This window comes from Enhydra lutris, unplaced genomic scaffold (assembly GCF_002288905.1).
Source record: "Enhydra lutris kenyoni isolate GAN:26980312 unplaced genomic scaffold, ASM228890v2 scaffoldscaffold31, whole genome shotgun sequence".
NCBI classification, from domain to species: domain Eukaryota; kingdom Metazoa; phylum Chordata; class Mammalia; order Carnivora; family Mustelidae; genus Enhydra; species Enhydra lutris.
Genome location: NW_019154115.1, coordinates 4,871,432 through 5,286,674, shown reverse-complemented (window position 1 = coordinate 5,286,674; position 415,243 = coordinate 4,871,432). Strand labels below are relative to the sequence as shown.

At 38.5% G+C, this 415,243-nt stretch overlaps 4 protein-coding genes across 7 annotated transcripts in view; 1 reads left to right on the top strand and 3 right to left on the bottom strand.

The window, feature by feature from the left end:
• Window positions 1-3,813: 3,813 nt before the first annotated feature.
• Window positions 3,814-285,922, bottom strand: LOC111153187 (myosin IXA). 2 transcript variants are annotated; one of them, XM_022512043.1, is made up of 42 exons: window positions 285,710-285,922; window positions 240,279-241,189; window positions 224,188-224,282; window positions 219,001-219,063; window positions 212,662-212,761; window positions 211,129-211,185; window positions 207,664-207,761; window positions 203,173-203,299; window positions 196,389-196,478; window positions 191,642-191,758; window positions 187,572-187,706; window positions 176,572-176,693; window positions 169,991-170,132; window positions 164,002-164,197; window positions 154,760-154,879; window positions 139,870-139,945; window positions 127,427-127,570; window positions 125,377-125,416; window positions 118,837-118,959; window positions 115,808-115,888; window positions 115,354-115,464; window positions 114,386-114,508; window positions 112,210-112,359; window positions 110,849-111,168; window positions 108,630-110,234; window positions 105,365-105,464; window positions 104,643-104,858; window positions 96,423-96,535; window positions 91,145-91,287; window positions 88,274-88,497; window positions 87,646-87,762; window positions 85,904-86,092; window positions 65,627-65,738; window positions 63,309-63,370; window positions 53,059-53,251; window positions 50,996-51,124; window positions 50,122-50,227; window positions 49,204-49,335; window positions 48,329-48,452; window positions 12,830-13,032; window positions 10,262-10,404; window positions 3,814-8,587 (listed from the first exon to the last, which is right to left on the bottom strand). In XM_022512043.1, the coding sequence occupies exons 2-42, from the start codon at window positions 241,116-241,118 to the stop codon at window positions 8,124-8,126; spliced, it is 7,845 nt and encodes a 2,614-aa protein (XP_022367751.1). In that variant the 5' UTR covers window positions 241,119-241,189; window positions 285,710-285,922; the 3' UTR covers window positions 3,814-8,123. The 2 variants fall into 2 exon arrangements, with proteins under 2 accessions (XP_022367751.1, XP_022367752.1); XM_022512044.1 differs by lacking the exon at window positions 104,643-104,858 and adding an exon at window positions 84,476-84,523.
• Window positions 285,923-329,854: 43,932 nt separating this feature from the next.
• On the top strand, window positions 329,855-345,997 carry LOC111153265 (SUMO/sentrin peptidase family member, NEDD8 specific). The gene is made up of 2 exons (XM_022512176.1): window positions 329,855-330,026; window positions 344,283-345,997. Exon 2 carries the CDS (start codon window positions 344,319-344,321, stop codon window positions 344,955-344,957), a length of 639 nt encoding a protein of 212 aa, XP_022367884.1. The 5' UTR covers window positions 329,855-330,026; window positions 344,283-344,318; the 3' UTR covers window positions 344,958-345,997.
• A 15,874-nt stretch (window positions 345,998-361,871) lies between these two features.
• Window positions 361,872-396,406, bottom strand: LOC111153281 (GRAM domain containing 2A). Its single transcript, XM_022512208.1, has 12 exons — window positions 396,315-396,406; window positions 370,808-370,900; window positions 369,631-369,688; window positions 369,187-369,262; window positions 368,469-368,572; window positions 367,829-367,927; window positions 367,633-367,704; window positions 367,028-367,090; window positions 365,686-365,827; window positions 365,340-365,439; window positions 364,361-364,465; window positions 361,872-364,058 (listed from the first exon to the last, which is right to left on the bottom strand). Exons 1-12 carry the CDS (start codon window positions 396,353-396,355, stop codon window positions 364,055-364,057), a joined length of 957 nt encoding a protein of 318 aa, XP_022367916.1. The 5' UTR covers window positions 396,356-396,406; the 3' UTR covers window positions 361,872-364,054.
• An 837-nt stretch (window positions 396,407-397,243) lies between these two features.
• Window positions 397,244-415,243, bottom strand: part of LOC111153359 (pyruvate kinase M1/2) — a 27,942-nt gene continuing 9,942 nt past the window's right edge. For 2 of the 3 annotated variants that reach the window (XM_022512347.1, XM_022512345.1), the window contains exons 2-11: window positions 413,503-413,684; window positions 412,837-412,928; window positions 407,985-408,116; window positions 407,374-407,560; window positions 406,645-406,915; window positions 405,046-405,196; window positions 404,717-404,869; window positions 401,535-401,701; window positions 399,562-399,743; window positions 397,244-398,917 (exon numbers count right to left, since the gene is read on the bottom strand). In XM_022512347.1, the coding sequence (XP_022368055.1) occupies window positions 398,811-398,917; window positions 399,562-399,743; window positions 401,535-401,701; window positions 404,717-404,869; window positions 405,046-405,196; window positions 406,645-406,915; window positions 407,374-407,560; window positions 407,985-408,116; window positions 412,837-412,928; window positions 413,503-413,656 (1,596 nt within the window). In that variant the 5' untranslated portion in view covers window positions 413,657-413,684 and the 3' untranslated portion in view covers window positions 397,244-398,810. The remainder of the gene's footprint in view (window positions 398,918-399,561; window positions 399,744-401,534; window positions 401,702-404,716; window positions 404,870-405,045; window positions 405,197-406,644; window positions 406,916-407,373; window positions 407,561-407,984; window positions 408,117-412,836; window positions 412,929-413,502; window positions 413,685-415,243) is intronic. The other variant, XM_022512346.1, reaches the window with a different exon arrangement.

Here is a 415,243-nt window from a genome sequence, read left to right as displayed (position 1 = left end):
GGGGCTCGATCCCAGGACCCTGGGATCATGACCTGAGCTGAAGGCAGAGGCTTTAACCCGCTGAGCCACCCAGGCGCCCCTAGAAATGTTCTTGATGTTAACCTAGGTGGTGGTTTCAAATTTACTCATTCCTAAAAATTGAGCCGCGCACTCTCTATGAGCTGGGAGAATTCATACATTTTTCTGTATTATACTCAATAGAGTTGTGCATTTTACTGTATTATACTCAATAAAGTGGGGGAAAAATAAAACCAAAAACAAAATGTGTTAAAGGCTCTCCATTGAGGGGCGCCTGGATTAAATCCTCTGCCTTCGGCTCAGGTCATGATCCCAGGGTGCTGGGATCGAGCCCCACATCGGGCTCTCTGCTCAGCGGGGAGCCTGCTTCCTCCTCTCTCTCTCTGCCTACCTCTCTGCCTACTTGTGATCTCTGTCTGTCAAATAAATAAATAAAATCTTAAAAAAAAAAAAAAAGGCTCTCCATTGAAAGACACTGAAGGAATGAGCACGGGCTCTTGTGTTCCACCTGGTTTCCATGTCATAGCAAAGTCCAGGGGCAACGAGTCAAGCCCAGCCTCAAAATCTCCCACAGGAGTCAAAACCCGCCTCTCTCCAGACGGGGTCCGGCCCCCTGGAAAACCCACAGGCTGTCTCAGTGTTTCCCTTCCTGTCCTTCCTTACCCTTCTATAAACACATCCAACTCAATGCCAGGCAGCTACAGGCACTTTTCTTAGAAGGGGAATCTCTATTACTTCTTAAGTCCTTATGGAGAGAATCTCAGACAAACCTCCTCCTTTGCAAAGGCAGACCCAAAAGACCTAGGAGATAATAGTAAAGCAAGAAAGCGACTGTGTGTGGGATTTGAGGATAACCCAGGCAGTGAATGGAGTGCTGAATGGGTATTGTTATTCAATCCTTGGATTAGCTCTGGGACTGGACCAGTCACCCCCAATGATAAGTGAAAAAAACTGAGGCTTGGAGAGAACCTGAACCCTGGTGTGACTCTACTTAACTCCCCCTAACTCTGGCACTGCCATCCCCCACCCCGCAGAGTCCCCCGCCCCTGGAATGGCTGAAGGATTCTGTTGCATTTCCTGTCCTCCAAGAAGAAATGCTTGAAGTCAAAAGTAGAAGGTCATGTGAGGAATCTGAAATCCTAGGGGTTTCTTGCCCTTTGGCCTATGTATGGATTCTCCCAGCTCATAGAGATATCGGGCCTTGATGGAAGGATGTGGTTCAGGACACTCTGCTCTAGAAATGACACTAGCTGGGTTGGTGCCTGAGGAGGAAAGAGTATGGCAAGTATGGTCCAGCTTGAGCCCTTTCCACTTGAGCACTTAAACTATTCTTTATCTTCTTTATATACAGATATAGGTATATAGATACAGATAGGGCGGGGATGGGTGGCAGAGGAAGAGGGAGAGAGAGGGAGAATCCTAAGCAGTCTCCATGCCCAGCAGAGAGCCTGATGCAGGGCTCGATCCCATGACCCTGAGACCACGACTGGAGCCAAAATCAAGAGTCGGACCCCCAACCAACTGTGCCACCCAGGTACCCCATATTCTTGATCTTCTAAAAGCACCAGACTTGCCCGTTATTCGATCCATCTAATGTCTATAATGCCATTATACTATCCAGTTCCCTATCAAGAGTTTTCATCCATAAGGTTGAAAGGCCTGCATATAGAAAGCCTGAGCAAAGGCACTGTAGCAAGAAAGAAGGCTGCAATAGGGCCAGATAGGCCCTGGACATCTATCTCCTCTATAGTCATGCATCTCAGGACACAGGTGTGCAGAGTGGCCCACTGAAGTTCATGTGCTGGTACCGGTCTGGGATGTGTGAGCACAGCAATTCTGTACCAGGGGAGATTGTTTGGGATCTCCAGGAGAAAGTCTTGGAGAAATAGACAAGGTACACAGGCAAGATGGCACATTTCTGGCCTGGATTAGCTGCTGTCAACCAGGCATCAATACCACCCCCTTCTAAGGTCTTGTCCTCACTGCAGAGATGCCGGGAACTACATTTCCCGTGATCCTCTTCCCCCCGTGGCTCCTTCATGGAAGGCAGGCACTCTCACTCGAGCCTTGGAAGGTCAACGAGGAAATCATTGCTGTCTGGAGGCAGTTGCAGTCAGCTGTGTGGGAAGGTAGAGATTTCAGGCAGCCTTCTTTGAATTGCAGTAGCTTCCAGAAAGCTCTTTGGATCTTTTGGCTTAGGTCTGTGTTGGCTTTCTCGACCTTCTGTGGGAGCTTCCCGGATCTGGGTTTCTCCAGTTCTTCCAGTGTGTATTATTAATCCCCTACTTCCTGTATTATGTCCTCCTCACCTGAAATACACTGAGTGGCTCTTGTTTTCCTAATACGATACAGAGTCAGTTGATCTCAGGATTTATTCAATATTTTGCTGTAAATTGGTCCCATTGACATTCAAATGGGTAACATTGCATTTAGCATTGTTGCTAGGAGAGGGGATACTGTGAAAGTTTTTTTGCCCTTAAAGCCAGAAATGTCTTTGCTTATAAAGCACACAGAGACAGTCTCTGTGGACCTATCTGGCCTTTCTTTTCAACTGCAATTTTCAGATTTGTGAGACAGTCATCCTCTTCCACCCTAAGGGACTATTTGATGGTAGGAAATGCAGACAAAGACCCAAAGATGCCAAGAAGCATTGGGAAGGTTTGTTGATTTGGTTACCACAGGGGTACATTTTTAAAATGGCATTTCTAGGTTTTACTTGGCCAATTTAGGAAACCTGAAGAAATAATTCACTACCCTAATCGCTTTGACATTAATTTAATGCAAAAATGTAAACAATGCAAAAAAAATGGGAAGATGATCTCGGGATTTTAAAAACTGAGTAACTTTCCATTTCACCTGAGACCTAGTTTGGCATTTGGGAACCTCCGATCTCATTCAACCTTCTCATTCAATATTTAAGCAAGGGCACCTTTCATTAGGTGCTGGAGATCTAAGAGTCAGCAAGATAGCGCATTTCTTGCCTCGGGAAGCTTTTATCAAACAGTTGTTATTTATGTGACACAGAGAGTGTGAGTGAGTGCACAATCCTATGGGGGGGCAGCAGAGGGAGAGGGAGAAGCAGGTTTCCTGCTGAGCAGGGAGCTCAGACATGGGGCTCAATCCCAGGACCCTCTGATCATGACCTGAGCCAAAGGCAGATGCTCAACAAACTGAGTCACCCAGATGCCCCTCAAACAGTTTTTGATGCCATGAATACCGGGCACTGTTGAGAACACATCTAATCCAGCTGAAGGGGGAAGAGGAAATTACTGCCTTTTATGCTGAGACCCGAGAGTCAGTGGGAGTTATACAGAGAAGAAAACCTGAGGAAGAAAGCTCATTTCCAGATGGGAAAACTAACACCCAGAAATGGCTATTGACTTTCCCAAAGTCAATCAGCATAGTGGCAGAAAGAAAAGGACAACCTAGGGATGAATTAATTCCTGGGCCTCTACTAGCACATGTTGCTACTTCTTCAGTCTTTTTGGTAAGGATCCTAACCGTAGACTTACTGTCTTCACTGTCCGCCTAGCTCTAGGCTGATTAAAGAAAGTCTTAATACCTGGCAGTTAGCATCTATTACATAAAACGAGTATCTCCAATCTCACTTTCACTTGAATTCAGCTGAGTTCCCATAATTACTGCTTCTGCACTTTGTAAACTTTGGGGCTCAGCCCTTTCCTTAAAAGAAAAATCAGCTTAACAAAAATCACTGCTATTCCTTGGAGTGGGATTGGAGTGAGTTGGGATGGGAGCCAGGATGGTCAGAAAACAAACCACACATATTGCTGCTTCTGGAAGCTTTGTTCTTTAATGAGCCATGGAGTGATTTGTTCATCAAGCTGCTTTTGTGTAGCTGTACAGTGCATATTCGGAGTGACACAAACTGCACTTTCTACAGATGATGTTTTGCTCCCCCCCCCACAACAACAGAAAACAAAAACAAAAACAAAAAAACAACAACCAAAAAACCAACCCAAAAGGAAATTACAAAGTGCCTGTTGATTGCATCAGGAATGTAATCAGTTCTGTGGGTGAGATAAATCATTCTTTTTATAGAATTATTCTGTTAAACAGTAAAATGATATTATATTTCACAGGATATGTCTTTTTACAATACATAGTCTTTTAAAAATTTACACTCAGCATACTTATAAATTACTTTGAATCTATTAAAATAATACAATACTAATTTGTAATCCACACGTTTCCTCTAGTAAATGCAATTACTTGGTTCAAAAGGTGCCAACTTTTATATGACCTAAGAGGGTTGATAATAGGTATTAATTATAAATGAATAGCAAGGGGATAGGTGCCTTCGTGTGGCTTTTTTGAAAACACTTTTAACCAAGAGACCGATAAGACCTAATAGATCCACCTCCACAATCATTATTTTGCTGTTACCTTTTAACACCAAATCAAATGTGGGAGTGGTTCCAGAAAAAAAGTGGTAAAAATTATATGAGGGGCACAGAAAGACTGAGGACTCCCTCAAATGCCAAGGACTTACTACCAAGGCCGGCATTGTGTTATTGGGTGGACAGTGCTGGGGAACTGTCACAAAATTATGGATAGACATAATGCATTTGTCAACACAGAACGATGCATGCCCATTGCCTAGCTCCCCCACCGATGAGGAAAACCATCTGAACTATGTTTCTTTTTAAAATTAAAACTCTCTTAGCTTTGAACACATCCTGAGAATTTCTTCTCTAGTTCACCAAAGTGCTTGTGAAAGGTACACATTCGTTAGTTATAGTTTAAAAATACAAAAACAAATAAACCCAACATGGCCCAGAGTCACTGAAGTGGGCCTGCAGAACCTTGCTGGACTTCCTCTTTTCAGCATGCTTCTGGGACCCCCTCTTCTCTTCTCTGTCTTTGACAGTGAAAACCACCCTCTGTCAAGAACACAGAAGTCTCCACTAACCTCCCAGCAGCAGGGTAAGAGCTGCGGCTGGTTTCCAAAGTATGAGAAGGTAGGGGCTCTGGTATCCCATTCCCTGACTTCAGGTCCCTCTGTCTCTTCAAGGCCGGTACTGAGAACTCTGTATCTCCCCTTTGTGTTTCTAGAAGCCCAGAGTAGCAAAGGAATTAAAATGGCAGGAAGTGCATTACAAACTAAGTATGTCACCTCCCTGATCCTTGCTGTTTAAACAAATTTGCTTCACTTATGATACACAATGTAACCTTAAAATGATACTTCTCTGCTTCTATTTCATTTTCCATGATAAGGGATAGCTGGCTTTAATGTGGAGAAGTGCAAATCCAGGCTTTGTTTGGGGCTGGAATGTGTGATACGAACAGAATTCCTCTGTATTTTGGAGTATGGGCTCCAAATGTGGGGCTGCCCCATTGCTGCCACACAGGGATTTTTGTCTGTAGCATGTGAGATCAAAGAAAAGCAAAGCAGAAGCAATGGGCAGCGCAGCTGCGATGTATATGAGGGTTACACATCTTCATTGTAAATGATTATAATACAGCATCACTTTGTGGTGACATAACTTTAACCACAGAGAGGACCAGTTAAGACCATATGGAAGAAGATACAGCACTTGGTTCTGACAGTTTTTAGGAGTTATGGCTTCATCTCTTTGTTAGGCCAACAGTATTTGTTATCCTATGAGAAGCAAAGCTTTCTTTCCTTCAAAGGGGGGGTCCCACACTTGCTCTTAATTCTTAGGATTGTGCGGATCTCTCCCCGCCCCCACAACCCTCCATTCTGGCACTTTGTTAAATGACTAGAAATCCACAAATCTAGCAACCAAAAAACAAGTATTTTTTATTTAATTTTATCCAAATTCAGGTTTCAGGTCCCTGAGAAATATAAAGTCTCTTAACATCCATTGCCTAGTTCTTCTAAAGTGGCCTACAGGAGTAATTTTTTTTTTTTTTTTTCCAACTGCCAAAAACTTATTTTGCAAACAAACAAAGAAAATCTGCAAAAATTTAGAAGGGAGAACATATGCCAAGATGTGTTCTCTAGGCCGTTCCTTGGAGCCAAAGGAAATTATCCAACAAGGGTCATCTCTTTCTCATGTGGTATTTAATCAATGTTCTGGAGCAAGTAGAGAGTAGCAGTCCATGCCCAGCAGGACACTACTCCCCCAGGAATACTGAAACAGCCTGCGTAGCCTGGCTTGGGGCCCTGGGGCCCCAGAAGTCCCACTGGGACCTGACCATGCTGAGGGGTTGGGCTTTCCTCTAAGAGATTCTCCAAAGTTCGATTTTTAAAAGGCTTTAACATTTATTATTCCTCAGCATGAATAAGGTGGCAGATGTTTGCGGGATATAAAATCTAACACTTACTCACAACCATCATCATTCTGGAGATTTAAAAAGATTCCTTTCCCTAGCTCATTTCTGAAACCAAACCAGGGAGAGGTAAGACTCCTGCTACCTTTAGCTGCCACTCAGAATGATGTTCTAAGCCTGACCTCTGGGGCTTGACAATAACCACTGAGGCAGTGACATGAGGTTCAGTGTTGTGTAACAGGAGAGAATCTGCCCTAACAAAGTCTTAACATTTCCACAACTTCAAATCGAAGTATGAAAAGAAAGAATAACCAAAATTCAGGTTACAGATGGTAAAGGCTCTTTTTCAGAACAGTGCACGTGGTAGTTAGACAAGATGCATTTAGTAACTTTAAAAATAAACATTTTCACATACTTATCTCAAGAAAGAGTATCATGTTTCATCTTCCATATATTATAAATAGCAAAAACAGATTTCTAATCCCACAAATGCTAAGAAGCTTAAAATGCTATTATAGCTCAGGTGTAGGGAGACACCCAGTGGTGAAAAAGATGGTCTGGTTTTTCCCTCAACCCTGGGATAGTGGCTCTCACCCCTATCCAATGGCCCTTAATCTGTGGGAAGAAATTCCACCAGGAGGAGGGAAGCATAAGGTTAAAAAGAAATATGCATACTATACATATATATTTACAGTAAACTTCAGTAACCAGAATATTAACAAAAATAGCTTCAAGTAGTCCTTGATTTATTTTTTCATCTATTTAATACTGATGGTCTGAGGAAAAGAAGGTAATAGTTAGATGGTTATATTAAAAATTTTTAATTTTTTTTGGCAGCTTTCTGTTAACACTTATTCATGCAGTGTTGTGTATGAATGTTTTAGGAGAAGTGATTAGACGGTCACATCACTTGTCTGAGTTTGTGGTGGAAATCCACCAGCAGATGAACAGGTTCGTACGTGATCTTCAGCTTATTAATCTATACAAAGAGGAAAGCCTGGGTGGATTAGGATGAGACCCTCTTGTTTAGGGATCACCACATCTCTGAGATGCTTTAAAAAAATTAGAGGAACCTAATCCTAGGACCAGGAAGTCTGAGTACAGTAGGAAAACTGAAACTTCAGCCCATGCAATATATTTGGCAGAAACTAACCAGGAGTGAAACCGGCATTATTATGACACTGAACATCATCAAAAAACAAAACATGTACTCTCTTCTTCATCATGTAACCAGATGTCTGAGACATGCTCTGATGGCTTCATGGAAACAATTACATTTTTACTTTCCCCAGAATATAACATGGAGTATTTCTCAAAAATCTTAAAATAGAGGGCTTAAGCTTTTTGTTTATAAATCCTTGGAAAAAAATTATATTCTACCCCAGCTCCTAACTATCCCAAAATAAACCCAAAGGCTTTTGCTTTCACGGTTAAGAAAGATTTATATGTTTTCTTCAAATGTCAAAAATCAGTGGTTCCCTCAGGCCCACCATGTTCCCCCCAGTTCAACACCCACCTCTGGGAAGGAAAAGAGGATGGAGGAGAGGCAACTAGGAAGATCTCCACAACTGACCCAAATCCGCAGGCCCCCGGTGGCTCTGTTTAGTGAACTCCCCAGTCAAATACAGCAGCCAAGGCACAGCTGGCACCATCCCCAGCAGGCTTCACAGAGGCCTTTCTGTTTCTGCAGGAGGCCCAGGAAATTAGCACACAAGTTCTTGGTTGTATGCTTGGGCAAGAGGCAGGACCACAATTAGGTTGGACTATTGTGGACGAGGGGATGAGAAGAGGCCCCGAAGCTGAGATGTGTTTACCACTCTGTAGCCATGAAGGGACACACAGCTGCCAGTTCAGACCATAAACTCATTATTTCCAAAGAGAGCTAGCTGTTGGGTGGAGCTGGAGTCTGGGTCCACAGTTTTCCTGCGGCCAGTCACAACTGTCCCCTCTGGGGTCTCTTTGGTTTTCTGAGGTGAGTTTTTCACATTCTTTAATTTCTGTTTGCCCTTTTCAGGGTTGAAGGTTCCTCTGCTGATGAACTGAGGCCTGTCTTCCAGGGATTTGGTCTGACCGAATGGCCCTTCCACTCCCAGGGCCTCGCCAGCTGAGGCAGCTCGGTAGAAAGGAGATTTAGAATAAATCTGAAATCGTTTTCTGGTCCCATGAGAAGATGCAGTGTTAGATGAACATAAAGTAGAGAATGAAGAGTCTACTGAATCCAAAGAGTCTTGCTGCCTTTTTAGCTGTTTTCGTAACTTGCTTGAAGGTTCAGATTTGCCAGCTGCCTTCAGGGAGCTAAGGACCAAGCTTCTCTCTAATTCAAAAAAAGAGATCAAAGCTCTAAGTGACAATTTCCTCTAAAGCAAATCATCCCATAATAATAGGTTTCACCATTCCCGTGTGATGGGTGGGCTGAGGTCTGAAGTGTCCAGGCTGACCTACTCTGTTCACAGCCATAACCTGAGAAGTTGCCCATTTCTAAACATATCATTTAAGAATCAACCCCAAGAAGTCTGGAGTTCGACTACGCCATTAGGAAAGGCCAAGGACTGTCACTATCATTTAAAATACTGCCAGGAAGTCATCCATTTCCTCCAGGTTGCTTAATTTGTTGGCATGTGGTTGCTGGTGATAATTTCTAATAAACGTTTCTATTTCCTTGGTGTTAGTCGTGATCTCTCCCCTTTCATTCATGATTTTATTAATGTGGGAGACTCAGCCATCAGAAAGGATGAATACCCACCATTTGCATCAACATGGATGGAACCGGAGGGGATTATGCTAAGTGAAATAAGTCAAGCAGAGAAAGACAATTACCGTATGGTTTCACTCATATGTGGAACATAAGGAATAGCATGGAGGACATTAGGAGAAGGAAGAGAAAAATGAAGGGGAGGAAATCAGAGGGGGAGATGAACCATGAGAGACTATGGACTCTGGGGGGAAAAAACGAAGGGTTTCAGAGGGGAGGCGGGGTGGGGGATGGTTTACTGCAGTGATGGGTATTAAGTAGGGCATGTATTGCATGGAGCACTGGGTGTTGTACGCAAACAATGAATCATGGAACACTATATCAAAAACTAATGATGGGGACGCCTGGGTGGCTCAGTTGGTTAAGCCGCTTCCTTCGGCTCAGGTCATGATCCCGGGGTTCTGGGATCAAGTCCCACATCCGGCTCCTTGCTTGGCGGGGAGCCTGCTTCTCTCGCTGCCTCTGCCTGCCTCTCTGCCTGCTTTTGTGCGCGCTCTCTCTCTCTCTCTCTTTGGCAAATAAATATTAAAAAAAAAAACCAAAAACAAAACAAAAAACTAACAATGGTAACTAATACAACATAATAAAATTAAAAAATAAAATAAAATACTGCCAGGATATGTAGTAATTCTATGTCTCCCTGAGACATGCCACATAGTTAAATACCTCCTTTGGTATAAGCCCATCTCTCAGCAGGGCCCAACTCCTATCAACCACCCTTAGAACATGGATCATGGATCAGTAAGACAACATGTGTTGTAATTATTGGGTTTTCTCTGTGGTAAACAGAGAAGAAAACATTAAGTTGACAAAAACCTGCATTACATTAAATATTGGGTCTGATGAACAATATATAATGGAAGCTTCACAAAGATCAGTATATTTGAATTCCTTAGGACTTTGTCACCTTCTCCCATAAGGTCAGGCATTCTTTTTTTTTTTTTTTTTTTTTAAGATTTTATTTATTTATTTGACAGACAGAGATCACAAGCAGGCAGAGAGGCAGGCAGAGAGAGAGGGGGAAGCAGGCTCCCCGCTGAGCAGAGAGCCCGATGTGGGGCTCGATCCCAGGACCCTGAGATCATGACCTGAGCTGAAGGCAGCGGCTTAACCCACTGAGCCACCCAGGCGCCCCAAGGTCAGGCATTCTTGAAAGGAATTTTGTCTTAGCCTGGGAATCCTTATTCCTCCCTTGCAAAACAAATCTGGATTCTTTGGTCTAATATGTTCATTTACCTGATTTCTCAGAGATGGCACCTTCAGACTCAATATTCAAATTTTCTGAGCTATCAGCAGTCCCAATGGAGGCCTCAGACTCAAGGGTTTCATCATCAGAAGCACGGGGTTCCAGTACAAGCATCTCAAATGTTAGCTCCTCCCTGTAAGATATAATCAAGAAATCCACCAGTGTTTGATAAGAGGAGGAAGGAAGACAACAGGAAAAAAAGACTTACGATGAAAGAAATTTAAGTAGCAAAACAGTCACATTTCCTACTGTTCCCATCCAAAATGGTGATAAAGACCCATAAGCCACAGTAATGATGGAGGATACAAACACAGTCTGAGACCTATAACAGAGCAAAGAGTGAGCGGGGGGAAAAGATGCTGCAGCTGTAAGATATTTTGGTAAAATGAACTCTGTGCTGATAACCAGATCAGGGTTCTAAACTCACTCTACACTCATATGAATGCACTGGCAAAGTACCTTCCTCTCCCTGGACCTCAGCCCCCTCATCCACAAAACAAAGAGATGACATGAGATAATCTCTGAAATTCCTTCTAGCTCTTTTTTTTTTTTTTTTTTTTTTAAGATTTTATTTATTTATCTGAGAGAGAGACAGTGAGAGAGAGCATGAGCTAGGAGAAGGTCAGAGAGAGAAGCAGACTCCCCGCGGAGCTGGGAGCCCGACGTGGGACTCGATCCCGGGACTCCAGGATCATGACCTGAGCTGAAGGCAGTCGTCCAACCAACTGAGCCACCCAGGCGTCCCATAGCTCTTTTTTTTTTTTTAAAGATTTTATTTATTTATTTGACAGAGAGAGATCACAAGTAGACAGAGAGGCAGGCAGAGAGAGAGAGAGGGAAGCAGGCTCCCTACTGAGCAGAGAGCCCGATGCGGGACTCGATCCCAGGACCCTGAGATCATGACCTGAGCTGAAGGCAGCGGCTTAACCCACTGAGCCACCCAGGCGCCCCTCCTTCTAGCTCTTTAACTATTTTCCATGAACTGGCACTAACGATGAAGTAAAACATCATTGGTCTTTTCTGTCCTTTGCCTCTTATGCCACCTCCACTCAAGCATTCTCTACTCCTCTTCATCAGGCATCCAACCTACCTTTCAGTTGTGCCCCTTGTTCCCTCAAGTCTTGGACTTGGTTCCTGATCTTGCTTTCTCGCTACTACTTGATGTCACCTGATCTGTCAATAAACATCTTCGTAAAAGCTCACCTCAGTACTCTCACACTAAAGTGTCCTTGTGTCTGCTACTTCTAACAATCTTTCCTTCACATTACGTGGACAATTTCTCCAATGTGCAGATTTTAGAGTTTGTCACTACCTGGAAATATACTAGCTCTGAGTCCCAAACTTCCACAATTTCCTTATCCTTCCAATTCTTACTCCCTTTCTCATCAAATCTTTCTTTCAGAGCCTTCTTAGCTCTGCTTCCACTCTACCTAGCTCAAACTATATTCTCCAGTGACATTTTCATCAAAGCTGAGTGAGGTCTTCTTTTCAAATTAGATAGCTAGCCCCTGGTCAAGGTGCACAACCTCTGCCTTATCGTGTTCTGTACAGCTGAGTCCCAGCTGCTTTTTTTTTAGCTTACCAAAATTCTAGAATCACTCCTGACAGGCAAAACGTATTTTAACAGACTCAGATGTCTCCTAATGGATCAATCTCTTAGACCTGGGATCCTGGAACTCAGAAACAAAAATCCCCTTAAAACTTTAGAGCCTTTTTTGTCAATAAGAACCGATACACAGTACCCTCAAAAAGAACCATAGCATGTCTGTGCTATCCCCAAGATGTAGTGTTATTGTTACTTAACCTTGCTCTAGTGATGGTAGAGGGCAGAGAGTTGACTATCTGCCTCTCTCCTAAATTGCCACCAATTTCCCCACCTAGTATCCCAGCACGCACTAGAATTGCTGCCTTACCCTGACCATCCAGTTGGTGGCCCCATGGCTATATTGATCTTCAGATAATAACCTTCTTTAGTTTTCTTTTTTTGTTTTGTTTTTAAGATTTCATTTATTTATTTGTCAGACAGAGAAAGCAAGCACAAGGAGGGAGAGCAGCTGGCATAGGGAGAAGCAGGCTCCCCACCCAGCAAGGAGCCCTATACAGGACTCAAGCTGAAGTCAGACACTTAACTGACTGAGCCACCAAGGTGTCCCACTTTAGGGAGTTCTGAATGACGCCCATTCTTGAAAGGGACTTTTGTCTTAGCCTAGGAATCCTTACTCCTCCTTTTGAAGACCAACCTGTTCAATGAGGCTGATCTCAGACCTGTCAGAAACCTGGCTAAGACTGACACACCTTATCACAGTCACCAGTACTGTCACTCAAGAAGCTTCAGGTACACCTGCTCATGGAGCTTCCCTCACTGAGGTGACAACTCTTCACGCTCTTACCTGAGTCCAGGCAACATGTCTTTTTCATCTTTGCATCTCCTGTATTACCGGATACAGTGCTTGGTACATAGGGGAGATTTAATAAAAAAGGAAAAACCAAGAGAGCACAGAATGCAGAAAATGAGAACAGGTAACGACTGGTGGCTCCCTTTCCTCCTGGAAACTTACTTCTCTTTCTGTAGGTTCTCAATCTGCTCAGTCAGTACCCTCTCCTCTTGCTGCATGGCTGCTTGCTGTTGTTCTGTGATGTCAGTCTCCACTGTGGCTTCACTAGTCAAGGTCTCTTCTGGGACATCGGACATGGAGGGCAACCGGACCACAACAGGAGAGGATGGACTTGGATAGTTTCCTCGACGAAGTCGCCCCTTTCCCTGCAAAGAAAAATATGTGTTAGCAGTAAATTGAGTGACTGCATTAGGTGTATGCAGCCTGTTCAGAAGAGCAAGTGTACTTCCATCAAACCAGGTAAATGGTAGGAATAAATGGAAACATTCTGCAAGCCCTCAGATATTTAGAAGATACTGTCCATCAAACAAATTTAGATTAAGTATTTCTTGCAGGAGAACTAGAAAATGGATACTTTGGTAGGTGGCACTGTGGGAACACATTATGCCCTGAGAGGAGAGATTCTTCACTTAATATAAGCTTTGTCCACTCCAAACAAGTATCCATACCTGGCTATTTGAATTTAGTTAAAATTAAATAAATGTAAAATTTTAGTGCTGTATTCATACTAGTCACATTTCAAGTGCTCAATTGTCACGGGAGGCTAGTGGCTACCATACTGTATAGTGCAAGATACAGAACATTTCCATCCACAAAGGTCTGAAAGACAATGCTGCTCTGTAACTTTAACCTTGGAATGCACAATCTCTCTAGGAAGGCTAAAGAAACATGTCCTGAAAAGTCAGTTTCATTTAAAAAAAAAAAGTCATTTATATATTACGGGATGCTTGTGAGAGAGATTCTCTGACAGCACCTCAAGAAATTCTCTTTTTGAGATTAGGGTGGGGGGGGGAATCTCATTGCTTTTAATTTAGTTACCTTGTATATGACTTTAGCTTCTGATAATAGCAGACTAGGTATTTCAGATTAAACCTCCTTCTGAGAGCACCTGGACCAAACATAAAAAACCCAAAATAGGGGCGCCTGGGTGGCTTAGTGGGTTAGTGGGTTAAGCCTCTGCCCTCAGCTCAGGTCATGATCTCAGGGTCCTGGGATTGAGCCCTGCATCAGGCTCTCTGCTCGGCAGGGAGCCTGCTTCCCTCTCTCTTTCTGCCTGCTGCTCTGCCTACTTGTGATCTCTCTTTCTCTGTCAAATAAATAAATAAATAAAATCTTAAAAAAACAAAACCAAAACCAAAATATTCTTGAAGGCACCAGAGAGCTAGTTAACAAAAGCAAACAAAAGAAAGGCTAGTTCGGCATTCAGGGCTAATCTAAATTTAAGAAGATGTAGCTGAGAATCTGAGCAGAGTTTCTGACAGACTAGAGCAGGGGTTAGCAAACTATGGCTTTGGGCCAAATCTGGCCTTGTGCCTGATTTTGAAAATAAATCTTTACAGAAATACATTCATGCTCATTAATTCACACATTGTCTAGGCTCTTCCGAAAAACAGCTGCAGCACTGATTGTTGCATCAAAGACCGTATGGTTCACAAAGCCTAAAATATTTACCCTCTGGTCCTTTATAGAAAAAGTTTGCCAATCCCTGGGGTAGAAATAAAAACGAGTCCAGACGCACACAAGGGTATGGACTGTTGCCTGGTAAAACTTCCATGCCTGACACTGAGATCCCCAAGGTTTGCATCCTAAACAAGGGTAAGCTGAAATAAAAGTCTTTGTGGACACTGTAGCCTAGCTTCAAGTCATTTGAATGGTTCTGAAAATTTAAGTCCTAAAACCGGATTAAAGTAACCCCAGATTGCAAGTGCCCTAGAATCTGACAAAAAAAAAAAAAATGAAAACACACTTTGGAGGAAAATCATGTCCTCTCAGTCCTCAAAATACTTCTACAAATAGTTTTTTAAATACTATGTATGACACATAATCAAAGGTAACTAAGCACAAAAGGAGACAAGACAATGTAAATGAAAACTAGTGAAAACAACAAAACCCAGAAACTTTCAATGACTCCAGATACTGTGGCTATCAGACAGACTTAAAATAACCATGCTAAAGGAGATAGAAAGACAGAGTTGAAATGGTAGACTGGAAGTTAAGGCAGAAGTAAACAAAGAATCAAGCAGAAAATAATTTTTTTCCTGAAAAAATTAGGAAAAGAAGGTAAAAAGTTAGAAAGGACAAAATAAAAAGATCAACCATACGTAGAAAGAATACCAGAAGAGGAGAGAGACCCTATAGAATACTAAAGAGATAATGACAGAGCATTTTTCAAAACCAATTAAATATATCAACCTACTGACTGAAGAAAGCATTCAAACTCTAAGGAAGATAAACAGAAAGAAGTCCGCACATAGAAACAACTGCTAAAAATAAAAGGCAAGAGATAATCTTAAGGTTTATTTATGACAGACTGAGAAAGTAAGAGCATGAGCTGTGGGGAGGAGCAAAGGGAGACAGACAAGCGACTCTGTCTTGGTGATGAGCATGGAGTCTGAGATAGGGCTTGACCCTGAGATCATGAAATCCAGAGTCAGGATGCCTAACCAAGCCACCCAGGCACTCCAAGGTAAGAGATAATCTTAAAAGTAGTCAGAAAAAGGGGCGCCTGGGTGGCTCAGTGGGTTGAAGCCTCTGCCTTCGGCTCGGGTCATGATCCTGGAGTCCTGGGATCGAGCCCCGCATCGGGCTCTCTGCTCAGCAGGGAGCCTGCTTCCTCCTTCTCTCTCTCTGCCTAATTGTGATCTCTGTCTGTCAAATAAATAAAATCTTAAAAAAAAAAAAAAAAAAAAAAAAGTAGTCAGAAAAAAAGTATACCTGCAACAAGGATACAAAATTAATATTCAAAAATATTCAGTTAAAATTCTAAATACTAATAATGAAGTAGCAGAAAGAGAAATTAAGAACACAATTCCATTTTCAATAGCACCTAAAAGAATAAACTACCTGTGAATAAACTTAACCAAAGAGGTGAAAGACCTGTATTCCAAAAACTACATAATACTGATGAAAGAAACTGAAGATGACACAAACAACTGGAAAATATATTCATGCTCATGGACTGGAAGAATTAATATTGCTAAATGTCCATATTACCCAAAGCAATCTACAGATTCAATGCAATCTCTCTCAAAATAGCAACAGCATTTTTCAAATAACTAAAACAAATACTAAAATTTGGGAATCATTAAAGACCCTGAATAGCCAAAGCTATCTTGAGAAAGAAGAACAAAACTGGAGGTATCACAATTCCAGATTTCAAGATACTACAAAGCTGTAGTAATAAAAAACAGTATGGTACTTGTACAAAAACAGACACAAAGATCAATGGAACGTAACAGAGTCCAGAAATAGACCCATGCTTATATGGTCAATTAATTTACAACAAAGGAAGCAAAAATATATGACAGGGGAAAGACTGTCTCTTCAGCAAATGGTGCTGGGGTAACTAGACAGTTATATGCAAAAGAATGACCTGACCACTTTCTCACATCAGACACAAAAAATTAACTCAAAATGTATTAAAGACCTAAATGTGAGACCTGAAACCATAAAAACTCCTAGAAGGGAACACAGATAATAATTTCTCTGACACTGGCCATGGCAACATTTTCCTAGATATATCTCCTAAGGTAAGGAAAACAAAAGCAAAAATAAATAAATACTAGGACTACATCAAAATAAAAAGCCTTTGTATAGTAAAGGAAACCAGCAACAATACAAAAAAGGCAACCTACTGACTGTGAGAAGATATTTTCAAATCATCTATCCAACAATAAGGGGTTAATATGCAAAGTATATAAGGAGCTTACACAACTCAAAACCAAAAAAACCACGAACACCCCAATTAAAAAATGGACAGAGGACCTGAATGGACATTTTTCTAAAGAAGATCTACAGATGGCCTACAGACACGTGAAAAAATACTCAAGATCACTCATCATCAGGAAAATGCAAATCGAAACCACAATGAGATATCATTTTGCTTCTGTCAGAATGGTTAGAATCAAAAAGACAAGAAATAACAAGTATTGGCAAGGCTATGGAGAAAAAGGAACCTTCTTACACCAATGGTGGGAATGCAGACTGGTCCAGCCACTTTGGAAAACACTATGGAGGCTCCTCAAAAACATAAAAGTAGGACAACCATATGATCCAGTCATTCCTCTACTGGATATTCATTCAAAGAAAATGAAAACACTAATTTGAAAAGATATATGCAACCTTATGTTAATTGCAGCATTAATTCACAAATTACGTAGGCAGCCCAAGTGTCCACTGATTGATAAATGGATAAAAAAGTAATGGAATATATTCAGTCATAAAAAAAGGATGAGATCTTGCCATTTGTGACAACATGGATGGAACCAGAAGGTATCCTGCTAAGTGAAAAAGTCAGATAAAGACAAATTCATGATTTCACTTATATGTGGAATCTAAAAAATAAAGCAAATGAATCAACAAAAAGAATCTGATCTTTTAAATGTAGAGAACAAACCAATGGTTGCCAGAGGGAAGGGGGCAAAGGGATGAGTTAAGGGAAGTAGGAGATCCAGGCTTCCAGTTATGGCATGTATAAGTCACAGGGCTGGAAAGTACAGCACAGGGTACCTAGTCAGCGGTACCGTAACTACCTGCAATAGCACTGCGTAACATATATTTGTTGAATTACTATGTTGTACACATGAAACTAATGTAATATTGTGTGTGTTAACTATACTCAAAAAAATGTTAACTGAGTTATGAAATGGAAAACTACATATACACATGCAACAAAAATAAACTATTCGGTTCAAAGATTACTTTTCCACAGAAATAATGGAAAGCAAAATATAATAGATGCTATTTTTATAGTGGTGCAAGGAAAGAAACTGCCAATCTAGAATTTTACACCAAGCAAAACCACCTTCAAGAATGAAGCTGAAATAAAGATACTTTTACACAGACTAAGATACAATTACAAATACAATCACCAATACAATTGCACTAAAGGGACATAAAAAATGAAGAGAAGTCAGGGTGATAAATGAAGAACAAGGAAAAGAAAATATATGAGTAATTTTGAATGAATACTGACTACATAAAACATAAGAATAATGTGCGGATTTAAAGTATACAGATAATTAAAAATAACAAGAGCAACTACATCATATATAATATATAATATAATAACAGCTGAAGCATATGTAAGTCCTTATATCATTGAAGATAAAAGTACAAATTAATAGACTTTGATAGTCATAGATTTATGTTGTAATCTTTAGGTTAACTATTTAAAAAAGAGTAAAAAAGTATAAAACTTGCGACTAACAAAAGAAAAAATGGAATAAAAAGTAATCAAAAGAAAAAGGCAAAACAAAACACAACAAAAACAAAAACAAACCCCAAAAAGGCAATAAAGAAAAGGAACATGTTATCAGGTAGGAATAATAAAACACACAAAATAAAATAGTAGATTTAAATCCCAATATATTAGGGATTACATTAAATGTAAATAGATTAAATGCACTTGTTAAAATCTGAAGACTGTCAGAGTGTCTTAATAAAGAAAACCCAAGTATATGAAATTCATTAGGGGCACATATAAAACATTAGAATTTAGAAAGCTGAAAGTAAAAAGATGGGAATAAAAGACCCAGCATGTTTAATCAAAAGAAAACTGGTGTAGCTAAATAAGTTCCAGGCAAAGTAAATTTTAAGGTAAGAAGTGTTAATTTGTGATGAAAAGGGATATTTCACAATGACAAAAGCTCAAATTATGAAGAAGGTAGGTTTCCAAATTTGGAAGTACCTAAGAAATGGCTTCTGAAAGTTTAAAGTAACATATTGACAGAAATACTCAAAGAAACAGACAATGCTATAACTACCACAGAAAAAATAAATGTGTATACACAAACCAGTAAAGCAACTTGATATACATTAAGTGACATAATAGACATATAAAAACTCAGTATCTAACAACTTCAGAATATTTTTTTTTAAAGATTTTATTTATTTATTTGACAGACAGAGATCACAAGTAGGTGGGGGGGGGGGGGAGCAGGCTCCCCGCTGAGCAGAGAGCCCGATGTGGGGTCTTGATCCCAAGACCCTGGGACCATGACCTAAACCGATGGCAGAGGCTTTAACCCACTGAGCCACCCAGGTGCCCAGAATATTCTTTATTTTAAAACATATACAGTAAGCAGGGCGCCTGGGTGGCTCAGTGGGTTAAGCCTCTGCCTTCGGCTCAGGTCATGATCTCATGATCTCATGATCTCAGGGTCCTGGGATCGAGCCCTGCATCTGGCTCTCTGCTCAGCAGGGAGCCTGCTTCCCTTCCTCTCTCTCTGTCTACTTGTGATCTCTGTCTGTCAAATAAATAAATAAAAATCTTCAAAATATATACAGTAAGAAAATAAATTTCCAAGGGGTTAAAAAAATTTACCTGACCTTTAAAGTAATTTAAAATAAGTTTCCTGGTAGTGTCATCACAAAGAGAAAACTAAAAATTCCTATACGTTCAGAAATTAAGAAATAGACTTTAAAATATCCATGGACAGGGACGCCTGGGTGGCTCAGTTGGTTAAGCCACTGCCTTCGGCTCAGGTCATGATCCCAGGGTCCTGGGATTGAGTCCCAGATTGAGTCCCACATCCGGCTCCTTAGTCGGCAGGGAGCCTGCTTCTCTCTCTGCCACTGCCTGCCACTTTGCCTGCTTATGCATGCACACGCGCTCTCACTCGCTCTCTCTCTCTGACAAATAAATAAATAAAATCTTAAAAAATAATAAAATATCCATGGACAAAGACGAAATCACAATGGAAATTAGAAATTATTTTGAACAACAGTATCAAAATATATGATACACTTTAACACTGCCTACCCTAAAGTTACAGCCCTACATGCATACATTAGAAAAGAAGAAAGGCTAAAAATTAAAGAGATAAGCACCAATTTCAGGAAACTAGGTAAAGAGTAACAAAGTAGACCAAAGGAGAAAAAAGTAAACAAAGATAAGAGTAAGTGAACATTAGAAAAAAAGAGGATCAAAGCCAATATGTAACTTTTTAAAAAGACTAATAAAAAGTTTAAAACCCTGGCAAGACTATGAAGAAAAATTAAGAATTCACAGATAACCAAAGGCAGGAATGAAAAGAGGGACACTACTATAAATCTTGTAGATAAAAAAGTTAAGAAGCTACTATGAACAACTTTATGTCAGTAAATCTGAAAGTTTATATGAATTGGAGAATTTCTACAAAAATCCAAGTAATTAATACTGTCAAAGAATAAATTTAAAAATGTGAAAAATCTTATAAATTCAATCTATAATTTAAAACTTTTCCAGAAAGAAAACTACGGGCCCAGATGATTTTACTAGCAAACAAGAAGACAAATTCTTCCACAAAAGTTTTTTTAAAAAGAATGCTTACCCAACTCATTTTCAGAGGCCAGCATTCCCTCGATATCAAGACATAACAAGGATATTAAAAGCACTAATATAATTTTAGTTATTACCACAGGTGTAAAAATCCTAAAAACATACTATAAACCTATTCAAGCAATATATAAAAAGGATATTACTGTAAGACTAGTTGATTTATTGCGGTAATATGTAAATTATGGTTTAACATTAGAAATGCACTGTGTGTGTGTGTCAATAAAATACATACAGTAACAGCAATTTATAAAATTCAACATAAAATCATAGTAACAACTCTTAAAAAAAACAGGAATAAAAGGGAACACACTTAAGAAGCGTCTACAAAAATTCTATAGCAAACATCATACTTTGTGGTAGAAGACTGAAAGCTTGCCCACTGAGACTGGAAACATGCCAAGAATGATCCCTATCAGCACTTCCTTTCTACAGGATACTGGAGGTTCTAGCTGATGTAAGAAAGAGAAATAACAAGCAAAAAGACTGTAAAAGACCAAAGGAAGCTATCATTATTCATGAACAATATGCCTGTAAAGGTAGAAAATCTAAAGAAAGTGAGTTGAAAAAGGTCATCAGACAAGGAGAAAAAATGTGTAAGGTCACTACAAACAAAACTTTAAAACATTTTTGAGAGGAACTGGTCTAGATGGAGAGAGAAATCATGTTCATGGATGGGAACGATATTGTAAAAATGTCAATTCTCCATAAAGCAATCTATTAGTTCAAAGGAATCTCAGTAAAAATCCCCAGAGACTTTTTGTGAAGCCGATTCATAAAGAGCCAAGAATAATCAAACACGATTGAAGAAGAAGGTGGGATGATTTGCTACAGCAGATTATTTTTAGAATGCTGTATTAATTAAAAAACCTGGTATTGGTACAAAGTCAAAACAGCATAGAAACAGATCAATGCACATATAGACTCTTGATTTATAATAAAAGGGGAACTTCATGACACTATGGAAAGAATTTTTTAGTTATTATTATTATTATTATTTTATTATTTTATTTTTATTTTTATATTTTTTAAGGTTTTATTTATTTATTTGACAGAGAGAGAGAGATCACAAGTGGCCAGAGAGGCAGGCAGAGAGAGAGGGGGAAGCAGGCTCCCTGCTGAGCAAGGAGCCCGATGCAGGGCTCGATCCCAGGACCCTGGGATCATGACCTAAGCCGAAGGCAGAGGCTTACCCCATTGAGCCACCCAGGCGCCCCTATTATTATTATTTTAGAGCAAGCCAGCGGGGGTGGGGAGGCAGTTGGAGGGTGAGAGAGGGAGATAATCTTAAGCAGCCTCCTGACAAGGTGCAGAGCCCAATGTGGGGCTAGATCTGACGACCCTGTGCTGAAATCAAGGAGTCAGATGGTTAACTGACTGAGCCACCCAGGCACTCTAAGAGTATTTTTTAAATAAATGGTTCTGGAAAAACTGGATATCCATGTGGAAATATAAAGATCACTGCCTAAAAGGTGAGGGAAGCATTCAAGAGTAAAGGGAAGAGACTACACACCTGACAGCCAAAGGCAATGCATGGTCCTTGACGGACATTTGTTTAAAGAAAATTGCTATAAAGGACACTTGCTGAAACTTTAATATGGACTGTGTATTATATAACAGTCTTGTGTCAATGTCACACTTCCTGATCGTCAACTACACTGGGTGTGGTTAAATAGAATGCCTTTGATCTTATGATATACATGCTGAGGTATTTAGGGGTAAACTGTCATAAACTCTGAAATGGTTCAGAAAAAAAAAAAAAGCGAGAGAAAGGCAAACATGACAAAATATTAACATTTGTTGTATCTAGGTGAAGGTACATGGGTACTCATTGTATTAGTCTTGCAACTTTTCTAAATGTTTTAGTTGTTAAAAATAATAAATTGTGGGCGCCTGGGTGGCTCGGTGGGTTAAAGCCTCTGCCTTTGGCTCAGGTCATGATCCCAGGGTCCTGGGATCGAGCCCCGCATCTGGCTCTCTGCTCTCTGCTCAGCAGGGAGCCTGTTTACCCCTTTCTCTCTGCCTGCCTCTCTGCCTACTTGTGATCTCTATCAAATGAATAAATAAAATCTTTAAAAAATAATAATAATAAATTGGAGGGGCACCTGGGTGGCTCAGTCAGTTAAGTGTCTGCCTTCAACTCAGGACGTGATCTCCAGGTCCTGGGATTGAGCCCTGCTTTGAGCTCCCTGCTCAGTAGGGAGTCTGCTTCTCACTCTCCCCGTGCCCCTCCCCCTGCTTGTGTTCTCTCTTTCTCAAATAAATAAAATCTTAAAACAAAAAACAAAAAAAAACAAAGATCACTGCCTTCATTTTATCACATACAAAAACTGTCTCCAGGTGTACTGGATACCTAAATATCAAAGGCAAAGCAATAAAGCTTTTAAAAGATAATAAAGATGATCTTTATAACCTTGGGTAGTAAAAAAAATTCTTACACATGACCCTAAAAGTAAAGAGTGATAAATTAGACTATATTAAAATTAAGAACCTCTGCTAATCAAAAGATACCTTTAAAACAGGGTGATGGGTATTGAGGAAGGCACATGTTGTGTTGAGCACTGGGTGTTATAAATAACTAATGAATCACTGAACACTACATCAAAAACTAATGACATACAGTGGCTAACTGAACATAAAAAAAAGATACATTTAAGAGTGGAAGAAAAAAAATCTGAAACAGGAGTAACCAGAATTCATAAAGAACTTCAAATCAAACAAAAACAGGCAACCCAATTAGAAAAATGGGCCAGGGATGTGAACAGGTCCTTCACAAAAGAGGACAGCCAAATGGCCAATACACTTATGGAATAAGCACATTAGAGTCACAGCATAAAAATGCAAAGTAAACCACTCTGACACACCCATTAAAATGGCTAAAATGAAGGAATCTGGCAACATATGTAGTGGAGTAGAACAACTGGGAACCCTCCCTCATACACTGCTAGTATGTACAACCATGTTGGAAGAAAGTTCACTATTATGTAACTAACGTTGATGATATATGTATCTATGACCCAGTAATTCCACTCCTATGTATTGTCAACAAAAATATGTGCATGTGTCCATCAAAAATCCATGTATCAGAATGTTCACAGAAGCATTATTCATAATTCCCCAAAACATAAGCCAAAAGTCCTTCAACACTAGAATGGATACACTGTGGTATATGTGTATACTGCGATACTACGTTAACGACAATGAGCTACAACTAACCACAACAATATGGATAAGTCTTACACACATAACACTGAGTAAATTAAGTCAAATAGAAAACAAGTTACATGATTATTCCATTTTTAAAGTCCCAAAACAGGTAAAACAAAACTCTAGTGTTCCGAGATACATACATACATACAACAAATAAAACAGACTAAGTGATTAACATAAAACTCAGGTTATTGCTTATGCTGGGAGGGAAAAGGGATTGTGTTTGGAAAGAGAAAGAGGAGAGCCTCTGGGGGTGCTAGCGATGTTCTATTTCTTGACCCAAGGGTGGTATTTAGATAGTTCCTTTATAATTCATTAAGATATGTATGTATGCTGCTGTGCTTTTTCTGTATGTACTTCACAGTAAAAAAGATATTTTAAGAGTTCCTTTCCAAAGTTAGCTATTTATGCCAGTATGCTGATATCTTTCGAACAGCATGGGAAAATAAACTGACAGATTTCTGAGTTGATTTTGGGAAGAAAGAAGGAAGATATGCTATCTCAGAAACAGAAACCTGAAAGGTTTCACCTGAAAAAGGTTTCACCTGGAAAAAAAAAAAAAAAAAAAAAAAGGCTTCACCTGAAAAAGGTGGAAGTGGAGGGCAGCTCCAAGGGCATTCAGGCTAACCCTTCCAAATTCATGCATTCTAAAACACACTGCAGGATGAAAATCAAGAGAATTACAAGATTGCTATTCCACTTTCAGTTCTGAGTTCAGAAAGCAGACGATATATTAAGAAAAAGGCCTCTGAAATAGAAGATCAGTCTGCAAAAGATGCCTCAGAAGAAGATGGCACTGTGGAACTGAGGAAGAGAACAGGATGTGGAGTTAGTATCAACACAGAATGTCCATTATGACGGATCACAATCACATAAATTTCAGGACATCTTGATATTGACTATTTTAATGAAGCCAAATAAATGACTAATACATTATGTAATATATGTAATATAAAAGCCTCAGGGAGCTGGAAAAATCTGAACTGATTCCACTACACACTAACCAGTATTCAATAGAAGAGTTGCCTTTGTTCAGCATTCATAATCATCATCTAGCCAACTAAGTAGTTCAGCATGGGTTAGCTCGGAATTATGTAAGAGAGTGAAGAAAATCAAACAGGCTATTCAGGCCCGAGTTCTAATCAGCATTAAACAAAGATGAGGGAAAAGGTGAACCCCCTACATCTCAGTTCTCTTACAAGGTCGAAGGAAGTACTTTTTAAAGTTGATTACATAGAGCTTTTAGATACATGGAAATGGAAAATTGCTAATGTTGTGTTAAAAACTGGACATAAATTTGTATATTGTAGGTTTTTTTTTTAAATCTGCAAACACACCAAATTATTAACACTAGTTTGAGTGGAATAATATCCTTTATTCTCTACGCTTCTCTGTACTTTCAAGCTTCCCCAAAGTCAGCATGATTTTTTTTTTTAATGTAACTTTTTCTTTTCCAGACCAATGTTCATTTATATATTCTCTTTTAGTGGTTTTATCCATAATTGGTTTTCTACCATCTATGCAAAAGTCAACAGAGTGAAAAGGGCAAATATTTTCTTGGCATAATAAAAATACATTTGACCTCATGGACTCTCTGAAGAGTCAAGAGTTAACATGTTGAGCAGTGGTTGGTGAATCCTTTGTTCATTTTTCACTAGGTAGGAGGTCTCTCCCTACTTATTTAAAGGAGCTTCTCCTATTAATTTAGGGAAAATTAGACCTTGTGATATGAGTTGTAGATATTTTCATAGGATGTAACATTTTCCTTTTGCCTTGCTTATGGTCGTTTCTATCATACAGTAATATTTTGTATCTATGGTGATGAACTTACCAACTTTTCTTTTTAATGGTTTTGTATAATAGAAAAACCTTCTCTACTCCAAGATTACAGTATATTTTTCTATTATAATAGGGATTTTATTGGTTTGGATTGATCACACACTTTATGAATGATTTATACCTAATTCTTCAGGCAAATACCAAATATAAAGTCAAATTCTAGTCATTTTCTGAGAATATAATTCAATGATTTCCCAGCTTAAACTTCAGAGATAAATTATTCCTAAAATCAAGATATCAACTCTAATTATCTGCAAATGTTGGTAAGTGCAGACATGAAGTCTGACTAATTCAGGTTTCAATATCATACATAATATTCAGATTTCCAATCCAAGTAACTAGGAAAAGCTGGACTATGACTACCAAAGATGTCACAGATAACACACAATTCTCATAGATCAGGGAGCAGTTTAAGACATTATGGAGACTTAACTATTTTCAATTTTTTAAAAAAACATATATTTTTATTTTTTCCCCAAGTTTTTATTCATATCCCAATTAACATACAGTGTAATATAGTTTCAGGTGTAGAATTTAGTGATTCATCACTTACATACAAACACCTGGTGCTCATGACAAGTACCCTCCTTAACACCCATCACCTATTCATTCCCGCCCCCCCCGCCCCTCCCTGCCACCTCCTCTCCAGTATGTATCAATTGTATTATAGAGCTGTTTCTTAGTTTGTTTGCCTCTCTCACCCCTAAGATCATTTGCTTTGTTTCTTAAAATCCACATATGAGTGAAATCATATGGTACTTGTCTTTCTCTGACTGACTTATTTCACTTAGCATAATACTCTCTAGCTCCACCTATGTATTGCAAATAGCAAGACTGCATTCTTTTTTATGGCGGAGTAATATTCCATTGTGTGTGTGTATGACACACCACATGCTCTTTTTTTTTTTTTTTTTAAAGATTTCATTTATTTATTTGACACACAGAAATCACAAGTAGGAAGAGAGGCAGGCAGAGAGAGAGGGGGAAGCAGGCTCCCTGCTGAGCAGAGAGCCCGATGCGAGGCTCGATCCCAGGACCCTGGGATCATAACCTGAGCTGAAGGCAGAGGCTTTAACCCACTCAGCCACCCAGGCGCCCCACACCACATGCTCTTTATCCATTCATTAGCTGATAAACATTTGGGCTCTTTCAGTAATTTGGCTATCGTAGATAATGCTGCTATAAATATCAAGGTGTATGTGTCCCTTTGAATTAATATTTTTGTATCCTTTGAGTAAATACTTAGTACTACAATTATTGGATCATTGGGTACCCCTATTCTCGACTTTTTGAGGAACCTCCATATTGTTTCCCAGAATGGCTACACCAGTTTGCACTCCCACCAACAGTGTAAAACACTAATGAAAGAAACTGAAGGTGACACAAAGAAATGGAAAAACATTTGATGTGCGTGGATTCTAAGAATATTGTTAAAATGTTTATATTACCCAAAGCAATCTACACATTTAATCCAATCCCTACCAAAATACCAACAGAATTTTTCACAGAGCTAGAACAAACAGTCCTAAAATTTGTACAGAACCACAAAGGACCCCAAATAGCCAAAGCAATCTTGAAAAAGAAAAGCAAAGCTGGAGGCATCACAATTCCAGACTTCAAGTCATATTACAAAGCTGCAGTGACCAAGACAGTATGGTACTGGTACAAAAACAGACACATAGATCAACAGAACAGAATAGAAAATCCAGAAATGGACCCACACCTATATGGTCTACTAATATTTGACAAAGCAGGAAAAAATATCTGATGGAAAAGAGAGTGTTTCCTCAACAAATGGTGTTGGGAAAACTGAACAGCAACATACAAAAGAATGAAAATGAAACTGAACTACTTTCTTACACCATATGCAAAAATAAATTCAAAATGGGTAAAAGACCTAGATGACACAGGCAGCAACCTCTTTAACATCAGCCATAGCAACTTCTGACTAGACATGTCTCCTGAGGCAAGGGAAACAAAAGCAAAAATGAACTACTGGACTTCATCAAAATAAAATGCTTTTGTATAGCGAAGGAAACAATCAACAAAACTACAAGGCAACCCATGGAATGGGAGAAGGTATCTGCAAATGATGTATCTGATAAAGGGTTAATAACCAAAATGTACGAGGAACTTTTTCTAAAAAACTCAACACCCCAAACCCAAATAATCTTGTTAAAAAATGGGCAGGAGACATAGACATTTTCCCAAAGAAGACATACAGATGGCTAACAGACACATGAAAAGATGCTTAACATCACTCATCATCAGGGAAACGCAAATCAAAACCACAATGATATATCACCTCACACCTTTCAGAACGCTAGAACTAACAACACAGGAAACAACAGGTGTTGGCAAGGTTGTGGAGAAAGGGAAACCCTCTTACACAATATATTTTTTATTTTTGAAGTATAACTGACATACAATTTTGTATTAAAGTGTACAACATATTGATTCAACAATCTATGCATTACTCAATGTTCACCATGACTCGTTTGTACAGAAAAATCAAAGTAGCACTTGATTTCACACTTTCAAAATGGAAATGGGATTCCCCTCTTCTTTTCATACATCTGCTGTGTTTGTGTTCTTAGTGGTCTTTATGTGGATGTATGTTTTTCACATCAGTTGGGTAAATGCACTGAGGGCACAGATGCTATAGCATATGGTGACACTATGCTTAGCTTCAAAAGAATCTAGAAAGATGTCTTCTTAAGAGGTTGTACCATTTGTAATCTCATCAGTAATGAATGAGATTTCTTTTTGTCCCACATCCTCCACAGCAACTGGTATTGTCAGTTTTGGTATTTAGCCTTCTAATGGATGGAGAGAGTATGTCCCTGGTGTTTGACTTTGCTTTTCCTTAATGCACAGTGCATATCATTTTCCACTAATTCCTCAAATTGAGCAATTTACACATGCTTATTTCCCATTTATGTATGTTATTTGGTAAGGTATCTACTCATATTGCTCTATTTATCTTAATTTGGAGAGCTTGTTTTCTTATTGTGGAATTTTCCTAGTTATTTGAATATTTTGCATGCAAATCCTTCTTCAGATTCGTGTTTTGAAAATACACAGCCCTAGTCAGACGCTTGGCTTCTTAAAAATGTAATTTTCACCAAACTCCCAGAAACAGAGTAGACTGATTGATGGTTGTGGGGGCTGGGGTGGGGATATAGGGGAAATGGATGATAGTGGTCAAAGGGTAAAAATTTCCAGTTATAAGATGAATAAATTATGGGGATATAATGTACAACATGCTTACTATAGTTACTATATCGTATATTTGAAAGTTGCTAAGGGAGTAGATATTAAATGTTCTCACCATCAAAAAAGTAGAAGTAACTATGTAGGGTGATGGATGTGCTAACTAATTGTATTGTGGTAATCGTTTTGTGATATATACATATATCATCAGCGCATCACATTGTAATCTTAAATTTATACAATGTTATATGTCAATTATAGCTCAATAAAGCTGGGGGAATAAAAGGAAAAAAAAATAAGACACATGTTTTTTAGAGCTTTAAAAGAAGTCACATATACAGAACAGTGATAAAAAAAAAATTCTTCCAGATTAAACAGGAAGTGTAATACATGGATCACTGATCTGGTAAGTGGTATCAATTTAATCACACTTAGTCCCAGTTTCTCTGTTTTCCAAAAGATAGTAGTTTCTTGGTTAGTAGACAGTTCAAGCTGTTTACCTTTTGCTCCTCTTTTCTCTTTTGTTTCCTTTTTTTCCCCTAAAGACTGATCCTTTATTGCCACTTTTCATAGCTTGGTTTCAACTTGTGTAGAAAAAGGTTTTAGTTGACCACCTTGCTGATTTCCTCTTGGGCTCTTCCATAACTGCCCTTTCAGCTAACCTAAGCTTCCTCTTGGATATTTTGGCACTGCGCAGGTGAAGACAGGGGTGCTTGAGTGACTACAGGATGCAGGGCAATGAGAGCTCTGAAAAGCTAGAATGCCTGGGCTATATACTTCTAATACTTTCATTTTGTATTTTTAGTCTTTTTTTTTTTTAAAGATTTTATTTATTTATTTGTCAGAGAGAGAGAGGGAGAACGCAAGCAGGCAGAGCAGCAGGCAGAGGCAGAGAGAGAAGCAGGCTCCCCACTGAGCAAGGAACCCCCCCCCCCCAACTCCCCCACTGATGCGGGACTCAGACCCAGGATCCCGGGACAATGACCCTAGCCAAAGGCAGTGGCTCAATCAACTGAGCCACTCAGGCGTCCCTATTTTTTACTGTTTGATTCACCTGGATCAATATCTTAATTCTTGTTTTTTCTCTACATGGCTATCCATTTTTCCTTCACCATTATTGGATAATATACTTTTAAATGCCACTCACTTAAATGTTTTATAATCCTTTCTTTTTCTTTTAAAGGATTTTCCAAATTTTCATTTTCTTCTTAATGAATTCTAGTATCAACTTGCCAAGACTCCCCCCATATGTTATTTTGCTATTTTTTTTTAAAGATTTTATTTATTTGACAGACACAAGTGACAGACCACAAGTAAGCAGAGTGGCAGGCAGAGAGAGAGAGAGGAGGAAGCAGGCTCCCTGCTGAGCAGAGAGCCTGATGCGGGGCTCGATCCCAGGACCCTGAGATCATGACCTGAGCGGAAGGCAGAGGCTTTAACCCACTGAGCCACCCAGGCGCCCCTTATTTTGCTATTTTTACTGAGATCACATTTGTAGGTAAAGGGCTACAAAACTTTCCTTGACATTGGAGGGAAGATGGCAGCAGAGTAGAAGGACCCTAGGCTTGCTTCATCCCACAAATACAACTAGACAACTACCAAATCATCCTAAATACCCCAGAAGATGACCTAAAGACTGCAAGAACAAATTTCACAGGAAGAGAAAAGGCCACACTGCAGGAGTTAGGAAGTGTGGGAAACACAGCTGGGGAGAGAAGCAGATTGTGGCTACTACAGTGGGGAGGATCGGAGGTCGTGAAGAAGGCTGAGACAGACTAACACACAAGAGAGTGCATAGAAAAAGAAGGCCTAGAAAGAGAAAGCACTGAGTTCTGAGAGTTCACACTTGCCTGTGGAACAGCTCTGAAGACACTGGGGGTATACCTGGAGGAAAGGCAGGGCAAACAGCCCATGAACACGAAGTGGGGAGAGCAATGTGAAGAGTGCCTAGGGTATACAGTGGGGAGGTTAGTTGTTCATTTCTGATCATGTCTTACAGGAGCAGTGATCTCATAGAGACTCCTCTAGGAACAAAGGGACTGGCAGATGTCATTTGCCTCCTCTACCCCTCAGCATAAGCATAGGGCAACTTGTAGGAACCAGCACGGCATGGACACTTGCTATCTAACTTGCTTACACCAAGTTCCCTCTACCCTGCCCCCGCATTCCATGCTCTAGAGGGACTACCCTTCCCAGTCACATCTGCCTCAGTCCCAGCACAGCAGGCCTCTTCCCCCAGAACATTGACCCAAACCCCTAACAATACCGCATCTCCTGACCCGGGAGTTTTGCAACACTTTGGTTCCAGTGGTGGTGGCTACACATCTCATTTCATAAGCAGACCAGAACACACCTAGTTAAAACATACCATATTCAGGTCATGGACCAAATAAGAAGAGTACATGCAGCAAACACTGGAGACGCTGCTGGAGGTACCAGGTCCTGGGGAACACAGTACACTATACTGCAGGGCACTAAAGGACCTCTTCCTTATAAAGCCATTACCCACCCTTAAGACTAGGAGACATAGCTGATCTTCCTAATGCACAGAAACAGCCAAAGAAACTTAGACAAATGAGAAGACAGAAGAATTTGTCCAAACGAAAAAACAGGACAAGGCCACTGCCAGAGATCTAAGTGAAGCAGATGTAAGTAACATGCTTGATGGAGAATTTATTTTTATTTTTTTTAGGCAGGCTCCACACTGGGCTCAAACACCAACACAGGGCTTGAGCTCACAACTGTGAGATCAAGAGAAGGGTTCTTAACTTGCTGACCTACCCAGGTACCCCTTGGGAGAATTTAAAGCAATGATCATAAGGACACTCACCGGACTTGAGAAAAGAATGGAGAACATCAGTGAGACCATTAACCCAGAGATAAGGAACAATATACAGAGATATAGGGCTCAAGAAGTGAAATGAGAAATACACTTCTTGGAGTGAACAGAAGACTGGAAGAAGCAGAGAAACAAATTAATGACCCAGAAAAACAGAGTAATGTAAAGCAATCAAGCTGATCAAAAGAGAGAAAAAAAAATTACACAGACGAATAGACTTATGGAAATCAGCAACTCTATCAAATGTAATAATTTCAGGAGTCCCAGAAAAAGAGAGAGAAAAGGGGGTGCACAATTTATTTGAAGAAATAACAGCTGAAAAGTTCACTAATTTGGGGGAGGAAACTGATATACAGATCCAGGAGGCACAGAGAACCCCCTACAAAATCAATTGAAGCAGATCTACACCAAGATATATTGTAATTAAAATGGCAAAATATAATGATAAAGAAAAAATATTTAAAAAGTAGCAAGACAAAAGAGCTAGTCACATTCAAAGGAAACCCTTCTAAGGCTATCAGTGACTTTTTCACCAGAAACTCCAAGCCAGAAAGGAATGGCATAATATATTCAAAGTGCTGAATGGGAAAAACCTGCAGCCAAGAATACTTTATCCAGCAAGGCTGTCATTGAGAACAGAAGGAGAAATAAAGAGTTTCCCAGACAAACAAAAACTAAAGGAGTTCATGGCTACTAAACCAGCCCCACAAGAAATATTAAAGGGGATGCTGTGAGTGGAAAGGAAAGACAAAAAAGACAGTATGAAGGCAAGAAACACAAAAGTAGTAAAAATGAACATTTCTTTAAAAAAATCAGTCAAGGATCTCACAAAACAAAAGGATGTAAAATATGACACCATATGCCTAAAACATGGAGAAGAGTAAAGAATGGGTTCAAACTTTAACAACCATCAACTTATATGCAGAAGAGGTTATATACAAACTGAACAGTAATGACAAATCAAAAACAACTAATAAACATGCAAAGAATAAAGAGAAATAAATCCAAATATATCACTAAAAATCAGCAAATCATGAGAAAGAGAGAGAGAGAGACAGACACAAGGATCAGAAGACTAAGGAAAGACTTCAGAAATAACCACTAAACAATTAATAAGATGACAATATATACACACCTATTAATAATTACTTTGAATGTAAATGGACTAAATGCTCCATTCAAAAGACATAGGGTGAGGGAATGTACAAAAAACCACAAAGCTCATCTCTATACTGCCTACAAGAAACTCATTCTAGACCTAAAGATACAAGCAGATTGAAAGTGAGGGGATGGAGAAACACCTACTGTGCAAATGGATGTCAAAAGTAGCAGCAATACTTATAACAGGCAAACAGACTTTAAAACAAAGACAGTAACAAGAGACAAAGAAGGACACTATATAATAATAAAGGGGACAATCCAAAGAGAAGATAAAACAACTGTAAATATTTATGCACCCAACAGAGGAGCACCCAAATACATAAAGCAGAGAATAATAAACCTAAAGGAATTTTTTTGATTTATTTTATAAACATAAAGGAATTAATAGATACTAATACAGTAATAGTAGGGGACTTTAACACCCCACTTACATCAATGGACAGATCACCTAAAATAGAAAAACAAGGAAATAAAGGCTTTGAATGACACACCAGAGCAAATGGATTTAACATATTTTCAGAATACTCCATCCAAAAACAGAAGAATATACATTCTTTTTAAGTACACATGGTACATTCTTCAGAATAGATTACATATTAGCCACACAAAACAAGCCTCAACAAGTGTACTTACTGTGATGAGCACTAGTTTAAATGGAAGTGCTGAAATATTATATCATACACCTGAAACTAATATCGCACCATCCTGTTAGCTAACGGGAATTTAAATAAAAACCTAAAAAAAAAAATCCTCAACAAATTAAAAAAGACTTAAGTCATACCATGCATCTTTTCTGAACACAAATAAAACTGAAATTAATCATAAGAAAAAACCTGGGAAGACCAAATATGTGGAGGTTAAATAACATACTACTAAACAATGAATTGGTCCACAAGGAAATAAAAGAAAATTAGAATAAAAAATAAATTAAAAAGTACATGGCAACAGATGGAAGTGAAAACAAAATAGTTCAAAAACTTTGGGATAAAAAAAATAAAATAAAATGTCTGGAGATGGGGGGAAAATAAAGAAAACCTTTGGGATACACCAAAAGTGGTTTTAAGGGGGACGTTTTATAGCAAAACAGGCCTATCTCAAGAAGCAAGAAAAAGAAAAATCTCAAACAACCTAACCTATACCTAAAGGAACTAGAAAAAGAACAAACAAAACCTAAAATAAGCAACAGGAAGGAAATAATAAAGATTAGAGCAGAAATAACTGATAAAGAAACTAAAAAAATAGGATGGACGAAACCAGGAGTTGGTTCTTTGGGGAAAAAAAAAAAAAATCAATAAACCTGATAAAACTCTAGCTAGACTTACCAAGAAAAAAAAGAGAAAGGACTCAAATAAATAAATCACAAATGAGAGAGGAGAAATAACAACCAACACCAGAGAAATACAAAGGATTGTAAGAAAAAATTATGAAAAACTATATGCCAACAAATTGGGCAACCTAAAAGAAATGGATAAGTTCCTAGAAACACGTAACCTACAAAAACTGAAACAGCAAGAAACAGAAAATTTGAACACACCAATTACCAGCAAAGAAACCGAATCAGTAATACAAAAAACTCTTGACAAAGCAAGTCTAGGACCAGATGGCTTCACAGAATTCACAGGCAAATTCTACCAAACATTTAAATAATAGTTCGTATCTATTCTTCTCAAACCATTCCAAAAAACAGAAAAGGGAAAGAAAACTTCTAAATTTATTCTATGAGACCAGCATTACCCTGATACCAAAACCAGATAAAGACACCACTAAAAAAAAAAAAGAACTACAGGCCAATTTCTCTGATGAACACAGATGCAAAAATCCTCAACAAAATACTGGCAAACCAAATCCAACAATACATCAAGAAAATCACTCACCACGATTACATGGGATTTATTCCTGGGTTTCAAGGGTGGTTCAATATTCACAAATCAATCAATATGACAAATCATATCACTGAGAGAAGGATAAGAACCGTATGATCATTTCAATAGATGCAGAAAGAGCATCTGACAAAGTACAACATCCACTAATGAGAAAAACCCTCAACAAAGTAGGTTTAGTGGGTATAAACCTCAACTCAAGAAAGGCCATATATGAAAAACCCACAGCTAACATTATACTTAATGGGGAAAAATGGAGAGCATTTCCCCTATGATCAGAAACAAGGGAAGGATGTCCACTGTTCACCACTTTTATTCAAAAAAAGTAATGGAAGTCCTAGCTAGCCACAGCAATCAGACAACAAAAATATATAAAAGGTATCCAAATTGGTAAAGAAGAAGTAACTGTCACTATTTGCAGATGACATGATACTAAATAAAGAAAACCCTAAATATGCCACCAAAAAACTGCTAGAACTGATAAAGTCAAGTAAAGTCACAGGATACAAAAATCAATGTACAGAAATCTGTTGCATTTCCATAAACCAATAATAGAGCAGAAAGAGACATTAAGAAAACAATCCCATTAACAACTGCACCAAAAATAGTAAGATACCTAAGAATAAACCTAACCAAAGATGTAAAAGATCCTGTACTATGAAAATTATAAAACACTGATGAAAGAAATGGAAGATGACACAAAGAAATGGAAAGATATTCCATGCTCATGGATTTTAAGAACAAATATTGTTAAAATGTCTACAATACCCAAAGCAACCTACACATTTAATGCAATCCCTACCAAAATACCAACAGCATTTTTCACAGAACTACAACAAACAATCTTACAATTTGTATGGAAGCAAAAAGACTCTGAATAGCCAAAGCAATCCTGAAAAAGAAAAGAAAAGCAGAAGGCATCACAAGTCTGATTTCAAGTCATAGTACAGAGCTATAGTAATCAAAACAGTATGGTACTATTACAAAAACAGACACATAAATCAATAGAACAGAACAGAAAATCCAGAAAAAAGCCATAATTATATGGTTAATTAATGTTCAATGAAATAGGAAATAATATAAAGTGGGAAAAAGATAGTCTCTTCAACAAATGGTGTTGGGAAAACTAGGCAGCAACATGCAAAATAATGAAACTGGACCACTTTCCTACACCATACACAAAAATAAATTCAAAATGGTCTGAAAACCTAAATGTGAGACCTGAAACCATAAAAATCCTGGAAGAGAGCACGGACAATACACCTCTCTGACATTAGCCATAGTAACTTCTTTCTGGGTATGTCTCCTGTGGCAAGGGAAACAAAAGCAAATATAAACTATTGGAACTTCATCAAAATAAAAAGCTTCTGCATGGTGGAGTAAACAATAAAACTAAAAGGCAACCTATAAAATGGGAGGAAATACTTGCAAATGATATATGTGATAAAGGGTTAGTATCATATATATATATATATATATATATATATATATATATATATATATATAAACTATATATATATATAGAACCTACAAAAATAAAAAAAAGAACTTAGTACAACTCAACACCTAAAAAACAAAGAATCCAATTAAGAAATGGGAAGAAGACATGAAGAGACATTTCTTCAAAGAAGAACTAGATGGCCAACAGACTAATGAGAAGATGCTCATCATCACTTATCATCAGGGAAATGGAAATCAAAACTACAAATGAGATATCACCTCAAACCTGTCAGTATAGCTAAACTCAAAAACACAAGAAACAATGGGTGCTAGCAAGGATTGGAGTGGTCCAGTGTTGGTGGGATTACAAACTGGTGCAGTATAGCCACTGCGGAAAATAGTATGGAGGTTCTTTAAGAACTTACAAATAGAACTCCCCTATGATCCAGCAACTGCATTACTGGGTATTTACCCAAAGAATACAGAAATACGAATTCAAAAGGAAACATGGGTCCCTATGTTTATAGCAGCATTATTTATAATAGCCCAGATATGGAAGCAGTCCAAGTATCCACTGACTGATGAACAGGTAAGGAAGATGTGGTATATAAATACAATGGACTATTTAGCCATAAAAAAGAATGAAGTCTAGCCATTTGCAATGACTCGGATGGAGCTAGAGAATATAATGCTACGTGAAATAAGTCAGAGAAAGACAAATACCAACTGATCTCACTTGTATGTGGAATTTAAGAAACAAAATAAACTAGCAAAGGGGAAACAAGAGACACATACACACACACTCTCTCTCCAAGAAACAGACTCTTAACTATAGAACAAACTGATGGTTACCAGAGGGGAGGTCTGGAGAATGGGTGAAAGAGGCGATGGGGGTTAAGGAGTGCACTTATCATGATAAGCACTGGATGATTAAAATAAAAACTTAAAAAAGATAAGCCTCCTCCCTTGTTTATGAAAATTTGATCTTTGGTCAATGTTACAGCTGCGGGATCCCTGTAAACCTGATAAAGGTAGCACAAAAACGATGTTATTAAATACAGTGCCTCTGGCAAAAATTACCTCGATTGGTAAATTACATCTAAAGAAGCAATGATTAATAAATTATAAATATCTGGTCAAAAGCCATATATCTGGACTTCCCTGAGTGTGCAGTCTGATGTAATTTAGACACATTCCTTACAGGGACCTTGGAAACCACGTCTATGGAATTCTATAAAAGACACTGATTCCCATGGAGGCATGAAACTTCTAAGGCAGAATGGATCTGCATTCACAAAATCTGGATCTCTTTTTTTGCGCCTGAGCTGCAACTTGGGAGGCTAAAGATAACTAAGTCCTTGATGGTTGTATGGCAGGATGGACCGCTACAAGGACTCTGGCAGAAGAGGAAGACCTTAAGCTGTCTGCTGGCATGCTGTGCTTACTGTCTGACATCATTTTAAGTGATTCTGATCCCAAGTGCAGCCCATGGTAGCCTTATAAGTCTGAATTTAAGTCTAAGAAGATGCCCCTTTCTCACGCTGTTGGGTATTAGAACAATAACAGAACTGGAATAGAATAGGTAGAACTGACACCCCTATAAAATTCAGTCTTCCTTTCCAAATGCAATTGTTAAAGCCTGCTTTTGTCATTCTTGGGTTTTAAGGCTTTCTTTTTATCTTCCATATTTCTTCTTCCATGTTTCTTTGTTAACTATATTTCTTGGTATTTTATGTTGGTTTTATGAACCCTGTATATACTATATTTTTTCCCACACATACATTACAAAAATAAAATTTAGGGCGCCTGGGTGGCTCAGTGGGTTAAAGCCTCTGCCTTCGGCTCAGGTCATGATCCCAGGGTTCTGGGATCGAGTCCCGCATCGGGCTCTCTGCTCAGCAGGGAGCCTGCTTCCTCCTCTCTCTCTGCCTGCCTCTCTGCCTACTTGTGATCTCTCTCTCTGTCAAATAAATAAATAAAAGTCTTTAAAAAAAAATGAAGTTTAATTTATAAATTATGCACATGGGTATGTAAACACAAATACAAATGGGCATTTTTCCCCATTATATCACCCAAATGGTTGTATATATTGAAGTTATTAACTATTAAATGTACCCAGACACACTACTGAATTCTCTTAAAATCTATAAATTGTTTTTTAGTTTTTTTGAGTCTTAAATAAAATCAGAATAGAAATAGTGATAACTTTAACAAGTTTTGTAACTCTGATTCTTTTTTATCATCTAATTGCATTAGCTGGTACCTCTAATCAATGTCAAATAACGTACCTCCAATCAATGTCAAATAACAGTGGGGATAATGGACATCCTTGCCTTTTCCTGATTTTAATCAGAATGCTTCCAGTGTTTCTCCATTAAGTAATATACTGGCTTTGGAGTTGAGACAGATATATTTTACCATGCTAAGGAATTACAGGTATACCCCTATTTTAATTAGAATTAAAAAAAATAATACCTATATAATTATATCAAATACCTTTTAAATATCTATGAGGATCAATTAACATGATGAATTATGTTAACAGTTACCCCAATACAGAATCACCCTTTTGGAGCGCCCGGGTGGCTCAGTGGGTTAAAGCCTCTTCCTTCAGTTCGGGTCATGATCTCAGGGTCCTGGGATCAAGCCCCACATCAGGATCTCTGCTCAGCCGGGAGCCTACTTCCCTCTCTCTCTCTGCCTGCCTCTCTGTCTACTTGTGATCTCTCTCTCTCTGTCAAATAAATAAAATCTTAAAAAAAAAAAATAGCATCACCCTTTCATTCCCAGGTTATATCCCACTTGCTCAAGGTTTATGTTTATGGGTTACTGAATTATGTTTGCTACTATTTCAACTTGTAATTAACTTGTAATAGATGAGACAGTTCTAAATGTATATATCAAGTATTTTACTGATACATATATACATACACACATATATACACATACATATAAATCAATGTGTCAAGTGCTGTTCTTATGAACTTTATGAACATTAACTCACTTAACTCTGAGTTTGGTACTATTAACCCCAATTTATAGATGAGAAAACTGAATGAAGCATGGAGATTAAATGACTTGCCCATCACAAAATAGCTAGTAAACTGGCACTGGGATTTTCATACAAAAGCCTAGTCCAGAGCCCATTATATACTCTGTTGCCTTTAAATTTTTTTGTGTGCAAAAGATTAGCTAGATTAGCTAATGATCTGTCAGAGAATCAACTTTATTGGTTTCACCATTTTTTGTTGTTTCTAATGTACTTCCTGCTATTACTTTCATTAATTTCTTCTTTCTCCTTTCCTCAGGTTTATTTTGTTGTTCTATTTCTAACTTGATTTAGATGTTTATTTTTTCTTGTTAAGTTTCAAAGGCAAAAAAATTTCCTTTGAGCACTGCTTTAGCTACATATCCCAGGAACTCAAGATAGTGTTTTTATAGTAATTTTTAAATTACTCAATAATTTCCTCTTTGCTTTTGAGGTTTTTCTTGTGGCCTGACGTTTTCCCACAGATTTATTATTTTATTTAAAAATTTTTATGAAATATTTTATACTTAAAGATAATACAAAATTTACAAGTACAGTTTCAAAGATAATGAAACAAATACCTGTGTGGCCACTACCCAGATACTGAAATGTTGTGGCCTCATTTTGAGAATATTTCATGGGCAGATAAAAAAGTGTACATTTTCTCTTTGCAGGTATATAATTATACCTATCGTAGTCCCCCCTTCTCTGTGGGGGATACATTCCAATGTTACCAGTGGAGGCCTGAAACCAAGGTAATACTGAACTTTCTCTATATTTTTTCCCATACACAATTACAATAATGAAGTTTAATTTATAAATTAGGCACAATAAGTAATCAAAAACAATTATAACAATATGCTGTAATAAAATTGTGTGAATGTGGTCTTTCTCTCAAAATATCTTATTATACTGTACTTATCCTTTTTCTTGTGATGACAGGAGACGATAAAATGTCTACATGATTGAGATAAAGTGAGATGAATGATGTAAGCCCTGTAGCATTAGGCTACTACCACCTTCTGATGCATGTGAGAAGGAAAATACCTGCTTCTGGACCATAGTTGACCATGGGTAACAACCAAAGAAAACGCAAACCATAGATAAGCACGAACTATTGCATATACACATCAGACCAGTCATTAATTATGTTATTTGAACACATTCACTTCAAACAATCTTTTCTTGGTACCAATTATTCCCTAAAAAGGAGGATACTCTGTGGCTAAAAATAAATTTTCCAATCCACCCCAACAGATTGCCCTGAAATCTTAGGGTACTCTTTAATAACACTTACTGAGAAACCTCAATGGGATCCAGGAGGAAATTTTAAGATAATGGTTGAAAATAAAACTAACATTACCTCTCATTCCCACAAATATGAAAGTAAGATATAAAGCACCAAAACTTATGTTAAGTACTAAACTATCTACAGTATGAGACCATGTGAGTCCTAGCTTACCCACATGGCCCCACAGTGCTAATGTCTCAGTATGCTACAGAACAAAGCCTATTTTGGTTTTAACTTAAGGCCTCCCTTCTGTGTAATTACATATCCAATTTCTAGCAATTCTAGTTAGTTTTTTCCAGAATTAAACCATGTATGTTTTGTACCAACATGTGTTTCATCTGGTTAGTTCAGACTCCTCAAGATCTAGCTCATGTGTCACCTCTTCTACAGGCCTTCCCAGACGCCAAGGTAGAATTAAGTACTTCTTCCTGAGTATTCTTACCATGCAGTACACAGTACTATCTGATCCCTCCTTCCCTTCCTTTTAGAACATTCTAATACCCACAAATTTAGTCATCTAATCATATAAATTTGCCATATTTTATCTGAGAAAAGTCTTTATGATTCTACTATCTACTTTTTCTAAGAATGATATTCTAAAACAAAGATCCTTAATTATCTTATTTGGGTCAGAATTCTGTGACTCTGTATTAGGCTTCTCTATTCTGTGAGACCAGTCTGTAAAAACGTTTCTTACTGTAACAAAAATATTGGGAACCAAATGTTTTATTATGGAGGATCTAAACGAAGATACCCTCTTTGAGGTAATCTTCAGTTGGGCGCAGCATTTCCATTTTCTCCTAAGGCTTGAAGAGAAAAGTGTTAAAATGAATAAGGCTTATGAGAGAATTTTGATTTCTTCTGAAAATGCTTTAAGGATAACTATGAAGGAAGGATGTGAGAAGGAATGGCAAGGCACAATTGATGGGACACAAAGAAATTCAACAGTATGAGTCAAAGTAAGTCCAAAGGGTTAAAGACAGAAGAAGATAAGAGATATATGCAGTGGCTATAAAGCACTGGATTGCATCGCCCTTAAAAAACCTGATGGCTAGGTAGGGAAAAACATGTACTACCCTCACCAGGGAGTCATGATACCTTATGAAGTAATACTTTATGAAGATCCAAGAAAAGTACTACATTGCTCATCGGTTGAATACATAAGGAGAAGAAAATATGCATCACCTAGACAGGACTGTATATAACTAGCAAAAACAAAAATTTCAGATTCCTCACAAAGCAATTTTACCCAGAATAGTACTTTGGGCCAAGATGGAAGATCACTATTGTGTCTTTTGTTAAGTCACAAAAATAGGAAGCAAGGAATTGGATTATCAGACCTCTTCCTGAGGAGCCTACTTTCCTGGTAAGGACAGGTCCTACATCCAAGGCTTTCTAGAATACGGGTTGTTTTACATGTTATAATTAGGTTACCAGGCTTCATTAAAAAAAATTCTAATGCTTGTAATTATGACTCATCAAATAATGAGAATTAGTAAGTTCTAATCATTCAGCTCACTTTATCACAATACACAACAGTATGTGTTTGTGTATTTATGTCTTGCACATGAAAAGGAGTTATCCACATCAAATATACAATGCGGTGAGCCAGTAGTATCATAGTACTGTAGAGTAGTGGTTTCCCAAGTGTAGCAGACTATGGATTCCTGACATAGGTTATATCATATCTCCAAGCCCATTTAAAAAGAGTCTGCAATGGGACACCTGGGTGGCTCCGTTGGTCACGTGTCTGCCTTCAGCCCTGGTCATGATTCTATGGTCCAAGGATCGGGTCCTGCATCGGGCTCCTTGCTCTGCAGGGAGCTTGCTTCTAAGCCTGCCGCCTCTCCTGCTCACGCGCTCTCTTTCTCTCTCTGATAAATAAATAAAATCTTAAAAAAAGGGGGGGGAGGGGATTCTGCAATGTCAAAATCATGATATCTCCTTCTAGCAGCAAAAATTACACAGGAAGCCAAGAGCAATCATTTTTTCTAGTATTCTGTATTTCTTATTCTCTAAACACACAACCTTCCAAGATCACTCTACCATTTGTAAACTCTTCACCTTCTCATCTCTGACATATAATCTTATCATCCCCAAACCACAGTAATCCTTAATATTTTCTTACTTCCTACATTCTGCCTTTTTTTCTTTAAACCTGTTAGGTTTCCTGAAAAGGGTAATGTTCCTTTCCCAGATATTACTGTACTTCTTCCATTCCTATGTAATTCTATCTACAAGAATTCTCTACTAATTTTTCTTTTTATTTGTCCCCATCTGAGAGATTAAGACCAAGGCTTTGAAAGAGGTGTTTCTTTTACAAATACACACAGAACACAAATACGGTTTCCCTTTTGTTTACTCTCCCCAAAAAAAGGTCCTGTGCCTAATTCTCCTTGCCACTGGCCTTGCACACATACTGCATGCAGATGTAAGTAACACTTCTTGCATACTATAATGACCTCTGGAAAAGGGTTAGGGAGAAATAGAAAGAGCAGGGTTCTTCAACAGAGATAACACTACAAGTTCTCACCACAAGAAAAAACAATTATAACTCTGTGTGGCGATATTACCTAAACTTAACTGTGGTAGCCATTTTGCAATATAAACATAAAGCAAATCACTATGTTGTATGCTTAAAGTTAACATAACATTAGATGTCAATTGTATCTTAAAAAAAAAAAAAAGATAACTACAAAAATACCTGCTAGTGGGGTACCTGGGTGGTTCAGTGGGTTAAAGCCTCTCCCTTCGGCTCAGGTCATGATCCCAGGGTCCTGGGATAGAGCCCCGCAGCAGGCTCTCTGCTCAGAGGGGAGCCTGCTTCCCCTCCCCCCCCCACCCCCACCCCCCGCTCTCTCTGCTTCCTTCTCTGTCTACTTGTGATCTCTGTCAAATAAATAAATAAAATCTTAAAAAAAAAAAAAAAACATGCTAGTTAGTACCAGAAATAAGAATGTTTCTGTAATGAGAAAATCATCACTCCCTGAACCTGATTCTTATGTCAAGTTACCTGAATGTCAATGGTAGACTTAGATACCATACATTAACATAAGGAAATGATGAAACCATTTGCTAGAGTCAAGTAAATCCACAATTCTAATACTACTCTTTCCTTCAGAGCTATTTAGAGGGTTTTTTTTGGGGGGGGGTTATAGATTTTCTTCCCACTTTCTTGATGGTGTCCTTTATTATTTATTTATTTTTGCAGGCTATTTTTTATGTTCAGTAGCCGACATATAGTGCATCATTAGCTACATCAAAAACTAATGATGAGCTGCCACTTTTCAACTGATTCTTGGTTTTCCAATTATTAATACTTACCATTTGGAGGGACATTTCTAGAATCTTTTTAGTAGTCAATTGCAAAGCTTAACTGCACAGATCTACTTATCCACGTTAATACAGAATTAAAAGTATGCTCATTTCTAACAGAGGTATGCAAATAAGTTCTTTAGTAAGCCTACAATATGCAAAATTCACAAGCATTGCTACTTTAAGCCCAGCAGTAAAATCTTGAAAAGAGAGCAATTTATAAATTCCAAACTAAGTAAATAAAGTAACAACTGATTCTGTTTAAAAAATTAGAATGTTGTTTTTTTTTAAATGCCTTTCTTAGAGAGCTTGTTCAACTAGGTATGTTACGAAGAAAAGCATTACATGGTCAAAGTTTTGGAAGTGCTACACATCATATCCCAAACTTTGTTTGGTTATGGAAACCTTTGTGTATAACATTTTTCAAGAGAATAATTTGTGAAGGTTTTACAGATTACTAAAATTTATTTCAAATGATATTCTTCATATTATATTAGCTTAAATAGTTCTAAATCAACATTTATGCCTTGAATTATACCATAAATAAATAAAAAAACCATTTGTTACAGGAAAGACATAACTGGATGAGACAATGAGCATATCATATTCCGAAATCCTAGTCTGGGAGTATCCTAGTCAAAGGTTATGCTCCATAAACCTAATGACCTTCTTTCTGCATGGTGGCAGAACAGATATTTTCAAAATTCATTTCAAAATCAATTGATCAGGATTCTACCTACTTCAGTGATTTATGAGTCAAGAGCCTCCTACCTAATATATGACTGACAGTCTGGCCTATCTCAAATCCATTCTTCTTCAGAATGCTACTAGTCATCTTCTAAAAGACACACTGATGGTAACACTCCCCTACTTAAAAATCTTTCCATAGCTCCCAAATTTTCTTTCAAAGCAGCAAATTCAAAATTCTTAATGTTGCACTTTTGGTTCCCATCTACTTTTCCAAATTATTCTGCTGCTTTCACACTACCTGTTGTCCCAGCGCTAGCTACACAAGGTAGTTACTATTCACAGATTGTTATTTCATGTTTCCTTCCCTCTGGAAGTCTCTTTCCCCTCTTTCTTTTCTCCATTTGTTAGATTACGACTCATCTTTCAACACCCAAACCAAAGACTATTCACATTGGCAATAATACAACATACTTTTCATATATGCATTTAACTGTACATTTCAGAAAAGTCAATACTGTATTTAATTATGGAATAGAATTATGAATACATGAACACTACTGACTTTGATTAGTCTTTTTGTAGTGGATATGCTATAAACTCACTGCTATCTCTCATAGATTTAATTCTTTTAATTCTTAGAGTCAATTTCATAGATGCTTACTAAATACTAAATACGTGCTAGACACAGTCTTGTTCTTAAGACTGATTTACAGGGGCACCTGGGTGGCTCAGTGGGTTAAGCCTCTGCCTTCGGCTTGGGTCATGATCCCGGGGTCCTGGGATCGAGCCCCGCATCAGGCTCTCTGCTTGGCGGGGAGCCTACTTCCCCCACCCCCCCGGCCTCTCTCTCTCTGCCTACTTGTGATCTCTGTCTGTCAAATAAATAAAATCTTTAAAAAAACAAAAAACAAAAAACTGAGCTTACAGCCTTTACTACAGCTAAATGCAAAAGCAACAGTACGTTAAGTGGGATTTTTCCTCCTGTTCCAAAATTGTGGCTAAGGTCAAAAGCCGAGGATAATTAAGTACCCCTTCTTTTAGCTTAAGAAGCCAAATGTAGTTGGTACCAACTTATTCTCTCAGGATTTAGTGAGAAGTACTAGTTTACTGAACCAGCTCCTATCATAACAATGATCATAACACTTTCCCCTCAATGTGAATACAACGTGAATCTAAAAAGGTTAAAAAGAAAGAGGAGGTTACTGGACTTTAAGGGGAACAAAGAGTTTATGAAATCCTATGAAAATAGGATATTCCCTATTGTCATTCCTGAATCCAGAGAATCAAAGTTTGAGATTATCTAAAAGAAAGACAGACCCATTTTTCATTTCCTATTTGGTTATCTGTATAGGCAAATGAATTACTGATTTGCCCCTCTTATATATAAGGGAAAAGAGAAATAGGGAGAAAGTATGGTAGGGATGTGTCAGGTAGAGACATAGGCAAGACTATGTCCTGGTTCCTGGGGCCTTATTCCAAGAGGTATGAAAAATGTAACCTTTCCCCCAATGTGCCTACAGGCCCTACTGGAGGTAGATTTCATTGTGAAGTCTTGAGGCAAAAAAAAAGACATACACATCAGAGTCCCATGGTGTGAATGCCATCATAGTCCACAGATGTAATCAAATCTTCCAAGGGATTGCCAATGCCTATAAAAATGGGACAGGACTGACCTCGCTTTTAGCAGGGTAAATGGAAGCTACCACTCACCTACATTTAGACTACTGAAAATGAGCTAGAACAGCAGTGTTGAACAACCAAGAAAGAGGACTGCCACCTCAACAGTGGGATAGCATGTAGAATTCTGTCTCCACTATTACTCCTCCTAGTTTCAACACCAGGAAGAAAAACAACAAGAAAAGGGGAGGGCAGACGTGTGTGATAAAAAGAGTCCACTCACTCACCCATAAGTTTTCAGCCCTAGATTAAGGTCTATACTGTCCTAGGAAAAACTGGTAAGAGTACTGAATCAACTCTGTGACTCAAGTTATAATACAAAGACAACTAATTCTTAAATACTGGCCTGAAACTGGAGTGTTTATACACTGCATAATAGTGACAAGATGCTGCAAAGGCGATTGACATACAATCAGAAAGGGGAGTCAGACATGGTAGAATCGGCAGGCAGTTACTAGGTAAAAAGCAAAACTGGCCAGTGTTTATATCCCAGCAAAATGAGATCCTTAATGAACTGGTTACCAACAGATGGATAGCCTCTGAAATTAGTTTCCATATATACTGGTGTTCTTAAATCTGGGTATGAGCTCTATTATACTATGAAATATAAGTCTAGAACCAGTCTTATCAATTTTCCACTACCATTTGCTATTCTTTCTGAAAAACGGTAAGCAGGTAAGAGCCATACTTCTATGTTTGGGAACTCACCATCAAAGTCACAGATAGGAATGGACAAATAAGCATTACTAACGATGGAGGATGCTACAAGTAGCAATAGGCATTTCAAGTAATAAAGAGAAGGAAACGGATAAGAATAAAGTTCCTGAGCAGAAATTAATTTGATATCTCAATGCTTTCAATGTTCACCTTTTAATGATCCAACCAAAGAAGAAATCCACAAAGTGGCTTATCTGACAAAGAGCAAAAACTAGTATATTGTAAATGGACACTGTTCAACTGCATGATACAGAGGAAGACAAGTGAAGATTCTAAAGAAAGAGAGTAGGAGAAAAACAAGTGAAGGCTGGTCAGGAAGTGGGACCTAACGGGGGCTGTACATGGAGGGTGGACAGGCATGGATGATAGACAGAGCAGAACAACTCCTAGATGGATGAGAGACAATAATGTAAGCGGCTGTGACACATTGCAATATTAATACATACCGAGACTGAACTGCGGGTAATGCTCATAAATCTAACTGCAATTAGTACAGGTTTCTGGATTAGGAAGGACATGAAAAGGAAAGCAGAAGGTTAGAATGTACATGTCATTGCCCCATTAAAAGAGAAGGTTTAATCTTTCAGATGACCAAATATATCCACCTTCTGAAGCACCAGTTTAAAAATTAAAAAAAAAAAAAAAAAAAAAAAGCACCGTATGTCTAGCTGCTTTGAAAAGTAGCATTAGAGTAAAAGGCCTCTTCCTTTTCTTCTTCTAAATTGGGCCTCATAGAACTGAGCTCCTGAAAATTCAGACTACCAGACAGGGTTTCACTTTTAAATGGGGTCTCTGTTTTCATTTTCTAAGGAAAAGATTTTCAAATAATGTCCTACAATTAACTTCATTTAATACCTTTACTGCCTGAAAAACTCAATGTTTATGCTTGTTTTTAGAGAAGACCCTTCACTAATTTAATCAACTGACATATTTGTTAGGATTTATTCTGTGCCAGGCAGTTTAAGTACTAAACAAAGAAACAGAGTATTTTAATCTAAGTATAAATCATGATGATATGGATGAAGCATCGCTGGGTCCCTGCAAAAGCATGCACATGATGACAGGGAAGACTGTTCTTCTTGAGAGATTTACTGGGGATAGGACTGGGTCTTCATTACCACAGTTTTGTTTTACAGTTGAGGGGAGGGAAAGCAAATGATTAAACTTTAAGGCAGCAGTTTTCCAGTTATCCAGGCCCTACTGATGGTTGGTCATTAAGAACCGAAGTTGTCTATATATGGGTCACTGGTTACAAAGGAAGATGTTAAATGGGAAAGTGGGCAAATGGAGAAAATAAATGATCATTTTTGCAAGGCTTTCCCCAAAACCTAACAATCTAACAATAAACCCTTAAAAATGTTTATTTGATAACAATCTACTCATAGATGGAATTCCATTTCCTTATGAATCACATTTTTGGATATGATTAAGTTCTTTACATCACAGAAGTACTGGCAGGAACATCAAAGGTGACATGGTTGAGGGTGGGAACAGATGGTAGAAGGAAGTAGAGGAAAAGTCAGGATAGGTTAAATTTTCACAGGAAGGACAGAAAAAGAAAACAGGACAGATTATTAAACCACAACATTTTATCCAAATACTTGATTTTAAAAATTCTACACATTTAACTGCATATATTCTGTACATACAAGGACTAAAAGATCAAACATAAGGCATCCATAGTACCTTGGAATAGAGTGGTTTCTTTTTACTGTTCCGTGTGAAAAAGATCTGGAGAATAACCTCGCTTTACACCATAAATGCACATTTAAAATCCTCAGGAAGACTCCCACTTTCCCCTGAATTCCACATCTTACATCTTACCATTGATCTACGAATCAGTGACAGCCTGGTCTTTGCCTTATTCTCAGCAAATTCCAGGCTACTGATGTCTTTGAGACGAGCCTTGTATTTATTCATCTGTTCTACAACAATCAGCTCCACACAGCTGGAATAGGAGGAAAAAGAAAAAAACTGTTAAGAGCTGAAGCAAGTCAAATAAAGTATAGCCCTCCCAGACTGCTTTTCAGTTAAATGTGGCAGACGTTTGGAGGATGAAAGAAAAATCAACATTCCTTATTTTATGAGCTCTAATACAAGGTTTATATAATGGTGGTTCACAACTTTGGCTGCACTTCAGTATCCATCTGAGAAGCAATTATGAGTTGCAACGTCCAGGCTACACCCCAGATCAATTAAATTAGACTCTCTAGGGATAGGACACAAAGACTGGGATTTTTTAAAGCTCCTTTTGCAGCCAAGGTTGAGAACCATTACTCTAAAAGGAAAGCAGAGGCCCACAAAAAAAAAAAAAAAAAAAAAAAACCAGACTAAAGTGAAATACAGAAATACTGAAGTACTAAGGCCAAAGGGATTCAGAGCCAGTTAGACTAAATTATAGGAAGAGACAAAGTATATGTAATTTGATAAAATGGAATCTGAAAATATTTTTAGAGACTATAAGCATTCCTAAAGAAAAGCTAAATTTAAAAAGACCCTTCAAACCAAATGATGTCCAGCTGAAGAGAATTTAAAGCAATTTTTCATCCTCAGCATAAGAAAACCCAACAATGCCTAGTAACCTTCTTAAAAACATTTGAACTTATGAAATCATTCACTATGTTTGATATCTGGATAAAGTGGCTACACTGACTCAGAAGTCCCTGGGGTCTTGTGGAGGTAAGAGTAACTGGCCTTACGTGGTAGTCTTACTGATGTCCTGCACGCTTTGTAGTGGGTCAATGGTATCAGGGCATCGAAGAATGCAGGGGGCAAATACAATGGCCAAAGCATTAGCAGACATTCGATTAGTTTCTTCCTGTAGAGCAATCCTAAGGAATTAAAAAAATCACGAAAGTGGGGATTAAAAGAGAAAGCAGTAAGGATGTAGGCAAAGGACATGACAGAAAGAAGATGTACGACATCTGCCACAGGGTACTGGAAAGATATTCATATCAGCTGAAAGGAGACATTTGTAGACTTTCCCAAAGCTGTTCTTTGCCTCTGGAAAATGCAATACAGGCCAGCAGAAAAATCCCAAGGGAAAAATCCCAAGGAAAATTTCTGACCCACTGCCATACACCTGAGGAACGTATCTGAAGAATCCAGAGTAGAAACTATAAGGCATTCTCAGACAGTCATATCAGATATTCACCTAACATTTATGTAATATTTACCAGAGATTTATCTAATCAAAATAAGGATGGCTCTCTTCCCAACCACTGCAGATATTTATACTCAGAGTAGAGAGATCATCCTGAAGTCTCTTTGGTCAGTTAATTCTCTAAACCCCACCTCCTATGAATTACGTTATATCAAGACATATACCTCTTTTCTAATTTCTAGTTCAAGAATGAGAACAGGCTAGGCTACACAGTATCACCATGAGGTTGAAGTTGTGACATGGCTCAAATAGGGCAGAGAAGTCCCTGACCAACAGTCCAACTCAGCTGAGGATTTCTGCTCCAAGGAATTGTAAGCTGTAAGCACTCGTTTGAGGCATTAACTTTATAAACAGGAAAAAGAAGATCTGTCAGTTTTCCAAATGAGGGACTTCTTCACTTACTGGAAAGAATCCAAGAAAAACAATTATACATTCCCTTGCTCCTTGAAATTACCTGACTAGATGAAAGATGAGGCGTTCCAGTGTATTTAGATGAGTTCGGGAGAGCTGGTCAATCACAGAGTATACACCACGGATTGTTTCTTTCCTCTCCTGAAGGCCTAAAAAGATTAAGGACAGCCAGTAAGATTGAATATCCCCTCTCTTATGCTACATCTTCCTCCTGAACAGATTAGGTAGCAGGGAAGCCTGATTCTAAATTTTAAAGTTTTAGGAGAGGCAGGTGTACCTGTATGGCAGGAAAAGAGCAGCTCCGTTACCACTAATCTTCCTTTGCTTGAGTTCTATATTCATTAAGCAGTCTCATGAGTTTTAATCTATATCCCAGTAATCCTTATTATAGCAAAGGGAAAGAGATGTCCTAGTTCTTTTAGACATTTTGTGGCAGACTGATTCCCTAATAATTAATTGCCAGGCAATTTATAAATTGTTCTTATGGGAATTTGGGAAGTCATGCCTCAGGGCCTAAACACTTTGAGGCAGGCCTCCAGCAACATTCTACATATCTGCAGCACTGAAAAACTAAACTCCATCACCTGGTAGGGTTGGCATAAAATAGCAGACTTCTTGCCTAGATTTGCAATGTAAGTGAACATAAGCCAGCCCTTTTTAGTTGAAACCTCTTTGTGAGAAGCAATGAAGTGACTTACTCAGAAAACTTTTAGAGAGACTGGCATTTTAATGAATCTCTCAAAACTCAGTATTTGACTAGATGAGAATACACCATAAGTTCTGTATTGACTGTCAAAAGCTTACTTTTGAATCTATATGGACTAAACCATTAGAAAATGGCTAAATAATTTATAATAAAGACAGCGCTCCTTTCCCAAGTGTAGGCCTTCCCTCGAATCCAGGGGGCCTGTGCTTACCCATAGCTCGAAGAAATTCCTCATAGAGCTCAAAGGTCATGAGTGGATTGGGCAAATCACGAAGCCATTGTTTGAATACACTTGCAATGACATGTATGTTATAGTCATCCAGGTTTACACTCTCAGCATCTATTTAGAGACATGAGTTAAACAACAAAGCCCAAACATACAAAGAGTTTCAAATAATTCACTTTCAAAACTATCAGCACCAAAAGAAGCCTTCATGTTCTTAATCAAACTAGTATCTTCTACGATCTAATTCCATGCTTTGTAACAGCACCTCTAACTGTGGTCAAGGAACAGGTTTTTGTTTTCCAAATCTCCTGTAGACTGACAGGTATGTAAAATAAAAAATCACATGCATTCATGTTAAATAACTGTTAAATACCACTATAAATGTTTCTAAAGGCTTGCTCTTAGTTTCTGTACTTACACTGTGGATTGATCTGTGAGCCACGCTTTGAGTAGCAATGTTTTGGACAGCAGCTGGGAAAAAGGCCCAGAAGACATTTTCTAAAAGTAACGCCAATTTTAAGTCATTTTTAAAGGTGAAAGGACAGTAATAAGTGAACATAGGAAATGTAATGAACATACTTTTACTCTCTTACTCTGTTTTCACTTATAAACTCCCCAAGGTTATACAAAAGAAATGATTGGGAGGATATAGGATGAATGATTTTTTACTTGTGCTGAGTACAAGGTGCAAGAGAGACAAGTTGTTGTCAACTGCCTTTAATCTAGAGTAGATGGAATCTCTGGTAGGCAGGATGTCCTGCTTGAGTTTTACCAGGCATTTTGTGTTGTTATTTTCATACTGACTAATCTCTCCCTGGTTTGTTCATTAAAAAACAAAAGAAAACAGGGGTGCCTGGGTGGCTCAGTGGGTTAAAGCCTCTGCCTTCGGCTTAGGTCGTGATCCCAGGGTCCTGGGATTGAGCCCCGCATCCCATTGGGCTCTCTGCTCAGCAGGGAGCCTGTTTCCTCCTCTCTCTCTGCTTGCCTCTTTGCCTACTTGTGATCTCTCTCTGCCAAATAAATAAAATCTTAAAAAAACAAACAAAACAAAAAACTATAAGGAAAAAGCACGTGGGTAGCTTTTGGAGACACAGAGACCAACTTTGTATCTAAGTGTGATTCAAAACAATCTATTCCAGGGTGCCGGTGGCTCAATAGGTTAAGCTTCTGCCTTTGGCTCAGGTCATGATCCCAGAGTTCTATTCAGCAGGAAGTCTGCTTCTCCCTCTGCCCCTCCCCTGCTCCCTCTTGCTCTCTCGCTCTCAAAGAAATAAAATCTTAAAAAAAAAAAAAAAAAACCAAAAAACACAACAACAAAATCTATTCCTTCCCTATAGTAATAAAGAGTAGAAGTTGACAATGACACCATAGTCCCAACTCCTGCATATACATTCGAGGGCTGAGGCTATAGCTCTACACAGGTAAATGTTCAATCCACTAACTAACAGTTTAAATAACTATGTCATGAATGCAGGAAGGTGAGAACATGCATCAGAAAGATACTTGAAGTCAGAGTAATAAAGATTAATAGGCAAGAGTTTAGATTATGAATTCAGAACATCTGGGGTTAAATCCCAGCTTCATCACTTATTGGTGGTGAGTCTTCGGGCAAGAAACTCTGTAAGCCTCAGTTTCTTTCTCTGTAAACAGGGATAATAATCCCTAATTCACAGGACTGTTGTGAAGATTAGCATAAAAATATCAGTACATTACATTATCATCAACAGATCATCATTTAATTTCCCTGAAGCTAAAATTTCTCCTTTTTAAATTACAGATACCATGATCTTACCAAATTGTTAAGAATTTAAATGAGAGCTATGTCAAGTACCTAATAGTGCCTTGTACAAATGATACACTCAATATATATTTGCCAAATTAACCACACAAAAACAAAGACTTTTAGAAAGCCACAAAACGATTAATAAGCACCACAGAAAAGATGGCATTCTTCCAGATGCAAAAAAATAACATGTAATGAAAACTTGAAAAGCATGACAAGATTTAAATAAAAGCATTTGGTCTTGATTTGAAGAGCGCCATCTTACCTGTATCTAGACCTTGTCGAAGCTCCTTGATTTTATTAGTTGAACCAGACTTTCGATAAATCCCTTCTGTGTACAGTCCATGCATTTCAATGTAGTTTATGAGCTTTTCCACCACTAAAGGAACAGTTCGTTCTTCACTGGTCAAACGGGACAATTCAACCCCGAATTGTCGAGATGACAGCTCTGGATCATACTAAATGGAAGATAAATTTTTGTTTCCAAATACATTCAAACATCTTTAAATGTGTTTAACCAGTTATTTATGAGGAACTACTTTTTATTTCCCTGAAGTTTCATGAGCATCGTTTTAAGAGTTGGAGCTAAAGGGAATTATGGTTAATACTGACAATATATATCAAGTCAAAGGTTAGCTTCAATCCTTTCCCATCAGGAATCCACTCAAAATATAATGGGATAGAGAATGAAGGCAGTGGCAAAGGCTACTGTTTCCCTTCCTCTTAAAAAGCTCTTCATGTAAAGTTGGGATTTGGACAAGGGAGAAGGGATAGACTGTGTATGCTAAACATGCTTAAACATACTGCTAGAAAGTCTGGTTTGATATGAATTAGAACTGTAAGTAATTTCTGATGCTTAAGAAGGCTTCAATGTTCATGTAAACTTTAGGGACATTTAACTGAACAACGATATCATAGCTAAAGGCAGAGGCACACAGATTGGTCCACAATTCGTGTTCGAGCCTTTTCTTATTTACTTCAATAATGTATCTGATATCATACATAACCTTACTAATTACAGCTTATGCAACTGCTAAAGACTTATCCTGAAGATTATTTGAAGTAATTCACAAAAAAGAAAAACGCCAGGTATTACCTCTGAGACTGAAACCTTCTTTGTAAATCTTTTTTGTCTCTTCCTTCTCCTGCATCATTCTCCTTCTCTACACAGCACACATTCTCTCCGTTAGTCCTCAATCAATCAGTGCCAAGTTCTTGTGGTCAGTCAGCACACCCTATTTTTTCTTTTCTATTCTATTGCCACCACCCTATTTCAAACTTATATGACCACCCACTTGGACGATTTCCAACAGCTTCTTGGTGAATTTCCCCACATCCATTTTCTCCCCTTTTAATATACTGCATAGTATATATAATCTAGTTTCCTAAAAACTAGTGGTTAACTAGTATATATCAAAATAAGGTGTAAATATTCTTGAGTCTAACATTCAAGATATTGCTTGAATTGATCCTAATCTCCCCTTCCAGTCTTATGTTAGTACATTTGTCATTTATGTGCTACGTAACAGGAAAACAAAATCAAGTAAGAGAAGATAGTCTTCACCCTAAGACTAGTGTTAAGACTAGTAGTGTTAATGCATGGTGATAAGTAAATAGTAACAACAGATTTATTAGGTAATATGGAACCATGGAAGTAAAACAACTGGATTGGGAAGGACTGGGCTGGCTAACTACTGATGACCTTGAGAAGACCTGATGCCTGCCTAACCTAACTGTTAGAAAGCAAACAGTACATAAGAAGAAAGGGCAAGAACTTTTTGGGCACAGAAAACACAGAACAAAGTTGGGCAAAACAAACTATAAGTAATCTGATATGGCTGAACTAAAAATAAGAAAACACTAGACAGAGAGATTACAAAAGGCTTCAAGTACTAAGGCACAGACTTTGGGTCTTGCCCTGACAGCTAAAGAAAGGCAGCAGGGACTTTCAAGTAGGGAGGACATAAGTTTTATATTATTTTGCAATTTCACCTATATATACTCTGCATTCCAGAGCTTAATTCTTAAGAGAATGAATAGCATATCTACTTTGAAGCATGTTAAGTTATCTTAATATAAAGCAGTATCTCTGAAAAGCTTCTCCAGGTCTGAGGTAGAAGAGAAAGGACACTTAGATATTTAGAGGATGCAAATTAAAGGTTTGTCTTGTCACTATATTAGGTTATTTATATAATTTCGTATTTGGAATAGAATTATCATTTTTCTACCTCACAGCGTTCTTATAAAGATTAAGTAACAGATGAAGACACATAGTACAGTATCTGATATATGGCAAACGTTCAATAAACTGTTAAAGAAATACCGCTCGCTGTAATGATTAAAACAAACTTCAAACTTCTTGCTATTACTGTGACATAAACATGCATACATATACACATACATAATCTATTTATTTAAATGTTATGGCTATCCCCAGAGAATTAGGAATGTCAATTAAGACCTGTGAAAGCAAAAAGAACCCAAAATACTAGAGGGTATTAAAAATTTTTTTAAATCATTTGATTTGAAACCAACTAATTTAAGGCAAATGTTAAAAAATTCTATTTCTTAAAATTAAGAGAAATTAATTTCACTATTTTCAACTGAAAAAAAATTTAATTGAGTCTTCTTTGTAAAAACAATATACATGGGGCGCTTGGGTGGCTCAAGTCAGTTAAGCAGCTGACTTTGGCTCAAGTCCTGATCCCAGAGTCCTGGGATCGAGCTCCATGTTGGGCTCCCTGCTCAGTGGAAAGCCTGCTTCTCCCTTTACTTCTGCCTGCTGCTCTGCCTACTTGTGCTCTCTCCCTATTTCTCTGTCAAATAAATAAATCAATCTTTAAAAAAAAAAAACACAAAAAAGCCCAACATATGTTTTTAAAGTTATTTTCCCTCCAAACTACCTTATATATTTTAAATAAAAATTCATTGAAGTATGACATACATACATAAAGGTATACAAACTGTAAGTGTACAGCTTGATAGACTTTGACAAAGTTGATGCACACTTGTTATCAGGACCCAAGTTAGGAAACAGAATACAACCAGCAGTATGAAATTCTCAAAACCATCCCAGCCACTATGTATTTTCACAAATAACCAGCATATGTACTCCTATCAGTAGAAATTAGTTTTACCTACTTTTGAACATTATATTAATGGTATCATATAATATGTATACCATGAGTTACCTTCATCCATTCTTGAACTTTATATAAATAAAATAATACGGTATATGCTCTTTAGTTTCTGGCTTCAACATCATGTCTGTGAGTAAAAATAGTTAAAGCTCATATAGTATTCCATTATATAAAGAGTTGACCCTTGAACGAGGGTTGAACCATACATGTCCAATTATATGTAGATTTTTTTCAGTAAATACAGTATGGGGCATCTGGGTACCTCAAACTGGTTATGCTTCTGCCTTTTGCTGGTCACGATCTCAGGGTCCTGGGATGGAGCCCCACGTCAGGCTCCCTGCTCAGCGGGAGTCTGATTGTCCCTCTCCTTCTGCTCTTCCCCATCCTACTTGAACTCCCTCCCTCTCAAGTAAATAAATATAAGTTTTAAAAACAAATAAATACAGCCCTGCAAATGTATTTTCTTTCCTTATAATTTTTTTATATTTTCTTTGCTCTAACTTACTTTATGGTGAGAATACAGTATATAATACATATAACTTACAAAATAGGTGTTAATCAACAACAGTAGGCTATATAAGTAATTAAGTTTTGGGGGAGTCAAAAGTTATAGACAGATTTTCCACTGTGTGGGGCATGTCGTTCAAGAGTCAACCATATACCATAATTTTTTTATACCATAATTTACTTATACATTCTACTGCTGATGGACATTTAGTTTTCTTCTGGTTTGGGGATAGGTTGGTATTGATATGAACGCTCTTTTGTCTTTTGGCACAAACATCTATGTATATTTGTTGGGTATGTATCTGGGAGTGGTACTCCTGAGTCATCAGAAATCCTTACGTTCAGATTTGATAAGGCCTGCCAAGTAACTTCAAGATTACTTATGCCAACTTATACTCTTGCCAGTAATGTATTAAAGTCCAAGCTGCTCTACAACCTTGTTAGGACCTTTTTCATTTTAGCCGTTCAAGTGGGTATATATCTCACTACAGTTTCAATTTGTATTTCTCTGATGATTAAAACCTTTTCATGTTTATTGGTCTTTTGTCAAGTGCTTGCTTAAGCCATGTGCTCATTTTTCTACACAGCTAACTACCTTTTTTTATTGATTTTTAGGTGCGTTTTAGGTACTGTAGATCCAAGATGGATGTATGAATTGCAAATACATTCTCCCATTCTGTGATAGATTATTTTTTGTTGGTTTGTTTGAATGAGTGAGTTTTGAATTTTATCTAGTGTTTTTCCTCTTTAATATTTCTTATTTGTCCAATGTGAATTCTTATCACTTCATGGTTTTTTTCAGGGAGAACATTTTTCTTATTAATCTTAATTATAGTACAGTTAACATACACTGCTACATTACTTTTAGGTGTACAGTATAGTGATTCAACAATTCTATACATTACTTAATGCTCATCATGGTAAGTGTACACTTAAACCTCTTCACCTGTCTCACCATACCCCAACCAAGCTCCCCTCTGGTAGCCATCAGTTTGTTCTGTATATTTAGGAGTCTGTTTTTTGGTTTGTCTATTTTTTTCTTTCCTTGTTTTGTTTCTGAAATTCTACATCATATGGTACTTGTCTTTTTCTTACTACAGTTAGGATTATACCTTCTAGACCCACCCATTGTTGTTACAAATGGCAAGATTTCATTTTTTATGGCTGAGTAATATTCCATTGTGTATATATACCACATCTTCTTTATCTCTTCATCTATCAATGGGCACTTGGGTAGCTTCCATAATTTGGCTATTGTAAATAATACTGAAATAAACACAGGGGTGCATACATCTTTTTGAATTAATGTTTTCATATTCATTGGGAATATAAAGTAGGGGAATTACAGGATCATGTGATAATTTTATTTTTAGCTTTTTGAGGAAACACTATACTGTTTTCCAAGGTGGCTGCACCACTTTGCATTCCCACCAACACTGCACAAGGGTTCCTTCTTATCCATATCCTTGGCAACACTCGCTATTTCTTGTGTTTTTTTCAGTTTTAGCCATTCTGATGGGAATGAGGTGATATCTCACGTGCTTTTGATTTGCATTTCCCTAATGGTGAGTGATGTTGAGCATCTTTTCCTATGTCTGATGGCCATCTGCATGTATTGTTTGGAAAAACGCCCTTCATTTTTGTTTTTGTCTGATTGCTGTGACAAGGAATTCCAATATCATGTCAAATACAAGTGGTGAATGTGGACATTCTTGTCTTGTTCCTGACCTTAGAGGAAAAGCTCTCAGTTTTTCCCCATTAAGTATAGGTTAAATGTGGATTTTTCATATATGGCCTTTATTACATTGAGGTATATACCCTCTAAACCTACTTTATTGAAGGTTTTTATCATGATTGTCAAATTTTTTCTGCATCTATTGCAATGATCATATGGTTTTTATACTTTCTTTTACAGATGTGATATATCAAATTGATTTGCAAATACTGAACCACCCCTGTATCCCAGGAATAAGTCCAACTTGATCGTGGTGAATGACTTTTTTAATGCATTGTTGAATTCACCTTGCTAATATTTTGTTGAGGATGTTTGCATCTATATATACCAGGGATATTCGCCTATAGTTCTCTTTTTCTGTACTATCTTTACCTGGTTTTGATATCAGGGTAATGCTGGCCTCACAGAATGAATATGAAAGCTTTCCTGTTTGTTGTTTAGAATAGTTTAAGAAGAATAGGTATTAATTATTCCTTAGATGTTTAGTATATTTCACCTGTGAGGCTGTCTGGTCCTGGACTTCTTTTTGTTTGTTTTTGATTACTGATTCAATTTCATTGCTAACAATTGGTCTGTTCAAATTTTCTATTTCTTCCTGATTCAGTTTTGGGAGCCTATATTTCTAGGAATATATTCATTTTTCTAGGTTGCCCAATTTGTTGGCATACAATTTTTCACAATGTTCTCTTATAATCCTTTATATTTCTATGCTGTCAGTGGTTATTTCTGCTTTTATTTCCAATTGAGTCCTTTTTTACGTTTTATGAGTCTGGTTAAAGGTTTATCAATTTTGTTGATCTTTTCAAGGAACCAGCTCCTGGCTTCATTGATCTATTCTATTGGTGGTTTTTTTTTGTTTTGTTTTTTAGTTTCTATTCATTTATTTCTGCTCTAATCTTTCTTTCTTCCTTTCTTTCTACTACTTTTGGGTTTTGTTTGTTCTTTTTTAGTTCTTTTCGGTATAAGGGTAGGTTGTTTATCTGACATGTTTCTTGCTTCTTGAAGTAGGCCTATATTGCTCTAAACTGTCTTCTCAGAACAATTTTGCTGCATCCTAGAGATTTTGGACTGTTTGGTTTTTCATTTTCATTTATCTCCATGTAATTTTTTAAATCAATCTCTTTGATTTCTTGGTTGACCCATTCATCATCTAGTACCAGGTTATTTAACCTCCATGTATTTGTGTTCTTTCCAGATTTTTTCTTGTTGATTACTAGTTTCATATTATTGTGGTCAGAAAAGATACATAGTAGGACTTCAATCTTTGTGAATTTGTTGAGACTTATTTTGTGGTCTAATATGTGATCTATTCTGCAGAATGTTCCATGTGCACTTGAAAGGAATATGTATTCTGCTGTTTTAGGGATAGAATATTCTGAATATATCTTTTACATCCATCTGGTCCAATGTGTCATTCAAAGTCACTGTTTTCTCGTTGATTTTCTGTGTGTATGATCTATCCATTAATGTAATGGGGTATTAAAGTCCCTTGCTATTATTGTATTACTATTGATTATGTTTGTTACTAGGTGCTTTGTATATTGGGGGTGCTCCCATGTTGGGTGCATAAATATTTGCAATTGTTACATCTTCTTGTTGGATTGTTCCCTTTATGATTATATAGTCTTCTTGTCTCTTAAGTCTTTTTAAAAAATTTTTTTAAAAGTTTTTTTAGCAATCTCTACACCCAACATGGGGTTTGAACTCATGACCTGAGATTAGGAGTTGCATGCTTCTCCAACTAAGTCAGCCAGATGCCCCTAACAGTCTGTTTTAAAATTTTTTTTGTCCTATATAAGTATTGCTACCCTCGCTTTCTTTTCACTTCGATTTGCATGGTAAATGCTGTTCTATCCTTCCACTTTCAATCTGCAAGTGTCTTTAAGTTGGAAATGAGTCTATTGTAGGGAGCATACACATGGGACTTGTTTGTTGTTGTTGTTTTAATCATTCCAACACTCCATGTTTTTTGATTGGAGCATTTAGTACACTTGCATTCTAAGTAAATACTGATAGGTAATGTATTTACTGTCATCTTGTTAATTGTTTCATGGTAGCTTTGATAGTTCTTTTCTGTTCCTTTCTTCTCTTGCTCTCCTCTCATGGTTTGCTAGCTTTTTTTTAGTGATATACTTATATTTCTTTTTCTTTACTTTTTGTATATCTGTTACCAGTTTGTAATTTGTGGTTACTATTAGGTTTATATATAACATCTTATGCACTCAGCAGTCTATATTAAGTTGGTGGTCACTGAAATTTGACCTCATTCTTTACTCCTCACCACTCCCCATGTTTTAGGCATATGGTATTACATTTTATATCTTTTGTTAGTCCCCTGGCTGATTTTTATAGGTACACTTATTTTTACTGCTTTAATGCTTCTTATTTTTCTTACTACTCCTACTTATGGTTGATCTTTCCTTTCCACTCAGAGTCCCCTTTAACATTTCTTGTAGGGCTAGCGTAGTGGTGATAAATTCCTTTAATTAGGGAATTTTTTATCTCTCCTTCTGATTCATAGCCCTGCTGGATACAGTATTCTTTTTTTTTTTTTTTAAAGATTTTATTTATTTATTTGACAGAAAGAGATCACAAGTAAGCGGAGAGGCAGGCAGAGAGAGAGGAAGGGAAGCAGCCTCCCTGCTGAACAGAGAGAGAGCCTGGAGTGGGGCTCGACCCCAGGACCCTGGGATCATGACCTGAGCCGAAGGCAGAGGCTCCAACCCACTGAGCCACCCAGGCACCCCTACAAATATTATTTACTCTTTGCATTTCTCTTCACTCTTTTCTACATTTCTGTTTCCATCCAAGATAATGCCCCTTCTGCCTGGAGTACTTCCTTTAGTATGGCTTTTAGTGCAGGTCAGCTGGTGACAAATTTTGCATCTCTGTTTGGAAATGTCTTCACATCATTTTCACTTTTGAAGGCTATTGTTACTGGGTACAGAATTCTGAGCTTTATTTTCTTAAAACACTTAAAATATACCAGGCCACTATCTTTTGGCTTCCATCACTTCTGTCAAGAAGTCAGTTGTCAGTCTTTGTCACTGCTCCTTTAGCACTGTTTCTTCCCCCCTTTGACTATTTTTAAGAAGTTTCTTTTTCTTTCATTTGGAGCATTGTTTATCTGGTGTGGCTTTCTTTGTATACAGCCCATTTTAGGTTAAAAATGGTTCATGAACCTATGACTTGATGTGTTGGTCCTTATCTCTTAAAATGCTGCTTTTCCCTCATTGTCCTTCCTTTCTTCTTAAACTTCTATTACACACATTTAAGAACCTTTCATCCTTTCCTGTATGTCATGTTTATTTCTGTATTTCCCCATTTTTTTTTTTTTTTTTTTTTTGCTCTCTGTGTTGGATATTTCTACTAACTTATCTTTCAGTTTACCAATCTTCTCTTCTCCTATGACCAATATGCTGTTAAGCCCATTTTTTGAACTTATAATTCCAACTGCATTTTTTATTTCTAGAATCTCCATTTGCCTCAGTTTTAAATGTGTATTTTCCATTTTTTGATAAAAAAGACATTTTCTTTTTATCTATTATTTCAACATATTAGTTAAAAATATTTTAAGTACATGACTGATAATTCAGCAACTGGGTCATCTATGAGTCTATTGATATTGTCTATTTGTTCTTTTCTCAGTCTCATTTCTTAATATATGAAATTATATATAAACAAATTATAAAACTTTGGATGATGTTTTCTCTCTTAGGAGAGGATTCACCCGATCCTCTCTTAGTAGCCAAATTAAGGAATGAATTGTTTTACTCTAATCATGGACTGCCTCAAAGCTAGTTTTCAGGTTTTATAAAGTCCTGCCTATCAATGATTCACTCCCTTTCCTAGAGTATAGATCTTAAGAGGTCTCATTGAGAGTGCAGGGTATTCATTAGGGTCCCTGTTTAAAGGTGGATCATTACAACTCCAATTTTTCTTTCCTTGGTAATGTGAAACTACAGAAAAATCTAATCTTTTTTTCCTATTTAGCTTCTTAGCATTTTACCCCATGCAGCTTAAGAATTCAGAAAATGTCTTGAGAGAATGCCCTCTAAATTTCAGGGTTATGTCTGGATCATGATCCCTCAAGTCCTGGCAATCCCAAACTCCAACTTTTGTCTCCATAGCTCTATGAGATTCCTGAAAGTTTTGCTGACTTCTTTAATTCTTGAATGTGGCCCTCTACCCAGAACCTTGGTTTCTTGTCCTACAGCAAATATTGACAAATTCCCACTAGGACAAAAAAACATCTCACAGACATAGATTCACCACTCTGCAATTATCTTCTCTCCTAGATCTACACCCCAAGAGCCCAATCTGCCTGGGCAGCTCTCTGATATGCAGCAACATTTTCTTCAGATGTTCTCAGCATAGATATTAGTCTCTCACAAGCTAGTCTAACTTAGCTGGAAGCAAACGTCCCACCTTCATTGTATTTTAAGCCTTGAATAAAATTTCTCGATGTACCTTGTCGTAATTTGTCTACTAATTTGGAACAGATACAAATTCTGTACATGGACTATAAACAACACACACACATTTATATTATAGTTCAGATTTGCATAACATTGTCACGACTGTCAGTATATGACTAATAAGTAAAAAAATACGATTATATATCAATATAAGCCTGAAATCTTTCGAAAATCATTGCTTCCTTGAACATAAAGTATTAGAGTACATGTTTAGTATCTTTTAGATCTCTGTCTGTGTATCCAAGTAGAAATATGTAAAAACACCAATGGGCTGGTGGATTTTGCTATTCATGTTAAACTCTTTAGTTACAGCCTACCACTTTCAAAACAATTCCTAGGAAGACTTATGAGTATTTAATGAAGTAGGAAATCTTTAAAAGCAGTGTTTTAATAAACTGTCAGCAGTGAAACCAGTTTAGTAGCTCTCCCAAGTAGTAAAGGTAAATATAGTTCCAGAAAAATCAACTCAATTATACAAATATATATATATATATATGCATGCTGGATCATGACATAAACTATTTCTGTAATTTGTGGTCAAAAAAATTTGAAAATCACTACTCTACAAAACCATCAATGAGGACTTGATTTCTTTCACAAGGCAGAAAAGATCAACAGATCTGTTATTTATTATTAATAGGTGATAATTTCTTACCTTTTTAGAGCACTTGGCTGTGGTTTTCAGACAGCATTTCTTATGGCAAGCATATTTGCATACTGAAAAACATGGTAAGAATACAGCACTTTAGGAAGTCTGTACATGAAAGACAAGAACTTAGAAAGTTTACAACTTTATTTTGGACATAAATTTTTTTAAACATCTGATACTACTCTAATATATACATACTTGGTAGGGCATTAGAATAAAAAAGGACTTAACCCATTTTATTTAGAAAAATGAAGTTGAAAAACATGCCTAAAATTTCTAACTACTGTCTATGAAAAAAATTTGAATCTTTCAAGACTGCCTGCTCCTCCCCCTGCTCCCACTATATTCCTACAGAATACTTTCTTTCGGGCTTGACTTACAAATTAGTCTTTATGCTCCCCTAATGTGCCTGTTCTACAATCTGTTAATGTGCAAGAAATACCTATTAAGAATCATTCCAATGGGTAAGAAAGGCATTACTGCCAAAGACCCTTACTGAAATGAAAACAAGGTACACATTAAAATAGAAGAGCTCTAAGAAACCAGAACATAAACAATATCAGTTGTGACTGGGAAGACAAAATAAAGAAAATGTTCAGAAGAAAAATTATTCCTTGGAGCAGCAGAGAACATAGTGGCTAGGCAGTTGATAAGTGGGAAGAAGCAGTGAGAGGAGAATACTGAAATATATTTGAACTAAGTCATTTTGCTATACCAGCTCTAGCTCCTGGATATCAACACCTTAATATCCTTCTTGAGCTTCTAAAGTATAACTCGGGTTTTCAAGGCTGAGAGGAAGGGCCTTATCATTCTGCTGATGAAATCACCAGTATAATCACAAAGAAAGTTAGTTAATTTTATTACAAAATCAAACTAAGTCCACCCAAGTCATAAAAAAACAGATTTTTTACATCTTCAGTTTCAAAACACAGAGAAAGTTATGCCAAACCTACAAGATTCAAACTAACATTGAACAGTCAAGTTAATGGCAAACTACTTCCTATTTTGCTCTCACTATAATTTGTTAGACTACTGGTAATAAAACAAAAAAAGAAACCATTGTTGAATGATAGAACAAGTAAACATATCTAGCAATAGTGGTGATTTCACTATGGCAAACATGACATTCATTCTTGTCCTACTGGGCAAACCCTTCCTAATACTTCATTCATTCAATTTTGTCCCACTAGTAAGGAAAACCTCACAGAATTACTGAAAGCACCAGAGTAGATATATGGCATAGTAGTAGCTAAAGGTCCTCTGTAAGCCGGAACCAAGGTGACCTAAAAAGAAAGTCTCAACTCACATTCTAGGACTTATACATTCTAATGAAAAGATTACAATAGAAAAAAGTATCCTTTTGGTTATAATTTAATAATTTTTTCATTAATTCATCCACTCATCTACCCAGTAAAAACTTATCAAAACTTGTAATACCAAAACTGTTCTAGGCACTGGTGATAGAGAAGAAACAATTATTAAGCTTCCTGACCTTATACAGTATACATTCTAGTGGACAGACTGACAACAAGAAAACAAACAAATACTTAATATAGTTTTGGGTAGTGATAGTGCTATGAAGACTATTAAGTTGAGTAAGGGGACAGATAATTAGGGGACCAAATGGCATTTTAGATAGGAGAGTAAGGAAAGAGTTCTCTAAGAGGTAACATTTGAGAGGAGACATAGATTAACTAAATAGTCAAACTAATATCTGGGAGAAGGGCATTTCTGATAAAGTAAGCTGCAAGTACAATGATCAAATACCACCAAAATACCTGATTTGGCTACAGAGAGTAGGTGAAAGAGTATAGTGAGAGGAGGCTAAAGAATCAGGAAGTGTAATTACTCCTTTATGTTAAAAAAGATATGAGCAAACTTAGAAAATAAAAATGTCAAGTGGTTAAAACAACTCCTCAAAGATCACTCATACTGGCTAATAAATACAGTAACAGTATGGTGAGAGGTGTCTTCCCTCAGAGCGGCTCTTCCTCTGGCTTCAGAGAAGCTCAAACTGAGTCCTCAGGTTATCAGATGTGGACAAAAAGCTTCTAGAAGAGTTGCTTAGCTGTAAGTCCAGAGAGCAGAGACAGGATCTTTCTTAGTCACAAGCTTAAAGTGGGACCCTTGGGAACCTGGGGAAGTCAGTTCAGGTCTCTGGACTTTATTTTGTGCTTCAAAAAATGGATATATGGGGATCTCATAAACTACATGGGTTCGGCCAGATGTGACAAGATTTTATAGCAAAAAGAAGGCTCATGGTGAAATGTCTGCAATTGCTACAATGAATTCCTTAAAAAAAAAAAAAAATCACTCATACTTACATTTGCAAACAGAGGCTCGGTCCATTATCCATATCAAAGAAGAACAGTATTCACAGTATGTAGGGATGCTATACTGGGTAGCCTTAAAGATGTGACCATTGTGCTCTTCCACCTGAATGAAAAAAATATAGCTATTTATGTTAAAGCCAACAGAGTAAATGCTGTCCTTAACGTGGCCAGCCAATGGGAAATCCTTCAATCCCTTGTTAAGTCTTCAATGGACACTTATTCCAGGAATAAACATGATCTTCTAAGAAAATAAATAAAAGCAATACATTTGGTCCCTGCTTTCAAAAAGCTAAAATCTTATAGAGAAACAAGAATAACTTGTATAAACATATATAAACATAAGAGAGCTGCCTTATGCGACTCTGAATCAGCATGTAAAATAATAAAAGAAATGGTCCTCAAATAACTTCAGTTTATATGAGTCATATCTATTGATATATACTGTATTAGAAATAAAAACTGAAATTAACTTTAAGTATTTATCCAATTCATTTCACATTAACAGTAAATACATTACATGATAACATAAGTAACATTTTCATGAAAAAAAAAATACTATATGTTTAAATCAAAGTGGTGATGGTATTTATTTATACGTCTGTCATCTCTTTTATGTCTGGCTCAATGAAAGAAACCTAGATTCTCATAGCCACTTCTGCATTCAATCTGTTGGCACTATGTAATTTAGTTTGAAATACATGAAGAAAATCTACCTTCAGACAGACATAAAATTGGAAAATGGACAATTTAATAATAATTTAATAATATAACATCAAAACTCTACAAATGCTAACTTAAAGGTTAACTGAAATATAGAATATAGCATCTAAAACCACACCAAGGAACTCTTCATAAAATAAATTTAAATATAAAATATACTTAAATATAAAATATAAAATCCATTGTTCTCCCAGCTTTATTAAAATGTACAACTTTTTTTTTTAAGATTTTATTTATTTGCCAGAAAGAGAGAGAGAGTACACATAAGCAGGCAGAGTGGCAGGCAGAGGCAGCAAGAGAAGCAGGTTCCCTGCTGAGCGAGGAGCCTGATGTGGGACTCAATTCCAGGACCCTGGGATCATGACCTGAGCCTAAGGCAGTGGCTTAACCAACTGAGCCACCCAGGTGTCCCAAAATGTACAACTTTTACGTTGAAGTAGCATTAAAAAAAATAAAGATAAGCTACAGACTCAGAGAATATCTTTGCAAATTGTTTCTCTGATAAAGGACTTCTACCTAGAATATATGAAGAAGTGTTGTAACTCATTAACAAGAAGATAAACTGATTTAAAAATGGACAAAACAGAGGCACCCGGGTGGCTCAGTAGGTTAAGTGGCTGCCTTCACCTCAGGTCACGTTCTCAGGGTCCTAGAACTGAATCCCGCATTGACCTCCTTCTGCCCCTCCTCCTGCTTGTGGTCTCTCTTTTTCTCTCTCTCAAATAAACAAAAAAAATCTTTTTAAAAAAAATGGACAAAATAGCTAACAGTTTATCAAAGAAGTATAAATGGCCAACAAACACACAAAAAGATGCTCAAAATTATTAGTCATCTGGGAAATGCATGATGAGATAATACTGCATGCCCACTAGAATGCGTATAACGAAAAAGACAACAACATCTATTGGTAAGGATGTGGAGAGACTAGACCCCTCAGATACTGCAGATGGAATTGTAAAATGGTGCACTCACTTGGAAAACAAGTAGTTTCCGAAAATGTTAAACACAGAGTTATCATATGACCAGGAGTTCCACTCTTAGGTTTATAACTAAGAGAACTAACTGAAAACATACGTCTATACAAAATCCTGTACAAGAATGTTTACAGCAGCATTATTCATAATTGTCAAAAAATAGAAATGACCCTAATACCCCAACAAATGATAAAAGGATAAATAAAATGTGGTATATCCATACAATGGGATAGTATTTAAGTGCTTAAAAAAAAACCAAACTACTGATACACATACAACATGGATGAGCCTCAAAAAAATTATACTAAGAAGCCATTAGCAAAAGACTACACATTCTATGATTCCATTGATAGGATTCCATTCTACATTAAAACTATAGAAACAGGTAGTACGTTAGCATTTGCCTAGAACTGGGTGTGGATGGTAAAGGGCAATGACTGCAAACTGGTACCAAAAAATCCTTTTATAATGATGCAAATGTTCTAAAATTGGACTTGGATGATGGTTATGACTGTATAAACTTACTAAAAATCATTGAATTGTATACTCAGAAGGGATAAAATTACATTGGAAGTACATTTACCTTGAACTGTTTAAAGAAACCTTTTCGTCTATCCTGTACTTCAAATGGACATTTTACCTATACATGATTTTATGGTGTTAGGCATTGATGATCTGGAAAATACTGGTTCACTGAGTTATGGAACTGTTTTAAATGTTGACACACTTCATTATATGCTATCAAAAGGTCACATTCTTCCATATTACCACCAATCTCAGAAAATTCTTTACTGGGGGGCGCCTGGGTGGCTCAGTTGGTTAAGTGGCTGCCTTCGGCTCAGGTCATGATCCCAGGGTCCTGGGATCAAGCCCTCCATCGGGCTCTCTGCTCAGCAGGGAACCCGCTTCCCTCTCTCTCTGCCTGCCTCTCTGCCTATTTGTGATCTCTGTCTGTTAAATAAATAAATAAAATCTTAAAAAAAAAAAAAAAAAAGAAAATTCTTTACTGGAAAATTGTCACATTCACAAGTTTTTACAATTCTGATTTTTGCTTGCAAGCTTAAACTTTACAACTGTTAACAAATACTGTTAGGTATTTTCCTTGAAGTGACAAGTCACTTAATTCACTTTCAAAAACATTTGCCAAGTACCAAAGTCTGAATGAGTATAGCCTTTTCAATAAAGTAAAAGTGATATTCTATGAAAAAAGTTGCTAGACACACAGATTGATATAAAAATTTGTACACAAATGTTCATAGCAGCATTACTCCAAATAGTCAAAAAGTGGAAAAACCCCAAAGTCCATAAACTGACCAATGGGTAAATAAAATGTAGTATATCTATACAGTGGAATAATACTTGGTTATAAAAAGGAATGAAATACTACACATGCTACAACATGAGTGAATCCTGAGAACAGTATGCTAAGTGAAAGAAGACACATACAAAAGGCCAATATTTTATGATTTTTTTTTTTTAACCAATATGAAATGTCCATAAAAGGCAAATCCATTGAGACAGAAAGTGATTGGTGGTTTTCAGGACTGGAGGAAAAGAGAATGGGAATGACGCTTAATGAATGCGGACTTTCTTCTGCAGGTGATGAACATGTTCTAGAATTATATAGTGGTGGTAGTTGCCCAATATAGTCAATATACTAAAACCCACCCAAGTATATACTTAAAATGGTTGAAATGAATTTTAGGTCATATGAATTTTGTCACAGTTTTTAAAAATTTTAGAAGTTTTAAACTAGATCAGTTTACAGTTCCATTGTACAAGTGTGTTTTTGTTTTGTTTTGTTTTTCTTTAGAAAACCATTATATACAGCTATACCATACTTCCCATTCCCATATGGAGAAACTACCTTGATTTGTTCAACTCAGTGAAAAAGGAAAATAACGTCATTATTACTATGAAAATAGCCTTAATTTTGCAAAATTCTTGAAAGTATCCCAGAAACTCCTGCATATCACCATGAAAACTACTAGATTGAATAGTTTATATAAGTACAGAAAAAGCAGAGAAGGATATATACCATACTGTCAACTACAATAATTATCTCTGCTGAGATAAAACACCCAGTAATAAATACAGCATGAAATAATGTATGAAAAGCTTTAAAGCCCTTTTAATGAACACAAAAATAGACTTGCACAGATGAAAAGATATAAGATCATAAAGAAGTCAGTTCTCTTTATGTTAATTTATAAATACAAGGTAATCTAAGTACTACTAGATTTCTTCTCATCAAACCAGACAACTGAATTCAAAGTTAATATGGAAAAACAAGTAAAAAATAGCTAGAAAAGATCTGAAAAAGAATATTAGTGGAGGCTGGGGGAGGGCACTTGAGTGGCTTGGTTGGTTAAGCATCTGCCTTTGGCTCAGGTCATGGTCTTTGGTTCCTGGGATGGAGCCCTGTATGGGACTCCCTGCTCAGGGGAGAGTCTGCTTCTCCCTCTCCTGCTACCCCTCCCCCTCAGCTTGAGAGAGAGAAAATCTTTTAAAAAAGGGGACTGGGGAGAAAACTAGGGAGGACCTAGCCAGATAATAAAAGCTCAATAGTTAAAGTAGTGTGGAACTGGCTTATGAATACTCAGATCAATCAACGGAATACGATAAAAAGATCCAAGATAAAGGAGACATCAGAATGCAAAAAGGGTGACATCTCAAAGTAGATAGGTACAGCTGGACTTCTAAATAAATGCTGATGGGTTTGGAAAGAGGTAAAATTAGATTTGTAATTCATATAATACATTAGGATTAACTCCATAAAGATCAGAATTTAAATGTAAAAAATGTGACCATTAAAGTATTGGAAGAAAAAACTGAAAATGTCTTTATAACTTTTAGATGAGGGGAAAGAAAATTTTGAGTCTATGACTCAAAATTCAGAGGCTATGAAAGAAAAGATCGGTTAAGTCTAAATTCATAAAAGAAAAAATTTTCTATAGAGCAAATAATATTAAAAGGTAGCATCGGGAGACAACTGACAAACTGGGGAAACATTTACAACTCCTATCACAGACAAAAAGTAATCTCCCTCATACATGAAGTCCCCAGAAATTAAGACCAAACCCCAACGAAAAACAAGCGATGCACATAAATATATATGTTACAAGAAAAGAAAATGTAAATGGTACTGAAGCATAAGAAGATACTCAAACTCAAGGATAGTAAGAGAAAAGCAAACTACAACTACAGGGAGATACTGTAAGGGCCTATTTAGCCAGAGCGGCCCCACCTCAGTTGAACAGCCATTTTGTTGTTCATGCAGTAAAACTTAAATTGATCCTGCCCTCCCCCCCACCCACCCAAGGGGAACTTACTTAAAAGCAAGTCCCGGAAACCAGTCCCAGGTAACAAAGCCCAAATACAAGGGTGGGTCAGGTCAGGCAGAGATGACAGCTCGAATGCGGGGATGAGTCGGGTCAGGTGGAGATATCCAATCAGCAAAGTGGGCATACTGTCTCCCTAGCTACTAAGGAGTGTGGGCCCTGCCTTTTGGGCACCAATTCTCACCAAGGTGATAGGCTAGTTCAAATGTCTACTATAAGGTAAATTATAATTCAATTGGTCACTTATGTGTGACCTAGCTTGACTGTGCAGCTTTCTCTGTGTGCTACAATCTCATTCGCCACCTGTGTGTGGCCAGGCCCAACCACATGGCCTTTGCTCTATAAAAGTTAGTCTGTGAGGCAGGGAGGGGTCGCCCTCTCTGTAAGGGGCAGCCCCGACCAGTCTGTTTGACGGTCAGTTTGATTCTTGATGCTTGGCGTGAAATAAAGCTTTGCTTGACCTTCGCTTTGTATCAGTCTCGCTCCTTTGACCATGGACCCATTACTGGGGGACCCAACATTGGGTACCCAACAATACAATATTTCTTATCTATCAAACTGGTAAATCTAAAAGTCTAACAACCCACTTTCATAGCTGAAACTGAGAAATGCAATTCCTCCTTCAGGTAGTAAAGGCAGGACCCTCTATTATCTATGACCAGAATTCCAATCCTAGGATTCCCTGCCCATTCTCTCTCATACACACTAGTTATTCTTCATGCCACTATTGTTTGTAATGGAAGAGAAACAACCCGGGGTCCAGAAAGGAGTAGTAGACAGATTTCTAGGCACAACTATCACATTAGTTTTCAATTGTTGTTGTAACAATTTACCATACACTTGGCAGTTTAAAACAACACCCATTCAAAACCTCCCAGTTTTGGAGGCTAGAAGTCAGACACAACTCTCACCAAGCTAAAATCGGTATTGTCAGGGCTATGTGCCGTTCAGGAAGCTCTGGAGAATACTCTATTTCCAATTTCATTCATATTGTTGACAAAATTCAGTTCCATGCAGTTGCAAAATGGAAGTCCCGTTTCCTTGCTGGCTGTTAGCTGGCTGTTGCTGTTCTCAGCCTCTAATAGGCCATTCACATTCCATTGCTAACAGTTCCCTTTTCTCCATCTTCAAAGCTACCAACAGTGGACTGCATCCTTCTCATGCTTCTACTTTCCCTGACTTCTTCTACCTGTGTCTACTGCATCTTTCTTCAACTACATCTCTCTGACTCTTCTGAATTCGTCCTCTGATTTTATTAGGCTCATCTGCACAATCCAGGATAAACTTATGTTAAAAACAGTGAGGTGATTAACAATCTTAATTCCAGCTGCAGTGCCTAGATTAATGTTTGGTTGGATAACTAGGGACAAGAACCTTAAACAGGACTTCTTAAAGATTGTCTACTAGAGACACAGAGTGATTTCCTAAATATATTGCTCAATGATAAAAACAACAAACAAAAGATTATATTATTATATAATACGCTAAATATTGTGTGAGAAAGAATAGAAAATATGCATACTCCTTATTTCTTATACTGAATAAAGAAACATTGGGAAGACAAATAAACAAACAACAATATGTATCTGTAGAGGACAAAGAGGAGAAAAGGCCCATTAGACTTCTTATATACACTTTTCAAAAGATGTTTTAATAATATAAATGTATTATCTATTAGAAAAAAACTCTTCAAAAAGAAATTACTTGTATCCGTATAGACTCACAGATTTTTATTTTATTCAATGAATTATAACCTTTTCCTGTCCTTTATTTCGATGCTCCAACTGTCACAAATTTGTTCAGTGAGAGTCTCTTGCGGCTATAAATTAGAAAGAAAAACTAATCTTTATGGCAAAAATTCAACTAATGAATATGGGATGAATGATGGAATTTTAAAAAACACTATTTGACAACCATCACAGTAATAACTGATTTACTCAAGAATCATCAAGGGATATTAAAACTAGTGGGTGAGAGTTTGAAGGAATATAAGAATATTTGCACAGTCTTGAGTATCTTCCCACAAGATACTCATCAATTACAAAGAAAAATAACAGTAAATTTGCAGGTTTTTTTTTTTTTTTTTTTGAAACACCTCTATGGACATCAAATGTAATGGGACACACATCTCCTGATATCAAACACTGAAAAAACACAACATCTCTTCTGTGGTATTCCATGCCCAAAATGCATAACCTGAATCTAATCATGAATAAATATAGGACAAACTCAAACTGAGGAACAATTTCGAATAACTGGTACATGTTCCTCAACAATGTCAATGCAATGAAACCTAAGACTGAGGAATTGTTCTAGATTAAAACAGCTTAAGAAGGCATGACAACTGAATACAAAAAAGAATATTGGGACAATTGGTGAAATCTGAATAAATCTGAGTGAAGACACATAGGGTTCTTTTACTTCTCCTGCAAATTTTCTGTAACTATAATTATGTCAGAATGAAAAGCAGGCAGGGTAGAGGAGAAGGATGGGAGGGGTACTGGAGAGAAGGGAGAGGAATGGGAAAGAAATGAAAATGAAACAAGAAGAACTGGTCTAGGTCAGTGAGAAGACAAGCAGAGAATAGTGAGAAATAATGCTGGACAAGAGCACAGGGGAGACCATGCAGCACTTTCCAATCACTCATGCATTCATTCATTCATTCAATTAAATATTTATAGATGTTAACCATCTGTTAGGAACTAGAATAAGTAGTTGCTTGTAGAAAAGAATGCTAACAATATCCATTAGATAGAATTTATTTTAATATAGAGTTGCAAAGCTCTAGCTAGTCACATGCCTGTCTATCTAAAGTTTACATGTTGCAGCTTCTTTCGCATCTATGAACAGCCACATGAGTGGTTCTGGACAATGAAACGTGAATATAAGTGGTGTGTGCCATTTGTAGCTCATGCCTAGAGTTATGGGCTCTGTTGCCTTTTCCCTATCCCTGCTGGCTGAGATGCAGACCAAGAGATTGAGACCTGGGGGGCTTGGGTGGCTCAGTGGGTTGAGCCTCTGCCTTCAGCTCAGGTCATGATCTCAGGGTCCTGGGATCAGGCCCCGCATCAGGCTCTCTGCTCGGCAGAGAGCCTGCTTCCTCCTCTCTCTCTGCCTACTTGTGATCTCTGTCTGTCAAATAAATAAATAAATAAAATCTTAAAAAAAAAAAAAGATTAGTGTTGAAAATACATAAAGAACTTACTAAAACTGAACACCTGAAAAACAAATAATCCGGTTAAAAAATGGGTAGAAGATATAAATAGACATTTTTCCAAAGAAGACATGTAGATAACAGACACATGAAAAGGCGCTCATCATCACTGATCATCAGAGAAATAGAAATAGAAATCAAAGCTACAAGGAGATATTACCTCACACCTGTTAAGAATGGCTAAAATGAACAATGCAGGAAATAAGAGGTGCTGGCAAGAATGCACAGAGAGGGGAACCCTCTTACACTGTTGGTGGCAATGGAAACTGGTGCAATCACTCTGGAAAACAGTATGGAGGTTTCTCAAAAAGTTAAAAACAGAGCTACCCAGTGATCCAGCAATTGCACTATACAAAAATAATAATCCATAAGGATACATGCACACCAATGTTATAGGAATCAACCAACAGCCAAATTATGGAAAGAGCCCAAATGTCCATCCATTGATGAACAGGTAAAGAAGATGCAGTTTTTACTCAGCCATAAAAAAGAATGAAATGTTGCCATTTGCAACAATATGGACGGAGCTAGAGGGTATTATGCCAAGCAAAGTAGGTCAGTCAGAGAAAGACAAATATCATATGATTTCACCCACATGCTGAATTTAAGATAAAACAAATGAGCAAAGGAAAAACAAAGAGGAAGAGGAAAACCAAGAAAAAGACTCCTAACTATAGAGAACAAACTGGTGGTTACTGGAGGAGAGGGTGGTGGCAGTTGGACTAAATAGGTGATGGGGATTAAAAAGTGCATTGTGATGAGCACATGGTATTGTATGGGTGTTGAACCACTATACTGTACACCTGAAACTAATGTAATACTGTATGTTAACTAATTGGAATTAAAATATAAACTTAAGTACACAAAAAGAAAAGCCTTCAAGACTTTTTAGAGTCATGCGTCTATGGGGGTATACATGTACATGTATTTGATAAAAGTAATTTAAGAGATTTGATGTATACATAGATCAATGAATAAAAATAGGAAAGTCAAAGTTAAATCCAAATACATGTGGAATCAAGTATATTATAAAAGCAGTATTTCAGTGAAAAAGAAATGTATCCATCAACAGTGTTCAGACAATAGACATGCTTTTAAAAATAAATCAGACTTTGATCCTTTTCTTACTTGAGACTAAAATAGATTCCAGATGATTACTATTTTTAAAGGAAACAAATCAAACAATAAATGTAAGAGTGAAAGGCATGGAAAAAGTACAAGTATTATAATAATAATATAATTATTTGTCTAAGAAAGATAAAAACCTCAAACATAAAAAAAGCAACTGACAAATTTACATTTCTATAGAAAGTCAACTATAAACAAAATTAAAAAAACAATTCCACTCAGAATATCCTAAAAAAGGAAGGAAAATATATATACACTTAAACGCTTATAAAGGCATCAGTTATTTCTGGAATTAAAAAAAAAAAAACTGGTTGCAGTGGTTATCTCTAGGAAGAAGGGCTGGGAAAAGAGGTTTACTTTATAATGAATATCATTATGTTTATATGAATTCCTGAATTAAAAATAAAAACTAGTTAAAAATTTAAGAGATTATGCTGACAAAAGAGAACCAGACCAAGAATAGTATTGATGAATACTAGCAACATCGCCTGTTATTAAAATATACTGTAGGGGTGCCTGGGTGGCTCAGTGGGTTAAAGCCTCTGCCTTCGGCTCAGGTCATGATCCCAGGGTCCTGGGATAGAGCCCCGCATTGGGCTCTCTGCTCAGCAGGGAGCCTGCTTCCCCTTCTCTCTCTGCCTGCCTCTCTGCCTACTTGTGACCTCTGTCAGGTAGGTAAATAAAATCTTTAAAAAAATATATATATTATATATATATATATGTGTGTGTGTATATATATATATATATATATTTTGTAAGCGCCTGGGTGGCTCAGTGGGTTAAGCCTCTGCCTCAGCTCAGGTCATCTCAGGGTCCTGGGATCAAGCCCCTCTTCGGGCTCTCTGCTCAGTAGGGAGCCTGCTTTCCCCCGCTTTCTCTGCCTGCCTCTCTGCCTATTTGTGATCTCTCTTGGTCAAATAAATAAATAAAATCTTTAAAATATATGTATATATAGTAGGGAAGGTTGCACAAACTTCCAGTTATAAAATAATTATGTCAGCATCGGCTGAGCCCTGATTTGTGACCCAGTATGTGGTCTACTCTGGAGATCAAGTCCCATGTGTGCTTGAGAAGAATGAGTGTTCTGTTGTTTTAGGGTGGAATGTTCTGTATGTATCTAAGAGGTCCATCTGGTCCAATGTGTCATTCAATACTCTTGTTCCTTTATTGATTTTCTGCTTGGATGATCTGTCTATTACTGAGAGTGGCATGTTAAGATCCCTTACTGCTAATGTATTCATATCAATATGACTCTTTATCTTGATTAACAGTTGTCTTATGTAGTTGGCTGCTCCTGTATTGGGGGCATAAATATGTACAACTGTTAGATCTTCTTGGTGGACAGACACTTTAAGAGTGATGTAGTGTCCTTCTGTACTCTGACTACAGTCTTTAGTTTAAAATCTAATTTATTTGATATGAGAATCACTACCTCAGCTTTCTTTTGAGGACCACTGGCATGAAAGATGCTTTTCCATCCCTTCGGTTTCAGTCTGGATGTATCCTTAGGTTCAAAATGTGTCTCCTGCAGACAACATATGGACGGGTCCTGTTGTTTTATCCAATCTGCAACCCTGTGCGGTTTTATGGGAGCATTTAGGCCGTTCACATTGAGAATGATTACTGAAAGATACCTTTTTATTGACATCATGTTGCCTGTGAAGTCCTTGTTTGAAATTATTCCCTGCATATTCTCAGACCACAATGCTTTGAAACTGGAACTCAACCACAGGAAAAAGTTTGGAAGGAATCCAAACACTTGGAAGCTAAAGACCACCCTGCTTAAGAATGTTTGGATCAACCAGGAAATCAAAGAAGAACTTAAACAATTCATGGAAACCAATGAGAATGAAGACACTTTGGTCCAAAACCTATAGGATACAGCAAAGGCAGTCCTAGGGGGGAAATACATAGCCATCCAAGCCTCCCTCAAAAAAACTGAAAAATCAAGAATACACCAGCTCTCTTTACACCCTAAAGAACTGGAGAATCAACAACAAATTAAGCCAACCCCACACACAAAAAGGGAAATAATCAAGATTAGAGCAGAGATCTATGAGATAGAAACTAGAGATACAGTAGAACACATCAACCAAACTAGAAGCTGGTTTTTTGAAAGAATAAGATCGATAAACCATTGGCCAAACTAACCCAAAAGAAAAGACAGAGGACCCAAGTTAATAAAATTATGAATGAAAAAGGAGAGATCAGGACTAACACCAAGGAAACAGAAAGAGTCATCAGAAATTATTATCAACAGTTATATGCCAATCAGTTAAGCAACCTAGATGAAATGGATGCATTCCTAGAAACCTATAAACTTTCAAAGCTGAATCAGGAAGAAATTGACAACTGGAATAGACCAATATCTAGTAACAAGATTGAAGCAGTGATCAAAAACCTCCCAAAAAACAAGAGCCCAGGACCTGATGGATTCCCTAGGGAATTCTACGAAACTTTCAAAGAAGAAACAATACCTATTCTCCTGAAGCTGTTTCAAAAATTGAATCATAAAGAAAACTTCCAGACTCTTTTTATGAAGCCAGCATTACCCTGATCCTCAAACCAGGCAAAGACCTCACCAAAAAGCAGAACTTCAGACCACTATCCCTGATGAATTTGGATGCTAAGATTCTCAACAAGATCCTATGCTAATAGGATCCAAGAGTACATTAAAAAGATTATCCACCATGACCAGGTAAGATTTATCCATGGGATGCAAGGGTGGTTCAACATTTGCAAATCAATCAATGTGATAGAACAGATCAATAAGAGAAGAGAGAACCACATGGTCCTCTCAATTAATGCAGAAAAAGCATTTGACAAGATACAGCATCTGTTCCTGATTAAAACAATTAATATATAGGGATAGAGGGGACATTCCTCAACTTTATAAAATCTATCTATGAAAAACTCACAGTGGTTATCATCCTCAATGAGGAAAAGCTGACAGCCTTCCCTTTGAAATCAGGAATATGACAAGGATGTCCACCCCCACCACTGTTGTTCAACATAGTACTAGAAGTCCTAGCAACAGTAATCAGACAACAAAAAGAAATAAAATGTATTCAAATTGGCAATGAAGACATCAAACTCTCTCTTTGCAGATGACATGATAGTTTACACGGAAAACCCAAAAGAGTCCACCCCCAAACTACTAGAACTCATACAGCAATTCAGTAAGGTGGTAGGATACAAAATCAATGTACAGAAATCAGTTGCTTTCTTATACACTAACAATGAAAATATAGAAAAGGGAAATGAGAGAATCGATTCCATTTACTATAGCACCAAGAACGGTAAGATACCTGGGAATAAACCTAACCAAAGAGGTAAAGGATCTGTACTCGAACTACAAAACACTCATGAAAGAAATTGAAGAAGACACAAAAAGATGGAAAAGCATTCCATACTCATGGATTGGAAAAATAAACATTGTTAAAATGTCTATACTGCCTAGAGCAATCTATACTTTCAATGCCATCCTGACCAAAATTCCACCGGCATTTTTAAAAGAACTGGAACAAACAATCCTAAAACTTGTTTGGAACCAGAAGAGACCCCAAATTGCTAAGGAAATTTTGAAAAACAAAAAACAAAAAACAAAACCAAAAAAAAACCAAAACTGGGGGCATCATGTTGCCTGATTTCAAGCTTTACTACAAAGTTGTGATCACCAAGACAGCATGGTACTGGCACAAAAACAGACACATAGACCAGGGGAACAGTGTAGAGAGCCCAGATAAGGACCCTCAACTCTGTAGTCAAATAATCTTTGACAAAGCAGGAAAAAATATACAGTGGAAAAAAGTCTCTTCAATAAATGGTGCTGGGAAAATTGGACAGCTATGTGTAGAAGAATGAAACTCAACCATTCTCTTACACCATACACAAAGATAAACTCGAAATGGATAAAAGACCTCAATATAAGGCAGGAATCTATCAAAATCCTAGAGGAGAACATAGGCAGTGACTTCTCTGACATCGGCCACAGCAACTTCTTTCAAGATGTATCTCCAGAAGCAAAGGAAACAAAAGCAAAAATGAACTTTTGGGACTTTATCAAGATCAAAAGCTTCTGAACAGCAAAGGAAACAGTCAACAAAACAAAGAGGCAACCCCAGAATGGGAGAAGATATTCATAAATGACACTACAAAGGGCTGATATCCAAGATCTATAAAGAACTCCACAACTCAGTACACACAAAACAGATAATCATGTCAAAAAATGGGCAGAAGATACAACAGATACTTCTCCAAAGAAGACATACAAATGGCTAACAGACCCATGAAAAAATGTTCATCACCATTAGCAATCAGGGAGATTCAAATAAAAACCACATTGAGGGGTGCCTGGGTGGCTCAATGGGTTAAAGCCTCTGTCTTTGGCTCAGGTCATGATCTCAGGGTCCTGGAATCAAGCCCCACATCAGGCTCTCTGCTCAGCAGGGAGCCTGCTTCCCCCTCTTTCTCTGCCTGCCTCTCTGCCTACTTGTGATCTCTGTCAAATAAATAAATAAAATCTTAAAAAAACAACAACACATTGAGATACCACCTTACACCAGTTAAAATGGCCAAAATTAACAAGACTGTAAACAACATGTGTTGGAGAGGATGTGGAGAAAGGGGAACCCTCTTACACTGTTGGTGGGAATGCAAGTTGGTGCAGCCACTTTGGAAAACAGTATGGAGATTCCTTAAGAAATTGAAAACAGAGCTACCCTCTGACCCTGCAATTGTACTACTGGGTATTTACCCCAAAGATAAAGATGTAGTGAAAAGAAGGGCCATCTGTACCCCCATGTTCATAGCAGCAATGGCCACAGTTGCCAAACTGTGGAAAGAATCAAGATGCCCTCCAACGGATGAATGGATAAAGAAGATATGGTCCATATATACAATGCGGTATTATGCCTCCATCAAAAAGGATGAATACCCAACTTTTTTTATCAACATGGACGGGACTAAAAGAGATCATGCTGAGTGAAATAAGTCAAGCAGAGAGATTCAATTATTATATGGTTTCACTTACTTGTGGAGCATAAGGAATAACATGGGAGATGGAGAGGAGAAGTGAGTTGGGGGAAATCGGAGGGGAAGACAAACCATGAGAGACTGTGGACTCTGAGAAACAAAATAAGCGTTCTGGAGGGGAGAAGGGTGGGGGTTGGGTGAGCCTGGTGGTGGGTTATTATGGAAGGCACATATTGCATGGAGCACTAGGTGTGGTACATAAACAAGGAATTTTAGAACACTGAAAAGAAACAAAATAAAATAAAATAAAATAAAATAAAATGAAAAAAAAAAAAAGTCAGGAGGATATAATGTAGAATATGGTGGCTATAGTTAATAATACCATATCACATATTTGAAAGTTGCTAAGAGAGTAGATCTTAAAAGTCCTTATCAGAAGAAAATAATTTTTTATAACTATCTATAGTGATAGATGTTAACTGAACTTATTGTGATCATTTCACAACATATACAAATACTAAATGATCATGCTGTATACCTGAAAGTAATGTTTCATGTCAATTATGCCTCAAATTTAAAAAAGTTAAATAGGGGCGCCTGGGTGGCTCAGTCAGTTAAGCATCTGATTCTTGGTTTTGGCTCAGATCATGATCTCAGGGTCATGAGATAAAGCCCCACATCAGGTTCTGCGTTAAATGCAGAGTCTGCTTGAGATTCTGTCTCTCCTTTCCCTCAGGCCCTCCCCCATCTCTCACAACGGTGCATGCATGCAGTCTCTCTCTCTCTCTCTCTCTCAAATAAATAAATACATCTTTAAAAGAAAAAGTTATATAAAGTGCCTGGTAGTGTTAGTAGTCCTTTTTGTCTTAACAAATTAATCAAATAACCAACTAACTAACTAAAAAAAAAATCAACTCACAGTTCATCCTAGTTTCATAATATGGCCTTGTTCTGTGATGCCTCAATTATTCCCAGATACTAACATTTTACCTCACAGATATTCCTCTATTCAAAAAATTGTAAATCACACACATGCACATTATTTTCTTTTCTTGGAACTCTAATATTAAAGCTGTTTTTATTTAAAGTTGTTTTATTCTGAATGGATCAACAAGTACAAAACAGCTCTTACATTTTTTCCCCAAATGCTTCACTTGCACCTTTGGCAGGAGGGTTTCACCTCCTATCACCAGCCCAGCCCTCTGACGCTGTGTTTTACAGTCTCTCCCCTTCTAAGTTGTTTGGGATACACAATGTCCACTACTGCCACTGAAGTTCTTATTCCAAACCACAATATCCATTCACCTAATATTAGAAATGTTTGATTTGCTATTTGAGAGTTGTCGGATCTCTACAATAAAAATACAGCATTGCTTTAAAAATTATCTTAAAAAAAAAAAAAGTACAAAACAGAATCAACAAAAGATAAGTTTTTCCTTACGTTTGGATTCTGTCTAGTTCCTGTTTATAGAAAATAATCATTGATACTATTTTTATGTGTCTGAGATATTTTGTATGAGTACAGATATAAAAATGCTTTTTATTTTTTAAAAATTTACAAATAGTAGCTTTCTATATAGTGATTAGCTCCTTAACAAAACATCTTGGAGAATGGCTTCTTTTACTTTAGTGTTAAAAGCAGCATCCTATTTCATGAGTGTAATCTAGTTTATTTAACCATTTCCTTGTAAATTTAGGTTGTTTTCAGTGTCTCGCCATTACAAACTCCTCTTCAATTAAAAAGCCTTGTACATTGTAGCATGAACACGTGTGATACATCTACTGGAAAAATTCCTAGATGTAGAATTGCTAGGTCAACATTTTTTGGTTTTGTTTTTAAATATTTCTAAAACTTAAAAATGCATGATTGTTAAAGTGCCTTCTCCAAGAAGGTTATACAAATAAGCCAATTCACAATATTGAGAAAAATCTATATTTATATATCCTTCTAAATTAGGTAACTAATTCATTTTCAGTTTTGCCCATTGATGAGCAAAATAGGAAATCACTGTTCTTTCATTTTAATTTGGCTAACAAGTATAAACATTTATTTGTATATTTCCTAACTTTTCTATGATTTATCTAGTCCCTGAAATAAAATAGCTGTTGAATAAATGAATTGTCCTTACTGTCCTTTTATAAATGTCAGATGCTTTGCTCATTCTTATCTTGAGGTATTGTTCTTTTCTGCACAGACATGAAAAAGACTATTCTTGCAAGGCTTAAAGTGTATAAAGTGCCCAAACACTACCTGTTAATAACAGGCCCTCTACCTTCTCTACCCTTTCCTTAGTATATATATCATCTCATTTAACCGTCATAAAAATCCTCGGTGGTGGGTGGTATTATTCCTATTTTATACATGAGTACACTGAAACTCAGAGACTAAGCTGTCTTCGGTTACTCAATTGGAAAATCCTACTTCAGAGAACAAAAGTAAACAAGGCTAAGGGCTTAGACACAGGCCTATGTTCTTTTGTTGCACTGTGCTATACTGCATTTCACAGATAGAGGGTGTGTGGCAACTCTGAAATGACCAAGTCTGTCAGCACCATTTTTCCAATAGCATTTGCTCACTTTGTGTCTCTGTGTCACATTTCAGTAACTCTCACAATATTTCAAGGTTTTAATTATTACTATACTTCTTAGGGTGATCTGTAATTAGTGATCTCTGATGTTACTATTTTAATTGTTTTGGGGCATCACAAACTGCACCCATCTAAGAGAGCAAAGGCAATCAATAAATGGGTATGTCCTGACTACTCCACTGACCAGTCAGTCTCCTGTTTCTCTCTCACTCCTCAGGCCTCCCTGTTTCCTGACATATAGTAATATGGAAACTGGCTAATTAATAGCCCTAAGCGTTCACATGAAAGAAAGACTCACATGTCTCTAACTTCATTTTTTTTTTTTTTAACATGTCTCTTGCTTTAAATCAAAAGCCAGAAATGATTAAGTTTGGTCAGGAAGGCATGTCAAAAGCCGAGAGAGGCTAAAAGCTAGGCCTTCTGCACCAAACAGTTAGCTAAGCTGTGAATGCAAAGGAAAAATTCTTGAAGGAAACTAAAAGCACTATTCCAGTGAACAAGTAGATGATAAGACAGCGAAACAGCTTTATTGCTGTTACGGAGAAAGTTTCAGTGGTCTGGACAGAAGATCAGACCAGTCATAACATTCCCTTAAGCCAAAACCTAATCCAGAATATGGCCCTAACTCTCTTCAATTTTATGAAGGCTGCGAGAGGTGAGGAAACTGCAGAAGAAAAGTTTGACACTAGCAGAGGTTGGTTCATGAAGTTTAAGGAAAGAAGCCATCTCCATAACATAAAGGAGCAACGTAAAGCAGAAAAGGCTGATGTAGAAGGAAGATCATGTGCTTCTAGACTGACCACAGGTAAGTAAAAGTGCAGTTAAGTAAAATGGTGGAGAAGGGCGACTACGTATATATACTCTTTCCCCTTGGCTAGATACTATCTGTCTAAGCTACTCCTCCTTTGTCAAGAATGAGCAAAAATGTATTTTCTTTTGTAAAACTTCATTTTCCCGGGGCGCCTGGGTGGCTCAGTGGGTTAAGCCGCTGCCTTCGGCTCAGGTCATGATCTCAGGGTCCTGGGATCGAGTCCCTCATCAGGCTCTCTGCTCAGCAGGGAGCCTGCTTCCCTCTCTCTCTCTCTCTCTCTGCCTGCCTCTCCGTCTACTTGTGATCTCTCTCTCTGTCAAATAAATAAATAAAATATTTTAAAAAAAATTTCATTTTCCCTTTCCATAATTTAACAGACTTTGTACTATTTTCTTCTAATGACTTTTTAAAATGCCTGCCTTCACTGGTAAATTATGAGCTTCTCTAGGGAGTAAGTCATCTTCATAATTAGAGATTATTGTAAAATACACAATAAAGATACATAATACAACAGATAAGAACATGGTATAATATTCTAGAATGTCTTTTGAATTAGAAGTAGTTATATTTGGGGGCGCCTGGGTGGCTCAGTGCGTTAAAGCCTCTGCCTTCGGCTCAGGTCATGATCCCAGAGTCCTGGGATCAAGCCCCACATCGGGCTCTCTGCTCTGCAGGAAGCCTGCTTCCTCCTCTCTCTCTCTGCCTGCCTCTCTGCCTACTTGTGATCTCTGTCAAATAAATAAATAAAATCTTTTAAAAAAAAAAGTAGTTATATTTGTAAAATCTTAGTCTTATTTTTTTTTTTTAAGAAAGGAGGGAAAGTTAAAAAGCTCCTATGTCTGAAAAGAGATATTTGTACCTTTTATGAGTAAACATTTTCATGTCTCTACCATTTTAGGAAGCCACCACTGATAACAAGTGACAGAATTCAAGATATTTCTGCCATTGCAAATTTCTGTAAAGACATAAATGATAACCCCTTGGGCATCTGATAAATATTCCTTAAATATATCCACAGAAATATTTTAAAATATACTTCACACTGCTAAAAATTACTTCACGCTAACATAAGAAATGGATTATAACTTACTAAATCAGTTTCTTTTTTCCTTCTTTTCTTTCTTTCTGTTTTTGGTACCTGATGGGAGAGAAATACAGAAACTGTGATATAGCAAAGACAAACATACTTTCTTACTTCTTTGTGAATGCTTAGATTTTTGCTCAACAGGTAATAGTATAAACAGTTTTTTATTGTTCAGAAGAAAATGTCAGTGCTGGCAAGCAAATGTAAGAAAATTTTTGAATTCAGTGAAACATAGTACTCATAAAAGTGATAGAATAAAAGGATACTTTAGGGATTCTTATCTTTTTAAAACATCATTTCTGTTCAGAAGCCGTTCCATATTAATTTAAATGATTATTTTATTTTAGTCATTAACTGAATGATTACTAACTTTTAAGACTGGACTTTCCATATTTTAGCTCTAAAATACTCACCATCCCAGAGCTAAATATACAAAGGTATCACATGGAACACAGAAGGCTCTTTTATACATGACATTTCCTAATAACCACAGTATAGAACAATCCAAACCTAACCTTTAAGATTATAAACAAAGGCAATATATGCCTTCTACAAAATCTTCTGTATAACCTAGATCTAGAACAGAAGAACTTTCGAGAATTAATTTATATCTGACTATTTCAAATGTGAGTTAAAATGGCTTATAAATTTAAACACATATAAATTAAAATAACTGAAAATAAAACAGGACCCAATCAATAAAAAGGATTAATAGTATTCCTGATACCTAATAATTAGATACCTAATTATTTCAACTGGAGTACTGAAAGGAAACATATAACACAGAACTGTGTCTTCTGTAATATGGATTTCATAATAGTTATTTAGTAGGGCTGAAGCAAGAATTAACTAAAATATGCAACACCTAGTATAATTTCTGGTACTCAATAAGTAAATGTTATTATTACAGTTATACAGATTTCCAAAAACACACATTTTCCTAAAACCTAATTCAAGAGGAAATATTATTTGTGTTTCCTTACAAAAAGGCCATCAAAAGATAAAATGAATTACATCTTTTTTTTTTTTTAAAGATTTTATTCATTTATTTGACAGACAGAGATCACAAGTAGGCAGAGAGGCAGGCAGAGGGGGAAACAGGCTCCCAGCTGAGCAGAGAGCCCAAAGTGGGGCTTGATCCCAAGACTCTGGGATCATGACCTGAGCCGAAGGCAGAGGCTTTAACCCACTGAGCCACCCCCAGGCGCCCAATGAATTACATCTTTAACCACAGTTTTTCAAAAGGAAATTCATGTAGTGACCTCTGTCAAAGTGGAGGATATAACGCTGAGGACACAATGTTATATTTTAACTCAGCAAAGAATATATTAATTGCAGAAGGTTTAGATAATATGGTCTGATAAACTTTTAAGAAAGACTCTTAAAATGAATTCTTAACTGAATCCTTTTAAAAATCAAACATATCATATTTACCTTTGTGGGTATACAATCCAAAGTTTTGAATTCATTCATATATTCATCCAAAAACACTTTAAAAGTGTTGACCCAAACTCTGACTGGAGATTCACTCCAATCACGCTGCTCAAGCCTCATGGTCTTTTCCAGAATCTGTTCAAATAGTGCGTAGAGGTCTTTATATCGTATGCTTTTCCCATCATCTACCTAATAAGCAATAAGAGAAGACATGTAAGGTATAAAGAATTTCTCTAAACACAGAAGATTGATTCAACTTGTACTGTGTAGTGTTAAGAACAAAGACTAGGATCCTTTCTAATGGGCGAGCCCATGAGGTCACACTGTATCTGTAAATGGTCACATTGTATCTGTAAATGCCCTCTCTACTGTGGAATGAATGTCTGCAGAATAAAAACTATTAAATTTTAGCAAAATACCTAAGAGTTTAAACAATGTAACAATTTCAGAAAATCCTGGGAACTTCTCCACAAGCCTGGCTTTTAAACTATATTTAGCTATAAAGATTATTTGCATCCCACTTAATTACCTATCACCTCAGAAATGAAACTTTAGATAGTTCCACTCTAAAATTGAAAGAATAAATATTTGAATTCTTGCCTAATAATACATTAGGTAACCATTATTTTATTTTTCCAAAGAAGAATGACATATTCTGAATAACACTGTACTACTTGTAAAGGACTACATGGGATTAATTTTAACTTATTTAAATAAGGTCTGGAATTTTTGTGAGAGAAAAAAGGGGGGGGTTTAACATGACCCAAAAGTGTTATATTTGTTTAGAATTTGTTTCTCCTTCACTTCCTCAAATAAGTTGAACATTTTTGATCTAGGTAGGGTTAGAAAACCACTATTAAGCTCTATTTCATAATTTTGGCTCTTCTTATGTCATTTAAGCGTACTGGAGCACCCAACAACCTGAAGTCCCTAATCTAGAAAATACAGGTATGAAGCAGAGAAAGACATGAACATAATAAGCAGTTGCACAGTATTAGAAAAATACGGCCGACATTATCTCTATGCAAAATTAGTCATTTGCTATAGTCTGATCACTACTCTTATTAGGGTCTTGAAATTCCTATTCTCTCAGACTGCATGGTTTATGTTTTAAAAAAAACAAAAATTCTTATACTGAGAAAGAAAAAGTAGAGGATACACAATAAAGTTCTCCTGATTTCTCTTTCCACAATGAATTATAGACTGAACAAAGAAAAATGAATACAAATTATTTTATAGAATATGAAAATTCATAGATTCTAGAGAGCAAAGCATTAATTAATAAACTTTCTAAAACATGACCAATGTCATATAAAATTGTAAGGTAAATCTGAAAGTGAAATAAACTGATATATAAATCAGTGAACATAAACTGCTCTAATTCCACTGGGGAAAAATGTACAATTCCACACATATGAAAATTAGAAGCTAAAGTCAGAGCTAAAAGGATTATGAGGAGTCAAAATAGTAGAAAGCCATAGAATCACTTTTATAATATGTGAATTTATCACCTTATAAGAAGATTCAACATCGTTAAGAGAGGGAAAAAAAAACTACTCAAGGAAACTGAAGGAAGGTATTAATCTGAGACCAGTCAGTATGCTTTTCCCTACCTATTCCTAAAACAAAAGAAGGAATTTGAGAAATTTCTATTTGAACACAGCCTCCATACTATCTTCTACAGCACAGCCAAATTTTTCATATGTTAATTAGTGAATATCTTCTAATGCATTCCAACTTACCGCCAAGGCAGACGAATAAAAGCTGAAGATATTCTGCCGAAATTCTTTCAAGGCTTTTTTAAATACAACATCCACTAATGTGTCTTTCTTGCTGTCTTCATTATCTAGATCATTCATCTGGGGGCCACAAAAAGAGTTTTTGTACACAATCAATTAAAAAGAGGTGAATACAACAGTGATACTGATTGGTTCTTCAACAATGATGGTCCTGATGGTCCTGAAAGTGCAAGCCCCTGTTATTACGGGACTGAGGTAAAAGCTCGACTAGAGAGTCAACATTTTATTACTACCAGATGATTTCTAAGGTCTTTCTAACACTGGATTATTCTATCATTCTGTTACCAGAGCAAAAACTCCAAGTATGCAATGACAAGCCTCACCTTAGCACATGGAATATAATGTGACAATTATGGTAACATGCAAGTCAACAGTAAAGTGTAAAACCTTAACTCTTGCCCTCCCAGACCGAGTAATGCATATCCTATTAGTTACACCTTTTCCATGAAGAACAGACCATCAAACTTACTGAAGCATATGTAAACTTGATCTATTGGGGTCATATTCTGATAAAAACAAGTATTCCATAGTCAAAGCCACTTATGGGCCTAACTCAGCATGCAGAGTTTACCTTTTTCAGAAGAAATTCATCCATACTTTTTAAATCACTGACACTTGCTATGATCTGGACAGAGTCATTTTGCCAGTGCATAGACTCCAAAGCCACATTGCTGATCTTCACACTTCGCTTCCGCTTTGCCTTTGGAGAAGGTTCTTTGTTCTCTTTAAACTCCTTCCGGCAACTACCAGGCAATTCTGGGCTCAAAGGAGGTGTCGGATGATACTGAACTAATTCTATAATTCAAGATAAAGTATCCAAAGAAAAATTTTTAGTGAAAATATTGAAATCTCCACATTCTTCTTTTTAAGTTCCTTTATTAAGTCACTGAAGGAAAAATATGTAACCAAAAAGCAAAGTAACACTAATGTTTGTGGTCAGGCAGTTAAACAATAAATACAGACCGCACAGTTGTACAGAAAATGTATTTTTAAATTACCACTTTTCAATGGAAAATGCTATTATGTCTTCCACGGGGCTAAGATCTGATACTGAAAACCTGGGTGGAGGTATCTTAAAGAACTGAAGCCTGCATCTCAAATACCTCAGTCCCAAAGGAAAAAAAAGGAAGAATATACGTAACCACCCTAGCACATTAAATGCTGACCATTAAGCCAGTCATAGCTTTACTATATTTGTTTGAAAGAATATTCAACTATATATGAATCCAGCAAACCAGTGAAATTTGATAATTATTATTTCATTACTAGGGTCTAAAGCCATAAATCCTTCAGTGATATTATCTATAGTTATCGTGGCAACCTGTCTAGGGAGCTAGGAAAGTCAACTAGCTCACTTCTGGGTCTCTTTGGTATTTAGGATTTTCTTATACATCTCCCAATAACTGTCCGAATTTCTCAAAGCATTCCTGGAATGCGTTACATCTTTGTGTGTAACACTGGAAAGCACAACAAATCATCTCTGTTTACAACAGGGAAATCGATGCATGTAAGTCCATCACAATCTAGAACTACATTGGGCTTGCCAAAGCCCTACCTGGGACTTGATAAACATGTCGGCCTCTTCTCACTTCACATAGCTATTTGTTTCCCCACATGTATTCACCTGTCTAATGCTGTGTCCTCATTCCTTCTAAAAGCTAATTCTGACAATGAAGAAGAAAAGTAGCCTCCTACATGCTAAATGCTACCTCAGGCAGAAAGAAGACAAGCCCAATCTCAGAGGTCGCACCAGAATAAAAATTATAAAGATACAAAATATACATATGTGCAAGTTAGTATCAATTGATTTTAATTCCATTATATAACAAAGGCATAGAAGTATCTAATAATTTAATTTAGCAAAGTAAATATCGTTATAATAAAAGAAATAATGGTTACTAAAGAAATTATAACACTGTTTCAGTATTAAAAACAAGGGATAACTTAATAAATTACTACCCAAAGATGAATAAGAAGCTACAATCTCTCTCTCTCTCTCTCTCTCTCTCTCTATATATATATATATATATCTCCTTATAAAGCAACACACAATGAAGTCTACTAATAATACGAGCTTCAGCTAAAGAGCTTCATGCTTCCTTCTTAAAAATAACCATGGAGAACAGAACTGTGAAAAATGAAAAATTTAGAATGATTACTATAAACCAGATTAGATATAGGAAATTGATCCTCTTAGTAATGCAATGGTAAGGATTTCCCAAATTTCCAAACTGAACTTGTAGTATTCACTTAATTTACTATTGATTTTTAACCCTATCAGTTTGCCAACTCATAGATGCAAAGCCACAAAAGACACAAAAACAGGGCTCTAACTATAGGTCTACCATTTTTTTCTCTGACACATGGGTGCCTCTGCTTTGGCTCATTCATTCCTATGTGAAACTTGTTAATCTTATTCTCCTTGCCCCTTTGTGTTATCCTAGGTATGAGAAGTTTTGTTTATTTATTGTAACTGGACCTGTTCTATCTTTCCTTTAGAGATAACTTTCTTCCTAGATCTACTTTTTATCTTATTCACCTACCTACTGGTATTTCACCCACTCATTACCACACACCCACCTCTGGTATTTATCCATCCCATTACTGTTGAAGATAGCTGGCATCTTTGCATAACGATTAAAAACTCTCATACATGCTTGTGCAAAGGGTTGAGGAAAATGGCATAATCACCTAATGCTGGAATTACTGGAATCCTTAGAGCATTAGTAATTCTAGCATTGAGAAAGGCCAGTTTTCTCAATAGATGAACTAACTATTGGGTATGTTCAAGTGCGTTATGATTGATGACCCCCAAATTAAAATGACAGCTACAATTATAAAGTCAGTATAGTATAGCAAATACTTGATACATAGTAGGTACTTAAAATATAGCACAGTGGTTAAGAATGTGGCCTCTGGAGCTAGGTTACCTAACTTCACATCTCAGCTCTGCCAACTACTGTGTGTAAGGAGATAACTTCTCTATGCTTCAGCTTTCTCATCTATAAACTGGGAATAATAATCATACCAACCCCCCAAAATTGTAATGAAAAATTAATACATACAACATGCTTAGTACAGAGTCTTGCACATGCTAAGCACTTAGCTGCTATTATCTTAATTTTTACTAATAATACATATTTGTTAAGTGAATGAATGACAGCTAAATTTTTACACATTAGAAAACTGAGACTAACTGAAGATTCACTATCATTCTTAAAGTTGTTGCTTCACCATTTTGCACCACACTTCCTTGGAACTTCTACACAATGTAATTTTATAATTATCTTTTATTTAAGGAGAGATTTTACAACTCTGATCCTATTTCATTACACTATCTGGCCAACAGGATTGCCACTGCAAACACTAGAGGAATAAGAAAGAGTGAACAGAAAGAGTGAATAAATTATAAAGACAATCTCCATTCTTTGTCCATTTTTACCATCTGGAAACTGATGAGATAGAATCGTATCTGAGCCAGCAAAGAATCCCAAAACCTCTGACTGGGTGGCAGCTTTCATTCGGGTAGTCTTCTTCTCCCCTTGTTTCCCTTTGGCCCAGAATCTCATCTTAGCTCTCTGAGGTCTATTTTTAAAAATAAAGGTAAAAATGGAAATTAGTATGTTGCAGTGACAATATTTGTACATCACTTTGAGCTATATAAAGACCTTTCATATGTGTTACTTCATTTAACCTTCACACTTAAGTTTAATCATATTTAATTTTCAAATTCACGTTTAAATTTCAATCTGGAAGGGAGACGGTTTTCTCGTCTTGAATACAAGAAATAGTAAGTCCCAGAGATGGTAAATAATTCCCCAAAATAAAATGGCTAAAAACCAGTGAAACTAGAATTCCAACTCAGGTTTTCTGATTCCTAAACTGCTATCTTTTCACTCTTGTCCTCTTTCCAGCTTGGACTTTGCATATAAACAACTTAATAACAAAGAAAATACTTTTTAAAACATCACTGATAGCCTATCACTCTAATACATATTTGTTTACCTTTTTGGGGAGGAGTAATTTCCTTCCATTCTTTATCCTTAAGTATGCCCATTCTTATATCACTGTAATCACGATGAAGATATAATTTTAAATCTTCCCACTTACAATTGTAACGGTTTTAATTTGACTATTTTATATTTAGAGGTTATCAATATTATTTATTAACAAAGGCCACCATTTATTTGAGTCGTTATTTTGCTCCAGACACAAGTGCTTACATTGGCTTACCTTAATTTATTTATAAAAACAAGTTTACTTTCAAACTACTATAACCATTATATACCTGGAAGCTTAAACATTAGGTAACTTTCCCAAAATTACAGAGTGAGTGACAAAGCTGAAAATGCCTAACTACTTTGCTATACGGCCTCATTTTTAGTGTTTATATACTCTCTCCCAATAAAGAAACCAAAAAACCACCTTAAGATAATAATGACAGGGCGCCTGGGTGGCTCAGTGGGTTAAAGCCTCTGCCTTCGGCTCAGGTCATGATCCCAGGGTCCTGGGATCGAGCCCCGCATCAGGCTCTCTGCTCAGCAAGGAGCCTGCTTCCTCCTCTCTCTCTGCCTATTGTGATCTCTGTCAAATAAATAAATAAAAATCTAAAAAAAAAAAAAAAAAAAGATAATAATGACAGTTCACATAACTGACCATATATCATGTATCCTAACCCTATACTAGGAGCTTATTTGTCCATTTGTTTTTTTCTTTGTATATGCACTCAGTCAGATCAAAGAAAACATGAGCATCTACCAGGAGCCAGGCACTATCCCTTTATACCTTATTTTCATGCCTACTATGGTAAATAGCTTTTATTATTCTTATTTTTACACATGAGCAAACTGAAGCTTGGATGGCTGATAAAGCTGGAAGGTAAAATCAGGTCTGATTTTGAAACCCACATCCTTTTTTCCATCATTCTTTTTAAGCCTATTACTACACTTACACATCTTAAGAGTATAAAGAAAAGTTATTCTACAAGGGTTACTACAAATGACAGCATCCTTCTGCCATTCTCATTCCTTTTCTTTTTTTTTTTTTTTTAAGATTTTGTTTATTTATTTGACAGAGAGAGACACAGCAAGAGAGGGAGAGAACACAAGCAGGGGAGAGTGGGAGAGGAAGAAGCAGGCTTCCTGCTGAGCAGGGAGCCCAACGTGAGGCTCAATCCCAGGACCCTGGGATCACAACCTGAGCCAAAGGCAGACGTTTAACCACTGAGCCACCCAGACACCCGTCATTCCTTTTCTGCTCCCTGGAGGCAAGCCTGATGAATTGATTTAACTGACTTTTAAATATTTACCATACTTACATTGCTGTCATACTTGCAAATACAAGTAATGATTAAGCATGTTCCAAGACTTCTGTTCTCCACCCTCCAAAAAAACGGGTGTACCCCCAAAAGAATCAAATGATAATTTGAGTTATCTCAATATATAGTATTTTCTTACAGTTAGTCACTATTTTATTATGCAAATAATAATCACAACTGAGGCATGCAGTTCCCTGCATCATGTGTTTTTTTCTAGAGTTAATAAGTGTTTTGCTTTACATTTGCTCATTTATCTACATACAATTCACCTTGAAATGTTTCCCTACTTGTGTGCATCTCCTTTCAACATGTTCAAACAAAATAGGGACTCCATTTCTTTAAGAAATCTCTCCCAGAGCTTTCCAGCCTGCTCCAACAGGCATGGTTTCCCTCAGTGCTGGTTATACAACCATCACTTGAAAAGCTACTTTCCATCATCATGGGAATTCCTTTTGTCTCTATTGTTTTATAATAAAATGTCTTTTAGTATGGGTCTGTCTCCATCCATTATATTGGGCAATCACTGGGCCCTTTGAATCTGGAAACTCATGTCCTTCAGTTCTATAAAACTTATTTGAATTACCTTATTAATGATCTGTCCTCCTTGTTTTCTTTGTTCTTTCTGGATCTCCCATTAGTGGCTCACTGGATCTCCTGAACTGCTACTCTTATCTTTTTGTATTTAAATTCCAGTTAACATACAGTGTAATATTAGTTTCAGGTGTACAATATGGTGATTCAACACTTCCATACAACACCTGTTGCTCATCACAAGTGCACGCCTTCATCCCCATCACCTATTTCAACCATCCCCTACCCACCTCCCCTCTGGGACCCAACAGTTTTCTATAATTAAGAGTCTGTTTCTTAGTTTGTCTCTCTTCCTCTCTTTCTCCCCTTTGCTCATTTGTTTTCTTTCTTAAATTCAATATATGAGTCACATTTGTCTTTCTTGGACTCATTTTGCTTATTAGCACAGTATCTTCTAGCTCCATCCACATCATTGCAAATGGCAGGATTTCATTCTTTTTTTGATGGCTGAGTAATATTCCACTATAAACACACACACATACATACATATCACATCTTCTTTATCCATTTGTCAGTCTATGGACACTTAGGCTGTTTCCATAATTTGGCTATTGTAGATAATGCTGCTGTAAACATCAGGGTGTATGTATCCCTTCAAATCAATATTTTAGTAACCTTTGGGTAAATACCCAGTAGTGCAAATGCTGGGTTGTAGGGTAGTTCTATTTTTAACTTTCTTGATACTGTTTTCCAGAGTAGTTCCACCAGTCTCCATTTTCACTAGCAGTGTAAGAGGGTCCCCCCTTCTCTACATTCTCGGCAATACCTGTTGCTTCCTATGTTGTTGATTTTAGCCTTTCTGACAGGTGTTAAGATATCTCACTGTAGCTTGATTTATATTTCCCTGTGATCAGTGATGTTGAGAATCTTTTCATGTATCTGTTGGCCATCTCTATGTCTTCTTTGGAAAAATGTCTATTCATGTCTCCTGCCCATTTTTCAACTGGATTATTCATTTTTTGACTGTTGAGTTTTATAAGTTCTTTATATATTTTAGATACTAACTCTTCATCAGATATGTAATTTTCAAGTACCTTATCTCAGAGAGAACTAACAAATTCAGTGAAGTCAAGGGATATAAGATGTACAGAAATCTGTTGCATTTCTATATACCAGTAATGAAGCAGCAGAAAGAGAAATTAAGGAATCAATCCCATTTCCAGTTGCACCTAAAACAATAAGCTACCTAGGAATAAACTTAATCAAAGAGGTGAAAGATCTCTATTCTGAAACTATAAAAAGAACTTATGAAAAAAAAACTGAAGATGACACAAAGACATTCCATGCTCATGGATGGGAAGATCAAATATTATTAAATGTCTATACTACCTAAATCAATTTTCGTATCTTTTCTTGTCTCTTCCATCTCTTATCTTTTTGCTCAACCTTCTAAGGTATGTCCTCAACTTTCTTTTCAACTATTCTAGTTGTTTCTTCATGCTATCATACTTTTAATTAAGACCCTTTAATTAAGACTCTTTTTATAATGAATGTTTTTCTTTCATGCAGTTATATTTATTTATGCAGAAGGTCTGTTGATTAGTTTCACTTGTCTGTCTGGAAGTTTTCCTTCCCCTGCATAGTTCATTTCTTCCAAGTTGTAATATATCCATTAGTTTTAGTTTCTTTTGTAAGGTGTTTCTTCAAATGTGGTAAAAGTAGGGTTAAAAAACAAAACAAAACACTGTTTGGAAATTCAAGTATGCATTGGTGGAGCTTCCAAACTCGTTTTCCTTGTATGATTTTCTGGCTAGTCCATTTTGTAGGGAGAACCCTTGATACAAATATCTCTAGGTCTTCCCTTGGGGGTTGTACAAAAGTCCCAAAGACTTTTTGAACCAACTGCCTAGGGAAACATGAAATGTGGAAACTGAGTGGAAGAAAAAATTAGGGGAATCTTAACATTCAGTATGTAAACATTAATTAAATCTCCTTATTTCAAATATGTACCCAAATCCTCGAATGTATCAGAGAACCTCCAAGAACAGAGATCTTCTATTTTATCCTTTTCAGAGAATAAATCTCTAGGTTTCTGCTAGGATTGGGGAAGATCAGTCAGCCAGATGTTTCTTACTCAGGTTTACCCAGTTGGTTTAGGATTCAGCTTTCTTCTACCTATTAAGACATTTAAAATTTGTCTATTTACTTTTTGGAGTCCACAGTTTTATTACAGTTGTCTCCAATTGTCTGTTTGTTGTTTGCTCTACATAAGTTTTGTCATTTTAGCAATTCTGGAGGAGGAAGTAGAAATTAAATTCATATATTTAATCTGCTATCTCCAGACATTTATCTTTTGTGCTATGGTGTATCTTTCTCCCAAAAGTTGATCTCTAGCATAATCTGGTCTGGATTTGCATTATCATGGATTATGCCTCTACAGACATTGAGGAAATGGCCTTTAATAGGTCCAGAAAGATTTCAGCTTCATCTTCAAGTGTTCAGTGAGGGTTCAACTGCCTTATATAACACAATAACAGACAGAGATATTTACCTGACAAATAATAACTCCATATACTCTCTTGAAGGGAACAGTATTATTTCCTGAAAGTCTTTTTTCCAGTTCCATTTGTAAAACATTTAACTCAGAACAGAATACAAATCCAAAGCTGGGAAATATTTTCACTCTCATTTGATTCAATCTCTATTCTCTTACAACAAAAAACCACAAGTGATACAATGATTTAAAGACTTTACCCAAATCACACTGCTAAATACATGGAAAGATAAAGCGCATCATGTAAATCTGAATTATCATGTGCTGGTCATAGAGTAGGTACTTAATATTTGTTGAAAAATGAATTTCAAATGATACCTTATATCCGAATCTGAAGCTTTCTGCCTCACTGCCAATTTTGTAATCTCTCCTTGAGACATAGTCTTATGAAGCTTTGCTTCTTCATCAACTGAAGAAAATCGCTGTGACGTCTGTAATAATTACATATATGAAAGACTTTAAAGCCAAGTAACCATATAATACTGTAATTAAAACTCAAGTTACAGAATGAAAATTACATCTATTAAAAATACATAAAACTACGTTCATATTGTTCAGCCACAATAAAATAAAAGAACCTACTAAAAATTTTATTAACTTCCTAGAATAATCTGATATAAAGAGAACTTGGGTCAATGAAATGCTGAACAGGACCTACCAGAGTTCACGTTTTCTTACAACTTAACAATATCAAGTGGAAAGGTAAGAAAAAAGGTCAAAGCCACCTAAACATACAGACAAAAGATCCAGAATCTGATAAATCTAGAATATGAAGTATAGTCTTTCATGCGTCCTTTTATGTGTCCCTACAGGTAGTAATTACTTTTATGATCTAACTTGCTACTGTAGACTTTTATTATACCTAGTCAAGGATTTAAGAAAGGAAAAAAAAACACAAAGGATCAAACATTATCATCACTAATGGTCTAAACTATAAACAACTTACATGACTTTATCAAACTGGGAACTGAATTTCAATGGGCAATTCTTGTTCCATTTATTTACAATGTGCCCCTTTAAGGAAAATCCCATTCAGAAGAGAAAATTTCTTGTTACCTATTCAAATCCTTTCCTAATATTTCATTTTTCTATAATTATAGTATCTTTTCTTTAGCCTTTTAATCTGCTGCAACAGGGACCAGTTTTATCCTCATGCCTGAAACAACCAAAACCAAAACCAAAACAGAAACCCAGACAAAATAGTAAGAACTAACAGTTATCAAGATGATGGGCAATTATTCTCAGGAGATGGGAAACAAAAGAAGTGAGTCCTTCATCTGCCCCAGCTTAGTACCTTGAGACAGTTTCCAAACTGTGACACAGAGAGAGGGTTCCAGGAGAACCCTGGCAGACTCTCTGAGCTGAACACATCAAGTTCAAAGTCCAGAGAGACTGAGACTGAGAGAGAGAGAGAGAGAGAGAGAGAGAGAGAGAACTGAAGAGGAAAGAGATACACAAATAAAAAGCTGTGGAGATCTTCAGAGGGTATTTAGCTGAGTACTAATCAACACTTCTATGTCAGAAAACTACCCAAAGGTCAGGCAAAGGACCACCTGAAAGGATTAAAGGTAATAGTGCCCAGCACTTACCAAAAACCAGTAACGGTCCTGTGCCCAAGTCAGAACATATAACTTTATGATTCCCAGGGTACTGGGTGAAGTATATAGCAGGATCTTGCCTCAGTAGTCAAGAATAAGTGATAGTCAAAAATAAGCCCTAGGTGAAAAACTGCTCTGTTTGGACCTAACAAATCTTAAGTTTAATTCAATAAAAACTGTATATAAAGTATAAAAAATGATTTTATTTACATATAAATATTAAAATGATTACTGCAGACTGATTAACAGATCTCTTCCCATTGTTTCTTTCTTTCTCCCCACCCTACCCTCCCACCTTTCTTCTTCTTCTTCTTCTTCTTCTTCTTCTTCGGTGGTGAGAGCACCTGAAATCTACTCTCTTAGAAAATTTCCAGCATTCAATACAATGAGACTAACAAATCCTTAGGAGCAAACTCCTTCCATAATCAAGCTCTGAAATATTACTGGAACGTAACAGTCTCAAGAATATTAATCAGATACAAATGTATCCACAGTACCCAACAAGACAAAATCTACAATGTCAGGCATCCAATAATAAATAAGGAGGCATGCAAAGAAATAACAATATATTACTGACAAGGAGGAGAAAAAGTCAATCCATTTATAGTGACTCAAAACTGACACAAATATTGAGCACTAGGAGATCAGAGAACTAACTAAAGGGAAAGAACTTAAAATTGCATGTGATTCAAGCTGACATATTTTTAAAGGCACTGCTTCTGAGGAAAATGAAGGTAAAAAGGAACAAAGGGGTGCCTTTTACAGATTGAGTAGTGAAGAAAAGAAGCAGAAGAGGAATATTTAGAATCTAACAAGGCAAAACAGAAGCAAAAAATGGAGGACACAACATTGCCTCCAACACACATGCACACATATAACTAACAGACTCCAAACAGGATGCCTGCAAAAAACCTTTTCATTTTTACACTGACAAAAGAGGAAGCTCTTGAAATCAAGTTACTTATAAACTATCCCAAATGCACAACATGAATAAAGACAAAATCTACACAAGCTACAATAAGAAAACAAAGAAAATTAGAACCAAAACAACTTAGATGATAACCCATCTCCCACCAAACATACAGAAACCAAGCATGAAGCAGGAACTGTAAAGTAAAAATGAATTAAATAACCTCATATACATGAAACACCACAATGAATCAAAAATTCAAAAATTAAAAATAGAAATGAGCTCCCCCCACCTCAATAAAAACCAGGAAGCAATGAAGGTAGTTGAATGAACTCACGAAAGAAATAAAAAGATAGTGAAGAATAACTTAGAAGATGCCCAAGGGAGAAAAAATGCAAATGCAGATTTAAAAGGCAGAAAGATAATAAACAAATAAAGATAATAAAGAATAGAAAGTATAAAGAAATGAGTAAAAAAGAATCAGAAAGAACATGGTTGAGATGGAAGACAGAAAAAGAAGAAAAAAACTTATTTATAATTGGATTCCCTAAACAAGAAAAACAAAATAATGGGACACAGTATTTAAAACTGCAATCTATGAAAGTGTTTCAAACATAAGGCAAAACCAGAATTGATATATATGAGAATATGCAAAAGAATATGTAAAATTGTATGTGCTGACAAATTATAAATAAAAGCCTAAAAAAAGAAGGGAGAGGGAAAGTAAAGACAAGAATAATTCATCAATAGTTGTGTCAAAATAGGTGAGAATTTAAAAATATTATTATAAATGACTAACTTGAGAATAACTGGTTAAATTAAAATACAGTAAATTAAGGCATTTTTAAAAGTCATCTACAAACCAACAGAAAAAGAAACCCCCATATCAAAAGAAATTTTAAAAAGTGAAACAGCGGGGCGCCTGGGTGGCTCAGTGGGTTAAGCCGCTGCCTTCGGCTCAGGTCATGATCTCAGGGTCCTGGGATCGAGTCCCACATCGGGCTCTCTGCTCAGCAAGAAGCCTGCTTCCTCCTCTCTCTCTCTCTCTGCCTGCCTCTCCGTCTACTTGTGATCTCTCTCTGTCAAATAAATAAATAAAAATCTTAAAAAATAAAAATAAAAAAAAAATAAAAAGTGAAACAGCAAAAAAGTAACATAAACACAGCAAATTTAACATAACACAAAATAATAACATAAGATTATTAAGAAAGATAATTGAGACTGCATCTATCAGTTATATAAATAAATAGGAATAGGTTTAACTCATCTATAAGGCATCTGTAAGGCAAAAAATTTGGCTCACAAAGTAGGAACCAACTATACTGCATACAAACACACATCTAAAACAAAAGGATCCAGAAAGGCTAAAAAAAAAAAAAGGACGAGAAAAAGTATTCCAGGCAAATGGAAATAATTAAGAAAGCACAGACTGTGATATTACGATTTAAGTAAAATTCAAGCAAAAGCACTTAATATAACAAAGCCACAATTCAGAAAGAAGAGTAAACTATAAAACATTCTCTATACAATACTGATCAAATGGTACAAAAAATAGTAAGGATACAGAAGACAACATAATCACTAAGGAAGAGATTATGGTTATATACTGAAATTTTACATTCTGAATACAGAATATACCTACTTAAAAAATGCACATGGTACTTTCTCAGAAACTGACCACATATTATTAACAAAGAAAATGATGAGGAAATTTGATCATTATAAATCATTATAAATACTCTTTCATCATAACACAGTTAAACCAGAAATTTTAAAAAGTTAAAAAATAAAAATGTCCTTCCTCTGAAAACAAAAAGATTTTTATTGAACAAGGTTTGGACAAAAAATAATATAAACTGAAATTACCGATTTTCTCAAAAAATAATTAAAAACTTAATACACATTGGAATAAACAAGATACAACTAAAGTAATGGTCAGTAGAAAATTCAGCCTTAAAAACCTGTATCAATAAAAATAACTTAAATAAATGAATTAAATTCCCCCACTTAAAAGGTAGAAAAATAAGAAATTTAGAAATAAGAATTTAGAAAAATAAGAAATTAAAAATAAGGAAATTTTTTAAAAATAAGGAAATAAATAACAAAGGTAAAAGCAAAATTCAGTGGAGAATGGGGGTAGGGGAAACTAGGGATAATAAATAAATCAAAATCCTATTATTTTGGAAAAAAGTAAAAACAGAGACAAGTGATTAGCTAACCTAAAGAAAAAAAGGAAAAAACACAAATTTACAAAATATGAAATGACAGAAGGGAAATAACCACTGAAACAGAATTTTTAAAGAACATAAGACTAATTTCCAGACTTCAATGCAAATACATCTGAAATTTAGATGAAATTAATAATTCCATAAGAAAAAACTATTTACCAAAATTGGCTCTATTAGACAGAAAGCTTACAAGACTAATTTCTCTATAAGAAATACAGTTAATTATCAAGGAATTATGCCACAAAAAAAGTCCCAGATGGTTTCACGGGGAAATTCTACCAAAGCTTTAAGTGCAGAGAGTTGTGATGCTATAAACCAACCCTAACCTTTTGGGGAACAATAAAACACATATAAATATCAAGTGTAGGGGCACCTGGGTGGCTCTGTCAGTTAAGCACCTGACTTCAGCTCAGGTCATAATCTCAGAGTCCTGGTTCAAGCCCTATGTTGAACTCCCCGCTCAGCAGAGTCTGCTTGTCTCTCTCCTTCTGCCTCTCTCTGCTTGTGCTCTCTCTCCCTCTCTCAAATAAATAAATAAAATCTTTTTAAAAGAAATTAATTAATAATAAATAAATAGATAGATAAATACTAAGTGTATGCAACAGTATAGCTGCTACATTGGGACTACCAATACAAACCTTTTATGTCATAAACTCTGTTCAATATCAACCAGATTTCCAATTTGCAAGAACCATCTCAAAATTACCGGTACAGATTCTAAAATTCTATAAACATCCTCTTCTGGCTTCCCCTTCCTGAGAAATTCCTAAAACCTAGTCAAAGTAGATTTTCCTTTACTTTATGTAAAACAAGCTAAAAAAACTTAAGTCTTGTTCAATCAACAGGTTTTTTGGGCAGTTTTTTGTGGAGTGAGCAGTGGAGAGAAGGAAAATTCAACACTGATAAGGATTGGAGAATATTTCAGATAATAACAAACACAAACAGGAACATAAGAAGTGACAGCAGTTTGGGAATAAAATGAGAAATTTTTCATACTGGAGATAAAGAAGACAAATTTTGGAGAGCTACTTGGGAGTCATGCCCATGGAGATGATTGTCCAAGGATAAAAGAGGAAACTATAATGTTACCTATACCAGTTCTACTAATAAGGAAAAGAAATGATGTGACTAACTCACTTACCATCCAAAATACTGAGAGACTAAAAAGCTATATGAAAACCACCTTAAAAATATTACGTGGCAGAACATGTCATTATTCTTGAGTAAAAGCCAACAGAGTGGATGGAGGAACTGAGTGAGAGCAGCATTTGGAGACTGAAGTTATTCAAATGGCAGAATTAAAGGCAGAAAGTTAAAACAAAATACCAAAGTCATAAGGAAGGAAGCTACTACTCTTGTCTCTACTCCTCCTATCAGGTAACAACCAATTAATGACTGATAAATCCAGGAAGTAATGCTTAGGGAATCCTCTTCAGGTAATTCATATAGGACTGTCTTTATCCCATTAGATCAGTTATTTCACAAATGGAAAGGTCGGATGGCTTCTTCCAAAACTGAGTAACACTCTTTTTAGCAAATGTCAGAGTGACAGGATCACTTTGTCCAGAAAAAAACAGAAACAAAAATAAAAACACACACACACACACACACACACACACACACAAAACTAAGTTTTTAAAAATCCATGTGCCTAGAAAATCAAGTGTATTTAAAATTCTAGAGATATTTGGATTTTTTGACAATTCAGTAAATCCCATTTACAATCAATCAGTCTTTACAATATCAGAGAACATTAGAACATGGCAAATTTTCAAGATAAACAAATAGAAACACTTTAAACTGTTCCTACCCTTTCCACCCCCATCCCCAATAAGTATCTATCAGCATATTCTAGAAAGCAAAGCTTCTTCATGCAAGTGTCCACCAGAAACAAACACCACCACCTGTTCCTAAAATAGCTAGTGACGAAACAGAAGGACAGCAAGAGAGCTGGAGAAGAGACTATATTCACTGTGCAGGGAGGCAGAGTGCTCTACAACTACGGGCATGCGGTGACCGTCAAGCAGGTGAACAGAATCACAGGCAGAGGCTACCAGCTAGAACCCTTTAAGGGGCAGAATGCTCCAAGCAGAAAGCCCAACTTCTGGTTCACCTCATTAAGAGTTTTCACAGTGAGGAAGAATTCTACCACCAAAAGGACTAAGGTTTGTAACAAAGAAAACTCTCAGGAACAAAACAGCAATTACAAATGTTAAGTTCTTCCATGAATGAAAAATCTATGTATACTTTAGAGAATAATTTAAGTATGCTCCCTATCTACACTAAAAAAGCAATACTTTTCATTAAATTAGTTTTCCATAATATAATTTCATCTTTAACTACTAATCCTATGGTAGAATATGTTTCATTATTTATAACTCAAAAACAGGGCACTTCCAAAATGGAGTTATTTTAACCTACACTTTGGCTCTAATTACATATCTTAATGGATATACAGATTATTTCCAATCTTTACAGTCCTAGAGTTTAGCTCAAATAATTCATTTATCTAATTAGAGAACCTGTCATACATTTTCTGTTTTTATTTTTTCTTTTTCTTAGAATATCAATATTATCATTTAAAAACGATATTTCTAACAGAAGATAAAGACAATAAAGATATTCTAGAAATTGGCAGAAAGTTTAATTCTTTGGTCCTATTTAAACTGTTTAACAAACAGTTTAAAACAGTTCAAAGATAATATGCTTAATGACAAAAGAAGACAAACCGAGAACTTTCCTACCATAATGAAGATACTAAAGAAGAACGTTAGAAATCCAACTTCAGGATATGAATGGAAATAAAATGCATATATCACTCCACTTGATCAATGATAATGTTTGTATATGTAGTATAAATTAGACATACAGAGTCCTTATATTGTGTATTTTTCAGGACAATTCCAAAAATCAAACATTTTATATCCATAAATACATTCACACTTGCCAAACTATATATTCCTAATTTTGGTTGCAATATGATCATAAAGTTATATTCTTAGTCAAATATTATGACTAAGTGCAGCCTTATTCAAATATAACTCCAATGTTGTAATTTTTGATCAATATAAATTCATAATACATACAGCCTTCTACCTGGGTAGGTTGGTCCAAGAAAACATTTTTGGCATGGCTCATTAAAATTTTTTTAAATTCATGTTTATTTTCTAGTACTAAAAATGGGGGAGACAAAGCAAGCTTAAAGGCAAAAACAAAAAAACAAAAAAAGGAAAAGATATTACCATTTCAGTTAAAAGCAACTAGATTATTTAACATGTAGCCTATTCACTAGACAAAGGATCAATGAGCAAACTATGGCCAAAATATCAAATACAGCCCGCTGCCTGTTTTTGTAAATAGTTTTATTGGAACAAAGCCTTGCCCATTTGTTTTCTTATGTCTATGGCTGTTTTCGCTCTACAGTGGCAAGTTAAATAGTTGCAACAGAAACTAAAGGACCCACAAAATCTAAAACATTTACTATCTGGTCCTTTACAGAAAAAAGTGTGAGGGCCCCTACTCTAGACCTTTTAAGATAGAACAGAAAATCTCTACCTTAGTGCTAACTTAAATAACCTTAATTTTCCCTAATTTATGATTTGACATACACTGTTAAAGTGCCCTTTATCTGAGTCCTAATAAATTAAAGTTTAGCTTTGTTGCTGTGTTCACTGAGGTTTCCCATGTACAAACCACTATACGAGGAAGAAGCTGTGAAGGTTAGCTTTAGATTAGCAAAGGCTATTCACTATTCCCATCAGATTTGTTTGTGCCTATTTTTCTTATATTGCTGTAAAATTACCATTTCGGAGTCACTGTGAGAGGCCTGACCCAGGCTGGGTGCAAGCCCTAGCTCAGAGTGAGAAGCTTGGTCAAGGGAGAGAAGGGGCTCAATAATGTCATCGTAATCATCTTCCTCTGTATCCCCCTCCCCATCGGCAAAAGTACCTCTAGTCAAGAAATCGGAGCGCGTCCGCGCCATTCGAGCTTTCTTTTTATGGGCCGGTCTGGCAACCTGCTTGACCAAATGATAAAACAAATAACATAACAATGTTTTGTTTTGGTTTTTTGGGAGATGATGCCAATGAAAGACAGAGAGGTCATGAATTTCTTGAAACATCCCTCCACCCAGCTTGCAGTGTCCTTTCTACAAGAAGTGACAGAGATAACCAAAAGCAATCTATATACATTACTCTGGACAAAGGACAAAATGGAAGCCAAATCTACACTGTTCTCTATAGCCAAGGAAATCAGCTTTCACTGCCGTGATGTATCACCAAAGCCACTTGCATAAATTGCCTTCTTTTTGTAAGCAACATCTATTTTGTAAACATAATCTGGGATTTTAGTCAACATTCCTTCCCTGAAGTACACCTCCCTAAGTTTATAACAGACTTAACTCATGGCTTCTTTCGAATAAACACTTGGGAGTAACTGCATAAATGAGGTGTTTTACCTAGAATAATAATTTCCAAAACAGGTGCATCTATTTTGCATAAAAGATAGATAAAGTTAAATACTTACCTCTCCTTTGCCCGGCCCAGTTAACTTCACAGGTTTCCAATTTGGTTCATCTTGTTTACAGAGTTGAGGATTTCCACTGTTTAAGGCTTCCTTGTTGACACTAAGGATAATAAATAACAGGATTATAATTCAATTCTTAGCAGACATCCCATGGCAGCAGTCTTAAAGTACAGCATGAAATATAGCCTAACAAGACAAATCAAAGAATTCTAGCAAATTACATTAAATACTTCCAGACTTTATTCAATTCCCAAAACAACATATCCGTTTTTTTTCTGCTTACCTTATTAATAGTATTATCAAGAACTGACATATGTGACTGGATTACTAGAGGCCTGTTCCTGATAATCACTGGGTATATTCCACTATGACCTATGTTTAAGACTAGTAGCAGCAGAATTAGCTCAGGAAAACAAATGGATTTGATGGTAAGGGAAAACGTCACATCCCCAAATCTTATAGTCTTAGAAGGGACCTTTTATTCTAATCATTATAAAATACCTGATAAGTAGCTATCAAGTGATATAGGTCCCATTACTTTGTTTTATACTGAGATGGTTCCAATTGGCTAGCAAATCTTCTGACACCTCTCTTCAGCTTTCATCTACTATATTAGTTTTAAAACTTTGTTATACAGAACAAAATCAAAACTAGCAAGATAACAAATTGTTATCAAGTTAAAGGAGGTATGCCATACAGAGATATTACCTAGTGGAAACTTAATTTTGCTTGAATAACCACACAATGTGACTATTTTATCATTAAATTCTATGTAGAAATGGATATCTGATGAAACTGTGAATCGAAACCAAAACTTCCATGGTCCCAATTACCTATATTAACTCAGTAGCATGAGTTATATGTTATAGTTATATCAATAACATACTGCTAATCTCTCCTTAGCAGAACTATAAGCTCACTAAGAATCATACCTTACCTTTTAGCATACTGCTGGGTTTAAAGTAGACACTAACTTGTTATACAAGTTAGCAGACTAATGGCTCTGTCATTCAAAATCTTCCACTGAATTTTTACAAATGAAGACCTAGGGGCTGTAAGAGGTTATCCTGTCCTTCGCTCTATGCAACGACTCCTAAAACAAACCTAAATAGATGGCAGTCTTTGCTAGCTAACGTCTTCTCAGAGATCTCCCTTTTTGACCAAGGTATGATTAAGCCTAGCAATCCCAGGCTATCCTAAAAGATTCCCTTTTATTAAAATCTCTTACCCAGCTGAGCCTATCTGCTTTGTTCTAAAGAGAAGGAAATAACAGGACCTTTGACGGTACCTGACAACCCTCGCCAAATTTTAAACTCACAGCATTTTCTTTAGATTTCTCCATGATTTCTCTTTTGTTCTCCTTCATTAAACAGATGAAGACCACTATACACTTATCTGTGGCATAGAAAGAACACTAACACTAACATTACTTCCTAATCATGAAACTCAACAGTGATTCCTAATCATGAAACTCAAGTTCTATTCCCTGCAATTTCTTAGTATGCGACCTTGAACAAGTCATTTCACCTCTGCAGGCTTCAGTGATCTCATTTATAATATGTGCGAGCTGGAAAAAATAACTGAGAAACACCAACATTTACGATTCTATAAAATGCAACAAGAAGATTTTAAGTATGAATGTTACATAAGCTTTGACATAACCTAATATATAATAATTTTGAAGATAAGTAGATCTTAATGGGGTAAAAGCAAACTAGATCAAGTAGCCCTAAGACTGTTTATCTTGGAAAATGATAAAAGACGTTTGCAAGAATTCACAAAAATATTAATGTTTTTGAAATCTGTAAGTATGCCTTCTATAGAACACATTCATGGATCCAACAGCTACACATACACATACAACACAAACACATACCTCCCATCACTAAACTTCATCAGAATCATAGGAAATAATACTTTTAACACTCTGATGGGCTTATATATGCTACATAAGGTCTTTGAATTTTGGGGCAATCTCTAGGTTAATGGGCAAGCATAGGATCTCAAGCTGTCATTTAGTCCAACTGCATCTCATAACACCATACAAAAATCCCTGATGGAAAATATCAATGATCTCTTGCTTGTATTTACAAAGGGTCTATAAACTCTGTACATAATTTTAAAGACTGAAAGATTAAAAGCTCAAACTATAAGAGAGAAAAGGTTATTTTCCACAGTAAATGTGAAATTTAATTTTTTATCTCTAAGATATATACCCTCCTTTTACTTAAACATTGACATTTTCCCATAAGAACTGAGAGAATCCACTGTATACAAAGACTTAATACAAATTTCTTAAATTTTATCATCTTTGCTTTTATGTTCCGCCTAAAAAGTGCTTTTCTCATGGTGACCACTGGTTAAGAAAACTTAAAAGTATAAAGAACTTCCACTTATATAAGCCATCTGTTTAAGTAGTTTAACTCTTAGAAAGTAGAATGACAGTTGCTAGGAGCTTCGAGTAAGGAGAAAGGAGTATAACTGTTTGATGGGTAATAAGAGTTTCTTTTGCAATATGAAAAAGTTCTAGAGATCCACTGCACAACAATATGCATATAGTTAACACTACTGTCTTGTACAATTAAGAATGGTTAAGATGGTAAATTAAATTTTTTGTGTTTTTTTTTACCACACAAAAATAGTATGAAATACTTAAGACCATAAATAGGCTAAATGCCGGGACAAAGTACATTAACTTTAAAGCCTGATACTAGGGGCGCCTGGGTGGCTCAGCGGCTTACGCTGCTTTCGGCTCAGGTCATGATCTCAGGGCCCTGGGATTGAGCCCCACATCGGGCTCTCTGCTCGGCAAGGAGCCTGCTTCCTCCTCTCTCTCTGCCTGCCTCTCTGCCTGCTTGTGATCTCTGTCTGTCAAATAAATAAATTAAAAAAAAAAAATAAAGCCTGATACTAGTAAGATTGGACTTGCCACACCCCAGAGATCTAGAGCAACCAGCATTTGCTAAATGCCTACTGTGTTTACAGGCACTGTACTGCCCTTCACAAATGCTTTCTCACTTAATGAGGAGGAACCAAAAAACTCTATCTGTGCTTATTAGTCAAAGATTTCTATGGTATAATTATATTCAATTTCAGGTAGCTGCTAGAGTCAACGATTAGGGAATTTTTTTTTTTTTAAACACAGAGAAAATGGCTAATTTCAGTAGCACCCATACAAACAGTTGAAGTAGATTAAGGAACCTTAATAAAATTCTCCAAAAAGTTTCCCATTAATATACATAAAATAAATAAGCATTTCACTTACAGGGAAATACTCATATTGTCCTTTGGTGTGAAGAAAATAACCCTAGTATTTCCATCTCTGGAGGAGTCATCAGATTTGTGGCTATAAGACTGAGTAGGTCTGTGGTGTTCTCTTTTTGAAATACGATTATTAGAGAGTTTACTGGCTACATTCAGTTGGGTGCATATTCTGTCTGTCTTGGATAATTCCTTGGTAGTAGCAGACTGGCATGGGCCTCCTTTCTTTTCAAAGAACAAGGTGACAGGTCGGTCCTTCTGGGGTGGGTGAGCAGAAGGGCTATCTTTTGGAAGAAGAGCTGCATCTTTTACTGTTACTGATGGAGGCCCTACTACATTGGGCTCTTCCTTATTTAGGGTATTCAGAATAAGGAGGGAGGATGGCCTCTCTGCTCTTTGCTCTGATGGATGGAAAGATGGTGTCAGGAAGGACTCCCCAGTTCTTGGCTTTTCAATCGTCTTGAAGGCTTTACGCTCCTTCTCTAAAATACCTGTCTGCTGACGAATCTGTTGCATCATCTCTCTTTCATTCTGCTGCTGCAACTGCTTTTGCCTTTCTTCCTTCTCAATGTTTAGCTTTTCTAACTTCTTCAGCACAGTATTAGAAGAATCTGTATTCAAAGATGTAACAACTTGATTTTCTCCTGGAAAGTGGTACATTCTGGCTTCCCTGTTGATATCCGAAGTGAGAGCTGAAAGTGTTTCTTCAGTTTCTAATAGCTTGTTTCTCTGGATACTTGTATCTAGTTGGGAACTTGTTTTCAGTGGGTCTTGTTGAGGGATATAAAAAAACGTAGGCAAACTATTTGAAATAAAGGGGTCTCTCAGCTGTGGCTTACAGGTAATAGATTCAGAACTGCAAACCAGTTTTTCCTTCATAGTCCCATTCTTCAAATAGACTGAGTCAGAGGATGCCCCCTTTTCAATCAAAGTATAGTTAGTCTCACCTGAGGCACTGACGGCATTGTTCTGCGAATCAAATTTTGGACTGCTAGATATTTTAGGTGACTGAAGCTGCAAGTCTCCTTCATCTAAAGTTATGGATTCCAGTTTGCTCTTCTGGCTTTCCTCACAACTCAGAAGTTCCAAGCTTCCCTGAGAGCTTTCACTGTCAGGTGTACCATGTAAAGACTGAAGGGCTTCCGGCATCAGTTCTGTAGACCATCTACGTTCCTCGGAGGGAGATACGCCACCAAGAGAACGAACTTTCAACAATTCTAAACTAAATATAGCCTGCTCTAATTCTCTCATTCTCCGACTTTCTCTTTTGGCCCGACCTACTTTTTTTTGGTGGAGATCCTCCAAGGACTTAGGTCTCTCTCTGACAATCACTTCTTCCTGCAAGTCTGCACCACTGTGGCTTCTGGCTCTCTCCTGTCGCTTGTTTGGGGACTCTTTCAAGCAGTCTGTTGAACTTTCCTGGCTAATTCGATTACTCTCTATCACAGACTTACATTCCTCTATAGCTTTAACTCTGTTATCAAAGGAACAATCCTCCCATTCTGAAGGGTCTGAACCCTGGATTTCCAGAGCTCCAGAAGGCTCAGTATTTGCCAATCCAAGTTCTAGTTTTGTTTCTTTCAGTCTTTGTTCTTTTAAAATTTTAAACCTATAGAAAACAGGGGAAAATGGGTTAGAGGTTATCTTCTACTTACTATTGGAGAAAATACATTTTACTGAGAATTTAAGAAACATATGGAAAGTTCCAGATTTTTCTTCTTAAGCTAACTTGGATGCACATTTCATAATTCCATTTCTATGAGTGAGATTATATTTTATTAAGATTATTAATTAATTAATTAAGATTATTAAGTGCATTATTTCTAATACAACATTCTAGTCAAAACATAAATTAACACAGAAGTAAAGCTCTCATTAAAAAATATCTTTAAGATAAACCTTAAAATGAAATTAAAGTTTCTAAAGGTAAAAACAATTGAATATTGCCAATTTTTAAAGATTCAACTGAATGTAAAAGTTAACTCTTAGCAGTTATAACCATAGACCATGTAGGTTTTCAATCCAATTTAATTCAATAAACATCTACTTGGCTTCTATTATAGACCACACAATGTGGGTTAAAACTGCTAGGAGTATAACGGCCTACTAGAGAAGACAAAATTATACATAACCAATTCTAATACAAGTTAGGCAAGTGTTGGAGCAGAGACATAAAATACTTCAAAAGAAAGAAGGAGTAACTATCATAGCAACAAAGATTACCTTTGTCTTGCTCTGAATCCTCTACAAATTGATTGCAAAAGGATGATTTTGTTTCTTTGTTCTTGATACCTCTTACTTTCCCTGTAGCCTTTCCATCTTGCCTGAATGCAGACAGCAGCCATATGTCTCTGTCTATAATATTCCTTCCATCTCTGCTGGATGATGATAGTTGCAGTCCGGAGCTCCAAATACCTCTGCCTCTCTAAGTGAGCACGCCAGGAGGCCTGGAGCAGAGTGGCTGCACTAGCCATAACTAAAACATCCTTTTGCACAGCTACATTTCTGACTTGCTTCTGATTTAGGTAATTCCTCCAGAATCGCTGTGGGGAAAACAAAAAAAACTGCTGTCTTATCTTATGCCATATTTTCACAGAAAAAAAAAAATATTACGTCACAATTAAAGGTTAAGTGGCTAGAGTTAAGTGGCACATAATTAAAGTGGGGGGAAAAAAAGTTTTCCTTTTCCAGATACGCCTGGCTAAAACAACTCTTCTAGAAAATACAACCTCAATGAAGTTAATTACAGAACTTAAAATAATTTAAAAATTTTTGATGCTTTAACAAATTACATTATCTTCTCATGCTACGGTTTGCCAATATTAATGGATTTAAGGTCAACATGCACATGATTCAAAGATTAAGATTCTAAAGATTTTCTTACATAAACAAAAAAGGCCTATGGAGGAGAACAGTTATATAAATCAATGAGAGAGAAAATAAGACAGAAAAATACGAAATAAGATACCTATCTTCCAAGATGAGTACAGAGCAACAACAATGTATATGTAACTCTCATATTCTCAGGAAACTATCAAACAAATATAACTATGTCATCAAAAATTAAGGCATATAACTTCTTTGTCCCAACCATACCTTGTAAGATATTATAGCTAAAATTCAATTTAATTTAAACTCAACTTTATCAGTATTTATCAATAGTCTATTATTATATACCTATTATTATAATACGTAATCTGTTGGGTGAAATGAAAATTTCAAAAATGAACAGGAGTGGTGCCTGGGTGGCTCTGTAGGTTAAGCATCAAACTCTTGGTTTCAGCTCAGGTCATGATTTCATGGTCATGAGATCAAACACTGTGTCAGGCTCTGCACTCAGCAGGGAGTCTGCTTGAGATTCTCTTTCTACCGTCTCCCTCTGCCCCTCCCCCTGTGCATTCTCTCTCTCTCTCTCTCAAATACATAAATAAACATGAATGTTTAAAAAAGATGAATAGGACACATTCTCATCTCTGAAGTTTATATTCTTATTCAAATGTTTCACAGTAAAATTCTGATTACTAAAATAAAGGCCAGGCCACATTAACTAGCAAATCTCATGGGAGGAATCCTTTGCTTCCAACCTGGATAATGATGGATGCCTGTCTCAGATGGAGAAAATGCTGCCTACACAGCAGAACCCTGAACCATCGCTGCAACAATACGATCCTGCGGAGCACCTCTTGGTGAAGCAGATCTTGTAGGTGCTGTCGTTCCTGTTCCTTTAGGAACACCTACCAAAAAGAAGAAAGATGAGGAATACAGCTTAAGAAGAAATGAGAAATATATTGCATGAATCATCCTTTCTGTGGTAAGCTTCTTTAGAGAAGAATACAATGGTAGACATGAAAAGCAGTACTAATAAACATTTCTATCCATTTATCTAAAGAAGTCATTCTCAAATTAAAATAGAGACATTAAAATATAGAAGGGAAAATGGAAAAATGGACATGATTATAAAATTCCCAGTCTTACAGATTGTGATATATTATTCCCTTGGGAAATTCACTGCCCTCATGAGACAATGTACCACTGATAACGTCATTTTTCCTATTTTCAAGGATATTAGTTAGGGTGCGGGGAGAAAAGTTGAGAAACACAGTTCTTGAAGTTTGATGATAATATGAATAAATCAATAACAATAGTCTTTTTGAAACCCAGTATGCATCAAGAGTTTCTTGCTACCCAAGGCTATTAACCAGTTTATTTACTCTTTCATTCCATTAATAAATCTTTGGGGTATAGGATAAAGCAAATATAACTTAGACATAGACCCTCTGGAAATACGATTTGCACTTTACCCTTAAAAGCAGGTGGACAGAAACAACTGTATATATTTAAGGTATACAGTGGGTTATTTTGATATATGTATCCACTGTAATTATCACAAACTAATTAACATACCCATCACCTTCCATGTCTGTCAAAAATTTTAAACTATTTTAAAAAAAGAAGAGATAGGTATTAGATACACAAAAAGGAAAACCATAAACTTTAAGGGCAAAAGACAGAGGTTTCTACCTGAGCAAAACAAGGAGCCGGAAATAACAAATGTACATGTTCAGGGCAGCATATACAGGGTTCATAAAGAAGATAGTAAATGGTATGAAGTCATGATATGGAGGTTCTTGAAGAGAGAGATGTTTGAATTGAATGGGGAGGTTATCATGGGATTAGTATTAAGCAGGAAGCCAACATAAGAGAAAGAGGTATATTAAGATTATGATTTTGATACTATGGGTAGAATGAGGTAAATGGAATGACAAGGACTGAAATTGGATGAGGGATCTGTTTACTGTAAGAGAAATGTAAGTGAGAGCTAAGGAACAAACTAAAATGCAAGTAGTAGAAATGAAGAAAAAGGGAGAGATACTCTGAGAATCATTTGTGAGGAAAAAAAGAAAAAGAACTTTGTAAAAGGATTAAAGTGAAGGCTAGGCCAAATCTCATAACCTAGAAGAAGGATGACAGAGATAAAAGGCAGTTGATAAATTAATGACAGTGGGAAAATCTGGATAAGGTCACTGAGCAAGTTGAGTTGAAGATTTCAGTAGAATACCTGCCTCTGTATAAACTTTAAAATTTAGCAGGCAGGGTGGAGGTCGTGTTTTTGCCTCTGCACAACACAAACCTCTTAAGTTCCAGCTTCATAAAGCTGCTGCCCACCAATATGAAATAGCCTGGTTCTTTCTTTGGTCTCTCCCTGCCTTCCACTTGGGACGGGGGGAGGGCAGCTACAACAGCAGAGCCCCCAAGGAAGTTGCAAACTAACAGTGGAATCTAAAAAATATATCAAATACATAGAAGTGGTTAGTAGAGGTGATTGCCAGGGGCTGGGGTGGAAGATGGGTGAAATAGGGAGAGGCTGGTAAATGGCTACAAACTTTCCATTTTAACTGAGGTCTGAGGATATAATGCATAACATGGTGACTATAGTTGATGATACTGTATTGTATAACTGAAGTCTGCTAATAGAGTAAAACCAAGCGTTCTCCTACAAAAAAAAAAAAAAAGAGAGAGAATACCTGGGAGGAGATTGTTTTTAGGCAGTTAAAACTATGGGCAGAACTGGAGCACTGGCCAGAAGCTCTTTGGTTGATACGAACGATACTAAGTAAAAATCTTGGTCTAATCAATTTCCCATAATGATATCTGGTACACTAACTTTTTCATAAATATTCTCATGGGGAAAGATTGCCATTATTATTTTAATATAAAAATGTACTCAAATTTGATAAGGACTGTATATATTATATTTACCATGGATTTTCCAACTTGGTAATTATCTGAATTAAGATTTATTTTCCTGAAGAAATCCTGAATGTTAAATTTGGATGGAATAATATTTCGGGGAAGAAGTACATGGAAGTGGCTCACAAAATCCTGAAAAATGAAAAGAAAAATGTTGTAAAATCACAAGAAAATTATATGTAAACATGGTCCTAAAGCAGCTAATTGCCCTTTTATTGATCCTTTCCTCATCTTTTAACAGACTAAAACCAAGAAATTACTTCTTAATTTAAAAAATTACAGTTAATTTGTAAAATGGTGGTGGGGGGGTGGAGAGAAGATAGTGAATTCTACATATTTTGTTATCAAAGGGGAACTGAAGAAGAAAAAAGCAGAAACTAATGGTCCCTCTTGAGAAAGCTAAATTAATGACCAAAGAAAAAGTTATTTAATAACTGAAATTTTTAGCAGAAAAATATGCAAAGGTGTCAGAGTATAATTGAGAACGAAGCTTTCCCTCCCAGAAACAGCAAAGAACCTGCTCAGCTGCTGAAAATCTTCACCATAATTTCTATATACAACAGCTGATGAGAATAACTGTAAGCCCTGTTGGCAGCTTACCATGAGAAAATTTTGCTGAGGGAACTTTGCAGAAAACTAAATGGAATCTTTTGAATTAGTTCTGATTGAACTATTTCAATTACTGGAGTAATCAGTAGGAAGAACTACTGTGTTATGAGTAAACTTAGTACTGGCAAAATTCAGATAAAATGAGAATAGCCAGGAACTGGATTTTATCACAACACAAGTTTAGTAAGATTGCTGCCATTCAATGGAAGTGAGTACTCTCTATCCCTCTTCAATTCTTTATACAAAAGATGGGATGCAAATGAAGAAATAGGAGAAATAAACAAGTGAGTCCCAAATAAAAAATAAGCAAGACACAGGAATAACTTACTTAAGTGTATATAATTTAAATATCACTATAAAAACATAACCTGGAAAGCATATTTGCAGCTGTATCCGGATTGGCGAATTCGAACGGTCTCTAGCATTCCAGTGTACCGAAGCTGTCGAAGCACTAAGGCATCATTGAATCTTAATGGCAGCTAAAACAAAGCAAATGGAAAAAAGATTAAACCAGACGAAGAGAGCTCCAAATTAATGTTTCTCTCATAAGTATGGTTAACTTGCATAAAATTCTTTTTTATGATGGAATTTCATAACATATTTGCTTCTCAGATTTTTAGGAAACACTAAATCAAGCCCATATAAATACCAAAAAGACAGTTAAGTACAGAAATTAGAAGGGCACCTACAGAAAATACAGAACACTGTTTTCATTTAAAAGATTATAGATAGCTCTTTCCTCTACTTACTCTCCTTAAAAAAATGTAAAACCTGGTTTGAAGTAAGTGGAGCTAGAAGCTCTGATTTACAGGACATTTTTACCTTTTCAGCATTAGAGCGAATGCATTTTACAAAATAGGGTTCTGCTTGACCAAGTGTCTCCATCAGCTTACTTAAGGAGGCCTGCAATACAGAGCAATGTATTAAGCATTTTCTCCCATTTCAAACTGGCAGGAAATAATTTACAAATACAAACAATAATGTTGGCAATCTATGCTGAAACAATGGTATACACAGAAAGAGCTTTCTTTCTCAAGAGAATTGTGTATACTCCCATACTGATTAAATTAAGAAGGATGGTAGTTTAATCATAGAGCTGATATTTTGGCAACAGTATAAATTGCAGATATATTACAGAATAACATAAGTCTAGAATAAATTTTTCACTTTTCTTCACATTTCATGAAACCATTTATTCAAATTCATGTGTTCCTAAAACAACTTTGAAAATCTCCAGTAGGGTATCCACTAGCTAGTAGTCCCCCACTTTCAGTGTTCATGCTAGTGATGTCCCCTCTTTCATTCCTGATACTGATAATTTGTACTTTACCTCTTTTTTTTCCTGATTAATCTAGCTAGAGGTTTATAACTTTTTTTTATCTTATCAAAGAACCAACTTTTTGGTTTTGTAATTTTCTCTATTATTTTTGTTTTCAATTTCACTGATTTCTGTTTTTTATCTTTATCATTTCATTCCATCTGCTTGCTTTGGAATTAGTTATATGTTTTTCTTTTGCTAGTTTCCTAAGAGAGAAGCTTATGTTATTGATTTGAGATCTTTTTCCTTTCATTAATAGCATTTAATGTTATCAATGAACCTTGGAGCACTGCTTTAGCTACACTGCACAAACTTTGATATTTCACTTTCATTTAAAATATTTTAAAAATCTCTTTGACTCATGTATTATTTAGATGTCTGCCTTTTATTTTCCAAATATCTGGGGATTATTATCTTTCCTTTATTGATTTCTGGTTTAAATCCACGTTATGGTCAGATAACATATTTTGTTTTTTAGTATTCTATTTATCTATTGGCTTCTCTGTTATATTTCTTCGTAATATTTTTTAGTGGCTGCTCTACAGATTATAATATGGAAACTTAACTTGTCACAGTCTGCTCAGAGTTAGTATTTCATGACTTCAAGTAAAACTTAGAAGCCTTATAACCATATAGATTCCTATTATTACTGTCATATATATTATAGCAACATATACTTTTTTTTTTACTTTTTAAGTGTTCTTTTTTTCTCAGAAATGTTTATTGTAGTATAAAATACATAAAATAAAATGCTTAAATCACAAGTATACAGTTTGACAGATTTTCACAAAAGGAACACATTCTTGTATCCAAAGCCCAACTCAATAATCAAAATATTACCAGAACCTTTGAAGCCCCTCTTTACCCTATCCCATTGAATTTAGCAAGTCGCTATCCCTAAGTTACCTACCTCCACACCTGAACCAAGGGTAACCATTACCCTGACTTCTAAGATGGTAAGTTAGTTTTGCCTGTTCTATGACCGCACATAAAACCCAAGACACACTATGTTCTAGTTTGTATTTGTTGCATTTAATTATATTTTGCACATTTTCAGTGCTATATAGTAGGGATCCTTTATATGACTATGCCACAACTAAATAACTCACTGAAGATGGAAATTTATTTGTTCCAATTTGGGCTATTATGAATAAAGTTGCTATGGGCATTCTTCTACATATCCTTCAACTATTTTCCAAATACCTGCATCAGTTTATATTTCAATAGCAGTGTATCAAAGTTCTGGTTGCTCCACATCCCTGCGAACACTTTGTATAATCAGTCTTTTCTTATTCCAGCCATGCAAGCAAATGTGTATTAATTTGCATTTCTCTGATGACTAATAATGTTGGGCAGGTATTTAATAGGCTCATTGGCTTTGTGGATTACAACTTTTGAGATCAGACAAGTTTTGGCTATTCAAGACTTTTGCCCATTTCAATTAGGGTATCTGTCTTTTTAAAAAATTGATTTGTGGTTCTTCATATATTCCATATACAAGGTCTTTTTAAGTTGTATTGCTAGTATATTTTCATACCTTGCAGCTTGCCTTTTCATTCTCTTAATAGTGAGATTTTAACAATTTTATTGTTTTTTAAATAAAATTGTTTTTAACAATTTTATTGAAATATAATTTAAGTAATATAAAAATATACCCATTATAGTATATATAGCAATGATCTTTAGTAAGCTGATATAACTGTACAAACATCACTACAAGTGAGATGTAAAAATCTTCCATCGGCCCAAAAATTTCCCTCCTGCCCAATGCAACTAATAACTGCTCCTGCTCACAGCCCTAGCAAACCACCAATCAGCCTCCTGCTACTATAAATGAACTATCTTTGCCTTATAATAAGAGGAAAAGACATCTAAAAAGGATTATTTTATCTTTGAAAAAATAATCCTTTTTAGATGTCTTTTCCTCTTATTGTAAGGCTAATATATAAGTATTATAGAAAACTTAAGACATAGATATATGTTCAAAGAATAAAAGTCAGCTTGACAATTATATAATTGTTATTTGATTTATTATGATCACATTTATTGCCAAATGCCCAGTCACAATAAAAGGAAATGGATTTCTATGTATCTAAAACTAAAATAAAACCAGAAAATATCAGCAATCTCATTTAGTTAAATATAAATGGGAGTAGCATGAAGTTTAAAATGTATATAGAAAAAAGATACACATTATGTTAACAGTGACTGTATCTGGGCAGTAGGGCTTAAACGCAGGTTTTATTTATAGTATCAGTTTTCTGCTGCCTGTCTCCTCACACTGAAAACAATGAAGTACTCTCTGGGATATCCACCACCCACACATAAAGGGATGAAAAAGAGAGACAGCTGACTTTTCCACCCCTGTTACTTCTCTCCAAAATGACCACTATAATATGGCTTTTAAGTCATATGTATCATCTTCCATTCAGGTATCTTGAAGATGATCTTGACTTTTCAATGTCATTTTGAATGAAACAGAGTCCTCTAAAGAAAGCCCTTTTTTTAATAAAAAGGTAAAATAAGAAATAACCTGAAACTGGGCACTGATACTGGGAGGCTTTTTCTTCTTGTGCAAATGAAGAAGAGACTTGGTGATGCGATCCTGTAGCGTCAGTCTTGTCAGGTGCTTTAAAGAATTTACCTCTAGCAAGTGCTAAAAAGAAGTGAGAAAAATCATATTCCTCACATAAATTAATCAAAGAACAGGAAAAACAAAGTTATAATCCAGTTTTCATTATCACCTATGTATAATGACTATGGTGAATATGAGAGATTGGATATTCAACATCCATCCATCTTCCTCCTGTTTTCCTGCAGAAGCTTTCCAACTAAAAAGAAAACTGCATTTCTCAAATTCTCTTGCATCTGGCCTCCAGATGCAATTTAAGCTTATCATTTAAAATCCCACATGTGAAACTAGAAAGATATAACTGAACCAGACTTTGATTACGAGCTTCTGTTTCTTCTGACAAGCAGGCACATCAAAGTACTTTAGCTTTTTTGTGATCCCAAAGTCCAGGTACTACCTTTATGAGTTGAGAGGCAGAGTACAGAGAATTTGTGTTGTCACTGAAACTCTGGGTAAATGCACCTTAGCCCTGGAGCCAATAGTTGTAGCTGCTCCTTTCTGATTCCTGGATCATACTACAGGTAGTGTGTGTCTGGAAGCAGCAGCTAGAATGGCAGTTTCCTACTTTCCTAGCTGATTACAGCAGGAGTCAGTTCTGCACTACACTTAGAAACTCCAAGACTTCTAATGATTTTGTAAGTGCCTCTTTGAATTAAGTCCTTTTCTACTTAAAAATATCCACAGTTGGGGCGCCTCAGTGGCTCAGTGGGTTAAGCCTCTGCCTTCGGCTCGGGTCATGATCCAGTGTCCTGGGATCGAGCCCCACATTGGGCTCTCTGCTTGGCGCGGAGCCTGCTTCCCCTTCTCTCTCTGCCTGCCTCTCTGCCTACTTGGATCTCTCTTTCTGTGTCAAATAAATAAATAAAATCTTTAAAAAAAAATCCACAGTTACTATTATTATCTGTAACTGAATCCTGATTCACAGAGACAATAAATTAAATTCAATCCAAAGGCTACGCACATAAACCAGAAATATACAGAGAAAAACAAAACATCAACCCTATCAACCATAATCCCGATACACTAATTACTAATCTTTCAATAATAAGATAGGAGTTATACATAAAGCAACTAAAGAATATAAAATAGGATATTAATGAAGTATTTGAGAGCTTTTGTAGCCATTCACAATTTTTAAAATCATACCATAATTATGGCAGTGAGTCTGGCCATGGAAAGAATGTATCTGTACATATGTACAACTATATAAGGTTATTCAAAAAGTACTAAAAATTTTATTGTATGAGAAGCACAGAACTGAGTTAAAAACATGACAAATTTAAGTCTAAAAATATTAATTTTGACAATATAAACACTTAAAGATATAAACCTTCAAGTGGCAACAAGTATAATACATATTTTAACAAATGCAACTAAATAAAATTTTTCCAACAATGACAAATACTTATTATCTATACATAAGAACTATAAAAATTCCTTTAAAAACTCATCCCACAATTATAAATGAACAAAAGACCTGAAACAGCTGATTCTCAAATAAAGCACAAATGACAAATAACATAATGACAATCATTCGACCTGACTTATAATTAAAAAAAAGAACATTTCTTTTGAAGAGATTTTCTGGGGCACCTGGGTGGCTCAGTCGGTTAAACATCTGCTTTCAGCTCAGATTCTGATCTCAGAGAGATCAAGGCCTGCCATTGGGGCTCCCTGCTCTGTGGAGAATCTGTGCTTCTCCCTCTCTCCTCACCCCTCCCCCCAGCTTATTCTTGCTTTCTCACTTTCAAATAAATAAAACCTTTAAAAAAAAAAACAGATTTTCTGAAAAAAAGAATAGAATTTCTGCATATCAGATTGGCAACATAACAAAGATTAACAAAACCTAGTATTTGCAAAATTGTGAAAAAATAAACATAATTATGCACTGTTCTTAGGAATGTAAATCAGTATAACTTTCCTGATAAACAATTTCACTTATAGGTATTTATTTAAGGAGATTATCAAAGAAGATCTGAAAATTATTTCTGACAATGTACTTCAAAAAACAGTGAAAAACAAGAGATATACAATTATATAGAATTATTTTCATAAAGTCTGCTTTAGCCATACAACTAAATACTACACAGTTCATAAACATACTGTAACCTGAATTTACTGACACGGAAAAATATTTGCAACTACTCTGACAAAATACCATATATCAGGAACAAGACAAAGATATCCACTGCTTTCCTCTTGTCATTTTTATTCAACATAGTACTGGAAGTCCTAGCCCCAGCAGTCAGACAACAAAAACAAAAATGTAAGAGGCAGCCATGTTGGTAAAGAGGAAGTTAAACTGATACTGTTAGCGAATGACATAATATTATACATAAAAAACTCTAAAGACTGACACAAAACTATTAGAAATAATAAGTGAATGCAGTGGTTACAGAATACAAAATTAATATCAAAAATCTGTTGTTTCTATACACTAATAATGAATAGCAGAAAGAGAAATTAAGAAAACAGTTCCATTTACAACTGCACCAAATAGATTAAAATACCTTTGAATAAACTTAATCAAGAAGGTTAAAGACCTGTACTATGAAAACTAAAATACACTGATGAAAGAAACTAAAGATGACAAATAAATGGAAACATATTCCATGCTCAAGAACTGGAAGAGTTAATATTTGTTAGAATGCCTATACTACCAAAGCAATCTATAGATTCAATGCAATCCCTATCAAAATACCAAAAGCATTTTTCACATAAGTAGAAAAATAATCTTACAATTGGTAAGGAACCACAAAAGACCCTGAATAGCCAAAGCAACCTGAAAAATGAAGAACAAAACTGGAGGTATCAAAATCCCAGATTTCAAGATATACTACCAAGCTGTATTAATCAAAACTATGGTATTAATCAAAACAGACATAAAGTCAATGAAACAGAATACAGAGCCCAGAAATAAACCCACACATGATCAATCTGTGACAAAGAAGACAAGAATATACAATGCGGAAAGACTTCTTCAATAAAAGGTATTGGGAAAATTGAACAGCTACATCCAGAAGAATGAAACTGGACCACTTTCTCACACCATACTCAAAAGTAAACTCAAATTTGGATTAAAGACCTAAATGTGAGACCCAAAACCACAAAAACCCTAGAAAAAAACATAAGCAGTAATCCCTCTGAACACCAGCCTTAGCAACATTTTTCTAGATATGTCTCCTTAGGTAAGGGAAACAAAAGCAAAAATAAATACTAGAACTATATCAAAATAAAAAGGCTTTGCACAGTAAAGGAAACCATCAACCAAATGAAAAGGCAACAAAATAAATGGGAGAAGATATCTGCAAATGATATAACCAAGAAGGGGTTAATAAAAATGAAGCAAGTAAGAAATGGGCAGAGAACCAAAGAGACATTTTCCAAAGAAGACATATAGATGGTCAATAGACACAGGAAGAAATGCTCAAAAGCACTCATTATCAAGGAAATACAAATCAAAGCCACAGTGAGATAGCACCTTATACCTATCAGAATGGCTAGCATCAGAAAGACAAGAAATAACAAGTGTTAGTGAGTACGTGGAGAAAAGGAAACCCTCATGCACTATTGGTGGAACCTAAATTGGTACAGCCACTATGAAAAATAGTATGCAGGTTCCTCAAAAAATTAAAAATAGAAATACCGTATGATTCAATAATTCCACTACTCAGTATTTACCCAAAGAAAACGAAAACACTAATTCAGACATATACACACCCCTACGTTTATTGCAACATTATTTACAACAGCCAAGATATGGAAGCAATCCAACAGACACTCAACAAATGAATGGATGAAGAAGAGGTAAGGTATATGTATTCAAACACACACATATACACAATAGGGCTATTACTCAGCCATAAAAAAGAATGAGATCTAGGCATCTGTGACAACATGGATAGATCAAGAGGGTATTATGCTAAGTGAAGTAAGACAGAGAAAGACAAATACCATATGATTTCACTTATATGTGAAATCCAGAAAACAAAATGAATGAACAGACTCATACAGAAAAAAAAAAAAAAAAAAAAAAGTGATAGTTTCCAGAGGGAAGGGGTGAAATAGAGGGGATTAAGAAATACAAACTTCTAGTTATAAAATAAAAAAGTGACATAGATGAAAAGTACAGCATAGGGAATATAGTCAGTAACATTATAATAACGTTGTTGGTGACAGGTGGTGAGCACTGAGTAACGAAGAGAATCAATGAATCAACATGTTGTAAACTGAAACTAGTACAACACTGTATATAAATTATACGTCAATAAAAATAAATAGAGAAATAGAAGAGATTCCTGTGACTGATAACTGAATAGAATTTTTTATTTCAGGTGTAGCCAACATGAATATTTTTAAACCATATGAAGTTTAAAGAGAAGTTATTCATTTGAGGAGAGTAAAAAGAATGGTAGAAATAGCTAGACCCAGTGGTGGCATTCAAAATACTAAAAGGCCAATTTCAGAAAGAGCCCAAATGTCCATCAACTGATGAATGGATAAAAAAATATGTATATATATATATATATATAGTGTGTGTGTGTGTATATATATATATATATATATATATATATATATATACACACACGCCACCGGATCATGACCCAAGCCAAAGTCAGATGCCTAACCCACTGAGACACCCAGGCACCCCAGAATTTTTGGCTTTTAATGGGAATGAGAAAGAATGACAAAGAACTTTTAGGAAAACACTAACATGATTCAGCATTTTTTAAAATATATATATATACACACACACAATGATATTACTCAGCCATCAAAAAGATTAAAATCTTGCCATATGCAACAACATGGATAGAGCTAGAATGAAATAAGTCAGAGAAAGACAAATACCATACAATTTCACTCATGTGTAATTTAAGAAACAAAACAGTGTAGGGGAAGAAGAAAAAGGAGGGGGGAGGCAAACCATAAGAGACTATTAACTATAGAGAACAAACTGAGGATTGATGGAGGGAGGTGAGTGGGGGATAGGTATTAAGGAGGGCACTTGTGATGCGCGCTGGGTGTTCTATACAAGTGATGAATCCCTAATTTCTACCCCTGAAACCAAGTTTACACTGCATGTTAACTAACTAGAATTTAAATAAAAACTTGAAACAAAAACAAAAGACTAAAGAGACAGTGAAGGAAAAAGAGACACAAATGAAAAGATAAGATGTTTGATGATAAAGCGGTACCCTTTTTCTTTACATAAAATCTTTTCATGACAAGAGTATAATTACAAACCATGTAACATAAATTTTCTTTGTGCTTCATGGTTTAAAACAGTATCTGCTGGGCACCTGGGTGGCTCAGTTGGTTAAGCGTCTACCTTCAGCTCAGGTCATGGTCCTGGGTCCTGGGATCGAGTCCTGCATTAGGCTACTGATTTTCCCTCTGACCCTCCCCCCTCTCATGCTCTCTTTCATTCTCTCTCTCAAATAAATAAATAAAAATCTTAAAAAAAAAAAAATATCTACCACTACCAGAAACCACATAAGCAGTGTATTACATTTTCTTTGGAAACCTAAGAGGCTTTAAGTAGAAGAAATAATAACCTCATATTTTTTTGTTTGTTCGTTTTTTAAACTAGGGAATCATGAGAATAAACAGTTCTTTCTCAGTTTTGTTTTTAAATTTCGGAATTTATCAAAAAAGTTGACAAGTGACAGATTGCCTTCTTTGGGATGGTACAAGAGAAAGAAAGAGATTTTTCTTCCTTTAGTAAACTTAATACTTTTGCAATGCCATCCAAAAATCTACTATGTAGTTCATGGTAGGAAAATTAAAGCCATGGGCCAAATCTTATCCACTGTTTTTATATGGTTGAAAAAAACACTAAAATAATATTTAATGACATGTGATAAATTATGTGAAATTCAAATTTCAATGTCCAAAAATAAAGATTTACTGGAATATAGTCACATTTACTCAGTTACATATTGTCTATAGCTGCATTTGTGCTACAATAGCACAGTTAAGTAGTTAACAAAGACTAGAGTTCTGTGAGCTTATCTGGACCTTTACAGAAAAACTTGGCTGACTAGTGCTAAAGGATAATAAGTTAGATAAGTACTAATTAGAAATTATTTAAAATCAGGTAAAATTCAAAATTTGACCTTAACCTGGCTTAAGGATACAAGAAAAGGTGTAAAGTTACAATTACTCAACAAAAATTAATATTTATAATTCAGATGCTTTCAAACACTAGAATATGAGATATATCACAAATATTTACCTGAACCACTAAACCTAGCCATTCCCTAACATCCAGTGTTATTTCTAAAATGGATCTAACTAATTACACAAAATTAATCCCTATCTTGGGTACAAATAAGGTATTGCTTATGTTTGATTATTTATAAAGACTGTTTGCATGAGGAATAAAAAATTAAATAGGGTGTAAGGCACAAAGAGAAAAAAGTTTTTCATAATACTCACCTTTGGAAGGCCAGGCCTGGACTTGAAATTTTTGTTTCTCCTATACAGACAAATCATTACATTTGAAAAATAAGAAACTATTAGAAAAAATGACTGTACATATGAATAATTTCCAGTCTCTACTAAAATAATATATTATATATCCATTTCCAAGATATAGATCTTTTATATGAACACACTGACTGATTCAACTAAGCAGCACCTTTGGTAATGAAAAATAAGCAAGGAAAAGAGAACAAGAAAAGAAATGCCTGCTCTGTGATACTGGTATAAACAGATTTAAGCCTGGTAATCAGTAATGTAATGTTGTACATTCAAAACTAAAATTCTGTCTTCTTTTGGACATTAATAAAGTTCCATTTTCTTATATCTATAGAGACTTTGCTTCTGTCATTTTAAGACTTTATTTATTTATTTATTTATTTATTGAAGAATATATGTATTATTTATTTATTTGACAGACAGAGATCACAAGTAGGCAGAGAGGCAGGTAGAGAGAGAGAGGAGGAAGCAGGCTCCCTGCTGAGCAGAGAGCCCGATGTGGGGCTCCATCCCAGGACCTTGGGATCATGACTAAAGCTGAAGGCAGAGGCTTTAACCCACTGAGCCACCCAGGAGCCCCCATTTTAAGACTTTAAATAGATGCCTAATTTCATGGATTTTTACAATATACTTATTAAAAAAAACTTATGACTTTCCCCTTTTAGAAATCAAAAATTCTTGGAACGCCTCAGTGGCTCAGCTGGTTAAGTGTCTGCCTTCGGCTCAGGTCATGATTCCAAGGTCCTGGGATCAGGCCCACATCTGGCTCCCTGCTCAGCAGGGAATCTGCTTGCTTCTCTCTCTGCCTGCCACTCCCACTGCTTGCGCAATCTCTCTCTAACAAATAAGTAAAATCTTTTTAAAAAAATTAAAAATTATTTTTCCTTGTTTATAATTCAATATTATATTTACATCAAGATTTTTTTTTTAACAGATAAAGAAAAGAAAAGAAATAATGCCCAAAGCTTATGAACATGAACTGGGGAGTCAGAAAGGCCTGAGCTTGAATCTAAACTCTACCTAAATCTAAATCCCACTTGGGTAGAATTTTTAGCTTCTCTAAGTCTCAGTTTCATCAATGTGATAACGGAAAATAATGTAGAATGTAATAATGTAAAATGAAGATGATAATACCACCAACCTCTTAAAATTGTTGTGAGGATTAAATGAGTTAATTTACAGGTCTGTAGTATAGCAAGACTTAAACTGATAGCACTGATAAGCATTAACTGAGGGATTAAAGAATCCAATTTAGTCATACATCTAGCTAGCTAGTGGCCCAAAAATAGTGTCTGAAATATGTGGATACAGGGAGCTAATAATTTTTTACTGGTCCACCCTGCATAGTTATATTTATGTCTTCAAACCAGTCCTATACTCAGGTAATGAGGAATGGCAGGCTGGATAAAGGTAATGTATCACTATACATGCTCCCAGTCACCATTTTTTTTCATGGTTCTTTCTAGTTTATTGTTTGGTAGAAAGACAGGCTCTTGAATGTTATATAAACATCTCACAAAGTGCTTCTTCTAAGTTACAAAAAGTCAAAGCCAATTTGATGGAGCCCTAAATCTGACATTCAAATCACCATAATAGAAACAGGGGCTGTTGTACCTAACATTCTGGAAGGCCCAGTCACCATTTTATACGGGATTTTACTGCCCAGTTTCTTAGAACTGTCCAAATTAAAGGACATTTGTGGTTCAAGACTGGGAATCCTAAAAGGAGCTAAAAGTTTTTTTCTCTAGTTGGAGGTAGGGTCTGTCAAAGAATAATAATCATCTCTATGAATATATCCAACCATGATTCTCCTAGTGAGATGAAAACAAACAAACCACCCACCAGCTTCTTAATGCATGAAATTCACGGCTTTAAATACAACTTTTGATCCATTTGTTTTGCTCAAAATTCTACTCATGAAAATGATTCACCATTATCCCTCTTATTTTTCAGCCAGAAATTATAAACTAATCATAAAAAGCAATCCACATTTCTGATCAATACTAACATGAGAATTCCATGGGCTCTCTCCAAGAGTTTGCTGCTAGCTGAATTAGCAAATATCCCATCCTTATCAAGCAAAGAGGTGCTACTCGATAGTCTGCTCTGACGAATCCCAGTTCTGCCATTCCATGCAATATCAAATGTATCTCTGTAAAAATCAAATAAGTACAATTTGCTTTAGTTAACTGAGACATATCTAACATTCTCCAAATTGCTTAAATAAGTAAAACCTGAAACTTTAAACAACTAAAGACAAAATTTAGGAAAAAGCTAAACCAGCATAAAATTATATTACAACAGAGATTACCAATCAATTTGAACTAACCTTTTCTATGGATTCTGGTACATTCAAATACAAATGTATACGTAGATGAGCATATAATATAGCTAGTATCTTTGAATCTATTAAATTATTTACAATCAGTAAGTAATATAAGGTATTATACATAATGTGATATTTTTTGTCTTTGTTAGATTTTAGAACTTCCAAAAACTACTAAAGGAATCTAAAATCCTAATAGGCTGCTCCATTCTATGGAATATTTAATTTCTTTCTGGGAGGTCACACACTCACTCACTAGTATCTACCAAGGTTACTAAGCATCTTCTATGGGCTGAGCACTATTCTAGCTGCTGGAGATAGAGGAGTGAACAAAACAGATAAAATTATCAGTGATTAAAATATGAAGAATTAATAGGGGCTTTCCAGGTAAAATAGCATATTGGCCACATATTTGGATTCCTCCAGAAACCTGTGAATATTTAATAAAATAATTTTTAAGGGAATAAACACCTAATAATAAAAATATATATAATAAGGGACAACAGTAACAGAGTTTTGAAATATGGAAAGCAACCTTTTTTTTTTTTTTTTTTTTTTTTAAGATTTTGTCAGAGAGAGAGCTCAAGTAGAGGGAGAAGCAGGCTTCCCACCAAGCAAGGAGCCCGATTTAGGACTCAATCCCAGCACCATGGGATCATGACCTGAGCGGAAGGCAGACCCTTCACCAACTGAGCCACCCAGAGGTTCCTATAGAAAGCAATCTTAAACTGGCTGTGGAAGAAGACTGAGAAGCCCCCATATTTACAAAACTCCCAAAGACTCCAGGGCTGTTGGCACCAGGTACCTGTGGAAGTGGTGGAAATGTGGGTTAAGAACAAGAGCACTAGTTGAAAGTCAGTTTAAAAGCAGTCAGAACTCCATGCAGCCTGATAACCATTCCTCCTTTATCTAAGCAAGAGGATGAAAGAGAAAGTCCAAGGGCTACACAGCACCAGGCACAACTGGGGTAATTATACTTTACAAAAGTCAAAAAAATACTGAAGATAGGGACTCCTGGGTGGCTTAGTTGGTTAAGTGTCTGCCTTTGGCTTAGATCATGATCCCAGGGTTCTGGGATCGAGTCCCACATCAGGCTCCCTGCTCAGTGGGGAGTCTGCTTCTGCCTTTCTGCTGCTCCCCCTGCTTGTGTTCTGTTTCTGTCTCTCTTTCTCTGACAAATAAATAAATAAAATCTTTTAAAAAAAGAAAATACTGAAAATAGATTGCCAGTCCTCTTACCCTACTGGCTCCAGAATGCTGGCAGCTGGGACTATCTGCTCCAACAAGAAAATTAAAATAAACTTTTGTGTGGAATCTGACCGGTCTAAGAGGAAAGACCCAAAGATATACTGGTATGTTCCAGACATTGGACATTAGACACGCAATTAATCAGATTCCAATTAGTTTACTGTTTCTGTATGAATATGAACAGTTGACCACGGTTCACTAGACATCAGAGGAAAGCCCCTAGCATGAAACAGAGACAAAAACAATCATGACATAAACAACTTGAAGTATAAAAAGATTTTTTAAAGCTATCAGTAATAATTCTAGAGAAGAAAAAAAATATTACATCTATATACTATGAAAAATTTAAAAATTGAGAAAACAGAGAAATGAAAATCTCCAAAAAATTAAAAATGTAACACCAATGAAAATGCAGAATATATCCCCTCATTCAAAAATATTTATTGATTATATGGAACCAGAAAAGACCTCGAATAGCCAAAGCAATATTGAAAAAGAAAGCCAAAGTTGGTGGCATCACAATTCCGGACTTCAAGCTCTATTACAAAGCTGTCATCATCAAGACAGCATGGTACTGGCACAAAAACAGACACATAGATCAATGGAACAGAATAGAGAGCTCAGAAATAGACCCTCAACTTTATGGTCAACTAATCTTCGACAAAGCAGGAAAGAATATCCAATGGAAAAAAGACAGCCTCTTCAACAAATGGTGTTGGGAAAATTGGACAGCCACATGCAGAAAAATGAAATTGGATCATTTCCTTACACCACACACGAAAATAGACTCAAAATGGATGAAGGATCTCAATGTGAGAAAGGAATCCATCAAAATCCTTGAGGAGAACACAGGCAGCAACCTCTTCGACCTCAGCCGCAGCAACATCTTCCTAGGAACATTGCCAAAGGCAAGGGAAGCAAGGGCAAAAATGAACTATTGGGATTTTATCAAGATCAAAAGCTTTTGCACAGCAAAGGAAACAGTTAACAAAACCAAAAGACAACTGACAGAATGGGAGAAGATATTTGAAAACGACATATCAGATAAAGGGCTAGTGTCCAAAATCTATAAAGAACTTAGCAAACTCAACACCCAAAGAACAAATAACCCAATCAAGAAATGGGCAGAGGACATGAACAGACATTTCTGCAAAGAAGACATCCAGATGGCCAACAGACACTTGAAAAAGTGATCCACATCACTCGGCATCAGGGAAATACAAATCAAAACCACAATGAGATACCACCTCACACCAGTCAGAATGGCTAAAATTAACAAGTGAGGAAATGACAGATGCTGGCGAGGATGCGGAGAAAGGGGAACCCTCCTACACTGTTGGTAGGAATGCAAGCTGGTGCAACCACTCTGGAAAACAGCATGGAGGTTCCTCAAAATGTTGGAAATAGAACTACCCTATGACCCAGCAACTGCACTGCTGGGTATTTACCCTAAAGATACAAACGTAGTGATCCGAAGGGGCACGTGCACCCGAATGTTTATAGCAGCAATGTCTACAATAGCCAAACTATGGAAAGAACCTAGATGTCCATCAACAGACGAATGGATAAAGAAGATGTGGTATATATACACAATGGAATACTATGCAGCCATCAAAAGAAATGAAATCTTGCCATTTGCGACGACATGGATGGAACTAGAGGGTATCATGCTTAGCGAAATAAGTCAATCGGAGAAAGACAACTATCATATGATCTCCCTGATATGAGGGAGAGGAGATGCAACATGGGGGGTTAAGGGGGTAGGAGAAGAGTAAATGAAACAAGATGGGATTGGGAGGGAGACAAACCATAAGTGACGCTTAATCTCACAAAACAAACTGAGGGTTAATGGGGGGAGGGGGATTGGGAGGGGGGTGGGATTATGGACATTGGGGAGGGTATGTGCTATGGTGAGTGCTGTGAAGTGTGTAAACCTGGCGATTCACAGACCTGTACCCCTGGGGATAAAAATATATTATATGTTTATAAAAAATAAAATTAAAAAAATATATATTTATTGAGCACCAACTAGTACCAATTTTTTTCTAGCATCTTCAAATTACTTAAATTCAAATAAAAGAAAAAACCAACAAACACATAAGAAATAATTATATGTCGAATAGTAAGTGCTAAGGAGCAATTTTAAACACAGAAGAAGAATAATGCCAGGATGCTAGACTTTAATAGGGAAGTCAGGAGAGGCCCCATGGTAAGACTCCATTTAAACAGAGATGTGAAGGAGATAAAAAAGCAAATCAAGCAGTTATCTGGAAAAAGAGCACTCTTCTCAGAGAGAAGAGCAAACACATAGTTTAGGAGGCAGGAATCTTATTGATGAATGAGATATATTAAATAAATCAGTTGGGACACCTGGGTGGCTCAGTTGGTCAAGCGTCTGCTTTCAGCTCAGGTCATGAACCTGGAGTCCTGGGATGGAGTCCCACATCAGGCTCCCTACTCAGCAGGGAGTCTGCTTCTTGCTCTGCCTGCTGTTCTTTCTCTTTGACAAATAAATAATAAATCAGGAAGGCTGGAATGGGGTAAACAGAGGAAAAATGGTAGACCAAGTCAGAGACAGAGGAGGAAGTCATGTTACTTACCTACGCCCTCTAGGAAATGATAGAATTTTTGGCCTTCTTTTTTTTTTTTAAAGATTTTATTTATTTATTTGAGAGAGAGAGAGCATGAGCAGCTGGGGGTAGGGGGGAGAGAAGGAGAGGGAAGAGCAGACTCCCTACTGAGCAAGGTGCCAACACACCTGACACAGGGCTCCATCCCAGGATCCCCGGATCATGACCCAAGCCAAAGTCAGATGCCTAACCCACTGAGACACCCAGGCACCTCAGAATTTTTGGCTTTTAATGGGAATGAGAAAGAATGACAAAGAACTTTTAGGAAAACACTAACATGATTCAGCATTTTTTAAAAGATTTTATTTGACAGAGAATGAGAGATCACAAGTAGGCAGAGAGGCAGGCAGAGGGGAAGGGGAAAGCAGGCCACCCGCTGAGCAGAGAGCCTGATGCGGTGCTACATCCCAGGACCCTGAGATCATGACCTGAGCTGAAGGCAGAGGCTTAATCCACTGAGCCACCCAGGTGCCTCTGATTCAGCTTTTTTATATTAAAATATATTTTATATTATACATATTTATGCATTCATTTTATTAAAATAATGATCTGGTTGCTATACTGAATTCTGTTTGAGGGGCCAAGGATAAAAGCAGGGAGAGTATTTTAGGAGGCTATTACAGTAATTCATACCACGGCAATAGCACTGGAAGGAATTCGCAACAGTGAGATTGGGGCACCTGGGTGGCTCAGTTGGTTAAGTGACGGCCTTTGGCTCAGGTCATGATCCCAGGGTCCAGGGATCAAGTCCCATATCGGGCTTTCTGCTCATCAGGGAGTCTGCTTCTCCCTCTGACCTTCCCCCTCTCATGCTCTCTCCTTCATTCTCTCTCTCAAATACAAAAGTAAATAAAATCTTTACAAAAACAAAACAAAACAAACAAACAAAAAACAGTGAGATTCTGGGTATCATTTTACAGTACAGCCAATGTAACCTGCTGATGGACCAAATGGGGAATGTATGAGAAAGCAGAAATTAAGGATGACTTCAAGATTTTTCACTAATAACAGATTTAGAGATTTAGGAGAGATTATTTCTTATAAATCAAAACAAAACAAGATGAAAAGTCATAATAAAATAGATGAAGTAGACACAAGACCCAACAAAAGAGTTTCTAGACAGATCCTATAAAACTCTGATACTTAAGTATAGAGAACAGATGTCACAAACAAAGGCTCAAGAATCAGAAAAAGGACATCTATTAAAAAAAAAAAAACATTATGCTTAATGATTAAAAAAAAATCTGCAAGATTTCCCACTAATATCAGGAATAAGACAAGAACGTGACCTCTGGCCACTCTTATTCAACACTACCAAATTTTTTTTTTTTTTTAATTTTCTTTTATTTTCTCAGTGTCCCAAGATTCATTGTTTATCACCATACCCAGTGCTCCATGCAATACGTGCCTTCCTTAATATCCACCACAAGGCTCACCCATCCCCCCACCCAAACCCTCAGTTTGTTTCTCAGGGTCCACAGTCTCTCATGCTTCGTCTTCCCCTCCAATTTCCCCCAATTCACTTTTCCTTTCCTTCTCCTAATGTCCTTCATGTTATTACTTATGCTCCACAAGTAAGTGAAACCATATGATAGTTGACTTTCTCTGCTTGACTTTTTCATTCAGCATTATCTCCTCCAGTCCCGTCCATGTTGATACAAAAGTTGGGTATTCATCCTTTCTGATGGAGGCATAATACTCCATTGTATATATGGACCACATCTTCTTTATCCATTCATCTGTTGAAGGGCACCTTGGCTCTTTCCACAATTTGGCGATTGTGGCCGTTGCTGCAATGAACACTGGGGTACATATGGCCCTTCTTTTCACTACATCTATATCTTTGGGGTAAATACCCAGTAACACTACTGAAATTTCGAATCAGGACAGTAAGTAAGAAAAAAAAAAAAGATATCCAGATCGGAAAAAAAGTAAATTTATATTTATTCATATATGACATGATCTTACATATGGAATACTTGAAGGAATCCACTAAGCAACTATCAAAACTAATAGATTAACCTAAGCAAGGTTTAAAAATTCAATTATATTTCTATATTTTGGGAATGAACAATAGATTATAAAAGCAAAAAACTCACAAAACAGCATGAAAATAATGTAATAGGAGTAAATTTAACAAAAGAAGTGTAAGACTTATACACTAAAAGATGTTGTTAAAAGAATAAAATCTCAAATAAGTGAAAAGATATTCTGATAGTACTTTTCAAATTAATCTATAGATTCAACACAACTCTAGTAAAAACCCCAGCTGCCTTTTTGCAGAAAATAACAAGATAATCCTTAAGTGCAAAAGGAAATGCAAAGAACCCAGAACAGCCAAAACAATGTTGAAAAGAACAAAGCTAGAAGAATTACAGTTCCTGATTTGTACATCTATTAAAAAGCTACAGTACTTAAGACAATATGGTACTGGCATAAGGGTAAAGTTGAGAATCCAGAAACTTCTATTTAGGGTCAACTGAGTTCTGATAAGGCATCAAGATTATTTAACAGGAAAAGGGAGTGTCTTCAACAAATGGTGCTGAGGTGATTGGATATCCAAATGCAAAAGAAGAAAGTTGGAGCTCTCTCAACATATACAAAATCAACTCAAAATCAATCATAGATCTAAATTTAAAACTAAAGCTATAAAACTCTTAGAAGATGAAACCGTAAGCAGTAAACCGTTGTGATTTGGCCTAAATGATTTCTTAAATATAACAAAAGTATAACAAAAAGAAAAATAAGTTAGACTTCTTTAAAATTAAAAATTTTACACTTCAAGCAACACCATAAGAAAAGTGAAAGGACAGGGGCGCCTGGGTGGCTCAGTGGGTTAAAGCCTCTGCCTTCAGCTCGGGTCATGATCCCAAGGTCCTGGGATCAAGCCCCGCATCAGGCTCTCTGCTCAGCAGGGAGCCTGCTTTCTCCTCCTCTCTCTCTTCTCTCTGCCTGCCTCTCTGCCTACTTGTGATCTTGTTCTGTCAAATAAATAAATAAAATTAAAAAAAAGAAAAGAAAAGTGAAAGGACAATTAATAGACTAAAAGAAAGTATTTTCAAGTCCTGTATCTGATAAGGGATCTAGATCTAGAATATATAACTCTTACACCTCAATAATATACTAAAAAAGTAGATTAGTCAGAAATAAAATGAAATCAACTATGGATACATTTAATAACCTAACAAATTAAGCACCATGTTCAGTGAAGAGAACTAATCTCAACGTTATGAAGGAGATTAGGACACATCACCCCAAATTACACTACTTTCACATAAGGGAACTAAGAAGAATCAACGGATACATGAAGAGTCAGTTCTCTCCCTAACCCCTTAACCCCCTAAGAACAGGAGATAAATTTCCCTTTGTGAAAGTGTTCCCCTCTCCCCCATTAGGAAGCAGAGAGCAACTTTTTAGTCATCTGAGATAAGAGAGCAGGAACTGAGATGAGTTTACTTACATAAACCTTACTAAAAAAACCCTCATCTTTCATCAGTTCCCCCACATATTCCCTAGTTACTTCCCCAAATTTTACCATCCCTTAAAGCCCAAACCCTCTTTCTTTTATGAAAAGGGTATATAAGCCCCCAGGTGTTAGACCACTTTGGAGTTTCACTTCTTTTCTCTGAATACTCATGCACATAAAATATTAATAAAAATTACATGCTTTTTCTCCTGTTAATCTGTCTTTTGTAAGTTTAATTCACAGGCCCCCAGCTACTAAACATAAGAAAAGATTTTTCTCCCTAACAGTTTCATCCTACATGATTATATAACATTATCAAAATAATAAAACTAGAAAAATGACGAACACACTAGTGGTTGCTACAGGATAGCACAGGGACACAGGTAAATATAAACAGGCATCATGAATGAGTTTTTGTGATGATGAGAGAGTTCTGTATCTTGATTGTGGCATTAGTTACACAAATATATACATGGGGATACAATTGCAAAAATCTATTATAAAAACACACCTGCAGATTTCTAAAAATGGTGAAAACTGTAGTCTACTTAATATTAATGTGCCAATGTAAATTTCCTGTTTTGATAATGTACTATCATTACTATGTGAGATGTCACTTAGGGAAGCTAAGTGAAGAGAAGGTCCACGGGACTCTATGAATTTTCTCCTTTGTACTACTTTTGAAACTTCCTGCTTTTGAAAAATGGAGAGTAACCCTAAAATATTTTCCCATTAGTTCTTTTTAAACTATGCTTTTCGGATAACCAAGACAGTATCTTTAAAATTTTATATTAACTTTACCTAACTACCTTCTCCATACTCCCCCACCCCCAGCAACCCCCAGTTTGTTTTGTGAGATTAAGTCTCTTATGGTTTGTCTCCCTCCTGATCCCATCTTGTTTCATTTCTTCCTTCCCTACCCCCCAAACCCCCTGCCCTGACTCTCAAATTCCTCATATCAGAGAGATCATATAATAATTGTCTTTTTTCTGATTAACTTATTTCGCTTAGCATAATACCCTCTAGTTCCATCCACATTGTCGCAAATGGCAAGAGTTCATTTCTTTTGATGGCTGCATAGTATTCCATTGTGTATATATACCACATCTTCTTTATCCATTCATCTGTTGATGGACATCTAGGTTCTTTCCATAGTTTGGCTATTGTGGACATTGCTGTTATAAACATTCGGGTGCACGTGCCCCTTCAGATCACTACATTTGTATCTTTTGGTCAATACCCAGTAGTGTGATTGCTGGGTTGTAGGGCAGCTCTATTTTCAACTTTCTGAGGAACCTCCATGCTGTTTTCCAGAGTGCTTGCACCAGCTTGCATTCCCACCAACAGTGTAGAAGAGTTCCCCATCTCTCCGCATCCTCTCCAACATCTGTCATTTCCTGACTTGTTAATTTTAGCCATTCTGACTGGTGTGAGGTAGTGTCTCATTGTAGTTTTGATCTGTGCTTCCCTGATGCTGAGTGATGTGGAGCACTTTTTCATGTGTCTGTTGGCCATCTGGATGTCTTCTTTGCAAAAATGTCTGTTCATGTCTTCTGCCCATTTCTTGATTGGATCATTTGTTCCTTGGGTGTTGAGTTTAAGGAGTTCTTTATAAATCTTGGATATCAGCCCTTTGTCTGTAGTGTCATTTGCAAATATCTTCTCCCATTCTATCAGTTGTCTTTTGGTTTTGTTGACTGTTTCCTTTGCTGTGCAAAAGCTTTTGATCTTGATGAAATCCCAATAGTTCATTGTTGTCCTTGCTTCCCTTGCCTTTGGCGATGTTTCTAGATGCGGCTGAGGTCAAAGAGGTTGTGTCACAGCCCCTTTGTAAAATAGTTTGGCAATTTCTCAAAATGTTAAACAAAACACAGAGATTTAGCCCAGAAATTTCATTCCTAAGTATATACTCACCAGAATGGAAAACATATATCCATACAAACACTTGTACATGAATGTTCAGGGCAACATTATTCTTAATAGCCAAAAGGGGGAAACCTGAGTGTTTGTCAACTGATAAATGTATAAACAAAATAACCACACAATGGAATGTTCTTCTCCTATAAAAAGGAATGAAATACTTGTACATGCTACAATGTGGATTATACTTGAAAATATCATGCTTAACGAGAAAAGTATCACACAAAAGGCCACATATTTTAAGATTCTATTTATGCTAAATTTCCAGAACAGGCATATCTGTAGAGACCAAAAGTATATTAGTATTTCTCTAAAATTGGCAAGAATATGAGGAATGGAGAGAAACTACTGAGTAGGAAGTTTCTTTCTGCAGTGATTAAAATGTTCTAACTTAGATTTGGGAATGATTATCCAACTCTTGAATACACCAAACATCACTCAACTATATATTTTAACTGACTGAAACTTTGTGGTATGTAAATTATATCTCAATAAAGCAATGTAAAACAAGGACTCAGAAATCAGCAAGTTAGAACTAAAATGCAATGTAGCAATTCTTCAAAATTCTGAAGAAAAATTATTTCTGACCAAGAGTTTTATACACAGGCAAATTACCAATCAAGTGTGAGGTTAGAATAAAAGCATGTTTAGTTATGAAGGAACCAAAATATTTTCCTCTCAGCTATCTGTTTAAAATCAGAAGAAATTCAGCCAAATGACAAATTCAGCTTGGGGCTGAAATGGTGATAAATATTAGAAAATTTTAGAAGAAAATCTGGCTAAAGGATTTGGGGCTAGGGAAGAATTTTTAAAAACAAGCTGTAATATGGACAAATCAGAGACAAAAAATATATTTAACTAATTAAATTTAAGAATTTTTGTTCTCCACAATGCACCATTAAATAAAGTGAAAGATAAGCTACAAACTGAGAGAATACATTTGAAACATACAACTGAAATGGGACCAGTACACAAAATTTATAAAGAATACTTTTTAAAGAAAAGATGTGGGCAAACAAACAGCATTTCAAAATCCAGAAATGTCCATAAAATATATAAAAATTGTTCATCATTAATAAGCATGGTAAAGCAAATTATAAGATACCATTTCATAACCATCAGATTATCAAAAGTTAAGAAGTCTGACAATCAGTTGTGCTGGCAAGGAATAAAGCAAAGGGAACTTTCGGCTGTCACTATTAGTGTACATTAGTACAACTACCTTGGAAAACAACTGGGGATTATCTTACGAAACTAACATGCACATATCCTACTGAACTAACAGTCCTACTACTAAGTACATATCCCAGAGATGAAATAATAGGTGAACCAGAAGATTGGTATGAGCATGTTTAAAGAAGCACCATTTGTAATTGTGAAAGAACCACCCACATAGCCACTGAGGGACAAATCTATTATGGTACATTAATGCCATGTAATTATTTTATTGTGATTAACAAACACATAATGGGGCTCCTGGGTGGTTCAGTTGGTTAAGTGTCTGACTTAGGCTTAGGTCATGATCTTGGGGTCCTGGGATCAAGCCCTGGGTCTGCTCCAGGTTTCATGGGGAGTTTGCTTGTCCCTCTTGCCCTTCCCCTTTCCCCCGCTAGTACTCCTTCTCTCTCTCTCAAAAAAATAAATCTTAAAAAAAAAAAACACATAACCTAAAACTTACCATTTTTCTTTTTATTGAGAAATAATTGACACATAACATTTTATTAGTTTCAGGTATACAAAAGAACGACTATTTATATATACTGCAAAATGATCAACAGAATAAATGTAGTTACTATCTATCACCAAACACAGTTACAAATTTTTGTTCTGTGATGAGAACTTTTAAGATCTACTCCCTTAGCAACTTTCAAATATATAATATCGTATTAGTAACAATGGTAATTATAACTACACATTACTTCCCCAGGACTCATTTATCTTAGAACTGGGAATTTGTATCTTTTAACCACCTTCACCCATTTTGCCCATACCCTACCCTAGTCTTGGGCACCACCAATCCGTTCTCTGTCCATTTTATTATTTTTAATATACACCGAGTATACTGGCGTTGAGTACATTCACTGCTCTGCAACCATCACCATTATCCATCTCCAGTGTTAGCCAAAATGAAACTTTGTATTTATTAAACAGTAACTCCTCATTCCCCCATTGCACATAATATTATACAGCAACTAAAAAGAATAAACTACATGCAACAAGATGGATGAATCTTAGATGAATATAGTTGAAGGGGAAAAAAAGTCATAGAAGACAACAGACTACATACCGATATTTCTATAAAACTCAAGAACTGGAAAAGCCAATTTACTGCTTAGAAAAAACATACATTTACTGTAAAAGTTTTTTTAAGTGCACAGTAATGATAAACATAAAATTCTGGGTAGCAGTTACCTAAGGGTAGAGGGGAGGGAGAAATCAGAAAGTAATATAAAGGTCGTTGCAATAATACTAAAATCTTCTGGTGCTGAACTTCGATAGTAGGTTCATTTTGTTGGTATGCTTCCTAATGTTCATGTGTTTTTTGCATATTCTCTTATATCAAATGTTACATTAATGCATTTTAAAGACTGAATAGGAGCTTCCTGCTAAACATGTTTATCAAACTTACCATGTGCTATTTCAAATCCTCTCAGTCTTACCTCTTACTATAGCTAATGCTCCTGCAAACAGTTGACTAGTTACACACATTTAGTCCAGTTTCAGTGATACTACTTATAAAAGCATCAAGAAACAAAAACTAGGCTTGATTTTCTTCATATTTTTTAGCCCACAAAAGTATTAATGAAAATTCTAATTATTTCTTTTATAATTCCTTGAAAACATAAACCAAACATACTTACTGTTGGTTTTTTTCATTTAGAGTATTCATGCCCTGGAGATCAGAAAGAGGTGTTCTGGGATTTTTCCGGGTTATACCTAACAAATAAAAAGCAGACATTTTCAAATCAATGTTAAAAGAAACTAAACATGAAACAATTTTTCTAAGGACAAATAAAATTAATGTACTTCAATGGTAAATATTTGCTAAACATGTCAGAAATGTCTAAATAACAATATAAACCAAGTCCCATGCCTGTTACTTACAAATCTGACTTAGCCAACAATGAACAAAATTAGGGAATTAAATAATAAATCTTTTTATTTCTTCTCTCATTTAAACATTATCAGAAAATGAAAGGTAACTGGGTTGAAGGTCTAGAAATGTATAAGCTCATTATTTTAATATTTAAAAAATTCCTAATGATTCCTTTGCATCATTTTTCAGCAATAAGTATACTGCTAACAAGAACTATAGATTTCAGAGGCCAATTAATCTTACATATAGACACTGAGAATCAAAAATAACAAATTATTTCCTTATTAAGGATTACCAATATTTTTAAGTTATAATTTACTTTAAATCATATGATAAACATAAGGCCATGAATTTTCATAACATCACATACACACAGACATTTAATATAGGTAAGACACACTGGACAGCGAGTCAAAAAATCTATTCAAGATAATAATCCTGTACGTAGAAAATCCTAAGAAACGCACAAAAAACTATTAGGACTAATAAAAGAATTCAGCACAATTATAAGACAGATCAATATTTAAAAATCAATTATATTTCTATCAATAGTAATAAATAATCATAAAATTAGAAACAATTCCATTACTAATAACATCAAAATAACACAAAAATAAACTTTAAAAAGTATAAAGTGTCTACACTGAAAACTACAAAATTCATTAAAAGAAACCTAAATAAATGGAATGTCATCCATAATCATGGATTGGAAAACTTAATTACTGTTATGTTGGTGATGCTCCCTAAATTTATCTACAGATCTATGCAATCTCTATTAAAATTCCAGCATCATTTTTTTTTTACAGAAATGATCCTAAAATTAATATGGAAATACAAAGGACCCAGAATAGTCAGAACAATGTTATAAAAGAAGAACATGGTTACAGGACTCACACTTCCAAATCTGAAACTTACTATAAAGATAGAATAATTGAGACAATACGGTACTGACTTAAAGAAAAACAATGGAAAGGAACTGAGGATACAGAATAGACGTTTACATTTATGATCTAATGAATTCTGACAAAGGTGTCAAGACAGTTCAATGGGAAAAGAATAATCTTTTCAAAAATGGGTGCTGGGAAAACTAAATATCCTCATGTAAAAGAATGAAGTTGGACCAAAAATCAAAATAAGTGCTGAAAGTATAAAACCCTTCAAAGAAAATATGGGTGTAAATCTTACTGACATTGAATTAGGCAGTAAAATTACTTAGGTACGTCACCAAAAGCATAAGCAACCAAAGAAAAAAATGGATAAACTAGACATCATCAAAATTTAAAACTACTGTGCTTCAAAGGATGACAGATCAAGAAAGCAAAAAGATAAATCACAAAACGATAGAAAGTGTTTATAAATCAAATATCTGATAAGGAACTTGAATCCAGAAAATAAAAAGAATTCTAACAAGTAAATAATAAAAAGACAACCTGATTTTAAAATGAACATAAGGTATGAACAGATATTTTTCCAAAGAAGACTCGGCAAAGGGCAAATAAGTTCATGAAATGATACTCAACATCACTAGTCATCAGAGAAATGAAAATCAAAGCTACAATGAGATACCACTTCATACCCACCAGGATGACTATAATCAAAAAGACAGATAATAACTGTCGCCAAGGACATGAAAAAATTGGAACCTTTTGTACACTGCTGAAATGTGAAATGATACAGTCACTTTGGAAAGCACCCTAGCAGTTCATCAAAGAAGGAAACATAATATTACCATATGACCCAGCAATTCTACCCCTAAGTAAATTCCCAGGAGAATGTCCAGTAAACTGTTACTAAAATATATCTTGTGATCAACAAATTCAGTTAGAACTTTTTTTTTTTTTTAAGATTTTGTTTATTTTGACAGAGATCACAAGTAGGCAGAGAGGCAGGCAGAGAGAGGGGGAAAGCAGGCTCTCCACTGAGCAGAGAGCCTGATGCGGGGCTCAATCCCAGGACTTGAGATCATGACCTGAGCCGAAGGCAGAGGCTTATTAACCCACTGAGCCACCCAGGTGCCCCAACTTTATTTTCTTATATACTGAATTCATTGTTGTTGTTTTATTTAATCAGCTCCTTAGTTATGGGCACCAATTATCCCTATGACAAATTATCATTATCTATCCTCCATATCTATTCTTTTCTTCCATGTACTGAAACGTAATCATCCCAGGACTTTCTTCAATATTACTAGTTCAATATTCAGCTATTTTCCACTATTTTTTGAGCTCATACAGATGTAGCTTTATGCCTCTGAATGCTTCAGTAGTTCAATACCTCTTTTCAATATCCTTCTGGTACTTTATAGTCTTAAATTTGTACTACTGTTCTATTCACTGCACATTCTTAAATTCTTCTATACTGTAAAGTACTCACAGGAAATTTTCTTCTCTTTCTTGGAGTATCTTCCCTGCAAACACAATAGGGTGCTTCTTTGAGGGTAATTCTTTTATGAATATTATTTGATTTTCTTATTTCCCTCTGTGTGATGATTTTCAACATCAATTATTAAATACTTTAAACATTAAGAGGGCATTAGGAATAATATACTGAACATTTGTTATTGATTATTCAGAAAATGAAGGCCTGTGCACCTCTCTCCTGATCCCATTCCAACAGCTTCAGATCCTATCATCCCCCACTTTAGGATTTGCATAAAAAAATGACTGTTTTTAAAATAGTTACTATAATGTTCAATGACTTAAAGTAGAAGATGGTCTTATGCCATCTTCTACTATACAGACAGCAAAATTCAAGGGAAAACTGGGACTGTAAAAAGGAACCAAATGAATATTCTGGTACTAAAAACAAAAAATTCACTCTATGGGTTTAAAAGAAGACTTTAAACAGCACAATGAACTTGAAATCAATAAATAAAAATTATCTAATGTGAAGAATAAAGAACAAAAATAAAAGAAAAATGAGCACTGGATGAGGAATCTCTGAGACAACATCAAATATTCTAAAAACATGTAACTGACATCCAGAAAGAAAAGAAATTGCAGCAGAAAAAATTTTGAAACAATGTTAGCCAAAAATTTCCTAGATCTGATGAAAAACAATTGAAGCACAGGTCCAAGAGGCACAGCAAATCCCAAAGAGGCTAAATACAAATCATATCTAGGAAATAATAAATTACTAAAAACCAAAAAAACAAAGAGAAAATGCCCAGCAGCCAGAGGAAAAAAAGGTACATTGGATATGGAAGAATTATAATAGGATGACATCTGAGTTTATCAAAAACATATAATGTCAAAAGAAAATGAAGTATCTTGGGGCGCCTGGGTGGCTCAGTGGTTAAGGCCTCTGCCTTCGGCTTGGGTCATGAACCTGGGTCGTGGGATCAAGCTCCACGTCGGGCTCTCTGCTCAGCAGGGAGCCTGCTTCCCTTCCTCTCTCTCTGCCTGCCTCTCTGCCTACTTGTGATCTCTGTCAGATAAATAAATTAAATCTTTAAAAAATAAAAATTAAAAAAAAAAGAAAAGAAAATGAAGTATCTTTAAAGTACCAAAGTTTGATAGTTTCTAATGCCATTAAAACATGTCTACTTTATAACACAGTAACCAACCACAAGTTTTACCTGAGGAATGAAAATGTATGTACACAAAATGACTTGAACAAGAATGTGTATAGCAGGGCTCCTCCCAAGAGCTCAAAACAGTATATAACCCTTATATCCATCAGGAAACAAATGGATAAACACAAAATTGTATATATAATTTTATATATAATAACCCAGCAACAAATTGTATATGAAACAACACAAATGAATGTGTTTATCATTATATTGCATAAGAGAATCAACACAAAAGAATACATACTGTATGATTCCATTTCTGTAAAATTTTTAGAAAAGGCAAAACTAATTTATAGTAACAGAAATCTTAAGAGTTGCCTAAAGGAGATGGGAAAATGTACCAGAGAGCAGAAATAAAATTTTCTGATACAACTTTATTCAACATTTTATTTTGAATCTGTATTCACAGGATTTAGGTTTTTCTCTTATAAACATCTTACAATTGAGCTTTCTTTTTCTTAATTGGATAACCTGTTTTTTAACTGTTTAGGTTGGTTCATTTTAATTTATTGATACAGTTGTTTCTGTTTTTTTCTTTTTCTTTTATGCCTTGAATCTCCCTAATTACTACATGCTTCTATCCAGACTTCTACTGAATTATTTTCTTTATATTCTGGTTTTGCTTGTTTTGAAAGTTATACTCTCTCCTTTGATTATCCTTGAATTTTTAGCATATCCAAGAATCCTAAACCGAATTCTCTCTTCCCTTTCACTAAAGAGTACAAGAACCTTTCAGTGATTTGATTCTAGTTATCCCCTTCCCATCTCAGAGGTCATTACCCAATACCTATTTCACCTTGTTTTCTTCCCATTAATCAAGCAAATTAAACTTTACTAATAAGTTTTGCAAGGTAACTGTTTATTTAGATTTATACACATATTTATCATTTCTTTATCAGATCTCAAAACTTTCCTGTGAGTTCAGGTTTTGTCGTTCTCACCTAAATCTTTTAATAAAGTTCTATCAGTGTAAATCTGTTCAGATTATTACCTAACTTTATTGCTATTATTCACCTTTGCCTCGTATACCTTTGTAGATCCTTTTATTTTCATCATTTTAAGAATCTTGTAGATATGGGATGCCTGGGTGGCTCAGTCAGTTAAGCATCTACCTTCAGCTCAAGTCCTGATCCCAGGGTCCTGGGATCAAGCCCCACTTCTCCCTCTCTTCCCCGCTCATGTTCTCTCTCACTATCTCTCTCTCTCAATAAATAAAGTCTTAAAAAAAAAAAAGAATCTTTTAGATATTATTTAATTGAACTTCTTAAAAAATTCATTTTGAGAATGTAATTGATGAGGTTAATCTATTTTTATTAATTTTATATAACAGTACTTGTTTCATTGAAAGTAATATTTTAACAACTGATCTATAAAACTATTCGGGTGAACATGTTTTCATTTCTCTCAGGTAAATATCTGGGATTAGTATTAATGGAATACAAGGAAAGGATATGCTCACATTTATAAAAAAAGCTGACAAACTGTTTTCCAAAATAATTGTACTATTTTACACTGCAGTAGAGTATAAAAGAATTCCAATTGCTTCACATCCTCATCATCAGTTAATACTATCAATATTTTTAAGTATTGTCAACTTCTTAAAATTTAGCAATGATACAGGCTTTTAATGTGACCTTATTGTGATTATAATTTGCATTTCCCTAGGGACTAATGAAACTGATCATCTTTCATGAACCTATGGATCATTAGTATATATACTTCTTAAAGCATATGTTTAGGGGCACATGGGTGGCTTAGTCATTAAGTGTCTGCCTTCGGCTCAGCACATGATCCCAGGGTCCTGGGATCGAGCCCCACATTGGGTTCCCTGCACGGCAGGAAGCCTGTTTCTCCTTCTCCCCTTGCTTGTGGTTCCCTCTCTCGCTGTGGCAGGAAGCCTGTTTCTCCTTCTCCCCTTGCTTGTGGTTCCCTCTCTCGCTGTGTGTCTCTCTCTGCCAAATAAATAAATAAAATCTTTTTTTTTCTTTTAAGATTTTATTTATTTAGTCAACAGACAGAGATCACAAGTAGGCAGAGAGGCAAGCAGAGAGAGGGAGAAGCAGGCTCCCCACTGAACAGAGAGCCCGATGCGGGGCTCGATCCCAGGACCCTGAGATCATGACCAGAGCCGAAGGCAGAGGCTTAACCCTCTGAGCCACCCAGGCGCCCCATAAATAAATAAAATCTTTAAAAAAAAAATAAACCACATATTTTAATCTTTAGGCTATTTTTTTTAAGATCTTATTTGAGAGAGAGAGAGTGAGAAAGAGCATGAGAGGGGAGAAAGTCAGAGGAAGAAGCAGACTCCCCATGGAGCTGAGAGCCTGATGTGGGACTCCATCCTGGGGCTATGGGATCACGACCTCAGCCAAAGGCAGTGGCTTAACCAACTTAGCCACCCAGGCACCCTCTTTAAGCTATTTTTAACTGAACTGCTTATCTTATTAACTATAGGAGTTCTTAAAATATTGTTTTCAAGTCCATTATCAGTTACCGGTATCACACAAGTTTTGTTACCTAGGGTGTGGTATGCTTTCAGTTTTCTTAGCAAGATGTTTTTTAAAGTAGAAATTTTCAATTTTGGTGAACTCCACTTATCCTTTTGTTTTTAAACGGTTCATACTCTTACGTCCCATCTAAGAAATCTTTGCCTGTCCCAAGATTACAAAGATTTTCTCTCAGGTTTTCTTCTACAAATTAAATAGTTTTATTTTTTTTTAATTTTTTATTTTTTTAGTTTTACTTTTTAGGAAGAGCTATTTGATCCACTTCGAGTCCAATCTTATAGATAAAATAAGGTCAAAGTCCTCTTCTTATATAAGGCTACCTAGCTGTTCCAATGTCATTTGTTTAAAAGACTATACTCAACCCCAATAGATTATCTCAGCACCTTTGTGGAAAATCAATTGACCAATAAGTACAGATCTTTTCCTGGATTTTTATTTGATTCTATTGATCTCTTGATCTTTATACTAAGAACAGTGTCATGATTATTTTAGTCTTGAAATCATATAAGCTCTCTTTGTTCTTTTTCAAAATTGTTTTGTTATCCTATTCTGTATTTCTATGTAAATCTTAGTTATTAGCTTGTGAATTTCTACCAAAAAAATCTCCTCATTTATTTAGGTATTCTTCAATTCCTCTTAGTTGTATACAGGTCTAACACGTATTTCATTAAAGTTATCCCTACGTGAGGCATGTAGGTGGCTAGGTCAGTTAAGCATATGACTTCTGATTTCGGCTCAGGTCATGATCTCAGGGTTGTGAGATGGAGCCTCCCATCAGACTCTGTGCTGGGCATGGAGCCTGCTTAAGATTCTCTCTCTCGGGGCGCCTGGGTGGCTCAGTGGGTTAGGCCGCTGCCTTCGGCTCAGGTCATGATCCCAGGTCCTGGGTTCGAGCCCCATATCGGGCTTTCTGCTCAGCAGGGAGCCTGCTTCCTCCTCTCTCTCTGCCTGCCTCTCTGCCTACTTGTGATTTCTGTCAAATAATAAAATAAAAATCTAAAAAAAAAAAAAAAAGATTCTCTCTCTCTCCCTCTGCCCCCTGCCAAAATTAATAAATAAAATAAAATAAAAATTATCCCTAAGTATTTCCTGTTACAGTATGTTATATTATTACCCATCACATATTAAATCACTTCAAAACCTAGCACTTAAATATGACAGTTCTCATAATCACAGAGTTTCTACAGAAACAGGTTTCAACTGCTTAGCTGGGTGGTTGAGAAAGGGTCTATCATGAGGTTATAGTCAACCTGTTGGCCAAGGCTGTGGTCATCTCAAGACTAGAATGGAACTGAAGGATTTGCTTTCGAGGTCACTCACATGGTTAGTGGCAAGAATCAGTTCCTAACTGCTGACTACAGGCTTCAGAGGAATTCTCAGCAGGGCTACTCAAATGGCAGCTTACTTTTCCCAGAAACAGTGATCCAAGAGAGAGCTAAGCAAGTGAGAAATTATCTAAGATGGAAACTGCAGACTTTCATAACTCAATTTTGGAATTGACAAACTATCACTTCTGCCATGAGAATACCAGAATATGAGGATAACTGGAGAGTATCTAGGAAGCTGACTGACAAAGATGTATAAATGAAATTCACAAATTTCATTTTCCACATGTTCACGGCTAAAATAACTTAATTTTGTAAATTTACCTGGTATCCTGGGAGATTACTTTCTAGATCAAATAGCATATTTTAAACTCCTTAGCACTTTCTATACAGTTGATCACAATGTCTACATCTTCCTTTTCAATCTATGCACCTTGTATTTCTTTTTGTTGCCTTATAGCACTGTGTCTGACTTTTATTATTATTTTTTTAAAGATTTTTTTTTTATTTATTTGACAGACAGAGATGACAAGTAGGCATAGAGGCAGGCAGAGAGGGGGAGGCAGACTCCCTGATGAGCAGAGAGCCCGATGCGGGGCTCGATCCCAGAACCCTGGGATCACGACCTGAGCTGAAGGCAGAGGCTTTAACCCACTGAGCCACCCAGGCGCCCCTGTGTCTGACTTTTAGTACAGTGTTAAATCTGAGCGGCAAAAGCAGGTATCTTTGCCTTTTCTCAATGTCAGGGAATAGTATTCAATCTTTGATCATTAAGTATGAAGTCTGCTGTAGGATTTTTATGCATATTCTCTATAAACTAGGAGGCTGCCTATTCCTAGGATCCTATAAGTTTTTAAATAGGAATGACTGAAGAATTATGACAAAAATCTTTTTATCCAACTACTGAGATATCATAAGCTTTTTCTTTTTTTCTAGATGGATAATAAAATGAATTACAGGGATGCCTGGGTGGCTCAGTAGGTTAAGAGTCTGCCTTCGGCTCATATCATGATCTCAAGGTCCTGGGATGGAGTCCCACATCAAGCTCCCTGCTCAGCAGGGAGCCTGCTTCTCCCTCTACCTGCTGCTCCCTCTGTTTGTGCTCTATGACAAATAAATAAATAAAATCTTTAAAACAAACATATAGTGGGTTATATTGATTGATTTTCTATTATCAAACAAACCTTTCATTCCTGGAATAAATTCCACTGGTTTTCATGTATTCTCCTTTAATATATTGGTGAATTCAGTTAGCCCTTATTTTGTTAAGGCTTTTTACATCTGTTACTGTGAGGTATGTTGGTCTATAGTTTTAATGTTTTTGTCTGGTTTTGGTATTAGATTAATAATACTGGCCTCGTGATATGATTTGCATAGGGTTCCTTGCTCCTATATTTTCTGGAGAGAAACTGAAGAGAACTGGTTTCTTTCCTTAAATGTCTCTTAAATAAAATTTACCATTGAAGCTATCTGGGCCTGGACTTTTTGGGTTTAGGGGAAGATTTTGCTTATGAATCCATCATTGTTATTAGGTATAGGAGTGATCAAATTTTCTATTTTTCCTTGGGTCAATTTAGATCGGCATTCAAGGAATTTGTCCATTTCCTCTAAGTTGTTGAATTTATTGACACAAGTGTTCATAATCTCTCCTCAATCTTTTGATGGTCTATACCATATGTAACTGTCCACTTGCTCATTCCCGATAAGTATTTGTGTCTTCTCTCATATTTTTAAGATTTTATTTATTTGACAGACAGAGATCACAAGTAGGCAGAGAGGCAGGCAGAGAGAGGAGGAAGCAGGATGTCCGCTGAGCAGAGAGCCTGACGTGGGGCTCGATCCCAGGACCCTGGGATCATGGCCTGAGCCAAAGGCAGAGGCTTTAACCCACTGAGCCACCCAGGCGCCCCTTCTCTCATATTTCTTGATCACAATGGCTAGAACTGCACTACCTAATACAGCAGCCACTGGCGACACATGGCTTTCGAATTTTATTTGACTGAATCAGATCAAAATTTGTTTTCAAATTTTCAATAAATTTCAGGTGCTTAATAGCCATATGTGGTTAATGGCTGCAGTTTTACAGAGTGTAGCTGGAGAACATTTTCATCTTCACAGAAAGTTCTAGTAAACAGAACTGGAGCTTTATCAATTTTATTGCTCTTTTTGAAAAATCAGCTTTTGGTTTTCACTGATTTTCTCTACTGTTGGCCTGCTTTATATTCACAGATTGTAGCTCTTCACTTCTCTCTACTTATTTCGGGTGTAAAGTGCTCTTGCATCTTCATTAGGTAAAAGCATTGATTCTGACTTTTTCTAATATAAAGAATTAAAAGCTATCAATTTTCTTATAAGCACTTCTTTAGTTGCATTATGTAAGTTATTTCCATTTTCATTCAGATCAAAATAGCTTCAAGTTGCCCATATGAATTCTTTAACTCATGAGTTACTTAAACATGGGGTTTACTTTCAAAATATTTGAGTATTTCTCGGGGAGCACCTAGATGGCTCAGCAGAAGAGCAAGTGACCCTTTATCACAGGGTTGTAAATTCAAGGCCCACGTTGAGTGTAGAGATTACTTCAAAAAAGAAAAATTGGAGGACTTCTCAGATAGCTTTCTGTTACTGATTTCTATTTTTAAGTTCCATTTGGGTCAGACTTAAATTCCATTTGGAATTCCACAATGGAATTCTATTAATTGCATTTGGTCAGATTAAATTTTCAATCATTTGTGGGACCATAATGAGGCCTGAGGTCAGGGATATTAAGGCAAGCATTGTCAGCAAGGTGAGAGTATTAAGTTTTATCAAGCCCACAATGCTTCTCTGTCAACTGCTAATCCTTCATCATCTTCATAAACATGTTCTGAGTATAGACTGATCAAAAGTATGGGTCAAATTCAAGTGCGATTCTTCTCTTCTACCCTTTCTCTTTCTCCTACCATCTTACTCCTTTATCTTACCAGGGCTCTTGATCTTTGCAGAAGTGTGACTGAAGGTCATCCTTCCAAGAACCTCAGTTTCTCTCCTCTAATTTCCTCCTTACCAAATCTCAGAGATTAGTTACTAGAGAGAGAAGGTGGGAGCAAAAGAAATGAAAAGGAAGAACCACAATACCTTTTATGTCTTAACTGTGAAGGCCGCACACTGTTACTTCTGCCATATTCCATTTATTAGAAGTGAGTCATTAAGTAGAGCACATGCCTTTTGAAAGGAGGAGTATCAAAGAATTTGTGGATACATTTTATACCACCAGAATATGTCACAGTTTTTACTTTAGTCATACATCTTTTTAAAAGAAATTAAGACAAGGAAAGGAAATATGTATAGTCATTTATTTGTAGACAGATTTATTATTTCTGTTTCTCTATTTCTTCCAATAATTAATGAGTCAGCAAACTAAGTCCCTGGGCCAAATCAAACCTACTGCCTGTTTTTGCATGACCTGATGCTAAGAATGGCTTTTACATTTCTTAAATGGTTGAGGGAAAAAAGAAAAAAATCAATGGAAAAATATTTTTGTGACATGCGAAAATCATATGAAATTTAAATTTCAGTGTCCGTTACAAAGTTTTATTGGAACACAGCCATGCTTATTTATTTACGTATTCCCTAGGCTCCTTTCACAGTAGAATGGAGATGTTTCAACAGAGACCATAAGACCCACAAAGCCTAAAATATTTACTACCTGGCCTTTTGCAGAAAAGTGTACCAGTACTTATTATTCATCCAAGTTACCATCTGATGGTAATTTTAGCCTTTAGTTTAAAGAACTTCTACTATCAAGGTGCCTGGGTGGCTCATCAGTTAAGCATTCGAATCTTGATTTCAGCTCAGGTCATGATCTCAGGGTCATGTGATGGATGGGCTCAGTGCTAAGTGTGGAGCCTGCTTAAGAGTCACTCTTTCTTGGGTGCCTGGGTGGCTCAGTGGGTTAAGCCTCTGCCTTCGGCTCAGGTCATGATCCCAGGGTCTTGGGATCAAGCCTCGGGCTCTCTGCTCAGCAGGGAGTCTGCTTCCCTCTCTCTCTCTGCCTGCCTCTCTGCCTACTTGTGATCTCTGTCAAATAAATAAATAAAACCTTAAAAAAAAAAAAAGTCACTCTTTCTCTCTCTCCCTCTGCCCCTCCTCCCACTGCTCAAACACCTTCTCCCTCTCTAAAAAAAAATTAAATAAAAAAAATAAAGTCGAACTTTCTGATTAAAAAACAAAATTTCCATTATCATTTCTTATAGAATGTAAATTATGGTGACAAATTCTCTCAGATTCCTTTCATCTGAGAACATCTTTATTTCAGGTTCATTTTTAAAGAATATTTTTGCTAATAGTTAGACATTGTAGCAACACTAAATTCTGTTACATTTTTCTGGAAACTGTTGATTTTTCTTCTAACAGGTAATTAACTTGTCTGGACCCAAACTAAAATACAGAAATTTTGCCTGAAAATTGAGTTCTGTTGCGGGGATTGGGGAGGGCAGTGTTTTGTTTGTTTTGGGGGGGAGATTTTAATTATGATTTTTGGATATTTTTCCATCTCTACTGCTTTAATAAGTCAGGTGTTAATCGAATCATTATTCCCCTGTATTGAATGTGCCATATTTTCTTTTGGCTGCTTTCAAGATTTTCTCTTTCTCTTTGACATTTGGCAAACAATGTGCCTGATAATGGTTTTCTTTTTTATTTATTCTACTTGGAAGTCACAAATCTTCTTGGATCTCTAAGTCAGTTTTTTTTTTTTTTTTTTAATCAAACATGAAATGTTTTTGGCCACTATTTCTTCAAGTATTTCTCTGCTTCTTTCTCTCTCCCCTCTATTTATGGGACAAGATAGCAAGACTTCAGTATTTCTCCCACAGGAGCTATGGAGATACAAAAGGCCCTCTGTCAAAAAAGGAGCAAACTTGCAAATCTCACCTACTACAGTTTTATCTTTCAAAGGTCATCTCCTATTTGGTTTGCACTGCTTTGTTTACCAGCTTCCCTGAGTACTCACAGCTGTTAGCCAGGTATGGTTGGCAGAATTTATACTCTAACTTTGTGTTTTAGCCCTTTGGCAGCTTACTCAGTTCCAGGATTTTCCTCCTAAATTCCAAGTTGTTTTGCCAATCCTCAACTTTTGTTCTCTGATACCTCAAGTCAGTATGGTTGTGGTCAGTTGTCTCTGGGGCCATGGGACTTGGGGAGCACCTTGTTTAAAAAGCCACAGATTCACAATTCTTTTCTACTGCTTTACTTACTTCAAAGAATAAACTCTCCTCTGGTTTCTGCTTCTTTTTGGTCTTTCAGTGGGGTTTTTGTTGTTGTTGTTGTTTTGTCTTTTTCCAGTGCTTTCAAATCATTTTGTTATTTTTAAAATTTTTCCAGGTTTTATCATTGTTACCTGTGGAAGGGTTCATTCACCTTGCCAATTATCCATTACCTAAAGTTGGTAGTTCCCTGTATTTTTAAAAACAGTCTCCTAGACCTGAATTTGTAATTTTATATATTATAAAATTTTAATTACTGGTAGTACTATATAGGAAATGTAATAAACTACCTAAAATAATGGAAAAGCTCCAACTTCCATAAATTTGCATGTAAATGTAGATAAATATATCATTTCCTCATGCAGGGGCGCCTGGGTGGCTCAGTCCTTAAGCATCTGCCTTCAGCTCAGGTCATGAGCCAATGTGGGATAGAGTCCCCCATTGGGCTCCCTGCTCAGTGGGAAGCCTGCTTTTCCCTCTCCCACTCCCCTTGCTGTGTTCCCTCTCTTGCTGTCTTTCTCTCTGTCAAATAAATAAATAAAAGCTTTAAAAAAAAAAATTCCTCATGCAGCCTATGCTGTGCTGTACATGGTGCCCTCCTATTCTGAACCCATATCTACTAAGCTGGGATGGACTGAGGGTCATGAAAATCAGCAAAACAAATAAACTACCTGCCACTATTTAAAAGTAAAAAACAATTTAAACTCCCCCAAAAGATCTGTAGGCTCTTTTAAATAATGTCCCATGGATTAAAAGATTTAGGAGAGGAAGATAGGTAACTGAAATGAAGACTTACTGTATACTTTTTAGAAACAGCAATAATTAATAGTAACACGATGTTCTTTTTAAAATGAAATACTTACCATTGTTCTTTCTAAAATAAGAAAACATTTTAAATAGTATTTTTCAAAATGCATTACACATTTTCTTATACAACAGTGAAAGCAGAACTGAAGAACCCACAACATTGCTTTTAGAAATTCTACTTACATTCTCCTTTCACTGATAACTGGATCCTAAAATTTCATGGAATTTCAATCACAAAACAGTGAAATTAACAAAGTAAATCTATGGTGATTTGTAAAAAGCTCAGAATAGGTAAGTAATTTAAGTCCATTATTTGCTGAGTTGGGCTTTGAGTATTTTAAAAGACCTCTTCATCCTCACGATAGCAGTTGCCAAGAAACTATAATCCCACAACAGGCAAAAGGACCCATTTTCATTCAGAATGAGTATAACAAATAGAAAGGAGGAAATGGAGACCAAGGGCATCTTTTCACACTAATTTTATAAAAAAAAAATTAAAAAATTAAAAAAGAATATCCATCGTGATTCTCACTCTTTCTTAAGCCAAAACATTAATGTGATGGCTTTGCTCTAAACCAGAGACAGAAAGGTCTGATAGAACTGCAATCAAATGAAGTGGATTAAACAATGATACACAAAAGCAACACTGCTGATGTTCAAATTCAAGCATAAACAAGCATAAAATCAGCCAAAATTAGAAAGGGGCAGAGGAAACTTTTGGCAGTGTCAGATATGGTAATTAACTAGACTGTGCTAATGATTTCACAAGTGCATATATACGTTAAAACTTATCAAACTCTATGCTTTTGCATGCGATTTTACCTCAATTAGATTTGAATAAAGCTTTTTAAAAAAATTAGCAGGAAAAAAATCATTACTCGATTTGTAACCATCACTCAGCTACTTTAAAGACAAAACCAGAAACCAATTCAGACTCTAAAACCAAGTATAATTAACAACTCAAGGATCACAGGCAAAAAATAGTCATCCAAGTTCAAAGAAGAGGTATATCAACTTTTTCAAAAGAAAGAAGAAATAAGTCTCAATCAATGGAAATATCCTGAGACTTGTCAAAGGATTATGGAGGTCACATTGTCAAGGCAATTTATGTCCCACCCTGGTGCAGAATGCTCTTGGTTTCCATTTCCAAACAGATACGTGATGACACAGAGTTTATCAGGATTTGCAGCCTTACTGTACTTCTCTTCCTTGCACCTCTGCAGAATCTCTAAGCTCCTCTGGTGGACTGGGTGCTGGAGAAAGCTAAAACTATCCATACTTTTCAAAATTGCACATGGCGCTGTATCATCATGCCCTTAGGAAGCAAAAGAAAAACAAAAAAATGGAGAAAAGAAAAAAGATATTATATAAACCCAAACCAATAGAGAATCAAGGACAATGCTGCCAACTATCTTAAGAATATATTTTTAAAAATGTATCAAGTAATATGCATTAAATGTGAATAAATCTTCTAAATTGATTTGAGGAAATCAGACAAAAATAAAAGGAAAATATAAAGGTCTTTTTTAGGTATTCAAAGTATTCCTTTCAGTACTGAAAGTGTTGTGAATTAATATCATACTAAAAATTTCTAATTTAAAAAATTAGGGAAATTTCAAAACAATTTGTATGTTTATTTTTTTAAACAGGCCCATTTTTATCAGGTCTGAAATATAATTAGCATATAGTTGGCAACAATGCAAGGAACAATGATGGAACCCCAAAGAAAAATACACCCAAAACAATTTACCAAAAGTTAAATAATTCTTTCACAAATCTTGCAATTAACCACACTTGTAGGAATTCCAACAAGTGTGTCAATGTTTAAAGAGCAGGAAGAAAAGCACCATAGAGCAGGGAAACCCAGCAGCACTTTGGTATTTATAAATCTGAAAAGAGAGGTGGAAAATGTACCTCACCACCACTTAGTCAAGTGAGACAAAATCAACTATTTGCGGGAAAGGGAAGAGAGTATGTTCAAGGAAGGACCAAAGCCCCAGATTAGTGCTATTGAAGCAGTGAGTCACTCTAACAATAAAGGAGGCTGCGGGGAGGTCAGTACTATTAATATTAGTAATAGATGGATTAAAAGAAAATAGGCATCTCCAGGTTTTTTGTGGGTGGGGGGGAAGGTGTTGAGTATCATTTACTCAAAGAACATCGCTAGAGTTAGGACGTTTAGTTCAAATTTGTGTAGGTGTGCCTTTAAAAAACAAAAGGGAACAGTTTAACAATAGAGACAAAGTGAGCAACACAATGAATCAAGTTTCATTAGTGCATATTTACTGTATAATTAGGAATGAGATACTACCTATGAATAGTTCTCAATGCAGAATCATTTAAAAAGTTAAATAGAGGCAGAGTAGTTCAAAGAGGTTTGCAAAGCAGGGTTTAGTCTAACTAAAATTCCTTGAACTAGATTACTGGATCCAGAGAACAAGCATCCACATTTTAGCTAAAGAGATGGAATCTTGCATCAGATAATAAGATACTTATAAATAGCAATTTTTAAAAATAAAGTAGATTTGAAAATTATTTTCATATCCAATACTGAAAAAGTAAACTAATAAAACACTATTCTCATTCATCCAATGTGGAGAGCACATAGCTGCAAATGTTCAGTATTTCAAAAAGAGACAAATATCAAGTTATCCATCATTTCTTAGTTGAAGAACATCTCAGTAAAAATATTCTATGCCCATTATCAATGATCCACTCCACCATCTTTGATGGGCTGCTTGAAGAAAGAATGCTTAGTTAGGCTCAGACTAGCCTATACTTGTTAGTTGGTGGTGCCAGGAGGTAGGTATCAGTTGAGGGGGACCATCTGAGGGGAAAAAAAAAATGCCTGGAAAGTTCTATTTATACTCTAACCAAACTGTAATTTTAAAAAGTTATCACAAGACTTTCAGGCATCTTGATAATCTGCCAGTCAGAAATAATTTTAAGGAGATTATGGAATTAAAGTGTTCTATGTAAAAGTTTAGGATATTAAATATACTAAATTAGTAAGCAGTTTGAAGAAATCGCTTGACATTACTACAGCCACTGCACTCTTTTGTCTAATAAACTGTGGCAATGACATCTGGATATGGGTAATTTTGTATTTGTGACTATTTTAGGACTTACCATCATACCTTTTTTTTAACGTCTTTCATTCTGCTTTCTACACCTTCTTTTAACTCTACTATTTTAGACTATAATACTATTTCCAAACCTTAAACTGATCTTCCTCTCATTTGCTGTTAACAATGCCCTGTTAAGGTGGTTAAGTTTCCTACGATGGTTTGTAAGTACAGATTCAGGAAGAGTTATTGTCTAAGGAGTCTCATAACTCCTAAAACACTTTCATTTAGTGTTGGTTTATGCTAGTTCCTGGTATAGTTTGTTAATTCCTTACCTTGAGATTATGTACCAAAAATACAAGATAAATTCAGACCCCATATCAATGCATGGTAAAGATGTGAGGCACTGATTTTTTTTTTTTAAGTAGGTTAAGAACAATCTAAGGCCTAAGGTTAGATTGCTAAGGTCCTTTTATTTCTCTGCTCAAGGCTAATGGACAGAATTTTTCAATCTTTTCAGTGACAGAAAAGTCTAAGCTCCCTGAAGGTACTACGTCACATAATGGAACTCAATCCTAGTTATTCATTCAAACCTGAAGCCATGTCTCTGATCCTAAAGTAGATGCTGTAATGCCAGCTTCCAGGCCACACAGCCATTAAAGGTGTATCTCACACATTGCAAACCACCACAATCTCAAGTAAAAATTTGATAAGCTTAAAAAATATTTACATCTATGTAATCCTCAATCAAGATACAGAACATTTGCATTATCTCAGCAAGTTATTTCAACCCCTTCCTATCAATACCACCCATGCCTTTGCAGAAGCTATCATAACTATATTATTTCGCCTGTTCTTAAACTAAATGAAAGCATACACTATGTACCTTTTCATGCCTGGCTTTTTTGCCCAGTATATTTTGTGACTCATTATGATACTCATGAGAATCAGTAATCTGTTCTTTTTTACTCAGAATAATGTTACATGGTAGGAATGTATCACAACATGGTTATCTTTTCTTCCATTGATAGATTTTTGGGTGTTTCTAACTGGGGACTATTAAGAATAAAGATACTATGAACATTCTTGTGTTTTGTGTAGAATAGTTCCATTGAAATATAAACCACATACTATACAATTCACTTATTTAAAGTGTACAATTCTATGGTTTTTAGTATAACTCCTGAAGCTATTGAACTATCACCACAATGAATTTTAGAATACCTTCAACATACTAAAAAGAAACCTTTTTTTTTTTTTTAAAGATTTTATTTATTTATTTATTTGACAGACAGAGATAACAAGTAGACAGAGAGGCAGGCAGAGAGAGAGGAGGAAGCAGGCTCCCGCTGAGCAGAGAGCCCGATGCGGGGCTCGATCCCAGGACCCTGAGATCATGACCTGAGCCGAAGGCAGAGGCTTTAATCCACTGAGCCACCCAGGCGCCCTAAAAAGAAACCTTTTTAATTAACCTTTTTAATTATCCTTCCCCTCATCATTTCCCAGCTTGCCTACTCCAGCCCTAGGCAAACACTAATCTACATTCTACCTCTACAGATTTGCCTATTCTAGACACTTCACATAAATGCAATCATACATTTGTGATTTGTGATACATGCAACAGGTGGCCTGTGTTGTTGAGTTTCCATATATGTCTTATTACATATTATTTTTATTCCTCTATTTAATACTGTCTTCTTTTATATTAAACAGATGTTTTCTAGTATATTCTTATTTTTTGTCATTTATATTACCATATTATTTTTTAGTTATTTTCTTTGCAAATACCAAGAGAATTATAATTAACATCTTATAACAATCAAGTCTGGATTTAAATTGCTTAAGTCCAACGGTATATAAAAATGTTTCTCTTCATTGGGGAGGGTATGTGCTATGGTCAGTGTTGTGAAGTGTGTAAACCTGGTGATTCACAGACCTGTACCCCTGGGGCTAATAATACATTAAATGTTAATAAAAAAAAATGTTTCTCTTCTATAGCTCCATTCTCTTCCTCCTCCTTTATACTGTTACTGTCATACAAATTACACCCTTAAAATGTCATGCCCATCAACAAAGATTTATAATTATTGCTTTGTACAGTTGTCTTTTAAATCAGATTAGAGAAAAAAGTTATAAAATGTAAAAAAAATATATTCATACTATATTTTATACTTCACTCTATAGTTGCCTTTAATGGCGCTTCAAGTGCTTTCAAGTTACTATTTAATTTCCTTTCATTTCAGCCAGAACTCACTGAAGTATTTCTTGTGGGGCAGATCTGATAATACTAGCTCAGGATTTGTTTATCCACAAATGTCTTAATTTCACGGTCACTTTGAAGGGTAGTTTTACTGAATATGGAATTAATTAATTATTTAAATTCAATTAATTAACATACAGTATATTATTAGTTTCAGAGGCAGAATTCAGTGATTCATCAGGCTTCCATAATACCCAGTGATCATTACATCACGTGCCTTCTTTAATGTCCATCACCCAGTTTCTCCATCACCCCACCTTCCTCCCTTCTTCAACCTCAGTTTGTTCCCTATGATCTCTTCTGGTTTGTCTCCCTGTCTGATTTTGTCTTGTTTTATTTTTCCCTTCCTTCCCCTATGATCCTCTGTTTTGTTTCTTAAATTCCACATATCAGCGAGATCATATGATAATTGTCTTTCTCTGATTGACTTATTTCGCTTAGCATAATACCCTCTAGTTCCATCCACATCATTGCAAATGGCAAGATTTCATTATTTTGATGGTTGAATAGTATTCCATTGTGTATATATACCACATCTTCTTCAACCATTCATCTGTCGACGGACATCTGGGTTCCTTCCACTACTGTGGACATTGCTGCTAAAAACATCGGGGTGCAGGTGCCCCTTCAGATCACTGCATTTTTATCTTTGGGGTAAAATACCTAGTAATGCAACTGCTGGGTTGTAGGAGGCTCTATTTTCTTTCTTTTTTTTTTTTAATTTAAGATTTTGTTTATTTATTTGACAGAGAGAGAGACAGTGAGAGAGGGAACACAAGCAGGGGGAGTGGGAGAGGCAGAAGCAGGCTTCCTGCTAAGGAGGGAGTCCAATGCAGGGCTCAATCCCAGGACCCTGGGATTATGACCTGAGTTGAAGGCAGATGCTTAACGACTGAGCCACCCCAGGCACCACTCTATTTTCAACTTTTTTGAGAGACCTCCATATTGTTTTCCAGAGCAGGTACACCAGCTTGCATTCCCACCAACAGTGTAGGACGGTTCCCCTTTCTCCATGTCCTCACCAATATCTTGTCATTTCCTGACTTGTTAATTTCAGCCATTCTGACTGGTATAAGGTAGATAGCAATCTCACTGTGGTTTTGATTTGTGAATACAGAATTCTTGACTCTCTTTTTTCTTTAAGCACTCTGAATATGTCCAGTATTGCCCTCTGGCCTCAATGGTTCCTGATGATGAATCAACTGTCAATCTTGCTAAGGACACTTTGTACATGCATTACTTCTCTCCTGATGCTTTTAATATTTTCTATCTCAGGACAATCTAATTATGATGTATCTAAGTTTGGATCCTTTGTGGGTTGTTGATCTTCTTGGGTATATAGTCTTTTCAGAAAATTTGAAGAGCTTTTGGCCATTATTTCTTGCAACATTTCTTACTACCCCTTTCTCTGTCCTTCTAAACTGCCAGATGCCAGGGTACTTTATTGTGTCCCACAGGTCTAAAAGCTCTGTTCATTCCTATTCATTCTTCTTTCTTTTTTTCTGTTCCTTAGAACAGATAATCTCAACTGATCTATGGTCAAGTTCACTGATTCTGGCCTCGCCTATTCAAATCTGTTGCTGAACTCTTCTAGTGAATTTCTCACACACATATAAATTAATATTTTATATTTAGTGAGACACTGTTCTCATACTTTCCTTTAGTTCTTCAAATATGGCTGCCTTTGAACATATTTAAAATAGCTTAAAGCGGGACGCCTGAGTGGCTCAGTTGGTTAAGCAGCTGCCTTCGGCTCAGGTCATGATCCCAGCGTCCTGGGATCGAGTCCCACATCGGGCTCCTTGTTCTGTGGGGAGCCTGCTTCTCCCTCTGCCTCTGCCTGCCACTCTGTCTGCCTGTGCTCGCTCTCTCTCTCTCTCTGACAAATAAATAAATAAAATCTTAAAAAAAAAAAAATAGCTTAAAGACTTTTATAAGTTCAAGGTCTGGCTTTCCTCAGCAATAGTTTCTATTGATTCCTTTTTTCACACATACAGGTCATTTTCTTTTCTTTTCTTTTCTTAGTGTGTGTGTGTGTGTGTGTGTGTGTGTTTCAGAATTTTGTGTAGAACACCAGATATTTCAAATAATATAACATGGCAACTCTAGAAATCAGAGTCTCCCTTCTTCCCAGGATTTGCTGTTTCACATAATTGTTGCTACTATCCTGAACTAATTCTGCAAAGTCTGTTTGCTGACCAAACAAATCATTACTATTTCTCACTCTAAGTCCCAGCAGGGCCAATATGTAGCTTCACACACACTGCCTACTTAAATAATTCCACTAAGAACACTGCATGGTTTTCTGATCACCATAATACACATTATGCAATTATAACAAATCAATTCTTAAAAAGAATAAACTGAATTTTTATTTAAAAGTCTTAAACTGGGGACGCCTGGGTGGCTCAGGGGGTTAAAGCCTCTGCCTTCGGCTCAGGTCATGATCCCAGAGTCCTGGGATCCAGCCCCGCATCGGGCTCTCTGCTCAGCAGGGAGCCTGCTTCCCTCTCTCTCTCTCTGCCTGCCTCTCTGCCTACCTGTGATCTCTGCCTGTCAAATAAATAAATAAAATCTTTAAAAAAAAAAAAGTCTTAAATTGTGTTCCTTAATCTGGAAGTCTATGAAAATAACAGTCAAAAAGTAGATTTTAATTTGATATTATTTGTGCTTGGATGGCTTGATGAAGAAAAAGAATGTCAGGGAATTCCATAAGAAAATCCAAGATTTTTTAGTTTAGTATCAGGATATTTATTAGCAATTTAGCTAAGAGACACTAAAATTTTTTGTAAATATACTCTCAAAGGAAGTGAAGATATATTGTGCATCTGTAGTCAACATCTTCTTTCTTCCTTAAAAGATTATCTTTGAACTCTTAGTCTCATTCAAAATCTGAACTTGATTACCTTCTGCCTTCCACTTCTACTTAAATAATTCTCCTTCTACTTAAATTCCACTTAAATTCCACTTCTGCTTAAATAATCTCTAATTCCAATATTTCATTTTCACTATGTCTCCATACTATTCATGGTCATTTTAAAAGTTCTGAAACTATTATTTATCCATTTTCACAATTATTCTGTTAGTTTTTGTTTTGTAATGCTATAATGTTCTAAAATTTTATGGCACCCTTTTATCCTAAATCCATGCAGAAGGAGCAAAAATGCTAAATACTGGCACTGATAGTAATATACTGCAATATAATTATTTCCTGTAACAAATCTGCTCAATCAAAATACAAATGAACTATGACTTTTCTTTTTCTTGATAAAAAGTGAAATTTAAAAAGTTTATCCAATGAGACTTCTGGGTTGTTGGTAATATTCTACATCTTAATCTAGGTGATAGTTTCAGGGTGTGTTCACTTTGTGATAATTAACTGAGCTATACATTTTTGGGGGCACAGTTTTCTTCTACATGCAAGTTATAGCCTTAAATAAAAGAGTATTCAAAAAGTTTATTATATGGATGCTCTGTGCTGGCCAGAAAGAAAATTAGACTACAAAAGAAGAAGAATCTAAACATGATCAAAGTAGAAATAACACACTATCATTTTGCTGATCATTAATAACATTTTGTATCTTTGTACCAAAGGATAATAATAAACATACAACCAGCTTTCACAAATAAGATTTTAAATACCAAAAGAACACAAAAACAATGTGATTAATCTTTTTAGAAAGCAATATTTTCAATAGTAAATACAAGAAAAGTTTCTTCTCATAGTCAGTTATATCTTAGTAGAATACACCAATTTTTACAATTTTCAAAACTGGTAAATCCACTATGATAAATAATAATGTATCTTACATTAAAAGAAAAAACTTTTCCTTAGAGCTTTTTACAAAGAAAGCCTCTTAGAGATAATTTTCTAAAAGGTAAAGTAGGTTTAAGATATTCCTTTTATTTTCCAAAAAAACTGTATTTCTCCCTATTTACAAAGGCCAGTTTGTACATATTATATAATCTGAAATACAGAAACTAAGTTCAATTAGCTTTTCCCTCTCATTTCAGAAATACAATCTCCCAAATATAAGTATTCATTTGGAATATGCAAAAGCTGAACTTAAAAGTTTTACTGCTAGTGCACATGCTGAAAATCCATATAAGTAAATCTGGGAGTCCTGAAAGTACAGATGGGTCCTAGTGCGCTTCTACTGAAGCTTTTCTGGACAGAACACTTTATTTTAAATGGCTACATATATATTAGTAAATCCTCACTATGCAGCAATGGTCTATCTAAGGCTAGAGCTACAGTAAGCAAAGTGTGATTTTTTTTTCTTTTTTTCTTTTTCTCTTTTTTACACTGTGATTTTCATTAGGTAACAAATGCTTATGAAGATAAGATGCCTTCATGCAGATTGTGAACTATGGTATTTCATGATTTAAGGGACTATGGTATTTCATGATTTAAGGGGAAGAGACACAGAAAAAGTATCCTGCTCCATTCATTTCTAAATTTCAAAGTAAAATCCAATGAACTGAGTTAAGGGTAGGAAGAAAAGAAAATTAACATTCATAAACAGATTCATCTATTATTACCTGGCTTTACCCCCATAATTCTGAAGACAGTATTTTGGGGAAAAAAAAAAAAACTGCTAATAGTCACAAAATCACAAAAATTTCTTCTCTTCAAAAAGAGAAGAAATGACACTTGACTGATTTCTGAAGTAAGGCTATCTCCTGCCCCCTACCTCCATCCAATATTTTTATCTCCTGATTTATGCTTCCACATTAAATTGTTTCATCTGCATAAAAACTATTGCATAAGAAAATAAAGGTTATCAATATTTAATTTTATATAAGTAAATGGTGAAGTATCATTTCGTTTTTTTGTTTAAAAATTTACCAATGTCTTACTAAAAGTACCTACTGAATATCAGGTGCTTTACATACATTACTCCTCTCAGTATTTATTAATAAAAATATACCAACACATATATATAAACAAACACCATGTATTCACTTAAGTACCAAGTACACTGGAACTAATCAGATCTGAAAATGATGTTAGGATATGGTTAAGAAAACAAAATTATTATGTCTCTACTCCTTAAGAGAGGTAAAAAATTGAAAGATAAGTATGGTAGAATACTAATATCTACTGCTTACCAGTTTTTGTCTGAATGTGTCTTTTCCCAGCTTCCCTGAAAGCAACCATGGCTCTGAAAAAAGCTCTGAGAACTGCCCATCGGAAAACAGCTACGGGATCAATTCCAATCATCCCAGAGATAAATGCATTCTTGCTACTTCTTAGAAGAGCTACAATGTCAGGGCGCATATGATCTGTATTTTTTTCCCGGAAATCCTACACAAAAAAAGTATCAGTGTTATTTTTGAAAAAATTATTAAACCAAGAAGATAATAGGTGACATGTCTGAAAAGTGGTTTACTAAAGACTATAGAAGTGAGTTCTGTTCTAGGTAGCTAACTGGACCAAACACCTTTGATAAAGTCCCAGCCAATCCTAAAACTATTGAATTCTATAATACATTTAGATGACAGTAAATATTCTACAATTTTATTGTAGCTTGTTAAGTAGAGAGCCTCTCTGAAGGGGTAATCACATAAAATTACCAGACAGCTGAATAAAAGAAAGGAGCCAGACATGAGAAGACAAGGAACAGTGTTCCAAACAAAGAGAATACAACACCTATTATGTATAGGTGGTAGGACAAGTTAGTAGACAAACAGTAAGATCAGGAGCTGGAACATTCTGGGCAAGGGTGAGAGTGGTGGAAGATTTGGCAAATAAATAGGTATTGCAAGCCTGAGTTAGGAGTTTGTAGATTTTATTCAAATATAAAAGAAAGCCAATGGAGCTAAATGATATTTTATAAATATCACTGGATGCTGCAGAGGGAATGAATTTATACAAGGAATGGAACACAGGAGACCAGCTATTGAAATAATCCAAACAAAAGGTGATGGTGACTTAAGACTACATTGGTGGTAACAGCATAAAGGGAAAATAGTTACTATATTTGGGATATGTTTTGGAAGTAAGGCAAAGAATTAGCTGGTGTATTATAGCATGGTGAAAGAATGAGGGAATAAGGTTAATACCTATATTTTGGGTTTTAGGAACTAGGTGGAGGTAATATTGATATGGAGAAGTCTAGAGAAAAGAGAAGATTTAGGGAAAGGAAATGAAATCAAAAGATCAGTTTTGTGCAAGTGAAGTTTGAGATGGTGAGGATAATGATAGCAGCAAGTAACATTTATTGAAAGGTAATATGTGTGTGGCACTCTTCTGAGCACTTTACATGTGCTTTCTCATTTAAGCTTATTTCATCCACCTATCAATTGCTTGAGATAGATATTATTATTACTCCTATTTTATACATGAAGAAACTCAGTCATGGAGAAGTTAACTATCCTGGCCCCTATAACACAGTAAGTAGAATAGGGATTCAAAGACAGCCACTCATTATCACTATACCGTATCTGCATACAGACATCAAGAAAGCAGATGAATATATATGCCTAGGAGGCCTACAGAGACTGCAGAAAATATACATATTACCTAAGGACTGTAAATAGACAGTACAAACCACTTGCCGATAGGGGACGGAGGGGATTTAACAGAAGAAAATGGGTTAAAATATCCCACAGAAAGACAAGGAGAATAAAAAGTTTACACTCAGTGGAAGAATGTTCCAGACTGATATGTATAGAGTAGGCATTTGGCTGTAATCACACCCAGATAAAAGGATTAAAAGTTGGTAAGTACATCACTCAGAGTTGGTGCAACTTGACATAACAGCTCTTTAACTCAGAATTCTATGAGGAGCATGTCTAGTATGATGTTTTCCAGAAGGCAGTTTGGACTTCTTTAGGGGTTTCCTTTCCTAGTCTTTGTTCTCCTAAGAACAGGAGAAAAGGAGAAACAGGCCAGGAATCTTGGTCCTTGGCTTGTCCCTTAACACCCTTTGAGCAAAAGTATGTATTATAAAAGTTAGTAAAACTGATAAAAATTTTCAAATCCAAATCACCACCACCACCATCACTGGCTAATACTTACCAAGGGCAAATAAGACGTCAGGCACTAAGTTAAGCACTATACATAACTTATTCAATTCTAACAATTATTTAATAAGGTAGAATAATTACAAACCATAATTTACTGATAAGTAAACAGAAAGATAAAGAAGCTTGCCAAAGGTCAAACATAGTAAGTACTACAGGAACTGAAAATTGTCTGTTTTATACCGAAGACCATTCCATCCTATTAATAACTATACCGTACAAAGTAAAATTCTAGAATTTTTTCCCATGATGGGTGTCAAATGTTGATGGAAACCTTTATTTTCCAAACGTAATGGTCTCATCGGTCTTTAAAGTTCCAGATTTCTAAGTGTATTTCATAAACTAATCACATCATTCTTCTTGAAAATTTTCTCTTGGTTTCTATTAACAATACATTTTGTGATTTACTACTTACCATATTTGAAATTCTTGGGTTTTGGTCTTATGTACTCTTGGAAAAATTTTCACTCAATCATCTTACATCAGGTGATCTCAACCGTAGTAATGGCTTTAAACACTATATATATGACGAGGCCCAATCTGTATTTCCAGCTCAGATCTTTGTTGTTATGTCCGAGACCCATTTCTACACCTTAAAGGTATCTCAAACTTAAAAGCGAATGCATAAGACTAGTATTACTTCAATGTTTGGAAGCATTCGCCAGTGAAACCATACAGGCCTGGAATTTCCTCTATGGGGAAGTTTAAACTGCTGATTCAAATTATGTGATGGGAATAGGCTTCTCAGGTTTTCCTGTATTTCTGGTGTCAGTTTTGATGTGTGATTTTCATGGAATTCTCCATTTTATCTATGCTGTCAAATTTATTGGCAAATATGTTGAGACCCTTCTTAACATCTGTTGAGTATGTAGTTAAGTCCTCTTTTTCTTTTCTGGCATCTATTTTTAAAATCTTTTTTCCTATTATAGATTATTTTCTATTACTTTTTTTCATTTTATTTTATTCTATTACCTTTTATCATTTTCTGTTACCTTTTCAAGGAACAAATATTTGGCTTTGTTAATTTCTCTACTGCATGTCTGTTTTCTATTGCATTAATTTCTAGTCTTCCCTTTATTATTTCCCTCTAATTTGAAGGGGGGTTAATCCGCTGTTCTTTTTTCAGTCTCTTGAAATGGAAGCTTAGATAATTACTTTCAACCATTCTTCCTAATGCATGCATTTAAAATTATAAATCATTGCTTTAAATGCATCCTACCAATTGCTACAGATTCTGCAAATTTTAGTATGTTGCATTTTTATTAATGCTCAGTTTTAAATCAGCACTATAGGAACACATAGATGACTCAAATGGTTAAGTGTCTGCCTTCAGCTCAGGTCATGAGATCAAGCCCCATGTAGGGCTCCTGCCCAGTGGGGAGCCTGCTTCTCTGCTCTTCCCTGCTGCTGTTCACTCTTGCTATCTCTGTCTGTCTCTCTATCTGTCCCTCTCTCTCTCTCTCAAATAAATAAATAAATATAATCTTTAAGTATAAATAAATAATAAAATTAGCATTGTGATTGTGATTTCTTTTTTGACTCATGGGTTACATAGAAGAGTTGTGTTTAAACATTCAAAGACTGTCTAGCTATCCTTATGATATGCCAAGTAGGTCAGTTTTTAATAATGCTATTCAATTTTTTAGTTTTTACTCATTTTGCATCTTATTCTGTTAGCTACTAAAGAGATATATATTAAAATTTACAATTAGATGGATTTTTCCAGTTCTTCTTTTATTCTCCCTTTGGTTTTTGTATAATGAATCCAATCAGTAAGTACATACAACTTTTGATGTTGTGTCTTCCTATCAAACTGGCTCCTTTTATTTTTATGAAATGTGCATCTTTAACTTTATTAATACTTCTTGCTGTAAAATCTACCTTGTCTGCTAATAATTTCTTTTACTTAGGGTTTGGGTGATATAATTTTTTTCATCCTTTTACTTTCTATATATACTTTTTCTCTATATATATTTTTTCCATTCTTTTACTTTCAACCTTTCTAAGGATGATTAATCACAGGCACAAGTGTATATACTGTATGATTCCATTTACCTGAAATGTAATAACAAGTAAAACTAAGGATAAAAAATGAGGGTAGTGGTTACCTCTGTGTCAGGGAGAATGAGCTAGGAAGGGGCATGACAGAAATCTGTACACTTAGGATTTATGCACCTCATTGTATGACTTCATAGCTCAAGTTTTCTTGTTTTTGTTTTAAACTACATTTTCAAAATCTTTTTTTAAAAAAATTGAGATATAACTAACATGTAATGAATAAGGTGTATAATGTGCTGATTTGATACATTTATATACTGCAATAGGACTACCTCTATAGTATTAGCTAACACCTCCATCAGGTCATATAACTATCATTCCTTTTCTGTGGTAAGAACACCTAAAATCTGTTCTCTTAAGAACTCTGAAGACAATGCTATTATCACAATGTTGTTATAATCGCAATGCTGTGCATTAGATCTCCAGAATTTACTCATCTTCTAACTGCAAGTTTGTATCCTTTGCCCAACATTTCCTCAATTCTCCCATCCCACAGCCCCTGGGAACTATCATTCCACTCTGTTATTCTTAATGTTTGTTCTAAAATCTGTTCCTTTCTGTCTCTTCCATCTCAGAAATAACACCTCAAATTCACCCATCAGCTATAGCCAGAAGTCACTTAGCTAGGATACATCAATCAGCTTCTACCAATTATACCTCCAAAATATATCTCATAATCATCTACATCTCCTCCATCTATACCGCCACCCGTGGTTCAGTTTACCTTAACATTTCACCTCAACTATTTTAAAAAGCTCCTAATTTATCTGCCAGCTTCTACTCTCATCCTCTGCTATTCCTTCTCCTCAAAGCAATCAAAGCAATCTCTTAAAAACACAAATCACAGCCTGTTTAAAATCTTTTCGTGGTTCCCCATAATAATTTCAATAAAAACCAGACTCCTTTAACTTGGTCTAAAAGCCATGAAGAATTAATTTGCTATTCATTCTCTAAATTTGTTTCATGCCACTACTTCCCTTGCTCACCATAATCTAGTAACACTGGCCTGTTTTCAATTATTTTAACATATTTATTCTGTATCTCATGGCCTGGAATATTCATCATCCCAGCTCCTCACCAAGGTAACACTTGCTTCAGGTTAACCCTCAAAACTTAAGTTCTCAGAGAGGTATTCATGGATCTCCAAATTCTAATTCCACTATTTCACTACTTTCTTTCCTAGGACTTGTTCATTTATTTATGGCAATATCCCATTTATCTATATTACACACACACACACACACACACACACACACACACAAACACACACACATATATGTATATACTGAGCCAAGAACATGTCTGCCTGGTTCATCACTACATCGTCCCAAACACCAAGCACAGGGTCTGACACATAGTCTGTATTTAACATACAAAGTCAATCAGTGACAAATGAAAGAGTGCTTTTAATTGTGACTTTCACCTCAATACCCAAGAGAAAATATATTGCTCTACTACGCTCCATACCATCACTGCCTTGCCTGGGAAACTACCAAATGACAATCTTAAATATCAAGCGGTTGAAGGGTAACCGGCTCACTAATTACAAAAAAGAAATGGCCACAATTCTGAAGATTCTCCTCCACAAGAGTTAAAAGCTTCAATATATTCATTAGGAGTGCAAGCTCACAAATACCTAATGGTGCATAAAGACATGAAGCCTCTGTTAAGTCTCATGGATGAGAAGAGAAAAAGTAAAACTACATAATGAAATACTTGGTTCAAGATATATTATCTCTATTCTTCAGATTTTAAAAAAAAAAAAATGATTAGAAGGGACTGGGACTGATCCTGAGCTTATCTGTAGGAGGAAACCAACACCAATATCACATAAGACTGTAATATGTTGCAAGGTAGAATCTGAATGTTAGCAGTACCTTTATAAAATGTCTCCGTCTCCAACTGTTACTGATCAAGAGCCTCCATAAACTGCACAGAAGGCAGTGTGACTGGGATGATGATATAGTAGAGAACACTTTCACCCCTAAGGCACATCAATGAGAAATTTACTGACCTTGACCCCATACTTCACTTTCCCAGCGTAATGCTTTATGATGAAAGCAGGCTCCATCACGGCTGGAAACTCAATGTAAGAATTCTCTTCATGCTGATGCTTAAATTTATCTAGCAATGTTTGATTTGTGGCCTGTGGAAAGCTGCATTAAAAACAAAAAACAAAACACTAAAGAAAAATGCAGTTGTTAATACAGTCTCTTTTTTTAATACATTAAAATTACACTGCCATCTAACACATTTATAGCAAATTACAATGAGTTTTCACTTATACCATCTAATCTGATTCTCTTAACAAGCTGAAAAGGGAGTATAAGAAGGACTGGTGTTCTACAGATGAGGGATCAAAAGTCCCAATTTGCCCAAACTCATATTCTCCGAGCAGCAGAACTATGAAAGGAACTCGGGTCTGCAGGTATTTAGCTCAGGTCACACCCTGTGGCACTTCTGTAAAACCAACAGGATAATAAAACTCAAGTGATACTTTGTTTGGGGCCAAGAACTTCCAAACAGAAAATGATCTCTCAATTTGGACAGGTCTTAAATCCATAGTCATTTTCTGTTTTCCTGTTTCTTCAAACATAAATTAAGTAGCAATTTTCTCTCCTGTACCAGTAACTACATAATTTTATATCTATTATTATTTCAAATATGTCTCAATGGTTTATACCCATTGATGAGTATTTCATATCTAGAGATAACTCAAATGATCCCATTAAGAAATAATTACATGATAGCAAATACAGGAATATAAAAGTTTAGGGGCCACCTGGATGGCTCAATTGGGTTAAGCATCTGCCTTCCGCTCAGGTCATGATCCCAGGGGCCTGGGATCGAGACCCTCCTTGGGCTCCCTGTTCAATGTGGAGCCTGCTTCACCCTCTCCTCCCCATTCATGCTCTCTGTCACTATCTCTGTCTCCCTCACTCAAATAAATAAATAAAATCTTTAAAAAATCCAACCCTTGGCTTCAGCTCGGGTCATGATCTCAGGGTTCTGGGATTGAGCCTCACGTCAGCTCTGCGCTCAGTGCAGTCTGCTTGTCCCTCTGTCTCTTCTCCTCCTCCTCCTCTCTCTCAATCTCTCTAATAATAAATATTTTTGTAAAGAAAAGTTCCAAAAAGAAAAAAACCACTAGTGGTTGGGAATAATGGAAAGATTCAAAGAAGATATAGGAGGCAATTATGAACTAAATGTTAAAGGCTGGGTAGGAGTTTCAAATAGAGGAAATATCACTGATGGAAAAAGGAGAAAGCAAGTATCTTTTAGAAAATAGTTTCACTTAATCAGAGTTGAAATAATGAGATAATGAGATAATGTGACATGAGGTTGCAAAGATGCTGAATACAAAATCTGATATGTAGAAATGATTCCAAAATCACAACAAAAATAATTGTGTTTTATGTATTAGGATCAGGAAGGAGAATGGCCTTTGGTGTCAGAGAGTCATAGTTCAGATTACCAGTTCTATATGTGACCTACAGCAAGCTTTAAGAACTAGTTTTCCATAAATGAGTACAATGAGGTATTGCAGTGTTAACAGAATTAAATAACACTAGTAAAAACATCTAACACTAGCTGGCATCCTTATAGGGAGGACATAAATGTTACCTACTTTATAACATTGCCAATATTGCCATCTTCCTATTCAACTTCCTATTCAACTAGGTCTGCTTTTGCATTCAAATACTATCCCTTCCTCAAAACATCATCACCATCCAGCTCTCTCTGTCCATTCCAGAACTCTAAAGCCATTCTAGAATGGACTGTAACTCTTGCAATTGGAAACAGAGAGTACAGCAACAGCCTCCACAGTAGTCTCAGTACTCTAATCTTACCTTGTTTCAAGTCACCAAATCAAAATATCAAAATTTTCCTATAATACTGCTTTAATCATGTGCCTCCCCTACTCAGGAAAATTTATGGTTCACCAAGGCAAAGTGACCAAATCCAAGCTCCTAAGCCTAGACCCAACTCAACCTCTGCAAACTTATGCCTCACCACTTCACAGCAGGACACTTTTCTTCAGGAAGGATACTCATTTCATTGTCCCTAAGTATTCTTCTGAGTAATCGAAGAGCTTGTGATTTATTTTTCTCTTACTTTCAAATGGAGAAAAGAGATTTTCAAAGGAAGACATATATGAGAACAGTTTTTATTCCAAACAAGGGAAAATGGAAAGAAAAGCTCTCCATATGTCCTATATTCAACAAACTCTTGTGGATACACACTACAATATCAAGCATAAGAGCTTGGAACAGAGAAATTATTGTGCACTTCAGAGCTTTTCCATCTAGTGTTCCCCAAAGGGTATCTGCCAGGATAGTCTTAGATTAGTGTTTCCATGCTTCTTTCTGTGTTTCTTTAGCTTTCAAAAATACCAATACCTAGGGGCGCCTGGGTGGCTCAGTGGGTTAAGCTTCTGCCTTCGGCTCAGGTCATGATCCCAGGGTCCTGGGATTGAGCCCCATGTTGGGCTCTCTGCTCAGCAGGGAGCTTGCTTCCCCCTCTCTCTCTGCCTGCCTCTCTGCCTACTTGTGATTTCTGTCAATTAAAAAAAAAAAAAAACTTATAAAAAAAAAAATACCAGTACCTAGACCCCATTCCTGTGATTCTACTGAAGTGATGCTAGGGTGATGATCAGTACTATCTCCACGTTACTCAGGTATTTCTTAGGACCAGACAAGACTAACAAAATGCTGTCCTAAATGAATGCTCTGGTCTTAACTTCATTTTGTTAAAAGAAGACTGGGGTAGAAGTCCGAGATTCTGCATTTCTAAGAAGCTTCAAGGTGCTGCCAGTACTCACATTAAGAGATCATACTTTGAATACTGAAGGAAAGACTGGTAACACTCCTGACATCCTGCTCATACCTAACTTTGCTTATTCTACTCCTTCCTAAATTTCATGCTACATCCTTTACAATCAAGCTTAAATAACTTGCCCAAGGTCAAACTTGCCCAAAGCCAAGAGATAATAGAGACAAGATTAAACAAGACTTCTGATCTCAAACCCATGCACCTAAAGCACTGAATGACATAGGAATGCTGCTAAGGATATATTTCATGTTATATATTCCCTATAGAAAAAAAACAGTTGTTAGAGGAAAACTAGTCTAAGTGGTTCCCAAAATAGCTCTTCCTAAATGTGACTAATTTATTTTCTGTCCAACTTTGGCAGAGAGAAAACATTTCATGCCTTTGTATCTTCTGGGATGTTAAAGCATAGAGCAAAGTGGTCCATTTACCAGAGGAGGTAAAAACAACAGGACTGACACATAAAGTGAAGAAAATAATAATAGAATTTATAAAAAGTCTTCATATAGAATATAGAAGAATATATAGAATATATAAGACTGAATATAAAAGCATAATTGAAGGGACAATTAAGAAGTTACTCAGTCCAGGAGTACCTGGGTGTCTCAGACAGTTAAGTGTCTGCCTGGCACTCAGGTTGTGATCCCAGAGTCCTGGGATCAAGCCCCACATAGGGCTCCCTGTTCACCAGGGAGTCTGCATCTCCCTTTCTCTCTGTCCCTCCCCACCACTCATGCTTGCGCTCTCTCTCAAATAAATAAATAATTAAAATCTTTTAAAAAATGGTTATTCAGTTTAGTCTCCTACCAACAATACCCTGACAAATGATGCAAAAGAATTACTATAATAGGAATTTTTTTTTTAATTCTAACTCTGCCATTTATTATCTTTATAATATTGATACATTGCTTAACCTTCCCACACCTGGGCTTCCTCATCTATATATTTTTTTTATTTTCTACTTTTTTATAAACATATAATGTATTTTTATCCCCAGGGGTACAGGTCTGTGAATCACCAGGTTTACACACCTCATAGCACTCACCATAGCACATACCCTCCCCAATGTCCATAACCCCACCACCCTCTCCTGAACCCCCTCCCCCCAGCAACCCTCAGTATGTTTGTGAGATTAAGAGTCTCTTATGGTCTGTCTCCCTCCCAATCCCATCTTGTTTCATTTATTCCTTTCCTACCCCCTAAGCCCCCCATGTTGCCTCTCTACTTCCTCATATCAGGGAGATCATATGATAATTGTCTCCCTGATTGACTTATTTAGCTCAGCATAATACCCTCTAGTTCCATCCATGTTGTCGCAAATGGCAAGATTTCATTTCTTTTGATGGCTGCATAGTATTCTAGTGTGTGTGTGTGTGTGTGTGTGTGTATACCACATCTTCTTTATCATTCTTCTGTTGATGGACATCTAGGTTCTTTCCATAGTTTGGCTATTGTGGACATTGCTGCTATAAACATTCGGGTGCACGTGCCCCTTTGGATCACTACGTTTGTATCTTTAGGGTAAATATCCAGTAGTGCAATTGCTGGGTCATAGGGTAGCGCTATTTTCAACTTTTTGAGGAACTCCATGCTGTTTTCCAGAGTGGTTGCACCAGCTTGCATTCCTACCAACAGTGTAGGAAGGTTTATAATAGGAAATTTTATTACCTTATAAAATAGCTGCTAATCAGCTCTAATGATTAGAAAGTTCTTTCTTGGGCGCCTGGGTGGCTCAGTGGGTTAAGCCTCTGCCTTCAGCTCAGGTCATGATCTCAGGGTCCTGGGATCGAGGCCCACATCGGGCTCTCTGCTCAGCGGGGAGCCTGCTTTCTCCTCTCTCTCTCTATGCCTGCCTCTCTGCATACTTGTGATCTCTCTCTGTTTCAAATAAATAAATAAAATCTTAAAAAAAAAAAAAAAGAAAAGAAAGTTCTTTCTTACACTGAGCCCAAAAGCTGTCTCACTGTAATTTCTGGCCACATGGCTTCCCCACAAGAACTTCTGGGTAATGACAAAGTTGATATTCTCTTATTGGGCAATATTTATTATGTGAGGTAGCAAATAACCAAGGAAATACAGTCTTTGTATAGTAAGATGTGAATTCAAAATATTTTACATATAAGGAATGACAGGCCAGATAAGAACCCTTTCCTCTATTCATGTTTTAATTATATACTTCACTATCTCAATTGTTGCTCACAACCACCTTAAGATATATAACAAACAGAATTATCATTTTTCATAATCATTTCCTTTTTACATGCAAAAAACTAAGAACGAAAAATATTCAGAGATTGGCTAAAGGTAGCTAATAGAGATGGAATGCAACCCTGAACTTCTGACTCTATAGCCTATTACAGAGAAACATTATAGGACAATACTTCAAAGCACAAGCTAATTAGTCAGAAATGCCTGGAGTATCTGAATCTCAAATCCATCACTTATTACCTATATGATCTTTACTTAAACTTGCTTAAACTTTGTTCTTTTTGTTATCATAAAATACATGATACATATTGGAGAAGCCTACCTTCTCCAACTTCTCCAACATGACCCTAAACCATCAAAGAAACAGAACTACTCAATATTTTGACACCAACCATAATAGTTCTCAACACTGAGTATCAAAATCATCTACGAAGCTTTCCAAAATAAAATACACCAGATTTAAGCTATGTAACTAGTTAAGAGCCACTAACCTTACTATTTTATAAAGGATAATACATGTGTTGGGGCATACAGAGCAATATAAAAAAACTTTTACACAACTTAGTACATAAAATATTTTTGTGTTAATTGCACTTTAATTCATTTAGATTAATGGAAATAGACTGGTGATAGAGTCAGTAGATGTAACTGTTAGCATTCTCCTTTTCAATATATTTTGCATTCTACCATATTATTTTATATTTTTAGGTAGCAATTTCTATATGCCTATGGCATATTAATAGGGTGACACACAACTTACCATACAAACCAGAATATCGGGGAATAAAAGTAGGTATCGTTAATAACTAAACTCGACCACAGACACAAACTTTAGACTGTCCCATTCAAAACTGGTGATGTATGGTCATCCCACCTATGATAGTGAATCCCCAATATTTTCTATCTTACTTCAATGCATATAATATTTATAGTTAGAAATCAATCTAATTCAGTTACTTAATATTTTACTAAAGAGTGACAGAAAACTCACTCTCCATCACTTCAGTTTCTCCAGTTCTAGACTTGCCATCTTATAGGATAATTTAACTATAAATAGTACTTTACAGAGCACTAGAAACACTGTAGAGGATGCTCTATGACGTCTCACTTCTAAAGCTTACATACATGTTTGGTATACTACACAGTGCTAACAAAGGATGTCAAATACTTGGCATGTGTTGCTACTTTCCACCTGCACAACTGTGGCAGACATCACTAATCTAACATGATACTCTTTTCTGCTAAACATGAAAACTACAAACACATCTCATATAAAACTCAATTCAAAAAGAGAGGAACATGCAACAATATAAAATATGCCAACAAATTTAACATCAAAGTAACTCTGTAGAAGAATCTGGAAAAACTCAAGTAAAAATTCAATATTAAGGTTCACCCAATTTTCCTAGAAACATATACACACAATAAAATATACACAAGGGAAACTTTGACTCCTTATTTGAGTATGTAAGAAGAAAATTAAAAGGACATGAAAAGCCCAAATGAAAAGAACCACACTTTTGACTGAAAGGTACTTGCTGAAAGAATCATACTCACTTGCTTTCTTCATCCAAAAGATGGAGCAGACCTGTTGGCTTCTTGCTAATAAGATTTATACAACAGGTATTATCAATATAATCTATATTGTGCCAGCTGATACCTTCAGTTCTATACTCCTCCTAGGAAATAAATTCACAATTTATACATCATGCAGAAAATAATAGGTATATGATAATAAAGACTGAAAAGCTTTTGCCAGGCTTAAAAGAACAAAACTTTTCCCCTTTAGGTCATTAATCTACACAATGGAAGAATGCATAATTTCGGTTATATAAAACCTTAATACAGTATACGTCTATTTTCATCAAAAAGTACATACAATCTGTGGGATTATGGACATTGGGGAGGGTATGTGCTATGGTGAGTGCTGTGAAGTGTGTAAACCTGGCGATTCACAGACCTGTACCCCTGGGGATAAAAAGATATTATATGTTTTAAAAAAATAAAACTTAAAAAAATAAAAAAAATAAAAAAAATAAAAGTACATACAATCAAATTTTTTTGTTACCATGCTATTTGTATGCCACCCAGGTGAAAATTGAGGGCTGGATTTGTTTTAGCCACACTATCTGAGGAACTGCACTAAAGAAAAATATAAAATGAAGAAGCCTAACTTCTCCAACATGACCCTAAACCATCAAAAAGGACTGAGTATTTGTTGGATTATCAATAACGAATTTAATGAAACAGTATCTGGGAAAAGTAAAAGCCATCATCTCCAGTGATCACTGAAATTGGAATATGGAATTCATACATACTGCGTTTGGTAAAATAAAACACTTGGTGGGGGGGGAACCCTTAGAATATGTTTTAAAAAAAAGTTTCAAATCCAAGATTTTAAAAAGTGAAAGCTAAGGCATTGAACAACTATTCAACAACTATTAAGCCCCTATTACAGTTGTTTATTTTTCTGTGTACTGAGAAATAATCTTATATTTATCCTTGTGATGCTTTTAAACTGTTTTTCAAAACAAGGCCCCTGACAATCTAAAAAAGATGTTTCTACATTGCCAGAGTATTTATAGGCACCAAGTAAATACCCCAGTCGGCTGATGTCTTTAGAATGCACTGATAATTTTCATGCAATTCTCTACAAATATGGTGGGGTTTTGCAAATTAGTGATTTTGTGATTTTTATCATTCTTTGGGTATTATTATTATTACTATCATTCTGTAAATAAGACTGGTGTAATATAAACTGTAGTTACTCTAACCAGGAAAAGTGCTCACTTCAGGAGCACATATATTAAAACTGGAAGATTAATTAGCATGGCACCTGTGCAAGGATGACAGGCAAATTTAGGAAAGGTAAATGATTAATTCTTTCCTTTTAATTAGTAAATTCACAAGAAAATAATTGCTATATAAAGGTCACCCCGTGCAGTAGTAAGAACTTTTTTTGTCCTGTTTCTTTTTTTTTTTATTTTTATTTATTTTTTTTTTTTACTAACATATAATGTATTATTTGCCTCAGGGGTACAGGTCTGTGAATCGTCATGTCCTGTTTCTTCTATCTGTAGCATGGTTAACAAGCATATGGATTCTTATAGATGTTAATACAGCAGTCCAAAATCCTTCCCTCATTTCCCCTTCTCAATTACAATTCACACACCCTTGCCAAAATTAACTATTATCCTAACGTCTAATAACACCAGTGAGATTCATCTGTTTATAAATCTAATATAAACAGAGCCATACAACATATGTTCTTTTCTGCCATTTTTTTAACTCAACATTAGTTTCAGAGACATATGCAGGTTATAGAATGCATCTAAAGTTCATCTATTTTTTTAATCCTTTATTTAAATTCAATTTAGCTCATATGTAATGTAGTAATACTCTAGAGGTGGAATTCAGTGATTCATCAGTTGCATAGAACACCCAGTGCTCGTTACATTCAAGTGCCCTCCCTAATGCCCGTGACCCAGTTGCCCCATCCCTGCACTCCCCTCCCCTCCAGCAAACCTCAGTTTGTTTCCTAAAATTAAGCATCTCCTATGGTGTGCCTCCCTCTCATTTTCAACTTCCTCCATTTTTCCTTCCTTACCCCTATGTTCTTCAGTTTTGTTTCTTAAATTCTACATATAAGTGAAATCACACGGCATTTGTCTTTCTCTGACCGACTTACTTTGCTTAGCATCCCTTTTAATTGTTGTAGGGCAGGGGTTGTAGAACATCATATTCACTCATTTATGCTTTATCTATGACTGCTTTCTCAATGTAATAGCAGCATTGAAACTATATTGCCCAAAAGTCTTAAAAGACTTCTTTGTCCGGTCCTTTACAGAAAAAGTATGCCAAATCTATGAAAGAGCATTAGATCTCAAACTTCAACAGACTCACAGAATCTGTTCAACAGATTCAACAGAATCACATAAAGGACTTAATAAAACACAGACCACTGGGCCCCAGGCCCAGAATTTCTGATTAAGTAGGTACAGAGTGGGGCCCAATATTTGCATTTCTAACAAGTTCCTAGGTGATGCTACCAACAGGAACAGGAGAACAGTATTTTGAAAACCCATGCTGTGTATTTAGATGCAAATTATTCAACCACTGCAATGTTACAGGATGGTTATTTCTAATTTTTAGCCATTAAAAATGCCACTATTTACATTTGAGCACACAACTTTTAGTCTGCTTTTATATGCATTTTGAAAGTGAAAACACAGGCTTGTAAACTACACATGTATAACCTCAGCAGATACTGCCAAGCAGCTTGCTAAACATGCACCAATTTATGCAACCACCACCCGTGTATGGGACTTTCCCATGAACGGTATCTCTAATATTTGTATTATCAATTTTTTTCATTTCGTCACTCTCATGAATGCGTAGGAATATCTTACTGTGGTTTTAATTTTAATTCTCTGATGACTCCTAAGTGAAAAATTTTTTCCTGTGTTTACCATCCATCTGGATGTCCTCACATGTCTATGTTCATAATAAAAACTCTGAGGAAAAATCCCTGCCTTCGTCACAGGAGGAAAGCATTCAGTCTATTTCCATTAAGCATGATATTATTTATAGATTTTCTTTTTTTTTTTTTTTTTTAATTTATTTGACAGACAGAGATCACAAGTAGGAAGAGAGGCAGGCAGAGAGAGAGGGGAGGAAGCAGGCTCCCTGCTGAGCAGAGAGCCCGATGCGGGGCTCGATCCCAGGACTCAGGGATCATGACCTGAGCCGAAGGCAGAGGCCTTAACCCACTGAGCCACCCAGGCGCCCCTATTTATAGATTTTCATAAATGCCCTTTAGCAGGAAGTTCCCTTCTATACCTAGTTTGCTGATGATTTTTTAACATGAATGGTTATGTAATTTTATCAAATGCTTCTACTGAAGCATAGCATTCCATACTATGCAATCACCATAAGTTTTTTCCCCGTTTTGTTAATAGATTAATTAAATCAATTGATAATTAAATGTTAACACACACCAGAAAAATACTCCACTTGGTTCTGATATATTATCCTTTTACATATCTTGCTAGATTTAGTTTGCTAATATTTATTTAAAATTTTTTAAATCTATGCTTATGAGTAAATTGACTTTAATTTCCACTTCTAATAATATTCTTAACAGATTTGGGTATCAGTGTTATCTTAGCCCCCTAAAATGCATTATGAATTGTCCCCTTTTGTTCTATTCCACATTAAGAATATATGTCAAACTGATACTAATTCTTTCAATGTTGGCAGATTCACCAATGGAGCCATCTTGGCTTACAACATACTTTATGAAAAGGCTTTTAATTACACATTCAATATTTTTAATAGATATAGGAATCAGATTTTGGAATGTCAGGTTTTTTTTTCATATCATTTCATAAGTGTACTTATGAACATACAGCTGTTTAGTGAATACTATTATCTTTTTAATAGGATCCACAATGATGTCCTCTGTATAACTGTAATTGATTACTTACATCGCTTTCTTTGTTGCTCACTTGGGTGAATTTCTTGAGAGGTCTTATTAGTCATTTCAAAGCATTACTTTAGCTTTGTTAATCTTCTTCCATGGCATATTTGTTTTTACTCTTACTTAATTTCCTCTCTTGTCTTCATTATTTCCTTCTTTATACTTTCCTTTGGCTTAGTTTGCAGATCTTTTTTTCCAATTTGTTCGGCTGGATATTTATATATATCACTGCTACTCTTCAATTTTAAAATCTTCTAACGGCTATAAAATATTCCTCTTAATACACCTATGGTTACATCCCACAAGTTTTAAGATGCAACATGTTCATTCAGTTCAGTGTATTTTCTTCAACCTCTAGACTACGTAGAAGTGTATTAATTAATTTTTACCCATAAAGGTTCTTTCCAGTTATCTTTGACCATTGGTTTCAGGCATAATTTCTTTATGGTATTTAAGTATGTGTCGTTTCAATCCTTGAAATTTGACCCTTGTGTTATGGTCCAGTATACACACAAATCTCATACATTTTGTAAATTTGCAGTTATCTATGTATGTCAAATAAGTATTTGCTGTCTTTTAGGGACGCCTGGGTAGTTCAGTCAGTTAAGGGTCTGTCATTGGCTCAGATCATGATCCCAGGGTCCTGGGATCAAGTCCTGCATCAGGCTCCTTGATCAGCAGGGAGCCTGTTTCTCCTTCTGCCTGCTGCTCCCCCTGTTTGTGTGCTTTCTCTCACTCTGACAAATAAATAAAATCTTTTAAAAAATAAAATAGGGACACCTGAGTGGCTCAGTGGGTTGAGCTTCTGCCTTCAGCTCAGGTCATGGTCTCAGGGTCCTGGGATCAAGCCCCGCATTGGGCTCTCTGCTCAGCGGGGAGCCTGCTTCCCCCCCCCCCTGCCTGCCTCTCTGCCTACTTGTGATCTCTCTCTCTCTCTCTCTCTCTGCCAAATAAATAAATAAGTAAATAATCTTCTAAATAAATAAGTAAAAATCTTTTATATCCACCCACCAAAAAAATTCTTCTATATCCTTATTTGATACAAGTTTGGGCCTAAGGAAACTGGCATTCTAACCTAAAGGCAGGCAGGACTGGGCACCCACAAAAGCACGTTCTGTATCATCTGGGTGCTTTAAATAATCTATACCAGGACCGACTTTTTCTTTTGTCTGCTTATTCTGTTAGCTAGTCAGCAAGATGTGTTAAAATATTCCACTATAATTACATGTTTCTTTTAGTTTTATTTATTTTTGTTTTATATACTTTGAGTCTGTCATCAGGAACCTATAAATTTAGAATCGCATACTTCCTGGTGAATTGACACTTTCATATTATCGAATATTCTTTTTGATCTCTGGCAATGCTATTAATGATATTAATATAGCTATACCAGCTCTTTCTTGGTTCAGGTTTACTAAAGCTTCTTCCATCCTTTTATTTGTAACTTTTTTATATGCTTATATTTAAAGTATCTTTTCTTTTGATGGACATTGCTGCTATAAACATTTAGGTGCACATGCACCTTCAGATCACTACATTTGTATCTTTAGGGTAAATACCCAGTAGTGAGATTGCCTAGGGTAGCTCTATTTTCGACTTTCTGAGGAACCTCCATGCTGTTTTCCACAGTGGCTGCACCAGTTTGCATTCCCACCAATAGTGTAGGAGGGTGTGGCATATATATATATGTGCATATATACACACATATACACAATGGAATACTATGCAGCCATCAAAAGAAATGAAATCTTGCCATTTGCAATGACGTGGATGGAACTAAAGGGAATTTTGCTGAGCAAAATAAGTCAATCAGAGAAAGACAATTATCATATGATCTCTCTGATATGAAGAATTTGAGAGGCAGGGCAGGGGTCTGTGGGGGGTAGGGAAGGAAAAAATGAAAAGATGGATCAGGAGGGAGACAAACCACAAGAGACTCTTAGGAAACAAACTGAGGGTTGTTGCTGGGGGGTAGGGGAAAAAAAGTATCTTTCTTATAAGTAGTAATTTACTTTTGTTTTATATCCAGCCTAACAATATTTCACTTCTACTTGGAGTAATGAGTCCATGTATATTTAACACAATCACTGATATTTTGTGGGATTAAATCAACAATCTTTACTATTTACTATTTGTCCTGCTTTCCTGATACACTTTTATGCTTCTTTCTTGGTTTCTTTTGAACTACTGGAGTTTTTACTTTACTTGTTCCCCGTACTAACTTGACAATTTTTATATTCATTTACTATTTGGTGGTTATCCTAAAATCACAACATGTATCTTTACTTATCAATGTCTAACAGAAAAAAAATCTTCTAGAACTTAACCTTTAATACAAAGATCTTAGAGTATCTTAAATTCCATGTACTATCTTCCTGACTTAAATGCTACTGAACATTCATTTTAGTTCTACATAAACATTAAACCACAAAAGATATTTTTATCTTTGCCTAATTTAGTTAATACTCATTTAGATTCACCACAACCAATGCTCCCTTTTTTTTTTTTTCTTTAAAATGTTCACTGCTCTTTATTCTTTCCTACATCTCTGAGCTGCTGTAGGGATAATTTAGCTACTGCCCAATAACATACTTCAGTTTTAAGGAAAATATTCAATTGTCTTCTGTCATTCACTGCTTGCCCTAAAAGCCCGAGTTCCAATATTATGGTTGCTTCCTTCCTTAAGGGTACTGCTTCCTACTGCCCATCTCCAACTCCCAGATGCTTCTGAGATTTTTTCACTGTCTTTGGTTTACTATATGACTATCTTTGTATTTCAGATGCTTTGAATTCACACAGCCTCTCAAATGTAGGATCTTTTTCTTTTGTGTGTTAAGTTTTGGAAAAATTCTCAACCATTATCTTTTCAAATATAGTATCTACCCTATTCTCTCTTTTCTCACATACATCTTTCCAGAATTTCTCTTACACATATGTTAGACATTTTCACTATGCTCCATATGTCTCTTATACTATTTATATTTTCCTTTTTTCATCAGGCTGGTATTTTCTTGTGGCCTATCTTCCAAATCACTAATCCTCTCTTAAGCTCTATCTAAATGTTTAAAACTATCATTGTGTTCTTAATTTCACTCTACCTTTTAGTTCTAGATTTTCTTAAGCTTGGAATTTCTTTGTAATTCTTTAATAAAAATATTACTTTCAAAAAAATTTCTTCAAACCACTAATATTTTAAAGTTCATTTCTGTTAACATCATTTCCTATGGTACAGTCCTATTGTCTCACTTCTCTTGATTTTTATTCCTGTTGTTTTCTCTCCATGTTTGTCTTTAAAAAAAAAAAAATTCTCAGTTAAAAAACTGAATGCTGGGGATGCTTGGGTGGCTCAGTCAGTTAAGCATCTGCCTTTGGCTCAGGTCATGATCTCAGGGTCCTGGAATCAAGCCCTGCATCAGGCTCCTTGCTCAGTGGGGAGCCTGCTTCTCCCTCTGCCTGCTGCTCCCCTACTTGTGCTCTGACAAATAAATAAAATCTTTAAAAAGAAAGAAAGAAACTGAATGCTAGATCCTGTATATGAAAAATCATACAGATAATTTTAGCACTAGGATGATCTCTTCCTCCACTGGACAGTGAATTTGTTCTTGGCAGGTAGCTAAGAACATCAGGAATTCTACACTCTTTTAACCCCATTGGAAATGAGGAGATTTTAAACTGGGCTTCAGTTCCTAAGATGCCTGATCTATTTCTAGTTTATCTTTATTTCTAAGATGTAACCCTTTAAGGTCTCAAGCAGAAAGCCTATAGGAATTATCAGCGGGTTCTTCCTTGCTCTTGAATCTGGAAAACCCTCTTCATTCTCTCAGATTCACATGCCTGGCTCTTTCAGAATCAGTACCTCTCTATCAGAACAGAGAAATGTCTTTAGCAACAAAGCAGTCCAAAAATGCAGGGCTCCTCTCCCTGGGTTTCCTTCTTGCAGATATAAGGCCTGCAGAATTTCACTTATTTAGATGTACCTTCAAATATATTTTGTTCATTCTTTTTAGGTGTTCTACAAGGTAATTTGGTCAAAATTTCCTAGTCTGACATGCCCCAAAGTGACAGAAACAAACAAACAAACAAAAAAAACCCACACAAAACAAAACAAAATAAAAAAAAACCTCACTAGATAATAAACATCTCAGATAAGATCCCTGTACTCCAAATTTTCTGTCTTCAAGGCCTAGCACAGTGTGTGACACATGACTGTTATTCAATTTAGTGATAAGCCAATGACTTGAAGGATAATTCTGAGCAAGTAAAGGAAAAAAGATAGCAGTATTATAAATAACAACAGTTATTTAAATCAAGTCACAGAAACTTCTTCTGGTCTGTCTCTTATTCCACATTATCTTTACATATACCTGTGATTCAGGACTCAGAATCACACACTCACACTACTTCAACTGGCTTATGTATTATGTCCTTCTCTCCAGGTATTTTACCCTCTCTTCAGTCCACCTTCCACAGTTCAAATACCCTGCTAAATATATTTCAAATTACTCTTCATTTTCTAAAAGAAATATTCCAATCTCCTCTGCATGACATATAAAACCCACAACTATATGACCCAAGGATATTTCATAAACTTATTTCCCTCCTTGTCTCCATTCTTATATCATGTATTTTAGCTATGCTATTTTCAGTTCCTCAAAAGTACCATGCTGTTTTATGCCTCTCAATTTTAAGGATATTGTTACTTTTGTTTAAAAGATTTTCTCCCCATTGACAATCTGTTAAGCTCAATCTTCTATTCAAAACTATATTCCAGAATCACACCCGGGAAATCTTGGTAGACTTGTAGGAAGTTCTAATCAACTTCATCCTTTATATCACTACTTTAACCTTCTATGGCACTTATCATCCTGCAGGGCAAATGATGGGGACATTTCTGGACAAAATTTACTTTAGTATTCAAAATTTTCAATTTGAGAAACAAGGCAGAGAATCATGGGAGAAAGGAAAAAATAAAATGGGACAAAACCAGAGAGGGAGACAAACCATAAGAGACTCTTAATCTCAGGAAACAAACTGAGGGTTGCAAGAGTGGAAGGGGTGTGGGAGGGATGGGGTAGCTGGGTAATGGACATTGGGGAGGATATGTGCTATGGTGAGTGCTGTGAATTGCATAAGACTGATGAATCACATACTGGTACCCCTGAAACAAATAATATATTATGTTAATTTTAAAAAATAATAAAAATAAAAAATTTTTTCAAGATGTTTCCTCCAGAGCATATTTGATAACTTTCTATTTCTACCTTCTTTTTCAAAAAGTTTTATCTACTTAAATGATTTTGTATTCAGTTGAATTTAACAAATACTCATTGTAAACCCATCTCATTCTAGGTACCACTGATATACAAATAAATAAAACAGTTAATATTTAAACTGCCTTAAATCTCTTATTCCCAGCAAATCAATTTTAAGTGAAAAAACATAATGGAGAGAAAGGAAGAATAAAATAGATGAGATGGCAAAGAGGTGTAACATCTCCAAACTTTCTATAAATTATAGCAAAAGCATACCCACTACATTAAATTACAGAAGAGAATACTGAAATTTGAAAGGAAAAACAAGGTGTATCTTATAATCTAGGCCTTCTGATCCATAATTCCAACACAATGCCCTAAATTATGATATTCAGGGTAGCAAATAAAGATCACCCAACCCCCAAGTAGTTCTGAACAGATTTTCCATAAACTGCAAGGTTTTATTTTTTATACATGTTTTAGGCAAAGTATCTCTTATGGCTTCTCAATGTCTAATCAACACTTCTAGAAAAGGTAAAAATAATTTCAGAAATAGTCAGAGAATACCTTTTCTTTGTAAAACACAGCACACAGTCAACAAAATGCATTTCTCCAATCCTCCAGTACATATATTTATATCCATTTGCAAGAGATAAAAAAAATACCAGTTTAGCATGGTCTAGCTAAAAGAACACCAGAATGAGTCAAGTAGACGAAACCCAGACCAGCTTTTGGGTAAAAGCAAAAATTATGGAGCCAGAGTGTTAAGGTCTGAATACTGACTTTAGGTATCATCTGTAAAACTAGAATAAAAATAGCACCTGCCTAATAAAAAGTAAGTACTACATAAATGTTAGCTAATATTATAACAAATAGTATTGCCTATCTTTTAATAGCTCCATCAGAGGGTCTAGCTAAAAAGTTATGTGTTAAACATTTTAAGCATTATCAAGATGGCCAAAACTAGTGCTGCCTGTGCTACTGTTAATCAGTCCTCATAACCCTTTAAGCGAAACTGATGGACTTAGAGGTAGGACAGAGGGCAACAAGCCCCAGTGATAAGAAAGATTTTTTTGTTTGTTTTGTAGACCTGTTTTGATCCTTCTGTTCATTGCATTTCTTCACCATTTCCCTTGAGAGAAATGTTTATATCCTCCTATACAAACTGAAATTGTGCGCTACAATCTCAACTTGTTACTAACTTGAAACTTGGCTTGGAGGAGGAGCCCATGTTTTCACTGACCCTGCATTTACCGTAAGCATTCTCATGGAAACTGATGCCTCACTCCTTCGACTCTAAATCAATCTGAGCTTCTCCCAAGAAATATCTAGTTACCCATTTTGGTCTCTCCACACCAACCTATTCCCCTATATCTGTACTCTAAACTGATTCAAGATCCTACTAAAAACTCCTCTACCCCACAGATAAAGAAGACACCAAAGCAATTAACTGGATTAAGAGACCAAAACAATCAAACAAGCATATTTAGCATTATACACAGTGACCAAAAACATGGTAGCAATTAAAAATCAGCAACAGAAACCCAAACCAAGCTCATGCATCTTTTCATTCAAAGGTGGACTCAAGCAAGCACGTATTTTTGAATCTACCTGAAGTCTAGGGGGGGAAAAAAGGAAACCCCATATCATACGGCTCAAAAACTATGCTCTGATTTTTCATTTGCTAACATGGACATGAAGACTCTAGTATCTTCACGGAAGTGTAAGATTTAAAATGACTCAAAATTTATATATGTATATATGTGTGTGAAGATAAGTGGGTGAAACAAGGAGGGGGGGAAGCATATATGCATTTAAGTACTCACTTGCTCCAATTTAAAAATATGCTGATTGAAGTAGTGTTGTAAACGTTCATTAGCAAAATTAATACAGAACTGTTCAAAGCTGTTATTTTCATAATCTTCAAACCCAAAAATATCAAGAACACCAATGGACAAAGTCTGTAAAACAGGAAAAAATTTATGATGGTTAAAAAATGATCCTCAAATTTATTTCACAAATAATATCCACAATATAGGTAACAAAATGCTCAAAGTTCTTCTACGACAGTGGACAGGAAATTTTGGGGAGCCAGTGTTCAACCAAAATATTCCACAAAATAAAAAAAACCATTTTAGTTTTATGTTTACCTTTTTCTTTTTATCCCAATTATAAAAACACATCCAAAAATTTAACACATGTAATACACTATTTACAAAAATGTTCAAAGCAGAGTTAGTGGCCTGTTATCTCAATCTCAGAAATCCCTAAATTCCAAGAGACAAAGAAATAGAAAGAATCACTTTATGGGGAAGTAAAAAATAACCTAAAGCTAGGTTTTTCTAGGGTATTCCAGGTTATGCAAAGAACACCATGCAAGTTTTCCTATTTTCACTTCTATACCCCCAGAAGAATTCTGCTTTACAAACCAAGCTAAACTAGTATGTTTAATCACCCTTGTGCAAGCCAAGTATGAAACCAGATATCAGAATATGTGGGTTTCTCCAATTTTTAAAACAATCTTTTTAACGATTTATTTATTTTCGAAAAAGAGAGAGTGGGGGAGGGGCAGAGGGATTAATACTCAAGCAGACTTCCTGCTGAGTGTGGAGCCTGACTCAGGGCTTCATCCCAAATCATGAGATCATGACCAGAGCTAAAACCAAGAGTAAGATGCTCAAATGACTGAGCCACCAGGTGCCCCAATTTTTTTTTTTGCCATTTTATTTTATTTATTTATTTTTTTAATCATTTTTTAAAATTTATTTTCAGCATAACAGTATTCATTGTTTTTGTACCACACCCAGTGCTCCATGCAATCCGTGCCCTCTCTAATACCCACCACCTGGTTCCCCCCACCTCCCACCCCCCCAACCTCTTCAAACCCTTCAGATTGTTTTTCAGAGTCCATAGTCTCTCATTGTTCACCTCCCCTTCCAATTTCCCTCAATTCCCTTCTCCTAACTCCCCATGTCCTCCATGCTATTTGTTATGCTCCACAAATAAGTGAAACCATATGATAATTGACTCTCTCTGCTTGACTTATTTCACTCAGCATAATCTCTTCCAGTCCCATCCATATTGCTACAAAAGTTGGGTATTCATCTTTTCTGATGGAGCCACCAGGTGCCCCAATTTTTATTTTTTATTTTCTTTTAAAAATTGTACAAATAGTTCTAAAAAATTGTAACAAAAAACAACAATCCCTTCTTCTTTGTCAGTTTCTGCTCCCTAAAGCCAACACTCAAATCTTTTATCTATTTGGTATAAAACAATACAATATAGCATACAAATGCTTGTTCTTCTATGTCTTGATATTTTGCCTCTACAAACTATATTCTAACTTCTTACTATGGATAATAAGGATTCAGCTCTAATATCACCAAGCCAGCATTCTTCTCACCACCTCACCTCATTCTTAAAATAGTTACATGACAATTTTAGTTAAATGAAAACAATCTTTCTCCACTATTACTAAGAGAGATACTGGGCAATCTAATATAATGAGTAATAAATACTAGGAGTTTTTTTTTTTTTTAAGATTTCTTTATTTGAGAGAGAGAGGGAGAGCACAAGCAGGGAGGAGGTGGAAGGAGAGGGGCAGAGGGAGAGAGAAAGAATCCTCAAGCAGGGCGCCTGGGTGGCTCAGTGGGTTAAGCCTCTGCCTTCGGCTCAGGTCATGATCTCAGGGTCCTGGGATCGAGCCCCGCATCGGGCTCTCTGCTCTCTCAGGGAGCCTGCTTCCTCCTCTCTCTCTGCCTGCCTCTCTGCCTGCTTGTGATCTCTCTGTCAAATAAATAAATTAAAAAAAAAAAATCTTTAAAAAAAAAAAAAAAAAAAAAGAATCCTCAAGCAGAGGGACTGGGGACCATGGAGCCTCAAACAGGGCTCAATCCCAGGACCCCAAGACCAAGACCCAAGCTGACTAAGCCAACCAGGTGCCCCAAGAGAAGATATTTTTTTAACGTCTCCATTAACAGTGTTTTCTTTGGGACACCTGGGTGGCTCAGTCAGTTAAGCCTCTGACTCAGGATTTTGGCTCAGGTCATGATCTCATGGATAACAGGATCTAGCCCCATGTGGGGGCTCTGCACTCAGCTGGGAGTCTGCTTGAGACTCTCTCCCTCTGCCCTTCCCCCTGCTTGCACCTGCACTCTTTCTCTCTCTCAAATAAATAAATCTTTAAAAATAAAAAAAGAGCATTTCCTTTAATTGATTCTGCTAATTCTAAGCCCTTATGAAAACAGTACAAGTAATGACCTTCAAAAATAAGTCCATTTGGTAAATTAGATTTCTATTAAAATTTTCTAACTGTAGGCTTAATCAAACCATAAAAAAATAATATTAGAACCATTTTACATTTAAGACAGGAGGATTAAGTAATAAAGATGACATATTTTAATCACCCTAAAGATGCAGACTATTCCATAAAAAGTTGCTGGGAAAAATGGATTTGAAATTATTTAATTATCTAAAATCTGTCTTATTAAGAAATAAATTCCAGAGGCGCCTGGCTGGCACAATAAGTGGAGCATGTGACTCTTGATCTCAGAGTTGTGAATTCAAGCCCCACACTGAACGTAAGAGATTACTTAAAAACAAAATCTTAAATAAATAAATAAATTCTAATGGGGGGGAAAAACCCAAATAGAAAAAATTAAATTCTAAAAGCATGAGAATAAATGTTTTTACAATCTTGGGCTGAAAGAGGGCTTCCAACATAAGAAAAACAAATAAAACCCAAGAAAATAAAGGAAGAAACAAACAGAGGGTTTTAGAAGGGAGGGGTGGTGGGGGGATGGGTGAGTCTGGTGATGGGTATCAAGGAGGGCACAGATTGCAGTGAGTACTGCAGTTATGCTATACGCAAACAATGAATCATGGAACACTATATCAAAAAGTAATGATATACTGTATGGTGATTAACATAACACAGTATTAAAAAAAGGAAAAGGAAGGGAAAGAATGGCAGAATTAACCGCACAAAAATTTAAAACATATGGGCCCTAAAACACAACATAAACAAATCTTAAAAGTCAAGAGAAAATACATGCAATATTTATCAAACTATGAATCTCTGCAATAACCACAGAACTCCAAGAAAGAAGTAACAAAAAGACAAAATAAACAACATAAAAATAGCAGAATATATAATGAAATGATGAAAAAACATGGGAAATACTTGACTTTTATCTATCACTGAAAAAAAGGACAATAAAATGGGATAGTCCTCTTACTCAGATTAGTAGATGAAAAGACTGATAATATCCAATGTGAGTAAAGGTGTAAGGAAATAGGCATTTTCATACACTACCAGTGGAAGTGCAGTCTTTTCTGAAAAGCAATTTAGCAGTAGCTAACAAAATTCTAAAATGTATATATTCTTAAATCCAGCAATTCATTTTGAGGATTTTATCCTAAAGAAATGTACACAAAGAATATTTGTTACATCATCATTTATAACAATAAAACAAATGTAATATATTTTTATGGGGAAATTTATGGTATACAGGCATACTATATACCACAAAGTTATTAAAAATAATGAGGTCCAGACCTATTTCAAGACATATCAGGCAAAAAAAAAAAAAAAAAAAAAGATACAAGGTAGAAACAATACAGATAACATAATTCTATTTTTAATTTTAAAAGCAATTCTGTATATGTACACCCATAGAAATGTACATAAGAAAAAGGTCTAGAAAGACATATAGAACAACAGTTTCCCTAAATATCAGGGTAATAACATACATAAGAAGGGAAACATCAGGGAATACAGATAAAAGTAATTCTTACTTATTATTCTACATAATTCTGTGTTTTTAAATATCATGTATTAATTATTTTATTTTAAAAATTTCCAGGAAAACTATATAATAATCCAACATATGTCTACCTTTGTATTTTGCTCCAAATCTTTACTATTCAGAAGTGCATGATTAATCCGAAAAACTATCCAGTCAAACAGGGCACTATATAAGGATTTAGCCATGGAATTCCTCACTGTCACAGCCTGAAAAAAAAAAAAGAAAAGGGTTGGAGAACAAATGAAAATGGCACTAACCCAAGATACTATAACAAAGTGTATTTTGCTTTCAACCAATAAAGAGAGCTTACTATCCTGAATTAGAAATTTAATTTTCTCTCAATTTAAATAGCCTATAACTGAAGTTTTCCATACACCCATAATCACTAATCTAGTCTCAACTCTAGGCTAAAAGGTAAGGAAAACAAAATATAGGTCACTCAGTTCAAAACAGTATCTGAAAATTAGGGTATACATTTTACCTAGTAAAGAAGGTGTAATAGGAGATTTACAAACAAATCAAACTTGCCAGCGAAAGTGGGGAAGACTATTCTAGGCAGAGGAATAAATCTGTTGGCAAACAGGAATCAGTTATCTGTGGAATCCTAGCTCGACTCTTAAAAAATAATCATAATACCACCACAGTTACATTCTGGTTGTCTCAAGCTTGTCATCCACCATAACTTCAAGGATTTCTCCATCCCCAGATAGAGTAATAATTCTTTCATTATGGAGTAATAAAATTTCTTTTTTCACCTCACTTCAAGCATTTCCCAGTTTATGGAAACTCTCTATACTATCTGCTTAAAATTTCTATAAATCTGAAATTGTTCTAAAAAATAAAATTTATTAGTTAAAAAAAAAATCAACATTTAGAAAGTACTACAACTGAAAAAAGGAGGGGGACATATTTTAGAGAATTGAGCCCTACCACTTAGAGAATACAAGTCCTAATGACTTATATATTTACTGTCGAGGGATTTATTTTGAAGCTTTAAATTCAGGTACATATTTATATATCTGTCCTAAAGTTTAGAGGAAATAGAGAATAATGATTAAAAGCTAGGCTGTCTTCCAATCCTAGTTCTTCTACTTATTCTAGGTATTGTAATCTTGGCCCAAGATACTTAAACTCTTAAGCTACAGCTTTACATTTGTAAAATGTAGATAATACTAGAATCTACCACACGAATGATGAATTTCTGAATTCCAGTGAATAAAAATACAAAAGCTCCAAGTTTCTAAACCAAAAAATAACTACCTAAACCATTACCTACACAGGAAAGAGAAGATGCTATCAAATTCTCTATCTTCAGCACCAGAAACTTGAATTGGAAAATGTTCACAAATTCTGAGAGAAAAAGGAATGTAACCCTAGAATTCTATATTTATGCAAGTAATCAACAAAATATCTTTAAAACTCAAAAAATCAATCATAAAATATATAGAGAGACCAACTATTCTATTTTTCTCCAGAGGGAAGAATGAATACAAACTGGTCTAGTTCAGCAAAAGTAAAAGATTTTAAAACTAAATACACAAGCATAAGACAAAGAAAACACAGAAAAAGAAATCATAGTAGCATAAAAAATACAAATGGGCTGAATTTTTTAGTCAAAAGACAGATCTTCACATTAAATTAAAAACTATGAGCCACCTATCTGGTTTACATTAACACTATTTTCATAAAGTACCAGTCAGACAGAATCCAGATATACCAAAATATGCCAATATAATACTCATTTACTTCGTTAACTCCCAATATTATATTTTGGCCTCTTTTCTCTGAAATGTGGTCCTATCACAGCTTAATCTCAGTAAACCCAAATACCAATTAACATTTTCCCACCCAAACAAGATCTCACTGTTTCCTATCTCAATGAATGGTATCAATACTCTTAAAGTTGTGTGAGTCAGAAAATTAGGATTTATCCTTAGTATTTCCTTCTTTCTTCTTGCTTCCCAGTAAGCAAACCATTGCCAGATTCTGTTGATTTTACCATCTAAATGTCTCTCTCTCTCTTTTTTTTTAAAGATTTTATTTATTTATTTGACAGAGAGAGATCACGTAGGCAGAGAGGCAGGCAGAGAGAGAGGGGTAAGCAGGCTCCCTGCTGAGCAGAGAGCCCGACACAGGGCTCGATCCCAGGACCCTAAGATCATGACCTGAGCTGAAGGCAGAGGCTTAACTCAATGAGCCACCAGGCACCCCTAAATGTCTCTCTTTTTAAATACACCCATTTCTCCCTATCAATTTGTCACTATTCTAGACAAAGCAGCCAACCTCCCTCTATTCAGGAGTACTACCATGGCCTCTAAACTCATCTTTCCACATTCACACTTGTCCTCTATGTTAGAAGCCTAAGAATGGTCACCAAGATTCCCATTCCCTGGTATATATGTTCTGTATAACCCCCCCATTAAGTGTGGGCAGGACTATAAATATGATGAAATTCATTCCAGTAACTTCTTATCTTACATGACAAAGGGATTTAAAAGATGTAATTATGGCCCAAAATCAGCTGATTTTTTTTAATTCACCAGAGGAAAATTATCCTGGGCTGACTTAATCAGAGAAACCTCTTAAAAGAGACTGAGCCTTTCCATCAGAGAGTCCCTTGCTGGCCTTTGAAGAAGCAAACTGCCATGTTGTGTACTAGACCACAAGCAGCCTCTGCTGAGCACGGGCCTTGACAGTCAACAAGAAATTAGGGCTGTCAATCCTATAACTGCAAGGAACTGAATCCTATCAACAACCTATGAACAAGGAAGAGGATGCTTAGTACCAGATGAGATCAAAGCCTCTTCAGACATCTTGACTTCAGCCTGGTGAAAACCCTGAGCAGAGGACCCAATAAATCTTTGCCCAGATTGATCCATGGAAAGTGTCAGAAAATATTAAGTCACTATGTTTGTTACACATTATAGAAAACCAATACACTCTCCTCTGATTCTTTACACTGATGTGAGAGTGATCCCTTAAAAATAAAAATATAAGACACCTTTTCTGCTTAAAACTTTTTAAGACTCTTCCATTGCTCTTCAGAAAATATTAAAATCCTTAAGGACTGCTCCTTATTTTACCTCTCATGCCTAGAACATTTCTGAACACAAAGAAGATTTTCAAATATTTACTACACGAAATAAATAAATACAGCAAACAGATGTAAACAAAAATAAATGAGGATCTATAAAAATCATCACACAGCAAGTTGAATTTAAAGTTAAAAATGTAAATAAACATAAGGAATTTTTTCTAAAGATTTTATTTATTTGACAGAGAGAGATCACAAGTAGGCAGAGCAGCAAGCAGAGAGAGAGGGGGAAAGCAGGCTCCCTGTGAGCAGAGAGCCTGATGACCCTGAGATCATGACCTAAGCCAAAGGCAGAGGCTTAACCCACTCAGGCACCTACGCGCCCTAGGAATTTTTTTTGTTTTTTTTTTAAGAGATCGGAAGAGGGAAGGGGCAAAGGGAGAGAATCTCAAGCAGGCTCCACGTTGCCCAGCACAGAGCCTGACACGGGCCTTGATCTCACAATTCTGAGATCATGACCTGAGCCAAAACCAAGAGTCGGATACTTAACCGACTGTGCCACCCAGGCACCCCAGGTATTTTATATTTTATAATATTTTAATATTTTCAATATTTGATATTGAAAAAAGTTATGAGGGCGCCTGGGTGGCTCGGTGGGTTAAAGCCTCTGCCTTTGGCCCGGGTCATGGTCCCAGGGTCTGGGATCGAGCCCCGCGTCGGGCTCTCTGCTCAGCAGGGAACCTGCTTACCCCCCTCTCTCTGCCTGCCTTTCTGCCTACTTGTGATCTCTGTCAAATAAATAAATAAAGTCTTTGAAAAAAAAAGTTATGAAAGAAAATATAAAAGTACTGAAAATTTATGTAAAAGAAGGGCAAAACTTTTTAAAAGGTTTGGCTTTTTCTGTTGTTTAGAAAGGAGCGCTCAAATTTGGAGATTATGTCATAAGACTCGGGACATAATGAAGAAATGTAGACTTGATGGCAGTAAAAACCCAAAAAATAGGATAAATGGATCAGTGTGAGCCTAAAAAGCATTCTCTACAGTTCTACACTATTTCCCCACCCCTGTTTCTTCTAATCTCACATTCCTGTCCTATTTTTGTAATAACTGTCATAGTTTGATTTCTCATCACTGTCATTAAATTACACTTCAGAACAGTAGGCTTTTCAATAATTTTCCCATTCATATACACCTGAGTAGTATATAATAATAATAATAATAATAATAATGTCAATGACAGCAATAAATCTCACCTGGAAGCCTCAGTATACAGATGATACTTAAAGCAATGGGACTATGTGAGATAATCTAGCAATCTAGCTAAGGAATACAGAGAAGAAAAGACAAAGACTATGTACCAGAGAACTACATTTTTTAGAGGTCAGGTGGAAAAGAAAGGGCAAACAGAAAGAATTACAAATGAGTATCTAACAATGAGAAAGCTAACCAGATGAGTATGACATTCTGGAATGTAAGAAATTGCCTGAAGAAGAAATAATCAACTCGATCAAACATTGCTCATTTGTAAATCCATCTACTACCTGTTCACCCCATATTAATAATATAAAACAATAATGAACAGATTAAGATCTCAGAAGAAAAATGCATGCCCATTGCTTAAAATCATATTCAACTTTAAGTTTTCAAGTTGATGGAAAATTCATAACTGAATTTCAAGGACCCAGAAAATATTTCAATCAACACTCTGTTGTTGTTATTTTCATTCTGTTAAAAGAAAGAGCACAAATTCAAACTTCTAAAACTGTTCAGAGTACTCTGATCTCAAGAAAATCTATTCATACCTCTGCCAGCTTATATGGCAAGATAAGCTTTTCTCCCACTGTCACAGTCTTCCTTGTAACTAACGCTTCAAATAGCATCTCTTCTTTAACCTAAACAACAGAAAAAAAAATTCAGTGTATAAGATTTATGACAATGAGATGAATTATTTATTGACAATCCAAATAAAGAAAAAATGTCTAATGAGATTAGTAAATATACAATAGAAAAAACAAGGACAATACATTAATCACTTAAATACTGGTCAAGGTGAAAGTCAAACATTCCACTCACCCTATTTCCCACCGCCCCCCCCCAAAAAAGAGAGGGTACGTAAGACAGACGGGTCTTTTTAAAGTTTTCTTTCTGATCATAATGGAGAAACATGTTTCTTTGTGCGAAATACAGAAAATATAGAATAGTGCAAAAAAACATTTTAAGATGATCAACCATAATCCCACAACTAGCAAAGATTAAAAAGTGACAATACTTCTTTAATTCCAGGAACATTACCATGAGTATTTATTTATGTTTCAGATGTTTTATATTTATTTACACATGTTAATTTTAAAATAAAGATGATGCTTCCTTTGTTCTCATTCCCTCTAGAGGTAAATACCATGATGAATTTGATATGTTATCATCTCAGTTTGGGTTTTTATACATATCTTATATATATACATATATATATTAGATATATTTGTAAACACTACATTATACTGTATTATACAGTATACTGCATTATATATATACATATATACATATACATATATATACTGCATTGTAATGTATACATTATACATTATACATTATACTGCCAAGTGTATTTAACTTTTATCTGTTGGAATCATATTGCCCATATGTTTTTGAGATTTAACTACATTGATAATTTAGATCAAGCTTATTTATTTTAACTACTATATAACTTCCCAGTATATAAATTACAGCAGTGTGTAATCTATTCTTCTATATGTAGGCATTTACACTATTTGCCATTGTGCACTATTAGGAAATAAACTGAATATTCTTGCATATGAGTTCAAGAATTTCTCTGAAGTACAAATCTAAAAGTGGAATTACTAGGTTATAGCATATACACTGTCATCTTTAAAGGATATTGCCAAACTACTAAACATAGTTCTCACCAATCTGCTCTCTGGTCAGCCCTGAGCATTCCTATTTCTTCAAACCTTGAATATACTTGTTATTATCGCACTACTGACTTTTGCCATGCTGAGGGTCATGAAATGGTAAAACAAGGGCATTTTATAAAAGCATCCAAACAAATAAAGATATAACACTGATAAAATTTTAAGTAGATAATATGATATGAAGTATATCAAGCAAAAAAGATTCAATTATAAAGGAGAAATTGAGTTACAAAACAACAGTGAAACATTACCCTGTCACCAGCAATTCATGACAGATCAATCATTTTTAAAAATACAGTGATACCGAAATATACCTTCTCATTCACTACTACATGAGTAGCATTCACTACTCAATCTTCAAATTCAAAACAAATTGGAAAAAATTTGAGGAACATTACCTTTACAAACTGCGGTAAAACTAAAAAAAAATAGCCAAAGTTTAAATATAAGACCTCAAGCTTTCGCTATATTTTAAAATATTTGGGGGCGCCTGGGTGGCTCACTGGGGTAAAGCCTCTGCCTTTGGCTCAGGTCATGATTCCAGGGTCCTGGGATCGAGCCCTGCATCGGGCTCCCTGCTTGGCAGAGAACCTGCTTCCCTTCCTCTCTCTCTGCCTGCCTCTCTGCCTACTTGTGATCTCTGTCAAATAAATAAATAAAATCTTAAAAATAAATAAATAAATAAATAAATATTTTGAAAAACAAAAATAATACCAGATTACACAAATATGACAAAACCAAGAAAACTAAGAAAAAACTTACGTGATAAAAAAAACACTGTTATATTGTTGAGGTTAAGCAATTATTATTAAAAGTGAGTATTTAAAAATAAATGATCTATGCAGTAGACTCAAGACATTTTTTTAAAGGAATAAACAAATACAAGCTGGCAACAACGTGGAGCAAAAGTCACTTCCATACACTTGTATAAACTGGTACAACCACTAGAGAGAGTAATCCGTCAATATCAGTATATTTATGTCTGTGTGTATACCAACCCAAACCTATACTCCTTGGACTATACTCTAGAATAATTTTCACACATGTCCACAAAGAGATATGTACAAAATGCCTATCATAGTACTACCAATAAATGAGAAATTACAAATGACCTCAATCCCCACTAAGAAAGATAAATTATGTTTTACTCATATAATGAAATTTTAGAAACAACTAAAAAGAATCATGTAGAATATTTAAATCAGTATTGAAAAATCTCAAAAACACAGTACAGAATGAAAAAGTCAAGTTTAGAATGATACAGTAAAACATTTATGAAACAAGTATGGAAATATATAGAAATCTATATTCTTATATAAACATCTACCTATTTTGAAAATAGAAAAACAAGAATGAGAATGATAAACACCAAATTCATAACAATGTTTACTTCTAGGGTAGCAGAGTACAAAGTGAGCTACAATTACATGCAATATTTTATTACATGAGTGGAGTTGTGAGTACACAGGTGTTTATTATATTGTTTTCTATATATACTGTATACTGAGAATTCATAATTTAACAGAAAAATGAAGAAGGAAATACGTTAAAACAAAAATTAAGACATATTAAGTAAAATGGTAGAACTAATAAATCTAAAAGCCAATTACTTGAATATAAAAAATGAAAGACAATTCTCACTAAATCACAAAAATTAAGAAACACAAACATTAATACAAAGTCAACACCATAGAGAAAAAGATTTTAAACGTTAACACAGTATTTACAAAGAATGCCAAAAAATAAATTGTAAACAATTAATCACATAATTTCCTAGATAAACACAAATCATCAAAATGAACACAAGCCAGACTTGAATCCTTTTTTTTTTTTTAAGATTTTATTTATTTATTTGACAGAGAGAGACAATGAGAGAGAAACACAAGCAGTGGGGAGCTGGAAAGGGAGAAGCAGGTAGGGATCCCGACATGGAGCTCTATCCCAGGATGCTGGGATCATGACCTGAGCCATGGGCAGACATAATGACTCAGCCACCCAGGCGCCCCCAGACTTGAAAATCAAAAAAAAATTAGTTAATACAAAACAAACTTCTGGAAAGACATCAAATATAGTTGATCATAGGGTTGATCTCTCTCAAATCTTTAAGGAACATACTATTCTTTGCTAATGATTCTTCTCTAAATGGCAGAAAAAAATTTGAAAGGATAAAAAACTACCCAACTCCTTTTAAAGAACTGGCTTAATGCTGGCACTAAAACCTAATAATGATCATACACAGATCTACATACAAAACATACTAATATTGCTTATCTTTGATAAACATCCTGAAGAAAATATTACTGAATTCATGATATTTAATCAACTACCTCTATAATTTCCCAATGTCCTTATTTGTACATATATGACTTTTAAAATAAAAAAAATAAGCTTTATTAACACAAAGTAACGAGGAATGAGTTCAATATCTAAGTCTACAATGTTTCTCATACTCATTTAATTGAGAAAATGATATATGTGTTAAAAACCCATTCTTTATATTGTTTCAACAGATGTTAAAAGATATTCAAAATACATAAATCTGTTAAAAACTGAATGATGGTTCAGTTTTTGATAATGATGGTTCTAACAGTTCTAATATACTCCAAAACATGCAACAAAAATATGCTCCACAATTACCCACAATTAATGTACTGGAGCTTGTTCATCTTTCAATAATTTCACAAGTATATATCTCAAATAGAATTCAGTAAACAGAATACTCAAAATATTCCCTGCTGCCTGAGGTAACTACAAAATTATAAAAATAATTGGAAAAATAAAATAATTTCAGAAACATTTGTTCTTAAAAACTAAATCTATATTTATCATTGAACTGAATCACTTTGAGAAGGAGAGGAATTAAATCTTAACTAAAGAGTTTACATTTTAGTTAAACCAGTTATTGCTTATATCTTTGAATTCCATCTCAACAAAAGCCTTAAGGTTGCAATTATTATTACCAATTTTAATCAATAACAGGAAATCATTTTTTTAAATTTTTTACTTAAATTCAATTAACATACAATGTATTATTAGTTTCAAAGGTAGAGGTCAGTGATTCATGAGTCTTCTATAATACCCAGTGTTCATTACATCACATGTCCTCCTAAATGTCCATCACCCAGCTACCCTATTCCGCCACCACCTCCTAGAAACCCTGAGTTTGTTTAGGAAATCATTTTAAAAAATAATTTCTGAGAACTAAATACAAGCAGGATACTATTGTATAGGTCCTATCAGTTACTTGTCTAGCTCCTCAACTTTGAAGATAACTTCTTCCTACGTATTATCAAACCTCCATTCCTACTAGTGCAGACTAAACATAACAAGAAGGAACTTAAGGGGTGCCTGGTTAGCTCAATTAGTGAAGCATCCGACTCTTGATTTCAGCTCAGGTCATGATCTCAGGGTTGTGGAATCAAGCCCCACAATGGGCTTCTTGCTCAGCAGGGAATTTGCTTAAGATTCTCTCTCCCTCTGCCCCACCCCTCCACTCATGTGTTCTCTTTCTCTCAAATAAACAAAATGGTTGATTTTTTTTTAAGATTTTATTTTATTTATTAGACACACAGAGAGAGATCACAAGTAGGCAGAGAGGCAGGCATAGAGAGAGGGGTAAGCAGAGAGCCCGATGCGGGGCTGGATCCCAGGACCCTGAGATCATGACCCGAGCCGAAGGCAGAGGCCCAACCCACTGAACCACCCAGGCGCCCCGGTTTTGTTTTGTTTGTTTTTTTTAAAGAAGGAAGTTAAGAAGCTTAGGTTCAAAAGTAAGATTTGGTATCAAATCATATTTGTTGATATAGTCAAACTTTGACACTGGTAAGCCCATTTCTCAGAACAGGATTTCTCCTTTTTCATCAATACTTGGCTCCTTTTAGAATTACCTGAATTGCTCTTACCAGCTCTAACCAAAGAAGGAATACTGCACCAAGACCAGAAGCCTTGGTACCTGATGAATGCCTGAACTTGTAAGTAAAACCACTAGCTACAATACACTATTATTACCACAATACCAAGTGTTTTTGTTGACTAAAATATCACCTAAAATGCCTGACTGAAATACCAACTGTTCCCTGATCCTCATGACCTTCAAAATTACCACCTTCAGATACCACATTCCATCCACATCCTGGTAGAACTTCTTCCCAGCAAGTGAGTCTAGTTTCAATTTAACGTATCCCCTTCTCCTGCCCTGTCTGCCAGACTAACTCATTTCATTAAAGTTAATAAGCAACACCCAGGCATATGCAAAATAATAAGCACTGTAAGGTTAGATAAATAAAAAAGAAGCATCTATTGCTCTCAAAGAGCACTGTCGCCTTATAAAGGTCACAAACTAGTAAACAATTAACTTTGTGCTACAAAATCAAAATTAAATTATGCTAAGTAGACACAAATGTTCCACCCTGATGGAGTCAGTTTAGATCATTTAATAAGGTTAAACCCTATTAAAGTGGCAAATGAATCAAGATTTGAAAGATAAGTAATACTTTATGGGAAAAAAGCAGGCTACTCATAACTGCAAATAAAATGGAAACAACCAAGATGTCTTTCAATAGGCGAATGAATAAACAAACTATGGTACAGCCACACAATGTCATACTACCCAGCAATAAAGAGAAATGAGCTATCAAGCCACAAAAAGATATGACTGAATCATATATATAATGCATCTAACATACAAAATATGTTTTAATCAACTATTTATGTTATCAATAAGGCGGCTGGTCAACAGTAGCCTATTAAGTTTTGGGGGAGTCAAAAGTTACACCCAGATTTTTGACTGCCCAGGGAGGTTGGTACTCCTAGCCCCTGCATTGTTCAAGGGTCAAGTGAATACTAAAATTGAATAATTAAGTAAATGAACAGAAAAAAGGAGGTAAAGAGCTAAAGAAAAAGATAGCTTCCTCACTGTTAAAAAGGGAGTTTATAGATAAGGAGAGAAGGCTAGAATGATACATGTGATAATGTATTAGTTAGGAACATCAATAGGACCTCATGTTTACCTTTATATAGCTATAGATGCATATATAAAAACATACGTAGTATGTGAATATACACAGGTTAGTAAACACATATATTTTCTTGCTCTGTGAGAGGAGAAGGCCTATAAAAAATGATGCCCCTTTCTAGATGAATCCGACAAGTGAGCTGGGAAAACATTGGAAATCATCACTCCCAGAAGAAAGAATAAGGTAATAAAGATCTTGATTATAGGAAGAAGCATGGGAGGAGATGAAGACCCCTGGCTCTTACTTAGACATGAAGAAACAAATTAGTACCTTTTTCTCTCCACTCATCCAGATACCCCATCTTCAGATAAATAATCTAACCAAAATCTTAGTATGAGAAGAAATCTCAAATACAGAAGGAGAAAAACTATTAATGTCTTAGACTATCAGTCTAAAGTGAAAAACTGATCCTATCCAGCAAATTGAGGGATTGTGGATATCCAGGCCAAAGAGAGGCAGGCAAGAAAAACCAAGCCTTCCAAAGATTCTGGCACAATCGACAGCAAAAATTCCATCTTTTGGAGAAACACCATTAATAAAAAGCCTTAGCCCATTTACACCTAGTCAAATAATGACACAAAATTAAAAGTGAGAAGTTACCCAGTATTTGAGAAATGACAAGTGAAAATATAATCACTTACTTCTAATAATTCTGAGACAATGGGCAGAACTTCAGGATTACAGATATCTATGGAGTCATCCCGGTATGTCTTCTTTTTATAACAGATATTACCCAAATGTAGTATTGCTGAGAGAAGAGAGAAAATCCTGTGAAAATAAAACCATAAATTATAGCTCATTTATGTGCAGTCTCCAAACTTGTTTCACTGCAAAATTCTAATCAAGCAAATTAACCAGTACAAACATATTTAATCTTCATAAAAATAAAAAATATGCTTTTCATTTTCAAAAAAAAAGTAAAAATAAAAAATATGGGAATAATAACTATAATAACTAAATTTCATGTGTACTATGTCAGGCACTGTGCAAAGTGCTTTATAGAACCTTACTTTCAGTACTATACCACTGGACATAGTTGTTTGAAGAGGATTTGCTATTGCCTGAATCTGTACAGTGTTTGAAAGTCCACACATTTCTAAATGCTTTTCATCCTGCCTGGAATGCCCTTTCCCTACATGTCTACTTCAGATCTGCTGAATCAGAATCTTTAAAGGAAAGGCCTTGGAATCTGTATTTTCTTAACCAAGTAGCCTAGATCATTTTTTACGATTAGTTTTATTTAAGAATTGGTTTCCTACATCATACTACAGTGCCCTTGATAAATGCTTTGAAAATAAACAGTATGAGGCCACTGGGGTAAATTACCTAATTTTCAGGCCCCGCCCATAAAACATCTACAACTGGACCCTCCCTTCCACTCTTCCCTTCTGTCTTAGAGGAACACATGACCTTCTTCCCGTCAAACTAAACCCCTTCTTGTGCTTTGCATCCCATGAATTCCAGTTTACTCAGGAACTTTATTATGCCTATTTCTTATCTCCTACCTGATCTAGAAGAACTTTCTATCAAAATGATATCTTCATTTTCTCTTAAACAACCCATCCTAGATTCCACGTCTTCTCCTTACCTTCACAAACAAGCTTATTAAACTGTTAACTTATACTCCTTTTCTTCACTTTGTCATTCCCTATTTACTATCATATCCTGACATCTGACCCCATTAAAATATCTCAGAGAAGTTACCAAGGACCACCAGATAAGAAAAGTGTATTATAAAGAGAAATGAGCTATCAAGCCACAAAAAGACATGACTGAATCATATATATAATGCATCTAACATACAAAATATGTTTTAATCAACTATTTATGTTTTGGTTATCGGTCAACAGCAGCCTATTAAGTTTTGGGGGAGTCAAAAGTTACACCCAGATTTTTGACTGCCCAGAGGGGTTGGTATTCCTAACTTACCTGACCTCTCCAAAGCATTTAATACAGCTGAACACTCCATCTAAAAGCCCTTCTGGGAAACACACACACACACACACACACACACACACACACACACACACACACGCATCTTTGTGTCTTGTCCAACTATTTCCTTATGATAAACCTGTTCTACCTATAAAATTTTAATTATGTGTTTTCTGAAAATTAGGAAGTGTTCTAAATAAAATAAAGACATTGCTTTAGGAACTAAACAGCCATACTTTCAAAGGTCCTGAATCAATATCTAATTGATCAATCTAATTTTTCAAATAATTTAAAATTTTAATTGTTTGAATCATTAACATGACTCAAACAAAATACAAGTCAATTTTAAAGGAATAATTCATAAAAGTACTCTGGGTAAATTAGAGAGGAAACAAGAGTATCAATTGAATCATTACAAAGACTAATGGAAACCAAAGGATATAAAAATGCAAATTCATGGGCCACTTATTAAACACCATATTTAGTAGGAGTTTATATGGTTGTTAATTATATCCTTTCAGAATCTGGGGTTCAACAAATCAGTACGTTAATGTTTTCTCAAACACAAATATGTGATACTTAGTCTCCAACAATAATAAATGTTAAATAAACAATCTAATATACTGTAATAACTCAATACAAAAAAGTTACAAATATGAATAAAAATCCCTATTCACAAAACGTGTAAAATCTTGCATTAAGAAATAAAAACAGTAACAAAAAATCCCTATACTATAAGGCAGGGTATCCTAAAATACTTAAGGTAGACACAATGCACAGTTAAGAAAAATTTCATTAAAAAGGTAGGACATGGGGCCCATGGCTGGCTCAGTAGGAAGAGTGTAGGATTCCTGATTTCGGGGTCACGAGTTCAAACCCCACATTAGGTGTAGAAATTACTTAAATAAATAAGCTTTAAAAAATAAAAAGGGAGGACATGAACAGTACTCAAAGCAAAGAGGTTTCCATTCACATACCAAATTTTAGGATGCCTGCAAAGTGTGTTTAGAAGAATTCTGGGTTAGATCTGAGTGCAGTCAAAAAGACTGTTGTGATTTATTAGAACAGTCAATCATGGTCAAAGGAGAGGGGAATTGCAGTATATATGTTATGTTATCAAAAAAAACTGGCATTATTTCAATGAGTAAAAAAGAGATAAAGATGAGTCCTTCAAGGAATGGGGAAAATACTGGACATTCAGAATGCAATATGATGTTTTAGAGGATCCTATCGGTCTAGCTAAAACACAAAACTTGTGTTAGGGAATATCTGATAATATCTAAAAAATACAGAAAGGTCAAATTACAGGCCAGGTTACCAAATATATTACATATATTTTCCAGTGGTTTCCAATATGGGATACACTGGTATCAGAAAGTATAAAGGACACACAAACCCTTGGATGTATGAGAAATACATTTTATTTCCAACTTATTTTATCTAAAAAAATGAAATTATGTTTCACTATTATTTAATATATAGACAATCAGGTGTGTCACATGAGGTATAGGAGGTATGCTGAAGAAAGAATATAAGTAATGTAGCATGGAGGAACTATAGAGTTACCCTCATTTACTCAGTAACTTTTAGTGAACTGAAGTTTATGTGACCAATTAAATGGGCTTGCATATTTACATTTGGTATTAACTTTTCTTTTTTTCTTTTTAAAGATTTTATTTATTTGTCAGAGAGAGAGAGAGCATGCACACACGCCCAAGCAGGGGAAAATGCAGGAAGAAGAAGCAGGCTCCCCACTGAGCAAGGAGCCTGATATAGAATTCAATCCCAGGACCCTGGGATCATGACCTGAGCCTAAGGCAGTGCTTAACTTAACCAACTGAGCCACCCAGACCTCCCTTAATTTATCTTTCAAAAAAAGTTTGGTAGGAGTGCCTGGGTGGCTCAGTGGGTTAAGCCTCTGCCTTCAGCTCAGGTCATGGTCTCAGGGTCCTGGGATGGATCCCCACATGGGGCTCTCTGCTTACCAGGGAGCCTGCTTCCCGTCCCCCTACTCCCGCCCCCGCCTGCAGCTCTGCCTACTTGTGATCTCTCTCTCTGCCAAATAAATTAAAAAAAAAAAAAAGTTTGGCAAATAATCTGAATTCCAGATTCATAGTAATCACAAACAAGAAAATAGCACAGCTGTTATTCTACTTTTAGTATGACATTAAAAGTTGACAATATAATCAGATCTGAAATAACTAATTCCCTTCCCCCCAAAATAGTTCTGTTACTATTTTTTTCTGGTGATAGTCAAGGTTATTTGTGTCTTTAATTTTATTAATTTTTTTATTATGTTATGTTATGTTAGTAACCATACAGTACTTCATTAGTTTTTGATATACTGTTCCATGATTGTTTGCATATAACACCCAGTGCTCACTGCAATACATGTGCTCTTTCATACCAATCATCAGGCTTTAATTTTAAACAGCTTGTTTTATTTTAAATATAATTTGCTTCATTTTTATCTCAACCTTTTTACATTTCTATTTTGTTTATAATGAAATATGTTTAGCATCCTAAGAGACTCCTCAGGAAACAAACTGAGGATTGCTGGAGGGGAGGAGGTGGGAGGGATGGGGTGGCTGGATGATGGACATTGGGAAGGGTATGTGCTATGGTGAATGCTGTAAATTGTGTAAGCCTGGTGATTCACAGACCTATACCCCTGGGGCAAATAATACATTATATGTTAATAAAATATAAGAATAAATTAATTAAAAAATATATATATGTTTAGCATAATAATACAGACATTAATTTAGAGAGGGAAAATTATATTTTACTGATAGGTATGCATGCCTTAATAAGATTAGAGATCAATGATACAGAAAATAAGAAGCTATAAAAATAGTGTCATAAAGCAAGTTTCTAAGCAAAGTCTATGGACAGATTTCAGGAGCACCATGAACTCCTGCAACTATATGCAAACATTTATGGACACACAGTTTACAGGAAGAAGAGCTCCAACTTTCAAGAGATTCTCAAAGAATTTATAATTAAAAAAGCAATTCAAAGCAAGTCTTTTAGAAAAATAAATTTTCAAATCAATGCTTAACAAGGAAGAAGGAGGTATTAGACTTGGAATATTTGTTAGAAAATTCTTTCAAAGCACCAAGGAAGAGGAACTTGTGAAACACACATTGTAATTTTGTTCTCTACCAAAGGTATAAGAATACAGTAAACAAACTCACTGTCTTCGTGTCTTGGGAAGAAATCCTACCATTTCCATGGCCAGTTGTAAGCGTTCAAAATCATGCCTCAAATCTTCCCCCTCCACCGAGAAGCAATCCTGCTTATTTAAGAAAAACAGGGAAGAAATCAATTATTACCTATTGAAAAGTAAGGTAAGCCACTCAGAAATATAGTAATTCTAGGTAAATATACCTGAGTATAAAAATTAGAGCTGGTGAAATATTTGGAGAATTCTTGTTACAGGTATGCAAACTAAACACATACCTACCAAAATACCAGTAAGTTACTTTTTTCTCCCTTTCACAATCACCAAGGCAAGGATCACAAAGTAACTTAAGATAAAGAGCTAACAATATTATAAAATATTCTGATACCAACTTTGACTTCGAGTGGTGCTCAAGAGTTCTGAAGATCCAAAGCACTCTAAGAGCTCAATTTCACAAACAAATGTTATTATTCAACAAATATTTAATAAATATCTACACTTATTATGCAAGGCACTAGATGCTGAGATACAAAAATAAATTTTAGAAGAGGCAATAATTTAGTTGAGAAATGGAGCCTAGATATATATATAATATAAACATGTTTATCTCAATATTAGATATAATAAAAATAGTTCCTAATGAAATTATATAAACAACATGATTATCAGTAAAAGAAAGTATATGTGAAAATTAAAAATCTGCAAAAAACACACATTAGTTGGTAAAGATAGCTGTAAACTACCAAATAAAATATTTTTAGAGTAACCTTTGCATTTCAGCTCCCAAAAAATTCAAACACATATATAATCTTTATCTTTAAAATAAAAAGTTTTTAAAGCCTTTTACTATATGTTCTCACAATCCCTTATAGGTACATTTTCAAAAACCTCCTCACATGTATAATTTTTTTAATGTCTGACTGTGGAATGTTGCATCAAGTACTCAATAAATGCATTAACTGTTATCTGTTTTATTCACTGCTGATCTCTAGCATCAAATCAGGGCCAAGAAGACAGTATATATAATCACCGAATTACTGAATAAGTACTGAATTAAATGAACCATTCCTTTTTGAGAAAGTACTCATTTTTTTTAAACTATCAAGTATCTAGCATGTAAACCTGCTTTTGACCCTGTAAGAATGAGTTAATGAGTAATGCAGATATATAAGCATAAAATCAGATATTAAACCCAAGGAGATAATAATGTGTATGTATATATAATTATACATTCATTCAGTAGAAAAGAAAACAGGCTCAGAGGTTAAGTAATTCACCTAAATGACAGGGGTGGCAAAATGAAAATCTTTCCAGTTCTAAATCCTCTATCCTCTGTCAGGCAACACCAGTTGCTTGAGTTTATTTAATAGGATAACCCTTAACAGGAATTAAATCAATATACAACATGCAACAAGGAGTCCCTTGTTAAAAGCAATTTTCTCATCACAGTTCCCCTTGGAATCATCTATACAATTCCATTATATATATGATAATATAGGACAAATTACAGAACAGTACCTAACAATCCTCTCTTCTTATAATGTTAAGCCACACAAGTTCTCATCACTCAGAGGGGAAAAAAAGTTTAGTTTGCCCCCAAATATACTCTGAGGAGCTAAGAGGAAAAAACAAACCAAAAGATCCTCAGATTAACTGCTTGCTTTCATTAACTTGTGAGAAAAGGCAACAGAAATTACCCGAAGTTCAAACAATAACAGATTGAAAACACAGTAAATGAGAGGCTGATGAAAGATACAAAGGAAATAAAGGACTATGGCTACAAAATTCTTTAAGGAAAAGATGGATAATGTTGCTATCGATGGTGGCAGCAGCTCTGGGAACATGTACTATATACTTTACTAAATACTAAATACTCTATCAAGCTGTTTAGATGCATTGTCTAACGTAATTCTCACAAAAGTTAAAGACCATTTTTATCTCATCAAATAGATGGTGGAAACAAAAGAATTACGTGACCTGCTCAGGTTCTCAAAAACTAGTAAGTGGATCAGCCAGTATTCAAGTCAGGTCTGTCTGCTTCAGACCCCAAACTCTGAAGCATAACTGAGACTGTCTAAATAACAGCAGATCAGTTCATAATGCCATGACAAGTTCTGTACAGGCAATCAAGTCTTACATTTGCCATATGAGTTTTATCAGTCTCCTACCTACTTCCCAATGAGACTCCGTCACTCGATGTTAACAGGTGAAAGATGGAAGCTTCTCAAGAACAGCAAAACAGTGTAAATTTTTTCTACTAAAATGTATCAAATCTATAAATTTAAATCTCTAAAATTTTCCAAAATGTTAAATCTGAAACCATAAATTACTTGATATATAATGAAAAGGCAATGCAATTAAACCTTGTATGAAGGAAAAAATTTAAGTCCACAATTTCTGATCCTTCTCAACTCTGAAACAGTCTAGTGTTGTAATTAGTGGAGTATGTAATCACACACAGTGAAAATTAAAGTCAGTTATTTAAACCAAGAATTAAAACATGTTTCCAGAAGGAATAATTAATAAATTAGTTCATTAGTTAATTTATAGATAGAGATGAATGCATGTTTTAAGCCTTTACATCTGACCTCACTACAAAGGGAAGAAAAAACATTTTTTGTATCCTTTGATTATAAACTTGTCCTTATAAAATATAAAAAGAAAGCTAAATTTACCTGTTCATTTTATATTACATCATATATGCCCTTAAATCACTCAATTAAAACATAAAATAATCTTATTTATAGGAATTTAAATTCTTAATTTTTGGAAAATTATATAAAGACTAGAGCCTCTATTGCCACTAAAAAACTTTCAAAATGTACATGCATTCATCATGTGAAAAGACTGTTACTGTTAACTGACACAAAAACAGGAAGGCTATACCTTTTTTTAATGAATTTATTTTTTTATTTGACACACAGAGAGAGATAGTGAGAGAGAGAGCACAATCAGGGAAGAGGGAGAAACAGGCTCCCTGCTGAGCAAGGAGCCCCAAATGGGGCTCAATCCCAGGATCATATCCTGAGCCAAAGGCAGCTGCTTAAATGACTGAGCCACCCACGTGCCTCAAGGCTATACCTTTTTAAGATAAATATTACATACTACTTGTAACATGTGAGTAATAAAATCACTGAAAAAAAAAATACACCTCAAAAAAAAAAAACCTGTAGTTCATAAGAATCCATCAGGAATGCAATCAATTTATTGTCAAAATAAATATAGACTAAACGTTAGCAACAACAGAACAAATTTAAAAAAAAAAAATTTTTTTTTAAAAACTGAACTGACTGGTTTTTAAACCACAAACCATACACATACAAAGTCAGTTCAAAGAAATTAAAATTATTTTCTCTTCTTTCCTAGATTCTTTGTATTTCAGCTGATTTTCTTTCTAAGTCATGAAATAAGTACAAATGAGCAAGGTGAGTGAGGGTCCTTTAACAGGAACACAGAATATTTAGGTACTTGTACTGACCGGCTCAGAGTCATAGCAATAATCATCCCAGCTCTGTCTGAGGGGTTTCTTTGTTATCTGAAAGTAAGGCAGATTAGTTAGGTAGAAGTAATGGTTATCATTCTTCTCTAATCATCTCTTAGATGTAAGTATAGCAGCACTGTGCTGCTACCCAAAGAGAGTTATTTTGTACAGCAGCATAAAACAAGAAACAACTAGGTAAACATTCAGATTCTGGGAGATCATATATTATTACAACCAATCCATATTTCCTGTTTTTCAGTGACTCTGAGATTTGTATTAACTGCTCAGTCTCATATTCTACTAATAATGACTACTTTATGGCAACAATATGCATGGTATTGCCACTGACAACAAAAAAAATATCTGGAAGAAGAGTAATAAGCTCGGGACTATCAGCTCATTTATGAGCAATTATTAGTTTTTAAAAAGGAAATATTTAATCATCCAAATATCTCCAAAGCATTTAACAGGGAAAAGAAAAATCTCAGAAGCTAAATCAATGATTTTTTTTAAATATACATAATTTTATATAGTAGAAAAGCCTAGTATTTTATCAAGAAGTGATATTTTAAATAATTTTGAAATTGATATATAAATACAAAATTTTATTAGTTCATATAAATATGTAGTTTTGAAATTAAGAAATACCAATTACATAGCATCCTCTATCTTGGGAAAACTCTAAGATGCTACTTTCATAACCTTAAATACATACTATAGCCTTTGAACCATCATCAAAATGTCAATTTCCTTACAAAACCTTCATAAGGATTTTTTAAGTTACCATAAAGGCATTTATCTCCATGGATATTACAACTTGCCTCAAGTAAAAAAAAAAATATTAAAAGAAAAAATATGACAGTCTGTTATTTAAGTGATCTACTGTCATATCAATTCCATTAATATTGGTTCTAGAATTTTTATTAATGAGAAATAGGAAAATTGGAGAAACCATTGTAATGAAAAACTGCAATTATCCCTTATTATGGAAATTTAGGAGTGAATTTTAGGAGTTTCACAGAAAGATATGATGAATTTCATTTGAACAGGATCATTTGCTAAATTATAAAAACAATCATACTCTAAGTTAGTATCACAATATCATGCAAAGAGGTATATGTATTAGACTTCAAAACATATAAAAGAGGTTTCAAGTAATCCCATGCAAAGGGAAAACATTAATTATTAGTAACACTGAACATGCTCTTGTCTTTAAAAGGTAAACCACTTTGGAAAGACCAGTTCATTTTTCTAAGAAGCAGGTACATATATAAACAGTTTATTTTTCTCTGAAAGAGTCTCACAAAAAGCAAAGGGTACACATATAACTAAACCCTTCCAACTCTTACGGTTAATAATAATTTTTAAATTTGAGAGGCACATCACATAAATTTTTAGACTGCCTGTATGAAAATGCTAGTTAATATCCATTACTGGGTTTGGAGAACAAAGTATTACGAAAAAAACTTTTCTCAAGAAGTAAAATTTAATAATGCCCTACATTTCAAAATACATTTCATGAACTCTCACCTGATTGAGATAATGATATTCTTCTGGTTGTTTAAGATGGAATGCTAATCTTTCTTCTTCACTTGCTCCTGCCAGGAGGTAATAAAATACATGATAGTTCCTGTTGGAAACAAAGAGTATGGCTTTATAATGAACACGATCTACGGTTATCATTTAACAGAAAAAAGAACAAACATTAACTAGTAAAATGTTTCAATTTTGTTTCATTTTTCAATAAAAAAGTGGTAGTAAGTTCAATATTTTAGGTACTATAAAGTAAAATGATGTTTTGGATGCTAAATTCAAAAGAGAGGGGTGAAGGCTGCTATATGGCAAAGTAAGACCTCTGAAAATTCTCTCCTCCATAAGACAAATTAGAAAACAGCAAACTTGTCAGAAACAACTTTTGTCAGAACTCTGAAAATTAACCAAAAGCTTATAGCAATCCAAGGAGTGTTTACATAAGAAAAACAGTTCAATCTCAGTTAAAAATGCAATCTTTGTTGCCTTTTAACTTGCCCCAATCCATCTTCTGTTCACCAAATCCAGGATGGCCTTCAAAACCAATAGGTTACAATCATGATGAACACCAAAAGCCTGGCAGCCATCACAAGAGGGCAGAAGAGGGTTGGAGCTGGTTCAGAACGTCATTCCCTGAGAAACATCACTTGAACTATCTGGTGGTTCCCTGGAAGACGCCATGTTTAAAACTGTCTTTAATGACCTGACTCAGAGTTAAGCCAGTGTGAAAACCTTTTCCCCAGGGGAAGGTATGGAAAATTATTGGCAATTTTTTAATATGTCAGCTACATGAACCAATGGATAAGTGCTGGGGAAACAGTAGGCTAATCAAAAAATTTAAAGGGAAATGTGATCTCCACACAGGTTTTAAAAGCTCCCAATACATTCCTGGGAATCTAGAAGGCCATGTGGATGCATAAGGCTGTGCATGTGCCCAGGGCTTCACACCTTCTCAGCAAAGACCAGAGAAGGTACTGAACTCTCATCTCTGGCTGATCTTGAAGTAACCATCCTTGAGGAAGCCCAGGCATTACGTAGTACACAAGATTTTTTTTTTTAAAGATTTTATTTATTTATTTGACAAAGAGAGATCACAAGTAGGCAGAGAGGCAGGCGGTGGGGGGTGGGGAGCAGGTTCCCCGCTGAGCAGAAAGCTCGATGTAGGGCTCGATCACAGGACCCCGGGATCATGACCCGAGCCAAAGGCAGAGGCTTTAACCCACTGAGCCACCCAGGCGCCCCAGTACACAAAATTTTTAATCAACTGTTTTAAGTATGTTCAAAGAACTAAAGGAAACCACGTTTAAACAACTAAAGTATGAGAATGATGTCTCATCAAAGAGACTATCGATAAACATATAGAACTTACTTAAAAATAATTAAAGAGGAATTAGACAGTTGAAATATATAATAACTAAAATGAAAAACTATCTAGAGGCACTCAGTGACAGATATGAGTGGGCAGAAGGCATCAGGGAACCTGAAGACAGCTCTTGAAACAAGTCTGAAGAGAAAGAAAAATGAGGGCACCTAGGTGGTTCAGTGGGTTAAGCCTCTGCCTTCAGCTCAGGTCATGGTCTCAGGGTCCTGGGATCGAGTCCCCTGTTGGGCTCTCTGCTCAGCAGGGAGCCTGCTTCCCCTCTCTCTCTGCCTGCCTCTCTGCTTACTTGTGGTCTCTCTGTCAAATAAATAAAATCTTTAAAAAAAAAAAAAAGAGAGAGAGAGAAAGAAAGAAAAATGAATGAAGAAAACTGAACAGGCCTCAGGTATCTGTGGCACAAAAGGAGTCCCTAAAGGAGAGGAAAGGAGCAAAAAGAATATCTGAAAAAATAATGACCCAAAACTCCCCAAATCTGATGAAAAAACAACCTGCACATTCAAGAAACTCAACAAACTCCAAGTGAGAAAACCTTAAAGAGATCCACACTTAGAAGACATGCCTTATCAAGGATTCCTAATAAAAGATTATCAGCTGGAATTTGAGAAACAAAACAGAGGATCACAGGAGAAAGGAGGGAAAATGAAACAAGATGAAACCAGAAGGGAGACAAACCACAAGAGACTCTTAATCTCAGGAAAAAAACTGAGGGTTGCTGGAGGGGAGGGTGTGGGAGGGATAGGGTGGCTGGGTGAGGGACACTGAGGAGGGTATGTGCTATGGTGAGTGCTGTGAATTATGTAAGACTGATGACTCACAGAGCTGTACCCCTGAAACAAACAATACATTATATGTTAATTTTTTTTAAACTGCACTGTGATTAAAAAAAAAAATTATACACCCAGCAAAGTCATCCTTCAAAAATAAAGGAGAAATTAGGATAGTCCCAGATAAACAAAAATTAAGAGACTTCACAGCTAGCAGATGGGCCCCACAAGAAAGGCTAAAGGCACTTTTTCTAGCTGAAAACAAAGGAAACTAGACAATTTTCAGTTAAACATGGAAAAATAAACAGCACTAGTACAGATAACTATGTGGCTAAATATACAAGATAATATAAACTCATTTTTTTGTCTTTAACTTTTTTCCGTCTTATTAGATTTCAAAGACACCAACAAAAAACAATAACGACTAATCTGTATTGATGGGTCTACTGTTATAAAGATGTAATTTATATGATTTTAATACTACAAAAGAAGAGGAAAGGAACAGAACTACATAGGAGCAAAGTTACTTGTATTATTACCAAAATTAAGTTATTAATCCAAACAAGACTGCTAAAATATTAACTGTGATTGCCAAGGCAACAATTAAGGAAATAACTCAAGAAATATTTAATTAAAGAAATGCCAATGGTACACCAGAAAACATCTATTTATACAAAACAAGGCAGTAATAGAATAGAGGGACTAAAACATCATTAAAAAATACATAAAACAAATAGCAAGATAACATTCATAAATCCTATCTTAGCAATTACATGAAGTATAAATGAGTCCCAAGGTAAGTAACTGGCAGAATGAATTAAGAAAATCCAACTACATGCTATCTACAGTAGAGACACTATAGATTCAAAGATACAAATAGGTTGAAACTAAAAGGATGGAAAAAATACCATGCAGACAATAACCAAAAGAAAACTAAAGTGTCTATACTAACATCACACAAAATAGACAAAAATTGTTGCTAGATGCAAAGGATATTTTATAATGACAAAAGGGCCAATTCATCAGAAAGATAAAACAATTCTAAATGTAAATGCATATAAAAACAGAGTCCCAAAATACATAAAACAAAAACTGAAAGAATTGAAAAAAGAAAAATAAAAAACAATTCAACAATAGTACTGAGATATTTCAGTAGAAAAATCAATTTGAAATTTGAACATATCCTTTCAATAATGAAAAGAACCGTAACAAGATAAAAGATCAATAAGGAAAAAGAGAACTTGAAAAATACTAAAAACCAACTGCACCTAAAACACATCTATAGAATACTCCATCCAACAGCAGGATACATATTTTCTCAACACTGGAGAATGGAACAATCTCCGGATTAAAAAATGTTAAATTCTATGACAAGTCTCAATGTAAGGCAACTGAAATCATACAAACTATATTCTCTGATGATCTTACAATGAAATCAGAAGTCAGTAACAGAAATTTCCAAAATGCACAAATACATGGAAATTCAAAAACACACTCCTAAATAAAAATGGGTTCTAAGAAGAAATCACAAAGGAAATAAGAAAATAGATACATAAAAGCCAAACCACAACTTGCCAAAATATGGGAACCATTAAAGAGTTAAAACAGGTCTTTAGAGCTGCAAACCCACAGTAAAACAGAAGGAACTCGTAGCTAACCATTCACCTTAAGAAACTAAAAAATTTTTTTAAATTTTAAAAAAGAGCAAACTAAACCCAAAGCAAACAGAAGTGATAAGCATGAGAAGAGAAATAAAATAGGGAACAGTAAGAAAATAAAGAAAAATCAACCAAAACTTGGTCCTTTTAAAAGATCAACAAAATTAACACATTCTTATCTAAACTGACAAAAAAGGTGGGGGAGATTGCTATGGTCTGAATTTGTAACCCTCAAAGTCCTATGTTGAAATCCTAACCCCAAAAGGTAATGATATTAGGAGGTGGGGCCTTTGGATGTTGATTAGATCATGACAGTAGAGTCCTCATGAATGGGATTAGTGATTTTATAAAAGAGATTCCACAGAGTTCCCTAACCCATTCCACCATATGAGGACCAAGCAAGAAGGTATGAGTTATGAACCAGGAAGAGCTCTAATCAGAATGCAACCATACTGGCACCTTGATCTTGGACTTCCCAACCTCCAGAACTGTGAGAAATAAATTTGTTGTTTTTAAACTACCTAGACTGAGGTATTTTGTTACAGCAGCCCAAAGATAGGAGTAGACCTCAAATTCAGGAACAAAAGAGGGAACATTATTACCTGTCAAAAATAAAAATTGTTTTAAGAGAATACTATAAACAATTTTTTCCCCAACAAATTAGATGACCTAGATGAAAAAATCCCCAGAATGATAAAAACTACCAAACCTGGCTAAAGAAGAAACAGAAAATCTATAGAGACATATAATAACTAAAGTGTTTGGATCAGTAATCAAAATTCGCCACAAATAAAAACCCAGAATAAGATGGCTTCACTAGCAAATTCTAGCAAACATTTAAAAAAGAATTAACCCAATCCTTCCCAAACTTTTCCATCTCATTCTATGAACCAGTATTATCCTAATACTAAGACCAAACAAAGACATCAGGAGGGAAAAACAAAATAAAACACCTTGTAGCAATATCCCTTATGAATACAGACACAAAAAATCCTCAACAAAATGCGAGCAACCCACATTCAGCAACACACCATTAAATATTACACATCCATTCAGAAAGAATCCAGCAAAACAATCAGTTTTTAAGTTCTGAATCTTCACCTCCCATGATTCTTTGAAACCATGCTATATACCCACCACTCCATTAAAATGTGTTGGAAGAAGTTACTAACAACCTTCTAATAGCAGTATCTGTTAACGCTACAAAACTTTATGAAGTTATTTCCTTTCTAAAACTCTCTTACCTTCATTTAAAAAAAAAAAAAAAAAAAACCTCTAATTTAGATTTCCTCATCTGCTAGCCACAAAAAAAAAAAAAAAAAAAAAAAAAAAGAACAGGAAAGTCTTGAGTTCTAGTCCTAACCTGGTCGTATTCATTAGATGTTAGCTATCAATTATTGAATATAATTATGTATAAGGGCCACAATAAGCACTTTATAAATGTTATTTCATTTATTTCTCTAGACAACTCTAAGACAGTTTTCTATCTGTAAAATGGGAATAAATATCAAAGAAGCAGAAAAGTTAATTGAGATGCCAAAGCCATATTCAAGATTTGAATGTAGGTCTCTTTAACTTCAAACTCTGGCTCTTAATTTTTCTCATTGCAGCATGAAGGAAATCATTTATCTCTCTGACACTTGGGGGGTTTTTCCCCCTGACATTAGGATTCTTAATCTGTAGGAAGTTACATATATAATCTCTGAAGTCCTGTATACCTCATTATAATTATAATGAAAGTAAGTGCTTTATTAAAAATTTTCTCAAATTAGAAACAGAATAATAAGGCATGGGAAAAAGTCTGAAGACACAATGCTCACGAAAAGCAGTCAGATAAAGACCTGAGTCACGTTTTCTGTTCGGACAGTTTGCCTAGAATTTAGAAAGGTTAACAGTTCCACATGCAGGCATGCCTCAGAGATCTTGTGGGTTCAGTTCCAGACTACTACCATAAAGCAAATCTCAAAGTAACATGAGGCAAATAATTTTCTCAGTTTCCCAGTGCAGGTAAGTTACGTCTACACTACATTTTAGTCTCTTACGTGTGCAATAGCATTATGTCTAAAAAACAACGTACACATCTTAATTTAAAAAGCACAGTATTGCTAAAAAATACTAACCATCATCTGAGCTTTCAGCCAGTTATAATCACGGACCACAGATCACAATAACAAATATAATAATAATATAAAAGTTTGAAATATTGCAAGAATTACCAAAATATGACAGACAGATACAAAGTGATCAAAGACTGTTGGAAAATGTGCCAAAGACTTGCTCAACACAAACCAATTTGTTAAAAAAACGCAGTATCTGTGCAGTGCAATAAAACAAGGTATGTTTGTACTTATTAAAAAAACCTTCTAGCAGCCTCTGAAAAAGTACAATGTTCTGCTCATGACAGAAATAGCAATTATATGGAAAGCAATGCATGGTGTTAAACTGAATTAAAGGTCATAATATACAAACATCCTAAAAGATGATCTGATTAATACAAATGTTAACTTGATCTAATAATAGTAAGAAAAATATGTACCGTTCATTATGCTCTTGATAAACGAGTCTGGACTTCTCCAGTAGATATTTTTCAACATAGGCACTAGAAGAAAAATAAAATTGGTCGATATAAATAATAAAGCTTAAGGTAGATAAATATTTTTCCGGAGAAGACGCAAAAGTATAAAGAATACCACCCAGATCATTTTAGTACACTTACAATTACAATTATGTTATAAATGCTGTTAGTGTTATCTATGTTAAATTTATACACTCGTCTTTTTTGGGGGGGCTTTCAAAATAAATTCAGAAGTTCAAAACATGGCACATAAGACCCATCCATGGCATAGGCTTTACTTTCTTTCCAGGCTCATATGCCACTACACATTTTTTCAGATATTATACTTCAGCCAGGTGACTAAATAAGGCTCAAACACATACTTCCTTAACATATTTATGCTACAGCCACATTCTAGAATCTATTCATTTATTATTTACTGATTTATTCAATAACTTTTCATTAATTGGGCACTGTGCTAAGCACTGTCCAAATATGGAAATAAGTGATACACTATTCTCAAGGGGCTTACAGACTAGTAAAGGAAATATGTAAACAAGGAGCTATCATACTGAGCTGATATAGGATTTATTACAGAGCAATAATCAAAAATTATGGCTATATCAAGAGAGACAGGTAAGATTCCATCCAAGAAGGAAAACATTATATAAGGAACAATTCCCAGAAAGGGGAGTACACAGCACATAGTAAACATTCACAAAATCTATTTGGTGACTGACTGAGTAAATGACTTTGAAATCTGAAAGACTGACCAGAAGAAGACCAGGAGAACTGCTTTATGCAAAGGCATAAAAGAAAGAGGGTATTTAACCGCAGGGAAGATAATTACTCAACATGGCTAGAGAATGAGATAGACAAGTGCACTAGATGAAGAAGGACCAATATACTATGTGCCAGAAGAATGGATTTTATACTGAAAGTAATGAGGAACTAAAATATATTTCTGTTATGTCATTCTCTTTATCCAGCCTTTACCTCTTCAAGTCTCCAATACCTCTTACCCAAATTGAATCAATCCAAATTGAATCAACTCCAAGAAGGGGGATCTTACAGTCTGAAATTTAAAAGCTTTACACTACTGAAACCAAATAACACAGCACAAACCTCTGTGGAGTCAAAATCTGACTTTTGAGCTTTTATTCGCATCAGTTCCCTCCTACTGCATGCTCAGTATTTCAGTCACTTGCAAATACAGGTATTCCCTCAAACATGCCATTCACTCCTGGCTGCATCGTCCGTGCTCTTCCTTCCACTTCTAATTCTACAGGCTATACTCTCTATCCAACAGGCTCCATTCATAAAATGAACCTCAAATATGCCTTTTTTGCAAACTCATTACTACTACTACTACTATTACCAGTAATTAAAATGCATCGCTTCCTCCGAGTTACCACCATCACCTCTAATCTAGACTACTCAAACAGGTTCTTATCTGTCTAAAATGGAAGACATAAACTATTACGTTAAATTCTTTTGAGTATAGTTGACACATGTCACATTAGTTTCAGGTGTTCAGGTATATAACACAATGATTCAACAAGTTTACACATTATACTATGCTCACCATACCCTAGTAAAATATCATTGACTATATTCCTTACGTGGTGCCTTTTAATCCCGTGACTTACTTATTCCGTAACTGGCAGCCTGTATATCACACTCCCCTTCACTCATTTTGCCCATTCCACCACCTTCCTTCCCTCTGCAACCATCATATTTGTTCTATGTATTTATAGGTCTAATTCTGCTTTTTGTTTATTCATTTGTATTTTAGATTCCACATAGTACATTAAATTCTTATACCCACCCTGAATAGCAAATATTACAGCCTATTTCACAAGTGTAGAAACTGATACTCATAGATATTAAGATCATGCAGCTAGTAAACAGCAGAACTATGATTTGAAGCCAGGTCTATTTTAACTACAAACGCTCCCTCTTTCAACTATATCACCATACTCCTAGACATTTCTCCTTCCTCCTCTCTAATCCTTGAGTTATACTGCTATGAGAGTTATTTACCCTAAAATAAGATCTACTCATGTTATTCCTCTACTTTCACTTGCTACTCATACTAAAGTACATAAGGGTAAACTGGTATTATGTCTACCTGGGATAGTCTCTTTTTATTTATTTTTTTAAAAAAGATTTTATTTATTTATTTGACAGAGAGACAGAAAGAGAGGTAACACAGGCAGGGGGGAATGAGAGAAGGAGCAGCAGGCCTCCCACAGACCAGGGAGCCTGATGTGGGGCTAGATCCCAGGACCCTGGGGTCATGACCTGAGCCAAAGGCAGACACTTAACCACTGAGCCACCCAGGCGCCCCAGTTTCTTTTTAATGCATCAGCATAGAAAAAGAAAAAACAGATAAAGCAAATATGGCAAAATGTGATAATTGATGAATCTAAATGGGCATTCCTTCTATTCTCTTTACTTCTGTGTCTGACTTTTTTTATAATAAAATCTTTAAAATCTATCCCCAATAAAAAGGATAAATTAGATACATTAGAGGTTTATTCACAATCTGAAATCAACTGAACACTATGTCCATAATCTGAAGCCACTGAACCTACCTCCTCTCAAGTACACCAAGCTCTTATGATTCCACTCATCTGCTAATGCCAATCCCTCAAATGATAATGTGATTTCCCACTTTTTCTGCTTAGCAATTTTTCAAGACCCAAGATAAAAATCATATACTGTTTCCTGTGAACTTCTCCAAACACATGCTTCTATCACTATACTTATCTCATTTACTATAATCCTCTCATGTAAACATATCTTCCCCAAAAGACTATGAGAACTTTAATGGCAGAGAACATGTGTACATTTTTTTGTCTTCAACACTTAGCACAGTGCCTGGTACTCCATAAATGTTTGCCTAACAAATGATAAAAAGATGAAAATGTTTAATATATATTTGCTAAGAGTTAAAAAATTCAATATGAAAATTTTTTCAGTATGTATATGTTGACTTACTAATCAAGATGAAGATTTCTTAAAAAAAAAGATTTCTGCTCATCACTGTTGTAAGAGAACCTTTAACCTTTTCAGATAAACGCTTAACATCTAAGAGCAAGAATTTCATTCATAAAATGGGAAAATAAATATCTGCTATTCCTAACTCATGAAACTGTCTTAAGAATCAGTGAATATATGTAATGATACTTTGTAAGTTACAAAGCAACATATACAACTGAACCTATTATCAACATTTCTTGTATCACAATCAAATACTAGAAAAGTACAACTTGACAATGTGGCTGCATCCCATTTTTATTAGTAAAAGTTCCAGTTATACTTTTGGAAACATGGTTTTCAAATCAGAAAGGAGATGAGTTATAAAACTCGCCACTAAAGTACTTATCCTTCTTGTTTTGTTTTTCGGGGGGTTGGGGGGTGGGTAGAATACACATAGTTTTGGTCAAAATTTTTAAATTAAAAGCAGAAGTGAAAAGCATAATTAAAATGGCATAAAAAAGAAAAATACTAACCAATCTCACTTATTGATATGGATGCAAAAATCATAAATAAAAACTAGGAAACAGAATAGAACAACCAATTTATATGTGCGTGCATAAATATATGTACATATATGTATGTGTGTGTGTAAATTGTATCTTTGTATGACCAAGTCAGATTGCTTTCCCAGGAACAAAATGATTCAGTTTTAGGAAAATAATAACATTAACAGATCTCAGAATGAAGATCATGCTGATCGTCGCAGATGCTCAAAATGCATTTGATAAAATGCAATACCATTCTGTTACTCAAAAAACCACTCACAGAAAATGTAAATCAATGTCTAACTCATTAATGTGATAAAAAGCCCTAAAATCAGTATTTTACTTTGTGGAGAAAAGTAGTCATTCACATAAAGGTCGGAAACAATATTATTTGGAATCAGACGAGAAAGAAAATAAAGACATAAGAACAGAAAAAAATATCTATTTTTGCAAATATACCAAGAAAAGGTCAAAGAAACAGTAGTAAAACTAATGCAAACAATAAAACAATTCAGTAAGAATAACAAGATACAGCTTAATATAAAAATTAATAACTTTCATATATGTAAACAACTAGAAGATATAATGCTAGAGAAAATCACATTTTTAGTAACAGTAAAACACTGAAATAAGATGCTTGGGAATAAATTCAGTAAGAAATACAAAAAATTTAAAAGCATTTCTAAATAGCACAAAGATGTCAATTATCCCCAAATTAATATATACATTTAACATTAGCCCAATAAAATCAAGCCATGAAAGGCATGGAGGAAACTTTAATACATGGTGCTAAGGCAAAGAATCCAAACTGTAAAGACTATATATTATATGGTTCCAACTACAGGACATTCCGGAAAAGGCAAAACTGGGGTACTATAAAAAGGTAAGTGGTTGCCAAGGGTTACTGGGTAAGAAGGGATGAAAAGGCAACCACAGAGGATTTTAGAGCAGTAAAACTACTCTACATGATACTGTAATGGTAAATACATGTCTTTATACAATTGTCAAAGCCCAAAGAACATACCACACAAATGGAACACAACAATGCAAGATGTTATTAATAGGGGAGACTAGGGGTTAGGGTGAAGAAGTATATGGGAACTCACTGTACTTTCTGCCCATTTTTGTTGTGACACTAAAACTGTTTTAAAAATAAAGTCTATTAGATATTTAAAAGTTAGAAAGAATATTGCTGGAAAAAACAGAAGTACTCTATTTACAGACTGTTTAAGAAACATTATTGTAACAAAATTAAATTTCTTGAATAGAACAGCATCATGTAGGAAAACATGGCTCTGATTCCTGTGGGGAGTCAAATTATATGCCCAACTTATACTCAGAAACAATTTTAAAAAATGAATGTATGCATAATACAGAGGAAAAAAGCAAATGCAGCAAATTGTTAACAATTAGCAAATCTAAGTTACAGATAATATGTGTTACACTATTCTTTGAACTTTTCTCAGGCTTCAACTTTCCAAACTAAAAAAGAAAAAAAGAAAAAAAATTTAGAGGAAAAAAATTGAATGCAGACACCAATGTCAGTCTTCTCATTAAACAGCAAACGAACAATCAATGGATTATGAAGAGAAAATGGTGAAAATATAAACATACTCCAAAGCCTGCTACTGCTACTTACCCAAGTACGGTGCCAGTTTCTTGGTAATTTACTTGAATAAATTTGCCAAAACGACTTGAATTGTTATTATGAGCTGTCTTTGCATTTCCAAAGGCCTGTCAAAATAAACAGTTCTCATTAATTTCATTTTTAAAAACGGAAAATCTTGCTTAGGTTGGCTCAAATGTAATTCTCTTTAACTTGAGACTCATATGGTTCAGGAAAAGTAAAAGAGAACAACTAATAGTTGAAATAAAACCAAGCAGAAAGTACTTTATGCTTTTCATTAAAATAAATCTTTATTTTAAAAACTTAACACTCCTTAAAATTAATTTAACTTTTCCCTTTGAGAGCCAAAACTTTCTTAATATATTTCTGTATTTTTAAAATCTTAAAATTAAATAAATAGGAGCTAGAAACAGAAAAATTACATCATAATAATTGCAATTTTAAATAGTATAAATGAAATAAAATCTCACTACAGTGTAATATATCACTTTATCACACCAACTTAAAACAAAGCTACAGTATATTTTAAAAAGAATTAAAAATATATAAGCTGCCTAAATTGTAACCAAAGTATACACAATGCAATAAATATTACCCAGCAATAAAGATAAATTGGTACATACATCAATATTGATGAATATCAAAACATTATGACATGTGGAAGAAACCAGACTCAAGAGTACATACTGTACTGTGAAATTCTAGAAAAGACAAAACAAAAGTAACAGAAAGAAGATCAGAGTTGTCTGGGAATGGGATGGAGTTGGGAAATGTGTAAAAGAGTCACAAGGAGTAATAAAAATATTTTATAGCTTCACCATATGATGGTGGCTATAAAAGTGTATATACATTTATCAAAAATCACTGAACTATAAATCTTAAATGGTTATATTTTATTTTAAGTTATATATCCCAATAAAGTTTCTTAAAATTTAAATTTTAAAAAATCCCCTGTTGAACTACATATGCAATAATCTTAATGAATTTCCAAGACAAAATGTTAAATGAGAGAAACTAATCTCAAAACTTAACTTACTATATATGATTCCACTTCTGTGACATTTTGAAAAAACAAAAAACAAAAAACAAAAAAACCACAATGGAAAACAGACCAGTAGTTCCCACGACTTAGTATGGGAGAGAAGTAAGAGGAAATAAAGATAAAGAATAGTGTGAAGGAGTTTCAAATGAAGTAGTGGAACTTTTCTGTATTTAGACTGTAGAGAGATGGTTACCCAAATTAATGTTTTAAAATTCACAAATTTTACTGAAATTTTAATTCTACTTAAATTTAACTCTTTTAAGAACTTAAATAGCTCCTTAAAAAAAGTAAATCATTAAAAAATTAAGGCCAAAAAAAGACAATTTCTGGTACATAAATCTGAAAATTTTCATCATAAGCCAGCCCACACTAAAAGGAACATTGAAGAAAGTCCTTCATGCAGAAGGAAAATATCATACTCAAATATGGATCAGCGTACAGAATGGAGAACAGCAAAAATGGCAACTACAAAAGTAAATATATAAAGTATTTATTACTTAAATCTCTTGAATAGATCATTGAAATTGAGGTCAGAGAAAATGATAAAGATCTCTGAAAACCCTCTCTTCTTCATAAGAGAAATAAGACAAAAAAACTATCTAAATAGACTTTTTGACAACTCTAGAAATTTATTAAAAGCTTACAATAATCCTTTGTAGAGGAACAATTAATAAAGGAAAATAGCTGAATCTCAGTAAGAAAAACAGGCATTGTGGCATTTTAACTTATCCAATTACCTAGGGAGATCCCTCTCCCCAGCTCCATGCTGAAGAGAAATGTAATCTGTAATTATACTCTTTTTAAAAGGCAGCCTAGAAGCAAATGAAGGAACAGAACTGGATTACAGCCTAAGCCTGGTCTCTCTCACAGGTAACTGTCAGAATTTGAGTTATATGGCATTTTCCTGGAAAACCTCACTCAAAGGATTATCTTTACCTGACTGGACTTGAAGCTCATTCAAAAGAGACAATCTTTTCACCATGTATGTTTGTTAAAAACAATCAGAGGCAATTGTTTAAATACTGAAACTGTCTAAGGTAGCAATAGGATAATGAGGCAAAAAATGAGGCAACCAAATAACATAAAAGAAAAAGTTAGTGAATGACTTATACAAAAGGGACATTTAAAGATCTGAAATCGGGGAGCGCCTGGGTGGCTCAGTGGGTTAAAGCCTCTGCCTTCGGCTCAGGTCATGATCCCAGGGTCCTGGGATCGAGCCCCGCATCAGGCTCTCTGCTCAGCAGGGAGCCTACTTCCTCTCCCTCTGTCTGCCTCTCTGCCTATTTGTGATCTCTCTCTGTCAAATAAATAAATAAAATCTTAAAAAAAAAAAACCATATTAAAAAAAAAGGTCAATTTTCTAAAAAAAAAAAAAAGATCTGAAATCGGAACACTTGGGTGGCTTAGTCAGTTAAGCATCAGGATCCTGGGATCCAGCCGCCTGTCACTCTCCCTGCTCAGCAAGGAGTCTGCTTCTCCCTCGGGCTTGTGCTCTCTCTCTCTCTCTCTCAAATAAATAAATAAATAAATTCTTTAAAAAATAAAGAAAGAAAGAAATGAAATATTCCAGGGAATGTAAAAAGTGTTGTACCTGTGCAGGACTGTGCACATGCCCAGAAATATACACATGCTCAGTAAAGAGCTGAGATCTCTGGTTGATATTTAAGTTCTATGTAAACAGGAAGCAAAAGGTAAGGCAGATTTGACAACTACCTGGTTAAATGTTGACAAATTCCAAGAAGCACACAGAACTTCACAGAAGAAACTGGGAGCCTAATTGCTTCACGACGTTTAAAAAAATCCTTGTCCGATTATCTGACCACTAAGCTAAACGAAGAAAGAATGTAAAGGCCGCACAGGAAAAAGAACAGAATTCACAAACTTATTCCAGAGAAGTCATGGGACAACCAAATCCTGGGAGGAGGGAAAAATCTCATTCTCAGAACTGCCACACTGTACTAATAAAAATGCCCACTTTTCACCAAAACAATGTAAGACATGCAAAGAGGAAAAAAAGTATGGACCAGGAAAATTTTCTAAAAAGCAATAAGCAGCGGGCGCCTGGGTGGCTCAGTGGGTTAAGCCTCTGCCTTCGGCTCAGGTCATGATCTCAGGGTCCTGGAATCAAGTTCCGAATCGGGCTCTCTGCTTGGCAGGGAGCCTGCTTCCTCCTCTCTCTCTCTCTCTCTCTCTCTCTCTCCCTCCCTCTGCCTCCTCTCTGCCCACCTGTGATCTCTCTCTGCCAAATTGATAATTTTTTTTTAAAAAAAGCAATAAACAGGGGCGCCTGGGTGGCTCAGTGGGTTAAGCCGCTGTCTTCAGCTCAGGTCATGATCTCAGGGTCCTGGGATCTAGTCCCGCATCGGGCTCTCTGCTCAGCAGGGAGACTGCTTCCCTCTCTCTCTCTCTCTCTCTCTCTGCCTGCCTCTCTGTCTACTTGTGATCGCTCTCTGTCAAATAAATAAATAAAATCTTAAAAAATAAATAAATAAATAAATTTTAAAAAAAGCAATAAACAGAACCTTCCCTGGCAAAGCCCAGATGTTAGACCTACAAAACCAATACTTTGCATCAGCTATTTTAAATATTTTCAAACAACTAAAGGAAAGTATGAAAATATACCTTAACAATAGAGAATATCAGTGAAGGGGTAGAAATTATAAAAATTCCATTATTAAAAAATATTTAAATTAAAATGAAAAATTCATTGGAGGGGCTTAGCAAGTGGATACAGTGGAAAACATAAACTGACTATTTCAACAATGAAAGGCCCAATACTTCCCAAATTTCATGAAAAACAATAATCTACATATCCACCAACCTTCACAAACTCCAAGCATCAAAAACTAAAAAAAGATCTGCACCTAGACAAATAATGATCAAATTGCTAAAAGACAAAGAATAGTTCTTATATAATCACAGGGTCCTGGGATGGAGCCCTGCATCAGGATCTCTCCTCAGCAATGTGCTCTCCCTCTCCATCTGCCTCTCACCTCACTTGTGCTCTCTCTCTAAAATAAATAAAAATCGTAAAAAAAAAAAAAAAAAAAAAAAAAGAATAGTTATTATAAGCAGTAAAAGAGATGCAACACATACCATATAAAAGTTCCTCAATAAGCATAACACCTAATTTCTCCAAATAAAACATTAAGAATTAAAAACAGTAGAGTTATATATTCAAATCACTGAGAAAAGCCTGTCAACCAAGAATTCTGTGTCCAGTAAAACTATCTTTTAAAATTAAAAGAGAAAATAAGAAAATAAGACATTTAAATGAACAAAAATTGAAAGAATACATTCAGCAGATAGGCCTTACAAAAAACACTAAATGAAGTAATTCAAGCTGAAAACACACATGATAATGAAGCAAAGCTATATGAAGAGATAAAGACCACAAGCAAAGGTAAATGTAATGTAAATACAAAACAGTATAAATATTTTGTAACCTTTTCCCTCCTACCTGACCTGAAAGACAATTCCATAAAACAATAAAAAGAAACCTATGTGTATGGATATAAAAATGTAGAAAAATAATTTGAAAATAATTTATATGAAAATAAAAGCATAAAGGAGGGGGAAAGGAACAGAGCTATACAGAAGAAAGTTTCTGCATATTATTGAAATTAAGTTGGTAGTAATCCAATGTTATTCCAATGTTAATTGGAATGCTCAGGAATACCACTAAAAAAATAACCAAAAAACCTAAAAAGAGAGACAACAAAACTAAAATGGCATGCTAGAAAACATCTCCTTGACATAATAGAAAGTAGTAATGGAAGAGTACAGGATATAAAAAAACAAATGGCAGGGCACCCTGTTGGTTGAGCATCTGACTATTGATTTCGGCTCAAGTCATAACCTCAGGGTTATGAGATCAAGCCCCACATCAGGCTCCATGCTGGGGGAAAGCCTGCATAAGATTCCCTCTCTCCCAAATCTGACAGCTTTTCCACTAAAGTCAGGAACACAGCAGGGATGTCCATTATCACCACCGCTATTCTACATAGTACTAGAAGTCCTAGCCTCAGCAGTCAGACAACAAAAAGAAATTAAAGGCATCCAAATTGACAAAGAAGAAGTCACTATCACTCTATGCAGATGATATGATACTATATATGGAAAATCCAAAGACTCCACTCCAAATCTGCTGGAACTTGTACAGGAATTCAGTAAAGTGTCAGGATATAAAATCAATGTACAGAAATCAATTGCATTTCTTTACACCAACAACAAGACAGAGAAATTAAGGAGACAATCCCATTTACAACTGCACCCAAAACCATAAGATACCTAGGAATAAACCTAACCAAAGAGGCAAAGAATCTATACTCAGTAAACTATAAAGTACTCATGAAAGAAATCGAGGAAGACACAAAGAAATGGAAAAATGTTCCATGCTCATGGATTGGAAGAACAAATATTGTGAAAATGTCTATACTACCTAAAGCAATCTACACATTTCATGCAATCCCTACCAAAATCCCATCCATTTTTTTCAAAGAAATGGAACAAATAATCCTAAAATTTAGATGGAACCAGAAAAGAACTCAAATAGCCAGAGAAATATTGAAGAAGAAAGCCAAAGTTGGTGGCATCACAATTCCAGACTTCAAGCTCTATTACAAAGCTATAATCATCAAAACAGTATGGTACTGGCACAAAAACAGACACATAGATCAATGGAACAGAATAGAGAGCCCAGAAATAGACCCTCAACTCTACGGTCAACTAATCTTCGACAAAGCAGGAAAGAACATCCAATGGAAAAAAGACAGTCTCTTCAACAAATAGTGTTGGGAAAATTGGACAGCCACATGCAGAAGAATGAAACTGGACCATTTCCTTACACCACACATGAAAATAAGACTCAAAATGGATGAAGGATCTCAATGAGAGAAAGGAATCCATCAAAAATCCTTGAGGAACACACAGGAAGCAACCTCTTCAACCTCAGCCATAGCAACTTCTTCCTAAGAACATCGCCAAAGGCAAGGGAAGCAAGGGCAAAAATGAACTATTGGGACTTCATCAAGATCAAAAGCTTTTGCACAACAAAGGAAACAGTTAACAAAACCAAAAGACAACTGACAGAATGGAAGAAGATATGCAAATGACATATCAGATAAAGGGCTAGTATCCAAAATCTATAAAGAGCTTATCAAACGCAACACACAAAGAACAAATAATCCAATCAAGAAATGGGCAGAGGACATGAACAGACATTTCTGCAAAGAAGACATCCAGATGGCCAAAAGACACATGAAAAAACGCTCCACATCACTCGGCATCAGGGAAATACAAATCAAAACCACAATGAGATAACACCTAGCACCAGTTAGAATGGCTAAAATTAACAAGTCAGGAAATGACAGATGCTGGTGAGGATGTGGAGAAAGAGGAACCCTCCTACACTGTTGGTGGGAATGCAAGCTGGTGCAACCACTCTGGAAAACAGCATGCAGGTTCCTCAAGAAGTTGAAAATAGAGCTACCTTACGACCCAGCAATTGCACTACTGGGTATTTACCCTAAAGATATAAACGTAGTGATCCAAAGGGGCACGTGCACCCGAATGTTTATAGCAGCAATGTCCACAATAGCTAAACTGTGGAAAGAACCTAGTTGTCCATCAACAGATGAATGGATAAAGAAGACGGGGTATATATATATATATACAAAGGAATACTATGCAGCCATCAAAAGAAATGAAATCTTGCCATTTGCGATGACGTGGATGGAACTAGAGGGTATTATGCTGAGCGAAATAAGTCAGTTGGAGAAAGACAACTATCATATGATCTCTCTGATATGAGGAAGTGGAGAGGCAATGTGGGGGGTTTGGGGGGTAGGAAAAGAATAAATGAAACAAGATGGGATTGGGAGGGAGACAAACCATAAGAGACTCTTAATCTCACAAAACAAACTGAGGGTTGCCAGGGGGAGGGGGCTCGGAAGAGGGTGGTAGGGTTATGGACATTGGGGAGGGTATGTGCTATGGTCAGTGCTGTGAAGTGTGTAAACCTGGCGATTCACAGACCTGTACCCCTGGGGCTAATAATACATTATATGTTTATAAAAATTTTTTTTTAAATTATAAAAAAAAAAAGGGAATGGTCCTCAATCTAACAAAGAGCATCTACACAAAACCAACGGCTATCATCATACTTAATGTTTAAAGCTGAATTCTTTCCCCCAAGAAAAGAATGTTGCTTTCACCACTTATATTCATATTGGCATAATCAGTGAAATCTGAAGGAAAAAAGAAATCCCGATTGGAAAAAAAGAAACAAAACTGTCTTTTTAACCACAAATATGATTTCCCATGTGGAAAATCCAAAGAAAACTTTAAAAAAGTCAGAATATTTGTATCTAGCCAGTTTGTATCATACAAGGTCAAAGTGCCAATATCACCTGTATCTCTATGTATTAGGAACTAACAACTGAAACCTTTTAAATACCACTTATAAATGCATCCAAAAATACTGACAAATGTAACTTACTATATATGTTAAAGTCCTCTACATTAAAACAACAAAATACTACTGAGAGAAACTAGAGATGATCTTCCTAAGTGGGAAAATAAAACTTGTTCATGAGTCACATGACTTACTATTGTTAGCATATATCAGCTCTCTCCAAATTAAACTACAGATTTAACACTATGCCAATCAAAGTCCCAAAAAAACTTTACGAGGCAACTAACAATTTAGTTCTAAAATTCATACGGAAATGCAAAGGACAGAATATCCAACAACTAAGCAAAAGAAGGATTAATAAAACTAATTTCAAAAATTATTATAAAGTTACATAATGAAAGTAGCATAGCACTGTCATAAAGACAAATGAATAAGTAGAACAGAATAGAGAATGCAGAAATAAGCCCACATATATATGGACAATTTTTTGACAAAGATACAAAGGCACTAAGGTAAAGAAAAAATAGTACTTCAACAAAAAATGGTCTTCAGGGGCGCCTGGGTGGCTCAGTGGGTTGGGCCTCTGCCTTCAGCTCAGGTCATGATCTCGGGGTCCTGGGATCGAGCCCCACATTGGGCTTTCTGCTCAGCGGGGAGCCTGCTTCCTCCTCTCTCTCTCTCTACCTACTTGTGATCTCTATCTGTCAAATAAATAGATAAAATCTTTAAAAAAAATAGTCTTGAGACAAGTAGATATTCATAGGAAAACACTGGATTTATACCTTACACTATATACAAAATAAATTCAAAATGGATCACAGACCTGAATGCAAAACCTGAAACCATAAAACTAAAAAAAAAAAAAAAAAAAAAAAAATCTTTGCAACCATGGATTAGTCAAAGTTTTCTTAAATATGACACCAAAAGCACAATCCGTAAGAGAAAAAAAAAATGGCTAAGTTAGACTTCATCAAAATTTAAAATTCTGCTCTTCAAAAGATACTACTAAAAGAGGGTTAAATCTGAGTGACATTTCACCAAGGAGGTGAAAGATCTGTACAATGAAAACTATAAGACACTCATGACAAAAACTGAAGAAGACACAAAAAATTGGAAAGATATTATGTGCTCATGGATTGGAAGAATTCACATTGTTAAAATGTCCAGACTACCCCAAAGCAATCTACATATTCACTGCAATTCCTATCAAAATCCTAATGGCACTGTTCACAGAAGTAGAAAAGACAATCCTAAAATTTGTATACAACCACAGACGACCCCAAATAACCAAGGTAATCCTGAAAAAGAACAAAGCTAGAGGTATTACACTTTGATTTCAAACTTTACTAAAAGCTATAATAATGAAAACAGCAGAGTACTGTCAAAAAAACCAAACATATATAGATTAAAAAAACTGAATAGAGAGCCCAGGAAAAAATTAAAAAAAAAAAAAAAAAAAAAAAAAAAAAAAAAAAAAAAAGTCCAGGACCAGAAATATCAACGAGTGAATTCTATCAAATATTTTAAAAAGAGTTAATACCTATCCGCATCAAAGCTTCCACATACATTCATGAGGCCAGGATCACGCCATGCCTAACCCAAAAGAAGACACCACCCACACCCAAAAAAAACTACAGGCCAATATCCCTGATGAACATAGAGGCAAACACCATCAACAAAATAGGACCAAACCACATACAACAATACATTAAAAAGATCTTTCACCATGACCAAGTGAGACTGTCTCCAGGGTTGTAAGAATGATTCAGTATTCACAAACTGATGTGATAACACCACATCAACAAAACCAAGGATCATAATCATTATGATCATCTCAATAGGTGCAGAAAAACCATCCGACAAATTCAAATTCCACTGATGATACAAACTCCCAAAAAAAGTGGGGCTAGAGGGCACATACCTCTACATAATAAACACAATATATAAAAAACCCACAGCTAACATCACACTCAATGGTGAAAAACTGAGAGCTTTTCCTCTAAGATTAGGAATAAGACAAATATGTACACTCTTGCTACACAGTATTAAAAGTCCCAGCCACAGCAATCAGACAAGAAAAAGAAGTAAGAGGCATCCACATTGGTAAAGAAGTTAAACCATCACTATTTGCAAATGACATGATACTATACACAGAAAATCTTAAAGACGCCACCAAAAAGCAACCTTCAGTAAAGCTGAAGGATACAAAATTAACACCCAGAAATCGGTAGCATTTCTATACACTAATAACAAAGCAGCAGATAGAGAAATTAAGAAAATACCATTTACTACTGCACCAAAAAGAAAGGACCCAAGAATAAACTTCACCAAAAAGTCAAAGATCTGTACTCCAAAACCATAAAACACTGATGAAAGAAATTGAAGATGACACAAGCAAATGGAAAAATAATCCAGGCTCATGGATTGGAAGAATTAATATTATTACAATATCTATATTACCCAAAGCAATCTACAGATTCAATGCAATACCTATCAAAATACCAAAAGCATTTTTTAAAAAAACCAGAACAAATAACAGGAAAATTTTTATGGAAGCAAAAGAATCCTGGAGTAACAAAAACAATCTTGACAAAACCAAAGCTGGAGGTATCACAATTTCACATTTCAACATATACCTCACCAAGCTGTAGTAATCAAAACAGGATGGCACCAACACAAAAACAGACACGTAAATCAATGGCACAGAATAGAGAGCCCAGCAATAAACCCACACTTATATGTCAATTAATCAATGATGAAGCAAAAATATATAACATGAGACAGTCTCATCAATAATGGTGCTAGGAAAACTGGACAACTACATGCAAAAGAATGTAACTGACCTCTCTGTAACACAAAAATAAACTCAAATTGGATTAAAACACAAATACAAGACCTGAAACCATAAAATCCTAGAATAGAACACAAATAGTAATTTCTCTGACACAGGCCAAAGCAACATTTTTCTAGGTATGTCTCATAAGGCAAGGGAAACGAAAACAAGCTACGGGAACCACACCAAAACAAAACAAAACAAAAACAACAAAAACTTTCACACAGTGAAAGAAACCATCAAACAAAAAGACAACCTACTGAGAGGGGGAAAATATTTGCAAATGATAATCTAATAAGGAGTTCATATCTAAAATATATTTTAAAAAAAACAAACTTCAGAGCGCCTTGGTGGCTCAGTTGGTTAAGCAATAGCCTTCAGCTCAGGTCATGATCTCAGGGTCCTGGGATCGAGTCCCACGTTGGGCTCCCTGCTCAGCGAGAAGCCTGTTTCTCCCTCTTCCACTCTCCCTGCTTGTGTTCTCTCTCTCACTGTCTCTTCTGTCAAATAAATTTAAAAAAAAAAAAAAAAAAAAAAAAAAAACTTTAAAAAATAAAAAATACTCTGCCTGCCTCTCTGCCTACTTGTGATCTCTCTCTCTCTCTGTCAAATAAATAAATAAAATCTTTAAAAAAAAAAAGACTTTAAAAATAAAAATAAAAAATAAAATATATAAAAAACTTGAACACCATCAAAAAAATAATCCAACTAAATTGGACAGAGGACCTGATTGGATAAAGATGGCCAACAGACATATGTAAAGATGATCTGTATCACTCATTATCAGGGAAATGCAAATCAAAACCACAATCAGATAATAACTTACACCTGCTAGAATGGCCATTATCAAAAACATTAGAAATAACAAGCGTTGGTGAGAATGTGGAGGAAAAGGAACCCTTGTACTATTGGCGGAAATTTAAATTGGTACAGCCACTATGAAAAATAGTATGCAGCTTCCTCAAAATATTAAAAATAGAAATGCCATACGATTCAATAATTCCACTACTGGGTATCTGTCCAAAAAAAAAATAAATAAATAAAAACACTAATTCAAAGAGATATATGCACTCCTTTGTTTACTGTAACATTCTTTTTAATAGCCAAGATATGAAAAAACCTAAGTGTTCATCAACAGATGAATGGATAAGTAAGAGGTGGTGTGTATATATACAAACAGATACTACACAGCCATAAAAGAAGGAGAAGATCATGTCATTTAAGACAACATGGATGGACCCAGAGGATATTACACTAAGTGAAATAAGTCAGACTGAGAAAGAAAAATACCATATGATTTCACTCATAAGAATCTAGGGGGGAAAAAAAGAAGAAACGAAAAGCAGAACCAAACCTATAACCAGACAACAAACTGATAGTTGCCAGAGAGGTAGGGGTGGAAGGTTGGGCCTAATGGGTGAAGCAAGTGAGAGATACAGGCTTCCACTTACGGAATGAACAAACTATGGGAATAAAAGGCACAGCATAAGGAATATAGTTAATGACTCTCTGCCTGCCTCTCTGCCTACTTGTGATCTCTGTCAAATAAATAAATAAAATCTTTAAAATAAAGGGGGGGGGGCGCCTGGGTGGCTCAGTGGTTTAAGGCCTCTGCCTTCGGCTCAGGTCATGATCCCGGGGTCCTGGGATCGAGCCCCGCATCGGGCTCTCTGCTCAGCGGAGAGCCTGCTTCCTCCTCTCTCTCTGCCTGCCTCTCTGCCTACTTGTGATCTCTGTCTGTCAAATAAATAAATAAATAAAATCTTTAAATAAATAAATAAATAAATAAATAAAAGGAATATAGTTAATGATATTGCAATAACAATGTATCAGGATAGATGGTAGATACACTTATGGTAAACACAGCACAATATTGCAAACATTTGGAATCACTAAGTTGTACACCTGAAACTAAAATAACATATTGTCAACTATATTTAAAAAAAAAAAAGAGGCAGTTAAATCTGGGAGAAAATGTGGGCAAACACATATGTAATAAAGGACTTGTACCCACTACACAAAAAACTTTCAAAACACTGAAAGAAAACCCAGTAAAAAATTGGGAGAATAAATTTTGACAAACATTTCACCAAAGAAAATACATAGAGGCCAAATAAACACACGAAAATATGCTTATAGCATTAGTCATTATAAAATGCAAAGTAATACCAATGGCATTTTCCAAAATGCTGGAACAAAAAATCCTAAAATTTGTATGGAACCAGAAAAGACCCCAAATTGCCAAGGAAATGTTAAAAAAGAAAAACAGGGGCACCTGGGTGGCTCAGCAGGTTAAAGCCTCTGCCTTCGGCTCAGGTCATGATCCCAGGGTCCTGGGATCGAGCCCCACATCAGGCTCTGCTCAGCGGGGAGCCTGCTTCCCTTCCTCTCTCTGCCTGCCTCTCTGCCTGCCTGTGATCTCTGTCTGTCAAATAAATAAATAAAATCTTTAAAAAAAAAAAAAAAAAGAAAAACAAAGCTGGGGGCATCAAGTTGCAGGATTTCAAGCTATATTACAAAACTGTGATCACCAAGACAGCATGGTACTGGCACAATGGAATAGAAAAGAGAGCCCAGATATGGGCCCTCAACTCTATGGTCAACTAATCTTCAACAAAGCAGGAAAAAAATATCCAATGGAAGAAAGACGTCTCTTCAATAAATCGTGCTGGGAAAAATGGACAGCTACATACAGAAGAATGAAACTGGACCATTCTCTTTTACTACACACAAGATAAACTCTAAATGGATGAATGACCTCAATGGGAGACAGGAACCATCAAAATCCTAAAGGAGAACATAGGCAGTAACCTCTTTGACTTCGGCCACAGAAACTTTTTTCAAGACACGTCTCCAGAGGCAAGGGAAACAAAAGCGAAAATGAACTTTTGGACTTCATCAAGATAAAAAACTTCTGCACAGCAAAGGAAACAGTCAACAAAACAAAGAGGCAACCCCGAAAGGGAGAAGATATTCGCAAATGACCATACAGACAAAGGGCTGATATCTAAGATCTATAAAGAACTTCTTGGGGCACCTGGGTGGCTCAATGGGTTAAGCCTCTGCCTTTGGCTCAGGTCATGATCTCAGGGTCCTGGGATCAAACCCTGCATCGGGCTCTCTGCTCAGTGGGGAGCCTGCTTCCCCCTCTCTGCCTGCCTCTCTGCCTACTCATGATCTCTGTCAAATAAATAAATAAAATCTTTAAAAAAAAAAAAAAAACCTTCCCCAACTCAACACCCAAAAAACAGATAATCAAGTCAAAAAATGGTAGAAGACATGAGCAGACACTTCTCCAAAGAAAACATACAAATGGCTAACAAACATGAAAAAGTGCTCTATATCACTCGGCATCAGGGAAATTCAAATCAAAACCACACTGAGATACCACCTTACACCAGTTAGAATGGCAAAACTGACACGGCAACAAACAACAAATGCTGGAGAAGTCGTAGAGAAAGGGGATCCCTCTTACACTGTTGGTGGGAATGCAAATTGGAGTAGCCATTTTAGAAAACAGTGTGGAGGTTCCTCAAAAAGTTAAAAATAGAGCTACCCTATGACCCAGCAATTGCACTACTGGGTATTTACCCCAAAGATACAGATGTAGTTAAAAGAACAGCCATATGCACCCCAGTGTTCATAGCAGCAATGTCCACAATAGCCAAAATGTGGAAAGAGCCAAGAAGCCCTTCAACAAATGAATGGATGAAGAAAATGTGGTTCATATACACAATGGAATATTACTCAGCCATCAGAAAGGATGAATACCCAACTTTTGCATCAATTTGGATGGGACTGGAGGACATTATGTTAAGTGAAATAATTCAAACAGAGAAAGCCAATTATCAAATGGTTTCACTTGTTTGTGGAACATAAGGAATAGCATGGAGGACATGAGGAGTAGGGAAAAATAAAGAGGGAGAAATTGGAATGGGAGACAAACCATGAGAGACTATGGACCCCAGGAAACAAACGGAGAGTTTTAGAAGGGAGTGGGGGTGGGGGTAATGGCTGAGCATGGTGATCGGTATTAAGGAGCGCACAGATTGCATGGAGCACTGGGTGTTATACACAAACAATGAATCATGGAACACTACATCAAAAACTATGTACTATCGTAACACAATAATAAATAAATAAATAAATCTTCAATGAGATATCACTATATATGTATGTGAATGACTAAAATTTAAAGGAATGACTCTATCAAGGGTTAGCAAGGATGTGAAGTAACTAGAACTGACACACATTGCTGGGTGAGAATATAAAATGGTAGATACAATCACTCTGGAAAAGTTTGGCAGTTTCTTAAAAAGTTAAGCATTAACCTATCATATGAAGTAGTCATTCCACTCCTAGGTATTTACCCAAAAGAAAGTGTATGTCCACACAAAGACATAGAGTTTTATGTTTAACAGCCAAAAACTAGCAACAATCTAAATATCCATTAGCAGGTGATAAATGGATAAACGAAGTGTGGTATACCCAGACAGTGGAATTCTACCTTAGCAAAAGGAATAAATTACTGACACATACAACACGGATGAATCCTGAAATAATTATATTAAGAGAAGTCAAACCTAAAGGAGTACAAAATATATGATTCCATTTATATAAAAATTAGTTTGTAGAAAATACAAACTAATCTATCATGACAAAGTAAGTGGTTTCTTGGGGCACCTGGGTGGTTCAGTCGATTAAGCAGCTGACTTCAGCTCAGGTCATGATTCCAGGGTCCTGGGACCGAGCCCCATGTCCGGCTCCCTGCTCAGCGGGGAGCCTGCTTCTCCCTCTCCCTCTGCCTGCTGCTCTGCCTACTTGTGCTCTCTGTCAAATAAGTAAATAATATCTTAAAAAAAAAAAATAAAGTAAGTGGTTTCTCGTAGATGACTGAGCTGGTAAAGGTAAGAGAATTACAAAGAGATATGAGGAAACTTTAGGGATAATGGGTATATTCAGTATCTTGATTGTAGTGGTGATGGTTTAATTAGTATATATACATGTCAAATTTTATCAAATTGTACATTTTCAATATGTGCGGTTTAGTGTATCTCAATTAAGCCTTACAAAATCCCTTTTAAAAAATAATCTGAGGCGCGTGGGTGGCTCAGTTGGGTAAGCATCTGACTTCAGCTCAGGTCATAATCTCGGGGTCCTGGTATTGAACCCCACTTCAGGCTCCCCGCTTGCCCCTCTCCCTCTGCCTCTCCTCCCATTCACACATGCACTCTCTCTCTCCTATAAAATCTTTTTTAAAAATGTAGTATTACCTTTTCCTTTCATCTCTAAAACAAAAATGGTATTTCTTTCCTTCCTACCTTTGGTAATATTACATCTAAAACATTATAGAACTAAATTTTTTCCCATATTCTTTACATTTTCAAACTGAACCCTTAGAATTCGATATTAGGCACAGATGTTAAAGTTACAAGGATACAAATACACTGATAAGAATATTTTTCCCAACCACCTAATTCCACAACCCAATTACAGTCAGAAGTCCTGCCCCTGCTATTTCCCTTTACAGGAGGATACCTATGACTCCAATCATCTCCTTCTTCATCACTATGACCCAAAAACACCTTTGAAAACAATACTGCCACTATCGCACCCTTTAAACTTCCACACTGCCTTTTTTGCTTTCCATCTCCCATTTTTCCTTGGTAACTAAAAATTATATCTATACTTCTAGTTTCATTTTTTCATATCTACCAAATTTTTATTTATTTTTGAAAGATAAACATGTCAGAGTATATCAGTTTATATCTTATAAACATGTAAGAGTAAGAAAAGTATTTCTACACACTTACCTCAAGCACTGGTCCAGCTCCAAGAATAATTTGTTCCACTCCACTGGCAAATCCCTTCTGACTGAGAGCAGTAAGGTGGTGAATAAGAAAGTTTGTGCTTTGAGTCTTTCCAGAACCACTCTCTCCTGAAATCACGATGCACTGATTCTTTTTGCGCTGAAGCATGGCATGATAAGCTACGTCAGCCACAGCATAAATATGGGGCTCCAGTTTTCCCAATTGGTGATTATCATACATTTTGACATATTTGGGATTATAAATAGGAAGAAACTTGAATGGGTTAATAACTATTAGAATACTGCCAACATAGGTGTAAATTTTTTCATGCTTAAAGCGATTTCGTAGGTTTTCTAAAAGAGTTTTCTCATTCAAATCAGGTAAGCTACATAAATCATCAAAGTCTTTCTGTTGAGGCTGTGGAAGAAAACCCCGTTCCATCATCCTGCGGCGTTCTTCTGTCACCCGTAGCCATGACTGCAGACTACCATAATGGATTGATCCATCAAGGTTTTTTTCTCTCAGAAGAAAGCGGTAGTCCTCTCCACTCAGGCGATTTTCCAGAGCCATCCGAGGCCACAACATCATTCGCTGAACTGGACAGTCTGTTGGATTGAGTATCCATTCTTCTCCACCAAATTCCTTTACTTCTGCAAGAACATAACATTTTGTTTTGTCAAGATGAAGTCTGTTTATAAGAGAGTCGATCACCTCAGCAGCTGTGGAGTTTTTTCTGGCAGGAATTGGACAGTAGATAGTCCCTTCTGAAATTGTCCCAGGATATATACGTAATGTATGTTCATTATCCTCAAAGCGTCGTCTTCCTCCATCATTTATATTCATATTGGACTCTGTCCCATCAGCATGGATAGTATGTGTTCAAGACCGTGCAAACCATTTTCGTGGCAAAAGAACTGGAACATAAAAAGTGTGAAACATTTAGAAATCATATTACACAACCTTCACTTTCTGATGCTCAGGAAAGGCTTAAATCATTTCATCACATCATTTAGAACATAAAACCCTAACTCTTAGTCTAGAAACAGTCTTGAAAACAGTCTCATCAAGACCACATAATATTACATTTTATCATCCAAATCTGGACACTTTCTAAAATAGCAACTTGCCAAAGATTTTTTTTCCAAGTTTTATTATACTAATAATTTAAAATCCAGAGTATCAATAAAAAATTATTTTATCCTCTACTATCTCAAATGTTTCTAAAGTACCTGAGATTGGAGTCAAGTTCTTTCTTTATATTTGAAGGAACCTCAACAAAGCTGAATTAAAATGGGCAGAAAAATCAGGCAAATATAATCACCCTGCACCCAAAGTTCTTGGGGATAAAGCAAAAACAAGAAAGAATGCCACCAATGAAGCCAAATTTTTGTGAAATTAAAACAGTAAGAAGATGAAATTAACAACACAGGAAACAACAGGTGTTGGCAAGGATGCAGAGAAAGAGGAACCCTATTACACTATTGGTGGGAATGAAAACTGGAGCAGCCACTCTGGAAAAAACAGTATGGAAGTTTCTCAAAAAGTTAAATGGGGAGCCTGCTTCTCCCTCTCTCTCTGCCTGCCTTTCTGCCTATTTGTGATCTCTCTCTGTCAAATAAATAAATAAAACCTTTTAAAATTTAAAAAAAAAAAAACAGAACTACCCTATGATCCAGCACTACTAGATATTTACCCAAGGATACAAAAATACTAATCAAGGGGATACATGCACCCCAATATTTACAGCAGCATTATCAACAAAAGCCAAATTATGTAAAGAGCCCAAATATCCACCAACTGATGAATGGATAAAAAAGGTGGACATTAATATTCCATTATATATATATAATGGAATATTACTTGGCCATAAAAAAGAATGAAATCTTGGGGCACCTGGGTGGCTCAATAGGTTAAGTGTCCAACTCCTGATTCTGGCTCTGGTCATGATCCCAGGATCCTGAGATCAAGCCCCAAATCTGGCTCCCTGCTCAGCAGGAAGTCTACTTAAGATTCTCTCTATGTCTCTCTGCTCCTCCCCCCACTCATGCATGCTCTCTAAAATAAATAAATCTTTAAGGAAAAAAAAAAGAAATGAAATCTTGCCATTTACAACAACATGGACAGAGCTAGAAAGTAATTTTTTTAAAAGATTTTTTAATTTGTTTGACACAGAGAGAGACAGCAAGAGAAGGAACACAAGCAGGGGGAGTGGGAGAAGGAGAAGCAGGCTTCCCACCAAGCAGGGAACCCAATGCAGGGCTTGATCCCCAGACCCTGGGATCATGACCTGAGCCAAAGGCAGAAGCTTAACAACTGAGCCACGGAGGCACCCCAGAGCCAGGAGTATTATGCTAAGTGAAAGAAGCTAGTCAGAGAAAAACAAATACCATGATTTCACTCATGTGGAATTTAAGAAACTGAAAACAAATGAACATGGAGGCAGGAAAGAGAGGCAAACCAAGAAATACACTCTTAACTGTAGAGAACAAAATGATGGTTACCAGAGGTGGGGGTGGGGGGGGATGGGTTATGCAGCTGATGGGAATTAAGGAGCACACTTGTGATGAACACTGGGTGTGGTATATAAGTGCTGAATCACTAAAATCTACACCTGAAACAAATGTTGCACTGTATGTTAACTATAGTTTTAAATAAAAACTTAAAAAAAATAAGATCAAATAAACAGAAAAACTAAACTAGATAAAATTATAACACTCTGATATGAGGAAGTTGAGAGGCAACATAGGGGATTTGGAGGGTAGGAAAAGAATAAATGAAACAAGATGGGATCGGGAGGGAGACAAACCATAAGAGACTCTTAATCTCACAAAACAAACTGAGGGTTGCTGGGGGGAGAGGGGTAGGGAGAGGGTGGTGGGGTTATGGACATTGGGGAAGGTGGTATGTGCTATGGTGAGTGCTGTGCAGTGTGTAAACCTGGCGATTCACAGACCTGTACTCCTGGGGCTAATAATATATGTTAATTAAAAAAATTTAAAAATTTAAAAATATATATAAATGGCCAATAAACATATGAAAAAACTGTTAAAAAATTATAACTAAGAGAATTGTAAGAGAAACCTATTTTATGGATAATATTTTCAAGGACTTTTGGGCTCTGACTCTCCACCACCCCTAAGTGGTGAAGTAAGGCAGTCAACAATAAGATCCTGCCACTGGCTTGCCAAACAAAGCTGATAAAATTATACAACAAAATACTACTATAAATTTTATTCAACCTTCCCTTTCCTTCAAGGCTAATTTTTTATCTGACCTTATTTCATTCCTTACAAATATTCTGCATATTCTTCCAATCTTCTCAAACCCCACATACGTAACAACCCGAGAATGATTTCAACTCTGATAACTCGCTGAGAAAATAATGTCTTTTCCAATTCAAAACTTATTTCTATTTGCATCTCATCTCTGCTTTCCTATTCCAGTTTACATAAGAAATATATTCCACATCTTTTCAGGGCTAATAAAACCTATTTCTTATCATCTCCATCAGTAACTTGCCCCAACAAAAAAATCATCCTCATGTGTTATCACTCTTTCCCTTTTTAATTTATTTCACCCTTTGACATATAAAGATGCCATGTTATTTTCTAAAAGTAACTTCAGTTACTTCTCTCTCATATTACTGCACATTACTACATCCTCAAATGAAGAAACTTTGTTTACCTTTTTCCTAGATGATCTTTCAAACACAGAATATTACAGAATGTATAAAAAGCAGTCACACACATGAAAAAATGCTCAACATCACTTGACATCAAGGAAATACAAATCAAAACCACAATGAGATACCATCTCACACCAATCACAATCAGAATGACTAAAATTAACACTCAGGAAAAATTGTTGGCGAGCATGCGGAAAAAGGAGAGCCCTCATACACTACTGGTGGGAATGCAAACTGGTATAGCCACTCTGGAAAACAGTATGGAGGTTCCTCAAGAAGTTAAAAATAGAGCTACTCTACAATCCAGCAATTGCACTACTAGGTATTTATCCAAAGTATACAAATATAACGATTTGAAGGGACACACGCACCCCAATGTTTATAGCAGCAATGTCCACTATAGCTAAAATATGGAAGGGCCCCGATATCCATCAACAGATGAATGAATAAAGGAGATGCATTATCTTCCAATGTGGTGTGTGTACACACACACACACACACACACACACACACACACACACACACACACACGGTCCTGGGATGGGGCTGAGTCAGGCTCCCTGCTCAGTGGGGAGTCTACTTGACCTTCTCCCCCAACCCCTCCTCCTGCTTATGCCCTCTCTCTCAAATAAATAAAATCTTCTTTTTAAGATTTTATTTACTTATTTGACAGAAAGAGAGCGAGCACAAGCAGGAGGAGTGGCCTGCAGGAGGCAGGCTTACCACTGAACAAGGAGCCCAATGTGGGACTTGAGATCCCAGGACTCGGAGATCATGATCTGAGCTAAAGGCAGCCACTTAACCAAGTGAACCACCCAGGCATCCCTCAAATAAATAAAATCTTAAAAAAAAAAAAAAAAAAAAAAGACTGAAACCTTACCATGGAACTAGAGGGCATTATGCTATGTGAAATAAGACGGAGAAAGACAAATACCATATGATTTCACTCATATGTAGAATTTTAAGAAACAAAAGAGATAAAAAAAAAGGGGAAGGGAAAGAAAAATAAGATGAAAACTGAGAGAGAGACAAACCATAGGAGATGCTGAATTCTGGGAAACAAACTGAGGTTTGCTGGAGGGGAGGTGGGTAGAAGGGATGGAGTAATTGGGTGATGAGCATTAAGGAGGGCACTTGATGTAATAAGCACTGTGTGTTCTAGGCAACTAATGAAACACTAAATTCTACCACTGAAACTAATTTTTTTAAAAAAGCAGTCAACTATCCACCACCCAATTCAACAAGTTTGAAAACTGCTGTTATTACTCCAGATCAGTTTATAAACAAAGTACCAGAGATATAGTTAAGAGATTACCACTATCCTGAGCTTGATATTATTCCCAAACACATTTCTCTATTTTTACTACATATGTGGATCTCCACAAATTATAGACAATACTGTTTCACTTTTTTAAGTTTAAAAAAAAAGGTGTCATATCATACTTATTAGTCTCCATCTCACGTTGTCTTTTGTTTATAAATGCTGATGCACATAAAAGTTCACTAAGTGCCAAATAATATGCCATTGTATGTAGGTTCCTTAATTGTAACAAAGGTAACACAGAGTGGGGGTGATGGGATGTTGATAATGGAGGAGGCTATGCCTATGTGGGGGCAGGCAGAAGGTCTGGATCTTCTGTTCAAATTTGCTGTGACCCTAACCTAAAACTGCTTTAAAAATTTAAGTTTTTTTTTTTAATACCACTGTATGACCATACCACAATTTATCAATCTACTGTCCTTCCAGCAAACACTTAGAATGTTCCCAGTATTACACATTAAAACAATCCTGCAGTTTTCGTATGTCTCTTCCCAAGCCTTCGTTGGGCTTTATACCTAAGAGTGAAATTGTCAATATTAACAAAATACTCTCCAAAATAGTTGTACTGACTATGTGACAGCCAGCGTAGAAAGTGCTCATGTTTCTCTGCCTCCTTACCAATAAAAGTTGGTATCGTCAAACTTTAGTTTCTGCCAGCATAAGTGCCAAAAGGTATCTCATTACTTTAATTTGCATATCCCTGATTACTAGTGTGACAAGTTGCAACAATTATCCTATCATTTGTCATTTGCACTATGTCGCTTATTCGTTTCTGGGATTTTTTATTTTTTTAAGATTTTATTTATTAATTTGACACAGAGAGATCACAAGTAGGCAGAGAGAGAGGGGGAAGCAGGCTCCCTGCTGAGAAGAGAGCCCTATGCAGGGCTCAATCCCAGGACCCTGAGATCATGACCCAAGCCAAAGGCAGAGGCTTAACCCACTAAGCCACCCAGACGCCCCTTCATTTCTGGTTTTTGAGTTACCTTTTCTTTATCAGTTTGAATGAGTTTTTCATATACCCTGGATATTAATCAGTTTTCAGTTAAATGCATGACAAATATCTCCTACTGATCAGTGCCTTAGCTTTCTATTTTGTTTACAATACCTTTTGTTGCAGGGAACTTTTTATTTTTAACAAATTTATCAATCCTTTACACGTTATGATTTCTTTTTTAGTAAATTATAGTAACAATAACTACAGTTAGCTCTATGTATCTATTTGTACTAGTCATTTTTCTAAGCATTTCACATGTTTAATTTCTTGTAATTCCTCTCTGAGGGCTGTTTTGTTGTTCTGAGAGAGCACGTGCACGCAAGAGAGAGAGCACAAGTGAGTGGGGTGGGAGGCAGAGAGAGAGAGAGAGAGAGAATTCCAAGAAAGTTCCATGCCCAGTGCAGAGCCCAACCAGGGGACTTGATTCCACAACCCCAAGATCATGACCTGAGTCGAAATCAAGAGTTGGACACCTAACCAACTAAGCCACCCAGGCATTCCTCTGAGGGTTCTTTTTTTTTTTTTTTTAAGTCATCATCATCATCCTCAATTACAAATGAGAAAACACAGAAAGATTACATAATTTGCCCGAAGTCATAGCCAAAATGTGAAAGAGTTGAGATCGAAAGCAGGCAGTCTGGATCCAATGCCCACATAGCATTATCTCTTGGTATAGTTTTTAAAAATCCCTCTTCATTCTGAGGACATAAAGTTATCTGCCTATTATTTTCTTCTAAAAGGCCTAAATTGTTCTTTTCTCATGTACATATTTAATCCATATGGAATTTATTTTCATAGGGTTAATTGTTTTCAAGCCAATTCAGATTAACAATTTTATCAGCACCACAATCAAGAGTCCAATCTTTCCCCTCTGATTTATAATGGCACCTTCGTCACGTGGCAAATTCCATATAAATATCTATGTGTTCTGGGTTCCCTATTCTCTTTTACTACTCTATTCGCCCATCCCTGAACCTATCTTAATTACTATAGCTCCATAAGTTTTTGTTTTTTTGTTTTTGTTTTTGTTTTTTAATATTTTATTTATTTACTGGACAGAGAGACATCACAAGTAGACAGAGAGGCAGGCAGAGAGAGAGGGAAGCAGGCTCCCCGCTGAGCAGAGAGCCCGATGCGGGACTCGATCCGAAGACCCCGAGACCATGACCAGAGCCGAAGGCAGCGGCTTAACCCACTGAGCCACCGAGGAGCCCCCATAAGTTTTTTTTTTTTTAAGGTTTTATTTATTTATTTGAGAGAGGGAGAGTGAGAGAGAACATGAGCAAAGCAGAGGAAGAGGGAGAAGCAGACTCCCCACTGAGCAGGGAGCCCCGAGCAGGGCTCAATTCCAGGACCCCAGGACCATGACCCAAGCCAAAGGCAGCTGCTTAACGGACTGAGCTACACAGGCACCCCATAATAAATTCTGATATCTGGAGGGCATATCACTTCAACTTGTTCTTCTTTAATGTTACTTTGACTTTTTACCATAAGAATTTTAAGATCAGCACGTCCACTACCATGAAAAAACCTTCTGACATTTTGATAGACATTACACTAATTTCATATATTGATACTGGAAAACAGACATCCTGGGGCGCCTAGGTGGCTCAGTGGGTTAAAGCCTCTGCCTTCGGCTCAGGTCATGATCTCGGGGTCCTGGGATCGAGCCCCGCTTCAGGCTCTCTGCTCTGCAGGGAGCCTGCTTCCCTCTCTCTCTGCCTGCCTCTCTGCCTACTTGTGATCTCTGTCAAATAAATAAATAAAATCTTTCAAAAAAAAAAAAAACAGACATCCTATTGACCTCCCATTTATCAACATCATGCTGTTGTTTTATTTTATTTTTTTTAAGATTTTATTTATTTATTTGACAGAGATCACAAGCAGGCAGAGAGAGAGGAGGAAGCAGGCTCCCCGCCGAGCAGATAGCCTGATGCGGGGCTCGATCCCAGGATCCCGAGATCATAACCCGAGCCGAAGGCAGCGGCTTAACCCACTGAGCCACCCAGGTGCCCCGCTGTTGTTTTAAATTACACTAGCTTTCACTTATAAAGTTTCTGTCATTTTCATATCTACCTGATCTTTTTTCTACCTTAAATGCCATAACTGTTTTAATTTAAGGGATATTACTCATCTCCTTAAAACTACTAAATATAAAATTTGGTATTTTCAGATTAGTATTTTAATGTCATCCAGAGCAAGCTGCTCTTCGGATTTTATTTCATATCTTCAGCATTAGATGGCTTAATTTGTTTTAAAATATGGATTTACAGGTGTACTTTCTGGAAAATGGAAATTTTGTTTTTCATACAAACATTTACTGAGAACCTACTATTTACTTTTTTTTAACATAACCACAATACCATTAATCACACCTTTAAAAATTAACAATTTTTAGTATTACTGGTCAGGAGTCAATATCCCCAGTTATCTCACAGAATTTTTCATACAGTTGGTCTGCTCAAATCACGAGATCTGTCCTGCACTAACATTAAGAATATGCTCTGAAATGGCAGGTTCCTAGCTGAAAAGCTATTTGTGTTCCTCTGAATCCCTAGGTATAAGAGAATAACAGGGGTCACCAGCAAAGCTACTACTTACACCCAAGCAGGATAGGCCCTGCATTATTCCAGTAGATACACTGCATAATTATAGTCTGATTTCTAAAGATGTACAATAGGGCAGGCCCTAGAACTAAACTCAGAAGTATCTTTTTTAACAGAAGAGCCCTATCCATCCTGGCCCATGGTTTCCAACAATGAGCCCAATTCCAACAACACCTCCCCATTACATCAAAGAAACCCAAACCTCAGCTGCTTTACCTTCAGGGTCCCAGCCACAACTGTACTAACTACTTTGTGTTCTACTGCTTTTCTGAAACATAGAAAAGCTTATCGTTTTTGCGCCCCATTTATGTCAATTTGGTTTTCTCTTTTTACATTATCAGTCATTGCTTTGTGTCTGGGAAAGGGGTTGCCTCAAGATATCACAAATAATCTTGACGGCAAACCATTAGTGTTTATTAAAATCATCTGGGCAATGTTTTAAAAATACACATATTCTAAGTCCAATAATGGTTCTGAGGTTGGGAAATCTATGCAGTTCTGTTGCTGCTTGTCCAAAAAATAGTATTTGAGAATCAACGGTTTATCTTTCCACTTTTCACTCCTTTACCACTCTTCCCACACAGCAAGCTCTGCCAATAGTCTCTGAAAATGTCACCCATTACCATAAAGTTGCCAAATCCAAAGGCCTCTTCTGAATCCTGATCTTACACGCCACACTATAGCATTTGACCTAGAAAGCCATTTTATCATTCTTGAAACTGCCCTCACATGACAATTATTTTTATTGTAATCTTCCTGATAGGCTCACTGCTTTTCTGACTCACTCTCAGAGCTCCTTTTCCACACCTCACTTTCAAACCAAAAAAAAAAAAAAAAAAATTCCCAGTTTCTGGTCTCAACCCAGTGCTCTTCTACATGGATGACTTTACCTAATCCTCTATCTGTAATTTATATCATTACCTGTTATCTGTGGAAGCTTCTGCACTACAATTACAGAAACCACATGGCGCACAAAGCCAAAAATGTTTACTAGGTTGCCCTTAAAAGAAAAGGTTGGGGCGCTTGGGTGGCTCAGTGGGTTAAGCCTCTGCCTTCAGCTCGGGTCATGATCTCAGGGTCCTAGGATCAAGTCCCGCATCGGGTTCTCTGCTCAGCAGGGAGCCTGCTTCCTCCTCTCTCTCTGCCTGCCTCTCTGCCTACTTGTGATCTATCTGTCAAATAAATAATAAAATCTTTATTTTAAAAAAAAGGTTGCTGACCCCTATTCTAGGGTAACCACTAAAAAAAATGGAAGAAAGTATAACTCTGCAATTAACAGTGTGAAAAAGATGGAATGATTAAAAAATAATCAATTCAAAAGAAGGCAAGAAAGGAGGGGGAGTCCTAGAGAGAGAACAGATGGAACAAATGGACAGCATACATCAGTAACTATATTAAATGTAAATGCTCCAGTTGAAAGACAAAGATTGCCAACAGATTTTTAAAATCCCACTATATGCTGTATTCAACAGACACATATCTATAATATGAGGATACAAGATCTCAAAGTATAAAAAAAAATTATGTATACCATGTAAATGCTAGACAAAAAAAAAAAAAGTTGGTATAAACAAAATCACACCAAGCAAAACTAAAAAAGAAAGTTGAATTAAATATCTTAAATATCTCTTAGGTGCCTTTTAACCCTTTAATACTGTAATTCTAGGTTTACACCTGAGACAAAAGTCTCTAGATATTATTGGTGACTCTCAAAGTAGGAAGTAAGTAAGAGGTTAAGGAAAGAGTGCATAAGATAGATTGGCAAGAGAACTAGTGGACAATGGTCAAATCTGCTATGAAGAAAAAAAAAAAAGGAGAAGTATGAGTGAGAGGCACCTGGGTGGTTCAGTCAGTTAAGTGTCTGACTCTTGATTTTGGCTCAGGTCATGATCTCAGGGTCATGAGATCAAGGCCTGCATCAGGCTCCAACCAAGTTCATCAGAGTCTGCATGTCCCTCCCTGGAGCTCTGTTCTTACCCCTACTTGCTCTCCCTCTCTTTTTCCCTCCTCCCTCTCTCTTTCTCAAATAAATAAAATCTTCAAAAAAAAAAAAAAAGTATGAGTGAATCATTTATTAGAGGGCTTGGGAGCACGTCTTTATATAGCTATTAATAGAATATAAATACAAATATTTACAAATAGCTATAAATTTTCAAGTAGAAAAGCAGACGTTGAAAACTAAAGAAAATGGAAAGTCTATCTGATGAGCAAATGTTCTTTGGTAAGCAAGACTAAATGAGATTTAGGTCAAAGGTGGATAGGTGCCTCTCTCAGAAAGTAAAAAACACTATTTCTATCTCTTCAAGAACTTAAAAAAAAAAAAAAGGTTGAGAAACAGATTTCAGGTAAGATGTGACAAAAGTGTACCTTAGCTGATCTCCATCACTAGATAGTATACAGAAAGCCCAATTTTACCTATAGTAGGTCAATGCCAAGTAAAAGTAAAATTGGGTGCTCAGAGAAAATACATTTTGTAGTATTTCAACTAAAGAAAAGGTGTGGAAGAAATAACACATGGTAACACAGGTACATGGACAGCTAACCAGTTTAGCCTGGCCCTTTTTTCTAGTGAAAGTACAATACTGAGTTTGCCTTTGAAGAACTACCTCCCTTGTCCTCTGACACAGTTAGGGGGGAAGGGTAGTATTAGTTGTGACCCAGGCCCAGCTCATCAGTTTATTCCATTTCCCCTGGCAACAGCAGTTGCTCACTGAAATTCCATCCTGGCCTTTTTCTTCAATATTAGGAACGAAGCATTTTCTTTTCTACTGGGCTGGTTACCTGGAAAGATGTAAATCTAGAACCTTTCACAACCATCTTTCCTGAATGCAAAGAAGCCTCTGTGCAGTAAAAGAAAATGAACGAATACATAGAGCAGAGCCTCATTAACACTGCTTGGGCTCCTGAATCTAGCTGTGCTCAAATAAACTCCACCACTAAACTTCCTTGTTAAGTGTGACAATCAATTCTTTATATCCTGAGCGACTCTGAGTTGGGTTTCTGTTCTCTCCAATCAAAGGAACCCACTACAATAGGTAGCATTTCAGTGCAATACCCTTTGACAATACAGTTATCCCCAGTTATTCAAATTCCTGATATCGAAAAATTTCACAGTCTAAACTCAGGAATCAAACATACTTAAATAAACTTTCAGATACTTTCTAAACAATCATGCTATTTGCTTTCCAAACTTGGGGAACCAAAGAGATTCAAACAGAGCAGAACCCTCAACAACCAATTTCACTATCCAAACTGAAGACTGGATAAAACAGATTTGGAATGTGAAAGATACTTGTATTGCCAGGCATGCAGTAATATGGTAAGGGATGTACAATATATTGTCAAATGAAAAAACTTAAAATAGGGCGACTGGGAGGCTCCGTCGGCGGAGCATCTAGAGCATCGGGCTCCCTGCTCATTGGGGAGTCTGCTTCTCCCTTTTCCTCTGTTTCTCCCCCTGCTTGTGCTGTCTGTCAAATAAATAAAATCTTTAAAAAAAAACAAAGAAGAAAAAAACTTAAAATACAAAATTGTATACAAAGGCATACATATGTAAAAAGGACAAAAATATTAGACTTTTGTCTAATCTTCAAAATTTCCATTTATAGTTTTCATCAAAAATAATTTTGATGTGCATTACCTCCTTTGAGCTGAATAGGAAATTGAGACAGGGAACAAACTAGTACCTTTCAAATTAGCAAATTAAGGCTAACAGCAAAAGAAGTCTATGAAAATTTACCTTATAATAAAGATGGCATCCAGCAGATAAAAAGATTATGGATAAATGGCTGATTGGGAGAATAAAATAATTTAAACAATCCATATAAAGAATTAAGTCCCTACCTGGCACTTATATAGCAATTACACATTGCTGTATCTGTTATAAAGAAAATTAATACTTTTTTTCCCTATCCCAAAGTAGTTATTTCAAAAGTATATGCTAACAGAGGGAAACAATGCGGTGAGACAGTTGCTATGGTTGGTGGGGTGTGGTTCAGAATAGGCCAGCTTATGCTGTTATTCACTGGCCTGAGTTAGAAGAGACTAATTATAGAGGGAAACTGTGGTGAAGAAAGAAAACAGAGTTAGGGAATACAGAGCTTACTTTAAATTAGAAGTTCAGTTAAAAAGATTAAGAGGGAGCGCCTGGGTGGCTCAGTGGGTTAAAGCCTCTGCCTTCGGCTCAGGTCATGATCCCAGAGTCCTGGGATCGAGCCCCACATCGGGCTCTCTCTGCTCATCAGGGAGCCTGCTTCCTCCTCTCTCTCTGCCTGTCTCTCTGCCTACCTGTGATCTCTATCTGTCAAATAAATAAATAAAATCTTTAAAAAAAAAAAAAAGATTAAGAAAAAAAAAACCTAAAGATATTTTAATGCCATATTTTACATCTGTGTGCTAATCAAATTTAATTTTCAAAAAATGTTTACGATTGCTTTTACTTCTTTACCAAGTTCTCAAGGCAATTTCCAAGAAGAAAAAAAGAAGTATCCTTTCTCTTTACACTCACTTTATCATAGGGATCTACTGATGAACGTTAGTAATCATATATTATCATTCAGTAACAAGAAAGTAAAAGAACAAAAGGCAAATTCATGTCTAAAACATAAAAATCTAGTTTCACAGTAGAGAAAATAATTCAAAACAAAAATCCCACCAGAACATATGAAAGGAAAACATTCTACTATCAAGGCAGGGTCCATTTGAGAAAACAATACTGATTTGTATAGAGCTGTAAATGTCATGAGAGCTATTAAACATTTTGAACTTATTATACAAAAATGATTGAGAAAATGGTGTTCAAGAGCTAATATTCATATTTCTTCATTTTTTAGTACTTACAATTAAATTTACAAATAACTATGTAACATTTAGATACATAAATATTTTTATTTTTAAACTTGACAAACTATGTATTTTACAATAACTTTTTTTTTTCCAGGAGTCTCCAAATACTCTTTTTACAAACCCATTTCCTCCACTTCCTGGGCACACAGCTAGACTATATTTCTGAACCTTCCTTGCAGTTAATTATACGGGACCATGCAACTGAATCCTTGGGCAGTGGTATATGGGCAGGGGTGACGTACATCCCTTCAGGGGAACCAATAAAATCCCCTTAAAAGGATGGGGGACCTGCCTTTCCTTGTCTGCTAGGAAATGGAGAGGATCTAGGGAAAAGTTCTAAGATTCTATGGGATACAGAGCCACTAGATGGAAGAATCCTGAGTCTCAAATGACCACACTGAGTAGAGTGCCCACATTCACCCCAACCCCCTACTTTGGACTTTGATATAAATAAGAAAATTTTATTGTGTAGAGTCACTGATATTTGCGGGTCATTTAGTAATAGCAGTTAGCTTACCCTAATGCATTATTAAAAAATTTTTCCAATCTCAGCATAAGGAAATTCTTCAATATCCAATCCAACAATAAGTACTACTGGTCTGCCTTTAAAATATATCCTGAATCAGGGCACCTGGGTGGCTAGATGGTTAAGTGTCTGCCTTTGGCTCAGGTCAGGATCCCAGGATCCTAGGATCAACCACCTGTGTTTGGCAGGGAGAGGGGGGAGGTTTTTGCTCTGCTCAGTGGGGAGCCTGCTTCTCCTTCCTCTGCCTGACTCTAATAAATAAATAAAATCTTAAAAAATAAAAATAAAATAAAATGTATCCTGAATCTAACCACTTTTTTGCTATTCCCATCTCTACCACCTAGTTCAAGCCCAAATTCATTCTCTCATCTAAATCAGTGAGAGAGTACGATATGCCTGTATGGAACACTGCTCCACTACAGTCTATTTTACACCCAACAGGGGGAGTCAACCCTTTTTAAAGATAGATCATGTCACTCTCTTATCAAAACCTTTAAAGGTTCTCCATAACACAATTAAATTGCAACCTCTTACTGTGGTCTAACTTCATCTTTCCCTCACTCCACTCCACTGCAGCCTCACTGCTCTCTTTCTGAATTTAAGCTTATTCCTGCTTTCAGACCTTTACATTTCCTTCCTGCATCCTCTACTTGGACCTTCTCTGATTCACTGAGGTCTCTGCTCAAATGCCAACTCCTCAGAGAGGATTTTCTTTACTACCCTATCTAAAATAATCCTCTTTCCCCGCTCTATTGTCCTTATCCTGATTTATTTTTAATCAGAGAACTTGATATACTACCTAGAATTATATTACTATTTATTTGGGGTTTTTGCCTATTGGAAGACTTCCCCACTAAAAGGTAAAAGATTTGTCTTCTCCATCATAGGTATCCACAGCTCAAAAATATATTTGTTGAAGAAATAAACATTTGTACTAATCCATGTTTTTAGGAATCATTTTTGTTGCTTAAGGCAGTCATTTTATTAATAGCTTTTTCCCTCTTTTTCCAACTTTCTCATCTATTTTCATCTGAACACACTTTATCTGACTTCCTGTAAGGGCTGTTTTCAACAGTAATTCGACAACGTCTGTCTTTAAAAATGAGCAAGTAGGGGCACCTGGCTGGCTCAGCTAATAGAGCATGTGACTCTTGACCTTGGGGTGTATGTTCAAGCACCATGTTGGGTGTACAGATTATTTAAAAATAAAATCTCTTAAAAAATTAATTAATGAATGAAAATGAGCAAGTAATCAAATTTCTTTCCTAAGCAATTAATGAATTTTGCTGCTATAGTAAGTGTGCCTAGCAATATATATGGAAAATGGCTCTTAAGAAAAGAAGATGTCCAAATGGCCAATAAGGATATGAAAAATAATTCAACATCTGTGGTGGATTAGACTATTGTTCAAAAATATTCACTATTCACTACCTATCCTTAAGTCCAGTGGAGTACACCTCCTCATCCCTTGAACTGGACTAAGCACATGACTTAATTTGGAAAGTTGGAGGTCAACAGACATGATATAAACAAGGGCTCAAAGTATACTTGCCCAGTTAGCTAGGTTTTCAATCTTACATTTGTGCCACCGCTATGAGAACATGCATTATCTAGCCTACTAGTCCCAGTAGGAAGATGAGATACACAAAGCAGAGCTTTGCCAGCAGACCCACAAAATCATGACCAACAAATAAATACTTACTGTTGTACACCACTGGCAATTTCCAAGTTGTTTGCTTAGCAGTGTTAGTTGACAAATACAATTTCATTATACACCTGAGAAATGAGAATCAAAATCACAATGGGAAACTACCAAACCTCCACCAAAATGGCCTATGTCCACTAAAAGATATGTATGAGAATGTTCACTGCCACTTCATTCACAAAATAATAGCCAAAAAATAAAAACAGTTAAAACTGCACCAACAATAAAATTAGTAAGTGGAATACAATACAGCATTAAAAAAGAACAAATTGCTAATACACACAACAACATAAAACTTACAGACATAATGCTGAGTGAAAAAAGCCAAATATAGAGAGATATAAACTAAGCTATCCAACTTACATGACATTTACAAACAAAATAAATATGGTTATAAACTTCATAAGCATGGTTCCCTTTAGGAGAGGGAAGCAGAGCACAAAAGGAAGCATTACGGAGTTTTATAAACAGTCTTTTATCTTAATCTGAGTGGTGGATAAGCAGGTATATACATAATTTTTAAACTGTGAAAACTGAAAACTCGGGGTGCGTGGGTGGCTCAGTGGGTTAAGCTTCTGCCTTCGGCTCAGGTCATGATTCTCAGAGTCCTGGGATTGAGCCCCACATCAGGCTCCTTGCTCAGGGGGAGCCTGCTTCCCCCTCTCCCTCTGCCTGCCTCTCTGCCCACTTGTGATCTCTCTCTCTATGTCAAATAAATAAAATCTTAAAAAAAAAACTGAAAACTCGTTCATTTTACTGTTTCCACAATAAAAAAAAAAAAGGAAAAACTTTAGCATGACTAATAAGATTGGTTATTTGAAGCTAAAGTGGTATTCCAAGTAATTAATATTATCAGGGGTGCCTGGGTGGCTCAGTCATTAAGCATCTGCCTTCAACTCAGGTCATGATCGCAGGGTCCTGGGATGGAGCCCCACAACAGGCTCCCTGCTCAGAAGAAAAGACTGCTTCTCCCTCTCTCACTCCCCCTGCTTGCATTCCCTCTCTCGTTGTGTCTCTGTCAAATAAATAAAATCTTTTTTTTAAGATTTTATTAATTTATTTGACAGAGAGGGAGAGATCACAAGCAGGCAGAGAGAGAGGGGGAAGCAGGCTCCCCGCTGAGTGGAGAGCCTAATGTGGGCCTCAATCTTAGGACCCTGAGATCATGACCTGAGCCGAAGGCAGAGGCTTAACCTATTGAGCCACCCAGGCGCCCCAATAAATAAAATCTTAAAAAAAAAAAAATTGATGATCAGTCCAATATAGCAATTATTACTGAATAACTTAAGAATGTCTCAAAATTACACTTTACTATAATCACAAATACCTGGGTAAAGTATAAAAATTAGCATGTAGTTTAAATGTTAATCCAAAGATTTATTCTTTAATTACATTAACAGTTTCAAAATACACTGAACTTATGCCATTCTACTGTGACACCAAGTGGAGACTAGACTATGACCAAAACATGAATCTTAATTTAACATTTCTCCCTCTACAAGACAGATCTCTAGTGTTTGTAAATAAGATTTTTTCTTAATATATCAATACAAAATGGATGGCATAATTATGACATTTCTGTGCTTTTTATCCACTTAAATTAATAAAATTCCAAATGCATCAAAATGTTTACTCATTCTAATAAAAATCTTTCAAGGCTACAAAAAAAATTTTTTATATTGTTTTACTCAGCAAATTTTTTACTCTGTAGAAAACCTCATAAGTTTATTCATAATTACTATACAATGCAAAATTTGACAGAATATAAATCCTACAATTCTTTAGAATTCTTAATGAAAACATAAAAATTCTATTTGTAATTAGAAAAAAGTTCTACATGATTTTTTCTCGATCATTTATCCTGAGATTTCATTTTACTAGCTAAATGATATTTGTCTACAAGACTATCAAATTACCCTTCCACACTCCTTCTAAGAAGAAAACTGTACTTCAAACAGCTTTCTCCCTAGGCTCCCAATCTCTAAATAATTAATGTATTCAGTGAACACGCATTTAATGGCTCCTATAAAGCTCCAGAATGTGCTACATCTCAGCAGCACTTCACTTCTTTGAATGTCTACAACATTTTCATTCACAGCTTTAAGAAAAATCATTCCTTTTTATGGAGAACATATAAGACACTGTGTTGTATATGTGGCATGCATTACTTCGTTTAATAAGAAATGTATTCTATTAGCATCTTTTACAGATGAAGAAGTGAACTCCACAAAAGTTATATGATGTTCCCAATGTGATATAACTAGTACGTGGATGATCTGGGGTTAGAGACCAAGTCCCAATTTCTTAACCAATATGCTACACTTAGTACAAATAAGAAACATGATGACAGTAACAATAGCAAAACACTCTTTTAACACTATGTATTTATATCATTTAATCCTCATAACAATCCTAATCAAATGTGATTATCCTCATTTTACAAATCAAGAAACTGGACCACATGGAGATTGGAGACTGCCCACTTGTGTCAGGTTACAGGCCAATGGCAGAGCCAAGATTTGGACCCCAGTGGTCTAGCCTTAGGATTTTGGTTCCTAAACATTATGCTACTTTGCCTTTCACAAACTGCTTCATGGTATAGTTGATACGGTATATGTCATATTTCCTCTATGAAATCATAAGCTTTTTTTTTTTAAGATTTTATTTATTTGACAGAGAGGGAGATCACAAGTAGAGAGAGAGAGAGAGAGGAGGAAGCAGGCTCCCTTCCTAGCAGAGAGCCCGATGTGGGACTCGATTCCAGGACCATGAGATCATGACCTGAGCTGAAGGCTGAGGCTTAACCCACTGAGCCACCCAGGCAGCCCCATAAGCTTTTATATAGAGCATCAAATCCTCTGACCCCACTACAGTTCAACATTAGGTTTTCCTTAGCATAAAGACTGGTAAATAATAGAAACTAGGAGGTACACTGGAGTCCAAAGGAAAGCTTCTTTGCAACAGTGATGTCTGAGCTCAGCCTAGCCACTTAATTCCAAAACTATATATTAATTGCTTAGTCCATATTTGTAAGTCTCCCCTACTTGTCTATATGCTTGTTGAAGCAGAGTGTTTTTGTTTTAGAGGTCAGGGAGGGACAGAGGGAGAGGGAGAGAGAGAATTTAAACCAGGCTCCCCGCCCAGCATGGAGTCTAATGTGGGGCTCTATCTCACAAACCTGAGACATGACCTGAGCCAAAATCAAAAGTCAGACGCTTAACTGACTAAGCCACCCAGATGCCCCTGAAGCACAGTATTTGTCTTTATACCTGCTACACAACGTTTGGTACCTAGGAGAACTCAAAAAATATTGAATAAATATGTGAAACCCCACTACAAAGGGCTTTACCTCACAACAGCCACTACCAACAGAATCAGTAATATAAAAAAGATTCATAAGCAATTATATAATTTGTGATAAACCACTTATCAGGCTTTTGAAGTAGAAAAGAGAGAAGGGAATAATACTGATAAGACAGTAGAAACATAGAAGACAATAGGAATACGTATTATTTTACACCTAGCAGCAAATATAAGAACAAAGCAGAGAGACCTTAATTTACACATTCATAAATTTTTATTCCTTCATTTCTTTCAAGACAACCTTCTTTTGGACACTCTTCCTTTAACTTTCAATAAGAATCTGAGAGAGGGAGTTCATCTATGGAATGAATCACTTACAAACTTCATAAATGTCCACATATTTTTCAGGTCTTATTGACAGACAGATATGCTCAGTGACTATAAAATATAAGATATACATCAAAATGCTGAGATTCAGTATCACTTGCCCCATTCTTAAGCCTGAGCAACAAGAACTCAGCACTTACTTAGAAGCATGGCCTAGGAGTATCTGTCAACTCTCCTAGTTTATTTCTGGCACCCATTTCCATAATATGACATCTTTCAGGTGTTTAATGGCTTTTCAGATAGGCATACTCTTAATCACTTGAACAGTTTTACAGGTATACTTTAAACTCAGATTTGAATCCTCCATTTGAATGATTCTGAAGGACTTTCAGAATCACGTAGGCAGGAGATCCTTCTAACAGATCATCTCTTCTTGCCCACTTTGGGAGATGTCCCACAGACTTTAGCCTTTGTCCCTACTACATTTTTTATTTGTCCTGTTTTTCTACTCTTCAGCAATAATCCCAATGTACCCTTTATTACTACTGCTCAATTTCTCCATTCCAGATAATTTAACCAATGTTCCAAAACTCTTACAATTAAGCATTCTGAGGACAAAACAAAACAAAACACCAAGGAAACAAATGAACAAAATAATTTTGGATAGCCATAGGTCTTTTTCTAGAAAAAGCCAGATAATAATTATTTTAGGCTTCGTAGTTCCCATAAAGCCTCTGTCACATGTTCAGGGTTTCTATTTGTTTTGTTTTACTCTTTTAAATGTTTAAAAATGTAAAAACCATTTTTAGTACTCAGAACAAAAACAGGCCACCTGCCAGATTTGGCCTGTGGACAGCATTTGTCTATCATTATACTAGAGGACTTACATATGCTATTTTAGTTATCAGTAGCACAGAGTGAAACCTCAGGGAGGTGGTCAGGAACCTGTATGAGCCAACTATATTAACTATGTGAGAAATACTCTAGGCTAAGAGGAACAGAAAATGCAAAATGCTTAAATCAGAAATAAATCTGGCATGGTTGAGGAACAGAAAGGTTAGAGTGGCTCAAACAAAGTATTCCGAGAGGAAAATGATGAGAGAGATGAGATCAGAGGTAGAAAGGGGTTGGATGTTGGATGGTACCCGGGACTTTATTCTAAATGTAACAGACAATCTCTGAATATTGTTTTATTTTGTTGTATATATACAAGGAATATTACTGATTTGTTTTTAAAAGGTTACTCCAGTTGCTTTAAAGAGAATGGATTAGAGGAGGGAGGGAAGAAGGAGAAGCAGGAAGACCAGTCAGAAGACTGTTATAGCAGTCCACGCAAAAGATAACGGTAGTTGAATAGAGTAGTAACAGTGGGGAAAGAAACAAGTGGACAGACTGGGTATGTATTCTGCACTCACTGTTGGATTAGTTGTGGGAACAAAAACAACACATAGGTTTATTTGACTGAAATCAACTAGTTAAATAGTGGTTCTATTTACTAAAAGGCGGAATTAGAGAAAAACAGGTTTGTTCATGTTCATTTGTTGGTGGTGGTTTTGTTGTTGTTTGGGGGGGGAATGTGACTTAGTATGTCTTTGGACATGTTAAGTCTAGAATGTTTACAGGATATGCAAGTGAAAATATTGTGGATATACTAAATATACAAGTCCAGAAAACAAATGCGGAAAGGGCTAGAGATAAGGCACATCTGGTAACCATTAGCATATAAATGGCATTTTAGGCAATCAGACTAGATGAACTCACATACAAAGAGACTGTAGGTAGAGAAAAAGAACTTTGACCAAGCTGTATGGGTCACCATTGTTTAGTGGGCCAGCAGATAAAGAATGGGAGTCAAGAGTAGTAGAGCAGCTAATGACTTAAAAACACACAGTAAAAACAGCAGTAGTACTAGTAATAATAGTAATAATGGTTAATCCTTAGAATACTTAATATGTGCCAAACTATTCATTCAAGTCATTCAATCTTAGAATAATTTTGTGGAGCTAAGCAGCACTATTATCACTACTTTCTAACAGAAAAACTGAAGAACAGAGGATAAACACCCTGCTTTAGATAGCACATCTTAGCTGAGGAAAACCACCAGACAAGTGAAAGCTCATGAAAGAAAAGTATTTCAAGAAGCAGCAAATGAAGTCAGACAAGGATAGAGAAATTTCCCAGGATTTGAAACCATGGAAAACATTTGTGACCATTCTATATTTGATTTTTCTTTATAACTTGTTAAGTCTGGGCATGTACCCCAATCTTTTCACGGGGTTAGTGTGAGAGATAAATAAGTTACTACTGAATATTCCATTACCTACCTATTAACAGACATCTCATCTTTCTTATTATAAATCATTCATGGTTAACAGCCTATTTTTATAGTATTGTTCTCTAATAATATGAATATTTAAGACACTGTGGAGATAGAGCAAACCATTTGTTCCCAGAAGTTAAAGCCACTACTAACCACCCAGTAAGAGTGACCTTCCACTAATTTTGTATTTACCTCTAAAGAGGTACCTGTGTCAAGATCAACAACTTGCCACATTTGCCTCAGATACTTAAAAATTATTCCAAGTGGCTCTTATAACCAGGATGAATCAGAAAGTGTACCTACCTCAACCAACTACCACTGCAATAAGGGTCCATGGAATGTGAAAAAAAAAAAATCATAGCCAAGTAAAGCATTTTGGCTAGAGCCATTAGATTTAAGTGTACCCCCAACTCTAGTAAATTTATTCTATAGAGCCAACATATCACTATTTTCATACCTCAAGGGAATCTAAAGTATCAATGACAGTCTCATAAAAATATAAAAAAAAATTAGGAAGAACCACAGAAACCATGTGTTTGATTGAAACAAATACACGAACTAGGGCTGGGATTAGCTGTTTAGCAATAGTTCACCAAGGCACTGATTTTAGAGCAAAAGCTCCGTAGGGAGCTAAAACAAACAAACAACAACAACAAAGCAGCACTGATATACAATATGCTTCCTCAATTTGGAGAACTTTTACTGATGGAATAGAGGTGCTACTAACAGAATGTAACCAACAGGAAATACCAACGATGACAAGTAATACGTAAATTTGGTACCACAGTTTGCTGAAATTAAAAGGCTCTCCAAAAAGTTATGAAAAACGATAGCCAAAAGCAAAGTAGCTGTGTGACCCAGATCAAGTTATTTAACTTGCATTACTATTCACTGGCATTTAATCGTAGTCTGTCCAGGTCTCTGCAATTTTTTTCTATAAAAGGCCAGACAATAAATATGTTAAACTCTGCAAGTTTTATCGTTTCTTTGACAACTACTCAACTCTGCCCTTGTAGCACAAGAACAACTACAAACAAACTTTCCCTTACATCACCTGGCCTTTACTCATAAAAGCTGAAATCCAAAATTAACTAATGAAAATTTACATATGACCTAACATTCCTGCACTATAATACAAAATTGAGAGGTGCCTGGGTGGCTCAGTTGTTGAGCGTCTGCCTTCTGCTCAGGTCATGATCCTGGGGTCCTGGGATTGATCCCCATCCCCATATCCAGCTCCCTGCTTGGCAGGAAGCCTGCTTCTCCCTCCCCCACTCCCCCTGCTTGTGTTCCCTCTACCACTGTGTCTCTCTGTCAAATAGATAAATGAAATCTTTAAAAAATGATAATAAAAGAAAAAAGAAAAAGATAAAAAATTGAGCATGCTCCATATAGTTTATATCATCTTCACTAGAAATGAGAAGGAAAGCAAAGTGTAAGGCACATAGACATACCAACAAATCTGTTAATGCTATTAAGTAATTAATAGAATACCACCTTTTCAAATCTGTACAAATGAAGAAAATATAGTTTTTAACAATTTTTTAATTCAAATTTCAAAACTTCTTCTAAACCTTTAAGAACAAACAGCCTTGGCATAAATTAACATTGGACATAGATCTTTATCTGTAAATATTTCCACATCTATAAAAAATTTTAAATTGCTCAGCTGTGATTGGGCAAGGAACAAGCACTATTTGATGATTTCTATTTATCAATAACTCTATCCTTACAATGATTTCAGTATTTCCATTGTACCCTCCTCTTTCTCTACTTAGCTGACTCCTAGCTACCCCCCCCAAAAAACCCACAAAAAACCCTCATAGATACTCTAATAGTGATGTTATAATACAACATTCAACGGCATCCATTATCTCCAAATATGTGAAGAACTGATCTGAGATATGTTATCGTGACATGAATAAACAATGTACCAATCCATCAAAACTATCCTATGCTTGTCTTTTCTCTTATACTCTTCCACCCTGGCTTTCTCTAGACAAGATTTAGTTTCTATTCTGTTCTGCTGTTTGGATTTACACTATTATTATGGACTGAACTGTATTACCCCAAAATTCATGTGTTGAAGCTATAACCCCCAATGTGGCTATATTTGGAGACAGGATGTTTAAAGAGGGTTAAATGAGATCATCAGACCCTAATCCAGTAAAACTGGTGTCCTTATTGGGTCAAAAAAAAAAGGGAAGAGACACCAGAGATGCACATGCACAGAGAAAGGGCCATGTAAGGAAAAGGTGGCCATCTGCAAGCCTAGGAGAGACAGACCTCAGGAGAAACCAAACCTGACCTTGGACTTTCAACTTCAAAAGCTATGAGAAAATAAATTTCTGTTATTTAAGCCACTTAGTCTATGGTATTTTTTTTTAATATTTTATTTAACTTGTGATCTCTGTCAAATAAATAAATAAAATCTTTAAAAAAAATAAATAAATATTTTATTTATTTGACAGACAGAGATCATAAGTAGGCAGACAGGCAGGCAGAGAGAGAGAGGAAGGCAAGCAGACTTGATCCCACGACCCTGGGATCATGACCTGAGCCAAAGGCAGAGGCTTTAACCAACTGAGACACCCAGGTGCCCCAGTCTATGGTATTTTGTTATGACAGCCCTATCAAGCTAACACAGCTATTCAGCAGTCTCTGGTACACAATTACTAATACACCTTAACTTGATACTATATTATAATGAACTCTACAGGATACAAACTCTAGTTTTCTGCCATTGCCTGAGAAATACAATGCCCTCCCTCTGTGCCTCATATATGTATGGTTTTCTTTTTCTATCAGAGCTTGAAATATTATACTCAAGTTCCTTTCTCTTCTACCCCTCAACCGTGATCGTTTCTGATTTCTACTCTTAGTTATTTAGGAAAGTCAGACATCTGCTTTCCAACACACTATCAAATATGTAATCTGACATATTTGCCACTTGCCACTCTGACACCTTCCCCTCCCCACCTCCAATCCAGCCCTTTACCATCTGCTTCACATATACTTCTCAGCCTTGGAACTACTAACACTAGGCATTCAGAAGCATCACCAACCAATGAGAGCACTTCTGGTCCATGAACAAAACAACAGCATGCTGCTTTCTATTATTTATCTTATTGCTCACACCAGTAGGCTATCTTTTATAGCTACTCCCTAAGTTGGGAAAATTCAATGTTTGACTCCATGTAGCTACCAGAGTGAAAAACTTTGCTCTTCAAATACTATCTAAAAAGATTCCAGCTTTGTGGATTTCCATCAATAAAATGTATGCTAAGAGTTGACTTTTCTACTTACATTAATAGGTCTGTGCTCATTTATCCAGTTATCCAGTCTCCCTTCTCTGACCAACAATGTGCATTTCTACAAAGCAACATCATTCCCAAAATAGGAGTATGTTCAGAGAATAGAGTATCCCTTACCAACTTACTGAAGAATAAAGCCTAAAATTTTGTTCTCATTAGAATAGTACACTGAACAACTAAGTTAATGCTTCAAAATACTCATCAAATATGGCCTTATTGCCTCAGTAAGAAGCAACACATTATGGAAAAATGTATCACTTTTATTCCTTCAAGACCTTGATTTTTATCAACACAATACTGCCAGACCACTTACAAAAAAGTTTAATCTTGAAAGTTTTCTTGGATTTTGGTCCTTTTAAAAAAGTGGCTTCATTCACTATGTGTCAAAAACTGTATTGTGCCAATGACTTTAAGTGGAATTCTTAACAATCTTATCTCTACGTTGTCACGCTGTGAGATAACAATGCTAAATTAATAATTTATGAATAAGTATTCATGATAAGAAGCTATTAGTTTTATGTCAAAGTGCAAGTTAACCATTATTTTACTGCACAGCAATTTCAATTTATAAATTACTTATTGATATACCAGTAAAATCGCAGCTATTATGAATTTTTGAGAAGTCACTCTAGAAATCCAACTTTTCCAATGCACTGGAAGTTCAGCTCTTTAAGGATTAGAAGTTGTTTTCAAATACTCTGGATGAAATTATTTCCACAAGATATTTCTTTTTTTTTTTTTAAGATTTTATTTATTTACTTGACAAAGATCACAAGTAGGCAGAGAGGCAGGCAGAGAGAGAAGAAGGGAAGCAGGCTCCTCGCTAAGCAGAGAGCCCGATGTGGGGCTCAATCCCAGGACCCTGGGATCATGACCTGAGCTGAGGGCAGAGGCTTTAACCTACTGAGCCACCCGGGCGCCCCTCCACAAGATATTTCTAACTTTATTTCTTTTTAAGCAGATATATACTAAATATAACTTACATATTTCTGAAGAATCTGGAAATCTCGTAGTGAATGTCAATTTTTATATGATAGTGGTATTCATAGAAACTACAGATATACATAAGCATGGTTCTCCATCCCTATTCTCAGTATCCTCAAATTGGCTTACTTTTAGTTCATAGAAAAGCTTTCCATGCTGTCAGCCTAACAACCTACAAATGTCCCTCTGTTCTCATTGCTGCCTAATCCATGTGACCTTAGAAACCAAATACTTATCTGAATTGTCTAAAATAAGTCTAACCTCTAAATGAAAGCCTAAGGGATTCTCATACAAGTACAGAAATGTTAACCATACATTTTCATAAAATCTCCATTAATCATCTAGAGACTTTTTTCCTTTTTTTGCAACATAACTTTATGGAGAAAATATGGGATTTATAGTCACACAGGGGTTCAGATCCTACTTTTAGCATTTATTAACTGTATAGTCCTGGGTAAATAATAAACCACCTTCCCTAAAAGTTTGTATACTTGTTTAAAGAAATCACCATCATCATCACCTCACAGTTGCTATGAAGATAAATGTGATACTGAATATTAAAAAACAGTGACTTTTACAAAGTAGGTGCACAATTAAAAGGTCTACTTTCAACTTTGATTCACTTGTTAATGTGGAAAAATTTGCTCAATTTTAGCACCATTTATATAGCCAACAAAAATTCCATTTCTTTTTCAACATTTCTAAGTTCTCTAGTATCCAAATATGGTGTCAGTTTCTCTCACCAAATAGCTTTTGAGTATTTTATGCCTTTCCTGTCCTCTGTAACTGAGACTTCTCCTGCATGGCCCAAGCAGCTGAAATCCTTAAGACTGTACTGGGAACAATGGAGGGGAGGGGGACTGTATTGGGAGCATGGGAAAGAATGTGCAATCCTAAGTGCTCACACTCTAGATGATGAATAAATTTTCCAAAGTCAAAGTCTCTGTCTGCTACTTACTAGTAACTACTATGTTACTAGTAACATAACTTTGGGGCAAGCTAGTCTATCTCTCTGAGACTTAATTTCTTCATAATCAAAAAATAATATCCAAAAATATGGTCAATTATTTGAAAGAAAAGAGATTTTAAAAACTAAATAAATTAGAAAATACATATTCTTAGAAGTATCAAAAAGCTGACAAGATAGCAGGGAATCATAAAGCCAAAACATAAGAAAGGGCAGGAATTCAGAGAGGAAAACAGAGTGCTGAAGCCAAGTTTGCCCCAAGTTTGCCCCTAACCAAAGCCAAACTTGGGCTTTGATTATTCCAGTCTCATAAAGATAGAAGCCAAGCCCAGGGCCCACCCTAGGTAGGTAAGTCTGATAGGAGACCCTATACCATACAACTGGAACCCATATAAAATTAACCAAAGAAAAGCTCTTCCATTCTAACCCATGCCCTAAGAACTATAATGAAAGTTGCTTTGGCACTGAACTGTAAAGGAAAAGGAGAAAGGAGAGTTCCTATCAAATTAAAACTTCTTCAGTACAGGGACAGCTATAAGTACTTTAGGATCTGGTAGTCAGAGATCTCTGCTGCAACCATTCAACTCTTTTGTTGTAGCTTGGAAACAGCCACAGTCTATAAACAAATGAGCATGCTGCATTCCAATAAAACTTTATTTATGGACACTGAAAGTTAAGTTTCATATAATTTTTACATGTCACGAAATATTTTTTTCTAATCATCTAAAATCTAAAAACCATTCTTAGCTTGCAACCTTACAAAACCAGGTAGCACAGAGCAGTTTGCCTTAAGTTGTAATAGTAAGACACACCACCACTTAAGCTACCACTATCCTACATACACAGATTTGTGACCCTAATTCACATCACCTGGATGGCAACACAAAACAAAACAGGTCAGGCACCTGGCTCAGTCCGTTAAGCGTCTGTCTTCAGCAGGTCATGATTTCAGGGTCCTTGGGAATGAGTCCCACATCAGACTCTCTGCTCAGTGGGTAAACTGCTTCTCCCTCTCATTCTCTGTGCTCTCCCTCTCTCCGTCTCAAATAAATAAATAAAACCTTTACAAAAAACAGAAACAGGTTACAGGCATTTAGGACATGCCTGTGCAAATGTCACAAATAATGTCTCAAGGAAAGTCATTATTTAGACGAAGCACAAAGAAAACAAAACATCATGAATGAGAGCAAGTAAATAAAGGTTAGAAACAGATCTACAAAAATGTCAGATATTGGAAATGTTCATACACAAAACATAAAATAGCTGCTTACTAATATTTAAAGCAAAAAAGGAAACTGAAAATATTAGAATGGAACAAGAACCATACAAAATGACTTGGAAGATAGGGGAAACAACTTCTAAAATTGTGAAAAACAACAATTAAAACTAAAAATAAAATGGAACAGTGAAGAAGAATTACCCATAATGAAACAGGAAAAACATAAGAAAAACAAGTGAAGAAACACATAAGAAAAAGATAAAAATTAATAGACATATAAATTGGAGATCCAGAAAAGAAAGAGTACTGAAATCATAACACCGTGTTCTTTGAAAGCAACCAAAAATAAGTAATAAAATGATGACTAGGAGTTAACAAATGGTATCTTTAACACCAACATACATCCCATCCCACATACCCCTACACAAGATAACGTTCACACTCTTCCCCACCTTCTCTCCCCATTGAACTTGGATGGACCTTTTTTAACTGTCTCCACCAACAAAGTGCAGTAAAGTGAGGCTGTATGACTTCTAAGGTTAGGTCATAAACAGTAACATGGCTTCCACCTAGCACTTTCTTCCTCAGGAATTCCAATGTTCATAACAGAACAACACTTTAAAAGCTCCACGGAGGGGCGCCTGGGTGGCTCAGTTGTTAAGCATCTGCCTTCAGCTCAGGTCAAGATCCCAGGGTCCTGGAATGGAGCCCCGCATCGGGTTCCCCACTCAGCAGGAAGCCTGCTTCTCCCTCTCCCACTCCTCCTGCTTGTGTTCCCTCTCTTGCTGTGTCTCTCTCTCTGTCAAATAAATAAAATCTTTAAAAAATAAAAATGAGATATAAATAAATAAATAAATAAATAACGAAAGCTCCATGGAGAGCACCTGGGTGGCTCAGTAGGGGGTTAAACATCTGCTTTCAGCTCAGGTCATGATCCCAGGGTCCTGGGATCAAGTTCCACATCAAGCTCCCTGCTTTTCCCCCTCCCTCTGCTGCTCCTCCTGCTCATACTCACACACATGCTCTCTCTCTCTCTCAATAAATAAATAAAACCGTATTAAAAAAAAAAAGGGTCCAAGGAAAAATCCACATGGAAAGGAACTGAGACAGAATTGACAAGCTGAAATGCTCCTGAATTCCTGACCCACAAAAACTGTAAATGATAATAAGCCACTACATTTTGGGCTTAACTTGTCATGTCACAAAAGATAACTAACTGCCTCTCCCCCTGCTTGTGCTCAAATAAATAAATAAATAAATAAAATCTTTTTTAAAAATAAAAATAAATAAAATACAGTCCTAAATAATCCATGTGACAAATAAGTAAATAGAAAATATTTTCAACTAGACTATACAAAAATACTTGTGAGATGCAGCTAAAGCAATACTTGACAGGGAAACTTTCAACTCTAAATAGGTATAACAGAAAAAACAAATATCAGGGAACCATCTATTCAAGAAGATAGGAAAAGAATAGCAAAATAAGCCCAGGACAAGTAAAAGGAAGTAACAGAAATGAGAAATAAAAGAAAATGTATATTAGAAAGGTCCAGGGTGCCTGGGTGGCTCCGTTGGTTAAATGTCTGCTCAGGTCATGATCTCAAGCTCCTGGGATGGAGCCCCACATCAAGCTCCCTGATTAAATGGGTCTACTTCTCTTTCTCCCTCTGCCCCTGTCCCTCCCCCCTCCCCAACCTGCTGATGCTTTCTCCCTCTCAAATAGGTAAAATCTTTAAGAAAAGAGAGAAAGGCCCAACAAAGCCAGAAGTTGGCCCCCTAAAAAATAATAAACTGGCAAACTTATGGCAAGAATGATGAGGAAAAAAAAAAAAGGGATCAGGAATGACAAAGGGGGCAAAAACTACTACAAATGCTGCACATGTTATAATACTAAGTAAATTTTGGGGTGCCTGGGTGGCTCAGTGGGTTAAGCCACTGCCTTCGGCTCAGGTCATGATCTCAGGGTCCTGGGATCGAGTCCTGCATCGGGCTCTCTGCTCAGCAGGGAGCCTGCTTCCCTCTCTCTCTGCCTGCCTCTCTGTCTACTTGTGATCTCTCTCTGTCAAATAATAAATAAAATCTTTAAAAAAAAAAATACTAAGTAAATTTTTTAATAAAGATGAAACTGAAAAAAAAATCCTAAAAATATATGTAACTTAGCAAAACTTACTCAAGACACAGAAAACTTAAGTGGTCCCATTAAAATAAAACAAAATACAATGACTCTAATAAAAAAAAAATCTTCCCATAAAGAAAAGTCTAGAGCCATATTGCTTTACAAGATCTCCCAAACACTCAAGGAATAAATCCAATCTTAAATAAATTCTTCCCAATTCTTTTTATGAAGCTGGCATAACTCTCAAATCAAAAATTCTGGCAAGGACCAGATTAGAAAGAGAAATCATAAGCCAATCTTAGCCCTGAACTTGTATGCAAAAATTCCAAACAAATATTAGCAAACAAAAACCAGGATTATAAGTATAATATACTATAACCAAGTGAAGCATATCCCAGGAAAGCAAAGATAAAAACATCATTACATAATTACAACCATTACTATCAGATGGCCAATTAATATAATCAACCATATTTTAAGAAATCCCTAAAAATTCAGTATTTAGTCATGTCTCAAAAGGAGTCTTCGCAAACTAGGAATTGAAAAGAACGTCCTCAATTTGATAAAAAGGTACCTACAAAAACCTACAGCATAGTTAATGGGGAAAGCCTAAACACTTTTTCTTTGGTATCAGGAACAAGATAAAGATGACCCCTATATACTTCTATCAATATTATACCAGTGATCCTAAGCGCATAGGAAGCCAAGAAAAAAAAAAATAAACGGCATAAGGATTAGAAACAAGAAATAAAACTGTTTTTATTTGCATATGACATAATTGTGTATATGGAAAATTTGAAAGAATCTATAAACTCTTGTTAATTTTATAATTTGCTACAAATTGAGGATGTAAACAGACATTTTTCCAAAGAAGACATACAGATGGCCAACAGACACATGAAGAGGTGCTCAAATCACTAATCATCAGGGAAATGCAAATTAAAACTACAATGAGGTACCGTGTTGTACTTGTCAGAATGACCAGAATCAAAAAGACAAGAAATAACTGTTGGAGAGGATACAGAGAAAACGGAATCCTCACACCCTCCGTGGGAATGCAAATTGGTTCAGCCACTGTGGAAAACAGTATGGAGGTTTCTCAAAAAATTAAAAATTGGGGGCGGCTGGGTGGCTCAGTGGGTTAAGCCTCTGCCTTTGGCTCAGGTCATGATCTCAGGGTCCTGGGATCAAGCCCTGCATCAGGCTCTCTGCTCAGTGGGGAGCCATTTCCCCTCTCTCTCTGCCTGTCTCTGCCTATTTGTGACCTCTGTCAAATAAATAAATAAAATCTTTTAAAAAAATTAAAAATTGAAATACCATATAATCCAGTAATTCTACTACTTGGTATTTACCAGAAAGAAAGAAAACAAAACCCTAATTTGAAAAGATATATGCAACCCAATGTTTAGGGCATCACTGTTTACAAGTGGCCAGGATATGGAAAAAACCTAAGTGTCCATCAATAGATGAATGAATAAAGAAGATGTGGTATATATGTGTGTGTGTATACCTGTGTGTATACATATATATGTACATACATATAATGGAATATTACTCAGCCATAAAAAAGAATAAGAGCTTGCCATTTGCAATAACATGGATGGGCTTAGAGAGTATTATGCAAGTGTAATAAATCAGACAGAGAAAGACAAATATATCGTATCACTTTTATGTGGAATGTAAAAAAAAATGGACAAACAAAAAAAGGCAGAAACAGACCCATAAATACAGAGAACTGGTGGTTGCCAGAGGGAGGAGGTTTAGGGGTTGGGCAAAATGAATGAAGGGGAGTGGGAGGTACAGTCTTCTAGTTATGGAATGAATAAGGCACTGGGAGGAAAGGTATGGCAAGGGAATAAAAAGAAAAAAAAGAAACAGATATAAATTGATATTAGTTTCATATATCTATATGCAAGCAACAATTAGAAAATAATCTTTTAAAGATATCACTACTTAAAATTGCATCAGAAAATATGAAGTGCTCAAGAATCTAACAAATAATGGACAAAGCATCTACTGAAAAAATGAGACTTAGTTATGAATCATTACCAAAATGGAAAGATATCCATGTTCATAGACTATAAGACTCAATGTTGGAAAAATAACAGTTCTCCCCCAAATTAATCTACAGAATCAATTAAGTCTCACTAAAAATCCCAAATGTTGTTTTTATACTGGATTATTTAGTGTGTATGTCTGTGTGCAGAATTTGACACAGTGATTCTAAAATATATAGGAAAGTGCAATGGGCCAAAAACAGCCGAGACTCTCTTGATGAACAAGCACAATGTGGGAAAACTTGCCTCACCAGATATCAAAACCTATAAAGCTAGAAGTAGTTAAGAGTGTGTTACACATTCAGGAATAGACCAATACAGCAGAAGGCCAAGTCCAGAAACACACCTACATAAAGATGGATACTTAATATATGTCAGATGTAGCACTGAGATCAGCTTAGAAAAGATAAACTTTTCAAAATCAATGTTAGGATAATCAAGTATCCATTTGGGGTGGGAATAAAATGAAACTAGACCTCCCATTATACACAAAATCTATTCCAGATAAAGAGCAAATTTTTGAAAAGTTAAAACTTAAAAGCTCTTAGATAATAATGAAGGAACATCTACTGTAACGTAGCCTAGGAAAGGGTTTCTTTAAAAGGGTTCAAAAGCACTAGCCAAAGTTGATAAATGCAACTACATTAAAACTGAAAAATTCTGTTGATCAACAGGCACCACAGAGAGTAAAATAACAAGCCAAAAACATAAGATACTTGTAAAAGGTATAACTGAAGGACCAGCATCCAAAACAAATACAGAATTCCTAAAAATCAGTAAGAAAAGCTGAAACCATCTAAAAGAAAAATATTGGGCAAACAGGCACATCATATGAAGAAACTATGAAAGATGTACAACTTCATTAGCAATCATAGAAATTCAAGTTAAAATCAAGAGATACACCCTTCAGATTGGCAATACCAAGCATTAAGTATGTAGAGCAATGGAGTGGTACTTGGCTGACTCAGTCAGTGGAGCCTGCCACTCTTGATCTTGGGGTTGTGGATTCAAGACCCCTGCTGGGTGGGTACAGAGATTACTTAAAAATAAAATCTTAAAAAAAAAAAAAAAAAGAATGTAAAGCAATGGGAACTCAAATACTGTGTTATTGAAGTATAAACTAACATAATAATTCTGAAAAACACTTTGCCATTATCAAAGTTGGACATACACATACCTCACAACCTGACAAATCCATTCCTACAAATTCTAGAGAAACATCTGCACACTTGCAAATATGAAACAGAAGACCACTCACCACCAAATTGTATAATAGCAAGGAAATGAAATAAACTTAAATGTCCATTAAAACTAGAATGAAGGGGCGCCCGGGTGGCTCAGTGGATTAAGCCTCTGCCTTCAGCCCAGGTCATGATCTCAGGGTCCTGAGATCAAGCCCCACATCGGGCTCTCTGCTCGGCGGAGAGCCTGCTTCACCCTCTCTCTCTCTCTGCCTGCCTCTCTGCCTACTTGTGATCTCTGTCTGTCAAATAAATAAGTAAAAATTTAAAAAAAAAAAAAAAAACTAGAATGAAAAAAAAAAAACTAGAATGAATAAATAGTAGTGTAATCGTAAAACAAAATACTTGACCACAATGAAATCTAATGAACTATGGCTAATTACAACAACCTACAACAAATTTCACAAACGCTGAACTAAACATTTCATTTCATTTCATTTTATTTTATTTACTGAGACTGCAGGGGTAGGGAGCAGAGGGAGAAGGAGAGAGAACCTTAAACAGGCTCCATGCCCAGCACAGAGCACAACACCATGCTGCATCTCACGACTCACGTCCTCAGCAGAAATCAAGAGTTGGATGCTTAACTTAACCAACTGAGCCACTCAGATCCCCCTGAACTCAATTTTTTCGATCACATAATATACTATATGAAGTTCAGAAACAAGAAAAACTTATTGTTTATGAACAGGTAACCTGAGATTCAAAATTATGAACCAAAGCAAGAAAATGATAGTCAAAAAATTAGGGTACAGGGGCACCTCATTGGCTCAGTCATTTAAGTGTCTGCCTTCAGCTCTGGTCATGATCCCAGGCTTCCTGCTCAGCAGGGAGTCTGCTTCTCCCTCTCCCTTTGCCCCTCCCCCACTTATTCTCTCTGGTTCTCTCCCTGGTTCTCTCTCCAAAAAATAAACAAAATCTTTTTAAATATAAGTTAGGGTATTAACTACTTCCACAAAGGGGGATGTATATCAACAAGAGCAAGGGAAAAGAGAGGTATGGGGGAGGCAATCCTGTTTTGTTGGCCTGAATGATAACAACACAAATATTGACTTCACAATTTTCTTTAAACTGCAAGTTTTATTCTATTTTCCTGTATATATGAATAAAGAGGAAAAGTAACAACTGCATACAACTGCTATGGTAATTTAATACAATAAAGCAACTTATGTAAGTATGGTACCTAGTTTGCATTTAAAAAAAAAAAACTACTACAATTACGTAATTTTTGTATCCTCCAAAGTTGCTTACGGTAGATACTCAAATATATTGTCCAGTAAATGAAACAAATTCAAATGGTAAATACATTTACCATAGTGAACACTGCCTAATGGGTCATGTACAGAACATACTATGGAGTCCCAATGTTGTACACCTGAAACTAATACAACATTGTAGGTCAACTACACTTCAATTAAAGAAAACCCAATAAGTGAAATAAATTACTTAGAATCACTGGAGTAAAAGGCAATTTAATGAATGGCTAGGTTGCCTAACTTCCAATTTCTACTTCACAAGCCCCAGAGCTTGAATTCCTGCTATCCTAAGAGGTACCCTTCGCTCTACCTTTGATATTCCCAATCTCTTAGTCTCTATACTCATAGTATACATCTTACTATACATCAGACTATCAGCAACTGTCACTGAACGCTTGGAATCTAAAATCTGAGAGGTTTAAGGCAAGAAAGAGGAACAGGAAAAGCTAAAATTAGGGAGAGGGAAATTGTGGGGGAAAAAAACAGTGGGGAAAGAACTTGAGTTATCCTTACATGAAAACACCCAGAACATCAGTTCTTTAGTTCTAATGCTTTAAGAAGCCAAGAAGCAGAGGTAGGAAAAAAAAAAAAGTAAATCATCTATTGTCTGACACAGGTTTCATACAACAATTAAACAAGAATTACACTGATACCAGTTACCTAATATTTAGGGGCAAGAAAGTGTATCTATGTCCCAAAATATATCTACTTCTGAAAGTCTCTTAACAAAAAAATAAATAAATAAATAAATAAAGCTCCCTAAAAATATAGGCTCTCTGGAAGAAACCAATTCCTTCTCAATTACTTGAGGGAAGAAACTTTATTTTTAATGAATTTATTCCATATGTATTACTTATTAATCCAAAAGATTAAACACACATATCAGATCTAGACTCATTCATAAAATCACGGTACATCAGCACAACAGAATATTATGAATCCATGAGAAAGATCTGAATGCGCCACTAAGGAGTGCTCTCCAAAATATATTAAGTGGAGGGAAAAAAAAGAGGTACAGAACAGTGTATGTAGCTAGATACACACACACACACACACACACACACACACACACACACACACACCCCTACCTTTGTCACATGAAGGGTGAATACATACATACATCTTATTTTTGAAAGAAAAAAAAAATTCTGGAATGACAATCAAAAACTCACAAAAAATGGTTACCTCTATGGAGAGCAAAAACTAAGAGTTTCAATGTAAGAGATTAAAACAACTTTAAAAAAAAAGACTGAGGGGCGCCTGGGTGGCTCAGTGGGTTAAAGCCTCTGCCTTCGGCTCAGGTCATGATCCCAGAGTCCTGGGATCGAGCCCTGCATCAGGCTCTCTGCTCCGCAGGGAGCCTGCTTCCTCCCCTCTCTTTCTCTGCCTGCCTCTCTGCCTACTTGTGATCTCTCTCTCTCTGTCAAATAAATAAAATCTTTAAAAAAAAAAAAAAAGACTGAATAAAGAAACCCCACAATATTAAATTTGAATTAAAATTATCAATATGGGGGTACCTGGGTGGCTCAGCTGGTTAAGCAACTGCCTTTGGCTCAGGTCATGGTCCCGGAGTCCTGGGATCGAGTCCCAATTAGGTTCCCAGCTCCATAGGGAGTCTGCTTCTCCCTCTGACCTCCCCTCTCATGCTCTCTCACTCTGTCTCTCTCTCTCTCTCTTAAATAAATAAATAAAATCTTTAAAAAAAAATTATCAATATGACCTCATGCTTTTTTTTCTCCTCCAGACAAGACCCAGAAGCAATGATAGTCCCATCATCCTCCACTATAAGGAGACAGAGCTTCTTAGAGAAATCGCTGATTGCAGTCTAAAACAGGAAAGTCCATGGTGAGCCAAGATATCTTGGAAAAAAGTAAGGACTCACTCAAAGACTAATAATGCATTTATGCAAAAAGAACTGATGGGGGCACCTGGGTGACTCAGCAGGCTAAGCATCTGACTCTTGATTCCAGCTCAGGTCATGATCTGTGTTTTAAGATCACCGGAGTCAGGCTCCACGGCTCAGCATGGAGTCTGCTTGAGATTCTCTCTTTCCCTCTCCTTCTGCCCCTCCCCCTGCTCATGCTCTCTTGCACATGCATGCACACACAATTTCTCTTTAAAATAAATACATAAAATCTTAAAAAAAAAAAGGGAAGAAGAACAGAGGAGTATGCTTGGAGGGGCTCCCAATGTCCTTATTTGAGACGATTTCAGCATCGAAAAAACAATGTAACTCACTATAACACAAAAAATAAAAACCCGAGAGAATATAAAACCATTCACTGTCACCATTGTAGATAACCATTAGGCCAAGGGCTCACTCTGAAAATTAGAAGAGAAAGAATTAAGCATTTATTTACTCCGCCCTTTAGGAGGAACTAGAGTTTACTCCCAGCTGATGGAAGATTATAAAGTTTTGTAAACTGAAGAATGATAGCTAATAAGTGTAAAAGAATTACAGAATTAGAAAAATCACCAATTCTCAACCTTCAATTCAGTAATTAATTTGCCTAAGGCTCAATAAAGGATGCTAAAATTATTAGATAAAACATACTTTAAGAATGGAATTTTATATGGTACCAAAGTATTAAATCCACAGATTATTGTATTTGATGATCATAGCAGGAAAAATACATTTCTACAATCAATGGAGGGACAGCAAACACCAACCTTAAATTTCATAAAATTTTTATCACTAATGGTGATAGTATGTACCTCCCATAATATGTAACATGAAATATAACATCACCTATGATGCATTCTTGCCAAAACTTTTTTAACAAGCATCTAATCAATTTTTATTGTTTATAAGATACACAGTGAGCAAAGGAACAAGTAAAACAAGAGCACAAAGAAACAGGTAACTGTAGAAAACAAGCCATTCTACAAATGATCTGATCTTCTCAAAGAGATATCAGTAACATAAGAAAGAAGAGGAGAGAAAGGAGCTTTTCTAGATTAAAAGAGACTTAAAAGATAATCAACTGCAATGCAAAAATCTTGACTGAATTCTGGCTTGAAAAAATCATTTTATGGAACAAATGGATAAATCTAAATATAGACTGAATCTTAAATGCTATTAGGAAATTACTCGGGGCACCTGGGTGGCTCAGTGGGTTAAGCCTCTGCCTTTGGCTCAGGTCATGATCCCGGGGTCCTGGGATCGAGCCCCGCATCGGGCTCTCTCTCTCTCTGCTCAGCAGGGAGCCTGCTTCCCTTCCTCTCTCTGCCTGCCTCTCTGCCTGCTTGGATCTCTCTCTCTCTCTGTTAAATAAATAAATAAAAATCTTTAAAAAAAAAAAAAAAGGAAATTACTGTTATTTTTCTTAAACGTTGGTAATGGTGACTGTGGAGAATACCTATTTTCTTCTTTTTTTTTTTTTTTAAAGCTTTATTTACTTAAATAATCTCTATACCCAAGGTTGGGCTCATGACCCTGAGGATCAAGAATCTCTAGCTCTTCTAAATGAACCAGACAGGTATCCCAAAAATATCTATTTTCTTAGAAGATAAATACTGAAGTATTTTGAGGTAAACATCATAATATTTACAGCTTTCAAAGGTTAAGTAAAAGTATACAAGTACACAAACATATGAAAAGCAAATATGGATGGCTATTGGTAACTTGAATCTAGGTGGCAGACCTATCAATGACCTTTGTTCTAATTGTTCAACTTTTCAATATTTTTCTAAGATTTTTTATTATAAAAAAAAAGGAGGGGAGGGGCAGGGAAGAGAACTAAAAGAAGACAAAGTTGCAAAAGCAAGTAAGGAAAAAGTACGATCTAAAAGTCGTTTATAAACACATATCTAGGGGCGCCTGGGTGGCTCAGTGGGTTAAAGCCTCTGCCTTTGGCTCAGGTCATGATCCCAGAGTCCTGGGACAGAGCCCCGTATCGCCTGCTTTCCCCACCCCCTCTCTCTCTGCCTGCCTCTCTGCATACTTGTGATCTCTGTCAAATAAATAAAATTTAAAAAAAAAAAAAAAAAACACATATCTACACAGTCACCTGAAGAACTTTCTCTGTTACATTTAAAAAAGAAAAAAATTCAGAGATTACTCATCCCACTATCATCTGATCAATGTAAGTAAACAGATTTCAAACAAATACTTACACACTACAAACAGCAATAGTACTACAATCTGTCAATGATTTAAGGAATGTTTGTCATTGGCAAACAGAACGCTTTCTTATGATACCTCACAGTGAATCAAGATACATTCTAACACATCTATTAATCAAGAAAAGCATTTCTTTGAAATTTCTTTACTTCAAAAGTATGATCACACTTGAAAGACAGCTAGCCAACTATCTTTCTAAGATTTACTTCTATTAGCACCTAACTTTGATTAGCCATGTATTCTTAACGTCCCACAATGAAATTCTTTAAATTTCTGATCTCCTATTTAAATATAAACATTGCGGGGGGGGGGGGGACTCGTTGAATATCAACTAAGTGCCTACTCTTTTAAATAAAGTGTTTAATGATAACCTTGTCTCAGGTAAATATTTCTAATTTGAGAAATGAACATTCTTGAAGCTCAGAAACATTAAGTGACTTGCCTATAAATGACAGCTTATTACGTGAGGAGGCTGGAAACTGAACTGTCACTGGAAACCCAGGTTTGAAAGTCCATATTCTTTCCACTTAACTGGCCTTAATGGATTTAATATTTACAGACAGAAAAGCCCATCTAAGGAAAAAGTATGTTTAAAAAAAAACTTTCATATTCAAAAAACTACATAATGATAAAGAAAAATCAAAACTGAGAAAAAGAAAAAATACACTCTAAAATTATTGCTGGTTGTAAAAAAGAACCAATTCGTAGCAAGCCAGCTGTCTATGACATAGGACAGCTAGTACTTTCCTAACTGTACATGTAAAATTACACTCCAGTTGCCCGTTGGATGACCCCTCTGCCAAAATATGCTAGCAACATAATTCACATTAAAACTCAGAGGCCAAACACCATTTGGAAAGAGCTTTACGTGTTTACACATCTCCAGCAAGTTCACCATTCAAAATTAGTAGGCAATTTTCAACAAATATTCTTTGATCTATGATATCCTTTTTTGACACTCTAAAATATTAAACTTGTAAACAAGAAAATCTACCTAAATACAAACATCCCACAACTGAATATTAGAATATTAATACAATGCGATTTTAAATTTGTCTGTTACATATTGGTATGCAAAACTGAACTACAACATAACTTGTTTGTTCTTTCTATAGGATCAAAATCCCAGTATCTTTGTCTCCTTTATTTTTAAAGATACACACAAAATACATAGAAAAATCTGTACATTGAAGAGTTTTTCCTATTTAAAATTAAATCCTCTTTGAACTGGATAAGTAACTAGAAGAGCGCATGAGGTGGCTTATGGAGTCGAGATATTCTGCATCTTACTATGAGTGTTGATTACACTGATGTGTTTACTTGGTGAAAATTCATTTAGGATCTGTGTACTTTTCTGTATACTTTGTAATTTATAAAAAGCTTATTTAAATTCCCAATCTAAAAACCTTTCTTCCTATATTATAGGGATATCAAAGAAGCTAAAGCCTAGTGAAGAAAATAGACAAGTAATTAGGAATTTCACTAGGGAGCTATGACAGAAGCAAATACTACGTAGGAGCACCCAGAAGTGGCATCTAACTCAACCTAGAGGTTAAAAAAAAAAAAAAAGCTTCCTGAAGATATAACTGACCTGCGTTCTCAATGGGAGAAGGGAAAGACAAGAAAGGAACAGAGATGCTAAGACCAGAGAAAAAGTGCCTTATCTGAGCAGAAACCCCAGTTCAATAAGGGTGGATCAAAGAATTTAAGGAAGAAAGCAAGGAAGGAAAGCCCAGAGAAGTAACAGGTCATGAAGAATCTCACATACAGGCCATGCTACAGTTAAGCTTTATCCTGAAAGCAGTGAGAGAGCACTAAAGATCTTTCAATAGGAAAGGACGTGATCAGATTTGCTTTTGTACTACAAACGTCATTTATAGTGTGTGCCATACTTGCATTCCCATCTTGTGAGAAATTAGCCTACACACTGCCCCATGCTTTTCACCATTATGATCCTGCCCCACACCCACAGGCACAAATAAACACAGGCCAACACTAAATGGCCCGGAGTGATCACATGACCCAGGTATACAGACTTGTAGCAGCCCATGAGAAAAAGACCTGAGCCAAAGAGATTGTTTCTTAGAAATTCAAACCAGAAGATTCCAGGGAGAAGGAAAAAGTCAGTAAACAGGAGCTCAAGTTAAAACGAGAGCATCCAGGAGGCAAAATGTTGGCACAAGAGTAACAGAGTAGTTATAAGGAAGCAGAAGTTAGGAATAAATGGAAGTTGGAAGATAGCAAAGGAAAAACTGGAGTAGAGAGAAAAAGTAAACCAAAGATAAATAGTAAAAGTAGTTAAGACAAGTTAACCAAAGAGCTCTAGAGTGAAATCTGTCTTTTCCTGCTTCTAGCTTTATTTATTAAACTCCTATTCTTCTTGAGACCAAGTTGTTTAGCTTTTCCTAGGTTCCTTTATGCATGTTTCCTTTCAAAAAGCACTCTACTACTTACTGTAACTTGAGTCTCCTCTTTGCAAATGAAACAGCCTAACGAAAAGAGCATTTTAGAACACCTAATCTGGCAGCAGTGCAGAGAATGAATGGGAGGCAAAACAAGAGACAGAAAAGAGAAAGCAACAAGACCACTTAGAAAGCATTACAGGAGCAGCACAACAGACATCTGGGGTTAAGAAACAGGGCACCTGAGTGGCTCAGTCAGTTAAGCATCTGCCTTTAGCTTAGGTCATGATCCCAGAGTCCTGGGATAGAGTCCCACTTAGCGCTCTCCACTCAGCAGGGTGTCTGCTTCTCTCTCTGACCCTCTCCCATCTTGTGCTCGCTCACGAGCGCGCACTCTCTCTCTCTCTGTCTCTCACTTGCTTTCTCTCAAATAAATAATAAAATCTTTTAAAAAATAAAGTAGAAACAACAAAAATAGCAATAAGAAATTATCTGAAATATCATGAGGGAGAATGTGCAGGATTTAATGATACTGGTAGTAAAATACAGAGTGGAGGATGATTCACAGGTTCCTGAAGACTTCTGGAGATGAAGATCATCTGGAGATAAAGATCATCATCAAGATAGGAAATCAAAAACAAAATTTTTTGTTGCAGTTTGTCTCCCTCTTTTTGGAAGAAAGAGAAGCAGAGAAAGAGTTTTATTTTAGGGGCACCTGAAAGGCTCAGTGGGTTAAAGCCTCTGCCTTCCGGTCAGGTCATGATCTCAGGGTCCTGGGATCCAGCCCCGCACTGGGCTCACTGCTCAGCAGGAAATCTGCTTCCCTTCCTCTCTCTCTCTGCCTGCCTCTCTGCCTACTTGTGATCTCTGTCAAATAAATAAAATCTTAAAAAAAAAAAAAAAGTTTTATTTTGTACAAGGCTGAAGTGCTTGTGAAATGTGAATCCAAGTGGAGATGTCCATTAGCAGTAATTCACAGAGGTCCAGAGTTAAAGAGAGGGATCTATCTACACAGCAGCTCTAGATTTATGAATACATAAAGTCGATGTTAGATTTTAAAACATGACCCAAAATTCCCTAATATTTATTTCAAACTAAGTTAATAGAACCTGAAAAATCATGCAAACTAAGAAAATTAGTATTTGGGGCAACCATATTTTCAAACATCCTGCACTTCTCCACAAATGAACACTGAACCAACTTCTACAAGAGCAAAACCCAAATGATTAGAAAAGATGGGTTTATGGTACTAATTTCTACTGAGGTTTTACTCTTTTTTTTTTTTTTTAAAGAAAATCTAAGTTTAAAAAAAAAATCTAAGTTTATTCCATTTCCCTTACAAACTATCCACCACTGATGTTAAATAACGGAAAAAACTTAATCACATATTAGACTGTGTACTTCACTATTGATACTTATAGTAAGATTTTTAAATAATTTAATCACTTAATTTACTAGCTTTAGACATTCAACTCTACCCTCGCTGTAAATGTTGGATCTCTGTCCTATAATCTTTTCTACTCTCATTTATACATTTTGCCCCAAAAATCTACTACAACCCAGAGGTTGATAATAAACTTAAGCCACAAATCCAGCTGCCTCTTGCACATCAAGATGTGACAGAAGTGTAATCACCCCAATGCAACTTGTCACAAATTAAATTCTTCTTTCTTGACAAAAATAAAAATAAAAAATCCCATTCCTCCCTCGTATCAATTCCCACTTCAGTGAAAGGTACAAGCTTGAAACCTAAATCTTGTATGAACCTTCTCCCTAATCTCAAATCCAATGAAATCACCAAGTCCTGTCTACTTCCAATACCCAAATACAGATCCGCTACCATCATTTGCCTGATATTCCTGCCTTTAGTCTTAGACTACTCTTTAATCCACTCTACCCACTGCAGCCACAGTGACCTTTTAAAATGACAATCTGATCATTTCAGTGCCATAGTTTATATCCTTCAATAACTTATTTGATAAATATTATAATCACCATCAAAGCTAGTCACTCCACGGAAGCTCAGAAATTCAATGAGAACTTCAGTTATATCCTTTTTTGTAAATTCAATAAAAAGAGTCACTAGGGGGGCACCTGGGTGGCTCAGTGGGTTAAGCCTCTGCCTTCAGCTCAGGTCATGATCTCAGGGTCCTGGGATCGAGCCCCGCATTGGGCTCTCTGCTCAGCGGGGAGCCTTCTTCTCCCCCTCTCTCTCTGCCTGCCTCTCTGCCTACTTGTGTTCTCTCTCTCTGTGAAATAAATAAATAAAATATTAAAAAAAAAAAAAGAGTCACTAGGAAATTTGAAATCCTGATAATTACTTAGGACATAAACAGCTAATACATTTCAAAGAAAAGCACGTAGTGTTGGTTGTAAAAGCAAAGACTAAAAATAATCTCAACATCATAAAAGCAATACTATCCAGCCCATAAATGAGGCATTTCCATATGTACTGTTGTTATATGATTTCTAGGATCTACTATGAGGTAGGGGGTGAAGGGGCGAAAGCTATAGAGTGTACAGGAAGCTACAGAGTGTAAAGTATTTGTGGTGCTTTTTAAGAGTATAATTTAATAATATAAATCTGAGAATGTATAGGCTTGTGTATGCTAAAAACATCACAGGAGGAACCCACATAAAGATGGAAATAAAAGTTGCCTCTAAAGAGTGAAAATGGGTGATTGGAGAATACAGGGGGAAGAAAAACTCTTTACTGCATATTCTTTTGAATTTCTTGACTTTTACACTATGTCTGATTATTACCTATAATTTCAGTATGATGTTCTCCCTCCTCAGCTTCACACACAAATAAAAATTTTAAAAGTTCTAACTACAAAAACCTCACTATACTTCATCCCTATACCAACGTTTAAAATTAGATACTGGTCATTTAGTGTAACACTACATTTCCTTCTTGACAACTCAGAAGTTCAACTTCCACAAACAAAATTTTATCCACTATTTCACTATTGCTGAGAAGGCTGCTGGTAATGACATCAGTCAACACTGCATGGTAACTGTACTTGCTTCAAGGAGCAGAAATGTATTATTAAATTGACATCAAAATCTTCAAAGATCAAGAAAAACCACAAAACTTACTTTTTTCTAGAAAATTCAAAACAACACATTAAAAAAAGAATCCCCCGGTATCATTCAAAAACAAAGGAAAAAATGCGTAAAAATCTACAGGAAGGTGAAGCGAATGATATTACATGGAGACACTGTCACATCCCTTAGTGTAATGTGATTTAATCCTTATAGAGGTCCCTTAAAGTCACACGTTCCACAGAAGACACGAGATGAGAAGCAGGCTGTGTGACCTATCAACACACACACCCTCTGCTCTGGGCTTCCACACTCCTCCCAGTCCCTCCCTTCTCAGCCACCAGATTAAACACTCCAAACACGGGTGTCAGTTGGTCCCCTTAAACCCCACGGGCGAGGGGGGGCGGGGAGACACTAGATTAAGCAAACATCCCTCCAGGATTTAATGGAAAACCTTTTCAACCAAAGAAAAGAGAAAGATAACAAGGTCTGCCGGAGTGAAGGGCTGGGGAAAGGCTACTGTCTGATGATGTCTAAGAGGTGCTGAACAGATCCCCTGGGAGGTGAGAGCATCACCAGACTACCCCAAAGCCGAGGTGGTGGGTAGGGCTGATGGAGAGAGAGCTGGGAGGGAAGGGGTCAGCAGGAACAGGGTGGCTGCGATGGACGTGCCGTGGAGCTGGGGGGTCGCTATCGGTTAGGGGGCGGCCGTGACTGGGTTTCGGAGGAACGGTGACCGGGTCAGCTTACGGGAGGCCGTAACAGTGTCTGAAGGCTCCATTAAGAGTCCTAAGAGAATCCGAGGGGGCTTCTAATGGGCTGTGTTGGGGTGGGGGGTCCCAGAACGGCCGGGGCTGGCGGACCGGGATGGTGTCCGGCCAATGGAAGATACGCTGGGTGAGGTCTACAAGGGACCCGGCGCCGCGATCGCGTGTCTGGGAGGCTCCCGGGCAGACCCGCTCGCGGGCGTCTCCGCTGGGGCGGGGCGGGGCGGCCCCGCAGGAGCCAAAGAGCTAGACCGAGACGTGGGCCGGGCCGGGCGGCAGGGCCGCTCGGCGGCTTGGGCGGGTCTTACCTCGGGCTCCGCCGCGGTGGCCACCACAGCCCCCTCCTCTTCGCCAGAAGCCACTTCCCACCCGCGGCCCCAGGGTCAGGCCGCCGGAGACAGCAGAGGCTAAGGCCACCAAGGGTCGGACGGTTCCGGGAGGGTGGGCCCAGCAGCCTCAGGGTCCGAGAGAGCGGCCGCCGCGCATCCCCCGCCCTGTCAGAGAGACTCCGCCCGGCCGGGGCAGGCACAGACCCCGCCGCACCCCGCCCAGAGAGCACGCGTCGGACCGCCGCCTCAGCCGCTGTCGCTGTCTCTGCGGGTGCCGCGGGTACCTCCGCAGCCTCCTCTCACAATCCTTGCGGTACTCTCAGCAGCCACCGCCAACCGCCGCCGCGTCCCTCGTCTGCTCAGGCCCGCGCGCCCCCGACCCCGCGCACGCGGCCCCGCCCCGCGCGACTCCCGGCTGCAGAGGAGCAGGCGCGCGCGCACTTACCTCCCACGCCCCCTACCTCCCGCCAGAGCCGGCCAGCCTGCCGGCCTGGCCCCCGCACGTGACGCCGCCAGAGAGTACCTCAGGCGCCTGCGCGGACACGCCCCATTCGTCCGCCCCAGGCGGCCCCGCCCAGACTTTTCTTCCTCACCTTACGGCAGAGCTCGGAACCGTGCCTCAGATTCTCACTCTAGTAGAGAGGAATGTCGCAAGGTTGGGGTAAAAAACTCTGGGTTTGCGACTGTAGCTTTCGCTTTCCGGCCAACACAGAGGTGCCTGAAGGCTGGTTGGGGTGGTGAGGCCCGAGGCAGGTAAGAAGGCGCCTCCCCACTTTGGTTGGTCGGGCGGTCTGTCCCGGCACGGAGCCGCTTTTCAGCCCTTGCAGATTTGGCATATCCTTGCCCCCTCTCCAGTTCTGGTGCTGGATTCTCTGCGCCGCCCCTCTTAGCCCCCGCCCCTTCCCACGCACACGCCCTCTCCCCCGCATTTCCCCGCCCCCGACCTTAGTTTCCTAGTCTGACTTTCCATTCATTTTTCAGACTTTTCACGGAGTGCTTTCTCGTGCTTCAGACTCTAGGAAGTCAGAAGTAAATGAAACAGTCTTAGCTTTCTCAAGTGTGGTGTTATGTGGGAGACGTTGAGAGAATCCGCAGTAGTAATAAAGTAAAACTATGGGGGCGCCTGGATGGCTCAGTCCTTAAGCGTCTGCCTTCCGCTGAGGTCATGATTCCAGGGTCCTGGGATCGAGTCCTGCCTCGGGCTCCTTGCTCCCGGCGGGGAGCCTGCTTCTGTCTCTGCCTCTGCCTGCCACACTGCCTACTTGCGCGCACGCTCTCCCTCTCTCTCTCTCTCTGACAAATAAAATCTTTTTTTTTTTTAATGTATGACAGAAAAAAAAGCAGAGAACCCTCTGAGCATGGAAGAGGAGCCCCTGATTGTGTGGAAGGAGTGGGGGAAACTCTTTCCAAGGTGACCTTTGAGTCACTCCTAAGTTGTGTTAAAAGACTAGTGAGTGTGGCTGGCCAAGAAGTTGGAGATAGAAGCAGAGAGAACGATGGGTGCAGAAACATGACAGTATTGATTGTAAGAGTAAAACGTTGGAGGAGTAGAGTTGGTGGAGGCCATAGGCGTAGATTACCCTTTAAAAAAGCACCGTTGTAAAGGGTGAAGAGAGATGAGGGGCGAGAATATGGGCAGAAAGAATCTTTTCTTTAAAGATGGGGGACTTGGGCGTAAAAGTGTACCATGGAACCCACAAGTGGACAATTCATGGATGAAGGTGGCTGATTTATAGCATCAAGGACACTAGGGGAACTCAACCTTATGTGCACATTAGAATAACCTGAGAAGCTTTTTTGTGTGTTTTGGCGGGGGGGCTTGTTGGTGGTGGTTTTTTGTTGTTTTGTGTTTTTTTTTTTTTTTTAATAAAACCAATGCTCCTGTTCTAACAAACTCTGAGGTTAGGGGCTCAGGCATCAGTATTTCTTAAAGGCTCCTGAAGTGCATTGAGGGTTGAGAGGAAAAGAAAGGATGGAAAGTTAGGAAGGGCAGGAAGTTGATGTCATTGGCTCTGTAACATTAAGATGGAAGTCATTGGATGAGAGAGTTGGGGATGGAATGCAAAGCTTGAGCACAGTGATGGCAGTTTTGGATAAATACTCTGGGTGATGAGAAAAGCGTCATTTCTGCCTTTCCCTTCAGCACAGTTCCATCCCTCAATCTTATGAAGTCCACCTTAAGGCTCTCTTCCCTTTCTCTACCATCCAGCAGCATCTATCAGCTGGGGATCCAACCTTAGAGCTCAATCAAGGGCATCTTCATTTCTGTCCCCAAAAAGAGCTAAGTCAACTTAAGATTCGAAGATTAACTTTACTCCCCTAGAGATTACTGCAGTGCATTGCCAATTTAGAATCTGTCTTCTGTTACTCAGCAATCATTTAAGTTAGGAGAGAGATAAAAGACAGTTAAAATATAACCCTATTTAGATCTCATAGTATTAGTGAAAACAAACCTTTTAAAAGAACAATTCACTTGGCAGGCAGAGAGGTCTCTATAAGGCAAAGCCAAAGCAGTGCATGGCTACTGTCTATTAACTAGGGCTAATCCAAAAACTTGTCTATCTGCCTGCAGATAAGACAGCATTACTGTTGTCTGGTATGACTAGGAATTAATATGAAGGGTAGGGGTGGGGCAGAGATAAAGATGATAAAGTGGGTGTGAACAGATGATGAGGAGCCTTGAATTCCAGGCTAAAGTATTTAGATTATCTACTATAAGCAATTAATAGATATAAAAAACAAAGATAAAAATAAAATAACCTTTTTTTACACCATGGACTTCTTTGGCAGCCTGGCCTGTGGCCCCTATCTCAGAATGTTTTTAAATGTGAAAATAAAATAATAGAAACAAAATCAATTTTATTGAAAATTTTAAAAATATTTAAAAAACGGGTGTTTGATGTGGTCATATGTGTGTTTCTTTATGCATTAAATAACATCTGGCAGCAAGTAATTTCAAAATAGTGATGAGTATAAATTGTATTTTGAAATACTTTTGAAATTTTGAAATATTTTGGAAAACTTCAGTGTGATATGAAAATATATTTCTGTTGGTGAAAAGATATAGGGACTGCTAATACTACTGTGGATTATCCTATACTTATTGAAGATAATGTTAAATTTCAGTTAGATACTATCAAAAATCAAGATGCAGTTTTTTTCCCAGTCCAAGTTCATGGAACCTTTAATTCTTACTGCATCCTGGCCCATGGAGCATAGATTTATAAAAAGCTGACCATAATAGTTTTAAGCAAGAACATGACAGATCAGATCTGTGTTTCAGAAGGTACTGGCATAGTGTTCATTTCCCAGCCTCTCTCTGGTAGTAGGGAACTGGCTGTTTTCTTTTCCTCTTGTACCTAAGGGCAGCAACCAGTACTAATTCACTATTGCCTAATAATTTAGGCCTATAGGAATACTGAGCTTGTACTTATATATGCAGGAGCAGTACTAGGAAATAAATTGGGAAAGATACATTGGGGCTCTTTTTGTGGAAATCATTGAATGCCAGGGTATAATTAGTACTAAATTTGGTAGATAATGAAGAGATTTAAAATTTTTTTGAGTAGAATAATTAATTAGAGTTCTGTTTAAAAAACTAATCTAGCAGTAATGTGTAGATTGGATTGTCAAAAGACAGGAATGAGGGCACCTGGGTGGCTAAGTGGGTTAAGCCTCTGCCTTCAGCTCAGGTTATGATCCCAGGGTCCTAGGATCAAAGCCTGCATTGGGCTCTTTGCTCAGCGGGGAGCCTCCTTCTCTGCCTACTTGTGATCTCTCTCTCTCTGTGTCAAATAAATAAATAAATAAATAAATATCTTAAAAAAAAGAAGAAGACAGGAATGAAGAGTCTGGAGCAGTAAATAATTTTTTTTTAATTTTAACTAAATTTTACTATAATGTGATCTCTAAAGAGTCTGCTATGTTATTTTTGTTTCCCCAGTGTGACTGTCTAGTCTAAAGAAATATAAATTGGACTAAATCACATACCTTTCAATAGAGATGCCCATTTTTTTGTGTTATAAGTGATAATGTTAGTACTTCTGATGGGTAATGGCTTTTACAATATATATAGATTCCCAGGTGTTGCTAAGGCCTTCCTTGATTAAATTCCATCTACACCTGTAAGTCCTATATTTCTGACTTTTTAAGGTCAAGATTGCTCTCTCTTTGTCAATCTCTTAAACCTCTTAGATGAGTAGAATGCATTAGCAAACAAAAAGGAAGTCCTCAAAGCCCAGATAACCCATCTCTTTAGAAACTGATCAATAATAAAAAAAAAAAATAAGAAAGAAACTGATCAATACCAGACTATGCAAAACTTACAAATTCCAGCTAGTCCCCAACTTGTATGTTTTTTAAACATATTCAAAAAAAATAATTATGGGGTCCAAGTATTACTAATCCAAATAAGTAATGTAAAGTTAACTTTCTGAATCAGTTTCTCAGAGACTACCTTCTTCAGCATGACTAGTCTATATTGATCTTGTACATCTAACTATTGGAGACCATTTGAGTATTGATACGGTTCAATACAGACTGAGAATCAAGTTCATATAGAGGTTGAGGTTCATCTGTTTTCTCCTTTTTAGGGGAATGGGGAACAGGTCTATCTGCAGCAAGAATACGTGAAACTTACAAAGCTTTTTAAGAATCTTCATTACTTACAAAAGATCTCTGAAATTTCTTTTCTCTGGCTTCCAGTTAAATGGCTACCCCTTCCACACCTTCATCTGTTAGAAAAGCACTAAAACACAGTCTTGAAACTGAAAAAAAAAAAAGTTCCAATTACAATTAGTATTTTTGAGCATCTAGATTATAGGTTTAAAAACTTGAGGCCTTCTGGGGTGCCTGGGTGGCTCAGTCAGTTAAGCGTCTGCCTTTGGCTCAGGTCATGATTCCAGGGTCCTGGGATTGAGCCCCACCCACATCGTGCTCCCTGCTCAGGAGGAGAGTCTGTTTCTCCCTCTCCTCCCCACTTGTGCTCTCTCCCACTATCTCTGTCACTATCGCTGTCTCTTTCTCTCTCTCAAATAAATGAATAAAATCTTAAAAAAAAAAACTTGAGGGGCACCTGGGTGGCTCAGTGGGTTAAGGCCTCTGCCTTCGGCTCAAGTCATGATCCCAGGGTCCTGGAATCGAGCCCCACATCGGGCTCTCTGCTTGGCGGGGAGCCTGCTTCCTCCTCTCTCTCTGTCTGCCTCTCTGCCTACTTGTGATCTCTGTCTGTCGAATAAATAAATAAAAATCTAAAAAAAAAAAAAAAAAAAAAAAAAAACTTGAGGCTCTCCTTCCCTTATGGCCAATGAATAAATTCTCAGAGTACTGTAGAGGGTTCAATTCCTTCAAAACAAAAGCTTGGGATTTTTGGCCTTAGTTGGCTCTAATATTCTCACTACTATTTGTTGTAGCAACTTGGAATTTTACATTAGCAAGCTAAAATAAATAGTTGCTAAAAATATTTAGCCCTGCTTAATAATATATAAGTCAAGCTTGGTCAGATAACTCACAAATATTTGTGTTAATTAACATTTAAAGACAAATTGCTACAACAGAAAATTCCTTGTGTGTAATTGGGACACTTCAGATCTTGTTTTCCTATGAGCACAATACAGTAAAACATATATTCATTATTTCTTTCATTAATTTATTAAATATTCATTTAGCCCCTACTATGTGCCAACCACATTTTTGAAATCCATTAAGTAGGAGTTTGTAATAACAATCTACCTCTTAACTATTTATGAAATAATTATTTACCAGGCTTTGAAATCTATAGGAAAAATAAGATTAAAAGATGGTGGGTTTTCATACTCTTTAAAACTATGTTTGGATCTATCTACTGTGTGCTGAACACAGTGGTTATTTAAGAAATCAGTCAGATTACAACTTTAGCTTGATCACACCTTATGAGCTTTAATGTGTTGATGCATATGATAAAATCTGTCCACTCCTTTATAAAATAGTATCTTACTCAGACCTCTCATTGAACCTATTGGCCTCCCTGCACACTGTCTTAACAACCCCAGGTATTTTAAATTTTGCAGTTGTATAAAGTCATTTCTCAGAAAATTCTCAGCAAAGCACAGTTTAAGAAAAGGCTGGTGTTTACATCAGGTTTAGAGGAAGGAAAAAAATGTGGTACAATTATAAATGGAACCTTTGAGTTAGAAATGAGACTGAGAATAAAATTCTTTTCATAGTCAATGACACCTTAGCCCTTGATAGCCATATGTAGTAACAGAGCAGTAAATAGAGAACCTTAGTTCTAGAAGAAATCCTAAAAAGTCACCTAGTTTATCTCCCTGGCCCAAGACAGGACCAAATGGGATTTATGGTAGTAGAGTTAATAGGCACAATCATCATACCAAGTAGTTTTTCTACTTTGAGATCTAAATTCCTCTACTTATAAAATACTGATGTCAGAGGAATATTGTCAAATTTGTAAGCAATTTATGAAATTAAGAGATCTTCCTATGTTTATAACAATTTTGTTTTTAGGAGTTTTTCAAAATGTATTTTACTTCGGTATTTTGTTCAGGAAAAACATTTATTAAAATTTCTCCAGTTTGTCAATCACTAAAGAAAACAAGGATGAGTAAAATCTAATAATCTCTGCCTTCAAGAGGGATATATAAATCTTGATGGTAATTTTGAAATTCCACTTTATACAAATCTTTGGATGGTTTAAGCTAGCTTTAAAAGGAAATGTTTAATGGGGGAAATTGAAACCAAAAAAAAAAAAAAAATTGAACTTCCTTCCTGAAAATATTTCTGCTTATGCTGCCATGAAAAGCACATTTGGTCTTGGGATTTTATTCTTTTTGTGAAATCGCAAATGGAATCATATATTAGAAATTGAATGTAATCCAATTTTGGTAAACAGATTAATTTTACATCTTTGTGTTTGAAGGTTTGTAGAAGAGAGATTAGACTTCCTCTGTTTTTTTCCCAGAGGACAGAAGTGAGATCAGTGAGCTGAAGAAACAGACATATTTTAGGTCAGTGTAAGAGTGGGAGGTGGTACATCTTTTTTCTTCCTGAATGGAAATAGCTGTATTTACTGGTTATGTGCTCACTATAAAAAGAAAGGGTAAAAAAATAAAGCAGACAGTATCAAAAGGTAGAAGGAAAAAAGCTAAGAAGTACTAATAATTCTCTTTTTAAAATGATATTTAAACTTTGGCTATCATTCTTGATTATTTTTGTGTATATTTTATACAAATTTTTTTTAAAGATTTTATTTATTTGACAGAGATCATGAGTAGGCAGAGAGGAGGGGGGAAGCAGGCTCCCTGCCGAGCAGAGAGCCTGACATGGAGCTCGATCCCAGGACCCTGAGATTATGACCCAGGCGAAAGGCAGAGGCTTAACCATTGAGCCACCCAGGTGCCCCTATTTTGTAGAAATTTTGTATAAACTTCCTTTTCATAGCATATCATGAATATCTATGTCAGTAAATTTGTATCTACAATTTTGTTTTTTAATGGCTGAAATATTTCCTTGTATGAAAGCCTGTTATTTAAATTTACCAGTCTTCTTTTGAACTTTCAGATTCTTTTAGTTTTTCTCTTATAAACATTGCTATGATGAACATTCTTGTTAAATTTTTGCACACATCCTTAATGTTTCCCCTAAGATAAATTTCTGAAAGTGTAATAGGTGCATGTAGACATTTCTTAAGAATTAAAATATAATGGCAAACTACCCTTCAAAAAGCTTGTATTTGTTTATATTCCGATAAACAAGGAGAATGCCTGTTTTCCCATGGTCTCTCAGCATTGCAACTTACCAGTTTTCCCTCATCGTTGCTGATTTGATAGCTAAAGATGAAATCTTGCTTTAACTTGATTTCTTTTGATTACTAGTAAAGTGTTGAGTTTCTTTACGTGTGTTTATTGGCCATTCACGTAAGTGTATTAAGCTCTATTTTCTTCCAATATTTTTGTTTCCTTTCTTAACATTTAAATTTTACTCCATCTAAAATATAATTTAATAAAAGGTATGAAGTAGAGATCTAACTTCTTTTTTTATCGAATGTTTAACAGTCTGTTCAGTGCCATTTGTTAAATAGCTCAGCAAGCATATCCCAAACTTCACTGCACAGACAATAAGGTATTGATAGATATTCTGTTTTAAAAAAAAAAAAAAGTGTCTCATGGTCAAGTGAGTTTGGGGGAAGAAAAAAAAGGCCAAGAAAAGTTACCTTTCTTTATTGCAGAACTTCTTCTAGCCTCTAATATGCTTATGTGCCTTATGAATCTCCAGTAAGGAGTTTTAGGATGCAGCATTTCCCTATCTTATTTAACTATATAATCTTATTTCTTTTCTTTCAAAAAATACCTATGAAATCTGTGAAACTGTGCTGTCTAAAACAGTAGCGAAGAGCCACATGTAGATATTTAAATTTAAGTTTAAGTTAATTAAAATTAAATATTCAGTTCATACTAGCCACATTTCAAGTGCTTAGTAGCTACATGTGGCAAGTGACTACTATTTTGGATATTACCAATAAGGAACATTTCCATAATCACCAAAAGTACTATTAGACAGCACTCCTTTGGAACACAGTTCATTGAAACTGACTCCCAACCTAGTGTTTTTTTCTACTGAGCCAGCAGTTTCTTCCCTTAATTATATCAGCAGGTAATCAGGTTGGTAACTGTTGAATTATAAATTTTCCCTTTTAAGGTTGTTCTTATTACCTTTTATGTAATTACCTTATTTTTCATAATAAATATTCAAGTAATATGCTTGGGTTTAAGGATTTTAAGATTAATATGAAAAAGTAGGCTCCTTTTAAAAAAAAATTAAGCCTTTGTTTATAACTGTTCTATGCTCTGGTTTCAATATTAGCTTCATTTAGCTACAGAAGTTGGAAGATACAATAAACTGTAATTGCAGGGCTTGTATATACTGATAACATATTAACATCATTGCTTCACTCAGGTGGAGAGAACAATTTTCTCTGGAGTTAGCATTCACTCATCTTTTTTTTTTTTTTAAAAAGATTTTATTTCTTTGACAGAGAGAGATCACAAGTAGACAGAGAGGCAGGCAGAGAGAGAGGGAGGGAAGCAGGCTCCCTGCTGAGCAGAGCCCAATTTTACCTATAGTAGGTCAATGCCAAGTAAAAGTAAAATTGGGTGCTCAGAGAAAATACATTTTGTAGTATTTCAACTAAAGAAAAGGTGTGGAAGAAATAACACATGGTAACACAGGTACATGGACAGCTAACCAGTTTAGCCTGGCCCTTTTTTCTAGTGAAAGTACAATACTGAGTTTGCCTTTGAAGAACTACCTCCCTTGTCCTCTGACACAGTTAGGGGGGAAGGGTAGTATTAGTTGTGACCCAGGCCCAGCTCATCAGTTTATTCCATTTCCCCTGGCAACAGCAGTTGCTCACTGAAATTCCATCCTGGCCTTTTTCTTCAATATTAGGAACGAAGCATTTTCTTTTCTACTGGGCTGGTTACCTGGAAAGATGTAAATCTAGAACCTTTCACAACCATCTTTCCTGAATGCAAAGAAGCCTCTGTGCAGTAAAAGAAAATGAACGAATACATAGAGCAGAGCCTCATTAACACTGCTTGGGCTCCTGAATCTAGCTGTGCTCAAATAAACTCCACCACTAAACTTCCTTGTTAAGTGTGACAATCAATTCTTTATATCCTGAGCGACTCTGAGTTGGGTTTCTGTTCTCTCCAATCAAAGGAACCCACTACAATAGGTAGCATTTCAGTGCAATACCCTTTGACAATACAGTTATCCCCAGTTATTCAAATTCCTGATATCGAAAAATTTCACAGTCTAAACTCAGGAATCAAACATACTTAAATAAACTTTCAGATACTTTCTAAACAATCATGCTATTTGCTTTCCAAACTTGGGGAACCAAAGAGATTCAAACAGAGCAGAACCCTCAACAACCAATTTCACTATCCAAACTGAAGACTGGATAAAACAGATTTGGAATGTGAAAGATACTTGTATTGCCAGGCATGCAGTAATATGGTAAGGGATGTACAATATATTGTCAAATGAAAAAACTTAAAATAGGGCGACTGGGAGGCTCCGTCGGCGGAGCATCTAGAGCATCGGGCTCCCTGCTCATTGGGGAGTCTGCTTCTCCCTTTTCCTCTGTTTCTCCCCCTGCTTGTGCTGTCTGTCAAATAAATAAAATCTTTAAAAAAAAACAAAGAAGAAAAAAACTTAAAATACAAAATTGTATACAAAGGCATACATATGTAAAAAGGACAAAAATATTAGACTTTTGTCTAATCTTCAAAATTTCCATTTATAGTTTTCATCAAAAATAATTTTGATGTGCATTACCTCCTTTGAGCTGAATAGGAAATTGAGACAGGGAACAAACTAGTACCTTTCAAATTAGCAAATTAAGGCTAACAGCAAAAGAAGTCTATGAAAATTTACCTTATAATAAAGATGGCATCCAGCAGATAAAAAGATTATGGATAAATGGCTGATTGGGAGAATAAAATAATTTAAACAATCCATATAAAGAATTAAGTCCCTACCTGGCACTTATATAGCAATTACACATTGCTGTATCTGTTATAAAGAAAATTAATACTTTTTTTCCCTATCCCAAAGTAGTTATTTCAAAAGTATATGCTAACAGAGGGAAACAATGCGGTGAGACAGTTGCTATGGTTGGTGGGGTGTGGTTCAGAATAGGCCAGCTTATGCTGTTATTCACTGGCCTGAGTTAGAAGAGACTAATTATAGAGGGAAACTGTGGTGAAGAAAGAAAACAGAGTTAGGGAATACAGAGCTTACTTTAAATTAGAAGTTCAGTTAAAAAGATTAAGAGGGAGCGCCTGGGTGGCTCAGTGGGTTAAAGCCTCTGCCTTCGGCTCAGGTCATGATCCCAGAGTCCTGGGATCGAGCCCCACATCGGGCTCTCTCTGCTCATCAGGGAGCCTGCTTCCTCCTCTCTCTCTGCCTGTCTCTCTGCCTACCTGTGATCTCTATCTGTCAAATAAATAAATAAAATCTTTAAAAAAAAAAAAAAGATTAAGAAAAAAAAAACCTAAAGATATTTTAATGCCATATTTTACATCTGTGTGCTAATCAAATTTAATTTTCAAAAAATGTTTACGATTGCTTTTACTTCTTTACCAAGTTCTCAAGGCAATTTCCAAGAAGAAAAAAAGAAGTATCCTTTCTCTTTACACTCACTTTATCATAGGGATCTACTGATGAACGTTAGTAATCATATATTATCATTCAGTAACAAGAAAGTAAAAGAACAAAAGGCAAATTCATGTCTAAAACATAAAAATCTAGTTTCACAGTAGAGAAAATAATTCAAAACAAAAATCCCACCAGAACATATGAAAGGAAAACATTCTACTATCAAGGCAGGGTCCATTTGAGAAAACAATACTGATTTGTATAGAGCTGTAAATGTCATGAGAGCTATTAAACATTTTGAACTTATTATACAAAAATGATTGAGAAAATGGTGTTCAAGAGCTAATATTCATATTTCTTCATTTTTTAGTACTTACAATTAAATTTACAAATAACTATGTAACATTTAGATACATAAATATTTTTATTTTTAAACTTGACAAACTATGTATTTTACAATAACTTTTTTTTTTCCAGGAGTCTCCAAATACTCTTTTTACAAACCCATTTCCTCCACTTCCTGGGCACACAGCTAGACTATATTTCTGAACCTTCCTTGCAGTTAATTATACGGGACCATGCAACTGAATCCTTGGGCAGTGGTATATGGGCAGGGGTGACGTACATCCCTTCAGGGGAACCAATAAAATCCCCTTAAAAGGATGGGGGACCTGCCTTTCCTTGTCTGCTAGGAAATGGAGAGGATCTAGGGAAAAGTTCTAAGATTCTATGGGATACAGAGCCACTAGATGGAAGAATCCTGAGTCTCAAATGACCACACTGAGTAGAGTGCCCACATTCACCCCAACCCCCTACTTTGGACTTTGATATAAATAAGAAAATTTTATTGTGTAGAGTCACTGATATTTGCGGGTCATTTAGTAATAGCAGTTAGCTTACCCTAATGCATTATTAAAAAATTTTTCCAATCTCAGCATAAGGAAATTCTTCAATATCCAATCCAACAATAAGTACTACTGGTCTGCCTTTAAAATATATCCTGAATCAGGGCACCTGGGTGGCTAGATGGTTAAGTGTCTGCCTTTGGCTCAGGTCAGGATCCCAGGATCCTAGGATCAACCACCTGTGTTTGGCAGGGAGAGGGGGGAGGTTTTTGCTCTGCTCAGTGGGGAGCCTGCTTCTCCTTCCTCTGCCTGACTCTAATAAATAAATAAAATCTTAAAAAATAAAAATAAAATAAAATGTATCCTGAATCTAACCACTTTTTTGCTATTCCCATCTCTACCACCTAGTTCAAGCCCAAATTCATTCTCTCATCTAAATCAGTGAGAGAGTACGATATGCCTGTATGGAACACTGCTCCACTACAGTCTATTTTACACCCAACAGGGGGAGTCAACCCTTTTTAAAGATAGATCATGTCACTCTCTTATCAAAACCTTTAAAGGTTCTCCATAACACAATTAAATTGCAACCTCTTACTGTGGTCTAACTTCATCTTTCCCTCACTCCACTCCACTGCAGCCTCACTGCTCTCTTTCTGAATTTAAGCTTATTCCTGCTTTCAGACCTTTACATTTCCTTCCTGCATCCTCTACTTGGACCTTCTCTGATTCACTGAGGTCTCTGCTCAAATGCCAACTCCTCAGAGAGGATTTTCTTTACTACCCTATCTAAAATAATCCTCTTTCCCCGCTCTATTGTCCTTATCCTGATTTATTTTTAATCAGAGAACTTGATATACTACCTAGAATTATATTACTATTTATTTGGGGTTTTTGCCTATTGGAAGACTTCCCCACTAAAAGGTAAAAGATTTGTCTTCTCCATCATAGGTATCCACAGCTCAAAAATATATTTGTTGAAGAAATAAACATTTGTACTAATCCATGTTTTTAGGAATCATTTTTGTTGCTTAAGGCAGTCATTTTATTAATAGCTTTTTCCCTCTTTTTCCAACTTTCTCATCTATTTTCATCTGAACACACTTTATCTGACTTCCTGTAAGGGCTGTTTTCAACAGTAATTCGACAACGTCTGTCTTTAAAAATGAGCAAGTAGGGGCACCTGGCTGGCTCAGCTAATAGAGCATGTGACTCTTGACCTTGGGGTGTATGTTCAAGCACCATGTTGGGTGTACAGATTATTTAAAAATAAAATCTCTTAAAAAATTAATTAATGAATGAAAATGAGCAAGTAATCAAATTTCTTTCCTAAGCAATTAATGAATTTTGCTGCTATAGTAAGTGTGCCTAGCAATATATATGGAAAATGGCTCTTAAGAAAAGAAGATGTCCAAATGGCCAATAAGGATATGAAAAATAATTCAACATCTGTGGTGGATTAGACTATTGTTCAAAAATATTCACTATTCACTACCTATCCTTAAGTCCAGTGGAGTACACCTCCTCATCCCTTGAACTGGACTAAGCACATGACTTAATTTGGAAAGTTGGAGGTCAACAGACATGATATAAACAAGGGCTCAAAGTATACTTGCCCAGTTAGCTAGGTTTTCAATCTTACATTTGTGCCACCGCTATGAGAACATGCATTATCTAGCCTACTAGTCCCAGTAGGAAGATGAGATACACAAAGCAGAGCTTTGCCAGCAGACCCACAAAATCATGACCAACAAATAAATACTTACTGTTGTACACCACTGGCAATTTCCAAGTTGTTTGCTTAGCAGTGTTAGTTGACAAATACAATTTCATTATACACCTGAGAAATGAGAATCAAAATCACAATGGGAAACTACCAAACCTCCACCAAAATGGCCTATGTCCACTAAAAGATATGTATGAGAATGTTCACTGCCACTTCATTCACAAAATAATAGCCAAAAAATAAAAACAGTTAAAACTGCACCAACAATAAAATTAGTAAGTGGAATACAATACAGCATTAAAAAAGAACAAATTGCTAATACACACAACAACATAAAACTTACAGACATAATGCTGAGTGAAAAAAGCCAAATATAGAGAGATATAAACTAAGCTATCCAACTTACATGACATTTACAAACAAAATAAATATGGTTATAAACTTCATAAGCATGGTTCCCTTTAGGAGAGGGAAGCAGAGCACAAAAGGAAGCATTACGGAGTTTTATAAACAGTCTTTTATCTTAATCTGAGTGGTGGATAAGCAGGTATATACATAATTTTTAAACTGTGAAAACTGAAAACTCGGGGTGCGTGGGTGGCTCAGTGGGTTAAGCTTCTGCCTTCGGCTCAGGTCATGATTCTCAGAGTCCTGGGATTGAGCCCCACATCAGGCTCCTTGCTCAGGGGGAGCCTGCTTCCCCCTCTCCCTCTGCCTGCCTCTCTGCCCACTTGTGATCTCTCTCTCTATGTCAAATAAATAAAATCTTAAAAAAAAAACTGAAAACTCGTTCATTTTACTGTTTCCACAATAAAAAAAAAAAAGGAAAAACTTTAGCATGACTAATAAGATTGGTTATTTGAAGCTAAAGTGGTATTCCAAGTAATTAATATTATCAGGGGTGCCTGGGTGGCTCAGTCATTAAGCATCTGCCTTCAACTCAGGTCATGATCGCAGGGTCCTGGGATGGAGCCCCACAACAGGCTCCCTGCTCAGAAGAAAAGACTGCTTCTCCCTCTCTCACTCCCCCTGCTTGCATTCCCTCTCTCGTTGTGTCTCTGTCAAATAAATAAAATCTTTTTTTTAAGATTTTATTAATTTATTTGACAGAGAGGGAGAGATCACAAGCAGGCAGAGAGAGAGGGGGAAGCAGGCTCCCCGCTGAGTGGAGAGCCTAATGTGGGCCTCAATCTTAGGACCCTGAGATCATGACCTGAGCCGAAGGCAGAGGCTTAACCTATTGAGCCACCCAGGCGCCCCAATAAATAAAATCTTAAAAAAAAAAAAATTGATGATCAGTCCAATATAGCAATTATTACTGAATAACTTAAGAATGTCTCAAAATTACACTTTACTATAATCACAAATACCTGGGTAAAGTATAAAAATTAGCATGTAGTTTAAATGTTAATCCAAAGATTTATTCTTTAATTACATTAACAGTTTCAAAATACACTGAACTTATGCCATTCTACTGTGACACCAAGTGGAGACTAGACTATGACCAAAACATGAATCTTAATTTAACATTTCTCCCTCTACAAGACAGATCTCTAGTGTTTGTAAATAAGATTTTTTCTTAATATATCAATACAAAATGGATGGCATAATTATGACATTTCTGTGCTTTTTATCCACTTAAATTAATAAAATTCCAAATGCATCAAAATGTTTACTCATTCTAATAAAAATCTTTCAAGGCTACAAAAAAAATTTTTTATATTGTTTTACTCAGCAAATTTTTTACTCTGTAGAAAACCTCATAAGTTTATTCATAATTACTATACAATGCAAAATTTGACAGAATATAAATCCTACAATTCTTTAGAATTCTTAATGAAAACATAAAAATTCTATTTGTAATTAGAAAAAAGTTCTACATGATTTTTTCTCGATCATTTATCCTGAGATTTCATTTTACTAGCTAAATGATATTTGTCTACAAGACTATCAAATTACCCTTCCACACTCCTTCTAAGAAGAAAACTGTACTTCAAACAGCTTTCTCCCTAGGCTCCCAATCTCTAAATAATTAATGTATTCAGTGAACACGCATTTAATGGCTCCTATAAAGCTCCAGAATGTGCTACATCTCAGCAGCACTTCACTTCTTTGAATGTCTACAACATTTTCATTCACAGCTTTAAGAAAAATCATTCCTTTTTATGGAGAACATATAAGACACTGTGTTGTATATGTGGCATGCATTACTTCGTTTAATAAGAAATGTATTCTATTAGCATCTTTTACAGATGAAGAAGTGAACTCCACAAAAGTTATATGATGTTCCCAATGTGATATAACTAGTACGTGGATGATCTGGGGTTAGAGACCAAGTCCCAATTTCTTAACCAATATGCTACACTTAGTACAAATAAGAAACATGATGACAGTAACAATAGCAAAACACTCTTTTAACACTATGTATTTATATCATTTAATCCTCATAACAATCCTAATCAAATGTGATTATCCTCATTTTACAAATCAAGAAACTGGACCACATGGAGATTGGAGACTGCCCACTTGTGTCAGGTTACAGGCCAATGGCAGAGCCAAGATTTGGACCCCAGTGGTCTAGCCTTAGGATTTTGGTTCCTAAACATTATGCTACTTTGCCTTTCACAAACTGCTTCATGGTATAGTTGATACGGTATATGTCATATTTCCTCTATGAAATCATAAGCTTTTTTTTTTTAAGATTTTATTTATTTGACAGAGAGGGAGATCACAAGTAGAGAGAGAGAGAGAGAGGAGGAAGCAGGCTCCCTTCCTAGCAGAGAGCCCGATGTGGGACTCGATTCCAGGACCATGAGATCATGACCTGAGCTGAAGGCTGAGGCTTAACCCACTGAGCCACCCAGGCAGCCCCATAAGCTTTTATATAGAGCATCAAATCCTCTGACCCCACTACAGTTCAACATTAGGTTTTCCTTAGCATAAAGACTGGTAAATAATAGAAACTAGGAGGTACACTGGAGTCCAAAGGAAAGCTTCTTTGCAACAGTGATGTCTGAGCTCAGCCTAGCCACTTAATTCCAAAACTATATATTAATTGCTTAGTCCATATTTGTAAGTCTCCCCTACTTGTCTATATGCTTGTTGAAGCAGAGTGTTTTTGTTTTAGAGGTCAGGGAGGGACAGAGGGAGAGGGAGAGAGAGAATTTAAACCAGGCTCCCCGCCCAGCATGGAGTCTAATGTGGGGCTCTATCTCACAAACCTGAGACATGACCTGAGCCAAAATCAAAAGTCAGACGCTTAACTGACTAAGCCACCCAGATGCCCCTGAAGCACAGTATTTGTCTTTATACCTGCTACACAACGTTTGGTACCTAGGAGAACTCAAAAAATATTGAATAAATATGTGAAACCCCACTACAAAGGGCTTTACCTCACAACAGCCACTACCAACAGAATCAGTAATATAAAAAAGATTCATAAGCAATTATATAATTTGTGATAAACCACTTATCAGGCTTTTGAAGTAGAAAAGAGAGAAGGGAATAATACTGATAAGACAGTAGAAACATAGAAGACAATAGGAATACGTATTATTTTACACCTAGCAGCAAATATAAGAACAAAGCAGAGAGACCTTAATTTACACATTCATAAATTTTTATTCCTTCATTTCTTTCAAGACAACCTTCTTTTGGACACTCTTCCTTTAACTTTCAATAAGAATCTGAGAGAGGGAGTTCATCTATGGAATGAATCACTTACAAACTTCATAAATGTCCACATATTTTTCAGGTCTTATTGACAGACAGATATGCTCAGTGACTATAAAATATAAGATATACATCAAAATGCTGAGATTCAGTATCACTTGCCCCATTCTTAAGCCTGAGCAACAAGAACTCAGCACTTACTTAGAAGCATGGCCTAGGAGTATCTGTCAACTCTCCTAGTTTATTTCTGGCACCCATTTCCATAATATGACATCTTTCAGGTGTTTAATGGCTTTTCAGATAGGCATACTCTTAATCACTTGAACAGTTTTACAGGTATACTTTAAACTCAGATTTGAATCCTCCATTTGAATGATTCTGAAGGACTTTCAGAATCACGTAGGCAGGAGATCCTTCTAACAGATCATCTCTTCTTGCCCACTTTGGGAGATGTCCCACAGACTTTAGCCTTTGTCCCTACTACATTTTTTATTTGTCCTGTTTTTCTACTCTTCAGCAATAATCCCAATGTACCCTTTATTACTACTGCTCAATTTCTCCATTCCAGATAATTTAACCAATGTTCCAAAACTCTTACAATTAAGCATTCTGAGGACAAAACAAAACAAAACACCAAGGAAACAAATGAACAAAATAATTTTGGATAGCCATAGGTCTTTTTCTAGAAAAAGCCAGATAATAATTATTTTAGGCTTCGTAGTTCCCATAAAGCCTCTGTCACATGTTCAGGGTTTCTATTTGTTTTGTTTTACTCTTTTAAATGTTTAAAAATGTAAAAACCATTTTTAGTACTCAGAACAAAAACAGGCCACCTGCCAGATTTGGCCTGTGGACAGCATTTGTCTATCATTATACTAGAGGACTTACATATGCTATTTTAGTTATCAGTAGCACAGAGTGAAACCTCAGGGAGGTGGTCAGGAACCTGTATGAGCCAACTATATTAACTATGTGAGAAATACTCTAGGCTAAGAGGAACAGAAAATGCAAAATGCTTAAATCAGAAATAAATCTGGCATGGTTGAGGAACAGAAAGGTTAGAGTGGCTCAAACAAAGTATTCCGAGAGGAAAATGATGAGAGAGATGAGATCAGAGGTAGAAAGGGGTTGGATGTTGGATGGTACCCGGGACTTTATTCTAAATGTAACAGACAATCTCTGAATATTGTTTTATTTTGTTGTATATATACAAGGAATATTACTGATTTGTTTTTAAAAGGTTACTCCAGTTGCTTTAAAGAGAATGGATTAGAGGAGGGAGGGAAGAAGGAGAAGCAGGAAGACCAGTCAGAAGACTGTTATAGCAGTCCACGCAAAAGATAACGGTAGTTGAATAGAGTAGTAACAGTGGGGAAAGAAACAAGTGGACAGACTGGGTATGTATTCTGCACTCACTGTTGGATTAGTTGTGGGAACAAAAACAACACATAGGTTTATTTGACTGAAATCAACTAGTTAAATAGTGGTTCTATTTACTAAAAGGCGGAATTAGAGAAAAACAGGTTTGTTCATGTTCATTTGTTGGTGGTGGTTTTGTTGTTGTTTGGGGGGGGAATGTGACTTAGTATGTCTTTGGACATGTTAAGTCTAGAATGTTTACAGGATATGCAAGTGAAAATATTGTGGATATACTAAATATACAAGTCCAGAAAACAAATGCGGAAAGGGCTAGAGATAAGGCACATCTGGTAACCATTAGCATATAAATGGCATTTTAGGCAATCAGACTAGATGAACTCACATACAAAGAGACTGTAGGTAGAGAAAAAGAACTTTGACCAAGCTGTATGGGTCACCATTGTTTAGTGGGCCAGCAGATAAAGAATGGGAGTCAAGAGTAGTAGAGCAGCTAATGACTTAAAAACACACAGTAAAAACAGCAGTAGTACTAGTAATAATAGTAATAATGGTTAATCCTTAGAATACTTAATATGTGCCAAACTATTCATTCAAGTCATTCAATCTTAGAATAATTTTGTGGAGCTAAGCAGCACTATTATCACTACTTTCTAACAGAAAAACTGAAGAACAGAGGATAAACACCCTGCTTTAGATAGCACATCTTAGCTGAGGAAAACCACCAGACAAGTGAAAGCTCATGAAAGAAAAGTATTTCAAGAAGCAGCAAATGAAGTCAGACAAGGATAGAGAAATTTCCCAGGATTTGAAACCATGGAAAACATTTGTGACCATTCTATATTTGATTTTTCTTTATAACTTGTTAAGTCTGGGCATGTACCCCAATCTTTTCACGGGGTTAGTGTGAGAGATAAATAAGTTACTACTGAATATTCCATTACCTACCTATTAACAGACATCTCATCTTTCTTATTATAAATCATTCATGGTTAACAGCCTATTTTTATAGTATTGTTCTCTAATAATATGAATATTTAAGACACTGTGGAGATAGAGCAAACCATTTGTTCCCAGAAGTTAAAGCCACTACTAACCACCCAGTAAGAGTGACCTTCCACTAATTTTGTATTTACCTCTAAAGAGGTACCTGTGTCAAGATCAACAACTTGCCACATTTGCCTCAGATACTTAAAAATTATTCCAAGTGGCTCTTATAACCAGGATGAATCAGAAAGTGTACCTACCTCAACCAACTACCACTGCAATAAGGGTCCATGGAATGTGAAAAAAAAAAAATCATAGCCAAGTAAAGCATTTTGGCTAGAGCCATTAGATTTAAGTGTACCCCCAACTCTAGTAAATTTATTCTATAGAGCCAACATATCACTATTTTCATACCTCAAGGGAATCTAAAGTATCAATGACAGTCTCATAAAAATATAAAAAAAAATTAGGAAGAACCACAGAAACCATGTGTTTGATTGAAACAAATACACGAACTAGGGCTGGGATTAGCTGTTTAGCAATAGTTCACCAAGGCACTGATTTTAGAGCAAAAGCTCCGTAGGGAGCTAAAACAAACAAACAACAACAACAAAGCAGCACTGATATACAATATGCTTCCTCAATTTGGAGAACTTTTACTGATGGAATAGAGGTGCTACTAACAGAATGTAACCAACAGGAAATACCAACGATGACAAGTAATACGTAAATTTGGTACCACAGTTTGCTGAAATTAAAAGGCTCTCCAAAAAGTTATGAAAAACGATAGCCAAAAGCAAAGTAGCTGTGTGACCCAGATCAAGTTATTTAACTTGCATTACTATTCACTGGCATTTAATCGTAGTCTGTCCAGGTCTCTGCAATTTTTTTCTATAAAAGGCCAGACAATAAATATGTTAAACTCTGCAAGTTTTATCGTTTCTTTGACAACTACTCAACTCTGCCCTTGTAGCACAAGAACAACTACAAACAAACTTTCCCTTACATCACCTGGCCTTTACTCATAAAAGCTGAAATCCAAAATTAACTAATGAAAATTTACATATGACCTAACATTCCTGCACTATAATACAAAATTGAGAGGTGCCTGGGTGGCTCAGTTGTTGAGCGTCTGCCTTCTGCTCAGGTCATGATCCTGGGGTCCTGGGATTGATCCCCATCCCCATATCCAGCTCCCTGCTTGGCAGGAAGCCTGCTTCTCCCTCCCCCACTCCCCCTGCTTGTGTTCCCTCTACCACTGTGTCTCTCTGTCAAATAGATAAATGAAATCTTTAAAAAATGATAATAAAAGAAAAAAGAAAAAGATAAAAAATTGAGCATGCTCCATATAGTTTATATCATCTTCACTAGAAATGAGAAGGAAAGCAAAGTGTAAGGCACATAGACATACCAACAAATCTGTTAATGCTATTAAGTAATTAATAGAATACCACCTTTTCAAATCTGTACAAATGAAGAAAATATAGTTTTTAACAATTTTTTAATTCAAATTTCAAAACTTCTTCTAAACCTTTAAGAACAAACAGCCTTGGCATAAATTAACATTGGACATAGATCTTTATCTGTAAATATTTCCACATCTATAAAAAATTTTAAATTGCTCAGCTGTGATTGGGCAAGGAACAAGCACTATTTGATGATTTCTATTTATCAATAACTCTATCCTTACAATGATTTCAGTATTTCCATTGTACCCTCCTCTTTCTCTACTTAGCTGACTCCTAGCTACCCCCCCCAAAAAACCCACAAAAAACCCTCATAGATACTCTAATAGTGATGTTATAATACAACATTCAACGGCATCCATTATCTCCAAATATGTGAAGAACTGATCTGAGATATGTTATCGTGACATGAATAAACAATGTACCAATCCATCAAAACTATCCTATGCTTGTCTTTTCTCTTATACTCTTCCACCCTGGCTTTCTCTAGACAAGATTTAGTTTCTATTCTGTTCTGCTGTTTGGATTTACACTATTATTATGGACTGAACTGTATTACCCCAAAATTCATGTGTTGAAGCTATAACCCCCAATGTGGCTATATTTGGAGACAGGATGTTTAAAGAGGGTTAAATGAGATCATCAGACCCTAATCCAGTAAAACTGGTGTCCTTATTGGGTCAAAAAAAAAAGGGAAGAGACACCAGAGATGCACATGCACAGAGAAAGGGCCATGTAAGGAAAAGGTGGCCATCTGCAAGCCTAGGAGAGACAGACCTCAGGAGAAACCAAACCTGACCTTGGACTTTCAACTTCAAAAGCTATGAGAAAATAAATTTCTGTTATTTAAGCCACTTAGTCTATGGTATTTTTTTTTAATATTTTATTTAACTTGTGATCTCTGTCAAATAAATAAATAAAATCTTTAAAAAAAATAAATAAATATTTTATTTATTTGACAGACAGAGATCATAAGTAGGCAGACAGGCAGGCAGAGAGAGAGAGGAAGGCAAGCAGACTTGATCCCACGACCCTGGGATCATGACCTGAGCCAAAGGCAGAGGCTTTAACCAACTGAGACACCCAGGTGCCCCAGTCTATGGTATTTTGTTATGACAGCCCTATCAAGCTAACACAGCTATTCAGCAGTCTCTGGTACACAATTACTAATACACCTTAACTTGATACTATATTATAATGAACTCTACAGGATACAAACTCTAGTTTTCTGCCATTGCCTGAGAAATACAATGCCCTCCCTCTGTGCCTCATATATGTATGGTTTTCTTTTTCTATCAGAGCTTGAAATATTATACTCAAGTTCCTTTCTCTTCTACCCCTCAACCGTGATCGTTTCTGATTTCTACTCTTAGTTATTTAGGAAAGTCAGACATCTGCTTTCCAACACACTATCAAATATGTAATCTGACATATTTGCCACTTGCCACTCTGACACCTTCCCCTCCCCACCTCCAATCCAGCCCTTTACCATCTGCTTCACATATACTTCTCAGCCTTGGAACTACTAACACTAGGCATTCAGAAGCATCACCAACCAATGAGAGCACTTCTGGTCCATGAACAAAACAACAGCATGCTGCTTTCTATTATTTATCTTATTGCTCACACCAGTAGGCTATCTTTTATAGCTACTCCCTAAGTTGGGAAAATTCAATGTTTGACTCCATGTAGCTACCAGAGTGAAAAACTTTGCTCTTCAAATACTATCTAAAAAGATTCCAGCTTTGTGGATTTCCATCAATAAAATGTATGCTAAGAGTTGACTTTTCTACTTACATTAATAGGTCTGTGCTCATTTATCCAGTTATCCAGTCTCCCTTCTCTGACCAACAATGTGCATTTCTACAAAGCAACATCATTCCCAAAATAGGAGTATGTTCAGAGAATAGAGTATCCCTTACCAACTTACTGAAGAATAAAGCCTAAAATTTTGTTCTCATTAGAATAGTACACTGAACAACTAAGTTAATGCTTCAAAATACTCATCAAATATGGCCTTATTGCCTCAGTAAGAAGCAACACATTATGGAAAAATGTATCACTTTTATTCCTTCAAGACCTTGATTTTTATCAACACAATACTGCCAGACCACTTACAAAAAAGTTTAATCTTGAAAGTTTTCTTGGATTTTGGTCCTTTTAAAAAAGTGGCTTCATTCACTATGTGTCAAAAACTGTATTGTGCCAATGACTTTAAGTGGAATTCTTAACAATCTTATCTCTACGTTGTCACGCTGTGAGATAACAATGCTAAATTAATAATTTATGAATAAGTATTCATGATAAGAAGCTATTAGTTTTATGTCAAAGTGCAAGTTAACCATTATTTTACTGCACAGCAATTTCAATTTATAAATTACTTATTGATATACCAGTAAAATCGCAGCTATTATGAATTTTTGAGAAGTCACTCTAGAAATCCAACTTTTCCAATGCACTGGAAGTTCAGCTCTTTAAGGATTAGAAGTTGTTTTCAAATACTCTGGATGAAATTATTTCCACAAGATATTTCTTTTTTTTTTTTTAAGATTTTATTTATTTACTTGACAAAGATCACAAGTAGGCAGAGAGGCAGGCAGAGAGAGAAGAAGGGAAGCAGGCTCCTCGCTAAGCAGAGAGCCCGATGTGGGGCTCAATCCCAGGACCCTGGGATCATGACCTGAGCTGAGGGCAGAGGCTTTAACCTACTGAGCCACCCGGGCGCCCCTCCACAAGATATTTCTAACTTTATTTCTTTTTAAGCAGATATATACTAAATATAACTTACATATTTCTGAAGAATCTGGAAATCTCGTAGTGAATGTCAATTTTTATATGATAGTGGTATTCATAGAAACTACAGATATACATAAGCATGGTTCTCCATCCCTATTCTCAGTATCCTCAAATTGGCTTACTTTTAGTTCATAGAAAAGCTTTCCATGCTGTCAGCCTAACAACCTACAAATGTCCCTCTGTTCTCATTGCTGCCTAATCCATGTGACCTTAGAAACCAAATACTTATCTGAATTGTCTAAAATAAGTCTAACCTCTAAATGAAAGCCTAAGGGATTCTCATACAAGTACAGAAATGTTAACCATACATTTTCATAAAATCTCCATTAATCATCTAGAGACTTTTTTCCTTTTTTTGCAACATAACTTTATGGAGAAAATATGGGATTTATAGTCACACAGGGGTTCAGATCCTACTTTTAGCATTTATTAACTGTATAGTCCTGGGTAAATAATAAACCACCTTCCCTAAAAGTTTGTATACTTGTTTAAAGAAATCACCATCATCATCACCTCACAGTTGCTATGAAGATAAATGTGATACTGAATATTAAAAAACAGTGACTTTTACAAAGTAGGTGCACAATTAAAAGGTCTACTTTCAACTTTGATTCACTTGTTAATGTGGAAAAATTTGCTCAATTTTAGCACCATTTATATAGCCAACAAAAATTCCATTTCTTTTTCAACATTTCTAAGTTCTCTAGTATCCAAATATGGTGTCAGTTTCTCTCACCAAATAGCTTTTGAGTATTTTATGCCTTTCCTGTCCTCTGTAACTGAGACTTCTCCTGCATGGCCCAAGCAGCTGAAATCCTTAAGACTGTACTGGGAACAATGGAGGGGAGGGGGACTGTATTGGGAGCATGGGAAAGAATGTGCAATCCTAAGTGCTCACACTCTAGATGATGAATAAATTTTCCAAAGTCAAAGTCTCTGTCTGCTACTTACTAGTAACTACTATGTTACTAGTAACATAACTTTGGGGCAAGCTAGTCTATCTCTCTGAGACTTAATTTCTTCATAATCAAAAAATAATATCCAAAAATATGGTCAATTATTTGAAAGAAAAGAGATTTTAAAAACTAAATAAATTAGAAAATACATATTCTTAGAAGTATCAAAAAGCTGACAAGATAGCAGGGAATCATAAAGCCAAAACATAAGAAAGGGCAGGAATTCAGAGAGGAAAACAGAGTGCTGAAGCCAAGTTTGCCCCAAGTTTGCCCCTAACCAAAGCCAAACTTGGGCTTTGATTATTCCAGTCTCATAAAGATAGAAGCCAAGCCCAGGGCCCACCCTAGGTAGGTAAGTCTGATAGGAGACCCTATACCATACAACTGGAACCCATATAAAATTAACCAAAGAAAAGCTCTTCCATTCTAACCCATGCCCTAAGAACTATAATGAAAGTTGCTTTGGCACTGAACTGTAAAGGAAAAGGAGAAAGGAGAGTTCCTATCAAATTAAAACTTCTTCAGTACAGGGACAGCTATAAGTACTTTAGGATCTGGTAGTCAGAGATCTCTGCTGCAACCATTCAACTCTTTTGTTGTAGCTTGGAAACAGCCACAGTCTATAAACAAATGAGCATGCTGCATTCCAATAAAACTTTATTTATGGACACTGAAAGTTAAGTTTCATATAATTTTTACATGTCACGAAATATTTTTTTCTAATCATCTAAAATCTAAAAACCATTCTTAGCTTGCAACCTTACAAAACCAGGTAGCACAGAGCAGTTTGCCTTAAGTTGTAATAGTAAGACACACCACCACTTAAGCTACCACTATCCTACATACACAGATTTGTGACCCTAATTCACATCACCTGGATGGCAACACAAAACAAAACAGGTCAGGCACCTGGCTCAGTCCGTTAAGCGTCTGTCTTCAGCAGGTCATGATTTCAGGGTCCTTGGGAATGAGTCCCACATCAGACTCTCTGCTCAGTGGGTAAACTGCTTCTCCCTCTCATTCTCTGTGCTCTCCCTCTCTCCGTCTCAAATAAATAAATAAAACCTTTACAAAAAACAGAAACAGGTTACAGGCATTTAGGACATGCCTGTGCAAATGTCACAAATAATGTCTCAAGGAAAGTCATTATTTAGACGAAGCACAAAGAAAACAAAACATCATGAATGAGAGCAAGTAAATAAAGGTTAGAAACAGATCTACAAAAATGTCAGATATTGGAAATGTTCATACACAAAACATAAAATAGCTGCTTACTAATATTTAAAGCAAAAAAGGAAACTGAAAATATTAGAATGGAACAAGAACCATACAAAATGACTTGGAAGATAGGGGAAACAACTTCTAAAATTGTGAAAAACAACAATTAAAACTAAAAATAAAATGGAACAGTGAAGAAGAATTACCCATAATGAAACAGGAAAAACATAAGAAAAACAAGTGAAGAAACACATAAGAAAAAGATAAAAATTAATAGACATATAAATTGGAGATCCAGAAAAGAAAGAGTACTGAAATCATAACACCGTGTTCTTTGAAAGCAACCAAAAATAAGTAATAAAATGATGACTAGGAGTTAACAAATGGTATCTTTAACACCAACATACATCCCATCCCACATACCCCTACACAAGATAACGTTCACACTCTTCCCCACCTTCTCTCCCCATTGAACTTGGATGGACCTTTTTTAACTGTCTCCACCAACAAAGTGCAGTAAAGTGAGGCTGTATGACTTCTAAGGTTAGGTCATAAACAGTAACATGGCTTCCACCTAGCACTTTCTTCCTCAGGAATTCCAATGTTCATAACAGAACAACACTTTAAAAGCTCCACGGAGGGGCGCCTGGGTGGCTCAGTTGTTAAGCATCTGCCTTCAGCTCAGGTCAAGATCCCAGGGTCCTGGAATGGAGCCCCGCATCGGGTTCCCCACTCAGCAGGAAGCCTGCTTCTCCCTCTCCCACTCCTCCTGCTTGTGTTCCCTCTCTTGCTGTGTCTCTCTCTCTGTCAAATAAATAAAATCTTTAAAAAATAAAAATGAGATATAAATAAATAAATAAATAAATAACGAAAGCTCCATGGAGAGCACCTGGGTGGCTCAGTAGGGGGTTAAACATCTGCTTTCAGCTCAGGTCATGATCCCAGGGTCCTGGGATCAAGTTCCACATCAAGCTCCCTGCTTTTCCCCCTCCCTCTGCTGCTCCTCCTGCTCATACTCACACACATGCTCTCTCTCTCTCTCAATAAATAAATAAAACCGTATTAAAAAAAAAAGGGTCCAAGGAAAAATCCACATGGAAAGGAACTGAGACAGAATTGACAAGCTGAAATGCTCCTGAATTCCTGACCCACAAAAACTGTAAATGATAATAAGCCACTACATTTTGGGCTTAACTTGTCATGTCACAAAAGATAACTAACTGCCTCTCCCCCTGCTTGTGCTCAAATAAATAAATAAATAAATAAAATCTTTTTTAAAAATAAAAATAAATAAAATACAGTCCTAAATAATCCATGTGACAAATAAGTAAATAGAAAATATTTTCAACTAGACTATACAAAAATACTTGTGAGATGCAGCTAAAGCAATACTTGACAGGGAAACTTTCAACTCTAAATAGGTATAACAGAAAAAACAAATATCAGGGAACCATCTATTCAAGAAGATAGGAAAAGAATAGCAAAATAAGCCCAGGACAAGTAAAAGGAAGTAACAGAAATGAGAAATAAAAGAAAATGTATATTAGAAAGGTCCAGGGTGCCTGGGTGGCTCCGTTGGTTAAATGTCTGCTCAGGTCATGATCTCAAGCTCCTGGGATGGAGCCCCACATCAAGCTCCCTGATTAAATGGGTCTACTTCTCTTTCTCCCTCTGCCCCTGTCCCTCCCCCCTCCCCAACCTGCTGATGCTTTCTCCCTCTCAAATAGGTAAAATCTTTAAGAAAAGAGAGAAAGGCCCAACAAAGCCAGAAGTTGGCCCCCTAAAAAATAATAAACTGGCAAACTTATGGCAAGAATGATGAGGAAAAAAAAAAAAGGGATCAGGAATGACAAAGGGGGCAAAAACTACTACAAATGCTGCACATGTTATAATACTAAGTAAATTTTGGGGTGCCTGGGTGGCTCAGTGGGTTAAGCCACTGCCTTCGGCTCAGGTCATGATCTCAGGGTCCTGGGATCGAGTCCTGCATCGGGCTCTCTGCTCAGCAGGGAGCCTGCTTCCCTCTCTCTCTGCCTGCCTCTCTGTCTACTTGTGATCTCTCTCTGTCAAATAATAAATAAAATCTTTAAAAAAAAAAATACTAAGTAAATTTTTTAATAAAGATGAAACTGAAAAAAAAATCCTAAAAATATATGTAACTTAGCAAAACTTACTCAAGACACAGAAAACTTAAGTGGTCCCATTAAAATAAAACAAAATACAATGACTCTAATAAAAAAAAAATCTTCCCATAAAGAAAAGTCTAGAGCCATATTGCTTTACAAGATCTCCCAAACACTCAAGGAATAAATCCAATCTTAAATAAATTCTTCCCAATTCTTTTTATGAAGCTGGCATAACTCTCAAATCAAAAATTCTGGCAAGGACCAGATTAGAAAGAGAAATCATAAGCCAATCTTAGCCCTGAACTTGTATGCAAAAATTCCAAACAAATATTAGCAAACAAAAACCAGGATTATAAGTATAATATACTATAACCAAGTGAAGCATATCCCAGGAAAGCAAAGATAAAAACATCATTACATAATTACAACCATTACTATCAGATGGCCAATTAATATAATCAACCATATTTTAAGAAATCCCTAAAAATTCAGTATTTAGTCATGTCTCAAAAGGAGTCTTCGCAAACTAGGAATTGAAAAGAACGTCCTCAATTTGATAAAAAGGTACCTACAAAAACCTACAGCATAGTTAATGGGGAAAGCCTAAACACTTTTTCTTTGGTATCAGGAACAAGATAAAGATGACCCCTATATACTTCTATCAATATTATACCAGTGATCCTAAGCGCATAGGAAGCCAAGAAAAAAAAAAATAAACGGCATAAGGATTAGAAACAAGAAATAAAACTGTTTTTATTTGCATATGACATAATTGTGTATATGGAAAATTTGAAAGAATCTATAAACTCTTGTTAATTTTATAATTTGCTACAAATTGAGGATGTAAACAGACATTTTTCCAAAGAAGACATACAGATGGCCAACAGACACATGAAGAGGTGCTCAAATCACTAATCATCAGGGAAATGCAAATTAAAACTACAATGAGGTACCGTGTTGTACTTGTCAGAATGACCAGAATCAAAAAGACAAGAAATAACTGTTGGAGAGGATACAGAGAAAACGGAATCCTCACACCCTCCGTGGGAATGCAAATTGGTTCAGCCACTGTGGAAAACAGTATGGAGGTTTCTCAAAAAATTAAAAATTGGGGGCGGCTGGGTGGCTCAGTGGGTTAAGCCTCTGCCTTTGGCTCAGGTCATGATCTCAGGGTCCTGGGATCAAGCCCTGCATCAGGCTCTCTGCTCAGTGGGGAGCCATTTCCCCTCTCTCTCTGCCTGTCTCTGCCTATTTGTGACCTCTGTCAAATAAATAAATAAAATCTTTTAAAAAAATTAAAAATTGAAATACCATATAATCCAGTAATTCTACTACTTGGTATTTACCAGAAAGAAAGAAAACAAAACCCTAATTTGAAAAGATATATGCAACCCAATGTTTAGGGCATCACTGTTTACAAGTGGCCAGGATATGGAAAAAACCTAAGTGTCCATCAATAGATGAATGAATAAAGAAGATGTGGTATATATGTGTGTGTGTATACCTGTGTGTATACATATATATGTACATACATATAATGGAATATTACTCAGCCATAAAAAAGAATAAGAGCTTGCCATTTGCAATAACATGGATGGGCTTAGAGAGTATTATGCAAGTGTAATAAATCAGACAGAGAAAGACAAATATATCGTATCACTTTTATGTGGAATGTAAAAAAAAATGGACAAACAAAAAAAGGCAGAAACAGACCCATAAATACAGAGAACTGGTGGTTGCCAGAGGGAGGAGGTTTAGGGGTTGGGCAAAATGAATGAAGGGGAGTGGGAGGTACAGTCTTCTAGTTATGGAATGAATAAGGCACTGGGAGGAAAGGTATGGCAAGGGAATAAAAAGAAAAAAAAGAAACAGATATAAATTGATATTAGTTTCATATATCTATATGCAAGCAACAATTAGAAAATAATCTTTTAAAGATATCACTACTTAAAATTGCATCAGAAAATATGAAGTGCTCAAGAATCTAACAAATAATGGACAAAGCATCTACTGAAAAAATGAGACTTAGTTATGAATCATTACCAAAATGGAAAGATATCCATGTTCATAGACTATAAGACTCAATGTTGGAAAAATAACAGTTCTCCCCCAAATTAATCTACAGAATCAATTAAGTCTCACTAAAAATCCCAAATGTTGTTTTTATACTGGATTATTTAGTGTGTATGTCTGTGTGCAGAATTTGACACAGTGATTCTAAAATATATAGGAAAGTGCAATGGGCCAAAAACAGCCGAGACTCTCTTGATGAACAAGCACAATGTGGGAAAACTTGCCTCACCAGATATCAAAACCTATAAAGCTAGAAGTAGTTAAGAGTGTGTTACACATTCAGGAATAGACCAATACAGCAGAAGGCCAAGTCCAGAAACACACCTACATAAAGATGGATACTTAATATATGTCAGATGTAGCACTGAGATCAGCTTAGAAAAGATAAACTTTTCAAAATCAATGTTAGGATAATCAAGTATCCATTTGGGGTGGGAATAAAATGAAACTAGACCTCCCATTATACACAAAATCTATTCCAGATAAAGAGCAAATTTTTGAAAAGTTAAAACTTAAAAGCTCTTAGATAATAATGAAGGAACATCTACTGTAACGTAGCCTAGGAAAGGGTTTCTTTAAAAGGGTTCAAAAGCACTAGCCAAAGTTGATAAATGCAACTACATTAAAACTGAAAAATTCTGTTGATCAACAGGCACCACAGAGAGTAAAATAACAAGCCAAAAACATAAGATACTTGTAAAAGGTATAACTGAAGGACCAGCATCCAAAACAAATACAGAATTCCTAAAAATCAGTAAGAAAAGCTGAAACCATCTAAAAGAAAAATATTGGGCAAACAGGCACATCATATGAAGAAACTATGAAAGATGTACAACTTCATTAGCAATCATAGAAATTCAAGTTAAAATCAAGAGATACACCCTTCAGATTGGCAATACCAAGCATTAAGTATGTAGAGCAATGGAGTGGTACTTGGCTGACTCAGTCAGTGGAGCCTGCCACTCTTGATCTTGGGGTTGTGGATTCAAGACCCCTGCTGGGTGGGTACAGAGATTACTTAAAAATAAAATCTTAAAAAAAAAAAAAAAAAGAATGTAAAGCAATGGGAACTCAAATACTGTGTTATTGAAGTATAAACTAACATAATAATTCTGAAAAACACTTTGCCATTATCAAAGTTGGACATACACATACCTCACAACCTGACAAATCCATTCCTACAAATTCTAGAGAAACATCTGCACACTTGCAAATATGAAACAGAAGACCACTCACCACCAAATTGTATAATAGCAAGGAAATGAAATAAACTTAAATGTCCATTAAAACTAGAATGAAGGGGCGCCCGGGTGGCTCAGTGGATTAAGCCTCTGCCTTCAGCCCAGGTCATGATCTCAGGGTCCTGAGATCAAGCCCCACATCGGGCTCTCTGCTCGGCGGAGAGCCTGCTTCACCCTCTCTCTCTCTCTGCCTGCCTCTCTGCCTACTTGTGATCTCTGTCTGTCAAATAAATAAGTAAAAATTAAAAAAAAAAAAAAAAAACTAGAATGAAAAAAAAAAAACTAGAATGAATAAATAGTAGTGTAATCGTAAAACAAAATACTTGACCACAATGAAATCTAATGAACTATGGCTAATTACAACAACCTACAACAAATTTCACAAACGCTGAACTAAACATTTCATTTCATTTCATTTTATTTTATTTACTGAGACTGCAGGGGTAGGGAGCAGAGGGAGAAGGAGAGAGAACCTTAAACAGGCTCCATGCCCAGCACAGAGCACAACACCATGCTGCATCTCACGACTCACGTCCTCAGCAGAAATCAAGAGTTGGATGCTTAACTTAACCAACTGAGCCACTCAGATCCCCCTGAACTCAATTTTTTCGATCACATAATATACTATATGAAGTTCAGAAACAAGAAAAACTTATTGTTTATGAACAGGTAACCTGAGATTCAAAATTATGAACCAAAGCAAGAAAATGATAGTCAAAAAATTAGGGTACAGGGGCACCTCATTGGCTCAGTCATTTAAGTGTCTGCCTTCAGCTCTGGTCATGATCCCAGGCTTCCTGCTCAGCAGGGAGTCTGCTTCTCCCTCTCCCTTTGCCCCTCCCCCACTTATTCTCTCTGGTTCTCTCCCTGGTTCTCTCTCCAAAAAATAAACAAAATCTTTTTAAATATAAGTTAGGGTATTAACTACTTCCACAAAGGGGGATGTATATCAACAAGAGCAAGGGAAAAGAGAGGTATGGGGGAGGCAATCCTGTTTTGTTGGCCTGAATGATAACAACACAAATATTGACTTCACAATTTTCTTTAAACTGCAAGTTTTATTCTATTTTCCTGTATATATGAATAAAGAGGAAAAGTAACAACTGCATACAACTGCTATGGTAATTTAATACAATAAAGCAACTTATGTAAGTATGGTACCTAGTTTGCATTTAAAAAAAAAAAACTACTACAATTACGTAATTTTTGTATCCTCCAAAGTTGCTTACGGTAGATACTCAAATATATTGTCCAGTAAATGAAACAAATTCAAATGGTAAATACATTTACCATAGTGAACACTGCCTAATGGGTCATGTACAGAACATACTATGGAGTCCCAATGTTGTACACCTGAAACTAATACAACATTGTAGGTCAACTACACTTCAATTAAAGAAAACCCAATAAGTGAAATAAATTACTTAGAATCACTGGAGTAAAAGGCAATTTAATGAATGGCTAGGTTGCCTAACTTCCAATTTCTACTTCACAAGCCCCAGAGCTTGAATTCCTGCTATCCTAAGAGGTACCCTTCGCTCTACCTTTGATATTCCCAATCTCTTAGTCTCTATACTCATAGTATACATCTTACTATACATCAGACTATCAGCAACTGTCACTGAACGCTTGGAATCTAAAATCTGAGAGGTTTAAGGCAAGAAAGAGGAACAGGAAAAGCTAAAATTAGGGAGAGGGAAATTGTGGGGGAAAAAAACAGTGGGGAAAGAACTTGAGTTATCCTTACATGAAAACACCCAGAACATCAGTTCTTTAGTTCTAATGCTTTAAGAAGCCAAGAAGCAGAGGTAGGAAAAAAAAAAAAGTAAATCATCTATTGTCTGACACAGGTTTCATACAACAATTAAACAAGAATTACACTGATACCAGTTACCTAATATTTAGGGGCAAGAAAGTGTATCTATGTCCCAAAATATATCTACTTCTGAAAGTCTCTTAACAAAAAAATAAATAAATAAATAAATAAAGCTCCCTAAAAATATAGGCTCTCTGGAAGAAACCAATTCCTTCTCAATTACTTGAGGGAAGAAACTTTATTTTTAATGAATTTATTCCATATGTATTACTTATTAATCCAAAAGATTAAACACACATATCAGATCTAGACTCATTCATAAAATCACGGTACATCAGCACAACAGAATATTATGAATCCATGAGAAAGATCTGAATGCGCCACTAAGGAGTGCTCTCCAAAATATATTAAGTGGAGGGAAAAAAAAGAGGTACAGAACAGTGTATGTAGCTAGATACACACACACACACACACACACACACACACACACACACACACACCCCTACCTTTGTCACATGAAGGGTGAATACATACATACATCTTATTTTTGAAAGAAAAAAAAAATTCTGGAATGACAATCAAAAACTCACAAAAAATGGTTACCTCTATGGAGAGCAAAAACTAAGAGTTTCAATGTAAGAGATTAAAACAACTTTAAAAAAAAAAGACTGAGGGGCGCCTGGGTGGCTCAGTGGGTTAAAGCCTCTGCCTTCGGCTCAGGTCATGATCCCAGAGTCCTGGGATCGAGCCCTGCATCAGGCTCTCTGCTCCGCAGGGAGCCTGCTTCCTCCCCTCTCTTTCTCTGCCTGCCTCTCTGCCTACTTGTGATCTCTCTCTCTCTGTCAAATAAATAAAATCTTTAAAAAAAAAAAAAAAGACTGAATAAAGAAACCCCACAATATTAAATTTGAATTAAAATTATCAATATGGGGGTACCTGGGTGGCTCAGCTGGTTAAGCAACTGCCTTTGGCTCAGGTCATGGTCCCGGAGTCCTGGGATCGAGTCCCAATTAGGTTCCCAGCTCCATAGGGAGTCTGCTTCTCCCTCTGACCTCCCCTCTCATGCTCTCTCACTCTGTCTCTCTCTCTCTCTCTTAAATAAATAAATAAAATCTTTAAAAAAAAATTATCAATATGACCTCATGCTTTTTTTTCTCCTCCAGACAAGACCCAGAAGCAATGATAGTCCCATCATCCTCCACTATAAGGAGACAGAGCTTCTTAGAGAAATCGCTGATTGCAGTCTAAAACAGGAAAGTCCATGGTGAGCCAAGATATCTTGGAAAAAAGTAAGGACTCACTCAAAGACTAATAATGCATTTATGCAAAAAGAACTGATGGGGGCACCTGGGTGACTCAGCAGGCTAAGCATCTGACTCTTGATTCCAGCTCAGGTCATGATCTGTGTTTTAAGATCACCGGAGTCAGGCTCCACGGCTCAGCATGGAGTCTGCTTGAGATTCTCTCTTTCCCTCTCCTTCTGCCCCTCCCCCTGCTCATGCTCTCTTGCACATGCATGCACACACAATTTCTCTTTAAAATAAATACATAAAATCTTAAAAAAAAAAAGGGAAGAAGAACAGAGGAGTATGCTTGGAGGGGCTCCCAATGTCCTTATTTGAGACGATTTCAGCATCGAAAAAACAATGTAACTCACTATAACACAAAAAATAAAAACCCGAGAGAATATAAAACCATTCACTGTCACCATTGTAGATAACCATTAGGCCAAGGGCTCACTCTGAAAATTAGAAGAGAAAGAATTAAGCATTTATTTACTCCGCCCTTTAGGAGGAACTAGAGTTTACTCCCAGCTGATGGAAGATTATAAAGTTTTGTAAACTGAAGAATGATAGCTAATAAGTGTAAAAGAATTACAGAATTAGAAAAATCACCAATTCTCAACCTTCAATTCAGTAATTAATTTGCCTAAGGCTCAATAAAGGATGCTAAAATTATTAGATAAAACATACTTTAAGAATGGAATTTTATATGGTACCAAAGTATTAAATCCACAGATTATTGTATTTGATGATCATAGCAGGAAAAATACATTTCTACAATCAATGGAGGGACAGCAAACACCAACCTTAAATTTCATAAAATTTTTATCACTAATGGTGATAGTATGTACCTCCCATAATATGTAACATGAAATATAACATCACCTATGATGCATTCTTGCCAAAACTTTTTTAACAAGCATCTAATCAATTTTTATTGTTTATAAGATACACAGTGAGCAAAGGAACAAGTAAAACAAGAGCACAAAGAAACAGGTAACTGTAGAAAACAAGCCATTCTACAAATGATCTGATCTTCTCAAAGAGATATCAGTAACATAAGAAAGAAGAGGAGAGAAAGGAGCTTTTCTAGATTAAAAGAGACTTAAAAGATAATCAACTGCAATGCAAAAATCTTGACTGAATTCTGGCTTGAAAAAATCATTTTATGGAACAAATGGATAAATCTAAATATAGACTGAATCTTAAATGCTATTAGGAAATTACTCGGGGCACCTGGGTGGCTCAGTGGGTTAAGCCTCTGCCTTTGGCTCAGGTCATGATCCCGGGGTCCTGGGATCGAGCCCCGCATCGGGCTCTCTCTCTCTCTGCTCAGCAGGGAGCCTGCTTCCCTTCCTCTCTCTGCCTGCCTCTCTGCCTGCTTGGATCTCTCTCTCTCTCTGTTAAATAAATAAATAAAAATCTTTAAAAAAAAAAAAAAAGGAAATTACTGTTATTTTTCTTAAACGTTGGTAATGGTGACTGTGGAGAATACCTATTTTCTTCTTTTTTTTTTTTTTTAAAGCTTTATTTACTTAAATAATCTCTATACCCAAGGTTGGGCTCATGACCCTGAGGATCAAGAATCTCTAGCTCTTCTAAATGAACCAGACAGGTATCCCAAAAATATCTATTTTCTTAGAAGATAAATACTGAAGTATTTTGAGGTAAACATCATAATATTTACAGCTTTCAAAGGTTAAGTAAAAGTATACAAGTACACAAACATATGAAAAGCAAATATGGATGGCTATTGGTAACTTGAATCTAGGTGGCAGACCTATCAATGACCTTTGTTCTAATTGTTCAACTTTTCAATATTTTTCTAAGATTTTTTATTATAAAAAAAAAGGAGGGGAGGGGCAGGGAAGAGAACTAAAAGAAGACAAAGTTGCAAAAGCAAGTAAGGAAAAAGTACGATCTAAAAGTCGTTTATAAACACATATCTAGGGGCGCCTGGGTGGCTCAGTGGGTTAAAGCCTCTGCCTTTGGCTCAGGTCATGATCCCAGAGTCCTGGGACAGAGCCCCGTATCGCCTGCTTTCCCCACCCCCTCTCTCTCTGCCTGCCTCTCTGCATACTTGTGATCTCTGTCAAATAAATAAAATTTAAAAAAAAAAAAAAAAAAACACATATCTACACAGTCACCTGAAGAACTTTCTCTGTTACATTTAAAAAAGAAAAAAATTCAGAGATTACTCATCCCACTATCATCTGATCAATGTAAGTAAACAGATTTCAAACAAATACTTACACACTACAAACAGCAATAGTACTACAATCTGTCAATGATTTAAGGAATGTTTGTCATTGGCAAACAGAACGCTTTCTTATGATACCTCACAGTGAATCAAGATACATTCTAACACATCTATTAATCAAGAAAAGCATTTCTTTGAAATTTCTTTACTTCAAAAGTATGATCACACTTGAAAGACAGCTAGCCAACTATCTTTCTAAGATTTACTTCTATTAGCACCTAACTTTGATTAGCCATGTATTCTTAACGTCCCACAATGAAATTCTTTAAATTTCTGATCTCCTATTTAAATATAAACATTGCGGGGGGGGGGGGGGACTCGTTGAATATCAACTAAGTGCCTACTCTTTTAAATAAAGTGTTTAATGATAACCTTGTCTCAGGTAAATATTTCTAATTTGAGAAATGAACATTCTTGAAGCTCAGAAACATTAAGTGACTTGCCTATAAATGACAGCTTATTACGTGAGGAGGCTGGAAACTGAACTGTCACTGGAAACCCAGGTTTGAAAGTCCATATTCTTTCCACTTAACTGGCCTTAATGGATTTAATATTTACAGACAGAAAAGCCCATCTAAGGAAAAAGTATGTTTAAAAAAAAACTTTCATATTCAAAAAACTACATAATGATAAAGAAAAATCAAAACTGAGAAAAAGAAAAAATACACTCTAAAATTATTGCTGGTTGTAAAAAAGAACCAATTCGTAGCAAGCCAGCTGTCTATGACATAGGACAGCTAGTACTTTCCTAACTGTACATGTAAAATTACACTCCAGTTGCCCGTTGGATGACCCCTCTGCCAAAATATGCTAGCAACATAATTCACATTAAAACTCAGAGGCCAAACACCATTTGGAAAGAGCTTTACGTGTTTACACATCTCCAGCAAGTTCACCATTCAAAATTAGTAGGCAATTTTCAACAAATATTCTTTGATCTATGATATCCTTTTTTGACACTCTAAAATATTAAACTTGTAAACAAGAAAATCTACCTAAATACAAACATCCCACAACTGAATATTAGAATATTAATACAATGCGATTTTAAATTTGTCTGTTACATATTGGTATGCAAAACTGAACTACAACATAACTTGTTTGTTCTTTCTATAGGATCAAAATCCCAGTATCTTTGTCTCCTTTATTTTTAAAGATACACACAAAATACATAGAAAAATCTGTACATTGAAGAGTTTTTCCTATTTAAAATTAAATCCTCTTTGAACTGGATAAGTAACTAGAAGAGCGCATGAGGTGGCTTATGGAGTCGAGATATTCTGCATCTTACTATGAGTGTTGATTACACTGATGTGTTTACTTGGTGAAAATTCATTTAGGATCTGTGTACTTTTCTGTATACTTTGTAATTTATAAAAAGCTTATTTAAATTCCCAATCTAAAAACCTTTCTTCCTATATTATAGGGATATCAAAGAAGCTAAAGCCTAGTGAAGAAAATAGACAAGTAATTAGGAATTTCACTAGGGAGCTATGACAGAAGCAAATACTACGTAGGAGCACCCAGAAGTGGCATCTAACTCAACCTAGAGGTTAAAAAAAAAAAAAAAGCTTCCTGAAGATATAACTGACCTGCGTTCTCAATGGGAGAAGGGAAAGACAAGAAAGGAACAGAGATGCTAAGACCAGAGAAAAAGTGCCTTATCTGAGCAGAAACCCCAGTTCAATAAGGGTGGATCAAAGAATTTAAGGAAGAAAGCAAGGAAGGAAAGCCCAGAGAAGTAACAGGTCATGAAGAATCTCACATACAGGCCATGCTACAGTTAAGCTTTATCCTGAAAGCAGTGAGAGAGCACTAAAGATCTTTCAATAGGAAAGGACGTGATCAGATTTGCTTTTGTACTACAAACGTCATTTATAGTGTGTGCCATACTTGCATTCCCATCTTGTGAGAAATTAGCCTACACACTGCCCCATGCTTTTCACCATTATGATCCTGCCCCACACCCACAGGCACAAATAAACACAGGCCAACACTAAATGGCCCGGAGTGATCACATGACCCAGGTATACAGACTTGTAGCAGCCCATGAGAAAAAGACCTGAGCCAAAGAGATTGTTTCTTAGAAATTCAAACCAGAAGATTCCAGGGAGAAGGAAAAAGTCAGTAAACAGGAGCTCAAGTTAAAACGAGAGCATCCAGGAGGCAAAATGTTGGCACAAGAGTAACAGAGTAGTTATAAGGAAGCAGAAGTTAGGAATAAATGGAAGTTGGAAGATAGCAAAGGAAAAACTGGAGTAGAGAGAAAAAGTAAACCAAAGATAAATAGTAAAAGTAGTTAAGACAAGTTAACCAAAGAGCTCTAGAGTGAAATCTGTCTTTTCCTGCTTCTAGCTTTATTTATTAAACTCCTATTCTTCTTGAGACCAAGTTGTTTAGCTTTTCCTAGGTTCCTTTATGCATGTTTCCTTTCAAAAAGCACTCTACTACTTACTGTAACTTGAGTCTCCTCTTTGCAAATGAAACAGCCTAACGAAAAGAGCATTTTAGAACACCTAATCTGGCAGCAGTGCAGAGAATGAATGGGAGGCAAAACAAGAGACAGAAAAGAGAAAGCAACAAGACCACTTAGAAAGCATTACAGGAGCAGCACAACAGACATCTGGGGTTAAGAAACAGGGCACCTGAGTGGCTCAGTCAGTTAAGCATCTGCCTTTAGCTTAGGTCATGATCCCAGAGTCCTGGGATAGAGTCCCACTTAGCGCTCTCCACTCAGCAGGGTGTCTGCTTCTCTCTCTGACCCTCTCCCATCTTGTGCTCGCTCACGAGCGCGCACTCTCTCTCTCTCTGTCTCTCACTTGCTTTCTCTCAAATAAATAATAAAATCTTTTAAAAAATAAAGTAGAAACAACAAAAATAGCAATAAGAAATTATCTGAAATATCATGAGGGAGAATGTGCAGGATTTAATGATACTGGTAGTAAAATACAGAGTGGAGGATGATTCACAGGTTCCTGAAGACTTCTGGAGATGAAGATCATCTGGAGATAAAGATCATCATCAAGATAGGAAATCAAAAACAAAATTTTTTGTTGCAGTTTGTCTCCCTCTTTTTGGAAGAAAGAGAAGCAGAGAAAGAGTTTTATTTTAGGGGCACCTGAAAGGCTCAGTGGGTTAAAGCCTCTGCCTTCCGGTCAGGTCATGATCTCAGGGTCCTGGGATCCAGCCCCGCACTGGGCTCACTGCTCAGCAGGAAATCTGCTTCCCTTCCTCTCTCTCTCTGCCTGCCTCTCTGCCTACTTGTGATCTCTGTCAAATAAATAAAATCTTAAAAAAAAAAAAAAAGTTTTATTTTGTACAAGGCTGAAGTGCTTGTGAAATGTGAATCCAAGTGGAGATGTCCATTAGCAGTAATTCACAGAGGTCCAGAGTTAAAGAGAGGGATCTATCTACACAGCAGCTCTAGATTTATGAATACATAAAGTCGATGTTAGATTTTAAAACATGACCCAAAATTCCCTAATATTTATTTCAAACTAAGTTAATAGAACCTGAAAAATCATGCAAACTAAGAAAATTAGTATTTGGGGCAACCATATTTTCAAACATCCTGCACTTCTCCACAAATGAACACTGAACCAACTTCTACAAGAGCAAAACCCAAATGATTAGAAAAGATGGGTTTATGGTACTAATTTCTACTGAGGTTTTACTCTTTTTTTTTTTTTTTAAAGAAAATCTAAGTTTAAAAAAAAAATCTAAGTTTATTCCATTTCCCTTACAAACTATCCACCACTGATGTTAAATAACGGAAAAAACTTAATCACATATTAGACTGTGTACTTCACTATTGATACTTATAGTAAGATTTTTAAATAATTTAATCACTTAATTTACTAGCTTTAGACATTCAACTCTACCCTCGCTGTAAATGTTGGATCTCTGTCCTATAATCTTTTCTACTCTCATTTATACATTTTGCCCCAAAAATCTACTACAACCCAGAGGTTGATAATAAACTTAAGCCACAAATCCAGCTGCCTCTTGCACATCAAGATGTGACAGAAGTGTAATCACCCCAATGCAACTTGTCACAAATTAAATTCTTCTTTCTTGACAAAAATAAAAATAAAAAATCCCATTCCTCCCTCGTATCAATTCCCACTTCAGTGAAAGGTACAAGCTTGAAACCTAAATCTTGTATGAACCTTCTCCCTAATCTCAAATCCAATGAAATCACCAAGTCCTGTCTACTTCCAATACCCAAATACAGATCCGCTACCATCATTTGCCTGATATTCCTGCCTTTAGTCTTAGACTACTCTTTAATCCACTCTACCCACTGCAGCCACAGTGACCTTTTAAAATGACAATCTGATCATTTCAGTGCCATAGTTTATATCCTTCAATAACTTATTTGATAAATATTATAATCACCATCAAAGCTAGTCACTCCACGGAAGCTCAGAAATTCAATGAGAACTTCAGTTATATCCTTTTTTGTAAATTCAATAAAAAGAGTCACTAGGGGGGCACCTGGGTGGCTCAGTGGGTTAAGCCTCTGCCTTCAGCTCAGGTCATGATCTCAGGGTCCTGGGATCGAGCCCCGCATTGGGCTCTCTGCTCAGCGGGGAGCCTTCTTCTCCCCCTCTCTCTCTGCCTGCCTCTCTGCCTACTTGTGTTCTCTCTCTCTGTGAAATAAATAAATAAAATATTAAAAAAAAAAAAAGAGTCACTAGGAAATTTGAAATCCTGATAATTACTTAGGACATAAACAGCTAATACATTTCAAAGAAAAGCACGTAGTGTTGGTTGTAAAAGCAAAGACTAAAAATAATCTCAACATCATAAAAGCAATACTATCCAGCCCATAAATGAGGCATTTCCATATGTACTGTTGTTATATGATTTCTAGGATCTACTATGAGGTAGGGGGTGAAGGGGCGAAAGCTATAGAGTGTACAGGAAGCTACAGAGTGTAAAGTATTTGTGGTGCTTTTTAAGAGTATAATTTAATAATATAAATCTGAGAATGTATAGGCTTGTGTATGCTAAAAACATCACAGGAGGAACCCACATAAAGATGGAAATAAAAGTTGCCTCTAAAGAGTGAAAATGGGTGATTGGAGAATACAGGGGGAAGAAAAACTCTTTACTGCATATTCTTTTGAATTTCTTGACTTTTACACTATGTCTGATTATTACCTATAATTTCAGTATGATGTTCTCCCTCCTCAGCTTCACACACAAATAAAAATTTTAAAAGTTCTAACTACAAAAACCTCACTATACTTCATCCCTATACCAACGTTTAAAATTAGATACTGGTCATTTAGTGTAACACTACATTTCCTTCTTGACAACTCAGAAGTTCAACTTCCACAAACAAAATTTTATCCACTATTTCACTATTGCTGAGAAGGCTGCTGGTAATGACATCAGTCAACACTGCATGGTAACTGTACTTGCTTCAAGGAGCAGAAATGTATTATTAAATTGACATCAAAATCTTCAAAGATCAAGAAAAACCACAAAACTTACTTTTTTCTAGAAAATTCAAAACAACACATTAAAAAAAGAATCCCCCGGTATCATTCAAAAACAAAGGAAAAAATGCGTAAAAATCTACAGGAAGGTGAAGCGAATGATATTACATGGAGACACTGTCACATCCCTTAGTGTAATGTGATTTAATCCTTATAGAGGTCCCTTAAAGTCACACGTTCCACAGAAGACACGAGATGAGAAGCAGGCTGTGTGACCTATCAACACACACACCCTCTGCTCTGGGCTTCCACACTCCTCCCAGTCCCTCCCTTCTCAGCCACCAGATTAAACACTCCAAACACGGGTGTCAGTTGGTCCCCTTAAACCCCACGGGCGAGGGGGGGCGGGGAGACACTAGATTAAGCAAACATCCCTCCAGGATTTAATGGAAAACCTTTTCAACCAAAGAAAAGAGAAAGATAACAAGGTCTGCCGGAGTGAAGGGCTGGGGAAAGGCTACTGTCTGATGATGTCTAAGAGGTGCTGAACAGATCCCCTGGGAGGTGAGAGCATCACCAGACTACCCCAAAGCCGAGGTGGTGGGTAGGGCTGATGGAGAGAGAGCTGGGAGGGAAGGGGTCAGCAGGAACAGGGTGGCTGCGATGGACGTGCCGTGGAGCTGGGGGGTCGCTATCGGTTAGGGGGCGGCCGTGACTGGGTTTCGGAGGAACGGTGACCGGGTCAGCTTACGGGAGGCCGTAACAGTGTCTGAAGGCTCCATTAAGAGTCCTAAGAGAATCCGAGGGGGCTTCTAATGGGCTGTGTTGGGGTGGGGGGTCCCAGAACGGCCGGGGCTGGCGGACCGGGATGGTGTCCGGCCAATGGAAGATACGCTGGGTGAGGTCTACAAGGGACCCGGCGCCGCGATCGCGTGTCTGGGAGGCTCCCGGGCAGACCCGCTCGCGGGCGTCTCCGCTGGGGCGGGGCGGGGCGGCCCCGCAGGAGCCAAAGAGCTAGACCGAGACGTGGGCCGGGCCGGGCGGCAGGGCCGCTCGGCGGCTTGGGCGGGTCTTACCTCGGGCTCCGCCGCGGTGGCCACCACAGCCCCCTCCTCTTCGCCAGAAGCCACTTCCCACCCGCGGCCCCAGGGTCAGGCCGCCGGAGACAGCAGAGGCTAAGGCCACCAAGGGTCGGACGGTTCCGGGAGGGTGGGCCCAGCAGCCTCAGGGTCCGAGAGAGCGGCCGCCGCGCATCCCCCGCCCTGTCAGAGAGACTCCGCCCGGCCGGGGCAGGCACAGACCCCGCCGCACCCCGCCCAGAGAGCACGCGTCGGACCGCCGCCTCAGCCGCTGTCGCTGTCTCTGCGGGTGCCGCGGGTACCTCCGCAGCCTCCTCTCACAATCCTTGCGGTACTCTCAGCAGCCACCGCCAACCGCCGCCGCGTCCCTCGTCTGCTCAGGCCCGCGCGCCCCCGACCCCGCGCACGCGGCCCCGCCCCGCGCGACTCCCGGCTGCAGAGGAGCAGGCGCGCGCGCACTTACCTCCCACGCCCCCTACCTCCCGCCAGAGCCGGCCAGCCTGCCGGCCTGGCCCCCGCACGTGACGCCGCCAGAGAGTACCTCAGGCGCCTGCGCGGACACGCCCCATTCGTCCGCCCCAGGCGGCCCCGCCCAGACTTTTCTTCCTCACCTTACGGCAGAGCTCGGAACCGTGCCTCAGATTCTCACTCTAGTAGAGAGGAATGTCGCAAGGTTGGGGTAAAAAACTCTGGGTTTGCGACTGTAGCTTTCGCTTTCCGGCCAACACAGAGGTGCCTGAAGGCTGGTTGGGGTGGTGAGGCCCGAGGCAGGTAAGAAGGCGCCTCCCCACTTTGGTTGGTCGGGCGGTCTGTCCCGGCACGGAGCCGCTTTTCAGCCCTTGCAGATTTGGCATATCCTTGCCCCCTCTCCAGTTCTGGTGCTGGATTCTCTGCGCCGCCCCTCTTAGCCCCCGCCCCTTCCCACGCACACGCCCTCTCCCCCGCATTTCCCCGCCCCCGACCTTAGTTTCCTAGTCTGACTTTCCATTCATTTTTCAGACTTTTCACGGAGTGCTTTCTCGTGCTTCAGACTCTAGGAAGTCAGAAGTAAATGAAACAGTCTTAGCTTTCTCAAGTGTGGTGTTATGTGGGAGACGTTGAGAGAATCCGCAGTAGTAATAAAGTAAAACTATGGGGGCGCCTGGATGGCTCAGTCCTTAAGCGTCTGCCTTCCGCTGAGGTCATGATTCCAGGGTCCTGGGATCGAGTCCTGCCTCGGGCTCCTTGCTCCCGGCGGGGAGCCTGCTTCTGTCTCTGCCTCTGCCTGCCACACTGCCTACTTGCGCGCACGCTCTCCCTCTCTCTCTCTCTCTGACAAATAAAATCTTTTTTTTTTTTAATGTATGACAGAAAAAAAAGCAGAGAACCCTCTGAGCATGGAAGAGGAGCCCCTGATTGTGTGGAAGGAGTGGGGGAAACTCTTTCCAAGGTGACCTTTGAGTCACTCCTAAGTTGTGTTAAAAGACTAGTGAGTGTGGCTGGCCAAGAAGTTGGAGATAGAAGCAGAGAGAACGATGGGTGCAGAAACATGACAGTATTGATTGTAAGAGTAAAACGTTGGAGGAGTAGAGTTGGTGGAGGCCATAGGCGTAGATTACCCTTTAAAAAAGCACCGTTGTAAAGGGTGAAGAGAGATGAGGGGCGAGAATATGGGCAGAAAGAATCTTTTCTTTAAAGATGGGGGACTTGGGCGTAAAAGTGTACCATGGAACCCACAAGTGGACAATTCATGGATGAAGGTGGCTGATTTATAGCATCAAGGACACTAGGGGAACTCAACCTTATGTGCACATTAGAATAACCTGAGAAGCTTTTTTGTGTGTTTTGGCGGGGGGGCTTGTTGGTGGTGGTTTTTTGTTGTTTTGTGTTTTTTTTTTTTTTTTAATAAAACCAATGCTCCTGTTCTAACAAACTCTGAGGTTAGGGGCTCAGGCATCAGTATTTCTTAAAGGCTCCTGAAGTGCATTGAGGGTTGAGAGGAAAAGAAAGGATGGAAAGTTAGGAAGGGCAGGAAGTTGATGTCATTGGCTCTGTAACATTAAGATGGAAGTCATTGGATGAGAGAGTTGGGGATGGAATGCAAAGCTTGAGCACAGTGATGGCAGTTTTGGATAAATACTCTGGGTGATGAGAAAAGCGTCATTTCTGCCTTTCCCTTCAGCACAGTTCCATCCCTCAATCTTATGAAGTCCACCTTAAGGCTCTCTTCCCTTTCTCTACCATCCAGCAGCATCTATCAGCTGGGGATCCAACCTTAGAGCTCAATCAAGGGCATCTTCATTTCTGTCCCCAAAAAGAGCTAAGTCAACTTAAGATTCGAAGATTAACTTTACTCCCCTAGAGATTACTGCAGTGCATTGCCAATTTAGAATCTGTCTTCTGTTACTCAGCAATCATTTAAGTTAGGAGAGAGATAAAAGACAGTTAAAATATAACCCTATTTAGATCTCATAGTATTAGTGAAAACAAACCTTTTAAAAGAACAATTCACTTGGCAGGCAGAGAGGTCTCTATAAGGCAAAGCCAAAGCAGTGCATGGCTACTGTCTATTAACTAGGGCTAATCCAAAAACTTGTCTATCTGCCTGCAGATAAGACAGCATTACTGTTGTCTGGTATGACTAGGAATTAATATGAAGGGTAGGGGTGGGGCAGAGATAAAGATGATAAAGTGGGTGTGAACAGATGATGAGGAGCCTTGAATTCCAGGCTAAAGTATTTAGATTATCTACTATAAGCAATTAATAGATATAAAAAACAAAGATAAAAATAAAATAACCTTTTTTTACACCATGGACTTCTTTGGCAGCCTGGCCTGTGGCCCCTATCTCAGAATGTTTTTAAATGTGAAAATAAAATAATAGAAACAAAATCAATTTTATTGAAAATTTTAAAAATATTTAAAAAACGGGTGTTTGATGTGGTCATATGTGTGTTTCTTTATGCATTAAATAACATCTGGCAGCAAGTAATTTCAAAATAGTGATGAGTATAAATTGTATTTTGAAATACTTTTGAAATTTTGAAATATTTTGGAAAACTTCAGTGTGATATGAAAATATATTTCTGTTGGTGAAAAGATATAGGGACTGCTAATACTACTGTGGATTATCCTATACTTATTGAAGATAATGTTAAATTTCAGTTAGATACTATCAAAAATCAAGATGCAGTTTTTTTCCCAGTCCAAGTTCATGGAACCTTTAATTCTTACTGCATCCTGGCCCATGGAGCATAGATTTATAAAAAGCTGACCATAATAGTTTTAAGCAAGAACATGACAGATCAGATCTGTGTTTCAGAAGGTACTGGCATAGTGTTCATTTCCCAGCCTCTCTCTGGTAGTAGGGAACTGGCTGTTTTCTTTTCCTCTTGTACCTAAGGGCAGCAACCAGTACTAATTCACTATTGCCTAATAATTTAGGCCTATAGGAATACTGAGCTTGTACTTATATATGCAGGAGCAGTACTAGGAAATAAATTGGGAAAGATACATTGGGGCTCTTTTTGTGGAAATCATTGAATGCCAGGGTATAATTAGTACTAAATTTGGTAGATAATGAAGAGATTTAAAATTTTTTTGAGTAGAATAATTAATTAGAGTTCTGTTTAAAAAACTAATCTAGCAGTAATGTGTAGATTGGATTGTCAAAAGACAGGAATGAGGGCACCTGGGTGGCTAAGTGGGTTAAGCCTCTGCCTTCAGCTCAGGTTATGATCCCAGGGTCCTAGGATCAAAGCCTGCATTGGGCTCTTTGCTCAGCGGGGAGCCTCCTTCTCTGCCTACTTGTGATCTCTCTCTCTCTGTGTCAAATAAATAAATAAATAAATAAATATCTTAAAAAAAAGAAGAAGACAGGAATGAAGAGTCTGGAGCAGTAAATAATTTTTTTTTAATTTTAACTAAATTTTACTATAATGTGATCTCTAAAGAGTCTGCTATGTTATTTTTGTTTCCCCAGTGTGACTGTCTAGTCTAAAGAAATATAAATTGGACTAAATCACATACCTTTCAATAGAGATGCCCATTTTTTTGTGTTATAAGTGATAATGTTAGTACTTCTGATGGGTAATGGCTTTTACAATATATATAGATTCCCAGGTGTTGCTAAGGCCTTCCTTGATTAAATTCCATCTACACCTGTAAGTCCTATATTTCTGACTTTTTAAGGTCAAGATTGCTCTCTCTTTGTCAATCTCTTAAACCTCTTAGATGAGTAGAATGCATTAGCAAACAAAAAGGAAGTCCTCAAAGCCCAGATAACCCATCTCTTTAGAAACTGATCAATAATAAAAAAAAAAAATAAGAAAGAAACTGATCAATACCAGACTATGCAAAACTTACAAATTCCAGCTAGTCCCCAACTTGTATGTTTTTTAAACATATTCAAAAAAAATAATTATGGGGTCCAAGTATTACTAATCCAAATAAGTAATGTAAAGTTAACTTTCTGAATCAGTTTCTCAGAGACTACCTTCTTCAGCATGACTAGTCTATATTGATCTTGTACATCTAACTATTGGAGACCATTTGAGTATTGATACGGTTCAATACAGACTGAGAATCAAGTTCATATAGAGGTTGAGGTTCATCTGTTTTCTCCTTTTTAGGGGAATGGGGAACAGGTCTATCTGCAGCAAGAATACGTGAAACTTACAAAGCTTTTTAAGAATCTTCATTACTTACAAAAGATCTCTGAAATTTCTTTTCTCTGGCTTCCAGTTAAATGGCTACCCCTTCCACACCTTCATCTGTTAGAAAAGCACTAAAACACAGTCTTGAAACTGAAAAAAAAAAAAGTTCCAATTACAATTAGTATTTTTGAGCATCTAGATTATAGGTTTAAAAACTTGAGGCCTTCTGGGGTGCCTGGGTGGCTCAGTCAGTTAAGCGTCTGCCTTTGGCTCAGGTCATGATTCCAGGGTCCTGGGATTGAGCCCCACCCACATCGTGCTCCCTGCTCAGGAGGAGAGTCTGTTTCTCCCTCTCCTCCCCACTTGTGCTCTCTCCCACTATCTCTGTCACTATCGCTGTCTCTTTCTCTCTCTCAAATAAATGAATAAAATCTTAAAAAAAAAAACTTGAGGGGCACCTGGGTGGCTCAGTGGGTTAAGGCCTCTGCCTTCGGCTCAAGTCATGATCCCAGGGTCCTGGAATCGAGCCCCACATCGGGCTCTCTGCTTGGCGGGGAGCCTGCTTCCTCCTCTCTCTCTGTCTGCCTCTCTGCCTACTTGTGATCTCTGTCTGTCGAATAAATAAATAAAAATCTAAAAAAAAAAAAAAAAAAAAAAAAAAAAACTTGAGGCTCTCCTTCCCTTATGGCCAATGAATAAATTCTCAGAGTACTGTAGAGGGTTCAATTCCTTCAAAACAAAAGCTTGGGATTTTTGGCCTTAGTTGGCTCTAATATTCTCACTACTATTTGTTGTAGCAACTTGGAATTTTACATTAGCAAGCTAAAATAAATAGTTGCTAAAAATATTTAGCCCTGCTTAATAATATATAAGTCAAGCTTGGTCAGATAACTCACAAATATTTGTGTTAATTAACATTTAAAGACAAATTGCTACAACAGAAAATTCCTTGTGTGTAATTGGGACACTTCAGATCTTGTTTTCCTATGAGCACAATACAGTAAAACATATATTCATTATTTCTTTCATTAATTTATTAAATATTCATTTAGCCCCTACTATGTGCCAACCACATTTTTGAAATCCATTAAGTAGGAGTTTGTAATAACAATCTACCTCTTAACTATTTATGAAATAATTATTTACCAGGCTTTGAAATCTATAGGAAAAATAAGATTAAAAGATGGTGGGTTTTCATACTCTTTAAAACTATGTTTGGATCTATCTACTGTGTGCTGAACACAGTGGTTATTTAAGAAATCAGTCAGATTACAACTTTAGCTTGATCACACCTTATGAGCTTTAATGTGTTGATGCATATGATAAAATCTGTCCACTCCTTTATAAAATAGTATCTTACTCAGACCTCTCATTGAACCTATTGGCCTCCCTGCACACTGTCTTAACAACCCCAGGTATTTTAAATTTTGCAGTTGTATAAAGTCATTTCTCAGAAAATTCTCAGCAAAGCACAGTTTAAGAAAAGGCTGGTGTTTACATCAGGTTTAGAGGAAGGAAAAAAATGTGGTACAATTATAAATGGAACCTTTGAGTTAGAAATGAGACTGAGAATAAAATTCTTTTCATAGTCAATGACACCTTAGCCCTTGATAGCCATATGTAGTAACAGAGCAGTAAATAGAGAACCTTAGTTCTAGAAGAAATCCTAAAAAGTCACCTAGTTTATCTCCCTGGCCCAAGACAGGACCAAATGGGATTTATGGTAGTAGAGTTAATAGGCACAATCATCATACCAAGTAGTTTTTCTACTTTGAGATCTAAATTCCTCTACTTATAAAATACTGATGTCAGAGGAATATTGTCAAATTTGTAAGCAATTTATGAAATTAAGAGATCTTCCTATGTTTATAACAATTTTGTTTTTAGGAGTTTTTCAAAATGTATTTTACTTCGGTATTTTGTTCAGGAAAAACATTTATTAAAATTTCTCCAGTTTGTCAATCACTAAAGAAAACAAGGATGAGTAAAATCTAATAATCTCTGCCTTCAAGAGGGATATATAAATCTTGATGGTAATTTTGAAATTCCACTTTATACAAATCTTTGGATGGTTTAAGCTAGCTTTAAAAGGAAATGTTTAATGGGGGAAATTGAAACCAAAAAAAAAAAAAAAATTGAACTTCCTTCCTGAAAATATTTCTGCTTATGCTGCCATGAAAAGCACATTTGGTCTTGGGATTTTATTCTTTTTGTGAAATCGCAAATGGAATCATATATTAGAAATTGAATGTAATCCAATTTTGGTAAACAGATTAATTTTACATCTTTGTGTTTGAAGGTTTGTAGAAGAGAGATTAGACTTCCTCTGTTTTTTTCCCAGAGGACAGAAGTGAGATCAGTGAGCTGAAGAAACAGACATATTTTAGGTCAGTGTAAGAGTGGGAGGTGGTACATCTTTTTTCTTCCTGAATGGAAATAGCTGTATTTACTGGTTATGTGCTCACTATAAAAAGAAAGGGTAAAAAAATAAAGCAGACAGTATCAAAAGGTAGAAGGAAAAAAGCTAAGAAGTACTAATAATTCTCTTTTTAAAATGATATTTAAACTTTGGCTATCATTCTTGATTATTTTTGTGTATATTTTATACAAATTTTTTTTAAAGATTTTATTTATTTGACAGAGATCATGAGTAGGCAGAGAGGAGGGGGGAAGCAGGCTCCCTGCCGAGCAGAGAGCCTGACATGGAGCTCGATCCCAGGACCCTGAGATTATGACCCAGGCGAAAGGCAGAGGCTTAACCATTGAGCCACCCAGGTGCCCCTATTTTGTAGAAATTTTGTATAAACTTCCTTTTCATAGCATATCATGAATATCTATGTCAGTAAATTTGTATCTACAATTTTGTTTTTTAATGGCTGAAATATTTCCTTGTATGAAAGCCTGTTATTTAAATTTACCAGTCTTCTTTTGAACTTTCAGATTCTTTTAGTTTTTCTCTTATAAACATTGCTATGATGAACATTCTTGTTAAATTTTTGCACACATCCTTAATGTTTCCCCTAAGATAAATTTCTGAAAGTGTAATAGGTGCATGTAGACATTTCTTAAGAATTAAAATATAATGGCAAACTACCCTTCAAAAAGCTTGTATTTGTTTATATTCCGATAAACAAGGAGAATGCCTGTTTTCCCATGGTCTCTCAGCATTGCAACTTACCAGTTTTCCCTCATCGTTGCTGATTTGATAGCTAAAGATGAAATCTTGCTTTAACTTGATTTCTTTTGATTACTAGTAAAGTGTTGAGTTTCTTTACGTGTGTTTATTGGCCATTCACGTAAGTGTATTAAGCTCTATTTTCTTCCAATATTTTTGTTTCCTTTCTTAACATTTAAATTTTACTCCATCTAAAATATAATTTAATAAAAGGTATGAAGTAGAGATCTAACTTCTTTTTTTATCGAATGTTTAACAGTCTGTTCAGTGCCATTTGTTAAATAGCTCAGCAAGCATATCCCAAACTTCACTGCACAGACAATAAGGTATTGATAGATATTCTGTTTTAAAAAAAAAAAAAAGTGTCTCATGGTCAAGTGAGTTTGGGGGAAGAAAAAAAAGGCCAAGAAAAGTTACCTTTCTTTATTGCAGAACTTCTTCTAGCCTCTAATATGCTTATGTGCCTTATGAATCTCCAGTAAGGAGTTTTAGGATGCAGCATTTCCCTATCTTATTTAACTATATAATCTTATTTCTTTTCTTTCAAAAAATACCTATGAAATCTGTGAAACTGTGCTGTCTAAAACAGTAGCGAAGAGCCACATGTAGATATTTAAATTTAAGTTTAAGTTAATTAAAATTAAATATTCAGTTCATACTAGCCACATTTCAAGTGCTTAGTAGCTACATGTGGCAAGTGACTACTATTTTGGATATTACCAATAAGGAACATTTCCATAATCACCAAAAGTACTATTAGACAGCACTCCTTTGGAACACAGTTCATTGAAACTGACTCCCAACCTAGTGTTTTTTTCTACTGAGCCAGCAGTTTCTTCCCTTAATTATATCAGCAGGTAATCAGGTTGGTAACTGTTGAATTATAAATTTTCCCTTTTAAGGTTGTTCTTATTACCTTTTATGTAATTACCTTATTTTTCATAATAAATATTCAAGTAATATGCTTGGGTTTAAGGATTTTAAGATTAATATGAAAAAGTAGGCTCCTTTTAAAAAAAAATTAAGCCTTTGTTTATAACTGTTCTATGCTCTGGTTTCAATATTAGCTTCATTTAGCTACAGAAGTTGGAAGATACAATAAACTGTAATTGCAGGGCTTGTATATACTGATAACATATTAACATCATTGCTTCACTCAGGTGGAGAGAACAATTTTCTCTGGAGTTAGCATTCACTCATCTTTTTTTTTTTTTTAAAAAGATTTTATTTCTTTGACAGAGAGAGATCACAAGTAGACAGAGAGGCAGGCAGAGAGAGAGGGAGGGAAGCAGGCTCCCTGCTGAGCAGAGAGCCCGATGCGGGACTCGATCCCAGGACCCTGAGACCATGACCTGAGCCGAAGGCAGCGGCTTAACCCACTGAGCCACCCAGGCGCCCCAGCATTCACTCATCTTATGCCAAAGGTAAAGCACAGAGCACGGAGTCATGTCCTAGCTAGGTCTGTCCTTTATGACTTTGTGGTTTTATAAAAAAAGACAAACATGCTTTATTTTCAAGAAGTTTCTGGGGCACCTGGGTGGTTCAGTCTGTTAAGCATCTGCCTTCAGCTCAGATCATGATCCCAGGGTCCTGGGATGGAGCCCTTTGTCAGGCTCCCTGCTCCCCAGGGAGCATTCTTCGCCCTTTCCCTCTGCCTGTCACTCCCCTTGCTTGTTCTCTCTCTCTCTCTATCCCTCTTTTTCTCTCTCTTTCTCTCAAATAAATAAATAAAATATTAAAAAAAAAAAAAAGAAATTCCCAAGTCCCATTATTACCACCTGAAATATAGGGAGCAAGGAAGAAAACTTTCTGAGAGCCTGCTGTATGTCAGATGAGCTGAGTGGGTTTTTTGGTTTTGTTTTGTTTTGGGGTTTTGGGGTTTTTTTTAAGATTTTATTCATTTATTTGTCAGAGAAAGAGGGGACAAGCAGGGGGAGCCGCAGGCAGAGGGAGAAGCAGGCTCCCCACTGAGCAGGAAGCCCAATGTGAGGCTCAATCCCAGGACTCTGCTATCATGACCTAAGCCAAAGGCAGACATCTCACTGACTGAGCCACCCAGCCGTCCCCATGCCGAATGTTTTTACTCATATTTTATTTTGTGTAACAACCCTGTGAGGCAGGTGTTTTTATTACCTCATTTTACAGATGAGGAGAATGAGGCCCAGAAAAAGAATAAATAACTTGCCCGGAGTCACATAGATAGGCAAGTGGCAAAGTCAGAGCCTGGACCCAAAGCCTCCTAACTCCAAAACATAGAACTATAATATGATTTATGGGACTTTACAAATAGAATTGGGAGATTACTGCCTCCTTAGTTCACTCCCCAATCTTCCTTACCATCCACCAAGACCAAGTACATAGGTCTTATTTCTGAAGGAATTTACTATTAATTAACAGAGGAGAACAGAAAAAACACAAAACCAAAGCAAAAATGGGGTTGTGAAAGACAATACAAACATCTTAAGAGGCCTTATTTATCTTGTTTTCCTTAATCCATATGTTCTGACTCCTTTCTTTGAAATGCTTCAGTCCTCTGGCAAACATTTATTGTACCTCAGATACACCAACCACAGTGCTCACTATATAGAAAGGAAATATCCCTAGGATGGTTCTAGATGGCTCTTGGTTCTTTTGGTAGGTCCCTTTCTGTCTCCCTTTCCCTACCCCATTAATAACGGGATCATCATCCTTTCAGTCACCCCAACTAAAACCTACAGACCATTTCCCAATTCTTCTCTCTTATCCACTATTCTCTGATCACTTACTGAGTCTCTGTCTACAGTACCTTTTCCTCCTTGCCTCCCCATTTCTACTACCATTTCCCCTGATTTAGGTCATTTCCTCCTATATCTTCACTTTCACTCTCAATAAAATTCTACTTGATCTCTTTTTCCATATTTTTTTTTTAAGATTTATTTATTTATTTATTTGACAGACAGAGATCACAAGTAGGCAGGGAGGCAGGCAGAGAGAGGAGGAAGCAGGCTCTCTGCAGAGCGGAGAACCGATGCGGGGCTCGATCCCAGGACCCTGAGATCATGACCCGAGCTGAAGGCAGAGGCGTTAACCCACTGAGCCACCCAGGCGCCCGTCTTTTTCCATATTCTCTCCCTACCAATTAATCCTGTATACCTCAGCTGAATTAGTAAACTTAATAAAGCACCAGCCTTGCCATAATGGCTTCCCATTTCCTCCAGTATAAATTTCAAACTCTTTCACCTGTACTTCAGTCCATTACCATTTAGCTTTTGATAATCTTTATCTACCCTCACCTGCACCCTGACTCTAACTTCATTCCAGCCAGACTGGACCACTCTTCTTAAGGCACTTCCCTTGTGTCTCTTACCTTCCTAATGCCCTCCTCCATACATCCAACTCTACCTGCCTTTCAAGAGCCCACTTTTACATCACTTTCTCCGTGAAATTGTTCCTGATCTCAGCTCTCCTTCCCTTTCACCCTCTTAACCAGGGGTCATTGTTCCCTATTCTGAATTCCCATACATTTTATTTCTGCCCCTTGTGGGTTTCTTATCTCATTGACTATAAGCTACCTTGTACATCTTGGTATCTCCCACAATAGCTAATATTGGGTATTCAGGAGTGCCTGGGTGGCTCAGTCAGTTAAACGTCTGCCTTCGATTCAGTCACAATCCCAGAGTCCTGAGATCAAGTCCCACATCAGGTTCCTTGCACAGCAGGGAAGGGGGGCGTCTGCTTCTCCCTCTTCCTCTCCCCCTGCTCATGATCTCTCACATGCTCTCTCTCTCTCAAATAATCTTAAAAAAAAAAAATTGGGTTCTCAGTAGGTGTTTATTGACTAAAAAAATTGTATATTTATGATGTCTTCATTATGTATGTATTATATATATAATATATACATAAATATATGTATATTTATGATGTCTTCATTATAACCACATTATAACTTCACTGAGCTTAAGCTCAGTGAGGGTAAGAATTATGACTATTTCATTCCCATTCTGTATTTCCAGCCCCTAGCACAGAGGAAACACTCAATAAACATTTATTGAATGAGATACAGTTACCTGTTGTTGGGATATAAATTTCTCCATGACACAATGGATGTCTGGAAATACTACTTTATGTTACATTTTTAAAAAAATCTTAGTTATCAGTGTTTCTTCATTTTATATTGACAAATACTCTGAGAAAGGTCATGTATTATTCTCACTTTACAGAAGAGGATATTGAGGCTTAAAGAAATTAAGTAGTTTATTTATGATCACACGGCCAATGAGTGACAGAACTGAGTCTAAAATTTAAGTCTTCAGATGTGAAGTTTAGAGTTTTTCTTTGCAAATGATGGTTTGGCCAAAGGCTAGTTTGGTTCCATTTGCTTTAGGATTGTTGTGGTTAAACTATTGCAGTCATGCAATCCTTCCATCCAGTGGGATAGAGCCAGATCCTTGATTGACCCATTGTCTGTCTTTTGGGTATTTTCAAAATCAAAACACTAAAACTTTTTTTGAAAGAAATCTTGGCCTTTTTGGTCACTCCCTCCAAGATGAGATGCCTGTCTTTTCAAGTCTCCTTGTAGATTTCTGTCCCTAGTTGGTTTGGCTATTAAGATATGGGTTTGAGTTCAGCTGATAGCATAGAGAGTAGGTCTCCGAGTATTTGCCAGACAGTACAATATGGCATTTACCACTACACAGTATTCATTGAAAGCATGGCGGGGGCAGATTGAGGGAGACTTGCTTGATGCACAAGAAGTCATTCCCTTTTCATATTCATTTACTCTTAAGTCAGATCAGCAGCAAGCTGAGTATCTAGCCTCCATAGACTTGCTTTTACTAGAATGCTGTTTATTCATTTGCCATCAGGCTGGATATGAAGGATTCTTTTAAGAAACAATCCTCTGATACGACTTCATCTATTATAAAAATATTGTGGCATATTATTCATTATGATACACTGTGTCTTTTATGAAAATTTCTTGAACAAAAACTGTCTAAGCTTGATACAAAGAATGCTTTTACCTCTTCTGAGCAATTGCTTTGTTTTTACCTTATGGACATTGTGAATGTTTAACTTAATGCTCTCTGGTTAGCTGCCAAAAAGCTTACAGCCAGATTTGTGGCCCACCCATAGCAAATGTGCTCTATGCCTCGTTAACTTTGTTCCTGGCTCTAGTTTGTGTCTCTGCTAAAGTTATTCTCTCTTCCTAAGAAAATCTTAATTCATGCCATCTTATTTTGTATATCTGTATTAGGACATATATTTTTTTCCTCATAAACAGCTTTATATTGTTTCTGAAATAGTTCAATTATGATATACTCTATGCACCGAAAACCATCTTTGGTGCTTCTTAGTTACCTCACGTACTTTAGGCTTTTTCTCTTGAGGGGTATGTTTATTTTTCTGTGTAGGTTTTTGCGGAGTTTTAATTACAGGGAAATGGTTGTGCCACAAAATTGTATTATTTTAGTAGTGTGATCAAGTGGTAGAAACTTGGTCTAACGGCCAGAATTGATTAAATTGATTATTCTAGCCCAGTCTTTCATAGAGATGGTTACATTTTCTTACAGTATGCTTTGTTTTTTACTCTCTTTCTTCATGTGACTGTTGATTGCTTTGTGATTTGTAGTGATGTTGTAATGCTGCCAGGTCATGAATAGCAGTTAGCTCTCTTTTGCTCAGATATTATGTTACCCTCCACTCTGATCAGACTTCCTGTCTTTGTTAGCACCTTACCTTGGGTGATCATGACTATATTAATCTTAAAACTCATATAATTTGTCCTGCTCTACTCTAAATTAGTCATGCTTCTGTTTGGACAAGATAAGAGGAATAGATGTTTGTTTCCAAACCTCATTTGCTTTCATTGGTATGGAGTGCTATCTAGATTTTCTAATCACCTTATTAATAGCAATTAATGATATAAATACTGTTGGTACAACATTTTATATTCTTTCCATACCTTTGAGTAAAACTGTGTGGCCTCTTCTACAATTCACTGAGGGATGTAAAGCAGGTCTATATCCTTTTCACAGACAACAAAAGCAAGGACAAAAGCATATAAAGTTTGTGATAGGACTGGGGCTAGATCCAGGTCTCTTGATTCCTGTGCCTAACGACCTTTCAGTTTACCAAAAAATTCTAACTTATATATATTTTTTAAAGATTTATTTATTTATTTGAGAGAGAGAGAGCACAAGCAGGAGGAGAGGCAGAGTGAGAAGGAGGAGCAGACTCCCTGCTGAGCTGGGAGCCCAACTTGGGGCTCAGTCCCAGGACCTAGAATCATGACCCAAGCCCAGTGCAGATGCCTAACCACCTGAGCCACGCAGGTGCCCCCTAGCTTATATTATAAAATTACATAGTCTTTATCTTACCACTTGAGGTTAAAGATGGGAAGTGAACTAGGACATATTATATCACTCATGCTTGCAACTCCGGCAGAACCAGGAATGGTTTTCATTTGTGTTACTCTCACAATTTTCTATTCTTGAAATTTTAGTTCCTTTTAACTACAACTCTAATCACTGTCACTTTCCATTATGGAATGAGGAAGCAATATTTTTATCTTTTCTCTTTCAAATTAATGTTGAAATGGAAACTGTTTCCTTTGTTAATGAGCAACATTTTTTTTTAGACTCTTTGAAAATTCACTTTAATGTAAAAATAATTTGCCATTATTATCATGCATAAAGGGACAAATAAGTATATGGTTAATGCTAGGAAGTTTCGTAAATATTTGTTATAATTTTAACAAAACTCTGCCTCTAAAGAGGAAATTAAAAATTCATGCTTATTGGGGCACCTGGGTGGCTCAGTCATTGGGCAGCTGGGCGAAGACCCAGACCCTTAGGCTTGGGTCATGATCCCAGGGTCCTGGGATCGAGGCCTGCATCAGCCTCCCTGCTCAGCAGGAAGCCTGCTTCTCCCTCTCCCTGCTTGTGTTCCTCTCTTGCTGTGTCTCTCTCTGTCAAATAAATAAATAAAATCTTTTTTTTTTAATCATGTTTATTGTTTCAGCATGAAAAATTTCCAAAGTTTTCATTCTAATTGTTAACATATAGCACGTAAGTTAGGGTCTCTTGAATGTTTACTCTTAGTCAGGCATTGTTGCTGAACACTTTGCAATTATATTTAATCTTTACCAAAACCCTGTAAGAGTAGCTCCTATTTATGACCCTCATTTTACACCCAGGTATCATATTCAACAGTAAATATTATCTTCTGCCTCTCCTTCAGCTTCTGGAATTTCTCATCAACCCTGGTCAGTACAAGATGGACCCTGTAGTCTTGAGTTACATGGACAGTCTACTGCGGCAATCAGATGTCTCACTATTGGATCCTCCAAGCTGGCTCAATGACCATATCATTGGATTTGCCTTTGAGTACTTTGCCAACAGTCAGTTTCATGACTGTTCTGACCGTGTCTGCTTCATCAGCCCCGAAGTTACCCAGTTCATCAAGTGCACTAGCAACCAAGCAGAGATTGCCATGTTCCTTGAACCCCTGGACCTCCCCAACAAAAGAGTTTTATTTTTAGCCATCAATGATAATTCCAACGAGGCAGCTGGGGGAACCCATTGGAGTTTGTTGGTTTATGTCCAAGATAAAAATAGCTTTTTTCACTATGATTCTCATAGCAGAAGTAACTCAGTCCATGCAAAGCAGGTAGCAGAGAAACTGGAAGCTTTCTTGGGCAGAAAAGGAGACAAACTGGCCTTTGTGGAAGAAAAAGCCCCTGCTCAACAAAACAGCTATGACTGTGGGATGTATGTGATTTGTAACACTGAGGCCTTGTGTCAGAACTTCTTTAGGCAACAGCCAGAATCACTATTGCAGCTACTCACTCCTACATACATCACAAAGAAGAGAGGAGAATGGAAAGATCTCATTGCCAGACTTGCCAAAAATTAGCTATCAAAGTATATCTGTGACTTTTGAAGTCTTTTCTCTCCGCCCATCCCCATTTATTGGATGGCTGCAGTCTCAGTGCCTGAAGGAAGATGCCCAGTGGAGGGAAGTTTAATGTTCTTATTTTTCCCTGGAACAATGTCCTCCTCTGCATTATCCAGATGGAAAGTTTCACTTTAACCCTAACTTGAGAGCAGTGTGCTCTGTGAAAATGGCTTGAAGTTATGTATCAAAACCTTCAAACCACGCTATCTTAACATTTATTAATTCCCTTTTTGTCTCCCTTATCCACATTGGCTTATTCCTAAGGAAAAGCAGTGATCTTTAAAGAAATCAAGTATATGTGAAATCTAAAGGAATGCAAGAAGAACATTCTAGAAGAATCAAGCTTCGGGTAGAAGCAGGTCAAGATCTAACCTAATTCAAGATCTAAATATTGGGAGAATCAAATACTCATTTCTGTGGTATCTCTTCTGTTCGCCATGCGAGGCTTTTCTGGCTATCTTTGTAACCTTTGCAGATATTTGATAAAGATGATGTTAGCCCATCTTCCCCCATCTGATTCCTGGACTGCTTTAAGAGAGGGGGAATCTTGAGTAACTTCATTAAAATATATGGCTGCTGGACCTTTTAGTTTGCTCAGTGGATGGGTTGACTTGCTGCTCTGCATCGATAACAGCTTTTCTACACTTTGTCTGTTAGCCATGCATACACTCCTTCCTTAACATCTAAAGTTCTGTGGCTTTAAAACTCATAGCTGATAACTTCCTAAGGCTACCTGTTATTTCTAATAAGTATTGCTGCTTTCTGATAGTCAATTTTTCCTTTCCTCTCTATCTGTAATCTGGCAGAATTGGTTTGTTATGTCATGGTGATATCAGGGGTATTATTGTATCTAAAACTTGCAGGCTTAAAGTTGGTTTGTTTTTGCAATTATAAAGCAGAAAAAGTGACCTTTCTTAACCCTTCCACTTAATTCAAAATGGAAACGATGTTATTTTTTAAATATGGAACCAAGAATAAAAAATGCTATCCCTCCTAAATCATTGATGTGTTTTTTCTGAGTTTCAAGTAATTAACATCCAGATGATATGTACACAGATTAATGTACACACATTAATTCTACTCCTAACAAGAATTAGATTGCGGTGCATATGAGGCTTGAAAACCAAAGATTAGTTTCAGCTGTGAATTTATTTCACCTCCCTCCCCAGCCTACCTTTGCCCCCAGCCCTCATGGCCCAAAATAACCTCACCACTCAGTAACTGCAAAGGCAATAACTCAGTTTCTTTTAGTCAGGGAAAACACAATGTAAGTAATACAGGTTACATAGCAAGCTGAGTGAACATGAATTGAAACTGAAAGTCTGAGAAAGCTACAAAAAAATGTCCATTTCAAGTCAGTGTGTTTTGGATAAAAAAGAGACCTAATAAAAATGGGAGCAGGAAAATAAAAGATCAGAAACTGGCAATCAGCCATAGAGGTGAAATAGGGAGGGAAGGACAGCAAAAGGAGTGACATAGATGGCTGAGGCCGTAGTGTGGATAAAGATAAGGCAATATCATTTCAGTAACTGTTGGCTTAGGTATCTAGACTATGAAAGACTCAGAGTCTCTCTGGGAAAAGTTGTTCTGATAACACAGAGTATGTCTTTAAATGTCAGATTGTCTTCCTCTTACAAGTCAATACATATGAGAGCAATCTTTCCTGACTCCCTAAAAGTCATCCCAGAAATAAATTATTTTTTTGAACTAAACTAGTAGTCTTTAAAAAAAAAATAAATAAAATCTGAGGTCCTCTTTTCTGAATACATAACATGGTTGGACTGTGCCGCAGGTTAGTCTTCTATAAAACTTTTGAGTATGCCATTTGTAAGTGTTAGCATTATAAATAACAGAAGATTTTAAGAGTTTACTTGTAGTATGTCCCTAGGTACTCTAATAGCCATAGGTTATGCCCTTGCTAGACCATATACTTTTGATGCTTTGTGATACAAGATTGGAAAAAGCTCTTTTGTGGTACTGTGTTTCCTTTTCTCTTAGAGTCATAAGAATCCAGTCTGCAAAACTCAGTTTCAGAATATTCAAAAGGCAAGCAGGTTTGTTTGGTTTTTTTTTTAGATTTTTTTTTTATTTATTTATTTGATAGAGACCACAAGTAGTCAGGCAGAGAGAGAGGAGGAAGCAGGTTCCCCGCTGAGCAGAGAGCCCGATGCGGGGCTCGATCCCAGGACCCTGAGACCATGACCCGAGCCGAAGGCAGAGGCTTTAACCCACTGAGCCACCCAGGCGCCCTGGCAAGCAGGTTTTTTAGAATTGGAGTGAGCAATTACTATACTGAACCTCCCTGGTTTCAAATACCCTGAAGTATTGCTCCATACTATATTCAGACTTATCCAACCTGTGTCTCATGGAATCTGGAAAAGTCGCCATTTGTAAACCCAGCTATCAATAGTGGTCAAAAATAAAAATAAGTCCGAGGGGGCTTGCTCTTTTTTTTTGTAAATTTGAGTATAACTGACAATGTTACATTAGTTTTAGATACACTGTGAGCTTTCTGTTTAATACTGTTCAAATCATAAATATTTCTCCCCTTTGGCTAGATAGCTATTAAAGTTTATATTCCCTAGTCCTAATTGGATCCGAATAATTTAAAAATCACAAGTGGATTATATTTCTGATACATACCTTATTATTTTTTACTATAATTTTTACTATTTCCTTATTGACCATATGTTTTATTTAATATATATTTCATTGAAACGACAAAGTAGAATTTCTTTTTTTTTTTTAAGATTTTATTTATTTATTTGACAGAGATCACAAGTAGGCAGAGAGGCAGGCAGAGAGAGAGGGAAGCAGGCTCCCCGCAGAGCAGAGAGCCCGATGTGGGGCTCGATCCCAGGACCCTGAGATCATGACCTGAGCCGAAGGCAGAGGCTTTAACCCACTGAGCCACCCAGGCGCCCCCAAAGTAGAATTTCTCAGTCATGTGGTTGTTTAAGTTTTTTCTTCCATCACTTAAAACAGAAAAGGGGAAAATAAAGAAATTTACATGTCATGCTTGTGAGAAGGAGCATGAATATGTTCATCAAATTCAGGCTCTAGCTGTTGTAAGTGTGCAGCCCTAGGCAGGTCTAAGATTGAATAGCTTCATCTGCAAAATCAAAGTAGTAGTCTGTTTAAGCAGGTACTATAAGGATTAAATATCATATGTAAAGCATACACTAAAACCTATTCCCATTCTGTCTCACTACCCAGTTCCATTTTAAATCTAGCAACAAGTCTGAAAACTTAGTTCTATATTGCAACTAAATAGCTGTGTAAAAAATGTTGTGATATTATGTACAAAAGAGAAAACTATTCAAGGATTGCAAATGGCAACACTAATCTTTGTATCACTTTATAATGTGCAAGTTACTTTATATATGTTACTACATATTATATTTATATAATCTCATGTAATTATGTGTTGCCAGCTATCATTATTCTCTTCATAGATAAGAAACCAACTCAAAAGTTCAGTCACATGATTGAGAGTGACAGAGCCAAGACTCACACTCAGGGCCTCCATCTCCCTCCTCACACTCTCTACTTATTCCTTTCTCCCTCTGCCAGAAATGGTGGCCAGAACTCCTTGCTTGAATAGTTTCAGTAATCTCACCTCACTTTATAAATTTCATAAATTCAGCCAGCATACCACAGAAAGCAATAGTGAGAAATTCTCATCTCAATTAACTACTAGGTAGCAGAACCTCTAGAATAACGGGCTTCATTTTATGTATTAGGTCATTTTTGGATCAGCTCCCGACATTGATCTACTGATCTAATGTATTTTAAAAGCCCTACATTGTACTTCCTTTCGGATTCCTCGTATATGAAAGATGGAAGCTGAACAAGAGCAGTAGCCTGGGGAATCTCATAAGAGAGAGGACTTAAAGGAATTTCATTTCATGTAAATGAAATCAAGCACAGAAGAAGCCCTTGGTACAAAAGCAGGGAAAAACGAGACAAAATCCTCTATGGAAGGATCAGGTGCTAAATGCTTGTAAAGGAAGTTTTCTTAGGCAGGGAGAAACAATCATGTCAGATTGTCAGAGGAAATGGTAGCCAACTTCGATATCAGTAGTAGGGAGGAGTTACCAGTAACCTGGACAAAATTAATCTTAGCTCCTGCAGTTTGTGTTGAAAGACAAAAGAAGAATTACTTCACGGCTCTTTCCCCTCTGTGTCCCCAAATGAAGCATCCTGTATTTGGAAGAAAGCCCTTTCCCCATGAAGCAAGCTGGATCAAGGTTTTCTGCAGTGGGTTGTGCTTTGCTAGCTGGCTCATACACCCGCTCTCCAGTGCAACTACCTCAGTCTTCATTCCTCAAACCTGCTAAGCCCTTACCTCCTCCTGCGCTCTGCGACTTCAGAGAGAAAATAGGAAGTATTGTGAACTCCTTCGGCTTTCCTGACACCAAATCTACAAACCTACCTGTACCTATGGCTTTAAAAAAAAAATTTTTTTTTTAAGATTTTACTTATTTATTTGACAGAGAGAGATCACAAGCAGGCAGAGAGGCAGGCAGAGAGAGAGGAAGGGAAGCAGGCTTCCCGCTGAGCAGAGAGCCCGATGTGGTCTTCGATCCCAGGACCTAGGCGCCCCCCTATAGCCTCTTTTTGAGCATTTTTCACTCCTACTGCAATGACCATCACAGCGAAAGGCTAATCCCTTAACCTATGCGAACAGCACACACACCATCATTATCATTATCATCCTCCACTTTCTCTGCTGGCTCCTTTCCACCAGCATCTAAATGTACAGATGTATTAAATCTCTCCATCTTTAAAAATAAATAGAAGCATGATCTCATTCATGTCTTCCTCTAGATACTGACCTTTTGCCTTCCTCCTCTTTAACAGCCAAATCTAAAGTGTCACAATTTCTCACCTCCCTCCCACTTCTCAACCCACTTTAATCTAAATTCTGTTCCCACCACTGTACAAAAAATGCTCAGTAAGATCGCTTATGGTTCTTATTTTACTACTCTTCCTAGCAAAGTTAAACCTTCCTTTTCAAATCATTCTTCCTTTAATTGATGTCATACCTAGTTTTCCTAGTACTTCTCTGACCACTCTTTCTTATTACCAAGTTTCTTCTCAACTTGATAGAGATTCTCAAGGTCTTGTCCCAAAAGCCCTCTACTCATTCTGTACATACTTCCTAGGCTCTCCCAGCCAAGCCCCAGGTCAGTGATAAATTTAGGCAGGGCATTTCTGACCTGTACTTCTCTCCTGAACTCTTCTAAAATTCTACCTGTATATCCTTTTACTGGACAACCTTCCTTGTCTATTTCATAAGCAACTCAAACCCAACAAATCCTAAAGCTCAACTCATCTTCCCCCATCATCAAACCGTCGTTATCAGCATACCCTACCTCAAGAAATGACACCACTGCCCACCAAGTTCTAGCCAGAAATCTAGGAATCATCCTTGACTTGTCTCTTTCTCACACATTCCATATCTATCAATCTCCTAATCATATTTATTGCACATCTTAAATATCCTTTAAATTTGTGTATTTCTGTCATCAATGCTACCACCATAGTTCAAACATCCAGACTCATCTGGACTGCCCAATAGCTTCTAGGGTAGTCTTCCAGTATTCATACATATTCTCCATCCCTTAGTCCATTTTATGTCCTGCCAGTATCTTAAAGCTCAGCATAATCTGGCTCCTTCCTGCTTTTTCTACATCTTTATAAGCTAGACCACCCTTGCCCTAGTTTACTGTGCTCCAACTCTGCAGACTTTCTTGTAGTTCCTCCAACATAACCCATTCTTTTCTTCCCTTAAAGTCTTCCCACCTAATGATCTCTCCCCCTCTAATTCCCCCATGCTCTTCATCAGGGAAACTTCTATGTCATCTCTTCTTCAGGGAACTCTTCCCTGATGCACCAGACTAATTTGCTTTCAGTGTGCCCAAATCATGTATAATTTTTGGTATTAAATCACTCTTCCACTAAACTGTAAATGTCCTGGAGGCTAGGGACCATGTCTGATTTGTTCATCATTGAATCCCTGCTGCTTAATATAGTGCCTGGCACATAGACACTGGTTGTTATTTGTTGAATGAGAAGATGCAAAGACAGAAGCAGTTTATCAGAAAGAGCCCATCATCGCGCCATGACATTGCAGCAAGAATCAAAATGCTATGTTATCAGGGTGCCTGGGTGGCTCAGTGGGTTAAAGCCTCTGCCTTTGGCTCAGGTTATGATCCCGGAATCCTGGGATCCAGCCCCCACTTCGGGCTCTCTGCTCAGTGGGAAACCTGCTTCCCCGCCCCCTCTGCCTGCCTCTCTGCCTACTTGTGATCTCTCTCTGTCAAATAAATAATAAAATATTTTTTTTAAATGCCATGTTATCAGCATAACATTTCATGCTTGCATAAGAGCAAGCATGGGGGAAGGGAGGTTGATGAACTTAAGCAACCTGACAGAAAATAAGAAGCTCACAAAACATGTAACTCTAGTGTGGCCATCTCTTCAGTTTATCTGCTGACTTGAGATTTTCACATTTTACATAGCTGTAATCCCTGTATAAGCACTTCTTTCCTTTTTTTTTTTTTCCCGTTAGTAAACTCTACATCCAACATTGGGCTTAAACTCACGACCCCAAGAACAAAAGTTGCATGCCCTACCAGCTGAGCCAGCCAGGCGCCCTTTGTGTAAGCAGTTTTAATTCTGCTTTTTCACAAATTTCCACCCTAAATCATTTTCTATTTGTTATATTTAAAGGCAACACAGGATTACCTCAAGTTAATAGGTCATGATTTTCTTAGCCATTTCCCCACTGCTAGGCTTTTTGGTTAGTTCTGATGTTGCTATGAATAGCAGTGCCACAAACACTATTCATAAATAACTTCTTCATTTCAGATTATCTCCTTGAGGAATATAAGAGTGGAATTAGGACATCAAAGCATATGAGCAGTTTCTATCCCTTCATGTAGATAGCCAGAGAGTTCTCAAAAGAATCAACATATAGTACCATGAAAAATATATAATACATTATATGTTAATAAAAAATAATTTAAAAATATATAATATATATATTTATTTTTTATTTTTATTATTATTTATTATATTATGTAATATATTATATATTATAATATATGTTTTTACATTTATTTTATATTTTATATTTTTATTTTTTATTTATTATTTTTATTATTTATTATATTATGTAATATATTACATATTATATTTTTACATTTATTTTATATTTATAATTTATATAAATTATAATTATAATTTATATATTATATAATTGTTTTATATATATATATATATATATACATAAAATATAGAAGCATCAGTGTTGCTCAGTGAAGCATCCAACTTGGTTTTGGCCCAGGTCCTGATCTTAGGGTTGTCATGAGATTGAGCCCTGAGTGATTTTCTCCCTCTTGAGATTCCCTCCGCTCTTCCCCTGCTTGTCCTCTTTTTCTCTCTAAAATAAGTAAATAAAATCTTTAAGTATATATATATGCTATGTATTGTATGTATTATATACAATATATAATACAAAACCTAAATCTAATTCCACGTAGCCCTACCAACATTGGGTTTTATACTTGTTAAAATTTATTTCATGAAGTTTTAAAGATAAGAACTTTTATTGAGCTCTTTCTATGTGCAAGGGACTTAAAAGGATTTGATATGATTTTTCCATTTAATAATCACCATAAAACTGTACAGTAGATACTATCTCCATTTTAGAAATAAGAAAACTAAGTTAAGTACTTAGTAAGGTTTAAATGTAGATGTACTGATTCCAGAACTGTACTCTTAACCACCATAATGTTTGTTAGTGATAGTGGTTTTTCCTGTTTTCTTTTCCTTTTTTTTTTTTTTAAGATTTGATTTATTCATTTGACAGACAGAGATCACAAGTAGGCAGAGAGGCAGGCAGAGAGAGAGGAAGGGAAGCAGGCTCCCTGCTGAGCAGAGAGCCCAACGCGGGGCTCGATCCCAGGACCCTGAGATCATGACCTAAGCCAAAGGCAGAGGCTTAACCCTCTGAGCCACTGAGGTGCCCCTCTGTTTTATTTTCTCAAAAGGAATAACCTCTCTGATTTCAGGAGTATGGCATAATATACTTCTAGAAAGCTTGTTGTTTGTTGAGGTAAATATCTACATGGACCTTTTGGTTGAGAAGTTAACTCCCTGGTTTGGCTTGAGTGGGTCAGGGGGATACAAAGAAAGATCAGTTACTCCAAACAATAAAATGAATCAAATTTTCATTGGATGCCCTAGAAAAAGAGAATGAGGCCAAAGTAAGAAAGAAGTGGAGGGAGAATTGATGAGAAGAATTGAGACAGGATGCGCACCAGAAACAGCAGGAGGCAGGGGCCTGCTGAAGATGGCCAGTGAGAAGTTTCCCAAGATGGTAGAGAGTGGCTTTCCATTTCTGTGAGCAGTCCTGTATACACTGACTTTGAAGTTGTTTTCTGCTTTGTGCTGTAGCCTTCCATTAACTCTAAACCTTGTGTGCAATTTGGATACACCCAACAATCTTGGTGGTGGGTGATTTGAAGGAATGAAGGAAGAGGACAGGCACATCACGGACAAGAGGGCAATAGCCAAAGGACAAGCAGGCTGCATCATGGTCTGACTCAGGAGACAGAGAATCAACCTGGAAATGCTTGGGAATTGAAGTCTCAGGACTTCCCACAGTAGGTGGAAATGGGGCTGGGGCCATTTTTATATTGAGAGAATGACCCTTAAACATTAGATTATTTGGGGGCGCCTGGGTGGCTCAGTGGGTTAAGCCGCTGCCTTCGGCTCAGGTCATGATCTCAGTGTCCTGGGATCGAGCCCCGCGTCGGGCTCTCTGCTCAGCGGGGAGCCTGCTTCCTCCTCTCTCTCTGCCTGCCTCTCTGCCTGCTTGTGATCTCTCTCTGTCAAATAAATAAATAAAATCTTAAAAAAAAAAAAAAAAAAAAAAAAATAATTTAAAAAAAAAAAAAAAACATTAGATTATTTGGAGTTGCCAGGTCGGAAACTTTGGAATTGCAGTCAAGTGAAAAAATACTTTTGCTGAGACAGAGCAAAAAAAAAAAAAAAAAAAACAAATATATATAAAAAAAAAAAAAAATGAAAATATAAATATATATATGATTTATTAGCAGCATTTGTCAGTCCTTGATATATGGTAATTAGCTTCCTGATCTTTCATATCTTTCATTAACAGTGTCATACAGGGCTCAGACCTCCATCCTCTCCTCTGTGGACAGGTTCAGTCCCTTAGTGATATCTCAACCAGTTTCATGCTTCTAGATACCATACCTATGTCGACAGTTCCCAGATTTATAATTCCCAGACTTCCCTTTGGAACTCCAAACCCATATAGCGTATTGCCCATTTAACATTTCCCACCTGGATGTTTAAAGCTCATCTGAAACTTAGCATATTCCTTCCTCAAACTGCACCATTCATGGCTTTCTCCATCTCAGTTGATGGCAACTCTATCCATCCTTTCAACCTAAAACAGAGTCATCCTTTATGACTGTTTGTCTGTTATACTCCATCTCTAGTTTGACAGGAAAGTCTCTTGTTTTTACCTTCACAATATATCCAGAATCTGCCTGTTCCCACCATCTCTACTTCTACCACTCTGGTAAGAGGCACCATCATCTCTCACCTGGATTGCCACAAAAATCTTAGACTGATGCCCCTGCTTCCACCTTTCCCCACCCCAGAAGCCAAGGGTGATCCTCTTAAAAGCCGTATAGTAAAGCTCATTACTCCTCTGCTTCCCATTTCATTCACAGTAAAATCCTTCGTTCTTCCAGTGGTCTTCTGTGATCTCCCCATCCCCTGCCACCCTGCCCTGTCCTACCATTACCTCTTTGACCTCACTTCCTCATCCTGCCCCCTTGTTATCTCTCCTCAGCTCCACCTGTTCAGCTGTTACTGAACAAAGCCAGGCGCCTTAGAACTCTTGCATTGGCTGTTCTGCCTGAAATGCCCACAAAGTGTATTCTCTCACTTCTTTTACATCTTTGCTTAAATATCAACTTTTCAGTCAGATCTTCCCTTAACCATCACCCTCTTTTATTTTTTTAATCCCAGTATAGTTAATGTACAGTGTTGTATGTTTCAGGTATGCAATATAGTGTTTCAACAATTCTGTACACTACTCAGTGCTCATCATGATAAGTGTAGTCTTAACCCCAACACCTATTTCACACATTCCCCTATCCACTTCCCCTCTGGTGACCATCTGTTCTCTAGAGTTTAGAGTCTGTTTTTGTTTTTGGTTTGTCTCCTTTTTTCTTTGTTCATTTGTTTCTTAAATTCCACGTATGAATGATACCATATGGTGTTTGTCTTTCTCTGATTTCACTTAGCATCATACCCTCTAGATTCATCTATGTTGTTGCAAATGGTAAGATTTCATTCTTTTTTATGGCTGAGTAATATCCCACAAATATATGGAATCTTATGAATCTGATATATAATGGTGTATATATATATATGTATATATATATATATACACACATATATATAGTGGTATTTATATGTATATAATACACACACCATCTCTTCTTTATCCTATTCATCTATGGATGGACACTTGGGCTGCTTCCACAACTTGGCTATTGTAAATAGTGCTGCTATAAACGTAGGGGTACATACATCTTTTCAAAGTAGTGTTTTCATATTCTTTGGGTAAATACCCAGTAGTGGAATTGCTGGATCATATGGTAATTCCTTTTAATTGTTTGAGGAAACTCCATACTATTTTCTACAGTGGCTGTACCAGTCTGCATTCCCACCAGCAGTGCATGACCATCGTCCTCTTTTAATTGCAGGATCTCAACAGCATTTCCGATCCCAATTCTCTTGCTTTACACTTTTTCCTTTAGCACTTAATCACCTTGTAGCATACTATGTAATTTATCGTTATAATTAACTATTATAGTTTATTATCTTTGTTGCTTATTGTCTTATCTTCCTTCACTCACCACTACAATATACAAACTCCATGAAGCTAAAGATCTCTTTGTACCTTGTTCACTAATATATCCCAGGCATTCAGCATCATGCCTAAGTCATTCAATGCTTAACTCACTCAATAAAAATTATCTGAGTGAAAATACAAATGAAAATCTGTCATCCCCCGCAACAAAATGAGAATCTAAGTTCACAATTTCATACAACACACACTTTTTCCTTTAGACCAGGGACCAGCAAACTTTTTCTTAGATATTAGTAAATATTACCGGCTTATAGTTCATTTGGTCTCTGTTGTAACTACACAACCTCCACCTTGGGAGCTCTAGGGTGGCCAGAGACTATATATAAACAAATGGGCATGACTGTGTTCCAGTAAAACTATTTACAAAAATAAGCAGCCAACCAGTGGGCTGTACTTCACTGATTCCTCCTTTAGACAAAGATATATCTCAGTAAACCATAACTCTTCATTGGCAGGCTACGCTCTACCCATTGACTTTGCTAATGGCCAAAAACAAAATTTTGGAAAAGTGAATGCAAACCTAGCGAAAATACAGATGAGTAGCTTCTCTGCCTGCAGACAGATTGGGCATTCCTTACGCAAAATGGCTGTTGAGCAATATAGGATTTGGGGGCGGGAGGTGGGGAGAAAAATCTTGGTATCAGCCACTTTCGGGCTAATGAGTGTAGAACACATTATCTGTAGCTTTGGAGTATCCTCTAGAGGCTTCTAATATGCAAAATGATCTACTTCTGGGACCTCTTTTCTCCAGGCCATTAAGGTCTTTGGCACTGATGATGAATTTCCTGTGGCAAAGAAACCACTTTTATTTTTGTCATCTACTGACACAATGGTTGTGAAACTACCTACCAGTATTCTGAGGCCCAAGCCCTAATCTGCCATCTAAACCAGTGATTCCCAATCAGGGGCAGTTTTGCCCCACAGGGGACATTTGGAAACATCTGAAGATGTCTTTGGTTGTCACACAAAGGGGCAGGGGCTGTTAACTGGCTTGAGGTGGGCAGAGGCCAAGGAGGTGGCTAAGCATCCTACAAGGCACAGAATAACCCTATAACAAAGAACTCAGCGGCCCAAAATATTAGTAGTGCTGAAGTGGAGAAACCATGATCTAGACTATTCTGCCACACTTATAATCTGCTCTGTACTTCACTGCCAAGCCAGTATTCCTAAACCACCAAATTTATCTAAACCTTCCTCCTAAGCTTCAGTAGCTCCAGTAGCTTCTCATTGCCTGAAAGTTCAGATCTTTCCTTCTCGCCCAGGCATTTAAATCCCTCTTGCCCACTTATGTGTTCCTTCCCCAGCAGGAGCTCTACTCCTCACAAGCTTTCATCTTCACCAGCCTCCACACTATCATCCTTTTACCGATGTTATCCCTCCCTCACACATGTACCTTGCGAGGATCCTCCCCACGTCTCTTCTCTGATCCAAACCTTACTCATTCTTTGAAGCCCACACATGCTGCACGCCCCTCTGCCAATGAGCCGGTCTCTTTTTGTAGCACTCCCTTCTGGACTTCTCATGGGCTCACACGTCTTACACTGTCATATAGCTCTTCCCTCCATCTTCTTTCCTCAGTGAACTCGCTGAAGGGCGCCATATTGCATTTCCGGCCTTTCAGTCTCAGTTTGCACAGCATAAGGTGTGAAAACTATATTGTTGTATTGAGAGATTTTTGTATTGAGAGTCAAATGAGACGAGTATAAAGAGCACCTTGTACAGGGCCTGGTACCTAGTTAAGTGCTCAGAAAATTATGGTATCATAGTATCTATAGAAGATTACAATCAGGAGCCCTCAGAATGTACTTAATAAATCTTTTAATAGTAGTTACGTACTGGAGAGAGCATGCATTCAGACTAGCCTGGTCTTTGGAACTAACAGCAGAGAAAAACTTGCATCAGAAATTCTACACCAATTAACACGCCTTCATGCTAGAGCGAATCCAGGAGCAGTGGGTGTCACATTTTCTCAAAGTGGTGCCTAAGCCAACCTTTCTGCCTTTAACAAGTTAATGAATAGCTTATGAGTAACACTTTGCCCACTCTGGCCCAATTTAGAAGGCTGCCGATAGGATGGGATGTCAGTACGGCACCCTCGGCTTTGCTGGGGTCCCAGCTGCATCCTCCCTAAGTGATTCTGCTCTCAGCAGCTGGAGGCTCCAATATCACTAACGAAGTGGGCACCAGTGTGATGAGGCTGCAGAGAGGTCCTGGCCTTTCCCCAAGTGGAAGAGAGGCTTGTCTCAGATCCTGTGAGAGAAGGGAGTGGGGCCTGGTATTCCGAGCAGCCCAGGTTTGGCTTTGGGCCAGGCACTGAGTGGCAAACAAGAAGGAACACATTCCGGGAAGGCAAGGAGCCCTGCCAACGCAAAGGCGGCCCGGCAAGCTGGGCCTGCTGGGCGCCAGGTGCTCCTTGGCTCTGTGGAGGTCAGGCACGCGGGGAAATGCACTCGGGTTTCTCTGGATTATCATTTCAGAGGCTTATATAGCTCCCTCCCTCTCACTTTCGGTGGACAAAGCAGCATTAAACCTCTAAACCTCTGTCCTCTGGGGTCTAGCCCCTCATCTCTGAATAAAGGTAGGTGGGGAAGCAGTGTTGTGGCCTCCTAAGATCACACTTCGCTGGAGCCGGGTGTCTGTAATTCTGTGCCCTGAGTAAGAGAAGGTGCTGTCTACAGCAAGGGCAGGCCAAGGGGAAAACTGGGATTTCTATGCTCTTGTTGGAAGAAAAGCTGATCTCACCACCCTCCTCCTCCTGCACCCACCCCCACACCTAAACAAAACATGCTGGTTCTTCACACCTGCCAGTTCTGCCTCCTTACTGGCCTGACCTTCAGGTCCGAAGAGCCCTCGGGATGGTGTTTCATTCTGCTTGCCACCAACCGCGCCTCCCACCATGAAAGAAGAGGGAAAGGAAAAGGGAAAGAATGGAAGGAAACCATGGAGAAATGGCCACGGGAGCTTGCCAGAACTTCCCTTCTGCTGCTGGATAGGCAATGCACTGGACTTGGACTAGGCCTGGCTTGTTTTCACCCCACAAGTGGGCAGCAGGGGCCCTTCTTTGACCAAGGGGAATGAAGTCTGGGCCTCTCTGCGGCTCCAGCTACTGCTGGACTTTGCTGCCACCTAGTGGCCAGATGGCATCTCTTCCCCCTCAAAGAGACCAGCCTGGAGATCTGGCTTCAGTCCCCGCCTAAGGCAAACTTAAGAGCCTTCTCTGCAAAGCTTCTCTACCCAGGAGGCCCTGTTTCTGCAGCCCAGCGAGAGGAGCAGCCCAGGTTCATGACCTCACCCAGTTCAACAGGCGTCCCAATGCCATGGCCACCAGGTAGGAGGGCCAAGGCTGGCTGGCTGGGGGCCAGGGATGGCAGCAGTCTTTTACTCACAGAGCCCCCTGTGGGGTACGGTTCTGCCACAGCTCCCCTCATTTCTGAATGCCCTTTTCAGCAGAGCTCCTGCTCCTCTCATGATTCTGCCTTGTCTGGCTACACCCATGTTGTTAAACCCAGGCTCCTGCAATGTATATATCTATATATCCGTATATCTGTATCTATATATCTCCCATTTCTTCAAATTTAAGGCAGTTGTTTCTTCCTTATGAAGTTAGCTCATTTCAACTTTAAATTTATAGAGATTATATGCCCTCTCTGTGATGTTGCTGCTATAAGCCAGTCTCTGAGAATAATGGAAAGGGGGTATAGTCTGTAGATCATCCGCCATATTTTCCTGCAGCTTACATTCACCTGTTTACTTCCTCTAGCAAAAGAAAGCATTTGGTTTCAGCAACCACTGATCTTACAGACCAAACTTTCAGATCTGAGCAGCAGTACCCAGGGATTATATAAAATCCAAACTCCCTTTTCCTGCCTACCTCTCCAGCCTCTTTGTGTGTGTGTGTGTTAAAATACACATAAAATTTACCATCTTCATAATTTTTAAGTGTATAGTCCCATAGTGTCAAGTATATTCCCATTATTCTGCAACCATCATCACTGTCTCCAGACTCTGTCTTGTAAAACTGAAACTCCATGCCCATTAAACAATAACTCTCACTTCCCTTCCCCCCAGCCCCTGGCAACCACCATTCTGCTTTCTGTCTCTATGAATGTGACCATTCTAGGGACCTCATGTAAGTGGACTCATACTGTGTTTGTCTTTTTTTTTTCTCCTAAAGATTTATTTAGTTATTTGAGAAAGAGAGCAGGGAGAGGACAGAGAGAGAGGGAGAAGCAGACTCCCCGCTGAGCACAAAGCCCAATGAGGGGTTCGATCCCATGAGATCATGACCTGAGCTGAAATCAAAGAGTCAGTGGCCCAGCTGACTGAGACACCCAGGCGCCCCCGTGTTTGGTTTTTTGTGGCTGGCTTATTTCACTTGGCAAAATGTCCTTAAAGTTCATCCATGTTACAGCATGTGTCTGAATTTTCCTCCTTTTTAAGGATGAATAACATTCCATGGTATGCATATACCACACTTTGTTTATCCGTTTTTTGGTTACTAGACACCTGACCTGGGTTGCTTCCACCTTTTGGCTATTTGAGTAATGCTGCTCTGAACATGGGTGTGCAGAGAGAGAACTCTTCAAAACCTGGCTTTCAGCTCTTTTGAGGAGACAGCCAGAAGTGGCAGTACTGGACCATATGGCAATTGCCTTTAGTTTTTTGAAAACCTGCCATACCGTTTTGCACAGTGGCGGCGCCATTTTACCTTCCCACCTGCAGTGCATAAGGGCTCCATTTTCCCCACATCCTCACCAACACTTGTTTTCTGCTGGAGAGTAGCTGTCCTAATGCGTGTGAAGTGGTGCCTGACTGTGGTTCTGAATTCCCAGGGCCTAGTGGTGTTGAGCATCTTTTCATGTGCCCGTTGGCCATTTGTGTCTCTTCTTCAGAGAAACGTCCTTTCGGGTTCCTTACACACTTTTTAATTGGTTTTGTGTGTTGTTGGTGTTGACCTCTCCAACGTCTTTCCACATCACTCTCCCACCTGATCAGTTTCCTCAAGTTCTGCTGAGTCTCTCTGTGCAGAAGAGACAAATGCATTCTCTCCTAGGTTTTGCAGTTACTGATCCATTGGCCATGAAATGCCAATGAACGGAACCAAAGAATGGACCCATGGCTGGGTCCTCATACCTTAACACCAATCTCAGTGTCACTTCAAAGAGCCTTTCCTGCCCATCCACCTACAGCCAACTCCCCATTTACTCTCATATCACCATTTCTCCCCTTCATGGAACCGAAGCACAATCTGCATTTCCCTTGCTTGTTTACATGTTTACTCAGAACTTAGTTTACATGGAGCAAAAGTGCCGTGGGGACACAGAGACAGCCTGACATGCTCACTGCTCTATCCCCAGAGCCTGGCATAGTACCTGGCTTGTGGTCTAGGCTCAGTATTTGCTGAATGAATGAATCACTACTAGAAGGGGCATCCTAGGGAAAAAGAAAGGTAATGTGGCCCAAATTGGAACTTAACCTCCCCACTCTAGGCTCGATGTCATACAAAAGGACACAGGGATTTTATATAAAAGGACACAGGGATTTTCTGGCTTGGGGTTCAGGGTTCCAGACTTGAATTCCTGAGTCAGAAGCACAGTACCATTTGAATAGGGACATCGCTTTGGAGCTGCCCAAGAGAAATAGGGAAGCCTTCTCGGTGTCCACCCAGCAGAGGCAGAAGGCCACAGAGGTTTACCGTGGCCGCTCTTCCCCTTCCCAATACACCAGAAGCGTTAGGCAGCTTGGCTACAGCCTCGTGAGATTTGCAGAGCACCCGAGATGCTGGGGCTGACTTGGGCTCCATCAGTCTCCTTTGTGCCAAGTTATGTCAGCATGAGTACCTTCCATGTGTGGTCAAAAGATAAAAATGAACTTTCCATACCACAGGACACTAGAAAAATCAAATGTTTGTATTTGAAAATATTTTCAGTGGCTAATGCCATGCTGGAACAACCCAAGGATAGTTGAACCAATCTCTCGGGGAATCAGAGGAATGTCAGCCTCCACAAGCAGGTCTGTATAGTTTACAAATGCGCACGGGAGAAAGGACACTGGCCCCAGAGGACCAGGCTGAGGAAGAAAAGGGAGAAACGGACAGAGGGCCCTCCAGAGCGACAGGCACACTCCTACCACTGAAACCCCTGGACCCAAGATGACCTCCAGAGCCGCCTACCCTGCAGCATGGCTCTTGCCCTTTCTGAGCCTGGGGCGTGGCCAGAGACCAGACTCACCAGCATGTGCACACAGCTGCCCATGACGTGGCACCTCTGGTGGCCTCTCATGAGCCTGGGGCTCAAGCTAGCAGGGCTCAGAGAATGGACCGATTCTCCCTGCCCTCCAGCAAGGACCAAGGCGGGGAGACACTGGGGTAAGTAGGGTTATTTCCCTGAAAACATGATATAAAGGTGATAAACGGGGCTCGTTCCAATAAAAGGGTGGGTTTTTCTCCAGAGTGGTGCTGTGGGGAGAAAGGAATATGAGTTTACCTGCCACCTACAGCTGTGCTACAAACCACCCCTCCAGGCAGGCTCTAAGCTTAATCCTAGAACCCGCAGCGGCGGGAGAATAGAGAGACCACTAGTCTGCACTTAGGGACCTGTCCCCTACAGACACCATCCCTCACATCCTCATTTGGGTTTGTCATAAGCAAGATAGTCACAGTTCCACGATAACTAAATTCCCCTTGGATTTCTCCCAGATTAACCTCTCAGGTGTTTGAAGAAGGAAAAGCAGTGACTGTTTCTGACACACTCACCCCAACACCAGCGACTTTGCCTGATACTTCTGACCTCCTCACTAAGGCCCTTCTGGAACCCCTAAAGGCACTGTTTTAGCATGTTGGAGTCCCAGGGAGAGCTGGCAGAGTTCTGAGGCACAGCAGAGCTGTTTAGAACAGAGGAGGCCTTGGCAGAGATGGAGGACTCTCTAAGGCAAAGCTACCACTGTGTCTACTCTTCCTATCCCTACCTCTCTTGTCCCTAGAGGTATCAGAGAGAACCCCTTGACCTGGTCCCTGCACTGTACCAGACCCACCTTGGACACCCCCACCTTATTCATGGAGGGCAGGACCTTCCCCCATAGCCTGCAACTCACTGATTACAGGTGACATGAGGGAGCTCTGTGACAGCCCGACACCATCGTGCCCAGGTGCCCAGCCACGCTTCCCCGACAGGCTGCTGTTGGTCATGGCCCCTCAGGCAGTCAGGCAGGGAGTACAAAGCTCAAATCAAAGTCCCTGACCTTCCCCTCCCCCCATACCCAGTGGGGGTCACTCCCCATCGTCTACTTCCCGCCTGGGACACCTCAGACTGTTGGAACACACAGGGGAAGATGAAATACCAGGTCTGTGACCACAGTGATCAAAGCCTGTTCCACCTGTCTCACTAGGAAGTGGCAGCGAAGGACCCAGAATGCTGGACCTCTGCCCTCCTTCACAGCCCCTGCCACCATCCTCTGCTGCAAATACTGTCCTCTGGATTCAGCCAATCCTCCTCATAAGGGCCCAGAACAGAGCCTCAGCACAGGGCGTGAATATTCCCCTCTGGCTGGAATCCTAGCTACACACCCTCCTCTTCTCCTTCATAGCTCCCCCCTCACTTTCCCAGGCTGCCCTTGGCCTCAGGGGCCGAAGCGAGAGCATGGTATGTTGGGAGAGAGCAGAGCCCTGCTGGTGGTTTGGGTTTGGGCCTCTGTCCCACTCCTGCAATGAGCCGCGTGACCATGCACAGCTGCATTCCAGGTACCAAAACTTGGCCTTTTGTCCCCTGGGTGTCTCCTAGTGCTCTTGCTTCTGTGCCAGACTGTTTCCGAGGAACAAGTTAATTTTCTTTTTCCAAGTGCTTGCTGAAGCTTAGTATACAGAATTTCTTGGCCGGTTCCAAGAATCTGGCTTTGTGTCTGAGTCCCCAAATTGTAGGAGCTTGGTCAACAGGAGGGCTAAGAGCTGGGGGAGGAGGAAGGATCTGGAGTATTCTCCTTCCTACTCAGTCTCAGCACAGCAGCATCAACCACAGGAGTCACTGGTGGAACCTTAGCACCCAGAGCGTTCTTCTTGGAGAAGCCGGGGTGGCCGTTACCTGCACACGAGAGATTCCCAGATCAGAGAAGGGGCTTACAAGGCAGACAGACAGGTCAGTAGAGCCTTTCTCTGCCTCCCCTCACTACCCCCCCGCCCCGCCACCAAGAGCTGGTCAAGCTGGTCAGGGTGGGATCTGTGTACCCTGCATGCTCTGTCCAACCTTGCTTGGCAGATTGAGCTGTCAAGCCAGCTCAAGGGCAAGGCCAAGTCCAGCCAGGATGACACGCAACCTGGCTGTAGGTATTGGCTCCTGTCCTTTACCTTCAGTCCCCAAGGCATTGGGAAGAGACAGGACATCACCTGTGCCCAGGGACTGGGCCATCCCAATTCAGGGAGCATAACTGCTGTTCCAGCCGGGAGATGCGGAATGCCAGATAGGATGACGACATGACCAAGAAGCAGATCCTGGAGAAAGAGAGATAAGGATATCTTACCTGGAAAAAGGACATTTTTAGAGACTCACCAAAAACAGGAATGGGAACAAAGCTACTTCCCGCAACTGAAAGAATTAAAGAACTCTTTGCCTCTTGGCTACGTTCAGGCCTGGACATCTTTGTGTCTAGGGGCCATGTGGGGGTCCTGAGACTCATCCCCACGGAGGTGTCCTCAAAGCCCAGCAGGATTCTGGGTCCTTAAACTGAGCCCACCTTCCCTCTGACCAGCCACCTTGGTCCTGTGCCTCCTCTTCAAGACTACCAAGATTATCCCCTAAGGTGGTAGGCCCACTCTCCCAGCAAATGCTGAGGCTGACCATTGGAACTCAGCCAGCAGAAGCAGAGGAAGGTCACGAGGTAAGATGAGGGGACACCAGGAGCTGGCTAAACTAAACACTAAACACCCCACCGTGCTCACCCCTCTGCTGGTCCTTAGGCAGAATTACAGACAAGTCTGGGGTTCCAGAAACTGCTCTAAAGGTGGGTGGCAGGAAGGCCATGGCTCTCCCCTAGTCTATCCGATGGCCCTCTCCAATTTTGTTAGTTGTCCCCCTCCCCAGTCCTGTGCACGTTTTCCTTTTTTCAACAGCTTCTTATCCTGCCCCTCCCTACTGCACAGCCTTACCCCTAAATTACAGGGGTGCATGAATAAAGACGGGAGACACTTAGTCTTGCTGCAGAAGAGCCTGCCAGGTAACCTCCAGACACCACCCAGGAGCTTTCAGTTGACTTAGGACCTTCCCCTCCCTCTGGACAGTGACCTCCCCACACACAGAGGCCCCTGCTCCAAACAGCCAGCCACCCAGGTGAGTTTAACCACCCCCATCCCCAATGTAGTCACCTACAGCACAAAGATGACCTTGAGGAGCTGGTAATCCCAGAGCCTCAGCTTCCCGTCGCTCCTGGGCTCCTCCTCCAGCTTCTCCTCCTCACAGACGTCATTCTCTGTGATAGGAGAGCAATAGGCATCTTTGTGGGGCAGGAGGCAGGAGCCCAGCCCAGCAAGCCCACCTCCCCCCACTCTCTGAAGCTGCTCAGGCTTGTGGCTTGGCTTTCCCTTATGGATTTGGATTAAATAAGAAACAGCTCTCAGAAGCCTTGCTGGCTGTGATTTTTCCTCTTTGCAGTAGTAGGGGCAGGGAAAGCCTGGTCTGTGTAAGCAGTTGTCATAGACAAGCACGCTGAGCTCACCAGACCCAGGAGGCTTCCTGGGAAAGAAGCTGTCCGTGGAGTCCATGGATGCCCGAGGGATACAAGGGATGTTGTCTGGGAGGGACAGGGACCTGGAGGCAGGGCACACTTTTCTCCACTTCATCTCAGGGATGAGGACTTCCTGCAGAGAAGGCAGATGAAACTCTCTATGACCCTTGGGATGTCACGTGTCCTAAGGGGCCCACACTAGGTTTATCAAAAATTTTCCAGATATTGGGGCACCTGGGTGGCTCAGTGGGTTGAAGCCTCTGCCTTCGGCTCAGGTCATGATCCCAGGGTCCTGGGATCAAGCCCCACATTGGGCTCTCTGCTCAGCGGCGAGCCTGCTTCCCCACCCACCCTGCCTGCCTCTCTGCCTACTTGTGATCTCTGTCTGTCAAATAAATAAAAATAAAATCTTAAAAAAAATTTTTCCCCAGATATTACCAATTTGGATACCTAGTGAGCGTGAAGGCAGGTACCCAGAAGGAGGGAAACCATTGCCATAGCAACCTTGTGTCTCTCTTATCAGTTCCCTTGCTGGGACCAGCCATTCTTCCAGGGAACAATGTCTTTGAAGACTGCTGGTACAGAACCACAGCGGGATCTAAGACGTGAGCTAACCCAGGTACGTGCTCAGATCTGTGGAGCCCAAGAAAGCTTGGCACAATGTATCTTAAATGGGATAAGTCCTCCTAATCTGGACTCAAACCCTAAGTACATCACTGACCTTAGCAGGAGTACCTAGGGTCCCCATCAACAAAAATGGGAACAGCACCTTCTATCGCCATCATAGTATTGTGTATACTGTATGCTTGGCTAAATGCTTAATGGTTAGTGAAGAAGACTTCAAACACCCTGGGGTCATTTCCATCTCCATCACTGTTGCAGAAACTCAGCGCTGCCTACCCAGAACTGGGACCTCAGTTGGGATTGCTGGGACCTCGGCAAATCTCAAATGAGTCTGAGTTCTCCAGTGATAGCCTTTGGAGTTCTTCCCTGAGGACCTCTCTATCCCCTGGAAGGCCCTCCTGTCCCTGCTAAACAAAAGAGGATAGGTCACCGGCTCTGCGCTGTCTGGCTGTGGGCTCTGCCCTGCGCAGTGTTCTGGGGGCTGGGCATCTCTTCCGCTCAGGTAGTCAGCAGATCTGCCCAGGACCTAGTGGCTGCTCATGGCGTGGAGTGTGTCAGGTCTAGGGGACCCCCTGGCATAGCACGGCCACTGGCTCTTGAGCCTGGAGCCCCAGTTCTGCATTGTGGGCCGCTGCCCAGGAGGCCCTGAAGCCTCAGAGCCATAGACCCCCTCATGCCAGCAGCTTTTGCTTCCAACCTCAGGTCTCACCAGGGACTCGCATTCAGGTTCCTCTGGAAATTCTCTTACACTCAGGCTCTTCTTGCTGGAAGGCTAAGGAAGAAAGGGAGCTGGGGTCACTTTTCCATCAGGAACAGCCATGGTCAGGAGTGAGGAGGTGTTAGCACTCTCCAAGAGAGCTTTACCTCCAAATAAGCCACCTTGGGTTGGACGAAGCCTAGCTCCCAGAGCTTGCAGAAGTCCCCAAGTTAATGCTGGAGCAGAGGGCAAATCCAAGGAAACATACTTCCCCATGCTGCTGCCCCTCCCCACTTCCTCACGGCGGGCCAAAGAGAGCTGCCGGCCTACTAGGAAGCAGCCACGTGCTTCTGTTCGCATGCTGCAGGAGCACAATGGGGGAGTACACATGGGGACACACAGCGGCCGCTGGCCTCCAAGAGACATGCTCATAATCATAGAGACACAGTCCAAAAACAAGCTCAGATACACTAGGCCTGAGCCCGTTACGCGCCTCTCCCTGTCCTTGGCGCCTGTGCTGGAGAGACGGGCCAACCACCCCTAACAGCCTTGTCCCAGGACCTCAGCCTAGGCCTGAGCAGCCTCCCTGGCCCAACTCCTGCCCCAGAACTCCATACCTGGAGGTGTGTGCAGACCCTTCTCAGCATGTCATATACACTGTCCCGGGAAAGCAGTGACACAAAGACATACTGGGACAGAGAAAGAAAACAGAAAAGGGTGGGGTAAGAACAGACCAGAGAAAGTGCCAGAGTCAGGATCCTGGGGATGGGACAGGAGACTAACCAGGGATGGCTGGCCCAGGGATTCACTGACCTTCTGGCTGGTGTTGGTGGTGATGGCCAGGCCATTAGGAAGAAGCCGCGCCATCTTGTGTTTTTTGATCATTTGGACAGACACCACGGGAATGACCACCTGAGTGAGGAGAGGCATGCTTCTCTCAGGACTCACCCCCAAGGACATGGTCCCTTTGCTTCCTGCACAGAGCCCCAGCCAAGCATGGACACCATGGAGAAGCCTTGCCTTATGTGGGAGAATATGTGAGCCTTCCACTCTCTGACGCAGGCTCCCCTTCCGTTGGTCCCGCCACCCTGCGCCAGCCTTGGCAGCACACACCGCTCGGGGCTCTCACCCTATTATCCAGGATGGATAATCCAAGGATGGTGGCGCTGGTGAACACCATACTCCGTAATGGAGTTCCCTGACCTACCACCTGGCCACAGTTATGGCTCCCCAAAGTGTGACATCCCGCTCTGATCCTGAAGGCATTGCAGGGGCACCCATAGACCAAATGAATTGGCTGTGAACTGTTCTAGGCTCTGTGGAGTCTAGACTGGGGCCCTGCATTGGAAGGAGTCCAGGTGGGGGGCCTCACAGTGAGGGGCTTCAGCAGGTGCCCACTGGTTAGGGGACCTGTCTCTTCCCAGTTGGGGCCTCACAGGCCCATTATTACTACCTTTATATCCTTGCCAAAGAGGCTGGCATGGAAGCAGAGCCAGTTGGGGGAGATGTAGAGCCGGCCCTGGAGAAGAAGGTCTCTCTGGAGGGCGCAGGAACACACTGGAAAGTCGCAGGAAAGAAGATTGCCGTGAGCAAACCAACCCCGAAGGCCCAGGGCCTGCATCCTCACACTCGGGAGTCCAGAGCCCAGCGTCAGGGACTGCCTGCCTCAGAATCCCCCTTCCTGACCCCAGGCCCCAAACACCCATTCCACCAGCACTGAGTCCTTCTCCAGAGTCGTGACTGCCCCACCCAAGCCCATCAAACTGCTAGAGCTTTCCTCCTCCTCCACTCATGCTTCAAAGGGTTCCTTAAGCCTGGATTCTCGCTCCCTCAGACGGAACTCCTTGCCCTGCCCTGGAGAGAGGGCCTTGTTGTGCAAATGCTCTCCCATGCTTACTGAGAGGTCTGAGCAGGAAAGAACAGCCATTGCTAAGAGCAGAACAGAAATAAAATTTGGAAGCCCTGACATGGCCTCAAGAAAACTTTCATAGATTCCATTTCATATCCCCGATCTGCCCACTCTTCTCAGACTTTTGAAGAAAGCGGGCCCAACCACATCCAAAGGGCAGCCAGTTCCCATATCAAAATTGTGCCTTGGAGTCTCTGAAGGAGAGGACCTGGGCCTCAGGCCCTCTAGGCACCTGTCCAGCCACACCTAGGAGATAGCTCACCTTTGAGAACCACCTCCTCCAAGGGGATGTCCTTAAACAGCTTGTGGTATTGTTGGTTGTATTTACTCAGTAGTGTCTGCAAACATACAAGCTGGGGCTGAGAAGTCCTGGGGAGATCAGCCACCAAGGGGGCCCTGCACCACCTACCAGGAAATAATGCCGTGGGGGGGGGGGGTAGGGGCCCCGGGGAGTTAGCACAAAGCAGTCGGTAAAGAGCCAGCAGGGCTGAAAGGCACAGCTTGTCTCTCAGTGACATGGCAACAGAAGGTCCTGCTGGGCAGCCTATGACCTGAGGGTGACGCACCACCCCCACCCGGGAGGGGACACTCACTCAGGTTTCCCTTGGTGACTGGCCATGGTGGCCAAGGAGCCAACAGCCCCGATTCCGGCAGCCCAGAACCCCTCCCTCGGTGGGAAGTGAAGAGGCGGCCTCCACACACTTACCCCTTCTCGGCCACACTTCTTTATCTCTTCACCCTTCAAGCCCTCTGGCCAGTGCAGACTGCAAAGGAGACATTCCATTCCAGGGACAGGGAACCCTTGAGTCCTGCCCATACATCCGCGGTGCCAGGTCTGCCCTGGCTTCAGGCCAGAAGCTTGGTCGAGAGGCTGAAGACTGAGGCCTTTCTCTGGGAGCCACAGCAAGGTGATAGGCGACAGGGAGCGCGGAGCTCAGCCCTGGGGAAGGGCACTCCTGCCTCCAGCTCCCAGAGATGCTTAGTGGCTGCCCACCCTCTCCCTCTTCTCTGGCCAAAGGATAGGCAGAGGAGTAGACCCGAGGTTAGGTGAGTGGGAGACCAGGGATGGGGACCAGTTTGGGGAGCGGGTGAGGTGGAGATGTCAGACTCACGGCTCCGGGGCCTGGCCGTGGGCCATGATCCCGGCAGGATTGCCCTCCTTGCAGCCTTCTCCCTGCAGCCTGGAGCTCAGCAGACTCACCTGACCCTACCAAGGCTGAGGGAGAGGGGGTGGTGCTGGAACGGCCAGGTTGGCCTGAGGACAGGTGGGCAGGGAGGAGGCTGGTAACCTGAGAAGCCTAGACTCTGCTGGGTCCCCAGTGCTGGGACAGGCCCCGGCCAGGAGGAAGAGGCAAGGGGCAGACTTTGCCCAGCCTTACACCTGATGTAAGGGTCCCCTTTCTGCCCCTTCTTTAACCCCTTTGCCCCCTTCTTTTATTTAAGTCGTTATTTAAATGCCAGCTAGTTAACATACAGTGCAATATCGTTTCAGGCGTACAATATAGTGATTCAACACTTCCATACGTCACCCTCATCACCAGTGCCCTCCTTCATCCCCACTACCTGCGTCACCCAACCCCCCACCCACCTCCCCGCTGGTGACCATCCGCATGTTCTCTGGAGTCCAGAGTCTGTTTCTTGGTTCATCCCCTCTCCTTTTCTCCAGTTTGCTTGTTTGACTTGTTTCTTAAATTTCACCTATGAGTGAAGTCATACGGTATCTTTCTCGGACTTAATTTCACTTAGCTTAATACTCACTAGCTCCAACCAGGTCATTGCAAATGGCAAGATGTCGCTCTTTTTTATTTGCCCCTTTCTTTAAGGTCCTCCTGAGGGCTTCCCACCCCCAATCCATAGGCCTATCTGACTGGGAGGGGCCTCACCTGGAGTCCAAAGGTGCCTGAACCCTGGCTAGTTTCTCTGAGCAGGACACAGGGCTCTTCAGAGAAGCCGTCTTTCCATGCATCTGTTGGTCGCTGAGCAGAAACAGGCCCACATCAGGAAGAGCGGCTCTGGGGGAACACCTTTCCCTACCAGCTTCCCCAGGCCCAGGCCAGCTCCTCTCCCCACACCCCAGACCAGCTATGCTATTCGGGCTGAGGCTGAAGACATCACCACCCAGAGGCTGCAAGTCAGGCAGGAGTTCTCTGGTTCCAGACAGAGGGGGCAATCTCACGCCGTCTTTTCTGGAAGCCTGCAGGTCAGTCTATGCCCAGACTGGAAGGGAAATCAGACTACCTTAGTGGGGCACCAAGCAGGTAGGCCCGCCCCACACTTGAGAAAGCACAGTGGGAAGGAGGACTCGAAGACCTGCTCCCGGATGACAGTGTAAGATTCTGAGGTGCCTGGGCAGCATTCCCATAAGCCATCGGGATCTGAGAAAGGATGCTGAGCACAGGAGGCTGAAGCAGAGCTGAGGAGCTGGGGCACGGATGGCGGGGATGGGGGGGCAGTGGGGGCTCCAGTCAACCCATAGGTAACTATGGGCTCGGAGGGGTGGGGCGCCGCTGCACCAGGAGATGGCCTGGTGGCCTTCGGACAGTCAGGGTACCTTGGCCTCACAGCCAAACCATCTCAAAAACGTCCCAGGGAGAGGGCCCTGGAGGGAGGAGAGGCCATCCCCCTGGGCAGGTGGGGCTCCCCAGTGGCATTTGAATTCATGCCTCCCCTAAACAGCTCCAAAGCATAGGGAACCCCCTTCCTGCCCCTGTCAGGGAAGACACAGGCTCAGAATCGATAAAGCCTGAGGAGTCCAACCAACCCGCAAAAGTGTGGGCCCAGAAGCTGACAGGAAGAGAGGCCGGCCAAGAAGCAGGGCCAGGGCCGGGCACCACAGGTGTCACAAACAGTCTACAAGGTCCTGGGCTGATGAGGAGCTGGAAACTGAGGCCTGCAAACACCTGCCCGCAGTCCCTCTCAGCTCTGTCACCGGGGCAAGTCAAAGATGTCTTCTTTGAGAACAGAGTGGCCCACTCAGCCAAGATCTGCCAAGATCCTCAGAGATGATTTAGTCGGACCCCTACCACGCTGCTACGCAGTAGGAAACTGAGTCCCACCGAGGGAGCAGCTGGACCCAGTATCACACGGTGAAGAGCCAGGTGACCTCATGCCACAAAATCAGCCCATCTGCAGCCCTGTGGCCCCGTGACCTCTGCCCTTGCCTTTATGGAGAATTTCAGTGCACCCATCAACATAGGTTTCCTGAATCTTGCAAAGTGACAAATTTTGCTAGTGATTTTGACCCTTTTGACCCCCAAAGGTAATTTCTAGATTTGTTTAGTTCCATCATTCGCATTTTAAGCAGATTTTCCCTTCTCCTCTTGATTTCTACTATGCTCATAATAGAAAATATGAAAGAGATAAAACCTATAAATATGATGATCAAAATCCCCCAGAAGGAAAAAAATTCTTCAAAACTCATCCAAAGGGACGCATAGGTGGCTCAGTTGGTTAAGCCGTTGCCTTCGGCTCAGGTCATGATCCCAGGGTCCTGGGATCGAGTCCCACATCGGGCTCCTTGCTCGGCAAGGAGCCTGCTTCTCTCTCTCTGCCTGCCTCTCTGTCTGCCTGGGCTCATGCGCTCTCTCTCTCTCTGACAAATAAATAAATAAAATCTTAAAAAAAAAACAACAACTCATCCAAAGAAAAGGTTTAGGCATAAATATAGAATTTACATGAATGGAATCATGGATTATAATTCACAGGTCTTACTTTGGTTGCTTAACATGATCTCATGAGGAATTCCCGTGTCCCTGTCCATGGCTGAGACAGATTCTCAGAAGTGTGATTCGTGGGTGGAGAATGCATACTTCTCAGGCCCTTTAGACCCTCGCCCAAAGTGCTTCCAGATGCTCTACTTGCAACCACGGCCATCAGCACTATGTGAAGGCCCGTTCCCGACACACCCATGCCCAACCCTGGCTATTCTGTTCTTCTCACTTTTGCAAATTTGGTACATGGAAACATGCTATTTTCATTTCCATTTCTGCTTACGGAGGGGCTAAGTGAGTTTCCCACGTAGACATATGAACTCCTGGACCCCACCTGTGAATTGTCTATGAGCATCTCCACATTTGTCTTACTGATTTGTATTAAATGTTTTTTCGAGAACATTAGTCCTTAGTTGATCATGTTTGCAAACATCCCCCCAGTGTGTCATTTGCCTTTTAAGTTTTGTCTGAGGTTTTGTTCCTTTTTTGTGTGGTAGATTCCCTCCATGTCTTCCATCTCTCAGTTCCTCACTTGGCTCCCGTGCTTTGGTGGGAGAAGCACCTCGGAGTGCCCTGAGGCAGAGCGTGTACAAGTCAAACCGCTGAGCCCTTGGAGAGCTCAGACTCTGCAGCCTGTGAGCTTTCCTGGGCCACCAGGAAGGAGAAGGAGGTGGGCCTGCTCGAAGGGACACGCCCTGACCTGGAGGACCAGGGATAGAGCGAAGCCCCAAGCAGGACCTTGGCCATGGTCTCAGAGGCTGGGAGACTGTCACTCGGGCACTGGAAAGGGTAACTGGAGGTGTCAGAGCTGCAGGAGCTCGGAGAGCAGACGGAGAGAGTCAAAGACGGGCTCCCAGAGAAAAGGAAGCTGAACCTTACCGCCTGGGTGGGACCATCGCCCTGTATAAGTTCCCATAATCTAACTTGGTGTTCATAATCATGCCTGCGCAGGGATTCTAAACTGAACTCGTCTGTAGGTCCGGTGTGACTTTCTCAGGGAGGGGAGCTGGCCCTCCGCCCTCCCCCAGCCTAGAGAGAAGCCGCCCGCGACAGGCACCCCAATCCGGGCCTCCCTCTCGGCACTTGTCACACCGGGTTGGCACTGGAACTGCTCATCCCCTGGGGCTTCGGCCTGATGGGGACCCTTCTGTCTCCCCCACTGAAGGCCCTGAGCTGGGGGCAATGACAGCGTGTGACAGGCACACATGACACATTGGAGGAATGACTGTGTGGGGACAGGAAGCAAGGCTGGAGGAGGGACAGACCATGAGAAAAACAAAAGGCCGTGTACATTCCCCACAGCAACTCCAGGAAGAGAAAAATGGGGTAAAATGCAGTCACTGGGAGCAAATGACTTTCAAATATAAACTTAAAAGCAACTCCTTTACGCATGACGAACAGGATGGTTACGAGCCATTCCGACCTGTCCATCTGTGAAGGCCAGTCCCTCCGGGACGGCCTCATAATGCTCCTGACACAGCCTGCCTGGGGCCCAAATGTACTGCTTTCAAAATGATCGAGTCAGACTTTCTACCAATTAGTCTTCTCCCCTACAGTGTTTAGGTGAGTAAAAAATAAAGACATGAGAGCAAAGTCAGATGCCCAGGTAGGTCTGGGTGAGAGGGGTCAGCACAGAACCAGTCAGGTGAGGAGCCCCCAAGGATCCACTGAGCCCTGCCGCTGAAGAGACTTCAAGAGCAGGAAGTTGGAGAATGAGGGGACCAGCCTGGGTCCCCCACCGTGCTGGCAGCCACCTTGACATTCCCACGCAGGCCTCGTCAAGCCAGTTACTCTGTGTGTTGTGAACGACACCCCCGGGCCATCCAGTCCCACCCCACCTCCACACGTGCTCTGTGGGGTAAGATCAGAATTCCTCAAATCCATGTCTGTTTTTTTAATCAAAGCCACCCCCGCCAATATCATTATGTACATTAAGTAATTAAGTAATGTCCAACACTTTGGACATTAGAGGGGGTAGAAAAAGATGGGGGAGGCCCCGATGGGGCCCTTCCACCCAGGGCAGGGTGCCTCTCCAGAGGACGGAACAGGTACTTGGCCTGCCCGCAAGCCTTCCTTCGTTCCCTCCACAAATACTCACTGAGCTTATCCCACCGGGAGCCCCAGCGTGGGGCCTGCCACGGGGCTGCTGAAAGGGCAGGGATGGGCAGCTAGCAGATTCGGGGAGATGTCAGAAGAGGAGCCAGGCCAGTCAAGAAAGGGGGGGGCACAGAGAGAGCAGGAGAGGGAGAGACAATGAGGAGGGACTCCAGAGGAGCCAGAATCGAGCTGCGTCCTGCAGAACTCGTGGACCAGGCTTCACGGGACACCTGCCACGAGCACTCCGGTCTCAAAGCTTCCCCAGGCTCAAGCTACTCCCACCACGTGGGTACTCCCAAACTGAAATCTCTAACCTCGACGCCCTCTCTCCTCCTGAGCTTCAGCCTGCCATTGGGATTCGGCCACCAAGACACGCTTGCTGTCATCCCTCCAGACCTGCTTCCTTCTGAGCACCTGACATCCCTGAGAGGCTCCTCCTGCCACAGTGGCCCAAGCCAGAATTGGAAGCTGTCTTCTCCCCACCCCCACCACCAATCAATCCCCAAGTCCCCAGGACACCATCTCCACTCCAACTGCGCCGGCCAGCCTCATCACCACCATCCCTTCCCCCAACGCTGGTGACAAGCTTGCTCTCCTGCCTGGCCCTGTCCTGCTTCTGCCGGCCAGCAGAGCCACCTGGGACCCAGATCTGACCCCGCCCCTCTGCTGCTGACATTCCTTCTTGAGTTCCCCCTCGCCTCCTCGGCAGGCCTTCCTAAGCTTCCCGCTTCCCTTCCCAGGCTCCCCCACAAGGCTCCCCTGTGCCCCAGCTTCCTTGCGTCCTCCCCAGCAGTGCATACCCCAAACCCAGAATTCCTCTCCACGCTCATCTGCCTAGGGAATTCCACTCATCTTTCGAGCCCCAGTTCAAATGGCACCTCTTCTGTGAAGCCTTTCCTGGTTTCCCCCAGGACGGAGCTGGTCAGTCCCTCCATCCTGCTGTCGTTCCAGCACCCACCACACCAGACTGTAAGCACACTCTGTTTACACATCTGTCTGCCCCCACTCCACTCTGAGCTCCCCCAGGGGTGTGTTTCATACATCCTTGTATCCCCAGTACACAGTGGGCATGCAGTGTTTGCTACTGTGAGGGAAGGAGACAGAGAAAGAGAGATGGTGACACTCCCAGAGGGAGGAGTGGAGGGAAAAGCACAGAGATAGAGCCCACGGGGGTCCCCTGCAGACGGATGGAACCTCGCCATGGAGCAGGCATCAGGACTGGCCCAGCACCACCAGGTACCCAGTCCATGCTGGCTGACTGATCAGAAGGGGAGCTCGGGGGAAGGCAGAAGACATAAGAAAAAGAAGAAAGTGGCTCAGACAGGATGGGATGCAGTATTTGGGGAAAACACAGGCCAGACCCTCCCGCCTCCATTGCACTGTCCACTCAATGGCATGCCCCTGGGCCACCCTGTGCCCAGGCACAGTCCAGCTTACCCACCCAGCTCACCCACACTCAAACCTCCATAGCCCTGGGGCAAACCTCCCCCCCCACCCAATCCCAGGCTCCCATAAGCCTCTGGCCAGAGCCGTACCCTGGCCACACTGAAGCAGAAAGCCAGGCCTAGCAGCAGCCTGAACCAGCCGTGCCTTCAGGTCCCCTGGGGCAACTTGGACGCATCTCCCAAGTTCAATTCTCCTGGACATTCGAGATACTAGAGTCAAGGCCGGGCCCAGTGACACTTTCTCACCTTCAGCTAGGTAATAAAATATTTTCAACTTCTTAGCAAAGAGTAATTTTCACACAGAAGAGTACACATAAAACAAGTATACAGGGGCGCCTGGGTGGCTCAGTGGGTTAAGGCCTCTGCCTTCGGCTCAGGTCTTGGTCCCGGGGTCCTAGGATGGAGCCCCCCATCGGGCTCTCTGCTCAGCAGGGAGCCTGCTTCCTCCTCTCTCTCTGCCTGCTTCTCTGCCTACTTGTGATCTCTGTCAAATGGATAAATAAAATCTTAAAAAAAAACAAACCACAAAAAACAAGTATAAGATCCAGTGCATTTCACAAATAGAACACACTTTGGAAACCACCCCCAGAGGCCCCCCTGCTCCTTCCAGTCTCAAGGCCTCCCCCCAGACCCCACAAGGATGACCGTCATCCGGGCTTCTGTGGGCTTCCTATGAATGGAATCGTCGCACACGTACTCTTCTCTGTAGCTGTGTAGCTGTAAACTATGCCTTTTCACTAGTGTTTTGTATCACATTACATGGACTTACTGCAACTGATTTATTCATTTGACTCTAGATGGGCATCTGGGCAGTTTTCCAGTTTTTGCCTGTTGCGAAAGTGTGGCCAAGAACATTCCAGTACCTGTCGTGTGGACACAAGTATTCCTTCCTGTGGGTAAACACTTGGGATTGGAATTGGTGGGTCATAAGATAGGCCCATGTTCAGTTCCAGGCTTTTCAAGGCCCTCAGGTGATCTGAAACATGCAACCAGTGTATAGAAACCACTGGATGAATCTTGCCCCCACGTCTCTCCTTTCTTTGCAGCTCAGAAGAAGGATGCGTCCTGGAATTCAGAGTGAGTCCCCCTGCCTGGGCTCTGGATCTGGGGCCCTGCCCCTGTGGACTTCCAGGAACGCCCTCAGCAAGACAGGAATCACATGTCCACAGAGATTTCCTTCCTCCGTTAAGGTCACACAACACATTTACTAGGTCAAGCCAAAGAAGCAGGAGCACCTTTCCGTGCGGCACAGCCTGGCTCTGGGTCCTTCCCGAGAGCCTGCCTACGTCTTTCCAGGGTCACAGGCCTGACACACAGCCCAGACACTGGTTGACAAGACCTCTGCCAAAGGGAAACTGGAATAAGGTGGATAGAGTCGGGCTTATCATCAGTACTCTAAAACCTGGAGAGAAAAAGCGATCTTCTTTTGCAAAAACAATCTTAATATTTCCTACACAGAAGCTGCACCTCATTTTATTTTCTAAGCTGATACTCCTTATCTAGGACAGCTGCTTTGCTGTTTCTGCTGACCAGAAAAGGGGAGAGAAGCCCACGGCTGAACCCCATCCTGAGCGTGAAGGGGTGAGGCTTGGGGCACTGAGGCGGGGTGCACATGCTGGGTCCCCATCCAGCTGTCCAGCTCAGCAGCCCTGGCAAAGCACTCAGGAGGGCAGGCGTTTGACACAGGTATGAACCCTACTTCCCAGGAGCAGGTCTGAGAACACCTCGGCCAGGGATGTACTTAGTTCCCTCTGACGACCTGGGGCAGCTTTGAGATGAATGGGAAGGTGGAAGGCCAGGTGCCCTACTTCCCAAGTCATCACAGTCTGGACCAAATGACCGTGGCTGCCACCAGAAGAAGCACAGGTGTTCCAGACCCACACAAAGCCATCTGCGAGCTGACCAGCAGCTTCTTTGGAGGAAGAGATGACCTTGGCCCAACCGACTCCATTTCTAATGAATCCTCACTGGGGCCTAAGAGACGGGAGGTGCACAGCCGCAGCGCTCACAGCCAGACCAGAGTCCCCCACCAGCTTTGGCCAAAGCCCACAAAGCAGAGGAACACCTGTGATGTCATTGCGGCCACTCACGTGGGGCAGGTGCTTCTGCAGACATGTCACAGGTGGGGAACAGAGGCTCGGCGGGCTCCAGTGAAGTCCCCACACACAGTTGTTGACAGGGCCGGAACCCTCGGAGGCCTGACACCCAGGCCTGGGTTCCACCACACCCCCAGCGAGCCTTCAGGGTCAGGAGGGGGAAGGACTCAGAAGGTTCAAACCAGGTCAAGCCCTGCGAGTGGAGGGAGCCCCTGGGGAGAAGGGTGGGGAACAGGTGTGGCTCATGACCTCCAGCCCGGAGGCCAGCTCCAGCGTCCATCTGTCTGTCTGGTTATACAGATGAGGAGGCAGCCCAGACAGGTAAGGCATGAGCTCCCGACCACTCAACTGGGGAGGAGTGGAGCTGAATTCAAACTCCAGTCCGGCCGAAATCCTGCACTCTGTCTCCTCCAGCATGCTGCGCAGAGGGCTGGGGCCAGGTGTTCTGCCCTCTCCTGTAGCGCTCCCAGTAGACAGGGATTAGGGGACACCAAAGGAGGTCTCTTGGGCTGACATGGCTATGCAGGGGCCTGTCTGGGATGTGGGGTTCCCTAGATCAGACCCCTTCCCACCCCCTTATCCCTCAGCAAGACTTTATCTTCTTTGCTCAAAGAAGCAAACAAACTGGGAGAGCTAGTTGTTCGGGAGGAGATGTGAGCCGGCTTAGCCCTCTGGGGGTGGCTGCATCCAGCCTGAACAAGGACCCCTTTGAGCTCTGCTGCCAACAAGAACTCCTACCTACAGGGACGTCAGAGACTCCAGGGCCTTCCACCCAGTGGGAGGTGGGCGGGCCAAGGGCAAGGCTGGCTCCATCTCCCACTCTTGGCAGCCAAGAGGCTGCCCACTGCCCAGGTCTCTCTGTGGAGCCCAGAACTGGTCAGCCAAGCCCTTAGCTGCTTGGTTGAATGGCTTCACTCTGGTTAAAGGACCCCAGTTGCCCTCTTCCCTGCTTTTGGACCCACCTACCCTGCCCCTGCCCTCCAGATCTGGGCTCTCGGGACACACTAGAAAGGCCTAGGTCCTCACAGGGATGGAATTCAGGATCAACGAGCTCAGGCTGACTCCTCTCAGACATTCAGGTGTTCGAGAGGCTTGCTAATGGGCTTCCCTCCCAGCTCTGCCTGGGTCCTGCTTAGCTACCGTGCTCCTGCCCACGATGGAGACCCTCCCACTCTTATCCCCCAACACTCCGCTCCCCAAAGCCTGGTAAGCCGGAGGCTCCGGGGAGAGCTGACCCCTCTCACCTTGCCTCCACACACGGTCTGCTCAGATATCTTCATTGCTGTACCTCTCATTTAAGTGGCTGTCCCCCACTAAGACCGGCTTCCTTATTCATCTCTTACCCCCGGCCCCCGCACTCAGCTTCAGGCATCCAGTAAGTGCTCAATAACTGCGTACTGAAGAAACAAACACTGCCCACAGAGAAGCTCCTCTGTGTAGTGTGTTCGGCTGCACTGGGACTTTGGGACACAAACAGCAGACCTAGAGCGAGAGCAGTCACTCCGGTTTGCTTCTCGCTGCCCTCATCTCCTCCTCCTCCTCCTCACCTCCTCCTGGGTGGCCCCCAGTCACCTTCCTCCGGGTCTGCTCCCCTGTAAAATGGGGGGAAATCCCCTCTCTGACCTGCAGATCTTCAGGGCTGCTGTGGGGGTCCGAGAGGTCATGGCCTAGCCCCAGGGAGGGGGCTGGTTCTCACAGCCTTGCCCACTGAGCCTCACCCCTGCTCCCACCCCTCCCCTTGACACTGAGACCTCCGCATCCCATCATGCCCCTGAGGGATGCCTAGAAGTGCAGCCGCCCATGGGAAGCGGAGACGGGGCACCGCCAGGCCCCAAACTGCACCCGCAGAGCTCCACACAGGTCCTGCGTGACTGACTCTTTCTCCTGGGACTGCAGCCAGGGAGCCTCTGCGGGGAGACCCCTCTTTGCACCTGGGCCCCACCCAGTGCCTGCCTCCTGCAGCTCAGGCCCAGCTGCCCCACAGCATCCCTCCACCAGAGGTCTGAGGCCAGCAGGGGCTGCCCCCTTGCTGGCCAGAGCTCAAAGGCCTGCGGAGCAAGAACAGTCACCAGGGAGACAGACAGGACAAACAGCCGAAACAGGGAAACTGCTGGGCATGTTCAGGATTTCTCATGAAGCCCAGGCCACCCCGAGGAGCAGGCGGTTGGTCCTGCAGAGAGTGACCTGCCTGTCGCCGGCCTCATCCCACATTCCCCCTGCTGTAGCAGCATCTGTCTGAGCTAGCACCCCTGGACCTGGTCACAGACCACTTTTTCTTGGCCAGCCACTTCAGGCCTGGCTGTCTCCAGACAAGAAGCTGGTCATTCAGGTCGAAAAACAGACTTGCATTCATTAAAAAACAGAGCACTCCTGTGCTCCTGGGGGCTGCCCTCTGCTGAGCCTGCTGAGGGAGGGCCCACAGGCCAACCCCGGTGCTCAGATGCCTCCCCATCCCAGTCAAGGCTGCCAGGAGGTGTGGCTACTCTAGGGACAAGACAGCTCTGTCCATCCGTGGACACCATCCAATGCACACTGATTCCAACTAGCCCCTGACACCCACCTCAGAATCACACCAGCGTTGTGGACCCTCCAGGATCTTCTCAGGGCACAGGGCAGGTTGGAAGGTGTCTTGGGGTCCTGAAAGAGCCTGGATGTGGTGGTTGGGAGACACAGAGGGAGGCCTGGAAGTACCTCTCACTGCAGAGGGGCTTGGAGAAGCCACTTCTCTCTGGGCCTCACTTACTCTCTGCAAAGGGGTGAGAAAGCCTCAGCCCAGGAAGGAAAGCAAGGGCTGTGTGAGGGAAAAACAAAGCAGAGCTAGGAACTGGGTGAACTACAAATGGCCACTGACCCTCCTATGGTCAGGAGAATCCCTCTCCCAGGAGAGGCTGGCAGGGCCACAGACCTCAAAGGGCTGCCAGCCTCTCTGCCTCCCTCCTACAAACACCAATTGAATGTCTGCTGTTTGCTCAGCTCTGTGTAAGTGCTGTGTATACCAAGAAGGATAAGGCGAACTACTATCCCCAAAACGCCTGGTGGGAGAGGCAGACATGAAATAAATATTTATATAAATCAATACATAATTATAACCGCTATGCTATGAAAGAAGAGCCCAGCGTCCTAGTTGGACCTCTGTCAGGGAGTCCTGACTCAGCTGTGGAAAGCAGGGAGGCTTTCCCTAAGAAGCAGTGGCATTTTGAGTTGATAGCCAGTGGATGTTAATCAGATGGGGGAGGGTATTTGCAGAGAGTTAGAGAGGGGTTCTTGTAGAGGGTTTATGATGGATGTGCAAAGGCCCTGAGGCCGGAGTATGTGGCATGTATGAGGAACATAAACAGAGCCTTTGTCTGGAGGGTGGAAGTAGTGAAGTGGGGAGCAATGAGGCTGGAGGGGTTGGTAGGGCTAGATCATGCAGGGCTTTGTACACTCCAGTAAGGGTTTCTGTCATTTTCTTAGAAGTGATGGGAAATCTATAAAGGGATTTAAACAGGGAAATCCACTACTAAATTTGTATCTTTTTTTTTTTTTTTTTTTGACAGATCACAAGTAGGCATAGAGGCAGGCAGACAGAGACAGGCTCCCTGCTGAGCAGAGAGCCCGATGCGGGACTCGATCCCAGGACCCTGAGATCATGACCTGAGCCGAAGGCAGAGGCTTTAACCACTGAGCCACCCAGGCGCCCCTAAATTTGTATCTTAAAGAGATCACTCTGACACATTGATTTGCTTGAAAGTCATCCAAAGGAGGTGGGGAAGTGGGAGCAGAGATAAGTATCAACGAAATAGGGACAATCTTCTGTTGATGGTTATTATAGATGGGTGATGGATGCCTGGATATCCACCCTACAACTCTCTTTTTGTATATGTTTAAAATTTTTCCATGGAGAGAGATCAGTTAGGAGACTATATTCCAATGGAGAGATGATGTCTCACACTTGGTGGCAGTGGTGATGGAGGGCCAGTGATGGGTTTAGGATATATATTTCCAAATAAAATCAACATGACTTGTTAATCCGTTGGATGTGGAGTATCAGGGGGAAAATATCAAATATGACTAGATTTCTGGCTTAAGCAAGTAGGATACTGCTCTGTTTCACTGAGATGAAACAGAGAAAAATATATTGGAAAAAGAGCATATTTGAAGGAAAAATCACGAGTTCAGTCTTGAAGTTGTGTGGGAAATTATTAAGTGGAGATGTCAAGCTATATAGGAGTAAGGAGCTCAGAAGAAAGGTCCAGGCCAAAGGGATAAATTTCTGAGTTACTGGCCCATGAATGAGTACAGGAGCTAGGAAAGTGGATACATAAAGAAGAGAAGCTATCAACAAAGGTGCCAAAACCAATTCAATGGGAGAAAGATTAGTCTTTTCAATAAATGGTGCTGGGACTAGATATTCATACGCAAAAGCTTTAAGTTGGAGCCCCATCTCACACCATATATAAAAAAAGCTCAGGGCGTCTGGGTGGCTCAGACAGTTGGGTGTCTGTCTTCGGCTCAGGTCATGATCCCAGGGTCCTGGGATTGAGCCCCGCATCGGGCTCCCAGATCAGCGGGAAGCCTGCTTCTCCCTCTCCTGCTCCCCCTGCTTGTGTTCCCACCACAAAAATGTCAGAAAACTTTTAGAAGGCTCAGTGAGTTAAGCCTCTGCCTTTGGCTCAGATTGTGATCGTGATCTCAGGGTCCTGGGATCAAGATCCCTGCATCGGGCTCTCTGTTCAGCAGGGAGCCAGCTTCCCCCTCTATCTCTCTGCCTGACTCTGCCTACTTGTGATCTCTGTCTGTCAAATAAATAAATAAATAAATAAATAAATAAATAAAATCTTAGGGAAAAAAAAAAGAAAACAGGTGTAAATCTTTGTGACCTTTGATTAGACAACAGTCTCTTAAGATACGATACCGAAAGCACAGGAAACAAAAGAAAAGATAAACCGTGCCTTATCAAAATTGGAAAGGTTTGTGCTGATGATATCACCAAGAAAGTGAAGACAAACCACAGAATGGGAGAAAATATTTGCAAATCATATATCTGATATGAGACTAATATCCAAAATACATAAAGAACTCCTACAACCTTGAAAATATTATACCAAATGAAATAAGCCAGTCCCAAAAGATAAATACTGTATCATTCCACTTATATGAAATATCTAGGGTATCAAATTCAAAGAAACAGAAAGTGGAAAGGTGGTCGCCAGGGGCTGGAGGGAGAAGATGGAGAGGTATTTAATGGGTACTTCAGTTTTGCAAGATGACAAAGTTCTGGAGATGGTTTGCACAACAACATGCATATGTTTAACACTACCAAGTGATGCAAATGCACTTAGAAATAGTTAAGATGATAAACTTTATGTTGTGTGTTTTTCTTGACCACAATTAAAATAAGTTTTTTTTAAAGAACTTTTTTTTTTTTTTAAGATTTATTTAGGGACACCTGGATGGCACAATTGGTGGAGCATCTGCCTTTGGCTCAGGTCATAATCCCTGGGTCCTGGATCAAGTCCCCCATTGGGCTCCTTTCTCAGGAGGGAACCTGCTTCTCTTTCTGCCTGCTGCTCCCCCTGCTTGTGCTCTCTTTCTCTCTGACAAATAAATAAATAAAATCTTACAAAAAATATTTTTAAAAATAAAAAATAAAAATAAAAAAGATGTATTTATTTATTGAAGAGAGAGAAAGAGAGCATACTTGCAGGAGGTGGGGAGAGGGGCATAGGGAGAGGGAGAGAGAAATCCAAGCAGGCTTCCTGCTGAGAGCAAAATCCCACCCAGGACTCCAACTCACAACTCAATCTCATGACCCTGAGATCAGCACTGGAGCCAAAACCAAGAGTGTCCACCCAGGCACCCATAAGAAGAAATGAATCTTACAAATGAATGATAAAGACAAGTAATCCTACTAAAAATGGGTACATGTTTGAATAAACATTCTTCCAAAGGCAATGTCAAATGAGCAATTAGTACATGAAAAGATGCTCAACATCATTAGCCATCGAGGAAATGCAAGTCAAAACCACAATTAGATATCCTTTCACACCCACTGGGGGACCATGATCAGTATTAGGTGCTGGTGAGGATGCAGAGAAATTGAATGCTTGCACATTGCTGGTGGAATGTGAAATGGTACAACTGCTTTGTAAAAGTCTGCTGGTCCGTCAGATGGTTAAACAGAGTTCCTTCAGGACCCAACAGCTGCTCTCCTCAGTATGCACCCCAAGAGAACGGAATACATGTCCACACAAAGTCTTTTTCAAGAATGCTCACAGCATTATGATAATGAGCCCCCAAAATGGAAACATCAACAGCCCCCAAAATACCCATCAACTGATGAACAGAGAAACTGTGGTACATCCACACCGTGGAATATTACTGAGCCCTGAAAAGGAGTGAAGCGTTCATACAAGCTACAATATGAAAGAACATTATGCTAAGTGAAAGAAGCCAGTTACGAAAGACCAAAAACCTACGGTTCCCTGTACAGGAAATGTCGAGAACTGGCAAATCCTCTGAGACAGAAAGCAGATTAGTGGTTGCCAAGGTGCTGGGGTGAGGGGAAATGGGAAGTGACTAATGTGAGTAGAGTTTCTTTTTGGGGTGATGAAACTGTTCTGGAATTAAACTGTTCTGGAATTGGTGTGCAACTTGGTGAATACATTAAAGCCGCCGAATTGTACACTGTAAAAGGGTGAATCTTATGGTATGTGGATTATATCTCAAGGAGGCATTGACGGAGGAGAGAAATCTGGGACCCGAAGAAGCACAACACTGAAAGACTGTGTGGGGGAGAGAGTCCCACTAGGAGACTAGGAGGGAGAGAGCCAAGAGGTAGAAAGAACACTAGGGGTAGGGGTTGTCATGGAAGCCGAGGGAGCGTGTCAAAAGGAGGAATGGGAATCAGTGGTTTGCTGCGAGGCAGGTAGGAGGAAGACTGAAGGCAGTCGCTTCAGCAGCAAGGACAGAATGGGTCCCTTCAGTGGGGTAGTGGGGTATGAATCCAGACTCAGGTGCTAAAGACCTGCGAGAGCAGGCCGGTGACCGCACCCGAGGGACGGCCGTGAGGACAGGTCTCTGAATACAAGCGGGGATGTCGTTGAGCGCAAGTCATGGGCCGGCTCACACCAACCTAGGATCCTACTGCCTTCCTCTCAGTGAAAGTCGGCGGAGATGCCGAGATGCCGGAGGACGGGAGAAGGTTCCTTGCGGGGAGGGCGCTGCCATCGCCCGCAGCCTCACTGCCGGGGGCCAAACCCCCACCCCCACAGAGTCCTCACCTGCCGCTCCTCCACTCCCGGCGCGCGAGCTGCAGCCGGAGAGGCACCGTCCATTTTCGGCGCCTGCCGCGGCAGGGGCTGAGAAGCCCGGGGTCACCCGGCGCCAGAGGGCGGCCACACCCAGAATTCCAGCCCCACAAGGAGCGCTAGCTCCACGAGGCGGCGGCCTGGCGCCAGGGATCCCGCCCACCCGCCCAGCCCAACCTCCCAGTGGGCCGATGGGCCCTGAAGCCTGGACAGAGGGGACGCAGACGGGGCGGGAGATGCTGCCGCGACTGCAGCAGCCCCGCTGCACCTCCCGGCCTCTCCGAAAAAGGATCCAAGCGCCCCCTCATCTGAGGTCCCATTTGGGATCGGTGTCCAGCACCCAACCTGGTAACTGGCCAGTATTTGAGACGGCCCAAAGCAGGGTCTGGCTCGTGCCCTGCCGCAGGCTCTGGACAACGGGGCTCTCCCAGACTGTGCTGCAGTGAAGGGTTCAGATTCCTGAGCCATGACCTAGTCTTATGCCGCTTGCTGGGTTCTGGGACCTCTTCCTCCAGGGAGAACTCCAGATTGTCTGACACCCCTAGGAATGCCTGTTCTCACCCCCATTATTCAATAATGTTCTGGACGTTCTAGCCATTGCACAAAAGCAAGAAAAAGAAAGAAAAGGTTTAGACACTAAAAAGAGAGAAATTTTCTTATTTATTTATTTTTCAAGTAAGTTCTACATCCAAAGTGGGGCTTGAACTCAGGACCCAGAGAAGAAGAGTGGCATGCTCCACCGACTCAACAGCCAGGCGCTCCCCCCAGAAGAGAGAATTTTTATTTGAAAGATGATAAACTATATAGAGGATACATAATCAACTAAAAAAAAAAAACCCCAAAAACAAAAACAAAAGAAAGTGGCCCAGACATTCTTATATTTAGGCAGTAGACTAGGCAGAGCTTTGGTGGGGTAGACACATACTGAGTTCTTATGGAGTTTATTATTCTAGGGGTTATAAGGTCAGCACAAAAGTCATAAAAGTAGTTTCTCCGTAGACCCACAGTAAAAAAAAAAAAAAAAGTTATATATATATATTTTTTATATATTTCATATATATGTAATATATAAAATATATATATATTTAACCTTTATATATATATGTATATATATATGAAATATTTGGTAAAATGATTCTATTCACATGGAAACAACACATATAAAATACCTAAGAATAAACTTTTAAAATGTTGAAAGTCCATGAGAAGAAAACCACAAACCACAAACCTTTTTTAAAAGACATAAAAGAAGACTTGAATAAATGTTCTTGAGTGGGAAGATTCAAAGTTTTAAAGGAGAGAATTTATCTCAAATTTAATGCAAGGGCTTGCCTTACCAGATGTCAGAACAAACTACAAAGCTAGAGCAATCAAAATACCATGGTATTCATAGGAAACAAACTGTTGGAGGGGATGGGGTAACTGGGTGATGGGCATTAAGGAGGGCACATGATGTAATGAGCACTGGGTGTTATATGTAACTGGTGAATCACTGACCTCTTACCTCTGAAACTAATAATGCACTACATGTTAATTAATTGAATTTAAATAAAATTAAATTTAATTTTAAAAAGCCAAAATACTATGGTATTTACTGGCTTAGGAAAGATGAACAGATACTAACAAGGAGTCCAGAACATGATCTATGGCTATCTGGGAATTTAGTACATGATAAAGAAGGTGGTCCAAATAAGAAAGAGAAGAACGGATTGTCCAATAAATGGTATTGGGGCACCTGTGTAGCTCACAACATTCACAAAAATTAATTCCAAAGAGAGTAAACATCTAAACATTTTCTAAATCAATAAAGAACTAAAACAAAATAGAGGAGAGTATTAAAATATTAGGAAAGATTTTTTTAAAGATTTCATATATTTATTTGACATAGACAGAGGTAGCAAGAGAGGGAACATAAGCAGGGGGAGTGGGAGAGGGAGAAGCAGGCTTCCCACTGAGCAGGGAGCCTGACAAGGGGCTCGATCCCAGGACCTTTGGGTCATGATCTGAGCTGAAGGCAGACACTTAACAACTGAGACACACAGGCACCCCAGGAAAGATTTTCCTAAGCAAGATATAAAGATTTTTCTAAGCAAGATATAAAACCCAGAACACATAAAACACATAATTGCATAAAAAGTAAAAACTTTGTACATCAAAATTTGAACAAAGAATTGATATTCTTAAACATAAAATGAGCTCATCCAAGTCAGTAAGAGGAAGTAAATGATCTAATAGAAATATGACCAAAGGGGCACCTGGATGTCTCAGATGTTTGAGGGTCTGCCTCCGGCTTGGGTGATGATCCCAGGGTCATGGGATGGAGCCCCATGTCAGACTCCCAGCTCAACAGGGAGCCTGCTTCTCCCTCTCCCTCTGTCTCTCCCTGTGCTCTTGTTCCCTCTGTCTCTCTCTCTCAATAAATAAATAAAATCTTTTTGAAAATAAATATATATAAAATAAAAATAAAATAAAGTGAGCAAAGAATATTGAACAGGCAAGTTATAAGAGAAGAAATAGTTTTCAAAACTATATTATTGGCAAACATTTACAAATTTAGAGTGCTCAGTACCACCAAGGATGTGTTACAAACCTACAGATACTTTGATCCAAGAACTCCATCTCACAGAATTTGTCATAAAGAAATAAATGGACAAGTAGTCAGAAATTTATATTTGTATGTTTAACAATTATGATGAAAAAGTGGAAATATCTAAGTAATATTCTATCAATATCATGATTCCTATGCAGTTGACTAAAATAGTGGGGTATCGCTGCATGGGCTCATAGAGAAAAAGACCCAAAATGTGTTGTTTAGTGAAAAGTAGGTATAGATTAGTAAGTAAGAGATAATGAATCCATTTATAAAATTTAACCTTCTATACCAAAAGGCATATATCAAACAACAGTGATTATATCTTGTCTGAGAATTATAGGGTGATTTTTTGCTCTTTTTAAAAAAGATTTTATTAATTTATCTGACAGAGAGAGCGAGAGCGCCCATGCATACAAGCAGGGGGAGTGGGAGAGGGAGAGGAACAGGGAGAAGCAGGCTCTGGGCTGAGCAGGGAGTCCAGTGTGGGGATTTATCCCAGGACCCAGGGACCATGACCTGGGCTGAAGGCAGATGCTTAACCCACTGAACCACCCAGGCGTCCCTGATTTTTTACTCTCTTAATTTCTCTTTTATTTAAACTTATTAGAAGCATGTAATACTTTCAAAATCAGCAAAAAACAAGATTGTTTTTAATATTTAAAATAAAAGGTAGAAATGATATCTTCTTTTATACTTATGAAACATCAAAGGCTTTAAAGTTTAATAATAACTACTGTGGATCAACATGCTGACCAATGGGCAGTCTCACCCACTACTGTGTGGCAGGGGAGTGCGACAATAGGTAGATACATTTCATATGTAGATACCCATCAGACCTATAAATTCCACCCCTAACAATTCATTCTTAGAAAATAACTGGACACAAATTGAAATGTATAAGAATGTTCACAGGACTGTAGTTAGAAGAAAAAAAGAACAATAGGGCAGGAACAAATTGTGGTTTATTCAGGGATGAAAGGCTATGTAACAATTAAAATGATATTTATCGTAGCAAAACTAAATCTATAGGAACGTGGAAGGATAGCATTACATAACATTCATAACATTGGGAAAAGCATTATATAGAAAAGCATGCATAATAAAATATATGTGGGAAGGATGGTCACCAAAATATCAACAATATTTTTCTCCATGAGTTGGGATTTAGGTGTTATTTATTTTCTTTTCTGTATACTCTGCCTGAATTTTATGATCACAATACACTATTCTCATTTGGTGGAAAGAATAAAAAGGAAGAAAAAGGATACAACAAGAAAAAGAATTGTTTCAAGGGCACAGCGATATTAATAGATACTTCTGATACTCCAAATTTCTAAAACCTCATTCTTCTTACATGAAGGCGCTTAGAATCCAAGAGAAAAAGAAACCTTGATTTTAAAAATGAACTTTGCCAGTGGAATCTGAGGAAGGTCAACGGGTTATAGCAATATTAACTTTCTGGTTGAGAGACCATGGTGCTCTCCTTATGCAGGATGTTACCACTGGGAGAAACTGAGTGGAAGGTATACAAGATCTTTGTATTATGTCATAATATTGCATGTGAATCTACAATTACCTCAAAATATAAAGTTTATTTCAGAAAAATAAACTTTGCACCTTCAAAAGGAAAACAGACCAAGATTTCTTAAGGCTGAGTCTGGCTCATCAGAGATCTGGTCTCAGATTCTCAAAGCTGGAAGCATCGCAGGGAAACTAACTTTAGTGAGCACCTACTGTGTCTCAGACCCTTACACAGCCGGCTGGACAACCTTTGAAGCCAGCGGGATGTGACTCTGTTTTACAGATGGAGAGAGGGAGGCTCAGAGCCAGTAGTAACTCGGTAGTAGAGAAAAGACTTGAATCCAGGTCTGTCGCTCAGCCTCTTCCAATTATTCTATCATAGTTCATCCATATCTGAGAATGACTTACAAGAAAAACTGAAACTCCTGGGTGGCTCAGTCGGTCAAGCACCTGCTTTTAGCTAAAGTCATGATCCCAAGGTCCAGGGATCAAGCCCTCTGTGGGGCTCCTTGCTCAGCAGGGAGCCTACTTCTCCCTCTGCCTCCTGCTCTCCCTGCTTGTGCTCTCTTTCTCTCTTTCTGACAAATAAATAAAATCTTGGAAGGAAGGGAGGGACGGACGGACGGAAGGAAGGAAGGAAGGAAGGAAGGAAGGAATAAATCTCATTCAGCATTATCCACATCAAGCAACTTGGTATAAGAAAGAAAGAAAGAAAGAAAGAAAGGCAGGAAGAGAAGAGAAGAGAAGAGAAGAGAAGAGAAGAGAAAGGAAAGGAAAAGAAAAGAAAGAAAAGAAAAGAAGAGAAAACAAAACAAAAGAAAAGAAAACAAAAGAAAAGAAGGAATAAATCTCATTCAGTGTTATCTACATCAAGCAGCTTGGTATAAGGAAATAAATAGTCCAGTGGGTGGTGGGGGGAGGGGGGAAGGTAAAGTTGCAATCAGGCACATGAAATTTAAAAATGTGTGACTACATGTGAGTATCATCCTTCAGGTGTGTCATGCAGAAAGTTCTGTTAGAATGTTCTTTCCAACACCTAAATGGACCTCGTTGTAACTAGTGATCCTTCACCAAGGAACAAATCTTTGTCATCCTGTTCCTTCCTTGATAAAACTAGATCTCCCCTGATGGTGCTATACCTCAGTGACCAAAGAGCTGAAGAAAGAACATTCTTTATAGAAAGATTCAAGCTAGGGGCGCTTGGGTTGCTTGGTCAGGAGAGCATGCAACTCCTGATCTCAGGGTTAGGGTTAGGGTTAGGGTTAGAGTTAGGGTTAGTTCCAAGGGTCAAGCTCCATGCTGGGTATAGAGATTAGTTAAAAATTGCAAGGAAAAAAAAAAAAAGAATAAGAGATGGAAGGGGGACCTATAGATTACAAAAGATTATAGAGACATAGATATAGAGATTCAGTATGTTAACCAGTTGCTTAAACCTCATTCAGATCCTTATTAAACTAAACAAACGGTACAAAGATGTTTATGAGACAATGGGGGAAATTTAAATGCTAACTTGCTGGTGATTTTAAGGACATATTGTTATTTTTTTAGGTGTGATAACAGTATTGTAGTTATGCTTTTTATTTATTTATTTTTTAGATTTTATTTATTTATTTGACGGACAGAGATCACAAGTAGGCAGAGAGGCAGGCAGAGAGGGACGAGGAAGCAGGCTCCCTGCTAAGCAGAGAGCCTGATGCGGGGCTCGATCCCAGGACCCTGAGATCTGACCCTAGACGAAGGCAGAGGCTTTAACCCACTGAGCCATTCAGGCGCCCCTGTAGTTATGCTTTTTAAAGGCTTTATCTTTGGGGCACCTGGGTGGCTCAGTTGTTAAGTGTCTGCCTTCGGCTCAGGTCATGATCCCAGGCCCCACATTGGGCTCCCTGAGCAGGGAGCTTTTCCCTCTCCCTCTTCCTCTGTGTTCTCTCTCCCTCTATTGGTCTCTTTCAAGTAAATAAATAAAATCTTAAAAAAAATAAAGGCTTTATCTTTCATAGATACACATTGAAATAGTTGTGGATAAAATAATATCTTAGATTTGCTTCAAAATAATCCAGGAGTGAGAGAGGAGGAAGGTACATATGAAACAAGGTTGGCCCATAACTTGGTAATTTTTGAACCTGGGTGATGGGCACATCCTGCTTATTATACTATCCTCTCTCTTTATATATGTTTGACTTTATCTACAATAAAAGGATTTAACGATGAAAAATATAAGCATTTTTCAACTTGTTTGGTAGTCAAGGAAGCCCAGTATGAATATCAATTCTGAGGTAATGTTGCTGGGTTGTTTAATTTTGTTTAAAAAAAAAAAAAAGATTTGTGGGGCGCCTGGGTGGCTCAGTTGTTAAGCATCTACCTTTGGCTCAGGTCATGATCCTGGTGTCCTGGGTTGGAGCCCTGCATTGGGTCCCCTGCTCAGTGGTGGGCCTGCTTCCCCTCTCCCACTCCCCCTGCTTGTGTTCCTTCTCTCACTGTTTCTCTCTCTGTGTCAAATAAATAAATAAAATCTTAAAAAAAAAAAAAAAAAGGTTTCTTTATTGGGCACCTGGGTAGTTCAGTCAGTTAAGTGTCTGCCTTTAGCCCAGGTGGTGATCCCTGGGTCCTGGGATTGAGCCCCACATCGGGCTCTCTGCTCAGTGGAGAGCCTGCATCTCCCTCTCCCTGTGCCTGCCACTCCCCCTGCTTGTGCTCTCTCTCTGTGTCAAATAAATAAAATCTTTTTAAAAAATTTATTTATTTATTCTAGAGAGAGCAAGTGAGATCTCGTGCATGGGCAGGGGGAGGGGCAGAGGGAGAGAGAGAGAGGAAAAGCAGACTCCCACTGAGCAGGGAGCCCGACATGGGGCTCGATCCCAAGTCCCTGAGATCATGACCTGAGTGGAAACCAGGAGTTGGACGCTTCACCAACAGAGCCACCCAGGCGCCCCTGTTGCTGGGTTGTTTTAAAATAACATTTCTGGACAGTCCTTCAAAATTCAAAAATTATTTTTAAATAGCATTTTGTGTGACCTGGGTTGGTATGGGTAGGTTTTGAGTAATCCAGTAAATGTTGACACCTATTAGAAACATTTAAATTTTTTTCCACAGACAAGAGAGAGAAAATCCTTAGGACTGGTCACGGTTGTTTGCTGAGGCATACCACCCAGGCTGCTCTGACCCTAAGTCAGAGAACAAGAGGGATGCCAAAGAAATGAAATACCGGTTGGATTTTGGCAATTATTTAATATACCATTGCTGCACCACATCAACCTGCTAGGAGGAAACAGAATTTGTGTTTGATTTAAACTAATTATTTTTTTTCTTTTTTAAAGATTTATTTGTTTATTTGAGAGAGAGCTCAAGAGAGTGGGGATGGGGTGGGGGAGAGGGAGAGACTTGAGCAGACCCTGCACTGAGTGTGACACGGGGCTCCATCCCAGGACCCTGAGGTCATGACCTGAGCCCAAACCCAGAGTCAGATGCTTCGCTGACGGGCACCTGGCAGGCTCAGTCAGTAGAGCGTGTGACTCTTGATCTCAGGGTTGTAAGTTCGGGCCCCACTTTGGGTATAGAGATAACTTTTAAGTAAAAAAAGAAAGAAATAGTGGCAGCCAGAAACACGTCTGTTTAAAAAATTCATCTTGTGATTTTCTAAGAGATATTAAACATCAGCTAAGGAAACATGTGGTTATGACTAGGACTCAAAGAGTGGCTCAGTCTCCACGGGTTATTAAAACTCCTATCCAAACTAGGACCAAGCATTTCTTTCTTTTTTAAAGATTTTATTTATTCATTGAGAGAGAGAGACAGAGCACAAGCAGGGGGAGAGGCAGAAGGAGAGGGAGAAGCAGGCTCCCCGCTGAGCAAGGAGCTGGATGTGGGGCTGGATCCCAGGACCTGGAGATCGTGACCTGAGCTGGAGGCAGATGTTCAACCATCTGAGCCATCTAGGCGCCCCAGGACCAAGCATTTCTAAGCCAGTAAAAATGTGTAGCTGTGGCAGGGAGAAGGGTAGAAACAGCTTACCCTAGAGAGGTTTACATTCCTAGAGAGGAAAAAAAAACCTTCCTTCTGGAATCTATGCTATAGCACACAGGTACTCCTTGGGGTAGGGTGGGGGGCAGTTACTTCTCATCACACAGAAAGCTCCATTCCCAGGGGTCCCTGCTATCCCCTCCTCCTTCCTTTCCTACATGAGTAAACACCTGGGGGTTTCATCAAAGCTGCAAAGGTTGGTGACGACGGAGAGTGACAGATTGATGCCCTGCAGCCTGGGTGAATAGCAGCACAGTGGCCTAGACCGACCTCATGCCAAACTTAACCTTGGCACCAGAGGCAGTGGCAGAAATGTAAGGGCCTATGTTCACTTTTCAGGAAAGGAGAAAAGCAAGTTATTTCCTGGTGTCCAAACTCAGACACTGGACACTGTACCAAGTGGAATGCTGTTTGGTTTTCCATTTCATGGGTCTGTGTGTGTGTGTGTGTGTGTGTGTGTGTGTGTGCTCATTAAGGGAGTTCTATGCCCACTGTGGGGCTTGAACTCATGACCATGAGATCAAGGGTCATGTTGCTCCACCAACTGAGCCAGCCGGGCACCCCTTGATTTCATGGACTTTCTATAGGGAGTCATAGCAAAGAAGAAATTATGTGAAGAAATAAAATACCATCAGAAATTGAGGGGAAATTGAGGCAAATAACAGAATCACTGAATGACATCATAGAGAACACCCTTGGGAGCCTACAATCCAATTTCCTTACCTTATGATGATGGCAAAGCAGACCCAGAAAGGGGACCTGACTTTCCCCAAGTCTCAGCAAAATAAGAACAGCGTGAGCCTTAGAACTCACTTCCGATTCCCAGAGCAAGGCTCTTCATGCTGTTTCGATAAATACGGTATGTGGCATTGCTGGGGGGTGGGGGACCGGGCAAAGCCACAGCTTCACCAGGTTAAGGACTGGGCGGAGCCCCCCAAGCAGGCACTTGGAAGAGCTTCAGGGAGGCTGGCTGGCATAAACCCATCCTGAGTCCTGCCAACCCCAACCTCAGGGGGTCATTGTAGGTGGGAGAACTGGCACACAGGTCTTTCTGGTCTGCATTAAGGCTCTTGAGGGAGGACTCACCTAAGTTCAGAAATTTGAAAGCAACCTGGAACATCAAGGCACAGATTGGCCCAGGCTGTCCCCTCTAGGCTAATTCCCAAATTTCTCACTTAGGCAAGTCAGGAAGAACTTCATCTTGGTCCCAGCCTCTGGTGGAGGCTTGGTGGCAGCCTCTATCAGCTTTGCCCTCTAGACCTGTCCGTTTGCCCCAGAGACGCTCACTGCTTACGTGGTCCTGTCAAAATGTAACCTCAAACCATGTCTGTCAGCATGGACTGGACTCTAGCCAACATAATCAGAGGACTGGGGAGAGGGCATACTGACGCCCTCACTGCAGGACGGGAGGGACACCCTCTCTACGCCAACTCTCCCTGCAACCCTATAGATCTTTTAAAGGAGCTGAACCTTGGAGCCAGCTAGAGGTGTACATGGGGTAAAGACATCACAGATTGTCAGGGCCCTCTCTTATTCCCTAAGATCCTGACACCCGCAAGGATGGGGCACCCTTAAACAACCATGAGGAGTGGGGAGACAAACCAAGTAAGGGCAAATGAGGCTGGGTAGAGACCCACCAGCCTCTGAAAACAGGGCAGAGGGAGCGCCTGAGGATTCAGCCAGTTCCATGAACCTGTATAGAGTGAGCACAAGACTCACACACTCACCCTACCTTCCCCAGTGCTAGCGGGCCAGGGGAGCCAGGCCGACCTCCAGAGCTCACACTGTAGGGCTTGGGACCTGGGCAAGCGTAGGAACTTGTTACAGCTTCATTCACTGTCTCTGTCTTCCCTAAATAATCCAGCCAGCAGCACCCAAGACCTCAAGGTGCAGAGGACACAGTTCTTGCTGTCACGTGAAACGCCACGTCCAGCCTGCCCAATTCCTTGCCCCTTTCCCAGCCGCAGGAACTTTCCTTCCCCCCAAAGAGGCTTTGGATCAGATCTCCAGGCTGAGAGACCGGCCCCAGCCCGCCCGATCAGGACGGGCCTGGAGCACGGGCGCGGCTGCGTCGTGCCGGGACAGCTCCACGCTGCCTCCTGGGCCGCCGCGGGCCACTCAATTGCAGACCCGGCTGGGAGAAGAAAGTGGCTGACCCCTCCGAGGGCCAGCAGGGAAGCGCCAGACTTTGGGTGAGGGCAGTCAGGACGAGGGAATCGGTTTGGCTGGGGCATGAATGAGTGAGTGAATGAATGAATGAGTACACGAATGAATGAATAGCGATGGTGGCGGAGACGCGGTAAGAGGCGTCCCACGGAGGGTGCCCATCCTGATGCTGCCCGGACTTCTCTCATCCCCCAGCGCCTACAGCGGGGCCATCTGCCCCCTCGCCAACACCTCGCAGCCCCCGGAGGAGCCCGGGCCCGTGCTGCGCAGCTCTGGAGCCGAGCCCAAACTCCGGCGGCCGGGAAGTGTCTGCCCCGCGGTCAGAATGTACCTAGGCGTAGGGCGCCCCGAGGCCGCCTCGTCCCGCCGGGCAGCGTCCTCTCGCGGCAGCCTCCGATATCCTCCACCCGCCGCCCCGCCGCCGAGCCTAGCCCGCGGGCCTCAGCCCCTTACCTGCCCGCCTCGGTGGCCTCGCCCCGGCTCAGAGCGGTCATCGCCGCGCCTTCAACAAGCGCCGGGCACCGCGCGGCCAGACCCGGCGCCCGTCGGCCCGCCTCCGCCCCAGCCCGCCCATTGGCTGCTCGCGCGGAACAGGCCCCGCCCACTGGCCGTTCGCGCGGGACGGGCCCCGCCCATTGGCCGTTCCTCCTCCACTTCTCTGTCCCGAGCTCTGCGCAGATTCTACCAGTACCTCCAGACCCGCAAGTCCGGGTGGCCCGGGCCTGGGACTTCACCTCCTGCCCCTCCCAGCAGATAGCTCGGGTCCCCTCCAGGTTCTTCCTCCTCAGCCCTACCACAGCCAACTGCAGCAACCGGTTCTCCCCCGGCTCCAGGGACAGCTGCTCCCCCACTATAGCCCCTACCTCCCCCCAGGATCTCCCACTCCGTATAACCCTCCCCTGTCGGGCTCCCCCCTGCCCCTGACCCACCTCTAACCCCGGTGGACACGGACCTCCCAGGAAGGGCCCCCTCCCCCCCTCCTCTGTCTTCACCCAGAACCTCCCACCCCCACCCCAAGCTGCAAACCCTCCTTTAGAACTCTGTTGGACCCCAGTTCAGAGGCCTGTGCTATGGTCCCCATCTCCGCTGCCACCTCCCCCCACGAAACACACTTTTTTTGTAGGATTAACACAGTTTTTACAATTAAAAAAAAAAAAATCACTGATCACTGATTCTTGAAATACACTCCCACATCCATGATACACACAAAATGATGGGTTATTAAATCTTGCTAACCCATCAAAAACTAACTTAACATGGTAAAAGTAATCACACACATGTACTTCTCTCTCCATGTAATGTAACTTCCAGTTTGAAGCACACAACGTTGAAGTGCCCTTATGGGTTAAAGGTGCACGCCCAACAGAGAACCATGTAGATGGTCAAGATTTTATTTTTTTTATTTGATGGTAACAAGGAAAGCTGCAGTAAATGGTGACTTTTCTATCCAAGCAGAGTAACTAAAGACAGCTATGAAATCTGCAAAGAAAACTAGAGACCAGGACAAAGCCTCCTGACTCTGAGCTCCAGGGTAGGTTTCAGCTTCTCCCCACAGCACCAACAGGACAGGAGTTAGGGAACACCAGGACATTTTAAACAGGATAGTCGGGAAGTTGGACAGCCCAGGAGGCGGAATGCTTTTGCGCATTTTTCCAAGTTGGGTCCTGAGGAGGGACTGATGGCCAAAAAAGCTGAGTGGCCCGATGAGACAATATGCTGGGCCTTGAGAATGAGGCCAAAGCCCTATATTCCTGGAGCCCACCCGACCTTCAAGACCTGTGCCTCCTCCCACCAGGTAGGGCTTGATTCTTGAGGGGTCCGGAGAAGTAAGGTGCAAGCCAGATTCCGTTCCCTTCCTACACCTCTGAACCCCTTGGCCCTGTTTTGTCATGGAAGGGGGGAGGGTACTGGCAGACAGGGGGGCACAAAGGGAGCCCAGAGAGAAATATTCTGAGCAGAAGCTGGTGTTCTCCTACAGTGCCCTTACTAGGAACATCTGGTGACGATCTAACCCACCAGAGCAGAAGGGAGGGGACATGTCACTTGCCCTCTCCTCTTTGGTCCAAATAAGCCAGTAAAATGTCCCAGCTGAGGCTCACAGACCCAGCTACCACCTCCTCAGGGTGCTGAAGGGGTACGTATCTCTAGACAGTCATCTCCTCCTGTTTTCCCAGCACCTCTGTACCCCCCAGAGGACAGGAGGGCGGGTGGCCTGGGTCACCACACAGAAGTGACCACCAGGAGGTGCAAGGTTCTTGCCGTTTTCGCTCTACTCGGAGGGTGGGTTTCACCCCTCACCCCACCCCCATCAGGAAAGAGAGGAACTGGGTGCTTCAGCTGTTGTTTATTGACACACAGGTAGGCTCTATAGCAACGGGCCTGGAGGCGGCTGCAGTAGTGGGGAAAATGGAGGGTGGAGTGTGCCCGCAGCAACAGCTCAGGGTAGGAACAGACGTGCACAACGCACAACAAGGCGGAAGTGGGGGGAGACGGAGGGGAGTGGAGAAGCAAGTAAGGGCCCGAGCCAGTCTCCTTAAACTGGAACCACTGCCCTATGCTGCTACTCTTGCTGGTGGTCTCTTGACCCCAGGCCAGGATTGGGAGTTCTCTGAGCATCTGTTTTCTACAGGAACAGAATGGAGTATGCAAAGGAGGAGAAGCAGGAGCTGTTGCCCTCCATGTTAAGCTCCAGGGCTTCCAGTCCTGCACCCTTCCTTCATCCCTTGCTTGGGTGAGATAATACGATGTGCAACCCAGCTCTGGGTCACCTCACCCGAACAGGGTCCTAAAAAACAGTCATGTTTTACAGGGGCATTCAGCTTCCCTGGCATCCCAGCCCACCAGCGCCACGTGACAGACCCCAAGTGAGCACTACAAGCATTGCTGGCCTAATGGATGGGGTGGGGGAAGGGGATGGGACAGGGGCTGGAGGAGGGGCTCTGGGGCCCATCATGGCACAGGCACGACTCGCATGGTGTTGGTGAAGCCGGAGCCGGGGCGCCACCCAGTCAGCACAATGACCACATCGCCCTTCTTGAAGAAGCCTCGAGCCTTGCCTGAAGGAAGAGAAGAAAGGTTGGTGAGTGAAAGCCAAGCCAGGCAGGTATGCACCTAGCTGACTGTTCAACGCAAGCAGGACTGCAGACCATTACTTCTTCCCACCACAAGGTGGCGCGAGCCTCCCAGCCCAGGCAAAACAGATGAGGGAGGGCAAGATACTTCCTTATCAATGGAATGGCGGAGTTGCCAGGGACCTTTGGACATCATTCATTTTACACTCTAGAGGGTGGAGTGCTTCCTCTCACATCCACTGACGCCTCCTTTTATCAGGAACAAAGGCCATGAGTACATAATCTGTGTGTATGACACCCCACAGTGTAGAAGTTGTGGCTCTTTTTTTTTTTTTTAAACCCTCAGTAATGAGCAAATGCCCAAGAACAGACACCCCTGACTACCCAGGATCCTTTTTGTTTGGGGCCCCCCAGACTGGAAGAGAGAGAGGAGAGGAAGTTGGCAGCTCAGCCCAGAACTTCAGGGAATGGGAAGGAGGATTCAGAGAAGACTCCCAGGGAAGAGAGTGGGGATTCTTGTGCAGCCTAAGGTCTGCCTATTCCCCTTTTTGGAGGACTCTAAGGATATCAGTGCTCAAGCACCCTCCCCACACCCCTCCAGGCTCTAGCCCTTGCTCCCAGCCACGCACCAACATTCATGGCCAAGTTCACCCGAAGGTCCACGTCCTCAGCCCAGGCCTCCTGCACTGGGTCCTTACACACCACAGGGAAGATGCCACGGTACAGGTGGGCCTGGCGAGCAGTCTGGTGATTCCGGGTCACAGCAATGATGGGGGCACGGGGGCGGTATCTAGCCACCTGGTGAGCAGACCTGAAATGGGATGATGGACATGCAGAAGAGACCAATAAATGGTGTTCCAGAGCCACCCGGGATGCCCCACAGGGCCTTCAGCACCAGCTCACCCTCTAATCCAACTCACTCTGCCAGCATGAGACCCTGGCCATTTTAGCATATGCTTCCACGGCCAGGGCAGCCCGTCATCCTCTACCTTCCAAGGAATAGAATACGACCCTTCTTCCTATACTATGCTACCCACCTGCCTTCCTCCCCTTCGTACAGCCCAGGGCCCCAGGATCATACCAACCCAGCATGGACAGTCTCACCCATTCACCCGACATGGCCTACAGTTGGCAGAACCCCCTCCTCTGAACTTTTCTACGCTGGCAGATACAGCCCTGCCCAGCCTCACCAGCACCCACTCCTCTTGCTGCCAACAACAGCTACAAGCCAAGCAGCATGTGAATAGCACCTGACTCCGGATATCTGCGAGAACAGGGTGGAGTCCCCCTGGGAACGTAGCCTAAGCCTCCTCTCCTGCTGTGCCCTCTCCCCCGCCCACACGGCCGCCCTGGCCCTGAGGCAGTCCCAGCAACTGGGCTCGAGAGCCAAACCTGAGGATTTCTGAGCAAGGCTTCGAAATCTGGGTGTTACCCAGGAGGCAAGACCGGGAGATGAGAAGGTTAGTGTGGGAGGCTCTCTGCCTGTGATGGCTCCTCTGGAGGGTAGGGGGCCCCTTGGAGCCCCAGTGCCAGATGCTTCCTTGCACACAGACACTACCCTCGTGGTTGTAGATGTGTCTTGGGAGTTGGGGAAACTTGCTTGCAGGATGCCCTGGGCCTCAGAAGGCAAGCTCTAAGGACACTCAACAGGTGTCAGGGAAACTTAAGCCATGGCAGAGCAGAGACTGCCCCTCTAAAGGCCTGGCCCCATACAAGGCTTTCAGAGGGAAGCAACTGCTGAAGTCGGGACTTGTGAGAGTGAAATCCCAGAAGACTGGAGCTAAAAATAGTCGACCAGCAAAGGCTGGACCTTTCCACAAAGGTCAGCCCTGATGGCGGGAGCTGTCTATCCCGAGCCCTCTGCTGAGGAATGTGCATAGACCTCATGCCCTAGTTCTACAGGCTGCCCCACCTGCCGCTCCTTGGTGCACAGCAACCCTGGAGCATGGGGGCAGCCGGCCTGACCCCCTCCACCCTTCCCTTCCAGGAGTCCCTCGTGGCCCTGGGCGCAGGGATGAGGAGCACACTCCCAGACGGGGGCAGTGACAGAGGCTAACTCCATGACCGGACGAGGAAGCGATCCCAGGTCCAAGGCCAAGCACAGGCCTCGGCTTGGCACGGCACCAGAGTGCCAGCGAGACAATGTGGTGACCTTTCCTGGTCCTGAACCCACTTGCCTTTGGGGCCCAAAGACAGACAGGGACAGATGCACCAACCAAACAGCACGTTGGGAAACAGCACGAATTTTCTGAACAGAACTTTTAAAGAACACATGGTAGCTGAAAGGAACAAAACTGGCCACCTTCAACTTTTTTAAAAGATTGGCTTATAAGTGATCAAACAAGCATTGTAGTGGGTTTATCTGTATGTAGTTCTGTAACTAAGTCTCTGGCTTATCTCGAGGCTGTAAACTCGCTTTGGATGCAAATGCTCCAACACCACTTGGGAGTGCTGCCTGGAGTCCTTCGGGCCCAGGTGGCAGGCCAAGGGGTCTTACCTGGGCTCAGGGCCCTCTGAGCCCCGTTCAATGCACTGCTTTCAGGACGCCCACGGAAGGTGCCCCAGAGCAGGGCATCCCCTGGGAGCCGCTGCCACCTCCTACCTGCCGGACTTGGTGAGGACGATTATGGCCCCACTGCAGCACTTGAAGGAGGCCTCCACGGCGCCCACGGCGGCAGCTTCTGTGGGGTCGCTGGTAATGGGCGCCAGGCGGCGGAGTTCCTCAAATAATTGCAAGTGGTAGATGGCGGCCTCTGCCTCACGGGCAATCTAGGGGAGCAATATCCGTCCAGAGGGACAAGAGGGGGACAGAGCTTTGTCAGAGCTGCGTCACACGGAAGAGGGAGGGAAGAGTCGCACAGACAGCTGGTGAGGAACGTGGCCCTGCATGTGAGGCCAAGAGGCCAACCAGTGGAGGGGCTGAGCTGAGCAAGATCAAGGCTCACAGGAACGAGTCCCTCACCAGCGGCCTGTGCCATCCACTGCGCCTACCGAGCTGAGGGCCCTTTTGGTCCTGCCCTGCCCTGACCTCCCTGGCTGGCTTCCTGCAGAGAAGAGGACCGGAGCCCAGGCCCCAGAGGCAGGGCCCTAGCTGTCTTCTAGATCAGCTGGAACAAGAGGCTGGTATCCTGCGGAGTTACCTGCCCTTAGGGCCCTACCTGCCAGACTCCGTCAGAACTATCAAAGCTGCTGCTAAACACTTATAAGAAGCCTCCACGCTGCCCATGGCCATGGCTTCCATGAGGTCTGTGGAGTGGCTCGAGCCTCGCACAAGTTCTTCAAACAGCTTGCGGTGGAACATGGCTGCCTCAGCCTCACGAGCTATCTGTAAGGTTTAGAGGGGGGAGGAGAGGCAAGAAGAGGGAAGGAGGAGGGAGAAAACGAGAGACAACACACGGAAAGACAGAATGGGGAATTAATCAGAGGAAGGTGAACTTGGGTTAATTGGCTAAATCTGTCCTTCATGCAGATGCAAAGAGGCAGCATGATGGAAGCCCCAGGCTCAGGGATGGGTGGAGAATTACCAGCATCGACTGATTGCTGCTGCCCTCCCACAGAGGGAAAACTGGTTCTTCCCTTTGGGAAGGGGTTTTTGGTTGGGGGCAGGGGCACAGGGAGACAACATGGCGGCAAGCTCCAGCACTCGGCACAGAAACATGCCCAGGCTGGGCCCCACACCACTCCCTGGCAGGACCTGACCATGCTGCCTCATGACACAGCTCACAGGAAGGAACAGGCCCTCCCTCCTCACATGGCTGTTTGGTTACCGCAGAGCTGGGCGCCTGGCTTCCAGGCACGGGGCTGCTGCGAGCCCTTCCAGTGGCCGGCCGTGGGAAGGCGCTGAGTAGCGCCAGAAAGCTGGGGTCAGATGGAGCCAAAGCCACGCAGCTTCACCGTGGTCCAAGCACAAAGGTGGGGAAAATGGCAGACTGGTGAGGGGCACGTGGAACAGCCATGTGAAGGGACAGATGCCTGTGGAAGCACACAGGTGAGCGCAATAGGACACTGGATTAAAATTTAAGGATTATCACAGTCATAAGAAAGCCATTCAGTTATTCACAGACCACCTGCTCAGAGAGCATCAAGAATCGGAAAGACAATGTAAGCTTCAGAGGACTGTAACGCAATCACCAGCATCTTAGAGAATGAGGGGTGTGGGGAGAATCAGAACATCTCATTAACTTGACAGTAGAAGCAAGTACATGACAGGATTTACTAGGTTAAAGGTTTTTTTTCTCTAAGAAAGGATGGCATGCAGTTCAAAGGACAAGAGACGTGAACAGGAAACAGAACCATACCTGAGATTACTAGCCCCTAGTTATGGGTGGTTAATGGCCTCAGATACAAGAGAAAGCAGTGGATGGTTAAGAGAAGCTCTCGGCCAGTGTTAACTGGGGGTGTGGAAAGGAGAGGCCTGCACTGCCTAGCCCAGAGCCCATCACTTATCTTCTGAGCAGGGCCATCCAAGCCCTTGGTTCTCTCTAAGGTGTCAAAGACTGGGATATGGAAAAACAACAGGAGCTCAAGAGGCCAGAGCATGATTCTTATTCTCTGAGCCCAGTACAGGTCCCTGCTGGAGACCCGACCTCATCTCCAGCTGGACAAAGCCCTCTGTTACTGGAGAATACTGGCTCTGAAGCCAGCAGATCTGGGTTCAAACTGAGGCTGTATCATCACATAATCCTCCTCTAGAAGTTGGGGTGACATCTATCACACAGGGAATACAAAGATTACATCAATCTACAACCTAGTAACCTAACACACAGAGTGAAGGAGGAAAGGAAAAGGTCTTTTTTGGGGGAAGGGGGGTATTTATATCTGGGGGACTGCAGGAGAGGGGCATCACACAAAGGGCATGGGGATCCTTTGCTGATGGGAAAGGACTATGAAGGTCAAAGAAAAACCACTTCAGGATCCGAGGCGAGTTTGCTGAGCTCACATTATAAGCACTGACACTGGACCATTTTAAGAAAGTGAATTTGTAGCACTGTCTCCCAGGCCTCAGGAGCCCTGGTAACTGAACCCTAGGTTAACACTTCACTACATCTACAGCAGGACCAGACAGGGCTGGGGAGCTGAGAAGGAGCCAGGCAGTGGGACATGGCCAAGCTGAAGCGCCTTGAGAGCTAGCTGCCTGGTGGGGGAAGAAGGGTCGCCTCCAGGACCCTTCTGGATGCTCTCACACCAGGACCAGCAGGCTCGGTCTCTTTCCACCTGTATCGACTTGTGGACTTGCTGTCAGTCGCCAAACCCCACCTTTCAGCCTGAGGTGAGTGCAGCAGCTCAGCAAAGCGGGCCCGCTGCGGGCGCCATGCAGCAAGGCCAGCTCGGTCACCTGCACACCAGCTCAGTGCACCCAACAGCCTCCGCTACAGGCCAGGGGCCCCCAGTGGAGGCACCTAATACGGGACAGGTGAGGACCCAAGTGGAAGCTGGACAGGTGGGCTGGGAGGAGCCCAGGGCTTTTCCCAGAACAGGACAGAGGCACCTGGGTCCTCTGGGCTGTCCAGAGAAAGGGGCAGATTCACAGTCTCGACACTGGAAGTGAACTGTCTGAGGACAGATGGAGGAGAAGGACGCCTCCAAAACAGGAGGGAACAGGAGAGGGCGTGTGGGCAGGGAAGGCAGAAGGAAAAAAAAAACCAAGACACCCCTCTCCCCCAGGACACACGTCCTCACTCCTGTTGTGACTCAGAGGATCACAAAAGGTTGGCACAGAAGCCTAAAGCCGCTCTGTACAGGAGCTCTCGACCGCCCTGGCCCAGCTTGGCCTGGAGAACTCACCAGGTGCTGCATGCGCACCGCCTCGAGCGGGTAGTCCCCTTTGGCTGTCTCTCCGGACAGCATGATGCAGTCAGCTCCATCCAAGACCGCATTGGCCACATCACTGCCCTCAGCCCGGGTGGGACGGGGCTTCTTGATCATGCTCTCCAGCATCTGGGAGGACACAGAGCACAGTGAGACGTGGCCGGTGCGGCCTTCAGAGAGGAAGGACTACACATTGACTCCCTGGTGTGTGTGTGAGAGGTGGGGGGGGCGGGATCCTGAGAAGAGATGAGGCAGCACCACCCCACGCCCCCCGCAAGCGTGTGAGCATGAAGAGAGGTACATGCCTGCGTCGCACAGATGACGGGCTTTCCGGCGCGGTTGCACCGCCCGATCATCATCTTCTGAGCAAGGAAGACCTTCTCTGCAGGAATCTCAATGCCTAGATCACCACGAGCCACCATGATGCCATCGCTGGCTTCCAGGATCTCATCAAACCTGCCAGAGGGGGTAGGAAGGGAGAGAGACTCTATGGAACAAGGCCACAAGTACAGTGAGGCTCAGGAGGTTCTCCTACGTTCTTGGACTCAGCAGCCCTTCACTGGGAAAGCTGTCCATGACCTCACCCTGGGTGTACAGAGGTGACAGAGTGTCCGAGCTACCTTTGTCTCCCAAGGCAGGCTAACCGTTCCGCCGGGGAGAGGACAAGGTTTCTTCCAAAGCCCCACGGGTTTGTTTCCTTTCCACCTGCATCTCCTGAGGCCCCTCTAAGGGCATCTCTCTACCACCGGCACTCCAGCCAGCACTTCCCAGGCAGAAAGAAGAACACGAGGCCAGCTGACTACTCCTGACACAAAGGTCCGTGACCTTCCAGCCAAAGATACTTGAGGGCTGCTCCCTGAGGCAGCCCCCTCCCACCTGCTGAAGGCAAGAAGATGTGTGGCTTTGCCTGGCCTGCGGCCAAGGTCAGCTAGCATAACCCACAGTTTATCAGGACGGCAAAGAGGACTCCGTGTTGCCTGGTACAAAGGACATCTACACAGAGCTAAGCACGGCAAGGTCAAACAGTGGGTAGGGCCAGTCCTCTCGCCCTCCCCAAGTACACACCTAATCCACACAAGCAGATCTAGGGTTTTAGCTGTGCTGACTTATATTCCTAGTAGGGAGCCCAATAGGAACAGATGTCACCAAGCTGGCGTACTCACTGGCTCTATCTGGGGATACTGGGGAGGTGGTGACGTGGAGCCGGGCCCAGGCACACCGGAGGAGGCATGCGCTTTCCTCCAGAAAGCAGATGATGTGCCAGAGCCAGCCCACGCATCAGGCCAGCTGCTTCCTACGTGAAGACAAGGACACCAGGAGCTTCCACAGATCTCCCAGGTGAGGGGCCAAAAAAGAGGCCCTTCTTAAGAGCCTGCCATCTTCCCGCCATTGGGAAAAATGGTGGCAGAGGTGGAGGATGAGGGGAAAGGTCCCTTTATTCCAGCAAAGCAGCGCTTCTGATCAGAAGGACAGCATGATGGCCTCTAACCCTGTGAGCACGGACCCTGTCCCCCTCCAACACTGGTCCCGGAGTCTATGGGAAGATATACACCTTTTTTTCCCCTTAATACCAATGGCTTGGGGCCCCTGGCTGGCTAAGTCAGAAGAACGTGCAACTCTTGATCTCAGGGTTGCGGATTCGAGCCCCACATCGGGTGTAGAGATTATTTAAACAAACTTTAAAACAAAAATAAAACCAAGTAAATAAATAAATACGAATACCAATAACCATCCGCTCCCCTTCTTCAGGTGTTTGGACTGAGTAGGTCTGGCCTCAGCTAGAGAGTCTGTATTCGGATGGGCAGGTCGCCAGGTCTAGGACCTGGGTATTCATGGGATATGGTCTGCTTTTTACAAAGCGAGGCTGGGGCTGAGGGAGGCAGGGGACAGAGAGGGGCACTCACCTCCGAACTCCCTCGTGATTCTCAATTTTGCTGATTATCTTGATGTTCTTCCCTTTCTCTCCCAGGACCTTCCTGACTTCGTGGACGTCAGATGCCTTGCGGATGAAAGATGCAAACACCATATCTACATCCTGCTCTACCCCAAATTTCAGATCCTGGACGTCCTTTTCCGACACAGCAGGCAGGTCCACAGCGGCCCCAGGGAGGTTCACACCCTTCTTGCTTCCCAAGGAGCCACCGTTCTCCACCTCTGTCAGCAGGAAGTCAGCACCTGCGTGAAATTGGGGATTTGTGGGGGGGGGTATGTTCAGAATTCAGATCCCAACTCACTACCTGTATAATCTTGGCCAAGTCGACTAACCCGTCTGTGCCTGTTTCCCCATCTGTCTGTCAAATTGGGATAATAACTGCTCAGGAGGGTTGTTTTAAAATTTAAATGAGTTACCATGTAAAATGCTTAGCATAGTACCTGACTCTTAAATATTAGCTGTCATTCCCAGGGAGGAAAGCATAAAAGCAGAAACAGTGAGGATGGGTAAAAATTTCAGATGCTCCCTGAGCGGGCAGTGAAGTTGGACTGAAGTGTGTTTTAAAGCACAAGGAATTATAAAAGGAATTCCTGAGAACAAACAGAGTGCACCTTGCTGTCAGCCAAACTTCCCACCGTCCTTGGGTCAGGGGACGTTTAAAGATGGTTCCAGAGCATGAGGTGCCGCCTCCTGTACCTACCTTTCTGCTTCACCTGCAGAGAGATAAGCCCGTCGTCCACGTAGATCTTGCTGCCCACTTCCACCACCTTGCAGATGTTCTTGTAGTCCAGCCACAGAATGTTCTCGTCGCACTTTTCCATGTAGGCATTGTCCAGGGTGATCTTGAGCGTGGCCCCTTTCTTCAGCTCCACCTCCGCAGTGCCGCTCTACAGACCAGAGTGTAAGCTGCGAGCCCACAGAAAAGCTCTTCCTCCCAGGGAACCATGCTCGTATCTCCGCCAGAAGTGACAAGAAAGCTTCTGGCTCTGGGAATCACTGATGGTGTTCTCAATTTTACCTCAAAGAAGTCACCCAAGGAAAACCTACAATGTTTTAGTCCCACTATGTAAACGATGGGGGGGTGGGGGTGAAGGACAGAGACTTGGAAACAGGTTTTTAGAGTAAAAAGAGCGTCTCTCTATGTGTTAAGCCAAATACGCCAAATCAGCCTTTCTGACAGTGATGAACAGGACTCTCCCGTCTAGGATCTGAACTCCGAGGAGCGCCTGAGCTGGGCAGACTGCAGAGGCTGGCTCTCTGGAGCCTGCACCCTCCTGCGCCCTCCCTCTCGCTGCTCCCCATGATACTCACGCCCTTGATGAGCCCCGTTCGGATCTCCGGTCCCTTGGTGTCCAGGGCGACGGCAACCGGCCGGTAGAGAATGGGGTCGGAAGCAAAGCTTTCCGTGGCTGCACGCACGTTCTTGATGGTCTCTGCGTGGTACTAGGGGGAAAGAAGGAATCTGGAACGGGTGCTCCCACACGAGGACCCAGCGCTAGAGCTGAGGCGGATCACTCAGGAAAGGCCTGTGATGTTCTAGACCACCTTCCGCATCTCGTGTCAGGCTCAGCCATTCCCCCTCTACCTGCTCGTGTCGGTCTCCTAGGCTTCCACCCCCTTCTTCCACAACACTCACTCACTCAAGGGCCAATCTTAGAAACTTTAGAATGCTGCCACCAAAAGCCATTATAGGGATGGCGTCAACACGGCTCAACATGAAAGAAGCTTGTCCTCCTTATGTTCCCTGGGACCCATTATATTCCCTCGGCAAATACAGTGGACTACTGGAGTAGAGACCTTGCCCCGGGTGTGGGTCACACTGGTCTGGCAATCAGGGTCAGACTCTGATAGATTTGGCAATTCTGAGCTTTTCCTCTATTGATCCCGACGACAATTCAAACTCCAGAGTTATTTACTTAAGCTCACGATGGCCCAAGCTAAACAAGCCACTGCTAAGGTCCCGCAGACCTGGTTTTCACAATCACATTCTGGAGTGGCCCAGGGAGACTAAGGATGGCCTCTCTTCAAACCAACAACTCTGACCTCCATCTTTTTCCTAAGTCGTTGCTCTTTTCTCAGTTGCCACTACGATCTGAATAAAAATGGGACTCAAAGCCAAGACGTTAAGAGTTCTTCGGGGAACCAACAGGACGCTGCTGATCAGAGGCACGGAGGTCAGCACCTGTGAGCCTTGTCCTTCAGCTGGTCCAGGAGACCAGCACCTGCGAGGCAGCTGGAGGGGAGCTGGAACCAGAGTCCGAGCTCCAAGGACGGTGCTGCGTGAGGCTTGGGTCTGAGAATCTTTCTTCTAATTACAGTCTTTAATGAAGATTGCTGGCTTGTTTTCTGGGGGCAGAGGTCTGTACTCTGAGTTACGAATATTTCTTTCTGTTGCTGGCTCACAGAAAGGACAGCATAGAATAAAACATGGAGATAATTTTTTTCTTGAAGGAATGGGTGTTTCATGTTGTCAAATGCCCTTTCCTCAGAGCTGATGGAAGTCCTTAGAACAGATGTGAGCCTTTAGTGTCACCATCATCTCCTACTGACCACTCAGTTTCATCCCAGTATGGATTTCGTGTTCTTGAATAAAATTTATGTGGGCATAGGGCAGGAAAATTCTTTCAGTAGATGGCTGGACGTGGGCTGCTGAATTTTACCTTTGCTGTCTCCTTCTAAGTGAGACAGAGCCTGCATGCTAACCGGCCTGGTTAGGCTACTGTCCTTGTCTCATCCTACTCTCAGGGTGTGTTGGCTTCAAAGAACATACTTGAAAGATTTCTATACACGTGGCTCTGAAACAGCATGACAGAGATGTAACCGCTCCTTCAAGGGGAGACAGAACTAAGCCATCCAAGTCCTCAAGGCCAGTAGTCTGAACAGAGCTAGAGCCTACAGTCACCTTTTCAATTTCTTCAAGCTGTTAATCTATTTATACTTTCCACTTCTTAGACATTACCTTTTCTTGGAAGATAGTCAATTTCATCTCAACCTCTAGAAATTAAAGTGTAAGTCTTTTTATGACTTTCAAACACTCTTCAAATGTATGGGAAATACTCCCTTTTCCGTCTCTTTATTTTGTGCCTCCTCATTCTTGACCAGGCTTTCCTGGAAGTTTCTGTTTTACAGGGGTTTTTAGTTTGTCAAATTTATTTTCTATTTCATCAAGTTATGCTTTTCCTTCATCCCGTTTAGATTATTTGGTCCCTAGTGTTTGAGTTAAGTATTTCACTTACTTTCATTAAGACTTTTGCTTTCTGCTAAGTACATTTAAGTCTGTAAGTTTTCTTTTTTCCTTTTTCTCTTTTTGGGGCGTGGGGTGGGACAGAGGGGAAGGGAGAGAGAGAATCCTAAGCAGACTGCACACTCAGCAGGACCCTGAGATCATGACCAGAGCCAGAATCAAGAGCCAGATGCTTAACCAAATGAGCCGCCCAGATGCCCATGCCCCTCTAAGTCTTCTTGATTACTGTTAAACTTAAAATTTCCATTAAAAAAAAAAATTAGGGGCACCTGGGTGGCTCAGTGGGTTAAGCCTCTGCCTTTGGCTCGGGTCATGATCTCAGGGTCCTGGGATCGAGCCCCGCATCGGGCTCTCTGCTCAGCAGTGAGCCTACTTCCTCCTCTCTGCCTGCCTCTCTGCCTACTTGTGATCTCTCTCTGTCAAATAAATAAATTAAAAAAATTAAAAAAAAAAAATTAGAAGAAAAATATATGCCTGAGAATATGAGTGAGTCTCTGTAATTTTCATTTTATGGAACTTGAGGGGTTTTGGTGGCCTAATAAACTGTATAATCATAAGCATATGTTTTTGTTCTTGGAGGCCATAAAGTCATCTACTGTACACATATCGATGAGAATATTAGGTCTTACACTACTCAAATCCTCTATCCTGGCATCTCTGGGTACATTTCCAGAAGGTGTGCTGGTGCTACAGTCTCCCACTATGGCGTGGTTCCTCTGGATGTGACCAAGTGGTAAGGAAGTCCATCAATCAATACCGTCCTTGTGGAAAGTTCTCAATCTAGGTTGTCTCAAAGTCAGTATCTCTGGGACCACATGTTCAGGAAGAACACATCGTGCGCATCTGAACTGGCAGACGGGGCTAGGGATACCACAGTGGGCAAAGCTGGCAGGAGAGATCAGATGCAGACAGTACACGTCCCTCTGACAGAGTCAGGGAGAGAAAGTAACTTCAATGCTGTTTAGAAGGTATTTAAAAATTGTCAAGAGCTGGGAAAGCCTGGTGCAGCCACTAGTCCAAGGAGCCTATGAAGAGCCCCGACATGCGGTCAAACTGTTTACGTTACATGATGCAGTATGAGAACTATTTCAGATGTGTTTCCAAAGCCCTGATCCCAGAGACAACTGTATCCTGGTCAAAAACTTCACACCTGCAACAAGGACCTGGGTGTGTGTGTGTGTTTTGTTTTTAAATCCCAATTCGATTCTGGGAATAAGAATTGAAGCAGAGATTATCTCCAAATGCCTCCTGTAGTCTAAAAACACCCAAATCAATACACTCTATGTTAATAAAAAATATATAGAATAAATAAAGACTAAAAAGGGAAAATAAACAAACACCCAAATCTCTGGGCCAGCCCCCCCTCCGGCAAGTGCAGCAGACATCCCATGGCCTTGCTGTTTTGGAGCTGTGGCGGTGTTAAATTTACTGGATTGGATGGAAGAGGCCCACAAGCCTAGTTAAAGTTCAACTTCTTAAAATCTATTTCTGCTGCTTCTGCTGCACATAGGAGACCCTGGCACGGTACAGCAGCAGGGATCAATGGTACCACTGGTATCTTTAGCTCCCTCTTTGGGCTAAGCTAACACTTGCAAAAATTCCTGGTGACTCCTGACAAGGACCCCGACTTTGGAAAATTACAGAATGTCAGCACAGACGTGTCTTAAGGTGCCTGAAGCTCTGGCTGAGCACAGCTCCTCTAAACTTGGGTCAGGCCCTCATGACATTTGGAGGCCGGAGGCCTGCCAGGACATAGGCTATTTATGAAACACCAGGTTAGGGAACCCACGAGTCTCACATTTCCGGAAGGAGAAATTCACTTCTTGGACTGTACTTCGTGAGGCTTTATTTTTAGTCTAAACTGAACACCAGTTTCCAAATGCCAAAGGGCAACCCCTAACCACTAGTCTTTACAGGGTAGCGTTTTTTTTATTCCAAACAGGAAGTAGCAGAAGTCAAGAGAGGGGAAAGTCATGCTCATTCATTTCTTCTGTATCAACGCCAGTATGAAATCCCATGGCTTATGATGCAGCCCAAAGAGTTTAAAAGGAACTGTCCCTCAGGGAACCTCCATTCCTCCCTCAATATAAGTTTGGAAACAGGAGTGGGGACAGAGCATGTCCCAGGAGTTGCCACCTGGTCCCTGGACAAGTCCTCCGCCCACAGCGCAAGTCAGGTCCTACACAGCCTCAGCAGACACACTCCTCCCGGGCTGCCGGAGAAGCGTGCGGACTTTATTTCAATGCACCTGGGAACCCCTGGGAAGAGACAGGCCAGCCACACAGCATTGAGCAAACAGGGTATTCTGTGCTGGAGTGTCGGTACGGAGACTCACCACTTAACTCGCAGTGGTAGAAACCCCTCTCCTGGACCTGCTCAGTTATCTTGGGTCTAAACTAGGCCAGAAATCTGTCTGCAGGATGACCTTTTGGTTCACCTCTGCAACAGGAACTGTTACAGAGACCCAGGGGTAGGTGGTGTTAAGCACTGTGGCCATGGTACCTAATAGCTTACACGCCGTTCTCCAGAAGACCCTTCCACTCTTTTCTAAGTTTCTTTATTTTCCCAGCAATCTCTACACCCAACGCGGGCCTGAACCCCCACCCGAGATCAAGAGTTGCATGCTCTGCTGCCTGAGCCAGCCAATGTCGCAACCCTGGCAACTTTTGTCACCACAGGTGTGTGGGAAAACCATGGCCAATAACCAACGAGGTTGTCTCCGTGTAAGGAGACTTGGCCAAGTAGGATAGCAGGAGATGGGGGAAGGACAGCAGGGACAGGCCAGTGAAGATGATCTCTGCACTAGCTCTAAACCCCAGATGCTTTCTTGCCTGATTCTGTGTGGCTAAATGAACAGAGCACTGGCACCCAATTTCCTGCACGCTGCCCCAGGGGCCAAACCGTCTAGCTGAGGCTCACCTCATGGGTTCCATGAGAGAAGTTCAGACGAGCCACATTCATTCCAGACTTAATCATCTCCTTCAGCATCTCAACCGATCGGGAAGCTGGGCCTAGTGAAAAAAAAAATTTTAAAGCCAAAGTGTTAATTATTCAAAGGAGAAATAACACCTTTAAGTTTGAAGAGCCCTTGATAGTCTTTTCCCCTGAATTTTCCTCCTACAAATTGCTCAAGGTTCTTTCAAAAGCAGATAAAGGTTGTTACTGTGTTTTGTTCACTTTCTTGATTTAAGGGGACATTTCTCCTATTCCAATCAAATCCTACATGCTCCTATCTAACAAGGAAAGCCTAAATGAGACTCCGCCAACCCTCTCTACTCTCCCCCCGAAGCCTAGCCAGTTTTCCCACCACAGAATCTTGGTTGCACAGAGCATGTTGAAAAGCTCTTCCCTAGATTTCTGAGATGCTCCTAGAAGATGTGCTAAGGAAGACACCATCAAAATTCTGCCTTTAGCAGCAAACACAGAGCATGCAAATTCCTTACCACAACTTCCTAGGACCCTAGTCCCCACAAGACCCTGTGCAGCGTCTCGCTCAGCACCCAGGTTTACCATGTGTGTCTCTTCTGGAAAGAAAAGATCATGGCCCTATGAAGCCCTTGTTTTGCGGGGGCACAAACCGCTCACCGATGGTACAGATGATGCCAGTGTTCCGGGCCGTGATGGGTGGTGAATCGATGTCCAGACGGCACATGTGTTCCAAGAACGTGTCAGCCATGGCTGCGTGCAGCTGCTGGGTCTGGATGAAGGCCGTGCCGACATCACTGTGAGGCTTCGACATGGCTGCTGAGGTCCTGGATCCAGGGGAGCTGAAGAGGGAGAGTGACCAGTCTGAGAAGCCAGGTGGTTAATACAACCCTTGGCACAGGAGGCGGTTTCCCGCGTACACATTAACTCAGTAAGCACACTTGTGCACAAGTCACACGGAGCCCCGCCATGCTCCGGCCGTGTGGGCGCTCCTCAAGTTGGGCTGAGGGTTCACGTGACCACATCGGACTTTAAAGAACAATTTAAAACCTCGTACCCAATGCAGTACTTCCCAAGTATCCACCGTAAACAGACCTCCCTTACGATGGGCTACTCTCCACCTTGACAGTTTTCCTGTTAATCCTACAAGTAACATTTCACAGCCACTACCTCCAAATCACAGGCACTGCCTCCAAAGAAAGTTGTAACCCATCTTCCAGTGAAATAACCAGTAACATAAAAACAGACTCCTCCTTTAGTACCTTGGCAAATACAGTTTTTTGTATGATAAGCTATCCCAAAGCTATAAATGTCTGCTATAGGGCGGGGCATCCACATTGGTTTTTAACAATTCCCACCCAAACTCGGAAGTTACCTTCCTGGTTGCAAAGACAACCACCATCCAGGCAGTCCTTTGAGCTCTGGAAGCCGAGTTTTTCACTAACCCGAACACTACCTACATTCATTTCTCAACTCAGTCTGGTAGGGGAGCAGGTCCCAGGTCCCTGACAGACAGTAAAAACCAGTCCCTGGACAGGAAGCAAAGATGATCCAAAACGCTGTGTGCAGAATCTTTTGCCCCAGGAGTCTGTACCTAAAAACGACAATTACCTTTGGTCCGCAGGACTTCAGGACCTGCAAAGCAATTTGCATAAACCAGAGATAACCCCAATGGCACGGGTCTGGTTCTGAAAACATTAGTGCTACTTTCACAGGATGGTTATAGCATGAGGAAATTAAGACGGCTTGCCAAATCCTCTTCCCAACTGATTTTCTATTTTCTGATACATCATCCCAATTCCCCTTCTGCCCAGTACACTGCAAAGACTATTTGGTTCAGGTAATTAACCAGGCCAGGTCACAATCCTGACAGCTGGTCCTGACCTTTGCCTTCTTCGTTACTGACTAACAACTAAACTCACTCAGCCAGTTAGTAAACTGATTACAAAGACCTAAAGCAGCTTCCAGGCAATGTCTGAAGAACCATCAGGTAAGGATGTGAGTGTGAAACCTGACACTCCTTATCACAAGGCCGTCCCTTCCTCCAGCTCTCCTCCACCAAGGGCTACTCCTTAAGACCCTTGAGCCTGAAGGCTTCAGCCCAGGCTCCAGAACAAGCCCTCCTCAGCCCTGTCCCAGCTCCTCCTAAATCTCAGGGCTCTAAATCAAGGCACCCCACATATATCACTTTTACTCTTTCTCCTCTTCTCCTTGACTTTGTGGCCTCTTTTTTTTTTTTATTTTTTTAAAGATTTTATTTATTTATTTGACAGAGATTGCAAGTAGGCAGAGAGGCAGGCAGAGAGAGAGGAGGAAGCAGGCTCCCTGCTGAGCAGAGAGCCCGATGTGGGGCTCGATCCCAGGACTCTGAGATCATGACCCGAGCCGAAGGCAGCGGCTC

What these genes read in the sequence shown, in the direction of transcription:
- LOC111153187 (XM_022512043.1), bottom strand. Translation starts at nt 241,118, where the DNA reads ATGAATATAAATGATGGAGGAAGACGACGCTTTGAGGATAATGAACAT. An exon ending in GTGCAAGGAAGAGAAGTACA is followed by an intron (nt 139,946 to 154,759) that starts GTAAGGCTGCAA and finishes TTTATTTGTTAG; the next exon opens with GTATAACCCGGAAAAATCCC. An exon ending in GAGAACCTACAGAAAGAGAA is followed by an intron (nt 10,405 to 12,829) that starts GTAAGTTTCCAG and finishes TATATCTTACAG; the next exon opens with GGAGGAGCTAACATTTGAGA.
- LOC111153265 (XM_022512176.1), top strand. Translation starts at nt 344,319, where the DNA reads ATGGACCCTGTAGTCTTGAGTTACATGGACAGTCTACTGCGGCAATCA.
- LOC111153281 (XM_022512208.1), bottom strand. Translation starts at nt 396,355, where the DNA reads ATGACCGCTCTGAGCCGGGGCGAGGCCACCGAGGCGGGCAG. An exon ending in AGAAGTGTGGCCGAGAAGGG is followed by an intron (nt 369,263 to 369,630) that starts GTAAGTGTGTGG and finishes GTATGTTTGCAG; the next exon opens with ACACTACTGAGTAAATACAA. An exon ending in CAGGAAGCCTCCTGGGTCTG is followed by an intron (nt 365,440 to 365,685) that starts GTGAGCTCAGCG and finishes CTCCTATCACAG; the next exon opens with AGAATGACGTCTGTGAGGAG.